This window comes from Pongo pygmaeus, chromosome 5 (assembly GCF_028885625.2).
Source record: "Pongo pygmaeus isolate AG05252 chromosome 5, NHGRI_mPonPyg2-v2.0_pri, whole genome shotgun sequence".
Lineage (NCBI taxonomy): Eukaryota > Metazoa > Chordata > Mammalia > Primates > Hominidae > Pongo > Pongo pygmaeus.
In genome coordinates, this window is record NC_072378.2 from 35,528,361 (window position 1) to 36,083,002 (window position 554,642).

A 554,642-nucleotide genomic window follows, 5' to 3' on the forward strand; every position below is an offset into this window, starting at 1 on the left:
TATCAATATCCCTTACGAGTGTGGTGCAGTTGTTGCCATTGATGAACCAACACTGACACATCACAATCACCCAAAGTACATCATTTACGTGAGGGTTCTCTCTTGGTGTTGTACATTCTGTGAGTTTGGACAAATGTATAATGATGTGTATCCATCATTATAGTGTCCTACAGAGTTTTCACTGCCCTAAAAATCCTCTGTGCTCTGCCTATTCATCACCCTTCCCCACTCCATCTTTAAATTGGCATTGGCAAAGTTTTTTTAAAAATTTTTTTCAATTGTCTATATATTTTTTTGAGATGGAGTCTTGTTCTATCACCCAGGCTGGAGTGCAGTGGTATGATCTCAGCTCACTGCAGCCCCTGTCTCCCGGGTTCAAGTGATTCTCCTGCCTCAGCCTCCTGAGTAGCTGGGATTACAGGCACCCACCACCATGCCCGGCTAATTTTTATATTTTTAGTAAAGACGGGGGTCTCACCATGTTGGCCAGGCTGGTCTCGAACTCCTGACTTCAAATCATCCACCCACCTCGGCCTCTCAGAGTGCTGAGATTACAGGCATGAGCCACCGCATCCGGCCGGGCAAAGTTGTTTATAATAATCCCTTACAATATCCTCCTATTACTTGTAAAATCTGTCGTTAAGTCACTTCTCCTGTTTCTGATATTCTTTATTTGTGTTTTTTCTCTTTTTTCCTGATCCATGCCTAGAGGTTGATCAATATGATCTTTTCAAAGAACTAGCTTCTGGTGTCATTGATTTTCTCCATTGTTTTTCAGTATTCTAGTTCATTAATTTCTGTTTTGATCTTCATTATTTCCTTTCTTCTGCTTCCTTTGGGTTTCATTTGCTCTTCTTTTTCTCATTTCTTAAGGTAGAGGCTGAAGTTATTGACTTGAAACCTTTCAATTGCTGATTTAGTGGCACTCACAAATTTGGATATATTGGGTTTCCATTTTCATTCCATTCAAAATACATTCTGATCCCTCCTGCCTTTTCTGACTGATAGGTTATTAAGAAGTGCCTTATCTAGTTTCCAAATATTTGGAGATTTTTCTAAGACTCTTTCTATTATTCACTATTTATAACTTAATTCCATTGTGGTGAGATAACTTTTTTATTATGACTTGAATCCTTTCAAATGTTTGAGACTTGTTTTATGGCCCAGAATATGGCCTATTTTGTTAAATGTTCCTTGCACATGTGAAAAGAATGTGCATTCTGCTGTTGTTGGATGGAGTGTTCTATAAGTGTCAACTAGGTCAAGTCGATTGATGGGGTTATTCAAATCCTCTATACACTTGCTTATTTTCTACCTAATTATCATTTATTAAGAGGGAGTAGTGAAATCTCTGATTATAATTATGATTTTTCTATTTGTCTTTGCAGCTCTATCCATTTTTGCTTCATGTATTTTGAAGCTCTGTTATTAGGTGCATAAACTTTTAGAATTTTGATGTATTGACTTATAATTATGAAATGATATTTATACTTGGTAATATTCTTTGATCTAAAATCTTCATCTGATACTCATATAGCCATCGTATCTTTTGATTAATGTTAGCTTGGCATATCTTTTTCCATCCTCCTTTTGCATTTTAACATATTGTGTCTCTATATTGTATTTCTTATAAGCATTATACAATGTCTTGCTTTTTAATCCAATCTGACAATCTCTGCCTATTAATTAGAACATTTCGACCACTTACTTTTGTTTCTCACCTCAAAGAAATATGTGGGTTGTTTTGTTTTAATTGTGGTAAAATATATATAACATAAAATTTATCATCTTAACCATTTTAAGTATTCAGTACAGTAATGTTAACTGTACTGTACAACTATATTCACATTGTTGTGCAACCAATCTCTAGAACTTTTTCATCTTGCAAAATTGAGACTCTTTGCCCATTAAACAACAACTCCCCATTTCCCTCCTCTCCAACTCCTGGCAACCACCATTCTACTTTCTGTTTCTATGAGTTTGGCTGCTCTAGATACCTTGTATAAGTGGAATCCTACAGTATAGACCATTTACTTATAATGTGATTATTGACAGGTTAAGTTTAAGCCTATCAGCTTCTTTTTGTTCTATATTTGTTCCATTTCTTTTTTGTTTCTTTCTTTTCTCTTTTTCTCCCTTCTTTTGGATTGATTTTTTTTAATAATTTCACTTTATTTTCTTTGTTGGGTTAGTAGCTATAATTCTTTGTTTTGTTATTTTAGTGGTTGCTTCAGGGTTTATGGCTTGTATATCTTATCACAGTCTGCCTTCACCACTTTACATATACGAATTTTAATATACTTCCATTTCTCCTCTCCTGACCTTTCTGCTTTCATTATCTTATCATACTTTTTACTTATTCATATGTTATAAACCATACAATACATCATATTTTTTTATTTAAGCAGTCAATTATCATGGAAAGAAATATAGTTTTTTCTAAATCTTACATATTTGCCCATGTATTTACCTTTATTCCTTTGGGTAGATCCATGTTTCAATCTGGTATCATTTTCCTTCCGCTTTAAGGATTTTCTTTAACATTTCTTGTCTGTTTGTTTGAAACAGGGGCTTGCTCTGTCACCCAGGCTGGAGTGCAGTGACATGATCACGGCTAACTGCAGCCTTCACTTCTTGGGCTCAGGCAATCTTCCTGCCTCAGCCTCCTGAGTAGCTGGGACTACAGGTATGTGCCACCACACCCAGCTAATTTTTAAATTTTTTGTAGCGACGGGGTCTAATCTTGTGGCCCAGGCTGGTCTTGAACTCTTGGGCTCAAAAGATCCTTTCATCTCAGCCTCCCAAGGTGTTGGGATTGCAGGTGTGAGCTACCGCATCCAGCCTAACTTTTTATAGTACAGTTTTGCCATTGATGATTTTTTTTCAACTTTTGCGTATCTAAAAAGGTCTCTATTATAGCTTCATTTTTGAAGATACTTCTGCTGATACAGGATTCAGATTGACAGATTTTTTTTTCTTTCAGCATTTAAAATATCTTGCTGGACTGTTTTCTCACTTGCCCTATTTCCAGCAGGAAATCTGCTGCTATCCTTATATTTGTGCCTTTATATGTAATATGTCTTTTTTTCTCTGGCTGCTTCTAAGATTTTCTCTTTATTACATATATTGAGCGATTTGATTATATGTGCATTGGTGTAATTTTCTTCAGATTTCTTTTGCTGGGGCTCATTGAGCTTCTTGGATTTGTGGGTTTATAGTTTTCATAAAATGTAGAAAATTTTTGAGCGTTACTTCTTCAAATATTTTTTCTGTACTCCCTGTTTTTCAGGGACTCCAATTACATGTAATGAGGCTGCTTGAAGTTGTCCTGTAGCTCACTGATGCTCTTTTTATTTTTTAAGCTTCTTTTTTCTCTGTATGTTTAATTTGGAATAGCTTCTTTTGTTGTGTCTTTCTAATAACTAAAATTTTCCTCTGCTACATCTAGTCTGCTTTCAACCTCAGCCAATGTAATTTTCGTCTTACTCATCGTAGTTTTCATGTTACTAATTGTAGTTTTCATCTCAAAAGTTCATTTTGCATCGTTTAAATATTATGCATGTTTTTGAACATATGGAATACAGCCATAATAATTGTTTTAACATACTCATCTGTTAATTCTAACATCTTTGTCAGTTTTGGGTCAATTTTATTTTTTATTTTATTTTTATTTATTATTATTTTTTGAGACAGAGTCTCACTCTGTCCCCCAGGCTGGAGTACAGTGGCGTGATGTCGGCTCACTGCAACCTCCACCTCCCGAGTTCAAGCAATTCTCTTGCCTCAGCCTCCATAGTAGCTGGGACTACAGGCGTGTGCCACCACGCCCGGCTAATTTTTCGTAATTTTAGTAGAAACAGGGTTTTACCATGTTAGCCAGGATGGTCTCAATCTCCTGACCTCGTGATCTGCCCACCTCGGCCTCCCAAACTGCTGGGATTAGAGGCGTGAGCCACCGTGCCCAGCCAGTTCTGGGTCAATTTTAATTGATTGGTCTTTCTTCTCATTATAGGTTATATTTTGCATGCCTGGTATTCTTTCATTAGATGCCTAATATGAATTTTACCTGTTAAGTACAGGATATTTTGGTATTTCTATAATATTCTTGAGCTTTGTTATAGGATTGTTATAGGATTCGATTAGGTTACTTGGCAACAGTTTGATTCTTTTGGTCTTTCTTTTAAGAGTTACTAGGTGGGAGCCGGGTGCGGTGGCTCACACCTGTAATCTCAGCACTGTGGGAGGCCAAGGAGGGCGGATCACGAGGTCAGGAGATCAAGACCATCCTGTCTAACATGGTGAAACCCCATCTCTACTAAAAATACAAAAAAATTAGCTGGGCGTGGTGGTGGGCGCCTGTAGTCCCAGCTACTCGGGAGGCTGAGGCAGGAGAATGGCATGAACCCGGGAGGTGGAGGTTGCAGTGAGCCAAGATCGTGCCATTGCACTCCGTCTCAAAAAATATATACATATATTTATTAGGTGGGAGCCAGGCGAGTTGGATCATGCCTATAATCCCATCACTTTGAACATTTTGGGAGAATAAGGCGGGAGGATCACTTGAGCCCAGGATTTCAAGACTAGCCTGGGTAACATAGTGAGACTCCATCTCTATTTAAAAATATAAAAATCAGCCAGGCAAAGTGGTGTGGGCTTATAGTCTTAGCTACTCAGGAGCCTGAGGTGGGATGATTGCTTGAGCACAGGAGGTTGAGGCTGCAGTGAGCCAAGATTGTGCCACTACACACCAGCCTGGGTGACAGAGTGAGACCCTGTTTCCAAAAAAATTAAAAAGCGTTATTAGGTGGGACCAAAGCAGTGTTTTGTGTTGGGGTAATTATTCCTCAATACCAAGGCAATACCCTTTTGAGTATTTTACCCATGCCTCATGAATTATGAAGTTTTCCAGTCTGGCTGGTGGAAACACTCTTCCCACCTCTGTGTGAACACATAACATTGCTCTCCATCCTCTTAGAAGGTTCTCTCCCTATCCTTGGGTAGTTTTCTCACCCTATGGGTCAATAATGTCAAATACTTGGGGGAGACCCTCTGCACATCTCCAGGCCTCTGTGTAGCTCTCTCCTGTCTAGCATTCTGTCCTGAAAACTCTAGCTACCTTGGTATCCTTTTAGCTCTGTCTCTTCAACTCAGAATTGGCTGAGACGTGCCTGGTTTTCTCTCCCTCTACCACAGCCTGGAAGCCTCCATAAAGCACTAAGCTGTAGGGCAGTTGTGGGGCTTACCTTGTTTTTCCATCTCTCAGTAAATGTCCTTTCTTGCCTGAAACAGTCTTGAAAACCAACTTACCCTCTTCTTTCCTTCCTTCTTCCTTCCTTCTCCCTTTCTTCCCATTCCCTCCCTCTCTCATCTCTCTCATTCTTTCCTTATTTCCCTCCCTCACTTCCTCCTTTCCTCCATCCTTCTTTGTTTCATTTTAGGAAGGAGAGGAAATCCAGTCACTATTGCTCCATCTTGGCTAGGAGCAAAATTCCTTTCTGTTCAAATTCTTTCTTATCCTTTGTTACAACTATAATAGTGCTGGGCACATGGTTGGTTCATTGATTGAATGCTTCTTGAGTGCATTCATCTTTTAAGTAATAATATCCAAGTAAAAATTTGTTTAGAAATTCAATTGTAGGGCCAGGTGCTGTGCCTCACGCCTATAATCCCAGCACTTTGGGCGGCTGAGGTGGGTGGATCATTTGAGGTCAGGAGTTCGAGACCAGCCTGGCCAACATGGTGAAACCCTATCTCTATCTCTATTAAAAATACAAAAATTAGCCAGGCATGGTGGCGCGTGCCTGTAGTCCCAGCTACTTGGGAGACTGAGAGAGGAGAATTGCTTGAATGCGGAAGGCAGAGGTTGCAGTGAACCGAGATCATGCCACTGCACTCCAGCCTGGGTGACAGAGCGAGACTCCATCTCAAAAAACAAACAAACACACACACAAAAACAGAAACAAAAAAGAATGATTGAATGGGTAGGATACTTTTTGTTTGTTTGTTTGTTTTTTTAAGATGGAGTCTCCCTCTGTTATCCAGGCTAGAATGCAATAATGTGATCTTGGCTCACTGCAACCTCCGCCTCCCGGGTTCAAGCAGTTCTGCCTCAGCCTCCAGAGTAGCTGGGACTACAGGTGCCCACCTCCATGCTTGGCTAATTTTTAATAGAGACAAGCTTTCACTATGTTGGCCAGGCTGGTCTCCAACTCCTAACTTCAAGAGATCTGCCCGCCTCAGCCTCCCAAAGTGCTGGGATTATACGCGTAAACCACCGCACCTGGCCTAGAATACTTTTTGTTTCACCAAACAATGTAATTTTATTTCAATAACATCTCTATCTGATGTTCCTCTTTCCATTTTATAAATTGAAGCTCTAGTTCTAATAGACTCAAGTCCCTTCTGGTCTCTTTACAGTGTGCACTGTTGGCCCTCACTTTGTAACATTTTTTGTCAGAGGAGGTTAACACAAATCAATAGTTCTTCCTCTACAAGAGAGGCTGACATTCTGATTTGGAAATCTTCATTGAAGAAATTTGGCTTATACTCTTGGAAACTTCAGGCTTGCATAACACTTTGACTTCTAGCTTAATTCTTGTGGAATCTTGGGGTTCAGGCCCTTCTCCTCAAGTTCTTTCTGTGGCCCAACCAAATCTTGTGCATCCTTCCAGCCCAGCATAAGCCTTCCTTCGTCTGTGACGCCTACTGCCACAGTGATCTTGTCCTTCTATCTGCTCCTTGGAACTTCATTGTCTTTTCCACTCACTTGGTGCCTAATCGACCGTGCTGCCTTGTCATACCCTTTGTGTTTAGTCAGAGCATCTGTTTCAACCAGTTGTAACCACCTTCAGACGGGAGGCCCACAGTGCCTAAAACAGTAATAATAATAATAGTAATAACCAGCATTTATTGAGTATTTACCATGTGCCAGGCCCTATTCTAAGAGCTTGTTATGGATGACTTCAGTTAACCTTCACCCCATTCAAAGGGGTTAGTGCTGTTACAATCCCACTTTCCAGATAAGGAAGCAGAAGACCAGGGCAGCTGGGTCACTTGCCCGGGGTACCTAGCAGAGCCAGGATTTAAACTCAAGCACTCTGAGACCAGAGCCTGAGCCACCCTCAACCCCTACACTCTGCCGTGGCACTGGGGGTGCAGTAGTTGCTCAATACAGCTTTGCTGAATGAATGAAAACATGGAGGCTTGGCCTGTGCAGGAGAGAAACCTCCAGAGGAGGCCCTGTTCTGTTACTCTTACAGCTTTGCTGTTTGCCATCACTACTTGCACATCATTGCCATTGTTTCAGGAGCAAGATCCTGTGTGGTCCAGGAGGGAAAAGAGGTTAGGAAGTGAGATGCCCACACCCCTCTCCTGCCTTCCTCCCTTGCAGGTTGGGCAGAGAGCAAGTTGGGGCAGCTCTTCTTCCTGCCACCGCTTGCTCTCAGAGCTAGCCAGCAACCTGAAGCAGGGAGAGGTGGAAAGGAAGGCATGGGGGGCAGCAACAGCCTCAGGATCACTGGTTCCTGGGGCCCTTGCCTCCCGAGGCTCAGTCAACCGGATGTTCCTTTAGCTTGCCGGAATTTGGCCGGATTTACAGAGATAAGATCAATCTGACCCTTAATTCCTTAAATGTAATTTATGGGCTTGCCTCCTGTGTGCTACAACACGTCTGGCTATCCAAAATCTGGTAATTATTTATGTAAACACAGGATCCTGCCTTTGTGGATTATAATTGGACTTGAACAGCAAGAAGCAGGGACTTACACTGTTGGGGCTGCACTGAAACTCTTCTTTTGAAAACACTCACCTGAGCCTTTGAAATCTTCCCTGTGGTTCATGGATGGCTTTAACCAGACCAAAAAAACTTTTTTCTTCCTCCTCCTGCAGGCCTGGGCAAATTTGTTCCCAAACACCACCAGGCTTTCTAGGTCCTCTCAGATGATGGGCTGAAGATACCCCGTCATCTGCGCTGGACTGAGAGGACAGGTGCCCTGGGAGGGAGCCTCCATGGATCTCCTCACTGTCTGTTGGGACATGAATTTTTATACCCCCTCTAAGAAGAAACAGGATTAGGAATTTTATGCTGTTTGGAAAAGAGGAGAGGTGGCTGGCACAAGAGAAAGATCTTTGTTTTTTATTCATGCTATTCCCCAGGAGCCTTTGCTGTACATACACACACAAGAGCCAGGAGGATTAGAGGAAAGAAAATGAGCTGATTGAACCAGATGGTTCAGGAAGCACTCCCAGGAGGCTGCTGGGATGGATGAATCTGCATCTTTAAAAAACATTAATTTCTGAAAGGCCCAAATTGTTTCCTAAATTACTACACTGAACTCCTGCCTTTCATCTATTTTTATGGCACCTCTCTGGTTGAAGGCAGGAGCTCCTGCTTTCTGACAAACCGACTTTGGAGAAATTCCTCATCCTTGGTGCAGCTGGTAAGGAATTGTTTTCCTGAAGGAAAAAGGAATCCTTAAGAATCAAAGTGCTTTGAAAAACAGATTTAGGCAGAAACAACCACCCCTGGGTGATCTAAACAAGCTACCAAGTTCTAATGCCAGCTGAGACACTCATTTCCTCAGTGGCTGGGGGCAAACCACTTAACCTCAGTTTCCCCATCTGTAAAATGGGGTTAATAATGCTTACCTGCTGCAGGAGTGCTGTGAGGTTTTAATTGGGTAATGGCTGTGGAGCCCTTTGATGTAGTAAGTTTTATTAACTTGCAAGGGATTCCCTGAGGCCAGAAAAAGCAGTTAAACCCAAGAGAGAGAAGAAAGGCACTGAAATGAAAGCAAAGCTCAGCTAAGCGTTTCACCTCCAGCTCCAATTTCAGGAGTGCAGAGTCCAGCTGCTCCACTGTGAGTGGAAAGCAGTGGCCGGGGCTGGGGACTGTCTGAATAGCATCTGGGAAGGGAAAGCTTCAGGGTCATCTCCGAGGGAGCTTGGCTTTCAGATTGTGAAGGGTGAAGGTAAGCAAGTAGTCTTGCTTGATCAAGCCAGGATCATTCTCTGGACCCACTGAGGTTCTTTGCTAAGAACCTTCTCCAGTGAAAGAATTATTTTGCTATTAATCCAAGGTCCTTGTAATTGAATTTAGAAACCCCTAGCCTCTGGCCTCCCGTTTCCCAACAATTAAATAGGGAACTGGCCTCTAGCCAGGGTTGCTGACCAGAGAAGAATTGGAAGGACGGCACCAACCAAAGGTCAGAAAACTGCGGCGTTTTCCAAGCTCCACCATTCATAGCTAGGCAGACCAACCTAGACTGCTCGGCCAGCTCTGTGCTTCAGTTTCCCACTCCATAAAATTCATTGTCGTTAAGGCCCAAATAATTAAGATTTGGAATGTGAAATGCACCAAAATGATGAAGAACAAACCCATACTCGCCCTTCAGTAAGTTAAAAAAATCAATTATTTGAATAATTTTACCCCAAGCCAACTCATTCAGCATAAGAGACCCCATGCTCCTCTTCCTCCTTTCTAATTTTGTTGGGTGCCCACCACACAGCCACAGTCATTCAGCATCAGCTACATGAACACAGCCCAGGAGGGTGATCAACTTGTCCTGATTTGCCTAGATTATCCTCATTTTAGCTCTGAAAATCTTCATGTTCCAGGAGCCCCTCCTAATCTCAGGCAAACAGGGATGGTTGGTCACCCTAACATGTCCTTGGGCTGGTTGGAAAGTGCTGGGTACAGTTCCTGTCAAGCAGCTATTGACCTACCATGGGCATATCTTAGGAAAAGGGGCACTGTGGTGTGGCAGAGGTGAGGGAGTCCTATGATCCAGACTGTCATTCCTGGCTCTGCCTCTCTCTATTGACTTCAGATCAGACCCGTGGCCTCAGTTTCCTCACCTGCAAAGGGAGGCAGTGTGACATGATGCCTTTTCACCTTTCCTCCAGGAGACATGGCTGCAAAGACATGCCCATCAACTTGCCCAGCTCCAGGGGGGATGCTGTGTGCTTTGCAATGAGTGGCAAAACACAGCGTGGGGACACACTGGGGACCAAAGTCCATCCCTGCTTGTGGGATTCAGCTCCTTGGTGCCCACTGACTCCTTTAATACCCTTTCTTTGTGAGAAGGAAGCACATGGCTGGGAACGTGTTAGCCCTCAACTAACCAGTTGAGTGATGTACATATGTCTTTAGATCACTTTCCTTCCTAAAATGAGCACATTATATTCCTGAGATCTGAAACTTGACCTTTCCAAGACTGTGTTCAAGTTTGGCAAAATGAGCGCTGAGTCCAAAAATTAAAGCAATTTAAAAGACCCACTATTTCCCTTATCATAATTTAGGCTACATATTTTTGGTATGGTTTTCTACTCCTGTATTTTATTTTACAATATAAAGAAAAATACCTGCTGTAAAAGAAGTAAAATTCTATAAATTATACCTATGTTTTGTCTTCATTGTCCAGATTCTCCAGCCAGCCCATTGCTTGGATATACCCTTTGTTTGATCCATGTAGACAGAGGAGATAATCAGGGTTGGGATTGTGTTGATGGAGGTGGCTTTCTTTGGGGGGTTGATTCTTTTAGAAATGCCCTTGATATGCGCTTATCTTAATGAAAACAGTCTTCTCGTGACAGACCGGAACCTGGCTTTTATAGCATTAAAAAAAGTAATTTACATTAAGAAATGGGAAACAATGATTGAATCAAAGCCACCCTGAGCAGCTTCCCCCTGCTCTGCCCCATCTGAAAACAGCCGTTTCCATTTCACCGCTGAGCTCAGCCTGCCTGCTCCAGACGTCCAGACCTCGCACTCTATAAATTGTCTCTGCCCTTGCCCCGGAGTTGCTGACTATATGTATTTTTGGGCCCAGCATTAATTCCCTCATCCTTGGCTGGTGACATTAAGATTTGTAACTGATAGAACGTGTTTTTAATGTATTTCCTGCAGGTTACTATTAAAGAAATCTAATTCTTCTGAACTTGCAAAAGGTTCTGCTGCAATTAAAAAAAAAAAAAAAAAAAAAAGGTATTACGGGAAGAATTTCCCCGAAGCTTCCAGATGGACTGGGCAGCCAGAGGGGTCTGGGGCTCTGGAATTCTCTGCTTAGCTCTGCCACTCACTCTTCCTCCTCCTGCCCAGTCTGTTCTCTCTCTGTACCTTAGTATTCCTGGGTATGAAATGAGGATAAATATTTGTCTATGAGATGAAGGTGTTGTAAGGATTAATTGGTTGGTGCTTCGGGAAGCCTTTGAAGATGAAAGACGCTCTCTGCAGATGCTAAGTAAACTCACAACGTGTCTGGTTTTAATGAGCCAGGTGAAGCCAGTGGGGATGGCTGGAGATTAACTGTGCCTAGTCCAGAGCCTGCCTGCATGGGCTGGACTGAAAACAGGGTGGAGCTCCCCGCTAGTCCCCTGCGTTTGATCCCATCACTGTTTCCCCTGACTCCTGGCACAGAGCCTGGCACATTGGTTCTCTAGAAATATATGCAGAAGGTAGTGAGTTAGAATTTAACCTAGCCTCTCATATCGCAGAGAGCAGGGCTTCAGACTTCCTAAATTATGCTTATTGCCTCTCATTCTAGCACATGGCTTGGGCAAGTTACTTAACCTCTAAAATCTCAGTGCCTCATTTGCCAATGGGGATAGTCACAGTCCCCATCTCGAAGGTCTGTGGTGAGGATTTGTCATAAACATGGCTAACAGCAATTGAGCACTTGCTTTATGTCAAACACAGGTTCTAAGCATTTTACGCTCATGAACTCAATAAACTCTCACGCAGCAATCCCACCAGGGAGGGACTGTTATCCCTATTCTACAAATGGCAAAACTGAGGCAGAGAGAGATTACTTGGTAGCTTACCCAAGGCCTGAGTTCTTCAGTGTTAGCTACACCACTGCTCACAAAGTGCAATACTGCCTGTTATGCTTAACAGAGTGCTGGACACATCATAAGTGCACAACAAACAAGTTGCTTGAGGGGTTCTCAGACGGCCTGATTTGCCCAGCCAGGAATATAGGAGCTAGGAGAGAAGGGACCAGAGTAGACAGAGACAGGGGCCCCAAGCTGGGGGAAGTCACCAGGTCCGTGTGCAACAAGCCAATGTGCAGGTTTTAAAAGGTGTAAGTCTGGGCCTGCTCAGGGTGACCACATTTGGGACCCACGATACTTTGTCAAAAAATTTTCCTACCAAATCATGGTACCTCAAAGACAATCTGAGCTATGAGGTTTGAATGCTGACCTATGGGAACTCCTGGGATTGTGCCATGGCTTATGGTGGAGGATCGTGCTGTATGCAGTGTTGCTATTCCAGGTAATTAACAAACCAAGGATCAGAATGAATCAACATACATTAAGACTCTGGCCCAAGCAGTCCTCTGCATCCACCTGAAGAGCCAGAAGGGAGACTGAGACCCACAGAAGAATGATTTCATACTCCAGCACTGTGACATCACAACCCAGGCTCTGACATAGGAAGGGAACCAGCTGAAACGTGGGTTGGGGGAAGCCTCTGGTCAGAACAGAAATATCTTCAGTAACTGCTGCTGGTGATAGAAGGGGAAATGGAATTTTGTTTAAATATTATGTTGTTTTGAAAAGTCTGACTAATGTGAAAGTCCCTATTTAAAAAGGAGTTGACTCTACATTGAAATTGGTTGGTGTTTCCACACCCACATGTTGACTAAGGCCTTGAAAAACAAACTTCCTGGTAGATCCTGATGCAAATCACCTGGGAGCAAATGCTTCAAGGTACAATCTGTGAGCTGTGAGCAGATGGGCCTAGCCAAGAAAAATCCTGGGTCTGTGTTTATGAAAAGGCAAACAGATCCCAAAAGGAGGCCCAAGCCCTAGCTGGCTTTGGGCACTGGCCCTCCAGGAAGGAACACACAGATTGGAAGGAGGCCCTAGCACACATCTCTGGGACCCCATTGAGCCCCTATTTCAGAACCCCTCTCAGAAACACAGAGAATGGGGGAAGAGGGAGGGCCACATGGAGACTTCTCTTACTGAGCATAAATGTGTGTCATTCACTGAATCTTTAGCACAGCCCCATGAAGCATGTGCATATTACTATCACAATGTCCATTTTCCTGATGTAGAAATAGGCTTAGGGAGTTTTAAGCAGTGTGACCTATGTCCCAGTTTGCCCCAAAGAGTTTTGATTTATGCTGTTGTTTCAGCATAACTGGTAATAATAGCCTTTCCCTTCATTCTCATAAGGGCCCTATTTGGACATTCTAGGTTAAGTGACTTGCCCAAATTCACCCCACTAGTGAGTGGCAGAATTGGGATTCAAATCCTGGTTTTCCTCTGCTCAGAAAGCAGACCCCAGGGCAATTTCTCCTCATTCACAATAACAAAGGTGGTTCAGGGGCATGATTTCCAAAGTCTCAGCAGCCCTTTGGGAGCTGAGTGCCTGCTCTCCTCCTCTCTTTCACTGAGGGCCTCTCTAAGCCTGTCTGATTGTCTCTCCGTGCAGGAAGGAGCCTAATGGGTGGTGTCAGTGCTCAGCAGACAAACCACACATGTTCACCAGCACCCCACCTTGCTATGTTTGTTTTGTCTGCTGAGCACGTTTCTACCAGCTCCTCCACAATAAAAATGCAAGATGGGGCTTCCCCATTTGGGCCACCAGCCCAGCTCCCGAGCCCTAGCCTCGGCCAGCACCACTTCACCCGACTGAGTAGACCCCTTTCCTTGGAAGACTGCCCTGGGGCCGGTCCTCAGCTGTCCGGACTTCCATGGCCTCTGTTTCTCTAACACTTGCCTTGAGACACAGTGAGGATTTGTCTGTTGTCCCAAGTTCCTCTGCAACTATTTATGTTTTAGGACCACAGAACTGGTCCAATCCAAGCTCATTTTTCTGGTGAAGAAACTCAGGTCCAGAGACATCAAATGACTTGCCCAAGAGCACACAGCTGAAAGTTGAAGGCAAAAAACCAGGTCTCCTGACTCTGAGGCTAGTTTCAAGCTGTGTTAGTTCTCACTTTGGCCTGAGACCGCTTGGTAGGGGGAGACCTCCAATATACACCTGGAGAAGGCCTTTACATGACGATGCTTGGATGCCAGAGGCCAAGATTTGTCTGCGTGAAACGTCCCTCAGCCCAGTTGCTAATATTTCAGGATTAGCACCAGGGCCTTCATTCAACCACCCACTGAATCCACGCACCTGCCTCTGTGCCAGGTGGTTATGCACAAACACCTCCAAGCAAAACAAATCACTACTCCTGAGGTGGCCCTCTGTCTTCAGACAACTGGCTGCTAGAGATCCCTCTGATCATTGAGTGGGAGATGCTTTCACCCAATCCAGGGCAAGTTTGGGGCCCTTTCTTCACACCCTTAAAGTTGAAGATTCATAACTACCACCCTTTTGATTGTTCCTCACGTGATGTTGTTTTGGAATATGCATTTGGAGTGCAGACTAGGTGGTCAGACCTGAGATTGAAGCCTATCTCTGCCTTTTATCTGCTGTGTGGCTTTAGGCAAGTGACTTAACCTCTCTGAACTTCAGTTTACTCACCAGAAATATGATGAGATCATGCTTAGTGTTTACTTCATTGGGTTTTGTGAGGATCACAAAATGATGAGATTATCTACATTACTGGCTAGCTCCAGGATCTGGCACAGTAAGCACTTATAAAGGGTAACAATTAATATTCTTACTTTTTTTATATATAGACAGCCTCTGTCACCCAGGCTGGAGTGCAGTGGTGCGATCATGGCTCACTGCAGCCTTGCCTTCCCAGGTTCAACAAAGCAGAGGCTCCCACCTCAGCTTCCTGAGTAGCTGGGACCACAGGCATATGCCACCATGCCTGGCTAATATTGTTTATTTTTTGTAGAGATGGGTCTCCCTGTATTGCCCAGGCCGATCTCAAACTCCTAGGCTCAAGTGATCCTCCCTTCTTGGCCTCTAAAGTGCTGGGATTACAGGTGTGAGCCATCACGCCAGGCCACTATTCTCACTTTTCCTCAACTTCATACTGTATTTCTCTAAATGCAGCACCAAAGTTTTTGTTTCTCTGGAAGCCATACCACATGACCAACTTTTATCACGAACTAAAACTTGTGTCCCTTTTTCACACATACAATTGCTAACACATTTCACCCCTAACATGTCCTCTCACAATTTTGTTTTGCTTCATTCTCCCCCCCGAGCTTGCAGTCCTTGGACTCTTTTCATCCTTTTAGAGGCTGCCTAGCTTTCTGGCCCATCAAGACTCTCTTCTGGATCAGAGATCTGGAGACCAGGGGAAGACGATAACCATGTGAAAACCACAAAGGCTCAGCCGTGTGAGGCTCTTGCCTGCATCTTTCTGCTTTCCCCCCTTGTGGGTCCTTAAAAGCCTGCCCAGCTGCCCAATGAGGTGACCCCTTAGAGCCTGTCTGGCTGTATTGATGTTCCGCAAGCAATTGTCTGCAGAGGAGCTCTTGTGCTCCTTTTGAAGTTCAGTGGAGTGAAGTGTAATCTAAGTGAGCTGGAACACATTTCGATAAAACAGCTTCCATGGCCAGGGCCTCCTTTAGGCAAAGCCATTAACATGGGAAGCGGAGCCGGGCTCAGCTGAGCTTTCCAGTCAGGATTCCCCAGGCCTTCCACTGGCTTTTGATCCAGGACATTAGGATTTTGGTGCTCAGAGGGATAGCTCAGTATAACTCCCTTATACACAGATGAGGAAACTGAGGCCCAGGGAGGGGAAGTAACTTGCCTGAGGTCACATAGCTGGTGAGGTACAGAACCAGTGTTGGGACACTTGTCCACACTGGCTAGACCCTCCCTGTGCTATATAGAATGGCAGATGGGCAGGGAGGAAAAAGATAGAAAGGACAATGCAAACATGGAAGGGTCATGTTCCCTCCCTGAAGGATGCCTGGTGGGCCTTGGTATCCACACACAGGCCAGACTGACTGAGGAGGGGAGGAAAACAGCATAAGTCTGATGAGTCCTCACAACTTTTTCAAAGCACATTTGAATTGTTGGTCTCAACTGAGTCCCATAACACCGGGGGAACTCATCAGGGCTGGTGTCTTGCTGATGGGGAGTCTACCAGAAAGGTGAATTGACCTGCCCAGGGTCTCAAAGAGTAGGTGGGATGCTTCCATGGGAGTGTTTTGCCCTGGAAAATGGCTTTAAAATCACTTGGGTAATATATGGGAAGTAACAGAATCAACTTTGTAAGGTTGTTGTGAGGATTAAATAAGTGCTTAGAATTGTGGCTCAGTAGGGCTGGCTTCTGTCATCACCATCATCACCGCCATCACTATCACCACTATCATTACCACCATCACCACCACCACAACCACCCCATCATCACCACCACCACTACTATCACCATCACAACCACCATCGCTACTACCACTATCATTACCACCATCATCACCATCACCACCACCACCATCCAACCATATCAACATCACCAACACCATCACCACCATCACAACCACCACCACCACCATCACAACCACCATCACCCCCACTACCACCACCATTATCATCACCATCACCACCACCAACATTACCAACGCATCACAACCACCACCACCACCATCACCATCACAACCACCACCACCACCATCACAACCACCACCACCACCATCACAACCACCATCACCCCCACTACCACCACCATTATCATCACCATCACCACCACCAACATTACCAACGCATCACAACCACCACCACCACCATCACCATCACAACCACCACCACCACCATCACCATCACAGCCACCACCACCACCATCACAACCATCACCACCACCATCACAACCACCATCACCCCCACTACCACCACCATTATCATCACCATCACCACCACCAACATTACCAACGCATCACAACCACCACCACCACCATCACCATCACAACCACCACCACCATCACCATCACAACCACCATCACCACCATCACAACCATCACCACCACCATCACAACCACCATCACCCCCACTACCACCACCATTATCATCACCATCACCACCACCAACATTACCAACGCATCACAACCACCACCACCACCATCACCATCACAACCACCACCACCATCACCATCACAACCACCACCACCACCATCACAACCACCATCACCCCCACTACCACCACCATTATCATCACCATCACCACCACCAACATTACCAACGCATCACAACCACCACCACCACCATCACCATCACAACCACCACCACCACCATCACCATCACAACCACCACCACCACCATCACAACCACCACCACCACCATCACCATCACAACCACCACCACCACCATCACAACCACCATCACCCCCACTACCACCACCATTATCATCACCATCACCACCACCATTACCAACGCATCACAACCACCACCACCATCACCAACACATCACAACCACCACCACCACCATCACCATCACAACCACCATCACCACCATCACAACCATCACCACTACCACCACCATTACCATAACCATCACCAGGACAGCTGTTGTTCTTACCCACCCTCAGGACTGATCCAGCTAGCAGGGCCTACCCTCCCTCCCTTCCCCTGGGAGAAAGGAAAGCTGCTCTAGCAAAAGGTGGCCTCATTGCTGAACTTCTTGCCCAGACTTCTAATCCACTGATCAGAGGACCTTAAGAGTACCCTATGGAAACTCTGGATCCATGGTGGCCCCCATAGTAGGGAAGGTCAGGCTGACATTCTGAGGTGCCCAGCCTGTGTTCTGGCTCTCTAGATACCCCTCTGAGCTTCCAGAGCCCCTGAGAAAGGGAAGCCATCCTGTCTTACATGTTCCCCCATCCTTGTTCTCCAGGGAGGCTTCTCAAGAGTAGAGGGCTGGAGAAGGGCTTTCCCTACTCCTGAATGCCAGCAGGTCCCCCAGAACAAGACATACGCCAGTCCCCCACCACCTGGGGAGTGAGTGGGGGCAGGAAGGCAGGGGGAGACCTGATCTTTCTCTTCAGCCTGGGAATCTCTGTGTGCTGCTCTCTGGCAGCAGATGGTTCTTCCTAACTATGTCTGACTCAGGCTGGTGTTAGAATGAGTTGGCCTTCCTAGGAATTGACAGGGTGAAGAGAGCCAGGGCCTGCTGGGGGCCCCAGGGGACCCTTTCCATAGACAGAAGCAGAACCTTCACAGTTCATCTTTTTGTGTGTTCTGTATTTGAATTCTTCTTAGCTTCATTCTAGTATCTTAGCTTTTTGAGGACAAAATTCAAGGACATTTTCTCTCTGTGAAACTCTTCATGGCAATGGTCAGCTGACTTTTCATTATGTATGCATAAATGGATGGATCAGTTCTGAGCTGGTACCTCGCTTTGCTGCATCCTAGCATCTCTCCCCCTACCCCTCCCTCCTTGAGTGAGCAACACATTTCAGACCTCATGCTGATCAGCAAAGGTACAGACAGAGAAGACAGAATCCCTCCCTCAAGGAACTCTCTCACAGTAAACATCACACCTCAGACCACGGGGTGGGTGCCACCAGAGGATGGTACAGGTGTGTGGAGGGAGCAAGAGGAGAGGGACCTGGTTTGACTGAGAACGTTATAGTCAGGGAAGGCTTCCTGGAGCAGGGGATGTCTGAGCAGAATCCTGCTGCAGGGCTCTGGGCCAGCAGGTATAGGGGTAGGGATTTGGAAGGATATTAAAGGCATCCCAGGCCACAGGGTCACCTAAGCCAAGATGCAGAGGCACCAAAGAACAGACAAGCCGGGGCCACTAGGAGATGAGCAAGCGGAACATGGGGTGTGAGGGGGTAGGGACAGTGATGGGTGGAGATGGGAGCAAGGCTTCATGTGACAGCTCATTCTGATGGCAGAAGCATCCTTAGTGGAGGCTCATGTTTGTTCAGTCTCTCAATCAAAGCAGCAACATGGTAGGGGCGGGTGGAGGGTGGTGGTCTTTCAAGCCTAGGGCTGAATCCTGGCTCTGTCCCTTGGGGGCTGTATGATGTGGGCAAGGCACTTAACCTCTGTGAACGTTGGCCTCCTCTTCTGGAAACACAGGGATAATGGTCCCTTCCTTGGAGAGTTACTTGGAGAATTCACGAAAGCCCCCAGCACAGTGTCTAAAACTTAGGAGGGGCTCCATAGAGGCTAGTTAGTCATTCCTTCCTTTATTCATTCTGGTTCTCCCTGCTGCTTGTGTCAACTCTACAGTCAGGTAAGGAAGCGAAAAACTCATTATGTTAATTAGGACATAGGTTTGGCTGCTGTGACAAAGGCCAAAGTAGCATTGGCTCCAACGAGACAGCAGGTTATTACTCTCTCACACAGCAGCTTGAGCATGAGCAACAGGCTGGATATGGTAGCTCCACATGGTTGGGCACCACGGCTCCTTCTCTGTAGCTGCTCTGCCACCTTAACACCTAGCTTCTATCTCAGGACCTAAGATGGCTGCCCCAGCTCCTGCCACTGCCTTCACATCGCAGCCAGTGGGAAGGAGAGACAGGAAGTAGAGGGTTTAATCTTCCCATTAAAGGCCTGATGTGGCATTGGTACACGTCAACCTGAGTATTCCAGGTCACATGCCATTGGCCAGAACTTGGTGACATGACTATATCTGGCTGCAAGGGAGGTTGGGAAATGTATCTCTAACTCAGGGACGCTCAATTGAGGAGACTTTTTTTTTTTTTTTTTTTTGAGAAAGAGTCTCACTCTGTTGCCCAGGCTAGAGTGCAGTGGCGCGATCTCCACTCACTGCAACCTCTGCCTCCCAGTTTCAAGCGATTCTCCTGCCTCAGCCTCCCTAGTAGCTGGGACTACAGGCATGCACCACCATGTCCAGCTAAATTTTTGTATTTTTAGTAGAGATGGGGTTTCACCATGTTGGCCAGGCTGGTCTCGAACTCCTGAGCTCAAGTGATCCACCCGCCTTGGCCTCTCAAAATGCTGGGATTACAGGTGTAAGCCAAGCGCCCGGCCTGAGGCATTTTTTGGTCACAACTGGGAGACTGGTTGGTGCTAGGTAGAGCCCAGGGATGCTGCTAAACATTCTACAATGCACAGGACAGCCCCCTACAAGAAAGAATTATCCAGCCCAAGATATTAAGAGTGCCAAGGCTGAGGAACCCTACTCTAACTGGGTAGCCAGAACTTCTATTACAAAATGAAGGAAAGAAATGGTACAGGGGATAACCAGCAATTTCTGCCATAGTTACATACACTAATGGTTACATGATTGAAGAGGATCAAAATGATATATTTTCCCAGGGATATCTCTCTCCAGCAGGGATCAAAACTTTAAGTCAATGGAGCTTCACGGACTATCAAGAATTAGCCTGCAAGACAGCGAGGACTGTGGTTGGCCAGTCCTGAAATCTCACCCCGTGGGTGGCCCACCAGAGCCACCAGGCAGGCCAGAACCCACAAAGCCTCCCAGGAAGACAGTGCTCCACGGGCAGGGTTCAAAGCCTGGCGCTGCAGCAGTTCACCTTCCAAAAGGTTCTCCTTGCAATAACTTGGGACTTTTTGAAACACATTTCTGATTGGTTCTGTTTTCCAGGGAGGTGAAATCTGGGCTGGCCACAAAGGAGGGTGAGAGATAAGGGGGCCTTAATTTTCAGGAAAAATACAACAGTAAAATTTTGGAGGTATTCATTTGGCAACAGCAAATTACTTGTCTTAAATCTCTGCATGAGAAACGCCAACACAGAGGAGTAAGGATTTTAATATATTTTGTAAAACAATCCCTATTCAGCTTGGCTTTCTCAATATCTGTGGTTACTGGGCATCTACAACATTCCAGGAACTGTCCTTAGCACTTTATAGATGTTACCTCCTTTAACCTCTCTATCAACCCCACAAAAAAGCTGTGACTGTTATTCCCCTTATACAAAGAATCAGAGAGATGAAGCAATTTGCCCGAGGCCACACAGCTAGTAAGATGCAGTGAGACAAGTTTTGGCCTCAGGAATGTCTAGCCCTAAAGCTTATTTTCTTCCCACAACCACCTCTTTATCTGCCAGGATGGCCACAGGGGATCTAACCTATTGTTAAATGTCTACCCGTCCTGGGAAGGAGGTTCACCCCATCTCGGTTACTTGTTCCACTGTCTCACCCGTAAACAAACCTCAGTCGGTGGATAAATACTGCAAAGAATGGAGTCACCCATCCTCTAATTGCCAGCTGGGAAACCGGAGCACAGAGTGGTCAAGTGGCTTGTTCAAAGCCACACAGCAAGTGAGAAAGTAACTCAAAAGCCCTGTCCCTCAGCTCTAACGAATAAACAAACAGCTATGGTGCCACAGTCCCCACCACCCTGCAGGTCTTGCCAGGAAAGCTGAGCTATTCATCCGGAGAAGAGGTCCATGAGGGAAGAGACTCTAGATTTTCACAGCAGTGGGACTCCTAGGGGCTGCACAGAGGAAACCAGCCAGGAAGAAAGGTTGTTTTTGTCAGCGGGAAGTAAATAGCAGTGACTCAAAGACACACGTGCTCTGAATCCTTTGAGCAGCCAGGGCCCATTTTTAGATAGATGCTCTTTTGAGCCATAACCACACCCAGTGCCACAAGCCGGCATTTGTCAACAGGAAGCCCATCCCTGTGATGCATCTTCTCTCCCTCCTGCTCTCTGCCAGGGGTGATTGCTGGGGGCCAGTGGGAACCAGAAACAAGGGCCTAAGCCACCAGACTGAAGGAGCCAGGCCAGGCAATGACCTTCATGCCTCTGAGGAAAGCAGTTGTGTCCAGCAGCCAGACCTCAGATTTTCCCAGGCCAGGTCTACCACGAAGGGGCCTGAAATAGCTCTGAGGTTCTATGCCCACGAGGCAAGGAAGGCAGGGGTAGGGACTGTGGGCAGTGGGAATGAGCACAGTGCCACTTTGTTGGGGAGGTGAGAAGCTCTGCCTCCACCAGACTGTGGCACCTGCCAGAGACATAGCTGAGCAGAGATGCTTGCCCATAGCTGGGCTCAGCTGAAAGAGAAAGTCATTTGTTAGGCTACGAAAAATGGTACCATGAACCTGAAACTAATCACAAGAAAAACAATCAGACAATCGGAACAGAGGGACATTCTCAACTGACAGCTGGACTCAAAAAGTCAGTGTCATAGCAGCATTATTCACAGTAGCCCAGTAGCCAAGAAGTAGAAACAACCCAAAGGTCCATCAACAGATGTATGGATAAACATAAAATAATATTCCACTGTATGGCTATGCACAGAGTGTAATATTATTCAGCCACAAAAAAGAATAAAGTTCTGATTCACGTTACAACGTGAATGAACCTTGAAAACATTATGTTACGTGAAAAGGCAAGTCACTAAAGGCCACATATTGTATGATTCCATTTATATGAAATGTTCAGAATATACAAATCCATAGAAACAAAGAAGTAGATAAGTGGTTGCTATGGGCTTAAATGGGAATGGAAAGTGACTGAAAATGGGCATGGGGTTTCTTTTGAGCATAAAAACTTTCTGAAATTATTTAGTGGTGATAGTTGCACAACTTTGGGAATATATTTTTTAAAAACCACTGAATTGTATACTTTAGAGGAAGGAATTTTATGGAATGTGAATTATATCTCAATTTTTAAAAGTTTTAAAGACATTACAACTAAATACAATGTATAGTCCTTAATTGGACTCTATACTGAAAAAGAAAAAAAAAAAAGCTATAAAGAACATTACTGAGGCTGGGAGCAGTGGCTCATGCCTGTAATCCCAGCACTTTGAGAGGCCGAGGCAGATGGATCACTTGAAGTCAGGAGTTTGAGACCAGCCTGGCCAACATGGTGAAGCCCTGTTTCTTCTAAAAATACCAAAAAAGTAGCCAGGCATGGTAGTGCGCACCTGTAGTCCCAGCTATCTGGGAGGCTGAGGCAGAAGAATCGCTTGAACCCAGGAAGTGGAGGTTGCAGTGAGCCGAGATCATGCCAGTACACTCCAGCCTGGGCAACGGAGTGAGATTCCAGACAGTTAGAGACATTTGAAAATAAACAGTGTATTAGATGATAGTATCAGTGATGGTAGTGCTCAGGTCATATAGGGCAGTGTCTCTGTTCTTGGTAGATATATACAGAAATATTTAGAGTGAAATGTCGTGATGTCTGCCACATACTCTCAAATGGTTCAGCATTTACAGCTATGACAAGGTTAAATAACTTGCCCAAGTTATTTAGCAAAATAATAACTAATTTCTTAACTTTGTCCTTTCTCACAACTGAGAAACTGTTATTATTTTGTGCAGTGCTGTAGAGGCCGGGCGCAGTGGCTCATGCTTGTAATCCAGTACTTTGGGAGGCCAAGGCAGGTGGATCACGAGGTCAGGAGTTCAAGACCAGCCTGGCCAGCATGGTGAAACCCCATCTCTACCAAAAATACAAAAATTAGCCAGGTGTGATGGTGTGTGCCTGTAATCCCAGCTACTTGGGAGGCTGAGGTAGAGAACTGCTTGAACCTGGAAGGCGGAGGTTGCAGTGAGCCGAGATCACACCACTGCACTCCAGCCTGGGCGACAGAGCAAGACTCCGTCTCAAAAAAAGAAAAAAAAAAAAAAGAGCATGGGCTGTAAAGCCAGACTGCCTGGAAAAACATGCATCTCTGCCCCTTACCAGCTGTGTGACCTAGGGCAAATTACTTAACCTCTCTGTGCCCCATTCTTCTCCTTTTAAAGATGGGAATGATGACAATGATGATGATGATAACTATAGCAGTATCTACTTCCTGGTGTTACATGAGTTAAAATGTAAAGCCCTTTGGACAAGGCCTGGCACACTGAAAGTGATCTGAATGTGTTTAGGGAAAAAATCTAAAACCAGGCCGATCTGTAGCAGAAACCAGAACTTCACACTTCTTCCTCCCTAGAGAGATCATGGAATCTCATAGGATACCAGGATAGAGAGCACTTTCAAAAGGGCCAAACTACTGGAGGAAGAATGATAGGTGAACAGGTTAGAGAAAGGGAAAGCCAGCCACAAGGGACAGGACCTCAGAAATCAAGTCTAGGGGGTGGAATGGGATGGGAGTGGGGAGACAGCAGATGTTGCATAGGTAGGGGCTGACAATGGGATGCCTTGAACCGAAGGAGGGGAGACAGGCTTAGGAGCTCCCATGATCTAGCTCAGGAAACTGGGCCCCAGAGAGGGGAGTAATAGGATCTGGGGCTCACAACTCGTAGTGGCAGAGCTGGGGAAGTATTGGCAAGACTCCTGGTCCCATGCTGTACCCTGACAGGAATCCTCAGGATGTGGCTTCTGTTGCTATATAAATGAAAAACACCTGGATACTTAAATGACGGGCATTACTAAAATGTTCTTTGAGGGATTACCACTGCTTTCAATACTTTATCTCTTTCCCACACCATCTCTTGCCCCATAAATGGAAAGCTGTTATTGAAAGGAGACATATTACCTAATATTTATTGTTTCTTACAAGGCTGAGTGCCATGCTAGGAAATTTACAAAAACCAGTCAGGTAGGTTCTAGTCCTATTCCCATTTTGCAGATGAGAAAAATGAGGCTTAACAAGATTAAGGAGTTTGACCAGCACTACAGCTAGTAAATAACAGGACAAGATTTATACTAGGTCCTTCTGTGCAGAGGTTGTACTGTTTATGCTGTACCAGTGGTTTCCAGAGTGGGTGCCTGTGCCCCAGGAGCTGAGTGGGAAGTAACTTTAGGATGTCTATTTTTTATTTATCCTTTTTAAATACCTATATTTTAAAAAGATTTTTATTTTATTTTTAGAGGTAGGGTCTCACTATATTGCCCAGGCTGGAGTATAGTAGCTATTCACAGGTGCAATCATAGCTCACTGTAGCCTTGAACTCCTGGGCTCAAGCAATCCTCCTGCCTCAGCTTCTCGAGTTGCTGAGATTTCAAGTGTATGCCATCCTGCCCGACTAAATCCCTATTTTTTATGTAGGTCTTATAATGTACCCAAAACATTAGCCCACTAGTTCATGTGTATGCAGACTCTACAGGGTGGCCACACAACAGCCCAACCCAGCCCCACTTCCCTTGTTGCCTAATACTTACCCAGAGTCCTTTGTGGCCAGTGAAGCCATGTGACCAACATAGCCAATGAGACATCAGGGCACATTCATCACAGGACAGACATTTTGCTTCCTAGGAAGGGGACAAGTGTCAGAGCATGACTGGCTGGCACTGCTGCCACCCCCATTTTCCTGCTGAAAAGGCAGATGCAATATTAACGTGTGATTTTGAAGGGACAGACTTAAGAACAAAAGTCAACACACTAAGGATGTAGGAACTTCGGAAAGCTGGAGAGAGAGCCCAGTCCTTAATGATATCCTTGATCTGATGAAACGACCTCAGACCATCTTCTCCTTGATCTCTTTTTAGGTACCAGTAAAGGTCCTCAGAAATCTAACAATTACTGCCTGGGCTTTCAGTTATTTGCAGTTTCATGCATCCGGACTGACTAATAGGAAGGAGTCTATAAATGTGCATCTACTAGGGATGTATGGCCAAATTTTTTTACTGGGATAGATTCATGTGATAGGGATCACAAAAATTTGAACTCTACCATTTTCTGCTGTGCTCTGGGGTATAGGGGGCTGATGAATGGGCCCAAAGTGATGAACTCTGTCTCAATCTCTGGAATGTTGGGGGAGTAACAGGGGCATTGGAAATGTGGGTTTGTAAACTGGCTCTCAGAAGAATCCAATCTGTGCAAACTGCTTAGTGCTTGGAATTCTCTTGTTTTCCCCCATTAGTTTTGCTTGGCTATAGAAACTCACGGAAGAAAAGTGTGCCCTATGTCAATTCTCATTTTCCGGAACTCTCAGCACGTTTAAGGGACCAAGGAAGGTGCCTTCCTGGGATAGCCCTTATGACCTGAGTCCAGCAGGTAGAGACTATGAGAGCTGAGAACTATGAGGAGAGGGCCCTTTGCATTCCATGCAGGTGAGTGGAAGGGGAACAGGAGACTACGTGTCACCAGAAACAAGGTCCCTGCATCTGGAGAGATTAAACTGTGCTGCAAACGACAGAACAATCCCATTGCAGTGGCTTAAACTAGATAGAAGTTTACTCTTCTGTCATGTAAAAGAAGTCTGAGAGTAGGGAATCTGGACTGATACGGCGGCTTTCTGGTCATCTGAGACTCCGCCCCATCTATATTTCTGCTGTACCATCCTAGTGGCTTTTATCCTCAAAGTCACTGCATTGTCCAAGACAGTTGCTGAGCTCTAGCTCTTACATCTGAATTCTAGGCAATGAGGAAAGGTAAAAAGGGTCCATCCTTTCTACCCCTTTAAGAAGTTTTCCTGAGGTCTCTGCTTACATATTACTGACTGCAAGTAAGTCTGGGAATTTTTCTTTTGCCTGGGCACAATGCTGCCTTGAATACAACTGAGGTTCTGTTGCTAAGGAAGAAGTGGATTTGGAGTGGCAACTAGTACCTTCTGCCCTGGTCTCCAAAAGCAAGAGGCATCTTGGGTCAGAAGAGAGAAGATGGGACCAGAAATCAAAGGACATGCTCTAAGCTCGATGATGAATCCGTGACTTTGAGTGGGTCTCAGAACCTCACTGAGCCTCAGCCTCAAACAGAGTGCCATAGGAGAGTCAAATGAAACCATGCTGTGGAAGGGCTTCCTAAACCATTAAGCACTTTTCCCATGTAAGGAATTACTGTTTTTGCTACTGCTGTCATGAATAGTAAGAGTAGCTGGCTGTGCTCTGCAGGGAGAAAGGCAGAGGAGCCTGGAGGAGGAAGGAGGATGGCATTTACTGGGACACATAAAAGAAGGAAGGAGATGCTGCTGCTTTAGTTATGCATAAGGAACACCTCTGCAACAGGGGTCTGTTCCCCCAGCGCCACACGCCCACGTCATGTAAACACCTACAGTCTGGCAAAGGCCCGTGCTGCCTGCTTCAGTCCTCAGGGCCCCAGACAGGCAGGCAAACAAACCCAACACTGTGGGGGAAGCCTAAACACCCTGGGGAGAGGGGAAAGGCTCCAGGAGCAGAAACCAAGGCCTGGGTCCCCACAGGGCCAAAATAACCTGCTGATTGAGTCAATCAGAAAACACGTTGGTCAAGCCAGTGGGGGAGAAACTGAAATCCCAGCCAGATCTATTATTTAGCAGTTTGCCACCAAGCAAAAATAAAAATTATCCCCTGCCCCCGACCCCAACCACGGGGGTTGTTTGGTGTCAGGCCTCACCTTGGGTCAGCCCAGGCCAAGTCAATGTTTCAGACTGGCTTTCTCCACAGCATCCAGGAGGGTGTCTGGGAGGCGGACTCCTGATGTCATGGGAAGGGGCAACTTCTCCTCTAGGCCTCCAGGCCCTATGTCCTTGACAGCAGCACCTCCAAGGGGCTGCAAACAGCCCATTTCTGAATTAAGGTAGTGAGAGAGATCAGTGAGAGCCCAGGGGTGCACTTGAAGACCTTTTATGACACAATCCACCACCAAGTATGCTGAATGCCTACTCCCTGTCTGCAAGCCCAGGGTGATGGTGGGTTGCTGTTCCAGGGGCCGTGAGCTTGGGATCAGGGCCTCTCTTGATGCCAGTGTACTCCATTTCCCCTATGCCCCCCAGTGTGAGCTGTAGAAAGTCTGCTGTTTGGAGTCCAAAAACTAATTGGTTACAGCTCATGGAGGCCTGGGGAGGGGGGAGTATGAATTACAAGCAGTGTAGAATAAGTCTTGTTTCACAGTCCCTTTGGCTTGGCACAGGTTAAGTGTGTATAAATCAGGGTTCTGTAGCTTTACTTTCTAGTTTGCCATTCCCTTCACTCAAGACTCAAACCAGAACTTAAAAAAAATGTTTTCTGGAAGTAAACATGTACAGAAAAGAACACACATTAGTGTAAAACAGCTGGAGAATTTCCCCAAAGTGCACACACCCAGGTCACAGCATCTAAATCAGGAAGCAGAACGTTGCCAACCCCAGAAGCCCCTTAGTGCCCCTTTCCAATAATTATTCCCCAAGGGTAACCCTGTCCTGACCTCTAGCACCATAGATTAGTTTTGTCTGTTTTGGAACTTTGTATAAATGGAAGCATACAGGATGCCTTTTGTGTCTGGCTTCTTTCACTCAACATTATGTCCATAAGATTCACTCAGCTTGTCGTGTATGGTTGTCATTTATTCTCACAACCGGATAACATTCCAGAAGACACTTCATCCATTCTGCTATAGATGGACATCTGGGCTATTTCCATTTGGGAGCTACCACAAAAGTGCTGCCAAAAGCAGAACTTTCTTTTCACAATCAGATTCCATAGTCTTCCTTGAAAAGTGTTTTATTGTGGTGAAATATGTATAATATACATTCCGCCATTTTAACCATCTTTAAAGTATATAATTCGGTGGCATAATTACATTCACAGTGTGTGCGGCCATCACCATAATCTGTTTCCAAAACTCTTTCATCATCCCAAATAGAAACTCTATATCCATTAAGTAATAACTCCCCATTTCTTGGTAACCTCTAATCTACTTTCTATCTCTATGAATTTCCCTATTCTAGATACTTTATATAAGTGGAATCATACCATATATACACTTTTGTGTCTTCTTTCACTTAGCATAATGTTTTGAAGGTTCATCTGTGTGTTAGCATGGATCAGAACTTGATGCCTTTTTATGGCTGAAAAACATTCCCTTGTATGGATGTACCACATTTTATTTATCCATTCATCTGCTGATGAACATTTGGGTTGTGTCTACCTTTTGGCTGTTGTGAATAATGCTGCACTAAGCACTGTTGCATGCTTATCTGTTTGACCCACAGACTTCTGCTGAGGACTTGCTGTGTGTCATGAGCTGAGATAGGTACTCACTCATCCACTAGTAGAATGTCATGTGAATGAAGTGGCATTATTATCCCCAGGCTACACATGAGGAAACGGAGGCTCAGAGAAGCCAAGGAACTTTCCTAGAGTCATGGGGCTGATCTAAGAGGCTGAGGCCATGGCTCAAATCTAGACCTTTGGACCTCAAGTCCCTTATTCTTTCCATTACTCCCGTTTCTCTCTTGCAACCCTGGTCACGGAGGAAGTTAGAAGATTTTGGTTTACAACCTAGTTCTTGCTTGAGTTCCATGTAGAAAAATCTTTCCCTTGGAGCCACTAAACCTGGACTTGGACTTTCTGGAAGCATTTTCCTCCCTGGCAAACAGCCCAGGACTAGGGAAAAAGAGATGCGTCTTGGCCCTCTTGACTCAGCCCTTAAACTAGTGCTCTAATTTGGTTGTTGTTTTTTTTAAGCTACAAAGTTATGCCATACTCCTGCCCTCCTGCCACCAGCCTCCTGAGTGGCCCAGAGCTCAGGCTACATTTCTTAGTTTCTCTCTTGGTACAAAAAAACAAAACAAAACAAAAAAACAGAATTTCTGAGACCTAATTGGATTTTTACTCAGGGACACAGAGAGAACCACTGGACCCAAAGCATCCTCTTTCTCTTCCCTGTCACAATGTTTTGCTGAAAGACACCTACTGTGTGCGGGGTCGCCTGCAGTTTTGCTCTGGGAAGTGATCACATGTGTGATACAGTCCCTGCCCTCAGGGCCTCCCTGTCGGGCTGAGGAGGCTGGACACAGCTATGGAAGCCTAATGATCAGGCCCATCAAGCAAGTGGAATTCTAACAGCACAGGAAGGCTGCACAGGGTTCTCGAGGGAGGGTGTGGCTGTGAAGCCCAGAGTTCAGGATGATGTTCCCCGGCGCCGAAGGCCCTTGTGATTCACCATGCAAACGTGCCAGGCTCCTTGCTGGGCCCCAAGGAGGGAGCCACAAACACAGACAAATTCCAGGACCTGCTGGAGCTGTTCTCGGGCTCTAAAGTGAGGCAAAACTGCACACAAATCCTGGGGCACTCCAGGCACTGAGCTCCGGACCCCGTGCAGGCGGTAGTCGCCTCTGCGCGGAGTAGGAGCTTTGTGGGCCACCCACCCAGCATCAGGAGAATCAGGGCTCACATGCCGGGCCAGGGATCTGAGATGCGGCCGCCGGGCGCCCAGCCGGGGTCCCCGGCCCCACCCCCAGCCTCGCTGTCCCGCTGTCCCCGCGCCGCGCCGCCTCCCCAGGCTGACAATGCGCCTTTCAGGAGCCTCCGCCCCCGCTGGAAAACCCCCGCGCGGTCTGTCTCCCGGGCGGCGGGCGTCTGCTTTCCTCGAGGTGAGGGATTCCGCGCCCCCGACGAGGTGCAGCTGCAACGCGCCCGCAGGCGCCGGCCAAGCCGGGCCTGTCTGTGACTCACCGCCCGGAGCGCGAGTCTCCGGCCCGCGGACCCCAGGGGACCCCGGGGGCCCACACCTCCTCCCCAGCTCGGGTCCAACACACTTTTAGCAGTTGCATAAATACATACATTCCATATAATATATACATATATCTCATATATATATATATCTCTCATATATATATATATATATATTTTTTTTTTTTTTTTGAGATGGAGTCTCGCTCTTCGCCAGGCTGGAGCGCAGTGGCATATCTCGGCTCACTGCAACCTCCGCCTCCCGGGTTCAAGCAATTCTCCTGCCTCAGCCTCCCAAGTAGCTGGGACTACAGGCGCACGCCACCACGCCCAGCTAATTTTTGTATTTTTAGTGGAGACGGAGTTTCACCATGTTGGCCAGGATGGTCTCGATCTCTTGACCATATCACACATATTTTTAAAGTCTGTTCTCTTTTCGTTTCCTTTTCTTTTTTCTTGACTTTTCTTGCCCTCCATCTCCAGGTAACCCATACCAAGACCCTAGAATGAAACTTTCTATATTTTTCTCCATGTTCATATAAACATATGCAAGCATCTCTCTATACATTTACATACACACAAAGGTATATAAATGGGATCTTGAGTGACATTTTTCTGTATCTTTTCTTGTCCATTAATACCTCATAGAAACTGGTTTGGTTGCATAGCAGTCTTTTCTTTAAAAATTATTTACATACAATTCACCCACTTTAAGTTTATAGTTGGATGAATTTGGGTAATTGTACTTAATCAACAGTTCTCTCACCCTAAACAGTTCTTCTGCCCCTTTACAGCAGATCCTCTCTCCTCACCCCCATGATGTGGATAATTTATTCAACTACTCCCTTCTGACAGGCATCCACTGTGTTTCCAGTTTTTTGCTACTGTGAGCAACAGTGTGATAAAAGCCCTTGTCACATATCTTTGTATGCCCAGAAGTTGGATTGCTAGGCTGAATCGTCCCTGGATTTAATTTTAGAAAATATTTCAGATTGCTTTTGCAGAAGGTCTAACACTTAAATGTCCATGTCCCGGCCAACAGTGAATGAGGGTGCTTTTTCCCCCACACCCCAGCGGCAAATAGGTGGCACAGCCCTTGGTGATTTCTTAGTCCTCTGAAACCACCCTGAGGTATCTGATTGTTACTTTAATTTGTACTTCCCTGACCCCTTAATAAACTTGAGCAAATTTTCATCTCTTCCTGGCCATGGGCTTTGCTTTTCCAGGAACCACATCCCCTTGGTACATCTTTACATGCTTTAAGCATAGAGATTCCCACTCACCCAGAATGGCTGAGGAAGGAGGTGCTTGGAGTTTGTGGAAAGGTCTAGATAACAGAGAGTTCCCTCATCTGTTACATCCAATTATGAGCTTTCAAAAGATGAGACTATAAGCAGATATATGTATAGTAATAGTATAGAGAATAGAGTGGGCTTTGGGGTTACTTACAAGTTGTGTGCTATTGGATAAGTTATCTAACCTCTCTGAGCCTCAGTTTGCTCATCTGTGAAATAGAGATGATGATGATTGCGCCACCTGTCTCTTTACAGTTGTGGAAGAGCTTAGCAGTAATTTATGTAAATAACCTGAGACATCACAGACGGCCAATAAATGAAGTCAGGTATGATATGCATGGTTTAGGCTTTCCTCTGTGGTTAAACAGGCCTTTTGGAGGCCTAGGGTTAGCTTGAATGTCAGTCCACATTGCATGGGTCTGGGTGAAACTGGGATGATTTAAGTTTCCTGTGGACCCAGTGATCAGATTCACAGAAACTCAGGCTTCACAACTTTGGCACTATTCATATTTTGGGCTGGTTAATTTTTTGTTGTGGGTGGGGCTGTCCTGTGCTTCAGAGGATGTTTAGTGGCACCCCTATTCTCCACCCACTAGATGTCAATAGCAGACAGACAGACAGACAGACAGACAGACACACACACACACACACACACACACACCAGTCATAATGATTAAAAATGTGTCTTCCCTGCGGCTGTCCTTGAAATGCCCAGCCTGGACACAGGGGAGAACGGGGAATGCTGAACCTACCAGGTGCCTTCCCCATATGTAAGAGCTGCCATGTCTGCCCTCAAAGGTCCAATAGTCTAAGTGTCCTCAGGCTGAACACTTTGGACTTGTCATTGACTAATCGTTGATTCTTATTTCTCCAGCCAGTCAGCCACCAGGACCTGTTGATTTTCTGCGTTTAGAACCTCCTGCACCTACCTGTCTTTTTCTCTGCATCATTCTCAGCATGGCACATAACCAGGGGCTTGGCAAGTGTGGGCAGGATGCAGAGATGTTGGGAACTATTGTCAGGGATGCCCAGCTGGGCCAGGAGACACCACCAGGGGCCTTCCCTGGGGGTGGTAACAGTTTTTTTCTTTTAATCAGTTAGGACTCTTGTTTACCCTTTGTACCCAGCACTAGCCCAGTGCCTGACACATAGTAAGCACTCAAAAATAATCTGGGGGTTTGATTAATCAATTGATTAATTAATTAACTTGATAAACACACACATGCATGGATAGAGATGGCCTCTCTTTTTGCCATCCATTCACATACACATTACCTTTCATTACAGAGACACCAGGTTACAAAGAAAACCCTCAAGAGTTTGCTGTTGACTTGAGCAGTGTCACTTGTAAGAAGGACAAAATATGTATGTGGTCAGCTCGAATCCCAGGCCTGAAACTGGAAATAAACTAACCCCTTGTTGAAGTCGCACAGGAAATCTGAAGGGAGGTGGGGGAGATGGGTGGCAGGAAAAATGCCTGAGATCTTACACAACTTGTGCAAACAGAATGACAGGGCTAGGTAGCCCCGGGAGTCCAGGAATTAATAGCCCTGCCGAGGCTCCGAGGCTCCGGAGATGGAGCTATTTAAAGTCAAGAAATGTCATTTCCACCCACAGAGGCTGCCCCAGTTGCATTATCTGGAGCCTCTTCAGCCCCGGTGTTCTGGCAGCCTCCTGGCCTGACCTCCCAGTGGCGGGACCACGGGGCTCAAGGCCAACCTGTCATCACTGCTCTGTTGCGAGATTGTAGGGGGCGCTGACCTTAGCCTCTCCCAGTTCCTCCTCTTCCTCCTCTCTGCTCAGGCCCAGGACAAGCTGAGTGGACACTCAGGGCCCAGCTCACCCCTCTGCAAAGGCAACTGAGAGTACTAAGGCTGCTGCCCACATACAGGGGCCAGCCAGGCTGCCCAGCAGGGTGGGTCTGGGGTAGTGGATGGGGAGAGATGGGGTGTGGAGACATAGACCCTTTCCCACCAGAATCATACTCTTGTCCTGCTATATGACCTCAGGCCATTTTCTTACCCTCTCTGGATCCTCATTTCTTTACCTGGACTGGGAAATGAGAGTCTTCCTCTCCTTGCCCTATTTCTGTGGAAGGCCACAGGAGATCAGAGAAGGGATGTCTTTTGAACCTTTAGGAAGAAAAGCACCATAGAAATCCAGGTATTACCTGCCGCTCCTCCTCCCCTCCCTTCCAGGCAAGGTAATCCAGGAATGCTTCCTCCGGAGGCAAGAAGGCAGGAAGCTGGTGTTTGAAGTGTCAGTGGGCTGTAGACTGTGTGACAGAGCCATCCAGCCCCATGCTCCCGGGAGCCCAGGCTCACATTCTTGCCAGGCACCTAAGGCAAGAACTGCCTCACATCCTGTCTGCTCTGATCTTATGTATCTGTTCTGGCTGATGTTGCTGCAGCTTTGGGGAGGTGGGGGACTTAGAAGCCCAAACAATGTGCCAAACCAAGTTTTGCCCTGCAGGTGTCTAATGCCTGGGGATTGCTGAGCTTTTTTCCTGAAGCCGAGGCCTGGCCAGGAGAAAACACAGTGGTGCTAAATGAGTTTCCAAGAGAGGTGTAATGAAATGCCAGGGACACCCCAGCCAAAAGTCTTCCTGAACTCATTGCTGCTACCACCCAAGGGGTAAAAAGGAGTTAGGAAATGTCTTTTTTTTTTTCTTTAGGAAACAGCAATGGAAATACAGCCTTCTACTCTCTTAAGCCCCCTTCTCTTGTCCTATCTTAGAACTTGCCGGAAAGCTATGGATATTTTCCTCATTTAATTTTTTAATTGAATTATTCTAGACACACTAAAAGGTATGTATCAGAATAGTCTAGATTATGCTGCAGTAAAAACCCCAGTATCTCAGTGGCTTAACACACACTTCTGCTTCTGCTACTTACTGCTTCTCACTTCTGCTACATGCCCTTTGTGGATGAGCAGGGGGCTCTGACCATTGAAATCACTTAGGGACCCAGGCTGGTGGAACAGCCACCATCTGAAGCATTGTCAGAAGCAAAAGAGATGCCGGGCACAGTGGCTCATGCCTGTAATCCCAGCACTTTGGGAAGCCAATGCAGGAGGATCACTTGAGGCCAAGTTCAAGACCAGCTTAGGCAACATAGCAGGACCCTGTCTCTAAAAAAATTTTTTTTAATTAGCCGGGTGTGGTGGTGTGCACCTGTAGTCTCAGCTACTCAGGAGGCTGAGGCAAGAGGATCACTTGAGCCCAGGACTTGGAGGCTGCAGTGAGCTGTAATTGCACCACTGCACTCCAGTCTGGTGACAGGGTAAGACCCTGTCTCAAAAAAAAAAAAAAAAAAGAAAGAAAGAAAGAAAGGAATCTAGGAACCTAGAGGGTCTCAAAAAGGCACTTAATGCTCTAGCTCACAAGTCATTGACCAGAACTAGTCACCTCTCCCAACCACAGAAAACCTGAAATTACAATCCTACCAGGCGCTTGGAAGGGGAAGGACCCAGAAATGCTTGGTGGACAACAGTAATGATGACCACAGAATAAAGAATTATATCACAGACACCATGTACCTACCAACCTAGGAAATAACACTTTGCCAATACCAGGGAAGCCCTCTGTGTACCTGACTCAATCCCATCTCTCTGCTCCCCCCCCACTGAGGTGACCATTCTCCTGAATGTGATATTTGCCACTCCCTGTGTTTCTCTGTTTTACTATCTATTTCTCCATATTTACGATATGTAGTATTGTCTTGCATGTATTTAAAGACCATATAAGTGGTATCATACTGTATATATTCATCTGCAACTTTCTTTTCTGATCTACTGTGTGTTTCTGAGAGCCACCCACGTTGATGAGTGAAGCTGTGATTGGTTCTGTGCTGTATACAGTCCATTGTGTGACTACCGCAATGTCCAGTCTCCATGTCAGCTGCTTCCAGCTTTTCATGATTACATACGGCACTGCCACGAACATTCTTATGCACCTACAAAAGAGAGCTTCTTCAGAGTAAAGACTTAGGAGGGCATCTTCTTATTGACGACATATTGCCAAATAGCTCTCTAAAATGGTTTTACCAAGTCATTCCACATCCTCACCATCGCTTGGTTATGTTTGATGAGTGGGACATTCCCCGAAGGTTTTAATAAAGTTGAACTCTTTTTTCCTTTTGATACAGGGTCTCACTCTGTCACCCAGACTGGAGTGCAGTGGTGCAATCACAGCTCACTACAACCTCTGCCCCCAGGCTCAAGTGATCCTTCCACCTCAACCTCCCAAGTAACTAGGACTACAGGTGTGCGCTACCATGCTCTGCTAGTTTTTTTGTATTTTTTGTAGAAACAGGGTTTCGCCATGTTGCCCAGACTGATCTTGAATTCCTGGGCTCAAGCGATCCTCCCACCTCAGCCTCCCAAAGTGCTAGGATTACTGGAGAGAGCCACTGTGCCTGGCCTAAATTGAACTCATTAAGTCCGTTCATATATGTTTATCAAACACCATCTATGTACCAAGCACACAACTAGAAGCTGAGGGTAATGAAGGGGGATAGGACTCAGTCTCTGCCCTCAGTGAGCTTGCAGTCTGGTGGGAAATCACCTCATTCTCTTACCCACAGGAAACCACTGTCTTCTTTTTTTTCTTTTTTTTTTGGAGATGGAGTCTTGCTCTGTCGCCCAGGCTGGAGTGCAGTGGCATGATCTTGGCTCACTGCAAGCTCTGCCTCCCGGGTTCACGCCATTCTCCTGCCTCAGCCTCCCAAGTAGCTGGACTACAGGCGCCCGCCACCATGCCTGGCTAATTTTTTTTGTATTTTTAGTAGAGACAGGGTTTCACCATGTTAGCCAGGATGGTCTCGATCTCCTGACCTTGTGATCCACCCGCCTCAGCCTCCCAAAGTGCTGGGATTACAGACATGAACCACTGCGCCCAGCCCACTGTCTTCTTTTTAAAGGACATGCTCATAAACTCATGACAAGACAAAAGCCAGGTGCTTGGGCAGAAGGGCCTAGGATTTGAGGGCCCAAACACCTTGAGCCAAGCTCAGACAGGATGGCTAGAACCTTGGCTCAAAGGTGGTGGCCCCTCAGGCTTCTGGAACAGGGTGGCTGGAAGGCTCAAGGCAACAGCCATGGTCTGGTGAATCACCCTTGGGTAGTAGGGCCCCTGCATTCAGAAGGCCAACAAGAAGCCTTCAATTCTCTAGGTAAGCAGTTGGCAAGACTAGGCTGGGGGCAGGTGTATGAGGGAACTGTAATCACAGCAGTATTAGTGGTGCCAATAATCATATTAAAGCAATCCTGCAAGACAGGCAGGGTGAGGAATCAAGTGTGTCTCCTGGGATTTGGGCCTGAGCCACCAGGTAGGAGGACCGGGTCAGAGGCAAGGTCAGTGGATGGAGAGCTCTATTTCTGTCTGGTTGTTTGAGGAGCCACGTCAAGTCAGCAGTGTGCTAATTATTGAAACTTATGCTTTCCTGCATTGTAGACTTGACTATCTTTCTTATGTATCTTTTTCTTATAGCAAATGAAGGACTCCTTGAAAGAAGTGGCAGGGATCTCAAAAATATTCTTATCGATGTTCTGTATCTTGATCATAGTGGTGTTTACACAAGGGTATGCATTTATGGAAACTCATCAAACTGGACACTTTAAGTCTGGGGTACCCAACCCCTAGACCAGTACATGTCTGTGGCCTGTTAGGGACTGGGCTGCACAGCAGGAGGTGAGCAGCAGGCAGGTGAGCATTACCACCTGTGCTCCGCCTCCTGTCAGATCAGGAGTTGAGAATAAAAGCTAAAATGGCTCCTGGCTATAGCTCTGGGTACAGCTTAACTAAGGAAATCAATCCAGAAATGCACATTGAACTCAGGTATCAGCAGGATGTGACTCCAGACTCTCTAAGGGATATGAAAACATTTTTTAAAAACCACCTTAATCAAGTTATAATTCACATACAATAAAATGCAACCACTTAAAGCAGCAGTCCCCGACCTTTTTGGCACCAGGGACCAGTTTTGTGGAAGAGAATTTTTCCATGGACCAGGAATGGGGTGAGGGTAGTTTCAGGATGAAACTGTTCCACTTCAGATCATCAGGCATTAGATTCTCACAAGCAGCATGCAACCTGGGTCCCTTGCATGCGCAGTTCACAATAGGGTTTGAGTGCCTGTGAACATCTAATGCTGCCACTGATCTGACAGGAGGCGGAGCACAGGTGGTAATGCTCACCTGCCTGCTGCTCACCTCCTGCTGTGCAGCCCAGTCCCTAACAGGCCACAGACACGTACTGGTCTAGGGGTTGGGTACCCCAGACTTAAAGTGTCCAGTTTGATGAGTTTCCATAAATGCATACCCTTGTGTAAACACCACTATGATCAAGATACAGAACATTGATAAGAATATTTTTGAGATCCCTGCCACTTCTTTCAAGGAGTCCTTCATTTGCTATAAGAAAAAGATACATAAGAAAGATAGTCAACTCTACAATGCAGGAAAGCATAAGTTTCAATAATTAGGACAGGCTATGAGGGCCAGGGTCTGGAGGGGGCAGCCTCTTGGGAAGTACCTGGTCCTAATGCCAATATACTTGGGACAGGAAGCTCTCCATCACCCAGAGAAAGCCAAGGCAGAGGCAGGCCAGGCACCACAAGACCTGCTTCTCCCAAAATATTTCACTGGCCTGAAATGCCACCATGAGTCACCCCTTTGGTTTAAAACATTTGGTAGTCCCTCTGAAATAGCCATATTAAAATGTACATAAATGACCCACAAGACAACCTTTGAGGTGTGTGGCAATTTTACCTCCAGTGACATGTGCAGGTAAAATTGGTTATTGGATTCTGCTACCTCAGGAGAGGAGAGGGCAGCTGCTGGGCTCCTCTTATCTCCTCATTTTTTTTAAAACCCCGTGAGAGAGTGATTTCCTTCTTTTAGGATGTCTCGAATCACTACACGGAGGCAAGCCCCATTTGAAAGCTTGTAACATCCATCCTAACCCCAAAAGAAGGGGGATTTTGTGAGGAGAATGAGTTCCGCTGGGATGTGGGAGGGGCCCAGCACAGGGGTGGGGGGAATCCCCAAAGTCCATGGTCATCAGGGGCATCGGGGCACTGAAGGTTAGGACTATAGGTGTTTCCCCCTGGAAAAGAAAAGACTGCAGAGGTAGGAGATTGCTGCCCTCAAATATATGAAGGGTGGTCGTGAGGAAAGAGGACTGGAATAGTTTGATGTGACCTAGTTGGGAGTAGGGTGGGGAAAGCCAGAAGGTAGCAGGTTTTAGCTCAACGTGGGGAAGAACTTTCTTATGGTCAGAGTTACAGGCAAGGGAACAGGTTGCCCCAGGAAGTGGTAAGATCCCTGTCATTAAAGGCATGTAAGCTGAACCCAGACACCCCTTAGCAAGAATTCAAGCCCTTATGTCCCTTCCATCACTGAAATTCTCTAATTTGTTGATAATCTCATGGGTAGCCCTTAAGAAGCCCCAAACCAACAAATATTAGTTGAGCAATTGCTTTGTACAAGGCAGGATGGGGCTTGGAGGCCAAGGCACAAAAGCCATGGCCTCTGGCCTCTATCTAGCTGGGCAGGTGGTATAGGGGCAGGGTGTGTTTAGAATCACAGAAAGGATAGAAAACACATACTTTTAGATTTCAGAAGGAGGAGATCCTGCCAAGCGCTACAGTAGTCCAGGGAGGCTCCCAGGAGGAGGAAAGATGGGGGAACAAGCCCTGGGAGAGTCTTCAGAATTCAGACAGGTAGAAAGAAAGCGGAGGGTCCTGTGACGGGGGAGGTAGGAAATGATGAGGTGCCAAGCTGGCTGGAAGGATGGAACATGAGGGAATAAACAGAAGTATTGGAGAGTGAGCTGAGGACGCTGAGCGAAGATGGAGAGGGAATAAACAGAAGTATTGGAGAGTGAGCTGAGGACGCTGAGCGAAGATGGAGAGGAAACAGCCCTGGGAGGACCAGGAGGGGCACGAGTCCACAGAGGACAGGCAATGCCCAGAGTGTGGCCTGGGGCCAAGGCATCACTGGGGCACCGAGGGTGTGTGGGGCCGATTTCTCTCCCACCCCCAAATGTGCTGCAGACCACCAGGCACAGCGCCCCAAGAATGCCTCTCACCCCCTTCCCTCAGCTCCACCATGGCCTTCGTCCCCCTTAGGGCAGTGAGCGCTGGAGAAAGAGGAAAACCCACAAAAATCTTCCAAATAAGACAAATATGTAGTGCAGACAAAGGCCCCGCTGGGTGGGATGAGGTTTCGGTTGCTCCCCAGTGGGGCGGACCCGTCAAAGTGGCTTGTGGCCACAGAAAAAATGCGTCATCTCCTGCTCTGGGTGGGGGCTCGTTGTCTCAGCTACCCCCAAAGAGCTCAGGCTGGGGGTTCCCATGGCCAGGGAATTGGGTCCTCCAGGTCACCCACATGGCCCTGCTCACCCTTCAGCAGGGCATCCAGGCCTTCTCGGGGAACTGGGAGACCCACTTTGGGGTGTTGGTGGGGCTGTTTTAAGCTGTCCCCCTGCTGCGGCTCCTGGCCTTCCTGGTGTGTGGTGAGTGCCCAGGGCATGGCTGGGGTGGGAGGCGCCTGTGCAGCCCCTTAGAACCTCATGAGAGTGTGAGGGGCCGGGGGTCAAGTGGTGTTTGCAATGGAAAAGTCAGGTGCCGCCAGAAGCACCTCATTAGGGACAGGGGTACAGGGGGTGATGGGAGGAGGCGGGGGCAGGCGCCTTCCTCTGCCGCCTGTTTCCCCAATCCCCTCCCCACTCCTACACCCCTTCAGGCTCCCAGGCCCCTAGGGTTCATTCCATTTCTGCTCCAGTTCCATGCCTGTTAATGGCCATTGTTCTGTGGAGAAAGACCAAAATGTTTTCAGTTTAGAGGCATTGTTTCGGACTTTCTCTCTGTGGGCCAAGGGCCTGGATGGGAGGCCTCTTGGCAGAGTGGCCCCAGGCAAGAAGAGGCTGGTTGCACTGGGAGGTGGGGGTAGGGTAATGGGGGAGGAGGGCTGGATGAGCGGCTGAGTGGAGTCCTCTGTCCATCTGTGCTGGGTGTGCATAGGGACAGCCCCCAAGAGAGGTCAGTCCCCTCCTGTCTTTGGCCCCCTCCTGTCCTCCAGTCCCATCCCAGCTATTTTGGCCCAGGCATAATTTTCTCTTTAGGCTCCCTGACTTTGGATGGGTGAGCAACTTTCTCTCTGTGGGTCTCAATGTCCTCATCTGTAAAATGAGAGGCTTCCAAGACTCTTCCTGGTTCTATGCCTCTGGATTCAACAGCTCAGTCACATGAACAGCCCCTTCTTTGCTCCAAGACTCCAGTGGTCAGAACTGGCCTAGAATTCGGGCAGTGGCCACCTAGGCAGCAGGCTTTGAGTGGAAAAGTACCTGCCCCTGGCACCATAAATGTCTTTGACTTACTTTGTGGTCTGGAATTCAATCACTAGAGATTCACTCTTTGGGGGCCTGTTTCAAATGCCATTTTCAATAAGTGGAGAGATAATTGCTAATACCTTCCAACACTGACTGAGAATAATCCTTTGCTTATATATTACTCTTCACAATGTTGAAATCGTTTTCAGCTATATGATCTCATTTGAGGCTGCAACAACCCAGGGATTAGCTGACCATTGAAGGGTTAAGATCCCACAAGCTGTGACTTAAGATAAGAACTTGGAAGCAGGTGGCCTCCTTCTAGGAATTACCTGTATTTTAACAAAGGAATATCTTGAGGATAAAAATAATCACAAAGCAATCCCTCTGTAGGTGGCAGAAATTTCAAACCCTGGGACACCAGGCAGGCAAAGCTGTCTGGGGTGGCTTGGAATGAGGATGCTGTGCCCAGTGGGTGCGTGCTCATTCAGCCCAGAGCAAGGCTGAGCCTGTCTGGTGCCTGCCGCTGCCCACTGTTGTCAAATCAAGTGACCAGCCTTCAAGTGCTCACTAGACCCCTGGTGGGGACAAATCAGTGTGGGCAGGTATCTGGGTTCACAGGAAACACCCAGAGAATGATTCCAGGAAGTCAATAATGACATTTAAAGCAGAGTCGACCGGGCACAGTGGCTCACACCTGTAATCCCAGCACTTTGGGAGGCCGAGGCAGGCGGATCATGAGGTCAGAAGTTCAAGACTAGCCTGACCAACATGGTGAAATCCCATCTCCACTAAAAATACAAAAATTAGCTGGACATGGTGGCAGGTGCCTGTAATGCCAGTTACTCAGGAGGCTGAGGCAGGAGAATTGCTTGAAGCAGGGAGGCAGAGGTTGCAGTGAGCCGAGATCATGCCATCACACTCCACCCTGGGTGACAAAGCAAGACTCCGTCTCAAGGTAAAACAAAAACAAAAACAGAGTAAGGAAGAGTTTAAGTGCTGTGGTGAGGGGATAGAGAAGTCAGGGAGGTTGGGGCTGGATAAGAACTAGTGTGGAACATGGAAGGCTAAGGAAGGAAGTCATGGGAAGCCATGGAAATAAAGGGGTGGAGAAGTGGTGGTCTTCTACAGGGAGGGCCACCCAGATAAAAAGCTTATGGCTTGTGGGTGTTGGATGAGGGCATTTTGAAACTGGCCTGGAGTAATTGGATACCAATCCTGGAACAGACTCTGTGTCTACAATGAAAAAGAATGACCATTTATTAGGGCTTCTAGATTTAGGTGTTTTCTGTTCCTTATTTTGCTTGAGACTTGAACTATCCTAGAGGTAGATTTTATCATTCACAGTTTACAGAGAATTCAGAAAGGGCATAAAATCTGCCTAAAGTCATACAGCTAGAAAGTGGCCACACTGGAAGTCAAACCTGAGTCAGCCAGCTCCAAAGCCTGCCTTCCTGCCACTTCGGCAAAGTGATATCTGTCTGCTCACATTGCCTCCTCTTTCCCCATGACAGCGTTCTTGAGGCACAAAGAGCATCCTTGGTATTTCCTGCACAGGTAATTCTTTACCAGTTTTTGTTTGTTTGTTTGTTTCTTTTGAGACGGAGTCTTGGTCTGTTGCCCAGGCTGGAGTGCAGTAGCATGATCTCGACTCACTGCAACCTCCGCCTCCTGGGTTCAAGCAATTCTCCTGCCTCAGCCTCCCCAGTAGCTGGGACTACAGGCACACACCGCCACACCCAGCTAATATTTTGTATTTTAGTAGAGATGGGGTTTCCATATGTTGCCCAGGCTGGTCTCGAACTCCTGAGCTCCAGCAATCCACCCATCTCGGCCTCCCAAAGTGCTAGGATTACAGGTGTGAGCCACCTCGCCCAGCCCTTTAACCAGTTATTTTTTATTCATCATGTAGTGAGCAATAAGGATTCTTCTTGTGCCCCAGCTTGGTAAGATGACCACAAGAAGAAGAAAGTATCTCTACACAGCAGTTTTTCTATAAAGGGCCATATATAGTATATATTTGGGGTTTTACAGGCCATATCATCTTCTTGTAACTACTCAACTATGGGGAAAGTAGCCATTAGCATTATGTAAGTGAATGGATGTGACTGTGTTCCAATAAAACTTTATTTATTAAAACAGGAGTCAGGCCAGATTTGACCTTTGATCCACAGTTTGCTGTTTGAGAAGGAGAGATTTGCACAGATGGAAGAGTTAAATAACGGGGCATGAGTTAAGCAACAGGATGAGTGTCATGGACCAAGAGTACAGGCTCCCAGATATCCTGGGAATACCCAAGAGGTGGTGAGTGTACCAAGAGTTTATGGCATTTTGCATGTTGGAGAAGCAGGAGAGGTGAAAAAGGAAAGACTGGGGTTAGATTGTGGGGGCTGGGCTTTAAATACCAAGCGGAGTACTACTGGGAGCAGAGATAATGTTCCCCCTACTGGGATACCATGAAGGTGACATTCATTTGTGAAACCTAAACTCATAAGTACACCCCAGAGCAGAGCTGCAGCAGACATAAGCCAGGCTTTGGGTTCCAGGGAATTTCCTGTAAATTAGTTTACATTTACAGGTAAATATAGAGTGCCATCACATCCCAGAATTTTGAGGCTATTTTCTTTTCTTTTTACGGAGTCCTGCTCTGTCGCCCAGGCTGGAGTGCAGTGGCGTGATCTCGGCTCACTGCAAGCTCTCCTCCTGGGTTCATGCCATTCTCCTGCCTTAGCCTCCCGAGTAGCTGGGACTACAGGTGCCCACCACCACGCCTGGCTAATTTTTTTGTATTTTTAGTAGAGATGGGGTTTCACCATGTTAGCCAGGATGGTCTCAATCTCCTGACCTCTTGATCCGCCCGCCTCGGCCTCCCAAAGTGCTGGGATTACAGGTGTGAGCCACCGCGCCCAGCCTGAGGCTATTTTCTTATATTCATGTATTGTAGACAGAGAAAATGGCTGATGTAATATCGTTTTCATAATTTTTTTGAGTATTTCTTTTTGTGAATGCTAAACATGTATTTGAAAAAATGTCTCTCAATTTGTTGGATATAACATTTATTAAAGTTGATTAATTGCATCACTCAAATCCTCTATTATTTTCATTATGACTTTTGTCTACTTGATCCACAGATTTCTGAGACAGGTCTATTAAAGCTTTCATCCATAGCCATAGATTTGTTCATTTCTCCTTTGTTTGTATCAGTGTTTATATATTTTGAAGCTGGGTTGTTAGGTGCCTAAAGAATCATGGAAATTGTATGTGTTTGGAAGATTATAATTTTAACCAATATATCTCCTTCTTTGTTTGTTTTTTTCTTTTTTTGGCTGGAGTGCAGTGGTGCAATCTCGGCTCACTGCAACCTCTGCTTCCCAAACTCAAGCGATCCTTCCACCTCAGCCTCCCAAGTAGCTGGGACTACAGGTGTGTATTTTTAGTAGAGATGGGGTTTCACCATGTTGGCCAGGCTGGTCTTGAACTCCTAACCTCCAGTGATCTGCCCACCCCAGCCTCCCAAAGTGCTGGGATTACAGGCTTGAGCCACCATGCCCAGCCTTTCTTTGTTTCTTTTAATGCTTTTTGTCTTTGGATTTCATTTTGTCTGATACTAATATACTTCCTTTCTTTTTGTTATTATTTGCTTGATATATTTCCCTCATCTGTTCATATTCAAAATGATCTTGTCAGTTTCAATATGTCTCTCTAAAAATCATATGTATAGAAGGATTTTGCCCTTTAATGGGGAATTTTCTCTTTTCTCATTTATTATTAATGATATCTTTAGACTTGTCCTGTCATTTTATGCTTCCTCTTCACCTTGTTTTCTTCTTATCTTTTTCCTCTCTTTCCCTGCTTTTTGTTAGACTGATCTTTGCCCCCTTCCCCATCTTTTTAACTTGCTCTATTGATCTGGAAGTTGATTTTCCAATTCTCCATCTTCTGCTGATTACCTTTAAATTTGAATTCTGCTTTTTTCTTCCATACCCTCTGAGGCAGATGAATCCTTTAACTTCTAGTTTTCTATAAATGACTAGAGCTGATTAGGAACTTTTCCTCCTGTAGCATTATTTAACTTTCCTCCTCCTCCCCCACCTGCCACCTCCCAAGTTGAGATCATCTGGGTAGATTATTGCTCCAAATTGTTGTTTTTAAAATGTTTACATTATGCCTCAATAATTACTCAGACTTCACTAAAAGTTTTACTGGTTTCTTTGTTCACCACAGTTTCGGCATCCCACGTCTTCCTCTTTCCTGAATTCACTATTTTTCTATTGAAGCACCTCCTCTGGAAATTCTTTAAGGAATACAAGGGTGGCAAACTTTCTTCTTGTAAAACAAAAAAAATCGTAATTTTTTCCTCCCACTTGAATACTTCATTTCCCTTCAGGGCCTTGAAGATAATATTTCATTGTCTTTTAACATCCAGTCTGATGCCAATTTAATATTATTCTATTGAAGATCTGCTTTTTTTCTCTCCAGAAGCGTCTAGGATTTTTTTTCTTTATTTTTGTTGTTATGAAGTTTTACTATAATATGTCTAGGTGTGAGTCTTTTTCCCTGGGAGAGGTCAAGCTAATGATTAACTTCTTTCTTCAGCAATTGGGAAATTTTCTTTTGTTAGTTCTTTAATTATTTTCCCTCTTCTATTCTCTGAAGCTCTAGCTTTCTGTAATGCCTATCCCACAGATGGTTCTTAATTTTTTCTCTCAGACTTTCCATCTTTTTATCTTTTTTACTGTGCTTAAGGAGACTTTCTCAGGTCAGTCTTCCTAATCATTAAACCTATCTAGACCATCTACTGAGTTTTGAATTTCAATGATCAATTTTAAAATTTCTTAGACTCCTGATTGATTCTTTTAAATGGATTTAATATTATTTTGCATCTCTTGAAGATAACAATTACACATCAACTAAACTGGTTTCTGTTTTTGTTTGCTCTATTATCTCTGTTACTTTGGGCATTAACTCTTCCATATGTTAAGTTTAGAGCTATGCTATCCAATACAGTAGAGCCTTGCTGCTTAAATTTAATTAAAACTAAATTAAAAATTCAGTTCCTCAGTTGCAGATGCCACACTTCAAGTGCTCAATAGCCACATGTGGTATGTGGCTACATATTGGACAGCTCAAATATAGAACATTTCCATCATTGCAGAAAGTTCTATTGGATAATATTGGCTTGGAGCTACTCCCTGTCACAGTTATATTTTTCATTAAATTTTTGGTGATTATTGATGTTCTGCTCATCCTTAATTTGCCAGCTTTCTGTTCACTGTAGCCTGTCTCTGCTACGGGGAGCACGAGAGAGGTGAGTGGCCTGCTGACAGCCTTTCTCCTGGCTGAGGGCTCCCTATTCCTCTCCCAGAGTGTCAGTAGCTACTTGGAGTATTGCTTACCTCTCTAGCCCAGCACCTTGGGGCAAATCCACTGCTGCTAGCTGTTGAGCACTGGTGTTCAGGAATATCCCTGGGACCTCCTCTGGTTTCTTTGAGTCTGTTGACTCAGGCTTGGAGTCCCCCCCAAACCACTCTTTTCTCCATAGCAGTCTTCTCCTGCATGTTTTAGCTGTGGTTTCCTTCAGTTTTATTTCTTTATAGCTTTTTTTTTTTTTTTCTCCCGAGACAGAATCTTGCTCTGTCGCCCAGGCTGGAGTGCAGTGGCGCGATCTTGGCTCACTGCAACCTCCACTTGCATTCAAGTGATTCTCCTGCCTCAGCCTCCTGAGTAGCTGGGATTATAGGCGCACGCCACCATGCCTGGCTAATTTTTTTTGTATTTTTAGTAGAGACGGGGTTTCGCCATGTTGGCCAGGCTGGTCTTGAACTCCTGACCTCAAGCGATCTGCCTGCCTCGGCCTCCCAAAGTGCTAGGATTACAGGTGTGAGCCACCGCGCCCGGCCTCTTTATAGCTTTGATGCTGTTTATCTTTCTCTCTCACAGATCCAACATTTCTGATCTGCTGATGGATCTCTGTTTTATCACACGATATTGGATTTGCTATTTTATTTGTTCCGAGAGTTTTTCTGTCATTTTGTGGATTGTAGCAGGAGAGACGGTCTTTTGCCAGCTTGACCCAAACTGCAACAATGCCTTTGTATAAGCATCACTCTGCTCCTTGTACACACATTTAACAACTAATGGTTGAAAACCTTGCAATTCTCAAATTCAGACAGGTGCTAGGCTGGCTAAATTAGAATCACCTGATAATCCATGGACCCACTCCTGGGGGCTTTGAATGCACAGCTTGGCTTGGGAATCACTGGCCCACTAAGTGGGATGAGCAGGAAAGAGAATCAAGTACCCAAGACAGACCACTTTCTTTGCAGGATAGTTTGTGGCCAATGCTCGAATGCCCAGGATCTCCAGTAGTCAGGTCACTATTTATGTCAGTGAATGGGACAGCGGGTGAGTGTGGAGATGCGGAATTTAGGGACTTCTTTCCCTTAGGACTAATAATAGAGGATGAGAAATTGCAAAACCCATTGGGTAGAACTCAAGGACAAGGGAGATACAAAAAGTACAATTGAATGGAATTGAGATGAATGATTGCTGCAGGCCTCTCTCCCTCCCACAATGATATCAACTCTGCAAACCCCAGAGATCAAAATGCAGCCAGAAAATTCCCCCATCTAGAGATTTTAAAAAAAACTTTAATTGCTATCCTACTGAGGGGCCAACTCCAGCTTTGAGGAGATATATTTACTGGTTAGATTTGCAGTAATGATTATTATTGTTACTGTTAAGAAGAATACACTCATTGTCTCCAGTGAGCTCACTATGCTGCACAAACATGACCTCAGTTCTCCTCTGAACGGGGCAGGTACTGTTAACTCTGTTTTCCAAAAGAAGGACATAGAGGTCCACTGCAGTCCAACGCCTTGAGCAAGGCCACACATCAAGAGAGGGAGGGATGATGGAACCAGGCCCTGGACCTCTCCCATTTGTGTCCCAGGGCTCTTTGCAGAGATCTAGGTTCACGTATCTGGTCAGTCCCTTGACTTCACTTATGATCACAGAGCTGGTTCTGGGGATCCGAGGGGATCAGAGAAGTCAAGATCACCAACATCAGATACCAGGGGAGGAATAATTATCACATTTCAGTGGCTCAGCCAATTCCACACTCCAGTCTCAGCAATCAAACCCTCCCTGGTTTGGCCCTGGTTTTGCTAGGCCCTAGCCTAACTGATTTCCCTCCCTACTTCCTCAACAACTTAGGGGACTCAACTACTTCACCCCCTTGGATCCACTCAGACTGAGAATCATATTCACATCAGACTTGTTCTTCTGCCCCATGACAGGTTCCTGCTGTCTGTATGTCACTTGGGTTAATTGCAGTACATTTTGGCCACTGTGAAATTCTTTAGGCCCTTGCTTCTGCCATCCCCTAAATTCTGTCCCAGATTACCTCCCCACCTCCTACCCAAGCTTCAAGCCTCAGCATGCCCAGGAAACCTTCCCTTAACCTTCCGGAAGAGTCCCTCTCCCTCTCTGAACTCCTGCCACCCTTATTCATTCATTCCACAGGTAATCACTGAGGACCTACCATGTGGCAGGCAGTACAGGAGATGATGAGGACACAATAGTGAACAAGCCAGACATGGTCCCTGCTCAGATAGAGCTTACATTCTAGTTGGGGAGAAGGGAAAAACAAAAGTAAATAATTCAGTAAGTTAAATATTTACAAGTTGTCATAAGCTCATATGAAAAGACCTCCCTAGGCCGGGCATGGTGGCTCATGTCTGTAATCCCAGCACTTTGGGAGGCCGAGGCGGGTGGATTACCTGAGGTCAGGAGTTCAAGACCAGCCTGTCTCTACTAAAAAATACAAAAATTAGCCGGGCATGGTGGCAAGCGCTTGTAATCCCAGCTACTCGGGAGGCTGAGTCAGGAGAATTGCTTGAAACCAGGAGGCGGAGGTTGCAGTGAGCCGAGATCACGCCATTGTACTCCAGCCTGGGCGACAAGAGTTAAACTCCATCTCAAAAGAAAAGAAGAGAAAAGAAAAGGCCTCCCAGTAAAATCCAAAGAAATTAGGGCCTCTGAAACTTACTCTAAATCTGCCCATATCTCTCCATCTTCCACCCTGTCCAAGAAAGGGCTTGGTTTATCGAGGTATGTCAAAAAGGGTTATATGTGGCTAAAGGGTGATGGTAGATGACAGCAGAGGGGTACAAGGTGGGGCAGGAGAGGGAGGCAAGGCTGGACTACACAAGGCCTTGAAGGCTGGGCCAAACAGCGGATTTCATGCTCAGAACAATGAGAAGACATGGTAGGATTTTTGACCAGGGAGTAACATGGGCTGACTTATACTTTATGATGGAGATTCTCAGTGGGGCAGGGGGAAGTGAAGATAGGGGGTATGATTTCACTTCCCTGTCCCCAGGGGACATTTGTCAATGTCTGTAGACATTTTTGGCTGTCGCAACTCCGGGAGGGAGTGCTGCTACTGGCACCTAGTGGGTAGAGGCCAGGGATGCTGCTAAATATGCTACAACGCATAGGATGGCCCCCCAACAAATGTCAATCATGTTGAGGTTGTATGGCCCAGCTTTAAAATGACTCTGGCTGCCATATGAAGGATAGATTCTCAGCCCCCAAGAGTGGAATTAGGGAGAGCACCTGGAAAGCCATTTAAATCAACTTCATAGAGCTATAGTATTGACCCACCTGAACCTTTCTCCCAAACCTTAACCTCCCTGATCGGGGGTCTCTGTTTTCTGTTGAGTGACAGCCAGTCAGCCAACCAGCCCAAGTCACCCTGCAAGAAGCCCCTTTGCATTTTAACAGGGACCTTCTGGAGACAATGCTTTAACCCAAAAGAACAGTCAGGCTGGCTGAGCAGCAGTGGGAGTCATGCCAAGGTATCACTGTGCAGAAGCCACCTGCTGTATGGGAGAGGATGAGGGTTTAGAGACCAACTCCAAGCACGCCCTTTTCCTCCATAGTCATAGTCAGCCCCTGTCATGCTAGCTGCTGCCAACTTGGCGCTCTCTTCCCTGACCTTGAGAATGCCAGGCCTGTACGGGCTGCAGAGGATCTGGACACTGAAAGCATGTGATGCCCTGCACTTACTGTGAGTTTATGAGTATTTACACCAACATGTAAACCTATCATTTACAGCCTCGGCATGTAAATCAACATAGAGTTCAAGGGCTCTCCTTTTGACTCCTCCCCACCAACTTGAGGTTGGTTTTAAGATTTGGGAAGCACATGATTGAGCTGTGGTGACAATGGGAGGTCTGTGGATAAGGAACTCAAGGAGGAGGGGAAGGTCCCTCCTTAGAGGCAGGACTGGCCAAGCAGATGGTGAAGGAAGGAGAGTTTGTCTTCTGTGCCCCACTTACGGCCCACTCTTCTACTAACACAGAGGTTGTTAACCTTTTTAGAGAGAGAGAGAGTTTGTGTGTGTGTGTGTGTACGTGTGTGTGTGTGGGTGGGGCAGCAGGGACGGTTATGGAAATTTTGAAGAAAGCTATAGAAAACCTCTCTCTGGAAGAATGGATAGTGTGGACAAAAGTTTGTATACAATTTAGGAGACTCCCAAATCCCCTTAAAGTGACAATATGAACTAATTCACACCAAAGTATAAATGACTAACAATGTTCAGTATATTTCCATTTAAATGGGGGAGGAAAGCCCTTAAATCGAGCTGGAGCTCTTACTAGGGAACTTCTCTAAATCAGTGGGTTGAGATACATTCTAAAGAGGCTGGAAAAGCATCTCCTAACTTCTGAAATCTCTGCATACTCCTACTATACCTACATATAAAACTGAGTTTAGATATAGGGAAGCAACAGAGGGAGGAAGGGCGGCAGCATGTTTTTAGGCTAATTTAGACTCAAAAGGTCACCTGAAACTCCACCCAATGGGTTTTGTTGGGACTTGGGTACTAGATATTCCTGGTCAGCCAAAGTATCTGATCTTGTTAATGGGCCAATAAAAATTAGGGGGACAAAGGCCAAGCACTGGCTACTCAAATGAATTTCCTCTGCAAAAGCTGAGCAAGCAAGAGCAACTCGTAATGAGTTGTGACCGAGCAAACAGAGGAATCATTGCGTTTCATTAACTTTAATAGAGCTTGTTAGGTTGGCTTCCAAGGGCTGTGGGACAGGAGAGAAAGCCAGACTCATCATTGGGGCTGGGGAGAAGGCTGGCTCTCGTGGACTCCCCCTGCGTTCCCCAGCACCAATCTGGAAGCAGCTGCTCTTGCTACCCCCATGGGCTCCCCAGCCCAGCACGACATCCTGGCTACACAGGCAAGGAGCCCAGGCCTCAAGGACTAATTCTTTCTTGCCAGGGTGGGGAAAGACAGAGACAAAGAGCTTAGGGCAAGCCATCTCCAGGCTTGGGAAGGCCACCTGGCTCTGGGCACCTACAAAGAGGCCCCCTTCCAGGGACATCAAAAGTTCAGCTCCAGTGCCCATAAGCCTCCACTAAAGGATCCCACCAGCCCAGAGCCCAGCCCAAGGACCACTATCAATGCCAGCCCCAACCCTGTCTCCCTCTTCCTTCACCCCAGATCTGTCCAATACCAGAAAAACGAAAAACAAACAAACAAACAGGGCCAGCAGAAAACACATCACCAAACAAACTCGCCTCACATTGTCCTCTGTGGTTGGCCAGGGCAAGAAGCTGGAGGTTGTTTGCCTGGAAAAGCCCAAGTAGCTCCTTGAGCTTGGCCCCTGAACAGTTCAGGGTTTGCCTTGCCTCCTCCAGGGCTGCCTCCTTCTCTTTCTCTCTCTTCCTTCTCCATCTCTCTTTTCCTTCTGTCCATTATTTCCCTCCCTGTCACATCTTTTTTGTTTGTTTGTTTGTTTGAAACAGAGTCTTGCTCTGTCACCCAGGCTGGAGTACAGTGGCCAAATCTCGGCTCACTGCAGGCTCCGCCTCCTGGGGTTCACACCATTCTCCTGCCTCAGCCTCCCGAGTAGCTGGGACTACAGGCGTCCGCCACCACACCCAGCTAATTTTTTGTATTTTTAGTAGAGATGGGGTTTCACCGTGTTAGTCAGGATGGTCTCGATCTCCTGACCTCGTGATCCACCCGCCTCAGGCTCCCAGAGTGCTGGGATTACAGGTGTGAGCCACCGCACCCAGCCCACTTCTTTTTATGTCCTCTTTTCCCCGTTTTTCTTTCTGTTCTCTTCCCGCATCCATGATGAAATAAATTCACTAAAAATCAACACATTGAAGAAATCCTGGAGCACACATAAAGCCAATTCATGAAGCGAGCCCGCCATGCTGCTACTTTGCTGTAAAGTTGCCAGGTTCCCGGAGCCTATGCAACACTGTCAGTCGCTTAGCATCTGACGGAAACAGGCTCTTCATTGTCTAGCCCCATCCCACCCTTCAGATCTTCCTCCACACTCTCTGAAATACTTGTCTCTGATTGAACCACATTATTAATTCCCTGAAGACATTCTCCTCTCCAAGTCTTTGCTCACGTTGTTCCTGCCACCTGGAAAGCCCTCACTCTCTTCATCCAACTCCATGTATAAGAATTCTATATATTCTTTGAGGTCAGCTTTAAACCCTTTCGTCCTCCACTGAGTCGTCCTCCTGCTTCCAGCTGGAATTAATCTCTGCTGTTTATGCCCTCATTAGAATTTTATGTTGGCACCTTCATATTTGGACATTTACCACATTCTGCCTTATATTCCAATTATTTAGATGTGAATTTCTCTTACCAAATTATAAACTTAAAAGGAGAAACCATGTCATCTTTGAATCCCCACATCCTTTAAGTCCCTGGTACATAGTAAGTGCACAATAAATGTCAAACATTAAACATTGAGTCTGTGGTTATAAAGAAATACACATACAATTAGTTCCACATCTTAACTTCACCAATGTGGGCCTGTTTCAAATACAATAATTTTATTTGCAAATTTGTTTGAGGCAGTGGGTTCCCTGAGTAGACTCCCAGAGGTCTGGCTTCAGGACTTCACCAAGGGCTGAAGGATGGTATGTTAGATGGTGGCACCTACTGGTAAAGGGTGGCATTGCAGCTTGGATCTACCAAAGAGAAGCCACCAAATTTCTCAATCAATCCCAGCAGCATTGGACCGGGGACTGGGGACAGAGGGTAAAGACAGAAGAGGATTAGAATGAGCTCCTTCCGGGCTGGATGCAGTGGCTTACACCTGTAATCCCAGCACTTTGGGAGGCCGAGGCAGGTGGATCACCTGAGGTCAGGAGTTCAAGACCAGCCTGACCAACACGGAGAAACCTCGTCTCTACTAAAAATACAAAATTAGCCAGGTGTGGTGGCGCATGCCTGTAATCCCAGCTACTTGGGAGGCTGAGGCATGAGAATCGCTTGAACCTGGGAGGCGGAGGTTGCGGTGAGCTGAGATCGCACCATTGCACCCCAGCCTGGACAACAAGAGCGAAATTCTGTCTCAAAAAAAAAAAAAGAATGAGCTCCTCTCCCTCCTCAGTAGCCCTTAAGCTGATCAAGAGGTGGAACATCGCTGAGTCCGGGTCAGGGGCCCAAGGAAGAGCCCGTTCTTCTTCAACATACTGCAACTTCCTACAGACTAGATTTTGCAGGACCAGAGCAGGGCACCAAGGAATGTCAGCCTGACTGTGATGTTCCTCAGCTTTGCCAAGTCAGCTTAGAAGTGGAGACGTGGCACGACGAAAAGAGAGCCTCTTGCCGCAAAAGGGAGGCAAAATTCTGTAAGGATATCAACACTCAGCACAAGCACATAGCTGGCAAACATTCCGACGATCCTTCCTTATTGCAGGTTTTCAGCTTCTCCTAGAATGATTTTCAGCCCAATGGGAGCCCTTCTATGAAAATGTAATAGAAGCTATTGGGTAACTGAGCTTTGTTTTACAACAATTTGCTTTATGGTCTACTTGAAGTTGGTTCATGGATAAATTGAACTTTGCCCCAATACTTCCACCTATCCTTTCCTTAATCCAGGATATCCATAGAAGTGGTATTGGTAGATGAAGTGGTCCTTCTCCACCTCTCCATCTTTTCCTCTGAGGAGGGAACCCAGTGGAGATCTAGGAGAGGATAGCCATAAAGAATAGGGTAGGGGGAAGGAAACCAAGCCACCTCTTAGCAAAATTAGGAAGTTCCTTATGAGTGTTCCTACAGCCTCCTCCTCTGACACTCACAACACATTTTTTAGGGTGTCAACTGATAACTAAAGTTTTAACTGGCAAAGGCCGTCACCCTCTCTCACAGGAATATTTGTATTTAGGGCCAAAGAACATAAGGTTTAGCTCAAAGGAGTGATTCTCCAATAATGGAATGTTAAGCATCAGTCAGAAAGATCTTTGATGAGGTGGCAGAGAATCCCCCAGGGACTTTCAAGTGGCCTCACCTAGGGTTCTCCTTCCTGGACCTGCCTCCCAGAGCTCATATGAGAGCTGCCTATAGACCCCTTTCATCTGTTCTGGCCCCAGACCTCTGACCACTCAGGCTGCTTCTTGCCCAGTCTCCTACCTCTGGCTGCTTTATCTAGGCTGCCATTACCCAGTTCTTCAGACCTTTGGGGATATCCTGAGCTCTGGCTTGGAAGGTTCCAGATACGCATCTGTGTCTTCCAGACCCTGAAAGTCTCTAGCAGGAGTCCTCTCCTAGGCCCCCTGTGTGTCCATGGTCTTTCTTCAGTGGGGGTTTCCACACTGCCCTTCCATTGAACACCCTCTGCTGCCCTAGGTCCTCCAGGAAACCTGAAGCATCCTCAGACGGGTGGGAGGCAGGGAGACAAGGTCACGGAATGCTTCACTTCTCCTCTGGGGTTTGCGTGAGCTCACCCTTCCTTCATTCTTTCAGCTATTCAGTATATATTCACTGAACACAACTATCTGCCAGGCATATGCTTAGAGCTGGGGATACAGAGGTGACCCAAATGGGTCTTGCCCTCAAGGTTTGACGGAACTAGTGGAAGGTAAACAGACCATTACTGATAGCCAGGGCCATCACTGGGATAGGTTTCAAGGACCACTGAGCTCCAAGTCTGCTGGGGCAGTAAAAAGACTTCCCTGCCAAGGTACCATGGAAGCTGGATCTTTTTATTTTTGTTTTTAACAGGGTCTCATTATGTAGCCCAGGCTAGAGTGCAGTGGTGAGATCACAGCTCACTGAACCTCCAACTCCTGGGCTCAAGCAGTCCTCCTACCTCAGCCTCTGAGTAGCTAGGACTACAGGTGTACATCACCACTTCAGCTAATTTTTGAATTTTTTGTACAGACAGGGTTTCGTTATGTTGCCTGGGCTGGTCTTGAACTTCTGGCCTCAAGTCATCTTCCTGCCTCAACCTCCCAAAATACTGGGATTAAAGGCATGAGCCACTACAAGATTTTAAAGGGCAGTAGTTCTCCAGCTGACAAGAACATGGTGCGTGCCAGGCACGGTGTAGCTAGGGTGTAGTGATGGTGAAGTCAGAAGACAAGCATGAAATGCCATTGGAAATAAAGGCTCAGGACTGGCACAGAAGGCCACGTACACTGTGCCAAGGAGCTAGAACTTAGCTCTGTCAGGCAGTGGCCCACAGGAGACACAGGAAGTACCTGAACTGTGGCAGTAGCAAGGGGGATCAGGAGGAGGACTGTCCTTAGGACTCAGGAATCCAAATGGGGCCACTGAGTAGGTTACGAGCCATTAACCTCAAGATGGAGATCACGGGAAGAGGACAGGTCAGGGGAGAATGTTGTGAGGAATGAGTTCAGCTGGGGGTAGGTTCAGCTTGGGGTCTTGAAAAATACCATCGGAAGTATCTGTAAGTAGGTGGAAATATAGGACTAGATAGGAAGCAGAGAAGGGAGCTAGAGCTATAGATCTGCAAATTGAATACACGGAATTAGAGCTGGGAGAAAAGTGGGGTTAGGGATATAGATTTGGTGGTCATTGGCATATTGGTGGTGCCTGGAGCCATAATGCCCCACTACATGCTGTCCACCTATTTTGTGAGGGACCTTCCACACAAGTCATCATCAGTAACACTCTAAACATCAGTAACAGAAGTTTATCCTCCCTATTTTCCAGATGAGGATGATAAAGCTCAAAGAGGTGAAGAAACTTGCCCAAGCTCACCCATTGACGTGGCTGGGATTTAAACTTGGGACTATCTGACCACAAAGCCAATGTTCTTTCCATCACCCTTGCTGTCCCTCAGAGAGTCCCCTAGGGATGTCATGTAGAGTGAGAAGTGAAAAAAGCCAAGCTAGAAGCCCAAACTCTCCAGCATGTAAGAGGCCAGCAGAGAGAAAGCAGCCGGCAGGAGATGCAGGAGAAGAAAGCGCTCCAAGAAGCGGAAGAAGAATGTTCAGAGGTTTTGGATGAGGCAGAGATGTCAGGCTAGATAAGGACCGGCAAACAGTCCTGGATATGAAGATGTGGAAGTCGCTGGAGACTTTGGGGGGGGGGGTGGCAGAGGGAGTCTGGGACAGAATGCATTAAGGCCAGGGATGAAAGGGAAGCAGTGACATGGAGACCTAGGGCAGAGAAGTTGGGAGCCTGGAAGGACGAGAGGCAGCAGGGTCTGGGTTACTTCCCTGTTGCTACTATAGGATGCTGCAGATCTTATTGTGTTTACAGGAGGAGCTGAGGTGAGACATTCAGGCAAAAGAGGGGATAACTGACAGAGCAAGCTCCCTGAAGTGGCAAGAGGGGATGAGATCTCGGTACATGTACATGGTAGTGGGCTTGGCCAAAAGGATGGACCCCTCTCCCAGCAGTGGAGAGAGAAGGGAGCAGGCGATAGGAGGCTCATGTTAGATGGCTCCTGGCTTTTTGGAGAAACAGGAATTGAGGATGCTGATTTGAGAAGTATGGGGGCTGGGGTTGGCAGAAGGGAAACAAGTTTGGGAGGGCAGCTGTGTGGAAGTGGACAGGGTGCAGGCCTGAGGTGGTTGGAGATTTGCCTTGTGATGTGCAGGGGTCTGGAACCACACATCGGTGACGATGCCAGTTGGCAGGGTAGAGATTTTTGTTTCCTTAGTGAAAGCAGCTGGGGCGCAGGTGGAGAGGAAGCAGGTGGCAAGGTAACTCAGGAGTGGGTGTGGGCAGAGAGGAGGGGTGGGAGGAAACTGGGGTGAAGGGCCAAGGGAGCTAAACTGGAGGTGGCCTAAGTGTCCGGAGGAGAGGCTGGAACAGGTGTGGGCAGCTTGGATTGGGTTACCTCTGCCCCATGTCCTGGCAGGGCTGCCTGTGGACCTCTCTGTAAAGCCAACACTAAGGGCCTGGGAACAAGGTACTCCTAAAATCCCAGAGCTGGGAAACAGACTTTGAGAGAGGGTTACTTCCAAGCCTCTGCCTATATGGCAAAATGACTCCTGAGCTACCCTGAAGGAGTGCAAGGACAGAGTCAGCCTGTCCACCAGCCTAGTAAGATCCCCTCCCTCCCTTCTATTTTTTTGTTGCTGTTCTGACTGTTCTCTTCTCTTCTCCATCTGTCAATTACTGATTTTTGTTTATGTGTCTATTTTGTCCTTTTTTTTTTTTTTTTTTTTTTTTTTTTTGAGACAGAGTTTCACTCTTGTCGCCCAGGCTAGAATGCAATGGCGCGATCTCAGTTCACTGCAACCTCAACCTCCTGGTTTCAAGTGATTCTCCTGCCTCAGCCTCCCGAGTAGCTGGGATTACAGGCATGCGCCACCACACCCGGCTAATTTTTTATCTTTAGTAGAGATGGGGTTTCTCCATGTTAGTCAGGCTGGTGTCGAACTCCTGACCTCAGGTGATCCGCCCACCTCGGCCTCCCAAAGTGCTGGGATTACAGGCGTGAGCCACCGCGTCCAGCCACTTTGTCTCTTAAATATTGTATGACTCTGGACAAACCACGTCACCTCCCATCACCAGACAGGTGATGGCTAAAGTCTTCTGCAGTTCTATTACTCAATGACTCTGCAGAGCAAGGATATGTGTACAAAGCCCTGTATGTGAAGGTGCTGGTCTGTGACCCTCAGCCTGATCCCAATGATTAGGGTGTGAGTGGCAAAAGTGTATCAAGTCTCTGTGAATTCAGAGGAGGCAGTGTAGACACCTGAGGAGGTATACAAGCTTCAGAGTCAGGCCTGGCCCCAAGTCCTGGCTTTGTTCTTTCTTAGTCTGTCATCCTGGGTAAGTTAATCTACCTGAGCCTCAGTTTTCCCACCAATAAAATGGGGATAACAATTCCCGCCTTATAGGCTCGTGATGGAGTACCTGGTATAGTGCCTGGAACATAGAAAGCACTTGGTAAATGGTAGCTATGAGCTCTAATTTGTGTCTTGGGGTGTCTATGTCTTCTTAAGGTAGAGTAGGAGGTGCAAGACAGTAGGGCTGGAGAGACTCAAGAGCTACCTCGTGGGCAAGTGAATATTCTTCTAACTGCATAATGTATAAGTGCTGATGACAAGGGCAGTGTGCTGGAATGCATGGAATTTTTGGAACCTTCTCAGTAGGTATGTATGACAGACAGGAACCTGTTGGGGGTGGTGAGAATCTAGCCCAGTTGGCTGTGCTCACACCCAGTGGCATCAAAGCCTAATCTGGGACAAGGCTGCTTCTTCCCACCAGGCACTGCTATACCTTCGTTATCAAACACTTGGGCTTTTTTTTTTTTTTTTTTTTTTTGAGCTCTGTCGCACATGTCAGAGCAGTGGCACAATCTCGGCTCACTGCAACCTCCACCTCCCGGGTTCAAGTGATTCTCCTGCCTCAGCCTCCCAAGTGGGTGGGATTACAGGCGTGCACCACCACACCTGGCTAATTTTTGTATTTTTAGTAGAGACAGGGTTTCACTATGTTGGTCAGGCTGGTCTCAAACTCCTGACCTCAAGTGATCTGCCCACCTTGGCCTTCCAAAGTGCTTGGATTACAGGTGTGAGCCACTGCACCCAGCCCCAAACACTTGGGCTTTTGTTCTTCTGAGAAGTAGTGGAAAGAACAACAATAGCCTCCACCTATTGAACGCCTACATGTGCCAGTGCTAGGTGTTTTCCATATATTATCTCATTTAATTAACACCATTAACCCTATGAGGTTTTTATCCCCTATGTCAGATGAGAAAACTGAAACTCCCTGAGATTAAGTAATTTCCCTGAAGTCACAGAGGTAGAAAGTACCAGAGCTGAGATTTGAATTGCAGGTTTGTTTAGAGTCCACACAGACACTGATGGATGGACACTTTTGAGGTCATATAACCATATGTATTTTCCAGGTGAGGAAGCTGAGGCTTAGAAAAGTGAAACAACTCACCAAGAAAAATAGATGGCTGGGAAATGGTAGGGCCTAACAATGATCTCAGGGCAGTCTACTTCCAGCTTGTATGTGCTCTCCATTAGACTATATGGCACTGCCCATCAAGGTAGGGTCATTGGACTCATTTTATATATGGGGAAACTGAGGAGCAGAAAGAAAAAGCAACGCTCATGGAAGGAGAACTTGCAGGGGAGGGGAAACCCCTGAGCCTGGTGGGCCCTGGCAGAAGGATCCCTAAACAGGACTGAACCAAGATCTATCAGCTAGGGGATCCCTGACCCCTGCCAGTCTTCTCCCCAGACATTTTCAGGAGCAAGTAGAATGAAACGAATGTCAGAAGCATCCCCGAAGGAAAACAAAGCCACAAAGCAAACTGCAACCTTAGAGGTGTGTGTGGGAGGCCCAGAGCCCACTGGACATTTTGCCCCTGCTGGTTATGATACGGCATGTGCTGCTGCTGCTTTTGTAGTACCACTTGCAAGTGCCATCTTGTTATTCCTTCCCTGTCATCTTCCTAAGTTACTGTCCAACTGAGTCCCTGCAGAAGAGGACAGGGCAAAAGGCAATGTGAATTGGACCAGCACCTCAATTCACAGTGTCCTGGTGATATAAGCCCTGCTTCTACTTCTGTAGAATACTCTAAAGGGCTGAGGGTACTCTGGAATCAGATTAGGTGAGTGGCAGCAGGAGAGAAGAGCAGGGAACTGCCTCTTTTTGCCCAGATATGGAGGAGTAGCTAATCTGATCCAAGAGGAAAAGAAGAAATCATCAGCGGAAAACTGGTAGGATGAGATAAAAGGCAACTAGGGGGCAAAAAAATCAATCTTCCAGAGACATAGTGGCTTAGGTGGAAGAACCCACCAAACCTCCCTCCCTGAAAGCCAGGGCAATATCTGTACTCAGAGGGCCAGGAAATCACCCTGAACTGAAGGCCCCAAATAACCCATAATCCCCCTACAGAATCCTCCTTGCCCACCTCAAGGAGGATGTAGGGGCCCTCCCTCCATCCCCCCAGGGACCCAGAGGAGCTACACTAGTGTCCAAAGAAGGCAGAGGCAAAGCAAAGCAAGGCAGCGTGCCATCTCCCCTCCCAGCCTTGGGGGGGCTCCTCGGCTCTCTCTCTCTGTGCCCCCATGGAGATGACAGGCACCATCCGGCAACCTCCAATTCTTTCTCTTTTTTTGAAACCATTCTCTTGTTGGGGGCAAAAAAGATGGCAAGTTTACACTTGTCCTCCAACCCTACACATAATTGGTGGCAGCAGGCAAAACTGCTGCAAGGGAGGGTTTTGCCAGTGGAATGAAGGAGGGAGGGCATCTTAGAGTGACAGGGCTGGGAGGGACCTCAATCATCTGACCCAGCCTTTCTTTGGCCTCCACACCATTCCCATGATCTATGTGCTCCCATCCCAAAGGTCATCTTTGATGCTATGCAAGGTTCTCCAGGACTCCTCCCCCAGGCTTCCTTGGGGCACTGCCCCCTTTCCACCACTGAGTGAATCCACTACCCTCTTGTTTTCTGAGGAAACTAAGGCCCATTGACATATGACTTGTTCAAAAGTAATCTTCATCCCAGAATAAGAAGTCTGAGTCTGTTTCCATCCTACTTTTCCACTGAATCCCTAGGAAAGGAAGGGTTCAGCTCTTCTCCCTGGCGGACATTGCCAACAAAGTCCTCCCCTTGCCCTAGCTGATGAGGGCAGCCAATATCGAAGGTCTCAGAACTGAATCACCTTTGAGGAGATCTTGGTCATTGCCTCTTCCTCCTGGGTAGGCTGAGGGCTCTGTGAGGCTAGACTGGGTCTTAGCAGCATCTTCCCTGTAGAAAATTGGACCTGGCCTGGTCTCATTCTGAACACAGCCTCACACTCCAAGAAAGTCCTCACAGCCTTTCAAGAGGTCTTTCCTCTTTCCCTTACAACGGAAGGAAAGAAGATACAGAGTGGGTGAACAGTCAAGAGGCAGCATCCATGGTTGGAAGACACTGCTCCTTCTGCAGTTTGCCCCTGTTTTAAAAATATCCTTTCTCTTTCCTCTGCTACCCCTCAGTTGGAGGGACGAAGGGTTAAGAATGGACCAGTCAGGACCACCTCTTGAAGCGGGGTGCAGGTTTGGAGGAGCCTCTTGTACCTGTCTTTATGTCTCTGTGTTTATACACATAAGACATGATTCTGTGGGGTAGCTTTCGCCCCTGTGCTGACCACATGAGAGTGTCTGTATGTGAGTCCATGTCTCTGCGGGTAGGGTGGTTCAGTGGGCTTACCTCCAAGGCCTTAACTGCAAGGGAGTCTGCCCTGGAGCTGGCAGTTTTAGCAGGCGGAGGCTACTTTCTTTTTGGTCCTCAAAGTGGACTCGGATCTAGGAATGGGGACTGAGTCTTGAGGGTGGGGGTGTGGTAGGTGTAAAAGCTGAGAGGGTAATACTTGGCCTGGTGTCGGAGGCGGTGTGTTCCGAGGTCCTATGTCCCCTGTCAGGCTGTGTCGGTGGACACGCCCGAGTGCCCGTGTGTCCGTGTGTCCACGTCTGCACCAGCCTCCCCAACACCTCGCACCCTCTTTGTCTCGGGTGGAGGTGTGCGTTCAAACCTGCGCCGCACGGCCGTCCTCGCGTGCGAGCGCGGGGACGCACCCTCGCTCCCCGACTCTTTCCTAGGGGAGCGAGGACGAGTCGGAGCCCGGTGCTGTTTGGTCTGGAGCCGAGCGGAGCTTGCATTGATCCATTGATTGAGCACGGTCTGCGCCTGACCTCCCTGCTCCCGGGGAAGCCGTCTCCATGGAGACCGGGCCCGCTCCCCCAGCGCCGGATTGTAAATTCCTGCAGGCAGCGGCCCGGCAGCCTGGGGAGGGGGCCACCGCGCCCGGGCGCGCAGGGGGAGCGGCTGCCGCGCCGAGGCCCCATTTGAAAGAAAAAAGGGCACGAAAAAGGAGGTGGTGGAGAAGGAGGAGGAGGAGGAGGAGGAGGAGGGGGAGGAGGAAGAAAACGAAAAGGAGCGAGGAGAGGAGGAGAAAGAGGAGGAGGAGGAGAAAGGCGAAGAAAAAGAGACTGAGAGACGGAGAAAGAGCGAGAGAGGAAGAAAGGCAGAAAGGGCGTGTTTCTGGCGCTGCGTTTCCCCTCCCCTTTCTCAGGTCCTTCGCTCGGGCTCTGCGCGCTCTCCGGCTGCAGCTCTCTCCCGGCGAAGCTGGGAATTGGGTGGGATTACACGGAGCAGCCCCGCCGCCGCCGCTGGCAGAGGCCGGCTTGGAGAGGGCGGGGGTTCCCCTCCGTCAGTCGCCCCTGGCGCCCCTCGCCTCGTCGCACTCTCCGCCTCGCTCTCCCCAACGTCCGGCCAGGAGGACCCGGTAGCATCGGGAGCCTCGCGCCGAGGGCGCCGCGGTCCGCGCCCCGCGACTGCAGCCCCCGGCCTGGCCCCGGCGGGGCGCCCCCTCCCCTCCCCCTCCTGCGCGCTGGGATCCGGCCGGCTTCCGCCCACCCCTGGCCGCGAGACCGGCCCCGGCGGCTGGGCCGCCAGTAGCTCCAGCCATGGGCTCGGGGCGCGTACCCGGGCTCTGCCTGCTTGTCCTGCTGGTCCACGCCCGCGCCGCCCAGTACAGCAAAGCCGCGCAAGGTAAGGAAGGAGGGGCGCGCGGCCTGGGGGCTGTCCCGGCTGCTGGGCCTCAGGGCCTAGGCGCGATTCCCGAGGGGCAGGGCAGGTGCTGGGGAGCGTGCTGCTGTCAGAACCCGGCTCTGTGCACCCGGACTCCCCGGCCAGGGGCCCGACCGCTGGGCGCTGCGCCCCGAGCGAAAAGCCGGACAAGCTGGGGGCGGCAGAGAGGAGTGAGAAACTCTTGGGGGCGGTGGGCAGAAGAGACCACGCGCCTCAGAATTCCGCTCGACTTCATCCACCCCCAGCATCTTCGAAAGACTTCTTGTCCTCCAAAATCTGAGAGAGAATTTTCTCTTCTCTCAAACATTGCCAGAGACTTACGCTGTGGCCTGGAGAGACTGAGGGAATAATGAAAACTTTTCAGCCGTGCCGTATATTTCTTTCCCTTACCCCCAACCCGCATGCAAAGTTAGACATTTCTAAGTTGATGCCTTATCAGTGGAAAAATGTTGAAGAAAAATAGAATCTTTTATGGAAAAATCAACTCATCTCTCACCGGATGGTAGGGGGCTGAAGAAGAGAAGAAAATTTCTGTGACTGGCTCCCGACAGGAATGTTGCGTTTCTGCCTCTTTGGGGGGAAATCTCTTTCGTCTTGCATGACTTTCATTTCTTATCATAATATTTATTTATTAAGGCCTTGGGTTTCCAATTCCATTTAAATCCAGGTCAGAATTGCATTAAAATAACAAAGTAGAATTCCAGGCCGGGGAGCTCTGACAGATCCCTCTAGGAATTAAAGAGAGACAGGGAGGCCTCCCGCCCCCGTCCCTGACCCCCAGCTCATCGCCTGGCAGGTCCCAAGGCTGTGCAGGCAGAGACTAGGCTGATGTACCACAGTTCTCTCGGGACAGTTTCTCCTCCCCCTTGACCTCTTGCTGTACCCCTCCCCCATCGTGTCCTCACCGACAAGAGATTTATATGGACAAAAAGAAAATTCCTTCTGGCAAGGTTTTGCCCAGGAGAGTATGATTCTGCCTATTGTCCCAGGGGCTCCTGAAGCCAGCTGGGGTGAGGAGGTGGCTGGGCCAGAAGGAAAGTTGAACTTGGGAGTTGGGGAAGCCTGAGTGTCCGACACAGGTCGCTGTGTCCCAGAGCCTGAGCGTTTGGCTCTTAAGCTGCTCTGTTGTATTGGATGGGCTCCTGCTCTGTGAAGAGGAAGGTGCTGTATCAATGCCGCCCTCCTCTCTCCAAACACTGCCTCTTCAGCTAACCTCTTCCCCCTCCAACCTGTCCTTTCACAGAACTGAAACACTAGAGATCCTCAGCTGTCAAATACTGGACCCTGCCCCCACACCTTCCAACCCACACTGCCTCTTTTCCAGTCCTGGTTCCAGACAGCCCATCGCCACTGCCACCCCCAACCTGGGAGCAGCCCCTCTCCTGTGGATTTGTGTTTTCATAAACAAAGCTGGCTTTTGTAGTGTGTGCTGACTTATTCATAACATGGAATTAGTTAGGGAGTTTAGTCTGAAGGAAGGAACAGATTTCATGCAGTAACCTAGAGACAAGATAAGGGCCTCTTTCAAGTTGGAGCCAGTGTCTGCAGTGGCCTAGTGAGGCTGTGGACCAAAGGAGAAGCAGTGTATTCGAGGGGGGCCCAGGGGCAGATGGAGACCCCTCCAAGGGACAGGTGCCATCAAGCCAAGGCACTCAAGTATGGGAGATCAGCTCATGATTCAGGAACGGGAGTCAGAATCCGTCCATGGTACTCCAGGGCTTCCGCTTTCATTGGACTCCCTGCAGAACATGCTGCCAGAGTGGAGGCCCCTGCCCTCAAGGAACTTACAGAAGAGTAGTTTTTGTCCCCAGCTTATCTCATTCACAGGCCACCCTTCCTGTGACTGGACCGCAGTTAGCTTGGTATCTTCCTTCTTTTCTTCTGATCCCTAAGCTTGGCCTAGAATGGAAGCCTTTCATTGACCCTTCTCTTCAGGAAATCTACAAACCCCCATCTGCCAGAGGTTGCCTAATAGCAGGTTTGCTGGGTTACAGGGATGTCTCTGGACACAAACTTGCAGGTAGATGCTGCAGGAAGAACTAGTACTGACCAGGCGGGGCAACCTTACAGCCTTACCCATAGACACAGTCTGTGAGCATCAGGGAGGCCTTACCTTCAAACATATCTCCTGGTTATCAGCAGTGCCAGAAAGTGTGCCTTTAATGCCACATGCTTTATATGAAGCACTAGCAGGTCTTTAAAATCAAATACCCTTGGCAAGTATCTTGCACGGAGTTACTATACCTCTGGGGGTATCTGGGTTTCTGTCCCTTTTCATCAGTGATTCCCACAATGGGAAAACCAAAGTCATGTGGAAGGGGGGAAAGGGGGAGACAAGGAAGGGAGCCCTAAGTGTAAAGGTTCACCACAGTTACCCACAGGCAACATAGCTGGATGTCTGTGTTTCTTGTGACGTAGTTGCTAAGCGTAAACTGCTGTTTTAGTGTCTGTGAGAACTGTATGGAAGAGTGGGTGGGTAAGCCTGTGTGACTGGGAAGGGAGGGAGCATGAGGGGACATGGTTTTGAGTGTTTTTCAAGTGCTTGTCTGTATATTTTAAAGTAGACAGACTGGATAACCAAGATAATTGTTAACTTAAAAGCATTAATTTGCTTTTGCTTTTTGGTAGGGGGGTGGTAGGGGGGTGGGTGTTTGGCGGTGGCGGGGCGGGGGGGCGCGGCGGGGGGGTATGTGCAGTAGTGGTTAGAAAGACCTAATCCTCGCATAGGGCTCAGGTTACAGCTGAATGAAAAGGTCTCTCGGCCTCCAGGGAAACTTGTCCCCAGGGCTGGCTCCAGGAAAGCCAGCCTGGCCGTTTAGTTTACCTGGTAGTTTTCTCTCCTTCTTAGGGATAGAGTTTTGATAAAGTCATGCATTTAGAATTTCCAAGTAACCCCATCCCTGGGACTGAGAGCGTTCGTGTGGTGGCAAACAGTGTCTCTCTGTCTCGGTGTGTCTCTCCGGGTCTCTGTCTGGGTGTATGTGTCTCTTTCTTTCCCCCACCCTTCTCTTCCTCTTTAATGTGGCTGTTTCCTTTCCTCCCCGCTTCCCTGGGCTCCTGTGGCCAGCTCTTACAGTGAGGGGACTGTTCCTACTAGCCCCTCCCTCCAGAATATGAAATGAAAACCATAACCGTGTCAGCGGGTAAGGGTGGCCCCGTGGGCAGCCGGCTATTGCCTGTGCCCTGTCCAGGCCACACTGGAGAGAGGGAGAGTCCCCACTCAGAGCCTGATCTTTAAGTCAGTTCCCTCTAAGCCCACCCCCATTTTTCCAGAAGATGGAGAAGAGGGTGGACTGCTTAGAAATTCCTCAGGAATCCCTTTGACCTCTCTTCTCTCATGACATGTCTCAGAGGTGGGGAAAGCCTCGGGGTGGGAGAGTACAGAGACTTTTCCTTGTTTTCAACCCCTTCCTTCTCATCTCTTTGAGTCTCTGCAGGGTGGAATAAGAGAAAGGGGACTAGAAGACACTAAGGCCAGAATTACTGCAGGCAGAGAAAGAAGACAGTCATCAGCAGCCCTCAAATGAGATTGTTTTTTGAAACCTTCAGGAATCTGAGAGCATGAGAACCGGTTTGAGATGTGAGCAGCTGGGACCTGTTGTAAGAGGAGCCGGCCCTGGGTGTGAGTTTGGGAATGTGAAGTGTGCATTCACACACGTGTGAATGTGTGTGCATGACTCAGGGTGTGTGTGTGTATGTGTGTGTGAAGTGCTCTGGTGAGAGGAAAAAGGAAGTGGGGCAATGTGCGTTTTGTTTTAGTTGGAAAAGTAAAGAAGTGGAATGGCTTGGTCCAGTGCCTTGAACTGAGGACAGGGGAAGGGAATGAAGGGCTTCAGACCTTCTGAGAAGATGGAGCTGGAAGAGCTTGCTGCCTGAACTCACTCAGTCCTTTCCCCCAGCTCTGGTCCCCAAATGTCAGGGTGTGGTCCTCCTTTGACATCCCGTATCCCTAGCACATGACCACTTATAAGAAAGAGTCCCTGTCAGGGCTGGAAACTGCAGAGCTGCTCTGAGGCTGGCAGTGCCTGCAAGAGGCCCAGACCTGGGGACAGCTTCTTCAGGCTCAGAAGACTGGAGTCTGGAAACAGAAGGACTGCTGGGCCTTGGGTATAGAAGCGAAACAACGGCCAACCCAGGGATGTTTGGGGGGTACAGGAGCTAGTCACCTGGGCTAAGAGGGGACAGAGACTCCCCTACCCCACCGGCCACTTGACATTGGACTGGCTACTCTCCTGTTCCCATGCCCACCCAATGCCAGCCTCAAGTGGCACCGGGGATATAGAGGTATATGGTGCCAGTGGGTTTAGACAAATGCAGAGCCTAAGGATTTGAGCCTTGGAGGAAATCACTGAAATCAATCTTCTCACTTGTAAAATATCAGTAGGGTTCCCTGCAGCCCTGAGATTCTGCACATCTCACTGAAATCCTTCCTGCTGAAGGCAGAAGGCGCCGGGCCTCCACAGGTTACTCACCCAAATCTCAGGCCCTCTCCTCCCTGGATGCTGGTCCACTTCTGCCTGCCTGAGGCTAGGTTACCTGGATACTCTTCCTTTCTTCCCCTACCCCAGTTTCCTGGAACCCCAAGTAGCTGATAGTTCTTACTGTGTCCATAAAGTGGGTATTTATCCCTGGAAATAGCCCCTGAAGAACACGTGTGTTTCTGTATGTGTGTATCCAACAAAGTTGGGAAGTGGAGCTGAAATATCCGTGTTATGGGAACTGAATATTCTTGGATCTGGGCCCCAGGATTCCGTGTTTCTAGCTCTGAGACTAGCTGTCTGTATTCTGCCCTAGCCTAGACATGTCCACCTGCAGATGAAGCACTGCTTTGTAGTTGCTGTTAGATGCTGTGCATTGGCTGCACAAATGGGATGATGACCCCTATATAGGGCACAGTGGTCCTTGCTGTTACCTCTGGTTTTCCCTGTGGTTATAACCATAGCCCTAGAGAGCTGTGGGGTTTGGATTTCTGAGCCCTACACCAGGGGCTCTTCAGGTCTGGTCACTGGTGGTAACAAGCTGAGGAAAGACCTCGGCAGGGGCTGCAGGGCTGGAGGGAAGAGCCAGGATAAGGAAACACATCTAAGGAATTCCTCTGAAAGGGGGGAGTATCAGGATATGTGGGCATTGAGGGGAGGGCTGGGGAAGGGGAGTGCTTGAAGGGTAGACCCTGGGGAGCAGGTTTACAGAGAAGACGTTTTTACAAGTTTCTAATTATATTTATTTGGAGTTTTCCTCTGGCGGTTGGAAGCTGTTAACAGCAGGAACCTGTATCCCTGGTGTTTGTTTTTGTTTCTAACCAGCTGCTTGGCCCCAGCATAGTGAATCCAAGGGCAGGCAACACCTGCCCACTGTTGCACCGCCCACCCTTTCCTTATTGCAACTGTGTCTGTACCCTCCCTGCCCACTACTCAGCCTTGCTCTCTTCTGCTGCTCCCACGCCCAAAGCCTCAGAGCATCTGCATTCCCACTGCTGATTTCCTCCCTGGATCATCCACATTTCAGCTCCTTCCGCTCCACGGTTATATACTGGATGCATGCTTCATGCTGAACTAAGTGCTGAGGTGGAGTTGGGGGAGGTACAATAATGACTAAGGCATGGATTCCTCCCTCAAGTGCTTAGAGAAGACAGTGGGTAGTTAGAGAGCACTGGACTGGGAGTTTGAAGACCTGGATCCTGGCTTTACACTAGCTATTTGCTCTTTCCTGAGGTATCCTCACTGGGCTTTAGTTTCCTCATCTATTCAATGAGAGAGGACAGTTTGAAGACCACGTGAACCAACCTGCGTGAAAAAACTGTACACTTAGTGAAATTATACAAATCTGAAATGAGTTTATATTTTTCAATTAAAGAGATAATATTACTAATCACAAAACCAGAACCTACCCATGCCCACTGCCTGCCTCTCTGCCCCTCACTCTACAATGTTCTGTTCTTCCCCCACTTCACTACCCATCCTCTAAAAGTCTCTGATTCATGGTTGTTGATTTTGTCCATACTGAAAGGGAGAAAATTCTTGTCCAATTAGGGTTACATTCAAATGATCAGGGAGCTAGATTAGGGATAAGGCAGGACAACAGAGAGAAACTCATCAGGGTCCCCAGTAAGTGACAAGCTTCTGAGGTTCAGACCCCCTTCCCTTCAAATCACCAAACACCAGCAGCTTTTCCTGGCTGTTCAGTTGAGCAGGCTAAGCTCGAGTGAGAGGAGAGGATACTGTTTTTAAAAGGAGAAAGTGCTCTGTCTCCTCCTTGGAATCAACAGGTGGTCATTTGTGTGGTTTTCTGGACTTTCTCTAGGCTACCCTCATCCTTGCATAAGCTTTTTCTAGACTGAGGATGGGCCCAGACTCTCGCTGAGGTCACAGTGCCTCAGCCAGTCCCAAACTGGGAAGACAGCCTGGTACTCCAGGCTCTGCCAATCTCCCTGGTTGCTATTTTGATCTGGAGGTAGAGCAGATATGCACAGATGTAGGTACATGTGCACATGCTGTGGGTTAGGATATCATGGCCCAAGGCTGGGCTGGTTTTATTTTGGATGTTACTTAGAGGTGAGAATGAGGGAACTCACCAGGGGCAAGCAGTGGAATGCCTGTCTCAGGTGCCCCATCATTGAGTGTTAGTTAGCATGGAGGCTGAGGAACATCTGTTGAAGGGGATGCTCTGAAAAGATCCCTGTAGCAGCCCCATATGATGTCTGAAGACCCTGAGACCCTATGACTCATTGGTCCCAGTCTCTTCTGGCCCCAGCACTCATCATATGGATGCCTTTAAGTGGGTACTACCCCTCTGAGTTTAGTTTCCTCTCTCCCTACTCTCCACTTGAGACTAAACTTCCTGGGACTTCCTCCATCCAGAACAGTTGTGGGATCACGGAGAGTAAAGAAGTGAGATTTTTCTCTGAGGTAACATAGAGCAGAAGGGATGCCACAGATAGAGACCTCATCCACTCACTACTAATGCATCCATGTCTCCATCCACTCGTTTATCTATTTAACAAATATTTACTAAGTGCCTTCCATGTAGAATTCATCTCTTGTTCACTGCCAAATCCCCAGCACCTAGCACAGTGCTTCGCATGTTGGAGGTGCTCAATAACTATTGAGTGAGTGAGTGAATGAATGCTGAGCTCTATTCCAGTTGCTGCATGGGTTTCAAAGCTTTAGGAGCCATGGCCTCAAGAAGCTTACTGCTTCAGTAGGAAAATTATACACATGAACTAAAAGTTAAATAATGGTACAAGGTAGCATATGAGGTATCACAAGCCTGGGATTGATCAGGTGACCAGAGAGCCTGACAGTAAGTCTTAGGAGTAAAGAGAAAGAGTAGATCAGAGAAGGCTGGTAGTGTTACAGGGAGTGTCCCAGCAGAGGCACCTGAACTGGGTCCTCAAGGACATTCAAGGAGAGGAAAACAGCAGAGTGCGCTACACACACCATATATACTGGGCTAGCCTGGCTGGGCTGAGGATGTCACAGCTATGTGGGTGGGTACATTAGGGCTCTAGGCAGGCTGTTTCTGACTGTCCCACTGGGCGCATCAAATTTGCCCACAATTACCCCCTCCCCTATGGGTGGTAAGGTAATAATTCCTGTGGTAATGGGAAGGTGGAGTGGACTCTACCTAGGGGGTCTGCTTGTCCACAGCCGGCATCCCTGCTCATTTCCATTTGTTACTGTTCCTGAGCTGGGCCTGGGCAAACTTGTGAAGTAGATGAAGTATTTACTTGGGAATCCCACTGCTTCCCTTTTAGGGTACACCTGCCCATCCTCAGAATCTTAGGACTACTTGTATTATAATAATCCACCCTTTCTAGTCTGACCCTCTGACCCTCATATCCCATACCCCATCCTACCCTTCCTACCTACTTTAGGAGAGTTTATGGAGTGCTCTGCTAGGCGCTAAAGCAAATTCAGAAGAAATGTCAGATGGTGCTGGGAAAAGCTGCTGTAGTTACAGACCTGTGCCTTCGTGCCAGGACAGGGCGAGGCAGGGAGGTCTTGGCTTGTCTATGGTATCTGTGCAGCCACCACTCTCCCCCACCTCAACTTTGGTTCCAATGCATGGCCTGAAGTAGGGGTGGGATCTCCTTAGCCTTCAAAAAGAATTGTAGAGGACAGCTTTTGGGTTCCCAACTGGCCTCTCACCCACTTCACCCCCATTCTTTGGGCAGTTCCCAGCACAGGTAGAGTAAGCAGTGGGGATGTGTCTCCCCAAATCCTCCCCACCAACACATGCTGACCTGGTGCTGCATTTCCCCACACCAGGCCTGAAATGGGGCTTTGATAGGGAAAGGGAGTTCAGAAAGAATACAGGGAGAAGGCTGGAGAGAAGGAATAATAGTAGCAAACCTTGGCTAGGCATGGTGACTCACACCTGTAATACCAGCACTTTGGGAGGCTGACATGAGAGGGCCGCTCAAATCCAGGAGTTCGAGACCAGCTTGGGCAACATAGCAAGACCCTGCCTCTAAAAAGAATTTTAAAAAATTGGCTGAGCATGATGCCACGCGCATATAGTCCCAGTTACTCAGTAGGCTGAGGTGGGAGGATCACTTGAGCCCAGGATTTCAAGGTTGCAGTGAGCTATGTTCATGCCATTGCATTCCAGCCTGGACAAGCAGAGCAAGACCCTGTCTCTGTTTCAAAAAGAAAGAAAAAAAATAGCAAACCTTCGTTGAGCACTTGCTGTATGCCCACACTGTGGTGTTAAGTACTTGATGGGTATTAACTCAACTGATGTTCCTGGAAGCCCCATGGGGAGGTACTATGATGAATATTATTCCCACATACAGAGGAGGGAACAGGTCAGTTCAGAGGCTGGCCCAGGACCACACAGACACAGGTAGAGCTAGCAATTGAACTGACAATGTTGCTCCAGAACCTCTCTCTTAACTGTGTCATGTGGCTGCCCCGGTCTCTTCCCAGCTTGGGCAAATAGTTTATTTGCATTACCTTGGGAAAGGAAGACAGATAGTGGCCACAGCCTCACCCTGGAGATCCTGATTCAGCTGGTCTAGGGGACACCTGTACATTCACATTTTTTTCAAAACCCCCAGGGAATTCCAGTGTGTAGCCCCAGGGTTGAGAACCGCTGGTTTAAACCAGTCCACACCCAGTAGCATCAACTGGTTTTCCAGCTAGTAAGCACCTGCATCCTGAGAGAACAGGCTAAGATGAGAGTGTGCTGTGAGTGTTGAAGGGTCCTTGCAAGGACAAATTCTGGGTGGGCACATATGGTAGGAGGGAGCTCTGGAAGAATGAGTGGTAAAAGGAGGAGATACTGGGTATAATTTGGGGCCCTCTTTCACAGCTTTGTCTTAGGTCTGTTCTGCTTCAAGACTCCAACCAAACATTGAAGGGACATCTTCCTCAGCAGGTACCCAGCCAAGCAAGGAAAGCTGAACACGCTTTAAAGTATTAGCAGAGCAATTCAGTGACAGCTGTAAATGAACCGAGGAAAACAGTCCCCTTGGACCAGGAACTCACCAGGAACAGGGCTTACAAGGAAGAGCTTTTGGGAAGAAAAATTTGAGCCAGAATGGAAAGCTGAGCATAGTGTGGCTGGAAGAGAAAAATGAGGAATGCATCTGCAATGTGAATAACGAAAATATGCAAATGCATAGAAAGGAATAGGATGGTTAGGTATTGTAGAGGGAACAGGAAGATATAATGTCTTCCAGAGCAGAGACTCTTTGCTGGAGAGGGATAAGCATTGTGAGCAGGGAGGTGAGAGAGAGGGGTTAGTTAGATGGTGGGAGAAGTCTGGCTGTAGGAGGGGCGTAAAAAGTCTGTGGCCAGGTGTAGTGGCTCACGCCTGTAATCCCAGCACTTTGGGAGGCTAAGGCAGGCAGATCACTTGAGGTCAGGAGTTCAAGACCAGCCTGGCCAATGTGGCAAAACCATGTCTCTATTAATAATACAAAAATTAGCCAAGTGTGGTGGCACGTGCCTGTAATCCCAGATACTCAGAAGGCTGAGGCAGGAGAATAGCTTGAACCTGGGAGGCAGAGGTTGCAGTGAGCTGAGATCACACCCACTACTGTACTCCAGCCTGGGTGACAGACCGAGACTTCATCTCAAAAAAAAAAAAAAAAAAAAAAAAAAAAAAAATCTGCTGGGAGGCCTGGGTTTGTGGTGATCAGCATCAAGATCCACTCTAGTACTGGTGAGCACTGAATGGGAGGCAAAGGAAAGAATTGGGAGCCCATATAGTCTGACACAGTCTCTAGTGAAGCACCAGCTGATTCAGACACAGGCACATACCTCTGATATGGCCAGGGGAGCAGTTCCAGACCAGTATCCATGCTGCTGGACCCAGGGAGTATCTCTTATTCAGAACCCCAGAGCAGTGCTATCCTGTGGTGTGCTAATAGCAGTGCTATTTCTGTGGTGTTGGAAATGTTCCATATCTATGCTTTCCGCCATGGTAGCCACTAGCCACATGTGGCTATTGTGCATTTGGCCTGTGGCTAGTGCAACTGAGGAAGTGAATTTTAAATTAAATAACCACATGTGGCTAGTGGCTGTCATACTTTCTAGAGCATCTATTGCCTGGCCAGTGATTTAATACCATCTCAAGCTTCCTGTATTGGGACCCTACTGTTTACCAGATACTTTATTAGCCAATTTACACAAATTATCCCATCAACTACTCACAGCCTCTCATGAGGAGGTATTATCATTCCCATTTTAAGGGGGAGGAGATGGAGAATAAGAAAACCATCCCTAGAGAGGGGTAGAGCTGGATTTGAATCTGGGACTGACTGGTTCCAGTGCTTAAGATCGTTCTGTGATAGCACATTTCTTTGTATTGTTTTCTGTTCATCAGTTGGACAAACTGATTCTCCACAGAGCACCTTACTGTCTGCGAGGTCCCTCTTGCCCTTACCTATGAACTAGTCTTCCATGCCCTCTCTTTTCCATTCTTTCACTTTGGTATGACTTCCCAGGATGGGCCAGCAGGTAGGCACCATGACTATGGAGCCCGAGCGAGGTGGGGAGTAAGTGTAGACAGAGGCTCCCAGCACTTACAATCAACTGGTATGATGGTTGGCTGCAGAGGAGTTGAAGGGTAGAATGCAGAACTGAACGGAAACCTGTGAGATTTGAGGCAGGGTGTTTGGGGATTTCAGTTCTCTTCTTAGCCCCAGGAAGTTTCAGAGTATAAAAGCAGAGGACAGATAACTGTCTCAAGCTAGGACTCTGGGTATCTATAAATTGGAGAGAATACTGGTCCATGCATCCATTCACTCAGTAAAAATAATCACTTAAGGATTTGGATTCAAAAAGGCTATAATGAGTCCTGAGAATCTGCATTTTAATAAAACCTAGGCAATTCTATATGGCCCATAGATCACACTTGGATATCAAATTGTCTTGGTGTCAAATCTCATCTCCTTTCTGTGCCCAGTTTTGGGATCACAGGAGAGTAATGCCTCCCATTCAGTGCTCACTTACTTGCAGGCTGCTACTTAAGACGCTATTTTGGGTTTCCCAGTTTACAGCTGGAAGTAATCTCTTTCTCCTCTGATCTGCCCCGTAACACAGGTTCTCAACCTTGACTACACATTAGAATAACTGGAAGAGCTTTAGAAAAATACTGATGGCCCAGCACCAGTCCAGGCTATCTGACCAGAATCTCTGGGGTTGTGGCTTGGACATCTCCTAGGAGAGTTGACTCTGATGTGCAGGGTGGAGGACCCCCTCACCTTATCTCTCATGTCTTCAGGGCATGTACCACATTCTGCTCCATGCTTTTTGTTTCTCCTTTTGGCTGGGCTGAGTCACCTTTGAGCCTCCACAGCTATCATTATAGTGCCTTTCACAAACACACTCAATAAGGCGTTTTCAACTGAATAACACGTTTCTCTATTTCAGTTCAGATTTAAGGGCACCATAATATTGCCTCAGAAGTTGGACTCTTTCGCCCAAAGACTCTTTTCTATGTCCTTTCTTTTTTTTTTGTTTTTTTTTGAGATGGAGTCTCACTGTCGCCCAGGCTGGAGTATACTAGCGCAATCTTGGCTCACTGCAACCTCCACCTCCCTGGTTCAAGTGATTCTCCTGCCTCAGCCTCCTGAGTAGCTGAGATTACAGGCACGCATCACCACGCCTGGCTAATTTTTGTATTTTTAGTAGAGATGGGGTTTCATCATGGTCAGGCTGGTCTCGAACTCCTGACCTCATGATCCACCCGCCTCGGCCTCCCAAAGTGCTGGGATTACAGGCGTGAGCCACCGCGCCCGGCATCATCTATGTCCTTTCTTAACCATCCTCTTTTTTGCTAGATCGTGAGTGGCCTCTTCCTTCAAGTATAGCTCTGTATATAGCACCTATTGTTAGAGCAAAGGCCAGGAGACAGAGGAACACTGGGGATTAGGGCCTGAAGGGCTGCACTTATTAGGCTTCAGGTAGCTGGTGCCAACCTCTGCCAGCTCTGGATGTCTCCATTGTTGGCAGCACAGGGGCCGAGGAAAATCATCCAGGATGGAACATTTTTCCTCTAAAGCTTCTTGGCTCCATGGTGGGCAAGTGGAAGCAGGCCTGGTCTCAAGCAGAATCATGAGACAGATGAAGATCCCTCAGATGCCTCATCCCCCTTTCTTCCTCCTTTACTAATGATTGCTGGACCCTGCCACCCTCCCAGAGACCACTGTTCCCATGCCTTTTCCCTTAACTTTCCCTCTAAGCCTCCTCCGTAAACTCATTCACTTTAAGTTGATTATTCCTAATCAAGTTGAGTATACTAACCACTCTAAGGGTTTTTTGTTTTCAAATAAAAAAAGGAGTTTTTGAATGATGGAGTTTTAGCTGTCACTGTGAATTAAGTATTTTTGAGGGCAGTGGGGGTTCTTTCTGAATTCCCGAAATCAGTGTCTGCCTACTCTGAAATCAGAGAGATGTGAGAGAGCACCTGTTTCTGGAGGGGTCACTGCCTCTGTTTTAAAGAAGAGGGGATTCTGCCCTTGGAAGCCCACCTTCAAGACACCCCTTAAGAGGTGCCAACAGAGGTTCTCATGTGCCCCCTCTGCCCCTGCCAGATGTGGATGAGTGTGTGGAGGGGACTGACAACTGCCACATCGATGCTATCTGCCAGAACACCCCGAGGTCATACAAGTGCATCTGCAAGTCTGGCTACACAGGGGATGGCAAACACTGCAAAGGTGAGGCTGGGAGGGCACCTGGAGGAGAGGGACCTGTGGAAGAGGGCAAACCAGTGCCACTGCCCTCAGTTGGCCACTCTCCATCACACCAAGGCTAGAAATTCCACTGGTCAAGTGGTGGGGGGGTGAGGGGGGCAACTGCATCTTCCCAGAGAGGATGCCATTTTCTAATTTGCACAAAGGCACCATGCAGGCTAGCAGAGGCCCTGGTGGGGACAGTTCACAGCCCACAACCTGGCTGGGGTGGGAGCATGAAAATCATAAGAGTAAGGCCTGAGGTTCCCTGACACTGGAACCTTTATCTTTAGACCCTTACACTACATCCACAATGGATGGGAACAGAAAGTGTGCTTCAGAGGAAGTTCATAATGTAAACACATCTTCCCCTCATAATTAAATCAATGCAAATTAAAGTAGCCTTGAGATATTAAATTTATGAGCTTCAGTGTTGGTGAGACTTTAGTGGACAGGGTACACTTGTTAATTCCTAGTTGCATTATAAATTGAAAAGTAATTTTGTAATACCTACCAGGAATCTTAAAAGGTATTTCCTTTGATCCAGGAATTTTACTCTTGGGGACTTATTCAAAGTAACAAAATAATACATGGGAGAAGATGTTCTTTGATGCATTATCTATGATGGTAAAATAAATGAAAGAAATCTAAATCTCTAACAATAGAGAAAAAAGAATAGAAAAATAATATTCTGCAACCATGTACAATGGTAATTAGAAAGACTGGATGGAGACCTGAAAATGTTTATGACTTAGGTTTAAATGAAAACAGAAAAATGCTAAATGGCTTATAGGCTATGAACATAACTATGCAAACACAACCATAAGGCTGAGTCTGGGGGTGGACAGTGGGTTTGCAGGTGGGTTCAGCTGTCTCAGCTTCTCTTTGCCCACAGACGTGGATGAGTGCGAGCGAGAGGATAATGCAGGTTGTGTGCATGACTGTGTCAACATCCCTGGCAATTACCGGTGTACCTGCTATGATGGATTCCACCTGGCACATGACGGACACAACTGTCTGGGTAAGCAAAGGAGAGGGGATTTGGTGGAGGGATGTCTTGTGGAGAAAGAGATCTTTTCAGCATTTCCTATTTCCCAGGGAAGGAGGAGAGAGTGATCAAAAAGAGCTACATTCACAAGAGAATAAGGTCAGCCTCCCCTTTGAGACTGGCCACTTAGGATGAAAAATCCTGCTGGATGAAAAACATTAGAGGAGAAGCTGCTATGAAATGCTCCTAGGGCAAGGGCCAGGAGATCGGAATAGTGGGTTTAGCCAGTGGTGAGGCATGATAGGAAGCTGATTTGGCTCCACACAGATATCTTGGTTCTGCTGCTTACTAGCCTTGGGTCTTGGGCAAATCAGCCAATCTCTGGAAATCTCAGCTTTCTCCTCTCTAAAATGGGGGTGGGACCAGGTGTGGTAGCTCACACCTGTAATCCCAGCACTTTGGGAGGCTGAGGCAGAGGGACTGCTCGAGCCCAGGAGTTCAAGACAGGCCTGGGCAACATAGTGAGACCCTGTCTCTACAAAAAATAATTTAAAAATTAGTCAGTCGTGATGGTGCATACCTGTTGTCCCAGCTACTTGGGAGCTCTTCCTTGGCTTGAGCCCAGGAAGTTGAGGCTGCAGTTAGCTGTGATTGTGTCACTGCACTCCAGACCGAGCAATCTTATCTCAAAAAATAACAATAAAATAGAATGGGGTGGTAATAACCCACCTGAAGGCTGCTGTGCAGATCACCATAAGACAACATATGAAAAGAACCCTGTACAATCCTTAGCACATGGTAGGAGCTCAGTAATGGGAAGAATGTTTTTGATGATGATGACAGTGCATCCCTATGCCCCAGGGAGCCTCTGACCCTTACAGGCTTGTTTTCTCCCAGTTCTTCCTGCAATCTTCAGTCTCACCCTCTCCTCACTGATCTCCTTTGTCCCAGAAGCTGGATCAGAGATAAGAGAATCTCTAAGGAACTGAACTCAACTTTGGTCTCTGCCATTTTGGAAAATTACTGGGACCAAGTCAGACTCTTCCCCAAGCAGAAAATCTGAAACTCATAGCAGAAAAGGATTTGAAATTTGAACCCAGGGCCTTCTCCCAAATTACTTCACCCTGTAGCCACAACAGAAAACAGGCACTAGAAGCATAAAGGACCAGGAAAGGAAGAGAAACAAAAGGAATGATGCCCAGAAAAGCAGGCTGGGCTGGTCCCCACCCACCAATTGACCAAATAGATAAATTCTCTGAAGTCCTATTGGCTGAGAAGAGCCTCCTTACTGCAGAGCTGCCTCCAAACCTAGTCATAACCCATCACTGGACCAGGCTATAGGTTTCTACACCCAACCCAGGCCTCCAAACCCTGATATCTGCTGGGCCCTTAATCCCAGCCCTGGTCACCTCTCCACCATTTTAGCTTCCAGGGAAGGGCCTCATATCTGCCCAGTCACCCTTGAGGGCCTCTTATGAAACTCCTTTGGGAAGGGAAGCTGTGGCACTTAGACCAGGACAGTGAGTTGCCTACAGGACATGCACATAAGCTTCTGAGTTCTTTGGCTGCCTTTGACTTTTCTAGGCCCCTGATGCTCACCACATCTCATTTCCCTATAAGTGTTCTGGGGAGAACCAACCAGAGGGACAAGAGAATGATTAGGTATAGAGAGGGTCAAGGGACAAAGATGACCTAGGGTTAGGGTTCAAAGTCTCAATACTACCTTCGGCTCTTAGGGGAATTTTGAGAAAGTTGTCCATGCCCTGGGCCTTAGCTTCCCCACTGAGAATTGGAGGAAAGAGCTTGGCTAGAGTAGCAAAGCCACAAGATTAGATAGTAAGGGAGCAGACAGAAGGATGGCATGTAGAATGTGGCAAGAGCAGGAAAACAGGGATGGGGAGAAGTCAAGAGAATAGCAAAAGATAGGGTAGAGACAGGAGCAAAGCACACGAAAGTACACCTTAGCTCTTCCAACAGGTGATCTCTCAGGCAAGAGCCAGCTGGATCTGGGCCTCTCTGCCCTGGCCAGAAGGGGAAGAGAAGGTTGCAGGATCTCAGCAGAGAGGATGGGAAGAGAGGGGCAGATGAAGCCCTCAGGAGCCCAGATTCTAGCTGCTCCATTTGACAACCAATCTACGTGATGCCTCCTGGGCCAAGGCAAACTGAGAAGGACCATGGACTTGGGAGGGCAGTAGCTAGCATAGAGATGGAGTCAAGGTGTTGAATTGGGGGCCCCAGGGTAAGCTTTGCTCTAGAACCTAGGGGTGGTGATTTGGGGGTGAGAGCCTACTGTTCTCCCTGCCCCCCACCCCCACCATCTAGGGTGTGGCCTGGCAGCACTCCCCAGATCCCTCCCCGCCAAGTTGTCAGACTTTGTTTTCTTAAACCAAAATAGGAGAAAGGCTAGGGAATATGGCAGCAAGCCCAGGCACGGGGGGAGGGGAGGAAGGACGGGGCCGTGGCCTGTCCACAGAAATGGTCCCTGCTCCACAAGGAGTTGAGGCTCAGCTGCCTTTCCCCACCCTGCCCCTCCAACCTCAACACCATGGCCATAGCTCTGCCTGCACCCAGAGCCACTTCCCAGGTTCCTACATTCCCTGGCTGTTCATTGCAACCAGCTGCGACCCCCAGTTACCTATCTAACCAATGTGACCAATCTCCATCCTTACCTTCATCACTGTTCCTCTTGCTCTGGCTTCTTTCCTGGTGTCCTCTGTCCTCATACCCAGTTTACACAGGTGAGGAAAAGGGAGGCATGGCTTCACCTAGGTGACATTTGAGGTTCAAAGGTCCCCTTTTCCCCCACTTGCTTAGCTTCCCAGCTCTGCCCTCAGGGCAGCCTTTTTACACTTAGTGTAATATTAGCTGACAAGGGTGTGAGGACTTCCTGGCTTAAGGCTGGGCTTAGGGGGTAGTAGTTCTTAAGACTGCCTTTGGTGCTGAAGTCCTGGGATACACCCTGGACCCTGCTTGTACCCCATGGCCCCACCAACTACCTATCCTGCACAGATGTGGACGAGTGTGCCGAGGGCAACGGCGGCTGTCAGCAGAGCTGCGTCAACATGATGGGCAGCTATGAGTGCCACTGCCGGGAAGGCTTCTTCCTCAGCGACAACCAGCATACCTGTATCCAGCGGCCAGAAGGTCAGCCCATGACCTGGGATGGCCCCATCCCTGCCCTCCCTAGGCTTCTCTTCCCAGCTGTCCCTCAGCAGCCCCTAAGTCTCACCCTCCATTCTCAACTCAGCTAGCTCCCTCTTCTCTTGTCCTTAAACTCAATCACACCCTAAAAGATCTAGGAACAGACACCCTGTTAGGGCAAAATCTGGGGAAATTACTTTCAGGTTGGGATCAATATGGGATTAAGGCTACTATGGAGTATCCTCTGTGTCCAGATCTGAGGTGGATGTTGTCTTTAATTGTAGGTGGCTGAGCTTCTCTAAGCTGCTGCCTATCTGAGAGGGCCTCACCATGCCTTTTTCCTTGGATTGGCATGGGAGGGTCAGGCAGGAATAATGGGTTTATATTGGCTGTTTCTATGACCCATGCCCCCCACTCCCACTAGACTGTGACATCCCTGAGGGCAGGGACTATGTCTAACTCATTGTTGTATCCCCAGCACCTAACATACTGCCCTGCATGTAGTGAGAGTTTAATAAATGTTTGTTGAATAAAATTGCATAGTAAATATCTATACCAATTACCCTCTACTCTCATTGTAGATCTGATTGCTACTGATCTTCTTCCCAGTTTGACTGTAAGCTCTTTGAGGGGAGTGATCACACCTTGTATTTTTCTAGGACCTTCCTAAATCCACCCCATCTCCAGCACAGTGCTGGACACCTATTATACACAATTTTTTGGTTGTTTGAAGGAGAGGGTGATCATTCATTGGGATGAATATCAATAGCTAGCTAGTAATACATCGTTCAGAACAGCTCTGAGCTCTGCTCATGAGCACCCAGGTCTGTGGGGAAGACAGGAGGCCTGGGACAAGGAGAGTCAGTCCCCTCGTGTTGAATTCAACCTCAGTGGAATTCTCCCAGTTCCCTAGGTCTCCAGTTGCCCCTTGTAGTTCTTCTCTTCTAGACATCCAGGGGTACAGAGCATTCACCCCCCTTTCTTATCTTTTAGAAGGAATGAATTGCATGAACAAGAACCACGGCTGTGCCCACATTTGCCGGGAGACACCCAAGGGGGGTATTGCCTGTGAATGCCGTCCTGGCTTTGAGCTTACCAAGAACCAACGGGACTGTAAATGTGAGATAATTGGGATGGCAGGTGGGGCAGTGGAGTCAGGGGTGAAAACAAAGAGGAGGGGTATAGGGCTTCAGGAGCAAGAGGACTGGGCTGGGAGGAAAAGGGAGTATGGGGGAGGCAACTAGGCAAGGGGCCAGTACCCACATTGTGGAAAACTGTGGATGCAGGGAGGAGCAAGCTGACAGGGCCCTGTTCTCTCTGTGCACAGTGACATGCAACTATGGTAACGGCGGCTGCCAGCACACGTGTGATGACACAGAGCAGGGTCCCCGGTGTGGCTGCCATATCAAGTTTGTGCTCCATACCGACGGGAAGACATGCATCGGTGGGTGAGGCCAGGGGAGAACTCAGTCCACCTGAGATAGGGGTGGGGGTGGGACCCCTTGGGAACCAGGGAAATGGAGGAGTGCATGGGGCCCAAGTGCTGGGCACAGAGGGACTGGTGAGGGAGTTAAGACCCAGAAAATGCCAGGTCTAGTAAGGGACAACTCTAAGAGAGACTGAAGGGCTCCCCGGCCCTCTTCCCCTCCCCAACCCAGTGGTTTTACCACCCTGTTCCCAGGAGCCTTACCACCCTCTTCATCCCAGGACAAAGTGTTGCCAAACTGGGAATAATTAGCAGAGTTGCTTATTGACCAAGGCTGTAGTTGAGAAGTGGGAAGAGATCTGGGGAAATGCATCTGCTTAGGCCTGACCAGAGGCCCTTGGTTGACTAGTGTGATAAGAGAGGAATTATCAAAGCCCAGTGTCCCCACTCTGCAACTGAGGGTGGGACAGAGTGCTCCTTCCTGGAACAACCATCCCTGAACTGACTGACAGATGGGGTTTCCTGGCTCCAGGTATCTTTTTCCTCCTTATTCCTTCTCTCCTCACTCTCCTCCTGCAACTCCCCTTTCTACTCACCTCACCCTACCCCCCATTTCTCTCTCCTCCAGATGCCAGTGGTACTCCCTCTCACCTCCACCACCAACCCTCTTTCTTCCTCACCAACTCCAGCCTTCCATCTCTTACCTTGATTTGAGGCCCTCTTAATACCTGGATCCTTCTTCCTGAATTCTTAGGCCTTATCTCACATATTTTCAGGTACCCTAGATGAGTTTAATTCCTTAAAGTTAATTCCTAATTCCTTTAGCCTTTAGGTCTTTAGTGCTGAGAAGGATGATGGAACAAGGTTTCCCCTTGGAGAAGTGGGAAATGAAAGGAAGAGGTTTGGCTGAGAGAGAGGCTGTGTCTTTAGCCAGGCAGGGCATGAGCTTGCTGTGTGGGCATAGGTGTTTATGAATGACTGTCCATCTGGTGGGCTGCAGCATGCTGAGGATGGGGGTGTGTGAATCCAGTCACTGTGTATGAAGTTATGTATATCAGAGACATGACATTAACTGAAGAACTAGTCTCTCCAGAGACCTGTCCCTTTCATTGCAGGAATAGGAACTGGAGAGCAGATGACACTCTTACAGGGCTCCCTCAGGCACTTGCTCCAGAGACTGGCACATCCATTTCTAAAGTCCCTATATAACTAAAATCTCCCCTGCCACATTTGCCTCTGAATTAACTCTTCAAAGACCCCAGAACATTTTTAGGCTCTTCTCATTGCCTTCTTTGGGCTGGTGTGTTTCAGCTCCTTTCATTTTTTACTCGTAGGTCTAATTATTTTGCTTTTCAAACCTCCCACCACCTCCTGGACACATTCACACATCCCCAGTCTCTCGAAAGAAATTGTTTGCAGTCCGCAAAGAAAAGATGCATGAGTCAGGGGCCAGGGATGTGAAGGTCTGATCCCTCTCTGATTTCTTTCTGTTCAAAGTTCCAGACATGGTTGCTTCTGAAAACACCCTTACTGAGCTTGGACTCTTCTCTAACTCAAGACCTATTCCACCACTGGGCTGTGACCAAATCAGGCAGAAAAGAGCAAATGAGGCTATTCTGGGATTTACAGCTATATTCTTTCCTAGTTCCTCTTCCTCTTCTCCAATAGAACTTATTTTACCTTGCCCTATATCTAATTTTTTCTGGCCATCCCTGGTAAGAGGAAACATCATTGCCTGGGACCGTCAGGACATTCAGATTCGGTGGGAAGACTGAGAAGGCAGTATAGTTCAGCAGAAAGGGCGGCACCCTTTGGGATTTGGGATTTTGTGGTTAGTAAGACTTGAGGGTGCATCCCAGCTTAGGCTTGAGCATGCTCTGTGGTATTGGGCCCATGGTTGGTTGCCCCTTTCTGAGACTGTTTCAGTTTTTCAGTCACTTGCCGGGAGCTTGGCATCTTTGGGGATACCACCAGACAGGATAAGGATGAGGAATGAAGCTGTCATAAGGGTCCCAGGGCTCATCATTTGGGGCTAGTGGTTTGGGCTGGCAGTGGGGAGGAGAGGGTGGGGAGGGGTCCGGGGCCCAGAGGGCCACAGTGGCTTCTGCCCAGCACCTAAACAGCTTTTTTACAATGTCAAACAGGGGAAAGGCGGCTAGAGCAGCACATCCCCACTCAAGCTGTTTCTAATGGTAAATATGTCTGCTCTCTCCGCTTGCTCTCACTGGCTTGCTAGGGGAAGGGCTAACCTGCTGGGGCTCCCACTAACTGCATGCCCACTGGGCCCAGCCTGACTGGGCCCCAACTTGCCAGCAGGGCTATCCTGGCAGCCTGGGCACTGGGCCCATTGGGTGACAAGAAACCTGAGTCCCTAAGAGCTGGCCCGGGAGCTTTCATGTTGGTCTCATCTTTGTTCCTGTCACTCTCCTTCTGCCCTTCCTTTTCTGCTGTCTCCTCCCACACCCACCTTCTAACACCCCACCCCACTCCCAGCCATCTACTCCGCACCCCCCTCTACCCAGCCAGCCTCATCTTCCCCGTCATGCCCACTGTGCCATCTGAGATAGGGGCGCGATAGGGTTAGATGCCATCCCCTCCTTGGGGCTTCTTTTCTGGGTTCTTACCCACATTAGTTCACAGTCCCAGCATCACTCACCATTCTCTCCCACCATAATGGCTAAGAGCATGGCATGTGTGTTCAGGCAGACCTGAGTTTGAATCCTGGCTCTGTTACTTTCTAACTGTATGACCTCAGGCAAGCTACTTTCCTCTCTGATCCTCAGTTTACTTTTCTATAAAATAACAGTCCTTCCTTAGGGTTGTAATGCTTGAGACAGTGCATGTAGAGCATCTACCTCGCAAGTGCCTGGCACAGCATAAGCACAGAGTAACTTGTGGTTTTAATATTATGACCTAGAGAGCAAAAGGGTGAGACTATATGGTCCTGCTGCCTCACCCTGCTCTCAAGAATGCCATCCTGCAGAGGTGGGCAGCTATGCCCAGCTTTCTGTCCAGCCTGGGATGGACATTGTGCCAGCTCTACTATTCCGTATCCTACATCCTTCAGAAGCTATCTGGCCTTGGCATAAGATCTCTGTGCCCCTCCCCCTGCTCCTGGGCTTAGTGGATCTCTTCTTATGCTAAGAGCACTCTTAAGGGGGTGGCTAGGCTTGGAACCTGAACTCAACGTTCCCTACTAGGTTCCTCCCATGGTCTTGGAGAGCCTCAGGAGAGACTAAAGTGGAAATGACACAGAGGATATCCCACTCCAGGTTGGGCTGTTCCACACATGGGCATTTGAGGGACCAGGACATGGCCAGGGACCCATAGAGTTAGGCTTCTTTTGGAGCCCTGGCCTTCCTGTTCTCATTGGTGACAAGAGTTGGGCCTGAGTGTGGGGAGTCAGAGACTTAAGAAGATGACAGTACATCCAGTACTGGTCTTATTCAATTCCCTTGATTCTGAGAACCATTCTTCTATCTTCCCTAGTGGAGGTCTTGGGATTCTCTCTCTAATGGGAGAATTCTAGTCACCCCAAGAGGCCAGTCCACACCACCTCCACAGTCTCTGAATCAGGGGCCTTCACTGTTTGAACTAATGGCTTTTCCTTGGACACATCTGACTTTACCAAGCTACCATTTAAACCTGTTTTTCTCCTGCTCTGAATTCAGAAAATAGGGAGAGTGACCCATCGACACTCCTTCTACTCTGACCTTTTAGTGAAAGGGAAAACTTACCAGCATAAGAGACTTAGCCAAAATAAGGATTTAGGTCTTATCTAGCTCTGAGGTTCTCTAACTCTTTCACTAACCTTTTTACACCCTTCCTTCTCCTCTGGATTCTTCTCTTTCTTTTGCTTCTCCCCTCTCCTATACAACATCTCCCCATTAGCAAAGTAAAACAACAAAACAGCCAGCTTATCTCCATCTAGAACTAAAAGGAGGGTTTGGGAGGAGTTGAAGGTAGATTAACCCAGTATGTGCTACCTCCTCTGAGGATGAGCAGTCAGTCGGTTCTGGAAGTGGGATCTTTCTTAAGACAGCTAGGCAGCGGGGAAGGGGAAGATAAATTAATGAGTATCCTTCAGTTGCCTTAGGAATGGCCAGGCTCATTCTTTCCAATCCACTTACAATAAGATTGTCCCACCACAATCCCCACCCACCCACCAAAGACATAGTGGAAAGAGGAAGAAACTCCTATCTGTCCCTTCTGGTTCCCTGGCGGCCAGAACCACCCTCACTTAGCTCCCATCCCTCCCTACTGCCCCCCGCCCCACCTCCTCCACCCCCTCGGCACATTCCTGCCTGACAGCTCTGGCTTGTACCTGCCTCACTGCTGTCCACCTTGTTTCAATCAAGTAGGGGGCAGGGAAGTGGACTGCTTGGCTGTACTTGTGAGGGGATGGGGGTTGGGAGTGATGGGAGGAAAGGGGCCGGGAGCCTCCCATGGCTTAATGCTCCTTCTAAAGCACAGAGAGGCAGCTGAGGCCTTCCCTCGGGCCTCTGTGGTCTCCACTACCCTCAGAGTTTGGGACTCCTCCAGGCTTGTAACCTCGTTACCATCCCCCACCTCCCTCCTAAACAGAGACCTGTGCTGTCAACAACGGGGGCTGTGACAGTAAGTGCCATGATGCAGCGACTGGTGTCCACTGCACCTGCCCTGTGGGCTTCATGCTGCAGCCAGACAGGAAGACGTGCAAAGGTAAGGACTTTGAGAGGACAGAAGCAGAGTGACCTTTAGTAAGGGGCTGAGGTTGGGACCAGAGATAGGGTGCCTATTAGGGGATAACACCTCCTCAACCTCCTTCTTATGAAGAACCCAGGACATAGCTAAGGGTTGTCTCCTATCTGCCTGTTCCATCTCAGTTCAAGGGACACAGAAGTCCAGCCAGTTCCTTAGTGCCCCCTTCCCCTTTGTGTGTGCATGAGGTCACAGGTGTGTTCCATAACCTTACCCCACATTCCTCAGACCTTCCCAGTGGGCTCTGGGGAAATGATGTCTACCCCTCGAAAAGCTGTACCGGTCAAAGGGAGAGTAGGATACTAGTTAGGAGGACTGAAGCTGGAGCCTGGCCACTTGGGTTCAGATCCCAGCCCTGTCTCCTACTAGCACTTAATGTCTCTGTGCCTCAGTTTTCCATAGTGCTCGCCTCATACTGGGTTGTGATTAAAAGAGTTATTATATAAAAAGTACTTAGAACAGTGCTTGGCAAATGGAAACACTTTGTGATAACTGTTATTACAGTATAGTTACCCACATTATGCATTCTGTTTCCCTTCCTTTTAATTAGCCAGGTCTGAGGGAGAATGGGGGGAAGGGTGGAGGAAAAAGGAAGGGTAGCCATACTGAAAATGATGATTCATTAGGTCCATATCCTCTGGTCACAAGGGGTGGGGACTAGGAGGACTAGGCTCGTTCTTTGTGTCTTTTGACCCAACAGCTGCGAGAGGAGGGGGGAGGCTAGGGCAGCAGGTCAGCCAGCCAGAGTTGAGAGGTTTCCTGCTGGGAAGAACTGTTGACAGGTATGCTAAGAGTGAAGTGGAAGGCTGCCCTCCCTGCCCCCTCCCCCAACCAGGGGTGAGTAGCCTGGGTCCTGTCTGCCACCAGCTTGGGGAACTTGACCTCAGGAAGGAAGCCATTCACCAGCCCCCCTTTCCCTTACTAGTGCTGAAAGCTGCCTCAGGCCTGAGTCTCTCCAGATCTCTCCCAGTCCAGCCCCCTGCCTGGCCCCCAGCCCTCCCCCATCAGCTACCCAGCCTCACTGGCTCTCCTGGAGGTCCTCCCTGCCTGGCCTCTTTCCCAGCTCCTCCTTCTCCCTAAAGGGCTGCCTGTTTTCAGTGAGTCCCTTTTGACCCTCCACCTCTCCTTGCCCCGCATCCCCCCAAGCCCCCCGTCCTGAGGGACAGGAAAGAGAGAACCCTACCCACCAGCCTTTCAGGGAATGGCCATCAGCTGGAGACTAAGGTCTAGCCTGTTAGTCAAATGCCCACCTGCCCCTCCTCTAGGTAGTTCCCTGAGGGCCTGTTCCTAGTTTGGGTTCCAATTTGTCCCCTTATAAGAACACTCAATCCCAGAAGAGAGGGTGTTACTAATGGCCACAGATCCCCTGAACAGGGAAGAAACAGAGACAGGAAAGAGAAAGAGAAAGAGACAGAGAGAGAGAGAGACAGGAAAGAGAAAGAGACAGAGAGATCAAGAAGAGGCAGGCCCAGGACTCCTTGATTTTTGCATGTCTCTGTCAGTGAGGGAGGGATCTTTCTCCTTGTTTGTTCTCAGCCTTTGATAGTATCTTTTATCCTGTTTTGTCCTCCTTCTTCAGATATAGATGAGTGCCGCTTAAACAACGGGGGCTGTGACCACATTTGCCGCAACACAGTGGGCAGCTTCGAATGCAGTTGCAAGAAAGGCTATAAGCTTCTTATCAATGAGAGGAACTGCCAGGGTGAGCAGACTCAGGCAAAGGTGAAAGCCTTAGGAGAGGTTCTTGTGGGAGAGCTTCAAGGAGGCCAGAAGGCTAAAGTCTTAGAAACTCAATAGATATCACGCAGAGTCTCTATAGGCAGTGTCATCCTGCAAATTAGCAAATGGTACTCCTTCCCCTCAGCGGACTAGCTCCATATCAAAGCACTCAGCTTGGCAAGGACTGAGGGATGGATTTCACCCCAATTCATATCCTTGGCAGAGTAGGACGTACCTAACCACACATGGTGGGCCCTGACCTAAAGGTACCAGATCTTGCAGTTCCTAATTCCAAGGACTCCAAATAGAGGGGGCAGAGAAGATGGAATGGCATTGTTAAATCACTGGTCCTAGAGCTAGGACATGAATAGGGACTCTTCAGTTCAAGGGGGAAAGCCAAGGCCCCTCACTTGGGTCCTTCACCTGAGCAAGGGTCAAGTGCTCCAAGACAGATTCAGTGGCTTGAATCTTTGCTCTTCCAGATATAGACGAGTGTTCCTTTGATCGAACCTGTGACCACATATGTGTCAACACACCAGGAAGCTTCCAGTGTCTCTGCCATCGTGGCTACCTGTTGTATGGTGTCACCCACTGTGGGGGTAAGCTAGTAAGCTTGCACCCCCAGCCACCCTGGCCCCCTCACCTCTTCACCCTCCAGTTGAACAGGTCCCTGTGTTGGCTTGTGGCTATGGGCAATCCCTGGGTGCATGCATCATGTCTGCATCTGCTGTGACAAAATAGGAGGAATTAAGACAGCTTTTGAAGAACTGGGAGACTAGGGAAATAGCACCCTGCCTCCAAAATTCCTATCTCCCATTCCTATAACTGTCCCTGAACCCCCAACTCTCAGCTCCCAAATGACAGTCTCACTGGTTGGGAGGAGTGGAAGGCTTTAAAAAGCTTGTTGGCTTGGCCCCTTCTCGATCATTCCTTGGGGATAGAGATAATCGGAGGAGGTTTGAGCTCTTCTCAGGCCAGTAGTCATCTTACAGTGCCTAGAATGCCTTTTTAACTTTTTTAAATTGTAAGAATATTTAACATGAGATCTACCCTCTTAAGTTTTCAAGTGCACACTACAGTATTTATGCCTATGTTACCTATAGGCACATTGTTGTACAGTAGATCTCTCGAACTTATTCATCTTGCATAACGCAGGGTACCTGAAACTCTAACCAAAGGCCCTCACTCACTGCCTACTCTCTGGCTCCTCCTCCAACTCCATCGTTGTTTTTCTGTCTCCCTACTCCTTCCCCCAGATGTGGATGAATGCAGCATCAACCGGGGAGGTTGCCGCTTTGGCTGCATCAACACTCCTGGCAGCTACCAGTGTACCTGCCCAGCAGGCCAGGGTCAGCTGCACTGGAATGGCAAAGATTGCACAGGTGGGCAGTGCCCTCTGCTGGCCAAAGATGACACTGCCGTTTCAGGGGGCAGTTGGGGTTCTGGAAAGCATAAGAGTATCATGTTGGGGAAAGGTGTGAGGTGGGAGAGGGTGGAGAATGTAGCCATTTTGAGTTAAAGACATGAAATTTGTAGTAAACAATCCCATCGTCAGTCTCCATGGGTACAACAATAGTTATGCAAGTAGCTGATTCCTCCAAATTACCCAACTGAGGGAAAGGAATGCATTCATTTGCTCAGGCCTCTCTCCCCTTCCTAGAACCACTGAAGTGTCAGGGCAGTCCTGGGGCCTCGAAAGCCATGCTCAGCTGCAACCGGTCTGGCAAGAAGGACAGCTGTGCCCTGACCTGTCCCTCCAGGGCCCGATTTTTGCCAGGTACATGGGAGGAGGGTGCTGGAGAGCTTTGGAGGAGAAAAGAGGAAGGACTGGTCGTTCAGGCAGCTCCTTCGTTCCCCTTGGATTCCTCCAGCCAGCGGGGGTTGGGAAGGCAGGTCAGAACTGTGACAGGCTCCTTCTCTCAGAGTCTGAGAATGGCTTCACGGTGAGCTGTGGGACCCCCAGCCCCAGGGCTGCTCCAGCCCGAGCTGGCCACAATGGGAACAGCACGAACTCCAACCACTGCCATGGTGAGCACCAGCCCAGAAGCCCTGTTCCCACCCTACTCTCTTACATTAATTCCTTATTTTTGTTCTTCATCAATCCCCTGGCCTTCCTTTCTCCTGGATCCTCTTTTTTGCCCTATAATTCTCCAACACTGCTCCCTCACTCCCTCTGCCCTAACATCTGATCCCCTTGACTTTCATAATCTCACTCCCCCAGCCAAGCCCCTGGCTTATTGCCCAGCTTCTCAACAACCCCCACGGCACCCCTGACCTCCATGGGCATCCCATACTGTGCTGAGTTTCTACCATCCCTCTAGAGGCTGCAGTGCTGTCCATTAAACAACGGGCCTCCTTCAAGATCAAGGATGCCAAATGCCGTTTGCACCTGCGAAACAAAGGCAAAACAGAGGAGGCTGGCAGAATCACAGGGCCAGGTTTGGACTGAGGACCCCATTCCAATTGGCTGTCTGGCCACTAAATCCTCCTTAACCCTTAGCTCCTCTGCTTCCAAAAACCCACCAGAACCCTGAACTCTAGGCAGAGCAGAAGAAAAAGCAGCTGTAGGCATAGCACCCAAGGAAGTCCCAGAATATTCCCCTCCGCCAACTAATTAGGACCCTACACTAAAACAGGATTAAGAGATAGTTACAGTCAGAGATCTGGGGAGGTCTGTCTGGGCTGGGAGTGAGAACTTTCCAGGGGATGTCCCTGGGGTTGACAAGGCCTCTCTCCCAGGTGGTGCCCCCTGCTCTGAATGCCAGGTCACCTTCATCCACCTTAAGTGTGACTCCTCTCGGAAGGGCAAGGGCCGACGGGCCCGGACCCCTCCAGGCAAAGAGGTCACAAGGCTCACCCTGGAACTGGAGGCAGAGGTCAGAGCCGAAGAAACCACAGGTGGGACTGGGGGCACTGTTGGGAAGAGGACTGGAAGGGGAGGGCAGAGGTGGGGAAACCACAGGTCTCAGCAGCAAAAGGAAGGAATGGAGCCTGTACTAGGGGCAGACCCTGCCTGGTGCCAAGCCTAAGAGCTAGTCCCTCTTACCATGCCCCTCCTAGCTCCCAGCTTTGCTCCCCTGCCCTCCTGCTCACAGCAACTCTTTCTCCTCCTCCCTGATACACATGGCCATCCACCACCAGCCAGCTGTGGGCTGCCCTGCCTCCGACAGCGAATGGAACGGCGGCTGAAAGGATCCCTGAAGATGCTCAGAAAGTCCATCAACCAGGACCGCTTCCTGCTGCGCCTGGCAGGCCTTGATTATGAGCTGGCCCACAAGCCAGGCCTGGTAGCCGGGGAGCGAGCAGAGCCGATGGAGTCCTGTAGGCCCGGGCAGCACCGTGCTGGGACCAAGTGTGGTAAGGGAGCTTACTGGGGAGCAGGGATGTAGGAAAGACCCAGTTTGGGCCTGACTCAGAGCAGGACCCTTTGTGGCCTCAGTTGCATTTCTGAAATTATGAGGCAGCCAGGAAGCTCCTGCCTGCTGTCCTCCCTTCCTTGGTCCCAGGCTGAAATCTAGAAGGATGCCAGGTGGGGCCGGCAATCCTCCTGCACACGGCTTTGACCCTCCAACCCCCCCAAGTAGGATTGTGTTTGTTCCCTGACAGAGATTCTCCCTGAATCGGGGGTTGTGGGGGCGGAGTGGGAAGGGGAGTCCCAGGCCTGGGTGGTGGGAAATGGGGGGGTGGGTGGCTAGCACGGCCGACTCTCCCTCAGTCAGCTGCCCGCAGGGAACGTATTACCACGGCCAGACGGAGCAGTGTGTGCCATGCCCAGCGGGCACCTTCCAGGAGAGAGAAGGGCAGCTCTCCTGCGACCTTTGCCCTGGGAGTGATGCCCACGGGCCTCTTGGAGCCACCAACGTCACCACATGTGCAGGTGCCAGGGGAACAAACAATACAGAGTGGGGTAGGGTGGGCACTGGGATGCCCATGGGCATGGGATTTCCCAAAGGGCAGGCCCAGGCTCCAGGCCACTCCCTTAGTCAACATCCTGTTTGTATACCTTTGTCCCCTGAGATCGGGTGACCCCATGGGGATGACTCAGGACCATCCCCATCAGAATTGGGCCCTTGATTCACTGCAGGTCAGTGCCCACCTGGCCAACACTCTGTAGATGGGTTCAAGCCCTGTCAGCCATGCTCACGTGGCACCTACCAACCTGAAGCAGGACGGACCCTATGCTTCCCTTGTGGTGGGGGCCTCACCACCAAGCATGAAGGGGCCATTTCCTTCCAAGACTGTGACACCAAAGGTGAGTAAGCTACTCACCTCCCTGGGGGATGCCCCAACCCCAACTACTCCCAAAAAACTCTCCAATTTCCCAGAGGGGACACTGACCCACCATTTTCTCCAAACCAGTAATGGGCCCAGCTACTTGACCAACCATACCATCCTGCTTCCAGGACCCACCCTGCCCCTCCACTAGTCCCAAGCTTGGGAACTGAGAAATAATTAACAGTCCCACTTACCCCTCCATTTTGGAGAACTGGTGGCATATTCTCCTCCATATCCCAAATGAGTTTCTATATAGGTTTGGCACTGTGCTCAGCGTCTGAAAGAAAAGGATTGGCACTGTAGCCAACCACTCTGTAAACTCTGTTTTTCCGTGGGCTTAAATTCTGGCATGACTGGGAAAGGTTGAGACCCTAGAAAGAACTTTGATGTATCTGATCTCCTGATTCTCCAAGATGAATGTATCCTGTCCATCTCATGCCTGTAACTCCCACCTGCCTACCATCTTGATTCCTGCCCTTCTCCCTTGCCTACAGTCCAGTGCTCCCCAGGGCACTACTACAACACCAGCATCCATCGCTGTATTCGCTGTGCCATGGGCTCCTATCAGCCCGACTTCCGTCAGAACTTCTGCACCCGCTGTCCAGGAAACACAAGCACAGACTTTGATGGCTCTACCAGTGTGGCCCAATGCAAGAGTACGTGGCAAGCCAGGCTGTGGAAAAAAGGAGGAGAGAGGCCTGGGAGCAGTGGACATCTAAAGGAGGGGTGTGAAACCAACAGGGAGCAGGGCTGGGGGGTGGAGGACCAGGAAAACTCCACCTTCCACCTCTCCCCAACTCACTCAACCTCAAGGCCAGTTGCTAGGCTGGACCCTGTAACACCCTCTCCCTGGAGACAGGTAATGAGGAAGCAGAGACAGGTGAAGTGAGAAGAGAAGGTACTAAAAGGGCAGGAAGGAAGATGGACTCAGAGCTTGGAAAATAATGATGAACTAGGATGCAGGTTTCCCATAAATGTCTGACCTCTACTTCAGAACTCTTCAATTCCCCCAGCGCAATTCCCCACTGACTTCCCTTCTCTTTGTTGTTTTATCCACTGGGATTTGGCTGCAGATCGTCAGTGTGGTGGGGAGCTGGGTGAGTTCACTGGCTATATTGAGTCCCCCAACTACCCGGGCAACTACCCAGCCGGTGTGGAGTGCATCTGGAACATCAACCCCCCACCCAAGCGCAAGATCCTTATCGTGGTACCAGAGATCTTCCTGCCATCTGAGGATGAGTGTGGGGACGTCCTCGTCATGAGAAAGAACTGTGGGTGGCTTGCAGAGCTGGGCCAGGGAAGGGCAGTCCAAATCTGGTTAAGGCAGAGAGACAAAGAGAGAGACTGATACAGGAAGAAATGGGGCAGTGAAGTTAGGGATCTATGAGGGTGAAATAGTGAGAGGCCTTTAGGAAGAGAGAAGCTAACAAAGGAAAACAGCAATGACACATGTTTGGTAGAAAACAGAGTTAATAAAGCTAGCAGTGGGGCTAGAACTCCAATGGCATTACATGTATCACTTTCCTATCCCAGCATTTTTGCCATTCCATTCATTTAAATGTCAAATTTATTACACTATGTGAGTGCCCAGGTATCAAGGAAGAATTGTGGAATGAGCCCAGTGGGCAATGGGAGAGGGTGTGGGGTAGGCTGTGTGTATGTGAAGGGGGAGCCTTTGTCAGAATGATTCTCTCCCTTGCCCCATACCCCCACCACCAGCTGTATAGCCCACGTTCTAGGAGGGCCTGGGTAGCCTGCCCTGCTGCTCTACTGACCTGCTGCTTGCCTTCCCAGCATCACCATCCTCCATTACCACTTATGAGACCTGCCAGACCTACGAGCGTCCCATTGCCTTCACTGCCCGTTCCAGGAAGCTCTGGATCAACTTCAAGACAAGCGAGGCCAACAGCGCCCGTGGCTTCCAGATCCCCTATGTTACCTATGATGGTAAGCCAAGGAGGTGGGTGAGAAGGGGAGGTATGTCAGTTTTGAGAGGGAACCAGGAGAGCAGGAAGAGCTCCCGCCCCTGAGCCCCTCCCCTTGGTTGACTTTGCAGAGGACTATGAGCAGCTGGTAGAAGACATTGTGCGAGATGGCCGGCTCTATGCCTCTGAAAACCACCAGGAGATTTTAAAGGTGAATGAATATTAACAATAATGATAGCTAACATTTAATGAGCATGTAACAATATGTAGGCAATATGCTAAGTGCTTACATGAATATTCTCATTTGATAGACACATTATTTCTATGAGGTAGGTGCTTTCTCCATTGCCTCTTTACAGATGGGAAAACTGGGGCATAGAGAGTTAAAGAACCTGCCCCATGGGAAAGCTGGGATTTGAGCCCAAGCCTATCCGACTGCAGCGTCACCCACACTATATTACACCTTGGGGAAAACTTGGAAGAGAAAGGGAAAGTGAGGAGAAGAAATGTCCCTACCTCTTCCAAGAGACATAGGGAAAATGAAATATAGAAAGATACTTTTGCATAAGTCCCTTCCTTCCCCTATTCCCTCCCCAGGCCTCACTAAGCAGCAGCAGATCGGCTGGGCATGGTGGTTCACGCCTCTCATCCCAGCACTTTGGGAGGCCGAGGCGGGTGGATCACATGAGGTCAGGAGTTTGAGACCAGCCTGGCCAACATGGTGAAATCTCGACTTAATTTTGTAAAAATACAAAATTAGCCGGGTGCGGTGGCAGGCGCCTGTAATCCCAGCTACTCAGGAGGCTGAGGCAGGAGAATTGCTTGAACCCAGGAGGCGCAGGTTGCAGTGAGCCGAGATGACGCCATCGCACTCCGGCCTGGGTGACAAGAGTGAACTCTGTCTCAAAAAAACAAAAACAAAAAAAGCAGCGGCAGATCTGGCACAGTTTTCTCAGAATCAATTTATGTACAGACTTCTTTTCAAGGAAAATAAATACTTCCAACATTGAAGAATGGACTAGATGCCCTGGGTCAGTGAATCCCAATTTGAGAAAATCTTCCTTAAGAAACTATAGTCTGGCTGGGCATGGTGGATCACGCCTGTAATCCCAGCACTTTGCGGGGCTGAGGCGGGTGGATCGCCTGAGGTCAGGAGTTCCAGACCAGCCTGGCCAACATAGTGAAACCCTGTCTTTACTAAAAATACAAAAAATTAGCTGGGTGTGGTGGCGGGCGCCTGCAATCCCAGCTACTCGGGACCCTGAGGCAGGAGAATCGCTTGGACTGGGGAGGCAGATGTTGCAGTGAGCTGATATCATGCCATTGCACTCCAGCCTAGGCAACAAGAGTTAGACTCAGTCTCAAAAAAAAAAAAAAAAAAAAGAGGAAACTATAGTCATAGTCATAGAATTATCCTTCATAAATTATCACTGCAAAAAAGTTAGTGTTAGCAAAATATTTTTATATTATCGTCAAAATAAAAGCCTTGACAACAAAAATCACCTAGAACTTGCCGACTTCAAAGAATATACTTTTAACAATACTTTTCAAACATTTTTAAAGCATCTGAACCCTTATTTCAAATCAAATGTACTGTGGAATTCCAACACATAAAGCAGTGCAGCTGTTCTGATTAAAGTGGGGTAAGAGGCTGAAACCCCTACTTCTTATTTGAAAAATCCACTGACGCCATGGAAGGAGCACCAGCCTAGGAGCCAGAAGATCTGAGTTTTAATGCACAGTGCCTGGCACCTAGTAGGCTCTCCACATACCATGCTACTGTTGCAGACAGGGTGGTCAGGAAAGGCCTCTAAGGAGAAGAGACCCAAATGAGGTAAAAGGGCTCCCCATTAGAAGATGAGGGAGGAGCATTCCAAGCTAAGGAGCATGGGAGCAATTTAGTGTGTTCAAGAACCTCGAGAAGGCCAGTGTGGCTCAGCAGAGGGAGCAAGGGTGGAGGTGGAAAGCAAGACACAGATCACATCAGCCTATGAATGATAAAAGAAACCAGAGAAGAGTTTCAAACAGGAAAAAGATGAACTAATTAAAAACACAAAAAGTCACTCTGGCTGCTGTGGGGAGAAGAGTCTATGGAGGGACAAAGGTAGAAGCATGGAGACCAGTTAGGAGGCTACTACAGTACTCCAAATCAGAGACGATGGTGGCTTGGGAAGATGATGAGAAGTGGTCAGACTCAGACATATTTTGAAGGTAGAGTCAATAGGATTTGCTATACTTGTAAGCAAGAAAGAGGATTCAAGGATGGCTCCAAGGATTGGGGCCTAAGCAACAGAAGGATGGAGCTGCCATTGACTCAGTTGTGGAATTCCAGAATAAGGGCAGATGGTGGGAATGGGAATCCAGAGTTGCCCTCTGGATATATTCAGTGTAGGATGCCTAGTAGACATCAAGAAGGGCTGCTGAGTCATGGTGTTTCTCTTTCCCACCCCCGACGCTGAGGCTGACATTGCTCCCTGTCATCCTTTGCAGGACAAGAAGCTCATCAAGGCCTTCTTTGAGGTGCTAGCCCACCCCCAGAACTACTTCAAGTACACAGAGAAACACAAGGAGATGCTGCCAAAATCCTTCATCAAGCTGCTCCGCTCCAAAGTTTCCAGCTTCCTGAGGCCCTACAAATAGTAACCCTAGGCTCAGAGACCCAATTTTTTAAGCCCCCAGACTCCTTAGCCCTCAGAGCCGGCAGCCCCCTACCCTCAGACAAGGAACTCTCTCCTCTCTTTTTGGAGGGAAAAAAAAAGTATCACTACACAGACCAGGCACTCTCCCTTTCTGTCTTTCTAGTTTCCTTTCCTTGTCTCTCTCTGCCTGCCTCTCTGTTTCCCCTTTTCTAACATACTACCTAGAAAAGCCATTCAGTACTGGCTCTAGTTCCCCTGAGATGTAAAGCAACAGTACAGCCCCTTCCACTGCCCATTTTACCAGCTCACATTCCTGACCCCATCAGCTTGGAAGGGTGCTAGAGGCCCATGAAGGAAGTGGGTCTGGTGGGGAATGGGGAGGGGAAAGAAGGGCTTCTGCCATTATAGGGTTGTGCCTTGCTACTCAGGGGCCAAAATGTCCCCAGGCTCTGCTCCCTAGGGTGATTCTAACAGCCCAGGGTCCTGCCAAAGAAGCCTTTGATTTACAGGCTTAATGCCAGCACCAGTCCTCTGGGGCACATGGTTTGAGCTCTGGACTTCCCACATGGCCAGCTTTCTTGTCTATACAGATCCTCTCTTTCTTTCCCCACATGTCTGCCTGGGGTCTACTTCATAAGGGTTTACAAATGGCCCACAACACTGAGTTAGTGGACACCGGCTAAATGAGGAAGAGCAGCAGGCATTGTCATGTTGAATGCCCCGCTGTAGCTCCCTGAGAGAAAGACTGTAGCTCTGCAGGACAGAAACCAGGTTTTAAAGCATTGCCAAAAAAAAGAAAACAGAAAGAAAAAAATGTATCATCTAAAGGACTAGACACAGAACAACTGGAAGTCAACTTCAAACACTAATCCCTTTTCTTACTTGTCTTCCCTGGCCCAGCCACCTCCTCGGCCTGATGTGATGCTCCCTGGGGGAGCCCTACTCCCCTTGCTACATGTTCTCCTTAAAGAAACATGGCTATTGACCTGAAGCCAGCCTAGGCCTTGCCCTACAGTTGTTTTTCCCTTGTAGCCCCAGCTGGCTTGTGGGCTTCACCAAAGAGGACCCCACTCTGCAGCCAGCCTGGAGCCACCTACCTCTGGCCTCAGGCTGTGGGCAGCAAAAGGAATGTGTGTGCACTTGGCGAGCCTCCTGCCCACCCTGTCCACACCTAATAAGTGCAATCATTTTGAGTCTTTCTATGTTGTCTAGACGGAGGGGTTTTTGTTTTCTGGGTTTGTTTTTTGTTTTTGTTTCTTTTTCCTCTATTAGCAAAACCCTATTTATAGCTGCCCAAGAGAAAAGAGTGTATGTTTGGAGTGGAAGAAAATCAGTTTTGAATCTCATGAACCTTGAGTGCTGGAGCATCTGATCTATCTCTATGCCACCACTGGCCACCTAGAGCCCTTGGCTGTGGTAATCCAGGGTAATTGCCAGAGGCATCTGATGTGTAGGAAAGTAATTCTGGGGATTTGATGAAGCAGAAAGGAGAGAGACCTATGTTTGCTAAACCAGTCCTGCTATCCCTATGCCTCTCCATGGAGTCAGTGTGGACCTCATGATTATAGAGGCCAATGGAACTGGTCAGTGATTCTCTACCCCAAGTAGGGAAAACCTCCATCTTTTCCCTGTCTTCATCCTGTTATCCCCTGGTGTACACATGGAAGAGGACCAGGACATACCACCTGGGGATGGGCTGACTCAGGGTCCCGAGGCCAGAGACAAAGCTGTGGGAGCCAAGAATAAGAAGGAAGGCATCAGATATTCGCCTGGCTCTGGTCACTTCCCTTTGAAGTTGACTTCAAGCTTAGCTTCCTCAACTACTGTTTTTCAGAAGGAAGAAAGAATCAAATGGAAGAAGAATCAAGTCCATGCCCAAGCCCAAAGCCTGCACACATTCTGCCTTTAATCCAACTGTTGCCTATAAAATTATTTTCTGTTTTCTCACTCTAGTTCCCCCAAAGCTGTACTCCCAATCAATCAAAGGCTACCAACTGACTCCTCAGGTTCATTTCTTTTTTTTTTTTCTTTTTAACTCTCCTGGTAACTCACAGAACAGCTCAGGTTCATTTCTAGGTGACTGTCCTAGGCTACTGCTCCCCCAGGAGACTCAACACTAAATAAAGGAGTCTGACCCCCTGCCCTCCCATCAGTAGCATTCATCAGCCAAAACGACCATAGCAGTAGGTAGCCAATGACACAGCTAGATTCTCTGACAACCATTAGCCAACATCATGGCCCTTGTGGGTAGAGTGTCTGGCTACCTTTGTCTTTCTGGGTCAAGGAGGGCCACTGTAAAGATGCAAAATGGCTGCTTCCAAACAAGGGAAATGGTCATTTAGTAGGAGTGTCTCTGTACTTCCCAGGAAGCACCATGAAAACTGCTTTAATCAACTCTGACTATCCTAATTCTCCACCAGAAGCTAGGATAACTTTTTTTTTTTTTTTTTTTTTGAGATGGAGTCTCGCTCTGTCGCCCAGGCTGGAGTGTAATGGTGCTATCTCGGCCTACTGCAAACTCCACCTCCCAGGCTCAAGCAATTCTGCCTCGGCCTCCCAAGTAGCTGGGATTACAGGCGTGCGCCACCATGCCCAGCTAATTTTTGTATTTTTAGTAGAGATGGGGTTTCACCATGTTGCCCGGGCTGGTCTTGAACTCTTGACCTCAGGTGATCCACCCGCCTCGGCCTCCCAAAGTGCTGGGATTACAGGCATGAGCCACCATGCCCAGCCTAGGGTAACTTTCTGATTCCTCTCTGCCAGCTGTTTTGCATCTCTTGGAAAGCCAAACAGTGACCATGCTTCTTAACTTATGCCTTCAGGGTCTGGCTTCTCCTTTCTCCCTTCCTTTCCTGTCACACCATGCATACATACATACAAATACACATCCTCCAACCATTTATTCCATGGCTTATAAGACCTGCAAATGAGTTCCACAGTATGGAAGGCATAGACCACTAGGCTTCTTAACTGATGTCAAGGCAGATCTTGGTGAGCAGGTAAAAACCTGCTATTGTCCACCAAGTTTAATTTAGGCCCTCCAAGTTGGAGGGTTAAGAACCCAGGCAAAGCTGCTGCTGAATCTATGGAGGAGGTTGGCCCTGGGACAAACTAGGGGTTAACTGGATTGAATGAGGAGTCAATGCTCAGGGACATTCTAGGTCTTTACAGGTCAGATAGAAGAGAGGTTTTTACCATTGGAGGGAAGTGGAAAGATGGTATAAATAGGATCCCTTCATGAAGCAACCCAGAGGCCTCTCTGCAGCATGTAGGGTGTGGGGCTACAGTATTGTGGGGCTTCCGTTCATCTTAGTACAAAACCTCACCTGCTCTGAGCCTGGAACTGGGAGGGCTTCACGCACCAAGTGATGCATACCAGAAAGGCACTTATATCCTCAGCAATATGGCAGTTCCTCTTTGCTTCTCTGCCTCCCTCTTTCTATATTATCAGGCCATGCCTATTCCTACAACCTGAGACAACTCTTGGAGTCAGAAGAAAACTGACCAGATCCTGGATCTGAGCTGCCTGCTCCAGGCCTAGAGATCCCCAAAGGCTGGCACTGAGCTGTGACTGCTTTAACAGCCCCCAAGATTTGGTCAGTTTGAGGTGGTGGAGACTCAGATTTGTTGCTGGAAGTTCAGTAACACAGTCCTGGTCTTTGGCCCTAGAGAAACTTTTTATATATGAGAAGTGTTCTCTATATACATGTTTGAGGTGACTCTGGAATGGATTATGAGGTCATGTCTCAAAATGTCAGAAAATGTTATAGAGCACTCGAACTTTTGTATTTGCTCCTTAACCTCAATATTACAGCCACAAACAAGGGGTACCAAGACAAAGTATAACTGACCATAAGCAGAAAATGTTAACCCTCCAGGCTTCTTTCTTAAGCACAGTAAGAGAAAAGTGGGAGCAAACAACACAAGGATATTTTTACATTTGACCCGCCTCAAAAGTAGCACACCCTATCCTTGTGCCATTATTTGTACAAGGAAATATATGATTAGAAGGAATAGAACCCCCAGTTGTCATCAGCTTTTTTAGACACCACAGGTTTTAGCAGTTTGAACAAACTGAAAACTTTATTCTTCTGTGTGAGCTGAACTCAAGTTTCAGAATAATCATCGCCATGTGGGAGGCTTTTTGTTAAATGCAGAAGAAATCTCAAAATATTGTATTTATATCTGCCTTCCACTGCTGCCAATTTAGTAAGCATCTCCTACACAATCAACAATAAACAGCAAATGATGCAGTTCATAGAGTATTTTGCACTTGGGGAAAAATATGTATCTGAATTGTAAAAAGAAATGTTTGGATTTTGTATGTCTTTTTTATTATTATTAAAATACTAAATGAAACTCCACAACCCGGCATCTTTTCCTCTATCTCAATAGCTTATCCTAGAGCCAAAAAAGCCTTGAGGAGACAATGTCTTCTGGCTTCCAGATAAAACTTAACCCAAATTTTTTTTGGCAACTCATCCCTAATGATTTTAAAATTTGAAAAGGCTTGTGTTTTGTCTGTCCTTAAAAGCAGCATCAAGTATTACCTCCTGAGGGGGATCTAAGGAGTAGGGGAAATTTATTGTTCCTCCTCACCACAGTACAGTCCACAACAGCTGGCCAGCCCACAGGTGGTTCAGCACCTCCCTAGTCAGGATGTCCCACCTCTAGGAAAGCGCCAGCACTGAGGGTCACCCAGTGTCATTCTTTGTATGCAGTACACTCTTAGCCACCAAATAGTATTGTGAAATACAGATCATTTAGTCACTACCACCATCACTGCTCCTACAGGGCAGGAGAAAGCAATCTCCAATCTCTTTTATAAATGAACAGTCCCAATTTCTAGGCTCAGAGATGATAGATAAAACTTTGCTGTCGCAATTGTATAATTCCCTGACATGAAATTTTATTGGATTTAATATCTACATGATATAGCCATTTAAGAGTATAACTTGAGGAACAAGGAAAAATCTACCTGATCAAAAAACATGTTGGGGTGGCCTATCAGAATCTTAAATTTACCCTTTAGCATCTATAATGAAGATACAGATGAAGTACATTCATTCCATAATTACTGAGCTCCTACTATATGCCAGGTAGTGAGCACCTGCTCATCAGCTCATTGACAATAGCCATGCTCAAGATCCACGCTCCTCATGTAACTTTCTGATTATAATTGATCTTCCCAGATAAGATTTCCCCAACAGGAGCGATAATCCAGTTCACTTGGTGGCTATACGTATAAAAGAATGCACTGGTATTCTATTATGTACATTAACTTCCTATGAGTTTGATTTAATGTGACAAAACATGAACACCTTTGCGTGGACTGACCCAAAATCACACTTCTAAAACTGCAAAGCCAAGGACCATATCCATGACCTTCACACTATACCAACTTGGAGCCATCCTCTTTGACTTCTCTCATAACTCACTTCTATTCTAAGAACAACACATCTTCCTCCTTACTTCCTAGGACATTTGCTTTGGTGTCTCAAAATAATGGATAGTCAGGGACATTGGAGTTTGGATATGTCTATATTAAGAAGTCTTCCAAGTGGGGTAAATGAAGATTTTTCCTAGGGTACGTAAGACTGCAAGGAATACCCAGGCAATAGCCTCAAATCAGTCTGAGGAGAGTTTTAAAGGAATAAATTTCCAGATCCTCAACTTCCCTATAAAATATTTTCTAAAACCAGGCTGGGTGCACTGGCTCACACCTGTAATCCCAGCACTTTGGGAGGCTGTGGCGGGCGGATCGCCTGAGGTAAGAGTTTGAGACCAGCCTGGCCAACATAGTGAAATCCCGTCTCTACTAAAAATACAAAAATTAACCGGGTGTGGTGGTGCACACCTGTAATTACAGCTACCTGGGAGGCTGAGGCAGGAGAATCTCTTGAACCCAGGAAGGGGAGGTTGCACTGAGCTGAATTGGGCCACTGCACTCCAGCCTGGGTAACAAAGCAAGACTCCATCTCAGAAAAAAAAAAAATAGCCGGGTGTGGTTGGCAGGCACCTGTAATCCCAGCTACTTGGCAGGCTGAGGCATGAGAATCACTTGAACCCAGGAGGCGGAGGTGGCAGTGAGCCGAGGTCGTGCCACTGCACTCTAGCCTGGGCAACAGGAGCAAAACTTCATCTCAAAAAAAAAAAAAAAGGCCAGGCACAGTGGCTCACGCTTGTAATACCCGCACTTTGGGAGGCCGAGACAGGCAGATCACAAGGTCAGGAGTTTGAGACCAGCATGACCAACATGGTGAAACCCCATCTCTACTAAAAATACAAAAATTAGCCGGGCGTGGTGGCGCGCGCCTATAATCCCAGCTACTCAGGAGGCTGAGGCAGGAGAATCGCTTGAACCCAGGAGGCGGAGGTTACAGTGAGCCGAGATCACGCACTCCAGCCTGGGTGACAGAGCGAGACTCCGTCTCAAAAAAAAACAAAAAAAATTCTAAAACCAATCCGTTTGGGAGCCAGCTGACATATTCATGCACATTCTCCACTCTACCACTGCCCCCACTTTCACCATAGTCCTTGTCCTACTTTACAAAAGAAAGGAATATCTCTCCCCTACACTGAATCTTGATGCATGGTCCAGGGTGTAAAAACCTGGGGAGCTGGGAGGGAGCAATTATTTTCTACTTCCTATCAAAATATTCCCATTGCAATCAGTCTTCCTATTTTATCTTATATAAAATGTTTATTATTTTCTACCTCCTAGCAAAAAGTGAAATTGCTAACTGCTCAATTCATTATTTCTTAGCAAATACAGCTTTCCTTTCTAAAAAATACAGATGAAAAAAATTTGTGTAACAAGATTATTAGTTATTTCTGATTTTTAGACATGATTCTCATTTAATTGTTCCCAAAAGCTGAACAACAAGAGTTTGATGAAAGCAGGCACACACATTTATATATGCCTTCTATATGACTTCTCAAAACTGATGGATTTAACTATACATTATACAGCATTATTCCTAATTATATAATGAAAAACAGTACTATCTTATTTTTACCATTTATTATGTTAATAGTAGGTCTAAATAATTTTAATCTTGACTGGTTTATTAGTGGTCCATTTTATAAGCTATAGTTAATCATTTATTTCCTAATAATTTTTATAATATTCCTCAAAATGAATGTTAACATATTTATTTGAATGGAAGAATAAAGTCAGACATTTTTCTAACAGAAAGTAGGTCTGATTTGGCTGATTGGTTTGAAATGAAAACTGGCTTTGCCAATTCCACAAATGGCAGTTGTTTTCTATACAGTGAATGAGCGGAATCTGCATTTCAGTTTAACAAAAAGATCTTGAAAACATGTAATAATTAAAGAATTTTACCAAAAAATATTGTGTAGGCAAAGAAGTATGGAAATCAATATCTGATTAACAAAGTGTCTCTGAGTGTAAAGGTCACAGATAATTAATAATCATGTTTAATAAAACCAAAACTGAGACTCTAATAACTAAATCCTTTTGGAAGTTCAGTGGTTTCTAATCTTTTACTTTTAACAAAATTAAAAGAAGACTCTATTTGATAGTATTAATAGATCACTCTGTGATTGCTGGCATATAATTTAGAAGTTCAAAGACTCAAATAATATCATTGTAACAAATCTCTTCCTTTCCCAATTGTGGAAACAAGGTTTCTCAATACTCATGTCTATAAAAATAAAAAATAGGTAAAGGATTGATGTTGCACCTTATCTCCTTCTACCATTAGGTAATATTAATCCATGAATACCTGAACTAATTGGGGAGAAACACCATATTTCTCATTAACAGATGCATTTTCAATAAAAATTGTACTTTTTAGGTTTTACAAGTCATAAAAATGTTAAAAATATTTAGGAAAATTTAGTATTTAGTAATATTTAGTAAAAAAAAAGTTTAGTAAATTATATACTAATGATTACAGGAAGTGAATGGAATTCGAAGTTTAAGGAGAAAGAGAACCATATAAAATTTCTGTTAAAGAGCTTGTTCATATATTTTTAAGTGGATGATGGTAGGCATTAGATTTTTTAGGGTACTTGGAATCCACCGGATACTTTTTTTTAATTTGAGACAAGAGTCTCACTCTGTCGCCCAGGCTAGAGTGCAGTGGCACAATCTCAGCACACTGCAACCTCCGCCTCCCGGGTTCAAGTGAGTCTCCTGCCTCAGCCTCCCGAGTAGCTAGGACTACAGGCATGCACCACCATGCCCGGCTAATTTTTGTATTTTTAGTAAAGACAGGGTTTCACCATCTTGGCCAGGCTGGTCTCGAACTCCTGACCTCGGGATCCGCCTGTCTCAGCCTCCCAAAGTGCTGGGATTACAAGCATGAGCCACTGTGCTCATGCTTACATACATTAAGAATGATGTAGACCAAGTGCGGTGGCTCATGCCTGTAATCCCAGCACTTTGGGAGGCCAAAGCGGGCGGATCACGAGGTCAGGAGATTGAGACCATCCTGGCTAACACCGTGAAACCCCGTTTCTACTAAAAATACAAAAAATTAGCCAGGCATGGTGGCGCACACCTGTAGTCCCAGCTACTCGGGAGGCTGAGGCAGGAGAATTGCTTGAACCTGGAAGGGGAAGTTGCAGTGAGCTGAGATTTCGCCACTGCAGCACTCCAGCCTGGTTGACAGAGTGAGACTCCGTCTCAAAAAAAAAAAAAAAATGATGTAAGTCTTAGTTTAAGATGTCAAAATTTGAAATTGTATCCTCTATAAGTATTTAAATTAATGAAGGAAAATTTAGGTATCAACTTAAAAATGAACAAGAGGTACATAGCTCTTCAAAATTCTTTTATGGGTTCATTCTAAAAAATGTCTGAAGATCACCAGCCTATATGTTGAGTGGAAGGGATAGGACAGAAACTGCTAGCAATGGTCTTCAATACTGCCCTCCAAAATATCCTCAACAATTCTCCTGAGGACCTGAAATTACCTTCGATTAGGATCATTACTTCAGATTCAGACACTGTTTCCCAGAGCTCTTGTTAAATGTATAATTGCAGAGGTGACTGGCCATTAGATTACGATCCGTAAGGAATGTGAGAAAAGACATATATATAGAGAGAGAGCTATGGAAAAAGGGTGGTTGGAGAGGGACAAACTCAGGTACAGCCTGAGTTCTATACTCTGCGGTATTTCTAACCCTCAATTCATATTATAAGAGGAGCTACTTAATCCTCTCTGTATCTATAAGGTACTTTCTTTTTCTTTTTCTTTCTTTTTTTTTTTTTTTTGAGACGGAGTCACACTGTTGCCCACGCTGGACTGCAATGGTGCGATCTCGGCTCACTGCAACCTCCGCCTCCCGGGTTCAAGCAATTCTCCTGCCTCAGCCTCCGGAGTAGCTGGGATTACAGGCGCCCGCCACTACGCCCAGCTAATTTTTTGTATTTTTAGTAGAGAGGGGGTTTCACTATGTTGACCAGGCTGGTCTCGAACTCCTGACCTCGTGATCCGCCCGCCTCAGCCTCCCAAAGTGTTGGGATTACAGGCGTTTAAGCCACGGCGCCCGGCCTATAAAGTATTTTCTATGGGAAACAACTTGTCAAACTTCCACCAAAAAGGAATAGAAAGAGGGCAGCATAGTGGCCAGGCAGTTTATTTCCACACTAGGAGATACAGAAGGGATTAATTCTAACCATAGGAATTCTAACCATCAAATGTCACTCACTGGCCTACCTAAACTGAACTCTGGTCCCAGCCAGAACAAATAAGATCAGGAAGAGGGGATGTCTAAGACTGAAAGGGGGGCTTTCCAGTTAAGCTCTTCAGGCAGGAGAGGAAAAGGATGTCCGTGTCCCCAAAGACACCTTTAGCTACCACAAGCCCCAAACCCCGTACTTTGTAACTGTGTCTAGTTTACGTCCTTTAAAAATTATTCTTATTAAGTTAAATTGTTTTCGGGGCAGGGAAGATACAAAAGAAACCAGTTAAAGTCGGAAAGGATAGAGAGGGGAAAGTTTCTCACCTCATTCCTCCAGCCACCCAGTTCCTCTCCTAAAAGGCAATCTTTACCAGTTCCTTCTCTAACGCCCCTCCTTTTCAATTTGATTTTTTACCGAAAGCTCGCTCTCTTTTAATTTTCCCTCAGGTTTCTGAAAATTTCCCAATCGCAGCCCCTCCCAGCAGGGAAATAGTAAAGGGGCTTGGTTTTTATGTTCACCCCAAAGCAAGTCTACAAAAGGGAGTAGCCGGTTTCGAGCCTGACGGTGGAGCTGACGCGGGAATGAGACAGAACCTGAGAGGACCGCCAGGGCGCCCTCCCTGCGGAGGCGAGTCCCTCACCGCCCCTCTACATCGTCCTTTTCAATAAGGAGCTCTTAATACCTGCAACTGCTTCCTTCAAGGGGTGTCTCGAAGATCAGAAGGCAAGGCCTGCGGACTGCGCACCTTAAAGCGCTTCGGGACCGTAAGACAGTGAGTGCTGGGCGCGGCCGGGAAGAAGCCTAGGGGCTCTGAGCTCGGAGGGCAGAGACCGAAGCCCCGGGGCCTGCGTCCCTCACAACCTGCGCCTCCTGTCCTCCCGCGCTACTTCCGAAGCAAACCTTCTCGCCCGCAGGCCGCAGAAGTGATGGCGCAAAGCCCTCGGGGCCTCCGCCACCTCCTCACGCTTCTGGTGGACCGAATCCTTGGAAGGGACAGGTAGCTGTTCCTGATTGCTATAGCGACGACCCGGCTCCCAGCGGCGCCCAGGCCCTGACCCGGGCGTCGTGACGTCAGCACGCCTTCCCCGGGCGCTCAGCCTCGCGGGCCATGCGTCACCCCGGCCTTGGGCGGGGGCGGGGCTCCGAGGAGCTCGGTTCAGATCCCGGCCGCCTGGGCTCCGGGAGCCCCGGAACCAGGATAAGTTGGATGGCTGCCGCGGCGAAGCGGGGGGCGGGGTGGACCGTGCCCGGTATTTTCTATACGGGTTCCGGGGCCCCGTAGAGGCGCGCCAAGAGAAGAGGAAAGTGCGGCGGCCCTGGAACCTGGATATCGCGCGAGGCAAGCTGCGCGCGGGCGGGCGGGCTATGGCGCAGGCGGGTTGTGGGGCTGGCGCTGGTGGCGGGGCCCGGTGCATGGCGGTCTGTCGGCGGAGTCGCCCTCGGGGGCTGTCAGGTTGGTGGCTGCGGGAAGAGTGGGCCAACCATGCCCAGGGCGGGAGGCCGGGCGGGCGCAGGACCCCGGGAAGGTCCCGAGCCCGGCGTGCCCACCTCCCTCCGGCCCTAGCAGGGCGGCCTGGCCGCTGCACCGCGGCCGGGCCCCCTCCCCCACCCGGGGTCCCTGCCCCTCTTTTCCGCCTTGTGGCCCCTGCCCCGTGACTCCCAAACCCCACCTCGTGACGGCACCCGCCTCCACCCTTGTGACCCCACACCCCACCCACTGACCCCAAGACCTTACCAGGTAACCGTTGGTTATTATTCATTGGCTGCTAACCCAGGAATTTCCCCAGCACTTCTCAGAGACCCACCAACCAGTGACTCCCTCAGTTTTAATCCGGTGACTCACATGACCCTAAGATCCCCACACTCCTCCTTAGTGACCCCCAAACCTGGGTAACCCTCCTGGCCCAGTAACCCCCCCGAGTCTACCTTGTGTTCCCCACAAACTCGGTGACTCCTCTCAAGACTCTGCTGGCAACTCTTAAGCCCTACTCCAATAGTTTTCCACCCACTCACCTTGTACACAGCCCTCAGTATCTTTACCCTGTAGCCCTGTGACCCTCGTTCCACGTCTGTCTTTATCCTAAAATCGCCCCCGCTGGCATCTCTCTCTGCGATCCCAGCCCTTCAGTGTCAATCAGCACATGAGTTACAAGCGTCCAGCACCTTTCTGGTGCTGAGGAGGATATAGAGATTAATATGAAGTAGTAATAATTGGAGGCATCAGAGAATTCTGGATCAATCCAGAATCCAGTCAATCCAGTGTGTGGTCCCAGCTCTGTCACTGCTGTGCTTTAGGGACCTAGGAGAAGTCCCCTCCTCAGTCTGGACCTCAGTTTCTCATCATGACTGTGATGAGGTTGGATTAGATGATCTTTGAGTTTCCTTCCGTCTGTGAAATTACGCAGTTCTCAGTCAAGATAATAATTTTTTGCAATCATTTTTGTATCCCACCCTGGAAGTTTCTTCTTGTAACCTCACCCCAGGATCTGCTTGCATCATGACCCTTATTCATTCCCGGATCACCCTCTTCACTCTTAATAGTGCAAACCCATTTCCCTTGATCAGGCCCCATCAGTTAACATGTTTGCAAAGCAGTATAGCAGAGTGCTTCATTTGGGGGCATTGAGTTCATAACAAACCTAGGTTCTAGTCTGATTCTGGCCCTTCAGCTATGGGACTTTTGGTGTATTATTTAGCCTGTCTTAACTTCAGTCTCCACCTCTGCTAAGGGAGAAAATAGTAGTGCCTGACATAACACATGTAAAGCACCGGGCACCATGCCTGGCTCATGGGAACCCTTAGCATAAGCTGTTGTTAGAAATGAGAAGCTGTTATGGATCTTACTCTGTCCTGAGTGCTAGGGATTTAACAGACTGAACGTGTGGCCCATACCTTGCATTATATTGCTATTACTGACATCTTGGAATCCCTATCTTCTCATCTCTGCTGTAGCCTCACTTCTCTGGTTCTTACCCTGATTTTGCCTCAATAACGATTGGCTTGCTGAATACCTACTGTGTGCCAAGCTCTGGCTATATAAGTTAAATTTACCTCTCAACAGCCCCAAGAGTTAATTATTATTATATCCACCATTTTCCCTTCCCATATTTTTGTTTGGTTGGTTGGTTGGTTTCATAGAAATGAACCAGAAACTCTCACAGCTAAGTAGCAGAGCTAAGATTTGAACCCACAGTTTAAAAAAACAAAACAAAACCCTACTCCATTGCCTGCCTTTCCCCCAGACTTACTCAGCCTCAGCTCCTTGTTCCTTATTTTCTAGTAATTCCTAAATCCAACATCAGCTCATTCCTTGATCCCCAAGGTTTCTGTTCTTGAGCTCCTAGCCTCAAGGGATCCTCCCACCTTAGCCTCTCAAGTAGTTGAGATTATAGGTGTGAGCCACCGAGACTGGCCCTGACCCCCAAGGTTTCTATTACCCTTTGCCATGTAACTTGGTGGCTTTCTCATCCTACTGTTCATGACTTTTGATCTCATATCCCCTGAAGCCCCTGCACCTTGTAGGGGAGGGAAAATATCTTCTTAGGTTCATGGCTTAGGCCCCTATAACAAAACACATTTAATAAGAGAAGACTATATACATTTATTTAATGTAAGTTTTATGTGACAGGAGCCTTCATAAGGAAATGAAGACCCAAAGAAATGATTAAACTTGTGTATTTTTATACTAGATTTGATGAAGAGTGGATAGTTGTGGAAAAATACAAAAAGGGTAATATCAAATAGTAATAAGCTGGGAGAAACTTAGCAAGGCCTGTTTGTTCAGACTCTTCTCTGTGTCCCTGTGTCTTCACAGATAAGGGTGCTTCTTTCCTCTGAGTATAGGGAGGGCACCTCTCTATGAGGGTATTATGACCTGCTTCAGGGGAAAGTCAGAAAAATCCTTCCTAGGTTTTGTGATCTGCTTCGAGGAGAAGAGCCTCGGAGAAAGTGAGAGTGACCTTCCTACTGCCATTTTCTCAAGTTGCCATATTTTGGAGTAGTGTCTTGAACCCAGTCAACTTCTCTCTTCATCCTTTGCCCAAAATATCTCTTGTTCTATGAATCTTTGACGCTCCCAGCCCTTTCCCTGTGAACTCACTCACCGTACAGTGTCTCCCACCTCACTGGCACTTTACCCCAAATCCTTTCATCTTGTTAAGTCCCTTAGCCCCAGGAATCCACATGTCTGTATGCTCTAAAACCCTCTAGCCCAGTTGTCTTTCATCCTATTTTTAGTCTCAGTGTTCTACTCCCACCACCCCACCTTCTGCCATCCTCAGCCACATTCTGTGACCTGAAACCTTCATATAATTTGTCCTTCATTTAGTGACCTCTTGATGTGACTAGCTTCAATGGAATCAGCTCCTTCCATCCCAGCATGAACCAATCCTGTATAACTTGCACACCCTCCCATTCTAAGGCTTTTCCTCTCATACCCTTGCCCAGTATCCTGTGAGATCCTGCCTCTCAGATTCCTCCCTCACCTTTTGAAACCCGGATTGTCTTTCACCCTTCCACAGGGCCTTCCCCTTCCTGCCTTCCTCTTATTTGTCCCCTCAGCCATCCTCACCTCACCAATCTTGATAACTGATTACAATATAGATCTCCCTTCCATCTCAGGTCTGCTCCTTTCTTCCTCCACTCTCTTGTGCATCTATCTCCAGGGTCATGCGTATGCCCCTGCTGCTTTCAGCTCTGCTTCCTTCATACGCTGCACTGTCCCACCAAACTTCATCAGTCTCTTCGGTTTATCCAGAGAACTACACTCTTCTCTGGGAACTTCTGATGACTTCTGATAGATCACCAAAGGATCTTGGTTTTTTAGAGGGCAGGGAGAGAACCCTTTGAAGTCCTTCAGAATCGATCTAGCTGTGTCTCCTGGACGCCCTCCCACTATCCTATCCTGTTGTGAAGCTGCTTGCTGTACATGCCCTCAGGGTAGAATGCTTTGGGTGTCAGCTTCTGCAGGCACTGAATTAGCCCCATTGTTTTCCAAGCCCTGGGAAAACTTGATAATCCCCACCCACTGAAGTCTGGAGAGTCAGTAGCAAAATGTGACATCAAAGATCCACATCCAAAAGTCTATTCTGTGGGTCACCAAATTCCCAGGTCTCTTATAATGTACTTATTGGCTGTGCAGCAATAAATACAGCAGAAACTAAAACTAGAGTTGAGGAAAGGGTATACCCTGGGTTCTACAACTGCTGTGGGTGGATTTTAAAAAGGAGCTCTTGCCTTAGATTTGTTTACTTAGGGCACAGAACTTATTCTGCTTTGTATTTGAGTTATTTGTGTACTTTTCTCACCCCCACTGTGTGAGCTCTGTGAGAACAGAGACTAGGTTTTGTTTTGTTTTCTTTTCTTTTTTTTTTACTTTATTTATTTATTTATTATTATACTTTAGGTTTTAGGGTACATGTGTGCAATGTGCAGGTTAGTTACATATGTATACATGTGCTTTTCTTTTCTTTTTGAGATGGAGTCTCACTCTGTCACCCAGGCTGGAGTGCAGTGGTGCAGTCTTGGCTCACTGCAACCTCCCCGTCCTGAGTTCAAGTGATTCTCCCACCTCAGCCTCCCAAGTAGCTGGTATTACAGGCACCTGCAACCATGCCCAGCTAATTTTTGTATTTTTAGTAGAGACGGGGTTTCACCATGTTGGCCAGACTGATCTCTAACTCCTGACCTCAGGTGATCCACTGGCCTCAGCCTCCCAAAGTGCTGGGATTACAGGCACGAGCCACTGCACCTGGCCGGTTTTCTTTATCTTCTGTCTTCATCTCATCCCTCACATTTAGCAGGTAGTCAGTAAATACCTGTTGGATTAAATTAACTCACTCAGAAATTCTGCATCAGGTGTACACAAGTAAAAGCAGTTCATGTCTACATTCATTTTGTTGACACAACACCCCTCCCCAAAGTTCTCCAAACATGATAATGGGCATGTCCCTTGATTTAAACAGTCAGTAATTTAGACACTTCCTTTTTCAGTCATTGCTTGGGTGGGGGAATGGGTATAAGTGCTTTTTTTTTTTTTCCTACTTTATTTCTGGTAAGATTAGATTGTTTGATGCAGTTGCTCAAATACAGTGGTAACAGCATCAGGGGCTGTCTTATATAAATCTGTTCTCAAGAAAACAGCTAGTTTGAAATATTTAGTGTGGGTTGCAGAGACGATTAAGGAACAGAGGAAACCAAGGAGGCAAAATGTTGGTAATTTTTGAAGTTGGGTAATGGGGTCAAGAGGTTCATTATACCATTCCTTCCATTTTTGTGTATATTGGAAATCCATTATAAAAAGATTAAAGGCAGGGGCAGCTAGGTGAACAAGTGCAAATTTAGCACTGTTCCTTGGAAAACACCTCAGAGCAAATGAGCTACTGTTTCTGAATCAGTACTGTTATCTAGGTTAAGTAGTATATTTAGTCCTAACCTTTCTCTGACCTCTTCTGTTTGTAAGATATCAGGATGCTAAATTTAAAAATTAGCACTCTGCAGAATTCTGTACCTGGTGGCCTGGGAATTGTAACATCCTGGCATCAAGCACCTGTTGGACTGCTTCTCAGCTTAGGTGTGGTTTCTGGACCTGGACTCAGGTCCAGGGCTGGACTGGACCTGAGAAGAGGGTGAGGCAGTAAGGAGGAAAGAGGGACCAAGGGCTGGAGAGAGACCAAAGCTCAACTAGGGTCTTCCCCTTCTTGCCTAAAGTTTTCAGGTTACTGGGAGATCCTAAAGGTATATATATTCATTTATTCACTGATTCATTCATCCCACAAATATTTGGTGAATATCTGCTGTGTGCTGGGTACTTTTCTAGGTACTGGGAATAGAGCAGTGAGCTCACTGTTTGAGGAATGGACAGGGTAGAGACAGACAATAAACAAATAAGTAAAATATATATTGAGAAAATTAAGCAGAGAAGGGAGATAGAAAGTGCCAGGAGTAGGCCAGGCGCAGTAGCTCACACCTGTAATCCCAGCACTTTGGGAGGCCAGGTTGGGTAGATAACATGAGGCCAGGAGTTTGAGACCAGCCTGGCCAACATGGCGAAACCCCAGCTCTACTAAAAATACAAAAATTAGCCAGGCGTGGTGGCAGGCACCTGTAATCCCAGCTACTCGGGAGGCTGAGGCACGAGAATCACTTCAACCCAGGAGGCAGAGGTTGCAGTGAGACGAGATCACGCTGCTACACTCCAGCCTGGGCGACAGAGCAAGACTCTGTCTCAAAAAAAAAAAAGAAGAAGAAGAAAGTGCCAGGATTCTGGGTGTTAAAATTTTAAATAGGGTAGTTGAAGAGGGTCCCACTAAAAAGGTAACATTTGAGCAAAGACCTGAAGGAAGTTAGGGGGTAAGTGAAGCATACATCTAGGGGAAGTTTATTTCAGTCAGGAAGAACAGCAAACACAAAGGCCCTAAGGCAGGAATGTGCCCTATATATTCAAGAAACATGAGGAAGCCAGCCAATACGTCTGCAGTATATTAGTGAGAGAAGAAATGGCAGATGTTGCGGTGGGGGTGAATTGGGGGCAGATCACACAGGCCACTGGCTTTTAGTGTGAGTTGTGAGTGAGATGGTAGCCATTAGAGAATTCTAGGCAGATAAATAACATGGCCCGACATATTGAAAAGGTCATTCTGGCTGCTGTGTTGAGAAAAAGCTATAACGGGGCAAAAATGGAAGGAGAGAAACTGGTTAGGAGGCCACTACAGTAGTCTAAATAAGAGAAGTTGGTGGCTTGAACCCAAGGTGAAGCAATGGAAAGGTGAGAAGTGTTGGCTTCTGGATATATTTGGAAAGGAGCCAACAGGATTTGCTGATGGACTGGATGTGATATATAAAAGAAATAGCGGTTGAGGGTGGCTACAGTTTTTTTTTTTCTCAAGACAGTGTCGCTCTGTCACCCAGGCTGGAGTGCAGTGGCATGATCTTGGCTCACTGCAACCTCCGCCTCCTGGGTTCAAGTGATTCTTCTGCCTCAGCCTCCTGAGTAGCTGGGACTACAGGTGCGTGCCAGCACACCCGGCTAATTTTTGTATTTTTAGTAGAGATGGGGTTTCACCATATTTGCCAGGCTGATCTCAAACTCCTGAACTTGTGATCTGCCTGGCTCCCACATTTTTGGCCTGAGTAACAAAATGGTAGAATTCCCATCTACTGAAATTGGGGAGGCTAGAAGGAGGGCAGGTTGTTAGAAGGAGGAGATAAGGAATTCACTCTTGAACATGTCAAGTTTGAAGTGTTTTTTGGATATCAAAGTCGAGATGTTGAGTAAGCAGCTGGATATTCAAGTCTGTTGGAGCCTAGGAAATGTCTACTCTCAGGAAATAAAAGAACACCGTCACCTAGCAAGAAACAGCGGAGTATGGGAAGAACACTGGTGGTCAAGTGTTAGGCCCTGCTCTGCCACCAGGTAGCTATGTGATCCTTTGGGACTCCTCTGGCAACGCAGGCCTCTGTCTCTTAATCTGCAAAATGACTGCTTTATTTTATTTTATTTTATTGTCTATTTCTTTTTTTTTTTTCTCTGAGACGGCGTCTCGCTCTGTCGCCCAGGCTGGAGTGCAGTGGCGCCATCTCGTCTCACTGCAGGCTCCGCCTCCCGGGTTCACGCCATTCTCCTGCCCCAGCCTCCCGAGTAGCTGGGACTACAGGCGCCCACCACTGCGCCCGACTAATTTTTGTATTTTTAGTAGAGACGGGGTTTCACCGTGTTAACCAGGATGGTCTCGATCTCCTGACTTTGTGATCCACCCGCCTTGGCCTCCCAAAGTGCTGGGATTACAGGCTTGAGCCACCGCGTCCGGCCCCTTATCTGTTTCTTTGACAAGGTCTTGTTCTGTCACCCAGGCTGGAGTGCAGTGGTGCAATCATGGAGGCTCACTGCAGCAGCGACCTCTCCAGCTCAATCAGTGCTCCCATGTCAGCCTCCTGAGTAGCTGGGACTACAGAGATGGGCACCACCACGCCTGGCTAATTTTTGTATTTTTGGTAGAGAGGGTTTCACCATGCTGCCCAGGCTGGTCTTGAACTCCTGGGCTCAAGCCTCCACCTGCCTCGGTCTCCCAAGGTGCTGGGATTACAGGCATGAGTCACCACACCCAGCCAAAATGACCACTTTAGACTAGGAATGAGCTGTCTTCTCAGCCCCTCCTATTGTGGGAGTTGATGAATTAAGTGCTTAGAATAAACATGATAATATATGTGTATCTGAGAGCATCTTGGAAACTGCTGAGTTCTACACCAGGTAGTGGTATTGGCAATAAGATTTCTTCCTTCATTTGCTAAAGTAATACCCAGTGAGTGCCTGCCATGTGGTGGGCACTATGTCACATGAGGATACGATGATGGAGAAGACGAATCTGTGCCCTCAGGGAGCACCACAGACAACCTCCCTGGTGTGGCTTCACTGCCAAGTGCAGACAAAACATGGGGCTGGAGTGTGACATTAGCCAGGGAAAGCTTGTTCCTGACCTGGGTCTCCGTGGAAACAGTGAACGTGCCTGTCAAAGATGAGGCAAGATGATAATCCCAATGAGGGAAAAGTCATCCACTTAGCTGGACTAGGGAAGAGTTGGGAGTGGTTGGGAAGGGTTGGAGTGGTGGGGGCTTCAGTTCCTTCCCTCCTCCATTCTTTCCTTCAACGTTTACTTCCTTGCCAGGAGCTTCTCGTAGAAGCTCACAGTTGTGTGGTAGATGAAGAGTTTCAAATCTGGTCTCAGGAGTTCAACTTAGATAATTTACAAGAAGCAGAACTGAATCAGGATTCAAATCTGAGCTAAAGAGCTCAGTTAGCTATATAACCTAATAGTATTAATCATTTGGTATCTGTGGGCACATTCTTTGTTAGGTGCTAATTAGGCTGAAAGGCATGCTCTTCAGGAACTTAAATTATAATCACTATAACAGAAAGTAAGAGTGTTATTTTCCCCTAAAAGAGTCAAGTGTTAAGGAAAACACACTCCGTGGCAGTGTAACCTTTTAACTGCATCTGGAAACTGTCCCTGTGGCTGTGTTTATTCTTGTGTCATTTAGATGTCTACGTTTATGTCGTGAGGAGAGTCTCTTTGACCAGATAAGAGTATAAGATATAGCTCATCCTAATTGACAAAATTAGTCACCCACAAAATTAGTTTAGAGGAGACGTAGTCAACATCTACCACTTAACGGAATGGGGAAATTTTGTCCTGGAGAGTGAAAAAAAAAAAAAAAAAATGAAACCTGGCCGAGCGTAGTGGCTCACACCTGTAATCCCAGCACTTTGGGAGGCTGAGGTGGGCAGATCACGAAGTCAGGAATTCAAGACCAGCCTGGCCAACATGGCGAAACTCCATCTCTACTAAAAATACAAAAATTAGCTGGGCATGGTGGCGTGCAGGAGAATTGCTTTGAACCAGGACCCAGGAGGCGGAGGTTGCAGTGAGCCAAGATCGAACCATTACTCTCCAGCCTGGGCTATAGAACAAGACCTCATCTCAAAAAGAGAAAAAACAAAACAAAAAAAAACCTGCAATACAAATCCAAGTGCAGCTGAAGCCATTGTCTTTAACAGATGGCCCTAACCTGTTTTGAGTGCTGTTTCCTAAAGCTGCCAACAAACTTCAAATGCCTTTTACCCTGGCAGCTATCAGTCAAGATACAGAAATGTGATGGTCTCACAAATCCTATGCAGTTGTCTCTTTTGCTGGTAAAAGTATGAGGCCAGCCGGGTGTGGTGGCTCATGTCTGTAATCTCAGCACTTTGGGAGGCCGAGGCGGGCGGTTCACCTGAGGTCAGGAGTTCGAGACCAGTGTAGCAAACGTGGTAAAACCCCATCTCTACTAAAAATAAAAAAATTTGCCGGGCATGGTGGCAGGCGCCTGTAGTCCCAGCCACTGGGGAGGCTGAGGCAGGAAAATAGCTTGAACCCGGGAGGCAGAGGTTGCAGTGAGCTGAGATCGTGCCATTGCACTCCAGTCTGGGCGACAGAACAAGACTCTGTCTCAAAAGAAAAAAAAAAAATGTATGAGGCGTACTCAGGCTCCTCACTTCCAGTTCAGAATCAGAAGGATTTGTGATGTTGGACAGGTCATTCGGGGTCTCAGGCTCATTATACTGTCATTACCTGGAAGCCAGAGCGCCTCTTTTCTAGTGCCTCTGCTTTGACACTCCCCTAGAGCTGGCCCTCTGGTGAATAGTTCATCCCTAAGAAGGTCAGATACAATTTGTTAGCCTGATACTATCTCACTTCATCACTTCGTTCGTTGGGAGTTCCTGCTACTTTTGGATGGTTGATAAAGCATGAGACCCATACAGTTAAGATAAGAACCAAGGAACTGGGAGCTCTTTGAGATTGTAGAACTGACCTGAGGCTTTGATGTTGGAGATTTGGCAGGGGTGCCTAAGACCAGAGTTCTTTCTCTGAGATCATCTTCTCAACCTAGGAAATACTGTCCTGTGGCCACATGGAGCAATGAAGGAGAAAGGTCCAGACCCACCCTTGTGACCAGGCTGGGGACACACATGTTGAAGCCACCATGTCCTCAGGTCCTGTATAGATTTGCTGTTGCCTCATGCTCAGCTGATCAGCTTTCCATATGATGTTATACAATGGCCACCATGAATCACGAAGCTCAGTTTTCAGATGTGCTTTTGCTGTAGATCAGTAACATGGAATCCATAATATCAGCACTGGACTCTCCATTCCTCATGTATGGAGAATCATAGATATTCCTGTAACCAACAAAGGGAGTACAAAGCATGCGTTTAGACTTTCTGTTTTTAATTTTTTATTTATGTTGCGTAGGTAACACATTCTCAAGGCTTTTTTTTATTTTTTTTTTTTTATTGAGACCAAGTCTTGCTCTGTTGCCCAAGCTGGAATGCAGTGGTGTAATCTTAGCTCACAGCAACCTCTGCCTCCTGGGTTCAAGTGATTCTCCAGCCTCAGCCTCCCAAGTAGCTGGGCCTACAGGCACGTGCCACCATGCCCAGCTAATTTTTGTATTTTTAGTAGAGATGGGGTTTCACTATGTTGGCCAGGCTGGCCTCAAACTCCTGACCTCGTGATCCGCCCGCCTAGGCCTCCCAAAGTGCTGATTATTGAGCCACCGCACTCAGCCATTTTTTTATCGTGGAGTATAAAAGATATTCCCTGAGAAGTCGCCCTTCCATCATCATCACCACTCAGTCATCCTTCCACAGGCAACCCTGGTTAGTAATTTTAGTAATTTCTTGACTATCCTTCCACAGATTTTGTTTGTTTGTTTGTTTGTTTGTTTGAGATGGAGTCTCACCCTGTCACCAGGCTGGAGTGCAGTGGTGCAATCTCGGCTCACTGCAGCCACCTCCTGGATTCAAGCGATTCTCCTGCCTCAGCCTCCCGAGTAGCTGGGACTACAGGTGTGTGCCACCATGCCCAGCTAATTTTTTGTATTTTTAGTAGAGACGGGGTTTCACCATGTTGGCCAGGTTGGTCTAGATCTCTTGACCTGGTGATCCGACTGCTTCAGCCTCCCAAAGTGCTGGGATTACAGGTGTGAGCCACCGCACCCAGCCTACAGATTTTTTAATGCTAATGACATTACATAAAAAGCACTGTTGAACCCGGGAGGCAGAGGTTGCAGTGAGCCGAGATCACACCACTGCACTCCTGCCTAGGCGACAGAGCAAGACTTCGTCTCATAAATAAATAAATGGCACTGTTTTATACCTAGCCATTATTTTCATTATATTTTGGAGATCTTGCCATGTCAGTATGTAAGGAGCTTCCTCATTTATGTCTACATAGTATGGAAGTTTGATATTGATGGACATTTATGCTGTTTCTAAGTTTTTGCTTTTATTACATGCAGGGATGCCGTAGATAACCTTGGACATGTGCCATTTTCACGCATGTCCGTCTACCTGTAGACTAGATGTGAAATTGCTGGGTCAGACAGTATGTACATTTGTAATTTTGGTTGATATTGTCAAACTCTCCTCCATAGAGATTGTGCCAGTATGTTCTCCCACCACCAGCAATGTATGATTGTGCCTGTTTCTCCACAGCCTCATGGACATTGCTTCGAGTTAAGAATATAGCAGATTCTGCTGCACGGTGGCTCACGCCTGTAATCCCAATACTTTGGGAGGCCAAGGCGGGCAGATCACCTGAGGTCAGGAGTTAGAGATCAGCTTGGCCAATATGGCAAAACCCCGTCTCTACTAAAAATACAAAAAATTTCCTGGGGGTGGCTCATGTCTGTAGTCTCAGCTACTTGGGAGGCTGAGGCAGGAGAATCGCTTGAACCCTGGAGGTGGAGGTTGCAGTGAGCTGAGATTGCACCACTGCACTCCAGCCTGGGCGACAGAGCGAGACTCTGTCTCAAAAAAAAAAAAAAAATATATATATATATATATATATATACACACATATATATAGCAGATTCCCTGAAGATCAGCATAGGATACTGAATCATGGGGTCCCACCGTGACATTATTCCACAAGACAAACGAAACACGGCACATCCCAGTTTGAAGAATACAGCCAGGCACAGTGGCTCATGCCTGTAATTCTAACACTTTGTTGAGGCTAAGGTGGGAGGATCACTTGATCCTGGGACATCGAGACCAGCCTGGGCAACATAATAAGACCTCATCTCTACAAAAATTTAAAAATTTAAAAATAGAAAAATTAGCCGGGCATGGTGGCACACACCTGTAGTTCCACCTACCCGGGAGGCTGAGGTGGGAGGATTGTTTGAGCCCAGGAGATCAAGGCTGCAGTGGGCTATGATCATGCCACTGCACTCCAGCCTGGACAGCAGAGCGAGACCCTTTCTCAAAGCAACAACAACAACAAAAACAGTTTGAAGAATACTGCATTAAAAATATATCCACCAGGCAAGGTGGCTCATGCTTGTTAATCTCAGCACTTCGGGAGGCTGAGGTGAGACGATCACTTGAGGCCAGGAGTTCAAGACCAGCCTAGGCAACATAGCAAGACCCCATCTCTACAAAAATAAATAAATAGAGATAGATGTAAGTAAATAAATAAATTAGCCAGACTTGGTAGTGCACACCTGTAGTCCCAGATATTTGAGAGGCTCAGGCAAGAGGATTACTTTAGTCTAGGAGTTCAAGGTTGCAGTGAGCCATGATCATGCTGTTGCACTTGTAGTGTGGGTGACAGAGCAAGACTCTGTTTCTGTGTGTGTGTGTGTGTGTGTGTGTGTGTGTGTGTGTGTGTATGTATGTATATATGCACACATATATATATCCAAGAGGTAGTTGGACTTCTGGTAGTTAAAGGAAGAAAACTTCTTAAGGCAGTTCTCCACCTTGGTGTTTATGCCAGCATGAATTAGAAAAGAAGTAGATCGATGTTTTTCATTTTCTTTTGAGACAGAGTCTTGCTTTGTCACACAGGTTGAAGTGCAGTGGCACAATCATGGCTCTCCACATCCTCGACTTCCTGGGCTTGAATGTTCCTCCCACTTCCGCCCCCGAGTAGCTGGGACTACAGCCATGTGCCACCATGCCTGGCAATTATTTTTGTAGAGACAGTGTCTGCACCTGACCTCAGCCTCACATCGATTTTTTTAAGGCGGTGTGTTGGCTGGGAATGGTGGCTCATGCCTGTAATCCCAGCACTTTGGGAGGCTAAGGTAGGTGGATCACCTGAGGTCAGGAGTTCGAGACCAGCCAGGCCAACATGGGGAAACCCCGTCTGTACTAAAAATACAAAAACATTAGCCAGGCCTGGTGGAGCGCACCTGTAATCCCAGGTTTACAGGCTGGGGCAGGAGAATCGCTTGAACCCAGGAAGTGGAGGTTGCAATGAGCTGAGCTCGCACCACTGCACTCTAGCCTGGGCAACAGAGTGAGACTCTGTCTCAGAAAAAAAAAAAAAAAAGACGAGTCACTCTGTTGCCCAGTGCACTCTGGAGTGCAGTGGTGTGATCTCAGCTCACTGCCACCTCCACCTCCCGGGTTCAAGCGATTATCTTGCCTCAGCCTCACGAGTAGCTGGGATTGCAGGCGTGCACCATCACACCTGGCTAATTTTCGTATTTTTAGTAGAGATGGGGTTTCGCCATGTTGGCCAGGCTGATCTCGAACTCCTGACCTCTAATGATCTGCCTGCCTCGGCCTCCCAGTGTGCTGGGGTTACAGGCGTGAGCCACTGCACCTGGCCAGACATTGATTTTTAAAGCCCAAGTCAGGGCCAGGCACAATGGCTCACACCTATAATCCCAGTACGTTGGGAGGCCAAGGCAGGCAGATCATGAGGTCAGGAGTTCAAGACCAGCCTGACTAACATGGTGAAACCCCATCTCTACTAAAAATACAAAAATTAGACGGGCATGGTGGTGCATGCCTGTAATCCCAGCTCCTCAGAAGGCTGAGGCAGGAGAATTGCTTGAACCCGGGAGACTCCATCTCAAAAAAAAAAAAAAAAGAAATGGGGGTCTCACTATGTTGCCCAGGCTGGCCTCAAACTCCTGGGCTCGAGGGATCCTCCCACCTCAGCCTCCCAAAGTGCTGGGATTTCTTTTAAATGGCGCTTCTTCTTTTAAAAAGAAGAAAAAAAAATTGAAGAAAAAAAGCAATATGCTTTATGCAAAATGTGTTTTAGCTGTTTTAGACTTGTGTTATGTTAATGCAAGTTTCTGTTACTAATTTCCTGTTTTCTCGTCAGTGTTTAGAAACCCACAGAACCAGGCCTGTTCACTAGGTTTTTCTGCATGTAGTGAAGTATTTTTCTATAATAAACATTGAATCATTTTACTGCAACTTTTCCAAATCTGGTTCTGATTTGTTTGCCACTCGTCTTCATCAGCCTTCATCCCTCCCAAACTAATGTGTCTTTGTTCTCATGAGAAGTTTTCTATGTTTACAAATGAAGAAGTTTCTGAGTGAAGATTAAGTCATAATTATTTTTTCTAATCAAAATTGAACATTCTTTTCAGGCAAATGTTTTTGTTGTTGTTTTCTTTTTTTTGCTTATAAATACAGTTGCCCTCTGGGCTGGCTGAGGCAGGGTACAGAAAGCCTTGTTCCAACTGTCCAGAGTTCTGGTTGGCAGAAGACAATAGAATAGCGAACAGGTGCCTGTAGTCAGCACAGCCCAGCTTGCGTGTGGAGCACAGTAGGTCTCAACCATGATAAAGTGGAGAAACACAAAAACCATGGCTACTCTTTAGTTTCGTATCTTTCACATCCCTTATTTTTCCCCTTTGAGGAGGCAGTTTAAGCACATCTTGATTCATGGAGAGACCTAAAGATCCAAAGTATCTAAAAAGTTGAGAGTAGTGGCACAGACCTATAGTCCCAGCCACTCAGGAGGCTAAGGCAGGAGGATCGCTTGAGCCCAGGAGGTTGAGTTTACAGGAGCTATGATCACTGCATGCCAGCCTGGGCAACAAAATGGATCCTGTCTCTAAATAAATAAAAGGTTTTTCTAAATGTTATCTCTCTTCAATAATCACAATTTATGTTTTAACATTAAGAAACACATCGATATATTGCAAAGGTGAAGGGTTGTTTTCCTGCATCGAGACCAGTAATGGGTTAAGTTTATTTAAAAGTGCAGCAGGCCAGGTGCAGTGGCTCACGCCTGTAATCCCAGCATTTTGGGAGGCCAACGTGGGCGGATCAAGAGGTCAGGAGTTCGAGACCAGCCTGACCAACATGGTGAAACCCCGTCTCTACTAAAAATACAAAACAATTAGCCAGGCGTGGTGGTGCATGCCTGTAATCCCAGCTGCTCAGGAGGCTGAGGCAGGAGAATCACTTGAACCCAGGAGGCGGAGGTTGCAGTGAGCCGAGATCGCGCCATTGCACTCCAGTGTGGGCGTGAGAGCAACACTCCATCTCAAAAAAAAAAAAAAAAAAAAAATGCAGCAAACAGAACTGGATTTGCTCCTAGTTCTGGGAAAGTCAAGAGTGCGCCCTTCTGTCTTCACTCTTTTCTCACCTTCCCCTCTCCCAGTCTGTCTCTCCCCTATACCCAGCTCAGGTCATTGCAGAGCTAGTAAACCTTATACCCTACAAGGAGAAAACAGAGCAGCCACCCTCACTGCCCCTCTGCCCTGTCTCAGAGGGCTGCAGGAGTAATGAGTCTGAACCGTCAAGTGCAGGCAGAACTCACACATAGCCATCCTGAAGCAGTAACAAGCCTTTCTTTGGCTCTGCCCATGTCATTGTTGTTGGTTCAGTGCCAGCATGGGAGGATTCAGAGTAAACCATCATTGAAAGAAAGTACAGGGAGAAAAATGGCAGTCAGGGCACTGGTAGATGCCTGGCAGCCACAAAGCTTCCTCCTCACCCTCTGCAGTCAGGCTCTTTTGGAAGGCAGCTTCAGAAATTGGGAAAGGTCAGGGAACAACAGTAGCCTCTTTTAAAGGTTTGTATTATGAGACTTAGGAAGGAAACGTGAATGAGTTGAGGTTATTTAGCCTAGACGCGAGAACATGAAAAGGAGTGGAAATTTGTTTTCTTTGAGTCTAAGAAGGGTTATTTTGGGAAGTGTGGCTACCAGCTATTCCCTTTTTCCATTGCGGGTAGGCCAAGAAGGACTGGGTTTAAGTTACAGTGGGTGAGATGGAAGTTAACCCATATTCAGGTGTTTTGAGTGCTGACAGTGTGCCGGTCACAGTGAATTAGCAGAAGGAAGAAGTGTGCCAGATATTGAGAAGTATGGGCTCTGGGGCCAGCCAGCCTGGCTTTGAATCCTGGCTTCAACACATAGTAGTGTTGGAACCTTGGACAAGGTACTATACCTCTAAGCCTCAGTTGCCTCATCTGTAAAATGGGTATAATATACCTACTTCCTCATCAGTTATTTTTAAGATTAAGAGTTAATATAGGTAAGATGCTTTAAAAAGTGGCTGGTATATATTAATCACATTTATATGTGATAAAAATAAATATTAGCATGAGCAGTAGAAAGGATCTTAGGGTAATTTGGGCCAGCATTTCATTTTACAGATAAGGAGGCAGATATAGAGATAGAATCGAGATTAGAAGCCAATTCTGTAGACTTCTAGTCCAGAGTGGTTGCCACTAGTCCTAGCTGTTTTAGGAATTCGTATTGCTTCAAAAGCATTTCCCTTTAGGTTGCTCTTCCTTCCCCTCCTCCTGATAGCTGGTATTTCTAGAGTACAGGCATATGTGCCCTCATTTAATCCCTTTTACAGCAGGCTGTGAAGCAAATGCCACTATTATCCCCATTTTTTCAGAAGTGACATCTGAGGCTCAGAGAGGCTCATTTACCTGCCCAAGGCTACACAGAAGTTCAGCCTGGATTAAAACCCAGACCTCTGACTTCAGAGCCTGTGCTCTTAACCACACCACTGATTTTCCTTAGAAAGTCCCAGTGGAGTGCAGTTGTGCTCAGTTAAACCATGTGAGTATTTGACAAAGGTGAGCTGCAGGAGCCACAGGGCCCAGGGAGTCTGAGGGTATTTCGCAATCCCTTTTCAACCTATATCTGCTTTGTTTTTATTTTTATTTATTTATCTATTTATGGGTTTTTTTGTTTTTGTTTTTTTTTTGAGACAGAGTTTTGCTGTTGTTGCCCAGGCTAGAGTGCAGTGATGCAATTTTGGCTCACTGCAACCTCTGCCTCCTGGGTCCAAGCAATTCTCCTGCCTCAGCCTCCCAGGTAGTTAGGCTAATTTTTGTTTTTTTTTGTTTTTTTTGTAGTATTGCTGCCCTTGCACCTTAGCCCATTTAGTAAATGTTTACGGACAGAATGAATGAATAATTCTAGTTGAGATGCCAAGCCTGGGGTAGAGCATTCCAATCAGTGTGTCGCAGATGGCCTATAGGTTTTTTTGGGTTTTTTGTTTGTTTTTGAGACGGAGTCTCACTCTGTCGCCCAGGCTGGAGTGCAGTGGTGCAATCTCGGCTCACTGCAAGCTCTGCCTCCCAGGTTTACGCCATTCTCCTGCCTTAGCCTCCCGAGTAGCTGGAACTACAGGCACCCTCCACCACGCCCGGCTAATTTTTTGTATTTTTAGTAGAGACGGGGTTTCACCCTGTTAGCCAGGATGGTCTTGATCTCCTGACCTCGTGATCTGCCCGCCTCAACCTCTCAAAGTGCTGGAATTACAGGTGTAAGCCACCGCGCCCAGCCGGTTTTTGTTTTGTTTTTTTCTTTTTTTTTTTGAGATGGAGTTTCGCTGTTGTTGCCCAGGCTGGAGTGCAATGACACGATCTTGGCTCACCGCAACCTCTGCCTCCCAGGTTCAAGCGATTCTCCTGCCTCAGCCTCCCAAGTAGCTGGGATTACAGGCATGTGCCACCACGCCCAGCTAATTTTGTATTTTTAGTAGAGATGGGGCTTCTCCATGTTGGTCAGGCTGGTCTCGAACTCCCGGATAGTCTATAGTTTTGCCAAGATATTGATCTGCTCACCCCTCAGGGCTGTCAAAGCCCCAGTTGGTCGCTTCTGGCTTCAAGCAGTGACATCTGCAATGTGAACTTCTGACTTTAAGCAGCAGCATCTGCAATGCAATGTACAAATATCTGTCTCTCTAGGTCCTCTGACATGAAAACAGTTTGGGTAGCACCAGTCGAGGATGTCAGTTGGTAAGTCGTGAGAATCCAGTAGGCAATCCAGATTCCAAGTCCAGGAGACTTTTGAGAATGGGTGTCAAAGAGAGTCTTCACGACTGCACTGAGTTTAGAGGCTGTGGGCTTCCTGCAGGCTTCACAAGTGTTGGGGCCCACTGCTAGAGCAGGCTGCACACCACAGTGGGTACAGAAGATGTCCTGCCAGCAGGAAGCTTCAGTGCTTCCCACCTTGCACATGAGGGACCCAGGGAGTCACAGGACTTGTGGAGAGCCCACAGAATGAGGTGCTGGAGAAACCACTGTGACGCAGAAACCAGACTAGAGCCCAAAGCCTTGTGTAGGCAACAGACATTAAACAGATAGTGGTAAGTACTGAAGTAGGTTGAGCCCAGAGGTGTGAGTGCTAGGAAAAGGTGGTACCTAGGCCGTGGGAGTTTATAACAGAACCCAGCCTTGTCTGCAAGGTGGACTGTAAGAGCTGTAGGAAACTATGGAAGGGTTTTAGTCAAGGAAATGGTATTTTTAGATTTATACTCTTTTTTTCTTATAAATCCACTTTTATTTATTTACTTTTCATTAGCTTAAGTCCTTGAGGGGCACAGCATCATACAGATTGTGTTCAATAGCCTTAGCAAGATTGCTTGGGAATTTAGCACAAACCATGCCACTGTTTCCATGGGCCTGAGTTTACCTTTCCCCAGATTATGCTGGTTTTCTTCAGTTTGCTGCCAGCAGTCAGTGTGTTGTTCTTTGCTTTATACATGTAAGTACATCTCTTGCCTAAATAGAATTCAGTTTCATTTCGAGCATAAATACCTTCAATTTTTTTTTTTTTTTTTGAGATGGAGTCTCGCTCTGTCGCCCAGGCTGGAGTGCAGTGGCACAATCTTGGCTCATTGCAAGCTCCGCCTCCCAGGTTCATGCCATTCTCCTGCCTCAGCCTCCCGAGTAGCTGGGACTACAGGCGCCTACCACCACGCCCGGCTAATTTTTTGTATTTTTAGTAGAGACGGGTTTTCACCATGTTAGCCAGGATGGTCTCAATCTCCTGACCTCGTGATCCACCATCCTTGGCCTCCCAAAGTTCTGGGATTACAGTTGTGAGCTACCGCACTTGGCCAGTACCTTCAATTTTAATAAGAGCTGTGTCCTCGCTTTGGTTCTGGAGGCCTCACTTACAGCTAGCAAAAAATGGCCTTGGACTACAGCCTTCCAAATGTATTGTATTTATCTTATTATTATTTTTGAGACAGAGTCTCTATCACCCAGGCTGGAATTCAGTGGTACGATCATAGCTCACTGCAGCTTCAAACTCCTGGGGTCAGGCAGTGCTCCCACCTCAGCCTCTTGTGTAGCTAGGATTGCAGGCATGTGCCACTACACCTGGCTAATTTTTTTTTTTTTTTTTTTTTTGTAGAGACAATGTCTTGCTGTGTTGCCCACATTGGTCTTGAACTCCTAGCCTCAAATAATCCTCCTACCTCAGCCTCCCAAAGCACTGGGATTACAGGCATGAGTCACTACACCCCGCCCATATTTGCCTTTTAGAAGTCCTGTTCTCAGCAGGCCTCTACAGGCTCCAAGATAGTGGGAAGAGAGCTTTTTTTTTTAAATTCACCCTGACAGCATAAGCATGAATGCTAGAACATGAGTTGGAAGAGGCTGAGGCAGGAGGATCACTTGAGCCCAGGAGTTCGAGGTTACAGTGAACTGTCATGGAGCCACTGCACTCCAGCCTGGGCGACAGTGATACTTTGTCTCTAAAAAAGGAAAGAAAAGAAAATGAATTGGAAACAGACAAAAGTTTATCTGAGGACATAAGTTAGAAGGCTCCTTATAGTTGTTGGGAGGTGAAAGGTGATACGTGCCTGAAATAAATACCTGGACTTTTAAGGGAAAAGGAGGACTCAAGCATGATCCCCCCCCACCCCCGCCAGTTCTGGGTGGAAGGTGATACCACCCCTGGGATAGGGGATACTGGAAGTACAATAGTTCTGGAAGGTTGGGACACATTGTGAGTTCTGTTGAGGACTTATTCCAAGTGTGGTAGATGTGGGATGTTCCCTGAGGATGGTTAACAAGCCCAGTGGATAGATGGGTCCGAGCACAGGAGAGATGTTGGAGTAGGCAGAGAGAACCATCAGCAATGGGGTTAACTGCCTGTCTTCAGCAGGGCTCCTTCCTAAGGGGAGAAAGTTTAGAAATGGGTTTCGATCAGTGATTTCTTTCTTTATGACCAGTTTGATTGGCATGCTTCTCTTCTATGCTTAACTTTTAGAATTCTTAGATAATGTGTATTTTGAGCCCTTTTCATAAAAACCAATATAGTTCACTACTTTGAAGAATTCATCTTTTTTCTTCTTGGCTGGCTAGCCTCATTAACTCCTTCCCTGAGTGTCTTTGCGATAGGAGAAAGCTGGTTAACTCATAATGTGATACTGTTCATTTTCTTAGATTTGTGACCCAGAAGGAAATCTCTGACCTCAGCTGTGGCTCTTGGTGCTGGCCAGAAGCCAACTTCATGTCTGAGTGCACGAGCAGCAGTTTGCCATGGAGAGCTTGGGGCTGCAGACGGTGACCCTTAGTGATGGGACAACAGCCTACGTCCAGCAAGCTGTCAAAGGTGAGTATTTCTGGGGACCTCAGGATCCTGCCCTGTCCCTCAGCCTCTGGAAAGGAGTGTCCGTTTCTAAGAGTCCCACCATCACTTTGCCCTCCCGCCTGCTTACCCTTGCCCACCACCACAATTTGCTCTGCATTAGAATCTCCTATGGTGCTTGATGAAAAGGGAACTCTAAAATAAAATGCTACAAGTCAGACAATCCCAGTCATAGGAACCAATACCTCTCAAAGACAGAATTCCTAATATGTAATAAGCAGTTCATAAATATTTCTGGAATGAACACAGTGTTAGTTATGACTCCCTGCTTTTCAGATATCCCCTGTCACAGTTTTTTAGTGCTTTCTAGAAGAAGTTTATCATCTTAATTCAAGTAATATACTTGAATTTCCATCAAGTGAGATGGAAAGATCACTTGAGGCCAGGAGTTGGAGACCAGCCTGGGCAACATAGCAAGACTCTGTCTCTAAAAAAAATAATAAAAATAATAATCTGGGTGCAGCGGCATGCACCTTTAGTCCCAGCTATTCAGGAGGCTGAGACAGAAGGATCACTGAAACCCAGGAGTTTGAGGGTTCGGTGAACTACCACTATCACTGCACCACTGCACACCAGCCTGGATGACAGAGCAAGATCCCATCTCTAAAAAAAAAAAAAAAAAAAAAAGATACTCTTCGTGATTCAGAGAGGAACACCCAAGCAGAGATCTCGTGCCCTAATCCCCACTAGGGGATGCCAGAATTAAAAATACAGGGCACATAGTTAAATTTGAATTGGATGTAACAATGAATACTCTTGTAGGATACATACGTCCCAAATGTTGTAGGGGCGTATGTATACTACATACTAGGGACATACATATACCCCTTATAAGGGATAGACATATATAAACGTGGGATTAAGCTGGGCTTGGTGGCATGCACCTGTAGTCTCAGCTACTTGGGAGGTTCAGATGGGAGGATCTCTTGAGGCCAGAAGTTTGAGGTCAGCCTAGACAACAGCAAGACCCCATCTAAAAAAAAAGTAGGGGGTGTTAAATACTATAAAATGCTAAAATAATAATAATAAGTTCTAAAAAAAAAAAAAAGTATTGTTTATCTGAAATTCAGATTTACCTGGGCATCCTGTATTTTATCTGGCAATTCTGCCCTCACACTGAAGGTACTTAAAATCAAGGTAGGTGTGGAGTCAGAATAAAGTGTTTAGGGCAAGGCCTGCAGGCCAGGGACACTCTTCCTTTCTTGCCAGTGTTCTCAGGCAGCCAGATAGCATTCGTGTCTTCCTTGGACAGCCCCTTGAACAAGGCAAATACTGCCTTGTTCCTACTCTTCATTTGGTGTTTTCTGGACTCCATGATTGTCACTGTCCTCATGAAGCACTGTCATTGCAACATTGCCCTCCTTTATTTCAACACACTCTCAGAATATATTTCTGCTCTTAAGTTTACAGATAAGTTGTTTATTGATTTCATTTTAAGTTGTCTGTTTCCTGATGATGACTAAGGAGGCCCCTTAATCTCATCAGTAAGCACTTTCCATATGACAGTGTGTGGGGGTTCCTTCTGGAAAAGTTTCTTGTCAAGAGCTGTCTGTGACATGTGGGTTCTTGTTGGCTTCATCTTCTTGAGAGTGCAACTTCTCTAGAATACTTTTGAAGCCTGAAACTCTCTGTTTGCAGACTTCCCACTCCAGGTCTTGGCCCTCCAGTGCAGTCTCTGTGGGATGGAAGAACTTAGAACTCTAGCTAAGATTGTGTTTACTCCTTGGACCCAGTTAGTTCCCGTGCCTCAGTCTTCCACTGAGAATTAATGGTCAAATGAATGAATAAAAAGCAAGTGACCACACCTGACCTGAGAGAGCCACTCTTTCCTTATAGCTATCCTTCTTACGTATTTCTTTATCGTGTCAGTCTTCCTGGCTGTTCTCTGCCCACTCTGTAGTGTTGCAGTGTGCACTTACACACACACATGTGCAAACACACACTCACTCACAACAGATTTTCCCTCTGCTCAGGGTAGAGCTCTCCTTCAGAGACCAGAACACACTGAAAGGCTTCTCTGACTTCTCCTCTGAAGCTTTTGACTGAGGCATTTTTGTCTCTGTCTACCAGAAGCCCTAAAATTGTAAGAGACTTATCTTTAATTAGGATGAGTATAAAATGTATTATTCAAACCCAGCATTTTAAAAGTGGAAGAATGTGCTATTAATAAACGCACTAGGACTGTTCCAGGCAAACTGGGGCATGTGGTCACCTCTCTGTAATGGGGGATACGAGGCCCTTGTCAGTCAGCTGTTCTCCCCACTGCCTCTCTCCATTGCAGTCTCTGGTTGTTTGAGGAAATAGTAGGCTAAGTTTTTTCTTCAGACAACTCTTCTCAACATTTTGTTTTCTACCTTGAAGCAGTACCCACTCTGCTGGCCATAGCTTGCCGATGCTTTCAGAACCCCAAGTACTGATGCCCTTACCAGGACAGATAAATTGTTAAAATGAGGGTAGCCTACTGCTCTGTGGGTGGGAGGGAAGAAAATGGGTTCCTCTTCCCCCCATCTCAGCTGCCTTTCCTATTTCTTACCTTTATCTCCACCTTACCTGCCTTTGGTTAGTTGTAGGACTGTTAGTTACTGACCCCAAGAAGACTCAGTTTGGGAACAAGTTTGGGGATTCCTCTAAAGGGGAGAAGTCAGCAGAGACTTGGGCTGGAAGTAACTGTCTTTCCCACCTGAGCGCTCAGTTTCCTAAACCTCAGTCTTCTAAGGAGAGGACAAATCACTTGTCATTAACTTTTTTTTTCTTTTTTCTTCCTTTTTTTTTGAGATGGAGTTTCACCCTGTTGCCCAGGCTGGAGTGCAGTGGCGTGATCTCGGCTCACTGCAACCTTCACCTCCCGGGTTCAAGTGATTCTCCTGCCTCAGCCTCCCGAGTAGCTGGGACTATAGGCATGTGCCATCACACCTGGTTAATTTTTTTGTATTTTTAGTAGAGACACAGTTTCATGATGTTGGCTAGACTGGTCTCGAACTCCCGACCTCAGGTTATCCGCCTGCCTCAGCCTCCCAAAGTGCTGGGATTATAGGTGTGAGCCACCACACCCAGCCTAACTTTTTTTTTTTTTTCTTTTTGAGACAGGACCTCACTCTGTCACCCAGGCTAGAGTGCAGTGGTACAATCTCAGGTCACTGCAACCTCTGCCTCCTGAGTTCAAGTGATTCTCCTGCCTCAGCCTCCCGAGTAGCTGGGACAACAGGCACCTGCCACCGCACCCAGCTAATTTTTTTGTATTTTTAGTAGAGACAGGGTTTCAACATGTTGGTTAAGCTGGTCTCAAACTCCTGACCTCAGGTGATCTGCTCGCCTTGGCCTCCCAAAGTGCTGGGATTACAGATGTAAGCCACCATGCCCAGCCTTTTTATTTATTTATTTTTTTTTTTTTTCAGACAGGGTCTTACTCTGTCACCCAGGCTGGACTGCAGTGGCATAATCACAGCTCACTGCAACCTCTGCCTCCTGGGCTCAAGCAATCCTCCTACCTCAGCCTCCCGAGTAACTGGGACCACAGGCATGCACCACTGCACCCAGTTAATTTTTGTGTTTTTTGTAGAGACTGGGTTTTGTCACATAGCTCAGGCTGGTCTCAAACTCCTGAGCTCAAGCGATCCACCCGCCTTGGCCTTCCAAAGTGTTGGAATTATAGGCATGAGCCACCGAATCTGACCGTCATTAACTCTTCAATCTCCCTTTCTTTCCTTTTTCATTTCTCTTCTTCCTTCCCCCTCTGTCAGACTCACTGGACACAAGGGAAGGGTCGTCTAGTTCTAATTTCAAGAGCCTTATTAGAAGTGCTTTCCAGTAAGGTAAAAGAAGAGTAATATCTTAGGAAATCTGGAGTCTTGTTAATTTTTTTGCTGCTTGTTTTGTTGCCTTAGGTGATCTAATTTTTTACTAGAAAATTGAAATGAAAATATGAGAGGTCAATGAAGGAATCATTACTCAACAGTGGTAGTGGAATAAGACCTTCATGGACACATAATAGCATAATAGTTGTGCTCACATAGTTCTCTATTGCTTTACTTTCCATTTCTTCTAAAATGCATATTGGGCTTATAATAAAAACTAGGATTTATTGAGGGCTGACCATATATACCTGGCACTCTTCCCAGTCTTTTATATTTGTTAACTCATTTAACCCTAACAGCAACCCTATAAGAGACACAGTTTTCAATCCCCATTTTAAGAAAAGGAAACTGAGGCACAGAGGTTAGTTAAATAAGCTGTCCAAGGTCACACAGCTGTTAAGAGGTAGAGCTGGAATTCAAACTCTGGAGGCCTGGCCTGGTTCCAGAGTCTATTGTTTTTAACCATTAAGCTATATAGCCTGCCTTCACAGGGGCTCCTGGTCTTAGCACACTGTCGTAGTGAGGGATGAGGGGATATGTTTTGATTTTGTTAGTTTGAGCTATATCTGAATTTTGACCCATTGGGGCGCATCCAGGTTTAAGGGCCATTAGTTCAAGTCTCAGCAACTTACTATTAGGTTGGAAGTTTCCACTTGGCTGGGCATGGATAGAATAATAAGTGAAGTTATTCCTCCTGTCAGTAACTGGAAGGGAATCTGTTGGGATGTGATGGTTTCTGGCAAGGCAAGTGTCTTCACCCTTAGTGTCTCAAGGCCCAGGCCCAGGGAGACAGAGCAAGGGAACAAGGAAAATGTTACTCATGCTTAGACCTGCAGGCTCATGCCTAGAGACTCAAATAAGCCTCAGCTAAAAACAGGCAGGTGTTTCTTAGCCCTCTTCTGGTCCTGGCCCATTTCTCTCCATTTCCACTCTTAACAGGAGAGAAGCTTCTTGAAGGGCAGGTGATCCAGCTCGAGGATGGGACCACCGCATACATTCACCAGGTGACAGTACAGAAAGGTGAGGGCACCCCAACACACCATGCCTTGTCGAGGGAAGCCTGACAGCCCCCACCAAGGGACCCCTCCATGGCACTGAGCTCCAGGGAAAGGCAAGCATTGCTCTTGTTACAGAAGCTCTCTCCTTTGAGGATGGTCAGCCTGTGCAGCTGGAAGATGGCAGCATGGCTTACATACACCGCACACCCAGAGGTAGGGTCACCATCATCACAACTGGGGGAAGGATGGGAGGCAGGACTGGAGGATGGGGTGGCAGGACTGGAGGATGGGATGGCACACAACTGGGGTGTAGACATGGGAGCTGTCGTCTCCACGGTACACACATGCTCACCTGGATTAGCAGCCTTGCCCACCTTCCCTGGTGCAGACCACAGGAGCAGCTATGTCTGCCACTGGGAGGTGAGCCTTGGAGATCAGTCACATGGACTTTGATGGTGGCCTTGGCTCCAGCACAGCCACAAAGTCTTAGGGCTTTAAATAGGACCTGAGGATATAATCCAAGACCAGGAAAAAAAACTAATATTTTAGAATGAAGCTCCTAAGGTGCTGAAGAATAACAATTTATTCCTTCCACAGGTAGTTTCTTGAGTGACTGTTGCATGCCTGGAGTTCTGTTAGGTGTGCAGTATACAAGAGAGAACAAAGTCAGACACAGTCCCCGCTCTCCTAGAGTCTAGAGGGGGAAACAGAAGTGAAACAAGCCATCAGTGATGAACTGATCATTACAAACAGAGATCAGGCTCAGGGAGGGCTTCTCTGAGGAAGTGATGCTTGAGCTGAGAGGTAAAGAATGAGGTAGACTTAGCTGGGGGAAGAGGGATGGCAGGGAGGGTTCAGTACTTCAGGCAGAAGGAATAGCATGTGCAGGCCTAGAGCTTGGGGGAAGAAAGAACAGCATATTCCAGGAACTGCTAGGAGCTAGAGCCCTGGGAGTGAAGGCAGAATGAGCAGGAGGAAACTGGAGAGAGAAAGACAGGGCTGGTGCACTCTGGGTTTGAGTGTCAGGGTGAGGATTTTGGTCTTTATCCTGAGACCAGTGGGAAGCATTTAAACTGTTTAGGCAGTTAAGTGACATGGTCACATTTGTGTCCCGTGAAGATCCCTCTGGATGTTGTGCTGCCTGGAGGGAGCTAGAGGGGGCGAGAAGCGACTGGTCAGGAGGCTATTGTGGTCATCTAAGCCAGAATGATGATGGGCCTGTCTCAGGTCCTCAAGGAGCTTTTGAGTTCCCATTTAGTGTACCATAGGAGACCTCATCCTTAGGTGAGACAGCCGCAGAAGGAGGGCCAGCAAGAGTGAATCACAAAGTGAAGGGCCTTGAGAAATTGGATGCTGAAAACCTCCTTGGTATATGTATCTCTCATTAACTTAAAGCTAGGGTCCCAGCTGTATCTCTTCCCCTTATGTGGCATCAGGGCTAACCGCGTGTTCCCTGCAGAAGGCTATGACCCCAGCGCCCTGGAAGCCGTCCAGCTGGAAGATGGCTCCACTGCCTACATTCACCACCCTGTGGCTGTGCCATCAGACAGCACCATCCTGGCCGTACAGACAGAGGTGGGCTTGGAGGACCTGGCAGCAGAGGATGATGAGGGCTTCAGTGCAGACACAGTGGTGGCCCTGGAGCAGTATGCCAGCAAGGTGAGCACGCAGAGCCTGACACGGTCTGTCACTCTTAGACAACGGGGCCTGGCCTGCGCACTGCCTCTTGGCCCTGCCAGAACTTCACCTCTCAAGAGGACAAGGGCAGCCCTGTGCTTGGGCACCATGTGGGATATTCTCTTTGCCCCTCCACCCCAGCTCCCCCAGCTCACCTGTCACACATCATTGTCTAGGGCGTGCAACACAGCCTGGCCTGGCCGCTGACAGCTGTTTACGCTCACTTTTGTTTACGCTGTCTCTGCAGAGGGAAGGCTGCCATAAGAAACAGTGGCATCCTTATGCTGGGGAGTTAGGCCCAGCTTCACTTTGGCTGCTGTAGTAATCCTCTGCACTAGCTGGGAAAGCCCTGCCAGTGACTTGTGTTAGCTTTCTAGTCCACTGAGGTAATGTATTTATTTCTTCTCTGTGACTCACTGAGTCATTTGGAAAATTAACCTCAGTGGGCTATGACAAGGGCATGTGCAACAGAACAGCTGGGTTTCCTGGATTATGAGGCCCACACAGTAGCTCAGCTGGAAAGGAAAAGGGTCCTGGCTCTGCAAATACCAGTCAGTCCAAGTTCTTTCTGCCGAAACCATGGTCCTGCCTGTGGGGAAAAGGGTACAGACATCTCTGAGCTTTCCAAACCAGGGTGTTCCCTTCCTGGAATGACTGCAGAGCCTCAGGCTGGATGTGCCAGGGCTTCCTGCACGTTCCTTCCTTCCAGCAGTTTTACTCGAAGATGGGGGAGGTTTTTTATTTATAATGAAACCAGTGTGACTGAATGATGGAGGAAAAAAGGAAGTCCTCATGTCTTTTCAAAATGAAGCACAGGCCGGGCGCAGAGTCTCACGCCTGTAATCCCAGCACTTTGGGAGGCTGAGGCAGGTGGATCGCTTGAGTCCAAGAGTTTGAGACCAGTCTGGGCAACATGGCGAAACCTCATCTCTACAAAAAAATACAAAAACAAATTAGCTGGGCATGTTGGTGCGCACCTGTGGTCCCAGCTACTGGGAAGCAGAGGTGGGTGGTGATTGCAATGAGCTGAGATTGTCCCACTGCACTCCAGCCTGGGCAACAGAGGGAGACCCTATCTAAAAAAAAAAGGTACAGAACTTTACAGCAGGCTACGTTCACTTCCACCCCGGTTCCCTGAGGTATATCTTAGAGACCAAATTTGAGACTCGATGTTGATGTAAAGAGAAGTGGGTTTTATTTAAATCATGAGCTCTGAGATCTATGCTTGCTCTACCACTACCTAGTCCAAACTTGGGTGAGTCCCTCCTCTCCTAGACCTCAGCTTATTCCTAATATGATGAGGTGGGACCAGATGATCTCAGAGGTCACTTCCATCCCTGATGTCCCTCGATTCCCGTGATTACCCCAGGAGCTAGTGAGACATGGAATGAAATCCAAGTGCCTGTGTGGGTTAGCTCGCCAAGCAGGTCTGGCCACCTCTGACCCTACCTTGTACCCAGAAACTGTTTAAGTGTCCGTGAAACTCTCAGCTGCTTGAGCCCCTGAGCTGGAGCCTAACTAGACAGACCTTGCCATGAATTTGGCCTCACCCCTCTGTCCCCTGCTCAGTGTGACTTGCAGAGTTCAGTTTCAGGAGCTCCTGGAAAGACCAGAGTGTGATTCTGAAGCATTCTAGAAAGAAAGACTAAGGGACAGTCCCACCAGGACCCTGCCCAGGAAAGCAGAAGAGCAATAAGGGCTCCCTGCATCCAGAGGCTGGTATGAGATGGGTGGCTTTAGCAGTATCCCAGAAGAGGAGACAAAAGGGGAGGACTTGTCAGCTGGGTGATGTCATTAGAGCTGACATTTCTGGTGGAAACTGCAGCACTCCCTTGGGTGCTTCTGGTCGTGGCCACCTCACTCTGGGCCCCATGTCCTATCAGATGAACCTAGGTGAGCTCATCTCCACAGCAAGCCCCCTTTTTTATGTACTTTTTAAGCACTAGTTTCGTGCCAGGAGGAAGGGGACCCCTCCCATCAGAAGATGGAGGTCTTGAGAGTTGCAGGCTCCTAGGTGTGTGTGCTTAGAAGGAGGGTTTCTGGCACTTGGTCCAGTTCAAGCATGGCCATTCAGACAACCTCCCTTTTCACCTTACCTAGCTATCTATGTGATAGCCTTTCTTCAATAGCCGTCACAGCCACTATGACCTGTAGGTCTCCCTTTATCCCATCAGAGATGGATGGTGACTCCCCATGCCCACCCTGTTTCTTCTGTAGCATGCCCCAGCATCTGTTCCTTGTCTGTCTAGTTATGTTCTTCTGCCCCAGAGGCCCCTGACAGGTTTAACCCTGCCTATTGGGTCTTAAGCTGCCAGCAGGGCCCTGTGTCCCACCTTCTTCACTGGGGAGAATACATATAGGGATCTCAAGACTTTTCCCCCAGGTTCTTCATGACAGCCAGATTCCCCATAATGGAAAAGGGCAGCAAGTTGGAGACAGAGCATTCCGCTGTGGCTACAAGGGCTGTGGGCGTCTCTACACCACCGCTCATCACTTAAAGGTAAGGTTGCTGGCAGACAGCCGTCAGCTCTGCAGTCTTCCCTTCCAGGCTGTAATTCTACCTTTCTGCTTTGATTGGAATTGGTCCCTGCCCTCAAGTTGCTGGAGGGAAGAAATGAGGGTACACAGGAATGCCAGCACAGAGCGCTTGACACACATGAATGGTACAGGAGGGAAGAGAATCAGGGTCCTAAAGAAAACCAAAGAGCCCAGGTCATACCCTTGCTCCTCTGAATTATATGATTGCTTGTCCTCACAGGTGCATGAACGAGCTCATACAGGTGACCGTCCATACAGATGTGACTTCCCCAGCTGTGGAAAGGCCTTTGCCACAGGTAATCTGCCTGGTGGGCTGCTTCCAGTTGAGGGTGGAGGGTTCTAGTTCTGTTTGGGATCTCTCTGAAGGGAACCCAACACCAGGCTGCTTTCCTGGAGAAACTACCGTCAGAGTACTCTGACTTGCAGGGTGCTCTCTCTGGAGGAAACCTTGTTACGGGAGTGAAAGGCAGCATGGTTCAGGCCAGCAGAAGGAGCCTGGAGGGTTGGTGGAGAGACCCAGCCTCTTGTGTCAGCTCTGATGCCAACCAGCTGTGGATTATTGGGTGGGCCATTGCATCTCTCTGGGCTTATTTTCCCCTCTATGAAACTAGGACCTTTAGCCATGAGTTCTCTAAGTTTCTTTTCATGCTCATGTTCTGGTATGGCTCCAACTGCCCCTGGAGAGGGAAGCAGGGCAGAGTGGGCTTTTCCAGCCCCTGCCCAGGCAGGGGTGGGATAGAGGCAGACATGGGCTTCCTGAGCCAAAGGTGGTGGAGAGCCTGTGCATGAGGTGGACGGTGGAGGATGAGACCCCACTGGGTGCTCATCTCACCCGATCCCTGCCACATATGGACAGGCTATGGACTGAAGAGCCACGTTCGTACCCACACTGGTGAGAAACCATACAAGTGCCCAGAGGAGCTGTGCAGCAAGGCCTTCAAGACCTCAGGAGACCTGCAGAAGCATGTCCGTACCCACACTGGTATGCTGGGCCCTGCCCACTCCAACCCCATTCCCTGGGCAAAAGGAATTCAGCTTGCCTCTCAGACTTAGACCTGGAGCCCAGTGCCGTCCCCAGCTTGCTCCAGCATGGCACTCTTTCCCACACCCCTCCTCACATCCCACCATTTGCATAGGTGAACGCCCGTTCCGGTGCCCTTTTGAGGGCTGTGGCCGTTCCTTCACCACGTCTAACATCCGCAAGGTACATGTGCGCACCCACACAGGCGAGAGGCCCTACACCTGCCCGGAGCCCCACTGTGGCCGCGGCTTCACCAGCGCCACCAACTATAAGAATCACGTGCGCATCCACACAGGTGGGCTAGCTGGCATGCGAGGACTACCCTCACTCAGGCCCCAACCCCTCTACTGTAGGCTTCCCATCTAAGACACATTCCCAACTCCCAGCCCAGAACCCCTCTGTGCCAGCCATTCCAGGCTGGTCTGGGGGTAGGGTACCCCAGAGCAACTCCTCTTGAAGTGAGCAGTTCCTCCATTTCCAGTTAGGTCCAATCTGAAAGGTATTGCCAGTCCTCTCTGGGGTCCCTCAGCTCCCTACCACCCCTCTACACCCACCCTGAATTCTCCAACTCTGACTGAACTCCTGAAAAGAGGCCAGGGTCAGGAATGATGGGGAAGAAGCAGAGTGAACTGTCACCTTCAACTCCTCACCTTATCCGCCGTCCATGACTCCTGTGTGTCCTCACCCTCCCCGGTGTTGTGCCCCTCATCCAGCTTTCTGTGTTGTCTCTCAGCATGTGTCCCCTCTTTCCCATCACAACTGATACTTCAGTCATCCTTGCCTCTTGCCTCTGCTGTTCACCATTCTCAACCTCCCACCCTCAACCTTATAAGCCCCAGTGCCCCCTACCAGCCCCTTCACTAGCTCCAGCCTTGCCCTGTCCCCCGTTTCCTTTCCGCCTTGTCTCTGGATTCAGTGGTTCAACACCCGTGTCCTCTCTGTGTTCCACTGGCCATCTTCCCCAACCCTGTCCATTCAGAGTCTCAGTCCCTCTCCCTCCCTCTGGCTCTCCCTTCACCAACGCTGTCCCTCACCCCTGTCCCCTTAGTTTCCCCCTTGCCAGCCCCAGTTCCCACCCCCCTCACAGCCCAGTGTCCCCAGGGGAGAAGCCATACGTTTGCACGGTGCCAGGCTGCGGGAAACGCTTCACCGAGTACTCGAGCTTGTATAAGCACCACGTGGTGCACACACACTGCAAGCCCTACACCTGCAGCACCTGCGGCAAGACCTACCGGCAGACCTCCACCTTGGCCATGCACAAGCGCAGTGCCCACGGCGAGCTGGAGGCCACGGAGGAGAGCGAGCAGGCCCTCTATGAGCAGCAGCAGCTTGAGGGTAAGGGGAGTGGGCAGGGGGTGAGAGTGGGGACAAGCCAGGCCTCCCCATGGCATCTGGTAGCAGGTGTCAGCCTTGGCTCTCCTCTCCCAGCCGCCTCTGCAGCCGAGGAGAGCCCGCCACCCAAACGACCCCGGATAGCTTACCTTTCGGAGGTGAAGGAAGAGAGTGATGACATCCCAGCCCAAGTGGCCATGGTGACTGAAGAAGATGGGACCCCCCAGGTGGCTCTGATCACTCAGGATGGTGCCCAGCAGGTACAGGCCCTGGAGGGCAGAGGTGCCATACTAGTTGGCACTCTCCACTCTCTCTGGGGACTCTGGGAGCCCTGAAGTTCTGACAGCCCCACTGCAACCCAGCTTCTTGTTTAAGTTTTATAGACTTCAGAGGCTGAGGCTGAGGAGACCACATCTTGTAGCACAGCCTCTCCTCCTCCTGTGCTTCCAGCTCAGTCTCTGGGGCTTCTGGAGCACAGTTAGTAGTTTCTCTCTTTACTTGGAGGCTGACAGGTCCTGTTCATCTGAACAGGACATGGGATGTTCTTCTCAAGAGAGGCACGTTTATACAGCATCCAGAACATGGTATGGGGTCTGAAAGCCTGGGGTCTGGTCCTACTAGTGTACTAGCCAGCTATATAACCTGACCCTTGTCAGTACCCTTGCTAGAAAGTACATCTATGCTTTCTAGAGTTGTTAGGACACAATCAGGTGGCGACCCTGAGCTGGATACAACAGGGCCCAGAGGCAAAGTGGAGATAAATAGAAGTAGTCAGTGGAATTCTTCTAGTGTGGCCTCTCTTTGCAACCTTGGACCCATTTTGTTTGCCTGTCACCCATCCCTTCCACCACTGTGACGTGAAACTAATAAGCTGACCTTGTCTGGGAGAGCAGGTATATCTTCCTTAGGGACTTTCAGACAACCCTCCACTGACACTGCCAGCTCATCTTCCCCCTCCTGTTGGCAGGTCAGCCTGTCCCCGGAAGACCTGAAGGCCCTGGGGAGTGCCATCAGTATGGTCACCCAGCACGGCAGCACCACCCTCACCATCCCCAGTCATGATGCCGACCTGGCCACATCTGGCACACGTACAGTCACCATGGTCAGCGCCGATGGCACCCAGACGCAGCCCGTATGACCAGGCGGTTTGCTTGGGGTTTCTTATTTTGTCATTCCTTTCCATGGGGCGGGCATTAAAGTGCAGCCTAAACTAGTCAAGTCTTCTTACCAGGACAAAGATTCCCCACAAAAGAAGGGGTCTTCCCCACAGTTACTGGGCCATGAGCAGCTCTTATCTTTAAAAGCAGTTGAATGGAGGTCAAGAGACACTTTCTACATCTCAATTCAACCCTGATTTGTTTTGCAACCTTAGGCAAATCACTTTTCCGTGGACTTCTGTCCATTTTCAAGTGAGGGGATTAAAATATCTCTGGAATTTTTTACAGCTCTGTCCTTCTGTGATTCAAAATCCCTAAATTAAATTGGGCTCTAAGTTGGGAGGAAACCCAGCCTTACTTAGCTCTGATCCTCAGGCTGATTAATCTGACCCATACGGTTTTATCCATTCTTTTCTGGGTTGTTCCCAGCACCTTAATTGGAGGGATGTTTATTTGGATTGTGGGGAGGGAGAGTATACTGCAGGTGGAATGGAAGACCTCCTTTTGTCTTTCAGGTCACGATCATTACCTCTGGGGCTGTGGTGGCTGAGGACTCAAGTGTAGCATCTCTTCGTCATCAACAGGTGGCACTGTTGGCCACAGCCAACGGAACGCACATTGCAGTGCAGGTGAGTAGAGATCTGGGAGGAAAGGGGATCCCACGGCCAGAGAAGACAACAAGGAATAAAGGGGAATTAGATGAGGATCTTGAAGAGAAGGGCATCTGACTCAAAAAGAGCCCATTTCAGAGGACAGATCCCTTTCCTCCTGCATCCATGCATCTGTCTCAGGCTCGCTCTTGGCTGAGGCACAATGTTGAAGCCTCTTCTGGCCTTCAGGGTAACTCCGATGGCAGTCCACCTGTGGTCCAAGCCCTTCAGCTTTTTGTGTCTCTGTTTCTTCATCTGGAAATTAAGGAGGCTGAAGTAGATGATCACCACGGTTCTCTTCAGCCAGTCCTTCTTCCCTGAGCAAGCTGGTCTCTCTGATCCTGGCTATTTCAGGGCCCCCTGGCCATGCCTAGCCTAATAGGACTCTTCATCTGTGAACTTCGTGTTTATTGGAGCCCTACTAAGTGCTCAGCATGTGGCACTGGGTAGATGGGGGAGAGTCAAAAAAAAAAAGTAGGCCACATATTACTAACACTGGAATCTAGCAGGGAGGGTCTCACTCTCTCCTTCCTTCTGCACCCCCTTCCCCACAGCTGGAGGAACAGCAGACCTTAGAGGAGGCCATCAGTGTGGCCACTGCGGCCATGCAGCAAGGGGCCGTGACCCTGGAGACAACAGTGTCGGAGAGTGGCTGCTGAGTCCAAGAGGGCTGGGTCCCACATCATGCTGGAGGAAGTGCCATCTGCATGGCCACTCTTGCCCCCAAGGGCCCAGGCTGTGGCTGACACATGGAAGGTGGCCACACAGGTCTCTGGGGTGAGAAGACAGGAAGAAAACTGCCTAACTGAAGGGAATGGGGGCCCTGCCCAAGAGTGGGGCCAGGCAGCTGGAATCAGGGGAGTGCATCATCCTCGGGAGCTGACAACAAGCCAGGCTACACCAGGGCACCCGCCTCTCAAAATCAGCTGGGCGCCCGCTGTCCTAAAGAACACCCTTCTGGCCCTCAGTCTGCTCCCCTTCTCAGGTAGAGATTGGGGCTGCTATGGGGACTGGCCCTGTAGGGTTGAGCCACAGACAGCTCTTCAGCCCAGTAGCAGTGGAGCAGGTCCTGTCCTGCCCTCCCAGCAATAACCACCTCCCTGGAGGCCAGCTGAGATGCCTGGCTACTTGGCACCAGGGACTTCCTGACACCACAGTCAATTAATTCCTCAGGGGCCTGTGGCTGGAGAAAAGGTGCCCGGCCCCCGCCACTCCTCAGCTGCCCCCCAACCTCTCTATGGCAGAGAGGCAGGGAGTGGCCCTGTACATAGACTGCTGGGGATTGGGTTTGATTTGTTTTTGTTTTTTTAAATTCCATTTTGATAATTTTTTTCCTGCTCTGGGTGGTGGTGGCACATGGATGAATGAGTATTTAATAAAAGTTCCAAATTTCCACCTGGGTCCCTCCATCCTTTCAGCTTTAGGCCCGGGTGGCAGGGTTGGTCAAGTCAGGCTATCAGCCCTGTCTCCCTGGCACAAACCCCACTCAGCCTTGGTGCCAGAGTGGTGGGGCTGGCCTGCCAGGGACACAGGTGGGAAGGAAGCCCAGTATAAGATAAAGCCCTGAGGAGCTGCTGGTGGCTTCTTGCCCACAGCTGAGCAGGTGGGCTCCAGGGTAGCCAAACAGGACCAGGGTGACCGCTGCTTCCAGGCTCTGGCTGAATCTCAGGCCTCATGTGATTGAGCTGGGGGAACTCTTTTCCTGCCTTTTCTTGTGGAATGTAGTCAGAGCCCCTCCAACCCAGCTACCCCCAAATCACACAGCTTCTCCAAGAGGGCAAAGCCCCAGGTTAGAGTGAGGCTTGGGGGGCACCTTTGCCAAGGTTACTGAGATTCAAGGAGCAGAGTCTGATGCCTCTGGAGCTGAAGTCTTGGCTCTGTTACCCAGCTCTGGGGGTGCCCACCTAGGTATCTAGGACTGTGCTGTGGGATTTCAAAGCCACAATCAGACCCCACTGAAAAGTGAGTTGGTGAGACCAGATCAGCTCCGGCGGGAGGAAGGGATACAGGGGAAGGCACTTGATGGGAAGAAGCTCTGGGTTTGACTCTGCCTAGACAGGAACATTGCAGGGATTGGAGGTGCCTCTTTTTCTCTCTCTGCTGTGATGGATATGCCCCAACCCCTTCTTGCCTCCTAGGATTGGAACCCCCTCCTCTGATCCAGGCATCCTCTCCTAGGATGCCTAGAAAGCTCCCATTTACTCTTGCCACCAGCTCCTTGGGAAGAGAGGGGCAGGGGCATGCTTCCAGGCAGGAGGTATTCCCAGCACCTTACTTGGAGGGATTTTTATTTGGTTTGGGGGGTAGGGGGAGGTGTCTTAGAATTGGCCTGAGCAGATGTCTTCAACATCTGTGACCACCATTCCTGGTGTGGGTGTGTCCCAGTCCTTTTGGACACTGGATCTGGAGAAATGGAAGCACTGACATGGAGGGCCCTGAATCCCAAGCCTGCTGCTGCTGGGACCCTTAAAGTTGAGGTGCGCCACAAGGCTCACCCCCAAGTGTTTCAGAAAGTTTCCAGTGTCTTCAGGGCCACTGGGGCTAGAGTGGGCAGTGCTCTGAGTACCATTTAGAGCCAGTGCTGAGGGGATAGGGAGCCAGCAAGTCAAGTGCCACATCCTGACCTGGAGAGGTGCCCTGGCCCATTTCCTTCTCCAGCTTTGTGATGTTGCCTTTGTTTCCTTCCACTTGGATGGAGTCCCACCACCGTGGTAATATTAAGTAGCACCAAAAGCTCTACCCAGAGCCTACTGTGTGCTTTACGTCCATTCTCAGACATTCTTACAACACGGAGGCATTTTTCCTGCTTTACAAATGAGGAAACTTCTCAAGGAGGTTAAGTAACTTACCCAAGGCCTCCTATGTGGAACTAGGACTGGACCTTTAGTCTGTCTACTCCAATATCAGGATGAGTTTGCTTTTTCCCTCAGCAAGCTGCCTCTGGGAGCCCCGGAAGGCTCCAGAAGGCTCCGGGGCTGAGGAGGCTTCTAAAAGGGCCTCACATGCTCCGGGGGCCACGTGGATACAGAATGAGGGTTCCCACTCTCAGAGAGTTGGTCCCCAGTAACCATGCAGGGAGTGGAGCCTCTGAGCACTGCCAGAGCAACAGGCAGGGTCTTCGACAGCACAGAGCCTCACGGAGTGCGCAGGCAGGTGGAGCTCTCGCTCCACCACGGCACCTCTGCGGTCTCTGCAGCCGTTTGCATTTCCTGAAACCGGATCTTAGTGTCAGAGCCGCCCCCAGCCGGGCGGGCGCCTCAGCCATGGCCCTGCGCAAGGAACTGCTCAAGTCCATCTGGTACGCCTTTACCGCGCTGGACGTGGAGAAGAGTGGCAAAGTCTCCAAGTCCCAGCTCAAGGTGAGGGGCACCCGGGACCCGGGGGAGGACGGCAGATGCACCACACCAGCCCCTGCCGCCTGGGAGCCAGGTGTGGACACTGTGCCACTCCAGGGGCACCCAGCCATCCAGCGTCCCAGGCCTGGGGTCGGGGGGCTGGTCCTGGGTAACTGGGCCAACGTAGCCTGGTAGATGCCGCTGCCCACCCTCCAGAGACCTAGTGAAGTGTGTGCAGAAACCTTGCGCAGAACTGGGCCCCACAACTGGAGGCCAGGAGGTTCTGAGAGCCATTATGGGGTTCTGAGGGCCAGGAGCCAGGCCACATCCCAGACTCCGTGTGATGAGCACACACACCTCCACAGAGTCATGCTTGGGCACGCAGTGTGCTCTTTCTTGCTGCTTCCTCCTGACTTTCAAGAGAAACAGTTAACCAGTACTTGGCAGTCATTTCCTCTGGAGCTGAGAGAGGCATAAAGGGGCCGCCCCCAGTCCCAAACCTGTCTGGCCTGTCTAACCCTGCCCGCCAGGTGGGACAGAGCTGCGGAGTGGGTGAGGACTGAGGACCCTATTATACTGCTAAGCAGCTCACCCCCCCATCCACCACACATATCAGGTTGGGAAACTTACCTTAGGCCTTGAGACCTCAGGTAAGGAAGGGGTAGAATCTAAGCCCAGGAAAATCACAATCAATGATTGTCCTGAAGTCAATCATCTGGCCTAGACAATTTCTGGGAGGCCGAGGAGTTTTTCTCTCTCTTCCTCTAGTCCTCCATTAGTGCTGCCTTCCCTACCCTAGTTAGACGGGAGGAAGCAAGGCCCTCAGCCACTAGAATCAGCGAACACTGGGGGAAAGGAGCAAGGTAGGCCTCAGCTCTCTAGGACCTGTCATGGGGTGCCTTCATTCACTCTGCAAATACTTGAGTGCCCCTCGTGAGGCTCTGTGCCTGGCATGTGGCTAGGCACTAAACTCCTGGTGTCTCCCTGCCCCATCCTCCAAAGGAGACGTGCGGTCTCAAGGAAACCTCCATTCTTAATGACCAAGGTAGAGGGTGCTGGATACCTGAGAGATGAATGGGACAGAATAGTTATTGTGCCCCACCACCATTCCAACCCCCTACTTTACTGAACTTAGATGCGAGGAACTTGAATATCCCAAACTGGTCCTGTGTTAAATTCCTTACCTGGATTTGTGAGCATCTAATAGATGATTTCACTCCCCCAGGAAGGAGAGCCCACTACTATCTTTTGTCACCTGGGGAGAACCTCCTAACAGGCAGTTTCTTCCTTACATCCTATTTAAATCTCTTGTATTGCAGATCATGTCATTTGGTTGGGTCCTCAGTATAAATGGAAAAAAGTCGATCATCCAAAATCCATTTCTGCAAACTCTGTGTCCCACCCCTACCTCCCACCCTGCCCCTTTAATATCCTGCCAGACAATACCAGCCCCCCTGGCTTTTTGCTTCCAGGGTAACGTTTTCCACCTCTGTATTACCTGTGGCCCCTGAGACCTCTCCAGGCTCTCTCTGCCTTTCACATGGAAGGTACAGACTAAGTGGCTCCCCTTTTCCTGGTGCCATCAGCCAGTAAAGCCTCCTAGCTTGAGCCTATGTCTTGCCCTCTAAAAGGGCCAGTACCCACTCCCTCACCTCCACAGGTTGCGTGTTTCTAGGGAAATACTCCATGGAGGGCTTGCATGCTTGAACTGTCCAATGTCTGTACCTCATCACAGCTCATATTGAACCTATTGCCAGCAATATCTCTGGTCACACAGGATCAATGATAGAGTTCACTCCTACTTGACAGAAAACTTGTCCACTCTGGAAACCTGGGCTAACAGTGGGAGTCTCAGGGGCCAAGTGGGGGTGGGGCAGAAATGGCAGGGCTCCTTTCAAGCCCATAATAGTGAATGTTGGAAGGGGAGGAAGTAGTGATAGTGTCGGGGGGCGGGGATTCCAGCAAAGCAAAGGAGTAATGGAGAAGTGGTGAAAAGGCAAAGGAGGAAGCAGACGAGAGAGTTATACAAGCAGGGCCCACCTCTACCCTGAAAAGACTTGGGGATGAGAGAAAAGACCTTGGAGTCAATCTGTTTTTTTGTTGTTTTAGAGATGAGATCTTGCTCTATCACTCAGGCTGGAGTGCAGTGGTGCAGTCATAGCTCACGACAGCCTCAAACTCCTGGGTTCAAGCGATCTTCCTACTTCAGCCTCCTGAGTAGCTGGGACTACAGACACGTGCCACCACGCCTGGCTAATTTTTTTATTTTTTATTTTTTAGAGCCTGAGTCTCATTATGTTGCCCCGCCTGGTTTCAGACTTCTGGCCTCAAGTGATCCTCTGGCTTCTGCCTCCTGAGTAGCTGGAATTATAGTCTTGAGCCACCTCACTGGGCTGGTTACTAAAACCATCCCTAGCCTTAGGGTCCTGGGTTGGAACCTGGCAAGAGACCTGCACTAGCCCAGGGCAAGATGTGTCAGTGCGTGACATTTGCCACTTCTCCCCTAATGTGTTGGTAGAGGGGCTCCCAGTGGCTGTCTTGGGCAAACCCATGATGAGGCCAGAGGGTAGGAGGAAGAACAGCACGTCCTCTGAGAAAAGCCCAAGGAGTAGGGTTGTTTCTCCTGGAAAAGAGAAGGCTTGAGGGAAAAAGCAGATACTTCTTCCTCTCTTTGAATTCTTGTAGAAAGTACAATGGCTTCATCCAGTTGGGTTGAGAACAGATAAAGTAAACCAATAGGAACGGCACTTCTGCCCAGGATGGATTTAGGTTGAACACAAACCTCCCAGGAGTTGAGGGCTGTGAGTTTTTGCAAGGTTCCCAGAACCACCTCTAAAAGCCTTTAGAAGGTAGCCATCCTGACAGAGGGGTGTAGAGAGGGGAGCCCTTGGGAATGATATGTGTCCTACTGAACACACCCTCTTCCCCAGGGGAGCAGTTTTGATTTTAGGACTAGTGGAGGATCAGCTGATAATTTGGCCTCCTTCCCCCCTGACTATCAGGCAGTGGGGTGAAGGGGTATGTAGATGGAGCAGTGTGTCTCTGGTTTGATGAGGATCTTTAGGAGGCACCAGGCCTACCACTTCCTCCTTGACTGGCAGGAGCTGGGGGAAGGGAGGGAGGGTAGACAGGGGCCTTGCAGTCTCCTGCACCTCCAGCTGACATTCAGGGCAGTCCTGGAGCCCAGAGTGAGACTCTTGCCCACTGAGAATCAATGAGCTTCAGGTTTTGCCTCCTCTGGAGAGGGACAACCACCTTCTCCTTAGTGGAGGAAAAGTTAAGGACAGCTCCAGTCCGAAAACCTGCTGGCTGGCTAGGATCATCAGCTTTGTCCTGACCCCTGTGTGCTACTGGTCTCCCCAGGCTAGGATTTGTGGGTAGGGAGAGGAGGATGATTTAATGATGTGCAGAGCACTTGACTCAGAACCACACAGGCTTGGATCCGTACTGCTCCCCATCTGGGTGACATTAAGCAAGTCGCTGTCCATCTTCAGTTTCTCATCTATAAACCAGGGGGTTGATCACCAAGCTGTCCAGCCAGCCTACAAAACTAAAGAATAAATTCTGTACCTCAAGTAGGTAAAATTGTCTGTGGTGCAGCCTCTCCTTTCCCTTAACTGGACCTCTGTCTCCTTTGATGCCCATACCCAACCCCTACAGCCCCTTCTTGCTCTCAGCAGGTGACACAGCTAATCCAAAGATTCCCACCTTTTAAAATTTCCATTGTTCCTCCATGATAGTAGTTATGCTTTTCTAGTAACCCACTAGAATACATTCGGTAACTCTTAAAAGGAGCTGTGTCTTTTTTTTTTTTTTTTTTTTGTGAGACAGAGTCTTGCTCTGTCACCCAGGTTGGAGTATGGTGGCGTGATCTCAGCTCACTGCAACCTCCACCTCCCAGATTCAAGTGATTCTCCTGCCTCAGCCTCCCAAGTAGCTGGAATCACAGGTGCCCACCACCACGCCCAGCTAATTTTTGTATTTTTAGTAGAGCTGGGGTTTCGCCATGTTGGCCAGGCTGGTCTTGAACTCCTGACCTCAGGTGATCCACCTGCCTTGGCCTCCCAAAGTGCTGGGATTACAGGCGTGAGCTACTGCACCTGGCTGGATCTGTGTCTTTTAAAAGGATCACTTGGAACTTAGATTCATTTAAAGACCTTGCTGGGCAAGGTGGCTCACACCTGTAATCCCAGCACTTTGGGAGGCCATGGCAAAAGAATCACTTGAGTCCAGGAGTTTGAGACCAGCCCTGGCAACATAGCAAGACCCCAACTCTACAAAAAATGAAAAAATTAGGCATGATGGTGCATGCCTATGGTCCCTGCTACTCTGGAGGCTGAGGTGGAAGGATCGCTTGAGCCCGAGAGGTCAAGGCTGCAGTGAGCCATGGTTACACCACCGCATTCCAGCCTGGGCAATAGAGCAAGATTCTTTCTTAAAAAAAAAAAAAAAAAAAAAAAAAAAAAGTCAGTTTAGGAGAGAATTCTTTCTGAAATCATTGCTGGGTGCTTCTATGGATTCCCAAACCGTGGGGATCCTGAAGGCTGGAAACTACAGAATCAGTTCTTGCTGACTGTTGCCAACATGGACCTGATACCCACACTTGAGTTTTTAGGATCCCCAATCCCCACACTTGAGTTTTATAGGATCCCCCAAGTCCTGAGAGGAGAACTACTCCCCTACATGCCTCCAGAGGAAAGAGTGAATAGATGAAGCATCTCAAAGGTCAGTGACTGCCAACTCAGAGGCCAGGGGCTCCCTGGGTTTGTGGAGACTGTGGGAGTCCTCTCTGAGGAAACCCGAATGGCAGCTTGTGAAAAATACACCTGAACCCCACCCCTGGAAACTCTGAGTCAGTAGCTCTGGGCTGGGCGGGCATGTTTCAGTTTCACCAGCTCCCTGGGTGATTGTGGTGCTCAGCCAGGGCCAGTGCACTGTAGAGATCAAGAGCAGGGCTTTGGAGTCAGACCTTGGGCAAGATGCTTCCTCTCTCTCAGCCTTGATTTCCTCATCTGTAAAATGAGGATAATGAGAGTGCCCTGATCCAGGGCTGATGATTGATGGAGATCTGCAAGTGAGCCCCTGCTCACAACTCCTCCGTCACTGCCATTTCCTTTCCAGCATGACCACTCCCCTAGTCACACCCTCTCTCCACCCCCAACCCCTACCGCACCCAGGCGCAGGAAGCTGACAGTCTGAGGTTGGCCCAGCTCTCTGGAGAGAGGCCCTGAGTGTCTGGGCATTTAATTCTTCCTTGTCCTAATATCTGACAGCTCGCGGGGGTCAGAGTCTCTGCCCTGGGCTCTTCAGAATCCAATGGCAAAAGTGCAGGTGAGGTGCAGGTCTTAGGGACAGTACAGGGCGACAGAACTAAGCTCAAATAACTGTGCTGTTATGTGGCAGGTTCTGTCCTGGGGCGGGGAGGGCATTCATAGGTCCTCTCCTAGGACTCTCTTTTCAGAGAGTTGAAAACTGAAGCCCAGTAAGGTTAATATGCTCAGTGGGATTTAATCAATCTCTGTCTGGCTTTTGTATTTTGTCTGCTTCTTCCCATGAAGTGTTTAAGTTCATTCAAGAGATACTTATTGAGCATCCATTAGGTGCCAGGCCCCGTGATACCACGGTGAAAAAAAACACAAACGTTTCTACCCTTGTGGTGCTGACATTCTAGTCAGAGGAGGCAGATAATAAACTAAATGAAATGTACAATATGATGAAAGATGATACGTGACATGGAAGAAAATAAAGCAGAAATGGGTAAGGATCATGGAGGTCAGGCAGGATTGGGTTACAGGTTTAAATAAGGTGATCAGGCCGGGCAGGGTAGCTCACACCTGTAATCTCAGCACTTTGGGAGGCTGAGGCGGGTGGATCGCGTCGGCCCAGGAATTCAAGACCAACCTGGGCAACATAGTGAAAGCCCGTCCCTACAAAAGATAGAAAAATTAGGCCCAGCACGGTGGCTCTTGCCTGTAATCCCAGCACTTTGGGAGGCCGAGGCGGGTGGATCACCTAGGTCAGGAGTTCGAGACCAGCCTGGCCAACATGTTGAAACCCCATCTCTACTAAAAATAGAAAAATTAGCTGGACGTTGGTGGCAGGCACCTGTAATCCCAGCTACTCAGGAGGCTGAGGCAGGAGAATCGCTTGAACCCGGGAGGCAGAGGTTGCAGGGAACTGAGATCACACCATTGCACTCCAGCCTGGGCACAAGAGCAAAACTCCATTGCAAAAAAAAGAAAACACACACACACACATACACATAAAAATTAGCCAGGTGTGATGGCGCACGCCTACAGTTCCAGCTACTCAGGAGGCAGAGGTGGGAAGATCACCTGAGCCCAGGGCAGTCGAGGCTGCAGTGAGCTGTGATTGTGCCACTACACTCCAGCCTGGACAACAGAGCGAGACCCAGTCTCAAAAAATAAGGTGATCAGAGGATATTCCACCTGGTCAGGGAATGTATATTCCTTGAGAAGGTGACATCTAAGTAAAAACAGGGAGGAGGAAAGGGTTTGAGCCATGCAGTGACCTGGAGAGAAATATTCCAGGGTGCAGGAACAGTAAGTGCAAAGGCCCTTGGGCAAGGATATGCCTGACCTGCTGGAGGAACATTAAGGAGGCAGAGTGGCTGGAGGCAAGTAAACACGAGGGATGAGGTCAGAGAAGGTGCAGCAGGCCAGGTCACATGGGGCCTGGAGACCTGTGGAAGGACTTGAACTTTTACTTTGAAAATTATGGGAAACCATTGGAGCATTTAAGTTAGACTTTAGGAGTCAGTCAGAAACATTCAGTGAATGAGAGACATTATACTATCTTTGGAGTCAAGGTTGAGATTAGAGTCATTGCTGCCCTTAAGGAATGTAGAACACCCAGAAATGCTCACACAAACAGTGAACAGCAAAAGAATATTATTATAGAGCAACTTAATAGGGCAAATTAATAACTGTGGTTAATGGCACTCTTTTTCATCCCTATTGTTTTAAATTTTATCCTAAAGACAATATATGCTCCTGGTTTAAAAAAAGAAAACACACAGAAGAATATAATGTTAATGAAGAAATTCAGGGCTGTGCTGTTGTAGCTCATACCTGTAATCCCAACGCTTTAGGAGGCCGAGGCAGGAGGATTGCTTGAGCCAGGAGGGCTCTTCCTGCCTCGGCCTCCTAAAGCGTTGGGATTACAGGTATGAGCCACCATGGCCTGGGCAATATAATGGGAACTCATCTCTGAAAAAAAAAAAAATTTTTTTTTTTTTTTTTCAGACAGGGTCTGGATCTGTCACTCAGGCTGGAGTTCAGTAGCATGATCTCAGCTCACTGCAGCTTTGACTTCCTGGGCTTGAGCAATTCTCCCACCTCAGCCTCCCGAGTAGCTGGGACTACAGGAGTGTGCCGCCACACCCGGCTAATTTTGGTATTGCAAAAAAATTTTTTTAACTTAGCTGAGCATGGTGACACACACCTGTAGTCCCAGTTACTCGGGAGGTTGAAGTGGGAGGATCGCTTGAGCCTGGGAGGCAGAAGCTGCAGTGAGCAGAAATCGTGACACTGCACCCCAGCTTAGGCAACAGAGCGAGACCCCGTCTCTAAATAAATAAACAAAAATAAAAATGAATTTATTGTAAAATTAAAACATGTTAGTGGTAATTTTTTTTTGTGGGGGTGTGTGTGTGTATGTATGTGTGTGTGACAGAGTCTCACTCTGCCACCAAGGCTGGAGTGCAGTGGCACTATCCTTCCTGGCTTACCGCAACCTCCACCTCCCAGGTTCAAGCAATTCTCCTGCCTCAGCCTCCCCGTAACTGGGATTACAGCCGCCTGCCATCACACCCAGCTAATTTTTGTATTTTTAGTAGAGGTGAGATTTCGCCATGCTGGCCAGGCTGGTCTTGAACTCCTGACCTCAAGTGATCCGCCCACCTGGGCCTCCCAAAGTGCTGGGATTACAGGTGTGAGCCACTGCGCCTGGCCAAATTTTTTGTTTTTGTTTTTGTTTTTTTAATTTTTAGATGGAGTTTCACTCTTGTTGCCCAGGCTGGGGTGCAATGGCACAATCTCGGCTCACTGCAACCTCTGCTTCCTGGGTTTAAGTGATTCTCCTGCCTCAGCCTCCCAAGTAGCTGGGATTACAGGCGCCTGCTGCAATGCCCAGCTAATTTTTTGTATTTTTAGTAGAGACAGGGTTTCAACATGTTGGTCAGGTGGGTCTCGAACTCCTCACCTCAGGTGATCCACCTGCCTCGGCCTCCCAAAGTGCTGGGATTACAGGCATGAGCCACTGCACCCGGCCCAAAAAAAATGTTGAAGTAAAGAAGAATATAATGTTGGCCGGGCGCGGTGGCTCATGCCTGTAACCCCAGCACTTTGGGAGGCCGAGGCGGGCGGAACATCTGAGGTCAGGAGTTCGAGACCAGCCTGGTCAACATGGCAAAACCCTGTCTCTACTAAAAATACAAAAATTAGCCAGGCGTGGTGGCGGGTGCCTGTAATCTCAGCTCCTCGGGAGGCTGAGGCTGGAGAATCACCTGAATCTGAGAGGCGGAGGTTGTGGTGAGCCGAGATTGTGCCATAGCACTGCAGCCTGGGCAACAAGAGTGAAATTCTGTCTTAAAAAAGAAGAAAAAGATGAAAGTTCCTCCCCTCACTCTGGAGGGGTGATCACTGTTAACAGTTTGTGAGTCTTCTAGATTCTTTCTGTATACAAATAAACAGGTTGAACCGTATGAAATTTCTGACACTTGATTGTTTTGACCTACTAAAATACTGGTTTCATATAATTTGACCTAATCTTTGCACATGTATTTGACAAACATTTCATTCTGTAGCTTGCTTTTTTTACATGCCAGTGTAGCATGCGTATCTTTCAATGTCTGTTCATACAAACATAATAAAGATCACCCACAACTTTTATTAAGCAGTGCACTATGCACCAGGTACTCTTCACTCAAAACAGCCTTTGGAGCAGACCCTATCATTATCCTCACAGAGGGGGAGACTAAGGTGTTGGAGAATTAAACATTTGCCCACGAGCACACAAGTGGGAAAAGTGAAATCTTTTCAACTGCATGCCGTGGTCCCTGACATGGTATACCTGTTTCCTACTGGAAAAGCCTCAGTTTGTCTCCAGTTTTTCATACTATAAACAATGCTTAATGAGCATTCTTGTAATGTATCTCTCCCATGAGTGTCTGTGGGTTGGATGATTAGAAATGCTGGGGTGGCCGGGCGCAGTGGCTCACGCCCTGTAATCCCAGCACTTTGGGAGGCTGAGGCGGGCAGATCTCCTGAGGTCAGGAGTTTGAGACCAGCCTGGCCAACATAGCGAAATTCCATCTCTACTAAAAATACAAAAATTAGCCGAGCATAGTGGCACGCGTCTGTAATCCCAGCTACTCAGGAGGCTGAGGCAGGAGAATCACATGAACCTGGGAGGCGGAGGTTGCAGTGAGCCAAGACTGCGCCACTGCACTCTAGCCTGGGTGGCAGATTGAGACTGCGTCTCAAAAAAAAAAAAAAAAAAGATAAGGACATGGGTAGTTTGAAAAGAAGCCAAGAGACAGCAGATGAGAATATATAAAACTTGAACACTTGTCACTTCAGAAGTGGTCAGTGGATGTTGGCATTATTCTCTTGAGGTGGTCACCCTGGGTTTTAAGTGCTAGGCATTGAGCCAGTGGCATCCCTTAGAGTGGGGATTGGTATTCTATGACCACAGATGTGTTAGGCAAGACTTTCCTGGAATTAGTGATAAAAAGCAAACTCAAATGGCTTAAGGGAGAGGAGATTTATTGGCTCACATAACCAAAAACTCCAGGGATAGCTGCCCAGAGGGAAATGAGGGAAAAAAAGGAAATACTCCTTCCTGGGATCTCCCACTTCTCAGTTTGCCAAGGAAAACTGAGCCCCAGGAGGACACTGAGGCAAAGTCTCAATACTTTCTCCCCCTCATCTCTGAAAAGAGAATAAAATGAAGGCTTGGCACACACACCATCTCTGAGACAGTGCCAGCTCCTGCCTCCGAGGAACTGATTCCAAGGTGAACTGCTGGTGGTGGAAGAAGCCCTTCAATATAGCATGTATTGATTGTACTTGATGTACAGAAGAGGACATAGATGCTGAGGGACATAAAGATGAACAGAGACCTTGTCTCCAGAGTTCACAATCCAACGGAGGAGGGAGGCTTGACATCAGTATTCTAGTAGGAAGGCAACCTGTGAACCAGGCACATTTAGTTTCAACCTCAGCTCTGCCATTTACTCTTAAAATTTCCAAACTGCTGTGTCTTCACCTGAAAAACAGGCTTAATAATATTTGTGTATATAGGTGATTGTGAAGACTAGAAATGGGGTATAAAAAGCACTTTGACTGGGTGTAGTGGCTCATGCCTGAAATCCCAGCACTTTGGAAGGTCCAGGTGTGAGGATCACTTGAGGCCAGCAGTTCAAGGCCAGCCTGGGCAACATATCCAGACCTCTGTCTCTACCAAAAAAAAAAAAAAGTTTTGGCCAGTCATGGTGCCTCAGGCCTGTAATCCCAGCACTTTGGAAGGCCGAGGTGGGCGGATCGCCTGAGGTCAGGAGTTCAAGGCCAGCCTGGCCAACATGGTGAAACCCTGTCTCTACTAAAAATACAAAAATTAGCTGAATGTGATAGCAGGTGCCTGTAATCCCAGCTACTTAGGATGCTGAGGCAGGGGAATCGCTTGAACCCAGGAGGTGGAGGTTGTAGTGAGCCGAGATCATGCCACTGCACTCCAGCCTGGGTGACAGAGTGAGACTCTATCTCAAAAAAATAATAATAATAAGGAAATAAAAGTTTTAATTAAAAAAAACACCTCCTACAGTGACCGGCGTATGGTAAGTGTGCAATAGTAACTAGTGACTTTTTAATCATTCACACTGCTTGTGACAAGTGCTATAATAGAATTACCCCAAGCCGATTTTATTTTCACCAGATTTCAGATTTCAACCCCTTTATTCTAATATCATGGATTTGTTCAACAAACCCACATTTCCCCTACACACCATTATGACCACTATCCCTTCTAAGCCTTGCCCTCTCCATGTCATGGACCATTTTTCATGACCCTTCTTTGAGTCCTCTCCTCTCCCAGAGCAGACATGCTTAGGTGATAGGCACACTGCAGCCAGGACACTGAGTCTTTGATGGAAACCATGACAAATTGGCAGCTTCTGCCCTGGGGTGGCAGACTAAGTCCCTGCAAACCCTGCAAACTGTCCAGCATTGTGGGAAGCACTTGGGCTTTGGAATCTGATGGAGATGGATTTGAACTCCAAGCTCTTGTTCACTGTGGGTCTTTTGGCAAGTTACTGAATCCCTTGAGCCTCAGTCTCCCTGTCTGTAGAAAGAGGACACCAATACCTAATGAAATGGCTAAGAGTATAACTGCATGGGTTTGAATTCCAGTTCTGCCAGCTGTGACCTTGGGTGAGAAATATCTCAGGGCTGCAGGAGTTTTCATCTGTAAAATGGGTATATGAGTAGTTGTTATGGTGGTTAAGCAAATGATACGTAAAGTACTTTAGCTCAGTGCTTGGCACATAGTATATAAGTTTTAGTTATTACTGAACTGAACAGTGTGTGTAGAGAACTCAGCAAGGATGGGGTGAGGACAAGCAGAGAGGTGGGGAGCAGTCCTCTGGCCTAGTTTTGGTTGGGGTGCAGAAAGACACACTGCCACTCTACTCTATCCCAGGTGCTGTCCCACAACCTGTACACGGTCCTGCACATCCCCCATGACCCCGTGGCCCTGGAGGAACACTTCCGAGATGATGATGACGGTCCTGTGTCCAGCCAGGGATACATGCCCTACCTCAACAAGTACATTCTGGACAAGGTGGGTCCCAGCTTGTAGGGAGCATCTGTAACCTCTCCCCACTTCTCCAGCCTGGCCAGCAGCCTAATACCTTGCCATTCCAACTCTTTGCCCCTGCCATAAACTCCTACTTCTGCCTGCTCTGTCCGTGCCTGCTGTCCCATCATGTCCCTCACATCCCAGCCACCTGCCCCCTTCCTGTCCCCCTCAATTCACCTTCAATGTCCCTCACTCATCTCTAATGAGGTGGGCCCCACCCTACCCATAACCTTCCACCGAATCCCTGCGCGGCCCTCCTCCAGCTTTCAGGGATCTCCACCCTTCCCAGACTGTCCCCCTGAACCCCCCCCCCACTCCTCCAATTTGTCACTGTCTTTCCAGGTTCTTGGCTCTTAGTTTCCTGCTGGGTTTCTCCTCCTTTCTCCTCTGGGCTGAAAGACTAGAGTTACTCGGTTGTCAGGGGGCCTGGGTGGGTGTGGGTGTGTTGTTGGGGGTGGAGTGGTTGGAACCAGCTAATTACCTGCTAATCAGCTCAGGGATCCCTTGAGTTAGGGCCCTGGACTTGGCCAGGTCGGGAGCAGGGGCATAGATGAACCCAAGAAACCCAGCTGGAGCCTAGTGTCGTGGTAGAGCTGGGATATGCAGCCAGCTGATTTGCAGCCCTGGTGGCAGGTGGAGGAGGGGGCTTTTGTTAAAGAGCACTTTGATGAGCTGTGCTGGACCCTGACGGCCAAGAAGAACTATCGGGCAGATAGCAACGGGAACAGTATGCTCTCCAATCAGGATGCCTTCCGCCTCTGGTGCCTCTTCAACTTCCTGTCTGAGGACAAGTACCCTCTGATCATGGTTCCTGATGAGGTGAGGGTGATGGCAGCCCCAGGGACTGAATCACTTGGGACCAGACCTAAGCAAAACCATGAATGAGACCAAACCACCTTTGGTACCTTCCCATATCCCCTTTCTTTCTTCACCATCTTCCCATGCTGGTATCTGTCCTCACCCAGCTGTCTCCAGATGCCTAGAACTGCCTGTGTCAGAGTAATTGTGCCTTCTTCCAGGAAAACTGAAATTACACTTTCATGAGGGTTCTGCTGGTCCTCACTGCAGGAAAATGATCTGCAAATTCTGTTTACACAGAGGTCTAAATGCCAGATGCATTACTGAGCATTACTGGCAATCTAGGAAGGGTGCTTTTTTTTCCTTTACCTTTTGCCACTTCTTCCAGGACAGGAAGGTTGCTTTACAAGGCAAAGGGAGACCTTTCTGAGACAGGATGTTACTCTGGTTCCAGATTTTCCCTTTCTGCCTTTCTTCTGGAAAGCCAGGACAGACTCAGCTAAGAGACCCAGGGATAGGGCATCCTGGGAGAAAAGGCCAGGAATCTGGTCCCTACCTCCTCACTCCTGGGTGAAGCCAGGGAAGGCATTTTTCCCATCCCATCCACCTGTACCCTCCCTCTTATCCTCACTTCCCTCCCCTGCCCATTTGGCCTTGTGACCCTTTAGTCCTCTTGGTGGCTATGGAGATGCCAGGGTGACTTTAGGTCTTTAGAGTGGGGTTTACAGGAGAGAGGGCCTCTGTACTTACAAGAAGCCCTAGCATGTCAAGCTCCACTCACATTTGTCCTGGCTTCTGTTTGTGGGAAGGGTGAGGAAGGGAACCACCTGAGCCCTGAACCAGTGCCCTCTACTAAATGCCCAAACAAGACCCAGGGGCCCCCAGAAAGCCCTAAACAGAATGTCCCGAAAAGCTGCTGGGGCAGGTGAGGGACATGTGTCCATCTGCACGTACACTTGGCTGGCTGCCCTTGTTAGACCCCTGCCAGTCAGGGCAAGGTGGCGTCTCGGAGGCCAGGAGGTTGCTTGCTTCTGTGATCAACATACAGAGTTAACAACTGAAGCAGGATGTACCCCAGCCACCACTTCCGGTTCCTCTGTAACAGGTTTCCTGTCCCTGCTCAGCTTACCTCTACTCCTCACTCCCCTACCCCAAATCCCCTTCCCCTCCCATAAGGGAAAGATCCCCAGGGTTGGGGATTGGGGCTTGGAATAAGGACCTGAATGGGATTCAGGAGATCAGAATCGGGTTCTGGCTGCCCCCAGTTTGCTGTGTGACTTAGAGCCAGTCACTTCCCCCTTTGGGCTTTTTTTTGGTCATCTGCAAAGTGAGTGATTGGATGAGAGGGCCTTTGCACTCCCTTGACACTTTCTGTGATTTATTGCCTCTTCCTGGACCCCAGATCTCAGGTCCCCTTCACCTTGCCCTTAAGACAGGAAGGAGTGGGACTGGAGGTTGTGGAGGGGGAGAGAAAACCTGAGTTGGGGTTGGGGCTCCAGGATCCTCTCCCAGGTCTTTTCCCTGGTCTCCATAGCATTCGGTCCTCTGGCCCCCTCAACGCTCTGTCCCGTTTCCCTCTGCCCAAGCTCTGGGAGCCAGATAGAGCACTCCCTGGTGTTGGTGCTGGCAACACCGCCTGCTGCAGCTACCAGGCCTTCCTTCTCCTGCTCCAGGTGGAATACCTGCTGAAAAAGGTACTCAGCAGCATGAGCTTGGAGGTGAGCTTGGGTGAGCTGGAGGAGCTTCTGGCCCAGGAGGCCCAGGTGGCCCAGACCACTGAGGGGCTCAGCGTCTGGCAGTTTCTGGAGCTCTTCAATTCGGGCCGCTGCCTGCGGGGCGTGGGCCGGGACACCCTCAGCATGGCCATCCACGAGGTCTACCAGGAGCTCATCCAAGATGTCCTGAAGCAGGTCAGCCAAGCTGGGAACTAGGGGAAGCACACAAGATGCAGGGCAAAGGGGGGCCTGGGAAGCCTCTGACGTAACTCCGGCTGGCAGGGCTACCTGTGGAAGCGAGGGCACCTGAGAAGGAACTGGGCCGAACGCTGGTTCCAGCTGCAGCCCAGCTGCCTCTGCTACTTTGGGAGTGAAGAGTGCAAAGAGAAAAGGGGCATTATCCCGCTGGATGCACACTGCTGCGTGGAGGTGAGGGGCAGGATGGGGGTGGAGGACACCTCAGGGCCCAGAGTTACCTCAGGGCCCAGAGTTTCCTCAGGGACATGAGAAGACAAGGGGTTCAGGAGAGGGGCAAATGGAGAAAAGCCATAGTGACACAAATTCCTGCTTAGATTAGTGTGACCCAAATATATCTGGATGCCTCAAGGCCATTCTCATCCATGTCAGCACTTAAAACTAAAACTGCAACTCAAGCACCAAAGTAATTGGTGAATAATATGGAATTTGCTCAAGGTTTCAGAGGAAGTGGCTTATATCTATACTACACAGCAAATCTTTCTAAAAATCTCTTTTAAAGGTTTTTCTTCTTCACCCATATTCCATTCCCTTTAGCAACTCTATACTTCCCTATTCTCCCTCCACACCCCTCTCCTCTGTCTTCCCCTTTTGTTTCCTCCCTTGTGTTCATTACTATTTTAGAGGCTTAAAACACAAGCGTCTTTACTATTTTAAATAATATGTATATATGTGTGTGTGACATGAAACTTGCCATTTTAACTATTTTAAGTGTACAATTCAGTGGCATTAAATACATTCATGAAATTAAAAAATTCTTTTGATATATAACAGATGTACATATTTTCAGGGTACATGTGATAATTTAATACATTCATATATTTTATAAAAATCAAATCATGACATTAGGTATCCTTTACCTTAAATATTTCTTTATGCTAGAAACATTCAAATTATTCTCTTCTATTTTGAAATATATAATAGATTATTGTAAACTGTGGCCACCCTACTGATCTATTGAATCCTAGGTCTTATTTTTCCTATCAAACTGTATGTTTATACCCATTCATCAACCTCTCTTTATCCTCCCCCCACACTTCCTGGCCTCTGGTAACCACTAATATACTCTCTATCTTCATGTGATCCACTTTTTTAGCTCCCACATATAAGTGAGAATATGCGATAGTTGTTTTTCTGTGCTTGGCTTATTCACTTAACAAAATGACCTATGGTGCCATCTATGTTGTTGCAAATGAGAAGATTTCATTCTTTTTATGGCTAAATAATATTATATATATCACATTTTCTTAATCTATTTATCCACTTCTGGGCACTTAGGCTGATTTCATATTTTGGCCATTATGAATAGCTCTGCAGTAAACATGGGAAGGCAGATATCTCTTCAATATATTGATTTACTTTCTTTTAGATATATACCCAGCAGTGGAACTTCTAGATCATATGATAGTTCTATTTTTAGTTTTTTGAGGAACCTTCATACAGTTTTCCATAGTGGCTGCACTAATTTATATTCCCACTAACAGTTTATCAGGGTTCCCCTTTCTCCACATCTTCTCCAGCATCTTTTTACAGAAAAGATATTCTTGGCCAGGTGCAGTGGCTCATGCCTGTAATCCCAGCACTTTGGGAGGCTGAGGCGGGTGGATCACCTGAGGTTGGGAGTTTGAGACCAGCCTGCCCAACATGGTGAGACCCTATCTCTACTAAAAATACAAAAATCAGCCGGGTGTGGTGGTGGGCACCTGTAATCCCATCTACTCAGGAGGCTGAGGCAGGAGAATCGCTTGAACCTGGAGATGGAGGTTGCAGTGAGTCAAGATTGCACCATTGCACTTCAGCCTGGGTGACAGGAGTGAAACTCTATCTCAAAAAAAAAAAAAAAAAAAGATGTTCTCTTTTTTTTTTGTAAAAAGCCATTTTAACTGGGGTGAAATGATATCTCATTTAACTTTGATTTGCTTTTCTCTGATGATTAGTGACATTGAGCATTTTTTCATATCTCTGTTGGCCATTTGTATGTCTTCTTTTGAGAAATATCTATTCAGATCTTTTGCCCATTTTTAAACTGGATTGTTTGGTTTTTTGTTATAGAGTTGTTTGAGCTCCTCATATATTCTGGTTATTAATCCCTTGTCAGATTGATAGTTTGCAAATATTTTCTCCTATTCTGTGGGTTGTCTCTTCACTTTGTTGATTGTTTCCATGGCTGTCCTGAAGCTTTTTAGCTTGACATAATCCCATTTTTCTATTTTTGGTTTGGTTGCCTGTGCTTTTGAGGTCTTCCACAAAAAATCTCTTTGCCCAGACCAATGTCCTGGAATATTTCTCCAATGTTTTCTTCTAGTAGTTTCATAGTTTCAGGTCTTATGTTTAAATATTTAATCCACTTTTATTTGATTTTTTTAGATGGTGAGAGATAGGGGTCTAGTTTCATTCATCTGCATATGGTTATTTAGTTTTCCCAGAACCATTTATTGAAAGGACTGTTCTTTCCCCACTGTGTGTTCTTGGCACCTTTGTCAAAAATAAGTTCTCTGTAAATGCATGGATTTATATCTAGGTTATCTATTCTGTTCCATTGGTCTTTGTGTCTCTTTTTATGCCAGTACTACGCTGATTTGGTTACTATAGCTTTGCACTACATTTTGTCTTTTTGTTTTATTTTAGAGACAGGGTCTTTCTCTGGTGTCCAGGCTGGAGTGCAGTGGTATGATCATAGGTCACTGCAGCCTCAGTCTCCTTGGGCTCATGGGATCCTCTTGCTTCAGCCTCCTGAATAGCTGGGGCTATAGGTGTGTACCACTGTGGCCAGTTTGTAGTGTATTTTGAAGTCAGGAAATGTGATGCCTCCAGCTTTGTTCTTTTTACTCAGGCTTACTTTGGCTATTTGAGGTCTTTTGTAGTTCCGTATAAATTTTAGGATTTTTTTTCTATATCTATGAAGAATACCTTTGCTATTTTGACAGAGATTGCACCAAATCTATAAATTGCTTTGGGTAATATTGTTATTTTAACAATATTAATTCTTCCAATACATGAGCATGGGATATCTTTCCATTTTTTTGCATCCTCTTCAATTTATTTCATCAGTTTTATAGTTTTTCTTGTATAGATCTTTCACTTTGGTTACGTTGATTGTTAGGTATTTTACATTCTTTGTAGCTACTGGAAATGGGATTGCACGCGACTTCTTTTTCAGATTGTTTGTTGTTAGCGTATACAAATGCTACTGGGTTTTGTATGTTGAATTATCCTGCAACTTTACTGAATTCATTCATCAACTCTAACGGTTTTTTGTTGGAGTCCCTTTTTTTTTTTTTTTTTTTTTTTTTTTTTAAGGAGGAGGAGTCTTGCTTTTATCGCCCAGGCTGGAGTGCAATGGCACGATCTCGGCTCACTGCAACCCCCGCCTCCCGGGTTCAAGTGATTCTTCTGCCTCAGCCTCCTGAGTTAGCTGGGATTACAGGCACCTGTCACCACACCCGGCTAATTTTTTTTTTTTTTTTTTTTGGTATTTTCAGTAGAGAAAGCGTTTCACCATGTTGGCCAGGATGGTCTCAAACTCCTGACCTCAGATGATCCGCCCACCTCGGCCTCCCAAAGTGCTGGGATTACAGGTATAAGCCACTGTGCCCGGCCTTTTTTTTTTTTTTTTTTTTAAGAGAGAGACAGGATCTCACTGTATTGCCCAGGCTGGTGTCGAACTCCCGGCCTCAAGCAATCCAACCACCTCAGCTTCCCAAAGTGTTAGGATTACAAGTGTAAGCCACCACACCCCATGGAGTCTTTAGATTTTTCTAAGTATAAGACCATGCCATCTGCAAACAAGGCTAATTTGACTTCTTCATTTCCAGTTTGGATGCCCTTCATTTCCTTCTCTTGCCTAATTGCTCTTGCCAGAACTCCCAATATTACATTGAATAAAAGTGGTAAAAGTGGGCATCCTTGTCTTGTTCCAGATCTTAGAGGAAAGGCTTTCAATTTTTCTCCATTTATTACAATGTTAGCTGTGAGTTTGTCATAGATAGCTTTTATTATTTTAAGGTATGTTCCTTCTATACCTAATTTTTTTAGGGCTTTTATAACACAATGTTGAATTTTTTTAGAAAGCTTTTTCAGGGTCTATTGAAATGATCATATGGTTTTTGCTCTTGGTTCTGTTACTATGATGTGTCATGCATATTGATTTGTGCATGTTGAACCATCCTTGCACCCCTGGGATGAATCCTATCTGATCATGGTGAAAGATCTATACTTACAATATTGTACAACCATCACCACTATCTATTTCCAAAACTTTTTCATCATACCAAACAGAAACTCTGTACCCACCAAGCAATAACTCCTCATACTCCCTGACCCCAGCTCCTAGTATCCTCTACTCTGCTTTCTGTCTCCATGAATTTGCCTTTTCTAGGTATCTTCCATAAATAGAATCATACAATATTTGTCCCCTTGTGTCTGGTTTCTTTCACTTAGAAATGTTTTCAGGCTTCATCTATGTTGTCAAATATATCAGAATTTCATTCCTTTTTAAGGCTTGATAATATCCCTAACAGTGTGTGAGGATCCCAGTTTCTCCATTTCCTTACCAACAGTTGTTGTTTTTCCTTTTAAAAAATTATCATAGCCATCCTAGGATCTGTCTAATTTTGTCACATAAGATGTTACTGTGGAAAGGAGCACGGATCTATGCAGAAGTCCAAGCCTCATCACTAACAGACTAACAGTGTGAGGTGGACAATCCTGGAGCTCTTAGTGCCTCAGTTTCTTTCTCTGTAAAGTGGAGCTAATAATGCCTGCCTGGCAAAGCTGTATAGGTGGAGTGAAGATAATGATGCATATAAAACACTAGTACAGACTCTAGAATGTGGTAGCTATTATTTTCCACAGAATGTAAACTTAATGGAGGCAGAGATTTGGTCTGTTAGGCACACCTTAGTATCCCAACCCCTGGAGCAGTGAGTGGCGCTCAGTAGGCACTCCAAAAACATCTGCGGAATGAATGAATGAACTCTTAACAAGCAGGGCTATGTGGAACTGAGTTGTCATGGATAGTGAGGACCCTGTTACTGGCAGTGTTCAAGCGTGATCTGCATAAACACTGAGTGGCGATTATGTACTGGGCCCCATGGAATAATAACAAGATGGAAACGCACCCTCCTAGCCTTCAAAGAGCAAAGGCTACAGAGTTGTGGGGACATAAGTCCCCCATAACTTATGATGCAAGCCATGCAGGCTCCTGGCAGAGTGGGGTCCCCAGGGAAGATAGCCAGGAGGGCTAGGGGCTTAAGCTGGAGCACCCTTGGGGCAGGTGTGGCCCTGACCCAGTGAGGCCAGCCTGGCTGCGGCCACCTACCCTGTCCCAGGTGCTGCCAGACCGCGACGGAAAGCGCTGCATGTTCTGTGTGAAGACAGCCACCCGCACGTATGAGATGAGCGCCTCAGACACGCGCCAGCGTCAGGAGTGGACAGCTGGTGAGTGCTCGCTAGGTGGCTTGGGTCTGGGCGGTCCTTAGGCGCCTCATCTGTGAAAAGGGGGTGATAATACTTTGTCCAGCGGGAGGTTGGAGAGTGGACTCGGGAAACTCCTAAGGCCCCTTTCGGGCCGTGTGCGAGGATCCTACTGACCCGCTCCCGCTCTTCGGCAGCCATCCAGATGGCGATCCGGCTGCAGGCCGAGGGGAAGACGTCCCTGCACAAGGACCTGAAGCAGAAACGGCGCGAGCAGCGGGAGCAGCGGGAGCGGCGCCGGGCGGCCAAGGAGGAGGAGCTGCTGCGGCTGCAGCAGCTGCAGGAGGAGAAGGAGCGAAAGCTTCAGGAGCTGGAGCTGCTGCAGGAGGCGCAGCGGCAGGCCGAGCGGCTGCTGCAGGAGGAGGAGGAACGGCGCCACAGCCAGCACCGCGAGCTGCAGCAGGCTCTCGAGGGCCAACTGCGCGAGGCGGAGCAGGTGGGGTTAGCTCCCGGCGCCGGGGACGGGACCGGTGGGCTGGGAGGCTGGCCAGGGGCTGAGCGCCGGGGGCGGGGCCTGGGCAGAGGGCGGAGCTCCTGGGTTGAGGGGCGTGCACTGGGGTGGAGCTTGGAATGAGGGATTGTTGGGACAGAGTACGCGGATTTGAAAGAGAGATTTGGGATGGGGCTTCCGCCAGGGGCAGAACCTGGGGCTAAGAAAGGGGTGTGGAGCGAAGTCCGAGCCCGTGGATGGATGGGGCCTGGTTCGGAGACCTTGGCTGTGGGTTGGGGCTTGGGCAGAAGGAGCCGTTGAAGACCGTGTGATTGGGGATTAGATTGGACCAAGTTTGGACTAGACTTCAACTGAGTTTACAGTGAAACCAGTTTGAGAGGCAAGCGGGACGCGTATGGAGGCGGACTAGGCGTGCAGAGGCAATTAGATTTAGGATTTAAGAAACCTGGATCTGGAGTCAGAAACACGTAGATTCAATCCTAGCTCTGCTTCTTACGAGCCCCGTGATCCCAGGCAAGCTCATTTTACTGAGCCTTATCAGTAAAATGCTAATGCTAATAGAACTTTGCTCACAGAGGTACGGTGAGGATTAAATGAGGAAACACTTGTAGTGTCCAGTAACTTTTTGTTGTAATAATTGTAGTTATAGTCACCTCCTTCCTAGCATCAGCCATGATTATAACATATGATTATATATTATAATAATTATTAAGTTAGTGCTAGGAAGGAGATGACTATATTTTTATCTTATTTAATTATATAATGTTGTTTAATTACATGTTATATAATTATGATTAAGGTTGGTACTAGGAAGGGAATAACTTGAGCCCGTTTCTCCCACGTGGCATCTGTTCACCGACCATTATCTGTTCCAGTCAGGCTCTCAGAAAGGGGTCAGATCAGGAAACCCCAACATGAAGGAGTTCCCCAGACCCTCACCCCTAGGCAGCTTAGCAACATGCCCACCCCCTCCTCCTCCGCCCCCACGTGCCCCTTTTGACCTGGTTCTTGGTCCACCACCTACCCCCTCCACAGGCCCGGGCCTCCATGCAGGCTGAGATGGAGCTGAAGGAGGAGGAGGCTGCCCGGCAGCGGCAGCGCATCAAGGAGCTGGAGGAGATGCAGCAGCGGTTGCAGGAGGCCCTCCAACTGGAGGTGAAAGCTCGGCGAGATGAGGAATCTGTTCGACTCGCTCAGACCAGGTAGGCCTGAGGAATCTCTTCTGGTTCTCTCACCACCCCTCCTGGAACCCACCCCAGTTTTCCTGCTTGCTGCGCACCTGCAAGGTGCCTTGGCACTAGAGACTACACAGTACACACTCACTCGGCAGACTGCTGGAAGAGGAGGAAGAGAAGCTGAAGCAGTTGATGCAGCTGAAGGAGGAGCAGGAGCGCTACATCGAACGGGCACAGCAGGAGAAGGAAGAGCTGCAGCAGGAGATGGCACAGCAGAGCCGCTCCCTGCAGCAGGCCCAGCAGCAGCTGGAGGAGGTGCGGCAGAACCGGCAGAGGGCTGACGAGGATGTGGAGGTGAGGCCTGGGGTGGGATGGGGTGGAGCTGGCAGGGTAAGCTCATTAGGGCACAGGCTCTGGAGCCAGGCTGCCTTCCCTCAAACCCTGGCCCTAGCAGCCGTTGGCTGTGTGACTTTGGACAAATTCCCAAACTTCTTGGAGTTAGTCTCTCACCTGGGAAAGGAAACTGGTAATAGCGTTATTATGAAGATTAAATGAGATGATACATGATATTTAGTATGTAGTAAGTGCTGAAGAAACATTTGCTGCTATCTTTGTTCACATTATTAATCTGGGCAAAAATTTTTCCTTCTACCCTTCCAAGCCCCTGTCTTGCTATCCTTGTACTTTGGCTCTACTCCTTGGAGCCTGAATCTCCATAAATTCAAACACAGAAATATGTAACATAGAAAGGGAAAGTTCCTCCATGATCCCCCCCACCTCACAACCACTGCTAATGGCTCCGTGAAATGTTGAACAGAGAGGTTCTTGGATTAGGTCCTGGAAAGGTGGTGTAGTGCAGTGGCTTAGAGCTCAAGTGTATCCCTGGGCAAGTCACTTAACCTGTTTTGAACTTTTTTGTTGTTAACTTCTGCTCTGGAAGTTAAATAAGATAAGAAATATGCTTAGCACATCTTAGCTGCTCAATAAACGGAAACTATTATTATGGTTACATTTTATCTTTTGGAAGTCCATGAGTCCCATGAAATTGGAGGCAAACTCTATTCGTCTATGTATTAATAACTCTATGAGCATACATGGTTTTTCTCTGGGGAGATGATCAGTAGTCTTGGTCAGATTTTAAGCAGCCTGCAAACCTGAAAAGATCAAGACTCCATGCCATGGATGATGGTTCTGATCACTCCCCACTGGCCCTGCCCCCACAGGCTGCCCAGAGAAAACTGCACCAGGCCAGCACCAACGTGAAACACTGGAATGTCCAGATGAACCGGCTCATGCATCCAATTGAGCCTGGAGGTGAGAAGGAATAGACTCTGGAGCTTTCCCTGGAGCTGGGAGGGAGAAAGGAGGGAGAAAGGGTTACCTCCAGATCTCCCAGTGCCAGCAAAGGCAGGACTGGCAGTCAGGAGGCTCCTCTCTCTTCTGAGGGCTGAGGCAAGGCCCCTCGCCTGTCACCTTTGCATGCCTTTCTCCTTACTTGCCTGCCTTCTCTCTGCCAGATAAGCGTCCGGTCACCAGCAGCTCCTTCTCAGGCTTCCAGCCCCCTCTGCTTGCCCGCCGTGACTCCTCCCTAAAGCGCCTGACCCGCTGGGGATCCCAGGGCAACAGGACCCCCTCGCCCAACAGCAATGAGCAGCAGAAGTCCCTCAATGGTGGGGATGAGGCTCCTGCCCCGGCTTCCACCCCTCAGGAAGATAAACTGGATCCAGCACCAGAAAATTAGCCTCTCCTAGCCCCTTGTTCTTCCCAATGTCATATCCACCAGGACCTGGCCACAGCTGGCCTGTGGGTGATCCCAGCTCTTACTAGGAGAGGGAGCTGAGGTCCTGGTGCCAGGGGCCCAGGCCCTCCAACCATAAACAGTCCAGGATGGAACCTCGTTCACCCTTCATACCAGCTCCAAGCCCCAGACCATGGGGGCTGTCTGGGATGTTGATCCTTAGAAATTGGCCCTGTGCTTTAGACCCAAGGACCCGATCCCTGGGCTAGGAAAGAGTGAACAAGCAAGCTGGGGCTACCTGCCCCCAGGTGGCCACCAAGTTGTGGAAGCACATTTCTAAATAAAAACTGCTCTTAGAATGAATTATTGGCTCAGGTCTGTCCATCTCTCCTGCCATTTCCTCCCTTCCTCCCTCAAGCCCAGTTATAGGTTCCAAAGAGCAGTAAAAGTATAATAAAGTGGTTAAGAAAGACCCTGCAGCTAGACTGCCTGGGTTCTGAACCTGGCTTTGCTACTTACTAACTGATTGGCTTTGGTCAATTTTCTTTATATATCTGCGTTTCAGTTCCCACGTTGGTAAAATAGAGATAATGACTGTACTTACCATATAGGGTTATATGAGGATTAAGTGTTTGGCACATGAGTGAGCACCATTATTAGTATCAGCCAAAAGTGTTCACTGAGTGTCTACTGCAGTTTTCCAGGTTATTTAATTCTCATGACAACTCTTAGAGCTGGAAATCACCATTGGCATTTTACAAATGGATGAATTGAGGTTCAGGGAGATTTGGTAACTTTCCCAAAGCCTTTCAGACTTGCTTTTGTTCCCATCATCTCTGACTCGCTGATCTTGTTACCCAAGAGAGAGATCTGGGTATTTAGGAAGATTCATGTCCTCTCTCTCAGCCTCCTCATCCAAACCCCATCATCAAATCCAATAGACTCTCTCCTTCCTACTCTCCTATCTGTCCCTCCTTTTCCATCCCCATGGCTACTGCCATGGCTGAGGCCTTTGTGTTTTCTACTTGGTTGTTAACCTTTAACTCCTCCTCCGTCTTGCCCATCTCACCAAGTCCAAATGATTGGACTTCCTTGGTTACTCTCAGATCCACACTTTTGAGGCCATGTCTGTCATGGCTACTGCCTTATTCGGCTCTTGTCACTTCCCAACTAAATAAGAGCAGTAACCAGGTCTCCTTGTCAACCCCTCTCCCCATTGCCACCTGGATAGGATTTCTAAAATGCAGATTTGTCCTTCACTCTTCCCAATTTCCAGTCCCTTGGTGGTATCCTAGAGTTTTGATATTTAAATTCACTTTCCCATATGTGGCAGATGAGGCCCATGGTGATCTGTCCCAGGAGGGCCTCCTATGCCTCTGCCTTATAGAGCTACTTGCAGCTCCCTCTAGGCCTCACACTGACTTCCTTTCACCCATCCTTGTAACAGCCTTCATAACTAAATGCTTGAGCTCCTCATGGGCAGGGACATATCTTCTTGAACTAAGAGCCATGGTGATTGGCTCTTAGAAGGCATGCAACAAATATTTGTCAAATACATAGATGAATGAATAAATTCTGAAGTGAATAATTCAGGTGTCACAAAGCTAAAAAGTTATAGAGTAGCTGAAATTCAAGTTCATTCATTTTCCAGGTCCCTACAAGAGACAGGGTCTCTACAAAACTCGGCTGGCCTCCAACTCCCGGGCTCAAGCAGTTTTCCCAACTCAGCTTCCCAAAGTGCTGAGATTATAGGCAGGAGCCAATGCACTCTGCCCTCATTCAACAAATGTTTATTAAGCTCTTATTATATGCTAGCTTCTGGCTATATTGTACAGAACAAAAACAGAGTCCCTGCCTTCCTGGAGTTTATGTGCTATCTGATTTTTTGAAACCGAGTCTCCAGGCTGGAGACTGTGCCTGATCAGTCTCCAGGCTGGAGCGCAGTGCCTGATCTTGGTTCACTGCAACCTCCACCTCCCAGGTTCAGACGATTCCCCTGTCTCAACCTCTGGAGTAGCTGGGATTACAGGCGTGTGCCACCACACCTGGCATTTTTTTGTTGTTTTGTACTTTTAGTAGAGATGCGGTTTCACTACGTTAGTCAGGCTAGTCTCGAAATCCTGGCCTCAAGTGATCTGCCCGCCTCAGCCTCCCAAAGTGCTGGGATTACAGGTGTGAGCCACTGCGCCTGACTTTGCAAGTACACTAAACCTGATTGCAAGGAACTTCATTACAGTCTATTTAAAGTGTCGTGAAACAAAGCTGCTAATATAATGAGGCAGATTTCAAGGATGAGCGGTGAAGCTTAAACTCTAAGTGCTGTAGGAATTCAGAGAAAAGGGAAGTTTTAGGTAGAAGCTGCGATTTGGGATGGCATTTACTTTTTAATAAAGGCAGCTGGGTGTGGTGGCTCACACCTGTAATCCCAGCACTTTGGGAGGCCAAGGTGGGTGGATTGTTTGAGCTCAGGAGTTTGAGACCAGCCTGGGCAACATGGCTGAAACCCATCTCTACAAAAAATACAAAAAAAGTTAGCCAGGTGTGGTAGCAGGCACCTGTAGTCCCAGCTATTTGGGAGGCTCAGGTGGGAGGATCACCTGAGCCCAGGAGGTTGAGGCTGCAGTGAGCTGTGATCATGCCACTGCACTCCAGACTGGGTGACAGAGTGAGACCTTGTCTCAAAAAAAAAAAAAAAAAAAGACAGAAATTGTATGCACTCTCTGTAACTCTTGCTTTTTGTTTTTTTTTTTTAATTTTTTAATTTTATTTCAAATTTTAATCTATTTATTTTGAGACTGGGTTATGAGACTGGCTAATTTTTGTATTTTTGTAGAGACAAGGTTTCACTATGTTGCCCAGGCTAATCTCGAACTCCTGGGCTCAAGTGATCTACCCACCTCGGCCTCCCAAAGTGTTGGGATTACAAGCATGAGCTACTGCACCTGGCTGGTAACTATTATGTTTTAAACTAATGATGAAAAATCCTATATGTCATCTTAAAAATGTGCAAGGTGGCTGGATGCAGTGGCTCATGCCTGTAATCCCAGCACTTTGGGAGGCCAAGCTGGGAGGATCACTTGAGGCCAGGAGTTCAAAGCCAGCCTGGGCAAAATAATGAGCCCATGTCTCTAAAAAAAATTAGGTGTGGAGACATGTGCCTAGAGTGCCAGCTACTGGGGAGGCCAAGGTGGGAGGATCCCTTGAGGCCAGGAGTTGGAGACCAGCCTTGGCAACATAGTGAGACCGATCTCTACAAAAAATTAAAAAAAAATTTTTTTTTAATTACCCAGGTGTGATGCGTACGGAGGTCAAGGCTGCAATGAGCTACGATCACACCACTGCACTTCAGCCTAGGCTGCATAGTGAATATCCATCTTTAAAAAAAAAAAAAGAAAAAAAATGTGCAAGAGGTCCAGGGCCCAGATCAAAATTGCCAATCCAGAAGTTTCCTCTGTCAGGCAAGTTACTGCCAGTATTAGTCAGGCCTGGTATCTAATCAATGCCAGGCTTTTCTCTGAGAAGGGAATGGGGTATGCTAGAGCAGTGTAGATTCCCTCAGAACCCGTTTCTGCTGTTTTCTTATGATCTAACTGTGGAATTTTTGGGGTCAGTGATTCCTGTTTTTTTGTTATTGTTGTTTGTTTGTTTGTTTTTGAGACAGATTTTCACTCTTGTTGCCCAGGCTGGAGTGCAATGGCGCAATCTTGGCTCACTGCAACCTCCGCCTCCCAGGTTCAAGCAATTCTCCTGCCTCAGCCTCCCGAGTAGCTGGGATTACAGGTGTGCACCACCACACCCAGCTAACTTTTTGGATTATTAGTAGAGATGGGATTTCACCATGTTGCCAGGCTGGTCTTGAACTCCTGACCTCAGGTGATGTGCCCACCTCGGCCTCCCAAAGTGCTAGGATTACAGGCATTGAGCCACCACGCCTGGCCTGATTCCACATTGTAAATAATTTGTAAGTATTCAGTTTCTACACAACTTTATCATCTGCTAAGAATTTTAAAATAATATTCTCTGTTCAGCTGTCAATGTTGAAACCCATATTTAGTATTACAAGCTTTTCCCTGGTTTTAGCTTTGTTTGGAGTTTTTTGGCCCATGAATATTATTTCTGTTTGTCAATAAGAAATGTAAGACTGGAATGTTAATACATTTCAGTTTAGTTTATAATGTCAAGAATTTAAAAATTTAAAAAATCACTGCAGGAAAAAGATAGCTATATATATACATAAAAAAAAAAAGGCCCAGGGCTGGGCATGGTGCCTCACGCCTATAATCCCAGCACTTTGGGAGGCCAAGGTGGGTGGATCATGAGGTCAGGAGTTCAAGACCAGCCTGACCAACATGATGAAACCCTGTCTCTACTAAAAATACAAAAATTAGCTGGGCATGGTGGCGCATGCCTGTAGTCCCAGCTACTCGGGAGGCTGAGGCAGAAGAATTGCTTGAACCCAGGAGACAGAGGTTGCAGTGAGCCGAAAGCATGCCACTGCACTCCAGCCTGGGTGACAGAGCAAGACTCCGTCTCAAAAAAAAAAAAAATTAGGCTGGGTAGGGCCAGGCACAGTGGCTCATACCTGTAATCCCAGCACTTTGGGAGGCCAAGATGGGTGGATCACGAGGTCAGGAGTTCAAGACTAGCCTGGCCAACATGGTGAAACCCCGTCTCTACTAAAAATACAAAAATTAGCCAGGCATGGTGGCGCGCGCCTGTAGTCCCAGCTACTCGGGAGGCTGAGGCAGGAGAATCACTTGAACCCGGGAGGCGGAGGTTGCAGTGAGCTGAGATCACACCACTGCACTCCAGCCTGGGCAACAGAGTGAGACTCCGTCTCAAAAAAAAAAAAAAAATTAGACTGGGCGTGGTGGTGTGCACCTGTATTCCCAACTACTCCAGAGGCTTAGGTGGGAGGACTGCTTGAGTCCAGAGGCAGAGGTCGTAGTGAGCCATGATAGTGCCACTTCACTCCAGCTTGGGTGACAGAGTGAGACTCTGTTTCAAAAAAAAAAAAAAAGAATTTAAAAAACTGATTGGCTAAAAAATGCTTCATCTTAGATAAAGCTTGGAATTACTATCTTAAAAAATATGCAAGGGGAGGCCAGGCGCGGTTGGCTCACGCCTGTAATCCTAGCACTTTGGGAGGCCAAGACAGGCAGATCACAAGGTCAGGAGATCGAGACCATCCTGGCTAACACGGTGAAACCCCGTCTCTACTAAAAATACAAAAAAATTATCCGGGTGTGGCGGCAGGCACCTGTAGTCCCAGCTACTTGGGAGGCTATGGCAGGAGAATGGCATGAACCCGGGAGGCAGAGCTTGCAGTGAGCCGAGATTGCGCCACTGCACTCCAGCCTGGGTGACAGAGGGAGACTCTGTCTCAAGAAAATAAATAAATAAATAAAATAAAATAAAATAAAATAAAATAAAATAAAAAATATGCAAGGGGCTGCATGGTTCTTATATATTCTCTCAGGATTGGAAGGGCAATTTTGCTATGGAGAACCCACGAGTAGAAAGGTGGAGTAAGACCTGGTTATAGAGATTCTTGGAAGCTATGCAGAGTTTAGATTTGAGGTAGCAAGCTAACCTCTGAGCCTCAGTTTCCTCACTTGTAAATGGGGTCCATTCCAGGCTTTTAAATATTCTATGGTGGGACATAGGGAAGGATCGACAGTGGAGGCGTGATATAGTGATATAATGAAAGGAAGATCACTCTGACACCTGAATGCGAGCCATGATGGGACTGGCATGAAAGGCCGTCAACCTTGGGGGACATTCCTAGGTGGAAGGAGAATGTATTTTCTAGTCTTTTAATTCCAGGGTTAGAAAATAACTCCTGTGTCCTTTCCATCACCCTGGACAAAGAAAAGTGTGTCCTGTCTCTGATGCCTTCAAAGATACACATAAACCCTTGGGGCCACATGGAATGCGCAGCATTTGTGGTCCCACGTCTTCTCTTTTTCTGTGGCTTGTATGTGAGGAGGGATGGGGAAGTGGGGCTGGAGTACAAGAGGCATGTTAGCAACTATTGCCAGGGGTCCACCTGGCCCAAGGGGTACCTACTGAGTCGCCTCTCTAGTTCCTGCAGCAGTGAGAGGGGAAGGAGAGGGCGATGCCTGGCAGGCTGATTTCAGAAGACTGAGGAGGCCCCCACCTGCTGGCTAGAGGCTGAAATGGCTATGGAGAATCAAATTCAGAGGCGATCCAGCCTTCCCACTCTGCACTGTAAGTTGTTCAGGTACACAATAATCAGGCATCAGAGCAGGTTTCGGTAGCTGAAATCCCTGTGTGGTCTGGAACGGGCTGTAGATGCTTGGCAGGAATCAACTTTTCCCACTCTGAGCTGTCCCCCAGGGCCAATCTAGTCAAAATGAAGATTCAGGGAAGCTATTTTAGTCTAGGTTTGTGATTCAAGTAACGGAAACTGACTGATTTAAGCTGACTTAACTGACTTTCCAGAAAAGAAATTTATTAGTAGAATATAAGGGAGTACCTTAAATAATTGGGAGGTCAAGTGAGCTGTCTTGGAGGCTGTGTAGTCAGAAACAGTACCCAAATCAAGCCACACAACAGTTCTTGTGAACACACTCCAGCTGCCACCTGTGGGTACAGAAGCTGCTGCTTCCTTGGCTAATCTTACCAAATGCTGGATGCTGCTCTTACAACTGCTGCTCTGGCCGTCTCTGGAAATTGGGTGGAACTGCTGCTGCCACTCACCTGAATCAATTATGCGTGCTTCCTGGTTCTTCACCTTTCTACCTTCCAATGCAGCTGATTGGTGTGCCTTGGTCATGTGACTATGTCCTAGCTGCACAGGAGGCAGGAAGAAAATGCCTGTAGTTCCAGCTACTCTGGAGGTTGAGGTGGGAAGATTGCTGCTTCAGCCCAGGAAGCAGAGATTGCCAAGATCACTCCACTGCACTCCAACCTGGGCGACAGAGCAAGACCCTGTCTCAAAAAAAAAGAAAGAAAGAGAGAGAGACAGAAAGAGAGAAAGAGGAAGGAGAAAGAAAGGAGGGAGGGAGAGAGAGAGGAAGGAAGGAAGGAAGGAAGGAAAATATATAGGAGAATGAAGTCAAATGTCAAACATCAGAAAAGCTCTTACATGGAAAATAGTTTTGACTTAGTTTACCTTCAATGGGTAGAACTAAGATTATTGGGTAAGAGCATCAGAGGATATATGTTTTTTCTTAATATAAAGAAGATTTTTGTTGTTCTTAGAAAATAGCTAGGTGAGGTGGCTCATGCCTGTAATCCCAGCACTTTGGGAGGCCAAGGTGAGTAGATCACCTGAGTTCAGGAGTTCCAGACCAGCATGGCCAACATGTTGAAACCTGTCTCTATTAAAAATACAAAAATTAGCCAGTGTGGTGGAGGGTGCCTGTAATCCCAGCTACTTGGGAGGCTGAGGCATGAGACTCGCTTGAACCTGGGAGGTGGAGGTTGCATTGTGCCTGGATCACGCCACTGCACTCCAGTCTGGGCGACACAGCAAGACTCCATCTCAAAAAAAAAAAAAAAAAAAAAAGAAGAAGAAAACAATGTTTCTATTATGGAAAAAAAAACATGCGCAGAAAAAAACCATAGAAAAACAATAACTTGCAGAACCACAATCCAAAGACAGTCACTGGTAACATTTTTCTGTGTTTCCTTTCAGTTTTTTTGTTTGTTTTGTTTTGTTTGTTTGTTTTTGTGTTTTTTTGGAGAGAGAGTCTTGCTCTGTTGTCCGGGCTGGAGTGCAGTGGCATGATCTTGGCTCACTGCAACCTCCACCTCCTGGGATCACGCGATTCTCCTGCCTCAGCCTCCTGAGTAGCTGGGACTACAGCCTCCTGCCACCACGCCCAGCTAATCTTTTTTTGTTTTTTTAGTAGAGATGGGGTTTCACCATGTTGACCAGGCTGGTCTCGAACTCCTGATGTTAAGTGATCCACCCTCCTTGGCCTCCCAAAGTGCTGGGATTATAGGTTGAGTCACTGCGCCCGGAATTTTTTTTTTTTTTTTGAGACAGGGTCTCACTCTGACGCCAGGCTGGAGTGCAGCAGAGCAATCTCAGCTCACTGCAACCTCCACCTCCCAGGTTCAAGCGATCCTTGTGCCTCTGCCTACTGAATAGCTGGTACTATAGGCACACGCCACCATGCCCGGCTCCTTTCAGTTTTTTTCCATGCTAATTTTTAGTTTTCAAAACAGTGTGATTTCACTCCATACGTATCATCATATCTTTTTCCCCTTAATATCAGATTATAACATTTTTCCACTTTATTACTGTCCAGAAGACCACGATGATGGTTAAATAATAGATAGGAGAGCTTTACTAAGTGATATCAGTTTGCAAACCAGGAAGAGATAGTCTCAGACATGGACTGAAGGTGCTCTCTATTCTCTTCAAAGACGGAAAGGGCAGGTTGGGTTTTAAGCCTCACAGGGTCTGTACTACACAATAGTCATACATATTTAGCGGGTTTGGGGGAAAAACTATACATATTTATGAGGGGAGCCAAGTACATGTGCAATGGGCAAACATATATGTAACATACATCCCATGTTCACTTTGGGGCAGGTTTTAGCATTAAAATGAGGTGGAATTTGGCTCTTTACATCAAAGGTGAACTATAGAACACAAAGTTTGTGTGGAGCCTCTATAAACTGGCTGAAACTGGTTTAAGGTCTGCAGCTGCTTATCAAAAAAGAATGTTTGTAGGCCAGTGGCTCATGCCTGTAATCCCAGCACTTTGGGAGGCCAAGGTGGGTGGATTGCTTGTGCTCAGGAGTTTGAGACAAGCCTGGGCAACATGGGGAGCTCCCATCTCAATTATAAAAAATAAAAAATGTTTAAAAAATAAAGAAAAGGGCTGGGCGCGGTGGCTCACACCTGTAATCCCAGCACTTTGGGAGGCTGAGGCGGGCAGATCACCTGAGGTCAGGCGTTTGAGACCAGCCTGACCAAACATGGAGAAACCCCATCTCTACTAAAAATACAAAATTAGCTGGGCGTGGTGGCACATGCCTGTAATCCCAGCTACTCAGGAGGCTGAGGCAGGAGAATCGCTTGAACCCCAGAGGCGGAAGTTGTGGTGAGCTGAGATCGCCCCATTGCAACTCCAGCCTGGGCAACAGGAGTGAAACTCGGTCTCAAAAAAAAAAAAAAGAAAGAAAGAAAGAAAAGAATGTAAGGCCAGTCCTCAGTCCTCTGTCCAATCAGAGTTGTAGTGGTCTGGCTTGTAAATTAGCTAGGAGAGGGCTGATCATTTGCCTGATACCTCCTGTTGTTGAGAGTTTATCCAGAATGTGGTTTTTCCTGTAGCCACAGGAATTTAGGGAGTTGCCATGCCAGCTGTGTTGAACCGTGTAATTAACCTTTGTTTCCTTAACCTTAGGTTCTGTCTTAGTGATAAAGGGGTGTGTGTTTTGGTCTCTCAGACCATATTACCAACTCTTTTTAAACGTCATTTTTAATGGCTGCATAATATTCCATCAGAAGGATACAGCATGATTTACCTAAAATTTCTCTGTTGTTGGACAATTAGGTTATCTCCAGTTTTTTGTTGGTTTAAATAATACTGAATGAGCATTTTTGTGTACAAAGCCTTTTATGTATTTAGGATTATTTCCTCAAGACAGACTATCCAAACTAGAATTATGGGTTCTAAATAATAAATATAGACATAGGTATTTATTAGATATATTAAATTTCATATATTCTTAATATAAAAATGAAATGAAGTGAAAAATAGAATAACTTAACAGTGCTCCTTGAATTTCTTTTAGGAGAGGAACTGTCTTTTTGTTTTTTTGAGACAGTCTTGCTCTGTCACCCAGGCTGGAGTGCAATGGCACAATCTTGGCTCACTGCAAACTCCACCTTCCAGGTTCAAGTGATTCTCCTGCTTCAGCCTCCTGAGTAGCTGGGATTACAGGCATGTGCCACCATGTCTGGCTAATTTTTTGTACTTTTTAGTAGAGACAGGGTTTCACTGTGTTAGCCAGGATGGTTTCAATCTCCTGACCTCATGATCCAAACTGTCTCTATTAGGAATGTTAACTTAAAAATCACAAAAGTTGGGCCAGGCACGATGGCTCATGCCTGTAATCCCAGAACTTTGGGAGGTTGAGGCGGGTGGATCATGATGTCAGGAGATTGAGACCATCCTGGCTAACACAGTGAAACCCTGTCTCTACTAAAAATACAAAAAATTAGCTGGGCGTGGTGGCGGGCTGTAGTCCCAACTGCTTGGGAGGCTGAGGCAGGAGAATGGTGTGAACTCAGGAGGCAGAGCTTGCAGTGAGCTGAGATTGCACCACTGCACTCCAGCCTGGGCAACAGAGCAAGACTCCATCTCAAAAAAAATCACAAATTTGGCCAGGCGTGGTAGCTCACGCCTGTAATCCCAACATTTTGGGAGGCTGAGGCAGACAGATCACTTGAGGTCAGGAGTTCGAGACCAGCCTGGCCAACATGGCAAAATCCCGTCTCTACTAAAAATACAAAAATTAGTGCATGGCTGAATAGGAACACCTCCAGTCTGCAGCTCCTAGTGTGATCAACGCAGAAGATGGGTGATTTCTGCATTTCCAACTGAGGTACCTGGTTCATCTCACTGGGACTGGTTGGACAGTGTGTGCAGCCCACGGAGGGCAAGCCAAAGCAGGGCAGGGCATCGCTTCACATGGGAAGCACAAGGGGTTGAGGGATTTCCCTTTCCTAGCCAAAGGAAGCCGAGACAGACTGTACCTGGAAAAACAGGACACTCCTGCCTAAATACTGCACTTTTCCAATGGTCTTAGTAAACAGCACACCAGATTATATCCCATGCCTGGCTCAGAGGGTCCCACGCCCACAGAGCCTTGCTCACTGCTAGCACAGCAGTCTGAGATTGACGTGCGAGGCAGCGGCCTAGCAGTGGGAGGGGCATCCGCCTTTGCTGAGGCTTGAGTAGGTAAACAAAGCAGCCAGGGAAGCTTGAACTGGGCGGAGTCCATTGCAGCTCAGCAAAGCCTGCTGCCTCTGTTGACTCTACCTCTAGGGGCAGGGCATAGCTGAACAAAAGTAGGCAGAAACTTCTGCAGACTTAAAAGTCCCTGTCTGACAGCTCTTAAGAGCAGTGGTTCTCCCAGCATGGCATTTGAGCTCTGGGAACAGACAGACTGCCTCCTCAAGTGGGTCCCTGACCCCTGTTAGCCTAACTGGGAGCACCTCCCAGTAGGGGCCTACTGACACCTCATACAGCTGGGTGCTCCTCTGGGATGAAGCTTCCAGAGGAAGGATCAGGCAGCAATATTTGCTGTTCTGCAATATTTGCTGTTCTTCAGCCTCTGCTGGTGATACCCAGGCAAACAGGGTCTGGAGTGGACCTCCAGCAAACTACAACAGACCTGCAGCTGAGGGACCTGACTGTTAGAAGGACAACTAACAAACAGAAAGGAATAGCATCAACATTAACAAAAAGGATATCCACACCAAAACCCCATCCATAGGTCACCAACATCAAAGACCAAAGGTAGATAAAACCACAAAGATGGGGAGAAAACAGAGCAGAAAAGCTGAAAATTCTAAAAACCAGAGTGCCTCTTCTCTTCCAAAGGATTGCAGCTCCTCACCAGCAACGGAAAAAAGCTGAATGGAGAATGACTTCAGTTGACAGAAGTAGGCTTCAGAAGGTTGGTAATGACAAACTTCTCTGAGCTAAAGGAAGATGTTCGAACCCATCACAAGGAAGCTAAAAACCTTGCAAAAAGATTAGACGAATGGCTAACTAGAATAAACAGTGTAGAGAAGACCTTAAATGACCTGATGGAGCTGAAAACCATGGCACGAGAACTACGTGACGCATGCACAAGCTTCAGTAGCTGATTCAATCAAGTGGAAGAAAGGGTATCAGTGATTGAAGATCAAATTAATGAAATAAAGTGAGAAGAGAAGTTTAGAGAAAAAAGAGTAAAAAGAAACGGACAAAGCCTCCAAGAAATATGGGACTATGTGAAAAGACCAAATTTACATTTGATTGGTGTACTTGAAAGTGATGAGGAGAATGAAGCCAAGTTCGAAAACACTCTTCAGGATATTATCCAGGAGAACTTCCCCAACCTAGCAAGGCAGGCCAACATTCAAATTCAGGAAATACAGAGAACACTACAAAGATACTCCTCGAGAAGAGCAACCCCAAGACACATAATTGTCAGATTCACCAAGGTTGAAATGAAGGAAAAAATGTTAAGGAAAGCCAGAGAGAAAGGTCAGGTTACCCACAAAGGGAAGCCCATCAGACTAACAGTGGATATCTCAGCAGAAACTCTACAAGCCAGAAGAGAGTAGGGGCCAATATTCAACATTCTTCAAGAAAAGAATTTTCAACCCAGAATTTCATATCCAGCCAAACTAATCTTCATAAGTGAAGGAGAAAGAAAATCCTTTACAGACAAGCAAATGCTGAGAGATTTTGTCACCACCAGGCCTGCCTTACAAGAGCTCCTGGAGGAAGCACTAAACATGGAAAGGAACAACCAGTATCAGCCACTGCAAAAACATGCCAAATTGTAAAGACCATTGATGCTAGGAAGAGACTGCATCAACTAATGTGCAAAATAACCAGCTAACATCATAATGACAGGATCAAATTCACACATAACAATATTAATCTTAAATGTAAAAGGGGTAAATGCCCAATTAAAAGACACAGACTGGCAAATTGGATAAAGAGTCAAGACCCATCAGTGTGCTGTATTCAGGAGACCCATCTCACGTGCAGAGACACACATAGGCTCAAAATAAAGGGATGGAGGAAGATCTGCCAAGCAAATGGAAAGCAAAAAAAAGCAGGGGTTGCAATCCTAGTCTCTGATAAAACAGACTTTAAACCAACAAAGATCAAAAGAGACAAAGAAGGCCATTACCTAATGGTAAAGGGATCAATTCAACAAGAGGAGTTAACTATCCTAAATATTTGTGCACCCAATACAGGAGCACCAAGATTCATAAAGCAAGTCCTTAGAGACCTACAAAGAGACTTAGACTCCCACACAATAATAATGGGAGACTTTAACACCCCACTGTCAACATTAGACAGATCAACGAGACAGAAGGTTAACAAGGATATCCAGGACTTGAACTCAGCTCTGCACCAAGCGGACCTAATAGACATCTACAGAACTCTCCACCCCAAATCAACAGAATATACATTCTTCTCAGCACCACATTGCACTTATTCCAAAATTGACCACATAGTTGGAAGTAAAGCACTCCTCGGCAAATGTAAAAGACCACAACAAACTGTCTCTCAGACCACAGTGAAATCAAATTAGAACTCAGGATTAAGAAACTCACTGAAAACCACACAACTACATGTAAACTGAATAACCTGCTCCTGAATGACTACTGGGTAAATAACGAAATGAAGGCAGAAATAAAGATGTTCTTTGAAACCAATGAGAACAAAGACACAACATACCAGAATCTCTGGGACACATTTAAAGCAGTGTGTAGACGGAAATTTATAGCACTAAATGCCCACAAGAGAAAGCAGGAAAGATCTAAAATCAACACCCTAACATCACAATTAAAAGAACTAGAAAAGCAAGAGCAAACAAATTCAAAAGCTAGCAGAAGGCAAGAAATAACTAAGATCAGAACAGAACTGAAGGAGATAGAGACACAAAAAACCCTTCAAAAAATCAATGAATCCAGGAGCTGGTGTTTTGAAAAGATCAACAAAATTGATAGACCACTAGCAAGACTTATAATAAAGAAGAAAAGAGAGAAGAGTCAAATAGACGCAATAAAAAATGATAAAGGGGATATCACCACCAATCCCACAGAAATACAAACTACCATCAGAGAATACTATAAACACCTCTACGCAAATAAACTAGAAAATCTAGAAGAAATGGATAAATTCCTGGACACATACACCCGCCCAAGACTAAACCAGGAAGATGTTGAATCTCTGAATAGACCAATAACAGGCTCTGAAATTGAGGCAATAATCAATAGCCTACCAACCAAAAAAAGTCCAGGACCAGATGGATTCACAGCCGAATTCTACCAGAGGTAAAAAGAGGAGCTGGTACCATTCCTTCTGAAACTATTCCAATCAATAGAAAAAGAGGGAATCCTCCCTAACTCATTTTATGAGACCATCATCATCCCGATACCAAAGCCTGGCAGAGACACAACAACAAAAAAGAGAGTTTTAGACCAATATGCCTGATGAATATTGATGCAAAAATCCTCAGTAAAATACTGACAAAACGAATCCAGCAGCACATCAAAAAGCTTATCCACCACAATCAAGTTGGATTCATCCCTGGGATGCAAGACTGGTTCAACATGTGCAAATCAATAGATGTAATCCATCACATAAACAGAACCAATGAAAAAAACCACATGATTATCTCAATAGATGCAGAAAAGACCTTCAACAAAATTCAACAACACTTCATGCTAAAAACTCTCAATAAACTAGGTATTGATGGGACGTATCTCAAAATAATAAGAGCTATTTATGACAAACCCACAGCCAATATCATACTGAATGGGCAAAAACTGGAAGCATTCCCTGTGAAAACTGGCACAAGACAGGGATGCCCTCTCTCACCACTCCTATTCAACATAGTGTTGGAAGTTCTGGCCAGGGCAGTCAGGCAAGAGAAAGAAATAATGGGTATTCAATTAGGAAAAGAGGAAGTCAGATTGTCCCTGTTTGCAGATGACATGATTGTATATTTAGAAAACCCTATCATCTCAGCCCAGAATCTCCTTAAGCTGATAAGCAAGTTCAGCAAAGTCTCAGGATACAAAATCAATGTGCAAAAATCACAAGCATTCCTATACACCAATAACAGACAAACAGAGAGCCAAATCATGAGTGAACTCCCATTCACAATTACTACAAAGAGAATAAAATACCTAGGAATACAACTTGCAAGGGATGTGAAGGACCTCTTCAAGGAGAACTACAAACCACTGCTTTTTTTTTTTTTTTTTTTTCCTGAGACAATCTTGCTCTGTCACCAAGGCTGACGTGCAGTGGTGCAATCTCAGCTCACTGCAACCTCTGCCTCCCAGGTTCAAGCTATTCTCCTGCCTCAGCCTCCCAAGTGGCTGGGATTACCGGCGCTCACCACCACCACACCCAGCTAATTTTTTAATATATATATACTTTAAGTTCTAGGGTACGTGTGCACAATGTGCAGGTTTGTTACATAGGTATACATGTGCCAAGTTGGTTTGCTGCACCCATTAACTCATCATTTACATAAGGTATTTCTCCTAATGCTATCCCTCCCCCAGCCCCCCACCCCACGACAGGCCCCGGTGTGTGATGTTTCCTGCCCTGTGTCCAAGTGTTCTCATTGTTCAATTCCCACCTATAAGTGACAATATGTGGTGTTTGATTTTCTGTCTGTGTGATGGTTTGCTCAGAATGATGGTTTCCAGCTTCATCCATGTGCCTGCAAAGGACATGAACTCATCATTTTTTATGGCTGCACAGTATTCCATGGTGTATATGTGCCACATTTTCTTAGTCCAGTCTATCATTGATGGACATTTGGGTTGGTTCCAAATCTTTGCTATTGTGAATAGTGCTGCAATAAACATACATGTGCATGGGTCTTTACAGCAGCATGATTTATAATCCTTTGGGTATATACCCAGTAATGGGATCGCTGGGTCAAATGGTATTTCTAGTTCTAGATCCTTGAGGAATTGCCACACTGTCTTCCACAATGGTTGAACTAGTTTACACTCCCACCAACAGTGTAAAAGCGTTCCTGTTTCTCCACATCCTCTCCAGCATCTGTTGTTTCCTGACCTTTTAATGATCGCCATTCTAACTGGTGTGAGATGGTATCTCATTGTGGTTTTGATTTGCATTTCTCTGATGACCAATGATGAGCATTTTTTCATGTGTCTGTTGGCTGCATAAATGTCTTCTTTTGAGAAGTGTCTATTCATATCCTTTGCCCACTTTTTGATGAGGTTGTTTTTTTCTTGTAAATTTGTTTAAGTTCCTTGTAGATTCTGGATATTAGCCCTTTGTCAGATGGATAGATTGCAAAAATTTTCTCCCATTCTGTAGGTTGCCTGTTCACTCTGATGGTAGTTTCTTTTGCTGTGCAGAAGCTCTTTTGGCTTTTGTTGCCATTGCTTTTGGTGTTTTAGTCATGAAGTCCTTGCTGATGCCTATGTCCTGAATGGTATTGCCTAGGTTTTCTTCTAGGGTTTTCATGGTTTTAGGCCTAACATTTAAGTCTTTAATCCATCCTGAATTAATTTTTGTATAAGGTATAAAGAAGAGATCCAGTTTCAGCTTTCTACATATGGCTAGCCAGTTTTCCCAGCACCATTTATTAAATAAGGAATCCTTTCCCCATTTCTTGTTTTTGTCAGGTTTGTCAAAGATCTGATGGTTGTAGATGTGTAGTGTTATTTATGGGGCCTGTGTTCTGTTGCATTGGTCTATATCTCTGTTTTGGTACCAGTACCATGCTGTTTTGGTTACTGTAGCCTTGTAGTACAGTTTGAAGTCAGGTAGTGTGATGCCTCCAGCTTTGTTCTTTTGGCTTAGGATTGTCTTAGAAGTGTGGGCTTTTTTTTGGCTCCATGTGAACTTTAAAGTAGTTTTTTCCAATTCTGTGAAGAAAGTCATTGGTAGCTTGATGGGGATGGCACTGAATCTATGAATTACCTTGGGCAGTATGGCCATTTTCACGATATTGATTCTTCCTATCCATGAGCATGGAATGTTCTTCCATTTGTTTGTGTCCTCCTTTATTTCATTGAGCAGTGGTTTGTAGTTCTCCTTGAAGAGGTCCTTCACATCCCTTGTAAGTTGTATTCCTAGGTATTTTATTCTCTTTGTAGTAATTGTGAATGGGAGTTCACTCATGATTTGGCTCTCTGTTTGTCTGTTATTGGTGTATAGGAATGCTTGTGATTTTTGCACATTGATTTTGTATCCTGAGACTTTGCTGAACTTGCTTATCAGCTTAAGGAGATTCTGGGCTGAGATGATAGGGTTTTCTAAATATACAATCATGTCATCTGCAAACAGGGACAATCTGACTTCCTCTTTTCCTAATTGAATACCCTTTATTTCTTTCTCTTGCCTGACTGCCCTGGCCAGAACTTCCAACACTATGTTGAATAGGAGTGGTGAGAGAGGGCATCCCTGTCTTGTGCCAGTTTTCACAGGGAATGCTTCCAGTTTTTGCCCATTCAGTATGATATTGGCTGTGGGTTTGTCATAAATAGCTCTTATTATTTTGAGATACGTCCCATCAATACCTAGTTTATTGAGAGTTTTTAGCATGAAGGGTTGTTGAATTTTGTCAAAGGTACTTGAAAGGAAGAGGGGCTGGGACAGGAGCTTTATGCTGAACAGGTTGGCTAAACATACATATTCTGGCTAATTTTTTTGTGTATTTTTAGTGGAGATGGGGTTTCACCATGTTAGCCAGGATGGTCTCAATCTCCTGACCTCGTGATCTGCCCGCCTCGGCCTCCCAAAGTGCTGGGATTACAGGCGTGAGCCACCGTTCTTTTTTTTTTTTTTAAGAGACAGTGTCTCACTATGTTGTCCAGGCTGGTCTCCAACTCCTGCGCTCAAGCAATCTGCCCACCTCAGCCTCCGAAAGTGTTGGGATTACAGGCGTGAGCCACCGTGCCTGGAAGAAAATATAGTTTATTCTTTAGGGGTAGGCGTGTGTGACTTAATCTTTACCTGCCATGGCCTTAGGTCCTGATTGTAATTTGGTATCTTATTGCCACAAAGAGTGCATTCTGTTAGTCTATGATCTCTATTTTAACATTGATGCTGGTCAGATGTGTCTGAAATACAAAAGGGAGGGAGTATAACCAGGCTTGTCTGACCCCCTGACCTGTCATGGCTGGAAACTCAGTTTTTAAGGTTTTTCTGGGGTCTCCTTAGCCAAAAGGGTCCATTCAATTAGTTAGGGGGCTTAGGATTTGTTTTTAGTTTACAGGGGAAATAAGCCTATTAGGGGTAGACAGATCTTCAAAGCATGAGTACTGGCAGGAACTTAAGCAACAAAGAGATATGGTTAAAATGTCGCTTTCTCTTTCTCCCTAGAAAGCCAGAGGAATTTGTGTTTTCTCCAGAGAGGGTGGGACAGAGGAGAGAATGGTGGGGCAGGAGGGAGAGTTGGTGATTTTCCAGGAGGCTAGAGGGTGCAGGGCCAGTTAGAAAACCTCAGCTGGGGGTGTGGAAAGGACTTTTAAAAACTTCTGAGGGGTGAGTTTAAACTGTTTGCCAGGTATCATATGACCTCCCCCAGGGCCCAGAGTACCCTAATGTCTCTGTACTCGTGAACGTTTTGTGTGGGAAGGGTGCGGGCAGTCCTTAGGGAGAGCTGAGTTTCCTCTCCAGACTTCTGAACTGTGGTACGCAACAGCCTGGCAAAAGCAGAAACCCAGAGGCAGAGATATTTAGGAGAATATAAATCCCCAGCTATTTTGCAAATAAGGGAGGGACTTTGACTTTCACTGTCCATTTTTACCTCAATCTCAAAGGGCAAGGAGTTTGACATCTAAGTTACAAATACAATGCACAAGCATTTCAAAAAGTAGGGAGAAAAAGAAAAAAAGAAAAAGAGAAGCAGAAAGAAGGGGAAAAAAATCACTCATCCCTGCCAGGCACGGTGGCTCATGCCTGTAATTCCAGCACTTTGGGAGGCTAAGGTGGGAGGATAACTTGAGTCCAGGAGTTCAAGACCAGCCTAGGCAACATGGCAAAACCCTGTCTCTACTAAAATTACAAAAATTAGCCGGGCGTGTGGCGCATGCCTGTAATCCCAGCTACTTGGGAGGTTGAGGCAGGAGAATCGCTTGAACCCGGGAGGAGGAGGTTGCAGCGGGCTGAGACTGCGCAACTGCACTCCAGCAGGGGTGACAGAGTGAAACTGTGTCTCAAAAAAAAAAAAAAAAAAATCACTCATCCAGATAGCTAGGGTGTGGCCTAAGGAGCTTGTGGCCTACGGAAGGTGTGGCCAAAGGAGAGGGGAGGGGTCATCTTTAATGATGATGGAGGGGAGGCATTGGTCATATACCTGAGAGTCAAGCTTTGTTCATCGCCAGATGAAAGCCAACTTCTTCCACCAGATTGCCTCCCAGCTGCTAGGTAGTTTTCTGTGGTACATCTTAAGCGGTAGGTTGGGATAATAGGTCCCTTCCAGGTCTTAAAGATCTGGATTAAGAAGTAAGAACAGAATTTTCTACAACAATAAGGAGGATGTCCCCTATTTTAGGTGAATAAGCGTATTACATAAGCACATGGGAAGAAAGGTTAAGAACTCTAAGACCGTAAATTTTCAGTTGTAGAAGCCTCTTGAAGGAGGAAAGCCCTTTTTTGAAAATTATAGGCGGTATATCTCCTCCAGTGGACCTAGCACTGGGTTAAGAGTCTCTCCAGACTTGTCACTGCAAGTCACGTACCTTTTCTAGGACTAAGTTTCTTCACTGGAAGATGAGGAGGTTGCACTAGATGACCTCGAAATTCCCTTCCAGCTTTAAATTCCCTCTTGTGACACTTGCTGGACTTGTTCTACTGGCCCTGGCGCTCCCCTGCTCCTCCCTTAGCTGCTACGTCCGCATGCCGCACCAGAGGGCGCCACAGGCGGGCCCGGGGCAGCGTGCGGTGGGCGGAGAGGCAGAATTAGGGGAGTCTCCAGGAGGCGTGGTGATTGGCCGCCGCCGGGCGGAAGGGGGCGTGGTAAGGGAAGGGCAGAGCAGCGAGGTGACGTCGCGCTGGTGGGGGCGGGGCCGGGCCGCGGAGCGTGTGACGCTGCGGCTGCCGCGGACCTGGGGATTAATGGGAAAAGTTTTGGCAGGAGCGGGAGAATTCTGCGGAGCCTGCGGGATGGCGGCGGTGGCGCCGTAGGCAGCTGGGACAGGTCAGTCCCAGACGAGGGAAGCGGTCAGGCAAGTGGCGGAGGGAAGCGCCGGCCTGGGCCGAGGCGGCCAGCGGGACTGGGGCGCAAGGCCCGGCGGCGGGGAGCGGGGTGCAGGGAGCTGCCGGGGTCCGCGGACAGCGTCGCGGCTGCTTCTTGATGCTCCGGCCCGCTCCGGTCAGCCGTCGTGCGTTGCTGTGTAGGCGCCCCGCCGCCCCTGCGCCCCCGCCCTTGGACCCCCATAGCTGCTTGAGTGAGTCCGAAATACGGGCCTCCTTCCACCCTACTCTATGCCCCCTCTTGGGCCTGGTGGCTTCGTCTCCTCCCACTTGTGAGAACCCCGTCTCAGGCCCGAGGGCCTCTCCCATTCCCTTCCCCTGCCTCTGACCTCTTCCCTTCACCGGTTTCTGGTGTTCCCGAATCCACTGCCCTATCTACCGAGGGTGTTCTCTGGGATCTTTTCCTCTGTCCCCCTCATTATCCTTGTCTCCTGCCTTCATCCTCCCATCCTTGCTCTCTCAGACTTTACTCTCTCCATCCCTGTCCCCTTCTTATCTGTGGCCTGATCCCTCCTAGTATTATGGGTCCCCATCCTCTTCCCCAGGGTGTTCCTAGGCTTTTTCCAACTCCGTGCCTGCAGTCCCTGTCTCCCTAAGACTCTCACCTTGGTTCCCTGAGAGGCCCTGTTTTTGCTACTCTTTCCGATTTCCTTCGTATCAATTCTGTCCCCTACATTCCTGTCGCCCACCTCCTTTTCTCTCCCTGTTCCTTTCCCCTGCTTCAGGGAGAAGCCTTAGCTCCACACTCTACTCTACTTTCACTTGACCTGCAGTTGACATAACCATGGGGTGGGGTGGAGGTGTTCAGACCTTGATCGAATTAAGAGGCTGATTGACTAAAGGAGATAACTGATTGTGTGGGAGAATGTACGTGGGTGTTGCATCAGAAATGATGTCCAATTTGTAGGCCATTCTTCTTATCTCAGCTTTAATACTTCCCCTTTATGGGGCTGTTGACTTCCAGGAACCCTTGGGGAGAGACGGAGCTGAGCTGGATGTATGCCACTGGTAGCTGGAGGCTTTGTCCAATTCTTTTCCCCTTCCAGGAACCGGGGTTTTGTGTCTTTCCACTCTGGATGTATGGAATACAATACACTTATACCATGATACCCCAGCCTCTTTCTGCCCTCACTCCCACCCTCCACCCTGTGCTCCATCCCAAAGGGCCAAGAGAATTCTCCAGAAGCTGTGCTCCAGAAAAGACTTGCGATCCTCAACCTTTTTTCTGTGTACTGGCTCCAGAACTTTTTTTTTTCCCCTGTTTGAGTTTTGAAATAGATTGCTGGCCTGATAGCCCTGGGGCTGGCGGGCATCTGTCCCTTTTATTATTGGTGGCTTGAAACAGCTACTGATTTTCTCTCATATCTCTTTGACAATCTTTGGCCAACTGAATGTGCCTCTGATGTTGGTCACTGAACATGTTCTTTTGGAGTCTCTTCTCCTTCTTTTTTCTTTGTTCTTTTCTGAATCTAGGGAATCCAAATTGTCCCTCTTTTTCCCTGGGAGCTTAATTTCCTCTGTACCCAAGAGGAAGGGCAATCCCAGAGTTCTGTTCCCTTTGCCCAGGCATAGTATGAGGTATTAGATTGATAACTACCCTGGTGGGTTGTGGGGCTGCAGTAGTTAGACCTTGTCAGGAACTTGAGCAGACACATCTGCTTCCAGTCACATAGATCATCTTCTCTGGGGCTCGAGAGCCCACCACCTTCCATGTGTGTCTGGATGTTTAACCTTACCAAGCAGAAAATTCTCTTCATATCTTTCAGTTTGAGCTCCTTTATTTGGCGTTGGTTCTCTAAAGAAATATTCAAGAAATAACATATCCTTTGTTTCTACCCAATCTGATCTTGGAGGATTCTGAAAGCATGACCCACTCTCATGTTTAGAAATGAAGGCTCATTGTTTCACCTGGCCCCAGGTTTCTAGGGCTCCTCTTTTGATGATTGTGCTGTCTTTGAGCCATATTGGACATGGGAGTTGGCAACCTTTAGGAGCTGTGGTGGAGAGCCAAAGGAACCAGCTTGACCAGACTTTAAAGTTTTGTAATCCTCTTGTACACTGTTTTCTGTGAAAGCAATAGGATTGTGGATGGCCTGTCGTTGAGCCAGTCCCCTCTCCACTGACCCCCAGACCCTCTTTGCAGCACTTGCAAGGATTTGTGTAGACTGGACCAGAGGGTTTTCCTTGTTCCTGTGAATAGCATCTCTCCAGGGTTTTAGTGGATCATTCTAAAGAGGTAGAGGTCAAGTGTTGGACAGATTTTTAGTCTAGTCTCTGGCTCTCAAGGACTCCTCCTTACTCTTTGAGCAGTTTGTTACTTCTGGCCGTGCTTACCCTTTAGTAGTGCTCTCTGCTGTGGTGGCAGGTGAGAGATTTGAGAACAGGTCAAGGCGAGTCCTTGTGGAGCAGCTTGGGCACCAGCAGACCTAGCTGGATAGCTTCTTGCAGTTTGTCCACTCTCATTTTCTGAGAAGGTAGTCATGATTGTCAATTACCAAATTCCTTCCCATTCAGTGATTTTTGCAGAGTCTGGGTCTGGATTTTCTTTCCTTCTTTCTTTTCTGACACAAGGTTTTGTTCTATTGCCCAGGCTGGAGTGCAGTGGTGCTATCATAGTGCACTGTAACCTCGAACTCCTGGGCTCAAGGGATCTTCTTTGCCTCAGCCTCCAGAGTAGTGGGGACTACAGGTGCACACCACCACACTCAGCTAATTAAAAAACAATTTTTTTGTAAAAACAGGCTCTCACAATGTCTGGAACTCCTGGCCTCAAGCAGTCCTCTCCACCTTGGCCTCTCAGAGCACTGAGATTACACTGACTGCTCGTTTGGCTGCCTTTCTCCTTGCCTCTTCACCATGGCCTTCTTGTGTGATATGTGCCTTAACCCATTCAGGAAGAATTGCTCCTACTCAGCCTTTCATCCCCACCTGTGGTCCCTTAGACCCCTTCCCTTAGGGCCTGGTAAGAGGATAGACAGTGTAGAGCACTGGCCTGGGAAGCCATTAGGCCTCTGCTTTGGGCCTACAGCTGTCCTGACTGTTGTGCAAGCTGACTTCAGGGCCTGCAGATTCTGGCACATCCTGGGATAGTGCAGCTCCTCTCTCTCAGGAGTTGGACCTGTTACTTTTTTTTTTTTTTTTTTTTTTTGAGATGGAGTCTCGCTCTGTCGCCCAGGCTGGAGTGCAGTGGTGCGATCTTGGCTAACTGCAAGCTGCATCTCCCGGGTTCACGCCATTCTCCTGCCTCAGCCTCCCGAGTAGCTGGGACTACAGGCGCCCGCCACCATGCCCGGCTCATTTTTTTTTGTAGTTTTAGTAGAGACAGGGTTTCACCGTGTTAGTCGGGATGGTCTCGATCTCCTGACCTCGTGATCCGCCTGCCTCAGCCTCCCAAAGTGCTGGGATTACAGGCGTGAGCCACCTCGACCAGCCTGGACCTGTCACTTCTAAGGGCTTCAGCTATATCCTGTCCCTGAGGCCCACCTCCCTGAGTGCTCCCTGCAGGCTGGGAAGCTGAACAGTGGTGCCTTCCTCCAGTGCCTCTGAAGGGCCTGGAAATTGCAGGACACAGCTCTACTGCTCAGCATTGCCCACACTGGAAACATTCTCTTCCTCCCTACCCAGGTCTCTGTGGGCTTTGTCCGTTCTGCCAGGCCCTTGCTTATATGATGTCAGAAGCCCTGTGCCCGATGCCATTGTCTATGCCATGTCCCAGGTTACCTAATGGCTGCTTCTTGGAGATGGTTTGGTGTCCATGCGCAGTTTTCTCTGCCTTTGGAGCCAGGGGGAGGAGCTGCTTGCAACAGCTGGATTCCAGGGTGTCAGAGGAACCCTTGGAGCTTGCCTTGAGCCTGGCAGGGAGAACATGGCCCCTTGCATCAGGTTTCAGACATATGGGTCTTCTTCCTTGGCAGATGGCTCCTAGCTTCCATAACTCAGCAGGCTGGTGATTGGCATGTGACTCCAGTTCATTCTCCAGGGGCTTTGGTGAAGGAATCAACTATGACTCAGGACATCTTCATTTATGAGCTTCTACCCACCGGGGGTATTGGGCGCCAGCTCCTTTCTTACTTTGCCTGCTCCTTCTGCCCTGACCTGATAAAATCAGCAAAGCCAGTGTCTGCTTACTTGGGAGTGAGCAGACTCCTTCCAGGATTGGGGAAATATTTGCTGACTCAGGCTCAGAATCACATCTCAGGGTGGTGTGTAAGGGACAGACAAGGAGCCAGATTACCTTAGGAGCACTCTTTGAGTTATGGTGGGTATAACTTATTCGAGTTGCTTTTAGGGCCCCTGGCACCTCTCAGCTAAAGCTGTTGGGGTTTTTTCTATCCTGCAGTGTTGTACAGTATTTTGGGCATGCACGTGATACTCACACAGTGGCTTCTGCTCACCAACAGATGAGGACAGATGCACCAACGAGGTAATCCCATTTTCTTTACTCAGGGGTCTCTGACCACCAATGACACAGGATCCAGATTTAAGATCCTGACCTTGAAGATGAAATAATTTCACTGGGGCTTATTCCCAGATTCCAGGTTCCTGTCACAGCATCTGGTACCAGTTGCTTGTGCATAGTATAGGCATTTATTAAGTAATTATTGAAAGTCTATGGCTTACATAGTTTTTTCAGGAGCATGGAGATTCCCACCTTTGCACCCATTAAAAGATAAACTCCACAGGGCAGGGAGTTGTTTTGCTGCCTGTTGTGTCTAGGATAGTGCCTGGCACAGAGGAGATAATGAATGAATTTTTGTTAAATGAATAAATGAACGGACTTTTGTCTTTGCCCATATGGGTACCTAGGGTGCCAGGCCACAAAGATGGTGTCCATCATTCTCTCATGAGGGGGCAAATATATATATATATTTGTTTGTTTGTTTGTTTGTTTTTGAGACGAAGTCTCGCTCTTGTCCCCCAGGCTGGAGTGCAATGGTGCGATCTTGGCTCACTGCCACCACCTTCTCCTGGGTTCAAGCGCTTCTCCTGTCTCAGCCTCCCGAGTAGCTGGGATTATAGGCGCCTGCCACCATGCCCGGCTAATTTTTGTATTTTTAGTAGAGATGGGGTTTCACCACGTTGGCCAGGCTGCTCTGGAACTCCTGACCTCAGGTGATCCACCCGCCTCAGCCTCCCAAAGTGCTGGGATTACAGGCGTGAGCCACCACACCTGGCCTTTTTTTTTTTTTTTGAGATGGAGTTTCGCTCTTGTTGCCCAGGCTGGAGTGCAATGCTGTGATCTTGGCTCACTGCAACCTCCGCCTCTCGGGTTCAAGCGATTCTCCTGCCTCAGCCTCCTGAGTAGCTGAGATTAGAGGCATGCGCCACCACATCTGGCTAAATTTTGTATTTTTAGTAGAGACGGGGTTTCACCATGTTAGCCAGACTGGTCTCAAACTCCTGATGTCAGATGATCCACCTGCCTCGGCCTCCCAGAGTGCTGGGATTACAAATGTGAGCCACTGTGCCCGGCCGGGAACAAATATTTTTAAGTGCCAACTATGTGCCAGGCACTTGGGAAATGATAATAGTAAAAAACAGATCCAGTCTTTGCCTCATGGGTCTGTCGTTTGCTAGTATATATGAGAGCTGGCCGTAACACACAGAATTGTTTCTTCCATCTCTGCAGGGGTAGGAGGTTCTCACCAAGAGTCTGAACAATGCTCTGGGTTTCCCATTGCTGTTTTCCATGTTCTCAGGATGCCTGGCAGGTTTTATAAACTCTCAGAAGTGGAGCTCCAGGGAATACAATGTTCATTGTCCTATTTGGAAGGCTGGGTTGTTGTGGGTCCCTGCTGGGGGCCGGGGAAACGTGGGCCTCCTGCCTGATTTGTTTTAATCTCTGAAGTTCAGTGGTTCCAGTAGCTGTTTGTGGGCTTCACTTCCCCTTCTCTGCCTTTAACACCCTGCAGGCTTTCCTGTTGTCAGACAGGGTGGTGAGTCCCTGTGTCTCTCTGTCCGTAGGGGTCAGGTTGTTTGTAGGTCTTTCAGGAAGGTCCTGGGTGGGGGGGGCCCTCCTGCTTTCAAACCCATACCAAGTGCTTTCCTCTGAAGGGAATGTGAGGGAGGAAGAAGCAGGGAGTTTCAGAGGCTTCTGAGCTTCCTCAAGAGGGAAGAGGTCAAAGTACCCCCTGAGCAGGGAGAGCTCCTGAGTTGAACTGATTTGCTTTGCCATTTGCTTTAGCAGCAGCTAGGCCCAGTGGCAGCAATTGTACATGCATTTCCAGGGGTCAGTTGTCCAGTTCATCCCTGAGCCTTGAGCTCCCAGTCGCAGGTAAGAACTTCCCTTCTCTTCTCCTTTCTTTCTTCCTTTCTTTTTTTTTCGAGACGGAGTCTCCCTCTGTCACCCAGGCTGGAGTGCAGTGGCGCGATCTCGGCTCACTGCAAGCTCTGCCTCCTGGGTTCACCCCATTCTCCTGCCTCAGGCTCCTGAGTAGCTGGGACTACAGGCGCCCACCACCACACCCGGCTAATTTTTTGTATTTTTAGTAGAGATGGGGTTTCACCGTGTTAGCAAGGATGGTCTCGATCTCCTGACCTCGTGATGCACTGGCCTCGGCCTCCCAAAGTGCTGGGATTACAGGCGTGAGCCACCGCGTGGCCTCTTCTTTCTTTCTTGATGGGGTACTGCTATATCACCTAGGGCCAGGGGTGTGTCCAATCTTTTGGCATCCCTGGGCCACATTGGAAGAAGAATTATTATCTTGGGCTACACATAAAATACACTAACACTAACAGTAGCTGATGAGCTAAAAATAAAAATGGCAAAAGAATCTGATGTTTTAAGAAAGTTTACGTATTGGTGTTAGGCTGCATTTAGAGCTCTCCTGGGCTGCTTGTAGTCGTGGGCCGTGGGTTGGATAAGCTTGGCCTCCCTAGGTAGTCCTCTCACCACAGCCTCCCAAGTAGCTGGGACTACAGGTGCACACCACTGTGCCTGGCTGAGTTTTTGTTTGTTTGTTTGTTTTTTAATTTAATGGGTACATAGTAGTAGGTGTATATTTCTTTTTTTCTTTCTTTTTTTTTTTTTGAGATGGAATCTTGCTCTTGTCGCCCAGGCTGGAGGGCAATGGCACAATCTCGGCTCCCTGTAACCTCCGCCTCCCAGGTTCAAGCGATTCTCCTGCCTCAGCCTCCCGAGTAGCTCAGATTACAGGCGCCCACCACCATGCCCAGCTAATTTTTGTATTTTTAGTAGAGACGGGGTTTTGCCATGTTTGCCAGGCTGGTCTCGAACTCCTGACCTCAAGTGATCTGCCTGCCTCAACCTCCCAAAGTGTTGGGATTACAGGCATGAGCTACCACACCCGGCCTTGTATGTCTTCTTTTGAGAAATGTCTGTTAAAATCTTTTGCCCATCCTTTTATCAGATTATTAGTTTTTTTCCTATAGAGTTGTTTGAGCTCCTTATATATTCTTGTTATTAACCCCTTGTGAAATGGGTAGTTTGCAAATATTTTCTCTCATCCTGTGGGTTGTCTCTTCACTTTGTTGATTGTTTCATTTGCTGTGCAGAAGCTGTTTAATGTGATGTGATCCCATTTGACAATTTTTGCTTTGGTTGCCTGTGCTTGCGGGGTATTACTCAAGAAATTTGTGCCCAGACCAGTGTCCTGGAGATTTTCTCCTGTTTTCTTGTAGTAGTTTCATGGTTTGAAGTCTTAGATTTAAGTCTTTAATTTATTTTGATTTGGTTTTTGTATATGGCAAGAGGTAAGGGTCTAGTTTCATTCATCTCCATATGAATATCCAGTTTTCCGAGCACCATTTATTGAAGAGACTGTCTTTTCCTCAGTGTATGTTCTTGGCACCTTTGTCAAAAGTGAGTTCACTGTAGGTGTGTGATTTGTTTCTGGGTTCTCTATTCTGTTCCATTGGTCTATGTGTCTTTTTTTTTTTTTTCTCTGAGACAGAGTTTTGCTCTGTTGCCCAGGATGGAGTGCAATGGCATGATGTTGGCTCACTGCAACCTCTGCCTCCTGGGTTCGAGCAGTTCTCCTGCCTCAGTCTCCCAAGTAGCTGGGATTACAGGCATGTGTCACCATGCCTGGCTAATTTTTTGTGTTTTTAGTGGAGATGGGGTTTCACCATGTTGGTCAGGCTGGTCTCGAACTCCTGACCTCAGGTGATCTGCCCACCTTGGTCTCCCAAAGTGCTGGGATTACAGGCATGAGCCACTGCGCCTGGCCGAAAGATGGCTTATTTTGAAGTCAACTTTAGAATATTATAAAACAGCATTCTCAAACTTTTTGGCCTCAAGATCCCTTTAGATTCTTTATTATTATTTTTTTTTTGAGACGGAATCTCTCTCTGTCGCCCAGGCTGGAGTGCAGTGGCACAATCTCGGCTTACTGCAAGCCCCACCTCCCGGGTTCACGCCATTCTCCTGCCTCAGCCTCCCGAGTAGCTGGGACTACAGGCACCTGCCACCACGCCTGGCTAATTTTTTGTATTTTTAGTATAGATGGGGTTTCACCATGTTAGCCAGGATGGTCTCAATCTCCTGACCTCGTGATCCACCCTCTTTGGCCTCCCAAAGTGCTGGGATTACAGATGTGAGCCACCGCACTGGTCCCTTTAGATTCTTAAAAATTATTGAAGACCCCAAGGGCTTATGTTTACCATGTTAGAAGTTATAATAGGCTGGGCGGGTGACATTCGTTAATATCACCACTGATCTCATTTTTAAAAAGTCTTTAAGTATTGGGAAGCTGTCAGGCTCACAGTGGTCAACACAGGTTTTCTAAATTTGAGTTTTCTCTTGAAAGTTTGATTTTTATCATTGGTAACATACTGTTGGTTCTTTTGTTTGATTTTATTTGAGATAGGATCTCCCTCAGTCGCCCAGGCTGGAGTGCAGTGGTGCAGTCATAGCTCACTTGCAGCCTCCATCTTCTGGGCTCAAGTAATCCTCCTGCCTCAGCCTCCAGAGTAGCTAGGACTACAGGTATGTGCTACCATGCCCAGCTCATTTTAAAATTTTTTGTAAAGATGATGTCTTGTGATCTTGCTACATTGACCAGGCTGGTCTTGGATTCCTGGCCTCAAGTGATCCATCTGCCTCAGCCTCCCAAATTGCTGGGATTATAGGCATGAGCCATCACACTCAGCCTTTTTTTTTTTTTTTTTTTTTTTTTTTGAGATAGGGTCTCACTCTTGCCCAGGCTGGAGTGGGGTTGCATAGTCTTGGCTCACTGTATCTAGCCTTGACTTCCAGGCTCAAGTGATCCTTTCACCTCAGCCTCCCAAGTAGCTAAGACTACATGCATGCGCCATCATGCCCACCTCATTTTTTAACTTTTTGTAGAGATCAGGTCTCCCTGTGTTGTCCAGGCTGGTCTCAAACTCCTGAGCTCGAGCCATTCATTCCTGCCTTGGCCTCCCAAAGTGCTGGTATTAAAGGCATGAGCCACTGTGCCCAGCCAGTTCTTTTTTGTTTTGTTTTGAGATGAAGTCTCACTCTGTCGCCCGGGCTAGAGTGCAGTGCTGTGATCTCGGCTCACTGCAACCTCCACCTTGTGGGTTCAAGTGATTCTCCTGCCTCAGCCTCCCAAGTAGCTGGGACCACAGGTGCGCACCCCAACGCCCGGCTAATTGTTGTATTTTTTTAGTAGAGGTGGGGTTTCACCATATTGGTCAGGCCGGTCTTGAACTCCTGACCTCATGATCCGCCTGCCTCAGCCTCCCAGAGTGCTGGGATTACAGGCGTGAGCCGCCACGCCCGGCCACAAAGAATATTTAAAAGACAGATATCAAAGGTGGAGATTTTAATAAAGTTAGTTTTCTATTTATTCATCTAGGACATTCTTAAATTGGCATTTTATTGTCTTTCGTGGTTCTGTGGATTAACTGGGCCCAGCTGGGTGGTTCTTGCTTGGGATATGTCATGTTGCTATAGTCAAATGGAGACAGGGGCAGGTGTCATCTGAAGGCTCAGCTGGGCTGGGTGTCCACACTGGCTTACGCACATGGGTGGCACTTGATGCTGTTGAATGGAGTGCGTATACATGACCTCTCTATGTGCCTTGGGCTTCTCATAGCATGACAGCTGGATTTTGAGCAGAAGCATTCCAAAAATGAATGTATTGAGAGATTCAGACAGAAATGTCAATGTTTCTCATGTCCTAGCCTTGGAAGTTACACAATGCCACTTCCTCTATTCCCTTGGTCTCAGGACCAGTTCAGATTCAAGGAGAGGACTACACAAGGGTGTGGATACTAAGAGGCATGATTCATTGAGAAGAGAAAGAGGCCTCCTTGGAGACCAGCTACTACTTTTCAGCATCCTTAGGTAATCTGGTCTTGATACTTCCAAGAGAAAAGTGCACCTTCTCATGATTTTCATTCCTGGAAGCTACTGTTAGTTAGGAAATTCCTAATAGGTTGATGGAGGACATTGAATACTAGGTGAAGGAATTTGTACTCTGTTCTTTGGGCAATGGGGGAGCCATCAGTGGTTTTGTAGCAAGGAGTGATGATGTTAATATTGCAAAAAGGTAGATTAGGAATGGAGATAGAGAGGATAGGTAGGGGACTGCAGTGGTCTAAATGTAAGGAAATTCTTCTTCACATTAAATCTAAGTTCCTCTGGTTGCAATTTAAGTGCATTGATTTTGATATTTCAGCCACACAGATTAAGCACCCAGAGCCAGGGTGGAATAACCCATCCCTACCCCATATCCATTTAGGGCTGTTGATGCACAGGAGAGATTAAAAGAGTTCACAAACTTTAGAAGGCAAGTAAATTTAGGTTTTATTGTCAAAGCACATAAAAAGTTAAGCATAAATTATTCAAAAATAAAAAGCAAGAAAGGTGAAACTTCATTTAACACCACTAACCATGTTTCAAATACACTTCAGTTTCAGTATTATAGAAGCAAGGAGTGGAGCAAGAAGAAGGAACAGGGAGGACAAATTAGAGAATGGTAGGAAGAGGGACAAAAGTAGGGGAAGAAAGGAGTCAGGAGGGGCACACAGCAGAAAGAATTTGAAGGAGGAGGTCAGATTGGAGCAACTACTTGAAGCTGAGAGAAGGCTCTGTATGGGGCTAACATGTTAGCAAAGAGCTGGTGCCTTCTGTGTTTCCCTGAGGCACTGGCTTCTGGGTTTTAGCATCTGGTATCCTCACCCTTTTTTTAATACAGGCAGTCCCCAACTTATGATGGTTCAACTTTACAGTGATGTAAAAGCCATACACGTCTGGGTGCCATGGCTCACGCCTGTAATCCCAGCACTTTGGGAGGCTGAGGTGGGCGGATCACGAGGTAAGGAGATCGAGACCATCCTGGCTAACACGGTGAAACCGCGTCTCTACTAAAAATACAAAAAATTAGCTGGGCGTGGTGGTGGGCGCCTGTAGTCCCAGCTACTTGGGAGGCTGAGGCAGGAGAATGGCATGAACCCAGGAGGCGGAGCTTGCAGTGAGCCGAGTGCGCTCCACTGTATTCCAGCCTGGGCAACAGAGCGAGACTCCGTCTCAAAAAAAAAAAAAAGTGATACACATTCAACAGAAGCCCCATCCTTTAGTACTCATACAACCATTCTTTTTTTTTTTTTTTGAGATGGAGTCTCACTCTTGCCCAGGCTGCAGTGCAGTGGTGCGATCTCGGCTCACAGCAACCTCTGCCTCCCGGGTTAAAGTGATTCTCCTGCCTCAGCCTCCTGAGTAGCTGGGATTATAGGCGACTGCCACCAGGCCTGGCTAATTTTTGAATTTTTAGTAGAGATAGGATTTCACAATGTTGGCCAGGCTGGTTTCTAACTCCTGACCAGGTGCCCTGCCCACCTCGGCCTCCCAAAGTGCTGGAATTACAGGCATGAGCCACCGTGCCCCGGTTCTCATATGACCATTCTGTTTTTTCACTGTCAGTACAGTATTCAATTACATGAGATACTCAAAATTATAACATAAGCTCTGTGTTAGATGATGTTGCCCGTAGGCTTATGGAAATGTTCTGGCACATTTGCAGTAGAGTAGGCTAAGTAAGCTATGGTGTTCGGTAGGTTACATATATTACATGCGTTTTTGACTTGTGACGTTTTCAACATATGATGGGTTTGTCCTTATAAGTTGAGGAACATTTGTAGCCCTTTCATTGTCTGTGAAGAGGCCTGAGTGGATTTTGTACTGGAGACCGGTGTGACTCAGCTCCAGTGTTGACTGACCTTCTAACCATGGGCTTGTGACTGAATGTCCTGAGCCTTCATTTTCTTCCCTGTGAGGATTAAAGTGAACCTCAGGAAATGCTGGTTTGTCCCCTTTCTGTCAAGCTGGGTTCTGAGAGGATGAGCCCAGATAGGAGTGACTTCTGAACCAGCCCAGATTTACAGGCTTGGGCATAGGGAGCCCAGCCTCAGCCTGGGAGCCTCATCTTCCATTAAACAGCTCCTGGCGTTCAGGGGAGTGCGTTGCAGCACCCCTTTTTTTTTTCATTTAAGTCCTGTCTTCCAGCCAGGCGCAGTGAATCACTTGAGGCCAGGAGTTTGAGACCAGCCTGGCCATCATGGGGAAACCCCATCTATACTAAAAACACAAAAATTATCTGGGCACAGTGGCACACACCTGTAGTCCCAGCACACCAGAGTTCAAGACCAGCCTGGGCAACATGGTGAAACCCCGTCTCTACAAAAAATACAAAAATTATCCAAGTGTGGTGGTACATGCCTGTAGTTCCTACTCCTTGGGGGGCTGAGGCAGGAGAATCACTCAAGCCGAGGAGGTTGAGGCTGCAGTGAGCCATGTTTGTACCACTGTACTCCAGCCTGGGTGGCAGAGTAAGAGGCCCTGTCTCTAAAAAAAAAAAAAAAAAAAAAAAGTGCTTTTTTCTTTTTTTTTTTTTTGAGACGGAGTCTCGCTTTGTTGCCCAGGCAGGAGTGCAGTGGCGCGATCTCGGCTCACTGCAAGCTCCGCCTCCCAGGTTCACGCCATTCTCCTGCCTCAGCCTCCCGAGTAGCTGGGACTACAGGTGCCCACCACCACACCTGGCTAATTTTTTGTATTTTTGGTAGAGACAGGGTTTCACGGTGTTAGCCAGGATGGTCTCGATCTCCTGACCTTGTGATCCGTCCGTCTCAGCCTCCCAAAGTGCTGGGATTACAGTCATGAGCCACCGCGCCCGACCTCTTTCTTATATAAATTTTTTTTAATCGGGCAGCCCTCAGAATCGCAGCAGATTCAGAAAGACTCCGCAGAAAAGTTCTTTTACTCCTAACTTCTACCCAGCCTCATCGTCACCTCAGCAGCTCTCCTGAGACCGTTACTAAGTTCTCCACAGCTAATGGTAACTCAGCTTGGGAAGAGTTCTCTTGTAGGAGGATGCTGAAGGGAGGTTGCCAAGTGGTGTGGGAAAACTGCTTCATGCTTAAGTTCCCTTCCATCTCATGATACTAAAAGGTATCTAACAGCTGATTTTCATTGCCTTCATTTGTGATCCGCTAGGACCACTTGATCCTTATCACTGCTTTTGGCACACCCCTCATCCAAGAGTTGTGATCGCAGAGGCAGAGTTCCTTGCTACCAGTCCAGTGGAAGTACAAGCCAACTTTGCTCTCCAACTGGCAGCAGTAGCCGAGCAGGCCGCCCTGCATTCTCTCCTCATAAACATGCTGTTCTTAAGTTTGTCAGAATTCAGAGCTCTCTACTCATTACCCTGTTTTCCAAACAAGCAAGCAAAGCATGCTCTTCCTTTGTTTCCCATAATTGCCTAAAACATCTCCATGTTCATAGCTGTTGACTCTCTTTGCCTCCTAGTTCCTGTTCCTCTGGTGTAGGATTTCTCAGCCCTAGCATTGTAAACATGTTGGGCTGGATAATCGTCTCTTGTATGGGCTGCTTGTGCATTGTAGGATGTTGAGCAGCATCCTGGCTTCTGCACACTAAGTGCCAGTGACACGCTTCTCCCCTCCCCAGCTGTAAAACCCAAATGTCTGCGGACGTTGCCAAATGTCCCCAAGGGGGCAAAATCACCCCTGGTTGAGAGTCACTGCTCTATCATTTCTTCACTAAATACTGCTGGTCAGCTGGGTCCACTAGCGTACCTCACATCAATAAATCTGGTAATAGAAGCATATTGTTCTTACATTAGAAGTTTACCCTCTTCAGTTATCTCACTGGGCCCTTGAGGGCTTTGGGGAGGAGTGATGGGAAATGGTTTACAATTAACAGCATATTTCAACTAAGAAAGAAAGCATATGATGTCTGCACAACAGAGGAGAGTGTCCACAATGTACAGCCCTTTCCTGGAGCAGTTACGTTTCTCAGGGTGTGCTTTTCCAAGTCATTTCGTGTCTGGTTAGAAGCCACCTTCCTGTAGCATCCAGAGGTGCCATGTAGACTAGGGTTGGTCACAGTGTGTAGATTGCCACTGACCTGCCCATTCCTAGTGTTTGACCTGGTGGTCATGGCACTCTGACCACATCAGTTTTCCTCTCCAAGCCCAGATGGGTTCTCAGAACCCTCCATCCCAAGCTGCACTCATGAGAGGCGGCACTTCTGCCATCCTGATCTAGAGCTTGTTCATGTGGTCCAGACCATTTCTTTGCAGCCCCCTCTCCTGTGTAAAAGCCTTTAGGAAAGTGCAGAGATCCTGATGGATTCCCCTTGACCCTCAGCACGCACATCCTGGAATGTACTGTTCAGCAGTCCGTTGGGGGCTTCAGACTGGAGAAGAGAAAACTGCCCTTCCCTTTCAAGGACATCCTCCAAGGGCCAGAATGCTCAGTTCCATAAAATTAACTCTCCACTGCCTACTTTTTTTTTTTTTTTTTTTAAGACAGTCTCACTCTGTCCCCCAGGCTGGAGCGCAGTGGCATGATCTTGGCTCACTGCAACCTCCGCCTACTGGGTTCAAACAATTCTCCTACCTCAGCCTTCCAAGTAGCTGGGATTACAGGCATGCGCCACCTCACCCAGCTAATTTTTATATTTTTAGTAGAGACGGGATTTCACTATCTTGGCCAGGCTGGTCTCAAACTCCTGACCTCTAGTGATCCACTCGCCTCGGCCTCCCAAAGTGCTAGTATTACAGTCATGAGCCACCATGCCTGGCCTGCTGCCTATTTAAATAGCAAGCAGTTACAGTTAAAGAAAGACCCTGGCCTGGGGATGCTGCCAGGGCTCCCAATCTGACACTTCTTTCATGTGGACCAGGGATCTGAACTGTGTTTCTTCCAAACTTTTGGAGCTTGCTTCCTTGGTGGTAAGCTAAATAGTGGTCCCCAAAATATACCCCTTTATAACCCCTGTAACCTGTGAATATTATATGACATAATGGACTTTGCACATGTAATTAAATTAAGGATCTTGAGATGAGGAGATTATCCTAGATTATCTGGGTGGACCCCTAAATGCAATCCCAAGTGTCCTTATGAGTGGGGGCCAGAGAGAGAGATTGGACACGGGAGAAGGAGGCAGTGTGACTACTGCAGCAAGATGCTACACTGCCGGCTTTGGAGGTGGAAGAGAAGGCCAAAAATGCAACAAACGTAGCTTTGGAAGCTGGAAAAGGCAAGGAAACTGTTTTCCCCTAGAACCTCTGGAGGAAGTGCGGCCCTGCCAACACACTGATTTTAGCCCAGTGAAACTAATTTTGGATTTCTGACCTCCAGAACTGTAAGAGAATAAATGTGTTTTGTTTTAAGTCGCTAAGTTTGTGGCAATGTGGTAATTTGTTACAGTGCAATAGGAAACTAATACAGGGCTCATCTGCCTCCAGGTACAGGTGGTGGCTTGGCTGACCCCTGTTCTTATTTTAAGCGTCCCTCTCATGGCACAAGGAGAGCATAGGCCCAGCCTTTTCCTGAACCAGTATTTGAAACAATCTGCACTTTGGGGGAACCTGTTGGGAAGTTCTTGGAAGCAAGAGAGAAAGCCTCATACGATACCTGATCCTTGCTTTGGAACTCTCCCAGCACCTTCAATGATATCATGAACAAAGAGTTCTTTCAGACCAGTGAGGATGTAGGATTATTAAAATCTGATTCTAACTCCATCTTCCCCTCTCCTCTTCCATTTATTCAATAAATGTTTATTGTGTACCTCCTATGTGCTAGGTACTGGGGATAAAGGGATAAACAAAGCAGATAAAAAAAATCTCCTGCTCTCGTGGTAACTGAGGTGGGGGAAAGGGAGGGAGCCAGAGTTAAGTCAACAGCATGTGAGATGGCTTCAGATGCTCTATAGAAAACTAAGCAGGAAGGAGGGTAGTGGCAGTTTCACATAGAGGGCCGGGGAAGGTCTCACCACGAAGGTGACATTTAAGTGGAAAGAGGAGAGTGAACCATTGTGGGAAGAATCTCGCAGGCAGAGGGAAAGCAAGTTCCAAGGCCCTGCAGTGGGACACAGCTGAGGTGTTCAACGCATAGTGAGGAGGCCAGCGTGGCTGGACAGAAGGAGGGAGGAGACTAGGAGATGAAGTTAGAGACGAGATTGGTGGGCCTGAAGTCCCATAACAGCTTTTACTTTGCTTGGCATTTTGCCCCTTCTTTCTCCTCTCCTCCCCCTCTCACACCACCTCACGAGTTTTAGGCCCATGTTCCTCAATTCCTTTCCATGGGATATTTATCACATCATACTTAGGGACTACCAGCAGGCAAACATAGTCACTTAAAAATATTAGAAGAGGGGGAAAAAGCAGCCTCCTCTTTCTGAATGATGAAAGCAGTTCCATGGCAGTGTTGGCATGGCACCGTATATCTAGCAGTGCAGGCTGGCCATTCACTGCGTAGTTCTGGGTGGTTTCTGAGAGGTTCCCCTCCATGGCCTTCTTCAGCCCATGAGGAAGTCCAAACCCCCCGGCCCACTGTTTCTTTCCATTTCACCCCTCTTGGTCTCCCCAGTGGGACTCCCACAGCTGACTTCTATCCCCACCTGTGTCTAATCCCCCTTTCCATGGCAGAGCCGATAGATAACCTAGTAACGATCTGAGTAGAATATGGCTCCCACATGTCACATGTTGAATGCATTGTGCTGATCACTACATATATCACTTTGATTCACACAACAACCCTGAGAGGTAGGAACCATTGTACCCCTTTTAGAGATGAGGATACTGAGGCTCAGACTGGTTAGGAAAATTGCCTAAAGTTGCACAGCTAATGAATGGCAGAGCTGGGATTTGAACCCAAGTGATTAAAGCCCATGTCTTTGATCACTACATAGCAGGGCCTTCTAGGAAGGATGGCTGGCTGGATCTAGTTGTTCCAGTTTGGAAAGTACCTGCTTGACTGGCCAGACCGCTGTTGGCTTCAGAAAATAGCAGTCTCTTGTTGGTCACTGAGAAGAGGCAAAATTTTGGCAGGCCTTGGGGCCTCCTGCAGAGTCTCATTCCAGGTCAGTGGACAGAGGAGGCCCTGAGAATAGTCGTGCATACTGGCTCCCTGGATCTGCTCCAAGATAGTGAGCAGCCCCTAGAACCACAAGAGACTGACCAGCCAAGCTGTGGGCCCGGCCTGTAGGGTGGAAGGAACTCTTAAGAGAAAAAAAAATCTCTGCTGTGATTAATCAACGGCTTCAGTCTGGTGAAGTGAAAAGAGAAAGAGAAGTTGGCCCAGATGTGCACATAGGGAGAGAAATAAGGGAGGGAAATTGCCTTTATTCATGTTCTCCCTTAGGCCAGTCGTTACCCCACGGATGATGAGCTCACCTTCCTTTTACACCAGCCTGCAAGAGGTGGGTATTGGTAGTCCCATTTTACAGACAAGGTGTAGGATCAGAGAGGTTAACTCGCCCAAGTCAAACAGCTAACAAGTGGTGGAATTGGAATTTGAGCCCTGTTCTTCTCAGTTCAGTAGCCCTGCTGTTCTTGCTGATGTCACCTCAGCCTGGGCTCTCCAGGTATGTACAAATAGGTATGCAAGTGTTGCATCCACAGGCTTGTGAGCAGAGGCTGAAAGGGAGCCAGGGCTCTTGGTACTTGCCCTCCCAACATGGGCCCTGCCTAAGCTAGCAGGACTCACTATACCCAAACCAGCAGTGGCATTATATTTTTCTCTTTTCTTGCACCTTGCCATCCCTGATTTATTTTTAGAGAGCCTTTTCTATTTCTGTTCCCATTTCTTGGGTTGGATGCAGGGGCTGGGGTGCAGGGATGGCATTGGAAATCAGAAGAGGCAGGCATAGATGGCATCTCACTGGTGGCCTTGGCTGGTCTCTGGGAACTGTGCCCATCTGCCTGCCCTGCTGGCTCCTCCTCAGGCCAGCTGTAGGCCCCAGGGATCAGAGAGCCCGGGTAGCTAGAGGCTGGGAGGGCAGGCGAGACAGAGAAACAGCCACACTTCTCATTTCTTTGGCTTCTCAGAGGGGAATGAGCTTCCTCCTGGAACAGAGCAGGGAGTAGCTCACTGCCTGTTTCTCAGGGTTAGGTTACGGACTTCTAGGGAATATGGGGTAGTGCTTAAGAGCCAGACTCCGTGTGGCATGGGGGTGATAACTGTAGACCCTCCACCCCTGGGGATTAAATGAGCTCATATGTGTAAAGGCACAGAGGAGGCACTCACTGAATGATGATTGTTTCTTTAGTGTCGTTAGACCCTCAGCACCCAGCACCATAGGTGCATGCCAGTCATTATTGGTTGGACCAAACAGAACTTCAAGTCAGCTGGGCATGGTGGCTCACACCTGTAATACTAGCACTTTGGGAGGCCAAGGTGGGAAGGTCACCTGAGGTCAGGCATTTGAGATCAGCCTGGGCAACGTAGTGAGACCCAGTATCTATTTATTTTAAAAAATAAAATAATATTAAAAAAAAGAAAAATAACTTTAATGTTATTTTTGTCGTCCTGTTCATCTGAACATTGGCTTGTGTAGGTATTAACCCGAGTCCAGTGATTGTCTGTGGAGCCCCACAGGGTACTTCCCAGTGATGGTAGCCTAGAGTGTGCTCCTGCCAGCCCCTGCCTGGGCCCTGGAAAAGGCAGGGTGGTGCAGCGAGGAATCTTCTGGCCTGAGGATGCCTGTAACCCCCAAACCTTATGTTCAGTTTTACACCTTGCTGAGGGTCTGGCTTTTGGATATGAGCTCTGGAGTGGTAGGGGTCTGTGTCCCATGGGGACAGGTGGTTCTGGGTGTTGGGCACGAGGTGATGGAGGAAGGGCCTGCCACTTGCAAGCTGTTTATCTAACTAGTAATAAACAGTGTATGACGCCTTTAGGAAACTGTATTTGGGAGCTTTGAAATTAATCAGATGCCACCAATGTCATTTTTAATTTAGTTAAAAATGTTTTAGTTATATAAATAATGCTCATTCGTTACAGATTATTAGAAAATACAGATAAGCACTGAGGAGAAAAAAGTAATATATAATCACACATAAGTGGCTGCTTTGATATATGATTTTTTTTTTTTTTTTTACCTAGGTTCTTTTCAAATTGTGTATACCTAGTTATTTTTTCTGTCTTTCAAAATGGGATGCTGTTTAACATTTAGTTTTGTGACTTGCCTTTCCCATTTTTCAGGTGGTTTCGTGGTGTCTGCTTGTCCTCCGACCTCCCCTCCCATTTGTGGGAAAGGCATTTGGCTTGGAGGGAGGCACTTGGGAGGAACTGTCTGGTTGTTCCTTGATGTTATTGCCAGACTTGCAGAGGGTAGAGAGGTGCATGAAGTCTTACTCTGCCTCTCCCCATCTGTGTCTCCCCCTGTCCCTGTCCAGCGCCCCATCTGCTCTGCCTACTCACCACTCCTGCCTTTTTTTTTTTTTTCCCTTCCATACAAATCCAGAAAAGGATACCACCTCCAGTCTGAAGGTTTCTTGCTATGGCTTTTAGGGATGAATCTCTCAGGAGCTTAGAAAAAAAGATGCACAGACGGTAGATAGGAAGGGTAATGCCAGGGCTGGGGGTGGGGGTCTTGGGAAGAGCAACTCAGAGGAGGGCCTGGGTCCCTGGCTCTGTCTTGAGTCAGTGAGAAGAAGCTGCGTGGGTGATGGGTTGGGGCGGGGTAGGCAGCAGGTGACTGCAGGGACCTCTCTGAAACAGCAAGCAAGCTGGCCAGGAAGATGCCTGGAGAATAAGGGGCCCAGATAGGGGCCAGACATAGGGGAGAAGAAAATGTGTCTCAATGGCACCTGCTCCTCCACCCTGGCCCCACTCTTTCCATGATCTTTCCAGAGATTCTTTTTCTGCCTGATCTGCTTCCCTCACCTGGCAGTGCCCAGCCCCAGTAGTTCGACACGTCTGGTATATCTGGCTACTGTGCTCTACTGACACCTGTGTGGCAGCAGCTGCACAGCTTCTTGGCATCTCCCTGGGCAGTAGGCAGGGATCCGAACATAGAGGAAGATGTTCCGTGCATCAGTAGCTCAGATTCCGTTCCAGAAAAGCATCGCAAAGCAAGGGAGAAAATTGAAGACGAGGTATTTTGTGGGGAACAAGCTATGCCTTCCTGTCACTTCTTACAGAATAAAATGGGGTCTCTGGCAGTAGGCAAGGAGAAGGCCTTTCTGAGCACTGAGGGTCAGTGGCTTCTCAGGTCTTTTCTGGGCCACTTTGGCCTGCACACAGGTTGGGCTAGGAATTCATGCTTAAAAGCAGGCTGATTTCCATAAGCTATGCATTCCTGTGGGCCTGCCTGGATCATACCTGTTCTGCTGTGATCCCAGGCCTGATGAGACCCGCTGGCAGGACAGGATAGCTTCCTGTACGTCCCCTCAAAGCCTGTGGCACCCCTCTCCCTTCACCACTCCCGAGCTATAATTAAGTTCCCATGTGAAACCGTATCCCTCAGCTGACACACGCTTGTAACCACAGCCCTGGCCATTGGACGGCTCATCTGGGGTGACTTCTGGGGCTGGTGCCTCGGCCTCCAGACGCTCTCCAGTAGGTCTGAGTAGGCGGTGCGGACCCACCAGGAAAGGGTGGATCTAGTGAGGCGGGGGCCAGGCCTTGCCCAAGAGTCAGAAAGTGGGAAGTCACGGGGGAGATGAAGGGCGAGTGAGCAGCTAGAAAGTGCCAGGGGACACAAAAATGGGGGAGACAGGCAGCCTTTTGGGGCTGAAGGGCATGGACAGGGTGACTGATGCCTGAGCCACAGGCAGAATGTGAGCAGTTTATTTTATTTTATATTCTACATATTTTTATAGCATAAAATTAAGATATAGTTCACATAACCAAATTCACCACTTTAAAGTATGTACTTTGATGGTTTTTATATATTAACTGTGTTTTATATATTGTATTAAATTAATATATTTATATATTATATTAACTGTTTTATATATTATTTTAGCTGTGTTGTTTATATGTTATATTAACTGTGTTGTATTAACCACTAATTCCAGGACACTTCTATCACCTAAAAAACCCTTTAGCTGTCAGCAGTTACTTCATCCCTTTGCTGCTAATCTACTTCCCTTCTCTATGGCTTTCCCTATCCTGGACATTTCATATGAATGGAATTATATAATATGTAGCCTTTTGTGTCTGAACAATTTCACTTAGCATGTTTTCGAGGTTCATGTTGTAGCATGTAATAGTACTGTATTCCTTTTTGTGGCTAAGTATTCCGTTGTGTGTATATATTACATTCTATTTATTGATAAGTTGGTGGACATTTGGGTTGTTTCCATTTTTTGACTGCTGTGAACATTCATGTACAAGCTTTTGTGTGGACATATGCTTTAGGTTCTCTTGGGAATATACTTAGTGAAATTGCTGAGTCATATAGTATTCCGTGTTTAACTTTTTTTTTTTTTTTTTTTTTGAGACAGCGTCTTGCTCTGTTGCCCAGGCTGGAGTGCAGTGGCACGATCTTGGCTCACTGCAACCTGAACCTCCCTGGTTCAAGCAATTTCCCTGCCTCAGCCACCTGAGTAGCTGGGATTACAGGTGCGTGCCACCACGCCTGGCTAATTTTTTTTTTGTATTTTTAGTAGAGACAAGGTTTCACCATGTTGGCCAGACTGGTCTCAAACTCCTGACCTCAGGCAGTCTCCCCGCCTTGGCCTCCCAAATGTTACTCTTTTTTTTTTTTTTGAGACGGGGTCTCACTCTGTCACCAGGCTGGAGTGCAGTGGCGTGATTTCGCCTCACTGCAACCTCCGCCTCCTGGGTTCAAGCGATTCTTCTGCCTCAGCCTCCCGAGTAGCTGGGACTACAGGCACATGCCACCATGCCCGGCTAATTTTTTGTATTTTTAGTAGAGACGGGGTTTCACTGTGTTAGCCAGGATGGTCTCCATCTCCTGACCTTGTGATCCACCCGCCTCAGCCTCCCAAAGTGCTGGGATTACAGGCGTGAGCCACCACGCCCGGCCCCAAGTGTTACTCTTTAGGCAGATACCTGTCTGCTATACTCACTGGTCTGCGCCTTGCTTTACTTATTGTATCTTGGCCATCTTTGCATACCAGACATGTAGAGCTTCCTTATTCTTTTTTTTTTTTTTTTTTTTTTTTGAGATGAAATCTCGCTCTGTCACCCAGGCTGGAGTGCAGTGGTGCGATCTCAGCTCACTGCAAGCTCTGCCTCCTGGGTTCACGCCATTCTCCTGCCTCAGCCTCCCGAGTAGCTGGGACTACAGGTGCTTGCCACCACACCCAGCTAATTTGTGTGTGTGTGTGTATTTTTAGTAGAGTCAGGGTTCTCCTTGTTAGCCAGGATGGTCTCGATCTCCTGACCTCATGATCTGCCCGCCTCGGCCTCCCAAAGTCCTGGGATTACAGGCGTGAGCCACCGCGCCCAGCCCCTCATTCTTTTTTTTTTTAACAGTTGCCTCATCCGTTGTATGGATGTGCCAGTCTCTTCTTTTTTTAGACATATTCTTGCTCTGTCACCCAGGCTGGAGTGCAGTGGCACGATCTCGGCTCACTGCAACCTCTGCCTCCTGGGTCAAGCGATTCTCCCGCCTCAGCCTCCTGAGTAGCTGGGATTACAGGCATGTGCCATCATACCCAGCTGATTTTTGTATTTTTAGTAGAGACGGGGTTTCACTTTGTTGGCCAGGCTGCTCCTGAACTCCTGACCTCAAATGATTTGCTCATCTTGGCCTCCCAAAGTGCTGGGATTACAGGCATGAGTCACCATGCGCGGCCTGCATGTGCCATTCTCCTATTCGTTGATGAATGTGCAGGTGACTTCCAGTCTTTTTTGGCAATGAATAACCTTGTCATTTTGCACACAGATAAACAGATTGACAGTGCTTCTGTGTGATAGGTGCAGTGATGGAGATAGACACTGGGGAACTAGGGAAGGCTTCCAGAAGATACTTAAGAAAGGCTCAGGGTGAGTGAGCACTGGTATCTGAGTGGGCTTTGCAGGCCTGGCAGAATTTCAGCAGGCTGAGATGTTGTAGGAAGGGCAAATATGACTGAAGAAAAGAACAACAGCTCAGGTGTGACAGGGAAAATGAAGAGTATTAGTTATCTATTCCTGCATAACAAATTACCCCAAAACTTAGTAGCTTAAAACACTATCTCGCAGTTTCTATGGGTTAGGAGAGATTTACACAAAGATGTGAATACCAGAAGATGAGGATCGTTGCCAGCCATTTTAGAAGGCTGACTCTAATAGCAAGTTGCAGTAAGGATAGGATTGGCCAAGGCAGCAGATGGAGCCATGATTGTGGACAATCTTACATACTTAGCTGAGAGGTTGTCAGAGATTGATCTGAGAACAGTGGGAGCCGTGGAAGGTCTTTAAGCAGGAGAATAATGTGATAGTTGCCATACAGGACGGTTAATCTGATAGCATTTATGCTAGAGGGGTCAAAATGGAGAGAGATACACAGGCAGAGGCCTAGATTAGGAGATGGCTGTAGTAGTACAGGTGAGAAATTCTTGGCCTGTAGTACTAAATACTTTTTTTTTTTAAGACAATCTTGCTCTGTCACCCAGGCTGGAGTGCAGTGGCATGGTCTCGGCTCACTGCAACCTCCGCCTCCCGGGTTCAAGCAATTCTAGTGCCTCAGCCTCCTTAGTGGCTGTGACTACAGGCGTGTACCACCATGCCTGGCTAATTTTTCTATTTTTAGTAGAGATGGGGTTTCGCCGTGTTGGCCAGGCTGGTCTTGAACTCCTCGCCTCAAGTAATCCACCCACTTTGGCCTCCCAAAGTGCTGGGATTATGGGCGTGAGCCACTGCATCCGACCTCTGTACTAAATACTTTAGCTGCATATTCTTTCTTCAAAATGACCACAAAAAGAAGGTATTACTGATTTATAATAATATACATATGGTCTTGCGTATGGCCATACTTATGACTTGTGTATGGTCATAAAGGTAGTAAGTTGCAGAGCAGCACTCAGGCCTGCCTGGCTTTGATGACCGTGCCTTGGTGGCACTGGAAGTGGAAAGGTGGGGGTGACTGGGGAGATGAGGTTTTGTCCGTTCCCTGGATGCTAAAAGGAAATGGAGGAGTGTAAGAGGTTGATTCTTTGAACCTGGATGGCTGGGACAAAGATAACACTGTAACAGGAAGAAGAGAGGCCGGAGGGAACACTGGTGTGATGGGAGAAGGTGAGTGATTCGGGAACATGGGGCATTTGTTGGCAGGGTCCTTCCCAATTATAGGGCGAGTATAAATAGTTCCTGTACTTTGTATATGAAGAGGTACCCTTGGCGCAAAAAGACTCTAAATGTGGAGAAAGGATATGGTGGTGTGGTGGTGGTTTGAACATTGGGTTTACGCAGATAGTGACAGTAACTGGCACTGGGCTGCGCTTCAGACTTTCACAGCCCGTTCACTTCTTTTGAAACTCACACAACCCTATTCAGGTTATCATCATTCCCTATCTGATTGTTAAGGAAACCAAGGCTCAGAAAAATCCATTTGCTCAAGGAGAAACAGTGTTTCAGTTACCTACTGCTGTGTAACAAATCACCTGTGAAACTCAGTAGTTTAAAACAACCACCATTTATCCTTTCTCTTGATTGTGTGAATTGGGCCCAGCTGCTTGATTCTGCCCCCACATGATGTCGGCCAAGTTTGCCCATTTGTCTGTGTTTAGCTGCACTGTAATGTCCAACGCAGCTTCTCTTTGCGTGGCCTCTAATCCTTCAAGAGTCTATCCTGAACTTCTTGCAGCATGGCATCTGGGGGCCATGACAGTGGAAGCCAGTCCTGTTGAGGCCTGGGGTCACGTCCCAGAACATCACCTCAATCATGTTCTATTGGTCAGAGCTGTCACTGGGCCAGCCCAGATTCCAGGATGGGAACTAGACGCCACCTCTTGATGGAAAGAGTGGCAAAAGGTTTGTAGCCATATTTAATCCAGACAGCCGGTAGTGGATACCTGGATTTGAACCCAGATCTGTGTGACTCAGGCTCACAGTCTGCCATGCCATACTGCATCCCTTTCTGCTTCTGGTTCCTTGGGAGTTGCAAAGCTTGCTGGCTCTTTTGTGTGGTTGGAGAGGGTTGATTTTTCTTGTGGTCTCCCACAGTGGAAGTTGTACTAGTCATCCCCCTTTTCACAGATTAGCATCCAAGATCACTGTGTCTTAGGGAACCTTCCAAAATAGGCTTGCTCTAGGGATTTGCTAGCTTCCCCCAAGCTTCAGCAGTGATAGCCAGACATGCATGGAATTTCCCTGTGGAGTTTCCCTTTCTGCGCTTAGTGGCCTTTTGATGCACAGTGCTCACTGGGTGGGATTCCTGCTGCATTGTAGCCAGATGTGGAGGCTAGCCCTATTTTGAGTTATCCCAGATGGTATCCAGCTCAGTGAGTCCCATACTTGACTCAACTGGCATATTCACCAGGGATTTTTGGGGAAAATGTAGATTCCTGGGCCTTCCTCATGCCTATTGAATTAGAATTCCCAGGGATGGAGTCCAGGAACCTGCCTTTAAAGCTCCCCATTGATTTGGGGGTACAGCCTGGTTGGGAAACCACTGACTTCCAGAGGCTGGCACCCTCCCTCAGCCCAGTCATTTCAGAAAGATGCCTTTGAAGTCACTGATCAGAGGAGGCCACGTGGGAGAGAATGATTTGTCCAGAGAGCCTCACACTTCACAACCAGGAAGTGACTCCTGAAAGAGTCCAGGAAGTTTCTATTTGAATCTGCTCAAATCTTTGATGTTGTTTTGCATGCTTTGATAGTATCTGAGCTTTATGGTGGCCGCTGGGTGTTTTTCTTTGAAAGTGTTTGCAGAGAGTAGCAAGCTCTTCCAGCAGTCAGCAGACACTCCCTAACCAGGAGCTACTTGGTCTGATTTATTTGAAATATGAAATTCCTTTGCTTGGCTATCTGGTTGGTATCTTTGATGTGAAGAATATGACAACTCTAGAGATACGTAAGTTAGCACAGCAGTTAGACCTTTCTAGTCTTGTGCCTTGGACATACTTAAGGTACACTTGGAAAAGTAGATTTTAAAACCCTGGATAATTTGGTTTGCCAGTTAAATAAACTTCTGTATTTTAGAATATTTGGAAAATAAAGATAAATACAAGGAAGACCATAAAATTACCTAGAACTTTCCTTTTCAGAGAATTTCCACGGTTAATGTTTTGAATGGCTGTTCATCCTTCCCCTCATGACCCTTCACACCCCCTCTTTTTGAAAACCGTATTGAAGTCATATTGAATGTGACTTTTTAGCATTTTGTTGAGATGTAAGTCATAAAGTCCACCTGTTGACAGTGTGCAATTTGATGGTTTTTAGTATTTACAGAGTTGTACAACCATCACCACAATCTAGTTTTAGAACATTTTCTTAGTCCCAAAAAGACATCTTATAATCCATTAGCATGCATTCCCGCCTCGATGCCCCATCCCGCTCTCACTCCAGCCCAAGACTACCACTCATCTGCTTTCTCTACCTACAGATTTACCTGTTCTGGACATTTCATATAAATGGGATCATACAATATGTGATCTTTTGTGATTGGCTTCTGTCACTGGACATAATCATGGTACTGTTTTGAAACCTGCTTTAAACATTTATATCCTAGCAATTTGAATATAGTTTTCAAGAATGCACTTTTAATAGCAGAGCAGTATTCTTTCTTATGAGAATATCTAATCTTATTTAATCAGTCCTGCCGACAGACATTTAGATTATTTCTCATCTTTTGCTCTTATAGCCAGTGCTCTCTGCACTCAGAAATTATTTTGTTGATTTATTGGTTAATTGTCCGAATCTGTGACTAGAACAAAAGCTCTTTGACAACAGTCACTCTCTCTGTCTCCCCTACTACTTGGCATAGTTCCTGGCACTTGGTAGGTATTCAGTTTTTAAAGTATGTGTGTGTGTGTATATGTGCAAATTTTGAATGAATCAAAATGTAAGGATATTAATAAATGTTGCCATATTGCCAAATTCTAGAAAGTTGTACTAATTTACCCTCTCACTGCAGTATGAGAGTACCTGACTCCCTGTTCCTTTGAATCTGGGTTAATTTGTACAGGAGGTCCTGTGATCTTTTGAATGACGATATTCTCTGACCTGTCAACCAGTTAGTTTGGGAATTGATGCTTATCCCTGTCTGTGGGCCAGGAAGGGTCTGGCTGTTGGGAAAGATGGTGGTGTATGGGAGCTCTAGCCGCCTGGGTCCTCATTGTGGCTCCGTGGTATTGTATCGTTTCCTGTTGCCCTTAGAAAGGCTGCATCATGTTGTCTGGCCACTTCCTCTGTTGTGTGCAGGCATGTTGGGGAGTAAGTAGAGCTGGGTGGGTAAAGTATGTGTAAGAAGATACTGGTTATGGCTGCTGATTGGAGTGCCTTTTGAAGTCGTCAGGAGAGATGTCACTCTGGAAGTTCGGTGTCTTCAAAAATAGAAATGAAGAAATGCTTCCAGGAAGTCTGATGCAACCGGCCCAGTCTGCCCCACTCTGAGGGTGGTGGGCACCCACATGGCTGGTAAACGCTTCATGAGTCACCTACTGGCCACAGTCCCTGCTCCTCTCCACACACTTCCTGTCTGGAAAAGCCTGCTACCCGCCCATGATGAAGAGTCACCCCAGAGAACTTGCCAGGGATGCAGGGCAGGTCTTCCCAGGTCACAGCAGCAGCCTCTCGCTCATGGGTTTCACAGCAGTTCCTCTCCCCAAGATGAGTTGTGGTGACTGTTTTTTAGATAAATATGTGGAATGGATGGTTGGGATTGGAAAAAAAAGAGCGGCTGGATGGCAAGGCAGCTCTTGTGTGTAGCAGGGAGCTCACACGAGCCCCATGGTGGGGCAGTTAAGGCCCCAGAATTCACCTTCTCCAGCAGCTGGCTGCTCATTCTTTTCTTCTTCTCATGGTTTTCCCATCACATTTCCCTTGGGGTTTCCTCCAGGCCTTCCCCTACTCACCCCACACCCTCTCAGAAGATGCTGCCTCATGTAACTTTGCCAAGCTCTCAAGCATTACAGATGCCTTTACCTACTTTTCTTTGCATCTTAGAAATCACTCACATGTTGGTCTCTCTCACATAATTGCTCTTTATTATTACTTCAGCAGTTGCCAAGTGCCTACTCTATGCCTAGTATCTTGTTAGACTCTGGAATGATGCAGGAGAAAGAGACTGGACCCTGCCCCCTAGGAGGGTAAATGTCTGTTCTCCCATGGTCTCCGTTTCCCTTCTCTGACTGCGCCTTTGCTGCCCTGGTTCCTCTTCCTCTTTCCACTACCTGAGTGTGAACATTCTTCAGGCTTCTGCCCTCTCTCCGCTCCCTCTACGCGCGTGTCCCTTCCTATGGCTGTGACCATCTGCTCTTATAGCTACCGAATACTAAAGTTCTTTTCTCCTGAAAACCAGGTCCCCGTGTCCACCTGCCTGCTGGAGGGTGCAGCCCATCTTTGTCTCTGCTCTTTGCATATCCCGTTTCTGTTAATAATCCGTCATTCTCTCAGTTTCCGGGAGCCTTACTGACAGCTTTAAACCTCATTCCTCTGCCATGCCCAGGTCATTCCTCCCGTTCTTTTGAGTGTTTCTTCCCACTGATTTTACTGCATGTAGTGAGTTGGATGGTTGCCCCTCCGAAAGATATGTCCAAGTCCTAACCCCTAGAACCTGTGAACATGACCACCTTGTTTGGAAAAAAACTCATTGCAGAAATTCTTTCCTATGCTGCAGATGTACATGAACCTGTGCTCATTGGCCTCCTCTCTGGGCCTGGCCTTGTTGGTCTCTGGCTTGAAATAGTGACTGTACTTCTAGTCCACACAGTGATTACATATTTATTACTCTGTTTGAGCTCCCCAAGTCCAAAGGCAAAGTTCACTGCCTGCGCTCTCCACTAACTCCTAGGTCAGACTTGCTAGGTTGTGTGCACAGCAGCTACAAGTGTGGTTTCTAAGATGGGTCTGGGTTTGAATCCTGGTTCTGTCATTTATTAGCCGAGGGCCTTTGACAGATTGTAACCTTTCTGGGCTTCAGTTTCCTCTTCTGGAAAATGGGGCTAATGGATTGTTGTGAGAATTAGATTGCATAGTGTCTAGCACTGTGCCTGACACTCTGAGCTTTATTTTTATTTATTTTTATTTTTTGAGACGGAGTCTCGCTCTGTTGCCTAGGCTGAGTGCAGTGGCACGATCTCGGTTCACTGCAACCTCCACCTCCCAGGTTCAAGCCATTCTCCTGCTTCAGCCTCCCGAGTAGCTGGGTTTACAGGCTCCCGCCACCATGCCCGGCTAATTTTTGTATTTTTTAGTAGAGGCGGGGTTTCACCATGTTGGCCCAGTTAGTCTTGAACTCCTGACCTCAGGTGATCTGCCCACCTTGGCCTCCCAAAGTGCTGGGATTACAGGTGTGAGCCACCACGTGCAGCCCACTCTGAGCTTTATAACCAGAGAGATTCTGTGGCTAGCCAAATCGCTCAACCTATACTTGGAGGATCCCAAGCTTGGGTGAGTGTAAGAGCTCTGACTTAAATCCAGCCTACTTGTATGTCATTCTGCCACAGTTGTCTTTGTCTCTCCACAGTTTGTCCTGGGGCTGGGCATGGTGGGGGCTAAGACAATGGATTACAGAGCTACAGGTCTAGGAGGGCATGTAGAATTATAATGCCTATATGAGATAGATGACAAAGTGGGTAAGAGCATGTGCTCTGGAGTTAGACCTGCGTTCAGATTCAGGCTCTATGACCCTATCTCAGTGACCTTGGGAAGCTTTTCTTTGCCTCTCTGGGCCTCAGTTTTCTCATCTGTAAATTGGGAATAACAATGGTTCATACCTGTCTTAGTCTGTGCTGCTATAACAAAATTCCTGAGATGGGTAATTTATAAACACAAGAAACTGATTTCTCACAGTTCTGGAGGCTGGGAAGTTCAAGATCAAGGCATTGGCAGACTTGGTGTCTGGTGAAGGCTGCTGTCCACTTCCAAGATGGCACTTTGTTGCTGTGTCCTCCAGAGGGGATGAATGCTGTGTCCTTACATGGCAGAAGGGTGAAAGTGGCCCAGCTAGTTCCCTGGAGCCCTTTTATAAGAGCACTAATCCATTCCTGAGGGCAGAGCCTTCATGACCTAAACACCTCCAAAGGCCACACCTCTTAATACCGTTGTATTGGGGATTAAGTTTCAACATGAATTTTGGAGGGTTCACAACATTCAAACCATAGCAATATCTTACAGAGTAATCGAGATGATTAAATGAAAGAATGCCCATAAAACATTGAACACATGCCTGACTCTCTGTAAACAATAATTATTAGGTATCGCTATTATAGAGACCAGCTTCTGCTGTGGAGAGTGGTAAGTGCCTTGATGCCGCAAGCCACTGGACATGCAGCTGCATGGATCAATGTACCCCTGTAATTATGTAACAAGGGGACATGGAGAAAAAAACATTTCCAATGTTGCCTCCTCTGTGACATGATTGTACCCCTAAACTGCACAGAGGAGCTTTCTGTTCTTTGAACTCCATAGCTGTTCGTACTTCTCTTGTGGGGTTTGCCATAGTCTGTCTTATATTATGACAGTTCTTCACTCTACGGTACATTTCTTTCTTTGTTTCTTTCTTTTTTTTTTTTTCTGAGACAAAGTCTCCTTGTGTCACCCAGGCTGGAGTGCAGTGGTGCAATCTCAGCTCACAGCAGCCCTGACCTCCCCGACTCAAGCAATCCTCACACCTCAGCTTCCCAAGATGCTGGGACTGCTGGCATGTGCCACCACACCTGGCTATTTTTTTTTGTATTTTTTGTAGAGATGGGATTTCACCATGTTGCTCAGGCTGGTCTTGAACTTCTGGGCTCAAGCAGTCCACCTGTCTCAGCCTACCAAAGTACTGGGATTGCAGTGTGAGCCACCACGCCTGGCCTACTGTATGTTTCTTGAGGTCAAGATTAGGCACTGGGTCACTGATTACTTGAATTGAACCTTGGGATTCAGCCAGTGAAAGTGGTCCACCTGGCAGTAGTGAACCTCTGGCTCCTGACTTCTGCTGCTAGTGAATCTGTTTCTCCTATGGCTGCACAGACACAGGGTTTCCTACCTCCAAAGAGCTTTTCCACTTTACATGGGACCTGAACTGGCTCCAGAAACCTTGGAGCCTGGCACCACTTTTCACATCACCCAGCAGGAGCAGAACTTAGATGGACCAGGCATAGATGGGAAACATGTGTTTATTGCTAAGGTCATGGTTAGTTCTCGGGTGGGGGGTTTAGTGGGCGATTGCTTTTTGGATTTTTGTTTTGTTTTAGAAGTAAAAAATATGGGCCAGGCGCGGTGGCTGATGCCTGTAATCCCAGCACTTTGGGAGGCCGAGGCGGGTGGATCACAAGGTCAGGAGATCGAGACCATCCTGGCTAACAAGGGTGAAACCCCGTCTCTACTAAAAAATATAAAAAATCAGCGTGGTTTGGTGGCAGGCACCTGTAGTCCCAGCTACTCGGGAGGCTGAGGCAGGAGAATGGCGTGAACCCGGGACGCAGAGCTTGCAGTGAGCCGAGATCGCGCCACTGCACTCCAGCCTGGGCGACAGAGTGAGACTCTGTCTCAAAAAAAAAAAAAGGAAAAATATGTACATTTTTAATAGTGGTAGTAAGAATCTTCTGTAACTGTGTACAGGGCATCTTCACTGAGGGGTCTCCAGAGCTCCTAAAACTCAACACTCCCCCAATGATTCTTACATTTTCCTGCCAGACTTGCTCTTCTTCCCACAATCCCCACCTTAATGGAATCATCCACATTCCCCTGGTCACCTGACAGTTGCCCTCTATTTCTCTCTTCTCCCCAGCCTCTTTTAATCAGCCACCAAGTCTTGTTTGTCCTTCCTCCCTAATGTCACTCCTGTTTTTTGCCGTGAGGTCTGATGGTACTAGTGCTGCCTGTGGTTGCTACTGCCTCATCTCTTCAGCCTTTCTGTGTCATGATGTTTAGGAGTTTCTTTCATAAACAGAATGTGGCTAGATTTAAATCAAATCTAACAATCTGTCTTAAGTAATTTATGTACATTTTTGAGATTTAACTTAATGTATTACTGTATTATATTTTTTAGTACTTCCCATGTATTTCCATTTTTGCCTATTTTTCTCCTTCCGAGTTTTCTTTTTTTTTTTTGGAGATGGAGTCTTGCTCTGTCACCCAGGCTGGAGTGCAGTGGCGTGATCTCAGCTCACCGCAACTTCTGCCTCCCAGGTTCAAGCGATTCTCCTGCCTCAGCCTCCCAAGTAGCTGGGACTACAGGCATGTGCCACCACACGCGGCTAATTTGTATTTTTAGTAGAGACAGGGTTTCGCCATGTTGGCCAGGCTGGTCTTGAACTCCTGACCTCAGGTGATCCACCCACCTCGGCCTCCCAAAGTGCTGGGATTACAGGCATGAGCCACCGCTCCTGGCCCAGAATTTTCTTTATTTCTATACATTTTACTTCTGTTGTTGTTTTCTTTTTTGAGACAGGGTCTAGCTCTTTTGCCTAGGCTGAAGTGCAGTGGTGTGATCACAGCTCACTGTAGCTTTGACCTCCTGGGCTCAAGCAATCCTCCCACCTCAGCCTCCTAAGTAGCTGAGATTATAGGTGCACACCACCATGCTTAGGTAATTAAAAAAAAAAAATGTTTTCTAGAGATGGGATGTTACTGTGTTGCCCAGGCTGGTCTTGAACTCCTCACTCAAGCCCTCTTCCCACCTTGGTCTCTGAAAGTACAGGTGTGAGCCACCTTACCTGGCCTTTATTTCTGTTCTTACTCCAACATTTTCTCATCTTTTTTCCTATCCTTTTACTTAGAAAAATGTTAAAATTAGAGGAAATAGTACAATGAACATCAGTATTCTCTTTAATCTTATTCAATTAATGTATTTCTCTGTATATGTATATATGCTTTTGTTTGGAATCATTTGAAATTAAGTGTGGATTTGTTCTCCATTTTCTTGCTCAGGATTTGGTGTGCTGCTTCTGAGGACTCATTTATAAAAGAAAAAACAAAAGAAAGAAAAAGCCTTTTTACTTTAGAATGATTGTAAATAAACTTAGCTTTACAGAGAGTGTCTGTATTCCTTCACCCAGCTTCCCCTAATGTTAATCTCTTACATTTAATTTTTTCTTAAATTCTGGAAAATTTCAGCCATTGCCTCTTTGGCTCTCTCATTTTCTCTACAGTGGCCTCTGGAATGCCTCTTAGATATATTGTTGACCATTCTACCACCAAAGTCTCTATATTTGTTCTTTCTGTGCTCCTTTATCTGTTTAATCATCTAAGTTTTCTTGTGTAGTTTCTTTGAGACTGTCTTATTTCTGATTCTTGGTATGCTACTTCTCTTTTTGTGTCTGATGCTCGCCCCTCTTGGTGGTTTATTTCCTTATGTGGTTTGTAACTTTGGGTGTGAGTTCATCTCCAGGAGGGATTCCCTTTTCTGGCTGAGACTTGGGTCCTGAATTATGAAAGTATACCTCAGAGCAGCTTGTTTGCCTCTGGCAGGGCCATGAGTGTTTCAGTGGTCCTGGCTCAGTTTTTATGTTCACCGCTTAGTGCGGCACCCCTTCACCACCCTAGCAGTGTAAGTTCAGTTTTATATCCATGGGCAGGACTAGCTTGGTGGCTTAAGAAAGGGTGACCTCCTGCCGGGCACGGTGGCTCACACCTGTAATCCCAGCACTTTGGGAGGCCGAGGCAGGGGGATCACGAGGTCAGGAGATTGAGACCATCCTGGCTAACGTGGTGAAACCCCGTCTCTACTAAAAATACAAAAAATTAACCGGGTTAGGTGGCGGGTGCCTGTAGTCCCAGCTGCTGGGGAGGCTGAGGCAGAAGAATGGCATGAACCCGGGAGGCGGAGCTTGCAGTGAGTTGAGATCACGCCACTGCACTGCAGCCCGGGCAGCAGAGTGAGACTCCGTCTCAAAAAAAAAAAAAAAAAGAAAGGGTGACCTCCCACCCATACCTGACCCACAGAGCCTTGGAGAAGTGTTCAGCTTCTTGTTGCTTTCCTTTACTGGGCAGCCCTTTGAGGCTCTCTTCTTGATACTGGGGCTCAAAGCCACAGGCAGGCTTTAAACCGCTTCATATGTGGGTGCGAAAGTCCACAGGCCATTGTGGTGTCAGTTCCACTCACTGTTTATGTTTCAGTTCTTCTCACACATAGGGCATTTCTCTTTCCAATTTGGCTGCGTGTCTACGGACGTCATTTGTTTTATTTTATCTGGTATTTCTCTGTGATAGTGGTGGAAGGGGGAAGCTCTTTCACGTTAATTTAGTCCCGTATCCTACTGAAAGTTTGTTCAAATGCTTAGCGTGTCATATGGAGCTTTTCATGATCCAGCCCATTCTACCTCTCCTGCATAAACTTAGCTCTTAAATTTTACACTTCAGCAAATTGAACTATTTGCATACCATGTACTGTAGTGTTTAAAAGCACAGGTTTTAGGGTCCAACTGTTTGGCTTGGAACCTGTCTTTTCATAACATATGATTTTGGACAAGTTACTTATCCCTTCCGTAACTCAGCTTTCTCATCTAAAATGGTAGCGTCCAGCATGCAGTAACCCTGATCCCTGTTGGCTCCCTCCGTGGTTGCTGCCTCCAGCAGTTGAGGCTGCCAGGCCTCTGCGCAATTGCACTGCTTATTCCTTCTCTGGAATTGCCTGTCTCCCCTCCTCTCCTTGATCCCTCCCAGGAGAGCAGCCTTTACTGCTTCAGAGCTTGGGGTCTCTGTCTGTAGTAATTATCACTCTGTAGGTCGCTGCTTGTTTACATATCTTTTTTTTTTTTTTTTTTTTTTGAGACCGAGTGTTGCTCTCTCACCAGGCTGGAGTGCTGTGGTGCGATCTTGGCTCACAGCAACCTCTGCCTCCCAGGTTCAGGCCATTCTCCTGCCTCAGCCTCCCATGTAGCTGGGACTACAGGCGTGCACCACCATGCCCAGCTAATTTTTGTATTTTTAGTAGAGACGGGGTTTCACCCTGTTGGCCAGGATGGTCTCCATCTCTTGACTCTGTGATCCACCTGCCTCGGCCTCCCAAAATGCTGGGATTATAGGCGTGAGCTACTGCGCCTGACCACATATCTCCTTTTTTCAGCCGACTCTGACCCCCTTGAGAGCAGGGTCTTGTTTTTCTTGGTACTTGAAACTCCTCACATTCTACCTGTCATTTGGTGGGCATTCAGTGTTGGTAGTTTAATTGCATTGAATTTCTCTGGCTGAGTAGAGGCAAGTGCTGGGAGTGGTATGGAACACAGAGGCAGGGAGTGACAGCAGGAAAGCTTGTTTCTTTGGCACATTTTGTGCCAAGTTGATGGAAATGTGAATCAGTATGGCTGGGACACAAGGTAACAATTCTTAGTCTAGCTGAGGATGCCAGAGACTTAAAACAAGCCAGCGGCCAGAAAAAGCCAGTAAATCTTGCAAATTAAAGTGGTTTCCAGCCTTAAGAATGCATGCCCCACATTCCCTTCCCAAACTCAGTGTCTCTGAGTGCGAGGTGGAGGAATACAAACTAATTATAATCCTAGTGGGCCCTGAGAATCTTTAATTTTAGAATAAGGCTGCACTTCTGAAAGGCGCAGTTGCTTTAGGAGTAGATGACTCTGTATGCCTGGGGCCTCCGAGGAGACCAGGATGTGAAAATTCAGTACCTGGCATTTAGAGCTGCGTCACCCGTCACTTCCGACCTCGTTAAGATTTCTACCCCACTGAGACTTAACAACTAAAAAGGGCAGATGAGATAGGTCTGGGGCAGAGCTTAATGGCCTGTGTCATCCTCCTCAGCTTTGCCTTAATTCTCTGGACTCTTGGGACTCTGTCATAGGAATATTCTCAGAAGAGAAGGCAATTGAACCTTTAAAGATCCCCAGATTATCCATCAGATAACAGGCTCATGAGAGTGATGAACAATGACAGCACCAACTCTCAATTCCCTTGGCTGGAATTTCAGGAATCAGCTTGAATTCAGAAGTGGGCACAGGGTTAGGGCTTGGAGTAGGCGTCTTTTCTTTTTTTTTTTTTTTTTTTTTCTTTTTTCAGACAGAGTCTCACTCTTGTTGCCCAGGCTGGAGCGCAATGGCTCAATCTCTGCTCACTGCAACCTACGCCTCCTGGGTTCAAGTGATTCTCCTGCCTCAGCCTCCCAAGTAGCTGGGATTACAGGCGTCTGCCACCACGCTTGGCTAATTTTTGTATTTTTAGTAGAGATGGGGTTTCACCGTGTTGCCCAGGCTAGTCTCGAACTCCTGACCTTGTGATCTGCCCACCTTAGCCTCCCAAAGTGCTGGGATTACAGGCGTGAGCCACTGCGCCTGGCTTGCAGTAGGCATCTTTGCCCAACCCATGTGAATCCCATTAGTTCTTTCTTGACAGCTCTCAGTCTGTGGTCATATATTAAGCAACTATGTGTTCAGTACTGTGCTGGGTGCTATTGCTGAAGATACTGAAATAGTAATGCCACAAGTCCCTCTTCTTAGAGAGGAGAGCTTGCAGTCTAGTTGGAGAGAATTCCTAGCACACAGAAAGCTGCAACCAATGGTGCCCAACAGTAATGCTGTCTGATGCCACTGCATGCAAGTGTGTCCCTTTGACAACTTGGTGCTTTTGCCCAAAAGGAGCTGTTCTCTTTCTGAGGCTTGGACTATTGGTTTGTTTTTTCTCAGATGACTTGCTGGCACTGTTACAGACTGGTCTGAATTAACTAGGTCTACCTTTTATCTGTTTCTGAGGAATAGCCCCAAATGTGCTCTCTCTTGGTCTTTATGAACTTTTCCTTTCTTCCATTTCTCCAAATTATGATAGGTTAACTTTGCAGTGTCATCTGCTAATCTCCAAGGTCTTCTAGGGGCACGGCATCAGCAGTTGCTGCTTTTGAGGTATCAAGGTTTGTCCTGTGACTCTCAGATAGTTTCCTTACCTATTCAGTGAATCTGATTTTCCATTTTTCTAGGAGAGTGTATCTCAAAGTGATTGCTGAATCAGAATGTCTGGGAGTGTGACTTGGAATCTATTACTGAAGATTAGAGGAAAATTTAGCAAATTATGATCTGAAGCATTTAGGTATGGATTGATGGATTCATGGATAGGGATTCTGACTGAGTTAGGTAGTCTATAGTCTCAGACAGTTGTGGAAGCTCCATTAGGTCATGAGCAATCCAGGCTCCTTCCAGTTCCATGCCCTGCCATTCTTAGGGTGTGGCTGCTGTCCTCATGGTCCAAAATGGTTGCCGTGGTTCCACATCTCACAGTGAGATAGAAAAAGACTGAAGAATGATGTCTCACCTCCCTTCTAAGGAGACTTCAACAAAGCCTGCCTCTACCACTTTCTGTGACTAAGGGAAAGTTAATTCATATCTCAGAGCCAATTAACCTCATGTTTTTTTTGTTTTTTTGTTTTTTTTTTTGAGACAAGATCTTACTTTGTCACCCAAGCTGGAGTGCAGTAGCACAATCTTGGCTCACTGCAGCCTTGACCTTTTGGGCTCAAGCAGTCCTCCCTGCTCAGCCTCCCGAGTAGCTGGAACTACAGGCACATGCACCACACCCGGCTAATTTTTTAATTTTTTCGTAGAGATTGGGGGTCTTGTTATGTTGCCCGGGTTGATCTCGAACTCCTGGGCTCAAGTGATCCTCCTGCCCTGGCCTCCCAAAGTGCTAGGATTACAGGAGTGAGCCACTGCACCCAACCAGTTACCTCATTTGTAAAACAGGCGTGGTAACACTTAGTGCAGGAGCAAGAGGATCAGGGAGCACACATACATACAAAGTGCTTGGTGCTGATGCCCAGCCTGATGCCGAGCCTGCAGCACCTGTTCTCTAAATCATAGCAGCAATTGCTGCTGCAGCATACTTCTCTTTCTCCTCTCTCCACCACTCCATCTCTCCAAGGTCTCTACCTTGCCTGTCAGGCTCCCCTTTCCTTTGCTCCTGCCTTTTGCATCTGTTACTCTCTGCATTCTCCCCTCATCTCCTCTCTTCCGTGCACCTCATTTTCCTGCTCTCCTCCTGCCTCTGTCCCTCATCTTCTTTTCAGAGACTTAAAACAAGCCAGTGGCCACTGGCTTTTCAGTGTCTCCTCCTCTTCCTTGAACTACCTCTTCCTTCTAGTGCTTCTGTCCTTCCCTCCTCCTGACCTCCAGTGAACAATATTATTTGTAACATAATGACAAATTATCGTTACGTTACAAAGACCAGAGGTTAGAGGTGGTGATTGGCCTTGTAAACTGTAGGTCAGCGATGAGTAATTTAAGAAAACTAAATTTAATTGGTTTACTCATGAGTCAGTTAGGAATTCTGTTTGGCAGCTAGAACAGAAATAGCAGTGGCTTAAACCAGTAGAAATTTTTTCTATTGTGAAAAGAAATCTAGGGGGACAGTCTAGGGCTGGTCTCTCTGCTCTGCCATCCTGAGTGCAGGGCGTCCAACCCCAAGGTTGTATCATGGTCTAAGATGGCTGCGGGAGCCCCAACCATCATATCAGGTTCTAGGAAGAAAGTGGGAAGAAGAGAGGAAAGGCAAAAAGAACACATGCTCCATCTTAAGGAGCTTTCCTGCAAGTCCCACCAAATAGCTTCAGCTTCTCCTCCTTGCCTCCATTAGTTGCAAGGGAGGCTGAGACATCATTTAGCTGAGCACATTGCTACCTGAAGTAGAATTGGGATTCTGTCATCAAGAGAGAAGGGGAGAATGGATATTGTGTAAACAATTAGCAAGGTCTGCCGCCACTCATTCAGCATTAATTTAGCACCTACAGTCTACTAGTTATGAAGAACAGTCAAGGTGCCCCATTCCAGAGGGAAGACATAGATAAGTAAACAAGTACAGTACAGAGGGTGGGTGAGGAAGAGGGGAAGAGTGGAGAAAGGCACGAAGTGGGTATCTTACATACCCTCCAAGGGCGCATTCTAGAGTTGTCATGCAGACATTCTTGCCTTTGGTTTGTTTCCTCTTCTGCTCTCTCCTTTTTGTCATTGTCACCATTGTTGTTTTTGGGGTTTGTTTTTGCCCCTCCATTCTGACGTCAGCAGTAGCCCCTAGAACCTTAGGAAACAGAAACAGTTGGCCTAGTGGGAAGCTCTGGGATGGGAGCCATGTGTTTGAAGAGCCAAGTCCCAGGGCCATTAGGCAATTAGAGGCCTGTGGCAGGAGAGCATTCGTTCCTGGACATGCCGTGGCACTGCCAGGAGAGTTTACTTCAGGAATGGGGTCGTTGTCAGGAGGCATGTTCTAACCAGGCACCTGCCATCCCCTATACTGTGCTTGCCATAAAATGAAATTTTGGAGCAGTAAAATTCTCCAGGTCCCGTGAAATGGGTATAATTGTTTCACCCACATTAATTGAACCAGAGGTCTTGGTATGCTATAGTGTTAATTATGTGTAAAAATACTTCTACTTACTATAAAATGTATTGACAGTTAGACATTGATATTCCTTCTTGGAACTCAAAAATTCCTTCTTGGAACTCAAAAATGGGAGACCCACATTATCTTTCATTTTGATCCAAAGAACATCTATTGCTGTTTCCTTTGGGAAGTTAGAGAGGCAATGGGAAGCCTGCTGCAGAGATTTTCTAAACAGGCATATCCCAGCCCCTGAGGAGTTTGAAAGTGTCAGAGAAGGCTAAAGGATTAAAAGATCGTTTGTTCTGGCACAGTGCAATCCTTATGAGGTTGTACTGTGACCCTGGGCAAGTTACCGTCCTATCCTCAGTTTCTTCATCTGTCAAATTTTGATCCTGCGGACCCTCCCCAACAGGGCTGTGATGGAAATGAAGAGACACATGGGAAGCATTCAGTATGTGTTGTTGTTATTATCATCATTATTGTTATTATTATTATTATTATTAGTGCTACTGGTAGTGCTAGCCCACTAGCCCACTGGGTAGTGATTGCACCCGTATCAGAGTGTGGAAAGCCTTGGATGCCACATTAAGGAGTTGGATTTTGTGGGCAAGGGTATGACAGATCATGGCTGGGCTTAGAAATGTCACTGACAGGAGTGGAGAGGCAGATCTAGGTGAGGAGCGGGCAGGGCTTGAACCTGGCCAGTCAAGGAAAGGGGAGAATGGATACGTGAGTGGTGAGGGAGGACCCACTGGTGCTGGAGTTCAGCCTGTGTGCCCAAGGGATGGTGTCCCGTTGACTTGGGTGGGAAGCACTAGAGGTGGAGCAGTTGGGGTGGCAGGAGGGGAAAGAAGCATATGGTGATCAGCTCAGCAAACAAATGGGGAACTTGCTGCCTGCCAGGGACTCCTGTGGCCTGGCATGAAGATAATTGATTGTGTTTTGAACACATTATGAGGCCCCTGCGAGGCCTCTGTGTGGTATTTAGACAGTCAGCAGGAGAGAGGCCCCGGACAGTGGTGTGGGATGCAGTCACGGTGTGGGAAATTGCCGGTGGTTGGATTGTGCAGCAGATGGATTGAGCAGGGAAGCCAGCCAAGAACAGAATGGGGTGGGGAGGGCGTTGGGGGTAGGAAAGGAGGATCATCATTTCAAGGGCGGGTGAGGGAAGAGCAAGCAGCAGAGTGCAAAGCCCCCAGAGGGAAGGGCGATCCTTATGAGGTTGGACTGTGACCCTGGGCAAGTTACCCTCCTGTCCTCAGGAGGAAATGGTTGACAGAATCATTGCAGCAGTGAGATGGAAGCAGGACCAGGGCAGCAGCCAAGCGCCTCTTAGATGGGGGGGCAAGAGGAGGTCATCCAGGACCTCCAAGAGAACTGTTTCAAAATGGGAGGAGAAAGCAGTGTTCCTCTGGTGGTGGTTCTAATGCTTTGTATTTGTAGTTCTTAGTCGTTTTCAAGGCCCTTTGCATTCTTTGCATCATGCTCTCTTACCATGATGCATAGTGAGACCCCACCTCTACAATTTTTTTTTTTTTTTTTTTAGTGAGCCAGGTGTGGCAGTACACACCTCTAGTCCCAGCTACCTGGGAGGCTGAGGTGGAAGGATTGCTTGAGCCCAGGAGGTCGAGGATGCAGTGAGCTGTGGTCATGCCACTGCATTCCAACCTGGGTGACAGAGTGAGACCCCATCTTAAAAACAAACAAACAAACAAATACTTGGTTCATTTGGTACTTGGCTTTTTGGATCTTAGGGAATATTGGAGATGACGGAATAACTTCAAGGCGACTAACTTCAAGGTCAAGACTCCTGCCAAGACTCCACCCAGACATAAAATAGGAAAATGGTGATAGAATCTACCTCACTGTTGGCCTGGCAGTGGGAGTTTGTTGATAACCCTGAAGATGAACTCCTCAAGTTGAAGAGCAAGGCTTCAGAATGGGCTGCTCTATAGATGTGAGAGACAGAGACAGACCTAGCCTTGCAGAAAGGTTGCTGCAGTCTTTCTCCTACCATTTCCAGCACAGGATGGTTTCTGGTCCCAGGAGGCCCTGTCTTGTGCTGTGTGGGACCCTTAGTGCTGCGAAGACTAGCAGCACCCTGGAGGTCTTTGTTCCTTCTGCCCTTTCCCTTAGATTGCATCTCCTAACCTTGGTTTATATATTTGTCAGGAGGTGGGGGAACCCCCACCTCCTGACAAATATATAAACTGGAAATTGATCCAGTCCTGGATCAGTTTGGGTCACACAACAGGGTGGGCAGTGTTGGCCCACAGAGGGCCCTGGGCCCCTTATTCCCCCTTTGGCCCTAGGCTCTGAGCTCTCAGGTTTTGGCTACCAAGCAAAAGGTGGAGTTGCATCAGTTGTTACTCTTTACCAGGCCCCCAGGGGTTGCTGTCGGTGAGCTTGCAGGATGTTTTCTTCTCTCTGCTTTGCCTTGTGCTGAATTCCTGACTGACCCCATGCAGCATCTGCGTGACTTCTGGGGCCCGAGCCCAGGTTTCAGCAGGCTGCCCATGGTTTACCCTCAGGATGAACTCTAGGAAGCTGGGGAGCACTGTGGTGGTGGTATAAGTTCAGCCCCTCATTTTAGTTTATTTTTATGTTAAAATGTTTATTAATACAAAATAACACATAGATCAGAATGTTGTATGACAGAAAGTGACTGACTGGATTCAGGATCTCCCACCCCAGCCCCAGGGGTGAAAGTGAAGGTGATTGGTTTCCTGGGTATCGTTCCTTCCACGGTTTTTCCGTGCACGCTCTCATGTGTGTGTTTTTATCCTCATCCTGCTCTTAACCGTGGCAGTGGGGAGCACACTAAATTGCTCTGACACCTAGTTTTTTTTTTTTATTAAGTATATCTTGGGAATCTTTCCATATCAGCATATGCAGATACACTGCATTCTTTTTTTTTTTTTTTTTTTTTTGAGATGGAGTCTCGTGCTGTCTCCCAGGCTGGAGTGGAATGGCACGATCTCTGCTCACTGCAGCCTCCACCTCTCAGGCTCAAGCGATTCTCCTGCCTCAGCCCCTCAAGTAGCTGCGATTACAGGCACCCACCACCACGCCCGGCTCATTTTTGTATTTTGGGTAGAGATGGGGTTTCACCATGTTGGCCAGGCTGGTTTCAAACTCCTGACCTCAAATGATCTGCCCACCTCGGCCTCCCAAAGTGCTGAGATGACAGGTGCGAGCCACCACACCCGGCCATTCTTTTTTTTTTTTTTTTTTTTAAAGCTTTTTTGTAGTAGATATGATGTATGTTAGGTGGACTGTGGCTTATAAAACCTCTTCATAGCTGTTTTCCAGTGTGATCCTTCTAGCCCTGTGAGGAAGACAGACCAGAAGAAATTTTTTGCAGCTTAGGATACTCTGCAAACAAGGAGGAAGTGAGAGGAGTTGGGGCTCGTTTAATGCAGACTAAAACAGGATCTTTCCTTTGAGAGACTGAGACAGGATGAGGAGCAGGCTGTAGATGTGCACACATATCCACTCAGAGAGAACATGCGAGGCAGCATCTGCAGAGGAGCGTGGTGGGCAGCACGTGCGGCGGGGGCGGGAAGAGGAGAGCTTCCCGGAAGGGGATGGAACTTGAGCCAAACCTTTTTTTCAAAAAGAGGGGGGGCTGGGTGCAGTGGCTCACACCTGTACCCAGCACTTTGGGAGGCTGAGGTGTGCAGATCACTTGAGGTCAGGAGTTTGAGACCAGCCTGGGCAACATAGCAAAACCCCATGTCTATTAAAGTTACAGAAAGTAGCCGGGCATGGTGGCACACACGTGTAATCCCAACTACTCAGGAGGCTGAGGTGGGACGATCACTTGAACCTGGGATGCGGAGGTTGCAGTGAGCCGAGATCGCGCCACTGCACTCCAGCCTGGGTGACAGAGTGAGACTCTGTCTCAAAAAAAAGAGGGGAAGGTAGGAATGAGACAAAGGAAGAGGGGAGGAGGGCATTTCAGGCAGGAGAGCAACACAGGCAGAAGGTGCAAACATGTGGCAGAGGGTCGGTGTCCATGGACAAGCTTCCAACACCTGTTCTAATCATTGACTTAGCAGACATCTAAATGCCTGCTGCGTGCCCAGCACTGTAGAGGGCCACAAGGCAGCAGGAACCTCTCAGTGCCTGCCCTCTGTGGGCTCTGACTCCAACCAGGAGAAACTGGACACACAACAGCGGGCAAAACTAGCTGATGGTGATAGAGGTCAGAAGAGTGGTTACAGCCGGCCACAGTGACTCACACCTGTAATCCCAGTACTTTGGGAGGCTGAGGTGGGAGGATAGCTTGAGCCTAGGAGGCTGAGGCTACAGTGAGCCATGATCAGGCCACCACTGCATTCCAGCTTGGCCTGGACAACAGAGCAAGACCCTGTCTCAAAAAAAGTGGAGTAGTTACTTATCGTGGGGATTAGCTGGTCAGGGGCACAAAGAACCTTGTAGGGTGCTGGAAATGTTTACTGTCTTGACCTGGGTGATGGGTTTTTTTGGTTTGTTTTTTGTTTGTTTGTTTTTTTGAGATGGAGTCTTGCTCTTGTGCCCCAGGCTGGAGTGCAATAGCACTATCTCGGCTCACTGCAACCTCCACCTCCTGGCTTCAAGCGATTCTCCTGCCTCAGCCTCTCGAGTAGCTGGGACTACAGGCGCCTGCCACCGTGCCCGGCTAATTTTTGTATTTTTAGTAGAGACAGGGGTTTCACCTTGTTGGCCAGGCTGATCTCGAACTCCTGACCCCAGGTGATCTGCCCACCTCGGCCTTCCAAAGTGCTAGGATTACAGGCGCGGGCCACCGTGCCCGGCCTAGGTGATGGTTTTATGGTGGTATATAAATGTAGGAATTCATGGGGCTTATTATATTTAAGATTAATGCAGATTGCATACTCTAACCATGAGTATGTTATACCCCAATTATAAATCAAGCAGGCAAATAAATAGCACATTCCCCAAAATAAAGAAGTAAAATGCAATAGCAAGAAAGTGTGCAAAGAGCTATGTCTGGGAAAATACAGGAACTGTATCATTTTGAAAGGGTGAGAGATGAGATTTCAGACCCTCAACCTCTCTCACTGTCATTTCTGAAGGACCCTGGTGACTTTCTTTGCCCCTCTCCACTCTTACAGTCATTGGAACCAGAGGGCAGAACCCTGGGCCTCAGAATTAAGCCTATACATCTTAGTAACTAGGAATTCAAGGCTAGCCAGGTCCTGGCCCTTTATCTGTCCTTCAGAGAGTGGGGTGCCCCAGCCAAAGCGGACAGCTCGCCATTCCCAGATGTGCCCTGTGTTCTCGGCTGCCTTGCCTGACTCACCTTGGCCTTCCCTGGGAGTGCCTTTTCTAGTTTTCTGGCCCAGCTAGAAGAAGGGCCATTACACCTACTCCAGAATCATCCCTGCTGCTCCCAAGTTGAAATATTTCTTCCTCCTCAGTGGCCACCTCTTATGTGGCCTCCATCACACAGTTTGTATACTTACCTTTTCAAGGGCAGGCTGTGTTGTACTCCTTTTGTTATCTCTCCCAATAGGGGTCTAGGTCAGTGCTTTTGTATATGGTGCCTGAAACAGTCCCATAAATGATATTTTATTTGAGTGGGGCTCTCTGGCTGGGGCTACTAGGTGGGAGGTTGCCATGTGGCAGCAGGGGTCATAACAAAGGCTGGCCATCAAGATGCTGGTGCTTCCGAATTCCCAACAGTTATTAACTTGCAGGATTGAGGAACAAGTAATAGAAATTCCCTGGAATTCCCAAAATCATAAGTTTTTCTATATCTTTCCTAACACTTTATGAGTTTTTAAATAAGGAGTGATCATAATAATAAATGGAATTATTTTTTCTGTGATAAAATTTCAGAGGTGTTTCTGTAAAAAAAAAAAAAAAGAAAAAGAGAAAAAGAGAAAAAAGATATAACATTAAATGCATGGTTTGGTGGTTTGGTTGGGCACAGTGGCTCACACCTGTAATCCTAGCACTTTGAGAGGCCAAGGCAGGAGGATGGCTTGAGCTCAGGAGTTTGAGACCAGCCTGATAACAGAGAAAGATTTTGTCTCTATTAAAAATAAAAAAAATTAGCCAGCATGGTGGCATGTGCCTGTAGTTCCAGTTACTCAGGAGGCTGAGGCAGGAGGATCGCTGGAGCCCAGGAGTTTGAGGCTGCAGTGAGCTATGATAGCACCACTCTGGGTGGTGACAGCCTTGGTGAGAGAGTAAGACCCCATCTCAAAAATTAAAATAATAAAAATAAAATAAATGCATAGTTTATTGTTATTATGGACAAATATATTGTGATATATTATTGTACATATTTCATTAGCATGTAAAAATGATCTCTACCTGATATAGACATCTGATAATAGAAAATCCGGAAGAGAGCATTAACACAAAATGAATACCAAATAAAAATAACTTAATGATTTAAGAGTAATACTACACATATTTAATATTTAAAAGTTACTCTTAACGGTTAAAACTAGAGAAAAGTTAAAAGAATAAAACAATGAATTTCTGTATTTCCTTCACCAAGATTCGCCAGTTGCTAACAGTTTGGCACATTTGCTTGACGTGTCATAGATTGTCCACATTCCATATCTGTTGGATTGTTTCCTTGTGATTAGATTTGGGTTTACGTTGTTGGTGGGAACCCATATAGATGAAGTGTGCTTCCTGTTGCTTACATCAGGAGGCACAGTGGTGCCAGTTGGCCCTAATAAAAGTGATGCTAACTTGATTCACCTAGTTAAGTTGGCATCTGTGAAGGCTAGTTTTGTATTAAGGCAGTGAACTTCGAAAGGAACTTTTCCCTCACTTTGGGAATTGCTGACAGCCATTTAGGAAAAGAGACGACTGTTTTCTCTGTCACGTGTAGCTACAGTTAAGAAACATCCTAGTATAGTCAGACAAGCTCTGGAAGCCGGTATGCCAGGACCTGGGACCAAGCTCTACAGCCATCTCTCCCTGTGACCATAGCCAAGTCATTTCTGAGCTATGTAAGACTGTACATATAAGGAAATAGACACTCAGAGAAGTGAAGCAGTTTGCCCAAAGCTACTCAGCTAGTGAGTGACAGAGCTAGGATTCAAACCCATTTTTGTCTGGGGACAAAGCCCTGCCCTTGTCCTTATGCCAAGCTGCCTCCTTTGTGAGGTGGCTGGTTGGTATGATTGTGGCACTGACCGCTCGGATGTAGTGCTCAGAACCAAGCAGAAGAGCACCAAGCCTTATCGGCCCTGACAGGTGAGAGGGAAGAGAGAGGTGCCTTCCTTCATCCATCTAGACTGCCCTTGGAATTCCTGGGCCAATTTGGGGAACCCCGGCACCAACCCTAACATGGGCCAGTGCCAGCGCCAGGTATATGCAGCCTGTGCTTCCCAGTCTGGACAGGCAGAGGCTGGAACAACATCAGCAGCTCTCCTCTGTAACACAGCATGGAAGTATTTATTTCAAGGGTGGCTCAGAGAAGTGAAGCAGTTTGCCCAAAGCAAACTGGTTCCTCCCCTGCATGTGGCAGGCTGTCCTGCAAGCTGGGAGGCGGGCTGTTGGACGCTCCCCAGCCACCCTCGAAATAAATGCTTCCATGCTGTGTTGCAGAGGTGAGCTGCTGGCACCATTCCAGCCTCCGCCTGCCCAGACTGGGAAGTACAGGCTGCACATACCTGGCACTGGCCCACTTTAGGGTTGATGCCTGGGATCCCCAGATTGGCCCGGTAATTCCAAGGGCAGTCCAGATGGATGAAGGAAGGTATTGCCTCAGCCTGCCTGGGTTCCTCGTGGGAGAGAGGGAGACAGGAACCATTAATGGGGGAAAGGTGTGCCAAGCCTTGCCAAGCAGGTCATTGTGGGTGGGGAGACACCGCCTACGTGCTCGGGACGCCCCAGGATTTGGGTGGAGCAGCACTTGAGGAAGCAGCGAGAAAGGAGGGCTGTGACAGCAACTCTGGAGCACTCTAGAATGGCTCTTAGTGACCTTCTGCTCTGGTGACCCACCAGCAGCCCACCAACCTGTCATCTTCCAGTTAGCAGCCACCCCCAGGGCCGGTAGCACCTGAGCACTTGGTAAGTAGAAAGACCCAGTGTCTGCTCCTCATGTTACCCTGGTGTCCTTCCCCAGAGCAGTTGTTTTGGGAAAAACTGGCTCCGGCTGAAGCAGGAAATGGTGCTCCTTGTCAAGGTCATGTTGTCCTGTTGCTATAGAACTGAGAGACCCTGAGGATCAGCCCTCTGAGGTTCCTGTTGCCTCTCTTCACACTATTCATCCTCATAGGCCTCCAGGAAGGGGGCCAAATTCGGGGCCAGGGCCAGTGGCTTGGTGAGGCATAGGCTGTGCTGTATGGGCCCTGTGGGGAGCTCTGGGGAGTTCTTATTCCCCTGGCTCATGGCCACCTTTGACCCTGCATCTTGGAGAGACCCCCAGGGCTCTGGCAGCCAAGTGGGCAGGAGCGGAGGGAGGGGGCACCTTGGGAGGGAGAGCCCCGGAAGGAAACAGGGTTTATAGACAGACTCCTGGTCATCACTGCTTGTAATGCTTGCTCAGTGAACAGTGGCAGTGCTTTACCTGACTCTTTCAAGAGAGTCCCTTCTCTCTCCTGCTAGATGGGCTGAGATCCAGACTGGTTAGAAGCCTAACATGACCTAGCGTGTGAGACCTTGCGCTCTCTGAATGTATTCCCCAAGTGTCATCAATAAGTCACTCCGGTTCTGGCATTTCCCTATCTTATCCCGCACACCCCTCCTCCTGGCTCTGAGTCCTGAGGAGTGAGATTGCAGTTTTTGACCCATGTTCTTACTGAGAGCGGGCTATCATGCAGGTATAATATAAAATCCAGAAGCTGCTGTCAGAATTATGTGAGAATTGGGAGGTGACAGCATGGGCCAATTTTCTGAATCTCTAGGGTGCTTTGATGCTTAAGAAGTCTTTCTGGGCTCCCTGAGATTTGAAACCTCTTGTTTTATCTGTCCTTTCACTCTGGTTCTTCCTTTCCTGTCTTGGGGACTTCATGCTTCTCAAATATTTGCTAAGTGGGTGTTTATATGGGACCTTAGAAAGCAACCAGCTAAGCATGCACTTGGAAAGGGACAGGAGGACTGAGAACAAGACTAAACATTTCTGCGAGATTGAGCAGCAGGAGAGCTTTGCTTCTTCACTGGTGTCAGTATGTGCCTGCAGCTCCTGGGCAGCCTTTACTCGAGTGAGATCCATTTACAAGACTCCTGACTCTTCTACTCCACTTTATTACAAAAGATGTTGATGCTCGTTTTTAAAACAATTTAAACTACAAACATGAATAAAGGTATTTATCTCCCCACCAGTCCCCCTCATTCTCCCTTCCCTCCTGTTCTTAGGCTGGTTTCCCCTCCCAGTAGTTTAGGTTGTGGGGCAAGTGTGTGTCGCTCTGCATCAGAGTCTTAAACAAAATGGTGTGTCGCGGATGCGCAGTTTGTCCACTTACTGTTTTCTTCGGCTGTATGTCACGGCCATCCTGCCATGGCACCATGTCTGTGCCACCTGCTGCTCTTGGGCATCTGCAGAGAATTCCATGACATAGATCTTGAGGTCGTCTTCTTCAGCTTTTTCTGCTTCATCTTATTCTCTACAATCATTTATATCTGCTTGTAAAATCTTTTTTTTAAAAACTTGCTTACTAGACACAGCACATGTTCATTTTAGAAAATGTAGAAAAATCAGATAAGCAGCCGCACATGGTGACTCATGCCTGTAATCTCAGCACTTTGGGAGGCCAAGGCAGGCAGATCACCTGAGGTCAGGAGTTCGAGACCAGCCTGGCCAACATGGTGAAACCCCATCTCTACTAAAAATACAAAAATTAGCTGGGTGTGGTGGTGCGTACCTGTAGTCTCAGCTACCTGGGAGGCTGAGGTGGGAGAATCACTTGAACCCAGGAGGTGGAGGTTCCAGTGAGCCGGGATCACGCCACTGTACTCCAACCTGCGTGACAGAGTGAGACCCTGTCTCCCCGCCCCCCCCACCAAAAAAAATCAGATAAGCAATAAAAAAACAGAAATGACCCCTAAGAGGTAACATTTTGGTGTGTATAATACAAATGTCTTTTACATTTGCTCCCTCATCTCAGCATTGCCACTGCCATTAAAGAAGGCACATGGTCATTAGTCCCATCTCACAGATAGAAAGCCTGAGCCACAGAGAGAGTAGCAGGTTGCCCAGAGGTACACAGCGTAGTAAAGACAGAGCTGGGGGTGTACCTGTCATATAACTCAGCACTAATGCTCTCTCTACTGTAGCCCACTCGCTGTCTTCGCACCTTGGGACAGAGAGGGGGGCGCCAGGCATTGGATTTCAGATGCGTTGAACTGCCTCATCCGAAGGTTAATAGACAGATGACTGTTTGAGGAAAGCCCCTGATTGACTTAGGAGAAGAGGTAGAAGACATGCTCTTCAGGTTTACAGATGATATGAGACAAGGGATTGTTTACGCTTTAGAGAACAGAATCGGGCTTAGAAAACCCTCAAAGAGCTCTAATGACAGGTCAGGAGCAACAGGATAAACTTTGGAAGGGGTGGATGTAAAGGGGCCCACTTCTATTTCCGTAAGCACAGGAAGGCCTGACTTGATGTTCAGGCAGTGACGACTGGTCTGCCTGGGAGTCATAGTGGACTGTAAGCAGTGGGACATGTCATTTCAACACTTTAACTTCATCTTACTTCCTGGGAGTGTTAGGAGCCACACATCAAGAGGACGTGATGAACTAAGGAAGAGGGTTTGGGAACCTGTCAAATGACAAATGCTGCAGTGACAGAGGTTTCACCTAGAGAAGATGGGTTTGGGGAGGAAAAGGTGCAGGCCAAGACTTGGTGACCAGGACCAGGAATGGCAGTTAGTTGAAGGGAGAGTCTAATTGGTCACGATACAGAACACCTTTTTAGCATTAGAGTTCAGGAATGGTAGCGAGAGGCAGTACAGTAGAGTGGTTAAGAGCTCCTGCTCTGATGACTTACTGGCTCCTGGCTCCCAGAGTCTTGGAAGTTACCTCACTCTTCCATGCTCCAATTTTCTCATCTGTAAATGGGGATAATGGGTACCTGCCTTATAGTCCACTTGTAAAACCTAAGGGAGTTACTCCATGAAAGCAGCTTAGAATAATGCCTGGCACACAGAAGTGCTATGCACTGTTTGATTCACACGGAAGCTGAGTAGGCTCCATGGAAGAAGAGTTGTAGAAGGTCTTCTGCATGCATTTGGTATGACCTGCTTCCCCAGCCTTTTCCATTCCTTGCCTCCCTGTCTCCTTTCTTTCTCCATCTTCCTCGCGTGGGTCTAGGATCCTACATTTCCCCTACGTAGAACACCCTACCCCTCAATCTTTATTTTCTTCTTTGAAACTCTTAAGTATTTTATTTCTTCTTCTTCTTCCTTTTTTTTTTTTTAGACAGAGTCTCACTCTGTCGCCCAGGCTGGAGTGCAGTGGCACGATCTTGGCTCACTGCAAGCTCCACCTCCCAGGTTCACGCCATTCTCCTGCCTCAGCCTCCCGAGTAGCTGGGACTATAGGCGCCCGCCACCACGCCTGGCTAATTTTTTGCATTTTTAGTAGAGACAGGGTGTCACCGTGTTAGCCAGGATGGTCTCCATCTCCTGACCTTGTGATCCACCCACCTCGGCTTCCCAAAGTGCTGGGATTACAGGCGTGAGCCACCGTGCCCAGCCCTATTTCTTCTTCTTTAAATTGTTTTTATTAAAAAAAAAAAAAAAAAAAAAAAAGGCCGGGCGTGGTGGCTCATGCCTATAATCCCAGCACTTTGGGAGGCCGAGGCAGGCAGATCATGAGGTCGGGAGACAGAGACCATCCTGGCTAACGTGGTGAAATCCCGTCTCTACTAAAAATACAAAAAATTAGCTGGGTGTGGTAGCATGCACCTGTAGTCCCAGCTACTCAGGAGACTGAGGCAGGAGAATCACTTGAACTCAGGAGGCAGAGGTTGCAGTGAGCTGAGACTGCACCACTGCACTCCAACCTGGGCAACAGAGTGAGACTCTGTCTCAATAAAGAGAAAAAAATGAGACAGGGTCTTTCTGTGTTGCCCAGGCTGGTCTGGAACTCCTGGGCTCAAGCAATCCTCCCATCTCAACCTCCCTGCCCAGCTGCTGTGCCCAGCAGTATTTTCTATAATTAGCATAGTGTGCTTTTCAGATTATCTTGAAGACCCGGCTCTCCTTGACCTTGAACCTTCCCTGAGGCCTCCAGAGGCAATTTCCTCCTCAGGACTCAGCTGCCTTTCACTCTTCCCTCGTGCACAGCCTGTCCTGTGAGTAGGTGCAGGTACTGACTGGTCTTATCTTTCTCCCTGAAAATATAAATGTTTTAAAGGCACCTGAGGATTTGTCAGCACCTCCCCACCCCCACCCTGGGTCTGACCTGGGACTCTGAGTCAGGGAGGCCTCCCTCCATTGAGTAATAGTAGCCTTGGGATCTGCTCAGCAAGAGGATTGTAGAGTTTAAGGGAGGAAGAAGCACCAGTGCTGCCTCCCCATGGGAAAAATGAAGCTCCCCGCCGCCCCACCGCAACCACCACCACCACAGAACCACCAACCCCAACGTCACTTGGCAGATTAGCAAAAGAACTAGCCAGACACTGCTAGGCCCCTCAGGCTTCTAGATTCGCCCTCCACCACATTTCTACCAATTTATGCTCATCTTGATGAGCTCCTCCTTTGAAGGGTCTGGAATGGTCTGGAGTGGTCTGGAAAGCAGGGTCAGATACCCCTGGAAAACTGAAGCCCGTGGAGCAATGATCTCTACTCTACAGGGCTGCTTCAAGTTGCATGGTGAACAGACATCTTTTTCCAATTATGCCAGTTGCTCCTCTGATACTTGAGGATTATGTGAATCTAACAACAGACAAAAATCTCTGCCTTATGGGGCTTATATTCTTTGGAAAGAGACAAGCACTAAACAAATAAGGAAATATATATACACTCTGCCAGACAGCCATAAGACGGATGGAGAAAGTTGAAGCAGGGAAGGGAGATGGAAGTACCTGAGGGTGGACTACGCAGATTTGAAATAGGGAAGCCAGGGAAGGCCTCACTGAGATGGCCACATTTGAGAAAGGACCTGAAGGAGGTGAGGCAGTGAGCTGTGGAGATGGGTAACTGGGGAGGGAGAAGAACTTTAGCTAGAGAGAAAAGCGGCCGCAAAGGCCCACCGAAGGCAGGATATGCCTGCTGTGTTGAGACCAGCAGGAGGCCGTGTGCCTGGTACTTAATATACCAGATGGAGTGGAGCAGGCAGGGGTACCAGTTCCAGAAGGACTTGCTGGCAGGTATTAAGATGGGCTTTTTCTCTGAGGTAGGAAGCTCCAGGAAGGATTTGATCACAGGAGGGACAGAATCTGAATTGTATTTTAGAAGGATCACTTTGACTGCTGTACAGGGAGTGGGTGGTGAGGTGGGAAGCAGAAGCCAAAAAGCCAGTTAGGAGGCTGTTAAGTAATCCAGGCAAGAGATGGTGTTGGCTGGGACCAGGGTCATAGCAGTGGAGGTGGTGAGAAGTAATTAGATTCTGTATATTTATTAAAGGCAAAGCCAGCAAGATTCCTTGACTCTAACTTGAAGGTTGGAGTTTTCATTTACTGAGATGAGACCATGGGGGGAAGGTAAAGGGCTCGGTTTTGGATGTGTTAGGCTTGTGCTGCCATTGGACATCCATGTGGAGGTGTCAGAGAAGCTGGCCTGGGGAAATAAATTGGGGAATCATCAGCATACTGAAGGCATTGGAAGGCACAAGCTGGCATAAGATCATAAAGAGAGGGAGCGTAGATGGAGAATGAAAGAGACCTTTAGAGATTAGGAAGAAAATTGCTGACTGAGACCAACAAAGTAGATTGATACGGAGCAGCCAGTGATATCAGAGGAAAACCTGAGAGGAAGCCAAATGAAGAGAAGGCGTAGAGGAGGAGGGATCGAGCAGTCATATCACTATCACATGCGATCGTGGGTCAAGTAAAATAAAGATCATAAGTGTTACCGAAAGTTTCAAAGTACAGTGACATTGGCCGGGCGCGGTGGCTTACGTCTGTAATCCCAGCACTTTGGGAGGCCAAGGCGGGTGGATCACTCGAGGTCATGAGTTCAAGATCAGCCTGGCCAACATGGTGAAACCCTGACTCTACCAAAAAATATAAAAATTAGCCGGGCGTGGTGATGCGTGTCTGTAGTCCCAGCTATGGGAGTCTGAGGTGGGAGAATTGCTTGAATCCAGGAGGCAGAAGTTGCAGTGAGCCAAGATCGAGCCATTGCACTCCAGCCTGGGCAACAGTGAGACCCTGTCCCCCACTCCCCCCCCAAAAAAAAAGGCCGGGCGTGGTGGCTCATGCCTGTAATCCCAGCACTTTGGGAGGCCGAGGTAGATGGATAACTTGAGGTGAGTTCAAGACTAGCCTGGCCAACGTGGTGAAACCCCATCTCTACTAAAAATACAAAAATTAGCTGGGTGTGGTGGCAGGTGCCTGTAATCCCAGCTACTCTGGAGGCTGAGACAGGAGAATCACTTGAACCCAGGAGGCAGAGTTTGCACTGAGCTGAGATCGTGCCACTGTACTCCAGCCTGGACGACAAAGTGAGACTCTGTCTCAAAAAAAAAAAAAAAAACAAAGGCTGGGTGCAGTGGCTCGTGCCTGTAATTCCAACACTTCGAGATGCCAAGACGGGAGGATCACTTGTGATCCAGGCCGAGTTAAGTTCAAGACCAGCCTGGCCAACATGGTGAAAACCCATCTCTACTAAAAATACAAAAATTAGTTGGGCGTGGTGGCGTGAATCTGTAGTCCCAGCTACTCTGGAGGCTGAAGTAGGAGGATCACTTGAGCCTAGGGGGCGGTGCAGTGAACTGAGGTCACACCTGCACCCCAGCCTAGTGACAGAGCAAGACTCTGTCTCAAAAAAAAAAAAAAAATCACCTACCACCCTCTTCATACAGGGGAACTTTCTTCTATTCTTTTTCTAGTCATTTTCATGGGAATCATGATCTTTATGTAAATTCGTATTGTATTTTTCACTTAAGTTATTAAATATTCTGTGAAAACATGAGTTTAATGACTAGGTAATACTCAGTTGTCTGGGTGTGCCCTAATATATTTAACCATTCCTCTATTATTGGGCATTGGGCCATTTCTGATTTTTTGTTATTATAAATAACATTGCAGTGAACAGCTCAGTGTTTTCCTGTAAGGGGAAGTATAGGGTCCAAGAACATGAATGCTTTTAGGTGAGACTTGAACTTGAGATCCCTGGGTTCTCCTGGACAGACTGACCAATCACAGCTTAACTGTGGGATTTTTCCATGTCTCCTCTCTCCCTGGGAAGGTCTCTGCCCTGCAGATCCCTATTCCTGCCTCCCCGCTGCAATTGCATGTCCCATTTCTCCTGGGCCAGTCAGAGTTTCGTTGCCTCTCATGGGGCCTGCTGGCCACCCACTCAGTGGCTGCCCTTCTTCTCCTTATCACCAGCCTTCGTCCCCTCACCTAGAGCATTCACAGGCGAGCAAAAGCCAGTCAGAGCTTCCCTCAGAGTAGGGGGTGTAGTGATAAATGAAATAGCCCTGCCTTCACTCATCTCACTGGGTCGATTAAGTGATGTGTGATGTACGTGAAAGCACTTCAGGAACTTAAGAGTCTCATGCTCTACCAACTGAGCTAGCCAGGTGCCCTTAAAGGGCTGTCCTAGTCTTAATTGTTTGAAAAGAAATAGGTAGCTGGGCATGGTGGCTCACGCCTGTAATCTCAGCACTTTGGGAGGCTGAGGCGGGCGGATAACCTGAGCCCAGAAGTTCGAGACCAGCCTGGGCAACATGGCAAAACCCCGTCTCTACAAAAAATACAAAAATTTGCCGGGCGTGGTGGTGTACACCTGTGGTCCCAGCTACTCAGGAGGCTGAAGTGGGAGAATCACCTGATCCCAGGAAATCGAGAGTGCAGTGAGCTGTGATTGTGCCACTGCACTCTAGCCTGGGTGACAGGGAGATCTTGTCTTAAAAAAAAAGAAAAGAAAAGAAAAAGGTATAAGTGGTGGTGTCCACATTGTAACCACAGAACCCCTAAAGCAGGGCTGTTGACCTATGGTTGGCATCCTGGTCACAAGAGCTCTGTGTCAGATGTGTGAGGGGCTTGGGTGTAGTTGTGAAGCCTGGGAATGTGGCTGTTAGTATCGATTGGCCTCATGCCAAGCAGTGCCAAGTGCCACGTCTGCTCCCCGGATACCTGTGTTTGTATGTGTGTGTCATAGTCGGGAATCACGGAGACCAGGACTTCTGGGAGGCTGGAGTCTGGAAGGGCAGAGCAGGAACAGGCCTTGGAGATGATCTAATTCTGACATTTTACTCAGTGAGGACACAGGTGGGGCAGCCAGAGAGGTACTCAGCTCTGAGTCAGGGCCCCATCCCTCAACTCCTCAGCCTGAGTCTTCCTGGGAACACAACAGGCAGCTGCTTCCCAGACCTTGCAGGGCTCCAGGAGGTGGCCTTCCCCTCCCGCCGACTCCCTTGCTGGGTTTGCTGTAACTATTGCTCCTCCGAGCCTGGCTGAAATCATCTTCAGTCTGTTATCATCTTCAGTCTGTTCTCCACAGCAGCCTGAAAGGTCTTTGTAAAAATGCAGCTCTGTTCCTCCCCATCCTCTTCATAACCCCCTTGGCTCTCTGCTCCTCCTAGAATAAATACCCACATCCTCAGCTTACCCTTCAAGACGCTGAGTGACCTCTAGCCACAGCCCTTCTCTCTACCCACAGACAGCCCAGGTCCTTATTCCTTTGGCCTTTTCACATCACTGTTCCCATCACCCTGGAATCCCACTCAGCCTGCCTGGGCCAGAGGCTATGTAAGGTCCTCAGGAAAGTGTCTCCTGGCCACCCGCACCTGACTCATGTGCTCTGAGTGCTGCACCTTGCTTGGCATTTGTCCTTCATAGCCCTGGTCATTGCTGGCTAATGTAGCCTGGCACATGGTGGTAGGTACTTGACAAATATTTGTTGAACAAGTGAATGAAACCAGCTAGCAGGGACCAGAAGGGCAGAGGGGCAGGGACAGTGTCCACAACCATAGCCCCTGTGGTCTTAGCTGAGAAGGGCTCTGGCTCGGTCCCTGGTGAGTCTCTCTGCTGGCCGGCAGAACCACCCTACCCTGGAAGCCCTCTCCACACAGTGTGAGGGGCCTCAGGCCCATTCAAGCTTCAGTAGGAGAGATCTGGGTCTCTTCTGGGACCTGAGCAGGCCTTTCCTTTACCTCGTTGGCATCTCTCAGCGTTTTATTTGGTTTTTAAAATGTCTCCCCCTTCCCCCAACCAACCCCGGATTATGAAGGTATCCCACGCTCACTGTGAAGAAATTGGATAACATAGGAAAATATAATTAAGAAAATCGAAATCACCTACAGCTCCACCCCTCAGAGAAAAGTACCCTTAACATTTGTGGCCATGTCTTTTCAGTTTTGTTTTTATGCATGTGTGTGTGCTTTGACATTGCTGAGCTTCTCTTTGTGAAAACCACAGATTTTTCGCAGTCTTCAGTGGCTGTGGTCAGAGGTGGTCAGCACGTTAGTGCTCCCAGTGGAGAGCTGATGCAGGGATCTGGGTGCCTCTCTCTCCCTACTGCAGGTGGGTGGGTGGGCACATCCAAGGCCCCCTTCTGTGGCGGCTTTCCCATCCCTGGTGAAGGGTACTCTCCTGTCTCTGGTCTCTTCTCCAGGACATTCTCCAGCCCTGGAGGCTGTTCCTAGGGACTGCCTCTTGGGGCAATGGGAAGAATTGTGGAATGCGTGGGTGGCCTCCTGGCCGTCTTTTCTCTGGTTCCAGCACTCTCTGAACAAACCAGCCCCAGGCCACTCCTGGGGATTGGCCTCAGGTGACTCTCTGGGCTGACTCTGGCCAGCTAGAAGGCCACCCGGGCTTCTCCTGTGTCCTTAAGAGGGTGGGGTGACCTGGATTGGCGAATAGTAAGCAGAGAACACGGCAGAGTTGCTGGCCTAGAAAACCAGGTCACTAGGTCAGCACTTGGATTAATGATTGATAAGAAAGGTTGGGAGAGAATCAGCCAGACCCATTCTCCCATGACATCCCTCACTTCTGATCCCAAAAGCACCTGCCACGGAGACAGGGCAACCTCTGTCTTGTATCCAGAGGCTACCCCTTATTCCGTTGCAGTATGGGAGGAAGGAGATGACAGCAACTGGGTCACCTGCATGTGGGGCAAGAGGAGGAGGAAGGTTTAGGCCCTTCTCCCTGAAAAAAGAAGCATGTGCCCAGAGTAGGGGGCTCCCTGCTGGTTCTCTCCCCACAATTGATGGTGAGGCAGGGAACTGGGAAGTTCTGTCTGTGGAGGTGCCTTGGGTTTCAGCAGGCTAGCACATTTCTAGGACTGGAATATCACCATACAATCCCTTAACACAAGCCATGGGTGATAATAATAGCAGCAGCCACTGTGGTCCTTGTTTGTAGGACCCTTCCTATCTCCCTGGCACTGTTAAGCAGTTACTGCGTTGTTATTTATTCCACACAGCAGCCTCTCCGGTTAGGTGGTACTATCCCAGTTTTAATGTCTTCCCCAAGTCATAGGATGGGAGGGATGAGCCAGGGTGTGAACCCAGGCCTGACTGAAGCCGGTGGAATTCACTTCTTTGGAGTATTGCATCTCGATGGCAGTAATATATGAAAACTGATACAGTGGCAAGTGCTACAACTCAGAATAGTGTGGCTAAGGCTCATGTTTTTAGTATATTTATTCATCCAGCAAATGTATGTTGAGGACCCACTAAATGCCAGGCACCGTGCCAGGTGCTGGGACCTACCTCAGTAAGATACAGGGCATTCTCTGGGAAACTGATAACATGGTGAGGCCAGAGCAGTTAGCAGACATTGCAGTTTGGTGTAGCGATTGCAGATCTGGAGGGCCTGGGTCAGGGTTGTGGTGAGAAGGAACAGAATGGAGCTAGTCCAGGAGAGCTTCCCGGAAGAGGAGGTGCAGGCAGGTCGCGAAGGAGAGAAGGTCTTAGCTAGTGGAGGGGACGGCATTCAAGGCAGGTGCCAGTTCAAGCCTCCATGCTCAGGGAGTGATGCGGGATCATGAGGCACATAGGCAGGCAGAGCAGGAGGATAGGCCTGGAGAGGGAGGCAGGGACCAGAGCCTGTGGCTGTCTTCAGCACACAGGAGTCATTTTCTGGCAGTAATGTCCAGAAGGGCTTTGACCAAGATGTTCTTGACAGAAACAGCTGGCGACTGGCAGCCAGACAGAGGATTCAGAGGTGATGGCTCCAGACTGAGACTAAGGAGCCCCAGCTGGGCAAGGACATGCCAGCTCCTGGTCCAGTCTTACCCAGCACCATATATGAGGCACACAGTAGAGTGGCTAAGACTTGAGCCAACCTGCCTTGACTCAAATCCTGCTTCTCTAGTTACTGTGTGACCTTGAGCCAATTACTTTGCCTCTCTGTGCCATAATTTCCACATCAGTTAAATGGAGATGATAATAGTACCTGCCTCTTAGGGTTGTTGTGAAGATTACATTTGCCAACATACATAGAGCATGGTCCTTGGAGAAGGGAAGTCCTTGGAGAAGGGAAGCTGGTACTATTGTGATGGAGGTGGCGATCCAGCTTAGGCTCTGGTACAGTAAGAAGGTCCATCAGGCTGTACCATGTGGCAGATGGAGCCCATGGAGGCCCCTGGCACACTGACTGTCCCCACTCATCCCCTGGATAGGGCAGAAGTGTTGCCACACCATACAGCCTGCCAGTGGGCATCAGGGAAATGCGTGAGTCACCACGAGGAGTACGAGGCACTTGGGGGTTGCCCAGCTGACCGGGAGCACAGAGGGCTGCCCTGAAAGTGAGCCCCTCCCTACTCCTAGCAGAGATGGGGAAGGGAGACAACTGGACTTGGTGGGAAGGACTGGGCCCCAGGTGGCTTAGTTGCTCTGGCCCCAGACCAGGTCTCTCTAGAGCTCTGGGTCATTTGGGTTAAGCTCCTAACTACCACTGCCCATGAAATTCACCTGCCAATGGGCAATGGATGGAGTCGTGCCCCTCCCTGCACCTAAGCTCTCTGAAGGGCTGAGTTTCTTCTTGGGGCCAGACAGTGGGTATTGGAATGGGAGCATGGGGGCTGCATGTGCACTGCAGGCTTGTGTGTGTGTGTGTGTGTACACACATACATATATGTCAGAATTGGAATAGTCCAGGGGTTTGTTTTGCAAGAAATCCTTTTATTTTTATTTTTTGAGATGGAGTCTTGCTCTGTTGCCAGGCTGGAATGCAGTGGTGTGATTTTGGCTCACTGCAACCTCTGTCTCCCTAGTTCAAGCAATTCTCTTGCCTCAGCCTCCCAAGTAGCTGGGATTACAGGTGCGTGCCACCACACCCAGATAACCAGGGGTTTCACCATGTTGGCGAGGCTAGTCTTGAACTCCTGACCTCAGGTGATCTGCCTGCCTCAGCCTCCCAAAGTGCTGGGATTATAGGCATGAGCCGCCTTGCCCTTCCCCCATGCCCCATGCAAGAAATTATTTTGCTAGGGACTACTTTTTGGTGAGGGGCTACATTGCTGCATTCGTGCCCCCTCATTCTGGCTCAGGGCCCTTGTCTTGTCTGAGGGTCTGAAGCTCCAGCCTCTTAAGTGGGGCAAAGCTGTGACATGATTAGAGGGCTTCTGGCTCTGGCATAGTGCTGAGGGGTGGAGAGGGGAGATAGCCAACACTGGGAGCCAGACCAAAAAAAAAAAAAAAAAGCCAGGGTTTTTTGCCAGCATACAAATTAAACTTAGTGCCTGGCTGTATTGTGGTTGTTGTTGTTTTGAGACAGAGTCTCCTCTGTCACCCAGGCTAGAGTGCAGTGGTGCGATCTCAGCCTACTGCAACCTCCGTCTCCCAGGTTCAAGCGATTCTCGTGCCTCAGCCACCCAAGTAGCTGGGATTACAGGCGTGCGCCACCATGCCCAGCTAATTTTTGTATTTTTAGTAGAGATGGGGTTTCACCATGTTGGCCAGGCTGGTCTTGAACACCTGACCTCAAGTGATCCACCCACCTCGGCCTCCCAAAGTGCTGGGATTACAGGCATGAACCACCGCACCTGGACTTTTTTTTTTATTTTTGAGACAGGGTCTCAATCTGTCCTCAGGCTGGAGTGCAGCAGTGCGATCTTGGCTCACTGAAACCTCTGCCCCCCGGGTTCAAGTGATTCTCGTGCCTCAGCCTCCAAGTAGCTGGGATTACAAATGTGCACCACCGCATCTATCTGATTTTTGTATTTTTAGTAGAGACAGGGTTTCACCATGTTGCCCAGGCTGGTCTCGAACTCCTAGCCTCATGTGATCTGCCTGCCTCGGCCTCTCAAAGTGCTGGGATTACAGGCATGAGCCATGCCCGGCCCAGGCTGTGCTATCTTTAGTGCCAGGTCTTAAGAAAGGAAGAGGAGAATAGGGTTCAGTGCAGGAATTGTGGTGGGTGGGGTGGCAGCTACCTGAGAAAATCCAGACAGTGGGCCTAGGTCCGGTGGGTCAGGGGAGAGAGCCCAGGGGTCAAGGTTGCTCCTGGCTGGGCAAGCTGAGAACAGGGAGCAACCTTGGCTCAGGGTGGATGGCAGACCTCAGCTGTAGATGGAGCAGTGAGGCCATATGAAAATGGCAGGCTTCTGGCAAAATGCAGGGATGGGCTGCAGCACAGCAGTTCAGTCTAAATAGGAGCAGCCCAAGGGACGTGGGTAGGTTTTAGAACAGCCAGACTACAGCTCCCCTCCCTCTTCGCTGGTGTCCTTGAGAGGCCACAGTCAGAAGAGACAATTCCAGGCTAGGGAGAGATGTCAGCATGGGAACCAGAGACCCTGGTCCCAAATTCAAAACTCTAGCCAGAGTCCAGAACTTCATCTGAGCCTAAGAGGCAACCACTTACACCTCCCAAAACTGACAACAGTTTTACCGGTTCTGGTGAAAAAAACCCACTACCAGCTCATATGTGAGAGTGGGAGCTGAGGCTCTGCTGAGTAACACGGCCCAGTGCACACAGCTGTCAGGGCCTGGCTCAGCTCGAGTCCCGCTGCGTCCGAAGCTCTGCCGTTTTCTGCTTCATCCTCTAGCATGTTCTGAGATGCCCTGTTGGGATCCTCAGGCCTGTCACTTTTGTCATCTGCAAGGGGGGCCTATAAGGCCTTAATGGGGGCTGGCGAGGCTTGAGTGGGAGCGTGATGCATAGTGGGAGCTCAGTCAGCTCCCTCCCCTCCCTCCAGGATTTGGTCCTGACAGGGAGCTCCATCAGGTCTTCCCCAGGGCCATCAGAGGCTCAGATGCTGTGTTGTCGATTATATATACCAGGCAGTATTGTAGCTTTTCCTCCTCTGTTACTGCCTGCTAAGCGGGAACCCCACATCTTCATGTCCCCCTCTTCCTGGCTCTCATCACCACAGCCTGGTGTGCATTTCCCCGTGTCCACTGACACCCACGCCACATGGGCCCAAAAACAGAGTGTGTTCTCATTGCCTCATCCCACTCACCCTGGGCTCTGCCGCCACTGTTGTCGTGGCTCTCGGGGGTCTCACCATCTGACCCTTGTCACCCGTGCTGCTCCTTCTCTGGGAACTCATCCCTTCTGAGGCCTCCTGTGGCCCCTTCTCACCCTCCCCTACCTCCTCCATCTCCAGGCTTTCAATCTGGTGGAGCATAAAGAATCAGTGTTTCTGGTACTTGTTATTTAGATAATGGCATTTTTTTTTTAAAGCTGACTAATGCTACTACAGTCACACACTGCTCTTGGTAATTGCCAGGGTCCTTTTTCCAGTATTGTGGCCAACTTCCACCCCAGAACCCCACTCTACTCTTGAGCTAAGTGTCTTTATGTCTCCTATTTTAAATTAGGATTGTGTTCAGTTGCATGCAACAGAAATCTGGCAATCAGTGCCTGGTAAAACAAGTTTGATTTTTTCACCTAACAAGCAGTCTGGAGGCTGGCATTGCAGGGCGGGTCCAGCAGCTTTGAGAGGCCGCAGTGGCCAGGTGCTTTCGGACTTTTCACCCACCCTCCTACCCTGTCTTCTGCTGCTCCAAAAGCAGCTGCTACACCTCTAGGCATAGTATTCCTTTTCCAGGCAGGAAGATGGGAAGGGCAGAAGTTTGTCTCTTTCTATTAGGAAATAATAGCTTTTTCAGAAGCTCCTCCTGGTAGATTTCTGTTCACATATTGCTGGTCAGAATTATGCCAACGAACACTGTAGCTGCAAGAGAGCTTGGGGAGATTGAGTGTTTAGGTAGGCACAGATTGCTGATCCAGAGAAGACTGAGACTCAGAAGGAAGGAGAATGGAGCTGGGGAGAAGTAGGAGTGACTTGCCCCAGCTGCCACTTGGAGAAAGCCACGGGGTGAGCAGGACAGCACCTGTGAACATTTCCTGTGCTCTGGGTCTGGTGCTTCCCAAGTTTAACACCCAGGGGCGAGTGGTCAGGGACTGATCCTTGAGGAACTGATGTATATTAAACAAACTATCAAGTCCCTGCAATGCAGTGTAAATGAGTAAAGAGCCTGCTGGGGAGAAACTGCCACTAGTGGAGACCATGCGAGTGGGCAGCCATTGCTCGGCTCTGGGGGTGGGTGCCAGAGGCATGCAGGTGCCCAAGGGCCAGGTCTGCCCAATTTTCAAGAGAAGCCAGAAAACCAAAATTTTTAAAGGTTTTTTCATTCTAACTCTATTTTGAAAAAAGTTTGATGTTACAGAGTAAGTTGCAGAGATCATACAGAGTCCCCACATATCCTTCACCCAGCTCACATTAAATCTTACATAAAGGAACACTGGTACAATACTATTAACCAAAGTCAGTGTGTTGTTCAGACCTTACCAGTTTTTCTGCCACTGCCCCCTTTCTGCTTCAGGGATCTGGTCCAGGATCCCGCATTCATTTAGTTGTGTCTCTGTGGTCTGCTCCTGTCTGTGAGGCTTCCTCGGTCACAAAGCTAGAAGTTTACGTGACCTTTTCCAGGTTTTCCCACTCTACTGTAATAATTTGGAAATTATACATCGGCATCTTGAGACATCTTTTGAGAAGTAAAGGGACTTGAGCTGATTGAATGTTGATCACTCCCTCTCATCTTCCACATTATTAAGTTTTGCCTTCTTATTTTATTATAATTTAAATTATTTTTAAGCCAAGCACAGTGGCTTATGCCTGTAATTCCAACACCTTGGTAGGCCAAGGTGGGCAGATTGCTTGAGCCCAGGAGTCCAAAACCAGCCGGGGCAACATAGCAAAACCCCATCCCTAAAAAAAATACAGAAATTAGCCGGTGTGGTAGTGCACACCTGTGGTCCCAGCTACTTGGGTGGCTGAGGTGGGAGGATCGCTTAAGCACGGGAGATAAAGGCTTCAGTGAGCCATGACTGCACCACTGCACTTCAGCCTAGGTGACAGAGTAAGACTGTCTCAAAAAACAATAACAACAACAAAAAAAAACCCACCAGAAAACAGCTAAGAGTTTTGTGGTATTGTTTTATTTTAGGTTCAGGGTACAGATGCAGTTTTGTTATATGGGTGAACTTGTGTCACAGGGGTTTATTATACAGATTACTTCATCACCCAGGTACTAAGACTAGTACCCGATAGTTATTTTTTCTGCTCCTCTCCTCCTCCCAGCCTCTACCCTCAAGTAGGCCCGAGTTTATTGTTAAGTCCAAGCAAGGGAAGGCCTGGTGGAAATGAATGTGTAGCCTTAACATGTTTTGAGAGGGAGTGATTTACTACCAGTTGGAAGGTGCTTTGCTGTGAAGCTGATAGTGGTTCTCAAACTTGGCTGCACATTACAATCACCAGGACAATTAAAAAATAAGAAACCCAATGTCCAAGCTGCTCCCCAAACCAATCAAAGGACAATCTCTGGGGATGGGACCAGGCACCTGTTTTTTAAAAACTCCCCAGTGACTACAGTGTACAGCCGAGTTGGCAGGTCTAGAGCAGGGAGAGAAAGTAGAAGGAGTCTCGGATCACTCCAGGTTCTGGCTCTGATGAGTGCGTAGACAGGCAGGTGGGTCACTAAAGTAAAGGTTACTAGAGGACGAATGGGTTTGGGGAAAATGATGGGTTCTGTTTGGATAGATTGAGTTTGAGCTGTCAGTAAAATATCCAAGAGGTGGGGTCCCACAGATGCTTAACGTCTTAAAGCAGATCTTTTCTTCTCCTGATCCTTCCACAAGGTCTGGTGCAGACATTTTCCCTGCTGGGAGACTCTCCACAGTACCTCATGATCTTGTCATCTCTGACTGTGGCATTTGTGGACAGTGTTTTACTTGCTAAGGGTTGGAACTGTCTCCTCCTGGGTGATGTGGACATGGCGTCACCACCCAGTAAGTTGTCACCTTGGAAAGACTCCAGGACGGAGCACATCTTCCTTTTTCTGATGTCTCTGCTATTGAGGCCATGGTTGCAGATCTGCTGTCAACATGAGCCAAGAACAGCAGGGCTTTATGTCTTTTTTCCACACCCAACCACTGAAAGGATGGGACTCACCCCTTCAGGAACAGTAGCACAGGAGAGCCATGATTCTTGGGCCTGAGTGCTGGTAGGGACAGGGTCGGGGATGGGAGGCGTGATGCATATCTGGATCTCCAGGTGGGCTGGAGAGTTGGGAAAAGCCCCTCAAGTCATTCCAATGTGCTTCCTGGAGACTCAGAACAGGAGGCAGCAGAGGAGGCAGGGAAGGGTGGCACAGTGGTGTGTCACCTCTCTAGTTTATGGAGCCTGCTCCAAACCCGACAAACCCACTACAAGAGCCAGGTGGGAAGGGTGATAGGGCAGGTGACTTGTGATACAGGGAGCAGAGACCATGGTATAGCACTGCAGGAACTGGGGAAGGAGCAGGAGCAGAAGAACCCCCTCCATGACAGCAGCCCCCAGGCATGCCCCACTCGCACCATCCTCTTCCTTGTTACTGCCTCCCCTGACCTCTTCCTGTCTTCTCCTCTGCCCAGGCTGATGGGAACCGCCCTGTAGAGGTCCATCTGCGTTCAGACCCAGACGATGCCAGAGCTATGACTGGGCCTGCAGGTGTGGCGCCGAGGGGAGATCAGCCATGGAGCAGCCACAGGAGGAAGCCCCTGAGGTCCGGGAAGAGGAGGAGAAAGAGGAAGTGGCAGAGGCAGAAGGAGCCCCAGAGCTCAATGGGGGACCACAGCACGCACTTCCTTCCAGCAGCTACACAGGTGAGGAGAGGACTGGCAGGGGACCCAGGGCAGAGGAGGCACAGCCCAGAGCAGTGGGGATCCTGGCCCTCTGCAAATGCCATCATGTGGGGCGCAGAGTAGCAGAGTGCTGAAGGACTGGAGCTGGAAGCCTGGGTTCACGCCCAGTGCGGTGGGGATCTGCTCTGCCACTCATCAGCAGTGGGGCCTGGGGCAAGCTGCACCACTTCCTTATGTAAAACAGGCCAGAGGATGGTAGGTGATGTGGATATGGGCTCTTGTGAGAATTAAATGAGTGGGCATCTGTAACACATGTCATCATCATTATTAGTATTCCCACCACTGTTAACACAAGGCATCTGAGACCAATCTCCACTAACAGCACACTAGAAAGATCAGCTGTACCTGGGATTGTTATGATCAGTCAAAACACACAGTTCAATTGGTCTGATAATAATTATACACATCATCATTGAGCTGTATCATAATTAGGTAAAAATGCTAAGCAGTTAGTATGAATAACTCAACTAATATTATTTTTATGCAGCCAAGCAGTTGTAGCTTCTACTGTCTCACTTATTGGTTCCCCTTTATTTATCAGCAGTGCAGACAGTTTTCTCTAGTACCCTGTACTGTTGTCTTCATCATCATCATGTTATGTTTACCTTCAAAAGCACCCAGAATCCATGCAGCCCCTGGCTTTCCCTGCTGCAGTTCCCCCTGCTTTTTAGTTTCTTGGTTTTTGAGACAAAGTCTCCTTCTGTTGCCCAGACTAGAGTGCAGCGGCACAATCTCAGCTCACTGCAACCTCTGCCTCCTGGGTTCAAGCGATTCTCCTGCCTCAGCCTCCCGAGTAGCTGGGATTATAGGCGTGCACCACCACACCTGGCTAATTTTTGTATTTTTTTAGTAGAGATGGGGTTTCACCATGTTGGCCAGGCTGGTCTCGAACCCCTGGGCTCAAGCAATCCACCCGCCTCAGCCTCCCAAAGTGCTGGGATTACAGGCAGGAGCCACCACGCCTGGCCTGATCCCTCTGCTTCTTGCTTTCTCCCTCTACTTCTCTCCTTACCCAAGTGCTGCAGGCCTGCACATCCAGCTCATCCTCGCTCCTTCCCTTAGAGGGAACTTAGGGTCATAAGGATGTACTGCCAGGAGTAGACACCCTGCACTCGCTGCTGCTTTCAGCTGCAGGAGATCCTAGCCACAGGCGGTGACTCAGGCAGAGGAGCAAGCCCACCCCACAGAAATGGGCTCTGAACCCCTGTGACTGCACGGAGCAGGAGGAGGCAGTTGGTGTCCAAGCTAAGGCAGAGTGGAGGCTGTGGAGGTAGTGCAGGCTCCTGTTTGGGTCTGCAGCTAAGATGGGTCAGAATCCTTGAGCCACACCACCTTGAACCTGCAAAGCAAGTCCCAGAATTTTGCAGAAGTTCTTCCTCTTCAGTGTATAGAGTTGGGTGGAGGGAGTATAGAGCCATCATTCGGTCCTTCTCATCTCACCCAGGATCACCTGGGAGTGACCAAATTAGGCCAAATGTGATTCTAGGGCCAAAGTGAAGGTGTCCGCCATTCCCCGAGTAAGCAACTTCCTGTCTATTGGCTGGTAACTGGGATGGCTTTGGAGACACAGCCTGTCTCAGAAGAGAGGAACAGCTAACCAGGAGTGATAATTCACTCAGTGCCAGTAGCACATACTGTTCTAAATCTGAAGAAGGTGGGGAGGGTTAGAAAGCAAAGGGAAGACAGTGGGGACTAAGAATGAGTGTGGGATGTCATGAGGATTCAAGGGAGAATGCAAGGAGAAGAGATGGCCACGGGGTTTGTGGCTATGCCGCCTGCTGTGGCCCACCTCATCCCCACATCTGAGCCCAGGCAGATGGAAGTCCCCTGCAGAGCAATGTTCTGTCTTGGAGTTTCCTCCACACCCCTTCTTGGGACCAGGGCTGTTTCCCAAATAGCATCACTGTTCCCGTGCAGGCCAGGTGAGGTGCCTGGGAGCAGGGGTAGGGTGAGGCAGGCATGGCGGTGACCTCTCAGGCAGCTTCGTTGTGGGATTTAGGGCACAGCGGGAAACGTCCAGGGCAGAGGTTGCCTCACCAGTCACACGGTACTATGTAGGAGGTGGTGTTTAATAGATTCTGTTTATCAATAAATGGATGAAGTGGAGATAGAGAGACTTCCTTGTTCAGTCATTGAAACAGGAGAGAGGGTTACTTGACATAATCACTTTGTGTTAAAGCTGTAGTATATGAAAAGTTTCCAAAAATTCTACAAGACAAGCAACCTAGCAGGAAAATCAGAACAGGTAACAGTAGGACAAATACAAATGGCCTGAAATCCCAACGGGTTTTTCAGTCTAACCAACTCAAAGAAAGCACCTTACGTTGCAATGCCATTTCACCTGTCAGATGGGTGGGGAGGACCTGGTCCTCCCACCACCAGGGGTGAAAGGGTAGTGTGGGCCAACACTTCTTAGTGTGCGATTCTTTTTTTTTTTTTTGAGACAGAGCCTGGCTCTGTCACTCAGGCTGGAGTGCAGTGGCACACGATCTCGACTCACTGCAACCTCTGCCTCCCGGGCTCAAGCGATTCTCCTGCCTTAGCCTCCCAACTAGCTGGAATTACAGGCGTGCACCACCGTGCCTGGCTAATTTTTGTATTTTTAGTAGAGATGGGGTTCCACTGTGTTGGCCAGGCTAGTCACAAACTCCTCAGGTGATCCTCCCACCTCGGCCTCCCAAAGTGTTGGGATTACAGGTGTGAGCCACCACACCTGGCCAAGTGTGCATTTCTTTTACCCTGCATTCCCACTTCTAGGAACGTGTCCTGTGTAAGTACTTGCTCAGCATGCACAGAGATTCCCATGCCAGCTTATTTACTGCAGGACTGCTCATAAGAGCAAAAATAGGAACGTGCCCATCTGTGGGGAACCGGTTATGTAAACTGTGGTAGAGCCATATGGTAGAATACTCTGGAGTCATTGAAAAGGATAAGGCTGGTTTGTATATATTAAACAAGTTCCTGACAAGTTGGGGAACCCATTATTTAAAATCCTTATGTTTCATAGAAGGCACCAGAAGAGTCTATACCGAAGGACTCGGGGGCTAACTCTGAGGAGCAGGATCGTGGTTAAGGAGGCTGTGTCATAAGATCCTGCATACCCTTCTGTGTTTTTCTCAACAAGTATGCACTACTTTCATAATTTGAAAGGCAACTGTACTTTTTTTAAGGCTAAAATTAACTGTTTAAAAGGGGGGTGAGGATCTGGCAGGTGAGGGGCCCTGGAGACAGAGCCTGATCATGTGTCCAGAGCAGAAGGGCTTTGAGATCACAGAGACCAGGGCAGGCATCCCAGGTCTGTCACTGTGAGCTGTAGCCCTCGCCAGTGCCATCACTTCTCCAAGTCTCATTCTCTTCACCTTTACAGGCTGTGTCCTACCCAGCCTGAGGGCCGGCCAGGTGAGAGTCAGTGGGGGTATGTGACACATCACAGGTGTCAGCACCTGCTAGTTCTCTGCCCCATCCCCATGAGTTGTTACTTTGGCCTCGGGAGTCCCCTGAGGGACCCATAAGGACAGCGCACAGCTTTGAGCCCTGAAACAGCAGAAAGGCTCCACAGTCACCCCTGACCACCCTCCTCAGCAGTTCAGCACTGACTCTCAGTGCAGATATTGAGCTCAACACCTGCCAAGCACCTGCTCCTCACCCTCCCCCCAGCCAGGCAGGACAGACCTTCCCATCAACAAGGAAACTGAGGTTACCAGAAACCCACTTGCCAGGGTCCCCTGGGCATATAGGAGTAGAGACAGCTAGAGCCAGGATTCACATCCCATTCCCATTCTCATCCCTCCTGCTTCAGTGACATCCATCCCAATCACACTTGAGAAAGAAAGAGGAAGATAAAGTGTCCTTCCTCCTGGCCTCAGCACCTCCTCACTTGGCAAGCACTTGGTGGGCATCAGGCTGGGCCCAGCACTGTGCCCAGGGCTGGCCATACAGTGGTGGACAAGGCTGAGTGCCTGTCCCAGGGAGCCCACAGTTCAGGCAAACAGGACAACAGAAGTAAAGAGGCTGCTCAGTAACCCAGCCTCAAATCCCTGCAGAATTTGGCCTGACTTCAGAAGCTGCTGGGTTCCTGTTTGCCTGTGAGCTCTGCCAGCAAAGTAAATAGACCAATCGGGCGCCTCCTGGCTGTCTTCACAGCCATGACAACGGCATTCTCCCAGCATTGGAGGCTAGATATGCAGGAGAGCTCTCAGCCACAAATTATGTGAATAAGGTCAATAGTGTCTATTTGCTGAACTTGTCATCAAAGATGGTGAAACTGATACTTTACTCTCTGGGTGAGAGGGCTAGTGTTTACACTGAATCCAAACATTTGGATAATGACATGGTGCCTCCTCAGCAGTGACTGTGTCTTGTTGTTTATCATAATAATGTTATTGATTAGCGGTACTGAACATGTAGATATGCGTAGTAGTGGAATGCCGAGGTTAAGAGCTCAGCTCCAGGAGTTGCATGGTTCTAGGTTATAATTCTTGCTCTGTCACTGTATTAGTCAGGGTTCTCCAGAGAAGGAGAACCTGTGTGTGTGTGTGTGTGTGTGTGTGTGTGTGTGTGTGTGTGTGTGTTGAAAGAAAGAGATGTGTTTCAACGAATTGGTTCACACAGTTGTTGGGGTGGCAAGTCCAAATTTTGAAAGGCAGGCAGGCTGGAGAGTCGGGGAAGTTGATGTTGCAGCTCAAGTCCGAAGGCAGCCTGGAGGCAGAATTTCCTCTTCCACAGTGGGGCCACGGTAGGCACTCAGTCTTTTTTCTTAAGGCCTTCAGTTGTTGGATGAGGGCCACTCACATTATGGAGGGTAATCTGCTTTACTCAAAGTCTTCTGATTTAAATGTTAATTGCATCTAAAAAATACCTTCTTAGTGGCCGGGCACAGTGGCTCACGCCTGTAATCCCAGCACTTTGGGAGGCCGAGGTGGGTGGATCACCTGAGGTCAGGAATTCGAGACCAGCCTGGCCAACATGGTGAAACCCCATCTCTACTAAAAATACCAAAAAAAAACTAGCTGGGCGCCTTGTAATCCCAGCTACTCGGGGGGCTGAGGCAGGAGAATCGCTTGAACCCGGGAGGCAGAAGTTGCAGTAAGCTGAGATTGCGCCATTGCACTCCAGCCTGGGGAACAAAAGCGAGACTTCATCTCAAAAAAAAAAAAAAAACACCTTCTTAGCACATTGTTTGGTCAAACAACTGGGCACCATGGCCTAATCAAGTTGTTACGTAAGACCAACATAGCCGCTGCCAGCAAGTTACTTACACTTCTGCGCCTTGGAGCCTCGGCTTCTTTGCCTGTAAAGTGGGGGTAAGAAGACCATCTTGAAAGGTTGTTTTGACATTTTACGTGAGATGAAATGGGTGTCCAATGGAGTGCCTTTAGCAGGACACCTGCTTGCCCCCACCTCTACCCGGGACATCATGATGCGGGGGAAGTGGTGGAACCTTCAGAACCTGGCCCCTAGTATGGGAAGAATTCTGCCATCACCTTTCTTTCAGCAGAGAGGGAAGCAGTCCCCTTCCGTGACAGTCACATGCGTGAGTGATGGCTCCTTCCAAAATCCTGCACTTCTTACTGCCCCTTACCTGGCGTTACTCCACTCTATCTCATGTTCTAGTTTTCTTATCTCTTTCTCTTTTTTTTCTATTTTATTTTTTTCCTGTAGGCACAAGTGAGTTACAGTAAGTTAAGTTACACCTTACCGTTCCTTGTTTTTCTTGTTTATTTATTTGTTTATTTATTTACTTGAGACAAGGTCTTGTTCTGTCACCACAGGCTGGAGTACAGTGGTGCAATCACAGCTCACCACAACCTGGACCTCCCAGGCTCAAGTCATCTTCCCACATTCAGGCAATCCTCCCGCCTCAGCCTCCCAAGTAGCTGGGACTACAGGCATGTGCCACCACACCCAGCTAGTTTTTTTAATTTTTTATAGAGACAGGGTCTCACTATGTTGCCCAGGCTGGTCTCAAACTCCTGGGCTCAAGTGATCCTCCCGCCTCAGCCTCCCAAAGTGTTGGGATCACAGGTGTGAGCCACTGCACCTGGCCTTTTGTTTTTTTTAAGTAGAGACAGTCTTGCTTTATCACCCAGGCTGGTGTACGATGGCACAATCACAGCTCTCCTAGGCTCAAGGATTTTTCTGCCTCAGCCTCCTCAGTAGCTGGCACTATAGGCAGGTGCCACGACACCCAACTATTTTTTTTTTTTACTTTTTATAGAGACAGGGTCTCACTATGTTGCTCCTGGCCTCAGGTAATCCTCCTGCCTTGGCCTCCCAAAGTACTGGGATTACTGGCATGAGCCACCACACTCAGCCGAGTGCAATGGCGCGATCTCAGCTCACTGCAACCTCCGCTCTCCTGCCCCCAGGTTCAAGTGATTCTTCTTCCTTAGCCTCCCGAGTAGCTGGGACTACAGGCACGTGCCACCGCGCCCAGCTAATTTTTGTATTTTTAGTAGAGATGGGGTTTCACCATGTTGGTCAGGATGGTTTCAATCTCTTGACCTCGTGATCCACCTGTGTCGGCCTCCCAAAGTGCTGGGATTACAGGTGTGAGCCACCACACCCAGCCTTGCTGTTCTTTCTTACCTCTTTCTTACCTCAGCTATTTGAGGGCAGAGTCTAGGTCCCGCCCTGCATATAGAAGGTGCTTATCATGTGTCTTTTGAGTGAACACAGAGGGTGACATTGCCACGTGCAACGCCAACAGAAACCAAATGACTAGACACCTGCTGACCTTCCATGGCCACAGGGAGGATAAGAAAGGCACCTCCAGGAGGTGTGAATAATCTGAGGGTATTGGCCACTGTGGACAAGACTCGGTGGTGGAAGTGAGCTCCGAGATCCAAAGGGAACGTGAGTAGAGACATGCAGAGTCTCGCAGAGGAAGCAGACGTGCAGGCCACAAAAACAAAATTACAAGAAATGCCACAACACGAGCATAAGCTCACGGACTGCACAGATTCAAGGAGGAAATGCCAGAAACCCTCCCTGCCCCAGCATCTGCACAGGCGTCCACAAAGTGTTTCTGTCATGTTATCTCTTTTTCTTCCAACATCCGGTGCTGTGAGTTTTATTGTCCCTGTTATAATGCCTCCAGGAGTGGCAGGTCCTGCCCAGCCCCATCAGCCAGTTGGTGCTGCGGTCAGGACACCCAGGCAGCCTGAGGACTGCCAGTTGTGCAGAGAGCTATCGTGTGCCTGCTGCGTGCCCAGCACCTCACACAGCTCTCAGTGTCGGACCACACTGGTGCCCTGGTGGACAAAGTTCCTGCCCTTGTGGCCCTTTTGTCTAGTGGGTGGCTTCCAACAATGAACACACACAGGATATGTCAGGCGGTGACAAAGGCTACTGAGAAGACCAAAGCGGCTTCACCCTCCCAGAGCACAGCTTTTCCCTCCCAGGCCTGAGAGATGTAGGGAGCCCACTGTCCCAGTTTGGGTCAAGAGGAACAGTTACACACCTTGGAATGACTGAAGTTGGGAGCTAAGGTGCCAGGACAAGACAGGCCATTTTAGGAACCAGAGACTTGTGTCACCCCTAAACCTCACCAGCCAGGAGGGGAGCAACCCACTGGGTCCCCTCTGCCACAGTTGGGTGCTTCTTGTGCTCCCGCTCCTGTGGCCAGGATAGGGGAAGCAGGCTTTCCTGCTGCCACTCCTAGGACCCAAGGGGAAGCTGGGGGAGTGGGGAGACCGTGTGGGAAGGATGGAGTGCACTTTGATTGGTAGCAGGTGGATAGCTACTCCCATGTGGGGAAATCAAGGTTGCTTGGCCTGTGTAGTAGAGAGGTATTACCACAGGCCTGGAAAACATTAGCCTGGGTTTATCTCTGTGGCTTCGGTCCCCCTGACATCCCCTTCTACTCAAAATGGCTGATTCTCTGGTTTGGAGGTTTGGCACCTGCTTTTGGGGAGGTTGCTCAGTCATTAGAAAAGAGTGCAGAGGTTGGACGGTCATCATGGCAGAGGCAGGACAGCTGGTATGTGGGGCCATGAAACCAGCTCTGGGCTACGAGTCAGGAAGCTAAGACTCAGTTCAGGTCCCCTTTCCAAGACGAAGAGATCATTTCCGAGTGTCCAAAGGGCACTGGGAAGAGACTTCTAGCAGTTCTCATGAAATCATCTGACAGCAGATATATCCTGAAGTCATAGCCTTAGCAAACTGCCTTTGTCACCAACACACTCAACACCCCGTGGTTCAAACATCTATACGTCTGATAGAAAAACTTGGAGAAATTCAGTGTGTTGCTTAATCAATATGACTGATACCTAAGCTGTTCTACTCAAGCAAGAAGTTTCATGGGAATGAACTTGAGCTTCTTGAGAGATTGTTTACAGCATCCCTGGAGTCTATGCAAGAATAGAACTTCCTGTGGGGGATGGTGGGGAGGCTAGCTCTACAGAGGTCTACAGTCCTGCAGTTTCTGCAAAACACGTTGCACACATCTCCACGTGGGCCACACGGTGGCAACCTCTGAACCAGGAGAGCTGCTTCCTAAGGGCTAAAACTCTCTGTCTGCTTTCTCCCTCTTACTTTCCTCCCAAAACACAGCCATCCTCCTCCCCACTGCTGCCCCATGGTGAGTTCAGCCCAGGAAGCCTCTGACCCAGCCCTGATGGTAATAGCTGCTGTGTACTGGACATCTTCTGTATGTTAGGCTCTGGGAGAAATGCTGTGGAGACTTTTTGCCCATCCTCCCAGAGAAGCTGTCAGTACCCCCTGTTCTAGGTGAAGAAACTGGTCCTCAGAAAGGTTGACTCCCTGAGGCCACACAGCTGTTAAGTGGCTGAGCTGAGGGCTGTGGGGCTGTTCCCACGCCCTGGCTTCCAGGCCTGGCAGTGTGTGGAGCTGCCCCTCCATCTTGTGTCCGCAGACCTCTCCCAGAGCTCCTCGCCACCCTCACTGCTGGACCAACTGCAGATGGGCTGTGACGGGGCCTCATGCGGCAGCCTCAACATGGAGTGCCGGGTGTGCGGGGACAAGGCATCGGGCTTCCACTACGGTGTTCATGCATGTGAGGGGTGCAAGGTACGGACTGGGGGAAGCAGTGGCTGGCCACTGAGGCTGTGGTCACATGGTGAATTGACCCTCCACAAAGCTTTCCCTGCCTTGGGGTGGGGCCCTGACTGTACCTACTGCAGAATTCCTGCCCAGGAGGCAGCCAGACCCTTGCGCTCCAGACTTCAGCTCTGGGTACTGCAGGAGAAGAGGGGGTTCCCTTGTCAAGCCTACCCTGCTGGGCACCTGTGTTGACCCAGCTCTGTGGGTGATTGTGTCCCCCTGGGGACCAGGCAGCTAGGACAGAATGAGGGTCTTGGGCTGAGCCATCGTCTTACCTGAGGTCTGGGTTTCTTGTTTCTCAAGGCTCAAAGCGGGCTCTGAGAAAAAAGGACAGACATTTGTTTTTCCAGTGATATTTGTGGGTCCTTCCTAACTTCACACCCATCAAAATCTCACAGATTATTTTATTGAACCACCACCTCACAAATACACAGAACCAGATACATTTATGAAGAAATCAAGTTAGCCGTGAGACAATTTTATGTTACCAAACTAACAAAGAAGCTTTTTTTTTTTTTTTTTTTTTGAGATGGAATCTCGATCTGTCGCCCAGGCTGGAGTGCAGTGGCGTGATCTCAGTTAACTGCAACCTCCACCTCCCGGATTCAGGAGATTCTCCTGCCTGAGCCTCCAGAGTAGCTGGGATTACAGGTACATGCCACCATGCCTGGCTAATTTTTGTATTTTTAGTAGAGATGGGGTTTCACCACGTTGGCCAGGCTGGTCTCAAACTTCTGACCTCAGGTGATCCACCTGCCTCGGCCTCCCAAAGTGCTGGGATTACAGGTGTGAGCCGCTGTGCCTGGCCCAATTTTTGTAGTTTTAATAGGGACAGGGTTTCACCATGTTGGCCAGGCTGGTCTTGAACTCCTGACCTCAGGTGATCCACCCACCTCGGCCTCCTAAAGTGCTGGGATTACAGGCGTGAGCCGCTGTGTCCAGCCCCAACAAAGAAGCTTTAGGACTTCTTGAGGCATTTAAAATAGTTGTGTTATTTTTGTTTTGTTTTGTTTTGTTTTGAGATGGAGTTTCACTCTTGTCCAGGCTGGAGTGTAATGGCGTGATCTCGGCTCACTGCAACCTCCACCTCCCGGGTTCAAGGGATTCCCCTGCCTCAGCCTCCTAAGTAGCTGGGATTACAGGGGTGTGCCACCACACCCGGCTAATTTTTCTGTATTTTTAGTAGAGACAGGATTTCACCATGTTGGCCAGGCTGGTCTCAAACTCCTGACCTCAGGTGATCCGCCCACCTCGGCCTCTCAAAGTGCTGGGATTACAGGCGTGAGCCACTGTGCCTGAACTAAAATAGTTTTAATTAAATTTTAGAATTACTTTCCTTCTCCATCTCCCCTCCAAAAAAATTTCTTCTCATTACTTCCAAATTTCAGGAGTGTTTACACCTTATGCATAATCGGGCCCTTTGGCACAACCTCCCTCCCACCTCCTGGTGGCCTTTCCTCACCTGTTCTTGGTGCTTCAGGGCTTCTTCCGTCGTACGATCCGCATGAAGCTGGAGTACGAGAAGTGTGAGCGCAGCTGCAAGATTCAGAAGAAGAACCGGAACAAGTGCCAGTACTGCCGCTTCCAGAAGTGCCTGGCACTGGGCATGTCACACAACGGTGAGAGCTGACCAGGGCAACACACGGGCTGCTGGCTCCACACAGCCTGAAACCAAGGTCCAGGGAGCCCTTGGGGCAGCCTAGAGGGGGCACCTGTAGAGCAGTGCCTGGCGCACAGTAAGCACCATGGCTGTTGGCTGTTGGCTTTGCTGATCTGGACCTTGGATCTTAGAGCCTAAGACCTGCCACTTCCTCAGACTGCCAGCATCTACTATGGGTCCCAGGCCTGGGGTAGTCTCTACCTCCCTGTACCTGAGGTTTACCCATTCTGGCCCAGAAGGGAACTGAGAATTGACACCAGCTTGAACAATTTAGGGAACACCAGTCCCAGAAACTCAAGCCTGTCTCAGATGACCTGACACAGCATGAAAGCTACTGCCAAGGCCAGGTGGCCCTTCTTGGTTATAGAAGGCAGGCAGTAACCAGTAAGTAACCACATTTGTCAACTGCCAGGAGCCAGGCAGAAGTTTCTTGGAGGTCAGCCGCTCCCAGGAGACAGAGCCTTCTCTGCCCTGTGCTCCAGGCCTCCTGCAGAGCCTTGTCTTCGGACCCCTAGGGTAGGATATTGCAAAGCCCACCTGTCCCCTCAGTACCTCTCTGAGTAAGACCCCTAGAGGACAGGGGAGAGCCTCTTGTGGTCTCTACAGGCAGGTTAGCTGCTTGGCCAGCTTTTACCCAGGGATGCCCTAACTGCCTTGCATCTTAGAGGATAGCAGGACCTGAGCCCTCCATTTGCGGCTCTCCTGGGTAATGGGGTCTGGCAGGTCTGGGTTTGACTCCTTTCTTAGGAAATCTCAGAACTGACTGAATCCCTCTCCTTACGCTAACTCCAGGAGAAGTCGAATTCGTATCCTACTCAATTACTAATGACAACAATTTTTGAGTGCTTACTATGTGAGGATTCTTATTTAATTGATCTAATAACTCAGTAAGTTTTAAAAAGTATTAGCCTTATTTTTCTGATTAAAAAAGAAAAGTGACCAGGTGCAGTGGCTCATACCTGTAATCCCATCACTTTGGGAGGCCAAGGTAGGAGGATCGCTTGAGTCCAGGAGTTTAAGACCAGCCTGAGCAACATAGTGAGACCTCATCTCTACAAAAAAAAAAAAAAAAAAAAAAAAATTAGCCAGGCTTGGTGGCGTGCACCTGTAGTCCCAGCTAGTCAGAAGGTTGAGGCGGGAGGATCACTTTAGCCCAGGAGGTCAAGGCTGCAGTGAGCCGTGATTGTGCCACTGTACTCCAGCCTGGATGAGAGTGAGACCTTGTCTCAAAACAAAAAAAGAAAAAGGCTGGGCATGGTGGCACACGCTTGTAATCCTAGCACTTTGGGAGGCCAAGATGAGTGGATCACCTGAGGTCAGCAGTTCGAGACCAGCCTGGCCAAGATGGTGAAACCCTGTCTCTACTAAAAAAAAAAAATACAAAAATTAGCTGGGCATGGTGGTGGGCGCCTATAATCCCAGCTACTCAGGAGGCTGAGGCAGAGAATTGCTTGAACCCGGGAGGCAGAGGTTGCAGTGAGCCGAGATTGCGCCACTGCACTCCAGCCTGGGAGACAGAGCAAGACTCTGTCTCAAAAAAAAGAAAAGAAAAATAAAAGTGAAGGAGTCTGCCCCAAGTCACACAGCTAGTAAACTGCTGAGCTGGAACTCAAGCCCAGGCCTTTGTCACCAAAGTCTGTCTTACCCCAGCCAGAGTAGCTCAGTCACTCAGTAAGTTAGAGCCCTTGTGTGCTGGGCACTGTGAACAAAACAGACAAAATCACTGCTCTTGCAAAGATACACCAAAAAAAAAAAAAAATCACGTCTTGTGGAGCTTGCAATCTGGAGGGGCCACCCCATCATTCCTACCTTGCTGACTCTAGAGCTTCTGGGGGCCTTAGGCTCCAAAAGGATTTGGCCCATGCACCTGTAAAGGGATGGGGATGTCAGAGGTGCTGGGGCCTGCCTGGGCTCCTTGCTGACTGCCCCCTTCCCTATGCAGCTATCCGTTTCGGCCGGATGCCGGAGGCTGAGAAGAGGAAGCTGGTGGCAGGGCTGACGGCAAACGAGGGGAGCCAGTACAACCCACAGGTGGCCGACCTGAAGGCCTTCTCCAAGCACATCTACAATGCCTACCTGAAAAACTTCAACATGACCAAAAAGAAGGCCCGCAGCATCCTCACCGGCAAAGCCAGCCACACGGCGGTGAGTGTTGCTGCTCCTTGGCCTGGTAGCGTCCTGGGCTCTGGGTCCCGCTGCTGCCTGCCTGACTCCTGGGAGAGCCAGGCCTTCTCCCTCCCTCAACTTCATGGTGCAGGCAAGGGATATGGGGAGCACAGGGTGGGGGTCTCCCAAGGCCTGATCTCTAACGGGGCCTGGTTTTCAGCCCTTTGTGATCCACGACATCGAGACATTGTGGCAGGCGGAGAAGGGGCTGGTGTGGAAGCAGTTGGTGAACGGCCTGCCTCCCTACAAGGAGATCAGCGTGCATGTCTTCTACCGCTGCCAGTGCACCACAGTGGAGACCGTGCGGGAGCTCACTGAGTTCGCCAAGAGCATCCCCAGCTTCAGCAGCCTCTTCCTTAACGACCAGGTTACCCTTCTCAAGTATGGCGTGCACGAGGCCATCTTCGCCATGCTGGCCTCCATCGTCAACAAGGACGGGCTGCTGGTAGCCAACGGCAGCGGCTTTGTCACCCGTGAGTTCCTGCGCAGCCTCCGCAAACCCTTCGGTGATATCATTGAGCCTAAGTTTGAATTTGCTGTCAAGTTCAACGCCTTGGAACTTGATGACAGTGACCTGGCCCTATTCATTGCGGCCATCATTCTGTGTGGAGGTGAGTGAGAGTGGGGCAGGTGGGCTGGCCTGGCACACCCAGTCATCCTGGGGGTTGGCCCTCACTGCAGGGCACTGTGCCTGAGCTCTGACAGTGTGGGGAAGTGTCCCTGTGATCTTGGCAGTGGAACGTGCAAGGCACTGACTGAGTATGCAGGATCAGCTCCATCTCATTATGTATGTAGATGGAGGTGGAGACAGGAAAAAGACTAAGCCAGGCGTGGTGGCTCATACCTGTAATCCCAGCACTTTGGCAGGCCGAGGCGGGTGGATCACTTGAGGTCAGGAGTTCGAAACCAGCCTGGCCAACATGGGGAAACCCTGTCTCTACTAAAAATACAAAAAATTAGCCAGATGTGGTGGCGGGCGCCTGTAATCCCAGCTACTTGGGAGGCTGAGCCAGGAGAATCGCTTGAACCTGAGAGGTGGAGGTTGCAGTGAGCCAAAATCCCACCACTGCACTTCAGCCTGGGTGACAGAGTGAGACCCTGTCTCAAAAAAAAGGAAAAGGACTAACAGGCAGTATGCTGTCATGTTAATGTGGGGTGGAAAAATTGTCTGCATTTTTTCTGCATTTTTAAAATTCCAACACAATAAATACGATAATAACTATGCTAACTAACAGTGGCCTAGAGCTTACTTCATGCCAGGCACTGTTCTTTTCATCGATGGTGACTCACTTAATCCTCACAACAACCCTGTGCAGGAAGAATGTTTTGTGTCTCCATTTTACACATCAGAGAGGCTGAGTGACCTGCCTATAGCCTCACAGGCAGACACAGGATTTGAATTAAGCATTGAGTCTCTTAACCACAATACTACGTTGCCTAATCGGGGGGGAGGGGGGGCAAATTGGCAAAAAACAAAAGAAGTGGATTAAGACCAGGGGTAGGGAGATTAGAACACCCAGTGGAGCATTGCTGACGGGACAGGGCTTGGTCTGTCACGGCCAAGGAGGCCTGCTGTTCCCTGGGCCAAGTCACCTCTTGGGGTGGAGGTAGGGGAGCTCCACTGCCTTTCTGAGCTCCCTGGCGTGCCCTGTGTCCCCACAGACCGGCCAGGCCTCATGAACGTTCCACAGGTGGAGGCTATCCAGGACACCATCCTGCGTGCCCTCGAATTCCACCTGCAGGCCAACCACCCTGATGCCCAGTACCTCTTCCCCAAGCTGCTGCAGAAGATGGCTGACCTGCGGCAACTGGTCACCGAGCACGCCCAGTTGATGCAGCGGATCAAGAAGACCGAAACTGAGACCTCGCTGCACCCTCTGCTCCAGGAGATCTACAAAGACATGTACTAAGGGTGGCACCCAGGCCTCCCTGTAGGCTCCAATGGGGCCAGCACTGGAGGGGCCCACCCACATGACTTTTCCATTGACCAGCCCTTGAGCACCCGGCCCGGAGCAGCAGAGTCCCAGGATGGCCCTCAGACACATGACACCCATGGCCTCTGGCTCCCTGTGCCCTCTCTCCCACTTCCTCCAGCCAGCTGTCTTCCTGTCTTTGTTGTCTCCCTCTTTCTCAGTTCCTCTTTCTTTTCTAATTCCTGTTGCTCTGTTTCTTCCTTTCTGTAGTTTTCTCTCTTCCCTTCTCCCTTGCCCTCCCTTTCTCTCTCCACCCCCACGTCTGTCCTCCTTTCTTATTCTGTGAGATGTTTTGTATTATTTCACCAGCAGCATAGAACAGGACCTCTGCTTTTGCACACCCTTTCCCCAGGAGCAGAAGAGAGTGGGGCCTGCCCTCTGCCCCGTCATTGCACCTGCAGACTTAGGGTCCTCACTTCTGTCTCCTGTCTTCAGAGCAAAAGACTTGAGCCATCCAAAGAAACACTAAGTTCTCTGGGCCTGGGTTCCAGAGAAGGCTAAGCATGGCCTGGACTGACTGCAGCCCCCTGTAGTCATGGGGTCCCTGCTGCAAAGGACAGTGGGCAGGAGGCCCCAGGCTGAGAGCCAGATGCCTCCGCAAGACTGTCATTGCCCCTCCGATGCTGAGGCCACCCACTGACCCAACTGATCCTGTTCCAGCAGCACACCTCAGCCCCACTGACACCCAGCGTCCTTCCATCTTCACACTGGTTTGCCAGGCCAATGTTGCTGATGGCCCCCTGCACTGGCCGCTGGACGGCACTCTCCCAGCTTGGAAGTAGGCAGGGTTCCCTCCAGGTGGGCCCCCACCTCATTGAAGAGGAGCAAGTCTCAAGAGGAGGAGGGGGGATTGGTGGTTGGAGGAAGCAGCACACCCAATTCTGCCCCTAGGACTCGGGGTCTGAGTCCTGGGGTCAGGCCAGGGAGAGCTCGGGGCAGGCCTTCCGCCAGCACTCCCACTGCCCCACTGCCCAGTAGCGGCCGCCCACATTGTGTCAGCATCCAGGGCCAGGGCCTGGCCTCACATCCCACTGCTCCTTTCTCTAGCTGGCTCCACGGGAGCTCAGGTCCCACTCTCCCTGAAGCTGCCCCTCCAGCACACACACACAAGCACTGAAATCACTTTACCTGCAGGCTCCATGCACCTCCCTTCCCTCCCTGAGGCAGGTGAGAACCCAGAGAGAGGGGCCTGCAGGTGGGCAGGCAGGGCTGGGCCAGGTCTCCGGGGAGGCAGGGGTCCTGCAGGTCCTGGTGGGTCAGCCCAGCACCTGCTCCCAGTGGGAGCTTCCCGGGATAAACTGAGCCTGTTCATTCTGATGTGCATTTGTCCCAATAGCTCTACCGCCCTCCCCTTCCCCTTTACTCAGCCCAGCTGGCCACCTAGAAGTCTCCCTGCACAGCCTCTAGTGTCCGGGGACCTTGTGGGACCAGTCCCACACTGCTGGTCCCTGCCCTCCCCTGCTCCCAGATTGAGGTGCGCTCACCTCAGAGCAGGGCCAAAGCACAGCTGGGCATGCCATGTCTGAGCGGGGCAGAGCCCTCCAGGCCTGCAGGGACAAGGGGCTGGCTGGAGTCTCAGAGCACAGAGGTAGGAGAACTGGGGTTCGAGCCCAGGCTTCCTGGGTCTTGCCTGGTCCTCCCTCCCAAGGGGCCATTCTGTGTGTGACTCTGGGTGGAAATGCCCAGCCCCTGCCCCTACTGGCGCTGCAGCCTCCCTTCCATGCCCCAGGATCACTCTCTGCTGGCAGGATTCTTCCTGCTCCCCACCCACCCAGCTGATGGGGGTTGGGGTGCTTCCTTTCAGGCCAAGGCTATGAAGGGACAGCTGCTGGGAACCACCTCCCTCCCCGGCCACATGCCGCATCCCTGCCCCCACCCGGGTCTGGTGCTGAGGATACAGTTCTTCTCAGTGTCTGAACAATCTCCAAAATTGAAATGTATATTTTTGCTAGGAGCCCCAGCTTCCTGTGTTTTTAATATAAATAGTGTACACAGACTGACGAAACTTTAAATAAATGGGAATTAAATATTTAAGAGCTGACTGGAAGCTGACTCAGTTACTTGCATGTTTTTCCTGGGGCTGACAGGGCTCCACACCTCCTCCACATCCAGTACTGGAGGGCAAAGGAGGCTTTGGGCGCCAAAACCCTCCCCTGCCTCCACCTCGCTTTGCTCACCACTTGTCAGTCAGGTGGACGACTGTGCCATTTCCACCCTGCAGAGAGAATTCGGGGTGTGAGGGGACAAAGGATGTGTGGTGCCCTGGCCTCACCTGGTGGAGCACTTGGGGTCTGGGGAAGGGGAAGGCCCCTGGAGGAGGCAGACGCAGGACTCAATAGATCAAAGCCAGTTTTTCATCACCACAAGAGATCACGGCTTTCCTCTCCTTTGCTGCCACCCAGTTCTCTCCTGTCTTTCCTGAGGTGCCATCTCCCCAGGGGTCCAGTCGAGCCCAGCCCCCAGCAGCCATGGGTTTGTTTGCAGTGTGAGGCCAGGTCAGGGTATGTAACAGAGTATGTGTTTAGTCAGGAAAAAACTACAGCTAAATATTTCCAAATGGGGAATGTACTGCAGGGAGTTGTACAAAAGTATTGGAAGTATTGAAAGATCAATAGGGGGAAATAGACGTCATCCAGAGATGAGTAACTGCAGGAAGCCATTCTCACCTCCAGGGCTGCATGGGAAAATGGTATCATTCAGGGACCACCGTTGCTACAACACACACTGACACTGCAGCGACCCAGGAGCCTGAAGTCACCAGTTGATTTGACTGTAGAACCAGACTGCTGGTGCCTGAGTTCACGTAGAGAGTACATATGGGGCCACCAGAATGCCCGAGGCCACCACCACTGCTGCCCCTGGAACCTCACTGCTTGAGTGCTGTAGCCCCATAACTCATGGCCTGGTCTCAGCTGCTTCTGCCAGAAGTGCTATCAGAGTTTGGGGTTGGGGAAGCAAAGGATTCTTCCTTCTGCCTATCTTCCAGTCTGTTGCTTCTACCTTCCATTGGGGGAAAAAAATGCGTGGTAGTCTAGGAAATGGAGTTTGTAGACTTCCAGCCCTTGCAGCATAGAGGAGCATGTGGAAGGGTGGGAACTGAACCAAGCGTCTACAGACAAACAACTAGCACAGCGTACAGGCACTAGCCCCAGCGTGAGGGATCCCAGAGGCCCACAGCTAAGGGATGGTCACTACAACACTTGCCTCCCTGTTTTCTTTCTTTGCTGGTCATCCTGGCAGAGCAATCTGAATTGCCAGGTCCCATATGGTTCATCTCAGTCCAGAGAGTGACAGCCCCAGGGGAACAGGAGGAAAAGAGGAGAAGGAAGAAAAAAAGCGGTGCTTGGAACCAGGGCATCTCTGAAATTGGTAGCCTTTTTTATAATGGAATCCTCTGGTTTACTTGGTGTTATAAGTAAAATGTTTATTCAGAAACAGAATGCTTGTTCCTGGGAACTATAAGGAAAAATTAGCATTTAGACAAAAAGTTTTCTCAGCAAGGCAATTTTACTTTCTGCAGAAAGGGTGTTCCTCACAGATGGAACAATGGCGAGAGCACACACGAACAAAGGAGGGAAGCAATTTTTATCCTTACACAGCTTGTCCCTGCTACTGTGTCCTGTCTCCATTGGCCCACACAATGTAAGCTAAACCTGACTGGCTAATAACTTAAAACTTTCCTAAATAGGTGAAGGCAGGGGAGAACAAAGGAAAAGAGGAAGTTGCTTGCAAAAGGACTTAGAAAAGTAATAACCAAATATCTTGGTTAAAGTACAAGGACATGGAATGTACTAATTCCCTTATATCTAACAGCTACACAGGATAGGGCTTAACAAAGAGTTATTAGCACAAAACAAGGTGGCTTGAAGGAAGTTAGTCTTTAAAAGAAACTATTATTTCTAACACTTATGATTTATTTTTTAACAAGAAGGGAAACTTTGAAGAGGAACCTTTTTTACTTTCTACACTTGGTTTATTTTACTCACCTCCCTATTCTTTCCCACACTATCAAATGGGGAAAAAATAGTCAAAGACTGTGTGTGTCTCAGCTGTTAAAGGCCAGTCCTCTTCTCAGCACTGAAGAGGTAAGAACCCAATATACTAAATAACCAGTTCTCACTCAGTTCAGAGAGTCAAAGCTGTCTCAACCACTTTACCTGGCTTCTGGTGCTGCAAAGAGCATCACATTACTCTGGCCCCTGTTGTTACTATCCCTAATTGCTATTCCTTATTAAGCAGCTATTCATGCATTATACATACATCACCTCTAATCTTATAAGGTAAACATTATCACCTGTCATTTTACAGAGGAGGAAGCACAATGAGAGATTAAGGGGTGTGCCTGTGGTCACAGCTAGGAAGAGGCATGGCCAGTATTCCATCTGCAGCCTTAGGATCTCTGCTTTTCACCCAGGATCAAAACTTTGGGGAAAACAGTTGGTCACCTGGTCTCTTTTTAATAATGCTCAGGACAAATGAATCAAGCATTTAAACTAAAAAAGGAAGAAAGCAAACTTAGGAGACTTAGAAGATTCTCTTGGCGATAATTCTATAAACCTAAAAGTATTCTGAAATTAGAAGTTTATTAGAGAGATAGCCGGGCACGGTGGCTCACGCCTGTAATCCCAGCACTTTGAGAGGCCAAGGTGGGCGGATCACCTGAGATCAGGAGTTAGAGACTAGCCTGGCCAACATGGTAAAACTCGGTCTCTACTAAAAATACAAAAAACAAACAAAAAAACAACTTGGGCATGGTGGCGCACACCTGTGTAATCCCAGCTACTCAGGAGGCTGAGGCTGGAGAATCACTTGAACCCAGGAGTTTGAGGTTGCAGTGAGCTGAGCTCACACCACTGCACTCCAGCATGGGTGACAGAGAGAGACTCTGTCTCCAGAAAAAAGAAAAAATTATTGGAAAGAAAGAAAGAAACAGGGTCTTGAGCTGGTAGTATTCCCAGGAAGCCTGGCAAAAGCAGATGCAAAACCTTTCTGGAGGACGGATACAGGCAGTAGAGAATTCCCACAAAATCATAGATTAAAAAACAAGGCTGCATGAAAATAAATAGACATAACAACCAGTGAAATTAGAGCCCTGGCACCTAAAAAAATATAACTATTGACTATTATACAGGAAATAAATGTTTTACTCGGGAGGCTGAGGCAGGAGGATCACTTGAGCCCAGGAGTTCGAGGTTGCGGTGAGCTATGATTGCTCCACTGCACTCCAGCCTGGGTGACAGTGAGACCCTGTCTCAAAAAAATAGGCTGGGCGTGGTGGCTCACGCCTGTAATCCCAGCACTTTGGGAGGCCAAGGCGGGTGGATTATGAGGTCAGGAGATCGAGACCATCCTGGCTAACACGGTGAAACCCCGTCTCTACTAAAAATACAAAAAATTAGCCAGGCATGGTGGTGGGCGCCTGTAATCCCAGCCACTCGGGAGGCTGAGGCAGGAGAATGGCGTGAACCCAGGAGGCGGAGCTTGCAGTGAGCCGAGATCGCACCACTGCACTCCAGCCTGGGCGACAGAGCGAGACTCCATCTCAAAAAATAAAAATAAAATAAAAAATACATTTTTTTAAAAAAAAGAAATCAAGGTTGGGCATGGTGGCTCACACCTGTAATCCCAGCATTTGGGAGGCTGAGGCAGGTGGATCACCTGAGGTCAGAAGTTCGAGGCCAGCCTGGCCAACATGGTGAAACCCTGTCTCTACTAAAAACACAAAAAATTAGCCAGACACAGTGGCACGTGCCTGTGGTCCCAGCTGCTCCAGAGACTGACACAGGAGAATCTCTTGAACCTGGGAGACAGAGGTTGCGGTGAGCCGAGATCAAGCCACTGCACTCCAGCGTGGGCGACAGAGCAAGACTTCGACTCAAAAAAAAAAAAAAAAAAAATCAAAACATAAGAAAGGAATAATTTGCTTTTTTTGTTTTTTTTTGTTTTGAGATGTAGTCTCGCTCTGTAGCCCAGGCTGGAGTGCAATGGCGTGATCTTGGCTCACTACAAACTCTGCCTCCCAGGTTCAAGCGATTCTCCTGCCTCAGCCTCCCAAGTACCTGGGATTACAGGTGCCCGCCACCATGCCCGGCTAATTTTTGTATTTTTAGTAGAGATGGGGTTTCACCATGTTGGTCAGGCAGGTCTCGAACTCCTGACCTCACGTGATCTGCCCGCCTCAGCCTCCCAAAGTGTTAGGGTTACAGACGTGAGCCATTGCGCCTGGCCAATTTGCTTTTTTAAGAAAAAGAAAAATTTAAGAAATGCCTGGAACTTCTAAGAAAAAAAAAAAAATCTGAATGAGTTAAAAATTAGACACAGCTAGAGATCATTTTTTGCACCTCAAGAAGGATCTATAGAAATTTTCGGCCGGGCACGGTGGCTCACGTCTGTAATCCCAGCACTTTGAGAGGCCGAGGTGGGCGGTTCATGAAGTCAGGAGTTCAAGACCATCCTGGCCAACATGGTGAAACCCTGTTTCTACTAAAATACAAAAAATTAGCCAGGCTTGGTAGTGCATGCCTGTAGTCCCAGCCCCTTGGGAGGCTGAGGCAGAGGAATTGCTTGAACCCAGGAGGCAGAGGTTGCAGTGAGCCAAGTTCGCGCCACTGTACTCCTGCCTGGCGACCGAGCAAGACTCCGTCTTAAAAAAAAAAAAAAAGAAAAAATTTCCAGAAAATAGCACAGGGAAATCAAGATATAGAAAATACGGAAAGAATATCAATAAAAATTCTCATACACTGCAGAAGGGAGAAGTTGTGCTGTACAATCAATTTGAAAAACAATTTGGCAAAATCTAGTCAAGTTGAAGGTGCACACACTCTGTTACCCTGCATTTCCCTATTAAAATGTGCCTGTGGATGCTACGGGGCACCACCCAGATCCCACCCTCAGTACCCAGCTGCTGGGGGTATCAGCGGCTGAATTCAAAGCTGAGTTCCTCTCGGTGAATTGCCCTTACCAAAGGAAGCTGCCTCGCCCAAGGATATGCACACGCCCTGCTCAGGGCAGCCTGTGTCCAACATGGGAGTACAAAGGCCAAGCCTTCTTGCCCGTTTTGGGACAACTGCAAAGACTGTCCCAGCTCCAGAGCTGAGGCTTCTCTTACAACTACATTGCAGCTTAACTTCAATGGTTAACTTATAACTGGTTAGGGAGAATCCTCTAGCCAATCCTGCTTCCTTCAGTTCCTTACAGGTGTTGTTCTAAAGAGCATTCCCCAGAAAGTGTTGTGCAAGTAAACTTCCAAATCTATTTCCTAGAGAAGCCATCCTGAGACAGTACCCTAGAGAGAAACCCATCGAATTACACCAAGACTTATATAAACGTTTACAGGAGCAGTAGCAACCATTTGAAAACAATAAAAATGTTCATCAGGCTGGTGCAGTGGCTCATGCCTGTAATCTCAGCACTTTGGGAGGCCAAGGCAGGAGGATCACTTGGGGCCAGGAGTTCAAGACCAGCCTGGGCAACATAGTGAGACCCCATCTCTCCAAAAAGTTTTGTTTTATTTTGTTTTGTTTTGTTTTTGAGACAGAGTTTCACTCTTGTTTCCCAAGCTGGAGTGCAATGGCATGATCTCGGCTCACTGCAACCTCCATCTCCCAGGTTCAAGCAATTCTCTTGCCTCAGCCTCCCAAGTAGCTGAGATTATAGGCATGCACCACCACGCCTAGCTAATTTTTTGTATTTTTAGTAGAAACAGGTTTCACTATGTTAGCCAGGCTGGTCTCAAAATTCCTGACCTCAGGTGATCCACCCACCTCAGCCTCCCAAAGTGCTGGGATTACAGGCATGAGCTACCGTGCTCGGCCAAAAAGTTTTTAAAAATTAACCAGGTGTGGTGGTACGTGCCTGTAGTCCCAGCTACTTGGGAGGCTGAGGCAGGAGGATCGCTTGAGCCCAGAAGTTTGAAGCTGCAGTGAGCTAAGATGGCACCACTGCACTCCAGCCTGGGCATAGAGACAGACACTATTCCCCCAAAATATAAAGTATTAAAAACTTTTGCTACATACATTTAAAAATTTTCTGCCTGAAAAAAAAACACCATAAGGAAACAATTTTAAACCAACCATGTAAAAATGGCAAAACCTTTGGGCTAATTTCTTTATTATATAAAGAACAGTTATAGGCCGGGCGTGGTGGCTCATGCCTGTAATCCCAGCACTTTGGGAAGCTGAGGTGGGTGGATCATCTGAGGTCAGCAGTTCGAAACCAGCCTGGACAACATGGTGAAACCCCATCTCTACTAAAAATACAAAAATTAGCTGGGCATGGTGGCGGGCACCTGTAATCCCAGCTACTCAGGAGGCTGAGGCAGGAGAATCACTTGAACCCAGGAGGCAGAGGTTGCAGTGAGGCGAAATCGCGCTATTGCACTGCAGCCTGGGTGACAAGATCAAGACTCCGTCTTAAAAAAAAAAAAAAAGAACAATTATAAATCAATGAGTAAAAGGTCAATCCAATTGAAAAATGAGCAAAGGATATGAACATAAAAGGAAATGCCTCTTAATATGAAAAGATGGCCAGGAGCAGTGGTTCATGCCTGTAATCCCAACACTTTGAGAGGCCAAGGCGGGTGGATCACCTGAGGTCAGGAGTTCAAGACCAGCCTGGCCAACATGGAGAAACCCCATCTCTACCAAAAATACAAAATTAGCCGGGCGTGGTGTTGGGCGCCTGTAATCCCAGCTACTTGGGAGGCTGAGGCAGGAGAATCGCTTGAACCTGGGAGACGGAGGTTGCGGTGAGCTGAGATCACGCTATTGCGCTCCAGGCTGGGTAACAAGGGTGAAACTCTGTCTTAAAAAAAAAAAAGAAAAATATGAAAAGATGCTTAACCTCACTCATAAGACAAATGTAAATTAAAACTATAATGAGATACTGCTTTGTTTTTGTTTTTGTTTGAGACAGGGTTTTACTCTGTCACCCAGGCTAAGTGCAATGGCGTGATCACAGCTCACTGCAGACTGGACCTCTCAGGCTCAAGCGATCCTGCTGCCTCAGCCACCTGAGTAGCTGGGACTACAGGCATGCACCACCACACTTCGCTAATTCTTGACTTTTTGTAGAGACAGGGTCTTACTATGTTGCCCAGACTGGTCTCAGACTCCTGGGCTCAAACGATCCTCCCATCTTGGCCTCTCAAAGGCCTGGGATTACAGGTGTGAGCTGTGGTACCCAGCTGAGATACTGTTGTTTTACTTACTAAATTGAATACTAAAAAGTTTGACATTATGTTGGCAAGGGTGTGAAGAAACGGGCAGTCCATACCGTTGGTAGAATTGTAAACTGGCGCAGCCTCCAATGAAGGTCATATTGGTAATACCTATAAAAATTTAAAAAAAAAATTTGATCCAGCAAAAGTGAAATATATAACAAAAATTTCCAGGACTATTGGTTTCCCAACCTAGTGTTTCAACCTACTGATAGGCATAGGAAGTTGTAAAATTCAATTTTAAAATCTCTCCTTTAACTTTTAAGTTAATTCCTCTTACTTGTTTTTTTTTTTTTTAAACTTTCGCATCTTGTCTCCCACACAGGGCAGTGCAGTCTGGCAGAGAGAGAATGGGCTTTGGAGGCATAAGATGGGGATTCAGGGAGTCTTAGAAACAGAGCTGGAAGCGCTCTTAGAGGTCATGGTCCCCCTTCTCTAAGGTCCCCATCTCCTCAGACACATTATGTAGCAGAGACTGACGCCAAGGCCTGGGAGGCACCTTGTCCAAGGTCACATCAGGTCTCCTGGCTCCCCGCCCGTTGCTCTTTCCCTGCTGTAAACCCTCGCTGAGCTGTGTGTCAGGCCCAGTGCCAAGCAATCTTCATCTATGGCCTCATTTCATCTTCACAACAACTTTATCAGATAATCTTTGCTGCAAACAACTTAAGACAACAGATTGTTTACCTGGAAAAGGGAGTGATGAAGTGTAGTGCCAGCTCACAGAACCTCCTGGCAGCCCAACTGCCAAGCCGGGAGCCTCCTCGGCCAGAAACAACGTTCCTGTACCCCACTGGGCTGCTCAGCACCCCCATCCCAGGGAGAAGGGGAGAAGGCCCCTGACCAACACTCCATCAGGGCCCAAATCCCATGGCCATGCTGCTCTCAGGACCAGGTGCGGGGGACAGACTCACTGACAGAGGGAATCAATCAGTCCATCACCCAGCTCAGCCTCACCATGGGAGCAGGGATAGCCTGGTTCTTGGGGCCGGTGGATTTCCAGGAGTGCGGGTGAGCCCTGGCATCAGTCAGTCCCCATGGGGTTGCAGGGAAGAGGCACACAGCATGTATTTGAGGAACTTGATTGAGAACTCTTGGGAAGATGCACTTAGGGTCAGTCCCTCCCAGACAGACATTTCCATAGGCCTCCTGGGGGGCAAGGATATAGGCTCTGGATCACTCAGGGTTAGCTCCAAGCCAGGTGAACCATCTACTCTCAATATACCCAAAAGGGAGGCTCTGATGGGCTGCCTTCCTCCCATCCAATGTGGAGTGTCCTCACCACACACAGCTTCGGGCAGCCCCCTCCTGGCTACCTCTTATAGTGGCCTTTGCTGGGACATCAACACTTCTAATTTGTTGTGACCAGGTTAGCAAGCTGGTTTCATTGGCAAACACAGGCCAGGAAACAGGGACTTTTTGTGGAAAGATCTCAGGCCTGGAGTCAGGACCCTAGAGCCTCCTGAATCTGTCCAGTACAGGGCCAGTTTGGATCAGCTTGTCTGTGCCCCCACCCAGCTCACACCATCTCCCAGCCTGCTCTCTGATCTCTCCACCTGACCTTAGCTCTACAGGTGGGGCTCATGTAGCTCTGGAGGCGTGGGGAGGCTCCCAAGTGGCTTCCTCAGTCACAAATACCTTCAGATGACACGTTACTTCCCAAGCCCCAGGACTCCCGGCCTCCCAGGTCCTTAGTCCTGGGTCCCAGGTCCTCATGGCCCCCTCCCAAGTCACCCTGCCTTCCCAGACTGTTAAAGTCCTTAAATCATCCCCCCAATTTCCTCCAATAATTACCTAAACATCCTTGAGGGCCTTTATACCCCACCCACAGCCCTGGAGCCTGGATTGGACACCCTGAGCCCCCAGCTCCCCAACCGTCATGTCTGGGCCCTCCATGCCTCCCACCAGCAGGCCTGGGGCCATGGGAAGGGGCGGGCCTGGCTACAAATCGCCTCCTCCCTTTGGCCCTGCCCCCAGAGGGTGGGATAAAGGAGCACTACGGCGGCCCCATCAGATTCTTACTAAGGGCTGCAGCTGGGATGGACCCTGCAGGGCCAGATGGCAGTGGCCATGGTGGGGAGCTCAGCCGCCACTCCCAGAGGTCATGCAGGTAGGGGGCTGGACCTCAGGGAAACACAGGGGAGGTGGGAAAAAATTCTTTGGAGTTTGGCCTGGCTTCTGGAAGCCCAGCTTCTAAGAACTTGGGATGCATCTGATAAGAAGCGGCTTCCTTGTCTCCTGCCCAAAGTTGGAAGGGTCTAGAGGTCGTGTCTCACCCTCTTATAGTCTACAGGAGGAGATTGAGACCAGAGATGGGGAAAGACAGACTGAGGCTGCCCAGCTGATTCAGGCCTGGCTCAGGGTCTGACCATGTAGAGCAGGGATTCCCACTTTCTTTTCTTTTTCTACCCAACAAAGGTTTCTCTTGCCCAGAAATACCACACAGCTCCATGAGGCTGGGATCTGGTCTTCTGGTCACCTTTGTAGCCCCAGCACTTAACATGGTTCCAGGTACACATAAATGTTTGGACGAAACATGCCAGGTTGAACATTGCACCATTAGAGAGTTATGCCTTTGGGGATACCAGCTTTGTAAAAGGGCATGCTAGCTCATTGGGCCTTCCATCAGACATTTATACCTGAGCACAAATTCATTTTGCAAACAGCTGTAAGAGATCAGTTCTCCAAAGAAAACTGACTTTGGGTAAAGGAGGGATACTTGTAGGGCTTGGGGTCTTGGTGTGTCCTGGTTTTCCCAGGCTAGGAAGAAAGGCAGCCATGTAGTGGACAGGGAGGTTGGTGGGTGGGGGAGGATGTTTACTAAAGGATTGTTTTTTTTTTGAGACGGAGCCTTGCCCTGTTGCTCAAGCAGTGGTGCGATCTCGGCTCACTGCAGCTTTCGCCTCCCGGGTTCAAGTGATTCTTCAGCCTCAGCCTCCTGAGTGACTGGGACTACAGGTGTGTGCCAGTACACTGGCTAATTTTTGTATTTTTAGTGGAGACGGGGTTTCACCATGTTGACCAGACTGGTCTCGAACTCCTGACCTCAGGTGATCCGCCCGACTCGGCCTCCCAAACAGCTGGGATTACAGGTGTGAGCCACCATGCCCAGCCCCTAAAGGAGATTTTCAATGGTTCCTTCCTGAGCCAGGGCAGGAGGGTGGCACCTACACTAAATTTGGCTCTCAGGTTGTAAAAATCCTGGTTGAGGGCTTATTTGGCAGCTCCACCTGGCCCCTCCTGCTGCCAATCATCCCCTTCTCAGTTCTCCCTTTTCCCACAGCCTCCCTTCACCCATGGAGTCTAGTCTTCACTCCTCAGGCTCACTGTTCAGGGCCCCACGGCTCCACCCTTTCTTTGGCTCCCCAGCCACCGAGCCCCTTTGGCTGCCTCCCCAGGACTGCATGACCTGTCACCTCTGGCTGCTCTATCCCTACCCCTTGGCCTGAGAACTTGGCCTGAGAAATTCCCCAAATCCAGCAGCCCTCACCCCTGACAAGTCAATCTTGGTTAACGAGAGAATTATTGGGCTGAGTGAGGACACCTGGGTTATACAATCTTAGCTCTTGTTTGGAGTCTCAGGCCGGTTACTTACCTGTCTAAGGGGGTTTGAAAACTGGAAGAATGACTCCTGACTTTTAAAGCTTGTGTTGAGGACCAAATGAACTAATTTGACATTCCCCCAAACAAAATGTGTTTTATTGTATGCTAAGAGGTGTTTGGCTGGAGGGCCTAATCGAGTAACAGAAAGGACAAGTTTAAGCAATGCTGGGTTAAATCAAATCAATTCCTTTGCAGGACATATCAGAGCCTTTAATATGTTTACCTAAAATAAACACTATATAATATGCCCCTAAGAAAATACAGAAGGGGGCCGGGCATGTGACTCACTCCTGTAATCTCAGCACTTTGGGAGGCTGAGGCAGGAGGATCACTTGAGCTCAGGAGTTCAAGACCAGCCTGGGCAACATAGTGAGACCCTAGGCCTGCAAAACATAAAAATAAAAAAAATTAGGTGTGGTAGTGTAGGCCTGTAGTCCCAGCTACTTGGGAGGCTGAGGCAGGAGGATTGCTTGAGTCCAAGAGGTTGAGGCTGCAGTAAGCCAAGATTGCATCCTCTCTCAAAAACAAAACAAAAAAAAAGAACAGTACCTGAATTATAGAAGGTGCTTGCCTTTGGCCTTGGATCTCTCAAGCCACCCGCTTGGCCCTTTTCCAAGTGTACTTCCTAAAAAAACATATATATATCGAGAGAGAGAGAAGGAAGAGTTTTTCTTTTCTTTTTTCTTTTTTTTTTTTTTTTTTGGAGATGGAGTTTTGCTCTTATTGCCCAGGCTGGAGTGCAATGGCGCGATCTCAGCTCACTGCAACTTCTGCCTCCTGGGTTCAAGCGATTCTCCTGCCTCAGCCTCCCGAGTAGCTGGGATTAGAGGCATGCACTACCATGCCCGGCTAATTCTGTATTTTTAGTAGACACGGGGTTTCACTATGTTGGCCAGGCTGGTCTTGAACTCCTGACCTCAGGCAATCCACCCACCTCAGCCTCCCAAAGTGCTGGGATTACAGGCATGAGCCACCGCGCTGGGTCTGAAGAGTTTTTCAGATTGATTTAATCATAAGGCCCCTACCCTCTGCTTCTGTTGCCCATCTAATGGGCAGAGAGGAGAGTCCCTCTGGATGTGCTGGGAGAGCTCTGTCACTGGACTTTTTGGGCTAATGAAGGAGCCAGGGTGGTGGCCTCTGACAGTCCTTGAGGTCAGCCTCATTAGTGGCCCTTAGGAAAAGGCAAAGCTTTTCCGGCACATCCCCCATTGGTGGACAGGGGACATGAGGCCTGCAAGTCCCTTGCTCTGAGGGTTACTGGCTCCACCCATGTGAGATTAGAGGCTCCTCCTCTCAGGGCCCACCCCTTCCACGGTGACTGTTTCACCTCCACCCACTCCTGAACCCCCACCCCTCAAGCCCTCCCTAACTTTGGCTGCTGCCCACTAATCTAATCCCTACTTCAACCCAGCCTCTTACTGTCTGCTTCCCTCAACTCACCAACCTAGGCATATTCCAACATTTTTACATGTAAACCTCCTAAAAGAAATTTGGAAAGTTATGTCTCCCCTCGATACTCTAAGTTATCTGATGGTTTTCATCATAAACATAAATTGTTGCAAAAGTTAACAATTTCTTTCTTTCTTTCTTTCTTTTTTGAGACAGAGTTTCGCTCTGTCACCCAGACTGGAGTGAAGTGGCACAATCTCAGCTCACTGCAACCTCTGCCTCCTGGGTTCAAGCAATTCTACCTCAGCCTCCTGAGTAGCTGGGATTACAGGTGCAAGCCACCATGCCCGGCTAATTTTTGTATTTTTAGTAGAGACGGGGTTTCACCATGTTGGCCAGGCTGGTCTCGAACTCCTGACCTCATAATCCACCCACCTCGGCCTTCCAAAGTGCTGGGATTACAGGTGTGAGCCACTGTGCCCGGCCCACTGGTGATGATTATTACTAGCACTTCCTCAAAGGCCTTTCCTGACCTCCCACCCCGCCATCCACTCCATCACTCTTGACTGTTTGTTTCTGTCAGAGTCCTGCTATGATCTGCATTAGTCTTGGTTATTTACACCTGTGTTGTAGGGCCTGGACTGGGGAAGGGAAATGAGATGAGTTGCACAGGGTTGGATCTTGTCTTTATTCAAGAGTTTAATTTTTTTTTAATTTTTTTTTTTTTTTTTTTTTGAGACAGGGTCTTGTTCTGTCACCCTGGCTGGAGTACAGTGGCACCATCTTAGCTCACTGCAGCCTTAACCTTTTGAGCTCAAGTGATACTCCCGCCTCAGCTTCCTAGTAGCTAGGACCGCAAGTGCACACCACCACACCTGGCTAATATTTTGTATTTTTAGTATAAACAGAGTCTCGCCATGTTGACCAGGCTAGTCTCGAACTCCTGAGCTTAAGTGATCCCAAAGTGCTGGGATTACAGGTGTGAACCACTGTGCCTGGCCTGAAAGTTTGATATTTTGTTAATCGATATTTTTGCATTAGTTTTGATCTTTTTTTTTTTTTTTTTTGAGACGGAGTTTTGCTCTTGTTGCCCAGGCTGGAGTGCAATGGCGCGATCTCGGCTCACTATGACCTCTGCCTCCCAGGTTCAGGCAATTCTCCCGCCTCAGCCTCCCGAGTAGCTGGGATTACAGGCATGCGCCATCAGGCCTGGCTGATTTTTTTTGTATTTTTAGTAGAGACGGGGTTTCTCCATGTTGGTCAGGCTGGTCTCAAACTCCTGACCTCAGGTGATCCGCCCACCTCGGCCTCCCAAAGTGCTGGGATTATAGGCGTGAGCCACCACTCCCGGCCTAGTTTTGATCTTTTTAAAAAAAAAAATTATTTTTTCCTTTTGAGATAGAATTTCGCTCTTGTTGCCTAGGCTGGAGTGCAATGGCATAATCTTGGCTCGTCGCAACCTGGAGTGAGAGAATTAAAATATTATTTCTCTTGGTTACTTAGTTCTTTTGGCAGCCCCTGGAATTTCGTGTCCAAGGTGAATGCCTCACTCACTTGCCCTAGTCCTGGCCCTGGTTTCTGGGTTCTCAGCTGGAGTCATAGAGTTAACATGCAGGGGCTCCACGCACTGTTCTAAATGAAGGACCAGGTGACTGACAATCTGGCATCTTCACCAGCAAGAGCGGGCCGTGTCACCTGCTTTTCCTGTTCTGTGCCTGCTTCTCTGCTAGCACCTTGCCCTTGGACATTCTGGGGAAGAGGTGTGACCCACACTCTGGCAGACCCTCGGCTTGGGCTGGGCCAGCCTGCTCTCATGGAACTAGAATGCAGCCTCTGTCCCTGTCCCTGCCCTGGTCTCCTCATGTGTGGGCTCCTTCCCCCTCAGGGCAAGGTAAGGCATGACAACAGCTGAGTTCCTTTCTACCTTGTACCTGTCCCAGACCCCTGGCCTAGGCCTGGACACTGAGGAGACTCTCACTAAATTCTTGCCCACCTCATCCTCCCCTCACCCTTCTCTACCTCCCACCTTGATTCCCCAGAGGAGGAGGGAAAGGGGGAGGGAGAGGGGAAGTGATAAGAGAAGTGATGGGAGCAGCTGTCATTTACCCAGGGCTTGCTGTGGGCCAGGGACTTTACAGACAGGGTCTTGTTTAAGTTTGACATCACCCCATGAAGTAGGTCCTACTACTATCCCCATTTTACAAATGAGAAAACTGGGGCATGGAAAAGTTAGGTGACTTGTCCAAGCTTACATAACCAAGAAGTAGTGGTACGAGGCAGAACTGGCTATATAATTTGTGGGACCCATTGCAAAATGAAAATGTGGGGCTCAAAAACTATTAATAATTTCAAGACCAGGACAGCAGAGTATTAATGCAAGTGTAGGGCCCCTGTGTGATTGTATAGGTCCCCACCGGTGAAGCCAGTCCTGCTGGTAGAATGTGAACCTAGAATTCTGACTCCAGGATCCACAACTCTACTTTTGGGGGAGAGTAATAGTCATCACTCTGATCACCGAGCACCTGCTATATGCATTGTGCAAAATCTCTCTTTTTTTTTTTTTTTTTTTTTTGAGACGGAGTTTCGCTCTTGTTTCCCAGGCTGGAGTGCAATGGCACAGTCTCAGCTCACCGCAATCTCTGCCTCCCGGGTTCAAGCTATTCTCCTGCCTCAGCCTCCCAAGTAGCTGGGATTATAGGCATGTACCACCACACCCGGCTAATTTTGTATTTTTAGTAGAGATGGGGTTTCTCCATGTGGTCAGGCTGGTCTCGAAATCCTGACCTCAGGTGATCTGCCCGCCTCAGCCTCCCAAAGTGCTGGGATTACAGGCGTGAGCCACCAGGCCAGGCTGATTGTGAAAAATCTTAAAAACCTTTACAACTCAGCAAGGGCTAGGCATTGTTACCACCCACCCCCCTGCCTTTTTTTTTTTTTTTTTTTGAGATGGAGTTTCACCCTTGTTGGCTGGGCTAGAGAGCAGTGGTGTGATCTTGGCTGACTGCAACCTCCACCTCCCAGGTTCAAGCAATTCTCCTGCCTCAGCCTCCTTAGTAGCCCAATGTGCCTGCCATCATGCCTGGCTAATTTTTGTATTTTTAGTAGAGATGGTGTTTCAATATGTTGGCCAGGCTGGTCTCCAACTCCTGACCTCAGGTGATCTGCCTGCCATAGTGCTGGGATTATGGGCATGAGCCACCGTGCCCAGCCTGTTACCCCACTTTTAAGAGTGAGGAAACCAAGCTTTAGAGAAGGTGAGTTACTCACCTAGTGTTCCCAGAGGGGTCAGGATTTGAACACCAGATGAATTCCAGAGCCTGTGTTGTTCTCACCGTATCAGACAGCCTCTGTCTGTAAGGACCACAAAGGCAGGAACTAAAACCGGGCTGGGCATGACTTAGAGAATCTCTTAGGAACTTTGTTTTCCGGGCCCATCGCTGGGGGTCGAGGCATCGCTTTGCTCATGATGGAAAGGTGTCCCAGGTCTGCAAGTACTTCCAGCAAGGCTTCTGCTTCCCTGGACATCGTGGAGATCAATGCAGGTAAGTCCCTCTTCTTCCCCTCTGGGGAGTGGTGTTAGGATGGGACACTAGAGAGATCGTCCCTTCACAAATCATGTATCTTCCCAGAGCTGCTTCTCCCAACTCAGCTCCAAGTTCTAGGCTGAGCTGGCTCTGAGTCCCAGAGGGCTGTCCCTGTCTCCTCACTCTCTTCTTCCCCACTACAGCTGTCAGCACCCAAAGACCCCCAGCCCCCTAGAGTGGGGTCGCCGCCATTCGGAGCCACATGTCACTCTGCCAGGGCCCCACCTAGGACTGGCCCGCAGGGGATCTGAGCCCACCTACCTGCCCTCTGTGGCTGTGGGCTGGGGCTGGGCCAGGGCCTGCTGGGGCATGGAGTCTGCCCTGGAGGGGCTGGCCAGCAAGGCTGAGGAGGTTGGCGGCAGCTCCTGGAAGTCCCTGCCTTCATCATGTGAGTCATCAGGGGCACCGCAGGTGGGCATAAGTGGGCACTGACACTAGAGCTCGTGCTCTGCCTCTGAGCAGGGTTTATGTTTTCATCCATTCCCCTTCTTCTTCAAGATTCCCAGCTGGAGGGAAATTTTCCTCTAGTTCTGTTGCTTTCTGTGTTCTAAAAGCAGAATACCATGGTGCCTACAGAGCCAAACCCCCTAGTTCCAAATGCTGGCCCTACCACCCAGTAGCTGTGTGATCTTGGACAAGTCACTTAACCTCTCTGGGCCTTGGTTCCCTCATCTACAAAACGGCATTGATAATAATACTTAACTCACAGGCTGATTTTGAGGGTTGATATGCTTAGCACAGTACCTGGTACAGAGTATGCACTAAATGTTAGTGGCTATTTTTTATTTTATTTGTTTATTTATTTGAGACGGGGTCTCCCTCTGTCACCCAGGCTAGAGTACAATGACGCTATCTCAGCTCACTGCAACCTCCGCCTCCAGGGTTCAAGCGATTCTCCTGCCTCAGCCTCCCGAGTAGCTGAGATTACAGGCATGCACCACCATGCCCAGCTAATTTTTGTATTTTTAATAGAGACGAGGTTTCACCATGTTGGTCAGGCTCATCTTGAACTCCTGACCTCGTGATCCGCCTGCCTTGGCCTCCCAAAGTGCTGGGATTACAGGTGTGAGTCACCGTGCCTGGCCTGGCTATTTTTTAAATTATTGCTCTAAATCAATGTTATTCAGAATATAAAGAAATTTAAGTCACATATGTAATTTTTTATAACAGCTTTATTGAAATATTCACAAACCAAAAAATTCACCAATTTATACAATTCGATGCGTTAATTCACAAAGTTATGCAAACATCACTGCTACCTAATTTTGGAACATTTTTATCATCCCATTAGCAGTCACTTTCATCCTCCCCCATCCCAGCCTCTAGTAACCACTAATCCACACTCTGCCGCTGTGGTTTGGCTGTTCTGGACTTGTCATATGAATGGAGTCTTACAGCATGTGGCCTTTTGTGTCTGGCTGCTTTCACTGAGTGTGATGTTTTCTAGGTTCGTCCATGTTGTAGCATGTATCAGTACTTGATCTTTTTTTTTTTGAGACTGAGTCTCACTCTGTCGCCCAGACTGGAGTGCAGTGGCGCAATCTCGGCTCACTGCAAGCTCCGCCTTCTGGGTTCACGCCATTCTCCTGCCTCAGCCTCCAGAGTAGCTGGGACTACAGGCGCCCACCACCACACCCGGCTCATTTTTTTGTACTTTTTTAGTAGAGACGGGGTTTCACCATGTTAGCCAGGATGGTCTTGATCTCCTGACCTTGTGATCCACCTACGTCGGCCTCCCAAAGTACTGGGATTACAGGCATGAGCCACTGCGCCTGGCCTATTTTTTATTTTTGATAGAGACAGAGTTTGCCATGTTGTCCAGGCTGGTCTCCAGCTCCTGAGCTCAAGTGATCTACCCACCTCAGCCTCCCAAAGTTTTGGGATTACAGGCGTGAGCCACCGCGCCTGGCCCTGTTTTCTACTTATAGCAGGTGTCAACTCAGACTTGCCCCATTTCAGTTGCTCAAGAGCGGCATATGGCTCTTGGTTACTGTATTGAACAGCGCAGTTCTAAATGGCTATAGGAGAGGCTTCTTTTTTTTTTTGAGTCAGAGTCTCATTCTGTCTCCCAGGCTGGAGTGCAGTGGTACAATCTTGGCTCACTGCAAGCTCCGCCTCCTGGTTCAAGCAATTCTTCTGCCTCAGCCTCCTGAGTAGCTGGGACTACAGGCACATGCCATCACAACTGGCTAATTTTTGAATTTTTAGTAGAGACAGGGGTTCACCATATTGGCCAGGCTGGTCTCGAACTCCTGGCCTCGTGATCTGCCTGCCTTGGCCTCCCAAAGTGCTGGGATTATAGTCTGTTTTTTTTTGTTTTTGAGATGGAGTCTTCCTCTGTCGCCCAGGCTAGAGTGCAATGGCATGATCTCAGCTCACTACAACCTCCGCCTCCTGGGTTCAGGAGATTCTCCTGCCTCAGCCTCCTGAGTAGCTGGGATTACAGGCACTCACCACCACACCTGGCTAATTTCTGTATTTTTGCTAGAGACGGTTTCGCCATGTTGGCCAGGCTGGTCTTGAACTCCTGACCTCAGGTGATCCGCCCGCGTCGGCCTCCCAAAGTGTTGAGATTACAGGTATGAGCCACCAAGCCTGGCCTATGTAAGAGACTTCTAATTCTGACTGGTCTCTAATCCACTTGGGGGCAGGACGTGGGTTACCACAGAGTCTCGCATGCAGGAAATGCTCAGTGGTTGCCTCAGGGGTGAGTGAATGGATGCAGTTTTCCCAACAGCTGCTGACAGGGATCATGGCCACTCCCAGGAGTCTCTGCCGAAGTTCCACCTTGTCCGAGAGCTCACGGCGCCACTTCAGAGCCTGGACCTCGAGGTGCAGCAGGTTGCGGGTGAGGGGTGGCAAAAGATGGCTTTCTGGCCCTCTGGGACACCCAGATCTGCTGGGGGAGGGCTTGGTAGCCCCTGAGGCTGAATGTGGGCATGCGAGTGGAGTGTCTGACCCTACCTGTGGCTGCCTGGGAAGCAGGACAGTCGGGATGTGGTGTGTGGCATCTGCATGGACAAAGTGTGGGACAAGCCAGAGGCCCAGCGGGTCTTCGGCATCCTGCCCAACTGCACCCACGCCCACTGTCTGGGCTGCCTGCGCACCTGGCGGAAGAACCGGCAGGACTTCCCGCTGGATGTCATCAAGTCAGTGTCATGGAGGTCCCAACAGGGAGGGAGGGAAACGCCCCAGTGAGGAGGCCGGCCTGGGGGCCTGTGACTATTCTCCCACATTCTACTCCACTGCGCAGGGCGTGTCCACAGTGCCGTGTCCATTCCAGCTACATCATCCCCCACAAGTTCTGGGTGAGCAAGGGGGCCCAGAAGGAGCAACTCATCAGGAACTTCAAGGCTCGGACCAGGTGAGGCTGCAGAGGGAATGAGACTCAGGGTTAGGGAAGTGGAGAAGGTAGCCCCTGATTCATTCTGGTTCAGCCATGGTTCCCAGCCAGTGAATCCCCAAAACCCTGAAGTTTAGAGTGACCAAAATGGCAGGTGAAGGCATGAACTATTTGCATGGTTTCAGAAAGCCCAGTTAATAAGGCCAGGCATGGTGACTCACACCTGTAATCTCAGCACTTTGGGAGGCCAAGGCGGGCAGATCACCTGAGGTCAGGAGTTCAAGACCAGCCTGGCCAACATGGTGAAACCCTGTCTCTACTAAAAATACAAAAATTAGCCAGACGTGGTGGCGGGTGCCTGTAATTCCAGCTACTCGGGGGGCTGAGACAGGAGAATCACTTGAACCCTGGAGGTGGAGGTTGCGGTGAGCTGAGATCATGCCACTGCACTCCAGCCTGGGCAACAACAGTGAAACTCTGTCTCAAAAAAAAAAAAAAAAGAGCCCAATTAATAAACGGAGAATGGCTGAGATAGCAGAAGGAACACCAGGGCCAATTTTCTCTTCTAACCTGGCTCAGAATCAACTCAGAGCAACTCTGGTTCTCTCTGCACCATGAGAAGCCTTGCTTTGGCTTTTATTTCCAATTTGTCATAACGCAGGAAAGTAAACTGATATGAATACATGTTATTTGCTTAGCCGCTCTTTGAAAACATGGGGTGGCTGAGAAGGGGTCTGAAAGACAGCCTTATTGGATAGGTCTGAATCTCTTGGGGAGGGTAAGCACTTATTCAAAATCTGGAATTAGCTGCAATTCCAAGTTCCTAATTCCACCTTCCCAAAGGGTTTACTACACTTGATCTACGCAAAGTGTATTTGGGTAAAGGGAGGGATAAAGAAGGAGGTCTTGTCTTCACCCAGGAGATAGTCAGACGTGTTCTGGAGACACCTGTGAACACTAATAGCTGCATCAACAAAATTACTGAAGGAAAAACTAACTCGAGTGAATCTTACAAAAGGGGAAGTATTTAAGCTGCGCATGGGAAGAACAGGGTTCCTCAGGAGGAGAAAAAAGAGGATGCCCCAGGCAGAGAGAGATGGAAGTGAGGAAATACAGCTGACCCTTGAACAACTTAGGGGTTAGGGGCACCAAACCCCATGCAGTCGAAAATCCATATATAATGTTGTTGCTGCTGTTGTTGTTGAGACAGAGCCTCGCTCTGTTGCCCAGGCTGGAGTGCAGTGGTGCAATCTCGGCTCACTGCAGCCTCAGTCTCCTGGCTCAAGCAATCCTCCCCAGTAGCTGGGACTATAGGCGCGCACCACCACGCCTGGCTAATTTTTGTATTTTATGTAGAGACAGAGTTTTGCCCTGTTTCCCAGGCTGGTCTGGAACTGCTGAGGTCAAGCAATCCACCTGCCTCAGCCTCCCAAAGTGCTGGGATGACAAGCGTGAGCCACCACACCTGGCCGTGTATAACTTTTGACTCCCCCAAAACTTAACTAATAACATGCTGCTGACCAGAACCCTTTCGGACAACATAAAGGCAATTAATACAGATTTTATATGTTATACGTATTATATAACATAATATGTATTCTTACAATAAAGTGAGCTAGAGAAAAGAAACATTAAAATCATAAAGGAGAAAATATATTTACTATTCATTACGAGGAAGCAGATTACCATAAAAGATTTGATCCTCATTGTCTTCACATTGAGTAGGAGGACGAAGAGGAGGGGATTGGTTTTGCTGTCTCCAGGATCTTGTCTGCGTATAAGCTGCCCCAGGCAGTTCAAGCCTGTGTTGTTCAACAGCAACTGTACTGGCAGCTGGGCCACCAGTTGGAAGTTTCCCAAGGGGAGCTCTCAGGCCTGGATGTGATAGGAGATGGTGTAGATGGAGGTTTATTGTGTGACAGGCTTTGTACATCGTAAACTGCATGAAGCAGGGACTCTTATTATCCTCATACTGTAGAAGAAGAAACTGAGGGGCTGGGCACGGTGGCTCACACCTGTAATCCCAGCACTTTGGGAGGCTGAGGAGGAGGAACTCTTGAGCCCAGGAGTTGAGACCAGCCTGGGCAACATGGTGAAACCCCATCTCTACAAAAAATATAAAAATTAGCCAGGCATGATGGCATAAGCCTGTAGTCCCAGCTACTCAAGAGGCTGAGGCAGAGGATCACCTGAGCCCCAGGAGGTCAAGGCTGCAGTGAGCCGTGATCATACCATTGCACGCCTGTAATCCCAGCACTTTGGGACGGCAAGGTGGGTGGATTATCTGAGGTCAGGAGTTTGAGACTAGCCTGAGCAACATGGTGAAAACCTGTCTCTACTAAAAATACAAAATTAGATGGGTGTGGTGGTGGGTGCCTGTAATCCCAGCTACTTGGGAGGCTGAGGCAGGAGAATCGCCTGAACTTGGGAGATGGAGGTTTCAGTGAGCCCAGATCATGCCACTGCACTCCAACCTGGGCAACAAAAGTGAAACTCCATCTCAAAAAAAAAAAAAAATCTGGTATAGTGGTTCATACCTGTAATCCCAGCACTTTGAGAGGCTGAGGCGGTTGGATAACCTGAGGTCAGGAGTTCAAGACCAGCCTGGCCAATTTTGTGAAACCCCCACCTCTACTAAAAATATTAAAATTAGCCACATATGGTGGCATGCACCTGTAGTCCCAGCTACTTGGGAAGCTGAGACAGGAGAATTGCTTGAACCCAGGAGGTGGAGGTTGCAATGAGCCGAGATTGCGCCACTGCACTCCAGCCTGGGTGACAGAGCAAGACTCCATCACAAACAAAAAACCCAAAAAACAAACAAAAGAAACCAGAAAAATGAAAGGAGGTTCCCAGGGCCACTGCTATTGCTGGCTCAGAGACTGAGAATTACAGAAAGGGGCCCCTTAAGATACTTTACTGCCATCTGCTGGAAGATAGAATAAATGTAAAAGCTGCACTATGATGCTAGTGTTGTCCGCTTAGATGCGGGGCTTTGGTGCTGTGTACAACCTGCCCAACCTTATGTGTCAGCCTTGAGTGCCCCTTGTTCTTGGGGTAACAGGTTTTGAAGGCGATGGTCGTCGTCTTCTCTCTCATAGCCAGATCCGATGCCGGTTCTTCGTGCGAGGGAATGGCCGCTGCCCCTTCAAATCTGAGTGTATCTACCTGCACCAGCTCCCAGCTAAGGCTGGGACCTCCGGTCCTCCCTGGCCTGAGAGAGTGCAACTGGCCTCTGGGAGTGAGGTGGTAACTGCAGGGGTATGGGGAAGGGGAGGCTGCTGGTCATGGCTTATAATAAATGTTTGTGATAAATATGAAACCTATGGATGGTATCTATGATGCTAACATGGTGCCTACTTAGATGTGGCACCTTTGTGCTATGTACAATCTGCCCAACCTTATATGTGAGTCTTGAGTTCCTCGATTCCTGAGGCAACTGGTGTTGAAGTTGATGGGTTTTCACTGATTCTTCTCTCTACTCCCAGGTGCTGGGCCCAGCATTGTTCCTAAGGGGTGCTGAGCCAGAGGACAATGTGCTCTTCACAGATGGTGCCCTGGCCATGACCTTCTGGGGTTCAGAACTCCTGCAGGACCCCAACAGTTCTTACCATGGCCTTTTGTAACCAGGATCAACTTGAGGGAAATTGGGGTGAGGGGAAGGAGTTTCTAGGTGGTAGGTCTTTCCCTTTTTGAGTTTGGTGGGGGGGCAAAAGTAGCAAGCCCTCCACCCCCATGAACTGCAGCAGTGACACAGCTGGGGACATGGAGGAATGGGGGAGGGCTCCTGGAATGAGGAAGGTTCAAACCCTCTTGCCAGGGCCTTGGTTTTTAACTTTGCTCTTTTGTAGAATGACTCTGAAAGAAAACCAATAAAATGCACCTAAGTTATCATTGCTGGTGTCTGAAGAGTGGTCCGCTCATACTCCAGCCCCACTGCCAAGTGCAATAAGGATGCTTCTGCATTCAATCTGTTGCAATATTACCTGTCACTTAGCTTCTGGAAAACTTCACGGTGCATTTTTGCGTTATGAAAATAGTAATGACCTCATGAATCTTGTGAAAGGGACTCGGGGATCCACCAGGGTCCTTGAGCCATGTTGAGAACTTTTCCTCCCTGTTCCCTTTCAGGTGGCTAGAATACAGACCTTGGTGGGTGGGAGCCACAGCCACTCAGAGTAAAGCTGTAGGTGAGGATGCACAGGGCATTGCAGGCTTTTTAGCATTCTTGGCCCTGCCTGCTATTCATCAGATCTCACTCCTCTAACAGCTTGTCATTTGAAGGCCCAAAACATCCCCTGTAAAGTTAGAGCTGCTTACCTGAAACAGAAGGTGTCTGGAAGAAACTTCTTTCTTGCTATTTTGGCATTTGCCAAGCAGCCATTATCTAAGAACTATCACTGGTCTTTCCCGACAGCTCCCTTGAAATCATTGTGGCTCAAATGGAGATCAGATCAAGCTCAAGATACTCCCTGGCTTTCCATACTATTCAGAGTGAAAGCCCAAGTCCTCTCTGTGGCCTCAGGCCTCTTAAGATCTGACCTGTTTCCCACTCTGATCTCAACTCCTATCACTGTCCAGCAAGTGCCCTCCGTTCTAGCCATGCTTTTGCCCCAGAGCCCCCCAGCCCTCCACAGGGAGGACAGAAATGGTCTCACAGACTTCTATCTGGCTTGCCAACCTCATCTTCACATTCATCTTGCCTGACCACCCTATTTAAAAGCACTTCGTGCTATGTGTTGGTGTTATGTTCTTTTTGAACACTTATCACAAATATTGTTTAATTAGTTTTCCGTCTCTCCCCAGTTGTGTGACAATGAGGGTCAGGATCTTTGTTTTGTTCCCAGTATCCCCAGTCCCTAGGTGCTCAGTAAACATTTCCTGAATGAATGGATGTGTGTGGCAGCAGAAGCTGGGACGGGAAATACAAGCTAGCCCCCAAAGCAAGGTTTAGGAGGCACTGTGGGGCTCTTCTCGCTTATTTCCTACCCTTTGCAGTGATCCCACCCTTGGCTGGAAGCCAAGTCCTCCAGCGGACTTCCTTAAATTGAACCCTAGGAAGTGGAGCCACACCTGGCCCCCTATAAACGACCCAGAGCAAGGTTACTGCTTGGTCTTTGGGAGGAAGTTCAGAAGAAAGTCTTTGGCCATATTGATGGTGTTAGGTTTTACTGTGACCATGTCATTCTCAGGGATGTTTGTATATCAAATACTATTTCTGGAGAGGACTGAAACCCAAATGATAGCACTTTTTGGCCTGTGGAAGAGATGAAGCTAAGTGGGGTGGTAAATTGTGGTCAAATTCTATGGTGAAATCCACGACAAGCAACATGCCGTCAGCTTAAATACAGCGCGGGTCCTCCAGCACAACAAAACCCCTGACATCCACTCCATTCCACTACTTTGGGGGGAGTGATGAAGAAAGGGAGAGGGTTGGGGTCGTCAGCGGCGGATCCGCTCCTCCATCAAGCCCCGCCCCGCCCCGCCCCGCCCCGCCCCGCCCCGCCGCAGGCTCCCTGGCCCGACACCGCCCACAAACTAACCACTAGTTTTGGCCACGCCCCCTCCCATGGGCACGCCCCCTCCCGTGGGCACGCCCCAGGCCTTGGCCCCGCCCACCTACTCCGGCTGGAGTTGTGCCCGGCCCTGCCCCTTGCGACCTGCCCTCGCGCCGGCCTCACGTTCAGGCTCCGCCCCCGGCCGCGCCTCCCTCCTTCCCTTTCCGACAGCGCGGGAACGGCTGTAGCTCCGCGCAGCCGGGCTTCTCCGGTCTCCCAACGCCGAGGAGAGCTTGTAACAGGCGCTGGAGCTGGCCTGCCGCCGCCGCCGCGTCAGGGACGGCGCTGGAGTCCTCCGTTCCCCTCAGCCCCTGAGCTGAGGCCCCACACCAGAGTAGGGGGCATCGCGGCACCCGTGCCCCGGCATGGCGACACCGGACGCGGGGCTCCCTGGGGCTGAGGGCGTGGAGCCGGCGCCCTGGGCGCAGCTGGAGGCCCCCGCCCGCCTCCTGCTGCAGGCGCTGCAGGCGGGGCCTGAGGGGGCGCGGCGCGGCCTGGGGGTGCTCCGGACGCTGGGCAGCCGCGGCTGGGAGCCCTTCGACTGGGGTCGCTTGCTCGAGGCCCTGTGCCGGGAGGAGCCGGTCGTGCAGGGGCCTGACGGCCGTCTGGAGCTGTAAGTCCTCGCCCGCGGCCCCTCAGCAGGTACGGGAGGCGGGGGGCTGTCGGGGGACCGACGCACAGAGAGGTGAAATAAGCCCCTTCAGCGACGGCCTGCCGCGCACCCTATGAGCAGGGGCACCCTTCACTGAGCACTTGCTGTGTGCGGGACATCGAGGATCCGGGAACTCGAGGCACACGCCTTCTGTTCGCTATAAAGTATAGTGATGATAAATGAAGGCAAATCCCTTTTGATCGCGTACTTCCATCTCTAAAAAACTGGACTCGTATGTCCAGTGTAAGTATACTTATGTATAAAGTGTACACGTGTTAAAATACGTACATTTTAAAGTACAAAAATAGATATTTAAAACGTGATGGTGGAATACATATCCGCTATCCTGGTGGCTGTATGCTCTGCTTTTCAAAGCATAACGTTCACTTTAAGGCAAGATTGCTTTCCCTAAGAATGGTAACTGTGAATCCATATTTTAGTGTTCTTGATAATTTCTGGCTCTTGGATGACATTGAACTTTTTTTTTAACCTCTCTGTGGCTGACGAAGAATTCCTACTAGGAGCAGAGGTGTCGGCCCTGCCATTTTATTTGTTTGTGTTTCTGTTACTGATATTATCTCCAATTTTTTGGCAGGCATTCTTTTAAGCCACTTGCTCATTTGTGAGGACAACTTTTGTTTGAAAAAAAAAGAGTACAGTATCTACAAATACACTTAACTAGCAAAGTTAACTAAAACACACAGAAAAACAAGTGGGTGAGGTGCCATGTTCAGCTCCTAGTGGGGCCAGCCTTCCACTCCTCTTGGATACCCCTTCCCCATAATTTATGCTGGAAACCATCCAGATGCTAAATATCTCTAATGCTTAATTTCTTATGTTTTAGATAAATAGGGGAAAATGGGAGTTCCAATATTTTCTTCCTACACTCCACTTTGAATTTCTTTCAGGAGATGGGTCAGGAGAACTTGTCTGAATCCCCAAATTGGAAGTTATAGAAATGTTTGCCCAGCTATCTGGCTTATTCTGGATAGAGTAAGGAGAGGGCAGGGGCCTTAACCTGGGGCCCCTGGATAGAAGAGTATTTCAGCACAATTGATTTCCTTTATAATCCTAGATATTTTATCAAATGCATTTAACACTCATTCTGATCACAGGTCTCTGGCACTAAAAAAGGTTAAAATCTCCTGGAGTAGGGTCTTCCCTAGCTCTCTACCCCCAAATATCCTCCCCGCCACAAATTAGCCATCTTTTAAACTTAGGTTTTTTTTGTTTGCTTGTTTTGTTTTTTTTTGACGGAATCTTGCTCTGTTGCCCAGGCTGGAGTGCAGTGGCGCGATCTTGGCTCACTACAACCTCCGCCTCCAGAAGAAGCAATTCTTCTGCCCCAGCCTCCTGAGTAGCTGGGACTACAGGCGTGTGCCAGCACGCCCAGCTAATTTTTGTATTTTTAGCAGAGAGAGAGTTTCACCATATTGGCCGGGCTGGTCTGGAACTCCTGATCTACCCACCTCGTGATCCACCCACCTTGGCCTCCCAAAGTGCTGGGATTACAGGCATGAGCCACTGTGCCCAGCCCATCTTTTAAACTTTGACTCTAGTTTTTCTCTCTCACATAGTGTCTATATTCCACAAAGAAATAGTTGTCTTTTTTTTTCTGCCTCACATCCCAAGTGCCTCTGTGTTGACAAACGGCCCTGCAAAATTATGCATAGGGAGGAGTAGAGACGTGAGGGGTGGTGGGCTAGATGCTGCCATGACTTGCCACACCAAGCCTCAGGTCATGTAGGATCTGGGTTTGTGCCTCAGCAGAATTACAGATGGTTACATTGCATCATGGGCCTTTGGAGTTCTGGGGAATAGTGTTAAATCTATTTTAAGAAAAGCTGGGTGCTTGCAGGAGAGAGCATTGGTTCTGCTTAAACCCCTGGGGCTCCAAAACAAAAGATCTTCATCCCCCATCTTTCCCCTTTGGCTCTGTGAATACTGTTTGGAATCTGTAAAGTGATTCCTTCTGTTTCATCTCTGGGAAGCCTTCTGTGTCCACAGCAGCTCTTGCTGATCTCAGAGCACTTAGAGAGTTAATTCATTCAATAAATGCGCAACAAGTGCCTGCTCTGGGCTGGTGCTGTGCTGAGTCCTAGGACACAGAGGAAGGAAACACTATCTTCATCTTTTAGGAACTCACAATTTGGTGAAAGGAACACAAGAGCTGGACAGATGACTGACCCCGAGAGTTCCAGGGGATTGCCGAGGGCAGCCATAGGGCTGCAAGACTAAGCACTGCACAGCATCCTGGAGTATTATTTTTACCTAAAATTTGGGAAAGAACTTTTTTCTTCTTTTGTGTAAAACAAGCATGGATCTATTATAGAGTAGGTTCCAATATGAATTTTGAGCTGAAACAGATGACAGAGGCCAAAGAATAGGGCCTGTCATATGATAGATACTCAATGAACACTTGAACAGTTCTCATCTCTCATGTTGTCCCTGTCTCCATCCACTGACTCTTTTTTTTTTCCTTTTTTTGAGATAGTGTCTCACACTGTTGCCCAGGCTGGAGTGCAGTGGCATGATCTCGGCTCACTGCAACCTCTGACTCCCAGGTTCAAGCGATTCTCCTGCCTCAGCCTCACCAGTAGCTGGAACTACAGGCGCATGCCACCATGCCCGTCTAATTTTTGTATTTTTTTTAATAGAGAAGGAGTTTCACCATGTTGGCCATGCAGGTCTCGAACTCTTAAGCTCAAGTGATCTGCCCACTTCAGCCTCCCAAAATGCTATAATTACAGGTGTGAGTCACCACACCTGGCCAACATCCACTGACTCTTGCAGATACTGCGTGCCAGCCCCCATCTGTCCACCGCCATCTAGCCCCCAGCCCTGCCCAGTCTGCCTTGTGTTCCTTTCAGCCAGACACTCTTAACTGCTTGCTCTCTCTCTGCTACCCAGGAAACCACTGTTGCTGCGATTGCCTCGGATATGCCAGAGGAACCTGATGTCCCTGCTGATGGCCGTTCGGCCATCACTGCCAGAAAGTGGGCTCCTCTCTGTGCTGCAGATTGCCCAGCAGGACCTAGCCCCTGACCCCGATGCCTGGCTCCGTGCCCTGGGGGAATTGCTGCGAAGGGATCTGGGGGTGGGGACCTCCATGGAGGGAGCTTCTCCACTGTCTGAAAAATGCCAGAGACAGCTCCAAAGTCTGTGTAGGGGGCTGGGCCTGGGGGGCAGGAGGTTGAAATCCCCCCAGGCTCCAGACCCTGAAGAAGAGGAGAACAGGGACTCCCAGCAGCCTGGGAAACGCAGAAAGGACTCAGAGGAAGAGACTGCCAGTCCTGAGGGGAAGAGGGTCCCCAAAAGATTCCGGTGTTGGGAAGAGGAAGATCATGAGAAGGAGAGACCCGAACATAAGTCACTGGAATCCCTGGCAGGTGGAGGAAGTACATCTCCTATTAAGGACCAGCCTGTCATGGGAGCTAAGACTGGCGAGGACGGTTCGAGTCTGGAGGATGCTAAAGGTCTAGCTGAGAGTTTGGAGTTGCCCAAAGCTATCCAGGTATTTTGGTAGGGAGACTGAGTTTAGAGTGATCTTTCAGCAGTGGTGGCTTTATCCATGGGGAAGGCTGCTTGGGACACTTTTTCCCAGTGGAGTTGACTGTAGTTCCTGGAGGAAGAAGGAGGAAGGTAGGGTTGAGGGAATGTAGCCTCCACTCCACAGACTCTTTTTTTTTTTTTTTTTTTTGAGATGGAGTTTTGCTCTTGTTGCCCAGGCTGGAGTTCAATGGTACGATCTCAGCTCACCGCAACCTCTGCCTCCCGGGTTCAAGCGATTCTCCTGCCTCAGCTTCCTGAGTAGCTGGGATTATAGGCATGCGCCACCACGCCCAGCTAATTTTGTATTTTTAGTAGAGATGGGGTTTCTCCATGTTGGTCAGGCTGGTCTTGAACTCCTGACCTCAGGTGATCCGCCCACCTTGGCCTCCCAAAGTGTTGGGATAACAGGTGTGAGCCACCACGCCCAGCCACTCCACAGAGTCTTAAGGAGTAGTAGGGAAGGGAGTTATTGGAGGTGGGAAACGTGTCCTAATGATATATAATGTGGGGTTAAAGGGTGCCAGGCAAGGGAGAGGCTCTGGAGCCACCCCTGCTACCCTGTCATATGTGGGTGGGAAGAATCATGACAGCATCCAGTCTGCCCCTGCCTTCTAGTCTGAGGCCTGGGTCTACCCCCATTTGGGTTGGATGCAGAAGACAATTCTAGACAGCTAGGTTTCACGTGGACCTTGTCTAGTTTGGGTTCTTAGGCACTTTTCAAGATAGAGACTTCATGTTCTTGACTTTTTTTTTTTTTTCCTCGAGACAGGGTCCCTCTCTTCTCCCCCAGGCTGGGGTGAAGGGGCATGAATAGAACTCACTACAGCCTCAACCTCCTGGGCTCTAGTGATCCTCCTGCCTCAGCCTCCCAAGTAGCTGGGATTACAGGCATGCACCATCATGCCTGGCTAATTTTTTATATTTATTTTTGTAGAGATGGGGTCTCAACTAGTTGTGCAGGCTATCTTGGACTCCTGGGCTCAAGTGATTCTCCCGCCTCAGCCTCCCAAAGTGCTGGTGTGAGCCACCACACCTGGCCTCTTGACTTTCTTGAATCATCTTTGCTGGCTAGCTCCCACTGACCTAGGGCCTTTTCAGTAGGGGGAGCTGGAACCGGGCTTGGGGTTATGCTGCAGGGGGAGGGACGTAGCAGTGACTGGGCTGTCTTCCACAGGGCCAGCTTCCCAGGCTGCAGCAGCTGCTGAAGACCTTGGAGGAGGTGACTGGCCCCACAGTGCTCACCATAGCCTTTCTTCCACCTTCTACCCAGGCCCCAACTATGCCCAGGGAAGGCCCAGTGCAGTGATATACAAGCTGGCTGGGGGAGGGGGACTAGAGTAAAGGTCTGAGGACAGTCTCTGAAGGAGCTTTTCTTGAACCAAGTGTAGACTTACCATCTAACCCCAGGTAACTTCCTCTTCTCTGGTAGCGCCTTCCAGGATCTCAGGCCACTCCTTCTGCCACCAGAAGGGGTGGCTTCAGTGACTTGTCACTGAGGGCTCTGCCAGCCCTAACATGAGATTTGTCTCCCCAGGGGTTAGAGGGATTGGAGGATGCCCCCCCAGTTGAGCTACAGCTTCTTCACGAATGTAGTCCCAGCCAGGTAAGTCCAGATAGACTGCCTGGCTCTGAGGTTACATTCTCTCCCTTATCTTTTTCTATTTAAGTTTATGTTTTCCTACCTCATGTGGGAAATGTGGGAGGGGATTTTGTTGTTTTCTCTCTCAGCGATAGGGGTCACCCTGTGTAGTATCTTTTAGCCCTTGGTTCCTTCCCCTAGGGCAGCTCTCCCAGACTTTCTTTGCCCTGGAGTATCTTTGCCCTGCTCGGTCTGCTGTCCAGTTGCTTGAGACAGCCTAGCAGAGGCAGAGTGCATGTCCTGGTATCCTCTCTCCCCCCGTGCCCCACTCTGTAAGCAGATGGACTTGCTGTGTGCCCAGCTGCAGCTCCCCCAGCTCTCAGACCTCGGTGTCCTGCAGCTCTGCACCTGGCTGCTGACCCTTTCACCTGATCTCAGCCTCAGCAATGCTACCGTGCTGACCAGAAGCCTCTTTCTTGGACGGGTAGGTGTATTGGGAGGTACTCAGAGTGCCAAGGACAATGGGGAAGAGCAACTGGGCCCTCAGAAGGGTGGTACTTGAGAGAGGGTTTTCCCAGCCTTGTAGACATCTGGGCTGTTTGGGCAGCCTGGGGCAGGGAAAGGATGCCTGCTTAACTGGCAGGGCATGGACCCCCAGGCCATCTACCCACATGGCATCTAACTTTTTTTTTTTTTTTTGAGAGAGAGTGTCTCACTCTGTTGCCTAGGCTGGAGTGCAGCAGTGGCACGATCTCCTGCCTCAGTCTCCTGAGCAGCTGGGATCACAGGTGCCTTCCACCATGCCTGGCTAATTTTTGTATTTTTATTTATTGATTTATTTAGAGATGGAGTCTTGCTCTGTCACTCAAGCTGGAGTGCAGTGGCACAATCTCGGCTCACTGCGACCTCTGCCTCTGGGGTTCAAGCGATTCTCCCGCCTCAGCCTCCTGAGTAGCTGGGACTATAGGCACCCAGCGCCACACCTGGCTAATTTTTGTATTTTTAATAGAGACTGGGTTTCGCCATGTTGCCCAGGCTGGTCTCGAACTCCTGGCCTCAAGTGATCCGGCTGTCTCAGCCTCCCAAAGTGCTGGGATTACAGGTGTAAGCCACCATGCCCAGCCGGCATCTAACTTCTCTTTGGGCAACAGAACCCTTCTAGAAGCTGATCAAGGGACTTTCAGGGATTTGGGAACTGAGCAAGAGAGGTATGTATCTTTTCCAATGGGTGGGTCCATGTGAGTTCTAAATAAAAGAACTTGTTTTTTTTTCCTTTGTAACATGTATCATCATCTGAAATGTGTGTTTGATAAATGCTGTTGAAATGAAGAAGAAAATAATTAATTTTTTCCTCCCTATTGGCTGTAGATCCTCTCCTTGACTTCCTCAGCCTCCCGCCTGCTTACAACTGCCCTGACCTCCTTCTGTGCCAAATATACATACCCTGTCTGCAGCGCCCTCCTTGACCCTGTGCTCCAGGCCCCAGGCACAGGTAATTCTGGAACCAGTCCCAGGCCCAGTAGCTCTGCCCTCAGTGTTCTCAGCACCCTTCACCCCAGAGTGGCCCTGGCAGGAGTTGGGTATTCAGTGATTAACGATGCCTGCTGCTTCCCTGACAATGCCCCTGTAACAGGCTGGGCATTCTGTTACCGCCTCCCTGCTTTCTGCCGTCTTCTGCCATTTCCCCCCAGACTTCCCCTTCTGCTTTCCTCTACCCAGGTCCTGCTCAAACAGAGTTACTGTGTTGCCTTGTGAAGGCGAAGTCCCTGGAGCCAGATGCACAGGTTCTAATATTGGGGTGAGTGTGCAGGCCTCCATGCTGTCCCCACTTCCACCTGTTCCCCCAGGCTAGAGTGACATCACATGTGTTGGGCCCTGCAGGGAAGGCTCACCTTCTCTTGGAAACCTTATGTGTATCATCTCACTCCATCCTCTTCCTCCTTTACGAGTCCTCTTTGCCTTTGGTTCCAGGATGCACTTTGTACTCCTAGTTATTTTTTAGGGGACCCTTGTGTCTCACTACCAAATACTTTGTTGTCAGCTCCTGGGGCTCTTGAGGTTGTGACCTTCCTGGCAGTTGTATGAGCTCTGCAACAGTGGCTGCTGGGGCTGGTGCCAACATCAAGAGGGCTCTTGACTACCCCTTTTTTTTGGGGGGGGAGGTGGGGACGGAGTCTCGCCCTGTCGCCCAGGCTGGAGTGCATTGGCGCAGTCTTGGCTCACTGCAGCCTCTGCCTCCCAGGTTCATGCAATTCTCCTGTCTCAGCCTCCTGAGTAGTTGGGATTACAGGACCCACCACCAAGCCTGGCTAATTTTATGTATTTTTAGTAGAGACGGGATTTCACCATGTTGGCCAGGCTGGTCTTGAATTCCTGACCTCAGGTGATCCACCTGCCTCAGCCTCCCAAAGTGCTGGGATTACAGGTGTGAGCCACTGTGCCCCACCCCTGACTACCCGTTTGTTGGCTGGGGATCTTGGCTGTCCCCAGGGCCTTGCGCTGCTGTGGGAGTTGGAGCAGCAGATAGATACTCAGGCTTGGGTGGGAGGCCAGGCATTTTTTACTAGGGCCTCTGCTTTGCAGACAGATCTTGGAACTGCCCTGGAAGGAGGAAACTTTCTTGGTGTTGCAGTCACTCCTAGAGCGGCAGGTGAGCAGGCTGCCCTGGGGAAGAGTGGACAAAGAAGTGCTGCAGTCCTTGGAAGCACATGGGTTCTTGGGTTTCTCAGTCCTTCAGTGCATGGAGGGTCAAGCAGGACAGCTGCCCTACAGCAGCTGCCTGAGACAGTGGGAGAGCCCTGGGGCATGCAAAGCTGGTAGCAGAGAGCTGAGCAGATGGTCACTTCAGCTCTACCTCTTACCAGCTGAGGGGGCCTTGGGGGTGGGATTTTTGATGTGTGTGTGTAAATTTAATTTTATTTTTGAATAGGTAATAGATTCGTATGTTCACAAATTTTTTTTTTTTCTTTTTAGATAGAGTCTGGCTTTGTTGCCCTGGCCGAAGTGCAGTGGCACAATCTTGGCTCACTGCAACCTCTGCCTACTGGATTCAAGCAATTCTTGTGCCTCAGCCACCCAAATAACTGGGATTACAGGCGTGCGCCACCACGCCGGCTAATTTTTGTATTTTTAGTAGAGACAGGGTTTCACCATGACTTGAGGCCAGAACTTCTGGGCTCAAGTGATCTGCCCTCCTTGACCTCCCAAAAGGCTGGGATTATAAGCGTAAGCCACCACGCCCAGCCCATATGTTCACAATTTTAAAAGCTCAAAAGGATAAGGATACAGTGAAAAATATTCCCCTTACTTCCCTAACCATCCAGATTTCTCTCCTTAGGGCTAACCAGTATTCCATCTATATGAGGAAACATGTCTACACTTACTTTCCCTCCTACTTTTTTGGAAATTGCAACACACCAAACTCAGTGCCCTGTAGGTTGCTTTTTTTACTTCACAGTATATTTTGGTGATTTTTTTCATATCAGTATCTAAAATTCTGCCTCATTTGTTTATATCTTAGATAACTGACCTAACTTTTTTTTTTTTTTTTTTGAGACGGAGTCTCGCTCTGTCACCCAGGCTGGAGTGCAGTGGTGCGATCTCAGCTCACTGCAAGCTCTCCGCCTCCTGGGTTCACGCCATTCTCCTGCCTCAGCCTCCCGAGTAGCTGGGACTACAGGCGCCCACCACCATGCCCGGCTAATTTTTTGTATTTTTAGTAGAGATGGGGTTTCACCATGTTAGCCAGGATGGTCTCTATCTCCTGACCTCGTGATCCACCAGCCTTGGCCTTCCAAAGTGCTGGGATTACAGCCGTGAGCCACCGTGCCCAGCCCTGACCTAACTTCTTTATGCCTGTAGTTTCCTCATCTACAAAAGGGGAGATATTATATTAATAGCACCTACCATATAAGACTGGAGTGAGGTTTAAATGAGATAATTGGTGTAAAGTAGTCAGAATGGTACCTGATGCACAGTGTTTATTAAATTATTATTATTTTTTTTTTTTTGAGACGGAGTCTCACTCTATCACCCAGGCTGGAGTGCAGTGGCATAATCTCGGCTCACTGCAACCTCCACCTCCTGGGTTCAAGTGATTCTCCAACCTCAGCCCCCTGAGTAGCTGGGATTACAGGCACGCACCACCATGCCCAGCTAATTTTTGTATTTTTAATAGAGACGGGATTTCACCATGTTGGCCAGGCTGGTCTCGAACTCCTGACCTCAGGCGATCTGCCCGCCTTGGCCTCTCAAAGTGCTGGGATTACAGGCATGAGCCACCGTGCCTAGCCTAAATTATTATTATGAAGAGCCAGGTGATTAAGGTGGCAGTGTCTCTTGGGCCCTGGCTCCTTTATATCTTTAACCACTGAACCAGATGAGGGATCCTTGGCTTCCCCTTGGTCCTAATCTGAGCCTTTGCAATGGTAGCCACCGTTTTCTGAGACCTGTGTGTCTTATATGCATTATCTCATTTAATCCTTTTCACAGTCTTCCATTAGATATGCTGAGCCTCATTTTATAGATATGGAAATGGAGGTTTAGGTTGGTTAAGTGACCTGCCCAGGGTCACCTAGCTAGGAAGTGGTGGAGTTGGGAATTGAATCCAGGACTGGCTGAATGAAGAGCCCAAGCCTTTCTTGTGATTACTGCTCCATCTCCCAATGTGTGCAGGTGGACATGACCCCTGAGAAGTTCAGTGTCTTCATGGAGAAGCTCTGTAAAAAGGGGCTGGCAGCCACCACCTCCATGGCCTATGCCAAGCTCATGCTGACAGTGATGACCAAGTATCAGGCTAACGTGAGTATTGATAGGGGCTTGGGGCTGGTCCTGCTGGCAGGGCTGCCCTAGGCCTGCCACAAGGGTGTATGAATATGTATGTCAGGGATAAAACCCTGAGTGCTGGCCAGGCACGGTGGCTCACGCCTGTAATCTCAGCACTTTGGGAGGCCGAGGCAGGCGGATCATGAGGTCGGGAGTTCAAGACCAGCCTGGCCAACATGGTAAAACCTCATCTCTACTAAAAATACAAAAATTAACTAGGTGTGGTGGTGCACGCCTATGATCCTAGCTACAACGGAGGCTGAGGCAGGAGCATTGCTTGAAGCTGGGAGGTGGAGGTTGCGGTGAGCCGAGATCGTGCTACTGCATTCTAGCCTGGGCAGTATAGTGAAACTCCATCTCAAACAAAAACAAAAACAAAAAACAAACCCTGAGTGCTAGCCAGAGAAACAAGTTCAAGCCCAGGACTGGGGAATGAGACTGCTTAGGAGTTCATTCATCCAGCCAACACTTCTTTAGGCCAGATGCTGTGTGGGGCACTGGGAAATCAACAGCGACCATCATGCAATCCCTGCCCTTGAGTTGACCCCGTCACCTAACCCCAGGCTAGTGAGAGGGGAGAAATAAAATAAACAGATAACAGATATTAGAAGTAAGATCTGGTAGGAGCCAGGTGAGAGGTGTGCAAAGGGCATTTGGTGGCAAAAGAAGAGGAGCAAGTGAGCTTTGTGGTTGGGAATTGGGACGGGCTTCCTGACTTTTTTTTTTTTTGAGTCGGAGTCGCGCACTGTTGCCCAGGCTGGAATGCAATGGCATGATCTTGGCTCACTGCAACCTCTGCCTCCTAGGTTCAAGCGATTCTCCTGCCTACGCCTCCCAAGTAGCTGGGATTACCCGCCACCACTCCTGGCTAATTTTTTGTATTTTTAGTAGAAATGGGGTTTCACTATGTTGGCCAGGCTGGTCTTGAACTCCTGACCTCGTGATCCGCCCGCCTCAGCCTCCAAAAGTGCTGGGATTACAGGCGTGAGCTGTCGTGCCCAGACTTACTGACTCTTAAAAGGTGAATGGTAGTCAAGAGCCAGAGATGAGAGGAAGGGCATTTCAGGAAAAATATACAGTGTGAGCAGTGAGTGTCTGAGGGGATCTGCAAGTAGTTCATTGTGGACGGAGCCTAAAAATGTGAGAATGGATGGTGGTGGGGGATAAGATTAGAGAGCTAAAGTACTAAGAGCTAATATTTCTATAGTCCCTGCCATGTCTCAGTCATGGTTCTTTTATTAAATTTAATTTTTCAAAAATAGAGACAGGGTCTTTTTTTTTTTTTTGAGACAGAGTCTTACTCTGTTGCCCAGGCTAGAGTGCAGTGGCGCATCTCGGCTCACTGCAAGCTCCGCCTCCCAGGTTCATGCCATTCTCCTGCCTCAGCCTCCCAAATAACTGGGACTACAGGCGCCTGCCACCACACCCGGCTAATTTTTTATATTTTTAGTAGAGATGGGGTTTCACCGTGTTAGCCAGGATGGTCTCGATCTCCTGACCTTGTGATCCGTCCGCCTCAGCCTCCCAAAGTGCTGGGATTACAGGTGTGAGCCACTGTGCCCGGCCGAGACAGGGTCTTCTTATGTTGCCCAGGCTGGCCTCAAATTCCTAGGCTCAAGCAATCCTCCCATCTTGGCCTCCCAAAGTGCTGGGATTACAGGCTTCAGCCACCACACCCAGCCTCAGGCATGGCTCTAAGCCCTTTACATATATGAACTTGCTAGTTTATTCCATGTGTCAGCCCTATGAGAGATATTCTTTTTTTTTTTTATTTTTTATTTTTTGAGACAGAGTCTCGCTCTGTCGCCCAGGCTGGAGTGCAGTGGCACGATCTCGGCTCACTGCAAGCTCCACCTCCCAGGTTCACGCCATTCTCCTGCCTCAGCCTCCCGAGTAGCTGGGACTACAGGCGCCTGCCAGCACGCACGGCTAATTTTTTTTGTATTTTTAGTAGAGACGGGGTTTCACTGTGTTAGCCAGGATGGTCTCGATCTCCTGACCTTGTGATCCACCCTCCTCAGCCTCCCAAAGTGCTGGGATTACAGGCGTGAGCCACCGCGCCCGGCCTGAGAGATATTCTTATTATTCCGTTTCATAGATCAGAAAATTGAGACTCACACAGGTTAAAGTAACTTGCCCAAGGTCACACTGCCAGGACTAGTAGCATTTTTTCTGTAGGTCATGGTGAGGAGCTGTATGTATGTACGTATCTATGTATGTTTTGAGAGACAGAGTCTTGGTCTGTTGCCCAGGCTGGAGTACAGTGGCATGATCTTGGCTCACTGCAACCTCCGCCTCCTGGGTTCAAGTGATTCCCCTGCCTCAGCTTCCCAAGTAGCTGGGACTACAGGTGTGCACCACCACGCCCAGCTAGTTTTTGTATTTTTTACTAGAGATGGGGTTTCACAATATGTTGGCCAGGCTGGTCTCCAATGCCTGACCTCACATGATCCACCTGCCTCAGCCTCCCAAAGTGCTGGGATTACAGGCATGAACCATGGTGCCCAGCCAGGAGCTTTATTTTTAACTTTATCTTGAAAGTCAGGTATTCTGGGCTATCACCTTTGTACCTTTATGTGGGGGGTGTTACAGGCCCATTTGATGATTTGATGTAGACCCTCCCAGAAAGATGGAAGTATGAACATGCTTCTGTTGCACAGTTTCAGGGAGCTCCTGAATCCTCTGGAGATCCGAGCAGAAGGACCTCCAATGTGAGGCATCAGGAGTCATTCAAGGGCCTTCAACCTGGGAGTAACTTGGTCAGATCTGTACTATTAAGAAGCATCTGGCTTCTGTGAGGAGTGGGATTGGAGGGTGAAGATACAGGGCCTGAGACCTGTCAGGAGGTTGTAGCAACAGGGCAGAAAGAGAAAGTGTGGCCCAAAAGGAAGGTAGCTGTCACAGTAGAGTGTCTGTGAACCTCAGTTTTCTCCTCTGTAAAATGGGTCTTGAGGATTATATACAGCAATGCATATATATGATGTATGTGTATGTTTGTATATGGATTGATGCATATAAAGTGCTGCCACATAGTAAACACACAATGATTGTCAACTATTACTAATGTGGCCGGCTTAGTAAGTTGTGCAGCTAGTATTTGGCTCCAGGTCTACCTTGTTAACCATGGTGAAATAATAAGATTAGATTGCTCAGGAGTCTCCTCCTCTTTCCATCCTCCTGGCCTCCTCTCTCCTTCCTCAATAGAGCCCCTGGGGTAGTGGGGAGACGGGAGGGATCAGTTGCTGGAGTCCTGACATGATTTTTCCTTCTCCCCAGATCACTGAGACCCAGAGGCTGGGCCTGGCTATGGCCCTAGAACATAACACCACCTTCCTGAGGAAGTCCCTGAAGGCTGCCTTGAAACATTTGGGCCCCTGACCATCCACCAAGGGACCACCCTCTTGGTGCTCCATCACCAGCTTCCTGAAGGGCATTTCTTTCTTCACCACCTTGTCTTGAGCCCTAGCTTGAGGATAAAGGCTGAGCCTGGCCATCCCAGATTGCAACTGCCTCCCTGTTACAGGCTGCATAAGGCATATTGGCTTCCCAACCAGCAGGGAGGCTCCTGGGCTAAGGGAGCTCAGCTATATTTTCTTTTTCATTTATTTTGTTTTTGAGAGAAGGTATTGCTCTGTCATCCAGGCTGGAGTGCAACCTCTGTCTCCCAGGCTCGATCCTCCCATGTCAGCCTCCCAAGTAGCTGGGACTACATGCACATGACACTATGCCCAGCTAATTTTTTTATTTTGTAGATAATATGCTGGTCAGGGCTGGTCTTGAACTCCTGAGCTCAAGTGATCTTCCCGCCTTGGCACCCAAAGTGTTGAGATTTACAGGTGTGAGCCACCACACCAGGCCAGAGCTATATTTCCAAAGGCTGCTGGCCCCAGGCACACTCCTCATCAATTCTCAGGCTGCAGGGACAAACTTTCCGATAGGGCTCAGTAGGATCAAGCCAACCCAGAGTGGACATGGGATGCTCCAGGAGGTCTGGGGTACCAGTGGGCTCAGATGAAGCTCTTGTGCTCATGTATGTTATGACCTGTGTTTTTGTTTCTGACTTGAATAATTTATCAATGGTGTTGAATAAAAGCAAGTTCAATAATGTCTTTTTCTTTTCTTTTTTTTCTTTTTTTTAATGAGACAGAGTTTCACTCTGTCACCAGGCTGGAGTGCAGTGGCGCGACCTCGGCTCACTGCAACCTCTGCCTCCCCAGTTCAAGCGATTCTCCTGCCTCGGCTTCCTGAGTAGCTGGGATTACAGGCGCATGCCACCATGACCCGCTCATTTTTGTATTTTTAGTAGAGACGGGGCTGGTCTCAAACTCCTGACCTCAGGTGATCTGCCTGCCTCCCAAAGTGCTGGGATTACAGGCGTGAGCCACCATGCCTGGCCAATGTCTTATTAGAAGTAGTACCTTCCTTCCCATGAATTCTGGGTATTGAACCCATCCCCACCCCCTCCACCTCCCTGCTCAATGACAAGGAACATCTTTTTCCTGGTGAGGGGAAGGGTGTAGGGTATCTTATTCACCCTCTGAGGGCCAAATAATGTGTAATACCACCCACCCCGTCCTATAGGAGCTGCCCCCACCAGGCAAGGGGGTAGGTGCGAATGGGCATCTTAAAGGTGGGAGTGACTCAGTCTGGAGTTGGGGAAGGGTTTTGGGCAGATGAATCCGAGGAGAGATCTGAAGGGCTCTTGGGGTTACTGTGGGCTAAGAGGATGAGACCCACTGGACAGAGGAAAGAGCAGAGAAGACACCTTATGGGTGTGCAGTGCTGTGTGCCTGTTTTACATCTTTGTATTCCTGTAGCACCTGGCTAGACGCCTTATTCATAGTAGTCACACTTAAAACGTAGATGTTATCAAATTAACTATCAAGTGAAAGTTCACTTTAGGACTTTCCCAGCTCTTCCCCTCTGCGGGCGTTGAAAGGCAAGGAACAGAACTTTCCGGACACTTCCCTTACCACGAGTCCACGTTAGAGCAAGGTGCTGAGGGAGGGAGGTCGGGCCAGGCTTCCTTTTGAGAACAGAAGCTGGTGCGGAGGGCGCGAGGGGAGGGGTTTGAGGGACAAGCATGCCGGAATCCACGCTGTCAGTGAACATCACTGGGACGTACCAGTACGTGTGACTACCGAAGCTCGAGCCCCGAACCCAGCCGCTTCCCCAGGGGTCCAGCAGCAGCGGGCGCGAATCGGCACGTTACCGGGGGACCGCGGGGCACTCAGGACTGCGACAACTCCGTGGGTTCCCGCGCCGGCCTAGCGGCCCAGCGACGCCCCCCAGCGGCCGGAGAAGGCCGCGCTTCTCGGGGTTGACCCACCCAACCGCTCTGCGGGTAGGACCGAGGAGCAAGGCATTATCGCGAGATCAGGGCCACTATTTGAGCGCATGCGCAAGACATACTAGTCTCTTTTCCGGTTAGCGCGGCGTGAGAAGCTATGAGGTGAGTTGGTCCTGGAAGCCCTATCCGCGTTCATCCGCGCCTCCAGGTGCCCCGCCGAGGGTCCCGATCCTATAGGCCGAACTGGGAACCTTTGCGCCACCTTCGCCGCGGGGCATTTATCAAGGCGGGTCGGCCTGCGGGTCGCCCTTCCTGCCAGGTCCGATCACTGAGAGCCTCCCTCTTCCACCGGGGCTTGGGTCTGGGTCTGGGTCTGGGCTCCCGTCGTTCTACTTGGTGTCCGGAATCTACGGGGGAGTCCGCCGTGGGCCGCCCGCCCGTCTCGAAGCCTAGAGCCTCGGAGGCTTCCAGGCAGTCCGAGCGTGTGGACTCCGCGGCCCTGAGCGCGCTGTCGCTTCTCTCCCGTAGCAGCAAAGTCTCTCGCGACACCCTGTACGAGGCGGTGCGGGAAGTCCTGCATGGGAACCAGCGCAAGCGCCGCAAGTGAGTGCCGACCCTGGGGCACGGCGCGGGTGGCGAGGGCCGGCGGGTGCTTAATCCCCCTCCTCTCTCGAAGGTTCCTGGAGACGGTGGAGTTGCAGATCAGCTTGAAGAACTATGACCCCCAGAAGGACAAGCGCTTCTCGGGCACCGTCAGGTTGGCACCGTTCTGATCCCACCCAGCCCTCAGTGCCCCCGTGCCTGCCCCTCCCCTGCAGGCTCCCGCTGAGCCGGAGGCGGGCACGTCGGTACTGATGTGCTAGGGTAGTTCAGACCCCCTGCTCCAGGCAGACGCGGCTGGACGGACCCCCACCCTGGGTCTTAAAACATGAGGGGAGGCGTGGGGAGGCCTTGGCCGAGCCCGCCGGCCAGCCTGAGAAGCTAGGCTGGCTGCTGGTGAATGTGAACGCTCCGGGTAAGGCTCGGTGGCTGCTGCGGTCCCAGACCTTTCACCGGCCCTTGGGACCCAGGGCTAGGCATAACCTGTTGGTGCTGTCCCCCAAAACGCAGGCTTAAGTCCACTCCCCGCCCTAAGTTCTCTGTGTGTGTCCTGGGGGACCAGCAGCACTGTGACGAGGCTAAGGCCGTGGATATCCCCCACATGGACATCGAGGCGCTGAAAAAACTCAACAAGAATAAAAAACTGGTCAAGAAGCTGGGTGAGTCCGGCCGCTGTGGTTTTGCTTGTGAGATGTGTGATGGGGGCGGTAGAAAGGCTTTTCTGCCATTTCGATTTTTAAATGATGAGGGGCCTCGAATAGCAAAGGATCGGCGGTGGTTGCCTAGCTTGCCTGAGTGCTGTTTTAGCTTTGGGGTGGTTTGATGTTTGTATTGCTATGAGGATTCCAGTTGATGAGGGAGGCCAGGCATTGTAAGTTGACCAGCCAGGTGCTGGTGAACTATGATTTGGAAATCTTTACCCTGCGTTGTTTAGGCAGTGGCATTAGACTGCTTTTACAGGTAGGAAGCAGACATTCCCAGTTGTCACGTGTCCGGGGTCCACCGCTGAGAAATAGGCAGAATTCGAGCCCAGGCAGTCTTGACCGGAGCATCCGTTGTACAGCGGTTATGCCATGGATCATGGGTCAGCCTGGTTTTCCGAGAGCATGTTTTGGGACCAGTGAAGGTCCAGAGGACTTTCTGGAAACCGTTTGGGCTGAGGAAAAGACTGAGGCGGGGTAGAGAGGGTGCTGCTTGGAGGTCACTTACATGATTGATTCAAGTGCGTTTCTGGCCTGCCACATTTGAGGTGTTCCTTGGTGACCAGGTCCTAAGCAATGCCAATGGCTTCCTCTCTCTATCAGCCAAGAAGTATGATGCGTTTTTGGCCTCAGAGTCTCTGATCAAGCAGATTCCACGAATCCTCGGCCCAGGTCTAAATAAGGCAGGAAAGTTCCCTTCCCTGCTCACACACAACGAAAACATGGTGGCCAAAGTGGATGAGGTGAAGTCCACAATCAAGTTCCAAATGAAGAAGGTGAGTGGGTCTGGGGGGTTGCTATGGGTGAAGGTGTTGGCAGGGTCTAAATCTTATCCAAGTCTCTAAATATGCCAGTAAGAGCACCCACCAGGATTGAAACTTTTGGAGTAACCCTGGTCTTGGCCCGGGTCCAAGTACCTGCTCACCAGGCCACTGGGGGAGGAAGGACAGGCCATCTGCCATTCCTCCACCCACCTGACTTGATCCTCTCTTCCCTCTTCCCAGGTGTTATGTCTGGCTGTAGCTGTTGGTCACGTGAAGATGACAGACGATGAGCTTGTGTATAACATTCACCTGGCTGTCAACTTCTTGGTGTCATTGCTCAAGAAAAACTGGCAGAATGTCCGGGCCTTATATATCAAGAGCACCATGGGCAAGCCCCAGCGTCTATATTAAGGCACATTTGAATAAATTCTATTACCAGTTCCCTCTGTCTGCCTGTGATTGAGGGTTGGGGGTGGTTTGTCAGCTGACAAGTGAGGGCCTTGGCACTGCTGATGGCTAGTTGTGTAGTTTGTCACCTTGATGATGGATAGTTGGGTACTATAGGGAAGACGATGTTTTTCTGCCATCAAAATTAGGCAGTCTTGGGTATGTGATAGGGTTGCTAACGGCATTGAAGCTTTTTGACAGGATTGGTGGTCCAGGAAATTTAAAATAAGGATTTTAGTCAGCATTTCTGTGTTAACAAGACCACATGTGGAGTATCCTGTGCTTTTGGGTCAGTAATGAGTAAATGTTAAGGAAAACAAGGCACAGCAAACCAGTACAAAAGTATAATTAACGGACCTTGTTTTTAAATGGAGTCTAGCCCAGGCTGGAGCTCAATGGTGCGATCTCAATCTGTGGGTCCCGTTCAAGCGATTCTGCCTTGGCCTCCCAAAGTGTTGGGATTACAGGTGTGAGTCACCGTCCCCAGCCAGATCCTGGTAATTTTTCTAGGGGAACCAACAGTATTCCAGGTCCTTGCCCCAGGCAGGCTAAGCCCCCTCCTTTTCTGAGGCATTTCCCTGTTGGCAGTTCTTGCCTCTAGCACCCAGTACTGCTTTAACCTTTGACTAAAATCAGCTTAGTTTGACTTTGGTAAATAGGGGACCCAGTTCATCCCTGCTTTTTTTTTTTTTTAATTGAGACAAGAGTCTCACTTTGTCGCCCAGGCTGGAGTACAGTGGTGCCATCTCAGCTCACTGCAAGCTCCGCTTCCCGGGTTCACGTCATTCTCTTGCCTCCCAAGTAGCTGGGACTACAGGCGCCTGCCATCACACCTGGCTAATTTTTTGTATTTTTTTAGTAGAGATGGGGTTTCACTGTGTTAGTCAGGGCGGTCTCGATCTCCGGACCTCGTGATCTGCCTGCCTCGGCCTCCCAAAGTGTTGGGATTACAGGCATGAGCCACCATGCCCAGCCTCATCCCTGTTTCTTAATAGAAAAGGGTTATTTTATATTTTTGTTTGCCTCTTACCGCCCAGGCTAGAGTGCAGTGGCGTGATCGCTGCTCACTGCAACCTCTGCCTCCTGGAGTCTCTTGCCTTAGCCTCCCGAGTAGCTGGGACTACAGGTGCATACCACCACGCCTGGCTTATTTTTGTATTTTTAGTAGAGATGGGGTTTCACCATGTTGGCCAGGATGGTCTTGATCTCCTGACCTTGTGATCCGCCCGCCTGGGCCTCCCAAAGTGCTGGGATTACAGGCGTGAGCCACCGCGCCCGGCCGAGAAGGGTTATTTTAAAGCATAAAAGCAGTGCTTAAAAATGCTGCATTTTGGCCGGGTGCGGTGGCTCACGCCTGTGATCCCAGCTACTTGGGAGGCTGAGGCAGAAATGTTTGAACCCGGAAGGTGGAGGTTGCGGTGCGCTGAGATTGCGCCACTGCACTCTAGCCTGGGCGACAGCAAGAGTCCATCGGTGCCACTGCACTCTAGCCTGGTTGACAGCAAGAGTCCATCGGTGGTGTGTGTGGGGATGGGGGGGTAGGGGAGATGCTGCATTTCTCAAAACAAGCTTTCCCTGTCCCTGAACTGAAGAACACAGGATTTTCACTCTGAGCAGCTTTTGCTTTTTTAGCTTTTAAGTTACAGCACTTTCTTGGTAAGAAAGGTATAAAACCTAATGAGGATGAGCAGTGAATTTTGGTTCTCAAGACAGGTCCAGCCAGCTACTTCTTTAGGTTATTTTTCTTTTCTTTGGGGTTTTCTGTATTTTCTAAACCTCCTGTGATCTTTGCAATCAGAAGGAAAAGGGAAACTTTAGCTTAAAGCAAAAGCAATTATCTGAAGGCTCTTGTGTGCTAATTGCCCATAGATGTAATCGGTGTCCAGTGGAGCCTCCAGGAATTTCTGCCTCCTGGACCCCTCCTACTTACTGGGGCTCTGGGCACCCTCCCATCCATCCAGCAGGTGACAGTTTGGGGCTCCTAGTGGGATACCAGGCACACAACGTGGAGTCAGGCAGACCAGGTTGGAATCCTGATGTTGGCAGTGACTGGCTGTGAGAAGTACATTTAACATGTCTCAAGTTCTCCCCATCTGTTAACTTGAAGGTTGGACTAGAATGACCTAGAAGACTAGATTCTAGAGGGTTGCCAGATTTAGCAAATAAAAATGCAGGATGTCCTTAGTATTGCATGGAACATACTTAAATCATCTGTTTATCTGAAAATAAAATTTAACTGGGTCATCCCCATTCTGTTTAACCCTTTATTCTAGAGTCTCATCTCTAGCCTGCCACCCTCAGAGCAAATACAGTTTCATCCTGTGACAAGTGAGTCCAATCAGTTCACCCATATTTAACTGCAGGAGAAAAAGCTAGAACAGCCTCTTTGGGAATATGTTTACTTAAAGCTTTTTTTTTTTTTTTTTTTTTTTGAGACGGAGTTTAGCTCTGTCGCCCAGGCTGGAGTGCAGTGGTGCAATCTCGGCTCACTGCAACCTCCACCTCCCGGATTCAAGCTATTCTCCTGCCTTAGCCTCCTGAGTAGTTGGGACTACAGGCGTGTGCCACCACACCCGTCTAATTTTTTGTATTTTTTTTTTAGTAGAGACGGGGTTTCACCATGTTAGCCAGGATGGTCTCAATCTGACCTCGTGATCCACCCGCCTCAGCCTCTCAAAGTGCTGGGATTACAGGTGTGAGCCACTGTGCCCGGCCGCTGAAAGTCTTGAACTATCTCTGCCCCAGCCCCCTAAGGACTGTGGTCTGTCCCTGCTGAGGACAGGTGGCTCAGGACAGCAGGGCTTTCCAGGCAGACATGGGTAGGTCAGCAGCTATCACCTAGGGAGAGCACTTACCCTCCCTGAGTCACTTAGGGTCAGTTGCTAACCCCTAGGCTTTGGTCTGTGTTGTGCTGGCTTATCAGGGGGCCCTGGAGCTTCCATCTCAGTCAATGTGTGACCTTGAGCAAATCACTTCCCTTAGGTGACCTCAGGCCAGCACATACAAGTGCTCAGCTGGAAGCAGAAGGGAGTGAGGGAAATGTTGAGTGTGGGTAGGCCTTGGGGCCCCCCAAGAGATGGCATTGCAGGGGTTGGGGGTGATGACACACCAGGACCCAGAAGGAGCCGTCACCTGAAGCTGTTCCAATCCAAAGGTCTGGCACACAAGTGGTTACATGACTGACCCACAAACAAATAACTTTAATTTTTTTTTTTTTTTTTTTTTTTTTTTTTGAGCAGGAGCTGGGCCTTGAGGGCCCCTGCTCCAACCCTAAGCTGCATTTATGATATAACCCATCACAGCTGGATTTTAAAAATACACAAAAAAATATATAATATACATTATAAAACCTAGGTGGGGTTTGGAGGTGGCCTGAGCGATATGCAAACAGTGAGGACCTTCAGGAAGCTCGGGCAGGGTCGGGATGAGGAAGGGAAGGGGCACAGTACTTCATATGAAACTCATAAATACCCACAGGTGGCTGCTGGACAGGCCCGGTTGGCTCTGGGGGCCTGGGTGTTGAGAAGGGGCAGCAGGTGAAGGGTTAACCTTCAGTCCCAGAACTGGGTCTGGGAGCTGCTACTCTAGGCAGGTAGGCTGAGGTGGGGAAGGACCTAAGGGAGCAGTGCCCACCAAGGGTTTGTCAGATCCAAGCCTCAGGCAAGAGAAAAACCAAAAGCCGCCTGCTACTCCCTCCCTCTGGGCCTCTGGTCTTCCCAAAGGCTGGGACTCCTTCTTCTACCTTGCCCTCAATCTGGAGGGTGCTGGGGGGTGCCCCATCTTCCTGGGGCCCCTGGCTGGCTTGTGGACTAATGGGGTGCTAATGGGGTCTAGTAGCTGCTGTGCTCCCTTCTTCATGCCCAGTCTGAAACAGGTGCTCCCCTAACCCAGCTCCCCTCGATGAGGCTCCACTCCACACTGCAGAGCCTCTCCCCTACCCTGCGGCCAGCCCCCGCCCCAGGGAGGTAGTGTAAACCTGGGCTCTGGGGACAAGCAGCCCTGGATGAGAACTCCAGCTCTGCCCACCTCTCCTGTGGGTCCCTCAACTTCCTGGAGCCTGGGCACTTCATCTGAAACGCAGAGACCTATGCTCGCTGTGCGGAGTCTGAGGACCACACAAGCCATCCAAGGAGTCTGGGCACCAGGCCTGGGACACAAAGGGGCAAGGAAGTGTGGGCCCCTTTGTCCTCAGTCCAACCCTGACTGGACACTCCCAGGGCCTCTGCTCACTGACTCCCTTGGTCTCCATCCTGCCCTCACCTGCCCATCATGCTCCCCCAAGGGTGGGTGGGGGGACAGTGGCCACACATGCCGGAGGCTGAAGGTGTCCCCTATCCCCACCTCTCTGAGGTCACGCCAGGCTGGGCAGAGCAGGGTGATGGTGGGCCAGCGCCCCGGACAGGCTGCCCCACCGCTGAGCCCTCCTCTCCTCTCTTCTCCCACAATTAAAGCGCAGAACAGTGGCAGGGAGTGTGTGTGCTGGGGTAGGTGGGGAGGCCTCCTGGGTCCTGGGCCTAAGGCCTGGCAGGTAGATGAATCCTCAGTCCTGGACCCCCCCGCAGGGGTGCCAGGCAGGTGTGGAGAGGAGATGCTCACCCTGCATCCTTATGGAGGCGCAGAGGGCACCCTAGTCTTTGACGAGCTTGTAGACATGGTGCTGGGCCCCGTGCTCACTGGTAGAGACTTCGAAGACAAAAGCAATGACAAGCAGGGTCTCCTGGGAGTCCCGGCTCGTGACCACCTGGGGGGTGAGCAGGTAAGAGATTCAGGAGGTCAGGGAGAAAAGGGCCATGGGGCAGGGGGGTGAACAGACCATTCTCCTTTCCGGATCTGTGCCTCTCATCCAAGCGATGTGTCTGGCTACCCAACTTGGAGGCCCTGGCCTGTGGGACTCCCCACAACCCCTGCTGCCCCCATACCTGCAGGATGGTGAAGTTCTCCAGCACGCTGTTCATCATGTACTTCTCGGGCAGGTGCTTCAGCTTGTGGATGAAGTTGATCATGTACTCACACATGGGCGAGCGGTGGATACGGTACACAAAGCGCCCGTTTTCCAGCCTGGCATACTCAGTCTGCAGAGAATATGGAGAAGGCGTCACTCAGCCTGCCTGCTCCCAGCCCCACCAGGCCACCCAGATCCCCCACTCACCTCCACCTTCTCTACCACCTGTTTGCCAAAGGAGCACACCTTGGTGGAGACGCTGATGGTCATGCTATCAGCAGAGCTGTACTGAGAGCTGACCCCATAGAAGGCTCCCGGGCCCTCCTGGATGGTGCTGTTGAGGTCGGCCTGGGCATGGGGGTGGGGGGTGTTAGGTGCTGGCAGAGACCAGAAGTATTCCCGCCACACCACATCAGAGTCCTGCCCAAGGATCCATCTCTGGCACTCTGCCCACAAGCCATGAGATTGGAGCAGGGTCAGAGGTCAATGCAGTGGGCCTGGATGTTGCACCTCTGGGGTAGGGAAGGGGGCTTGGAGCAGAGAAGGCCAGGGGGACTCACCCAGAACTTGACAAGGAAGAAGGCATTAGGGGGCCCCTTCTCATAGAGCTCCTTCAGTCCTCCCTTTTTCTCGGGGAATTTGTCATAGATCTGGCGCACGTCTACTGCCTCCAGGGGTGGGTCTGAGAAGGCGGGGTTCGTCTGGCCGATGTGCACAAACAGGTGTTTGCTGTACTGTGGGGAGGGCCGAGACAGAGTCAGGAGAATACTCAGGCTTGCAGGCCTGGAGGCGGGGAAGGGAGCACTGCACAGGTATAGAATTGCCTGGGGCTTCCTGAACAGGCCAGACCCCAAACCCCCAGATCCTGAGTTGCAGCCCTGGATCACCCAGCCGGCCTCTCCACAGTTGTGCAAAGCCTCACCCTCACCCCCAAACACATTACCGTGTCAGGGTCTCGCTGCACCTCCATGAAGGCTGAATACTCGAGGAGCCTCAGCCGGGAGGAGGCAATGGTACGGTCCTGCCACACAGGCACAGAGGCAGCAGCTGAGGGGAGCGGGGCCAGGGGCTCATAACCTGGGAGGGCGAGACAGATTTTCATCTGCATGGACGCATGCAGGTGCTTACTGACAAAGCTGCCCCCAGCTTGCAAAGGTGCCCCTTTTGGGAAGGAACATAGGTTGGATTTTGACTCCCCTACTAGGTGTCCTTGTACAGTGTACAACCTGCACAACCACATGTGGTGGCCCTAGTAGTATATATCAAAAACATTTCCTTGTGTGACTATTAATGTGTGTTTAAACAGAAAACACAGAGAAGTAAAAAAGGGAAAGAACAATTACCCAGAATCCCACCATCTAGAGAGAGAAAGCCTTGTTAAGATTTCAGTGCATTTCCTTATGGGGAGTTTTCTACCCATAGAGATGTGTGTAAATGTAGGTTTTGGTGGTGTGTGCTTGTAGCTGTGTATTGGCTATGGTTTTTTGTTTTTCTGAGATGGAGTTTCACTCTTATTGCCCAGGCTGGAGTGCAATGGCACAATCTTGGCTCACTGCAACCTCCACCCCCTGGGTTTAAGTGATTCTCCTGCCTCAGCCTCCCAAGTAGCTGGGACTATAGCCATGTGCCACCACACCCAGCTAATTTTTGTATTTAATAGAGACAGGGTTTCACCATGTTGGTCAGGCTGGTCTCGAACTCCTGACCTCAGGTGATCCACCTGCCTCAGCCTCCCAAAGTGCTGGGATTACAGGCATGAGCCACCATGCCCGGCTTGGCTATGGTTTTGTGCCAGAGATCTGGAAGCAACATTGTACAAGATAAAGGGGCTATTCCTGGCCTGTCCCAATCTCCTATAGATGTCACAACCCCCTCCCTCCCAAAGCAAACACACACAGTTGGACCCCAGCTCTCCTGAGTGGAGGTACAGGTGCCAAGGGAGAGCACCTCGTGTGGGGAACTTACTGCTGAGCGTCGGCGGCAGGGGCGGCTGGATGGGGTAGGCTGGCTGTGCAAAGGGCTTGATGCTGCAGAGAGGAGCACAGCCTGGTGAGAGGGTTCCCTCTTCCCCACCTTCCACCTGGCCCAGCCCCTCTTCCAAGACCCCAGGAGCAAGCCACCCAGCCTTTCTGCTGAGGCCCAGAAACGCATGCTGAAAAGCTAACTCGCAAGGTTTTTGTTTTCTGCACATTTTAGCTTTTGTGAAATCCTGCTGCGTCTCCCAGCTGATCTGCCCATTTAGTGTAGGATTTCATTTCAACCTTCTCCACGCCCCCCACCCTGAAAAGCTGCTCCTTAAGCTGAGGGTCTTTTGATGAAAGTTGTTTTAGAGTTGAAGAACCAGCACACTTGACCACCTGACTTGTTAACTGAGAGACTGCCTCAGAAACTGAGTGGAAAGTAAACAAAGGGATGGATGACAAGTGGATGCATGCTGATGAGAGAATGCATAGGTGAACAGCCAGCGCATCAGCTGTCCTGTTGCCACTCTCCAGTTTTTTTGTTTTTTTTTTCAGAGACAGGGTCTCCCTCTGTTGCTCAGGCTGTAGTTGCAATGGTGCAATCAAGGCTCACTACAGCCTGGAACTCTGAACTCCTGAGCTCAAGCAATCCTAGCCTGCCTTGGCCTCCTAAGTAGCTAGGACTACAGGCACGCACCACCACGCCCAGCTAATTTTTTTTTTTAATTTTTTTTTTAGAGAGCAAGTCTTGCCCTGTTACCCAGGCTGATTCTGAACTCCTGGCCTCAAGCAATCCTCCCACCTCGGCCTCCCAAAGTGCTAGGATTGATTACAGGTGTGAGCCACCACCCAGCCTGCATCCCTCTATTTTTGAATTAAAACTTTGCTCAGCTGTTGCTGGAGCCCAAATGGGAGGGAAGCCCTGTGCAGCTGCCAGGAGGAAGAGGGCATGGGACGATGAGCCACAATACTCACTCCTGAGAGGGTCCAGGCTGCTGTCCCAGGAGAGGGGGGCTGCTCCAGAACTGCAGGGATGAGACAAGGCCCAGGGGCCCCTCAGCATCCATGAACCCCACTAAAGCTCATCCTTTACGGCACACCCCCACACCAGCCCACCTCCTGGGACCCATGTACCCGCGAAGAAGTGGAGAAGACGGCCTGGGGCAGAGGGGAGGGTGGGCTGAACTTGTTCTGCAGGACACTGGCAGAGACGATCTGGGCAGAGGACATGGACGCCATGCTCTGAAGGGCTTTGTCCTTGGAGACCTGGTCCTGGGGAGAGGAGGCTGCATGAAGCCAGGGCCACGCTGGATGAGGCCAGGGCTTGCTTGCTTTAGGGCCCCTCCCATGACCCCAGCAGAGTCCAAAGCACTAGGATGGCAGGTGTTCCTGAAGATCCCGGCCTGGATTCCAGCCCCAGCTCTGCTGTGTGATCTTGGGAGAGTCTCTGCACCTTCCTGGTCTCAGTCCCCCAAGTGCCCATCACCACTGACCACAACCACAGTAAGAAATTACTTTATTCCAAAGGCCAATATATATCAAGATATTTCCTCTTACTGTATGTCATGTACTCTCCTATTTTCCTGTTTTTTTGAGACGGAGTCTTGCTCTGTTGCCCAGGCTGGAGTGCAGCGGCGCGATCTCGGCTCACTGCAAGCTCCGCCTCCTGGGTTCAAGCAATTCTCTTGCCTCAGCCTCCGGAGTAGCTGGGATTACAGGCGTTCGTCACCAGGCCCGGCTAATTTTTGTATTTTTAGTAGAGACGGAGTTCCACCATGTTGGTCAGGCTGGTCTTGATCCCCTGACCTTGTAATCCACCCACCTCTGCCTCCCAAAGTGCTGGGATTACAGGTGTGAGCCACCATGCCCAGCCATTTCGTTTTTTTTAAAATGAGGCTTGCACACCTATTAAGCTGGTTTCATAATCTGTCATTTGAAAATCCTGTATTAGGTGTTAAGACCCTTTCCCCACTCCCACTGGGGAGGGCTGTGCTACTTACCAGGTTCATGGCCTGTGAGGGAGAGAGGGAAGATGGATTAGAGGACATGTGCAGCACCAGGGCTGTGGGGTGAGGGACGTCTTTGCGCCTACCTCCACCCAGTGCCCATGGGTTTTAGCTTCCGAGGAGCCCAAGGAAGCTCAGCAGACCCTCCCCGTCCCCACAGAGGGAGTGCCTGCCAGCTGGGGCAAGCCCTGGAAAGGGCAGAGTGAGGGAAAACAAGCTGGTGCCCTCTGGGTCTGTCCATATGTTCTGGAACTAGGCTCTGGGCATGGGGGCCTGGGGGTAAGAGGCCCCCTCCGCTGCACCGCTGTGGGCAGGGAGAAGAGCACACGGCCAGCGTGAGGCCCTGAGAAGGGCCTCAGTCATGAACCCCAGACTCTGAGATCCGCAGCTGCAGGACAGCCAGCTCTGCAAGGAACTGCCATGCCCACCTCAACAGCCCTGCCGGCCAGTAGCCCCGTGGCCTTCTCCCTGCCCACGGAAGTCCCCATGCAGTTAGTAAGCAGCAATCAGGAAGAAGGAGAGAAAGAAAAACAGAGAAGAGGAGGGGTGGGCCTTAGTGGCCCCCAGATGGTCTCCCTCTCCCTCACTGACAGGGCCCTTGGGCTTCCTGCTGCCACTTGTGTTTCTTTCTGGACCTCCTCACAGCTTCTCAGCCCCTTGCCTGTCCCATGCTGGAGCCACAGAGCAGCGACAGGCCTGCACCCAGGAGGGTGCTGGGCAGGCCAGGCCAGGTGGCAGGGACCCCGTACCTTCAGCTTAGACTGAATCTCCCGAGATTTCCGCCTGGCTAGAACCTGCAAGTGGCTAGAGACCTGTAGAGAGAGAAAGAAAGAGAAAAAGAACAGAAAGAGCGGAAGGACAGGCAGGAACAGAGCTTCAGCCAGAAAAGAGGCACAGTGGGGCTGGAGAGCTGGCCAAGGAAAGGCCTGAGCTATGCAGAGATAGCGCCGTGGGTGAGGGGCCCAGGAGGGCTGAAGGCCCCCGCCAGGCACCCAACATACCTTGATGCCAACCTGGTACTCCCGCACCTTCTTCCGAGCTAGAACCTGTATGTGGCTGGACACCTAGGGGCCGCCCCGCGCCCCGCCAGAGAGGAAAACACAGACAGTGAGGAGGCACAGCCATGGGGTGGCCGCGGGCAAGGAGCATCCCAGACCTCTCATCTCTAGGGAACTACATGTAAATGGGGGGAACTTTTTTCTTTCTGAAACAGGGTTTATGTTGCCCGGGCTGATCTCAAACTCCTGGGCTCAAGCGATCCTCCTACCACAGCCTCCCGAGTAGCTATGACTATAGGCATGTGCCATTGTGCCCGGTTCAGACACCTCTTGACACTGCCAGTTTTGTTCTCTTCTTGGTCTTATCATGATCAAGAGCCACAGTGGCTTCCAGGGCCACCATGTACAGCTGCACAGGTTGTTCACTGGCCCAAAGGGCACCAGTGAGGGCTGAAATCCAGCCCAAGTTCTACTGCCCAAACTATGTGTCCTTGTACAAGGCTGTGCCTAACCCTGTCCTCCCCGCAAAAAGGGTGACTTTTTCTCACTGGTGTCCTCAGAGGAGACAACCTTTTTCTTATTGGCACCACAGGTGCTAGCAATGGCCATGGTGCTCCTGTTGGCCATTAGCTTATACACCAAGGCCACATCCTCTACCAGGGATCTCCCTGGTACCACTGCCTGAGTCCTCCTGTCAACCCCAACCACAGCCCCAGCCTATGAAACGCAGCCTGGCCCTCCTACTTTGCTCCCATAACTTTTTCCCCCAATACACCTTCTTTCTGCTTGGGTTAGTATATGCTAGTGTGTATATATGTATTCAGTGGGTGCTCTTAATTGCAATTCTTCTCTAGCCATCTCCTCACAGCCTCCGCAGGCAAACTTGAGCTAATCACTGTCTGGACGTGTGTGCCCTGGGCTGTGTGCCCAGCTGACACAACAGACCCTTGACCTTGTCAAAGATCTGACCCAGAAGCACAGAGAACCCAAATGTCACTGTTTTCCCCAGGAAACACACAGATCCTTGATGCCGCTTCACGCTTTCAGCATTGGCAATTGGCTTTCTTTGCGAGTTGTTTTTACTCCCACAAAGAAAGCTCGTTTTTCTCTTTAATCACAGCCTGACAGTGAGTTTGTATGTGATGCCACCTGGTTAGGACCTGGGTGGGTGCTCCTCACACTGCCTCACTGAGCCCAGGAATCAGACTCCTGTCCAGCAAAATTACTGACCACTTCATGCTGTGACAGTAACTGGCGTTTACTGAGCACAGATACTATCGTCCTCTGCATTTACGCATACCGACCCCTTGATCTTTACAGCAACACAAAAACATAGGTACTAATATCCCTGACTTACGGATAACAAAACTAAAGCCTGGAAAGGTTAAGCCATCACACGGCTGAGTGCTACAGCCAGGATTCAAACCCAGGCGGTCTGACTCCAGAGCCCACTCTGACTCCACTCACCACCAAGCTACGTTACCAGGACTCACTTGGACCCTTAGCTCAGAAGACTGCCTCCAAATGGTTGACTCTGTAACAGCTGAAAGTCACACGGAGCTTCATTCTAACTTAATATTTAGCTCTTTTGTCCATAAGGAGGCATTGTGCTTGCTACGAATTTCTGCATGTATGTATCTGTAAAAACCTAAAACTGCATTTCTTTGCCAAAAGTAATTTTTTTTTTTTTTCTGAGACGGAGTCTTCGCTCTGTCACCCAGGCTAGAGTGCAGTGGCGTGATCTCGGCTCACTGCAACCTCTGACTCCTGGGTTCAAGCGATTCTCCTGTCTTAGCCTCCTGAGTAGCTGAGATTACAGGTGCGCACCACCACGCCCAGCTAATTTTTGTATTTTTTAGTAGAGACAGGGTTTCACCATGTTGGCCAGGCTGGTCTCAAACTCCTAACCCAAGTGATCCACCCGCCTTGGCCTCCCAAAGTCCTGGAATTACAGGTGGAAAGTAAATTTTAAAAGGATCAAAAAAAACCTTGTCAGTGGTTACTCTTTTTAACACATAAAGACATGCCTTGTCCTCACAACCAGAGGACAGATTCCCTTTCACTGGGATCTAAAAACCCAGAGTTCTAAGAAAGAGTAAAGATAGGGGAGTTTCATCCTTGTACCTTATGCCCTTACAATGAAGGCAGTGGTTTCTAAAATTCTGAGCTTGTCAACAGCTGGTTTGTAAAAGCTCTTTTCTGGGCAGCCCTCTCAGGATGCTAGGCAGGAGCAGGTGTGATGGTGGACCCTGAATTCAGGGGCTGGGATGTGCCCCACCTCTGCAATCCACCCTGGCCTCAGTTCAAAGTGACCCAGCTTGGCTGGATGCGGTGGCTCGTGCCTGCAATCCTAGCACTTTGGGAGGCTGAGGCGGGAGGACTGCTTGAGGCCAAGAGTTCAAGAACAACATGGCCAACATCGCGAGACCCCATTTCTATATTAATTATAAAACTTAAAAAAAAAACACCAAAAAAACAGTGACCTAGTGACCCTTGGCCCATTCCCACTCTGACTAACAGGTTCCTATGAACGCCTCTTCCGGGTGGAGAAGGACCCGCTGAGAGTTCGCTTCTGAGCTCAGAACAGCTTTCTGTTTATAATAATGTCTGGAATAATAATAACAGCAGCAGCAAATTCTTCTGCAGCGCTTATGCTGTTCTAAGAGTCTTCACATGTTAACTAATTAAATGGCTGAGGATGCAAGGCTGGGAGGCCAACTACTGCCCACTCCCAGGTAGAACCAGTATTTGAACCCAAGGGCTCCAGGGAACAGGGCCCTGGCGCATGCCTCCATGTGGTATCCCTGGTGCCTAGAACATGGCAGTAGGTCAATCGTTAGCTAAGTGAATAAATTTGGTGCTGTATGAGCTAGACTTAGGGAGGGTGGTTCATAAATGCTTGAATGAATGAGGGATCATTGCCGCCCCTACACTGGGTAGGGAGGCTCAGAACCTTCCTTTGAGAAAGAGGTGGAACAGGCCAGACTTGTCATGTGCACCATGGGGATCTGTGGGTCCAAATACCACCAGGACAGGAGGCTGGGAGTGTGAGGGTAGCACTGGCCTCCATTCCTCCAGGTCCCGCCTCCAGCCTGGCCTCTCTCCCAGGCAGTGGGGCCATCACTCCCATCCACTCCCTTTCAGGTTTCTGTCACCACACTGCCACCTTCCCTGGACCAGAAGCCACTAATTGTCTCTTACATCATCATTTTTCTCCATTCCCACCACCACTACCCTCATCCCAGGCCCTGGCACTGTTGATGTAGGCCTCTGCTTATGCCCGCAATGGCCAGCCTCCCTGTCTCCAGCCAGCCCTCTCTAATCCATTGTCCCTGCTGCTTGAGGGCCTTCCTCAACAGCTGCCACCTGTCACTCCCTGCTCCATACCCTCCTGTAGCCCACCACTGCCCCTTGGGGAACCTGTCCCCCATGTCTCCTGCTGAGTGTCCCCTACCCCAGCAGTCCCCACCCTCCCTCCACCACATTAGGCTGCCCACAGGCACGGCTCTTTCCTGCCTGGGGGGCTTGAAGAAGTTACTTAACTTCCCTATGCATCAGTTTCCTCATCGTAAAAAAGATAATTACTGTACTTATCTAGTAAGGTTACTGAGGGGATTAAATAAATTAACTTAAAGGAAGCTCTGTATGGGTTTACCACGATTATTAGTTGTATATCCAACTTCCTCAGCCTGGAAGGAAGGGTCCTCTCCCTTTTCTCTGCCTGCCTAACTCCCATTCCTTCTTAAAAATACATCCCGAGTGTCACCTCCTCCAGGGAGCCTTCCCAGCTCTCTCTCCCCACTCCCCTAGCCTTGTCCCAGAGTGCCCTGCGCCCACCCTCTCTCAGCCCCACCACCTTGCTCTGTACCCATCCATCTGACCATCTGGCTCCCTGGCTGGTGAGTGAGCCACTCAGGGCAGGGACCACATAGCAGCCACAGCAGCCCCGTGGGCTTATCTGTGGTCCCTGAACCACAGGCCCTGGGCAGGGTAGTAGGTGGTCAGAGAGGACAGTGGGGCCATCTCTCCAAGAGAAGTGGGAAGGGTGAATGGAGCTGCTTGGGGGTGGGAGGGCGTAAAATCGAGGGGTAAGGGGAGTGTGATGAGGCAAGGAGGGTGGCAGTCCAGGTCAGGGGCAGCCTCGAGGAGCTGGGCAGGGTAGGGGCAAGGGGTTGACCGGGGCAGCTGAGACAGAGCGTGTGGGTGGCGGGCCCAGCATAAACCGTCTCTCTACCTGTTTTCTCGTCCGAGTCTTCCCCGTCCTCAGTTTAATATAGCGTGCAATCAACTCATTTCGGCCTAGATTGGGGTGAGAGAGAAAATGAGGAGTGGGCAAAGGGTGGAGCCAGAGGCTGGAGGCCCCCACCCCACCGGGAAGCCACTCCAGGACCCTCCCCAAAACACTGCTCTTCTGTTCCTCACTCTCTTCACCCCAAGCTGCACATGTAGGGCATGCAAAGGTGGCCGGGGAGTCACAGCTGCATCCTACCGCCTCCAGGACCTAGAGGGGCTGCTCTTCAGGGGACGGGTGCATGAGGGGCTGAAGGGTAGGAGGAAGCAGGGCCGAGCAGCACTAGGCACCCTGACAGGCTTCCTTGCAGACAGACCGGGTGGCTGTGGTACAGGTCAGCAGGACAGTAGCCGGGTAGGGCCTGTCCTGGCCAGGCACGCCCATCCTCCCAGCCCCCAGCAGTACTTCCTGCCTGTCACCACCAGTGCTCTTAGTGCATGGATTTGTGGGGGCGTGTGAATGAGCCTGCCCCAGGTGGATGTCCTGCCCTTGCTCTGTCTTTACCCTGGACAAGTCCCTTCCCTTCTCTGGTGAAAGACCAGGAAGGACAGGAAGGCAGCACTGACCGCCTCCAATGTGCCTCCTACACTGGCGGCCTGTGTCAAGATGTGTCACTGAGCATGTCGCCATGTCCTTGTGCCTGTCACCCCCATGTCACCAGTTCCAAGTGTCTCTCCACCCTGTGAGAGCCTTGTGAGCCTTGGGGTGCGGGGTCTGTTCTGCACCACAGACCCTCTGAGGGCCCAAAAGCTGCCAGTGTCCAGGGACTTGGGCCTGAAAGGGGGATGCCTGGGCTACACGGCTGAGCCTGTCAGCATGGTCAAGGTGTACACCTCTACCCCCAAATCCAGGCTCTCTGCCCTCCAACCCCATGGCCTCCCCAGAATGGCCAAATTCTCCAAATTCCATTCTGATGACTGAACCAGCCCCATTGCTCCTCCCTTCCCGCCAGCCCCTCTCCACCCCACTCTCTCCACCCTGTCTAAAAATACCCTGTGGGGCTCCCCAGCCTGGGAGGCAGCAGTGGGGGCAGACAGCACCCACCCTGTGGAAGGCACCCTGGACCATCTGCCTGCCCCCAAGGTGGGGCTCTGGGGCTAGGTGGGCGTGGCCAAGAGGGCATGGCCAAGGGACAAGGAGCAGACCTGATCCCTTCTCACAGGCGCGCCCTGGGAAGGGCTGGGCCTGCCTCGCTCAGCCACGGGCTGCTGGGAGGAATAGGGGAGCTGGCCAGGAACCAGGCCCAGAAGGGTCGAGTTATCCCAAAAATGCAGCTCTGGGAGAGCCCTCTCAGGGCTGGACAAGAGGGGACACTCCCTTCAGGAAATGGGCAAGATGGCAAAGAGAAGGGCCAGCAAACACAAGGAGTGGGGAAGGGGACTGAGGAGGGAACACGTCCCCACAGCCCCAACGCGGGCCTTTGTCCCCGTGCGACCTCCCATAGCCCGCACTGGAAAGAACTGTACGGGCTGTGGGAGTCACTGGGCGACTGTCACTGGGCCTCCTTTCCACATCCTCCTCCGGGAAGGGACCCCGTTCCGGGCCTCGACCGGCGCAGACTGGGCTGACCCACTTTCTTGGGCCCACTGAGTCACCTCGAAACCTCCAGGCCGGTAGCGAGGAGGAGAGGAGAGGCAGGCGGGGGTGCCAAGGTGTGGGCTGCGCCCTGGTTAGGGGGCGAGCCCGGCTTGTTTATGAGGAGGAGCGCGGAGGAGGATCCAGACACACAGGCTTGCGCGCCCAGACTCGCCCGGCCAGCGGCTGGCGGCCTCCGACGTCACCAAACCGGTTGGGTGAGAGGGCAGAGAGCAGGGGGAAGGGCCGCAGTCCCGCCCGCGCCCCCCCGCACGCACCGTACATCTTGCCCTCGTCTGACAGGATGATCTTCCGCCGGCCGCAGGGCGGGTAGATGGCCAGGGCCTCCTGGAAGCTCTGCTCGATGTCCGGGCTCCACACGCCCTCCGCATCGTTGTCCAGCCCCTTGTCCAGGCCCTCGGGCCCATCCTCCCGGGCCTCCCCGGGGCTGCTGCTGGCGTTCCAGCTGTTGGACGCTATTGTGCTGGTTGCTCTGGGCTCTGGGCCTGAGCCCGCTGGGCGGCTGAGCCTGGGGGACAGAGAGGAACTGGGACCAGGGTCCTCCTCGACCACAGCAATCTGCTATCCCACAGCCGCTGGCTCTGGAGCTCCGCCCCCAGCCCCAAGCCCACCCTAGGAGCAGGTGCTCCGGGTGGAATGGAGGTAACCAGAGGAACAACCACAGCTTGTTCAGAGCTGTGTGACCTGGGATGCACGCGCTACTTCACCTCTCTAGGCCTCGGTCCTGTAAAACGAGAAAAGGGTCTCCTTGAGGAGACCTCCTTGAGGTTGTGAGGGTTAAAATGTAAATGAGCTCATGATAAGGTACCAACCACATGCCCAGCTCATAATACTCAAGAAATAGGTAATCGGTAACAACAATGCCTCACACCAACACAGCACTTTTGTAGGGAAAAGGCATTTTCATATTCATTCAAACCTCATAAAACTAGGCCGGCGCGGTGGCTCATGCCTGTAATCCCAGCACTTTGGGAGGCCGAGGTGGGTGGATCATTTAAGGTCAGGAGCTCAAGACCAACCTGACCAACATGGTGAAACCCCATCTCTACTAAAAATATATTAGGGCTGGACGCAGTGGCACATGCCTGCAATCCCATCACTTTGGGAGGCTGAGGTGGTTGGATCATGAGGTCAGGTGTTCGAGACCAGACTGACCAACATGGTGAAACCCCATCTCTACTAAAAATATAAAAATTAGCCGGGCATGGTGGCACGCACCTGTAATCCCAGCTACTCAGGAGGCTGAAGCAGGAGAATCGCTTCAACCCAGGAGGCAGAGGTTGCAGTGAGCCGAGATCATGTCACTGTACTCCAGCCTAGGCAATAGAGCAAGACTCCTCAAAAAAAAAATTAGCAGGGCATGGCAGCACACTCCTGCAATCCTAGCTACTCAGGAGGCTGAGGCACGAAGATCACTTGAACTCCAGAGGCAGAGGTTGCAGTGAGTGGAGATAGCACCACTGCACTCCAGCCTGGGTGACAGAGCAGACCTTGTCTCAAACACACACACACACACACACACACAAACAAACAACAACAACAAAAAAAAAAACACTAAAGCAGGGAAGGTAGGGAATAAAGCCCATTATCCAGAGACGAAAACTGAGGCTCACAAGGTCACGCAGCTGCCAAAGCCATGCTGAGGAGCACAGAGAGGAGGAGCAGAGGGGCAGGGCTGTGCTTCCTCAGCTCTCCCTGTCAGCTCCTCCTCCCCAGTGTCCAGATCCCCAATCAGGGACCTCCACCCCTCACTCTCGCCCCAGCATCAATGCAACCCTGCTAAGGACCCCTCAGGGGACAAGGAGAGTCCCTGACCCAGAAGGGCATCATTTTACCTTCCCCAAATCGATAACTAACCAGAACTCTGCCAAGGGGCCTAACGTAGGGCAGGAACTGCCCCAGGAATTACAAAAAGGGAACTGGCGAGGGAGCAGCTGAGAAGGTGCTTGGCCAACAGCCTGGCTCAACCTCACCCGCTCCTCTATCCCACTTCCTGTTCCCGCACCTCCAGGCCCCACAGCAGCCCGTAAACCACCCACACGCCCGCCCCCGCCCTGGCCCAGCCAGCCTCCATGTGGGCCAGGGCTCTGTAAACTGTGAGTGCCCTGAACCTGCCAGGCTGAGTTATTAATTTGGACCACACCCCACCAGGCCCCCTATCACTCACAACCCCAAGACTCACCCCAAATCCCCTTCAGCCCCAGAACCCACATGTCCAATGTATTCGGGGTCCTGGAGACCTTAGCTCTGGGCAGCAGGGAAAGGGGAGGGGTGGAGAGGTAGGGGACCCCGTCAGAAGCCAGGGAGAAGAAGATGAATTCCAGGTCCTGCTGCTTGAGTCGGGGTGGACTCTCTCTGCAGAGCCACCTGTTTGCTTAGGGAGGCTTGAGGGGGTCACTAGTAGAATGAGGTGGGGAGGGCCTGGGGAGCCTGAATGTCAGCCAGTTATTTGGTTATTTTTTTTTCTTTTTAAAATTTTTTATTTGTTTTTTATTTTTTAGACAGAGTCTTGCTCTGTCGCCCAGGCTGGAGTGCAATGGCGCGATCTCCGCTCACCGCAACCTCCACCTCCTGGGTTCAAGCGATTCTCCTGCCTCAGACTCCCATGCAGCCTCCCGCCTCAGCATGGTGGCACCTGCAGCTGGGATTACAGGCGCGCGCCACCATGCCCAGCTAATTTCTTGTGTTTTTAGTAAAGATGGGGCTTCACCATGTTGGCCAGGCTGGTCTCAAACTTCTGACCTCGTGATCCGCCAGCCTCGGCCTCCCAAAGTGCTGGGATTACAGGCGTGAGCCACCGCGCCCGGCCCTTGGTTATTCTAAACTATTATTCAGTTAGTTATTCAGTTATTCAACTAGTTATTTTAATTATTCTAAACTATTGAGTTTAGACTTAATATTACTACTAATAACAGTACCTGTCATATGCCAGGCACTGTTCTGGGATTTCACACACATTGACTCATTTAATCCTCACAATAACCCTATGGGGCAGATACTATTATTTTTCCTAGTTTATAGATGAGGAATCCAAGAAACAGAGAAGTTAAGCAACTTGCCTTAGGGCACACAACAAGTAAGTACTAGGGCTGGGTTCTGAACCCAGGTAAGCTGGCTTCAGTTTTATAACCAGGAAGGTTATAGGGAGGGTGCTGACAGACCCCACCACCTGAGAGAGAAAGGAGGTTCAGCTGTCATAGCAACTGCCCTAAGTCTACCCAGGAGGTCCCCCTCAGCCCAAGCAGCTGGAGCAACTTCAAGACCCCCACACTGCCGTAAAGCCCTTTCAGTTATGCCTCCAGAGCCACCAGGAATCTCTCTCCCATGGCCAGTGGGCAGCCAGAAGGAGCTGTGTCCCTGACCCGTCAGAGGGGCCAGATGCCCTCATTCCCAGCCTGTCCTTCACCCCAGGAAACTGGATTCAGAGCCCCAGCCCCTACTCCTCAACCAGAGGGGAATTCTTGGAATAGAAATGTGAGGGATAAACAAAATAAATATAAATAAATAAATAAGGAAATGTGGGGGGAGGTGGCTCACGACTATAATCCCAGCACTCTGGGAAGCTCACTTGAGGCCAGGAGTTCAAGACCAGCCTGGGCAACACAGTGAAAACCTTGTCTCTATTTTTAAAAATTAAATTTAAATTAAAAAAACAAAAAGAAAAACAAAAGTGAGGGGACAGGGGTGTGCTAGCTGGGTGGGGGCACCTAGCGACTCCCCTGTTGAAATAGTTGGGATGCAGGGCCTGTCCACAGGTATCAGTTTGACACTGCCACGGAGCTGTTAGAGGGGAGGGAGAAGAGGGGCTACAATGAGCTAAGACCCCTCTTAACCCCTTTCCCGAGGCCTCCCTCGAGCAGCAGCGGCCCAGGCAGCCCCAGACTTTTAAAGCAACTTTCCTGCCTCCCCCAAGTCCCTGCCCGCCTCCCCTCAAGCAGGCTGTGGCCCCCCCCTTCTTAGGGTGATGTCAGCCCCGCCCCGCCCCCCGCGGGAGCACTGTGGCCAAATATGGCGAACACAGCAGCAGGCTTGGGAGCTGGGACAGACTGGGGGGGCGGGGCAGGCGGCCCCTGGCTGGGACCGCTGGCAGCTGGTGAGGGGGAGGGGAGGGGGGACGGCCCAAAGGACGTGTCAAGGAGAGAACAGGACCACCGTCCCTCCCTTCCGCTGGCTCCTAGACGCATGCGAGACTCACTTTCTAGGAACTCTCCTAGGGGCAGAGGCACCAACACAGGGGCAAGTGGCACTCCCCACACACAGCCATGCACAGGAGCACACTGTGCAGAGGGGCGGTGCGAGTGTGAGAATGTGCACCCCCAAGCTGAGGCACACACATGGGCAGTCGTGGGCAGGCAGCTGCCCCGGGCTGGGGGTTGGACCGGGGTCTCAGTGGAAGGGAGTCTGCAGGAGGCGTGAGCACTGGCTGCTCTGTTCTTCTAGAGACCAGCATGTGCCCGCCGCCTTCTTCTCCCTAGATCCTCTAACCGCTGGGACCCAGGCTGGGCTGAGAGAGGAGGCTATGGCTCCCTGGACAGGTGCGGGCTGGGCTGGGGCAAATGTGGGACTCTGGCTTGGTGGAGGGGTGGGACATCTAGAGAAGGCTGACTGCGGGCAAGAGGGCAAGCCCTGGGCTGCTGGCTGATGATGCCTAGGTACCTAGAAACTCTGCCTCGCTGCGCTGTGCCATGAAGAGGAGTAGGAGAGAGAGCAGACCCAAGTGAGGGTCAAAGGGAGGGAGACCAAGGCCGGGGTGGGGCCTGACACAGACAGGAGGGGCAGGGGAGACAGGCTGGGGGAGAGTCTGGGGCAAAGAGAGGCTGAGATGAACCCAGAGAGAAAACAGACCGGAGACAGGAGAGTCCCAGGGAGTGACAGACAGAAAGCCCAACCCAGCGGGGGACAGACCAGAGCCCTGCAGAGTGAAGGGAGAGAGCCCAGGAGAGATGTGGAGGCAGGGCAGGGGAGTGCTGGACCCTCAGACCCACAGACTGACAGACAGAGCCAGTGCGGGGTGGAGGGAGAAGGGGTGAAGGAGAGCAGGGGAGGGGCACAGACAAGGCAACCAACAAAGATCTAGAAAGAGACACACAGCAGAGAGGGGTAGACCAGAAACTCAGATATGATAGGCATCGAGGGAGGGGCAGACCAGGAGGGGACGGGGAGAAAGAGAAAGACAGGGACAAGGACAGAGACCCAGAGGCCAAGGAAAAACAGAAGGAGGGAGTGACAAGGGAGGCCACTGCCGGGGGCTGGGGCTGGCCACTGTCCAGAACACCCCCACTCCCGTCTCAGGGGCTCCCACCCTCCACCTCCTCTCAGAACCCCTCCCATCTGCCCCTGCAGAGGAGTCCTGTTGTACCTGTCCTGCAAACCCGCCAGCAGGCTGCAGACCCCCAGGGGACTCAGTCTGCCTTCACCCTCATCCTGACCAGCCACACCCGCTTCCCCTCTCCCAGGGCCCTCAGCCTTCCAGGCTCAGAAGGCCTCTGGGTGGAGGCAGGGATGGGGGCTAGGAGGCTGGGTGAGCAGGCTTTGGGGCCCTGGGGAAGATAAGGGGCACCTTGCTGCCCACCCCCACCCTGGGGCAAGACCTGCCGGAAGAACTGGCTGGACAGCTCCAGGGATCAGGTTGGAGCAGGGGCCGCTGCAGAGGCCCTGGTCCCCCACCCCCACAGGCCCTGCAGCCTCCAGACCACCCAGCCCTGTAGCTCCTTTTAGGGGCCCCAGAGCCACTGCCTTGGTAGGAGGCACAGAAAAAGCCAGTCTGGGTGGGTGGGCACCTCCTGTCTTACCCCTTCCCCTGCACCAGCTCTGCTGGGAAGACGAGCTGAGCTGTGACCTTCCTGGGTCTAGCAGCCAGCAGTCCACCCCTGCAGGGACCCCAGCCCCCAAAGCATTCTCACTTGGAGTGAGAACATCACTCAAAATGTGGGAAGATCAGTGAAATCAGCAGTTTCCTCCCAAATCTCTGCCCTCAAACCTGAGCTGGGCTGACCAGCTGGGGGGTCGAGGATGGGGAGGGCAGCTGAGGAGGGCTAAGGGAGCCTCCCACCCCCTCTGCCTTTTTCTCCCTCCTCCCCTACCCGCCCCACAGCAGGCCAGCTGTTCTCCAGCTGCCAGAAGCTCCCACCCTAGAAGTAGCCATGCTCTGGGACAGCAGAGCAAGTAGGGACGTATCTGTCTCCCCCACCTCCAGCCCAAAGACCCCGGAGGGACCCTGCCAAGCAGCCACACCCTGCCAGGCTGGGGAGGGATTCCCTCCTTCCTGGAACAGGGTCTCAATTTTTACAGGAGGAAGCAATTTGCAGAGCCCACTAGGAGGGAGGTGGGGGCCCCTCCACTCTCTCCCCACCCCCCGCCCCGCTTATTAATGTGCTTCCAATTTGGGACTGGAGACTTTCTGCCCCTCCTCCCCACACTACTTGGGAAAGGGGCTTTCTCAGGGAGCAGAGGGGGTTGGGACAGTCCCCCCAGGCCTCCTTCTGCAAAGCTCATCCGTTGTCACGCTCCCGCTCCCTGAAGCAGTATAGGGGGTAGGAGGGTGGAAACTCAGCCCTCAAGTCCCCTGCAGAGAAGGGCCCAGTTCCCAGACCTCCCTTCACCCCCTCCCTGGGACTGACTTATCTCCTCATCTTGTCCTGGTCCCAGGGCGGGAATCTCAGGTATCCAGTGGGAGACAGGCTATGGGGGGTCACTGGGTTTCTCAGTTCTCAGTTACCATGCCAGACTCCTGGTACTCTGGGTCGCCCACTGGGCTCCCACCAGCCACTCAGTCAGTGCCCCCATGAGAGTCACAGTGTCATCTAAGAACAAATAGGCTTCCTCTGCACCCTTCCTCTCGCTCGCATACACAGTTGCGTCACAGCCACTGTCCTGCTCATTCACTGTTACCCGCATCTCTCTCCTGCCGGGTTTTAAAAAAAATCTTTATTGTGATAAAATATACATAACATCAAGTTTACCATTTTAGCCATTTCTAAGTGTACAATTGAGTAGCATTAATTACATTCCTTCTTTCTGTTTTTATCAGTGTCTTTCTCATTGTCTTCCACATAGATGCCACACATGTCAGGGACCACAGGCCCCCAAACGCATCCCACAGAGCCTCCTACACGCCCTGCCTGGCATAGCCCTGGGGGTGTCACCCACACTACCCAAGAGTCCCAAACACGCTCAGATAGTGACCACCCACCCACAGCGCCAGCATCAGTCATGCCCCACAGTTTCTCTCACATACGGTGTCGCTTTCTGGTGCTCAGTGTCACCCACACACCACATACCATATTCATGCTTGGCACATGCTGGATGGGGCCCACCTTGCTGGTACACACATCATACTGACACAGAGTTGGTCATGTTGTTTTACTCGCACGTAGTGTCACATGTAAGTCACACACAGACAAACCTGAGGCCATCTCACATGCTGTGTCACAATATGCAGGTCACAAGTGGTCACACCACAGTGTAACACATCACACAGATTGCCACTTGTCCGGCTTCTCACGCACACGTGCCCGCGCGCTCACATACACGCAGCATCATGTGAGCGTGGTGTCCTTCACACACAGGTCACTTGAGCATCAGAGCTACACCCAGTGTCATCTCCAGGCACACACAGATGGTTAGGCAGCCAGCTTCCTTCATCGGCACGTCCTGGGTGATGCCCTGGCACACACAGAACATCCTCCATGCAGGTTCTCAGGTACAGAGGCGGCAGCACACCCAGACACATGAAGAGTCACCCAGTTTCTCTTATGGACGTGTATATCTGTCACGCACACGAATGTCACAAAGCCACAGTTTCTCTCCTGCATACACCCAGCCCCGCACAAGTTGCTTTGACCAGGGTTCTCTTCCACACACATCCAGCCCCACAGAAGACAAGTCTCACCCACATAGAATGTCCCACTCATGGCTTCTCTCACACACATCCAGCGTCACACACAGTTGCATTCTCATTTCCCTCTAACACTTCCTGCCCTTTCAGGCCTGGCAGGGAGCACAGGAAACAATCGGCACTCTAGGAAACCCCAAGGGCTGAGGCTTTAGGGATGTGCAGAGGGATGAACCTCTCCGGCCCTAACCTCAACCTCCTGTGGGTTGGGGAAGACAGGCAGAGCCCTCTCCCTGGCAGGGTTCTCCCTGGAGGGAAGCGGCCCCTTCTGCAGACAGCCCAGGGCTGGCACAACACCACGAGGGGAGGGGAGGGAAGGCAGGGCAAGGCCACAGGGACAGTGCCGAGTGTGACCTGCTGACCTCCCCAGCTCTACCCAGAGGCAGATCCTCAGGGCAACCCCTGGGACCCCACAGCTTCTGCAGCCCCCATGGGGGAAGAAGAGGCTGCGACTTCCTAGCCCCTTCACAGAAAGCTGCAGCGTTTAGACCCCTGGGCTCCTCTCCCCATCCTGAGTGGGGAGGAGGAGGAGGGCAGGACCAGCGATTTCCACACTGAGCCCTGGGACCCCCACAGGTGTTTGGGAGTGGGGCAGAGGGTAGAGCCACCGAAGTGGCCTCTGAACACCCTTTGTGCCATCCAGCCCTAACAGAACCCACGACCACTTCAGAGGCAAGATCCCCCAATCCACCAAGCCCTCCTGTCCCTTGACACCTGCTCCCCGCCACCTTTTCAGCCCTGTTCATCTGGCTGAGCTACTCCTCAGTCACCCCTTGGTTTGTCCTTGCCTTCTTCCTTGGGCCACTGGATCACCCACCCACCTCTCCAGACCCCACCAAGTTCAGGTTCCATCATGGGAGAAGGAAGGCAAACTGGGAGACAGACTCTGGGAGGAGCTCAGAGAAAAGGGACTTGAGAAGTCATTCATTCCAAGCAGGAAAACTGAGGCCCGAAGGGGCCTGCCAAGACGGCACAACTGGTTAAAGGTCCAGAGGGGACCAGATCCCTATTTCTTGACTACCTCTGTTGAGATATTTCCTCCTTTGATATTGTTGAGAATATCAAATCCTCCCGGTTTTAACATTCCTTCAGTTGGTAGAAAGTGCCAGGGTCTACAAACCTTAGGGTGAGGATGGGAGCAGGGCTCAGGACCCATGTGATGCTCCTGTACATTTAATGCGCTGCTCTGTCCTGGCAATCACTGACCACTCTAATAAGCCATTCCCCAGCCCAGATGTGCTCATTAGCATTAATGACGGTTCCCTCCCTAGGGGGTAGGGGAAGGCCCAAGAGCTTGGGACTCCTACTGGCTCCTACCCTCTCCCTGAGGAGGGGGCACCCAGGGCCCCTGAAGTTACTTTTACCGGATAGCCTTGTCCTGGAAGATCTGTGCACTCTCTGCCCACTGGGTGAGCAGGGACCCAGAAGACCACAGAACCACATCCTTTAGGGAGTGCCCCTAGGAGAGGGGTCTTGGCGGGAGGGGGGCTACAGGAGTCTAGAAGGGAGAGGACATAATTCCCCCAAATCTCCAACTTTTGAGGAGAGCCTCCCCTCCTTGCCCCAGGTGGTCCCAGCACGGGGGTGGAACATGTATACAGAGAACCAGGCCACAAGAGACTGGATACGCAGAGCCACTATGGGTACCAGCCCCTCTGAGCTGTGTCCAGCCCCTACCCCTATGCCCTGTTCTTCCGGACAACAAGTCCAGGCCTGACCTGGTTCTGCCCCTACCTGGAAAGAGGGAAGACACAGAAGAAGACAGCCCCTGAGAAGCCCGCCCCAAGGCCTCCTTCCCCCTCGCACTGAAAGAATCTCTTAGCCCTGGATCAGGGCCCCTCACCAGGAAAGTTGACAGAGCGGGGTCTCAATGACACTGCCCCAGGGCCCAGCTGGGCTGGAAAACAGATCCAGACCAGCGCCCCCAGCCCTCCCTCCCCTGGCAGGAATAAAGGGCATGACAGACAATGGTGGGGACCGGGGTAGGAAGCGGGGAACCAGCCACCCTCAAACCTTCTCAAGTCTAAACAAGGGCCCTGAGAAAGTGTGGGGAAGAAAAGGCCCCAAATCCAGACCCCTCCGAGCCAAGCTCACAGCGCTCAGGGCTGGAACTCTGAATCAGCACCCCGACGCAGGCGGCAGAACTGAAGGGAACGTGAGCCCCTCCCTGCCTCTCAGGGGACACACGGCCGGGGCGCGCGGCTTTGGTCCCAGACACCCTCCACAACCCAGCGCAGCCGCGGCACCGCGCGCAGAAACCGGCCTGGGCGCAGGGAGGCCGGGCCCGAGGCCTGCGTGGAGCTGAGGCCGGGCGGGCTCCGGGAGCGCGCGGGCCGGGAGTCCAAAGGGCGGCGGGGCCCGGGACTGGGCGCCCCGGATATGAGCACCAGGGTGGCAGGCAGGCCCTCCACACTGTGCGGCCCCCGGATCCCCGCCCCGACCCCCCAAGCACGGACAGCGGGACAGGCGACGGCACGGGGGACACGGTCTCCCCGGCTTCCCCACCTTCCCCGACCGACTCGTCCCCGTCGCGGGGGGGTGGGGAGGGCGGGGGGCGGGGCTTCCCGGAGAGATTTTCCCCCTTCCCTCTAAACTTCCCGGCACCCCGATCCGGGGCTCCAGCTCCCGCTGGACAATAGCTCGGGGACCCAGTCCCCCTCGAGTGTCGCCCCCCCAGCCAGCCCAGCCGACCAACCAAACCACCTCTCCCGAGTGGGGCCTCCTCCCGGCGTCCGCCCGGCTTACCTGGTCCGAGCTCGCGGGGGCGCTCCGGCCAGGCAGCTCCGCCGGGCCCGAGGGAGCCGCGAGGGGGGCCGGGGAAGGGGGGTCGTGGGGAGGGGGCTGGCCGGAATGTGCGGAATGAGCCGGGCTGGAGCGGGAGGCGCCGAGCGCGGAGGAGGGAGCGAGCGGGACGGAAAGTTTGTGTTGAGGAGCCGGGGCGGGGGTGGGGGCTGCGGGAAGGAGGGGGCGGGGCGCGCAGGGGGCGGTGCTGGCCGGGAGGGGCGGGGCCGTCCAGCCGCGCTCGGGCCGCCTACCCCGCGGCCTCGCGACCCGGCCACCCCGGCTGGCGCGCGCCTGGACGCCCCGCTCCTCGCCCGCCCGTGCGGAGCTGCCTTCCTCCCCCTGCGCGCCGGGCCTCGCCCCGCTCCTGGGCACCCGCCGTAATTTGGGGCTCCGGCCTGGGGCGGGGCCGAGGGCGGAGCCCCCGCCTCGGGGGCAGGGCTCCCGTCGGTGCAGGGGGCCGTGGGTGCCGCGTCACGAGGAGCCCGGCAGAGCTGGAGCGCACGGGCCCCGGGGCTCCCTGCGCCTCCACCCTAGTCCCGAGCCGCCGAGGCGGAGCGTACCCTCCAGCTCGCGGGCCTGCCCCCCACTCCCGGGGCCCCAGACCCGGCTCCGCCCTGGCGGCTGCGCCCTCCCTGCCGGGACCTGGTTTGTCTGGTTCTCCCCGCGTGGCTAGTTTCTCGAATTTCTTCTCCCTTTCTCCCTCTTCCCCGACCTCCGGGACCCTCCCTTTCGCCCCGGCTCCCCGGGCCCCCGCGGGGGGCGTCTTGACGCTGCGCGGCCGCCGAGTTTCGGTAGGACCCGCGACGGGCGCGGGGAGGGGACGCGGGAGCGCCCGGGGCCTGGGCGGGAGTGGGGCGGAGGTTGAGGCTTCCAGCCCGCGCCTCGGACGCCTCCTGCCGCCTAGTTCTCCGCACGCGCTGAGGAACCACCGCTCCGCTTGGCCAAGGACGCGGCTTTATTGGGGATGTGGGTGCCTGGCCGTCGTCCCCCATCACCTACCCCCTCCTCCTAGCCCACCCCAGCTCCTCGGAGCCCTAGCGCAGTCCCGGGGAGAGGGGAGGTTAAAACAACACTGACTACTGCTCCCGGACAGGAAGTGACTGGGGCGCGGGGAGGAGGGGGGCACAGCGGCGCAGGCGAGCTCCGAGACCAGATGTGCGGCTCCAACTCCAGATGTTCTTCATCTCCGTCCTACCCGCCGTCCGGGCTCCTCCTGCCTCGGCCCGTGCCAGGCTGGGGAGCGGACGGAGGTCACCGAGAGGCAGTGAGGGGTCAGCCCCGACACAGGAGCAGTTTTCCGCGGGGGCTTTGCTGGAGGGACCCTGCCAGCCTCCACTGAATCCTTTCCTCCACGCTGACGGGCTCTGGGGGCGGTGAGGGGCTGCTGGGGTCACTCGCAGGCCAGCTTCCCGTCGAAACTGGAGAGGGCGATGGCGAAGGCCTGCAGGGCGCACAGCGGGTACCGGTAGTCTAGGGTGAAGGCGTCCTCCGCCACGCGGCCGAACTGCAGCACGATATAGTCGGCTATGGACACAAGACGGGGTGGGGGCGGCCCGAGACCTCCTTGGACCCCCATCCTGGCAGACAGTGCCCTCAACCTTGGGGGCAGTCTGTCCCTTGCCTTGGGGCTCCAACCCTCAGCCACCATCTCAGTTACTCAACACCCATCCCTTCTTCCTATCTCACTCCACACCAGCACCACGTGGCTTTGCAGTCACACTATAATCTCCTGGGGGCAGGGACCTTGCCTTGTCTGCTGCTGCCACAGGCCATGCCTAGAGCCCGCACCTGATTAACTATAGGACCCTGTCAAATTTATCCAAGCCCAGAATTCTTCCTTCCCAAGTTCTCTGTTGTTTCTGGCCACATTCTTTCCTCCTATCCCCAGCCACGAAGTCCCACCTTAGACCCCAGCTCCACCCCTGGTCCCCTTCCTCAGCCTCACTGGGCACCTCTCCCTTCAATGATCCAGGTTCCCAGCCCCAACCTCAGCACCTCCCCCAGCATCCATAGGGACAGGAAGTTGCTAAAAATACCCCCAAACTCAGGTGGACCAGGCTCCACCAGAAACTGGAGAGCAGTTTCACAGCCACAGGACAGGTGGCACTGGGGGCACATCCCTAGGATGGAGTTGGGGCTCGCTCAATGTTGGTCCAACCCTGTGAACCCAGAGACCTATGGGAGATACCCTTCCATCCCCAAACTTCCTCACCCTAGTGGGAAGGAAGCCTTTCCAACCAAGGCTTGTAACAGGGACACCTTGTTTCCCTGACTCTTCCGGGGTAGTCCTTCGACCTCACTTGAGAGAAGACACAGAATAGGCACTCAAAAATGCTTAATATTCCCTGCCCCTAAAAGGCAACCATCTTGAAGAGGTTAAGAGCATGGCCACTGGAGATCCAGACTGTCCACTCTACCTCCTACTAGTGATGTGACTGTGGGCAAGTTGCTTAACCTCCCTGTGCCTTAGTTTCCTGCCAAATAAGGATAATAATGGCACTCCTCACAGGGATGTTGAAGGGATTTAATGATTCAGTATCTGTAAAATCCTGAGAACAGTGCCTGGCACATAGTAAGCACTGTGTAAGTTCTGTGAAATAAATTTCGAGGGCCAGTGTAACTTCCTGAAGTTGCTGAGAGACTCTGGGCAAAGGGCTGCCCTCTCTGAGCCTCAGCACCCTCTTTGAACAAAGAGGAGTTGGGCTGTCAGTGGTTTTCAGACTCTAGGAGCTCAACCCTCCCTTCAACACAATCTTATCCAGAATGTCCCAGTATCTAACCCACTGCTCTGGCCAATGCTGGAATGGGAACCTGGAGTGATGAGCCCCAAGACACCTGCTTAGAATATCTGAGGGTCCTGAGAGCACAGTGTCAGTGCCTATGGAGGAGAGAGTGATCTTGTGGGATGTCCCAGCTCTCGGGATAAAGGCTGGTGTGTGTGTGTGTGAGGGGGTGAGGGGATCTTGAATGAGGGTCGGCATCCTGGGGGTGGTGGAGAAGAGCCAGAGCTGGGCCCTCAGGTACTCACGGTCATCAGCGTGGACAATCTGGAAGTTCTTGACTGAGGCCTGGGTGACCCGGCCTTGGAAGTTGAGGGTGTAGGAGCCGCTGTCATCGTTCCAGACAGGTGGCTTGTTGTGCAGTTCAATGAGGCTCTCCAGCGTCTTGTTCTGCCAGCGCACCAGCAGGCCGTCACTAGCCTGGGGTGCCCCAGGGGAGCAGACAGGGAGAGGACAGTTAGAGGTGGCTGAGATGGCTCAGGACTGACTGGAGAAGGGGCCTGGGCATGTGTGCGCAGGAGTGCGGCCTGGACATCTTCATCCATTAGGGTATCTGAGAATAGGCTTGGCATCTGTGGCATCCTTGCGGACCGGGCTCACATCTGTGAGAATGGGGCTTTGTCTCTGGGATGTCAAAGTGGGGGGCTGGAAAATGGCAAGGGGCATCTGGCACATAGGTGCTCCATGCCACTGGTACCCAGGCGGTCTTAGGAGACAGACACACACCAGTACCTAATAACAGGATGAGCCAGTCTCGGACCTGCAAAGGGCACACAGTTGAGCTGGGGAGATAGATAGGTAAATTGCAGTTAAGAGAAAGTGTACTTGGAGGAGAGTTTCTGAAAGGAAGGAGCAGGTTCTGGATAATGTGCCCTTAAGATCTTTCTTTCCTGAGTTTCCTTGTCGCCTGCTCACGTTCATGGATTAGAGTGAGTCCACTCAAGATCACCTCCAAGAAGCCTTCTTGACCCCCCATCTGATTTAGATGTCTCAGCTCTGAGCTTCCATGACACCTTGCTCTTACCATTCCTCCCACTGCACTGTAATTGGCAGAAGAGGGACCCAAAACAGCACCAGGCATTTCTTACTGGGCCCAAACAAGGGCAGGAGATGCTGCCTCTGGGGAATTTGTGTGTTTATTCCAGGCATGGGAGGGGCAACTGTGGGGCCCACAGGCTGAGTGAACCCTCAAGACTGAGCCTCCCATGACTGGTGCCCTGCAGATCAGCCTGGGCTGTGACTTTCCAGCAGGGAAGGATGTGTGATCAGCTGACGGGGTATTATCTTTCATTGTAAATGAGTAAAATGACATCAGTCTCCTGTGAGGATGGGGCATGCGAGTCACTCAGAGTCTCTTAAATCCTAGACTCACTGGACCTGCAGTGCTAAAGAGCAGAGCACGGGACTGACACGTCTCTCCAGAACATCTCTCCATCTTAAACTCACACACACACACACACACGCAAAACAACCTTTGCTTTTTAAAATACAAGTCATGCCAAGCACGATGGCTCACGCATATAATCCCAACACTTTGAGAGGCCAAGACGAGAGGATCACTTCAGGAATTTAAGACCAGCCTGGGCAACAAAGTGAGACCCTGGCTCTACAAAAAACTAGCCAGGTATGGTGGCATGTGCCTAGGGTCTCAGCTACATGAGAGGCTGAGGCAGGAAGCAGCACTGTTTGAAGCCAGGAGGTCGAGGCTGCAGTAAGCCATGATCATACCACTGTACTCTAGGCTGGGCTGGAGTGAGACCCAGAGTGAGACTCAGTCTCAAAAAAAAAAAAAAAAAAAAAAAAAGCTGGGCACAGTGGCTCAGGCCTGTAATCCTAGCACTTTGGGAGGCAGAGGCAGGTGGGTCACTTGAGGTCAGGAGTTCAAGACCAGCCTGGCCATCATGGCGAAACCCCGTCTACTGAAAATACAAAAATTAGCTGGGCGTGGTGGTATGCACCTGTAATCCCAGCTACTCGAGAGGCTGAGGCAGGAAAATCTCCTGAACCTGGGAAGTAGAGGTTGCAGTGAGTTGTGATCAGGCCATTGCACTCCAGCCTGGGTTACGGAGCGAGACTTCATCTCAAAAAAAAAACAAAAACAAAAACAAATCATGTCACTCCTTTACTCAAAACCCTGCTGTGGCTTCCCATTTCTCTCAGAGCAAAAATCAGTTTTACAGGCCCTGTCTACCCCTTACCCTCACTTCTCTAACCTCCTCTCCCTCCAGCCACACTGGTCACCTGGTGGTTCCTCCAGCCCACCAGGCCCCCTCCTGCCACAGGACCTTTGCACTGGCTCTTCCCACTGCCCAGGTACTCTTCCCCCGGATATCTGTAGGCTCACACCCTCACCTTCTCATTGAGGTCCGCTTTGACAACCATATTTAATATTGAGACTTACACACTTGTCATCTCCCTTCCCCTGTTTGACTTTTTTCTTTTTAAATTTTTTATTATTTATTTATTTATTTTGAGATGGAGTCTAGCTCTGTCACCCAGGCTGGAGTGCAGTGGCATGATCTTGGCTCACTGCAACCTCTGCCTCCGGGGTTCAAGTGAGTCTCCTGCCTCAGCCTCCTGAGTAGCTGGGATTACAGGCGCCTGTCACCACGCCCAGTTAATTTTTGTATTTTTAGTAGAGATGGGATTTTACCATGTTGGCCAGGCTGGTCTTGAACTCCTGACCTTGTGATCTGCCCGGCTTGGCCTCCCAAAATGCTGGGGTCACCAGCGTGAGCCACCATGGCCGGCAACATTTTTTTTATTTTTGAGACGGAGTCTCGCTCTGTTGCCCAGGCTGGAGTGCAGTGGCGTGATCTTGCCTCACTGCAACCTCTGCCTCCCGGGTTCAAGAAATACTCCCTGAGTCAGCCTCCTGAGTAAACATGTGAGATTACAGGTGCCCGCCACCACGCCCGGCTAATTTTTGTATATTTAGTAGAGACGGGGTTTAGCCATGTTGGCCAGGCTGGTCTCGAACTCCTGACCTCAAGTGATCCGCCCACCTTGGCCTCCCAAAGTGCTGGGGTTACAGGTGTGAGCCGCTGCACCTGGTCTGACGTTTTTCACCATAGCACTTACCACCTTCCAGGATGCTCCATAATTTACTTATTTATCACGATTATTGTCTACTGTCACTCTCCTCCCACTTGAATGCCAGCTTCAGGGGGGCAGATCTTTTTTTGTTTTGTTTTGTTTTGTTTTTGAGGCAGAGTCTCGCTCTGTCGCACAGGCTGGAGTGCAGTGGCACGATCTCGGCTTACCGCAAGCTCCGCCTCCCAGGTTCACGCCATTCTCCTGCCTCAGCCTCCCGAGTAGCTGGGACTATAGGCGCCCGCCACCACGCCCGGCTAATTTTTTTGTAATTTTAGTAGAGACAGCGTTTCACCGTGTTAGCCAGGATGGTCTTGATCTCCTGACCTCGTGATCCGCCCATCTTGGCCTCCTAAAGTGCTGGGATTACAGGCGTGAGCCATCACGCCCAGCCCAGGGGGGCAGATCTTTGTTTTGTCCACTGATGTCTTCCAGGTGCCTAGGATAATACTTGGCACTCAATATGTGTGGTCAATTAAGATATGAATGGATGTAATATATGAATTTGATGTAAACTCCCAAAACAACCAAAAAGCCTATTGTGGTTTTTCAGTGAATTCAATTACAAAAAGCCCAAGTCTATTCTCTAGGTGGCCAGAATGAATTTGTGTTGGAGGGTGATGAACATGCTCAGGGAGTTGGCTATTTCCTAAGCTGAGCCCTGACTCCCCTGTTTCTCACATACGGAGCCAGGGGCCAGGGAGGTGCGGAGCTCACATTTCGGGGCCGGATGGGGACCCTCTCATTCTCTGCACTCATGCCAGGAATGATGACGGTCATGCGCCGGGGGCCACGGAAGCCCAGCACGTTGGTTTCCTGGGAAGGAAACAGATGCCTGTGAGGCCAGCCCCTGTAAGGGGAGCCGCCTGGCATGGGGGACAGGTGGAGTCCTCACATAGATCACAGCTGCCAGCTCCTGCCGAAGGCTTGCCACATTAGTGCTGTACCCACGCTGTGGGTTCTGCCCGTTGTCAAAGACCGTGAAGCGGTTCCCCAGGAGGTTGGACCTGCAAGCAGGGTAGAGCTTGAGGAGGGGCTGAGGGGATCCTACATCCCTGCCTCAGGCCCCTTCCACACAGCCAAGCAGTTTAGAGAGCTTCCTACAAGGGTGGGGGTGTTTTAGGACTGAGCAATTCATGTCCCCTGCCCCAGGCTTCCCCCTTATGCAGAGGTCCTTCTAAATGCTGGCCCAACCCAGGGCATGGTGGCTCAAGCTTGTAATCCCAGCACTTTGGGAGTCAGAGGAGGGAGGATTGCTTGAGTCCAGGAGTTGGAAACCAGCCTGGGCAACATGGCAGGCAACCCCGTCTCTACAAAAAACACCCGCCCTCTGCCCCCCACCTGCCAAATTATCTAGGCACGGTGGCATGTGCCTGTAGTCCCAGCTACTCAGGAGGCTAAGGTGGGAGGATCACTTGAGCCTGGGAGGTCGAGGCTGCAGTGAGCCATGGCCATAATCACATCACTGCACTCCAGCGTGGGCGACAGAGTAAGACCCGGTCTCCAAAACAAAAAAAAAGGGCTGAATCTACAAGGAGACTAGGCAATGTTAAAATCCCAACTCCATCTCTTACTATTACTAGCTGTGAGATCTTAGGCAAGGTATTTAAACTCTCTGAGCCCCAACTTCCCCATCTATAAAATGGGCTGAGCAACAGCATTTCCCTCATTTGGACAATAAGAGGATTGAATGGGTTAACATTTGGAAGTGACTTTTTTTTTCTTTATTTTTTTGAGACAGAGTCTCACTCTGTCACCCAGGCTGGAGTGCAGTGGCGTGATCTCTGCTCACTGCAAGCTCCTCCTCCTGGGTTCACGCCATTCTCCTGCCTCAGCCTCCCAAGTGACTGGGACTACAGGGCCTGCCACCACGCTGGGCTAATTTTTTTTTTTTGTATTTTTAGTAGAGACGGGGTTTCACTGTGTTAGCCAGGATGGTCTTGATCTCCTGACCTTGTGATCCGCCCACCTCGGCCTCCCAAAGTGCTGGGATTACAGGTGTGAGCCACCACGCCTGGCCTGGAAGTGACTTAGAATTACACCTGACACATAAATAGGCCTTATAAAAGTTTTGTTAAATACATACATGTATTTATTCATTTATTTTTGAGACAGGGTCTTGGTCTGTCGCCCAGGCTGGAAGTGCAGTGGCATGACCCAGCTCACTGCAACCTCCCCCTCTTGGGTTCAAGAGATTCTCCCACCTCAGCCTCCCAGGTAGCTGGGACTCCAGGTGCATGCCACCACACCTGGCTAATTTTTGTATTTTTAGTAGAGACGGGGTTTCACCATGTTGGCCAGGCTGATCTCGGACTCCTGCCCTCAGGTAATCCACCCGCCTTGGCCTCCCAAAATGCTGGGATTACAGGCATGAGCCACTGTGCCCAGCCTAAATACATACATATAAGAAATAAGGCCTGACTCAGGCATCCCCTTTCTTCAGCTCTCAGATTTGTGGTGAGGATTAGATGAGAGGTATGGGAAGACAGCACAGGATAGTGCTGAATATATGTTCATTCACTTGATCAGTAAATACTTGTTGAGTAGCTAATATGTGTTCAGTGCTAGGAATTCAGCCCTAAACAAGGCAGGCACAGTGCCTGCCCTCGTAGAACTTATGCCCTGCTCCAAGTGAGGCCCTGGGCTGGCAGCAGTGTGGGCATCGCCTGGGTGCTCATTAAAAATGTAGACTCCCAGGCCCACCCCACACACTCAACCATTTTAACAAGCTCCCCAAATGATCTATGTACATCAAAGTGAGAGGCCCTAGGGGGACGTTTCCAGGGTGCCCAATGTGGTGGGTGCTCTGCCAGGCACAGCAGGACAGAGATGACTGGCTATGGCCTTTTGCTGACCCAAGCCCCCCCAGCCCCAGGAAGCCCAGCCCCACCTCAGCTTCCCGATGAAATTCTCCCCTCCTCGGGACAGATTGGTAGGGTCGCTGGAGATGAGGTAATTGGCTGTCTTGCTCCGTTTTCGTTTCCTGCCAGCCAAGAGGAACACCTGGGGAAAAGGGGAGACAGGTGAGAGGATGGGAAGAGAAGGTGGGAAGGGATGGAGGTGATCTGCAGGGAGAAAGCAGGCTCGTTTGTCCCGTGGCCCCCATCCCGGACCCCTCCACACTCCCTCCTCTGCTGCCTCTCCCCACCCACCTTCTTCTCCGTGTCCAGGTGCAGGAAGTAGGAGGGATACATGCCTCGATCCATGCCCTTTTTGTCCCGGGTCAGCCGGCAGCGCACCGTGCGGCCCTGGGGGGCAGGCCGGAGCACAAACTCCCGGGGTTCGTCCACCTCCACGGGGGGAGACGGGGCCCTCTCCTCCTTCTGGGTGGGGGCAGAGGGTACATCAGCCCCAGAGCACCAGCTCCCCCACCCCCAGCAGGTCCCAGTGCTGAGACACGGGCAGCTCGGCAGGACAACTCACCGCTTTCTGTGTGCAGAGAGAACAGAGAGGCTGGCTAGAGCAGGGGCCGCATCCCTGGAGGCTGGAAAGCCACTGCCCCTCATGCTCCCTGGCAGCCCGGCACGGCCAAGTTATGAGGCTCTGGGGAGCTCTGTGATTTATTTTTATTCTGCTTAGCTCGTGGGTAGGAGCACACACTCTGGAGCCAGACTGTCTAGGTTCAAATCCTAGTTTCACTACTAACTGTCTTAACTGTTAAGTTTCACCACACTGTAACTCAATTTTCTCATCTGAGAAGTAGGTATAGTAGGGGTGGATACCTGGGACAGACCTTACCTATGTATTTAACAGATGCTTGCATAAATTCTATCAGGGTGCCATAGTTTCAAGTACTTTCGAAATATTTACTCATTTCATCCTCTTATCACCCCACTGTGGTAGTCATCCCCATTGTACAGATGAAGAAGCTGAGGCTTAGAGAAGTTAAGTCACTTGCCCAAGTTCACATAACTAGTAAGAGGTGGGGCTGGGGCATGAGTTCTGTCAAGTCTCCTATGAGGTCCAGAGCCTTTAGAAAGACCTTCCCTCCTTTGCACACTGTCTCAGGCAGTGAAGTGGGGCTAACAGAATGGACTGCTGTGTTCTAAGCACTATGGAAGTGTTAGCTGCCACTCTTATTGTTAGCATATGGTAAATAATGAATACCATAGTCAAGATGATATTCATTATCATAAGATGGCGCCCAATGATCCTTGTCTCCTGGTATTTGTGCCTTTGTGTAGTCTCCTCCCACTGCATACCAGGGTTGGTCCCTGTGACCAGTAGAATATGGCAGAAGTGATCATGGGCCGCTTCCAAGGGTTAAGTCATAAAAGATATTGTGGCTTCTATATGGCTGTCTGTCTCTTGGACTTTGGGAGAAGTTGGCTGCCATGCCATAAGAACACTCAAGCAAAAAAAAAAAAAAAAAAAAAGAACACTCAAGCAGCCTCCAGGAGAGGTCCCTGTAGGAAGGAACTGAGATCTCCAGCTAACATCTACCACAGGGAGCTATTTTAGAAGTGGATCCTTCATTTCCAGTGAAGGCTTCAGAGTGACTGAAACCCCAGCTGACATTTTGACTGCAACTTCCTCCGAGACCCTGAGCCAGAACTACTCTGCTAAGCCACTCCTAGATTTCTGGCTCTCAGAAATTGAATAAGAAAGTAAATGTTTTAAGATACTCAGTTTGGGGTGATTTGTTACATAGCAATGCATAGTTAATACATGAATGAATATGTAAGCTCACTTTGCTCATTGAGAAACTCCTAAGAACAATTTGGTGACATAAAGCCCTAGGGTGGCCTGGTGACCCCACAACAGCCCCTTCTGTTCTCACAAACCTGGTGCCCTTTGTCCTCATGTTCTATCCCTCACAGGAAGGGAGCCAAGAGTCTAAGCCCAACTTTTCCAACAGGGGCAAGCATGGACTGCCAGCCTGGGTGTGTGCATTTGAGGGTTCAATGCTATTTGGGAGCCACGAAGAATCCACGAAGATGTGCTGTGGTTGGCCGTTTTTTTAAATTTATTTTTTATTTTTTTCAGATGGAGCCTTGCTCTTGTCGCCCAGGCTGGAATGCAGTGGCGTGATCTCGGCTTGCTGCAACCTCCACCTCCTGGGTTCAAGTGATTCTCCTGCCTCATCCTCCTAAGTAGCTGGGACTACAGGTGCGCATCACCATGCCCCGATAATTTTTGTATTTTTAGTAGAGATGGGGTTTCACCATCTCTACTATTCGCCAGGCTGGTTTCGAACTCCTGACTTCAAGTGACCCATCTGCCTCCTCCTCTGAAAGTGCTGGGATTACAGGCGTGAGCCACTTTGCCTGGCCATGGCCATTTTTGTTGAGCACAGGTTTGCAGTGTGTTTAAGGGAGGCTGATGTAGAGCAGTGAACCCTCAGCTCAGGGACAAGTGATCACCTGTTCTCTACTCTAGGTTGTTCCAGAAGAAACTTGGGAAACAAAAGACTATGTTTGGAACACGATGTGGAGAAAGCCAGAACTTATTCAAACACTTCAGCAGCTGCAAATTTCAAGAGCCTACTGTACTGAAGGCTGTTCTGCAGTTACATTCCCCCCTGGGAGACAGTAAACTGGCCTTTCAGTTTGTACATCAGCATCTGGTGATCTTGGTTAATATGAATCAGTCCCCCTAGACCTGACCACTCCTGCACAAACTAATAAGCTAAAATCCAGGCCCTGTCCTTGTGGTGATCTCCCCACCGGGGGAAACCTGTTCCTTGAAGACTTTTGTTACTTTCTCTCAGTTGGACCTCCCTCTCCTGCTTACTCCAGCTTTTGTGTGTTGGTGTCTGAGTCCTGTTTGGGAGCAGGGGCAATATTCAAAATATTTAACAACCTGTTCACCATGGAGATGCCTACTGGTAAGCTTGGAGGAGAAACTGGGAGGCCCCGGATGGGCAGTGTTAACCCTTTCGTTGCTGGAGTGTTTAGTTGCTGGGAGGTTGGGAGGTCCTGGGTAAGGTGAGTGAAAGCGCCTAGGGAGCTCAGGGCAGTAGGGTGGAAACATTTTAACAACTGGTGCAGCTGACTGTCAGTCAGTCCTCATCTGCCTCTCTGCCTGTGTGCTCCTCCTCCCCAGCACAGAAAACATGCTGGGGGCGTGGGGGCATCTCTGGCCGTCTGATGGTTGTGCCCCAGAGGGCAGGCCTCAGAGAGCCCAGATGACATAAGGCCCTTGCATGGCCAGTCCTAGCCTGGTGACCCCACAAACGCCTCCTCTGTTTGCACAAACCTGGTTTCCTTTGTCCTTATATCCTGTCACAAGAGGGGGAGCCAAGGTTCTAACCTCAAGTGGCTCCAAGCCCCCACCCTCTAGGCTCCCAAGTCCAGGCCCCTGCCTCTGCTCCCTGAAGGGACCTCAGCCCCCTGCCCCTCTGGGCCCCAACCTTTTTGCCTTTTCCTTTGGCTTTGCCCTTTTGATTGCTGTTCTTTGTCACCGTAGCTGTCTCCTCCTCCTCTTCTTCCTCCTTCCTCCCGCCTTTGGGAGTGCCTGAGCATGGAGGGGGAAACAAGGCTGTGAACTCCTCACCCTGATTTGCAAAGTGCTTCCAACACCCATGTGTCACTTGGATGCTCCCCACAACCACAAGAGAGTCGACCCCATGTTATTATTAGAGCCCAGAAAGGCTAAGACACCTGCCTGAGACCACACAGCTATCAAAGCGGGGGTCAAGATGCCCCACACGTTGTCTGACTCTAGACCCCGCAAACTCCTTACCTAGCACTGTCCCGTATGCTGTAAGGACCCTCCAGCTCCCCGCCCCCAGGACCACCTCAAGATGTCACCACACCAGAAGCCCTTGCCATCCACCTTTCTTCTTCAGGGCTTTCTTGTCAGGACTGCCTTCCCCAACCAGAAACATGGCTGCTGGGCTCTTCCTCGCACTGGCTGGGCTCCCTGAGGGGTCCTTGTCGGCCTCCCCAGATCCTGCATGTGTGGATGTGAAAGCGTCACAACCCCCACTGCAGCTAGAGTGCCCTGTTCCTCCCTAGGCTGGGCTCACCTTTCTTCTTGGTCTTTCTCATCTTGGTCCCCTCCCCTGCTGGGGCTTCCTTATTCCTAACACGCAGAGGTTTCGGTGGGGGGTCAGGGCTTCCTGGGTCTCCTGGAAATGGAAGATGGGGGTCAGGCAAAGAAGGTGTCTACTGGGGCTGAAGGCTGCCTTCCAACCCTCTTGTCCTCCCTGTAGTCCCCAGGGAGGCTGAAAGCTTGACAGGGGCCCACAGCCTGCCTTCTTTTTCTTTTCTCTCTTTTGTTTTTTTGAGACAGTCTCGCTGTTGCCCAGGCTGGAATGCAGTGGCAGGATCTCGGCTCACTGCAACCTCCACCTCTGGGGTTCAAGTGATTCTTGTGCCTCAGCCGCCCAAGTAGTTGGGATTACAGGCGCGCGCCACCACCCCTGGCTAATTTTTGTATTGACTTCTGCTCATCTTGGTTTTTCTTTCCCTGAGGCCAAAAAAGCTCTGGACAAAGACCAGGAGCTTAACAAGCAGTTCCCGAATGAATGAACACCAGGCCTTCTAATCGAGCCTCTGAATCCTGCCTTTTGTCCCGTGTCCTCCAGGAAACCTTCTCTGGTCACCGCTACAGAGTGTGCTATCCCTTCCTCAGGCCCAAGGTCCTAGCTCTAGGCCAGGCTGCTGGTCCCTATCAGGTAAGGTGCCCAGGCGAGGACGCCATCACAGCATTGATTCATTGATTTCTTTTTACTGTAATCACTTTGATACTTTTATAAAAATGATAACAATTTCCATCGAGTTAAAACAAAAACTTAACAAAAATAACAAAGAAAACTAGAATCCTCTGTCCTCCTCTGCCTCACAGAGCTCAAGGGGCAGGGGCAGTGGGGCCAGGGGTGGGGGCATATATTGGTCTGTGTCCTTAAGGACCATCGGGGGGAGAAATCATCAGAGGAAAAACCCTCCGGTCACAGCACTGGGTTCATTTTGAGGCCTCAATCGCTTTGTCTCAGTGAGACGCCAAGCCCTCCAAGGACAGGGCTGTTCTGCTTCCCTGTGAGCTCTCTCAGCACCCTCAGCACCCACCCCTTGGGCCCTGGGCCTTGGCCCTCCTCTCCTTCAGGTCTGCAGAGCTCTTCTCTCTCAGGGGCTTCTTGGGAGGCAGAAGGATTTTCTCTTTCTTTTCCTCAGCCTCCTCTTCCTCGTCATCCTCGTCCTCCTCTTCCTCCTTCTCCTCTGTAGGTAGAAACTCTTCATAATGGGGGTTTGAGCCAGGCCCTCCTTATCTGGGGAGCCCGGTCCCTCCAGATTGCTGGGAAGTGGTGCATGGGCACCAGGAGGGGAGCCTGCCCTTCTGAAACAAGAACCGGAGAACTGGCACCTTCCCAGAAGAATGAGGGTGACTGGCAGCCTTCAGGGTCTGCAAGTCAGGGGAGTGGCTGGGGTTAGAGGAATCCTGTCCTGGGGAAATGCCCTCCCTCTCTCTTCCTGAGACCCTCCTCTCCTCACACGCTCCCCTTCCCTCTTGTTTCCCCTTCTCCCTGCATCCACTGTGCTTCTCCCTGACCTTGTCTGTTTCTGACCTTGAGTCAGACCCATCTGGGCTACTTCTGGCTCTTAACTGCTGTTTAAGGCAAAAACCCTTAACGGCTCTATGACTCAGTTTCTCCATCTGTACAATGGTGGTGGGGGGGAACAAAGCACCCTCTCATAGTTGGTGCTCAGCACAATACCTGGCTGAAAGACAAGGCCAGAAAAGTGGGGGCTGTTTGACTACAGTTGTTTTCTGCCTCTCTGGGCCGTTCCCGTCCAGCCAGCCCCTTCTCTCCTTAGCTCCACCGCCCCCTCACCCGCGTCCCTGGGGCCCTCTCTCACCGTCCTCCGCGTCTGGGGCACGGGCTACTAGAAAGGTTTCCCGAGGGTCGCGCTTCTTGGCCTCGGGATCCCTGAGGAACCTGGCGTAGACCGTCTGCGGCGCCCGGGCCTGGGCTGGGTCTGGGGAAGGCTCCTCCCGCGGCCTCCCCCTCCGCCCAGCTGAGCCGAGATGCGGGGTTCAGACAGGGTCCCATCCGCGGGTCCGTGAGGCAGCGCCTCTACCCGCTACCCCCAAGCCTGGGCGCGCCCCCTCGGGCTCCTCACCCTAGGGTTCTCCCCTGGGCTTGGGTTTCCACTTTCAACACTTCTCCCGGGCTTCCATTCAGCTTCCCACCCCCTTCTACCCCAACCCCACCCCCTTCTACACCAACCCCAACCCCAACCCCAATCCCTCCCCGCTCATCACTCCCCGCCCCCTCCTCCCCCCCGCCCCCTCCTCCCCCCCCCGCCCCCCGTTCCAGGGCTCCGCGACACCCGCGCCGGCCCTCAAGCCCCTCCCTTCTGCAGCCCACACCCTGGGGGTCCACCCGGGGTCTGCACCCCGCCCACCTCCGGGCTTCCGGGGCTTGGATCCCGTGGGGCAGGGGGATTCGGGGGCCTCTGTCCTCTTCTTCCTTAGCCTCTGTGCCGGGGCCGGTCGCTGAGGAACGGGGGTCAAGAGGAGGGCGAGGAAGGAAAGGGGGGCGCTGAGGCCTGCCCATCTCCCTCTAATCCCTTGAGCCGCCAGAAATAACCGCAGATTATCCGGGGGGAACTGCAGCCCCCTTCTTGGAGTGAGGCAGGATGACCCCTTCCATGCATCGTGGCCATATCCAATGCTCCAAAGTCCCAATTCCTTCCCTGGAAACCCCAAGCCCCCAAACAGCCCTTTCTCCCCCCATATCTCCAGACCCTGCTAAGGGGGACCTGTCCCACTCCTAGAACCCCTACCCTGCGTGGGTTTACGCACAGTGGGGACATCTTTCTGCTTCCTTTCCAAGTGGGGTGGCATACCTGTTTGGGGCGCCGTGGGGCCTCCGGGCTCAGGCTTTCTTCTTCGTGCCCACTGAGGGTAGCAAAGGGATCAGCCTGTCTCCCTTCCCCTTCCCTCCCCATCCCACTCAGCCCCTCCATCTAGGCCCCCCAGGGTTCAGGTGCCACGAAATCGGGGTCTTCCAGACCTGTCAGAAGCCCACACCTCTCGGAGGGTTTCATCCCGCAGAGGCATGGTGCCTTTGCCTATCGCACCCCTTTCTCTGCAGGTCTAGGAGCCTCCCTCCCGACTCCTGCTAATCCCGGCTCAACTTCACCCCCGCTCCCCCTGCTCAAGGAGTGGAGGCCTGGCCGCGCTGTGGGAGGTGCTACAGCCCACGACCCTCCCCTGCTAGGCCCAGGCCACTGGGGGAAGAATCTCAACTCCAGTTCTTCTCAGATCCCCAGCAGCCTGCAGGATGGCCACCAGCTCCACCTGCCCCCAGAAGCCCCCAGAAGTTTGGGATGAGAGGGGCCGATTAGTCATTTGTCAATGGGATGTGGAAGAAAACATTAGACTGGATCTTGTATTTATCTTTATTTCTCACAAAAAATAAGAACTAGAGCCAGGTGCGGTGGTTTACGCCTGTAATCCCAGCACTTTGGGAGGCTGAGACTGGCGGATCATTTGAGGTCAGGAGTTCGAGGCCAGCCTGGCCGGCACAGTGAAACCCAGTCTCTACTAAAAATTCAAAAATTAGCCAGGTGCGGTGGCTCACCCCTGTAATCCCAGCACTTTTGGGAGGCCGAGGCAGACAGATCACAAGGTCAGGAGATCGAGACTATCCTGGCTAACACGGTGAAACCTCGTCTCTACTAAAAATGCAAAAATTAGCCGGGCGTGGCAGCAGGCGCCTGTAGTCCCAGCTACTCAGGAGGCTGAGGCAGGAGAATGGAGTGTACCCGGGAGGCGGAGCTTGCAGTGAGCGGAGATCACGCCACTGCACCCCTGCCTGGGCAACAGAGCGAGACTCCGTCTCAAAAACAAAAAAAATATTAAAAAATTAGCTGGGCATCGTGGTGGGCACCTGTAGTCCCAGCTACTAGGGAGGCTGAGGCAGGAGAATCGCTTGAACCTGGGAGGCGGAGGTTGCAGTGAGCCGAGATCTTGCCAGTGCACTCCAGCCTGGCCAAAAACAGCAAGACTACGTCTTAGAAAAAAAAAAAAAAAAAAAAAAAAAAAAAAGAATATGTCTGTATTGGAGGTATACCCTTAACTCTTTTTCTTTTTTCACTGATAGGGGACATGCTTTTGTGGTTTTGTTTTGTTTTGTTTTGTTTTAGACAGAATTTTGCTCTTGTCACCCAGGCTGGAGTACAGTGGCACGATCCTGGCTAATTACAGTAAATCCATATCAAATGGACCTTTCTAAAATACTACTTCTTCGGTTGCCACCTTTGTTCAAAAACATTCATTGGCTCCCTACTGCCTAAGGATTAAGTTTAAATGTGTTGGGTTGACATTCAAGGCTCTCCCTGATCTGGCCCCAGTCTGCCTTTCTAACCACAGGGTTATCCCAAGCCATACTCTTCATCCAGCCACAGAGGTTTCCTTACTGCCTTTATACTTCTGTCCTCCATGGCTTTGCTCAGGCTGTTCCCTCCCGGAACGCCCTCCCTATTCCATGAAACCTATCCAACTCTAAACAGCCCTCAAGTCGCCACTTCAGAGAGGCCTCAGTCCTCACTTGGCTCTGACCATATAATAATAATAGCATTTATTGTCCACCTACTGTGGCTTGCTCCCATTCTGACTCCACCCTCACAATAATATTTATGAGACAGACATTAACACCCTGATATTAGGGCAAGGAGCAGTGGCTTATGCCTGTAATCCCAGCACTTTGGGAGGATCACTTGAGCTCAGGAGTTCAAGACCAGGCTGAGCAACACAGTGAGACCTTGTCTCTACAAAAAATTTAAAAATTAGCTGAGCAATGCGGTACATGCCTGAGGTCCCAGCTACTTGGGAGGCTGAGGCAGGAGGATGACTTGAGCCCAGGAGGCAGAGGCTGCAGTGAGCTAAGATAGTGCCACAGCACTCCAGCCTGGGCAATGGAGTGAGACCCTGTCTCAAAAACAAAACCAAACAACCAACCAACTAAACAAAAACACCCTGATATTAAAGGTGAGGAAACTGACAGCTGAGTGTCAGTCAACAAGTATTTCCTGAGCACTTATTGTGTGCCAAGCGCTATGCTAAGTAATGGTCATACAGAGATGAACAAAATGATGTGGTCCCCGCCCTTGTGAAGCTTACATGCTTGTGAGAGAGACAGATAGTAGAGACATAAATACCCAAATTAGTGATAATGATTTCATTATTATTAGTTGTGAGAAATGCCATGAAGGAAAAGAACTGGGCTCCACGAGACCAGCAGGTGGGTTCCAGTCTGGATTTAGAGCACAGACAAGGCTGCCTGAGGAAGGAAGTTTTTGTTCTGTTTTGTTTTGTTTTTTGAGATGGAGTCTTGTTCTGTCACTCAGGCTGGAGTGCAATGGCACGATCTCAGCTCACTGCAACCTCTGCCTCCCAGGGTCAAGCAATTCTCCTGCCTCAGCCTCCTGAGTAGCTGGGATTACAGGCGCCTGGCAATGTTTTGTATTTTTAGTAGACAAGGGGTTTTACCATGTTGGCCAGGCTGGTCTCAAACTCCTGACCTCAAGTGATCCGCCTGCCTTGGCCTCACAAAGTGCTGGGATTTCAGGCATGAGCTACCATGCCCTGCCCTGAGGAAGGATTTTTTTTTTTTTTTTTTTTTTTGAGACGGAGTCTCACTCTTGTCGCCCAGGCTGGAGTGCAGTGGTGCAATCTGAGCTCACTGCAACCTTCGCCTCCCGGGTTCAAGCAATTCTCCCACCTCAGCCTCCCGAGTAGCTGGGACTACAGGCACCCACCACCACGCCTGGCTAATTTTTTTTTTTTTTTTTTTTTTTGTGGTTTTGGTAGGGATAGGGTTTCACCATGTTGGCCAGGCTGGTCTCGAATTCCTGACTTCTAGTGATCTGCCCACCTCGGCCTCCCAAAGTGCTGGGATTACAGGCATGAGCCACCACACCTGGCCAAGGAAGGCATTTTTAAACTGAAATCTGAAGGATTTTTTTTTTTTTTTTTTTTTGAGACGGAGTTTTGCTCTTGTCTTCCAGGCTGGAGTGCAATGGTGTGATCTTGGCTCACTGCAACCTCTGCCTCCCGGGTTCAAGTGATTCTCTCTTGCCTCAGCCTCCCAAGTAGCTGGGATTACAAGTGTGTGCCACCACGCCTGGCTAATTTTTGTATTTTTAGTAGAGATGGTGTTTCACCACCTTGGCCAGGCTGGTCTCAAACTCCTGACCTCAGGTGATCTGCCTGCCTCGGCCTCCCAAAGTGTTGGGATTACAGGCGTGAGCCACTGCACCCAGCCTGAAGGATCCTGAAGGCTAGAAAAGAGAATATTCCAGGCACAAGGCACAGCATGTGCAAACTGTTTTCAGGAAGCAGAGAACTTGGCACACTGGAGCAGGACTGCCCCCTGGACCGGGACAAGAGTAGTCCTGCCTGCGACCTACACTTCAGAGGGCTCCTGAGACTTGCAAATGCCAAACAGATACATTGCTAAGAACTGTCTCACAGTTGGGCACGGTGGCTCAGGCCTATAATCCCAGCACTTTGGGAGGCCAAGGTGGTCAGATCACTTGAGGTCAGGAGTTTGAGAGCAGCCTGGCCAACATGGTGAAACTCTGTCTCCACTAAAAATACAAAAATTAGCCAGGTGTGGTGGTGGGCGCCTGTAATCCCAGCTATGCGGGAGGCTGAGACAGGAGAATCCTTGAACCCGGGAGGCAGAGGTTGCAGTGAGCCAAGATTGCTCCATTGCACTCCAGCCTGGGCAGCAAGAATGAAACTTCATCGCAAAAAAAAAAAAAAAAAAAAAAAGAAATAAGAACTGTCTCAAGAGGGGTCTGGGGCTCAGTGCTGACTTGGCAGGACGGTAAGAACATCCACGCTCTGACACAGCTCAGGCCCCAAGGACACTTCTCCAGTTTCTCACCTTCTGTCCTCAAAACCACAGGTAAAGCGGGGTGTGGTGGCACATGCTGGTGCAGCTACTCAGGAGACTGAGGCAGGAGGATTGCTTGAGCTCAAGAGGTCGAGGTTGCAGTGAGCTGTGATTGCACCACTGCACTCCAGCCTGGGTGACAGAGTACCACATCCTCTCTGAAAAAAAGTAGAACGAAAACACAGGTACCTGCACCCAAATCTGGGAGAGGTATGTGGGTTGAGCTGCAGTGACGTCAGAGATGGAAACTACTTTGGAGTGAGGGGAGGATTTGAGCTGCAGAAGCTCTTAGGTGAAAGAAAAAATCGTTTCTCAGACCTTTCCTCTCAGGTTGCATGGGTGTGATGGATATTTGCATAACAAGTGTCCATTTTCTTGCTTCTTTCCATGTTCTGGAGGTTCTCATGTATTCGTGTGCTATTTCTAACAGTTGTACATGGCAGCTGAGAAGCATCTAACAATACTCAACAATTCATATTACTGTTAAATTTGTATATATGTAACCTCAACATATGTGAAGCATGATAGCCCTTTTTTTTTTTTTTTTGAGACAGGGTCTTGCTCTGTCACCCAGGCTAGAGAGCAATGGCCTGATCACAGCTTACTGTAGCCTTGACTTCCCAGACTTAAGCCATCCTTCCCCCCTTCAGCCTCTCAAGTAGCTGGGAGTACAGGCGTGTGCCACCATGCCCAGCTTATTTTTGTATTTTTTTTTTTTTTAAGACGGGGTTTTTTCATGTTGCCCAGGTTGGTCTTGAACTCATGGACTCAGGGGATTTCCTGCTTCAGCCTCCCAAAGTGCTGGGATTACAGGTGTGAGCCACCTTGCTCGGCCTGATAGCAATTCTTTATATTGACAACTAGAGGGACATTGGAGGTTATTTTGCAAACAGTTTTGTTTTTCTAAAAATATTTAATAAGATGGAATTAAAATTTCAAAAAACCCAGCCGGGCACAGTGGCTCATGCCTATAATCCCAGCACCCTGGGAGGCCAAGGCGGGCAGCAACCTGAGGTCAGCAGTTCAAGACCAGCCTAGCCAACATGGTGAAACCCCATCTCTACTAAAAATACAAAAATTAGCCGGGCGTGATGTCAGGCGCCTGTAATCCCAGCTCCTTGGGAGGCTGAGGCAGGAGAATCGTTTGAACCCAGGAGGCAGAGGTTGCAGTGAGCTGAGATCACGTCACTGCACTTCAGCCTGGGCGACAGAGCGAGACTCTGTCTCAAAAAAATACAATAAAATAAAATTTCAAAAAACCCATTTGATTAAATTTTTGATATTTATTAACTATAAGCCATATTTTGCCTTTTAATCTTAATACAAAATTTTGAATATATTAAAAGAAAACTCACTTTTGAATGCATGTAAAAATTTTAATTTAAAAATGTCTTACTTTAATCACTTTTGAGGAGAATGTATTCAAGTTTTTCATACTTTGAATGCAGTTCCATTTGTTTTCAGCCCTTGAGAACAAGTAGCTGGGAAAAGCATAGAAAGAGGCCGGGTGCGTGGCTCATGCCTGGAATCTCAGCACTTTGGGAGGCCAAGGCGGGTGGATCACCTGAGGTCAGGAGTTTGAGACCAGCCTGACCAACATGGTGAAACTCTGTCTCTACTAAAAATACAAAAAATTAGCTGGGAGTGGTGGCAGGCGCCTGTAATCCCAGCTACTTGGGAGGCTGAGGCAGGAGAATCGCTTGAACCCAGGAGGCAGACATTGCAGTGAGCCCGGGTCGTGCCATTGCACTCCAGCTTGGGCAACAAGAGCAAAACTCCCTCTAAAAAAAAAAAAAAAAAAGAACAGAAACTCCAAGGTTTTGGTGCAGCTACACTGATGAGCCGATGAGCATGTGGAGGGAACTTAGGGGTAGTATAAGTGTCCAGATTTGGGTCAGGGGTGTGTTTAGGAACAGGAGGCAAAATTTTAGTTAAAATGAGACTTCTGTTTAGGGATAAGATCAGGAACAGAGATAACCTCTAGCACCTTTTGATCTGACATAGGTACTCCAGGCTTCCAGAAAAACAGGCTTGAGGCTCTATAATTATACCTTGTTTGGCCTAAAAATGACATTTCTGGCCGGGCGTGGTGGAGCACACCTGTAATTACAGCACTTTGGGAGGCCAAAGCAGAAGGATTATTTGAGCCCAGGAGTTCCAGGTCAGCCTGGACAACATAGCAAGACTCCGTCTCTATTAAAAAAAAAAAAAAGACTCAGCTTGATCACTGGCATTAGTTCCCAGACTTAATCCCATATGAATTTTATCTGTTTCCTAAAGTTAAATCTACTTTCAGAAGATGAAGATTTGCCACCATCAGCAATGCTGACACTGATCAATAATGTCTTCTACCACACGTCAGGCACGGTGTGTGCTCAGTGTTCTCAATTCATCCTCACAGCACACTCACATATCTGTGGCTCAGAGAAGTTAAGTAACTTGTCCAAGGTCACACAGCCAGTGTTTAGTGGAGCCATTCCACTGACCAAGCACCTACTATGTGCTTGGTTTTACTTGTGTTATTTCTAGTCCCTACGGAAAATTCAAAAGGCAAGCAGGCACTTTTCTTCACCTTTCTGTGCCTCTGTTTTTCTAGTCCATAAAGTGGTGACGACACTTGGAATCAACTTTATGGAAATTGTGAAAATTGAATAGATAGAAACATGTGCAGTGCTTAGCACAGTGCTGGCCACAGAGCAAGTATACTATGAAATGTCAGCTATGTGCTGTTTTACCTTCATTTCACCAGTAAGGAAATGGAGGCCCAGGTCCCTAAAGGAACTCCGCCTCAGGCCTCCAGGCCTTAGCTTACCTGGCACAGAGGTGAAAGGAGGGGACTTTGGAGAAACTTAAAGGCGAGTGGTTTTGCCCAGAAACTGACCCAGTGTCCCGCTTCCCCAAGATTCTGCTGGGTGGCCTTGGGCAAGCATTCCCCCTGCTTGGAGGCTCCAGCCTGGGCATCAGTGTCTCAAACAGGCAAAAGACATTTTGCATCTCAAAAGGATCCATGCAGGTGGGCTCATCAGAAATGGGAACTGCGGTTGCCTGAGGGTGTGTCTGGGCTCTTGTGAAATAGAAAGTAGGGCTGAGCTTTGATCAGGCTCATGCAGGCTTAAGTTTTGTCCAGGTTGTGTTGTTACATCACATAGCCCCTGGCCGTCTTTTCTAAAAGGAAGTTTCTCTCAGTGAACCCTAGGAGTCCAGCGCCAGGGTTCTTGTGTTATCCTTGCTTCTTGGAGGCTCAGAGAGGTGAAGTCACTGTCCAGGTCTCCCAGGTGGGCAGTGAGTGAGTGGGATTCGGGCAGATTCTCTGAGCTCAGAGCCTGGGCACAGCCCCACTTTGGCCTGAAGAGGGGCTTCTCAATTGTTGGTTGGACAAAGCCCTGGGTGGCTGCTGGGCACTGGCTGCAGGAGCTGGAAATGCAATGCAAGCCCAGTCTTTGCCCTCATGGAGCTCACAGCCTGGGAGATGAGAGTTGCTGGTGGGCATGTACCGAGAATGAAACAAAAACACTCATGTCTCCTCTAGAGAGAAATCTGGGCCGGGCACGGTGGCTCACGCCTGCAATCCCAGCACTTTGGGAGGCCGAGGCGGGTGGATCACCTGAGGTCAGAAGTTCGAGACCAGCCTGGCCAGCGTGGTGAAACCCTGTCTCTACTAAAAAATACAAAAATTAGCCGGGTGTGGTGGCAGGCGCCTTAATCCCAGCTACTCGGGAGGCAGAGGCAGGAGAATCATTTGAACTCGGGAGGCAGAGGTTGCAGTGAGCCGAGATCAAGCCATTGCACTCAAACCTGGGGGACAAGAGCGAGACTTCTCTCAAAAAAAAAAGGAAAAAAAAGAAAGTGGAATCTGGACTGGGCGTGGTGGCTCACGCTTCTAATCCTAGCACTTTGAGAAGCCGAGGCAGGTGGATCACTTGAGGTCAGGAGTTCGAGATCAGCCTGGCCAACGTGGTGAAAGCCCATCTCTACTAAAAATACAAAAACTTGCCAGGAGTGGTGATGCATGCCTGTAGTCTGAGTCACTCAGGAGGCTGAGGCAGGAGGATCGCTTGAGCCTGGGAAGTGGAGGTTGTAGTGAGCTGAGAGGGCACCACTGCACTCCAGCCTAGGCAATGGGAGTAAAATCCTGTCTTGAAAAAAAAAAAAAAAAAGAAAGTGGAATCTGACAAGTGATGCTACTGGGGGCCCCCATGGCTTTTCACAGAATCCATGTGAATCTGAGCTGGCCCCAACGGAGTCAGGAATCCCTGGGTAGACACAGTTCTTCCCTCTGCTCACACATGCCCAGGCACACGCTGCTCACTGTCTTCTGAAGCCATCATGCTGCACAGGGAGAGCTGCTTGGGAAGCTCTTCCATCCATGAGGCCAATTCTCAGTGCAGCACCCCTCTGTGGTCCACTGGGCCCCCCACAGTGGGACAGTCACATTCCTAGTTCAGCCAGAGAGGGGCCTCCACCCTCCAAGCCCCCGAGGACCCAGGGGTAGAAGCAGCAGCAGTCCCCTGGTCCTCAGCTCCTATTCCCAGGGCAAGTGAACTGGGACCAGACCTGCAGATCTGTTTCTGTCCAGTCAGGCAGAGACCAACAGGAGAGATGGATGAGGGCTGGAGCCAGAGGACAGACAACGAGACAGGTCAGGCTGTTGTGGTGCAGAATGAGGTCCATTCAATAGCTATTCATTGAGCCCCTACTGTATGCAGGGCACTTCTAGGCACTCCACCCACAGCAGTGAACAGAATGGACCAAAGTCCCTGCCTCTGAAATACTCAAAAGATGTCCTTGAGCTTCTGCGTCCCATCTCTACTTCCTTCTGTGTTAACGGGAGGGGTGCCCGTGCACCTTTCCTGTGTCCCTGCCAGTCCCCCCAAGAGGGGCCTGACTGCCCTGCTTGCTTACCCTGGCTCAGTCGGTTGAGTCCAGTGGTGGGAAACTCAGATTACCGGCTGGATTGTGTGCCTGCCCCTGTGCCTGCTCTCTTTGATGGCTAGCCCCTCCCTATGGGACAGTGATCTTTCTAGAACAGAAAAGAGCAGTTCTCTTGATAATTGGCGAGTAGTCCAAACGGGGTGCGACTGATGGAGTAGTGATGCTACTATTAGCAGTAGCAGTAGCTGTATTCATTGAGAGCTTGCTGGGTTCCAGGCACTGCTCTAAGTGCTTTATCTGCTGTATTAGCTCGTTTAATACTCAATAATTAGGCCCTGCAGGGTGGCTCACGCCTGTAATCTCAGCACTTTGGGAGGCTGAGGCAAGAGAAGTGCTTGGGGCCGGGAGTTCAAGGCTGCAGTGAGCTAGGATCACACCACAGTACTCCAGTCTAGGCAATAAAGCAAGACCCTGACTCAAAAGAAAACAGAAAAAAAAAATGACAATTTTACATGATACTTGCTACAGTTTTCACACCTGTTTTACATTGGGGGAAACTTCACAGAAATGTGCTGTCACTTGCTGAAGGTCAGTACCCAGCGGAGCCTCCCTCCAGAGCCGCTCTGGAGCCACCCCACCCCACGCTGGGGGCAGGAGGATCAGAGCCCCTGCTGCAGGCTGGAGGCTGTCCCGAGGTGCACGCCCTCTGCTGCAGCTGCGTTTTTGTGAGCTCCCGGAGCTGAACACTTGGCTAGCACCCCCAGAGCAGAGGGAAGAGCTCCGAAACAGAATGGGCGAGTTCAGAGCAGTGGCTGTCACTCTGGCTGCCCATCAGGATCCCTCCTGAGCCTTACAGCCCCCTAGACTGGCTCATCAGAACCCCTGGTGTAGGGCCCAGGCGTCAGCATTCGTCAGGGCTCCCCAGGTGAATTCAATGTCCAGCCAAAGTGGGGAACTACCAGGGTAGAGGCCTTGTGGCTTATTGGAAATAGTTGTGGGTTAAGACCCACCTGGGCTTGAGACTTGGCTCCGTCATTTCAAGCTGTGTGACTCTGCGCCAGTCACTTAATTTCACTGAGCCTCAGTGTCCTCAGCTGTGGAAAAGGGGTAAGTCCCTCTACCTTACAAAGGGGTTGTGAGGGTGGAATGAGACAATGTCTGCAAGGACTCTAGCAAGTAGGCTCCGTCCTTACTAGTAAGGAGGGGGCAGGACAGACTAGGCTGGCAGAGCGGAGGCAACGACTCATCATCGCTGGGATGGGTCCGTGGAATGTGTTGGGACCCCCGGACCCCAGGCCCTCCCACCGTGGTCTTTCAGCTGTTCTGGGAGCTTAAGGTTTCTGACGGGGGCCAGCCCAGGCTTGGAGTGGGAGGGCGGGGAGGGTGCACTGACTTAGCCTCACCACCAGGTGGCGACACGAACACACCCACCGGGGAGGACACCGGCCACGCGGAAGGTGAGGATACCTGGGAACACCAGGCATGTTACAGGACTTGGTTTTGGTTTGGTTTGGTTTTAGTACTAGGTACATATTTTCTTTCATTTCCATTGACTTCGTGCCACAGTCCTGTGGTAGCGCCACTGCCCTCCTTTAGCGGGTGAAGAAACTGAGGTGGTGCTGGCAACTAGGATGTGAACTCCACATCCGTTTCCTGACCACGGAGTCACAGAAGTCAGAGCTGCAAGGGAAAGCGTCAGGTCCCGCGGTTCCTAAACCTGTCTGATGATAAAAATCATCCAAGGCTCTTAAAAAAAAGAAGAAAAATATCCTGGGCCCCAGGCCAGGTATTGAATTAGAATCTCCTGGGAAAAGAGGCCTGAGAATGTGTGTGGTTAAGGAGGGAAGATCACTTGAGGCCAGGAGTTCAAGATTAGCCTGAGCACATAGTGAGAGCCTGTCTCAATTTAAAGAAAAAGTTAAAGGCCGGGGGTGGTGGCTCACGCCTGTAATCCCAACAGTGGGAGGCCGAGGCAGGCGGATCACTTGAGGTCGGGAGTTTGAGACCAGCCTGGCCAGCATGATGAAACCCCATCTCTACTAAAAATACAAAAATTAGCCGGGCCTGGTGGCGGGCGCCTGTAATCCCAGCTACTCGGGAGGCCGAGGCGGGACAATCGCTTGAACCCAGGAGGTGGAGTTTGCTGTAAGCTGAGATCATGCCACTGCACTCCAGCCTGGGCGACAGAGCGAGACTCTGTCTCAAAAAAACAAAACAAAACCCAAACAACAACAACAAAAACCACAAGAACACCTGTTTTAGAAATAAGGATCTATTTCCAGACAGGAAAGTGACCCGCCCACAGTCACACAGTGAATCCCCTCTAAGCTCCTATCGAAGCTCCTCACACCCTCTGGTCCAGAAGCCAGGCTGCTCCCCACAAAGATGAGACCCTCTACCAAATGACCCAGCAATCTCAATTCTGGGTTTATGCTCAAATGAAAGCAGGGTCTCGGCCGGGCGTGGTGGCTCACGCCTGTAATCCCAGCACTTTGGGAGGCCGAGGCAGGCAGATCACGAGGTCAGGAGATCGAGACCATCCTGGTTAACACGGTGAAACCCCGTCTCTACTAAAAAAAAAAATACAAAAAAATTAGCCGGGCGTGGTGGCAGGCGCCTGTAGTCCCAGCTACTCGGGAGGCTGAGGCAGGAGAATGGCATGAACTGGGGAGGCGGAGGTTGCAGTGAGCGGAGATCCTGCCACAGCACTCCAGCCTGGGCGACAGAGCAAGACTCCGTCTCAAAAAAAAAAAAAAAAAAAAAATGAAAGCAGGGTCTCGAAGAGATACTTGTACATTCATGTCCTTAGCAGCATTATTTGCAGTAGCAACAGTAGTGTCCATCGTCTGATGAATGGATAAACAAAATGTGGTGTACCCATACAGTGGAACATTATTCAGCCTGAAAAAGGAAGGACATTCTGACACAGCTACACATGGAGGAACCTGGAGGACATTATGCTATGTGAAGTAAGCCAGACACAAAAAGACAAATACTGTACGATTCCACTTACGGGAGGTATTTAAAGTAGTCAGATTCATAGAGACAGAAAGAATGGTGGTTGCCAGGGGCTGAGGTGGGGGAATGGTGAGTTACTGTTTAATGGACATGAAGTTTCAGTTTTGCAAGATGAAAAGAATTCTGGAGATGGATGGTGGTGATGGTTTCACAACAATGTGAATGTTACATTGAAAAATGGTTAAAATGGGTTGGGCCCCATGGTTCATACCTGTAATTCCAGCACTTTGGGAGGCCAAGGCAAGAGGATCACTTGAGGCCATGAGTGGTCAAGACCAGCCTGGTAACATAGTGAGACACCCTGCCCCTACAAAAAAAAAATGGTTAAGATGGTAAATTTTATGTCATGCATATTTTATCACACATATACACCCAGAGCAGAGGGCAGTGCACCCCCAGAATATACACACACACACACACACACAGATGAGACAATCTGCGCCCAGTCTGATTTTTTTTTGTTTTTTTTTGAGATGGAGTCTTGCTCTGTCGCCCAGGCTGGAGCGCAGTGGTGCAATCTCAGCTCACTGCAACTTCCGCCTCCTAGGTTCAAGCGATTCTCCTGCCTCAGCCTGCTGAGTAGCTGGGATTACAGGTGCCCGCCACCACACCTGGCTAATTTTTGTACTTCTTTAGTAGAGATGGGGTTTCGCCATGTTGGGCAGGCTGGTCTCAAACTCCTGACCTCAGGTGATCCACCCGCCTGGGCCTCCCAAAGTGCTGGGATTACAGGTGTGAACCAGCACGCCTGGCTGATAGTTCTTTATTGTTGTTTAAATTTATGTGAATATTTATTAGATCTAAAGTAGAATGTCCAGAATTTGCTACTGTCCTTGACAGCCTCAGAATGATTTTCCCCTAAATGTTAGTATCCAATTTATAATATACTGAAGAAAACAAATCTATGGTTATTGTTAAAATAAGTCTATAAAACTGCTAAGTTGGCCGAGCACGGTGGCTCACGCCTATAATCCCAGCACTTTGGGAGGTCGAGGCAGGCGCATTACCTGAAGCCAGGGGTTCAAGACCAGCCTGGCCAACATGACGAAACCCCATCTCTACTAAAAATACAAAAATTAGCCGGGCATGGTGGCAGGCACCTGTAGTCCCAGCTACTCAGGAGGCTGAGGCAGGAGAATGACTTGAACCCAGGAGGTGGAGGTTGCAGTGAGCTGAGATCATGCCACTGCACGGAGCCTGGGCGACAAAGTGAGACTCCATCTCAAACAAAAAAACAAACAAAACAAAACAAAACAAAGCAAAACAAAAACTACTAGGGCTATGATTGAAGGAGGAGATGGCTCTTGCCTTGACTGTTCCTCCTTATTCAGCAGAAGTTCCAGGTTTTCACAGGGAGGCTCTTAGGGCAGACGGATGGTGATGGGGAGCACTTAAATAAAACCCCTGCTGTTCATTTAGACTCAGGGCCATTTTTGTTTGTTTGTTTGTTTGTTTTTGAGACGGAGTCTGGCTCTATCACCCAGGCTGGAGTGCAGTGGCACAATCTCGGCTCACTGCAACCTCCATCCCCCAGGTTCAAGTGATTTTCCTGCCTCAGCCTCCCAAGTAGCTGGGACTACAGGTGCCCACCACCATGCCCGGCTAATTTTTTATATTTTTAGTAGAGGCGAGGTTTCACCATGTTAGCCAGGATGGTCTTGATCTCCTGACCTCCTGATCAACTTGCCTCTGCCTCCCAAAGTGCTGGGATTACAGGCGTGAGCCACCGCGTCCAGCCGACTCAGGGTTGTTTTGCTGCTCCACCTGCTGGTATTAGGTGGCTCCTAGGTCACTCCCCTTGTGATAGGACAAAAATGGTCAAGGAGAGGCTGGGCAGATTTCTCCCACCTTGGCCCACCAGAGCCCCATAATTTCTCCGCCATCTTACCTCCTTCCTAAAGAAGACTGATTCAGGGCCAGGCACCATGGCTCACACCTGTAACCCCAGCACTTTGGGAGGCCAAGGCGAGTGGATTGCTTGAGCTCAGGAGTTCAAGACCAACCTGGGTAACATGGAGAAACAAACCCCGTCTCTACAAAAAATACAAAAATTAGCTGGAGGTGGTGGCACATTCCTGTAGTCCCAGCTACTGGAGGGGCTGAGATGGGAGGATCACTTGAGCCCAGGAAGTCAAGGCTGCAGTGGGCCGTGATTGCATCACTTGTCTCAAAAAAAAAAAAAAAGACTAATCATCCCGTATTGGGGAAGTGGCTAAGTTGAGGTGGGTTTGGAAGAGAAGAGTTTTTCTGGTGGGAGATAGAGATTGAAATGAATCGCACAGAGTTGCCTTTAGGAAGGAAGAAAAGAGAAAGGAAAGGGGATTTTTATTAGTGTGGCTTTGACTACGTATATGTATATGAATCATTTTAAAATCTTTTGACTTTAAAGGAAATGGCTTTTTAATTACTTTAGGCAATTAATTTTTTTTTTTTTTGACAGGGTTTCACTCTATTGCCCAGGCTGGAGTGCAGTGGCGGGATCTCAGCTCACTGCAGCCTCAACCTCCCTGGCTCAAGCGATCCTCCCACCCCAGCCCCCTGAGAAGCTGGGACTGTAGGCGTGCGCCACAGTAATTGTATTTTTTGTAGAGAGATGGGGTTTCGCCATGTTGTCCAGGCTGGTCTTGAATTCCTGGGCTCAAGCAATCCTCTCACCTTGGCCTCCCAAAGTGCTGGGATTACAGGTGTGAGCCACCACACCCAGCTGAGTTGTATATTTTGAATCAGATACTATTCTGAGACTGAAGCACGTGGGACTGAGCTTTATTAGGGTGACACCCTTATTAATGAAGACTCCTCATGGGGCTGGAAAACCAACACCCTGGTGTCTTGGCTCCTTGACAGCTGGGTCACCCACTGCCATGGCCATGCCCTGGACCCTGTCATCACCCGAAACTGCTCCACCTCTCAAATTACAATTCAGACGCCCGTTCTCTGACAACAGTCTCCTCTACCACACCTCTTCTTTGACCCCATTGGGACTTCCAGCCCATAGCTCCCAGTTCTTCTGCCCAAGCATCTTTTCCCTTTTCTCTTGGTAATGGCACCCACTTTTCCTTTGAGGAAAATCCAGTTTCCCCCCATATGGATAAGCAGATTCAGCTGAGGCTGACTCCATTCTCCCCAACTAGAGGCACAGACCATGACCCACATCTGGTCACCCATCCTATGTTAGTCCTTTGGCCTCAGCCATTGATCAAGCATGGGCATGTGACTCTAGCCAGTGTAGGGAGAACAAGCCCCAGGACTATTGCTAAGACTCCAAAGAAGGAGATGTTTTCTTTCTGTTCAGGTGGCTCGACTAGAAGGACATAGCCTGGACTTGCTGGGAGCTGTCCTCAGTGGGGAGCTGTCCTCAGTGGGGAGCCTGCAGGAGACTGAGAAAATCTGAGCAAAGAGATAAAGAGACCAATTCCTAATGATCTTGTTGGAGGATCTGGAAGCAGCCATTCCTGAATCTACTCTGGATTTTTCAGATTCTGTGTGTGAGTCAGTATTTGAGATCTGTGAGTCAGAGTTGGTTTACATCACTTGAAACAGACTTGACTTCTGTTTTGTTTTGTTTTGTTTTGTTTTTGAGATGGAGTTTTGCTCTTATTGCCCAGACTGGAGTGCAATGGCGCGATCTTGGCTCACTGCAAACTCCACCTCCAGGGTTCAGCGATTCTCCTGCTTCAGCCTCCCCAGTAGCTGGGATTACAGGTGCATGCCACCACACCCAGCTAATTTTTGTATTTTTAGTAGAGACAGCATTTCGCCATGTTGGCCAGGCTGGTCTCAAACTCCTGACCTCAGGTGATCCACCCGCCTTGGCCTCCCAAAGTGCTGGGATTACAGGCATGAGCCACTGCGCCTGGCCAGACTTGACTTTTCTTTTTTTTCTTTTTTTTTTGAGATGAAGTCTCGCTCTTGTCCCCCAGGCTGGAGTGCAATGGTGCGATCTCGGCTCACTGCAACCTCCGCCTCCCAGGTTCAAGTGATTCTCCTGCCTCAGCTTCCCAAGTAGCTGGTATTACAGGCACACACCACCATGCTCAGCTAATTTTTGTATTTTTAGTAGAGACGGGATTTCACCATGTTGGCCAGTCTGGTCTCGAACTCCTGACCTCAGGGGATCCAGCTGCTTCAGCTTCTCAAAGTGCTGGGATTACAGGTATGAGCCACCGTGCCCGGCCACAGACTTAACTTTCTTTTTCTTTTTTTTTTTTTTTTTTTGAGATGGGATTTCGCTCTTCTTGCCCAGGCTGGAGTGCAATGGCATGGTCTCGGCTCACCGCAACCTCCGCCTCCCAGGTTCAAGCGATTCTCCTGCCTCAGCCTCCCTAGTAGCTGGGATTACAGGCATGTGCCACCACGCCCGGCTAATTTTGTATTTTTAGTAGAGACGGGGTTTCTCCATATTTGCAAGGCTGGTCTCGAACTCCTGACCTCAGGTGATCCGCCCTCCCCGGCCTCCCAAAGTGCTGGGATTACAGGCATGAGCCACTGCGCCCAGCCCAGACTTGACTTTCGTAGTGTCTCTCCAGCAGGCTCTAGAGCAGGAGTCTCTCTAAATGTGGTTGTCCATCAGAATCATTTGGGGCCGGTCGAGGTGTCTCACTTCTATAATCCCAGCACTTTGGGATGCTGAGGTGGATGGATCACTTGAGCTCACAAGTTTGAGACCATCCTTGGCAACAGGTGAAACCCTGTCTCTACAAAAAATACAAAATTAGCTGGGCATGGTGGTGCGCACCTGTAGTCTCAGGTACTCAGGAGACTGAGGTGAGAGGATCGCTTGAGCCCAGGAGGCAGAGGTTGCAGTGAGCTGAGATAATACCACTGTACTCCAGCCTGGGCGACAGAGCCAGACCTTGTGACACACACATACACACACACAAAAGAAAAAAAAATTATATGGGAAGATTTCTTTTTTATTAAAACCTTTATGTGAAGTAAAACATACTTATTGCAGAAAAGTGCGTAAAACATAAATGTACAAGTTAATGCATTACTATGAAGCCAACTCCTTTGTAACCTCAACTAGGTCAAGAAATAGATATTGTCAGGCGCCAAAAGCCTCATCCTTTTCCTTACCTTCAAAGGCACCACCACCCTGATTTCTACGGGTATGTGGATTAGTTTTGCCTGCTTTGGAGTGTTATATAAATGGAATTATACATTAATTTTTAAAATTTATTTTTAATTTTTATTGCCTTAATTAATTTTTAAACGTTTTATTATTATTTTTTAGAGACAGGGTCTCACTCTGTTGTCTAGGCTGGAGTGCAGCGGCACGATCGTAACTCACTGCAGTCTCAAATTCCTGGACTCAAGTGATCCTCCTGCCTCAGCCTCCCAAGTACCTGGGACGAGAGATGCCAGCCATACACCTGGCTACTCTCTATTATTTTTTATTTTACTTTTATTTATTTATTTATTTTGAGACAGAGTTTTGCTCTTGTTGCCCAGGCTGGAGTGCAATGGCTTGATCTCAGCTCACTGCAACCTCCGCCTCCCGGGTTCAAGTGATCTTTCCGCCTCAGCTTCCTGAGTAGCTGGGATTACAGGTCTGCGCTAACATGCCTGGCTAATTTTGCATTTTTAGTAGAGACGGGGTTTCTCCATGTTGGTCAGGCTGGTCTCGAACTCCTGACCTCAGATGATCTGCCTGCCTTGGCCTCCCAAAGTATTGGGATTACAGTCTTGAGCCACCACACCCAGCCTATTTTATTTATTTATTATTTATTTATATTACTTTCTGAGACAGTGTTTCACTCAGTCACCCAGGCTGGAGTGCAGTGGTATGATCATGGCTCACTGCAGCCTCAACCTCTCAGGCTCAGGCGATCCTCCCATCTCAGCCTCCTGAGTAACTGGGACCACAGGTGTCTGCCCAGCTGATTTTTTGAACTTTTTTAGAGACAGGGTTTCCCTATGTGGCCCAGGCTGGTCTCAAACTCCTAGACTCAAGTAATCCTCCTGCCTTGGGTTCCCAAGGTGCTGGGATTACAGGTGTTAGCCCCTACACCTAACCCTGTATTATTTTTTATAAGCTTTATTCTTTTGCTTTTCATATTGAAGACTATAGCCCACCTGGAATTTATCCATTGATGGTGTGAGGTAAGGGTCAGGTTTCATTTTTTTCCCCATAGGAGCACGCTCAGTTGATTTATTGAAAAGTTTACTCTTTCCCTGTGTTTTTGTTTTCATTTTTTGTTTTTTTTTTAAGACAGGCTCTTGCTTTGTAATCCAGGCTGGAGTACAGTGGCGTGATCTTGGCTCACTGCAACCTCCACCTCTCGGGTTCAAGCGATTCTCCTGCCTCAGTCACCTGAGTAGCTGGGATTACAGGTGTGCAACACCATACCTAGCTAATTTTTGTAATTTTAGTAGAGACGGGGTTTTACCATGTTGTCCAGGCTCTCTCGAACTCCTGACCTCAGGTGATCCACCTGCTTCGCCTCCCAAAGTGCTGGGATTACAGGTGTAAGCCACCGCACCTGGCCTTCTGTAGTGTTCTTTGCAAATATTTTGTTATATTCATTCCTGTGTAATCGATTTATCATTTGATGCTATTCAAGAAGCTTATTTAAAGCCCAGGTTCTTGGCCAGGTGCGGTGGCTGACACCTGTAATCCTAGCACTTTGGGAGGCTGAGGTGGGTGGATCACCTGAGGTCAGGAGTTCGAGACCAGCCCGGCCAACATGGTGAAACCCCGTCTCTACTAAAAGTACAAAAATTAACCGGGCATGGTGCTGTGTGCCTGTAATCCCAGCTACCTGGGGGGCTGAGGCAGGAGAATCACTGGAACCCAGGAGGCTGAGGGGGCAGTGAGCCGAGACTGAACCACCGTACTTCAGCTTGGGCGACAGAGCAAGACTCCATCTAAAAATAATAATAATACTAATAATAATAATAGTAATAAAATCAATGTTCTGACTCGGCATGGTGGCTCATACCTGTAATCCCAGCACTTTGGGAGGCTGAGGCAGGCAGATCATCTAAGGCCAGGGTTCGAGAACGGCCTGGCCAACATGGTGAAACCTCATCTCTACAAAAATACAAAAATTAGCCAGGCATGGTGGCAGGCGCCTGTAATCCCAGCTACAAGGGAGGCTGAGGCAGGAGAATCACTTGAACCTGGGAGGTGGAGGTTGCAGTGAGTTGAGATCACGCCACTGCACTCTAGCCTGGGCGACAGAGTAAGGCTCTGTTTAAAAATAAATAAATAAATAAAATAAAGCCCAGGTTCTCTGGCTCAACATTTGGAGAGTCTGAGTGAGTAGTTCTGGAGTGAGCCCAGATGGGAATTTTGAAAAAGCTCCTGGTGGTTCTGATGTGCAGATCCCATCCCGTCTCGCTGCACTCATTATCTCTTTTCAATCCCCTTCAGTCCCCCTCCCTCCCAGCTGGCCCATGACCATAAGCCTGTGAACATGCTAAGTCTCCGTGTCTTACAATAAACCTCCCCAAACCCCTCCAGGTCCTGGCATCGCCTTTTTCTCCCATTAATAGCCATACTTTTAAGGGTTGACCACACCTGTGCTTTCATATTTTTATACTCCTTATAAAAGCATGCAGCCCCTCACACAGTTTAAAATTGACATCTAATTCAAACCATCCTTACCCACACCTACTCCCTTCTGGTCTACCAGGCAGTCTCTCTTCTTCTACCAGCTTATACTCCTCCAGCCTCTGCAAAACAGTTGTGTGTGTGTGTGTCTTTTGTTTTGTTTTTAGAGATAAGGTCTTGTTCTGTTGCCCAGGCTGGAGGACAGAGGTGTGATCATACCTCGTTGCAGCCTCAATCCCCTGGAATCAAGCGATCCTCCTACCTCAGCCTCTCGAGTAGCTGGGAATACAGGTGTATGCCACCATGCCTGGATAATTTTTATTTTTTTAATTTTAGATTTTTTTGTAGAGAAGGGGTCTAGCTATGTTGTCCAGGCTGGCCTCAAACTCCTGGCCTCAAGCAATCCTCCCACCTCCACTTCCAAAGTGCTAGGATTATAGGTGTGAGCCACCATTCCTGGCCTGAATGATCTGTTTCCATCCCTGGATTATTTCTCTTTTTCTTATTGGTGTGTAGGAGCTCTTTGTATAATATAGATATTAACTTATCTGTCACATGGATTTCAAATGTCTTCCCATTTTATTATTCCCTTTGACTTTGATGAAGGTATCTTTTGCTATATACAATTTTAAATGTTTATGTAATTTTATATGTGTATCTCTTCTCCTATAGCTCTGGTTTTCTGGTCTTAGTTTAAAATATTTTATATACTCTGGCTGGGCACAGTGGCTTACCCCTGTAATCCCAGCACTTTGAAAGGCCAAGGTGGGTGGATCACCTCAGGTCAGGAGTTTGAGACCAGCCTGGCCAACATGGCAAAACCCTGTCTCTACTAAAAATACAGAAATTAGCTGGGCATGGTGGTGGGCGCCTGTAATCCCAGCTACTCGGGAGCCTGAGACAGGAGGATCGCTTGAACCCGGGAGGCGGAGGTTGCAGTAAGCTGAGATGTGCCATTGCACTCCAGCCTGGGCAACAGAGAGAGACTCCATCTCAAAAAAATTATATATGTATACTCTGAATATTGTTTACATTTTTATGTTTAAAGCATTTGAAATTTATTTTTATGATTTTGGTGAGAAGTAGGGGTTCTACCTCATTTTCTTCCTAGTGGGACAGCAAGTTGGGTCAACATCACTTATTAAAGAAAGTATCGGGCTGAGTGTGATGGCCCACTCCTGTAGTCCCAGCACTTTGGGAGGCTGAGGCGGACAAACTGCTTGAGCCCAGGAGTTTGAGACCAACCTGGCAATATAGTGAGACCTCATTTCTACAAACAATACAAGCATTAGCAGGGTGTAGTGGCACACACCTGTAGTCGCAGCTACTAGGAAGCTGAGGATCGCTTGAGCTGAGAAGGTCAGGGGTAGAGTGAGCCATGATTGTGCCACTGCACTCCAGCCTTGGCAACAGAGGATGATGCCCTGTCTGAAAGAAAAAAAAATTGCAAATAAATAAAGTATCATCCTTTCTCACAGAATTAAAATTCAACCATTGTTTTTTGTTGTTATTTAGACACAGGGTCTCGCTCTGCCACTCAGTCTGCTGGAGTACAGTGGCCTGATCATAGCTCACTGCAAACTTGAACTCCTGGCCTCAAGCGATCCACCCGCCTCAACCTCCCAAAGCATTGGGATTACAGGCGTGAGCCACTGTGCCCGGCTTCCACCATTGTTATATATTACATCAACTGTCTGTTGGGATCTGTTCCTCTTCTGTTTCACTGACGTTTTCATCATTTTCTTGACTATTCTTAGAAAGGTGTTGGCAGGGGTCAGAGTCTGAAAACTGTCTCTCCTCGTACCCTTGGCCAGACAGGAATCTGTGCTGAAGGTAGGCAACCCAGATTAGTGTGTACTCCTGGCAAGACCCCTCCTCCTGCCTCTATGGGGTTGTTTCTGCATTGCACGATCATGTGCACGTCTCTGCACTCTGCTTTTCTCCCTCACAACCTTGGCAGCCCCTCAGCCCCACCACCACTCTGCTGCAGACACGGGACTAATCTCATTACTGTCTTTATCCCTGTTTACATCGCCCATCACAAGAAGCCCAGATCCCTGCTCAGCTCTCCTCCCTGCATCTAATCCCCATCTGGCTCTGCTTCCCTTCTCCCCACCCCCAGCTACTGAAACTCTCCGCCAAGTCCCCGGAACTCAGGCACGGGAGGTCTTCTTTGAACTCTTCCTTCGCCTTCTGGCTCTTCTGACACTGCTTCCCCTACTGTGAGCCCAGGTGGTGACTGTTTTCCCTCCCTCCCTCCCCTGCCACTGGGCCAGCAGATGGGGGCACTCCTTGCTCCACTTGCAGAACATGAGCTTCCCCCTCTTCCCCCAAACGCCCAGCTTTCAATCTCGTGTTATTTGACAGTACCATTGCTGCAGACATTCCACGACTAAACTCTTCAAGGAATGAGGTGACTCCTCATTCCTTGAAGAGTTTAGGCCAAGGGAGGTGGCACACGCCTGTAATCCCAGCACTTTGGGAGGCTGAGCCCAGGAGGTCATGACCCGCCTGGGGAAAATAGTGAGATTCCATTCTACAGAAAACAATAAAAATGAAAAAAATAACCAGGCATGGTGGCATGTGCCTGTGGTCCCAGCTACTCAGGAGGCTAAGGTGGGAGGATCGCTTGAGCCCAGGATGTCAAGATTGCAGTAAGCCATGATTGCACCACTGCACTCCAGCCTGGGAGACAGAGTGGATCCCATCTCAAGAAAAAGAAAAGAGAAAGAGTTTAGCAGCAAACTCACTGTCCTCTCTAACACTGCTCTTGAGGTTCAGTTCATTTGGTGTCCATGTAGGTGACCCTTCCTACCCCAGCCTCTCAGTCCCTCCATGCATGGCCTCACCTTGCCCTGACCTCAGCACCATCCCTCAGGATCAGACCTGGACCGGCCTCTTGCCCTTGGGACTGCTAGGTGCTGCTTCCACCTGAGATCCAAGCTGCAGGTCCCCTTCCCTCTTCCCTCCCCACCATTTCTTCCTCTCCATTGCTTTGTGCACCCCCTTTCAGCCATTTTGTAGTTTGGGGTTTTGGCGATCTCCTACTTTTATCAAAGATAGGCTTTCTGTTACTGTACAGGATTCGCCAACATGAGATCACTTGACTGGGACTTGAGCTGACATGAGCATTTATCTATTTCTGTAAAACTCAGAGGCATAAAACAACCACCATTTTATTTGCTCGTGATTCTGTGGGTCAGCTGTTTGGCGTGGCTCTGTGGGCAAGTCTTCCGCTGGTCTCCTCTGTAGTCACTCATGTGGTGGCAGTCATCTTGTGGCTTGACTGGGGCTGGATGCATGACCCAAGATAGCCTGATTGTCTCTCCATGGGGCCTTTTGTCCTTCAGGAGTTCACCCCAGACTCCTTCCTTGGTAGTCTCAGGGCAGAGAGAGGGAAGTTGCAAGGCTCTGGAGAGCTGGCTCAGAACACCCACAGAGGGGCTGGGTGTGGTGGCTCACGCCTCTAATCCCAGAACTTTGGGAGGCCGAGGCAGGTGGATCATCTCAGGTCAAGTGTTCAAGACCAGCCGAACTGATTGGTGAAACCCTGACTCTACTAAAAATACAAAAAAATTAGCTGGGCGTGGTGGGCTATTACAGCCGAGCATGTTTATAATCCTAGCTACTCAGGAGGCTGAGGCAGGAGAATCACTTGAACCCAGGAGGCAGAGATTGCAGTGAGCTGAGATTGTGCTATTGCACTCCAGCCTGGGCGACAAGAGTGAAAATCCATCTCAAAAAAAAAAAAACAAAAACAAAAAGCAAAAACACCCACAAAGTCTCTGCTGCCACATTCTGTTGGTCCCAGCTGTCCAGCCCAAGGCCAACCCTGATTTAAGTGGGTGGAGAAGTAGACCCCGCCTCTTGAGGGGAGTTGCAGTCAAGTCACGTTGCACAGGTGCATGCATACAGAGAGGAGAGGGATTTGTGGCCATTTTATTTTACAATCTATCAGTTTGTTAGCTTGTGCAGTTGAGGAGTTAGAAGTTTGCTTCGTTGATTGACTATAATTTAGACTTAATAATGGCCTCCATTCAGTGAACTTGAGGTACTAGCAGTTCCCTGAATTAATGTAGAAAAAGGACTCCAAAAATGCAGGAAGAGAGAAATATGAAGTGGATTTATCACATGTGACCTGCACGTCCCCTCCCCATTGCATCCCCTGGGATGCCTCAGAGGGACACCCAACCCTATAGCATTAGAAATATGTTAGTAAGGGGTGTACTGATATCCACATGAAGCTCTGTGCTAGCTGTGGCCAGGCATGGTGGCTCATGCCTGTAATCCCAGCACTTTGGGACACCAAGGCAGCCGGATCATCTGAGGTTAGTAGTTCGAAACCAGCCTGGACAACATGATGAAACCCCGTCTCTACTAAAAACATACAAAAATTAGCTGGGTGTGGTGGAGGGCACCTGTAATCCCAGCTACTCGGGATGCTGAGGCAGGAGAATCGCTTGAACCTAGGAGGTGGAGGTTGCAGTGAGCCAAGATCGAGCCACTACACTCCAGCCTGGGCAACAGAGTGAGACCTTGTCTCAAAAAAAAAAAAAAAAAAAAAAAAGCCCTGTGCTGCCAGGTGTAATCTGGGGAGACCTGCTATTGAGATGGGTTCCCACATTTCTCCCTTTTTTTTTTTTTTCTGAGACGGAGTTTTGCTCTTGTTGCCTGGGCTGGAGTGCAATGGCATAATCTCGGCTCACTGCAACCTCTGCCTCCCGGATTCAAGCAATTCTCCTGCCTCAGCTTCCCAAGTAGCTGGGATTATAGGCATGCGCCACCACGCCTGGCTAATTTTGTATTTTTAATAGAGACGGGGTTTCTCCATGTTGGTCAGGCTGGTCTCAAACTCCCAACCTCAGGTGATCCGCCCACCTCAGCCTCCTAAAGTGCTGGGATTACAGGCTGAGCCACTGCGCCCAGCCAGGGCTCCCACATTTCTATAGGAAAGCTGGAGTTCTGAAGTAGCAAAGGCCAAGTGTCCACATTTAGTCCCCGAAGACAGACATGTTGGACATTGGAGGATGGTAATCAGGATGGTTTGACCTGTACAGATTTGATGGTGGCTAATTAATCCTAGTGTCCCTAGGAATAAAATAGAGGGCAACCTACTAAAATATCACTTGATCCATAGAACAGAAAAATCCCCGGTCTGGTGGCCAGCAATCTGACTTTGTTTCAGAATAATAGTCACAGCCTCTCACCCAGTTTTGGACCTAAGGCAGTTCATGGGCCCAGAGTCATGGCCAGGTCCCTTTGAGATAAAATCTTGCAAAATTTCATGTGCATGTACTATAAATCTTCTCCAAAGCCTTCCTCAAAGGACCCCGCAGCCACTTACTAGGGTAACTGTATCCTGGGAAAAGGAACATTCTCAGACTTTTTGGAAATGACTAGATTCTGGCTTTGAGTTGTCATTGATTTCTGGAAACCATACAAACTAGTAGGGGCATATAGGGCTCAGATGACAAATGCAATTTTGGCTAAAGTCAAAAGCACAGGGAGTCAGGTAGAACCACAGACCCATTCTGTGGTTATTTCCTTAGTTCTTGAATGGGTACTTGGCAAGTGGCAATTGGATCCTCACACTGGGCTGGGTGTGGTGGCTCACACCATAATCCCAGCACTTTGGGAGGCTGAGGCAGGGGGATCACCTGAGGTTAGGAGTTCAAGAGCAGCCTGGCCAACATTGCAAAATCCTGTCTCTACTAAAAATACAAAAAAAAAAAAAAAAAAAAATTAGCTGGGTGTGGTGGTGGGTGCTTGTAATCCCAGCTACTGGGGAGACTGAGGCAGGAGAATCACTTGAACCTGAGAGGTAGAAGTTGCAGCGAGCTGAGATGACACCACTGCACTTTAGCATAGGTGACAGAGTAAGACTCCATCTCAGAAAACAAACAAACAGCCGGGTGTGTGGCTCACACCTGCAATCCTAGCACTTTGGGAAGCCGAGGCGGGCGGATTACCTGAGGTCGGGAGTTCAAGACCAGCCTGGCCAACATGGTAAAACCCCGTCTCTGCTAAAAATACAAAAAATTAGCCGGGTGCAGTGGCAGGCACCTGTAATCCCAGCTACTCTGGAGGCTGAGGCAGGAGAACCACTTGAACCCGGGAAGTGGAGGTTGCGGTGAGCCGAGATCATGCCACTGCACTACAGCCTGGGCTACAGAGCAAAACTTCATCTCAAAAAAAAAAGAAAACAAAACAAACAAAAAAACAAACCTGAATCCCTGAATCCTCACGTTGGCTCTCAGAACCATTGAATATATGCTGTTGTGGTATGAAGGATCACAAGAAAGGAGCCAAGAGCTTTCTCTCTCTCGCTGGATGGTAAACTAAAAGTAATGCTGCATGCTGGGGAAGCTTCAGGGACGAGGCTACCTGTCAGACCCTCATTTTTGTTTCTTGTTTTTTGAGATGGGGTCTCACCCTGCTGCCCAAGCTGGAGTGCAATGGCATGATCATAGCTCACCGAAGCCTTGAACTTGTAGGTTCAAGCCACCCTCCCACCTCAGCCTCTTGAGTACTGGGACTACAAGTGCGTGCCACCATGCTCAGCTAATTTTTGTACGTGTGTACAAACAGGGTTCTTGCTATGTTGCCCAGGCTGGTCTCAAACTCCTGGACTTGTGATTCTCCCATCTTGGCTTCCCGAAGCGCTGGGATAAAGACCCACCAAACCTGGCCTCACACCTGGCCTCATGCCCTCATTTATCTCACTTGTTTGGCTTGTGCAGAAGGCAGAAGGCTTTTAGAGAATTTCTGTAATTTATTGTAAACATAATCAGGTAGTGACTCCAACTGTAGCTGCTGTACCAGATGTGATATCTTTTTGGAGCAAATCAGCATATTCCCTGGTCCCCTGATGCACCACTCTTGATCTGGCAAATGATTTTTTTCTCAATAACAATTTGCAAAAGTTAACAAAAGTCTTCTAATTTCATCTGATAGGCCCAACAGTATACCTTCGCAGTCTTGCCTCAAGGTTGATAACCCTCTTGTTCGCCCATAATCTAGTCTGCAGAGGTTTTAATCATTTTACTATCTCACAGAACATCATTGCATGAATGATACTGTTTTCTTTGGACCTGATGAGCAGGTAGTGGTAAGGACTTTAGATTCCTTAGTAAGGCCTAAGCAAGTCAGACGGTGGAGATAAAGCTGGCCTGTCCTAATTAACACAACATTCTAAAACTACAGATTCATCATGATTGGGGGTAGAGTGTTCTGCTGATTTCAGTGGTGGGCCAAAGGAGCCACTTTGGCTTAGAGCAGGACTCAGCAAAGTATAGCCCTGGGGCTAAATTTGGCCTGCCATCTGTTTCTTTCTTTCTCTTAATTTAAATTGTATTTTTTGAATCAGTATTATATGCAAATGGTATAACATTCAAAAGATAAAAATGAATATACAGTTGAAAGTAACTCTCCCTCTTCCTAACTTCCAACTAGCCAGTTTCCTTCCTCAGCTGCATCCACTCTTGCTGGATTCCTATGCTGCAGGAGATGGTGAGATTCGAATCATAGAATTTTGTTTATTGCCTACTCCAACATCATGAAGATTTACTCCTATGTTTTCTTCTAATAGGTTCATAGTTTTGGTTCTCACGTCTAGGACTTTGACTCATTTTGACCTAACTTTTGTATGAGGTAGGGGCCCAACTTCATTCTTTTGGCACACAGATATCCAGTTATCCTAGCACTGTTAGTTGAAGACTGTTTTCCTCATTGAATGGTCTTGGTGCCCTTGTCAAAAATCAGTTGACCATAGATATATGGGTTTATTTCTGGATTCAGTTCTATTTGATTTATATGTTTATCCTTATGTCAGTACCACACAGTTTTGATTATTGGAGTTTTGTAGTAAGTTTTGAAAGCAGAAGTATGAGTCTTCCAACTTTGTTCTTTTTCATGAAGACTATGGCTATTCAGGGTCTCTTGGATTCCCATACGAATTTAATTTTATTCTTTTTTTTTTTTTTTTGTGACAGAGTCTTGTTCTGTTGTCTAGGCTGGAGTTCAGTGGCATGTTCTCAGCTCACTACAACCTCTGCCTCCAGGGCTTAAGGGATTCTCGTGCCTCAGCCTCCTGAGTAGCTGAGATTATAGGCATGTACCACCAGCCCCAGCTAATTTTTGTATTTTTAGTAGAGACAGAGTTTCATCATGTTGGCCAGGCTGGTCTCAAACTCTTAACTGCAAGTGATCTGCCTGCCTCAGCCTCCCAAAGTACTGGGATTACGGGCATGAGCCACCATGCCTGGCCTCCATATGAATTTTAGAATCAGCTTGTCCATTTTCACACATACAAAAAAGCAGTTGGAATTCTGATAATGATTATATTGAGTTGTAGAGTGATTTGGAGAGTATTGATGTCTTAACAATATTAGGTCTTCCAATTCATGAACACAAAATTTTTCCATTTATTTAGGTCTTTTTATTCATTTATTTGTCTATTTATTTAGGTCTTCTGTAATTTTTTGGATAATGCTTTGTAATTTTCAGTGCATCTGTCTTGCACTTCTTTTGTTAAACTTACTCCTAAGTATTTTATCTTTTTTGATGCTATAGTGAATGAAACTGTTCTTAAAATTTTATTTTCATTCATATTGTCTATTGCTAATGTATAAATATACAACCTTTTTTTTCTTTTTAAGAGACAGAATCTTGCTATGTTGCCCAGGCTGGCCTCAAACTCCTGGGCTCAAGCAATTCTCTTGCCTCAGCCTCCCTGGTAGCTGGGACTACTCACATAAACCATGCCCAGGTAAAATACAGCCAATTTTTGTATATTTGTCTTGTATCCTGCAACTTTCCTGAATTCTTTTATTAGCTTAAATTTTTTTTGTGACAGGTGCCTGATTTTTTTTTACAGACACATGGCTCCTCATAGTATAGACCATACTTCCAGTTTTCCTTGCAGCTTGATATGGCCAAAGGGTTAAATTCTGGTCAATGATTATGAATGAAGGTAATGTGTGCAACTTTTTTTTTTTTTTTTTGAGACCAAGTCTCACTCTATCACCCAGTCTGGAGTGCAGTGGCGCGATCTCGGCTTACTGCAACCTCTGCCTTTTGGGTTCAAGCGATTCTCCTGCCTCAGCCTCCCGAGTAGCTGGGATTACAGGTGCCCGCCACCACGCCTGGCTAATTTTTTGTATTTTTAGTAGGGACGGGGTTTCACCATGTTGACCAGGCTGGTCTTGATCTCCTGACCTTAGGTGATCCACCCGCCTTGGCCTCCCAAAGTGTTGGGATTACAGGCATGAGCCACCACGCCTGGCCTAATGTGTGCAGCTTTAAGTTGTGCTGGCCCATCTCTTCTTTCCTGTTCCTTTTGACTAGAATGCTGTCAGCCATCTTGGCCTGTCTTGCAAAAATCTGCCATCTGTTTTTGTAGAGTTTTCCTGAAATATAATAGGATTTCATAATCTTGTGTTTCTGGAATTGGTTTTACAGTCGCTGGTGTTAGAAGCATCACCATCTTCGGTTTTACTTACATTAATTTCTGTCCCAGGCTGGCAGCTTGCTGCTTCTAACAAGTGTTCTTTTGGTAGCAACAGCAACACACATATTGTCATGGACTCACTGATCATGAGGAACAATCAGTTTCATTAGACTTATCTCTCTCTCTCTGTCTCTCCTGTAATTTTCCTTCCTGTTCTGGAACACTGTGCTTAGTTTTTTGGTTCCTCTGCAGCTAAAAGCTCCTGCCTGCTCCACTCTGTCCTCTTATTCATTCTCTTTGGAGTCGGTGCCTTGTGCTCAGCCCCTCCTCTGCTGATGCAGTATTTAAGGGTCCTTCTCCACTGCCACAGTGGCCAAATGCTTTGTGTGTGATGCCTGCTCTTGTCCAGCTCACACCTTACCACTCAGTTTGCATTCGAAATGGCCTCTTTTTCAAGTACAGTGTTTTTATTTTTATTTTTTAATTATTTATTTATTTTTTTGAGACAGAGTCTCACTCTGGCTCCCAGGCTGGAGTGCAGTGGCGTGATCTCAGCTCACTGCAACCTCTGCCTTTTGGGTTCAAGCGATTCTCCTGCCTCAGCCTCCCGAGTAGCTGGGATTATAGGCACCTGCCACCATGCCTGGCTAATTTTTGTATTTTTAGTAGAGATGGGGTTTCACCATGTTGGCCAGGCTGGTCTACGAACTCCTGACCTCAGGTGATCTGCCTGTCTCGGCCTCCCAAAGTGCTGGGATTACAGGCGTGAGTCACTGCCCCCGGCCAGCATAATGTTTTTAAAGATTTATCCTTGTTGTCTATATAGGAGCATTTTGTATTGCTGAGTGGTATTCCACTGGGGGGATATGCCTCAGTTTGGTGATCCATTCTCCTGTTGATGGACATTTGAGTTTTTTTCAAGTACAACTTTATTATTATTTTTGTTTTTATTTGAGACGGAGTCTTGCCCTGTTGCCCAGGCTGGAGTACAGTGGCATGATCTCAGCTCACTGCAACCTCTGCCTCCCGGGTTCAAGTGATTCTCCTGCCTCAGCCTCCCCAGTAGCTAGGATGACAGGTGCCACCACCACACCCAGCTAATTTTTATATTTTTAGTAGAGATGGGGTTTCACCATGTTGGCCAGGCTGGTCTTGAACCCCTGATCTCAAGTGATCCACCCGCTTTGGCGTCCCAAAGTGCTGGGATTACAGGCGTGAGCCAGTGTGCTGGGCCATTTTTAATTTTTGTATAGAGATGGGGGTCTTGTTATGTTGACCAGGCTGGTCTCGAACACCTGGCCTCAAGCAATCCTCCCATCTCAGCCTCCCAAAGTGCTAGGATTACAGGTATCAGCCACTACATCTGGTCAGTTTAAGTACAACATTTCTTAATCAGTATTTTGTTCTTGAGTGATTGTTTTTTTCCTCCCTCTCCACTTTATTTCTTCCAGCTTCATCCTGGTTGCCTGTTAGAATCACCTGGGGAGCTTTTAAAATCCCAGTGATCAAGTGCCCCTCAGACCACTTAGCCAAGGAATTCTGGAGGCGGGGCCCAGCATCAGTGTTTTTTCAAGCCCCTCCAGGTGACTTCAATGCACAGGCAGCGAGAACTCCTGCATGAAGGCTTCTGGAGAAGTAGGAAGGCTTAGAACGTCGCTCGCTCATCTTTCACTTCCTGTAGTAACTGTTTCGTGCTCTTAAGTCTGGTATGTTTTGTTTTCTTGAATTTTAAGGTGTACAGACTTAATCTTCTCTCTGCTTGGTTTTGGGGTTCATTAAGCGTTTCTCTTCTCCTTCCTAAAGCTTTACTAAATATTTTATCATAATCTTTTCATGAAGTACTGGCTTTCCATGTCTTCTTTTTTTTTGGAGACAGGGTCTCACTCTGTTGCCCAGGCTGGAGTGCAGTGGCGTGATCTTGGCTCACTGCAGCTTCCGCCTCCCGGGTTGGTTCAAGTGATTCTCGTGCCTCAGCCTCCGAGTAGCTGGGATTACAGGTGTGCGCCAGAAGGCCCAGCTAATTTTTGTATTTTTAGTAGAGACAGGATTTTGCCATGTTGGCCAGGCTGGTCTCGAATTCCTGACCTCAAGTGATCCACCCACCTCGGCCTCCCAAAGTTCTGGGATTACAGGCATGAGCCACCGAGCCATGCCTTCTTTACATTCTTTTCTTCCTCGGTTCCCCCAAATCAGGGGCAGGTTTTCTCTCATGTTTGCTTCATATCCTTCTGATTGTAGGTAAAATGACCTCTTCGATAAATTCTCCCTCTGTAGCTTGATTTCTTCAAAATATATCATAACTTTTGCTCTTCTGTTAATAAAATGACATCTTTTACATAACTTATTTTTTAAAACATTTCTGCAGAGCCTGATGTTGAATCACTTCAGATCTTTTACTCTTTGTGGAAAAGAATGGTCCCCAGAAGAAAATGACAAATGCATCAATTCTCATTAGAGGCTCCCAAGGTGCCCCAGGAAAACCAGGGATTCCAAATCCAAAACAACCGCACTCTGGTTGGCTGGCAGGCGGGCACCTCTTCTGTGTTGTTTCCCAGCCCTGTTCTCAAACACTGATGCCTTTCAGCTCGCGTGCAAACCACAAGCTTCTCCTGACAGGTGGAATTTCCTCAGGACTGTCCGTCTGAGGTCTTGTTCTGCCTTCTCTGGTGGCGTCCTGTCATTTCTCTTCTGGGCCCTGACCCTTGTGCTCTTATTCATGGTTGTTCAGTTCCAGTGTCCTCCGGATGTTGTTGCTTGCTCCTGCATGGGTCTCAGGGCCGGCCAGTGACAACCTTTTCTCCCCTGCAGGTGCGTCCATGTCTGTCTGCACCTGGATGGCATTGCCTCCAAGCAGAGGCACTCCCGCCTCACCTCTCCATCTCGAGGACGCCATCTGGAGGGGTGAGTTCCAGGGTCAGGGAACGAGGGCAGGAGGGTGGAGGAGGACTGGGCGGCCTGGAGCAGGGGCCCAGGACCGTGTTTAAGAGCTGGGGAGGAGGAGAGTGTGAAGCAAGAGGAGGAGGAGGGGATGGGGACGGGGGATGGGGGAGTGGGAGCGGGAGGAGAGGATCTACTTGCATCTCCAAGATTGGGTGCTGTTATTATCTGGTTCTAGCCATCAGGCAAGTCTTTACTGGATTACCTCCCGCCTGAACTATTCCCTCCCTCTTCCTCCACCTGCAGGGCAGGGCAGGGTGGCAGAGCCCCTGCAGGCCCCAGCCCTGTGACTCAGCCACCAAAGCCCAATCTCTAGCCCAAGGGAACCAAGAGTATCTTCCTCATCACCCTCCCAGTCCTCTTCCCCTTCACTGGGCTCCAGCCTCAGCCTGGCCCTCACCTCCACTCCTCTCCCCTCTCACCCCTGCCCCCATTCCACTTCATCTCCCTCCCTCACCTTAGGGCACCTCTGCCTGCTCCTTATGCTGGAGTTTATTTTCTACCATCTCAACTCAGCCAAGAGATCTCATCACCTAAAAAAGTGACGTGAACCTTAAGATCACATATGTCATATGGGGGTGAAGGTGGGGGTGAGGGGCACTAAGAGCAGGGCAGCAGGTGGGTCAGCCCCAGGTGCTGGCAATAGGCGGGAGTCCAGGTCTGCAGAGAACCTAAAAAATTCAACTGATTAGCCTGTCTCTTTATCGTAAAACCCTGTGCTGGCAATCCTAAACAATGTTGGTGATAAAATGTTCCTCTCTCAAAATCTTTTGTTAGGATCTAAGTTTTATATAACTGCTTTGGTCATTGTTGAGAGTCTCTCTCTCTCTCTCTCTCTCTCTTTCTCTCTCTTTCTTTTTTGAGACAGAGTCTCTGTCGCCAGGCTGGAGTGCAATGAAACAATCTCAGCTCACAGCAACCTCCACCTCCTGGGTTCAAGCGATTCTCCTGCCTCAGCCTCCCAAGTAGTTGGGATTAGAGGCATGCGCCACCATGCCCAGCTAATTTTTGTAGTTTTAATAGAGGCGGGGTTTCACCATGTTGACTAGGCTGGCCTCGAACTCCTGACCTCATGTGATCCGTCCGCCGCAGCCTCCCAAAGTGTTGGGTTTATAGGCGTGAGCCACTGAGCCCAGCCTTGAGTTTCAATTAAAAAAAACGAACAAAAAAACCCCTCTATCTGTGGGGAGGGAGAGCATCAAGATAAATAGCTAACTCATGCTGGGCTTAATACCTAGGTGATAGGTTGATAGGTGCAGCAAACCATCATGGCACATGTTTATCTATGTAACAAAACTACATCCTGCACATGTACCCAAGAATTTAAATGAAATTATTAACCCTCTATATCCTTCAAATTAGCACATTTTAGTTAGTTATCCTTTATATTCTACACGAAAGCTAATTTGGAAAATTACCCCCCCTTCAACAAACACAGCTACTTATTTGGAGAGTAGGTCCCTAAAGATTTGAAAAGCTTTCTGCTCTCTTCAGTGTGGTTTGTGTCTTTAGCCCCACCGTACAACATACTTCTGCATTTAGTGAATATGAAATAAATGATGGTACACAGAGTGTATAGTAGTGATTGCACGCTGTGCTTGTAAAAATGATTAAACAACTTGAATCATTTCAATTCAATTATATGATTGCTTGGAGTTTTAATTTGTTTTTAATTCTTTTTTTTTTTTTTTTTCTAGTTGAGATGGGGTCTTGCGATGTTGCCCAGACTGGATTGGAACTCCTGGGCTCAAGCCATCCTCCCGCCCTAGTTTCTTTTTTTTTCTTTTTTTCTTTTTAGACAGAGTCTTGCTCTGTTGTCCAGGTTGGAGTGCAGTGGCACTCTCAGCTCACTGCAACTTCCACCTCCCGGGTTCAAGTGATTCTTGTGCCTAGACCTCCCAAGTAGCTGGGATTACAGGTGTCCACCATCACGCCCAGCTAATTTTTGTATTTTTAGTAGAGACAGGGTTTCGCCATGTTGGCCAGGCTGGTCTCAAACTCCTGACCTCAAATGATCCACCTACCTTGGTCTCCCAAATGTTGGGATTACAGGCGTGAGCCACCACACCTGGCCTGCCCTAGCCTCTTGAACAGATGGGATTACAGGTGCCTGTTGCCATGCCTGTAATCCCATCCCAAATCCGTAAATTTGGCTGTTTTTTGAATTTAAAACAGCAAAATAGAATGTCAGCCTAAGGTGTAGTTTTTTTTAATCAGTATAAATTTTAATTGGTACATGAAATATTTCATTTGATTGAATAATATTTTTAAAATTTGAAGTTAATCTTTTGTTTTAAAATTAAATAATGAAGAAAATAATTATTACCGAGAACATGATTATTAACTGAAAATCATTTCTTGTATAGAGAAGAGGGCATTGGAATGGTCCCCCAGGGTATGAAAGGTGTGAGTTCTACGCTGAGCGCAGGCGTGGGAGCCCTTGCTCAGCCATCCCGGGAGCTCTGCTGTGCCAGACTATTAGCTTGGGCTTCCCATCCTGGATGGCTGAGCTTCACCTTTGAGTATTTTCCTCAGGAGGAGCTCACAAGAGCAACAATCCTTGAGTTTTGCCTGTTCAGAAATGTGTGGGCTGGGTATAAACATCTTGGGTTACATTTGCATCTTTCAGGATTTCTAGGTGTTGTTTGCTCCGCTGTCTTATAACATCGGGTCGCAATTGCAGAGATGGGTGAGCCCCGCACATTCTTTTCTTCTTACAGGTGATTTGGTCTGTTAGCCTGTCAGTTCAAAGAATTGTATCCTTATCTTTGAAAGTCAGTTCATTTGGAAATGTTGACTGTTTATATCCACTTTTACTGGGACATGGCCTTGGAAGATGCATAATCCTGTTTTCTTAGTGCTGGAAACAGTTTCAGGATTCTGTCTTCAAGTTTGTTCTTTTGCTTCCTTAGGAACTACAGCTGCATATCTATTAGCTCTCTTGTCCATTTGCCATATGTCATTTCCTTTTAGCTATCTAGGAAGAAGAGCTCATAGGGTAAACTTCCCATTTAACTATCCCTTTTCCATTTTCTCACTCACCTTGTTACAGTTCTCTCTGTGTTTTTGGTGGCCTCTGCTTTTCCTGTGATACTTTCCATTTTCTCTTCTCCTCTGTGTTGCTTTAATTTTTCTCTTCCATGTATTTCCTGGGTTTTGCCAGCTCTTTCTCTCTCTCTTTTTTGAGATAGAGTCTCACTTTGTAACCCAGGCTGGAATGCAGTGGCACAATCCTAGCTCACTACAGCCTTGCACTCCTGAGCTCGAGAGATCCTCCTGTCTCAGACTCCAAGTAGCCAGGACTACAGGCCTGCACCACCATGCCTGGCTTTTTTTTTAATTAAAAAAAAATTTTTTTTTTCAAGACGGAGTCTTACTCTTTTGCCCAGACTGGTGTGCAGTGGCGCTTTCTCGGCTCACTGCAATCTCTGCCTCCTGGGTTCAGGTGATTCTCCTGCCTCAGCCTCCCAAGTAGCTGGGATTACAGGTGCCCACCACCAGACCCAGCTAATTTTTGTATTTTATTTTTTAGTAGAGGTGGGGTTTCACCATGTTGGCCAGGCTGGACTTGAACTCCTGGCCTCATGATCCACCTGCCTCAGCCTCCCAAAGTACTGGGATTACAGGCATGAGCCACCGCACCTGGCCATTTAAAAAAATACATATGTATTAATTTTTTTTTTAAGAGATGGGGTCCTTCTTTGTCACCCAGGCTGAAATGCAGTGGCATGATCATAGCTCACTGCTACCTCAAATTCCTAGGCTCAATCAGTCTTCCTCACTCAGCCTCCTGAGTAGCTGGGACAACAGGTGCATGTCATGCCCAGCTAATTTTTAAATTTGTTGTAGAGATGGGATCTTGCCATCTTGCCCAGTCTGGTGTAGAACTCCTGGCCTCAAGCAATCCTCCCATCTTAGCCTCCCAAAGTGCTAGGATTACAGGCAAGAATCTACTAGGCCTGGCCTATTCTTAATTTTTTGTAGAGATGGGGGTCTCACTGTGTTGCCCAGGGTGGTCTTGAACTCCTGGCCTCAGGTGATCCTCCCCACTCAGACTCCCAAAGCACTGGAATTACAGGCATGAGCCACCATAACTGGCCTTAGTTTCTTTCTTTCTTTTTTTTTTTTTTTTTCTGAGACGGAGTCTCGCTCTGTCACCCAGGCTGGAGTGCAATGGCATGATCTTGGCTCACTACAACCTCTGCCTCCTGGGTTCAAGTGATTCTCCTGCCTCAGCCTCCCAAGTAGCTGGGATTACAGGCACTTGCCACCATGCCTGGCTAATTTTTGTATTTTTAGTAGAGACAGGGTTTTACCATGTTGGTCAGGCTGGTCTCGATCTCCTGACCTCAAGTAATCCACCCGCCTCAGCCTCCCAAAGTGCTGGAATTACAGTCATGAGCCAACGTGCCCGGCAACCTTAGTTTCTTATTTGTGCTTTGGCTTTACGGAAGAGTTTTTTTTTTTTTTAATTTTTAAATGAAATACTGATTTGAATTTTTCACCTGCTCAGTGGTAAAAATTTTCTAATAAGTGTTCTTCAGTTTTTGTATATTTATCTTGTTCCTTTCTTCTTTTTTTCTTTTTTTTAAATTTATTTTTTATTTTGTAGAAACAGTGTTTCCCTGTGTTGGCCAGACTGACTGGTCTTGAATTCCTAGACTCAAGTGATCCTTCCCTCTTAGCTCCCCAAAGTTCTGGGATGATAGGCATAAGCCACCACACCTGGCCCCTTTCCTCCTTTCTTCTTCTAGTGTCTTTGCATAGATCCCCTACTGATTCATCTTTAATTTCTTTGAGAGGGTGAGCTTTTCAGGTGGAATAAGAGCCAGAGCCTTTTCCAAGGAGTAAGTCAGTGCTGGGGCAGAGTTGTCAACTGCCAGGCTGACTGTGGAAGGCACGCCCCAACATGCACACAGAGCCCCTGGGCAAAGGCTGTGAGGCTTGCTGGTTCCAGGCGGTGATGGAAATATGTGTAATCATTGGCTGACCACTAAGCTAACCAAGAAAAGACTTCAGTAGCCATATACAAGACAGAATATAGACTTCACAGAATTAAGTCAGAAAAGTCACTAAGCAAACAACAGTAATTACAACAGATCCTGGGGAGGGAGAAGAATCTATTTCTAGAGCTGCCACATCTTGTTATTCAAAATGTCCATTTTTCAAAAAAATTATGAGACACGAAAAGGAAAAAGTATGGCCCATACACAGGAAAAAAAGCAACCAATAAAAACTGTTCCTGAGGAAATCCAATGAACCCACTTGAAAAAAATACCTAATCAGCTATTTCAAATATGTTTAGCCAGGCACTGTGGTGGGCATCTGTAGTCCTAGCTACTCAGGAGGCTGAAATGGGAGGATTGCAGGAGTTTGAGACCAACCTGGGCAAAATAGTGAGAGCTCCATTTCAAAAAAAGTTTAAAGAACTAAGGAAAACCATGTCTAAAGAATTAAATGAAAGTATAAGAATAACTTACCAAACGGAATATCAACAAAGATAGGAATGATAATAAAGAACCAAGTAGAAATCCTGGAGTTGAAAAGTACAATAACTGAAATGAAAAATTCACTAGAGGGGCTCAACAACAGATTTGAGCAGGCAAAGAATGAGTGACCTTGAAGATAGGTTAACTGAGATGATCTAGTTTGAGGAAGGGGGAAAGAGAATGAAGAAAAAGGAACAGACTAAGATCTGTAGGACATCATCAAACATACCAACATACACAAAATGGGAGTCCCCAAAGGAGAGGGACAGAGAAAGGTGAGGAAAAAGTGGCCAAAAGTGTCTCATATTTTATTAAAAACATTAATAGTTTACTTCAAGCAGAATAAACTCAAAGACATTCACACCTAGACACATTATAATCAAATGATTGAAAGTCAAAGCTGAAGAGAATTTTGATGGCCAGTTGCTGTGGCTGACACCTGTAATCCCAGCACTTCGGGAGCCCAAGTCCAGTGGATCACCTGAGGTCAGGAGTTCTAGACCAGCCTGGGCAATATAGTGAGATCTCATCTCTATTAAAAATACAAAAATTGGCTGGGTGTGGTGGCTCACGCCTGTAATCCAGCACTTTGGGAGGCCAAGGTGGGTGGATTACAAGGTCAGGAGTTCAAGACCAGCCTGGCCAAGATGGTGAAACCCTGTCTCTACTAAAAATACAAAAATTAGCTGGGCGTGGTGGTGGGTACCTGTAACCCCAGCTACTTGGGAGGCTGAGGCAGGGAATTGCTTGAACCCAGGTGGAAGTTGTAGTGAGCTGAGATTGTGCCACTGCACTCCAGCCTGGGTGACAGAGTGAGACTCCATCTCAAAAAAAAAAAAAATTATCCATCTAAAAAAAAAAAAATTATCTGGATATGATGGTGGGTGCCTGTAGTCCCAGCTACTCGGGAGGCTGAGGCAGGAGGATTGCTTGAACCTGTGAGGTGGAGGTTGCAGTGAGCTAAGATCATGCCACTGCACTCCAGCCTGGATGACAGAGTGAGACTGTCTTAAAAAAAAAAATCACAATTTTGAAAGTAGCAAGAAGTAGCAAGAGAGAAGCTACTCATTGCAGGTAGCCATCCTCAATAAGATTCACAGGTAATTCCCCATCAGAATCTATGGCAGCCAGAGGGCAGAGGGAAGATGGAGAAATTAAGACATTCCCAGATAAACATACATCTTCTCTACAAAAAAAAAAAAAAAAAAAAAAAAGCCAGGCATGGTGGTGTACACCTCTAATCCCAGCTACCCAGGAGTCTAAGGCAGGAGGATCACTTGATCCTGGGAATTTGAGGCTGCAGGGTGCTATGATCATGCCGCTGTACCTCAGTCCAGGTGATGGAGTGAGACCCTGTCTCTAAAAAAATTTTTTTAAATAAAGATCTGAGCAGGAGTAGTAGTGTGCACCTGTAGACCCAGCTGCTCCGGACCCTGAGGCAGGAGGATCACTTGAGCCCAGGAGTCTGAGGCTGTATGTGCTATGATCATGCCTGTGAATAACCACTGTACTCCAACCTTGGCAACATAGTGAGATCGTGTCTCTGAAAAAAAAAAAAAAGGAAAAAAAAGAAAAGAAATATTTCAAATCAATAACTTAAGCTTCCATCTTAAGAAACTAGAAAAAGAAGATCAAACTAAACCAGAAGCAAGTAGAGGGAATAATATCATAAAAATTAGAGTAGAGATAAATAAAATAGAGAATAGAAAAACAATAGAGTAAATCAATGAAACCAAGAATTGGGTTTTAAAAAGATTAACAAAATTGACAATGCAAAGCTACTCTTCTCCCATCACACAGTCTGATTTCTGCAAGTACGGTGTTTCAGTTATCTATTGCTGTATGACAAATCACCCCAAAACGTAGTGTCTTAAGACAGCAGCAACCATTTAAATAAAAATTCTGTATTTTAGGCAGGCTCTGTGGGTATGACTTAACTCTGCCTCCACATGGTGGTGGCTGGAATTGCAGCCATCCAGAAGCTCAACTGGGCTGTAACTTCCAAGATGTTCCACTCAGAGCTGGTAGTTGGTGCTGTTAGCTGGGGCTACAGTTCTGGGCTTTTCCTTGTTCTATCTTGGGCTTCCTTACAGCATGGCAACTGCATTCCAAGAAGGAGTGTTTCAAGTATTGAGAGTGGAAGCTGCCGATGTCCTGGAGACCAACCTTGAAAGTCACACAACATCACTTCTGACACCTTCTATTGGTCAAAGCGTGACCCAGCCTGTCCAAATTCAAGGGGAGGGAAAACAGACTCCACTTCTTCGTGGGAGGAGTGGCAAAGAAATTGCAGCCATCTTTATTCCATCACATATGGCTGGCCTGCATGATTCCTCAATTGGCCGCTTTTCCTTTTTTCCTTGGGAGCAAAGCAGACCCAGGGATGTTCTTGCAGCTGCTGTTGATTTTAAAAATAAGATTTTATTTATTTATTTATTTATTTGAGATGGAGTCTCGCCTTGTTGCCCAAGCTGGAGTGCAATGGCGCGATCTCAGCTCACTGCAATCTCTGCCTCCTGGGTTCAAGCGATTCTCCTGCCTCAGCGTCCCGAGTAGCTGAGGTTACAGGCATGCGCCACCATGCCTGGCTAGTTTTGTATTTTTTATAGAGATGGTGTTTCTCCATGTTGGTCAGGCTGGTCTCGAACTCCCAGCCTCAGGTGACCCACCCACCTCCCAAAGTGTTGGGATTACAGGCGTGAGCCAACATGCCCAGCCAAGATTTTATTTTTATACACTAGGGTGTGCCCCTCGCCCTCAAGGCATGCACTTTGCTGCTTCTCACATTTGGGTGTGTGTAGGGGGATGGGAAACCAGGCAGAGAGGTCATGGGCACAGACTCTGGGGCCAGATGGCCCGGGTTTGAATTCTGCCCGTGTCACCTGCTTACAGTGTGACTGTGCGCAGTCACGTCATCTTTCTGAGCCTCAGCGTCATTGCAAATGCTGTGCAAATGTTTGCTTCTGCAGTCGCTGCTGCTCTGACTATCTGCAGCCACAGGCACCCTCTGTGATCTTCCTGTCCCTCTGCTGGATCCCTGCTGCTTTCAGCACTCTGGCCTATCTTAGTACTCAGGATCTCAGGTAGCTCCTAGGTTTACTGGAAATGGATTTTATGTTTCTGTATCTCATTCTCCATGTTGCTTCTCATGATTTTTGAGAGGAGGGAGGAAAATGCTAATTTTATTCTACCATACACAAACCAGAAGTCCAACAAAAATAATTTTTTTTTTTTTTTTTTGAGACAGGGTCTTGCTCTGTCGCCCAAGCTGGAGTGCAGTGGTGTGATCTGGGCTCACTGTAACCTCTGCCTCCCAAGTTCAAGCGATTCTTGTGCCTCAGCCTCCGAAGTAGCTGGGATTACAAGCACGGGCCACCATACTGGGCTATTTTTGTATTTTTAGTAGAGACGGGGTTTCCTCATGTTGGCCAGGCTGGTCTTGAACTCCTGACCTCAGGTGATCCACCCACCTTGGCCTCCCAAAGTGTTGGGATTACAGGCGTGAGCCACCATGCCTGACCCAACAAAAACAATTTTGAAGAGGAACAAGAATAAGCTTTCACCACCAGCTATCATGATTAAAACTATGGTCGTGGCACATGGATAGCTGTGTGTCTTTGTCTCTCTTTCTCTCTCTGTATCTATCCTAATAGAACAGAATTGGCAGCCTAGAAAAAAATCCAACAGGTGCAGGAGTTTGGCTTTGACAGAGGTGGCATAACAAACCATGATGGAAAGAAGGGACTAAGTGGTACGTGGTGCTGAAAAAGCTAATATTAGATCCTTACCTTCCACCATACAAAGTACATTCTAGACTAAATACCTACACAGTGTCCGTTTAAATATAGAGGGCCTGGCCGGGTGCAGTGGCTCACACCTATAATCCCAGCACTTTGGGAGGCTGAGGCGGGAGAATCACCTGAGGTCAGGAGTTCAAGACCAGCCTGACCAACATGGTGAAAACCTGTCTCTACTACAGATAGAAAAATTAGCCAGGTATGGTGGCACACACCTGTAATCCCAGCTACTCAGGAGGCTGAGGCAGAAGAATTGCTTGAACCCAGGAAGCGGAGGTTGCAGTAAGCTGAGATCACACCATTGCACTCCAGCCTGGGCAACAGAGTGAGACTCCATCTCAAAATAAATAAATAAAAATAAATTAAAAATAAAAATGGTGGGCCTAACATACACTCTTCTCCCCATGGAAGCCCCTTTCCTCTGAAAAGACAGTAAAGGAATTTAAGAAGTATAAAGCCAAAAGGACAAAGGGAATGAACAGGACATGAGAGAGCAGCACTCAGCGCTGGCAGAATTTTAGAAGCTGGAAAGGGGATGGCTGGAGGGTGACAGAGTCAGCAGCAGGGAGAAGGTGGCACCAAGTATGCAGAGGACCTGGCCAGCCAAAAGGAAGTGGGTTTGTAACGTAGAGCCTACGCAAGGCAGCAGGTGCTTCTGAAGTGGGCGTTCAGCATGGGGCTGAAAGAGAGGAGAAGCTGAAAGTCTTCCAGAGACCACTCCCATCGCATGCAGCCAGGCAGCTGCCCCTCCCTGCTCCAATCAGAACACTGGCCTCTTCTCCGGCAAGGCTGTGCCATATACATGCTCAACTTGGTGACCTTGGCAACCCTAGACTCAGCTGAGGATGGAGGGAGGCAACAGCCTGGAAAGAGCATGGGTGAGTGGATGCTGACTTCCAGGAAAATTCCTCTCTGGGGAAATGGACCAGCTCAAGAGGAAAAATCCACAGAGACTTCCATTCTGGGGCTTCCCAATAACCTTTCTTTTCTTTTTTCTTTTTTATTAATAGAGACAGGTTCTCGCTGTGTTGCCTAGACTGGCCTTGAACTCCTGGGCTCAAGCGATCCTCCTGTCTCTGCCTCCTAAAGTGCTGGGATCACAGGTGTGAGCCACCGTGCCCGGCCCCCAGTAACCTTTCATATGACAAGTTGCTAAGCTTCACCTAGAATCAAGAACATAGAAATCAAAGCAATGGTGAGATATAATGTCCCATAAAATTGGAAAAAATTAATGGATTTTCTAAAACCAAATGGTGGTAAATATGTAGGAAACCTGAACTCATACTCACGCTGATGGTTTTGGGTAAACTGGTACAACTACTTGGGAGTTTGTCAATACCTAGTGAAGTTGCAGATGCTTAGACCCTATGTCAACTTTCATACATGGACACAAGGAGACAGGTGTACAAGGATATGTATCGTAGCACTGTTCACAATAGTAAAAATATGGGAACAACCTAACTGTGCTCCGAGAATGGAATGAATATAGTTGATAAGTTGTCTCTTAAAAAAAAAAAAAAAGCTTTTCTGCCATCTTCCTGTGACGCCACAATGGTGTGCGTGAACGTCCTGGCCGACGCTCTCAAGAGCACCAACAATGCCGAAAAGAGAGGCAAACGCCAGCTGCTTATTAGGCCGTGCTCCAAAGTCATCGTCCGGTTTCTCACTGTGACGATGAAGCATGGTTACATTGGCGAATTTGAAATCATTGATGATCACAGAGCTGGGAAAATTGTTGTGAACCTCACAGGCAGGCTAAACAAGTGTGGAGTGATCAGCCCCAGATTTGATGTGCAACTCAAAGATCTAGAAAAATGGCAGAATAATCTGCTTCCATCCCACCAGTTTGTTTTCATTGTACTGACAACCTCAGCTGGCATCATGGACCATGAAGAAGCAAGACAAAAACATACAGGAGGGAAAATCCTGGGATTCTTTTTCTAGGGATGTAATACATATATTTACAAATAAAATGCCTCATGGAAAAAAAAAAAAAAGACAGGGTCTTGCTCTGTCACCCAGGCTGGAGTGCAGTGGCATAATCGTGGCTCACTGCAGCCTAGAACTCCTGGGCTCAAGCGATCCTCCCACCTCAACCTCCCCAGTAGCTGGGACTACAGAGGCATGCCACCCTAATCGCCTAATTTTTAAATTTTTTGTAGAGATGAGGTTTCACTATGTTTCCCAAGCTGGTCTCAAACTCCTGGACTCAAGTGATCCTTCCACCTCGGCTCTCTAGTAGCTGGGACTATAGGCATATGCCACCACACGGGCTAATTTTATTTTATTTATTTATTTATTTTTATTTATTTATTGAGACAGAGTCTCGCTCTGTTGCCCAGGCTGGAGTGCAGTGGTGCGATCTAGGCTCACTGCAAGCTCTGCCTTCTGGGTTCATGCCATTCTCCTGCCTCAGCCTCCCGAGTAACTGGGACTATAGGCGCCCGCCACCACACCTGGCTAATTTTTTTATTTTTTGTTTTTAGTAGAGACGGGGTTTCACTGTGTTAGCCAGGATGGTCTTGATCTCCTGACCTCGTGATCCGCCAGCCTCGGACTCCCAAAGTGCTGGGATTACAGGCGTGAGCCACCGTGGCTGGCCTTATTTATTTATTTTTTTAAAGAGACGAGGGTCTCACTATGTTGCCCAGGCTGGTCTTGAATTCCTGGCCTCAAGGGATCCTTCCACTTCAGCCTTCCAAAGTGTTGGGATTACAGGCATAAGCCATCATACCTGGCCGATCCTGTCTCTAAAATAAAAACTTTAAAAAGTGAGTTGCAAAAGCATCACCCTTTTCAACCAGATCCTTAACTGTAAGCAACAGAAAATCCTTCTGACTTTAAGCAGGAAAAGGATTCATTGGAAGGATATTGGGTGGTTCACAGAATCACTGAGACAGCTGAGGAACCAAGATCCAAGACTAAACCATTTCTGCAGTTAAGCCCCAGCCCTTCGGCTGGCACAGCCATCGCCTGCCAGCTCTGGGCAGGTACAAGGGAAGCTGCCTCTGATACTACTGCCTCTGCTACCCTGGAAATTTTCCACAATTGCTTCTGCCTGGTGCAGCCTCTGCAACTCTAGTGCTGAATGCCAAGTTAGGGGAAGTGGGTCTGGCCGGCAGAGCCTAGGTCACATGTCCACCCCTATCGCAAGGGCAGGCGGGCAGCTGCCCTTTCAGCCTTTATGGTGGAAGTGGGCTCAGCCTCCTATGTAGGAGGGGGTCTCAAACACTGAGCAGCTAAAAGAATGGTAAATGGGGCTGGGCTCGGTGGCTCACACCTGTAACCCCAGCACTTTGGGAGGCCGAGACTGGTGGATCACCTGAGGTCAGGAGTTCGAGACCAGCCTGGCCAACATGGTGAAACCCCATCTCTACCAAAAATACAAAAATTAGCTGGATGTGGTGGTAGGTGCTTGTAATCCCAGTTACTTGGGAGGCTGAGGCAGGAGAATCACTTGAACCCAGGAGGTGGAGGTTGCAGTGAGCCAGGATCATGCCATTGCACTCCAGCCTGCGTGACAAGAGTGAAACTCTGTCTCAAAAAAATAAATAAAAATAAAAATTAAAAAAAATGGTAAGTGGGCACATCGCTATCATTTATGTAAAACTGATAAACACCCAAAGCAATGGACTAGATTGTGAATACAGAGATGGGTAGTTAAAGTATAAATCACTAATAGGAATGATATACACTAACTCCGGGAGTGTAGGTACCTCTGAGAAGGGAAGGTAAAGGGAAGGTGTGGGACTCTAGTTGTATCTGTAACATTTTGTTTCTTAAAAGTAAAACCTCTTGGCCGGGCGCAGTGGCTCGTACCTGTAATCTCAGCACTTTGGGAGGCCGAGGCGGGCGGATCACGACGTCAGGAGATCGAGACCATCCTGGCTCACACAGTGAAACCGCGTCTCTACTAAAAATACAAAAAATTAGCCGGTCGTGGTGGCGGGCGCCTGTAGTCCCAGCTACTCAGGAGGCTGAGGCAGGAGAATGGCATGGACCCAGGAGGCGGAGCTTGCAGTGAGCTGAGATCCAGATCACGCCACTGCACTCCAGCCTGGGCGACAGAGTGAGACTCTGTCTCAAAAAAAAAATAATAATAATAATAATAAATAAATAAAAAATAAAACCTCTGGGCTGGGTGTGGTGGCTCACACCTGTAATCCCAGCACTTTGGGAGGCCAAGATGGGAGGATTGCTTGAGGCCAGGAGTTCGAGACTAGCCTTGGCAACATAGTGAGACCCCCCATCTCTATAAAAAAACCCCAAAAAGTAGCCGGGGATGGTGGCACATACCTGTAGTCCCAGCTACTAGGGAAGCTGAGGCGGGAGGATCACTTGAGCCCAGGAGGTGAAGGCTGCAGTGAGCCGTGATCAAGCCACTGCACTCCAGCCTGGGTGACAGAGTGAGACCCTGTCTCAAAAAAATAAAAGAATAAAACCTCTCAAACAAAGATGGCAAAAATGTTAATATCTGTCTATGCTGGTGGCGGGTACATGGGTATCACTATATTCTATACTTAACTGTAAGGAAATATTTCCTAATTTCAAATGGAAAAAAATTACTTCAATGAATCAGAAATATGTGCCAAGCAGCTGAGGTCCTTTCAGGTGTTTCCTTATGTAACCATTTACTTGTGAATTAGCCCTGTGCCCATCAAAGGAAGTAGAAAGCTTTGCTTGCTCGCACCCGCCTGTCTTTCCATGTGTCGCATTCTCAGTGAGAATGGCAGGGCACTCAGCTGAAACTGCGAGGCTGATGAATACGTGGCCTAGTGCTGGTTACTGGAAAGGAGTGATTTATTTCATTACTGAAATTCTAAGTGCCTAGGCTGGGCGTGGTGGCTCACGCCTGTAATTCCAGCACTTTGGGAGGCTGAGGCAGGTGGATTGATCACTTGAGGTCAGGAGTTCGAGACCAGCCTGGTCAACATGGTGAAACCCTGTTTCTACTAAAACTACAAAAATTATCTGGGTGTGGTGGCACACGCCTGTAATCCCAGCTATTCGGGAAGCTGATGCAAGAGAATTGCTTGAACCCAGGAGGTGGAGGTTGCAGTGAGCCGAGATCGTACCACGGCACTCCAGCCTGGGCAACAGAGTGACTGTCTTAAAAAAAAAAAAAAAAAAAAAAAATTCTAAGCCCCTTAACAAGCCTTCTGAGAAGTTATCAAGTTTGGAAAATCAGAGACAAGAAGAGAAGAGAGAACAAGAATCTCAGAAAAGCGGGAAAGATTTTGTCAAAAAAAGCTTTTGTTTAGACATTGACTCTACTGCATCCAGTAGGAATGAATTAGTGTGTTTCTATATGATTTTTTCTTTTCTTTTCGTTTGAGTCAGGGTCTTGCTCTGTCAACCAGGCTGGAGTGCAGTGGCACCACCATAGCTCACTGCACCCTCTAACTCCTGGGCTCAAGTGATCCTCCCACTTTAGCCTTCCAAGTAGCTGGAACTACAGGTGTGCACCACCACTCTCGGCTAATTTTAAAATTTTTTGTAGAGACAAGGTCTCAGTATGTTGCCCAGGGTGGTCTCAAACTCCTGGGCTCAAGCAATCTTCCCACCTCAGCCTCCCAAAGTGCTGGGATTACAGGCGTGAGCCACTGTGCCCAGCCTATATATGATTTTTAATAACAGGATATCAGTTTCTCCCTGTCCAGCTTCCCACCCCTACCCCATAAATATTTAGCAAATATTTAAAGACTATAGGTTTGAAAGGTTACCTGCAGGGTCCAGCCCCACAGGGTCAGTGGGTCTCTCCCTGTGTGCGGAGACGAGAGAGTGTAGAAATAAAGACACAAGACAAAGAGATAAAAGAAAAGACAGCTGGGCCTGGGGGACCACTACCACCAGTGCGCAGAGACCGGTAGTGGCCCCGAATGTCTGGCTGTGCTGTTATTTATTGGATACAAAGCAAAAGGGGCAGGGTAAAGAGTGTGAGTCATCTCCAATGATAGGCAAGGTCACGTGGGTCACGTGTCCACTGGACAGGGGGCCCTTCCCTGCCTGGCAGCCGAGGCCGAGAGAGAGAGGAGACAAAGAGAAAGACAGCTTACGCCATTATTTCTGCCTATCAGAGACTTTTAGTACTTTCACTAATTTACTACTGCTATCTAGAAGGCAGAGCCAGGTGTACGGGATGGAACATGAAGGCGGACTAGGAGCGTGACCACTGAAGCACAGCATCACAGGGAGATGGTTAGGCCTCCGGATAACCGCGGGCGAGCCTGACTGATGTCAGGCCCTCCACAAGAGGTGGAGGAGCAGAGTCTTCTCTAAACTCCCCTGGGGAAAGGGAGACTCCCTTTCCCGGTCTGCTAAGTAGCGGGTGTTTTCCCTTGACACTTACGCTACCGCTAGACCTCGGTCTGCCTGGCAATGGGCATCTTCCCAGACGCTGGCGTTACCGCTAGACCAAGGAGCCCTTCTGGTGGCCCTGTCTGGGCATAACAGAAGGCTCGCACTCTTGTCTTCTGGTCACTTCTCACTATGTACCCTCAGCTCTTATCTCTGTATGGCCTGGTTTTTCCTAGGTTATGATTATAGAGCGAGGATTACTATAATACTGGAATAAAGAGTAATTGCTACCAACTAATGATTAATGATATTCATATATAATCATATCTAAGATCTATATCTGGTATAACTATTCTTGTTTTATATTTCATTATACTGGAACAGCTCGTGTCCTCGGTCTCTTGCCTCGGCGCCTGGGTGGCTTGCTGCCCACAGTTACCAAATTGTGAATCTGTCAGGGTTGCCACATCTCAGCTTGGCCCTGAGTATACTTTCTGGAACATAATGTGAGTGTAATATATATTAGCTATTATTACTCAATGACCAAAAAAACAACAACAACAACAAACAAATAAAAAATGGGCAAATGCCCAGTGTGGTGGCTGATGCCTGTATTCCCAGCACTTTGGGAGGCCAAGGTGGGAGCATCACATGAATCCAGGAATTCAAGACCAGTCTGGGCAACAGTGAGACTCGGTTGCTAAAAACAAAAAAGCTAGGTGTGGCGGTACATGCCTGTAACCCCAGCTATTCAGGAGGCTGAAGTGTAGAGATCACTTGAGCCCAGGAGTTCGAGGTTACGGTGAGCTATGATCGCATCACTGTATTCAAGCCTGGGTGCCGCAGCAAGACCTTGTCTCTAAAAAACAGAAGGAAAAAAAAGGGGGGAAAGACTTGAATAGACGTTTCTCTGGAGGTGATACACAAATGGTCAACAAGCATATGAAAAGATGCTCCACATCGCTAACTTCCAGGCAAATGCAAATCAGAACCACAAAGGGATAACACCTCACACTCACTAGAATGGCTGCTCTAAAAACAAAACAGAAAATAATAGGTGTTGGTGAGGACGTGCGCAATTGGGACCTTTGTGCACTGTTAATGGGAGTGTAAAATGCTGCATCTGCTGTGGAAACTGTATGACAATTCCTCAAAAAATTAAAAATAGAGTTACTCTTCGATCCAGCAATTCTACTTGTGGGCACAGAACCAAAAGAATTAAAAGCAAGGTCTCTAGGAGATATTTGTATAGCCACGTTCATAGAAGCATTATTCACAGTAGCCAAAGGTGGAAACGTCCAGGCACCCATTGACAGATGAATAGACAAAACGTGATATCCATCCATCCGTCCGTCCGTCCGTCTGTCTGTCTATCTATCTGTACAATGAATGATTCAGCCTTAAAAAATGAAAACATTCCTTTCTTAGATCCAGGGACAGGCTGGAAAAAAAAAAAAAGAAAATTCTGACAGATGCTGCAACATGGATGAACCTTGAGAACATTATGCTAAGTGAAATAAGCCAGTCACAAAAAGAGAAATACTGTAACATTCTACTAATCTGTGAACCTAGAGCAGTCACATGCGTAGAAACAGTGGAATGGTGGTTGCCAGGGGCTGGGGGAAGGGGAATGGGGAGTTGTTTAATGGGTACAGTGTCAGTTTTGTAAGATGAAAAAGTTTTAGAGGTTGGTTGCACAATAATGTCAATATAGTTAACTGTGCATTGAAAAATGTTTAGGCTGGGCACTTTGGGAGGCTGAGACAGGAGGATCACTCGAATCCAGGAGTTTGAGACCAGCCTGAGCAACATGGCAAAACCCCATTTCTACTAAAAATACAAAAAAAAAAAAAAAATTAGCTGTGCATGGCAGTGTGTGCCTGTAGTCCTAGCTACTTGGGAGGCTGAGGTGGGAGGAGCGCTTGAGACTGGGAGGTCAAGGCTACAGTGAGCCATGGTTGTGCCACTGCACTCCAGCCCGGGTGACAGAGCAAGGCCCTGTTTCAAAAAAAAAACAAGCCAGGTGCAGCGGCTGGCACCTGTAATCCCAGTACTTTGGGAGGCCAAGGTGAGTGGATCACCTGAGGTCAGGAGTTTGAGACCAGCTGTTGGAAACAAATGCTTGGTGCCACAAAGAAGAACCAGCACTGAGACAAACGATCTCTCAGCAAGGCAAATTTGCTCCTGCAGAAGGGTGCTTCTCATAGGTCTGGTTGCCACAAGAGCACCCCGAACAAAGGAGGAAAGGGGTTTTTATTCCTAACGCAGCTTGTCCCCACTACTGTGTCCTGTCTCCATTGGCTGGAGTTGGATTGCACAAAGCTGATCCGGTTGGCTAACTTGAAAAGGGCAGGAATGTGGTTACACTGGCAGGGGTGGGGGGAACAGTTTCCGAGGGAAGGGCCATTGCATTGGCAGGGGTAATTCACAGAGTGGGTAGCAGATGTGGAATGTGGGCTTTATAGATAAAGATTGGTGGGAAGGTTGTTTACCAGGGCAGGAGGACAGAGTAAGGAAATCTGGCCTTGAAAGCAGGGAACAGAGGACAAGGAAACTTAAACAAGCTAAACCTTCGAAAAAGAACTTCTTACTGTATTTAACAATTCCCTCCTTTAATTTTTTATAGTACTTCTTCAAACTTTTAAAATATGGCTCTGTTGTTTTACTTGGTCTTTTAAAAGAAAAAGCTTATTTGAATAAGGAGGAAAAGGAGGATTGAGGGAGGTTTTGGTGAGAGCTGTTTTAATAAGCCTTTGTATTAATCCTTGGGCACAGGGTATGATACAACATCCTACAAGAATAAGCAACCCTATTTCGACGGTAGGAGAGGTGAGGATTGAGGACATAAGTCCCTTTCGTTTGCCGAACCAGTTTCCCATTAAATTTGTGAAGGGTCCCTTTAGTCTAGAATTTTTGCTAATTTGTTGGATAAGGAGGTTAGGCCTTGCAAAGCCTTTGTTATTGTTTTGTCGGGGGCTGTGTTATTAGGGATAAAAGTATAACATTGGACTTTAATCATGGCACAGACTCCGGCCTCTTTCGCTAGTATTATGTTTAATGCTATTCTGTTTTCCCAGGCCATTTGACTGGTGGGTCCTGATTATCCAGCTATCCCTTTAATAGTGTCTCTAGTATAATTAACAAATCGTTGTTTGTTGTAATAAACATAATTTGTCTAATCTACGTTTTTGTTTATAGTTGACCACCAACACAGCACAGATTAAAACCCTGCAGCTATTTGATTCTGGGCTTTAAAGTTATCTGGTACTCTGTGGAATTCTAATAGCATCTATATAAATGTGAGGGTTAAAAGATCCGGTGCAGCACTTTTTTTTTTTTTTAACTCGGTTCTGACATTCTTGCTTACTGTGTTGGCGGAATGCCAGGGTGACAGGGATGGCCAATTGAACGAGAGCACAAGTGCCACTCCAGTGACTCGGCAGAAAACTTCATAGTAGCTTCCCGCAATACCACCATACGTCCGCTTGGGAGTGAGTAAGGGCAGCTTGACTGTTAAGTTCTTGGAAAGGCTTAGTCTCACTGCACCCTTTTAGGTCTTTGAGAGACATTAATTTCTCCCCCTGCCGTGAGAGACACGAGGTAAAATTAACATCTGAGGCTGGAGGCTGGATGGCCCCTGGGGGGCTGATCCGCAGAGCCTTTGACTTTGGGGAATAGCAATGAGAGAGTCTTGCGTGGCTTGCTGCCCCAGGTTGTGGGGTTTTGGAAGAAACTCACCATGCAGCTTATGCCCAATTCGTTAGAAGACCATCCAAGTGGGAAAGGGACTATTTGAGCCTCTGGCCTGTCTGTTGCACAAGTGTAACAGTTGTTTTTATTTAGTGTGTGAACAGAATATTTAACCCATTCCAACCAGGCATTTGCATTTTGGTATCCTGTCTCAACTGCTAAAGTTTGTTTTAAATCTCTAATTTTTGTAACGTCGACTATGGCTCTGTTATTGGAAAAAATAACAGTATGATTGAAAGAAGGGTCTGGAGAAGGAGAAAGGGAAGGGGGTGGCGGATCAATGAAGCGCATTTCAAAAGATCCTATTGGGTCTGTCCCAGAACGAAAATTAGCTTCTAGGCCATAGAAATGGCTTAGAGTGGGGTTAGAATCAGTGGAGGCGGGGACAGTGATGAAGATTTGTATAGGGTTACACTGCTGAGGCTGACAATTAGAGGGAGTTATGCCTTTGGTAAGGTGGATATAGGGCTTTAGATTAATGCAGCTTCCTCCTGGGGAGGTCTAGCCTTGATATTTAGTGGTCCAGAGTTCATCTCCCTAACCATAACAGAACCTCCACCCCGCACTTTGTGCACGTCTGGTACAAGTTTTATTATTATAGGCAGTTTTGTTTATTTTGGAGGGGCAAAGGTATTTATTGATAGAGGTTAACTTTCTTTGGTTTTGGAGATCCTTCAGGGTCTCCTCTTCATGAGGAGGGTTGGGTTTTTCTTAGCTTTAATTAGGTAGGACTTTCCCCTGGAACAGTAGCCCGTGACTCCAGAGGTGGTGATGTTTTTTCACTCGAGTATGAGTTAATCCTTTTTTTGCTGTTCGGATGCAGTTTCAGTGGCCAGGAGCACTAGATAAGGTCCTTCCCAAGCTGGTTTGAGCTTTCCTTTTTTTCCACCCTTTGATGAGGACGTGATCTCGGCTGATGTTGATGTTCTGGGAATTCCAGGGGCGGCGCCTGTGCTAAGAGATCTTTGGTTTTAAGAGAAGAGAAAGTGGAAGATAGACCAAGTATATAATTTTTGAGGAACTGATCTTTTGTTTTAAATGGAATGTCAGTAGTGGAATGTAAATAAGGTAGCCCATATAGCATTTTATAAGGGGATAAGCTGATATCTTTCCAAGGGATGGTTCTGATTCTTAACAAGGCAATGGGGAGACATTTAGTCCAGGGTAGCCGGGTTTCTAGGATTAATTTGGTGAGGTGGTTTTTTAAGAGTCTGGTTCATTCTTTTTACCCTTCCTGCCAAGGGATATGGCATTCCTGTTTTATGTCTAGCACCTGGGCTAGCTTTTAATGACATGTGCAGTGAAATGGGTTCCATTGTCTGAATCCATGTTTTCTATTAGTCCAAACCTGGATATAACGTTTTTAACTAATGCTTTAGCTACATTACTGGCGGTTGCACTTGAGAAGGGGGTGGCTCCTACCCAGCGAGTAAAGTGGTCTGCTATTACCAATAAGTACTTCAGGTAACCGACTGGGGGCATCTCAGTGTAATTAATTTGAGCACTTTGGAATGGTCTTAGCCCTGGATTTCTGCCCCCAGGAGGTTGCCTTTTTAGGGTTTATTAGTTTTTCTGCACACTCCGTAACTACTACTTGCTTAGCGAGAATGTATATGCTTATACACCTGTAAACTCTAAGGACTGCACCACACATGGCTTGAGGTCCCCAGTGAGATCCTTGATGGAGCTGCGATAATATTTCCCTCATGAGAGGTTTAGGTAACATTTTCTCCCATCTGGTAGTACCCACCTTCTGTCCGAGCTTTTCTTGGCTCCTATTTCTTTTAACATTTTTTTGGTCTTTATGGGAGAAGATGGGGACCGCAGCTGGAGGGGAAGGCAAGGGGCTGAATGGAAAATGGGTACTGCTTGGGAAAAGGCAGCTTGCTTGGCTATTTGGTCAGCTAGATTATTTCCCCAGCTTTCAAAGGAAGGGTTTTCTTTTTACTATTTTCCTGGGAGTTTTTAATTTGACCTCGATTGGAGGAACTCGTAATTTCTCTCAATGTCCTTTTTTTGACCATGTATCAGGATGGATACACTTTTCATAATCTGTGGTGGTAAGTTTAGGGAGGTGAGAAATTTTCCCTGATTAATGTAGAGGCTTAAGCCAAATTTTAGCATTAGATCTCTCCCTAATAGGTTTGTTCTTGCCTCTGGAATTAACAGAAATTTAATATTAGCTGATCTGCTTTTATATATGACTTTTGTTTCTTTTTCCCATTTGGGACATTCTCTTTTGAAGTGACCTGTTCTTTTACATTTGAAACATTTGTTTTGTCTTCTTTCTCTCTCTCTCTCTGCCTCTCTTTCTCTCCCTCTCCCTCTGGCCCTCTGTCTTTTCCTCCCTCTCTCTCTCTGTCTTTCTCTTTCTGCCTCTCTTTGTCTGTCTCTCCTTGCCTCTCCATCTTCTCTCTTTGCCTCTCTCTCTCTCTCTCCCTGACTCCCTCCATTCCCTCTATAGGCTGATCTTTCCAGTTTTCTATTTTTGTAATTTCTTTGTGATATTTGGCTATTAGTAACAAAATGGAGCTTTAACATCCCCTGTCCAAGGGGATCCTTTATGTTTAAAGCCTGTATATTTTCTTACCTGTTCCTTGAGTCTGTTTAAAAACTCTATGGGCCCTTTGTTTTTTCCTTGCTGCATATTAAATGCTCGGGAAATATTTTGGGTTTGAGGCACTGATTCCCGAATCCCTTTAACTATCATTTTCCTGAGGCCTTTCATGTTTTCTTGGTGGGCTGCATTGTTATTATCCCATTGGGGGTTTTGGGCCGGCGATTTTTGTTCTGCTGCAGGGATATTTTGACTGGGAGGATGTTTGCGCTCTCAGACTATCATAGCAGCCCTGCAGATCATGGTTCTTTCCTCTCCCGAAAAGAGAATACTTAAGATGGACATTAGCTCAGCCCAAGTGTATACTTGTGGTCCTAAAAATTGGTTAATTTGATCCGCAACCCTAAAAAGATCATCTAATAGTGGTTTAAGTTTCTTCCTTAGGTTTCTGACCTCTGAACTAGTTAAGGGGCATTTACAAAGCCAATTTCCTCTCCTCCTAGAGGCACTTCCCTTAGGGGAAAAACGGTCGGGGTAGACTTTTTTGAGGAGGGGAAAGGGAAATTTTGAATCCCATGTGCTAGTGGACTGTTTGGGGTTAGGGATTTTACTTTCTTTAGGGGAGGTATTTTCTGGCTTTTTTCCTGCAGTTTTTAGGGGGTAGAGGAGGACAGGCCCCTGCCACCAGCATAGGGCATAGTCTATTTCTTCCTGGGAGACAGGACTTTTGTTATTTACATACTTTATTAAAAGTTGACAGATCTAATCCTTATTTGACCCAAAACTTGGCCGGAAAACTGAAGGTTTAAGAATAGGTTCTTTGGTCCAAAAAAACAACAATATTTTTATCATCTGTTGCTTTTTCTTATGTTTGGTCCTTTGTAGTTCTTGTTGTACTAGGGGTATTTCCCATCCTGGAAGTTAATGGGGGCTCAGTCTCTCCTATTAAGAGATTTCTTGCACCTTTTCCCTGAAGGCTCAATCTGAGTGTGTGTGGGGCTCAACCTCTTATTTTATTTTATTTTTTTTTTGAGACAGGGTCTTGCTTTGTCACCCAGGCTGGAGTGCAGTGGCATGATCTCGGCTCACTGCAAGCTCCACCTCCCGGGTTCATGCCATTCCCCGGCCTCAGCCTCCCGAGTAGCTGGGACTACAGGTGCCCGCCACCATGCCCAGCTAATTTTTTTTTTTTTTTAATATTTTTAGTAGAGACGGAGTTTCACTGTGTTAGCCAGGATGGTCTCGATCTCCTGACCTCATGATCTGCCCGCCTCAGCCTCCCGGCTCAACCTCTTTTACTAGAGATTGTTTTTTCTTGCTCCCTTTCCCTGGAGGCTCAACCCCCCCACTGGAGATTTCTTGCACTCCTTTACTTTACTCTACACTCGCTTTGCACTTAATTGTGCGTCTCATTTACACACTTTTAACCTCCTAACTGTCCCAACCACCAAGGAAGTACTTCACCGCCCCCACGGTTTTTCTTACCTTGGTCTGTGCATAGTGTTACCTGCTCACCACAGTAACTGTAGGCCTTTTCTTCCTGTGTTGCTGAGAGTCTGGGTTTATTGGTTGCACCGGGTGGGTCCCGATTCTTTACCCCTGAGGCCACTGCAATGAGTTAGCGGGATGCATCTCCTCATGAGAAGTGATCAGAGACCCTTTCCCGTATGAGGTCCCCATACGGGCCACCAAATTTGCTGGAAAAAATGCTCAGTGCTGCAAAGAAGAACCAGCACTGAGACAAAGGATCTCTCAGCAAGGCAAATTTGCTTCTGCAGAAGGGTGCTTCTTGTAGGTCTGGTTGCCACAAGAGCACCCCAAACAAATGAGGGAAGGGGTTTTTATTCCTAACGCAGCTTGTGCCCGCTACTATGTCCTGTCTCCATTGGCTGGGGTTGGATCAATCCAAGCTGAACCTGATTGGCTAACTTGAAAAGTGCAGAAATGTGCTTACACTGGTGGGGGGTGGGGGGAATAGTTTCTGCGGGAAGGGTCGTTGTGACGGGAGGGGTAATTCACAGAGTGGGTAGCAGATGTGGAATGTGGGCTCTATAGATAAGGACTGGTGGGAAGGTTGTTTACCAGGGCAGGGGGACACAGAGAATAAGGAAGTGTGGCCTTGAAAGTAGGGAACAGAGGACAAGGAAACTTAAACAAGCTAAACCTTTGAAGAAGAACTTCTTACTGTATTTAACACCAGCCTGGCCAACATGGTGAAACCCCGTCTCTACTAAAAATACAAAAAAGCCGGGCATGGTGGCCCACGCCCAGTTACTTGGGAGGCTGAGGAACAAGAATTGCTTGAACCCGGGAGGTGGAGGTTGCAGTGAGCCAAGATCATGCCACTGCACTCCAGCCTGGGCAACAGAACGAGAAACTCTGTCTCAAGAAAAAAAAAAAAACCTGAAAAATTGTTAAGATGATAAATTTCATGGTGTTTTCTACTATAATTAAAACAGTTGTATAAATATTAGCCACTGTTATTTCACAGGTGAGGTAACAAGAGATCCCAACACAGAGCTGGACCCAAACCAGTGCTCTTGCCAAACATTGGAGGCCTCTGGGTTCCTCAGATCGAGGAGGTCCTGATGAGACCTTATGAGGGGCCCTGTTTTGCAGTTATCACCGCAGAAGCGGGCAGCACTCTCTGTAGGAAGTCTGGTCTCAGCGATCATCCAGCCAACTGGGGTTGTCTCAGGTTATAACTCGGTTCTGAGGCCCAGACTTGCAGCCTGAAGGTGGCTTGGTTTATTTACCTACTGTCACATTTGGTAACGGCTGAAGGGTAGAAGGGTGCAAACCTCACTGTACTGTCTTATTACAATCTGCTCCTTGTCAACCGGACAGCTGGGTTCAGAGAAAGCTTAGAAGCCCATATAGAAAGCCTTGCGTGCCCTTGCGAGAGACAGAGTCGGGAGAGAGAGGAGCATTTACCAACTCACTCAAGCAGTGTAGCTTTCTCTGCAGGGAAAGTGTGTTGGTGACAAAGGGGTGAGGGTTCCCAGAACAGTCAGGAAGTTTATTTACTTATTGTTATTTTTTGAGACGGAGTCTCACTCTATCGCCCAGGCTGGAGTGCAATGGCACAATCTCAGCTCACTGCAAGTTCTGCCTCCCAGGTTCATGCCATTCTCCTGCCTCAGCCTCCTGAGTAGCTGGGACTACAGGCAGCCACCACCACGCCTGGCTAATTTTTTGTATTTTTAGTAGAGATGGGGTTTCACCGTGTTAGCCAGGATGGTCTCAATCTCCTGACCTCATGATCCACCCACCTCGGCCTCCCAAAGTGTTGGTATTACAGGCGTGAGCCACTGCGCCCAGCCTATTTATTTATTTGAGACAGGGTCTCACTCTGTCACCCAGGCTGGAGTGCAGTGGCATGATCACAGCTCACTGCAGCTTCGACCTCCTGAGCTCCAGCAGTCGTCCCGCCTCATCCATCTGAGTAGCAGGGACTACAGGCATGCGCCATCACGCCCGGCTGATTTTAAAACTTTTTCGTAGAGACAGGGTCTTGCTTTGTTTCCTAGGCTAGTCTCAAACTCCTGGCTTCAAGTGATCCTCCTGCCTTGGCCTCCCAAAGTGCTACAATGACAGGTGTGAGCCACTGCACCTGGCCCAAATTTCACCTAAGGGGGGTAGTGCTAATTAAAATGTAGCAAAAACATATTTCCTTGAAACTCAGTACATCCTAGTGGCCATGCAGTAAACAAAGTTAGGCATGGGGTATCTGTACAGTTGCCTCGTAAATAAAGGACACAGTTTTCTTGCAGCTGTATTCCAGTAGGCAGGTAACTGAAAAACAGACCTAAGGACATAGCTCTCTGCTCCTAGACTTCTGCCTGGTGTGCCAAAGAGATTAACATCCTGCCACCAGGAGAAACCATCCTGGCTGGGCCCAGGGCAAGAGGGCTGGTGTAGCTCAGGGTAGGGCTGGGCACTTTTTGCAGCCCGGATGCTTGGAGAGAAGCACAGGGGTGGAACAGTGGCCAGCTGGGGGCAGTGCTGAGGAAGAGCTTGCCCAGTAGCACTGGGCTGGATGTCAGCAGTGGGGTGGGCCCTGGCTTGAGTTTCCTGCTGTTCCCTGTTTTGTAGATGTCAGTAGCAGATGGCAGATGCTCTGTGATGGTGCAGCCATCTGCATGCCTCATTTTTCACTTGCCTGCGAGTCGCTCAGCCCAAGGGGCCCCATCCTTCACCTCAGTGGAACAGTACCTGGTTCACAACAGATGGGCTGTAAATGTTTGGGGGCTGGCTGACCAGGGCACCAGACTGGGCACGGTGGTCTTAGAATACTTTTAAGGAAAATACTTTACATTTGACCTTCATATTTGGTGAACTCTGAGTTATCAATTGTGACTAAAAATAGATATAAGATCAATGTAGCCTGAAGACGATGGACCCATTTTACAGTTATGGGCTCCCAAAATTCAAGTTGCTGCTGGTTCACCACTTGGAAAAGAATTCAAGACACAAAATCAGGCTGCAGGGACAGCCAGGGTATCATGGGGCTTTGGCCTCCACATCTCAGGTAACAGGAGTGAAGGGCCACTGGGATACAGACAAGAGGCTGCCTTCAGAGGAGGGACAAAGCCAGCTTACTGAGCATCTACTATGTTCTAGTTTGGGGATGATGGACTGGGTGCTGAGGATGGTGATGAGTAAGGCAGTGTTCCTGATCCCTCAGTGGGAGAAGGGGAATCACATTTTATTAACTACAGGTAAAGGCTGGTGTCATGTTAGGAAGACTCTGGTATCCACAAAGGGAAATAGGATACACATGGGTTTAAGTTTTTTATTTTTATTTTTTGAGACAGACTCTCGCTCTGTCGCCCAGGCTGGAGTGCAGTGGCGCGATCTGGATCTCAGCTCACTGCAAGCTCCGCCTCCTGGGTTCACGTCATTCTCTTGCCTCAGCCTCCTGAGTAGCTGGGATTATGGGCGCCTGCCACCAAGCCTGGCTAATTTTTTGTATTTTCAGTAGAGACGGGGTTTCACCATGTTAGCCAGGATGGTCTTGATCTCCTGACCTCGTGATCCACCCGCCTTGGCCTCCCAAAGTGCTGGGATTACATGTGTGAGCCAGGACACCCAGCGGGTTTAAGTTTTTAAGACAAAAAAATTCAGGAGTCCTTAGTGTGGAAACATGGTTGTGAGCAGATGTAATACAAACTCATCAAGTCATTCACTAGAACTAGAGTAACTAGAATTAGTCATTGCACCCCCAAATACTCATCATTAACTGTTTATTCTTACCACTTATTTCCTTAGTCAGAAGCTTTAAGGAGATAACTTTAAGCCAAGAACAATGCCTACAATAAGGAGTTATCTTATGAAAACACATTATCCCAGAGCAGACCCAGGCTGGAAATATTTAATACCTCAAGAAAGGCTTAGACACAGACCAGACCCGGTGGCTCACACCTGTAATCCCAGCATTTTGGGAGGCCGACGCGAGTTGATCACCTGAGGTCAGGAGTTTGAGACCAGCCTGGCCAACATGGTGAAACCCCATCTCTACTAAAAATACAAAAAATTAGCTGGGTGTGGTGGCGGACACCTGTAATCCCAGCTACTCGGGAGGCTGAGGCAGGAGAATCACTTGAATACCAGCGGCAGAGGTTGCAGTGAGCCGAGATTGTGCCACTGCACTCTAGCCTGGGCGACAAGAACAAAACTCCCTCTCAAAAACAAAAACAAAAAAGAAAGGCTTAGCCACATGTTGTATTTGCAATGTGTCAACTAAGCCAAGTTGGAAACACATGTCCCAGAATTCCTTCCCTGCTTAGTTCTGGGTTAGCAAGGACTAATGACCTTGTGGAGATTTGAGAGGTGGAAATAATGTAGCAGCCACATTTTTTTTTCTAATTTTAGAGACAGGGTCTCACTCTGTTGCCCAGGCTGGAGTGCAGTGGCATGATCATAGCTCACTGAAGCCTAGAACTCATGGCTTCAAGTATCCTCTCACCTCAGCCTCTCAAGTAGCTGGGACTATAGGCATGCACCATCATGTGTAGCTAACTAATTTTGTGTGTGTGTGTGAGTGGTAGTGATGGGGTCTATGTTGCCCAGGCTAGTCTTGAACTCCTGGCCTCAAGCAATCCTCCTGCCTCAGCCTCTCAAAGTGCTGGGATTACAGGTGTGAGCCACTATCCCTGGCCCCTAAAGTGTATTTTAAAAAGATGCCTCTGCTTAACACGCTGGCAAGCTTCCCACCATAGCTTTATTCCAAAGTAGACTATGAGGCCTGTGGCTCTGCTACCATTTCAGTTCCACCGAATGTGTGGAAATTCTAAGGAAGTACCAACATCTCCTTCCATACACCAAGAGCATCACTCATCACACTAGAAAAAGACCTATTTTAAAATGGTGCAAAGGCATCAGGTGACCTGATGGCCATGGGTGGGCTGCATCACCATTCTGGGTCCTCCCCATTCTTGATTCTCCAAGGTTCCCTCATCTTTAGAAGACAAAGAATCCCTGCCTTATAAACTGTGCTTTAATTTTTCTAACTATAGGCTGCAGTTACCCAAACAAGATGCTGTCAAAAATCTGAAGAGTTGTATTTAACGCTGTCTCTTTCTTGTCATGTATTATTAAGGTCACATGTGGAGATTCTGGGCAATTACAGATAGTGCCTTCTCCTCCACAGAAACTCCACGTCAGACACGTAGTAGAGAAAAATCTGAAGGGAAGTACTGAAGGTCTACCAAAACTTTTCAAGCCATCAGAGAACATCCTTTTGTGTACTTTTGTCAGTCATTATCATTCAAATGCGTAAGCAGCCAGCTGATGGAAAAAATATATGGCTGGGTTGGGGAATTCTGAGTTTCAGGATTTTGACTAACTGGCTCAAATTCAATGCGTTTTGTCACCTATACTGGAGATAGTCTCCAGCCCCAGAGAATACAGGGTTCACAGGTACCATACTAAAAGCAGAGGTCAGTGTGCTGCTAAGGCCAAGTAAGTATAGACAAAGCCCTTCACTGGCAGTCCTCGTTTTGGAGGTTGTGCAAGCTGCCTCTGAATTACTGAGATTACACATTTACAGCCAGGAATCTTCTCTGGCTCATCCTCAAGATCCCTAGGGTGATCATTATTTTATTTAAAAAAAAAAAGCATGCAAATAAAGGGAATTTATTATGGTTGAGATAGGGTCTTGCTCTGTCACCCAGGCTGGAGTGCAGTGGCATGATCATGGCTCACTGCAGCCTCAACCTCCCAGGGCTCAAGTGATCCTCCCACCTCAGCCTGTAACTGGGCCTAAAGGTGCATACCATCACGTCTGTCTAATTTTTGTACTTTTTGTAGAGACAGGGTCTTGCCATGTTGCCCAGGCTGGTCTTGAACTCCTGGGCTCAAGCGACCTGCCCACCTTGGCCTCCCAAAGTGCTGGAGTTATAAGCATAAGCCACTGCACCTAGCTAGGAATTTATTTCATTACCAAATAATTTAACAGGAAGGAGGGAGAAACATAATTCAAATCCAGAGATGAAGCCAAGAATTCAGAGGGAATAAAGGGTGCCTCGAACCTGCATCAACCTGTCTGTAGACCTCAGAGGTCCTACTAAGTACCTTTCCAGCACCGTGCCACCTTCTTTTGCAGTATGAAAATGAGGATTTGCAGTATATGTGACATCTCCTTAGGCCTTGAGAGTCTGTGATGATGAGTATTGATGATACATGCTACTTAAGAAAATGTATGCTCAATACGGAACACCACCTGAGATAGGCTTACTTATGTTTCATATATTTATTAAAGGGCACAATTAAATTTTATTTTGCAAATTGAGCCTACCTTAAAATCAGCTTAAAAAGGGTGAAATATCCACTGGCTAATGAAAAAACAAAACCTTTTTATTTTTCCGATTACTTGGTTCTTTTTAGCAATGATGCATTGTTCCGCCACTTTCACCCCAGTGTTGGTTTCAGGTGCACCTTAGAGCAAAGTGTAGGACCATACTGTCCATTGCCGATTTTCTGATTTTTTTTTTTTTTTTTTTTTTGAGACTGAGTCTCACTGTCACCCAGGCCAGAGTGCAGTGGCACAATCTTGGCTCACTGCAACTTCCACTTCCCAGGTTCAAGTGATTCTCCTGCCTCAGCATCCCGAGTAGCTGGGATTACAGGTGTGTGCCACCACACCTGGCTAATTTTTGTATTTTTAGTAGAGACGGGGTTTTACCACACTGGCCAGGCTGGTCTCAAACTCCTGACCTCAGGTGATGCATCTGCCTCAGCCTCCCAAAGTGCTGGGATTACAGGCATAAGCCACTGCGCCTGACATCTCTGATGTTTAATTTCTTCAAGTTGGCCCCCACCATGGTTTTTTAACCAATATAGCTTTCCCTGAAAATCACTTAAGCAAAACCAAAAACAGTGGGAAGTCACATTTGTTTTTTGGGATTTATTTAAAGAACACACAAAAAAGTGCATCTAAATAATTTTTTTTAAAAACAATGTCTTTAATTCATCATATGCTGACTTGGCAATCCATATGCAGCCTAAAAGGTGGTTGAAAGATGTCTGTGGACTTCTACACAAATTGTTTAAGATTATTGAATTTGATACAAGAATACGTGAAGTGTCTTCTTGAGTGGTAATGGGCACCCTGTAGTTATTTGCTCAGAACCACTCACACACCCTTCCCCTCCCCACACACACTCTTGCCAGTTCCCCCTGGTGAACCATAGTACACACGTGGGAGACAGCTGGCATCATCTGAGTCTTGGAATAGCTTTCTTGTTTGTTATCTGCAAAAAGCTAGGTGGCCTTTTTAGTATCAAATTTCAATCTTGGCCTTACTGGAACCATGCTCTATAGAGCTTTCCCAACAGTTTAGCAAGTAAGCAAAATCAGCTTTTGCGCTTCATATTTCGTAAGTGAGATTAGGGCTTTTAAAATAAACATTTCATAAAAAAGACAAAAGCATAAATGAGAAATTAGAGGGATTTTAGTTATCATTAAAGGAAAAAACTCACAAATTGATTCCATTTGTTCCATGGAGAAGAAAAGTATTATAAAAGGAAATAACTTGATTTTTAGGTTTTAAGGGGGTCCTAATCTAAGTCTTTTGATAAAACCACCATAAATATAAAAACTAATTTAAAATATAACTGCCAGTGTTTTTTAGGATTTAAAAAAGTGAGATGTTCCAGGTTTAAGCAAATGGTTCCTTGGGTTGCCAAATGCATTCCCATGAGTGTTTCTTAGGCTGAGGGAATAGAGAGCCATGCTCAATCTGTTTACCCGTAAGGACTGAAATTCAACTACATGTACACATTTATTTTAAGACTTGCCCTAGTTCAATGGTCAGGTCAAGTACTGGAGATTTAGGCTATTGGCTGTGTACCGGCATGGGAAGCTGTCTTCAACTCTTTCACAACTCACGCCAGAACAGAGAAGCTTGACAGGGCCGGAAAAGCGAGCAGCTGCATGTCAAACCTGCAGGTGAAACCCCTAGTGTAGAAGAGCAACTATTTATTTGTCAACCCTACAGATTTTGTTTTTAAAAATTAAGCTTAGTACTAAAAAGTCAAAATTTTTTTGCATGATAGAGGAGTGTAAATAAAGTTCCATAAACCAGTATACATATGCTTATGAGCCAATAATCTTAAAAAGACAAAAAAAGCTGCATGGATCCTAAATGACTATGTAAATAGATCCACTCCAGGGCAAAAATATTGTAAGAACAAGTCTTAAATTCTTAATAGCAAGGATTAGAATGAAAGAAGAAGCTGAACAGTAGCAATGCTGGGAGGAAGTACTGTGTATTGAATATTATTCCCTAAAAGGAATAGAGGAGGGGAGAAAAAGCACAATTCTGATTGCTCTTTTCACATTTCAGTATCTCAGAACTTCATCGAAAATAGGAAAAGCTAATCCAGAAACTCTCATCTGCTCATTATCATTGCTGAAGGGTGTTTTAGGAATGACAAAATTACTCCCCCAGGGACAGGCTGTGTGTGGTAGAAGGCCACTCTCACAAAGAGGCTGGCTGAGGAGGGGGACTTTGGGAGGTGGCTAAGTCAGCAAGCAAGTGGCCTCTGAGGTTCTGGCTTTCACGTCTATGACACTGCTGTGGAACTGGGGAGACATGAGACCCCTCTACTGTGGGTTCTGTTGGTTAAAAATGCAACAGACTACATTTATAGCACTTCAGCCATTTAAAAAACAAAAGCTTATCCTCCTTCCCCTACCCTACCCAACTGTAGGAAAGGAGAAATTCATGAAGCATTTTTTTTTTAAAGGTTTCTGCAGTGCTATTAAAGTTCAAAGGTAAAGCCTAACAGCCCCACATTGTTAAGATGATCTCAAGGGACCCTGAATTGGATACTGAAGGTTGATAGAAACTGAAATGAGCTGGACTTAAGCTGCTGGCTCCCTCCCTCCACACCACAGTCATTTCTGTTTGTTCCACCTGGAGTGGTCCCGTGCCACCCCTCAGTGAACCCTCCGGGCAGCAGCAGGGGGGCTGTTTTTGGGAAGCTACTGGTTTTGCCATTTGCTTCCAGAATCACATAGACTATAACAAACTTTACATTAAACACTGTTCCGTCCTGAGTTGGGGGAAAGCCCATTGAGGAGGGGCCGAGTTCACTGGGACTCTTCCCTCCTTGGCGTGGCGTCATACGTGGCCCTCAGGTTTCTCTTCTTCCATTGCTTGACTGTCTGTTCCTTTTTCGTTAGTGACCCCTTCTGAAGTCTTCTTGCCCATTGCTTTATTGGCCTCTTCCTAAGGAAGAAATAAGCAATCAAGAAGGTCAGAGAATAAAGAAGTGAAATAATTCCTGGCTCCTCCAGACTGTGTATCAGGTCCCAAACACGAGGTATTGCAATGATTTTCTCTAGGATATCTAGCTGGGTAGGTCAGGGCTGTGCTACCAATAGTTAGAGTGGGAGCTTCACCTTTCTTTGGTTGACACATGGGACAGCTGTGGGATAATGAAGTCTGGGCATTCCTGGAGACTGGGGACAGGACCAGAGTGCCAACTATGCTGTAGGGAGGTCGCCCTCTCTCCAGACAGACCTCTCCTGGCACATTTGCCAGGCTGGCTGCCGACTCTCAAGATAACAGGTGTGATGATGGGGCTCCTATAACATCCCATTTCCTGGGAAAATCAGAAGTCTTACTTGAAAAAATAAATCCTGATGGGTTTACAATTTTTCAAAAATGACAAAAGGGCTGGGCATGGTGGCTCATGTCTATAATCCCAGCACTTTGGGAGACCAAAGCAGGAGGATCCCTTGAAGCCAGGGGTTTGAGACCAGCCTGGACAACAAAGTGAAACCCTATCTTCACAAAACATTTTAAAAAGTTAGCCCAGTGTGGTAGTGTGCTTGTCCCAGCTACTTAGGAGGCTGAGGTGGGAGGATCACTTGAACCAGAGAAGTCGAAGCTGCAGTGAGCCATGTTAGCACGACTGCATTACAGTCTGGGTAACAGAGCGAGACTCTAGCTCGGGCAGGGGCTGGGGGGTGGGGGGGGGAGGCGCGGGGGGAGTTGGTGCAAAATTGCTGTTTTTGCCATTGAAAGTAATGGTAAAAACCACAATTACTTTTGAACCAATCTAATACATCTGAAGGGAATTTAGTTTTCTCATCTCTCATGACGTGTGCCTTTGGTGACTGGAACTGCCCTACTCGACCTTTGGATCCAAAGCAGCCTCAGATCAGATTGGAAATCGTTTTCCCTACTCTTGAGCCTCTTGGGTTGTTTAACTGTTCCTGTCCCCTAAAATCAAAGGGGCATGGTCAGGCTCTTGATCCACCTGCAGTCAGCGGGCTCTGCACACACCTTGGCATCCTGCTCTGCAAACTTCTTGAACATGTTGGCGTATATCCTGCGGTCCCGCTCGTTGTGCTCTTTGGCCTTTTTCTGGCACATGGAGATCTGCAGTCTTGCAGCCTTATTCTGGGGGTTTACTTCCAGCACTTTCTCAAAGTCACCCTTGGCTGACTCAAACTCGTTCATGAGCAGCTGGGCTTCACCCCTCCTATACAAGCCTTTCTCATTGGCACTGTCCAGTCCAAGGGCCTAGGAACAGATGGTCTATATTTTAGAAAGGATGAATTTTAATAAATTCAGTAAACAGCTTACCAAAGATCTTTTGCCAAAGGAGATGGAAAAAGTGTATTTAAAAAAATGGGGCTCAAGATAATTACATACTACTGATCAAAATTTACTACCCAAATTATTTTCTGCATTTAATGCGATTTCTAGAAAGATCCCAAGGAGATTTGAGAGGGGGATCTTGAGAAGTTCATTTTAAAGTTCATTGGAACAAATAAGTGCCCAAGAATGGCTGAAAAAAATTGGGAAAAAAGAAAAAAATAAGAGGCACTTGTCCTACCACAGAAAAAGACAAACTTTAAAACTACTGAAATTAAGACAGTTTGGTTACTAGTATGTGGACAAACAGCTCAGTGGAACAGAACGAATCATTCAGAAACAGTCATGTGTCTGCATATAAAAACATTTGAAAACGACAAAGGTGGTAATGTGAATCAGTGGAGAGTTAACTTTAAAATAAACGGGGCCAGGACGGCAGCTATCCACATAGAAAATAAGAGTTAAGGCCGGGTGCAGTGGCTCACACCTGTAATCCCAGCACTTTGGGAGGCTGAGGCAGATGATCACCTGAGGTGAGGAGTTCGAGACCAGCCTGGCCAACATGGCGAAATCCTGTCTCTACTGAAAATACAAAAATTAGCTGGGCGTGGTGGCAGGCGCCTGTAATCCCTGCTACTTGGGAGGCTGAGGCAGGAGAATTGCTTGAACCAGGGAGGTGGAGGTTGGAGTGGGCCGAGATCGTGCCACTGCACTCCAGGCTGGGTGACAGAGTGAGACTCTTGTCTCCAAAAAAAAAAAAAAAAAAAAAAAGTTAAATTCTTACCTCATATTGTAAGCACAAAAATAAATTCTAGATCAATCATATTTACATATTAAAAAACCATAAAATGTTTCAATTATTTTTTATTTTAAAATATGTAAAATCTAATCATTATTTTTTTGAGGCAGGGTCTCACTCTGTCGCCCAGGCTGGAGGGCAGTGGCTCAATCACAGCTCACTGCAGCCTCTATCTCCTGGGCTCAGGCAATCCTCTCGCCTCAGCCTCCGAAAGTCCTGGGGTTACAAGTCACAGGTGTAAACCACTGTGCCTGGCCTCAGTTATTTTTATAATCTTGGTGTGGGGAAGTCTTTTCTAACTAGAAAGGAGAAGACAAATCTGACTACATAAATATTAAAACCTTCTTTAAAGATAAAGATATAATCAACAAAACTAAAAGAAAATTGCTGGGGTGTGGTGGCTCACACCTGTAATCCCAGCACTTTGGGAAGCTGAGGCAGCAAATCACCTGAGGTCAGGAGTTGGAGACCAGCTGGGCCAACATGGTGAAACCCTGCCTCTACTAAAAATACAAAAATTAGCCGGGCGTGGTGGTTGGCACCTGTGGTCTAAGCTACCTGGGAGGCTGAGGCAGGAGAATCGCTTGAACTTGGGAGGTGGAGGTTAGAGTGAGCCAAGATTGTGCCATTGCACTCCAGCCTGGGTAACGGAGAAAGACTCCATCTCCAAAAAAAAAGAGGAAAATAAGGAGAACAGGCTTCCTATTGCCAAAGATAGGGTTAATAGTGATGGTATATGACTGCTTCTGTCAATAGAAGACAGAAAAATAATGTAGTCAAGGCTGTGCTGGGTGTGGTACCTCACAACTTTAATCCCAGCTCTTTGGAAGACCCCCATCTCTACAAAAGTAAATTTAAAAATTAGCAGGGTGTGATGGCATGCACTTGTAGTCCCAGCTACTCAGGAGGCTGAGGTAGGAGGATAGATTGGGCCCGAGAGTTTGAGGCTGTAGTGCATTATGTTCATGCCTATTAATAGCCACTGCACCCCAGCCTGGGCAAAATAGCAACAACTTGTCTCTAAAACAGAAACAAAACACACACACACACACACACACTCTCACTCTCTCTCTCTCTGCTCTGTATGAAAAAAACAAAAAATACGTATAAAATTAATAACTAGTCTTGGGAGAGAGGCTGCAATAGGAAACACTGATCCACAAAATTCAAAAATAATCTCACAAAGAATGTACAAAATAGTTGCCTTGCTTTTCTTATCCTTTTATGTCTACCTTTAAGATACGTCCAATGATTAGTTTTTACTTTTACCCATAGTATAATATATACTGTTCACTCTGAGACCAGATACCTAAAATAGTATCAGCTGGTATATAAATATATCAGAACGATACATAACGATACAGATGATAAACCACTGTTATAGAGTACTGTGGGTAAGCACTCAAAGACCGAAGATAGTATTAATAAGACAAATGTAAAAATAAAAAGGCTGCTGATGCTCTGTGGACCTTTCAAATTATTTATGCATATCAGTGAATAAATGATTATAATAAAAATTGACCTATATATATGCTTTATATGAACAGTTGCAGTCTGTTAAAGTCCAGAAAAGCTTAAGTTAAATCTGCTCTTATTAAACTGAACCTGAGGAGTTATACGTCTACTCTGATATAAATACTACAGTTATAAGGAAGGTCGTGGATAAAAATTATTTAATTTTAATCAAAACTTTTCTTCAGAATGCATTATGATAAACAGTCTAGGTATCATAAAAGTCTGACTGTAATAAAAATCTTGCTGAATTTCCCAATTCATACTGAGAAACAAATAATCCCAAACATTCAAATAAATAAAACAAAGTCAAAATGAAAAATCCTGCAACCTTTGGCTGAGAGGAAGCAAAAGACAGAGATGGAGAAAAGATCTGGAGTATCTAAAGTCCATCTCACGGGAGACACGATGTTACCTTGTCACAGCATTCGACAGCTTTGGTGTATTCTCTAAGCTTCAAGTAGCACATGGCCAGGTTCAGAAAGGCAGCAAGCAGAAATGATTCAGAAGCTTTCGATTCCTTTTCTGATAAACCATATTCCATCTCTAACCAGGATACTATCTTCCCATACTGAATCACCGCCTGCATGTATTTGCCTCCCTAGGATAAAAAAGCATCATTACTTGTACTTGGCTCTTGAGGGGGTACAAAAGAAAAGCAAATCCTCAAAGTGAAGCAACCCCTCCAGCAAACCCTGGTACAGCTGGTTTCTTTCTTTCCTTCTGGAGATGACTCTCCAGGTACCTTTCCCACTCCCTTGGAGGCCTCGATGGCCTGTGGGCTGGTTTGGGGCAGTGCCTGAGCACTGCCTAGTGCTGCTCTCCAGCATTTCCATCCGTCCCTTCAGCAGGTGTAGTACAGCAAGGCTTCTGGGCTATGTTCTTTGGTGCTAATATTCTTTAGTCTTCTTTTTTTTTTTTTTTTTTTGAGACAGAGTCTCACACTGTCTCCAGGGCTGGAGTGCAATGGCGCGATCTCAGCTCACTGCAACCTCCACCTCCCGGGTTCAAGTGATTCTCCTGCCTCAGCCTCCCGAGTAGCTGGGGACTACAGGTGGCTGCCACCAAGCCCAGCTTTTTTTTTTGTATGTTTAGTAGAGACAGCGTTTCACTATGTTGGCCAGGCTGGTCTTGAACTCCTGACCTTGTGATCCGCCTGCCTTGGCCTCCCAAAGTGCTGGGATTACAGGCATGAGCCACCGCACCTGGCCTATTCTTTAGTCTTTCAAAATGATTGTGAGCAGTTTTAGACTATGCCACTAAAAAAATGAAGAGAAGTTACTTTTCTTTTCAGCACTTCACAGCAAATACTACATTCTGGCAAGTGCTAGTTCCAAACACAGCCAATCTTATTTGAACCAGTCTCTGTTGCAACTACTAAATTCTTGTCATTTGTAATGCAAAAGCTGCTCTAGACAGTATGTAAATCAATGGGTGCAGCTGTGTTTCACTTAAACTGTACTTACAAAAACAGGCAGGGAACAGATTTGGCCAGCAAACTGTAGTTTGCTGACCCCTGATCTATAGGCAATGGGAATATGAATAGTTGGATAGTAGCATACAACATAAATAACAACTATAAAACTATAAAACAATATACATCAGAAAGGTCTGTCAGCTATATGAGAAAAATCTTTCTCCTACTCATATTTTTGTGCTTAGCTGATTAGAATTAGAATTCTAACAATTTAAAAACATCACATCAATTAATTATATATTAGATATATTATATATAAATATAAATAAACATATATATTATATATATTATATATATATATGCATGCTCATATAAGAAACGCTGGGGGCTGAGCACAGTGGCTCATACCTGTAATCCCAGCACTTTGGGAGGCCAAGGCAGGCAGATCACCTGAGGTCAGGAGTTCGAGACCAGCCTGGCCAACATGGTGAAACCCCGTCTCTACTAAAAATACAAAAATGAGCCAGGTGTGGTGGCACATGCCTGTAATCCCGCCTACTTAGGAGGCTGAGGCAGGAGAATTGCTTGAACCCAAGAGGCAGAGGTTGCAGTGAGCCAAGATCATGCCACTGCACTCCAGCCTGGGTGACAGAGTGAGACTCCTCAAAAACAAAACAAAACAAAACCAAACCCCTCCAGGGCTGAGACAGTGTGTTCACTGTGATTTTAAGGTGAATGAAAGCACTGGGGAATCGCTGGTAAATACGCAAATAGAAACAGGAGTGCAAGTGGGGATTCTCCTTTAAGGAGGTGATAAAAGCTCACAACCACAGATGATACATCCTGCCAGATGGCAGAGGAGCAGCCAGACCTATTAGGACATTAAATTCAATGCCTGACCAACAGTGTTAAGACCATGTTACTAGGATTTACCACAGTCAAAGCAGCGCGTACATCTCACTGCCGAGTTGTCTCTCCCCACAAATACTCCAACCCTCACCCAAGGAGTCTGAGTAAGAGAAAAACCACAGAGCAGGTCTAAGAGGACACGCCTGTGATACAGGACTTCAAGTGGGTGACATAAGAAATGAGCTCTGCCTGTAGAAAGGAAGTCCTGGTGTGGATTTTCTGGTGATGAAGATGGGGCAGACCTGTTCCAGCTGGAAGGCCTGGGTGTGAATGAGGGCCAGGCTACATCCCTCGAACATCCTTCTTCCCAAGTCACTCGCTTAGGAGAGGGAAGACTGGCACTAAAATCAAAGTCTGTCACCCTCTCTGCCTCAGAAATGTGTGATACAGGTTATTCACAAGAACACGAAACCAGGGCATTTTATTATAAATGCTGAAATTCTTGAGGAAATTAGATTTGCTATGGACTGAATTGTGTCCCCCATCCCAAATTCCTATGTTGAAGCCCTCACCCCCAGTGTGATATTTGCAGATGGAGCATTTGGGGAGGGAATTAGGTTAGATGTGGTCATGAGGGTGGGGCCTCATGATGGGATTAGAGCCTTTATAAGAAGAAACTCGGGTGCTTGCTGCCCTCTGCCCTCTCTCCACTCACATGCACGTGGAAAGGCCACGTGAGAACACAGCAAGAAGGGAGCTGCAAGGAACCAGAGAAGAGGCCCTCCCCCGACACTGACCCTGCTGACACCTTGATCTTGGACTTATAGTCTCCAGAAGTAAATTCCTGTTGTTGGCGCCACCCAGTGTATGGTATTTTGCTATGGCAGCTCAAGCTAAGACAATACTTACATTTTGTCATAGTCTTAGGCCTACCACTCCTTTTTTGGATGCTACAGAAAAATAAGAATAAAGTCCTCACCAGTTTCAGGTCGGCATTTTCTTTCTGTCACTGCCTTTTCTCTTGCTGGTCTTTGAGGACAGGCAGCATTGTCCTCTCCCTTTTGGAATATTCAGGGTTTAGCACCAAGAGGTCTTTAATAAAGGTTGGTTGAGTAAATATTGAAATCAAAGGAATATAAATATGGAATCAAAACTTTTTCTAAAATGGTGTGGTGGCTCACGCCTATAGTCCCAGCACTTTGGGAAGCTGAGGCAGGAGGATCTCTTGAGTCCAGGAGTTCGAAGCTGCAGTTAGCTATGCTTGTGCCACTGCACTCCAGCCTGGGTGACAGAGTAAGACCCTCTCTCTCTCTAAAAACAATACCAACAACAAAACCTTTTGCTATCATTGGGAGCAAAAAAGGTGTGAGTGGAAATGAAAGGTGTTGTTTCACTGAGATGAGCTAGGAAGGACAGGCATTTCTCCTGTCATGCCTCATTTCTTCATCCTCTCTCCTCCTCCCTCTCTAATGCATCAATTAACTTTTCTGATTATCTCCTAATATATTGTATAGGGAAAGAAAAGAAGAGCCAGGGAGGACAAAAACCTAGATCTTATCATTTCAATAGGTTCTGAATAATCAGAATGGTAGAAGGCTATGAAAACAAAACAAAACACAAAAAACAGGTATTAGACTTCTTAATAGTTCCTTTACATTTATAGGGCATTTTAATTTTTTGAAAGCTCTTGCATATATATCATGTAACTTTATTTAGACTTCGACTTCCAATGAGTGAAAAGTCTGTCTTGTATTCCCTGCTTCTGAGGTACTAAAGCAGTTCTCAACTGGGGGGGTGATTTTGCCCCCCAGGGAACACCTGGCAGGTCTGGAGGCATTTTTAGTTGTCATAACTGGGTAGGATGCTACTGGCATCTAATGGGCAGAGGCCAGGAATGCTGCTAAATATTCTACAATGCACAAGACAGCCCCACACAATCAAGAATTATCCCACTCCAAATGTTGATAGTACTGAGGTTGAAAAATTCTGCACTAAAGGAAAGAGATAAAAGACAGGGTGGACTCTTCTGAGGAATTTTTTTAAAACATCAAATCCTAGAGTCATAAACGGCTTGTTTCTAAATCACATTACTGGTATCTTGGAACAGCAAGGGTGGTGAAAATATAGCAAAGCCCGATTTATCTGAAGAGTTTAGAGGTTGAACAATTCTCCTCAACTAGTTTGTTTTAGAAATGCTTTCTTCCCAGGAGCAGCACAAGGGGGCGCAAGAATCCCACATCACTTCAGTGTCCTTAGCCTTCTTGCCACTCTGCTGCCAAGTCAGAAAAAAAGAAAAACATTGACCAGGTGTGAGTTAATGCTCCTGTCCTGCAGAACACTGTCAGCTATGAGGGCAAAAATCGTGTCTGTTTAACTCGCTTGCACAATGCCTGGCTTAATATGCTGTTACCTGTACTTATTTTCAGAGCCAAATAAAGAGTTCTCTATTTTTCTTCTCTTTAGTATTCAGAGGTTGAAACGAGGACTTTACATCTCCAACGGCAAAATCATTCCCACTTAAAAGCTGAGTACAATTCAACCCTACTGAGGAGAGAGGCTTTACCCATTTAGGTATAAACCAAACCAACAGATCAATGGAAACAGAATTGCAATATGCAGATGGCATGAAATACAGATCTTTAGTTCAGCCCATCTCTGCTCTCACCTACACATCTGGACTCTGTGCAAATGCATAACATGCCAAGTCAGACACCCTGGAAAGACAAGGCCCGGGAGGGCAGTATGGCAGATTGAAACCTGCCCTGAGTTGGGAAGGGAGTATGTACAGGCAACTGTCTACTAACCATTTTGAAGTTTTACAGCTAAAGCTAGGAATACTGCTGGGATCTTTTACCTATAATTATAAAGGTGCCTCCAGGGAAGTTTTCAGTGGTACAAAATGTTCAGAGACATTCTGGGAGAAAAGTCTCAGGTCAGTGGTTTTGAACCTTTCATTAATTTTTCCCCAATGGACTAATGTTTTGAAAGATTTTGCCTATCAAATTCCATGTTAAAAATAATTTTTTCCATGTGTGTGACTGCTGATCCAGATTTTATCCAAAGATTGGTAATTTTAAGAAGGTTCATAATAGTATCACTCTTGCAGTTCTGATGCTGATAAGCAACAAAGTTAAGTAACAGTACAGACATTCATTGCTTTCTGCTAGTGATCACTAATTCTGGCCATCTCTCTGTATATATTCAGAACACAGCTATATGACCCACGGCTTCATAAAATTATTTCATTACCAATAATGTGCTCCAAAATTCTGTATCATAGCACCAATTAGAGCCTCTGAATAGCTGAGCTGTTTTACTACACTGAATCGATATACTTCTAGTCAAAGGCCAAAAGCCTCAAATCTTCCCAAACTGTTAATATTCTATTTAGAAGTATTGAGAAATATATAAAATATACTTAAGGATTTTTATGGACTTCAGAAATATAGAAAATACCGTTAAGGACTCACAATCTTAAGAAATTTTGTAGAAACATTTTTCACTCTAGTGTATTTATGTATTTGGATATACAAATAACCCACCTGGAATCTTAAGTGGGTTATTGAAGTATCCAATATACCTCAATTAGAATTAAAAACAAAACAAAACAAACAAAAAAAAAACACTTGTTCTTGAGAGTTTAGAAACTCACAGAAATTCAGGCTGGAAGGAAACTTGGGGAACACCTATTCTAACTCCCCTATTTTTCACTTGAAAATATAACCTCTTTGGACCTTAAATGACTAAATCATTTGAAGAGCAATAAAGCCCATTTTTCCCAATTCTGAGCTTATTCTATCATACCCCAATGCTTTCTGGTGATCCATAAGAGTTTAGTATACATAGTAAATAATGATAAATAAGTATAAATATATAAATATGTTATCTAAACCCATGATTTTAAATTTGTTTGAATACCACTCACAGTAAGAAATATGCAATCCACTACTTACTCATACACAAGCAAAGTTTTATGCAACAAAACTGATCCTTATAACATATTGCAATACACTTCCACAAAACTGATTTCATGACCCAATATTGTCTCAGCTCAAATTCCAAAAACACACGGTGCCCTCTGGCTGTGTTAATTTTGGGTTGATTATATATTCTTACATAATTCTCTAGTTGTTTCATTTGGATTAACATTGCCACTCCTCCCTCCTGACAAGATTGTAACTTAATAATAGCATGTCTTATAGCAGATGCCCCATAAAGACTTGTTAAAGTACACTTACGCCTCACTGCCTTATACTGCTGAAAAACATCTAATTTCTGTATCGCAGTGGCAGAAAACGAAAGAAACCTTGACAGAACTCCCATTCTCCCTCTAATTCTCATCACTAAGCCCTTTCTGCTTGACATGGAGACGGCATATATTTGAGGTGGGGAAGCAATGGGTAGAACACTGATTACAACAGAATGAAGGGCAGTTTCTTTTTTTCTTACATCTAGAGGTTTAAGATCTAAGTGAGAAAATATCACACTCCTAGATGCTCCAAGAAAGGTTTCTGAGAAGCAATTTATGATGAATATCATTCAGGAATATCCGGAGATTCCTCATAAAAGCAAGTGTGCAGGAATCATCTTGGCCATTAGAAGCAATCAATACTACCCTGTGAGTTTCTTTTGAAATCTGTGCATGTTCTCTGTCCTTTTGTCATATGCTCTAGTGACTTCATCAAGACAGTATAAAGGAAGATGGGCCCGGTGCAGTGGCTCACGCCTGTAATCTCAGCACTTTGGGAAGCTGAGGTGGGAGGATTGCTTGAGGCTAGAAGTTTGAGACCAGCCTGAGAAAGAAAGGGAGACCCTGCCTCTCACACACACAAAAAAAAAAGGAAGAAAGAAAAATGATGTGAAACTTACCCCTATGAATTCCATTCTTTGCTAACAATTATTCTATTCATTCTTTTTTCATTCCAAAAACACTTGTTGAGTGCCAACTATGTACCAAGCAAGATGCTTTAGGAGTGAGTGATACTGTGGTGGGTGGGGATGCCAGACCTGGTCTACCTGTATGGAAGGTTACAATCTAGAGCAGAATGTGTAAAAGAAGAATCTGTACTTTTTTTTCCCACGATTGTTTTCTCACCATTTTTCGTATTGAAAATGACAGATTTGTAAAAATTGCAGCTTATTCTTACAAGCATAGTGTTGATAAAATTCAGAGTAGGGAATATCAGCACAATTCACTGACACTTGAATAAATTCTTTGAGATGGAAAGGATTGTACAGGGACTCACACACCTTGAAGTATACGGTTCCCTTCTCTTTGACAATGGCAGCCTGCTCCAATTTTTCTTTGGTATCCATCTCCCAGGATTCTTTGGCCTGTGTGTAAATTTGTGACAATGGTTAGATGAACAGAGAGAAAAGCATCAGTTGAGGCCTACTGGAACAAAGAGCAGCTAATTCTAGAAGATACTCCAAACTGAAAACACTCTGGCTGTTGAAATTGTGTGTCACTGCCAATTTACTGCTAGGCCAGTGCTTCTTCACACTGTTTTAAGAACTCACTTTCCATCATGACCAAGCTGCAGCTTGAACAATGTTGCTCAAGAGAGAGGAGCCGCAAAAACACAGTAAGGAACATACTCTGGTAAGCATTGCTACAAAGTGAATCTTTAGAAATATAAGGTGAAGCCATACAAAGTTAAGGCCATGCCTTATCTCCCTCTGCAAACCTCTCCACTAGGCTGTTTCTCTCAAGCCTGTTTTTCAACTCTAAAATGGGAATATGACTGTAGTCAAGTTGTAGTTTGTATATTCATACAGAATTTTCAAAATTCTGGGTCAGGTTGTCTCACCACTCTAAAACAACCAGATATACTAATAATACTGCTAAATTGTATCAACTTGCAGATGTATACTGGGGGGACTTCAAGCAAAACATAACTGGGAGTAAAGCTCATGCAAAAATATCCCTTTAGAGCCATAAATAAATGACTTCATTATCATCTGCTAGCTTGTATTGTGTGTATTATTACTGCTACCATTACAGATACAAATCCAGAAATAACTGCACTTGCCATTTACAAGCTGGATTTAGAAGGATCATAGAGTCAAGAGAACAATCTGGGAGCCTTTAGGAAAAGTGACAGTGGGTGTGGTCAGTGCTATTTACTGCATATAAATTATGAAGTTTAAATGGGTAACTAAAATTCTCTCTATTCAAAAGATAACAAGTGTGTGTTCCTGGTGTCACAGCCCCTGCTATCCTCTACTTTTATTATTATTATTATTAATTTTTTTTTTTTTTTTTTGAGACGGAGTTTCGCTCTTGTTGTCCAGGCTAGAGTGCAATGGTGTGATCTTGGCTCACCGCAACCTCCGCCTCCCGGGTTCAAGTGATTCTCCTGCCTCAGCCTCTGGAGTAGCTGGGATTACAGGCATGCACCACCATGCCTGGCTAATTTTTTGTAATTTTTTGTATTTTTAGTCAAGACGGGGTTTCTCCATGTTGGTCAGGCTGGTCTCAAACTCCCAACCTCAGGTGATCCACCTACCTCAGCCTCCTAAAGTGCTGGGATTACAGGCATGAGCCACTGTGCCCAGTGACTATCCTCTACTTTTTAAAAGTGAATAATGAAAGGGTTACTCATCTTTCTGGCAACTCATGTAATTCTGCTTCCTAATAATGTAGCTCAAATTACTCAAAAACCTAGTTATGGTTCGATTCCAGGTTTTAGCACCCAAAAAACAAAAACAAAGAACACCTAGTTAATAAGTCTCTTTGTATTTCTTAGGTTGGCTTCAGTCTTTATGGAATTTTTTTTTATTTTTTCTTTTTTTGAGACAGGATACTCTTTTATTTTTTCTTTTTTTGAGACAGGATCTTGCTCTGTCGTCCAGGCTGCAGTGCAGTGGCACGATCACGGCTCACTGTAGCCTCGATTTCCCAGGCTCAAGCAATCCTCCTGCCTCGGCCTCCCGAGCAGTTGGGACCACAGGCATGTGCCACCATGTCTAGCTAATTTTTTTTTTTTTTTTTGGTAGAGACGGGGTCTCACTATGTTGCTCAGGCTGGTCTCAAACTCCTGGGCTCAAGCCATCCTCCTATCTTGGAGTCCTGAGTAGCTGGGACTATAGGAACGTGCTACCACACCCGGGAAAATTTTAAATTTTTTTGCAGAGAGGGGGTCTCACTATGTTGCCCAAGCTGGTTTTGAACTCCTGGGCTCAAGTAATCCTGCCTCGGCCTCCCAAAGTGCTGGGATTATAAGTGTGAGCCACCATGCCTGTAATATAAGTGTGTGTGTGTGTGTGTGTGTATATATATATATATATATATATATATATATATTTTTTTTTTTTTTTTTTTTTTTTTGAGACGGAGTCTTGCTCTGTCTCCCAGGCTGGAGCGCAGCGGCGCGATCTCGGCTCACGGCAACCTCCACTTCCTGGGTTCAAACGATTCGCCTGCCTCAGCCTCCCGAATAGCTGAGATTACAGGCACCTGCCACCATGTCCAGCTAATTTTTCTATTTTTAGCATAGATGGGGTTTCACCATGTTGGCCAGGCTGGTCTCGAACTCCTGACCTCAGGTGATCCACCTACCTCCTGACCTCAGGTGATCCACCTACCTCAGCATCCCAAAGTGCTGGGATTACAGGCATGATGAGCCACAGCGCCCAGCCTGGCCTAGTCTATTCTTAACAAGGCAGAGGATTAAATCACATTGCCCCAAACAACATCATATACCTTCATGTGATTTCAAATATACCAAGCAGCAGTGCATGAATATACACTTGGAGTGATGACAGAGCACAGGCTTGCTGTGGCACACCACTGGGAGAGTGCTCCTAAATAAGCAATGTCCACTGGGCCATGAGAAGGAAGGGGCAAGAGGCTGCTTTATGAAAATGGAAATAGTAAAGCCGTAGGTCTAAATAACCACATGCTAAAGATTATCTTCTCTCTCTTTAACAATAAAAAAACACCATATGCTATGACGACAGCATTGGGGGATCAGTGCTGAGCTAGCAGGCCTTCAGAAGAGGTTACATGACAACAACCAGTGGTCATAATCACAGCATATGTTTGTTTGGGGGAACATGAAGTGGAAGGGGTATGATTAGGAATGTCACTACTGGGGGTGAATCCCAAAGCAGGGTTCCCCTCACTTTCTCAGCCCAAAGGTACAGGCCTACAGGACAATGATTTCTTTTCTGAATCCAACAAAATATAAATGGTCATGTTTCCATTTATATTAATGTGCTTAATGTGGCCAGGCACAGTGGCTCACCCCTATAATCCCAGCACTTTGGGAGGCCAAGGCAGGAGGATGGCTCGAGCCCAGGAGTTTGAGACCAGCTGGGGCAACACAGTGAGACCCCATGTCTACAAAAAATAAACAAAATTAGCTGGGCGTGGTGGCATGTGCCTGTAGTCCCAGCTACTTGGGAGGCTGAGGTGAGAGGATTGCTTGAGCCCAGGAAGTTGAGGCTGGAGTGACCTATGATCGCGCTCACTGTATTCCAGCCTGGGTGACAGAGTGAGACCCTATCTCGAAAAAAAAAAGTTTAATGTACAGAACGTGAAGGTAGCACTGTGCAGGAATAAAAAAGGAACACAAATGCGGTCCTTGAGCTCCACAAAGGGTGGGGCTTTGGAAATGCCAGGGGCACGTGGCCGAAGACAATAGCATACCTAGCTCAGGTATATGCTGTGTGTGTCCAGTTCAGCTGCTGCTGGGAGCCTCCAGAGTGAAACTGAGATGGAAATATGTTCAAGGAGGCATGCTGTTTCTGGAATCCAAGGCAACTGACAAATTCTCTCTTCTCTACTTGGAGAAGTATAAAAAAAAAAAAGGCTTCGGGTTAGCTGGTTTCTTTCTTGTATCCCTGGTCACAGAGCCTAGTGGCCCTCGAGGACTTGCAGTTGGGATAACAACTTGGAGCCACAGTGCAGGCCTCTTCGTGACTCCTGTGAAGGATACAATCCGTTCAGCTCTGAAAAGCTGCACCCCACTCCCCCAAGGAGCCACTTGGCAGAACGTGAACCTTTCTGTCCTCAACCCAGGAAAAAAAAAGTACAAAAAGAACAAGTCTAGGAACAAATAAGGGAACAAGTCTTGGATTCTACCCAAAAAAGTTTAAAAAAAAAAAAAAAGCTGACACATAGGAAAAAAATAAGAACACGGAGCTCCTTCGTTGTATATCAGCTGTGCTATGTCAGTTGTTCTACTCTTCAGCAGCAGTGTTGGAGGCAAGAGACAAACTTGATAATGAATAAACACCATCTATCTATACCACCTATTAAGATAAGATACTGATTTATAGGAAGTGGATGGAGAAGAAACCTACCATAATTTTAAGGAAGTTGGTATTTTCTCACCTTTTCGAAGCTCTTAAGTGTAACTTCATATATAAGCTCAGCATTAGGTTCAATGCCAAATTTAGGCTTCCCTGCCTCTCCAAAACCATATCTGAAATGGAGAGTAAAAAATAAAACTTTAAAAGAATTGGTGTATTTCCAGGCACTTCCTTCAGTATTTTGAGGCATCAACAAAGCTATCATTTGCAAGCTACATGTGTCAGAGACCCTGAAGACAGACCAGATGTTGACCAGAAGATACAGTGTGAAGTATCTTCACTGCTACAGTTTTCTTAGAAACCAGGCTAGGTTTAGTTTTCTTTTCTCCTTCACATTCACATGTAATGCAACACCTGTACTCCTTGGGGCAGCTTGATTCATGGGATTTTAAATGTCACTGCCTTTTTCTCCACTTGATTTTATATCTAGTTTTTTTTTTTTTTTTTTAATAAAATGGCCATGATTTAGCTGCCAGGAATTTTCCCCTAAGTTTTATCAGCAGAAAGGACAGAGAAGACACAGCCACTGTAATTGTTAGAGTGGTACTCATGGGAAGTATTTTTTAATAAGCTTTTAACTTTAAAGTGCTGTCACTTCTAGTAGTACCACTTCCAGTCACATAAGTGAAGGGGAAAGGCTCACACATCAAGAGAGAAAAGTTTTCACACTATTTAAGTTTTTTAAAAGTACATGAAGGAACACAAATAACATAATGATATACTCAAAAATAGCTGCCCTAGCAAGTTCTGACACCATCTCTAGAGAAATATTCTTATGGCTTGTAGCTATCAGAGTGTAGGATTCTATACCTTTTAGCCAAAACTTATGGAAAAAATTAACTGAGGACATATATATTTGTTTTCTTGGGATCATGTAAGATCGCCAGCAAATTAAATGTATTCGGGAAGCAGATATTTACTAGAATGGGGGCTGTAGCAGAGCTCTGTCTGGTTCAACTGTTTCCCAGTGTTTAGAACAAGGCCCAGCATATTAGTCAAGTATTCACTGAAATATATTCTGTTCCCATTTGTTGCAAGCCAAGTTGTTCTTTAATATATGAAATGGTATTACAAAAAACTTAGTAAACTCAAGCTTTCAAGGTACAGGTTGAAAGATGTCAAAACCGAGTTAATCTAATACCTCCAGTTTTCTCTGGGGCAAAGGGACTAGAGTGGGAACACTCAAATTTTGTTGCTTGCACCACTTTCTTTACCCTTTGCCTGAATTTTCCAGGAATAAAAATGCTTACTCACTCACCTCCACTGTTACACAGAAAATGGAAGCTGGAACCAGAAAGAGGAATAGAGATACAAGAGCTGGTAGGAATGAGGAGTGGGGCAAAGGGTATCTTCCACAAAGACATAAAAAAGGACATAATTACTAGTGACCAATTTTAAGAAGTGATGCCTAATTTTCTACTTTGAGCTCTTAGATGTATATATCTACTATCTTGTTTCTGCCATCTGATAAATTAAAAAAAAAAATTCCTTAACTACCCAGGTAGGTAGGTGAGTCCTTGCTAAGCACATATTTTCTGAGAGCATGTTATATTTGGAGTCCTGTGCTAAGCAGTTGCAAATGCAACAAATGATCTGGCATTTGCCTTAGACCAGCGGATCTCAACCAGGGTGATTTTAACTCCTCTTCCCTCCAGGAAACCTCTGGCAATGTCTAGAAATATTATGGGTTGTCACAACTATGGGGGTGCTACTGGTATCTGGTGGGAAGAGGCCAGGAATACTGCCGGATATTCTACAATGCATGTGACAGCCCCCTATGACCAAGGATTAGAAAGCCCAAAGTGTCAACAGTGCTGAGGATGAGAAAATCTGCCTTAGAGGAAGGTGGGTGGGGAATGTGGGGCTGTACAAGGGAGGCACCAAGTGTCCTATTATTGATGGGATTAAAGAAGACTAAAGAAAAATATTATTTCTGCAATCTCTCCCAGGCTAAAATGAAGCGATTCAGTCAAGATACGTGTGGCGCACATGATCCTGCAGAGGTGGAAGCCCACACCAAGATATTCTGGCAGCACCTATCCTGACTTCCATATTACACAGAAAGTTGTCAGCCTGGGTGAAGAAGGAACCAGGGCACCCAATTTATCTGACTAAAAACAAAACACCACAAGAGGAATCCCAGGACCTAACCAAAAGATAATCTAGACTACAGTAACAGAAGGAATTCAGCGTTAATGCCCTTGAATTAAGAGTTTCCTCCAGAGAACAGAGATACAAATAATGACTATTAATGACCATTAAGCCTTAATGTGCATGTAAGAAGCACTTGGACTATAAGCTCTTATCAACTGCTCCCTTTTTACAGATAAAGAAACAGAGTGCTTCCTGAGAAGTCACACAAAGAGGCAGTGGTAGAGCCAGGGTTTAAATTCAGACCCTGTGTGTCCCCAGAAGATCAGTTTTTTTTGACTCATACTGCCTCATAACTAGACACTATGGCTCTTGGTAGCCTGTTTTTTTATTTTTATTTTTGAGACAAGAATTTCACTCTGTCACCCCAGGCATCATGCAGTGGCATGATCTCAGCTCACTGCAACCTCCGCCTCCTGGGTTCAAGTGATTCTCCTGCCTCAGCCTCCCAAGTAGCTGGAATTACAGGCACGCACCACCACGCCCAGCTAATTTTTGTATTTTTAGTAGAGACGGGGTTTCACCATGTTGGCCAGGCTGGTCACGAACTCCTGACCTCAAGTGATCCTCCCGCCTCGGCCTCCCAAAGTGCTGGGATTACTACAGGTATGAGCCACCTCGCCTGACCAATAGCCTGTGTTTTTGTTTGGGGTTCATGTGTGACAGAAACATAAGGAAAGGAAGGAAAAAAAAGTTAAAACTATATACACTTTACCTAAAACAAAAAAGATTTATTAGTCTCAGTATTTAAAACAATACAAAGGGAAGATATTATCCCAATGAGGAGAAAGAAAAAGGGATTGTCTGGAAATGTTTTATGACTTTCTTATTATGAAGACATTCTAGGCCAGGCGTGGTGGCTCACACCTGTAATCCCAAGCACTTTGGGAGGCTGAGGCTGGAGGACTGCTTGAGCCCAGGAGTTTGAGACCAGCCTGGACAACATAGTAAGACCCTGTTTCCACAAAATGAAAAAAATTAGCCAGACAGGATGGAGCACACCTGTCTTCCCAGCTACCCAGGAGCTTGAGGTGGGAGGATCCCTTGAGCCCAGGAGTTCGAGGCTACAGATTATGCCACCGTACTCCAGCCTAGGTGACAGAGTGAGACCCTGTCTCGGGGGGTAGGGGAGGGCCAGAAAGAAAACATTCTTCCCGAGAGTCTATCAGAGTATCAGAGTCAAAGAGAAGGTCTGCCTTGGAAATTTCCTGGAGAATGAAATACAGATGACCCTAAGAGCTATTTGCAGATATTTTCTGCAACAGCCATACTTATAGCAACATTTAGATGCAATGTTTTATGAAAGTGGGAACCTGAATAAAACAAGTAAATTCACTGCATGCACTGAAAACATGCTTAGCATATAGGGGTTTTCTACACACACACACAGTATGCATACACACACATATATATAGCATGTAGGAGTTTTCTACATATAAATGTAGTACTACGCAATGCATATGCAGCAGTCTCATATTACAGAGAATGCACTTCACATAATTCCTCAACATACCAACACCTTGAACAAAAATAATGTTCCTTTCTAAATATGCTAAATTATTTCCATAAAACTCATAAAAAACTTTTATACCTAGAAATTTATGAAAACCTATTGACAACTTTTATGCCTGAAAAGATCTGAAAAATCGATCTCATGTTAAACAGGATTTCCTTTTTCTTGTGGTCTGAGGGTAAAATGGAAGAGAAGGTGAGCAGTCACAATAGCAACAAAAGCTCACACACTGCGGGCTCATGTGTGCCCTACACGTGCAGGATTTCATTTAGCTCTCCATAACTTTATGAGGTGGATACTGTCATCTGCATTTACAGAGGGGAAACTGAGGCTTAGGAGGGTTAAGTGCCTTGGCCAAGTGCACAGAGCAAGCTCTAACCACTAATGATACAACAAACAGTTTAAATCTGAAAAGAACTGTTTGCGTTAAAAAATATAAAGACAATTTCTATTTTTCTTTGTCATTAAACTTGAGACATCTGTTCCCACAACTGCCTTGTCAGCCAGGCTAAAATGTAATGTATATAAACTAGTTCATATAACATTACGTTGTCATAATACATACAGAAGTTATCCTAAGGGAGCTTAAATTTTGAAAATATACATTACACATAAATTCACCTCTCTGAGTTTAGAACTACTGTAATTTTGAAATGCTGATTAAAAGTAATCAGAGATGGCCTGGCGCAGTGGCTCATGCCTGTAATCAATCCCAGCACTTTGGGAGGGTGAGGCAGGCGGATCACTTGAGTCTAGGAGTTGGAAACCATCCTGGGCAACATGGCAAAACCCTGTCTCCACAAAAAATACAAAAAGTAGCCGGGTGTGGTAGTGCACACCTGTAGTCCCAGCTACTCCAGAGACTGAAGTGGGAGGATCACCTGAGCCCTGGAGGTTGAGGCTGCAGTGAGCATGACTGTGCCACTGCACTTCAGCCTGGGTGACAGAGTGAGATCCTGTTACCAAAAAAAAAAAAAAAAGTAATTAGAGATTATTTGGATATGGAAGAGATAGCTTTTTCTATGCTCTATCTGAATTTTAAGAAGTATCTCCTAGAAACAGAATTAGTTTCACCTAAGAATAAACTACAAATATCGAGTAAATATTAATATAAATAAGACACATTGAAGTGGGGGCTACAGTTAGTGGAAAGAGGAACCAGCTAGAGAAAAAGAAGGCATTATACAAAGGGTGCCTCAGTGACGGCTATAAAGAGTTCAAGGTAGAGCATTTTGGAAGGATTTTCAAGTGGTAGTTGCATGGCTAGAACATCACCTCAAAAATATGATTATGGGCTGGGCGTGGTGGCTCATACCTGGAATCCCAGCACTTTGGGAGGCCAAGATGGGAGGATCACTTGAAGTCAGGCATTCGAGACCAGCCTGGCCAACATGGTGAAACCCCGTCTCTACTAAAAATACAAAAATTAGACAGGCATGGTGGCGGGCGCCTGTAATCCCAGCTACTCGGGAGGCTGAGGCAGGAGAATTGCTTGAACCCGGAGGTAGAGGTTGCAGTGAGCCAAGATCGTGCCACTGCACTCTAGCCTGGGTGGCAGAGCAAGACTCCATCTCAAAAAATATATATATATGATTATGGATCAAGTGCTGGGGCAAAGGTACACTGCCGTTAGATTACTACAGAGTCTACAAAATGACACCACAAAAGGCTTAACATCACCTACTGGCAAGTGCAGGTCATCAAGATTCTCAGTAACTCAGAATCCCACTGTCTGAAATCCATGGAGCCGGAGGGAGGATACACTAGATAAGCAGATGCACTCTCATGCAGACAAAATCAAAACACCCTGGGTTCTCTCAGGGGTCTGTTTCTCAAGACAGAAGGGTTGGATTCATGGTATAATTTTAGATCTAAAAATAATACTAAACATGTTTTCACAAGAGAGACTGTCAGTGTCTGATGGTTCTAAGCTTGGAAGTGCTAATGGATATCCTTATGATGGGAAAAATTTAGGCAAAAAATGAGTCATCTCCGTTGCCTTTAGATCCAGGAAGAATGTGCTTTTTTTTTTTCAGGGACTCTATATAAGAACAAGTGGCGCACGTTCAAGTGGTAGTAAATCATCCAAATGCTTCTTTGACTCCCAACCCCCATGTTTTCCTGCCTCCTAATTTAGAGAAAAGGGAAGAGGGGGTGAGAGAACCACATATGAGAAGGGTCCATAGCTGCCTGTCTTGGCAATACTGCAGGCAAAACAAATCATCACAAAAGCAAAAAGTGGCTGTAAGACCTATTCTGAACATATATCAATCAAGTAGACATGCTCACAAACCTCTATGATATTGTAAGGCCCATTAATTTACGTGATGACTAACTGCAGCCTGATTTAATTGTTTCCGTTGTTGGATTAACTTCACTGAAAATGCCAAAACACTGAATGAAAAGCAAGCATATCCCTGTCCTTTAGGTGACTTCACTGTGTTCCAAACTGGTATGCTGCTTACCTTGGTCCAAGATATAAAATACATTGTTCTTCCCGCTGCATTTTCTCCAGAGCTTTGTCAATTCCAATTGGAATGTCGTGGTCTTCTCCTTCGCCCACAGTGAATGCCACATCTCTGCAGTCGAACATCCTTCCACCACAGCGGCCTTCCAGGTGGACTGAGGGCGAGGAGACAGGAGAGTCAACAGAGCCGCTTCTTAGGACTGGCTCATTCAGTGAGGTGATAAATGACTGGTCGACAATGTAGCAAATACCATTTCCCCTTTCTCATTTCATCAAGAGACACACACAGTATGTCTTGGTGAAGCTTAGTCTACGCAGTCTGAAAGTTTAGGAGCAACCATATTTCTTTCTGTTTTAAGTTAAACTTGTAATTACTGATATTTGTATCAATAAGACAGTTTAGTAGGTAACAAACCAGAAACACAGGTTTATTCTAAGTCTACTATGTGACAGAAGTTTCCTCACCTATAATACAAAGTCAAGAAATGCTGGATTATTTAATAAAGTTATCAAATGCCACAAATTTAATATCAAATATATAAACATCTGTAACTGCATCTTGGCTTCAGATGCTTGGGCCAAAAAACCAACTAAATGGCTCTTTCTCCAATGATATACAAAGGTTAAATGAATAAAGATGCTCCTTCTTCTTTAAGAGTCCTAATTTCATTCACAAATATATCTGAATAAAAATGGTAAATCCAAAGACAACAACATCAATAACTATCTTAGCTATATCCCTTACTGGAAATAATAAATGTAAAGTGTGAAAGAATCAATAGTCTACTATAACTTCACAAATCAAATTACTTAATAACCTCCCCTGAAATGTTAGGAGGTCAATTTTGGGAGGCCTAATTCCCTGTTCCACCCCAATTTACCAAGCTTATTCCCAGGGTAATTTCATATTAAAATAAGAGGCTTTTTCTCATATTTTAAGATAAAACAAAAAATGCATACAGATATCTATTTTTTCTTGATGAGTTAGACTCTTTTTTGAGACGCAGTCTTGCTCTGTCTCACCCAGGCTGGAGTGCAGTGGCGCGATATCTGCTCACTGCAGCCTCCACTTCCTGGGTTCAAGCAATTCTCCTGTCTCAGCCTCTGAAGTAGCTGGGATTACAGGTGTGTGCCACCACACCCAGCTAATTTTGTTATTTTTAGTAGAGACAGGGTTTCACCACGTTGCCCAGGCTGGTCTCGAACTCCTGACCTCAGGTGATCCACCCACCTCAGCCTCCCAAAGTGCTGGGATTACAGGCGTGAGCTACCACGTCTGGCCTAGACTCTTTATTTCTAGGAAAAACAATTCTCTGAAACTTTACAACTACTTTTAATATTAAGGGTATTCTTTCTATTTAAGTTAAGTTTTTGATGTAATAAGAAAAATGGATGGCTGGTATGACAGCATAACAGTCACCAAGCAATATGATAATTTGGATTTCATAAGAAAATCCTGACTGGGCGCGGTGCTCACGCCTGTAATCCCACACTTTGGGAGGCCGAGGCGGGTGGATCACCTGAGGTCAAGAGTTTGAGACTAGCCTGGCCAACATGGCAAAATCCCATCTTTACTAAAAATACAAAAAATAGCCAGGTGTGGTGGCACGTGCCTGTAATCCCAGCTACTTGGGCTGAGGCACAAGAATCACTTGAGCCTGGGAGGCGGAGGTTGCAGTGAACCGAGATCGTGCTACTGCACTCCAGCCTCCAGCCTGGGCAACAGAGGGAGACTCCATCTCAAAATAAATAAATAAATAAATAAAAATAAAAAGAAAATCCTTTATTTCTACTTCTGCAACACAATAGCCTATATTCAAATCTAGAGATTTCCTAAAATGCTTCTTTTCTAACACTGGCTGATCTACTTTAGATCAACAACTTGTAGAGAGACTAAAAATCACTCGTTCTGTTGTACTCATTCCATGCCCAATAAAACAACTATTACCTTCCAAATAAAAATTCAAATCTAACTTATTCTACTTTTGAACTACATGATCTCAATGAACCTCTAAAATTCTATGATTCTATGACCTGGTAATATCACTCTCAATATCAATATAGCCCAGAAACCAGCTTCAAATCTAATTCCTGCAGTTAATAATTTAATTGAATTACCTCTAGCCCAGGCCTGAGAAATGAGAAAAACTGAAGAATGAACAGAAATGGTGTAGACACTAGGGGCTGAAATGTCCCCTGGACATTTCTGCTCTAAAGTGTTCTACCCTTTTCTTCTCTTTTTTCTTTTGGTTTGCTAAATCTTCTCTGTACTGTTCCAATTTTAGTATATGTGCTGCCGAAGTGAGTACTCACCACTCTTTTTTAACTCACCAGTATTAATACCATCTTGACGTGTCCCCCTTGCAGACACAGAATGGGGTCTAGGAAACTTGGGCCAAACTAGAAAGAGCCTAACTCTTGAGTCAGCTCCTCCAAACAAGGGCTAGAGCTGGAGTGGCTTGGTAGAGCTGGCATATGGCATTTTAGTTTATGTCCCACACTCATAAATGCTGATAATTCCTTCTGTTATACTTACTTTTAGAATGCTCTAGATAAAATTAACTTGTAGCAAATTGAAAGTTCATTCTGAATTAGAAAACATTTAAAAAATAAATTCAACTTTAAAATTTTTCAAATACAGTCATGCTTCACTTAAGGATGGGGATACATTCTGAGAGATGTGTCATCAGGTATTCTCATCACTGTGGGAGCATCTTAGAATGTTCTTACACAAATCAAGATGGTACAGCCTACTATAACCTCGGCTAAGTGGTATAGCATATTGCTCCTAGGCTATAAATCTCTATAGCATATTATTGTACTGAATATTGTAGGTAACTGTAACACAATGGTAAGTACTTGTGTATCTAAACATTGAGAAGGTAAAGATATGGAATTATAATCTCACGGGACCACTGTCCTATGTGCAATCTGCTGTTAAACAAAATGTTATGCAGCATATGACTGTACATGCATACTAGAGAGGTTCTACAGGGAGTCTGAGGCTTAAGATATTTTTACTGAATTCGCTGAGGGTGGTGACGCACACCTATAAGTCCCAGCTACTCGAGAGGCTGAGGTGGGAGGATTGCTTGAACCTAGGAGTTTGAGGCTGCAGTGAGTTGTTATTGCAATTGCGGCACTGTAATCTAGCCTGGATGACAGAGTGAGACCGTCTCAAAAAAAAAAAAAAAAAAAGATAATTTTACTGGAGTAAAAATTGATGTTTCTAAGGAGGTTAAGAGTTCTAAAAAGTTTGCATTTCTAAATATTTAAAACTCTGCCCAAGAAATTTAGACTAATAACACTTTTCATAAAAAAAAAAGATTTGCTGAGCAAAGTAAATTTCTCATGTATTGTGGAATGTCTCAAGCATAGAGATTTATTGTCCTAGTAGCTCACAACTTAGTTAACAGATTTTTTTTTGTCTTAAGTTTATTGTTGGAAGTATCATCTTCCTCCCTTAAGGAGAGTACATTTAGTGGGGGAGGAAATTATCAGTACATTTGTTGTGGCTTTTGGTTGATCAAGTTTGAATGTTTTCAAAACAGGAAATCCAGAGACTCTGCAAGGATTCCTGCCTGTGCGTTAGTTTCCTAGGCTGTTTTTCAGCTTGATGTATGTACTTGATATTAAAATTAAATAAGTAATTTCAAAAGTTCTCTTTAGATGTGATAACCCATCATTAGTGAGGGAAAAAGATTGGCTACTAATAAACATGTTGGGAAAGATAAATGAAGTAACCATGCCAAAAAAAAAGTCAAACTGTAACAAAGGCATAATTAAGAAAGCAAAACATTCATTGTAGCTAGTCTTCTCCGAGAGACAATAAATGACAGAACTAGTGTCTGATGCTGCAATAGGACAGTAAACATTTGTGATAGCTCTTACAAATATTTTCTACTTTACATGTGGACTAATCCTTTTTTTTCCTGGTAAATCCAACCCTTCAAAATTGGACCCTGCAGTACCATAAAATCTTAAACGGATATACATCCAGACACATACACCCCAGTTTATATAAAAAACCAAAACCATCGCCTTGTAATACTGACAATATTCGGAATGTCAGAGTAAAAGGAGGTATCACAGCCTCATGGTGAATACAGCCCATTGATTCTCCACATCTACAAGTAGCAAAGGGCATTGCTGGGTTAACTGGTTTCTAAACTTGGAACACTGATGTGACAAGTTCTACAAGACTGCTGACAAGAACTCACACACCACTTGGAGCCACGGAAAGACTGCTGATTGACACAGTGGGGGCCCCGATTGTGGTAACAGATGCAGATGTGCCTAGCTCCTATAGCTCCACTTATTCTTTTTAATGTTATCTTAAAAATTGCTACCAAAAAAAACAAAACAAAACAAAAACCATGGCAGCTCTGGCTGTGGAAGCCCTGTGGTTGCTTTTTGACCTGGCATCTTTTAGTGCAAATACTAACTTAATAAATATTTAATAATAACCATCATGACTCACTGGGAGTGCAGCCTGTAGGGCTCAGGAGGTCTGTTGCTAATCCCAACCAGCATGACTTGCGGGAAGTAAATCATCTATGACGTGCCCAAAGAGAATAAAAGTACATACAGGATGCTTCTACTTAGGGCTTTTTTGGTAGAGAAAGAAATAAACAAGTTAAAAAGAGACAACATTTTTTTCTTGACTTAAAGACTATGTAACTTAAAGGGGGAGGGAGGTCCTCCAAATCCCCACAAAGTCAAACCAAACCAAATTACCCAAGCTTAGCTGCGCAATCGGAGTGTAACCACATCAAGCGAGCTGCAAAACATCACTTAAACTGGAGCTCTGACTTATTGTTCTCTTACTGCCCTAGAGCAATTTTGTTTTGAAGAGCACAGAACACCCTGTTCTGAATGTGGCTGGCACATGAACTCGATGTGCTGACAGCAATTTGTACTCCGATTAAAATAGGGGGGAAAAAAGGAAAGAGTGCACAGCAGTAACAAAAATGAAATGCAAGAACCCCTAAACCATGCAATTTGTATTTTAGGAAGCAAAACTGAGAAAGAGGCTCCATAACTTAAAAAACAAAAAACAAAAAGCTGTAAATGCTCCAGCCTAAAGACATTAGCTCTGTTAAGTGTCTATTTTTCCCTTTTCTAATTATAGTAGTTGGTGTCTGATAGCTTTGCACTCATTCTCAAAACAATTACTGGGTCATGAGGATCTGAATGGGAATGTTGTAATGGCATTACTACTAGACAAGACTGGTTATCTGGCCAGAGAAAACCAGGTTGTGACAGGTTACTCCCACTGAGCAAGAGTTTTCTCTGTTGCCTAATTCATGCCAAGTGAGCTTCTCTCTGCCTGTGTCTCCTGCCTAATAGAGCACGGTATCCAAGAGAGTAGGATCTTAATAACCCCCTGAAAAAGCAAGCAGAGATGGCTTTCTAAAAGCAGGAGAACAAGAGAAATACTTCCATCATGCATGGTGGTCAGATTTCCCCTAAACTGTCCCCCTTCCTCCTCTACACTGTTTTGTACTACCTAGGATGAATACACACCACTGTAAGATTGCTTACAGAACTGACGGACAGATGCTAACAGGCGTGGAACCTGGCTCCTGGAACTGAATAACATTTATGCAAATGATTTATTTTGGTTGATCAAGTTTGAATGTTTTCAAAACAGGAAATCTAAACAAGAAGTATACACCTAGCAACAAATTCTCCATGAACACCAACCCTTACCAGTCTTCCCTTCACACCACTATAGCACTTGAGTTAGACCTGGATTCCAGTCTCATTCTGCCACTTCAATTATGACTTTGGGTAAGGTAATTAAAGTGATCTGAAGCTCAGTTTCTTCACTGATAGAATGTGGATAATACACTAGATAAATGATAATTGTTGAGAGGATTAAATTAGATACTGAATTAGAGCTTTTAATCTAGCACCTGATATTCATTCATTCATTCATTCATATGTCAGGGTGTCTATCATGTGAAAACGCTGTCGTTAAGTGTGGATATACAGAGATGAACTAAATGAATGTTAGCTATAATTATTTTCCTGTGCCTAGTGGTAAATTATACCAGATTAAACATGTTTTAGAGCTCTGTGTAAGAAAACATTTAATGGTTCAACACAGAAAGCTGTCAAAGTATGAATAAAATTCTTAGTAGGCAAAGGCAGTATCTTGTACTTCTTTTGTGCCTCACAGTACCCAGCACAGGGTTCAGGGCCAGCAAGTAAATATTTATTTAATGACTAATCTTAAAATAGGGCATTAAGGACAGGGTGATAATTTTCACTAATTTATACAAATTTTCCTTTTTGAATCTATTACTATTCCTATTTTAATAAATTCTAGGAAGCTATACAAATTTTATATTGATATGGAAACTTTGTTTTTTAATACTATTCTAAAATAAATGGCCAATTGGCTGGATTTTTTTTTTTTTTTTTTTTTTTTTTTTGGTAACAACAACAGCAGCAGCAGCAACAAAAGACTGTTTTCTTTCTTTTTTTGAGACAGAGTCTCGTTCTGTTGCCCAGGCTGGAGTGTAGTGGCGTGATCTTGCCTCACTACAACCTTCACTTACTGCAACCTCTGCCTCCTGAGTTCAGGGACTTCTCGTGCATCAGACTCCCGAGTAGCTGGGACTACAGGCCCGCACCACCATGCCCAGCTAATTTTTGTGTTTTTAGTAGAGACGGGGTTTTGCCATGTTGGCCAGGCTGGTCTTGAACTCCCGACCTCAAGTGATCCTCCCGCCTCGGCCTCCCAGAATGCTGGGATTACAGGTTGAGCCACCGTGCCTGGCCTCTTTATTGTTTTTGTTTTGATTTGGGGGTCTCACTCTGTTGCCCAGCCTGGAGTGGAGTGGTGTGATCACGGCTCACTGCAGCCTCACACTCCTGGACTCAAGCTATTCTCCTTCCTCAGCCTCCCTAGTAGCTGGGACTATAGGCACACACCACCACGCCTGGCTATTTTGTTGCTGCTGTTGTTGTTGTTGTTAAGCATGGGGTCTCACCATGCTGCCAGGCTGGTCTTGTACTCCTGGCCTCAAGCAATCCTCCCACCTTGGCTTCCCGAAGTGTTGGGATTACAAGTGTGAGCCGCCACGGCTGGCCAGAAAGACTTATTTTCTACTATGATTTTATTCTACCTGAAAACTTGAAGATACCTTTTTGGAAGAAAGAAATTATATAAATCCAAAATATTTGAAGAATAAACAATGGCCACTTTAGACCAAGTACCATATTACATTATTTGTGAAAACACATAATAAAGTAGTTTCAAGAATTTGCTCTCTATTCCTAGACTTATATCCCAGGACATTCATAAATACTTCAAAAGCATATGAAAAACAAAAATGTAAAGTCTCACAGCTCCATCAGATCTCAATATGGGCAGACGTAATCTTTCCTCTGTTTTCAATTTTTGGTACCTTTTTGATTTTAGTGTTTCATTTATAAAGAACACATAGCTAGATACTGTTGTTGTTCTCACTTTATGAGACCTTTTGCCTTTAATAGGTGACTTTATCCCATTCATATTTTTTGTAATCACTGATATGAGTGGTTTTATTCTTGTCTTAGGTTTTCTACACAGTGTTTTCTTTTTTTTTGAGATGGAGTCTCACTCTGTCGCCCAGGCTGGAGTGCAGTGGCGTGATCTCGGCTCACTACAACCTCCACCTCCCGGGTTCACGCCATTCTCCTGCCTCCCGAGTAGCTGGGACTACAGGCACCCGCCACCATGCCCAGCTAATTTTTTATATTTTTAGTAGAGACGGGGTTTCACCATGTTAGCCGGGATGGTCTCGATCTCCTGACCTCGTGATCCGCCTGCCTCGGCCTCCCAAAGTGCTGGGATTACAGGCATGAGCCACCGTGCCCGGCCCATGTTTTCTTATTTTTTAAAACAATTTTTGCTTAATTAATGAAGTTTTCCTTGTTCCTCTATTTCCCCACTCCACATGGGGTGGTTTGGAAATTCTACATGCTATTTTTACTAGTACTTTCCATTAAAGTCTGAACAAATCATTTAAAGATATATATATATCTTTATCAATGTTCAGAATCAATCAGCATAAAACATTCAATAAAATCCAACATCCCTTCATTATAAAAAACCCTCAATAAACTAAGCATCAAAGAAACATACTTCAAAATAATAAGAGCCACCTATGACAGTATCTTTTTTTTTTGAGACAAGGTCTTATTCCATTGCCCAGGCTGGAGTGCAGTGGTGCAACCATAACTCACCGAAGCCTCTATCACCCAGGCTCAAGTGATCCTCCTGCATCAGCCTCCCAAGTAAGCTGGGACTACAGGTGCATGCCACTATGTGTGGCTAATTTTTTTTTATTTTTAGTAGAGACAAGGTTTCACTATGCTGCCCAGGCTGGTCTTGAACTCCTAGGCTCATGCAATCCTCCTGCCTCGGCCTTCCAAAGTCTTGGGATTACAGGTGTGAACCACTGCACCCAGCCGTCAATATCATACTGAACGGGCAAAAGTTGGAAGCATTCCGCCTAAGAACTGGAACAAAAAAAGGGTGTCCACTCTTAACTCCTATTCAGCATGTTACTGAGCCACAGCAATCAGTATGCGGCAAGTCCTAGCCTGAGCAATCAGGCAAGAGAAAGAATTAAACGTCATCCAAATAGGAAACCAGACCTCTACCTCTCACCATATACAAAAACAAACTCAAAATGGATTAAAGGCTTAAATGTAAGGCCTCAAACTATATAAATCCTAGAAGAAAACCTAGAAAATACTCTTCTGGACATTGCCTAGGCAAATAATTTATGATTAAGTCCCCAAAATCAAATGCAACAAAAAGAAAAACTGACAGTTGGGACCTAATTAAAGAGCTTCAGCACAGCAAAATAAGCTATCAACGAAGCAGACAGACAAACTACAGAATGGGAGAAAACATTTGCAAATTACGCATCTGACAAAGGACTAATATCCAGAAAAGAACTTAAACAAATCAACAAGAAAAAAACAGCCCCATTAAAAAGTAGGCAAAGGACACGAAGAAGCAGCCAACGAACATGAAAAAATGCTCAACATCACTAATCATCAGAGAAATGCAAATCAAAACCACAATGAGATACCATCTCACAACTGAGTCAGAATGACTATTAATAAAAAGTCAAGGCCGGGCGTGGTGACTCATGCCTTTAATCCCAGCACTTTGGGAGGCCGAGGCAGGCAGATCATGAGGTCAGGAGATCGAGACCATCCTGGCTAACACGGTGAAACCCCGTCTCTACTAAAAATATAAAAAAAAATTAGCCGGGCGTGGTGGCGGGTGCCTGTAGTCCCAGCTACTCGGGAGGCTGAGGCAGCAGAATGGCGTGAACCTGGGAAGCGGGGGTTGCAGTGAGCCGAGATTGCGCCACTGCATTCCAGCCTGGGCGACAGAATGAGACTCCGTCTCAAAAAAAAAAAAAAAAAAAGTCAAAAAAGAACAGATGTTGGCAAGGTTGTGGAGAAAAGGGAATGCTTAAACAGTGTTGATGAGAATGGAAATTAGTTCAGCTCCTGTGGAAAGCAGTTTTGGAAATTTCTCGAAGAACTAAAAATCAAACTACCATTTGACCCAGCAATCCCATTACTGGGTATACAACCAAAGGAAAATAAATCGTTCTATCAGAAAGATAGCTGGCATTTACACTGACATGTTTACTGCAGCACTGTTTGTGTGTTTCTTTGTTTGTTTTTTGAGACAGAGTCTCACTCTGTTGCCCAGGCTGGAGTGCAGTGGCAGGATCTCAGCTGACTACAACCTCCACCTCCCAGGTTCAAGCAATTCACCTGCCTCAGCCTCCCAAGTAGCTGGGACTACAGGTGCCCGCCACCACACCCGGCTAATTTTTGTATTTTTAGTAGAGGCAGGGTTTCACCATGTTGGCCAGGCTGGTCTTGAACTTCTGACCTCAAATGATCCACCCACCTCAGCCTCCCATAGTGCTAGGACTACAGGCATGAGCCACCGCGCCCAGCCTGTTTTGTTTTGAGACAGGGTCTTGTTTTGTTGCCCAGGTTAGACTGCAGTGGTATAAATGTGACTCAAATGATCCTCCCACTGCAGCCTCCTGAGTAGCCGGCACTACAGGCATGCACCACCATGCTTGGCTTTTTTTTTTGTCTGTAGAAATGGGGTCTTACTATGTTGCCCAGTTTGGTCTTAAACTCCTGGGCTTAGTGACCATCCCACCTTGGCCTCCCAAAGTGCTGGGATTACAGGCATGAGCCACACACAGCACTTACTCTTAAGCACAGTTATAAGCAAAGACACGGAGTCAACCTAGGTGTCCATCAACAGTGGATTAGATAAAAATGTGGGCTTCCTTCTGCCACGGCCACCATTGGAGAGCAGCAGCCATGGCTCTGTGCTGCCCTATGGCCGTGGGCCTCAACAAGGGCCACAAGGTGACCAAGAATGTGAAGACACCCAGGCACAGCCGCTGCTGCAGGCACCTGACCAAATACACCAAGTTTGTGCCGGACATGATCTGAGAGCTGTGTGGCTTCACCCTATACGAGCGGTGCACCATGGAGTTACTGAAGGTCTCCAAGGACAAATGGGCCCTCAAGTTCATCAAGACAAGGGTGGGGATGCACCAAGAGGAAGTGGGAGGAGCTGAGCAATATCCTGGCCACCATGACAAAAGCCGCTGCCAAGGACTGAGCACTCTGCCCTGCCCTCTCTCTGAAATAAAGAATAGCTTGACAGACTTGAAATAAAAAAAAAAAAAGAAAATGTGGTACATATATACCATGAAATACTATGCAGCCAATGAAAGGATGTCCCCTACAGCAACACAGATGCAGCTGGAGGCCAGTATCCTAAGTGAATTAACACAGAAACAGAAAACCAAATACTGCATGTTCTCACTTATAAGTAGGAGCTAAACCCTGAGTATACACAGACATAAAGATGGGGACAAGAGACACTGGGGACTCCAAAAGCAAAAAAGGATGGAGGGGTACAAGGGCTATATTCTGTGTTCACTATCTGGATGATGGGTTCAATAGAAGCCCAAACCTCAGCATTACAGACAATATATCCATGTAACAAACTGGCACATGTTCCCCCTGAATCTTAAAATAAAAGAATTAATCAGCATAATCTCCCCTGGAACAAGAAATTAAGGCAGCTGGTTGTGGTAGTACATGAGCCTGTAATCTCAACTACTTGGGAGGCTGAAGCAGGCAGATCGCTTAAGCCCTGGAGTTCAAGACCAGCTTGAGCAATATAGCAAGACCCCATCTCTAAAAGGATAAAAAAAGTTAGCTGGGTGTGCACCTGCAGTCCCAGCTACTCCGGTGGCTGAGTTGGGAGGATGGCTTGAGGGCAGGAATTTGAGGCTGCAGTGAGCCACAACTGTGCCACTGCATGCCAGCCTGGGCAACAGAGCAAGACCTCATCTCCAAAAAATGTTTTAAAAAAGAAAATAATATTAGACAATTTTGCCTTCCCCTCTTCATTTCCTATCCTCACAATCTTTTGTTAAAATAACCCAGAATCCGGACTGTTATTATTGTTTTATTAATTATTATTATTATTATTATTATTTTGAGACAGAGTCTCCCTCTGTCACCTAGGCAGTGGTACAATCTTGGCTCACTGCCACCTCTGTCTCCTGGGTTCAAGTGATTCTCCTGCCTCAGCCTCTTGAGTAGGTGGGATTACAGGCATGTGCCATCATGCCTGGCTAAATTTTGTATTTTTACTAGAGATGGGGTTTTGCCATGTTGGCCAGGCTGGTCTTGAACTCCTGGCCTCAAGTGATACCCTCCCAAAGTGTTGGGATTACAGGTGTGGGCCACTGTGCCCAGCCCAGACTGTTTCATTATTAATATTACTTTAACATTACAGCTCTACTGCTTCAGAGATCTTTCAGGATAAATGTATCCAATATGGAAATTATTATTTTTTTTCTCACTACTGTTTCTTATGCCTTGAGTTGTTGCTTCTTGACTTATTTTTTTGTTTTGGTACATCCCACAGTATTTTTTTCGAAAAGAATATGAGTCTGCAAATTCCAAAAAGTTAATTTTGTTCTCGTACATAAATGACAGTTTGGCTGAGTACGGAATTCTAGGTTCAAAATACACATAGCTATAGACAATGATCAAAAGCATTGTCTTTAGTGTAATGAATAAGATTCTTATTCCTTTGTACATAGCTTGTTCTTCCCTTGAAGAGTTCAGAATTTTCTTGTAAGCTACAGAATTCAGAAATTTCACCAGGATATATCTGGGTGAAACACCACTCCTTCCTCCTGGGTACCACTATCAACTGGCCCTTTCAATCTTAAGACTCTTTCTTTTATTCCCTGTAGGAAATTTTCTATTAGATGTTTGATTGGATGCATATTACCGCTCCTGGATTTATTATCCATATCTTCTAATTTCTTTTTCACTTTTCATCCCTCTTTTTTCTTGTGTTCTGAGAAATCCTTGGCTATCTTTCAGATCACCTGATTTCAGGGACTGTCCATTTTGCTCTTCAACCCTTTCCTCTGAGTTTCAGTTTTGATTAATCATGCTCTAATTTCCAGAAACTTTCTTGTCCTCCCTTTCCTTTTTCAGGGAAGTTGGCTTTTTGACTTATGAATCTGATGTCCTGGTAACAATTTCTGAAGACAATAATTAGTATTTTTACAGTTCTCTTCTACTTCTTCTGTTAGTCCATTTTAGTGCTGCTTTTTTCATAATATGTGCTGATGATTCTTTGTTGTCTGGCCGTATTATAAAGGAAGGATTCGGGATGATCAAATGACTATAGTTAGCTACCATTTTTCTAAGCAATTGGATATGTTTCCATGGCAGGCCTTTCTGCACAAGGATGGGCTGATTGCGGGGATCTAAGGGTGAAGATTTCACAAATATTTATTAAGCATTTACTATGAGCTGGGCATGATGGGCACAGGAAAGTTGACTTTAGGAGCAGAACACTTTAGCATTATTTACTGTGAAAAGCTGTCTTTACACTTTTTTCCCCTTTAAATTTGTTTTAAAAGTTCAAAAAAGGCCGGGCGTGGTGGTTCACACCTATAATCTCAGCACTTTGGGAGGCTGAGGCAGGTGGATCACGAGGTGAGGAGATCGAGACCATCCTGGCTAACATGGTGAAACCCCGTCTCTACTAAAAATACAAAAAAAATTAGCTGGGCCTGGTGGCAGGTGCCTGTAGTCCCAGCTACTCGGGAGGCTGAGGCAGGAGAATGGCGTAAACCCGGGAGGCGGAGCTTGCAGTGAGCCAAGACCGTGCCACTGCACTACAGCCTGAGTGACAGAGCAAGACTCCATCTCAAAAAAAAAAAAAAAGTTTCAAAAAATACATTCATTTTCCCTAGTCCAAGTCCTAACGCTTGGAGTCTTTTGAGGCACATTTTATTTTATTATTTATTTTTAAATTTATTTTATTATTTTTCTATTTTATTTTAGACCTGGCCTTACTGGTTTTAGCTTGGGAGAAAAAGTCACAGTCAGACCGTAGTCTAGTAGTTTTCAGTCCTTGCCTGCAAACTAGAATAATCTGAGAGTTTAAAAAAAAATACTTGTGCCTGGAGTTCCATCTTCTGAGATATGAGATTCTTATTTAACTGGTCTAGGTGTCAGAATTTTTAAAAGCTCCTTAGGTAATTCTAAATTCAGGAAAAGTAGAGAACTACTGCACTGGAGGTTTACTGGCCCCGCTGTTCCATCTTGTTTTATAACAATCCTGATGATTGCTGCATAGCCTGCTTGGGCTCCCTCACACCAGATGACTATGAGCTTGGAGTTCCGCCTAAGCCTGTTGACAAGAACAGTATGTACCTCTGCTTAAGTCCTCTTTACACCTGTCTTGGGTTGGATTTGCTGAGACTAGTTTCCATTGGTTCAAATTCATCAACTTTACATATTCCAGAAATTCTCCATAATTTCTGATCCACTCTTACATTCCTCCCCTTTCCAGCACTATTATTGATTTCTTCTTCTTCTTTTGAAAATCTTTGTTCCCTCCATCTATGATTTCAGTGAGATTTGGAGAGGGAAAGGAGGTACGCCAACAACTGGAACCTGTAGAACATTCTGTTGAAAATTTCACATTTAAAAATACGCTGACTGTCTGCATTCTTTGCATTCAAATGTGGCTGAAAGTACTGAGAGGCAAGGGAACCACATACAGCCAGCATTTTGATGGGCCTCTTCCAACCACTAAAGTTGACAAATCAGACGATGTGAGAGACTGCGGGATGGGGGAAGAGTAACTGGTAGCTATTTAGAACCTTATGTAAGTCAGATTTGATTTTCTAAGAAAGCAAAGCTGAAAAGTAGCAATGTAGCCACGACTTGCAATTAAACTTAAGGACTGAAGTATCAGTCATCATAATCATATCAATTAGAATACCTTAGAACACAGTAACTTTTTAAATGAAAGGAAAACTTTGAATAAAAATTACAAGATGGTCATCTTAACTGACACAAGAAAAAGCGTAGGGGGACAGATTCTAAAAACTGATGTGTAACCATTAGGATCCTCATATAAAGAGTAAAAATCAAAATTTCCTTGAGAAAGAATAAATCCCATCAAACTAACCTAAGTTTTCTCTTCCACACAGAGACAAATTATGAAAAGGAAGTAAAAGTTTACAATTCAGTAAAAACCTTTTTGAGTCCATAATGTTACTCTTCCCCCAGAACCTTGAGAAATATGATTTAGATAAGATTACTATTAAGATATATGATTAATTTGAAGACTTATTAGAGACAATTTTAGGTCTCTAATAACCATGGTAGAGCCAAGAGGATTTGCTGATGGATGACATGTAGGAGATAAGAAAAAGAGGAGTCAGCCAGGCACAGTGGCTCACGCCTGTAATCCCAGCACTTAGGGAGGCCAAGGTAGGTGGATCACCTGAGGTCAGGAGTTCAAGACCAGTCTGGCTAACATGACAAAACCCCATCTTTGCTAAAAATACAAAAATTAGCTGGGCGTGGTGGCACATGCCTGTAGTCCTAGCTACTCGGGAGGATGAGGTGGGAGAATCACTTGAACTCGGGAGGCAGCAGTTGCAGTGAGCTAAGACGCGCCATTGCACTCCAGCCTGGCCCACTGCACTCCAGCCTGGGCAACAGGAAAAAAAAAGAGGAGTCAAGGATCTTTTTCCTTAGATCAATTAAAAGGAAGCAAAACAAATTAGTGAAACACAATATATAGGGTAGAAGAAATTAAGTGTCCACTAAATGTCTGACACTCTTCTTCGTAACTGTTTGTATTAGTCCGTTCTCATGCTGCCATGAAGAACTGCCCGAGACTGGGTAATTTATAAAGAAAAGAGGTTTAATTGACTTACAGTTTCACATGGCTGGGGAAGCCTCAGGAAACTTACAATCATGGTAGAAGGGGAAGCAAACACACCCTTCTTCACATGGTGGCAGGAGAGGGAAGAGCCAGCAGGGTTTCCCTGCCAGACCCTTATAAAACCATCAGATCTCGTTTGAGAACTCACTCTATCATGAGAACAGCATGGGAGAAACTGCCCCCCTGATTCAGTTACCTCCCACTGGGTCCTTCCCATGACACGTGGGGATTATGGGAACTACAATTCAAGATGAGATGTGGGTAGGCACACAGCCAAACCGTATCACTGTCACACAACCTGTGGGAGTGAAAATTATTCCCATTTGACAGATTAAAAAAACTGAATGCTCCACGTAGTTAAGTAACTTGTCTAAAGTCATAAAAGTATCAGGTAGCAATTCCAAGATTCAAAACTCAAGTCCATCACTTACAAAGCTTATCTGTCCCCTCTTCCACACCACTTCATTGTCTCTTTACACAGAAATGACAGAAATTTAGTAAATCACATATCTATAAGAACATATTGTAATGGGTGATCAGTGTCTATTGTTCTTGTTCACTCTACAGCCGGCTTTAGTTCCAGGTTTTATTTATTTTATTTATTTATTTTTTTGAGACGGAGTTTCCCTCTGTCACTCAGGTTGGAGTGCAGTGGCGTAATGTCTGCTCACTGCAACCTCCGCCTCCCAGGATCAAGCAAATCTCCTGCCTCAGCCTCCCAAGTAGCTGGGATTACAGGTGCCCACCACCACTCCCAGCTAATTGTTTGTATTTTTAGTAGAGATGGGGTTTTGCCACGTTGGCCAGACTGGTCTCAAATTCCTGACCTCATGTGATCTGCCCACCTTGGCCTCCCAAAGTGCTGGGATTACAGGTGTGAGCCACTGCACCTGGCCTAGTTCCAGGTTTTATATCTGGTTTCACATCTAAGTGTATTTGGTGATGCTATAAAGAAAAGGCAAACCAGTAAAGACTGATATTTCAAAAAGAACAAGGTGATCTTGGTTTTGAACAGGACCACCTTTAGGGTAATCTTTGTTCTCCTCCCCCAGATAGCTAACTTGTTTAAAGGAGGAAAAACCAGGACATTTTAACCTTGATAAATGAAAGCATAACACAATAAATTTCTATAAAACAGCTTTGTTCCAGAAAACCAAGAAGGTCTTTTGAGTGAAAAAGTAAAATCAACCATTTACTCTAAAATTTCCCAGGAAAGTACATTCTAACAAGATGAAAGACAAAAGATTAGTCATTGCCCTTTTTTTGTTCTTTCTCTCTTTTTTTCAAACTGAGACAGAGCCTTGTTCTGTTACCCAGGCTGGAGCACAGTGGCATGATCACAACTCTCTGCAGCCTTGAACTCCTGGGCTCAAGAGATCCTCCTGCCTTAGTCTTCTGGGTAGCTGGGACTAGAGGCATGTGCCATCACATGTGGCTAAATGTTAAATTTTTTTGTAGAGACAAGGTCTCTATGTTGCTCAGGATGGTCTCAAATTCCTGAGGTTAAGCCATCCTCCTTGCCTCAGTCTCCCAAAGTGCTGGGATTACAGGTGTGAGCCACCACGCCTGGCTCCCTTTGTTAACAGAAACAGAAAAAATAAAATGACATAAAACGTAATAAAATACAGGAAGAAAAATCAGGATCTAATGATATAACTAATGAGACTGGAATAGGGTGGAAATAATGGGGAAGTGGGAACAGGTTAATAAGGATGAGGGGGAAATGACACTTTTGGGTATATCATTTTTTATATAGTTTAAAATCATGGTAATGTTTCACATATCCAAAATAAAACAAATAATTAAAATTAACCAGAGCATGGCAGGAACCCAAAATGGAATATAAATGGTAACAAATGAATAATTTGTTACAATTGAGTAACACAATCACATTGAAGGGGGTGAGGAAGAAAGAAGTTACCTCAGTTGGAAAGCAAGTGTTTTGAATATACACTATAAGACTGATGACAAAAGGTACTATACACAAATATTTCCTAAAGTCAGTTTGTCACAGGGGTCTAGGTTAGCAATTCTAAAACCACCTTACATATACACTAGGATGGGAGCAATGAGTATGCTGTGGAGAATGAGAACACTTTCTCACTTCTGGAGAATGGAGTTTCAAATGAGCAAAGGGCAAGTAAACTTGTGGTGCTGGATTGGAACTGGAACTGCAACTGCCAGTGAGTATCCATGGTTTTTAACATATACGTACAGGCTGGTCGGGCACCATGGCTCATTCCTGTAATCCCAGCACTTTGGGAGGCCAAGGCAGGCAGATCATGAGGTCAGGAGTTCGAGACCAGCCTGGCTAACATGGTGAAACCCCATCTCTACTGAAAATACAAAAAATAGCTGGGCGTGCTGGCAGGCACCTGTAATCCCAGTTACTCCGGAGACTGAGACAGGAGAATCACTTGAACCTGGGAGATGGAAGTTGCAGTGAGCTGAGACTGCACCACTGCACTCCAGCCTGGGCGACAGAATGAGACTCTGTTGCAAAAAAAAAAAACAACAAAACAACAACTATACACACACACACACACACACACACACACACACACACACACACACACACACACACACACAGGCTGATGTAGAAATACATATAGATGTATATGTATGTATGTTGAGGTCCATATATTCTCTATCTCTCTGTCTGCTAAGAGGGTCTAGGAATGATGATATCCCATAGCAGGAGCAAACCTAGCACTCAGATCTTGGTTTCTAAATGCCTTTCTCCAATAAAAGGAATCAGGGCTCTTTGGAGACATGGTTGGTTCCAGGTCTAGGGCAGGAAAATTTTAAGATGAGCCATGAGTGTCTTGTGGTACCAGAAAGTAAGGAAGCGCTTAAAAAAAATGGGGATAATATTGAAAGGACACAAAAACAAACTTAAAGGAGTTTCCAATGGTCAAATCTGGGACAATCTGAACAACAAAATAAATAAGAATAGTAATGAATAATAACTTACAGAATAAATATACACAGGTCCATAATGATATAAATAAACTGAATAAATATACAGTAGGATTCAAATTAATGTAGAGAGAATAACAGCAATAGAAAATTTACCATTAGTCAAATGCCGCAGTAATAACTATTGCAAGCAAAAATCAACAAATGTCAAAATGAGTGTGTAAAGTTGTGATACAAAACAAGATAGTACTTCACTCCTAATATTTTTTAATTACAAAGGGAAAATAGTAACTTTGCAGTAGTGAAACATGGTTTCCCACCTTAACCCAGTGTTCTAAGGTAACATCACCAGTAATGAGACATCAATATCATATACCTCTTGATAATGATGAAAGGCACAACATCACTTCAGTGGTATTTTCAAAAAACGCATAACCTCAATCTAAAAACATCACCAGAAACCCAAATTGAGGGATATTCTACAAAATGGTCAGTTGTATTCAAAATAGTAGAGTACGCCGGGTGCGGTGGCTCATGCCTGTAATCCCAGCACTTTGGGAGGCTGAGGCGGGTGTATCACCCAAGGTCAGGAGCTCGAGGACCAGCCTGACCAACATGTTAGAAACCCTGTCTCTAATAAAAATACAAAAATTAGTCGGGCATGGCGGTGTGCGCCTATAGTCCCAGCTACTTGGGAGGCTGAGACAGGAGAATTGCTTGAACCCAGGAGGTGGAGGTTGCAGTGAGCTGCGATAGCATCACTGCACTCCAGCCTGGATGACAGAGCAAGACTCCATCTCAAAAAAAAAAAAAAAAAAAAGTAAATACAATGCTGGATCCTGAGTTTGATCTTAGACCAGAAAACAACAGTAGTGTAGTAACTGGTGAAATTCAAATAAGATCTGGAAAACAGTTACTGGTACTACATCAACGTTAACTTCCTGATTTTGATAAATGTACTGTGATTAGGTAAGATGTTAACATTTAGAGGAAGCTGTGTAAAGCATATAAGGGAACGCTCTATAATAGTTTTGCAACTTTTCTGTAATTCTAAAATTATTTCCAAACAAAAAGTTAAAAAAAATTGACTCTCATCGCAAGTATTACCAAAAGCAAGATCTGATTTAATTTAGTCTGCTCTAAAGTCATCTCCACAGTGGTAATTTTGTGGTATTGTCTATAATTGGGAAAAGTTTTTCCTCTTAGTTAACAAAACCCTCCAGTTTAAAAATATATATTATAAATTACTGAATCTAGGGAGTGCCTGTATCCATAGGAGTAAACCTCTACCTTTGTACATACATTTGAAATTTTTCATAAGAAAAATTTAAAATACACATTGTAGACAAGCTTAAGTGCTTACTAATGTAGTGAAGATGATTTTCTATCATTCCTACAACTTTTGTAAATATTTAGAATTCTATGATGGAGTTTTAGGGCTAGTAGGACCTTAAAAATCAAGAGGTTCAACCTTGCCTCACTGCATAGGAAGGAAGCTAACGCCCAGAGGTGAGGTCTAGTTGGAGGCTGAGGCTGGAACCCTATCTCCCAGCTCCTAGTCTGGAGCTATTTCCCTGGTATTCTACATTTAAAGCTCTTCATGTATTCAAAAACTTATCCCAAATGGCAATTTGGGATAAATAATGTTTGTAACTGCTTCCCAAAACAACATAATTTAAACTGATTTGCCGGACTCGTAGAAATGAAATATGGGTTGAAAATAGTATATACTTTAAAAATAAGAAACTCAGCTATTCTTGTTTTCTGTTTAAATGAACTCTTTACTCTTTTTTTTTTTTTTTAAAGAGACAAGGTCTCACTATGGTGCCTAGGCTAGAGTGCACTGGCTATTCACTGGTGTAACCATAGCATGCTATAGCCTCGAACTCATGGCCTCTAGTGATCCTCCCATCTCAGCCTCCCAAGTAGCTGGGACTACAGGTGCACACCATTACACCTGGCTTTTGAAATCATTATTTTAAACAGACCTTTTATAATAATAGTTCATGTTCCCATCCTTGTTGAATGATTTGATTTTTGTTCTTAATGGAAGTATTTCTCTGTTTTCTCACAACTCTCTTTTGAAGGATTTCAGCTCACTAATGACACTTCTCAAGCACTTATCCATGCAGAAAGCCTTTACTGAACACCAAATGTGTGTCACACACTGCAGGAAATGCTGAAAACAAAAGGATGAAGAAAGATTCTGGCCCTTAAGCACTAAAAGTATACTGGGAGAAATGGGCAAATACTTATTACAATGTAAAGTGACAAGTAGTATACACAGTGGTATATATAATTTGCTCCGAGAGGGAAGAGTTAGCTATCTCAGTCCTCAGAGCTGCCCCTACTCCCACTTAGCAAATGAAGAAATGGAATAGCTTCAGGTTACTCAATAAACACCAAAGCAGGACTTGAACCTAGGTCTCCTGATATGGAATAGAATGAACATTATTATCCAATATTGATCTAAATGATGATCTATTTTTTAATCTTGATGACGGCTGATGAGATGGATTTGAGTCCTAAAGGGGATTATAATCTACTGCTCTGTTTAGTAACTCTGTAACCCTGGGCAATTTATTTAACATCTCTGAATTAACTTTTCTCATCTGGGGACAAGAAATTTTACCTCTTAAGGTTGTGAGAAATAAATTAACAAATACATCAGGCAACTAATATAGTTGTTGGCACACCAGAGAGTCCACAGATTGAGAATTTCTTGTGGATGGAATTACTTTGTATTCATTTTTGAGTTTGTGGAGGCTGGTAGCATGCCTGGCACGTAGATGTTGAATTAATATTTACTACATAAAATTATTAAATAAATGTTGAACCTGAAACTATTTTTTTTTTTTTTGGACAGAATCTTGCTGTTGTCCAGGCCGAAGCGCAATGGCACAATCATGGCTCTCTGCTGTAGCGTTCATCTCCAGAGCTCAAGTGATTCTTCCACCTCAGCCTCCCAAGTAGCTGGGACTACAGGGACGTGCCATCACACTTGACTAATTATCTTGATGCTTATTAGTAGAGATGCGGCCTCACTATGTTGTCCTGGCTGGCCTCGAATTCCTAAGCTCAAGAGATCCTCCTGCCTTGGCCTCCCAAAGTGCTGGAATTACAGGCATGAGCCACTGTGCCCAGCTAAGACTATCTTTGAGATAGATTCAATACTTTTTTTTTAAGACAGAGTCTCGCTTTGTCACCCAGGCTGGAGTGCAGTAGCACCATCTCGGCTCACTGCAACCCCCACCTCCCGGGTTCAAGTGATTCTCATGCCTCAGCCTCCTGAGTAGCTGGGATTACAGGTATGCACCACCATGCCCGGCTAGTTTTTTGTATTTTTAGTAGAGATGGGGTTTCGCCATGCTGGCCAGGCTGGTCTCAAACTCCTGAGTTCAGGCAATCCACCCACCTCGACCTCCCAAAGTGCTGGGATTACAGGTGTGAGTCACTGCGCCCAGCCGATATATTCATTTCTATAAACATTTTTTTTTTAAAAGTCTCCATTTCATCCACATAAATGGCCCAACTTTTAAGGACTAGTTCCCTCTTACTTTAATACTTACTTTCTACTGTTGCTCCTTCGTTTGGATTTGAATATCCCTCTCCTTTCCGTTTGGTTCTCCGGATAATGCCTCCATCTTCAAATAAATCCTCTCCTTTGAAATCAAGGAGCTCAATCTAGAAAGAAAAAAGGAATTCAGCTGAGAAAAGACCAAATAAAGCCAAATTAACATATGTGAAGTCAAGGGCAACCAATTATTTCATTTTACAAAATAAAGCTGTTTTAAAATATATACATTCATCTATGCATCTTAATCGTTTTGGAAAAGTAGCAAAAAAAAAAAAAAAACCCCACTATACTTTTCCATACTTGGGAAGAATTTCATGTAATGATAATGTCTAGAACTATATCTTAAGGGACTGCAGTGCAAAGATAGGAAATACTAGGAAAACTACCCTGTGGGCAAAAAGCCAGAGCTACAAGGTGCTGGTGTAGAACTATTTTGTTTGAGGCCACAACTTTCCCATCCTGGGTTTATGGAGTTCCCTTCTCAAAATGTAAGAATAAATCTCATGAATGTGGCCTATGACTGATTAAAGGTGTATTTTACCTAGCTGGGTTGGTTCTTAAAAATTAAGTTTTGCCAAATATATGTAATTCAACACAGGATGAATAATGTTTTATCACCACCAACGGCTTCTAGAGAAGTGAGATCTGTGACATATAAATTTTTATAATATGTAAATACCCTGCAACTTGACATAGGCATATTTCAACATTTATCGCCAACATTTCCATCCTGTACTCTGGTCAATTTGGAGTATGTCACACTCACACCATGGACCAGAATCTTTATTTCTAAGTGTAGTGTCTTTTATTTATTTAGATATGACCTTTTTGTGCTAGAAACAGGTTTCTAAGAAAGCACTGGCACGCGCACCCTTGGGTTTGTGGGAAACAATTCAAGAAGCCATGCTCCAAAATAAGTAAGTTGGATCTGATTCTCTATAGCAAGCTTAGCTCCTTTTCCCACTGCCTGTTGCTTCAAAGCCATTCCTATTGTAGAGCAGATGCTGACAAGGCAACATCACACACATACTTGCCTCAAAAAAGAGAGTTGCATTCGAGGGAATTTTAGGGAGACTGCCAGCCGAGCCATATGCATATTCTGGTTTGCACAGTAAATGGCATATCTCTCCTTTCTTCATGGTAGCCACCCCAATGTCCCATGCCTTGATGACTTGGCCTAAGAGAAAGGAAAAGGTAGTTGAAAGCTATAAGCCCTATTTAAAAAGATTTAACTTTCATAAAACAAAAGTTCAAATTTCCAGTTTTTCATACTACATACTCAGCTAGAAAGTATGGGCTACAAGATGACAGAGTGCTACATACAAATAAATAAAATTTTTTTTTTTTGAAGGCTATCATAAAAGATTCCCTGTCGATCGGCCCAGCACTTTGGGAGGCTGAGGTGGGAGGACTGCTTGAGTCCAGGAGTTTGAGAGCAGCCTGGGCAACACAGCAAGACCTCGTCTCTTAAAAAAAAAACAAAACAAAACACCCCAAAGAACACAGCTGGGTATGGTGCACACCTGTAGTCCCAGCTACTCCAGAGGCTGTGGTGGGAGGACAGCTTGAGCCTGGGAGCCCCGGAGGTTGAGGCTTCAGTGAATCATGATTATGCCACTGCACTCTAGCCTGGGTGACAGAGTAAGACCCTGTCTCAAAAAGGATTCCCTGCTGAAAGGGATGAAAGTAGTATAAATTCCTAAACTATGCAAAAATTAAGTCTTTGAAAACTGGTAGTAACATTATCCATGAAATATGGCTATGTTGCAACTGTTGCTTAATTTATCATTTCAACTATAATAAGCGCACATTTTCTAGGCAGAGATAGAACAAAAATAGTATTGAAAAATAGAGTTTGTCCTAAGGAAGCTTATAATTTAGTTGGGTAGACAAAAAAACAACAAAACAAGAAGTAACCAGAACAGTATAAATTGCATAAAAGGGTCCATGAAACATATTTCTTCTCAAAATTTAGAATCAGAAAAATGTTCCTTTAAACAAAAACATATGTGTCTTTTTGTCAAACCACAACTACAGAACTTAAAATATTTTATTTTTTGCCTACTTCCAGGAAACTAAGTTAAATTTACTGCTCAATTGTAGAACTATATTAGGCTATATAATTGTAATCTCAATGTTTATAGTGCCTATGATGTGCATCATTATGTTACTGTAAGCAGTATCAAGTCCTTTTGGAAACAACAGAAAATTTAGGCAATTTAAAAGGCTAAATTACATTTTGGTGGGGCATGGTGGCTCACGCCTGTAATCCCAGCACTTTGGGAGGCCAAGGCAGGCGGATCACTTGAGGCCAGGAATTCAAGCCTGGCCAACATGGTGAAACCCCGTCTCTACTAAAAATACAAAAATTAGCCAGGCATGCTAGTGCGTGCCTGTAATCCCAGCTACTTGGGAGGCTGAGGCAGGAGAATCACTTGAACCTGGGAGGCGGAGGTTGCAGTGAGTAGAGATCATGCCACTGCACTCCAGCCTGGGCAACACAGCAAGACTCTGTCTCAAAAAACAAAACAAAACAAAACAAAAGGTTAAATTACAAATGAGGTACTCTGTCAATCAAAAATATTAAGTATCTGGGGGCTGGGCACGTTGGCTCACGCCTGTAATCCCAGCACTTTGGGAGGCCAAGGCGGGCAGATCCCTTGAGCTTAGGAGTTTGAGACCAGCCCAGGCAACATGGTGAAACCCCATCTCCACAAAAAAATATATTTAAAAAATGAGCCAGGCATGGTGGTGCTTGCTAGCTACTCAGCAGGCTGAGGAGGGAGGACTGCTTGAGTCCAGGAGGTCGAGGTTGCAGTGAGCTGAGATCATGCCACTGCACTCCAGCCTAGGCAGCAGAGTGGAGACCCTGACCTGTCTCAAAAAACAAAAACAAAAATGTAAGTATTCAAAGTAGGATCAGATAAGAGATGAACCCCAGAGGAAGTGAATTTGAAGTGAGCTGGTGGTAGGATATTAGGACAAGGGAAACCCTACATAACAGTATGTAAGCAGAGATAGATAAACCATTTGTCATTCATGACTTTAGCTTAATCTTCATTAAATATTACAACTTTTCAAAATGTCAGCTACATTTATTTCAGTTAAAAATATATGTAAGTGGCCAGGAATAGTGGCTCATACCTGTCATCTCAGCATTTTGGAAGGCCAAGCAGGAGCATCCACTTGAGCCCAAGAGTTTTAAGACTGGCCAGGGCAACATAGTGAAACTCCATCTCTACAAAAATTTAAAAAATTAGTGTGGCATGGTGGCATATGCTTGTAGCTCCAGCTACTTTGGAGGTTAAGACAGGAGAATAGCTTGAGCCTACGAGTAAGAGGCTACAGTGAGCAATGATTATGTCACTGCACTCCAGACTAGGTGACAGAGTGAGACCCTGTCTCTTAAAAAAAAAAAAAATCAAGTAATACATGCCTATTATTAAAACACCCATGAAAGAGATGGAAAGTAAAAGCTGAAAGGCCATCTGTCTGCTCCTTATAAGTCACTGTTACGTTTCTTTGGTATCCTACTGTGTGCTGTCACTTTTTAAAAAAATTTAAAATACAAATGACAGCAAACTAGACATTCTGTTCTGAACTACTTTTTCATTTATTATATATCTTCATCCTCTTTCTCCATCAGTAGAAAGGAGGATGTACATTTTAGAGGTCAAAAATGAAGCATACTCTAACTTCAGAATACCTGGATTTGAATACCAAGTTTGCCCTTTACTATCTGTGTAAACTTGTGCAAGTTATTTAATCTCTGTGCTTAGTCTCCTCACCTGCAAAATGTAAATAATAACAGTACTTGCCATATATTAATAGTTGTTTTAAGAATTATTAGATAAGGCCAGGGGGGGTGGCTCACGCCTGTAATCCCAGCACTTTGGGAGGCCGAGGTGGGCGGATCACAAGGTCAGGAGATCGAGATCATCCTGGCTAACACAGTGAAACCCCATCTCCACTAAAAATACAAAAAATTAGCCGGGCGTGGTGGCGGGCGCCTGTAGTCCCAGCTACTCAGGAGGCTGAGGCAGGAGAATGGTGTGAACCCAGGAGGCGGAGCTTACAGTGAGCCGAGATCACGCCACTGCACTCCAGCCTGGGCGAAAGAGCAAGACTCCGTCTCAAAAAATAATAATAATAATAATAAAGTATTATTAGATAAAACACATCAAATGCATGGTACGGTGCCCAGCACATAGTATGTATTTGATAAAGTAAAGACATCATCATCATAATAAACGCAAATAGACCTACCTCATTCTTAATGGGTGTATAACACTACAATCTTCTATTGATGCATATATTACCAACAGTAACCTAATGAGACTACTTGTCCATGTATGTTTGCCTACTTTGCATAAGTATATTTGGAGGGTAAATTCCTGGAAGTGCAAAGGTGATATGCATTTTAAATTTGATAGTTATTGCCCAACTGTCTTTACGAAATGGCTTTTTTTTTTTTTTTAAGAGACAGGGTCTTGCTCTGTCACACAGACTGGAGTGCAGTGGTGTGAGTATAGCTTACTGTAGCCTCAAACTCCCAGGCTCAAGCAGTCCTCCCACCTTAGCCTCCCAAGTAGCTGGGACCACAGACATGTACCACCACATTGGGCTAATTTTCTTCTTCTTCTTCTTTTTTTTTTTTTTTTCTGTAGACAGAGCCTCACCATGTTGCCCAGGCTGGTCTTGAACTCCTGGGCTCAAGATAACCTCCTGCCTCTGTCTCCCTAGTAGCTAGGACTACAGGTGAATACCACCATGATTTTCTGTAGATATGGAGTCTTGCTACATTGCCCAGGTTGGTCTTGAACTCCTAGCCTCAAGTGATACTCCTGCTTCAGCTTTCCAAAGTGCTGGGATTACAGGTGTGAGCCATTGCATCAGCCCAGTTTTTTTCCTTTTTAAGAGACAGGGTCTTGCTATGTTGCTCAGGCTGGACTCAAACTCCTGGCTCAAGTGATCCTCCCACCTCAGCTTCTGAGTGGCTGAGACTACAGGCACCTGGCTTCAACTGATTCTTAACAAGAGTTTGAGAAAGAAAAAGTAGCCTCCCCAACATCTGGAAACTGCTTGAACACTTACAGCTGGACCTCAGTGCTGTTTGAAGCTGGCCTAGGGATCATAGGGAGGCCATATTATTCTCCTGTGGGACATAAACAATCTCGCAAAGTATCAACACGAGACAAGGTCACTCTGAGACTGTGTTCAAGTGAGACAAAACAAAAATACTTCAAAATTTTGTCTGGCTGGGCGCGGTGGCTCACGCCTGTAATCCCAGCTACTTGGGAGGCTGAGGCAGGAGAATTGCTTGAACCTGGGAGGTGGAGGTTGCAGTGAGCACCCAGCCCCATTTCAAAAAAGAAAAAAAAAAATTTTTTTTTGTCTAAGCCCAGAGGAAAAAAACAAGGTCACTGAGCATTTTACAAAATACCAAACATCCCCCTCTCCTGGCTAATATGAGTGACTGCTGCTTCTCTACCAGTTCTAGCTTTGGTCTCACTCTACTCTAGTTGGCCCACGTCCTAATAAGATTTATTAAGATACCCAAACATACATCACCCCACATCCTAACAGCATCAAATCGAGAAAGCTCTGCTTTCTTAAACTCCCCAAAATCATCTAATACAAGCCCAAGTCTTATAAAATATTCCTTCTAACACTCTTACTGAGATACTCCACAGTTCACATGGTGTGCATCCTCCCTCACAAGTAATGAACCAACGTGTTCAACTATAGGTGTGTTCCTAGTGGTCTGTGGCTGCAGGGCACTGACAAGGCCCACTCACTGACGGGAGCAGTGTGTGGGACCACACCACAGAACAGGAAACCAGTTGTATCACTCGGTATATATGCAAACAGAATGGAGAGCATCAATTAGTCTGGAGTAGGTTAAGCAAGCTTCTACACCACATTTCCTTAGGTTAAATTCCTAGATGTAGAATTACTGGACCAAAAGCGTAAATATTTTCTTCTTTTTGAGACGGTCTCACTTTGTTGCCCAGGCTGGAGTGCAGTGGCACCATCTTGGCTCATTGCAACCTCTGCCTCCTGGGTTCAAGCGATTCTCGAGCCTCAGACTCCCAAGTAGCTGGGATTACAGGCACGTGCCACTACGCTTAGGTAATTTTTGTATTTTTTGGTAGAGACAGGGTTTCACCATGTTGGTCAGGCTGGTCTCAAACTCCTGACCTCAAGTGGTCTGCCCACCTTGGCCTACCGAAGTGCTGGGATTACAGGTGTGAGCCACCATGACCAACCCCGAAAGCATAAACATTTTAAAGATTCTTCATCTTCAGGACCTCAGTCATAGGTAACATACACCAAGAATAGGCCGGTGCCGGTGGCTCACGCCTGTAATCCCAGCACTTTGGGAGGCCGAGGCGGGCAGATCACGAGGTCAGAGGATTGAGACCATGCTGGCTAACACGGTGAAACCCCGTCTCTACTAAAAATACAAAAAATTAGCCAGGGGTGGTGATGGGCGCCTGTAGTCCCAGCTACTTGGGAGGCTGAGGCAGGAGAATGGCGTGAACCCGGTAGGCGGAGCTTGCAGTGAGCCGAGATCGCGCCACTGCACTCCAGCCTGGGCGACAGAGCGAGACTCCGTCTCAAAAAAAAAAAACCCACCAAGAATATATAATGTCAATTTATTCTTTTTTTTTTTTTTTTTTTTGAGACGGAGTCTCGCTTTGCCGCCCAGGCTGGGGTGCAGTGGCACCATCTCTGCTCACCGCAAGCTCCGCCTCCTGGGTTCAACGCCATTCTCCTGCCTCAGCCTCCGGAGTAGCTGGGACTGCAGACGCTAGCCACCACGCCTGGCTAATTTTTTGTATTTTTAGTAGAGACGGAGTTTCATCATGTTAGCCAGGATGGTCTCGATCTCCTGACCTCGTGATCTGCCCGCCTTGGCCTCCCAAAGTGCTGGGATTACAGGCATAAGCCACCGTGCCTGGCCACGTCAATTTATTCTTGCACTTGATCTGGACTTCAATTTTACTAGCTTATACACAATTTATCAATTGCAGGAGTCTTATTCCATTTGTAATAAAATATAAAACAAGAATATATATGTATACAAATGTGTAATATAGCTATTACTAAATTTAAATGCTTTTTATACGTATGTAACTATAGGCAGGTGAAAAAGTTTAAAAGCATACACAGCCCAGTATAAAAGCAATGCATTATACTTTTTCTTCCTTCTGTAATGTTAAACTTTTTTCTGGTTTTAAAAAATTATATAACATATTTTAAGATACAACATTTTAATCACTTAACACTTTCATTTATAGTAAAGACTATAGTGACCACTTCAGAGCATTCTGACTACATAATGTTTTCTCCTTGAGTTAAAAAAAAAAAACGCTTAATTGTGGGGAAAAAAAAAAGAATTTACCACCTTAGCTATTTTAAAGTGCACAGTTCACTATTTTTAAGTATATTCACATTGTTGTGCAACCAATCTCCAGAACTTTTTCGTCTTGCAAAACTAAAATTTTATACCCATTAAACATTTCCTCCTTCCCTAATCTTTGGCAACTTCTATTCTACTTTGTTTTTGTGAATTTGACTAGATAGATAACTCATATAAGTGGAATCAGACAGTACTTGTCTTTTTGTCACTGGATTACTTCACTTAGTATAACGCCCTCAAGGTTCGTCCATGTTGTAGCATCTGCCAGAATTTTTCTTTAAAACGTAAATATTCCACTGTACGTTTATATCACATTTTGTTTATCTATTCATCTACTGAAGGACACTTGAGTTGCTTCCACCTTTTGGTTGCTGTTAATAATGCTGCTACAAACATGAGTGTACAAATATCTCTTCAAGACCCTGCTTTCAATTCTGTTGGTTATATGCCCACAAGTAGAATTGCTAAATCAACATGGTAACTCTATTTTTAATTTTTTGAGGAACTTCCATACCGTTTTCCACAGCAGCTGCACTATTTTACATTCCCACCAACAGTGCATAAGGGTTCCAATTTCTCTACATCCTCATCAACACTTCTTGTTTTCTCTTTTTTTAATAGTATCCATTCTAACTGGTATGAGGGTGATACTTCACTGTGGTTTTGACTTGCATTTCCCTAATGATTAGTGATGTTGAACATCTTTTCATATGCTTGTTGTCCATTTTTATATCTTCTTTGGAGAAATTTCAAGCCCTTTGCCCAGTTTTTAAAAAGTTTTTAGAGACAGGGTATCGCTATGTTGCCCAGACTAGTCTTGAACTCCTGGCCTCTAAGTGATCCTCCCACCTAGGTCTCCCAAAATGCTGGGATTACAGGTATGGCCATTGCAACTGGTCCTTTACCCATTTTTAAACTGGGCTATTTTGTTGTTTTTGTTGAGTTATAGGAATTGTTTATGTATTCTGGGTATTAAGCCCTTATCAGATGTAAGATTTGCAAACATTTTTCTCCCATTCCATAGGCTGCCTTTCATTCTGTTACTGTTTGATGCACAAAAGTTTTTAATTTTGATGTATTCTAATTTATGTTTAATTTATGATGTACAGTAATTTATGTTTAATTGTTTTACTTTTGTTGCCTGTACTTTTGATGTCATGCCAAGAAACCACTGCAAAATCCAATGTCTGAAGCCTTTCCTCCATATTCTTTATCTTTTCTTTTTTCTTTTTTTTGAGACATAGTTTCGTTCTTGTTGCCTAGGCTGGAGTGCAATGGTGTGATCTTGGCTCACTGCAACCTCTGCTTCCCGGGTTCAAGCGATTCTCCTGCCTCCGCCTCCCAAGTAGCTGGGATTACAGGCATGCGCCACCATGCCCAGCTAATTTTTTTTTTTTTTTTTTTTTTTTTTTTAGTAGAGACGGGGTTTCACCATATTGGTCAGGGCTGGTCTTGAATTCCTAACCTCAGTTGATCCATCCACCTCGGCCTCCCAAAGTGCTGGCATTACAGGTGTGAGCCACTGTGCCCAGCCTTCCTCCATATTCTTATGGGAGTTTTATAGGTTTAGGTCTTGCGTTTAGGTCTTTGATCCATTTTGAGTTAATTTTTGCAGATGGTGTAAGATAAGGACCCAATTTCATTCTTTTACATGTGGATATCTAGCTTTTCCAACAACATTTGTTGAAAAGACTGTTCTTTCTCCCACTGAATGGTCTTGGCACCCTTGTTGAAAAATCACTACCTTTTAAATGCACATTTACATTTGAATATGAGCATCTTGAACACACTATAAGATGAAAGCTACACCATATCATACAGAAAAAAACACTTTTTCATATGAGAGTAGAAAAGGAGAACAAGAAAGGTAAATATTTTAACTGTAAAAGATTTCCTTTCAAAATATAAAAGTTGACAAACACTTAAGGTTAATCACTAATAAGCTTCAGGTAATAAAAATGCATCTGATTCATTCCTGCTTCACCTTCCTTGAGGGATTCCTAGGACTTAGTACCAATTTCTGATCTCTATTTTAACTACTTGCATATTCTGCTAATTTTTATGTTAAAAATAAGAAAAACCCATATAATAGATAATACAGACATCCTTTCTTCTTTTTATACTAAATAAAGCAAATTATTTTTCCTGTATACTTTTTCCTCATATATTTTAGGTTTTTTGTTTTTTGTTTTTTTGAGACGGAGTCTCGCTCTGTCGCCCAGGCTGGAGTGCAATGGCACAATCTCGGCTTACTGCAAACTCCACCTCCAGGGCTCAAGTGATTCTCTTGCCTCAGCCTCCCCAGTAGCTGGGATTACAGGCATGTGCCACCACACCGGCTAATTTTTGTATTTGTAGTAGAGGCAGGGTTTCACTATGTTGGCCAGGCTGGTCTTGAACTTCTAAACCCAGGTGATCTGCCCGCCTCGGCCTCCCAAAGTGCCGGGATTACAGGCATAAGCCACCATGCCTGGCCTAGTTTTACTTTAAAATAGCTATAAAAGGGCTCTAATAATCATCCCTACTCCCTATGAATAGTAACTAATCATGAATTAAACAAATTAATTTATGTATTTTGTTTTGAATCAGCGTCTCGCTCTGTTACCCACGCTGGAGTGAAGGTGTGTGATCATAGCTCACTGCAGCCTTGACCTCCTGGGCTCCAGTGATCCTCCCATCTCAGCCTCCTGAGGAAGCTGGGACTATAGGCGTGCACCACCACGCCTGGCTAATTTTTGTATTTTTTGTAGAGATGGGGTTTCACCATGTTGTCCAGGCTGGTCTTGAAGCCTTGGGTTCAACTGATCCTCCTGCCTTGGCCTCCCAAACTGCTGAGATTACAGTAATTTATGTTTAAGACTCTTTTAAAGTGTTCATATCTTATGCTACATTGTATTTTTGTCATTTCTGTAACTACTAAGAGAACTAATCACAGGATAATCTCTCCCCACCTTCATGGCTTATAATTAACAAAAAACAAAAGACAAAAAACAGGGAAAGAAAACAGATATGGTAGCATTATCTGTCCTGGGACAACCTTAAGGAGCAACTCTGCCAGACTAAATTGTTACATACTTGAAGGCAGGGGTCATGTTTTAACTACTCTTTGCAAAGAACTATAGCACCACAACATTGTACTCAAAAAAAGAACAAAGGCATGATGTAATATCGAATTTAAATGGAGTGAGAAATTTGCTCAGTTTTCCACAGCCTAAATCAGCTCCTCCCTGATACCCACTCAGCAGTGGAAATTGGAAGCATTCCTCCTCTATCGCAAAGTACCAGGAAAAACCAAAGTAAGTACTTTCTTAAAGTTTGCTGCCTTTCTGGCTCACACTTTTGGGGACAATTAGAAAAATTAAATATTTTAGCCTAAAAGCTTTCCTTACAAATCTCCTGAATGCTCCTGAACTGCATATAAAAAAAAGTAAACAGATATTAAGAACATATTGGCTGAGTGCAGTGACTCATGCTTGTAATCCCAGCACTCTGGGAGGCTGAGGCAGGAGGATCACTGAAGCCTAGGAGTTCAATGCTGTAGTGAGTTATGATGGCGCCATTGCATTCCAGCCCCGATAACAGAGCAAGTCTCTGGAGAGAAAGAGAGAGAGAACGAGGGAGGAGGAAGAAAGAGAGAGAGAGAGAGAGCACGCGAGCGAACACAAGCTTTTGATAAACCTTACTAACTATGACATATCATTACTGGTAAGAAATGTCTACTGTGGCTGGGTGCAGTGGCTTACCCCTGTAATACCAGCACTTTGGGAGGCCAAGGCAGGCGGATCACGAGGTCAGGAGATTGAGACCATCCTGGCCAACGTGGTGAAATCCCGTCTCTACTAAAAATATAAAAATTAGCCTAGCATGGTGGTGCACGCCTGTAATCCCAGCTACTCAGGAGGCTGAGGCAGGAGAATCATTTGAACCCGGGAGGCAGAGGTTGCAGTGAGCCGAGATTGTGCCACTGCACTCCAGCCTGAGCGAGAGCGAGACTCCATCTCAAAAAAAAAAAGAGAAATTTCTACTGTATATCAGGCACGCGATAAATACTGCTAACCAGGACCTACTTCATTTCTGTACCGGTTTGGGCTATGTTTTAAACCTTAAGATCTAACACAACTTAAGAAAGACTACCTGGATTTGAATCCTGGCTCTGCCACTTACTGTATAGCCTTGGGCAATTTACTAAGCTTCTCTGTACCTTAGTCTGTAATACAGTAAACAAAAAATCACATCAAACCAAAAATGGTTAATAACAGTAGGTAACCAAACCATAAAAGAAAAAACTGATAAAGCTGACTTCATCAGAAGTAAAAACTTACTTTTCCAAAGACCAATTAAGAAAATAAAAAGGCAAGATAGACTGGGAGACCGTATTTGCCAAAGTGCTTGTCCTTTTAAGTACAACTCAGTAAGACAAACAACTTATGTTTTAAAATGGGCAGAAGATCTGAACAGACACTTTACAAAAGAAAACATACAAATGCCCACTAGGCACAAGAAGAGAGACCCTCAATCATCACTAATCATCAGGGAAATGCAAACAAAAACCAAGGTGAGATACTACTTCATACTTACTAGAATGGCTAAAGTTAGAAAGATCGACAATACTAAGTGTTAGTAAGGATATGAAAAACTGAATAGCTCCAAATTGCAAACAACCAAATGTCCTATTTTTGAATGGGTGAACAAACTGTGGCATTCCCAAATTGTGGAATACTTCTCAGGAATTCAACATGCATGAATCCCAAAGTCATTATGTTAAGTGAAAGAAGTCAAACACCAAAGATAATACAAGATTCTATTTATACGAAATTCTACAAAAGGCAAAATTATAGTAACAGAAACAAAGTTAGTGACTGCCTGGGGCTCAGGGTCCAGGAAGGAAAGTGACTGCAAAAGGACATAAAAATACTTTTTAGGGTAAAAAAATTGTTTTATATTTTGATTGTGGTGGTAGTTACAGAAATATTATCAAAATTCATCAAACTATATACTTAAAAGGGTAAACTTTATTATACGTAAATAATACCTCAATAAAAAAAACCATGCAAAGTGGCTTCAACACAAATGTTAATATGATTGTCACCTAAATTATACTAATTGTACAAAGAATCCAAAAAATAGTAAGATTGAAGCCAGGTGCGGTGGCTCACACCTGTAATCCCACCACTTTGGGAGGCCGAGGTGGGTGGATCACGAGGTCAGGAGATCAAGACCATCCTGGCCAACATGGTGAAACCCCATCTCTACTAAAAATACAAAAATTAGCCAGGCGTGGTGGTATGCACCTGTAGTCCCAGCTACTCGGGAGGCTGAGGCAAGAGAATCACTTGAACCTGGGAGGCAGAGGTTGCAGTGAGCGGAGATCACGCCACTGCACTCCAGCCTGGGCAACAAAGCGAGACTCTGTCTCAAAAAAAAAAAAAAAAAACCAGGGTAGAAATAATTCTTTCATCCTCCAAATCTATTGCCCTCTTCCATTTTAGTGAAAATATATTTGCTGGGGGGAGGAGGGTAAAAGAACAGAACCCCTATTATAGAAGTATGTATGAAAATCCTCATTCTTAATTCAGCTTCTTTTTAAATGGGCTATGACCAGTTCTAATAATTCACAACCTCTAATATTTAGTTAAGAAAACCTAGTTAGAGAAATCATCACCTCTTCACTCTAATTTCTGTAACATATTCCACAGTAGTAATAATCAGTTCCCTTAGATTGATTCTGTCTTTCCCAACTTCCTGGGGCTAAGCAAGACGGTTCAGCATTGTTTCAAAGGTTTGCATGCATGCATAGTCAACAGATGAAGTCAGGACCCAAGATGTTATAACACAGCTTTTACCATTCCATTATGAAACCAGTCAATAATCCTAACACTGCCACAATAATAATCAACATCTGAGTGCTTACCATTTGTTAGGCTGAATGCTAGGCGATGGTGTACATTATCTTAATCCTCAACATAATAATATATACTTATATAATCATATATAATATATGTAGTATATATGATTATCATAACCTTAGATGAAGAAAGTAAAGAACAGAGTTTAAAAGATGGTACGGCTGGCCAGGCGCGGTAGCTCACGCCTGTAATCCCAGCACGTTGGGAGGCCAAAACGGGTGGATCACCTGAGGTCAGGAGTTCAAAACCAGTCTGGCCAACATGGCAAAACTCCGTCTCTACTAAAAATACAGAATTAGCCAGGTGTGGTGGCACGTGCCTGTAATCCCAGCTATTTGGGAGGCTGGGGCAGGAGAATTGCTTGAACCTGGGAGGCGGAGGTCACAGTGACCTGAGATCATGCCATTGCACTCCAGCTTGGGCAACAAGAGTAAAACTCCGTCTCAAAAAGAAAAGAAAAAAAGATGGTAGGATAAAAGCAACAGACATACACAAAGCAAAAGACATATACAAAGCAAGTGTAGGTATAGCTTGAATTTGTTTACATATTTGATGATATGTTTATCTTTTCAATGGGATTTTTACAGATAGGCTCTTATAGTTCTATGTTAAATACTGAAGTCATACTAGAATCCCCAAATTAGGATGACTTTCCATTGAAATATTTCTATTTATTCCCTTGGGAGAGGTACAATATAAGGGATCAATGGAGTTCAATGAATAATATTTATGCTATTGTCCATTTATATTATTTTCTTCATTTTGATAAACTACCTACTGCTATAAAATATAAGTATAAAACTATGTCCAGGCGCAGTGGCTCATGCCTGTAATCCCAGCACTTTGGGAGGATAAGGCAGGTGGATCACCTGAGTTCAAGAGTTCGAGACCACCCTGGGCAACATGGTGAAACCCTGTCTCTACTAAAACACAAAAAATTAGGCAAGCGTGGTGGTGCGTGCCTGTAGTCCCAGATATTGGGGAGGCTGAGGCACGAGAATCACTTGAGCCCCAGAGGCAGATGTTGCAGTGAGCCAAGATCACGCCACTGCACTTCAGCTTGGGCTACAGAGTGAGATTCCATCTCAAAAAAAAAAAAAAAGGAAAAAAACCCCCACAAAACTATAAACTGCTTAACCAATGTTTCTTGTTTTGTAGGCAACTAAATACATTATGTTATAGATGTTTTACCGGAGGTATATTGCTCTATCCTAGTATTTCCAATTACCATCTTAAGCAGGCCTCTAAGGGTCTCTTTGTGTTGGTATTAGTCTTTTATGGTTTTTGTTCCCGCATTCTTTACAGAAGGAACAAGAATGGAATCACATAGGCTCTCTACAGACTTCTTTTTACAGAAGCAGGTAAGATTAAGTGGCTTACTCATGTTAACATACCACAAGGAACAGGGAAGACAGGAACCCTGGCTTCCTAACGCCCAGCTGGAAGCTTTTCCCATGAAACTGCACTGACTCTAGACAGGTGTGTCAGAGGTACAAAGTCAACTGAAAGTTGCCTCTTTTTTTCTCCCAACTTGTATTTAAAAAAAAAAACTCAGAAAATCTTCTCACTCTGCTTAAAATTCCAGGAAACTCATTCACCATAGTGTTTTACTGAGAAAATCTCAGTAGAGAAGATAGCAGTATAAATTCTCAACAATTCTTAATTCTGCTCACCAAGATAATTGCTAAAAGGATCTGTTATCTTAACTCTCAACTTCTTTAAGACAGGAATTCTAAGGATAGAGTAAGGATTTAGCAGGTGGCAGGAACAAGGGGGTCTGACAAGGTCAGTCACTCTTAGGTCACCTAAATAATGATGCCACACCCATTCTGGCAGCCCTGGAGGTTCATATCCCTAAATCAACAACAACAAAATTCTAAAATAACTGTCATAATTATCTGCCACAAGACTGTATTTGATTTTTACTGCTATCTTATTCAAACAAAAAATTAATATCTCATGAGCCATTAACCTACTAAAGACCCAAAGGAGAAGGGAGCAGGGGCATGGCCAGAACTGGAGCTTGGAAAGAGCACAACTGGACGGGAAGCAGAATTCACCAGGCACACAAATGATACAGGAAGCAGGGAAGGCTGAGTGGCAAGAGACAGAAAGTAACTCCTCAGTTCCTGCTTACTATATTTCCTTTCCAAATCCATGCTTAGCTAGCAATTCAACTAGATACAGAGCTGAAGGACAAGGGAATGAAGTCCACACATAGCCATGGTGGTGAATAGGGGGAATACTTCTTTTTTCCCTCATCTAGGAACAAACTACAGTTGCTTGTCTGTGGCAGACAAGAATAAAAGACGTAACTCAGCCACCAACTTCCAATAAGCCACATGTTCTACAAAGTTTAATTTGATGTATGGGCTATTATTCCTACAAGATTAAAAAAGAATATTAAATGAACTAAAGACATTTAACAGCATTCGAGGCCAGGCGTGGTGGCTCATGCCTATAATCCTAGCACTTTGGGAGGCTGAGGCGGGCAGATCGCTTGAGCCCAGGAGTTCAAGACTAGCCTGGGCAACATGGTGAAACCCTGTTTCTAAAAAAAAAAAAAAAAAAAAAAAATTAGGCTGGGCACGGTGGCTCATGCCTGTAATCCCAGGTGTTTTGGGGGGCTGAGGTGGGCGGATCACTTGAGGTCAAGAGTTCACGGCCAGCCTGGCCAACATGGCAAAGCCCCATCTCTACAAAAAACACGAAAATTAGCCAGGCGTGGTAGTGCATGCCTGTAGTCCCAGCTACTTGGGGGGCTTAGGCAAGACAATCTCGCTTGAACCTGGGAAGTGGAGGCTGCAGTGGGCCGAGATGGTGCTACTACACTCCAGCCTGGGCGACAGAGCGAGCCAGACATGGTGGCATGCACCTGTATTTCCAGCTATTTGCGGGGCTGAGGTGGGAGGATCACTTGAGCCTGAGAGGTCGAGGCTACAGTGAGCCGGCCCAGGTGACAGATCGAGACCCTGTCTCAAAAAAAAAAAAAAAGTCATTTGAAAATAAATTAGTAAAAATCATACTTAATACTTGAAAATAGTAGTTCTCAACCTTTTTTCCTCAGGACCCCTTAACATCTTAAAAATTGAGGACTCCAAAGAACTTTTGTTTATTTGACATATCTACTGATATTTAGTAAAAAAGTAGTTATTTAATAATTCATTTTAGAATAACCCCATGTTAATATAAGTAATTTAATTTTGCACAAAGTATTTTTATATTTTGTATTTTCTAAAACAAAAAAAAATTAGTGAGACGAGTGTCATTGTTTTAGAATGTTATACATGTAGAAATGTGTTTGACTTGTAATACGAGACAACCAGATTCTCATATCTATTTCTGCATTCATCTGTTCCAATTTTGGTTGAAGTACATGGACAAAAAAATCCAAACCCACAAAGATAGATAGTTGAAAAGGGTAGGAGCCCTTTAACAACCTTTTAGATAATTGTGAATATAATTATCTGATACTATATCAAAACTGTACAAGTTGTAAGATTCATAAAAGTCAATTACAATGTGGAAACTGAAAGTGTATCAGTGAACTTTTCATACTGTTACATTAAAATCTGTTGGTCTAACTTTGAATGAATTGTTTATTTACACATGATCTTGTAACATCTTGCATTGGTCACTGAGAAAATATTCGTTCTTAGTTATACAGATCTTCCAAATGTGGACACATTTCATTGTATATTTAAAACCACATTCATTAATACCCACCAATCTCATCAGAAAAGTCTTCGGAAGCTGTCAAGCCCACAGTGGCAAATAAGCCCACAGTGGCAAATAAGAGTTCTCCTAAACCATAATTTTTACTTGAAAACTTAATGGCAAAAAACATTGTCAGTTGTTTTTCCTTGAAGTGAAAGACTTACTCCATTCATTCTCAGAAAAACACCTGCCAAATACTGAATCAAGTCTGCATAATCAGATTTGCCCTTCCAAGTAAAAATGGTATTTCATGAAATAAATGCAGTTAGTTCAGATCTCAACTAAAACAAGAACACAAGTACTTTTCCTTGAGACAACCATCATACTTTGGGGTACAGAAGTGCTCAATACTTGCTTCCCTTTCTGTCACAGAATATCAAAGTGATGTGAAACTCAAGGATTGGGTTTTAATGAAACTAATAATTTTTACTGCTTTATCAGGATTCTTACATGAAACTAGCTTTTTCCCTTATGTAAATAGTGAAGGAGTGGCAGTGGAAAATACCATGACTATTGAAACAGCTGGTTGCCACTGCCTTGATTTGTGTTAAGGAACCAGCAGTTTTTTACCACTGCAGCTTTTGTACCATTAGTGCAAATGTCAATACAGTAAAAAGGCAAATAATATCTTAGTATTGTTATGAAAATAAATGACATTTGGGACACCCTAAAAAGATCTCAGGGAGTCCTAGGGATTCTCAGACCATTCTTTGAGTACTACTACTCTAAAATATCTTTACTTTTAGAAGGGATAGAATCCTCTGCTCCTATATATTACAAATAGTAATAAAGCTTAGTAAAACACAACTCAAAACAATACCCTCTTACCTTTGCCAAGACTAAAGACAAATGGTTCATTTCTATCATGACTGGAATCAAACTTCTTTCCATTTGACAATTTTCCTTTGTAATGGACATAAACTTTGTCTCCAATCATCGGCGTTTCCTCACCATTCCCCACTCTTTTGACAATCTAGAAAAGACAAACATTAAGAAAAAGGAGGTGAAACTTTTTACTTGTAATCAGAGAATAAAAAGGTCACACAGTCCATCCCAAGACATCCAGGCAGATATGCAAATATACTATTATCCATTCTTTCTAATGCCTCCCTTCATTCCTCACAATAACTCATTGTTAGAAAACTGTCCTTTACCAACCTTTTATGTTATATCTACTTTTATTGCTAATCACAGTATTTATGCCTTCAAAGAATTAACCAATAAATCCTGTTCATTGGTTTAATGCCCTATATTTTGACACTAAACTCTCTCTTTTTTTTTTTGAGACGGAGTCTCGCCCTGTCGCCCAGGCTGGAGTGCAATGGCGCGATCTTGGCTCACTGCAACCTCTGCCTCCCAGGTTCAAGCAATTCTCCTGCCTCAGCCTCCCGAGTAGCTGGGATTACAGGCACGCGCCTCCATGCTCAGCTAATTTTTGTATTTTTAGTAGAGATGGGGTTTCACCACGTTGGCCAGGCTGGTCTTGAACTCCTGACTTCGTGATCCACCCGCCTCAGCCTCCCAAAGTGCTGGGATTACAAGCATGAGCCACCGCGCCCAACACTAAACTCTCTAACACAGACTTGTGAGCTAGTCCATATACACACTGACTTAGACCAGAAAGAATGGTGGACTTTTAAAAATATTCAAAAAGAAGCTTAAGCAAAGCTTCAAAGGTTTAATTTTATTTCCCTCCTTTGCTAAAAACATTAGCTTCTGACTAGATTCTGCTTGTTTATTTTCAGAAAGCCCAATTTCCTGGTAAAACAGGTTACATTTCCTATTATTTGAAACATAGTCTATCTGTAAAAAACATGAGTATCATTGCACTGCTTGATATGATACTGAATAACTTGTTTTCTAGTAAAGTATTTAGCTATTGTAAAATCCAGTGTATTTATTTTGTTCTTGGCAGAGCAAGCTGCTAATGTAGTTGGTCAGTTCTGGGAAAAGAAAATCAAATCCAGGTGTGTGATGGTGTAATTTGTTAATCATCTATGCCAAATTAATCATTTTTGGTAGATAACAGAGGATGGTAGCTAACATCTGATGAACATCTTTTTGGGGAAGGAGTTTGCTTTGAGTTTTATTTAAATAATTCGATTATTTGCTCCTAAATTCTTTTTTTACAAGTATACCCTCCGCCTAACATAAATATCACATAAACACTGTGAACTTAAATTCCACAGCTTTCTTAACTCAAACGCCCAAACATCTTTATTTTATTTTTTGAGACAGGGTCTTGATCTTTCCCCCAGGCTAGAGTGCATGCGGTGGCACAATCATAGCTCACTGTAGCCTCTATCACCCAGCTCAAGTGATCATCCCACCTCAGCCTCCTAAGTAGCAGAGACTACAGGCACACGCCACCACGCCTGGCTAATTTTTTTATTTTTAGTAGAGATGAGATCTTGCTACGTTGCCCAGGCTGGTTTGGAACTCCTGAGTTCAAGTGATTCTCCCACCCCAGCCTCCTAAAGTGCTGGGATTACAGGTATGAGCTACTGCACCCAGCCCCAAATATTCTTTAAAGGCAAAGAAACATTACTGCCCTTCTAAGACTTCAAAAGAAAAAAAATAGTTTCAAAACATTAATCTAAAAGATATTACACAATATTCTACAAGTGCTCATGTTCATGAACTGCATGTGGTATTTAGGAGGCTATGCTCAACTGTAAGCCTCACGTGGAAGGAATCTGCATTTCTAGGACTATAAACAGTAACTGGGCATTTGGGATGAATGGCTACCAGAGAGTCAGAGAGCCATCCACACCAGCAAGTGGTACTATGGTATCACTTCAGGCTTCCCTAGCAAGATGAATTTATGCCTAAATCTAGAGTTGCCTTAAGAACACAATCTAGGTTCTATTCGTTTTTAAAATATAAATCCAACTTTTATCTTCCTCAGATAGTTACTGAATTTCCAAGCCAGCATTGGTTCTTTTTTTTAAAATACGTAACAGTTAATAAGATAGATTACTATAGGACAGGCACTATGCTAAGTGCTTCACCTAATCCTAATAACTCTATGAGGTTGATGGCATTATTATTCTAATTTTACAAACAGGAAATCAATCACAGAGAGGTTAACTAAATTGCCCTAGCTTGCACAGTTACTAGACCTATTTAAATCTTAACCAAAAGCCTCATGGTGAAGTCCGAGGCTCTAGACAATGACAAATGATATAATTTAAAGGGCTTCAAATCTCAAATGTTTCTTAATAAGCCTAAAAATCTTGCAATTAGATTTACTCCCTAGAACAAAACAGGGTCTGAGGCAAGTTGGGGATCATGTTCTCTGGGCGTGGGCACTCTGAAAAGATGAAAGGGTAAGTCGTAAACAGAGGCAGGGAGATGCTGAGGACAGCCTGCAAAGTCTCCACTGTCTCTAGAAGCTTCCTGGAATTTAGGATGAGTAACTATAGCTACAAGGTTGAGAAGCCTTCTAAAAGAAGACAATAGAATGTAAATCTATAGCATAAAGCCCTTATTCTATAGCTGCAAGTCTCCAAAATTTGACTTAGCACATAACAGCAATTCATATATATTCAGAAGAGATCCAGGCACAGAAGGCTTTCACATAAGCAAAGTTATACAAAACAAAAATTCTTACTTGCTACTGCTGGCACAAGAGATATTAAAACTCAGCATCCTGGTAATATTCAGAATGCATCAGATAATCTTTTCAGGAAAAACAAAACTTATATGTGTTAACAATGGTGTAGGATAAATAACTATTTAATGTGACTAAAGCCACTTAACCTTTCTGAGATTCAGTTTATTCACTTATAAGATGGAAGAATCAAGAGATGCTCTGATTGTCTCACCACATTGTTGTAAGAAACAAAACAAAAGAAATGCATGTGAAAATGATTAACTATAGAGTGAAGAAACACACACAGTCATGCATTGCTTAAGGACAGGGATATGTTCTGAGAAATGTGTTCTTAGGTGATTTCATCCTTATGTGAACATCGCAAAGTGTACTTACACAAACCTAGATGGCCTGGCCTACTTGTACACACCCACGTTAGGTGGTTTGGCCTACTGCTCCAAGGCTACAAACATGTACATTGTGTTACTGCACTGAATACTGCAGGCAATTGTAAAACAGTGGTATTTGTGTATCTAAACATATCTCAACATAGAAAAAGGTACAGTAATAAAAGGTATACAAGAAAAAAATTGTACACCTATACAGAACACTTACCATGAATGGAACTTGCAGGACTGGAAGTTGTTCTGGATGAGTCAGCAAGTGAGAAGTGAGTGAACGTGAAGGCCTAGGATATTACCATACACTATCGTAGACTTTATAAACACTGGACACCTAGACTACGTTTATTTAAAATTTTTTTTCTTTCTTTAATAATAAATCAATCTTAGCTTACTGTAACATTTTTACTGTGTAAACTTGATTTTTTTTAGCTTTGACTCTTGTAATGACACTTAGAACACAAACACTGTACAGCTGTACAAAAATATTTTCTTTCTTTATATCCTTATTCTATAAGCATTTTTCTATTTTTTAAATTTTTTCTTTTATTTTTTAAACTTTTTTTTGTTTAAAACTAAGACACAAACACATACATAAACCTAGGCCTACAGAGGGTCAGGCTCATCAATATCATTGTCTTCCACCTCCACATCTTGTCCCACTGGAAGGTCTTCAGGAGAATAACATGCATGGAGCTGCTGTCTCCTATAGTAACAATGCCTTCTTCTTGAATACCTCCTGAAGGACCTGCCCAAGGCTGCTTTTTGTTTGTTCATTTGTTTTTGAGACAGGATCTCACTCTCTCACCCAGGCTAGAATGCAGTGGTATGATCATAGTTCACTGCAGCTTGGAACTCCCAGGCTTACATGATCCTCCTGCCTCAGTCTCCTGAGTAGTAGAGACTACAGGTACATGCCACTATGCCTGGCTAATTTTTTTAAATTTTTTTCTACAGATAGGGGTCTTACTATGTTGCCCAGGCTGGTCTTGAACTCCTGGCCTCAAGTGATCCTCTTGCCTTGGCCTCCCAGTGTGCTGGGATTACAGGCATGAGCCACCACACTCAGCCAAGGGTGTTTTACAGTTAACTTTTTAAAAAATAAGTAGAAGCACACTCTAAAATAATGATAGAAAGTATAGTAAACACATAAACCAGTAATATAAACATTTATTATCAAGTATTATGTACTATACATAACTGTGACTACAGTGCAGTAGGTTTGTTTACACCCACATCACCACAAACACATAATACACTGTACTACCCATGTTACAACAGCTATGACACCACTAGGCCATAGGAACTTTTCAGCCCCATTATAATCTTATGGGACCACCGCTGAAGGTGCAGTCTGTCAGTGACTGAAATGTCATTATATGGTGAATGACTGTATAGTGCTTTAATAAGTAGGAAAGCTAATTCAAAAGTAAGATATATTTTCTGAGGAAATCTCAAAAGATATCTTCACTGTACACAGGAACAATATTTATATATAAAAATAAACCCCTCTGGGCTGGGCACGGTGGCTCACACCTGTAATCCCAACACTTTGGGAGGCCAAGGCAGGCGGATCACCTGAGGTCAGGAGTTCAAGACCAGCCTGGCCAACATGGTGAAACCCTGTCTCTACAAAAATTAGCCAGGCATGGTAGCAGGCACCTGTAATCTCAGCTACTCGGGAGGCTGAGGCAGGAGAACTGCTTGAACCCAGGAGGCGGAGGTTGCAGTGAGCTGAGATCACGCCACTGCACTCCAGCCCAGGCGACAGAGGGAGACTCTGTCTCAAAATAAAATAAAATAAAATAAAACCCCTTTGAATTTTTCAAGTTAGCTTTCCTTTCCTTAAAAAGTCTTTAAAATTGTCATTAGCTAGCTTTAGTGTACTAAAAGGATACATTAAAATAGTAACCTATTTGTATACTCTGAGAATAGGGAAACATAGCCCTTTAGAGTGAGATACAACTTGGACCTGAACCCCAGGTAAATCTGCATTACTAAGATATATGATATTAGGCAAGTTAATTTACCTAGCCCAGTCTCAATTTCAACATCTATAATCTGGGATTAAAAATTAAAATCTCTAGCTGGGCACAGTGGCTCGTGCCTATAATCCCAGCTACTCAGAAGGCTGAGGTGGGAGGATCACTTGAGGCCAGGATTTCAAGACTTGCCTGACCAACATAATGAGATGCCCTCTCTCAAAAATTTAATTAATTAATTTAAAAAGAAAATCCCAGCTACTCAGGAAGCTGAGATGGGAAGATAACTTGAACCCAGGAGCTCAAGACCAGCCTGGGCAACATAACGAGACTCAACTCTTAAAAAAAACCTTGAAATTATGAAGACAAAATGAGAATCTAGCTCTAGTGTCTGGCACTTAGTAACCCTCAATAAACATTATCCACCCCAGCCCCCCTCAGAAAGAGATGTTATAAACAATCTTTCCAGATAGCAGGTTTCCTTGTATGTCACTCAGCTTTGTGGCCTCACCTTTAATACTCCCCTGTCTTTTTTGGAGGTAATATCCTCTCCCTGCTCAGCAACAGTGGCTGTGGGGCTTTCTCCATTGTTCTTGGCACCTTCATCAGTAGTCATTGTCTTTTAAGTAGAGAACCTGGTAAGAAGAAAAATATTTTAGCTGGGAAAAATATCACTTCTTTATGAATCTTGAATGCCCCTGGGAACTGAGCTCTACCTAACCTAAGATTTACTTAGGGCCAGTAAGCTTAGATACTGAAAACGAAAACAAAGGCATTTGCTATGAGCACGTATTGATGTCATCAGGCATGTAAATAAAACATCATCCAATTCTTCAATTTCCCATCTAGCTCTGGTCTCAAAACAGAGAACAGTACAAGTCAAGTTGGGTAGTGATTACATTCCTTAACATAACATGGTGAAAAGCAGTCCCTTCACAACTTTGAAAACATCCTTTTTCTATAGCCATACTCTTGACAGAGGGTTAAGACCTTATCAGTTCTTAATAAAAGAACTGACAATATATCAATCACAGTGAGACACAGAACAGGCTTTAGAATCTGACAGACCCAAGTCTGGGTCCTAGCTGCAGCTCCTGACATTTCCAATTTCCTTGATCTTGCTGAGCCTTCGTTTTTCATCTGCAAAATGGACACAGTACACTATTCATAGTTACAGTGAGGCAGCAATGAGATAACATTTCTTAAAAGATTGGCATAGATTGGTAACTTAAACATGTTTAACCATTTATCATCATTATTGGGCCTTCTGTAGGGTCAGTTTTCATCTCCTGCCCAAAATACCTACAGAATGTTCTTCCATGTGACATTCAAGGCCCTTCACAATCTGGCCCTAATCTATCTTTGAGTTCTAGCTGCCATTATTTTATTTTACTTTCTTTCATGCAGCTCATGCTCCAGCCAAACTAGGCCAATTCCACCTCTACAACAAACCCAGTGCTTTCCCATAGTCATTCTTCTGGTCACTCCCTTTCTTGTTTCCAAAACATCCACCTCTCTCAAACGCTACTTCTGTCATACCAACCTTGACCCTCTATTTGTAGGCCATTTTGCCCTTTTATGTACTTCCTTAGCTCTTCTCTCGATTTGCTGTCTGTAAGAGATTTCTAAGACTATGCGCCTGTTAGGTTTAAAAGATCTTTCAGAGCAAGGTCCACGCTTTGTTCATATTTAGATTCCCTAGAATGCCTCTACCTTTGAGAATAGTAAGACAAAAAGTGCAAGGAATTTGTAATGAAATTTGGGGGGTTCTTCCTCTGCTCCTTACAAGCTGTTTGATGTTGGTTACCTTAACTTCTCTAAGACTTTTTTCCTTACCTATGTAATTAGAATAAAAATATCTGTTTTCACAGATAATCTTCTGGATGAAGTGGTATAATGTGTATTTCTAAGGTATACTATTCAAATGTTAGCTCTTACTGTTATTGGTGGTCACCTGACAGACATTTTTTCATGCAAGGCAAGCCAATGTAACCAACAGGCTAATCATAGGCTAAACAAAACACACCTAACCACTGCCATGATGAATTCCACACTGCTCCCTGTTTGGGCAGGGAAAATCAAGAAGGAATCACTCCTACAGCTATTACACATTAGGCTAATAACAAACTTAAGGCCCCCTAAACTCATCTCCTGAGCCTTCTTGTCTACAAAGAGTCTTTCTGCACTTGCAGAAAATGTCTTATTGATAAAACTATAATTAGACAACTAAAACATATATTGTAGTGTTTTAACTCATTTCCAAATGACCACTATTCAGTTCAATAAAGACACAAATCCAATTGTTGTGCCCTAAAATCTTCAAATGAGAACACCAAAAACCAGGGGCTAAGTCTCTCTGCTTTAGTTTCTAGTACACTTTATACCAAACATAAAAGATCCAAATGTTTGGCTCAGGATAAGCGAAAGGCCAGAACAATCGTTCTCAAACAAACAACAAAAATTATGTACCTAGGTCTACATGAGGCAAGCTAGATAATCAGGAAAATCAGAAGAATGGATTGGTTCCCAGCTTCTAGAAACCCACTGCTTATAACATGCTTCTGTGATGCACAGAAACTTGTAAAAGGCACCTTTTTACAGAGGGAAAAGATCTCTTAAATATTTGGAGGGTCCTGGACTGTATGCCTGGGAAAATATATGCACACAAAAAAATTTCCTGGGGATTCACAGAGATGCTGACATCCATCAATAGATCTCTGGGTGTAAAGCATTGAACAAATTAAAACCACCAGCTGAGAGGTTATTGGGAAAGTGCCCCACAGATTACTTATTATTAAAAAAGAAAAAGGACCTTTCAAATAAAACAATCTGACTGATAACACTTTAACAAGTGATCTGCATCATAACCAAACTCTGCATCACCAATAATGAAAAAAACTGCTATTACTCTGTCTCCTAATATGATGTAGTGATGTAATATAGATGAGCTATCACCTATGTGCTATCCCTATCAAAAATGTTTAACCTGAAACTAATCAAGAAGAAAAGACAAAAACAGATTGTGGAGCATTCTACAAGACCATTGGCCTAGACTCCTGAAAAATGTTAACGACATAAAGAACCAAAAAGGTGGTGTGCACCTGTAGTCCCAACTACTCAGGTGGCTGAGATGGAAGGACTATTGACTGAGCTCAGGAGTTTGAGACTGCAGTGAACTGTGATCATGCCACTGTACTCCAGCCTGGGCCGAAGGGTGAGACCCCATCTCTTAAAAGATAAAAAAAAGAGAGAGAAGGAGAGAGAGGGAGAGATGGGAGGTCTGTTCCAGATTAAAGGAGACTATAGAGATATGACAACCAAGTGTAATCAGTGATCCTTGGCTGGATCCTGGATTAGGGGACAAAATATTATAAGAACTTGGAAAAGGAGACTGCATATTAGCTTATTATTACTATATGTTAGCCTTTTGGAATGTGATATAGTATTATGGTTTTATGTAGAGTAATATCCTTGTTCATAGGAGACACATGCTGTAGTATTTAGGGGTGAGGTGTCATAATATCTGCCACTTGCTTTCAAATCATCCAAAGACAATGCTTTCTTTTGAATGTTCATCATTTGGAGTTCAGCTAAATTTTTAAATGAAAATACTGTCAATGAAGAAATGTTTTCAGGCTGGGCACAGTGGCTCACGCCTGTAATCTCAACACTTTGGGAGGCTGAGGCGGGTGGGATCATTTGAGGCCAGGAGTTTGAAACCAGCCTGGCCAACATGATGAAACCCCGTCTCTACTAAAAATACAAAAATTAGCCAGGCGTGGCGGCACACGCCTGTAATCCCAGCTACTCGGGTGGCTGAGGCACAAGAATCGTTTGAACCTGGGAGGCAGAAGTTGCAGTGAGCCGAGGTCATGCCACTGCACTCCAGCCTGAGCGACAGATCAAGACTCTGTCTCAAAAAAAAGAGAGAAAAAAAAGAAACATTTTCTTTTAGTTCTCACTTTGCTATTTTGAAAACAATGGCTTGTTTAAATTCAAGTAAACAGGCAACCTGTATAAGCTGATTTACTAGCTTTCTAAATCTCATTTGATAAAGGAATTAGCTCTTCATGTTTTGGCTCCAGCACTTCAAGGGACGCAAGTCATCTTAGTAATCTCAGAGGATGGCTCTTGTCAGTAGTACTGAGTCCATATGAAGAGAAGTACTATGAATAATTAAAACACAAAGATAAAAACAACAAGTAAACAAACTTTTGAACTTTCAAAAGCAGATAAAGCTGGAAGAATAAAGAAATAAACTGAATTTTCCAAGTATTTCCCCTTAATTCCAGTTAAGTCATTAGGAGTATAGGTTTTTGTAAGCTAACAAAACAAATAAAACGTTTTCCTTGATTGAATGTTATATAAAAAAGACAGTAAGGACAGACAATTCCTAAAAACTGTAATGACACATTGAGACAGTTTCACCGTTTTTATAAGAGAGACTTCTCTTCTTTCCCTCACCCTAGGTTTATTCTGGATTTAAAATCACTATGTAGCTATGGATATTAATCTATGATAAAGCTTACTGTGCTGAACTGTCCAAAGGTGGAAAATTGCTACCCAGTGCATCAGAAAGGGAACACACAGTTCGTTCTGTTATGGACATGGCAGATAAGCATACACTCTCCAAAGTGCTAGTCAGCAAACACCTGAGACATAACAGAAAAATGAGAATACACTTAATATTTCATCAACAGTGTACTAAAAACTTCAATTAACATAACTAAACTATCAGGTCCCCAAAATGAGAAGTCATTTTAAAGCCATTATCTACCAATTCCCTATGTATATTATGTAAATTACTGTATTGTTCTCTTTGTTAAAATATCAGTGTCTTGCCTCAGATTATGCTACTAACAGGAGAGTTTTCAGAAAGATATTTCTTTGGTAAACTTAGTTTTCTTCTCAGTACAAATAATTACTGAAGAAAACAAAGCTAACAGACCACACTTCCCCTGACTCTGAGTGCTGAGTTGGATAAATTACTGTTTTCAAGTAAGCAGAAAGCAAAGGATTATATTAAAACAAACAAAAACACCCAGAAAATATTAGACTATCCAAATGTTACCATTATATACTAAAGGATGAACCTGAATACAGTATTATTCCCCTTACTATGATTTTACCCTATTTGGCCTCAAAAAGGTTGAACGACAGGACTAAGTCATCAACTTTCTCTCCCCAGGAAGATGCTGGGATGACAAGAAAAAGTTTTTAAAATCTGCAAAACTCTGAGGTGGAAAACAAGAAGTCTTTCTAACTGAACCAGAACTTTGGGGGAATTTCTGAACACTACACAGCAGATGAGGTCAGACCGAGGGAGAGAGCAAAGAAGAGAAGGTGGCCTCCCAAACACCAACTGTTAAGAGCAGCTCTTCCCAGGGGAGCCTGGAGAAGCTCTAGGTCTGGGGTCAGCCCCAGAAAGCAGGAGTGAGCTAGGGGAATGCACTGGAGAGCGGCATCTGGGGGAAAAAGCAGAAACTGTGTTTGGATCAGTTAGGCCAGGTAGGTTTCTTTCCCTCCAGAGTGCACACTGCGGCTCCCATCTTTTCTTCTCTGGAAGACTTAATAATCCTTATTTTTGGAGTTCAGACCCATCGCAAGGATATGTCAAGGTACTTGTCTTCTTTCCTTAATTCCTGCAGGGGCCTTGATATTCTGGCCCTTAACTGCTGAAGACAAGTCTTTGTGGAATCTCCAGAAAAATTCTCTAGCATTATTTCTTTTCCTTGGATGTCTCTGTCCTCTACTTCTAGAGGTATTACTAGATAGACTTTGGACATTTTGGTTTTATCCTTCAGGTTTCTTAAGTCTTTTTCTAAACGTGGGCCAAACAACAGAATCACCTGAGGAGCTTAAAAAAGCTACTGATGCCTGGACTCCAGCCCAGAGGGTCTGGATTTAATTGGTCTGTGGTGGGGCCAGGGTAATGGTGTTTTCAAAAACCATGTTAGATGATCCTAATGTGCAGTCAGACATGGTTGAGAACCACTGGACATTTCTCCCGTTTTTCATCTTTGTCTCTGGCTTTATACCCTAAGAGAAATTCTTTGATGGAATTTTTATTTATTTCTTATTGTCTCTTAAGAGACAGGGTCTTGCTCTGTTGCCCAGGCTGGAGTGCAGTGGTACCATCATAGCTCACTGCAGCCTTGAATTCCTAGGCTCAAGCAATCCTCCCCTTCAGCTGCCCTAGTAGTTCAGACTATAGACATGTGCCACCACACCTAATTTTTTTTTTTTTTTTTCAGAAGAGACAGGGTCTCACTATGTTGCCCAGGCTGGTCTTGAAGTGATCCTGGGCTCAAGTGATCCTCCCATTTTGTCCTCTCAAAGTGCTAGGATTATAAGAGTGAGCCACCACACCTGGCCTGATGGAATTTTTACATCACCATTTGGTCATCAGCTATGTTCAATATATCATTTAGTGTGCTCAAGGGATTTTTAAAAGAATTTAGTGGTCAGGTGAGGTGGCTTAAGCCTGTAATCCTAGCACTTTGGGAGGCCAAAGTGGCCAGATGACTTGAGGTCAGGAGTTCGAGACAAGCCTGGCCAACATGGAAAAACCCCATCTCTACTGAAAATACAAAAATTGGCTGGGCATGGTGGCGGGCACCTGTAATTCCAGCTACTCAGGAGGCTGAGACAGGAGAATCGCTTGAACCCTGGAGACGGAGGTTGCAATGAGCGGAGATTGTGCCATTGCACTCCAGCCTGGAGGACAAGAGTGAAACTCCATCTCAAAAAAAAAAAAAAAAAAAAAAAAAAAAGGCTAGGCGGGGTGGCTCACGCCTGTAATCCCAGCACTTTGGGAGGCCAAGGCAGATGGATCACGAGGTCAGGAGATGGAGAACATCCTGGCTAACATGGTGAAACCCTGTCTCTACTAAAAATACAAAATATTAGCCGGGTGTGGTGGTGAGCGCCTGTAGTCCCAGCTACTTGGGAGGCTGAGGCAGAAGAATGGCGTGAACCCAGGAGGCAGAGCTTGCAATGAGCCAACATCGTGCCACTGCACTCCAGCCTGGGCGACAGAGCCAGACTCTGTCTCAAAAAAAAAAAAAAAAAAAAAAAAGAAAATAGTAATAATGTTTTTTATTTTACATATTCTTATCGGATTGCTCATTTTCTTAGCACTAAGTCTTTATTTTGTAGATGCAATTACCTCCGAAATCTTTCTGAAGATACTACTGAGAATAAAATGGAGCATTTCTTATGCGTAAGTATTTGGCTAAAAGGTTTTTTTTTTAAAGAAAAAAAATGCCTCGACCTTCTGGGAGGTGGCATTTTGTGTATCCTCTAGCATCTTCCAAAAATACTAGGCAGTGGGGATTCTCTGAAGTTTGAGAAGGTAAGAACTGAAAATAACAGAAAGGTAGCATATTGTAAACATGAAAGTTAAAAGTAGAAGAGAGATGTACAGAGAGGCAAAAGTCACAGGTGAGAAGTCTGATACTTATACTAGGGTTATAAAGGGGAAACATGAAATGCTTTGGGTGAAAGGGAAGTAGGGAGCAAAGGCTTGAGAAAAGAACCAGACAGGCTTAAATGCATATAGGGAAAAGAATCAAGGGGAGATTAAAAAGTCATGATGCAAGAATAGCATGGATCTGTTCATCAACTAAACACAGGTCACTTAGTTCCAGCTAAATTTTAACTGTATGGCTAAATAAAAGTATTTCAAAGTTTTTCCTTAAAAGGATGGTCATGGGAATGTTAGAGTAAAATTTGGCAAATACTTACTATAAAAATATATTTTTGAAAAGGATGAGATAAATCTATACAGTAGAGAATCATTTAGCTAAAAGTCTAAACAAAAACATCCAAACAACTAAATTGGGAAAATATTTTGTAAATGTTCATCCATTATAAAAGAATGTCAGGTACAGTGGCTCACACCTGTAATCCCAGTACTTTGGGATGTCAAGGCTTGAGCCCAGGAGTTTGAGACCAGCTTGGGCAACACAGTGAGTGAGACTCAATCTCTGCTAAAAATAAAAAATACACGCCTGTGGTCCCAGCTACTGGAGAGGCTGAGGCAGGAGTATCATGCCATGGTTGCGCCACTGCACTGCAGCCTGGGCAACAGAGCAAGATATTGTCAAAAAAAAAAAAAAAAGGAAAAAAGAATAGCATTGTAGTAAATGAAGTGTATTGTTACGGTGCATAGTGCCCAGTGATGATTTGGTTATCTGGACCATTTAAAAAAAAAAAGTCAGTTGATGATGCCACAATGGGCTAATACATGTAACACAAACAGTGTAATTTATTTTTTATTTTTAAAAATTTTTTGAGACAGACTCTTGCTCTGCTGCCCAGGCTGGAGTGCAGTGGCCTGATCTTGGCTCACTGCAATCTCCGCCTCCTAGGTTCAAATGATACTCCTGCCTCAGCCTCCTGAGTAGCTGGGATTACAGGTGTGCACCACCAATGCCCGGTTAATTTTTGTATTTTTAGTAGAGATGGGGTTTCGCCATGTTAGCCAGGCTGGTCTCGAACTCCTTCAGCTCAAGTGACCCGCCCGCCTCAGCTTCCCAAAGTGCTGGGATCACAGACACGAGCCACCACACCTGGCACAAACAGTGTAATTTATAGCAATATATTTGCAGCCACCAACCACGGTTCCCAGTTGTTTGTAGATTTTGGTGGGTGGGTGGGTGTGATCATTTTAGAGCACTGGATTACAATTATGCAAATACTGTTCATTACATGCCAAAATGTCTTTTTCATTGTTTTCCCTTTAAGACAGCTAACCTCTGAAAATATGACTAATATGGAGCAGGTGAGGTCTTACCCATTCCACATAAACAACCTTCTAATACTCACATGAAAAGACAGATGGATTTTCAAGATGTACTATTAAGTGAATGGTGAGTTGCAGAATGATTTGTAACATGATCCTATTTCCAAGAGGAAAAAAGTATACATGTGTTTGTGTATTTGCTTATATATAGAAAAAGTTTGGAAAGATAACTTACCAAACTGCTAAAACAGTGTTACCTCTGGAGAATGAGATTTGGGAGGATAAGAAGGAATTTTCACTTCTTACATTTTATTTTTATATTATTTAAATAGTTTAACATTAAACATGTATTACTTTCATGATCTTTTTAAACTTAGGGAAAAAGACGAAACATTTCATGGTTCCACTCATCAGGACTTTTTATTCTTTCTCTTCAATTTAATTCGAACATTTTAGAGTGCTTTTTATGGAGAACAAGAGAACTCTGGCTGGGGTATGTTGAGCAAGGGGTGCTTGTGTGATGTCCAGAAGGTTATCAGAGATAAGGCCTGAGCTCAGGAGAGAAGTGTGGGTGACAGTTACATGTTGGGGAGTCATCAGATTCTACACAATAATTAAGATAAAAAGTACTGTTGCAATTATATACTACTAAGCAAATAAAACCATGGCTTTCAAACTTTTAATGTCCAAGTCTCACTTCTGATTAGGTTGAGCATTCCTAATTGGAAAAATCCAAAATCCAAGATGCTCCAAACTCTGAAACTTTTTGAATTCTAACATGATGCCACAAGTGAAAAACTCCACACCTAATACTTCTGTTTTCTAATGGTTCAAGTATACAAATTTTATTTAATGCACAAAATTATTAAAAATATTGTATACTGCACTGTTTTTGTTTAACTTGTGGACAAAGACTTATGGTTAGGTGCAAAAAATAAATCCTCTTTTGCAACCCAGAACTCATTGTTCAGTATGAGTTTTGATACATATAAGAAGGGATATTATGATACCTGAGACAGTTAACTGATGGGAGTATTGATAGCCATAAAGGTTGGTTCCAGGCCAGGCACAGTGGCTCAAGCCTGCAATCCCCACACCGAGGCGGGAGTTATTGCTTGAAACCAGGAGTTCAAGACCAGCCTGGGAAAGAAAGTAACAAACACCTCATCTTCACAAAAATTTAAAAATTAGCTGGGTATTGGGGCATGTGCCTGTAGCTGCAGCTACTCAGGAAGGGGAGGCTGAGGCAAAAGGATTGAGCTCAGGAGTTGGAGGCTGCACTGAGCTTTGATGGCACCACTGTACTCCAGCCTGGGTAACAAAGACCCTGTCTCTTAACAAAAAAAAGACTAATTATAGGACTGTAGAATAGACAGTTAAACAGCATGGGATATGAGGGAAGTCCTCAGCAGTATTAATTTTGCATTCCAATTTCATGTTGACGATACATATGATGGCTTTTTGTTTTAATAGTTATCTTGAGAACATGATATCTGGAGTTAAAGGTACTGGCATATTCCACACATCTGTACTATTCTTGAGTGTCATCGCTTAGGAATGAATATGATTTGAATTCATTCATGTTAAGAGAGGGTGTCAAATTGAGAACCAGGCAGATCCACCACCTACAGTAAAAAGGACCCTAAAGTAAATTGGTTGAAGAAATTAGATCCCAAAGATCCTTGGTGAATTTTGAAATCTTCACCAGTATATCCATATTAAAAGGAGATGACAGAAGCCAAAGTAAAAGAATTATGGGCCGACAGGAAAACTGGATTAAAATAAGCAATAGTTTCATTAAAAATGGCTAACTTGAAGATAAATCTTTTGACTCCAGCTCTTTAGCGGATCTAAAGTGGCCCTGATGGATAGTGGAAGAAATCACAACATGGAATTCCATGAATAAAAATTTATTGACTTTAAAAAAATTAAAAAATAAAATAAAAAATAAAAATATTGTATGATATTACCTTCAGGCTGTGTGTATAAGTACATATGAACATAAATAAATTTCATGTTTACACCTGGGTTCCATCCCCAAGATACTATATCTCATGTATACATGTATGTGCATATGGTCAATTGACAATGTCACAATGGGCTAATACATGTGATACAAAGTGTGGTTTATTATAGTTATTTGCAGCAAACAACCACAGTTCCTTATTGTTTGTAGATTTTGGTGGGTACAACAATTTTAGAACACTGGATTATAATTATGCAAATATTATGCATTACATGCCAAAATATCTTTTTTCCCTTAGAGAAATTTGCAAATATTCCAAAATCTGAAAAAATCCAAGATCCAAAACACTTCTTGTCCCAAGCATTTTGGATAAATGATACTTGACAACCTGCAGTACTTTTGGCAGCATAATTGAATAATTAAAACTCAAACCATCACTAAAGAAGTCAGCAAGACGACTATGATGGATTTTAAAAGATCTACAGCACTTAGAAAGTGTCTGAAGTTACTGTACTATTCCCCTCATTAATACCATACCATACCATTGTTCAAATAAAACTATTTACTGCTGTTTTACCCCCTGAAGCAACCTGAATCCTTCTCTGGCACTTTCTTTCTTGACTTTATGCATTGCCTTTTTTTCTTTTCTTTTTTTTTTTTTTTTTTTTGAGATGGAGTCTTGCTCTTGTCGCCCAGGCTGGAGTGCAATGGCACAATCTCAGATCACTGCAACCTCCACCTCCCGGGTTCAAGCGATTCTCCTGCCTCAGCCTCCTGAGTAGCTGGGATTACAGGCATGTGCCACCACGCCCAGCTAATTTTATGCATTGCCTCTTATCTCTCATAAGCTGTATCCAGCTCTGTACCAAGACAAGAGACCCCTTAGCTCAAAGGTACATCTGATAGGCATCACTGTTAAAGTTATGGCAGCAGCTGGGTCCAGTGCCAAGTGTCTGTACCTCCAGCAACTTTGGAGGTTGAGGTGGGAGGGTCGCTTGAGCCCAGGAATTGAAGTCTAGCCTGAGCAACATAGTGAAACCCTGACTCTTAAAAAAAAGTAGTTGTGGGCCTGGCTCGGTGGCTCACAACTGTAATCCCAGCACTTTGGGAGGCCGACGTGGGCAGATCAGTTGAGGCCAGGAGTTCAAGACCAGCCTGGCCAACATAGTGAGACCCCATCTCTAAAAAGAAACAGAAATTTAAAATAATAATAAATTAATTGAAAGCTGAAGGATAAGTAGGAGCCATTCACTTATTTATTCAACAACTGTCTACTGAATACCTACTATATGCTGGGCACTGTTGTAGTGGAGATACAGCATTAAACAACAGAAAACAATTTCTGTCTCCATGGAACTTACATTTTGATAAAGGTGAAGACAGTAGGAATGAGCCCCTATTATTTGTCTAGGTTTTTTATAGAAAGTCAAATTTCTACCTGTGCCACAGTGGTGGAGTAACTTGAGGTGATTCACTAGGGCCAAAGAGTTTGGTCCTAAGTCTCCTGATGATTTCTAGGAACGAGCCAACAAGGTAACATATGAGAAAAGTCTATAAATACTATACATGTAGAGAATGTGTCCTATTCATTTTGTAATCCCACCACCTAGTATAAGTAAATGGCATAGGAGCAGTACTCAATAAATGATGAGATGAATCACAATTTTCAAAATCACAGTCAATGTAAAGATGGCAAAACATCAGACACTATAAAGAATCAGTGCTGAAATACCATTACAAGCTAAGTATATTCCTTCTCTAAATTTAATCTGAAAAATCTAATCTGGAGAATTACACTGTACCTGAGCGTTTAACTATAAAAGTAAAAATAAAATTCTGTTCTAATCAGGCGTACTAATTAAGAACACCCAAGCATAATTAAAATCTATCTCTGAAGTGCATTATAAGAGTATGTCTGTGCATACACAACACATAGCAGATTTACCTTATTAATTAGATTAGTTTGGTTTAAATATGGACAGTCAAGAACAGAGGACCACACCTAGCTGCCAATATTTGAGTATACATTAACTAGCAACTGGAGGAAGAGATGTTTCAGACTTGAGACGCAGACAGAAAAACCCAACACAAAAGTTTTATGTAATACTGTATCCTCTTATAGTACTAGCTCATTAAAACACTATTATATAAATTGTTTCCCAAAGTCCATTATATGCCTAAGAGAAAAACTGTACAAGAATAGCATTTGAGTCTGTGTAGAAAGAATAAAAAACCTGGCCATCTTAAATCATCATCTTAAATTCCATAAAAATATGGAAGGAAGAAAGGGCCAATAAACTCAGATCTACTATTAACTAGCTATGGAATCTTTGGCCCTCACTCAGTTTTTCCATCTATACTTTTCAGGGGTTAGACTGGAATCATATCTAAGGTTTATTCCAACTCTATTATTTTGTATTTATTCATTAAAAAGTAATTTATAAATATATGTTTTACTTTTGGGGAAAATGAGGTTTGCTAAGTGGAAGGAAAAACAATTCCCAAGGGATAGAAAGTTATCTTAACAATACAGAGTTCACTTTCCATTGCAACCCTCTGGCAAAATATGAATTCTGAGCTTTACCCACTTACATGTGGTATTAGTTTTCTACAGATGCCATAAGAAATTAACACAAACAGGCCGGGCAAAGTGGCTCATGCCTGTAATCCCAGCACTTTGGGAGGCTGAGGCAGGTGGATCACTTGAGGTCAGGAGTTCGAGATTGAGACCAGCCTGACCAACATAGTGAAAACCCATTTCTACTAAAAATACAAAATTTAGCAGGGCATGGTGGCGCGTGCCTGTAATCCCAGCCACTCGAGAGGCCGAGGCAGGAGAATCGCTTGAACCCGGGAGGTGGAGGTTGCAGTGAGGTGAGATCTTGCCACTGCACTCCAGCCTGGGGAAACAGCAAGACTCCGTCTCAAAAAAAAAAAAAGAAAAAGAAAAAGAAAAAAAGCCGGGCACGGTGGCTCACGGCTGTAATCCTAGCACTTTGAGAGGCTGAGGCGGGTGGATCACAAGGTCAGGAGATCGAGACCATCCTGTCTAACACGGTGAAACTCCGTCTCTACTAAAAATACAAAAAAAATTAGCCGGGTGTGGTGGCGGGCGCCTGTAGTCCCAGCTACTCAGGAGGCTGAGGCAGGAGAATGGCGTGAACCCGGGAGGCGGAGCTTGCAGTGAGCCGAGATCGCACCACTGCACTCCAGCTTGGGTGACAAAGCGAGACTCCGTCTCAAGAAAAAAAAAAAAAAAAAAAAAAAAGAAATGAACACAAACTTAGTGGCTGAAATAATACCAATTTATCATTTTACAGTTCTGCAGATCAGAAGTCCAGAATGGGTCTCACTGGGCTAAAATCAAGGTGTTGGCAGGGCTGCATTCCTTCTGGAGGCTCTGGGAGAGCGCTCATCTCCTGGCTTTTTCCACATTCTAGAGGCTGCCCACATTTCTTGGCTGGTGGCCCCCTTCCTCCATCTTCAGCCAGGAATACTGCATTTATTTGATCATTCTTCTGTAGTCATCTCTCTCTCTGACTATAGTTGGGAAAGTTTTCCACTTTTAAGAACCCACGTGATTAAGTTGAGCCCACCTGGATAACCCAGGATAATCTCCCCATCTCAAAGCCTTTAACCTTGTTCACATCTGCAAAGTCCTTTCTGCCCTATAAGGTAACATATTTACAAGTTCCATTTTTGAGGATCCATTATTCTCTCTACCACCAATACCTAATCATCCAATCAAAATCCTAAGAATTTCTCTCAAGCTTGGAATTCCATTATTCCATTGACTTCCTCCATTTTGTACTTAGGAGGTCTCACAACATTCTTTCCTTTTCCTTTTCTTTATCATCCAGTTGGATAACAATGTTCTAATCTAAAATAAAATTTAACATTTTATATCATTCTGAAAATACATTCAGAAATTTAGAAAACATAAAGTAAAACATCTGGTTTCTCAATTTTGTAATAAAATTATAAGGCCAGGCACAGTGGCTCACACCTGTAATCCCAGCACTTTGGGAGGCTGAGGCGGGCAGATCACGAGGTCAGGAGTTCGAGACCAGCCTGGCCAACACGGTGAAACCCCGTTTCTACTTAAAAAAAAAAAAATACAAAAATTGGCCAGGCGCGGTGGCTCATGCCTGTAATCCCAGCACTTTGGGAGGCCGAGGCGGGTGGATCACAAGGTCAGGTGATCGAGACCATCTTGGCTAACACGGTGAAACCCTGTCTCTACTAAAAATACAAAAATTAGCCGGGCGTGGTGGCAGGCGCCTGTAATCCCAGCTACTTGGGAGGCTGAGACAGGAGAACGGCGTGAACCCCAGGAGGCGGAGCTTGCAGTGAGCTGAGTTTGCGCCACTGCACTCCAGCCTGGGCAAGTCCGTCTTTTTTTGAGACTCCGTCAAAAAAAAAAAAAAGAACCTCCAGAACAATGCTGAACACAACTGGCAATAGCAGATATCTTGACTTGTTCTAAATATTATATAGGGAAAGCATTCAGTCTTTCAGCATTAACTATGATTTTAGCTATTGGTTTTTCACAGATACCCTTTATCAGAATGAGAAGTTCCCTTCTTTTCCTAGTTTGCTGAGTTTTTATCAGCAAGGCATGTTAAATTTTGTTAAATGTTTTTTCTGCATCTATTGAGCTGATCATATGCTTTCTCTTGTTAATGTGGTACGTGACATTGGTTTTCAAATGTTAAACCAACCTTGGATACCTGGAATAAACCCTATTTGGTCATTGTATTTTATCGTTTTTATATGTTGTTGGATTCAATTTGCTAAAATTTTGTTAAAAATATTGCTGGCTGGGTGTGGTAGCTTACACTTGTAATCTCAGCATTTTGGGAGGCTAAGGCGGGTGGATTGCTTGAGCCCAGTAGTTCGAGACCAATCTGCACAACATGGTAAAACCCCATCTCTACCAAAAAATACAAAAATTAGCTGAGCATGGTGGCATACACCTATAGTCCCAGCTACTCAGAGGCTGAGGTGGGAAGACGGCTTGAGCCCCGGAGGTGGGGGTTGCAGTGAGCCATGATCACACCATCACACCACCACACTCCAGCCTGGGCAACAGAGCGAGACCCTGGCTCAGGAAGAAATAAGTAAATAAATAATAAAAATCACAGAGTGACTTAAGAAATATTCCATCTTTATCAATTTTATGGAGGAGTTTGTGTAAAATTGGTATTATGACTTCCTAAAATGTTTGGTAGAATCAGGAATACCATGTAGGCCTAGAGTTTTCTTTGTGGGAATTCAATTTTTTTTTTTTTTTTTTTCCGAGACTGAGTTTCGCTCCTGTTGCCTAAGCTGGAGTGCAGTGGCGCCATCTTGGCTCACTGCAACCTCCGCCTCCTGGGTTCAAGCGATTCTCCTGCCTTAGCCTCTGGAGTAGCTGAGATTACAGGCATGCGCCACCACACTCAGTTAATTTTGTATTTTTAGTAGAGACGAGGTTTCTCCATGTTGATCAGGCTGGTCTCAAACTCCTGACCTCAGGTGATCTGCCCGCCTCGGCCTCCCAAAGTGGTGGGATTACAGGCATGAGCTACTGCGCCCAGCCAACACTGACACTATTTTATGAACAAAAATATGATCTATCTTAGTAAATGTCCTGTGTGCAACTGAAAAGAATGTGTATTCTGCTTGTATTGGGTAGAATACTATGTAAATGTCGATTAGGTTAGTCGATAATGTAGTTCACATCTTCTAAATTATTTTTTGTCTACTTGTTCTATCAATTATTGAGAGAGAGGTGAGGTATTGAAATCTCCAACTATAATTTTAGATCTATTTATCCTTTCAGTTCTATCAGTTTCTGATTCATGTATCTTGAAGCTCTGTTATTAGGTGCATATTTAGGACTATTAATTTCACTTGAAAGCAGCCAATCATGAAAGGCCATACATTATATGATCCCATTTATACGAAAGGTTCAGAATAGGCAAATTCATAGAGACAGAAAGTAGACTGGTGGTTGCTTAGGGTTAGGGGAAACAGGAGGAAATGGGGAATGGGAGATTTCTTTTTAGGGTTATAAATGTTCCAAAGTGGGACAGCAGTAATAGTTGCACAAATCTGGAAATAAGCTGGAAACCACTGAATTATATATTTTATTTTTGATTTACCTTATTTTATTTTATGTATTTATTTATTTATAGAGATATGGGGTCTCGCTACATTGAGCAGGCTGGTCTTGAATTCCCGGTCTCAAGTGATCCTCCCATCTCAGCCTCCCAATGTACTGGGATTACAGGCATGAGCCACCACACCTGGCCTGAATTGTACACTTTAAAGGGGAGAATATTATGGTATGTGAATTTTATCTCAATTAAGCTGCTAAAAAATTATTCTACTGAATGGATGACCATAATTCATGAATGATATACATTGCATCCAACTTATTAATACTCTATAACACTGCTATGAACATTTTTGTGCCTAAGCTTTTATCATATGTAATTGAAAGTATGGCTTCTTGGCTGGGCACGGTGACTCATGCCTGATCCCAGCACTTTGGGAGGCTGAGGCGGACAGATCACCTGTGGTCACGAGTTCAAGACTAGCCTGGCCAACATGGTGAAACCCCGTCCCTACTAAAAATACAAAAATTAGCCGGGTGTGGTGGCAAGCACCTGTAATCCCAGCTACTCAGGAGGCTAAGGCAGGAGAATCACCTGAACCCGGGAGGCAGTTGCAGTGAGCAGAGATTGAGCCACTGCACACTCCAGCCTGGGTGACAAGAGCAAAACTCTGTTTCAAAAAAAAAAAAGAGTATGGCTTCTTGAACACAGTCTGCTTGAGTGAGAATCTTAGCTTGACAACATAGCAGCTGTATGATCTTGTGCAAGTCACTTGCCATCTTTGTGCCAGTTTCCCTATCTAAAACACAAGGTTATCGGTTATCAACATCTCTTGGGATTGTGAGGACTAAATTAAGTAATGCACATAAAGGGCTTTGTACAGCACCTGTTACATGGTAAACTTTCAACATTAGTAGTAGTAGATGTTGTAATTATCATTCAGTTTGTGTTACTTTCTCTTTTTTATTTAAAAAAAATTTTTTTTATAGAGACAAGGTCTTGCTATGTTGCCCAGGCTGGTCTCAAATTCTTGAGCTCAAGTGATCCTCCTGCCTCAGTCTCCCAAGTTGCTGAGATTTACATGCAAAAGCCACTGTGGCTGGCTAGTTTATATTATTTTCTTAAGAAGATTTCTAGAAGTGGTATGACCTCGTCAAAAACCATGAGCATTTATGTGGCTTTTTTTTTTTGAGACAGTGTCACTCTGTTGCTCAGGCTGGAGTACAGTGGCACAGTCATGGCTCACTGCAGCCTCAACCTCCCAGGCTCAAATGATCCTCCCACCTCAGCCTTCTGAGTAGCTGGGATTACAGACATGCACAACCACACCCAGCTAATTTTTTGATTTTTTTTTTGTAGAGACAAGGTCACACTATGTTGCCCAGGCTGTTCTTGAACTCCTGGGCTCAAGCGATCCTGCCACCTCAGCCTCCCAAAGTGCTGGGATTACAGGTGTGAGCCATCACCCCTGGCTGTGTCCAAATATATTTCAACAAACTGCATCTCAAACTGGGTATACTAATATTTGGTGCCACTAGTAAGTATATATAAATATATAAGAGAACAAGGATTACCTAGCTATCGTAATTACAGTAAATTTGTTTTGTTAATAGGAATCTCATTTTAATTGTGCATTCATTTTTGCTGCTTTTGGCCCTTAGTTGTTTGAAAGCCAATAGTTTTCTAATTACACTATGAATCCTACACACCATGAACACCTACTGAATATGAAATGTGTGTAAGACCCTGTTCTAGGAGCTACAAAGAAAACTGAAAAGTTAGCCCAAGGATTTTTTGTGAAGGCAAAGAAACATTTTAATTCCAAATAATTGTTATTAGGTAGAAGAGAGCTACAAAATGTTTCTGAGGGTCCAAAGGAGGCAGAAGATGGCAGTGTCTGAGCTAGATAGGCATACTTTCAACTGGCAAGGGTGTGGCAAGAGTAAAATCAAGGCTGGTAAAAGAATACAGCATGCTTCAAGCCTAAGCAGCTTGAGTACAAACTGGCTCGGGGTGGAAATGATGAGACAGCAAGAGCACAAAGAGGACCCTCTAAAACACAGCCAGTGACCATGTGAGCTGAGGGGGAGGGCTTCTCACAGGGCAAACTGTACAGAAAGACGTGAAGACACAAAGCATCATGACCCATCCAGGGAGCTGCATGTGATCCCACTTGGCTAAAGTGAAGGGTACATGTGGGAAAGAAGCAGATGATGCTAAATAAACAGGCAGAGGCCTGACTGTGAAGGACCTTGTGTGCCAAAGTAAAGTACATGAACATTATTCCAAAGGCAACAGGGAACTGAGGCATTTTTAAGAAAAGAAGTGACAAGCAGACTAGCTTTAAGAAAAAATTACTCTGGCACTCCAATGGTTTCCCATCTCACTCAGGATAAAATCCAAAGTCCTTCTTATGCTTAATACCCTTATATGCTGATCCCTGGCTATCTCTGAAATTATTTCTCCTTTTCCCTCACTCACTGCTCTGGCTACAGTGGCCTTCTTGCTGCCCCCTCCCATATGCCCTTTCCTCAGGGCCTTTGCACTTGCTGTCCCCACTACCTGGAACTCTTCCCTGGTTAGCTGCATAGCTCACTCCCTCACTCCCTTCAGGTCTGCCTTCATGTTCAAACCTCTTCTTATCAGAGTTGCTTTTACTGTTACTAGAAATAAAAGAGCAAAAATCGACTATAATCAGCCCCACTATGTTTTCCTCCAGTGTATTTATAGTATTTGTATACTGCCTGTCTCTCCTTACTAGAATGTAAGCTCTATGATGGATCCCTTCAATAACCATGTGACACTGAGATTGTTATTACTGACACGTCCAGACAGCTAATCTAACGGACGAGCTAAGTAATCTATCCATGGATATACGGCTAGTGAACAGTGGAACCAGGGAGAATGACTCCGGAGCCTGCACTCTATTTTACATACTGACTCCCCAGAAGTGTCACAGGTCTCTGACTCTGATTCTAAAGCATTTCCTGTGAACAGGCTCCATGCTGACAAGCACTAAGCCAGCAAAAACTCTGAATTCACAGTATGTCCTTCTACAAAGATGGTGATTCTTATAATTTGTATTAGCCAAGTTTTAAAAGCCAGGGAATATTTTTTAAATAATCAATTAAAATGTACAAAGTATCTGGACTTTTACCTACCCAAAAATTAGCTGTTTTTTTTTAGACCCACAGATATTCAAACAAGATGAAAAGATTTTATGAACTAAAAGGAACACAGCATATGACACCAAAAACTACTTTCCCAAGACCCTTTTTCAGGTACCATATTCAATTTCAGGAATAAAACTCAACATCTTTAAAATAATCATCAAAATTTTCTGACATGCCACTCCCGGAGGAAGAACAATGTGGTATCTACAGGAAAACATCCAGCAAATACAGTATCTTATGCACAGTAAAAGAATGAAAGGTAGGCTGCAGTAACATTTCTCTTTATTCTTTCCCCACTCCTGAAATTATTAAATTTCCTCTCTGCCTGGGCATTCTTTCATCCCATCTCCCATTACTATCAGTATCCTCTCCTTAAAATGCAGTTCTCAATCAACAGTTGTCCGCATCAACCACTTCATACCAGAACTCATCCACTCTTAATTTCAACTACTACCTCTATTAGTATAACTCCCAAATCCTAATAGAGGTAGTAGCTGAAATTAAAAGTGACATAATTTCTCCCTCTTTCCTTCTCCAATCTTTGATTTCTCTCACTTCAGGACCCTTTTATTTCCTTATGTTTTTAAGGAAAATTAACTTTTTCAAAATTGGTCCCTTCTCCATTTACTTCATAATCTGTATTATCTGGCCATTCTCCTAGGTTTGCAAGTTCAATATAATTTTTCTCCACTTAATCAATAGGACCGGCCAACTATTCATTGTGTTTCTTACCTTACTTTCGACTCCATAGCTATCACCACATTTTGAGTTTTCTTCCTCTCCTTTGTGAATTACTACAGTTCTCCAAAGGACCTGCCTACCTCCAGACGGCTCACGCACTCCCACTCATTCTGTATACACTGCTAGTGAAGCCTTTCTGACACAGCACGCCCACCACATTACTCTCTAATTCATGGACCTTAAATAGTGCCCCAGCACAACAAATCTAAACTTCTCAAACCAGCACTCAGGGTCTTCTGCTCCTTTAGAGCGTCATTAGTAAATGCTCCTCTTTTTTTTTTTTTTTTAAGAGGAGTCTCGCTCTGTCACCAAGCTGGAGTGCAGTGGCGTGATCTCGGCTCACTGCAACCTCCACCTCCCAGCTTCAAGCAATTCTCCTGCCTCAGCCTCCCGAGTAGCTGGGACTACAGGCGCGTGCCACCACGCCCAGCTAATTTTTTTTGTATTTTTAGTAGAGATGGGGTTTCACCATGTTTGCCAGAATGGTCTCAATCTCTTGACTTCATGATCTGCCCGCCTCGGCCTCCCAAAGTGCTGGGATTATAGGCATGAGCCACCGTGCCCGGCCATAAATGTTTATCTTAAACATTCTAAAAAGATAAAAACCTAGAAACCCAACATTCTGATCTTCTACATCTGAATCTGTACAATGCACACTATGGGTCTGTAGAGGTCATAGTACACTATCTTCCACCTAACTTCAACAGATCACATCAGGCAATGGAACTACAGACAGTCCCCAACTTATGGTTTGGGTTACGAGTTTCAACTTCATGATGGTGAGAAGGCAATACACATTCAGCAGAAACAGTACTCCAAGCACCCCTACAACTATTCTGCTTTTCACTTTCAGTTTTCAATAAATTATGTGAGACATTTAACACATTATAAAATAGGCATTCTATTAGATGGTTTTGCCCAACTGTAGGCTAATTTAAGTGTTCTGAGCATGTGTAAGGTAGGCTATGATGTTCAGTAGGTTAGGTATATTAAATGCATTTTCAACTTGTGATATTTTCTATTTACAATGAGTTTATCAGGAGATAAACTTACCATAAGCCAAGGAACATATATATTACCTAATCTATCATCTTCTGAACATCTCAAGTTATCATGACAAGGATTCATTTTCAGAAGTTTAATCCTTCTAATCCACAAAATGAAAGTGTGTACAGTTATCAGAAAAATAACACTTCATATCTTTGGTAAGAGTACAAATTTGTTGAATATTTTTAAGGGCCAATTTCCCAATATCTACTCAAAGTTTATGTGCAGATATCCTTTAGCCCAGCAATATCACTTCCAGGAAATAACCTGTAGATGTTCTCACAGAAGCAAGCAAAAATACATGCAGAAACACTACTATTATAGTAAAAAAAAAAAAAAAAAAAGGAGGGGAGTGGATTTCCTTAATAGACTTCTATTATACATCTCTACAATGGAAAATTATACAACTAAAGACACAGTTACAAATGAATTGATATGGAAAGTTTAAGAATGCCATGAAGGGGGAAAAAGCTATTTATAGAACAGAATATAATTATTCTATTTGTGTAAAGAAAATGTATATGAAGGCTGGGCACGGTGGTTCATGCCTGTAATCCCAGCACTTTGGGAGGCTGAGGCAGGCAGATCACGAGGTCAAGAGATCAAGACCATCCTGGCCAACACAGTGAAACCCCGTCTCTACTAAAAATACAAAAATTAGCCGGGCATGGTGGCGGGCGCCTATAATCCCAGCTACTCGGGAGACTGAGGCAGGAGAATCCCTTGAACTCAGGAGGCGGAGGTTGCAGTAAGCCGAGATCGCATCACTGCACTCCAGCCTGGGCGACAGAGCGAGACTCTGTCTCAAAAAAAAGAAAAGAAAATGTATATGAAGAGAAAATACCTAGAAAAAATATAGTAAGCCATTAATAGTAGCTAATTCTGGAGAATGGGGCTCAGGGGAAGAAACAATAAATTTTCACTTGTTGTGTGTGTGTGTGTGTGTGTGTGTGTGTGCGTGCATACATGCATGCCTTTTAAAAAAATCAGTTTATTAAATTTACATTAATAAAGAAAACTGAGTACAGCAAAGGCTGTTAACCTTAGATGAATATAATTGATCTTGATTATCCACAGTACAAGAAATATGAGCTACTAAAAGTGCTTAATGAGAAACTCATCCATTCATTCAACTATTTATGGAACACTTACTAGACGTCAAGCATTGTGCCTGATACTGACATAATGGTGAACAAGAAAGACCTAGTCCCTGCTCCCAAGGAACTTACAGAAAGGCCTTTTGGACTCCATTTTTCCTGTCTCCCCTGTAAGAACCACTCTGACTTACAGGTGTGCACTCTCATTATGCCTATTACGCTTATGGCTCCCATAAGACAAATATTAATTAATAGAATCATTATATCAACCAAAAAGAATCCTTAAAATAATTAACCCGTTTCCTCCATAATTAATTTTTAAAGTTATTAGAAGCATAATCTGTGGAAAGAACAATTCAACAAGCACTCTTACAAATAAACAAATAAGAAGTAACCTAGTTGGCTGGGCGCAGTGGCTCATGCCTATAATTCCAACACTTTGGGAGGCCGAGGCAGGTGGATCACCTGAGGTCAAGAGTTTGAGATCAGCCTGGCCAACATGGTGAAACCCCATCTCTATTAAAAATACAAAAATCACCCAGGCATGGTGGCGGGCACCTGTAATCCCAGCTACTCAGGAGGCTGAGGCAGAAGAATCACTTGAACTCAGGAAGCAGATGTTGCAGTGAGCTGCGATCCCGCCACTGCACTCCAGCCTGGGTGACAGAGTGAGACTCTTGTTTCGAAAAGAAAAAAAAAGTAACCTAAATGTTAAATGAAGTTTAAGGGAAATTAGCTAAGAACATTCAAAAAGGGAAAAAAATTATAGGAAATTTTTATTTTATTTCCTTCACTAATTTAATTTTTCTACAATGAGTATGTAACACAATAAGAAAGTAAAAGTTATTATCCAAAAAGAATCCTCTATGGCAACAACAGATCAGCTACTGCATAAAATCCAACTCTTCTTCCCACTATACCCAGCCCTTTTACGGTCTGGCCTTGCTGAGACTCCTTGTGTGAGCCCAGAGCCCATTCCCCTTTATGCTGGAAACAGCATCCCGGGACTTTCCTCTGGGAAGCCCTGCTCCTCCCTCTTAGGCTAGGCCCAGTGTCCATTTTTTGCCAGTCAGTGCTTTCTATCCCTTTGGCTACCACAACAGTTCAGGGGTAAACACACGACCCTAACAGACCAAAACCAAAATCAATCCTGAAAAGAGACTAATTTTAATGAAACTATTAAATTGATTATAATTAAGTGACATGTAATACAGCTAAAAATCCTATTAAAAACTTTGTAATAAATGGAATTTTCACTTAATGTGGCCCCTAAATGTTCTGTGTGACTATAATTTCAAATCATAAAACTGGAATGGAATAGTTATAAGTCACCTCTTTTGCTAAAATGCACAACAATAAAACAACAAAATATAATGATATAATTTCCATTTCTAAGAAACTATTAGAACTTCATGATTGTCTTAAAGAATTAGAATGTTAAATTCCTATCAATCACATCCTGTTAAAATACTAAGTATAGAAACAGTAAGAAAATGCAGCTCAACCAGGCATATACATTAGTCACATTTCCTCTGATAAATTTTTTTTATAACTTCAAAACTAAAGACTCCTGTAGGAAGTATTTTATAAGGAACCTAAAATGCAACAATATCTAACAAAACATTTGAGATGCAATTAACTTTTCAAAAAAAGTTTGATCAATTAATCATTTTCTTCTCAACTCTAAAAAAGCTATAGAATATATTAATAAATCACAGGAAAACAAAGTTAAATTCAGTGTATGAAAACAGAAGTTAACCATTAGAATTCCCTAAGACTGAAATAGGCTATCCTGTAAAACAGGGACCTCCTCTTCCTTGGAACTAAGCTAAAACTAAAACTCTGGAATTCTCTGGAAATAAAACATCCTTGAGGAATTCAATTGATGTGCCAGCTGTTTTGTTTCTTGAAAGAATATAGCTGAATACATACAATAATCTGTTGCCTTTTTTTCTAGCATTGCACAATGTTCCTGGCCTACAATGCACACACTGTATCTATTATCATATTTAAGCATCTGACAGCATTATTATAAGAATCCTTACTATTCATCTCTAATTAAATACATACATAAATTTTTCAGTTTTCAAGAGCATGACTTTCAGTAAAGTATCATATATATATTTTCCACAGTTTAAATACAATACATTTCCTGAACTTTCAGCTTTCAGTTTCCTGTTCGTCAGTGGCTACAGCTCTAGAGGCAATACATAAACACACCCCAGCTATGGTATTTCCACTTTTGACAACAGTGGACATGAACTTAATATGACCAATATAATTACAATGCATAGAATGGTATCTGATGGCTAAGACAGCAACAGAAGAAATTCAATAATTTTCAAAATTAGAAATATAAATTATGTTCCATATGTAAGAATTCACATAACAAACCTCTTATAACATGACTCAGAAAAAGTTTCTCTCTTCTGAAAAATTGAAAAAGCTTTCTTTATTGGACAATAACTATAAAACCCACCCTGTTTCCTTTTTTCTATTGCTTGCCAGGAAGCTCAGAGCTAAATTTAATGTTCAAACACAGAAACTATCTTGCCTCAGATTATTGGTATAAAGATTTCTTCCCATTCCCTCATTCTGCTCATTATTTCTTAAGTGATTTATGCTCATTTTCTGTCTTTGTTTTTAATGGTCTTTGCCTGTTTTGCTTTAATCACAAACTAGCAAATCCTTTTCAATGAATAGGTTAATATAAATTATAAATTAAAGAAAACTTAATGACCTTAGTTTGTATCTTCACATCACTGCATAACTTGTTAATGCAATTTATAAAAAATGAAGGTTCTAAAAGGTATCTTTGCTGTTTTAGAGTTAATTATTTCACATGATTCATGATGCACTTTTAGAAAAGCCAATGACAATTTTTTAAAATAAAAGAATGATAGAATGAAACAAGGATCAAAACTTAAATTACTAAATTAGAGACACTGAATTAGGAGGATTCAAAATTTTTTAATGTTTTAAATTTACTAACAAAATTGGTCTGGCAAAGCTAGATAACTATCATAAAAAATTAACTTACATAAAGTGTATTAAATTCTCAGCAGGCACGGTGGCTCACGCCTGTGATCCTAACACTTTGGGAGGCCAAGGCGGGCGGATCACTTGAGGTTAGGAGTTTGCCCTGGCCAATATGGTGAAACCCCGACTCTACTAAAAATACAAAAAAAATTAGCTGGGTGTGGTGATGGGCACCTGTAATCCCAGCTACTCCGGAGGCTGAGGCACAAGAATCACTTGAACCTGGGAGGCGGAGGTTGCAGTGACAAAAGATCGTGCCACTGCACTCCACCCTGGGCAACAAAGCAAGACTCTGTCTCAATAAAAAAAAAAAAGAAAGAAAAGAAAAGAAAAACTCATATACTGCTATCTGTGTCATTAGCTGCAGAGTAGACAACAGGTATAAAAATATTGAAATAGTCTAGGAATCTAAGAAAAAGGGAAAAAACTCAGTCACATATTTAAAAAATATAAACACACACATACACACAAAAATATCTCGTATATGGTAATACCAAAGTTTGTTAAATGGAGATAAAAGCAAGGTATTAATGAAATTAATAAGCCAGGTGCAGTGGCTCATGCCTGTAATCCCAGCACTTTCTGAGGCCAAAGTGAGACGATCCCTTCCCAGGAGTTTGAGACCAGCCTGGGCAAAATGGTAAAACCAAACCCTGCCTCCACAAAAAATAGAAAAGTTAGTTAGGCATGGTGGTGCGCACCTGTAGTCCCACCTACTTGGGTGGCTGAGGTGGAAGGATTGCTTGAGCCAGGGAGGTAGAGGTTGCAGTGAGCTGAGATCACACCACTGCACTCCAGCCTGGGTAAGAGAGTACGACTCTGTCTCAAAAAAATAAATAAATAAATAAATAAATAAACAAAAACAGGTTAAAAGAAACTACAATCCAACTGACAAATCCAGCCAAAATCTTAAAAAATACATCATGAATTACAGAAAATCTAGAATACAGTCATATTAAAAATGGAAAAGTGAAATGAACACATTTTATAACAGAAAAGACAGCCTATAAAGAGCCTAACATTATATTAAAGGTCCTCACTTTTAGGAGACACAAATAAAATGAAAATAAAGGGAAGGAACAAGGTAGCCAAATAGTATCTATAAAGTGAAAGTGAAAAAGTCAATTATCCCTTTCTCTCTCAAGGTATCAGAATTGCAGGGTAAATACCTAAAGAAGTTAAATTACAAAAAACTTCATATTCTAAGAATGAAGTTAACAGCAAAATTTATTACTACGTAAATTTAAAAGGCTAGCAACCACCCATAAATACAGTTTAACATATTTTTTTCAAACAGCAATAAAATAATTCAACGTGAGAAAACATTTAAAAAACAGAAACAGAAGTTCCAACACAATATATGAAGGGGCTAAGAGAAACCTACACAAACAAACTCAGCCCTCAAAAGAACCCTAAAATCTAATTTAGAAGAATTTTTTTTTTTTTTTTGAGACGGAGTCTCACTCTGTCGCTCAAGCCCGAGTGCGGTGGCGCGATCTCGGCTCACTGCAAGCTCCGCCTCCCGGGTTCACGCCATTCTCCTGCCTCAGCCTCCTGAGTAGCTGGGACTACAGGCTTCCGCCACCATGCCCAGCTAATTTTTTCTATTTTTAGTAGAGACTGGGTTTCATTGTGTTAGCCAGGATGGTCTCGATCTCCTGACCTCATCATCCGCCCACCTCGGCCTCCCAAAGTGCTGCGATTACAGGCGTGGGCGACCGTGCCCGGCCACTGTCTTCTTCTCTCTTAATAGCATAATTAGAAGATAAAATTTGTTATAAAGGGTAATCATCCAAATACAAAACAAGTTACAGATCAGAAAAGGGGGAAAAAAATCCCCTTTTACCTTCAGAAAAATGAAGACAAGAAAAAAAAAAACCAAACCATGAAATATAAATAATCTGATACAAGGTATTGAGGACATGGAAAAAAGTTTTGTATAGGCATTTGTGAATTATACAATTCAACTTCAGTGTTTAAAAATAATAAAGAAAAATTAATATTTCAGTAAAAATCAATCTAGTTCAGAAGCTTGCTTTTTTTTTTTTTTAAAGAAATAATGTGGCAGATTGCAGAGGTCTAGGACATCTTTATGCAACCCAGGCCACTTTTTACTTCTTTAATCATGGGAAAGAATACAGAACATGAAAAGTTTACCATTTGCAAAATGATTTCTTGATTATGCTTATGGCGACTAAAAAGTATTTGTGGCTGGAGGCGGTGGCTCACGCCTGTAATCCCAGCACTTTGGAAGGCTGAGACGGGCGGATCACAAGGTCAGGAGATTGAGACCATCCTGGCTAACACGGTGAAACCCCGTCTCCACTAAAAAAAAAAAAATACAAAAAATTAGCTGGCGTAGTGGCAGGCGCCTGTAGTCCAAGCTAGTCGGGGGGCTGAGGCAGGAGAATGGCGTGAACCGAGAGGCGGAGCTTGCAGTGAGCCGAGATCGCGCCACTGCACTCCAGCCTGGGCAACAGAGAGAGACTCCATCTCAAAAAAAAAAAAAAAAGTACTTGTACATTATGCAAATGTTCAAAATGCACAGAGGGCAAATGTATTTAAACATACGTTTTGAGGAAAGAAAAGGAAGTGATGTGATAGTGAATTGGTGATTGGGAATTAACATTATATATGAGAAAAAATTACCAGCCCTGTAAAAAGGGAAAAGAATATTTATTGAGCAACTGGTATGGCCAGACGCTAAGCTTAGGGCTTTATATACACCTTCTATCACATTACATCTAGGTAGAAAAACAATGTAGAAGAAAATACTTGAATACATAACATACCATTATGTGTTGTGTGTGGCATACATTAAAATCTAAGAGATTGGCTGGGTGCAGTGGCTCCTGCCTGTAATCCCAGCACTTTGGGAGGCCAGGGCAGGCAGATCACTTGAGGCCAGGAGTTCGAGACCAGCCTAGGCAACAGAGTGAGACCCCATCTCTACAGAAAATTTAAAAATTAGCCAGGTGCGGTGGTGTGCGCCTTTAGTCCCAACTACTTGGGAGGCTGAGGTGGGAAGAACGCTTGAGCCTGGGAAGGAGCTTTCATTGTGCCACCGCACTCCAGCCTGGGCAACAGAGCAAGACCCTGTCTCAAAAGAAAAAAAAAAGAAGAAAACAGAAACAAAAAGCCCACTCTTTTGAGAATACTATTTATGTTTATAATACTATTATATTTATAATTTACAACTCTAAAAATGAAAGCAAGAAACTCTCTTCTCAAAGCAGATTTTGGAGACTTGGTTTTAAGTATTAAGAATAGTGAGGCTCATCTGAGAAATACAATCATGGGCTTATTAATAAGGTTGAATTATTATCATATAGTTCCTGGTAATAAAACTATTTTTTGTCTTGGTGCTTAATAGTAATAACAGAAAATTTATTTATTGTACTGCTGTAATTCCCACCCAGATGGCTGAGAATCACACTGAGACGATAGTAAAAAACAGCCTTCGTCTAGTCCTGAAAGGGGCAGCCCTGCTCATTCGGTAGCTGTGGATCTTGAGCATATGCCTCTACTTCCTCTGAACCTCAATTTCCTTATCTGTAAAACAAGATGGCTGGACTAGAGGATGGTTCCCTTTCTTCTTCCCTTTCTCCCTCTCTCTGGTCCTTTCCACTTTATGGCTTGATGATTTAGGATCTAGACTGGGGTTTTGAGGACAGAGAGGAAACACTAGCAGAAACCCACTAACCTTTGGAGAAAAGGAGTAAAGATTATGTAAACAACTAGAATATGGAGAAAAAGAGAAAGCCAAACACATTTACAAAAATAAATGAACAAATAAAGAGGCATAATGGCTCAGCTTAGAAGATTATGAGCTTTACTATCAAAATTAGCTTGAATAGAACTTTCAGTTATTTTGAAATCAAGGAAGGTAGAAATGCTGGAGATACAGACTTAGAAATTATCTGTAACACATAAGAGTTGACAAATAACCCAAGAATCTTTCCAAGTTCCCTCAGTACATATGGAAGAGATGTCACACTTCTTGGCTTACTTATTCATAACTCTGCCCCGACATATTCATCCACTATTTTCCAACAAGCTATCCCTCTGGCCAATTTGGCTTCATCATTTCAAACAAACCTAGAGTATCTCCCCTTCATTATCACGCAATGTTCTATCTGAAATGCATTCTCCCTTCTCTCAACTTATTAATAATAATTTATCAAGCTCTAACAATGTTTGCGGAACCATTCTAAGTGTTTTACGGGTATTAACTCATTTAATTCTCTCAACAATCCTAGGAGAGAGATCGCGTCACTTGCTTAAGATGACACAGTAGCAGAACTAGGATTCAAACACAAGCAGTCTGGCTCCAAGGAGACTGTCAACTTGCTAATTAGTCCTTCAAAGCTGAGATCAAGTTCTGTCACCTTCCTGAAGTTCTCATTTGCTCAGCCTCTTGAGCCCTTAAGTAAACCACTCCTTTGCCACTTACCATTGGATCTAGGTTGTTAATTATCTTTTGTGCTTATGTTCTGTCTTTTCTGAGAGCAGGATCATGTCCTGTTCATTTCGTTAACCCTACTTAGAACCTAGCAGAACTTAATAAATATGTGGAACACAGCAGTACTTATTAATGAAACCACCATAGTATTTAATATTTACTGAAGACATACTAGGTGCTGAGCTAAGCGCTTTACATGTATTGTCTCATTTAATCCTCACAACAACCTTGAGGTAAGTGCTCATTTTGTCCCTCTCGCATGTTATAGTTGAGGAAACTGAGACTTACAGAAAATAAGTATCTTATCCCATACCACAAAGTGGTAGTGATAAGATTCACTGAAGTCATACACGAGTCTATACCATACTCTAGGCTGGGTGTGGTGGCCCACGCCTGTAATCCCAGCACTTTGGGAGGCCGAGGCGGGTGGATCACAAAGTCAGGAGTTCGAGACCAGCCTGACCAACATGGTGAAACCCCGTCTCTACTAAAAATGCAAAAATTAGCTGGGCGTGGTGGCACGTGCCTGTAATCCCAGCTACTCAGGAGGCTGAGGCAAGAGAATCGCTTGAACCTGGGAGACAGAGGTTGCAGTGAGCCGAGATCACGCCACTGCACTCCAGCCTGAGTGACAGAGAAACACTCCGTCTCAAAAAAAAAAAAAAGTCTATACCATACTCTTAATCCCCAGCCTACCACAAAACACCTCGAGGGAAGAAAGCATCAATCCTAACAATTCAATTCAACTTGCACTTAGCAGCAGCAATACTTAAGCATTACTGAATGCTGTGGATTCAGAATTAGAAGTTCAGCTCTCTGCCTTCAAGAAATTCACAGTCCATTATGATTTCAGGATCAAACTTTTATCAGTGCAAAAGTCATCATCATCAAAACTTAGGATTTTAACTTATATTTTAGGGGCAAAATCAAAACAATCCTTGGAATTCTCTTCTACACCATTCCTTCTACCCTCAGGCTTGCCCACCCCCTCTAAACCCTAGGATTCATCTCTCCAGTTGCTGTATAACAGAGTAGAAGGGTCCTATTAATCCTAACAACTATTGGGACATCTGAATTTAAATCAGTAATAGCTTAGACTCAAGGGTCTATCTGATAAATTCCACAGTCATAATGAAATATGGGTAATGAAGGACAGCTGGAAAACAGCAGCAGCAAGAAGAGAAAAGAGGGATTTGACGTCATAGTGTAAAGCAAATAGAAAAAGAAAAGGCAAGAAAAGCAGGAAAGTGGATACAAATATTAATAGAAGGTGAAAGTAAGGATCCAGGATAAATTCAGTGGAGAAATATAAATAAATCTAAATCCACTTTACAAACGCTGACACCTTTAATTATTTCTTCTCCTAACCGCTAATAGAAACAGAAAAATATGTATGAGAAACAGCCCCTGAAAAATCATTAACTAGGAACAGCATATAAATTAGGAGTTTTTTTTTCTGAGAAACCACTCATCTTAGAATTTCAGAACTGCAGAGGGACCTTAAGACACTACCTAAAATCCAACCCACTCATTTTATAAATAAAGGCTCGGAATGGTTAAGTAATTTTAACACGCCCAAGATCATACAGCAACTTAGTGGCAACACTCCTGAATCTCATTCCAGTGTCTACTCCTACCATACCAGGCTTCCTAGGAATGGTTTATTTTTCTCTTTTTTCCACCCTTAATAATCATTAAATTATTTTCTGCATAAGCATTTCCAAATCCCTATATTATCTGTAGTTCTGTCAGAGAAAATAATCAGATGTTCTGAATTATCTAGGGTAATATAGTATTTCGTTCTCTTATCCCCAAAGTCAGTAATTACTTAAACTGGGTCTTGGTTCGTACCAGGAGGAAATTTTAACATTTCCCAAAAGGGCAGAAATAAGAAAGAAATCTCCATAAACTGACCAAAAACAAGTCAAAACTACCACCCATTTGGAAAGGAATCAGGCCCAAGACCCCTGGAAGCTAGACAACTGCTAGTGGGAAGAACAAAGGAGATCACTTATAATCTCATTTCTATTTTATCTCCTCCCAACTAAGCTCAAGCTCCTAGCTTTCTGACAAACCAATTCCAGAAGCCTGCAAAGAGAAGGCAGAGTAATGAAATAGAGTGTCATGTCATTTTCAGCAAAGGTGGACTTTTGTTTTGTTTTGTTTTGTTGTTTTGTTTTAAGACGTGGTCTCCCTCTGTTGCGCGGCTGGAGTGCAGTGGCACAATCTCGGCTCACTGCAAGCTCCGCCTCCCGGGTTCACTCCATTCTCCTGCCTCAGTCTCCCAAGTAGCTGGGACTACAGGCGCCCGCCATCACGCCCAGCTAATTTTTTGTGTTTTTAGTAGAGACGGGGTTTCACCATGTTAGCCAGGGTGGTCTCGATCTCCTGACCTCGTGATCCGCCCGCCTCGGCCTCCCAAAGTGCTGGGATTACAGGTGTGAGCCACCGCGCCCGGCCCAGCAAAGGTGGATTTTCAAAGGGAACTATCTTGGTCAGGAAATATGGGATAAGAAGACAGTCTTCAAATAAACCCAAAGAAAAGACCTGTACTTTCTCCCATAAAAACACTAGAAGTCCTGAAAATGTGTTATATATACTCAGTTCAGCATTTCCCCTACTACAAAGCACTTGCAGATATTCTGGGCTGGAGAGAATTCATCCTGGGCCACAATCTGCGGTCTAAGAAAGTCTGCTGCTCAAACTCCTTGAAAAATCATGGGCACTGCCAGCCACCACTATTCACCAGGTTATTTGAGCTGAGTGATTTGGCAATTTTCCATATCACCTTGGTTTAAATATAATTATTACCTAGGTCTTAAAAATGATGTGTCTGCCTAAAGGCTGACTGAAGCCTTTTTTTTGTAATTTAATTTTTAAAAACAGAGGCTCTCTCTGTCATCCAGACTGGAGTGCAGTGGCGTGATCATGGCTCATTGCAGCCTCAACCTCCTGGGTTCAAGTGACCCTCCCACCTCAGCCTCTTGAGTAGCTGGGACTACAGGCACGCGCCACCACACTGAGGCCTTCTCTGGAAGGGAAAAAAATGTCCTATTTTACATCGGGGGCATATCTTAATTTTGATATGTATGAAGTTCATTATAGATTCGGGATAACATCCTGCTTTAACACGTTAACCAAATTAGGACAAGTGTAGTGAAAATCAAAAGGACAAAAAGATAAAGAGACATAAAGTTAGAAACAAAAGAATTTAGTGACTCACTGAGTTTAAGAAGGAAAAGTCAAAATGACCAATAAGAATACTGGAGTCATTAACAGCTAAAGAGGGAAGTCAGGAAGAGAAGTGTTTTGGCTGGAGGGAGTGGGGAGGAGTCATGTTGGTATACAGCTGCTACAGAGATGGTATTTAAATACATTTCATTTCAAGACATAGGTGAATGTGTCTTGAAAATGTCTTTAGACCTCAAGTTTAGACAGTGATGTAGGTTTGGGGCCTAAAAAAGAGGTGGCAGTTAAAGCACTGCAATGATGAAGGTTTTAGAGAAAGAAAAGGCAACAGAGTAACATTTAGACAATTGCATTCCTAAGATATTACACTAACCAAACTTTCCAGATGAACAGTACCTTATTCTACAGATACGGAGTACTTAAACTAATTATTCTAATGAAAAGCATAAAAATTAATCCTTCTTTTTCTTTTCCAGGCTATGAATTGATAAAAAGAAGCTAAAGACAAAAACAGTTTCATAATTACCATTTGTCCAAAGTCAATCTCTGAGCTAAAACAAAATGTTTTTTATGTTTCTCTACTTATAACAAAATTTCGGGAAAAAACTCAGAAAAAAATTGGTATACCAATACTACCACTGTTTTATAATCTCTGTGAGAATTTAACAGTTTAAAAAAGCACATGACTGGACACAGTGGCTCATGCCTGTAATCCTAACACTCTGCGAGGCCAAGGCAAGAGCACAGCTTGAGCCCAGGATTTTAAGACCAGCCTGAGCAACATAGTGAGACTCTGGCTCTACAAAAAAACATAAAAATTAGCCGGTCATGGTGATGCATGCCTGTAATCCCAGCTACTGTGGAGGCTAATGGGAGGAGGACTGTTTGTGCTTAGGAGGTCAAGGCTACAGCGTGCTGTGATTTTACCACTGCATTTCAACCTGAGCGACAAGTAGGACCCTGTCTCAAAAAAATACATAAAACAAAAATAACCAAAATGTCAGTAATTAATGAATCTGGGGAATGGGTACGTGGAGGTTCATTAAAGAATCTGGAGAGGGGGTATATGGAACTTCATTAGACAATTCTCTACAGTTCTGTGTATGTGTGCAACTTTCATAATAAAAAGTCTAAAAAGGTCTACTTACAGGTATACTTTTTAAATCCTATCTTCAGTTAAGGCTGACCATTCTAAACAAAATTCTGGCATATACTTTTCAAATAATGTTTTCTTCATTCTCGATTGATCAATTAAACACCATAGTGAAATGGACCATAAAAGGGGAAAAGGCCTAGTCTGTCATTTCAGAGAAACATGAACATGTTTATCACATGGAAAAAGTTAGTCCTTTTATCCATGTTGATTGATATCAGACATCTGTCACTCTTCAAAGAATTATGTTTTTGTTGAAAAATATATAGGTTAAATGAGTAAAGAAAACACGGTATACATACACAATGGAATACTACTCAGCCATAAAAAAGGAATAAAATAATGTCTTTTACAATAACTTTGATACAGCTGGATACATTATTCTAAGTGAACTAACTCAGGAATGGAAAACCAAATACTGCATGTTCTCACTTATAAGTGGGAGATAAACTATGAGTACACAAAGGCATACAGAGTGATATAATGGACTCTAGAGACTCAGAAGAGGGCAGGGGAAAGGAATAAAAAACTACATATTGGGTAAAATGTGTATTACTCAGGTAACAGATGCACTAAAATCTCAGAATTCACCATGATATAATTCACCCATGTAACCAAAAACCACTTGTACTCCAAAGCTATTGAAATAAAAAATATATTAAATTTAAAAACTTATAAATAAAAATATATAGGTCATATAACTTTATTATTTTCATGAGTAAAGGCAAAATAAATGTTTATCTTGAATATCAATGATTAATTTGTTGAAGCATCTGGTTAGCCCTCCAGTTACTTCAAACATCTTCTACTCGACTACATAACCAAATAAAACAACTTTCTGATGTGGATGGAAAAAAAAAAAGATTTAAAAAAATGAACCAGGCCAGGCATGGTGGCTCATACCTGCAGTCCTAACACTTTGGGAGGCCAAGGCGGGAGGATCACTTGAGGCCAGGAGTTCAAGACCAGCCTGAACAACATAGCAAGACTCTGTCTCTACAATTTTTCTTTAATTAGCCAGACATGGTGGTGCATGCCTATAGTCCCAGCCACTCAGGAGGCTGAGGGAGGAGAATCATTTAAGCCCAGGAGTTCCAGGCTGCAGTGAGCTTTGATTGCACTACTGCACTCCAGACAGGGCAACAGAATTAGACCCTGTTTCAAAAGAAAAAAAAAAGGAACCAATATCCATTAATTATGCCTAATACTAAATTGTAATTAATACATACTAAAAATTATATAAAATAAGTAGTAGAATGGGAAAGTTGAATTTTTTTAGCCATTATTGTTTAAGCTATGATTTAAATTGATTTAATCTAAATCAAATCACACTATTGAGGCTGTGAGAACATTAAATCTAGTAGACAGTAACAGATTTACCACTTACCAATGATCAAGAATAGTTTAGTTTACAAACACCAATGTCTTTCCTGCCTATGAAATATAGCACCACCCAAAAACAACAACCAGATTTGTATGCCTCCTCTTCTTTGACTAAGTTCTAGGATAGTAAAAACTGTTCATGTCTTTGCAACAGCTACCACATTGTAGGTATAAAACTCTTTTAACAGAAACAGTCACAACTTCCAATTCCCAGAAAGCTATTGCTAGGTTTCAGTTGCATTCCCTAGGTGACATGTGTAGGATAACAAAATAAAGCAGGTTTTCCTTGTAGGCAGTTCTACCTTGAATCATTTTGAGGATCCTGTTTCTTCTAACAGAAACATGTCATGAGTCTTTAGTGAAAAGCAGTATAAATACATATACATGAAGACAAAAGATAGTCAACGATTCTTTTTCTCATCATTATTAAACCACTGGTTAATTCCTAACTGAGGTATTTCATGTTTTTTAGATAACAAGATCATCCTCATTTTCAACAAATTTTTTTAGTTTTCTTTCCTTTATTAAAGTAAAATTTACATACTATAAAATCTTAAGTTTGAATCAGTAATGTTTGAGTAAATGTATATAACAATTGGCAAAACTGGATAAAGGTATACGGAAGCTCTTTGTACTAGTCTTGCAACTTTTCTGTAAGTTAAAAATTATATGAAAACAAAGTTACCCAAAAAGTATATAATTGAATTACCATCACCCAAGTCAAGCTACAGAATATTTCCATCATGCCAGAAAGTTTCCTTGTGCTCCTTTCCAGTCAACCACAACGCCTACCCAGAGGCAACCACTGTCCTGATTTCTATCACCATACCTTAGTTTTGCCTGTTCTTGTATTTTTCATAAATGGCATCATAAACACTTATACATACTCATCTGTGCTTGGCTTCTCTTGCTATGAACAGTATTTCTGAGATTCATCTATGTTGCTGTGTGAATCAGTAGTTTATTCCTACTGTGAAAAAAGTGGCTATGACCCAGTCTTTTTGTGGGCATATATACTTATTCCTCTTGGTACAATAAGATTTCATTGAAAAAAAGTTTCGCATATAAATATGCCTGGGAAATAAGGCAGTATAGATAGATACTGCTATACACACATAAAACATATAGCAACCATATATACCGTTATATATAAAGATATTTGATATTTATACGTATGTGTAATATATGTATAATACACACACATACATAAGGTTGAATCATTCTGATCACGCCACTGCACTCCAGTCTGGGCGACAGAGTGAGACTCTGTCTCAAAAAAAAGAATTTATAAAGTTCATAGTGAAAGTAAATCTAAGATGGGAAAGATGAGCATCTCAATTTTTCTAAGTTTATGTTTTAACCTAACAATAATTCAAAAGAGAAACAAGTATCTCTCCATGTAAATTACCGTTAGGTTTCAATGAAACACCTTTTCTCTTGTAACAAACACCTCCTCCAAGCTAGAATTTCAAAACAGAGTTACCATCCACTAGGCAATACTTTTTATGCTAGCAACAAAACCCAAAATATCTGTTCAGATTACAAGACTGTTTTTATTGTCTTGCTCTTTTAAAAAAGTTAAACATGGAAAAAATTAATTAATATCTAACATGGGTAAAGAACATTCCATGCTCATTCAGAATATATTCTGATGCAGACTCAATCTCTAAGATGTTTTCTCCATTCCAAAAAGTAACCTATCGCAGCATTATGTCCGTGACTGGGACATCTTGACTTTCAAATTCACTGTGCAATTTTCAGCTAACAATGGAGGAGGTTCTTTAGTTTCCAGAGATAGGAACACTGAGAAACAAGTACAAATCTAACTTTTGAAAAGATCAATCTGAAATTTGCAACCCTGCTTTTGATAATGAAATGACCATTTTCTGGGGACTCCTCATTTATAACATCTTTAAATTGCCAAGATTAAAACAGAATGCTACAAATGACTCTAGAAATTTACCACTGCCCACTGAGGATGTGCAACTACAAAAGGGAAAAAACCCTCTTCCAGTCTGATTTTTCTTCATCTCTTCTTCTTCTTTCCAAAAAATGAACAATTTCAAAAAGATACAATTCAAATGTACTACATTTTTAAGCCAGGCATGGTGGCTTGGCCTGGGATCCCAGCACTTTGGGAGGCTGAGACAAGAGGATTGCTTGAGCCCAGGAGTTTGTGTCGAGGCTGCAGTTAGCCACCACACTTCAGCCTGGGTGACAGAGCAATAAACAATCTCTTTAAAAAAAAAAAAAAAGTGTATATATATATATATATACACTACTCAGGAGGCTGAGGCAGGAAGAATCGCTTGAACCAATGGAAGTTGCAGCGAGCCGAGATTGTGCCGCTGCACTCCAGCCTGAGCAACAGAGCAAAACACTGTCTCAAAAAATAATAATAATAAAATAAAGAATTTGGAAATTCCTTAGCTTTCACAGATGTGTGACTGTTTACTTAAAAACCCATTATTTCACTTTGAAAATACATCATTTTCATTTTTCCAGTAATTGTACTTTTTTTTAAGGCAGGGTCTCACTCTGTTGTCCAGGCTGGAGTACAATGGCTTAATCACGGCTCACTGCAGCCTCAACCTCCCAGGCTCAAGTGATCCTCCCACCTCAGCCTCCCAAGTAGCTGGGACTACAGGTATACTCCACCACACCTGGCTAACTTTTGTATTTTTGTAGAGAGGGGGTTTCACCATGTTTCCCAGGCTGGTCTCAAATTCCTGGGCTCAAGCAATCCACCTGCCTTGGCTTCCCAAAGTGCTGGCATTACAGGTGTGAGTCACTGCACTTCGCCACCTTTTTCTAAGAAGGAAAACAGCCTTGATTAAGCCTTGATTTTGATAACAAAAATGACAGCAACTCCAAACAACTACAGTCACAATTTTCAATATCTTTTGCCTGATTGTTTTAGAGAACTAAAATAAAATTTTATTCTTATTTTTTAAATGTTTTGATTCCAGACCAAGGGTAAAAAACAAATACAACAAATATATAGACCCCACACTCCCTCTGGTGGACCTTCACTTTCATTAACCAAATGTTTTCCAAGAGGCTAGAAGTAGGCCCGGCACTGTGGCTCACACCTATAATCCCAGCACTTTGGGAGGCCAAGGCAGGAGGATCACTTGAGCTCAGGAGTTGGACACCAGCCTGGGCAACATAGTGAGACCTTATCTCTACTAAAAATTAAAAGTTTTAAAAATTAGCCAGGTGTGGTGGTGTGTGCCTGTAACCCCAGCTACTTGGGAGGCTGAGGTGGGAGGATCACTTGAGACCGGGAGGTTGGGCAGGAGGATCTCTTGAGCTTGGGAAGTCTACAGTGAGCCATGATCACACCACAGCACTCCAGCCTGGGCAATAAAGCAAGACCACGACTCAAAAAAAAAAAGACTAGAAGTAAATACTACATTAAGCATAAAATGTAGGTTCTCAAACTACTATAAGAAGTACAAATTATTTTGAGTAGTGGAATTTTAGTGTTCTAAATATTGTTAAAATATCCTTATTAATCTGTTAGTAACCTGCTAGTACATATGGCCTTACTGTAAATTATTTTAACCAGTCTCATTTGGCAGTACTGTCTTTTACATAGTAAATAAACATCTCATTTGCAAATTAAATTACACTTAAGTGGTTATTGTTTTAAACCAATAGTTATGTGACATACACACCACCATACACCCAGTCGCTACTGAATGTAGATTTAATTTTCTTTGTACTTTTGGGGATATGATGTCAGAATTTTAAAATGCACTAAAATGTACTGCAGAAAAATTTAGAAACATAAAATACTTAAAAAACAAAATCTACTAATCAGCTAGGTTGTAAAGTTCAAATAGTTTCAGAATTATAAAATGCAGATATTTAATTGTTAAACATGAATTACAAAATTTAGTGTGCCAATATGTATAATATAGATTATTCTTTAGGAATTATGAAAACTTATTTTAATTAACGGTCTTTAGAGGAATTCTTCATGCCAGGTACAGCAAGCATATTACTGTTAAATAAAGCAATACTAGGCTGGGCACGATGGCTCACGCCTGTAATACCAGCACTTTGGGAGGCTGACGCGGGTGGATCACCTGAGGTCAGGAGTTCGAGACCAGCCTGGCCAACACGGCAAATCCCATCTCTACTAAAAGTACAAAAATTAGCCAGACGTGGTGGCGCAGGCCTGTAGTCCCAGCTACTCAGGAGGCTGAGGGAGGAGAATCGCTTGAACCCGGGAGGCGGAGGTTGCAATGAGCCGAGACTGCACCCTTGCACTCCAGCCTGGGCAACAAGAGCGAAACTCCGTCTCAAAAAAAAAAAAAAGAAAAGCAATACTAATGTCTATAATAGTGCCATTTGATCTAGCCTCAAAGTTAGCTGTTTTAATATAAGTCCTTGTTTTCTGTAGCTTCATTTATTTAAAAATACTTACTATCACCTCCAAACTCAAAAGGAGTTATGCCTGAGGGTAAATGGCTTTAAAAACACTCCCGATGTTTATTGTGTGGATTTGAGAATTCAACTTATGCTTAATTTTTGAAACTGAAATTGTAGTTGATAATTTTATGATATCATCTATTACAAGTTAAAGTAGACAAAAATCAGTAATTAAAATACCTAAAAACTAAATTTTAAAATGGGCTTTTAATTAAACCTAAAGTTAATAAAACTTTAACTTTTATAGTTAAAATACTAAAATATACTTACATGTAAACAAATTTATGAAATGCAACTTTATTGTATGTGGTATATATACATACATCATCATAGAATAAGGATAATAAACAACTAATTATTAATAGTATTTAACATATTCAAGTACACTAAAGAGCAATTATATAAACGATCAAAAATAATGGAAGCTACAGTCTTATCCAGTTCCTTACAACTATTTATACAGAATAAGCCCTCCGTACGTGAGGATGAATCATTGTTCAACCTATCCACACTAAGCATCAAAAAGCCAACTTAGCTTTTAACAGCAGTAACTTCTTCTACAGGTATACAAACAGGATGATCTTTCTTCTCCGGACTAATTCATCCTAAGCAGAGAAGCCTTTAGGAAACTAAACTGAACCCAAAATATGCATTATTTTCCAAGAATAAACAGAAAATTAAAGATTTAATTAGTTGCCTAATGCAATATTTTAAGTTTTTCATGTGGAACTGACTAAAAATATGTTTTAAAAAAGAAATTCACCCAAAATTCCCATAACTAAAAGAATTAAAGACTCAGAAACATACAAAGACCTCATAGCTTGTTATGGAGAAATAAAACAATAAAGACCACTATGATTTATTTAAATCTAAAATAGTCACACTTATTGGTTCAAGAGTTGATGGTTCAATGGCGAACTCTTATCAGCTATTAGCTAACTTTAATTACCTAGGCAAATAAGTAAAATGACCATTCAATGAATAATAAACTAGCATAATTAAATCAAGATTAGCAACTTTGTTCTTAACTTAAACTTAATCTCTGAAGTATAAATCATACCTAATACAGATATCAACCAAGACACATTAGAAGAAAAAAACTAGGTAACTAAATAAAGTGTTTCTCACAAACAATGAGTATTAATAACCCTCGTTTTAAAAATTTTATTTGTATAGAATCTCTAAATTGGTCAGGGCCATAACTGTAGATTGTCAGGCAGAGGTCAGTTGGGGGAGAGACAAACAGAAAATGGTGAAGTGAAAGTATGACAATAAAAATTTCCCACCAGAATAAGAATTTTTTTCAAGTCGATTCTTGGCTTTTGATTCAAACACCAAGAGAAGCAGCTCCCTTTAGAGAATTATTTTATAATTCTCTAAAGTAAAAACCCTTATAGGGGAGGTGGATAGAATCCCAGACTATTAAAAATACTTAACCAAAATATGCTTTAACTTTTCCCTTGTCCACAATCTAACAAAATGGGAAGACAATGAAAATAAACACTCCTGTCTACCTCAGAGAGGCAAAGAAAGCTCCCATTCAGTAGTAAGCCTTATTCCACTGGAAAACATACTCCTGAAAAGTAAATCCAAAACCACGAGCTCAAACTGCTTCATGCAGAATTTACTGAACGGCGGCCAAAAGCTGAACACACTGTCCTGAACCACACTGAAGGGTATCTAGAGTTCTGCATCTCCGCTTACAACTTGAATCTTACTACGCTTTCGCCACCACTGCAGAACCCGATTTTAGAGACTACGATGTTCCTGCCGGCTCGTTAATCGAAGAAAGCCACTCTGCACCCTGACGCTCGAAATGTCTTTTTGGTAATACTGGTTTTTGACTCTCATACTGTGACCGGTGCACCTTTTTGGACGATCAACAAGGCGGAAGGCGTTTTCACGTCCCAGAACAGAAGAGCATAAGGAGCCCTGGCACAGCGTTCAGCCGCTTCGGTATGGCCTGGGAGTGACGCGGTTCACCTGTTAGACGGCGCTGCGCGGACTCCTCCACAAGCGGCCGACAGCGGCGATGCAGTTCCCCAACGCTTGTCCCGAGGCGGCAGGTGAAGGCGGGGACCGCCCGTCCACACCCGGAGCGCGGCCACCCCGCCACCATCCCCTTCACAGCCCCGCCAGGTGGGCGAATCCGCCCCGCGCCCGCGGCGTCCCGGCGCCCGGACCCGAAAGCGAAGTTTGGCTCCCGCCCGCAGCGGTGCCGGCTGAGGGTCCGGCTGCCTGTCCGGGAAGAGCCGGGGGCCAGAGACCGGAGGCGGAGCGGGACCTGTCATCCCGGGCGGGAAACAAAAGCCCAGTGAGGACGGGCGGGCGCGACCGGCCTCGCCTCTGTCGGGAGAGGCCGGCGGGGGCGGAGAGCGGCGCCCGCGGCCACTAGTCTCCGCGCCTCCCGCGGGGAGCACCGGCCCCGCGGCCCCTGGGGCGCGGCGAGGGGCGCCGCAGAGGGGCCGAGGCCTCCCGCGCGCTCCCCTCGAGGCTTCCGGACCCCGCTCCCCTCGACACGCGGCTCCTGGGCTGCGAAGCCGCGTGGGGGTGGGAGCTGAGGCAGCGAGTGCGGCCGCGGCGGGACCTGGAAGGAGGGCGTTCGGCTCCCGGGGCGCCGCGGCCGGCCGCCCCATCTCCGCGGCCATGGCGCCGGTACCTGTCGCCGCGGGGGCTCGCCGACTCCGTCACTCTCCGCCTTGTCCGCGCTCCGCTAACCCTTCAGCCCGCCCGCAGGCCGCCCGCGCGCCGGACACCGCCGCCCGAGACTGGCAGCGCCCGCGAGCCGGCCCGAATCCCCGGGGCAGCGCCCGGCGCCGTCCCGCCCCAGCCGGCCGCAGGACCCGCCTTCCATAGGGCCCCGGGGCTGTCAGTCCGCCCCCAAAAGGCGCGCGGGCTGTCGATCCGCCTGTCCGGATTGGTGGCCGCGCGCCGTCCATGCAAATGAGGCCCCGCCCCCATCTTTGCTACTCCTCCTCCCCACGCCAGCCCACGTGTCTGGCCCTTGCCCTTTGTGGGGGCCATAGAGAAGGGATGGTGGAAACTGACACCCCCTCACATCTCTTACCTCCGGAGAAATTAATGCCTAAGCAAGCTAGTTGACTTCCCATCTGTATCGTCTCTCTGAAGGCACTGCCCCTCCTATCTGTCCACCCGGCCTACCTAGAGGCTGGAGAGGGGCAGGCCAGGCTGTTTGTTAGGTCAGCTGGCCAGGTTAGCCCTGGGAAGCAACTCCATTAAGTCTAAGATGCCCAGTCGGGACTGGGGAAATCCCACCTAGAGAACCGATTTAGCAGATATCACCTCCCTCTGGACACCCAGTGACTGTAAAGACCATACTTTCTCTTGGCTTGCTACCTTTCAAGCAGGAGATCCCAGGAGATTAAAACAGGAAGAGGCCTTACCGCTGAGTTCAGCCGGGTGGGGTGGCTTACGCCTGTAATCCCAGCACTTTGGAAGGCCGAGGTGGGCGGACCAAGAGGTCAAGAGATCGAGACCATCCTAGCCAACATGGTGAAACCTCGTCTCTACTAAAAACACAAAAATTAGCTGGGCTTGTTGGCGCGTGCCGTCCCAGCTACTCGGGAGGCTGAGGCAGGAGAATCGCTTGAACCTGGGAGGTAGAGGTTGTAGTGAGTCGAGATCACGCCACTACACTCCAGCCTGGTGACAGAGCAAGACTCCATCTCAAAACAAAAACAAAAACAAAATGGCTGAGTTCTTCCGCCAACTCCAAAGGGTAGACTGCCAACCAGATGGCTACCTCTGAGTTACTCCCATAGAGATGCAGGAGCTGCACCTGGGCCTTCGGGAATCTCTAATCAACTCTCCCATTTTTAAGGAAACAGAAACCTGATGTCCCATAGCTAGTTACGCGTGGGACCTAATAGTTACCTATGGAAACCTAATATCCCATAGCCACATTAGAACTCAGGTCTCCTGGCTCCAAATCTGCTCTCTTTGCACTATACTGCATTCAAATATTTATGAAGAGCCTCGTCTACAAATCGCCATGCTGCCTTCAAGAGATGATGTCTGGGGGCCGGGCGCGGTGGCTCACGCCTGTAATCCCAGCACTTTGGGAGGCCGAGGTGGGCGGATCACCTGAGGTCAGGAGCTCGAGACCAGCCTGACCAACATGGAGAAACCCCGTCTCTACTAAAAATAATTTTAAAAAATTAGCCGGGCATGGTGGCGCATGCCTGTAATCCCAGCTACTCAGGAGGCTGAGGCAGGAGACTCGCTTGAACAGACGTTGTAGTGAGCCGAGATTGCACCATTGCACTCCAGCCTGGGTAACAAGAGCAAGACTCCATCCTAAAAAAAAAAAAAAAAAGAGTGATAATGTCTGCAGAAAAGACAAATAAAGCCAAGACTGAAACCGCCTCGAGGGCAGGGGTTCTGTCTCAGTCATTTGTCTATCCTCAGTGCCTAGAAGCTTCCCTGTTTACCAGTTGCCAGGGAGAGTCACTGAAACAACGTATTTGTTCATTAACGCAGAAAGACAAAGTTGATCAAAATTCCTCTGCATACTAATACCAATTGATTAAGCATCTACTACGCTTAATAATAGCACATATTAGGCAGGGCACAGTGGTTCACACCTGTAATCCTAGCACTTTGGGAGACAGAGGTGGGCGGATCACCTGAGGTCAGGAGTTCGAGACCAGCCTGACCAACATGGAGAAACCCCATCTCTACTAAAAATACGAAATTAGCCAGGCATGGTGGCACATGCCTGTAATCCCAGCTACTCGGGAGGCTGAGGCAGAAGAATCGCTTGAACCCGGCAGGCGGAGGTTGCAGTGAGCCGAGATGGCACCATTGCACTCCAGCCTGGGCAACAAGAGCAAAACTCCATCTCAAAAAAATAAAATAAAATAAAACAAAATAAAATAAAATAAAATAAAATAAAAATAACAGCACATATTAAGCTCTATGCTATCAGGGTATATATGACCCAACCCTCAAGAGCTTCACTAGGAGATAGTGACACACACATAACATGTCAGTTCTCCTCTTCATGTTACAGGGGTTGTGACAGATGCCTGCATAGGCCACAGTGGAAGGCGCCAAGGAAAGAGGAATCAGCTCTTCCTACGAGAGGCAGGGAAGGCTTCATTGAAGAGGTCACCTGACAGTAGAGCTGAATCTTAGAAGATGAAGTAGGTGTTTGCCAGACAGAGGGGTGTGGACAAGGAGGAAAGGGACTCCCAGGCAGGAGGGGACAGCGTGAGCAAAAAGCATGCAGACCTGGAAAAGCCTAATAATTGAGGGAACAGTGAGGAGCAGTGTGGGCAAATCTGCAGAGGGCTGTGTGGACGTGTCACATGTCTGGGACCAGGCTCTTCCAGGAGGAAGACAGAAAGGCAGGGGAGGCTGCCAGGCTGTGTTGTAATACACCGCAGCAACAACAACAGGCCCTGTAGATACAGCTACACGGTTCTTTTTTTTTCTAGGCCAGAGTCTGTGGAGAACAGTCAGTTCCACAGTTCCGATGGCAGCCTTGCTAGCCCCACCCACTCTCCCAGAAAACCACTCTGATCACTGCACTTGCCTTCCTTGGCATTTGGAAACACGTGTGCTTGCATTTTCCCTAAACATTGCTGCCCTTCAGAATTCAAAGATGGCATGGGCTATGGCTGCAGATACCTGGATGTGGGATGAGCAGCCCTTTCCTAAGGCACAGTATGGTTCTTTGCAGGGTCTGTACCTAAGACCAGCTCAATGGGTGTGTGACCTGTGTAGTACACAGGGCCGTGTACTCAGAAGAGCCCTGTGCTGGGTCTAATGCTCTGCTGCCACCGTCTTGAAATTCTTAGTACTTTCTCAACAAAGGGCCCTGCACTCTCATTTTTCACTGGGCCCTGCAAATTATGTGGCCAGTCCTGCCTGTCACTGGTAGTGACCCTGGGCATGCTTGTGGAACTGCTCAAACCACATCTCATTTTAAAAGCACTTGGCATTCACTAGACTCATTCACATGCATTTTATCATTTGATTCTCTTTTTCTGTCTTCCTTTTTCTTTTAGAGACAAGGGCTCACTCTATTGCCCAGGCTGGTCTGGAACCCCTGGGCTCAAGAGACCCTCCCACCTTGGCCTCCTAAACTGTCAAGATTACAGGTGTGAGCCACCTTGCCCGGACTTATCATTTGATTCTCACAATGGGGTAGGCCGGTGTTACTCTTTATTTTCATTTATTACTTGAGAAAATTTAAGTTTGGCAACTTTCTCCAGGTGGCACAGCTAGGAAGTAGCAGAGCTTGTACTTGAACTCAGCCCAGGCAAGTCCTATTCTACCTACTACCGAGCTACCTTCATCTTGGTTTCAGAATCCTTTTAAAGGCAGCTTTGTACATTAAGGTTTTTGAGAGTCAGAATATGCTGGGCGTGGTGGTTCATGCCTATAATCCCAGCACTTTGGGAGGCCGAGGTGGGCGGATCACCTAAGGTTGGGAGTTTGAGACCAGCCTGGCCAACATGGTGAAACCCCATCTCTACTAAAAATACAAAAATTAGCTGGGCGTGCGCCTATAGTCCCAACTACTCAGGAGGCTGAGGCATGAGAATTACCTGAACCCAGGTGGTGGAAGTTGCAGTGGGCCAAGATTGCGCCACTGCACTCCAGCCTGGGTGACAGAGTGAGATTCTGTCTTAAAAAAAAAAAAGAGTCAGAATACACAGTAGAGTGGATATCTGTCATTTCACGGCTGCCTATCACCTTTTGAATAGTTTTTCTTCAGTTTTGAACAATTCTCAGATATTATATGTTCAAATACGGTTTCTGTCCTTTTTCTTCTTTCTTTCTGGGGCTCCAGTTGAAACACATTCAACCTTCTTACTTCATCCCTTTCTTCTGTATTTTCTGTCTTTTATCCTTCTATGCTTTGTCCTAATAAGTTTCTTCTATTTTCAGCTCACTCAGTCTCTTTTCAGCTATAAAAAAAAAAAAAAGAAAAAAGAAAAATCTCGTCTTAAATCCAGCCATTGACTTAAACCCAACCATTGAGCTCCATTTGGTTATTCTATTCTTTTTCTTTTTTCTTTCTTTCTTTTTTTTGAGATGGAGCCTGGCTCTGTTGCCCAGGCTGGAGTGCAGTGGCACGATCTCAGCTCACTGCAAGCTCTGCCTGCCGGGTTCACACCATTCTCCTGCTTCAGCCTCCTAAGTAGCTGAGACTACAGGTGCCCGCCACCACGCCCGGCTAATTTTTTTGTATTTTTAGTAGAGACGGGGTTTCACCATGTTAGCCAGGATGGTCTCGATCTCCTGACCTCCTGATCCGCCTGCCTCGGCCTCCCAGAGTGCCGGGATTACAGGCGTTAGCCACTGCGCCCAGCCAGTTATTCTATTCTTTAAGTCTAGAATTTCTATTTGGTTCCCTCCCTCCCTTCTTTCTTTCTTTTTTTCTTTTCTTTTCTTTTCTTTCTTTTTTTGAGACAGAGTCTCGCTCTGTCGCCCAGGCTGGAGTGCCGTGGCACAATCTCGGCTCACTGCAAGCTCCGCTTCCCAGGTTCAAGAAATTCCCCTGCCTCAGCCTCCCGAGTAGCTGGGATTACAAAGCACATGCCACCACGCCCAGCTAATTTTTATATCTTTAGTAGGGACAGGGTTTCACCATGTTGGCCAGGCTGGTCTTGAACTGACTTCAGGTGATCCGCCCGCCTCGGCCTCCCAAAGTGCTGGGATTACAGGTGTGAGCCACTGTGCCTGGCCTCTATTTGGTTCTTTTTCAAATCTGCTATGCCACTTCATGTATCTCCCAGTGCCCTGCTATAATTTTCAGGCTTGTCTTTTCCATCCTTAAACATAGTATTGTTGTTTTATGCTCTATAACTGATCATTCTAATCTGGAGTTCCTGTGAATCTGCTTCTATTGTCAGATACTGTTTTTGCTTTTTACTTAAAAAAAAAAAAAATAGACACAGAGTCTCTCTGTGTTGCCCAGGCTGGTCTCGAACTCCAGGGCTCAAAGGATCCTACTGTCTTGGCCTCCCAGAGTGCTGGGATTACAGGCGTGAGCCACTGCACCCAACCAGTTTCTATTTTTGTTTTCGTTTTCAAGACAGAGTCTCACTCTGTCACAATAGGCTGGAGTGCAGTGGTATGATCATGGCTCACTGCAGCCTTGACCAACTAGGCTCAAGCGATTTTCCCACTTCAGCCCCCCAAGTAACTGGGACTACAGGTGTGTGCCAACATGTCTAGTTAATTTTTTTTATTTGTAGAGACAGGTCTCACTATTTGCAGAGACCAGGCTGGTCTCGAACTCCTGGCTTCAAGTGATCCTCTTGCCTCGGCCTTCCAAAGTGCTGGGAGTATAAGTGTGAGCCACCACTCCCTGCCCCATTATCAGTTTTTACTGATTCATTCTCATGTCACCATATACCTGGTTATGTTTTGGACATAGTATTTTTAAAAATCATTTTAAGTAACAATAATAATATCTTCCTCTGGGAAATATTTCCATTTGCTTCTACCAGGCATCTAGGGGCACCAGCAGTCTGGGATCATCTTAACTCAATTTCAGGGCTCCGGATTTTCTGAGTCATCTGATGACTCAAAGCTGGACTACAGTCTATGGAAGGGTTTTTGTTTTGTTTTCTTTTGTGTGTGTGTGTGTTTTTACGGTTCCCCTTTACTCAATTGTGCAGTTCTTTGGGGTCCCAGTCTAAGATTGGGAGTTTTCTTAGTTATGTATTGCTTCATAGCAAACTACTCCAAAATTTAGTGGCTTAAAACAGATGTCCAGCCAACTTTTTTAAGGACCAGATAGTATATAGTTTAGACTTGCAAGCAATATAGTCTTTGTCACAACTACTCAACTCTGTCATTATAGCACAAAGCAGCCGTAGATAATAAATAAACAAATGGCATATCTGTGTCCCAACAAAACTTTACTTACAAAAACAGGCAGCCGTCTTCAACCTGATAAAGGGCATCTATGAGAAACCTACAGCCAATATCATACTTAACGGTGCGAGAATGGATGCTTTCCCCAGGAAATAAGACAAGGATAAGAGAATAATGTCCATTTCAACCACTTCTATTTATTTTTGTTTTGTTTTTTCAAGACAGAGTCTCGCTCTGTCACCCAGGCTGGAGTACAGTGGCTTGATCTCAGCTCACTGCAACCTCCGCCTGCTGGGTTCACACCATTCTCCTGCCTCAGCCTCCCAAGGAGCTAGAATTACAGGTGCACGCCACAACGCCTGACTAATCTTTTGTATTTTTTAGTAGATAATGGGTTTCACCATGTTGGCCAGGCTGGTCTCAAACTCCTGACCTCAAGTGATCCACCTGCCTTGCCTCCCGAAGTGCTGGGATTACAGGTGTAAGCCACCACACACAGCCATTCCAACCACTTCTATTTAACGTTATACTGGAGGTTCTATCCAGGGCAATTAGGCAAGAAATACAAATTAAAGGAATCCAACTAGAAAGGAAGACATAAAACTGTCTCTTCACAGACACACAATCTTGTATATGGAAAATCTTAAGGAATCTACTAAAAAACTATTAGAACTAACAAACAAATTCAGCAAGGTTGCAGGATACAAGATAAATAACAAAAATCAATTGTATTTCTACATACTTGAAATGAGCAATCCAAAGATGAAATTAAGAAAACAATTTCATTTATGATAGCATCAAAAAGAATAAAACACATTTTATTGGAATACATTTAATGAAAGAAGTGTAAACTTAGAAAACAACAAACATTGTTGAAAGAAATTAAAGATGGTCTTTAGGCCGGGCGTGGTGGCTCACATCTGTAATCCCAGCACTTTGGGAGGCTGAGGTGGGTGGATCATGAGGTCAGGAGATCGAGATCATCCTGGCTAACATGGTGAAACCCCGTCTCTACTAAAAATACAAAAAATTAGCCAGGCATGGTGGCAGGCGCCTGTAGTCCCAGCTACTAGGGAGGCTGAGGCAGGAGAATGGAGTGAACCCAGGAGGCAGAGCTTGCAGTGAACCGAGATCGCGCCACTGCACTCCAGCCTGGGTGACAGTGTGAGACTCTGTCTCAAAAAAAAAAAAAAAAAAAAAGACAGTCTTTAGTGGAATGTATGCAGAGGTTTTTTAAAAAACAAATTAAAGAACATCTAAATAATTGGAAAAACTGGCCAGGCATGGTGGCTCCTGCCTGTAATCCCAGCACTTTGGGAGGCAGGTGGGAGGAATGCTTGAGTCCAGGAGTTCAAGACCAACCTGGACAACATGGCAAGACACTGGCTCTACAAAAAATTAGCCCAGCATGGTGGCATGCACCTGTAGTCCCAGCTACTCGGGAGGCTGAAGTAGGAGGATCACTTGAGACCAGATGTTGGAGGCTGCAGTAAACTGAGATCATGCCACTGTACTCCAGCCTGGGCAACACAGCCAGACTGTCTCAAAAAAAAAAAAAAAAATTGGAAAAACATCCTATGTTTATGGATTGTAAGACTTAACATTGTTAAAAATGCCAATTTTTCCCAAATTGATCTTTTGATATAATGCAATCCCCATCAGAATCTGAGATGACTATTTTATAGAAATTGACAAGCTGATTTTAAAATTCATATGGAATTGCATTAGACCAAGAATAGCCAAAACAATGTTTAAGAAGAAAAACAAAGTAGGAGGGTTCATATTTCCTGATTTCAAAACTTACTGCAAAGCAGCAATAATCAATGCAGTGTGGTACTGGAAAATGATAGACTTATAGAGAAATAGAATAGAATTGAAAGTCCAGAAATAATCTCACTCATCTATGGTCAACTGATTTTTGACAAGGGTGCCAAGCATTGGTGAGAATATGGAGAAACTGGAATTTTCATGCATTGCTGGTGGGAATGTAAAATGTTATGGCCTCTGTGGAAAACAGTTTGGCAAGCCTAAAATTTTCAATATAAAATTACCATATATTCCAGTAATTCCACTCGTATTTATCCAAAAGAATTAAAAGCAGGAACTCAAACAGATACTTGGATACCAATGTATATATCAGCATTATTCATGATAGCCAAAAGATGGGCCCAATTCAAATGTCTAACAATTAATGAATGGATAACAAAATGTGAACACACAATGGAACACTATTTGGCCATAAAAAAGAATGAAGTAAGGCCGGGAGCAGTGGCTTACGCCTGTAATCCCAGCACTTTGGGAGGCCAAGGCAGACAGATCACCTGAGGTTGGGAGTTCAAGACCAGTCTGACCAACATGAAGAAACTCCATCTCTACTAAAAATACAAAATTAGCTGGGCATGGTGGCCCATGCCTGTAATCCCAGCTACTCAGGAGGCTGAGGCAGGAGAATCGCTTGAACCCAGGAGGCGGAGGTTGCAGAGAGCCGAGATGGCACCATTGCACTCCAGCCTGGGCAACGAGAGTGAAACTCTGTCTCAGAAAAAAAAAAAAAAAAGAATGAAGTACTAATAGATGCTACAACATGTATGAACCTTGAAAACACAATAAATGAAAGTAGTCGGTCACAAAATATCTCATATTATATGATTACATTCGTATGGAATGTCCAGAACAGGGAAGAAAGGAAACAATACATAGATTTCTTAAGGCTGGGGGTGTAGGAGAGGGGAGGATGGGAAGGTGATAGGTAAAGGAGACAGAATTTCTTTTTAAGAAATTATTATAAAGTTGACCATGGTAATGGTTGCATATGTGAATATACTAAAAACCATTGTGCTGTACACTTTAAGTGGGTGAACTGTATGGTATGTGAATTATATCTCAATAAAGCTGTTAATAAAAATAAAAGAACAAATAACCAGCCATGGGTCATAGTTTGCTTACTCCTGGCTTTAACAACTGTTATATTTACTCACTGTTATTTATCCGTTCTCACATTGCTATAAAATACTTGAGACTGGGTAATTTATAAAGAAAAGAGGTGGCCGGGTGCATTGGCTCACACCTGTAATCCCAGCACTTTGGGAGGCCACGGTGAGTGAATCACCTGATGTCAGGAGTTCAAGACCAGCCTGACCAGCATGGTGAAACACTGTCTCTATTAAAAATACAAAATTAGCCAGGCATGGTGCTGCATGCCTGTAATCCCAGCTACTTGGGAGGCTGAGGCAGGAGAATCGCTTGAACCTGGGAGGTGGAGGTTGCAGGGAGTGGAGGTCGCACCATTGCACTCCAGCCTGGGCAACAAGAGTGAAACTCCATCTCAAAAAAATAAATAAATAAAAATAAGGCCGGGCGCGGTGGCTCACGCCTGTATTCCCAACACTTTGAGAGACCTAGGTGGCAGATCACCTGAGGTCAGAAGTTCGAGACCAGCCTGGCCAATATGGTGAAACCCTGTCTCTACTAAAAATGCAAAACTTAGCCGGGCTTGGTGGCAGGAACCCGTAATCCCAGCTGCTCGGGTGGCTGAGGCAGGAGAATCGCTTGAACCTGGGAGGCAGAGGTTGCAATGAGCCAAGATTGCGCCATTGCATTCCAGCCTGAGAAACAGAGTAAGACTCCATCTCAAAAAATAATAATAAATAAATAAATGAAAAATAAAAGAGGTTTAATTGGCTTGTGGCTCTGCAGGCTGTACAGGAAGCATAGTGATTTCTGCTTCTGCTTCCAATCATGGCAGAAGGCAAAAGGGGATCGAGGCCTCTCACATGGCAGGAGCAAGAGAGAGAGGGAGCGGGGAGGTGCAAGACATTTTTAAACAACCAGATCTCACGAGAAGTCACTCACTATCACAAGAACAGCACCAAGCGGATAGTGCCTAAACCATGCATGAGAAATCCACCCCTATGATCCGATCACCTCCCACTAGGCCCCACCTGTGACACTGGGGATTACAATTCGACATGAGATTTGGTGGGGACACAAATCCAAACCACATCATTTGCTCATGATTCTGCAATTTGAACAGAATTCGGCAGGGACAGCTGGTCTCTAGTTTATGTGGCAAGAGTTGGGGTAGCTTGAACAGGGCTGAATGATCCACTTCCAAACTGGCCTTACTCACACGGAAGGCAAGTAAGACCCTAGCTGTGATGTTGGCGAGGGTCTTCAGCTCTTCTCCACATGGGCTTTCCATGAAGCTAGGTTGGGTTTCTCACAGCGTGTTGGTCTCAAGGTGATTGGACTTCTGAACATGGTGTCTGGCTTCCTCCACAGGGCAAATATGGAAATTGTCAGGCCTTCTTAAGGTTTACACCTGTAACTGACACAGCATCACGTCTACCACATTCTCTTAGTTAAAACACGATACAGCCCAGTCCAGGTTCAAGGGGAGGGAACTAACAATGGTGTGAATATTCAGATACACGGTTCTCTAAGGACCACCAAGGTTACTCTCTATCACAGTCCATCTTCTGTCTCCTAATGATTCACTTGCTCTTACATGTACAATACACTCACTGCCCCTTAATTCCCCCCAAAGTCTCACCCCATTAATGTACTAGTATTGAGCTTGACATCCATACTTTCCTCATCTAAATCAAGGCCAAGTACGAATGAGGCTTCCATTTCAATTGACGCTGCTCTCGATCTGAAGATCTTTGAACTTAAGAGACAAGTTATCCACTCCCCACACACAATGGTGAGGCAGGGAAGGGAAAATTATAATTGACACTTACTAAAAAGGAGGAAATAGCCAGGCACGGTGGCTCACGCCTGTTATCTTATCACTTTGGGAGGCCGATGCGGGCGGATCACCTGAGGTCAGGAGCTCAAGACCAGCCTGGCCAACATGGCGAAACCCTATCTCTACTAAAAATACAAAAATTAGCCAGGTGTGGTGGTGCATGCCTGTAATCTCAGCTACTCGGGAGGCTGAGGCAGGAGAATCGATTGAACCCAGGAGGCAGAGACTGTAGTGAGCTGAAATTGCGCCACTGCACTCCAGTCTGGGCGACAGAGTAAGACTCTGTCCAAAAAAAATTAACAAATGCAACTACCCTGAAGAACAGGGACCTAACTAAGGAATTGTGTCCAGCTGGATTTCAGAATTGCTACGGACCTGTGGCTGCTATGTGCCTGCCACTTCTTCCTTTTTATTTTTTTTTTCTGAGACAGAGTCTCGCTCCGTCGTCCAGGCTGGAGTGCAGTGGCGCAATCTCGGCTCACTGCAATCTTTGCCTCCTGGGTTCAAGCGATTCTCCTGCCTCAGCCTCCCAAGTAGCTGGGACTACAAGCATGTGCCACCACACTTGGCTAATTTTTGTATGAAGCTGCCTTCTTAAGGCTTAAGCCAGAAGTGGCACAACCTCACTACCACTATATTCTATGAATTAAAGCAGGTCACAGAGAAGCCCAGAATCAAGGGAAACACAGGATATGAATACCCATAGCCATGGCTCAGTCTATCACAAGAGTGATTTGTCAGAGTATCCACCTTGGTAGGCCCCGAACTCCAAATTCATACCCTTAATCCCAAGAAGCTTTCAAAGGTATGGCTCAGCCTCTCCAATGGCTCCTTCTGATTGGCAAATGCACTTGGGCAAAAGCAGGCCCACGTGCTGGGCTCACCTCTCTGGTAGAGTTGCCACATTTAATAAATAAAAAAGGCTAGGCGCGGTGGCTCACGCCTGCAATCCCAGCACTTTGGGAGGCTGAGGTGGGTGGATGACCTGAGGTCAGGAGTTCGAGACCAGCCTGACCAATATGGCGAAACCCTGTCTCTACTAAAAATACGAAAAATTAGCCGGGCATGGTGGTGCACGCCTGTAATCCCAGCTACTCTGGAGGCTGAGGCAGGAGAATCACTTGAACCCAGGAGGCGGAGGCTGCAGTGAGCCAAGATCAAGCCACTGCACTCCAGCCTGGGCAACAGACCAAGGCTCCATCTAAAAAATAAATTAAAAAATAAATAAATAAATAAATTTAAAAATAGGATGTCCAGTTAAATTTTAATTTCAGATAAGCAACAAATACTTTTTTTAGTATAAGTATATCCCAAATATTGCAGGAACATAATTTGCATATGAAAAAAGTATTTGGTGTTTATCTGAAATTCAAATTTAACTGGGACACACACTGAAAAATTATCCATTATCTGAAATTCAGATAAGAATTTAACTGGGAGTGCTGTGTTTTTGTTTGTTTGTTTTTGTTTGTTTGTTTTTTGAGACAGGGTCTCACTCTGTTGCAAGGCTGGAGTGCAGTGGTGCAATCTCAGCTCACTGCAGCCTCAACCTCCCATGCTCAAGCAATCCTCCCACCTCAGCCTCCTGAGTACCTGGGACTACAGATGTGCACCACGATGCCCTACTAATTTTGTTTATTTTTTGTAGAGACAGGGTCTCACTATGTTGCCCAGGCTGGTCTCGAACTCCTAGGCTCAAGCACACCTCCCACCTCAGCCTCCCACAGTGTTGGGATTACAGGTGTGAGCCACCACACCTGGCCAGGAATGCCATATTTTTTTTTTTTTAGGCGGAGTCTCACTCTGTCACCCAGGCTGGAGTGCAATGGCATGATCTTGGCTCACTGCAACCTCTGCCTCCCAGGCTCAAGCGATTCTCATACCTCAGCCTCCCAAGTAGCTGGGATTACAAGTGTGCGCCACCACACCCAGCTAATTTGTGTATTTTTAGTAGAGATGGGGTTTCACCTTGTTGGCCTGGCTGGTCTGGAACTCCTGATCTCAAGTGATCCGCCCATCCTGGCCTCCTAAAGTGCTGGGATTACAGGCGTGAGCCACCACGCCCGGCCGGAATGTTGTATTTTTATCTGGCAACCCTAACCTCCCTGGAATCGTACATTTTCCTCTGTCTTGGTCCAATAATTCCTATCTCATTAGGTTTTTGACACATTTAAGATTTAAATTGTAATTCCTGAATGATTAAATAATCTCTACAACAAACCCCTGTGACATGAGTTTACCTATGTAATAAACCTTCACATGTACCGAAACCTACAATAAAGTTTAAAAAAAAAAAAAGAAAAGAAAAGATAGTCTTTTGACAAATGGTGCTAGAACAACTGGATAATGGCATGCAAAATATAAACTTTGATTTTTTTTTTTTTTTGAGATGGAGTCTTGCTCTGTCCCCCAGGCTGGAGTGCAGTGGCACGATCTCGGCTCACTGCAACCTCTACCTCCTGAATTCATGCCATTCTCCTGCCTCAGCTTCCCGAGTAGCTGGGACTACAGGTGCCCGCCACCACGCCCGGCTAATTTTTTGTATTTTTACTAGAGACGGGGTTTCACCATGTTAGCCAGGATGGTCTCGATCTCCTGACCTCGTGATCCACCCGCCTCGGCCTTCCAAAGTGCTAGGATTACAGGCGTGAGCCACCGCGCCCAGCCATATAAACTTTGATTTGCATCTCACACCATATAGAAAAATTAACTAAAAATGGATCGTGACCTACATGCAAAACCAAAAGCTCTAACATTATTAGAACACATAGAAAATCTCTGTGACTTTGTGTTAAACAAAGATTTGATATGAAACTAAAGGAATAATACATTAAAAAATTGTATTTTATCAAAAAAAAGATTTTTTCAAAGTTGAATTCAGGCTGGGTGCCGTGACTTATGCCTGTAATTTCAGCACTTTGGGAGGCCAAGGCGGGCAGATCACCTGAGGTCAGGAGTTCAAGACCAGCCTGGCCAACATGGCGAAACCCTGTCTCTATCAAAAATACAAAAATTAGCTGGGTGTGATGGCAGGCACCTGTAATCCCAGCTACTTGGGAGGCTGAGGCAGGAGAATTGCTTGAGACTGGGAGGCGGAGGTTGCAATGGGCCGAGATCATGCCACTGCACTCCAGCCTGGGCAATAAGAGCAAGACTCCATCTCAAAAAAAAAAATTAGCTGGGTGTGGTAGTGGGCACTTGTAATTCCAGCTACTCGGGAAGCTGAGGCACAAGAATCACTTGAACTCAGGAGGCGGAGGTTGTAGTGAGCCGAGATCAAGCCGCTGTCCAGCCTGGGTGACAGAACACAACTCCGTCTCAAAAAAAATAAAAATAAAAGTTAAATCCCAACACATAGAAATGATACTCAAGGTGATGATACCCTAAATACCCTGATTTGATCATTATACATTCCCTGCATGTAACAAAATATCACATGTACCCCATAAATATGCACTAATATTATTTATCAATTTTAAAATATTTAAAGATATTTGTCTAGCATATGTAGTTGTCTTTGAAGTATTGGTCCAATTCTAATTGGCCTTTCTATACTTGGGGAAATTCCTCTATTATGGGTTTTGCCTCTCAAACTAGAAGTCAGAACTCAGATTCCCAGCCTCCCTTGCAGCTAGAACATTGACGTGTGACCCAGTTCTACCAATCACACACCCAAGAAAGACTTCAATTCTGAAGTGCACAGCAGGAGGCTTGCTGGTCACAATGGCAACAGAAGTGGTTCCCCAGGGGTTGTAAGGTCAAGTTCCTGAAGTCGAATTTGGCATTGGTGCTGGAGGCAGGAGTGGCTGTGCTAACATTAAGTTCTCAGCATCAGTGTTTAGCAATGGTGGTAGCAGCCATTTTCTCTGCAATGTGATTGCAGGCACTATCCCTGGAAGCTTAGCCTGGAATCTGTCTCTCTCCTCCCTCCCAATGATTCTGTGAGTTACCTAACAACCTGAAATAAGCCCCCTTTCTGCTCAATCTAGTCAGATAGGACTCTGTTGCTTGTAAGTAAGAACCACTAATGATACACCTGGTTTCTGGGCTCTGATCTTTCACTAAATAGTTGTGCAAACTTGAGAAATTTCTCTCCCCTCCACACTGCAGTTTATACTTCTATAGAGAAGTGGGGGCAGGTATCTAGAAAGGAGCTCCAGGCCCACAGAGTCACAGACAAGTAATTGAGAGCCCAGAGAAGCCTATTGGCCACTGTGGTTTCCAGGATGACCACTGCCAGATCTGAAGCTGCTTCTTTCTGTTCTTCCTAAGGTGCTGAACTCCATTGTGGCACCTGCTGCCTTCACTTGGTTGTACCATTTCTGATGATCCAGTGACACCTCAAGAGGAAAGAATGGTTTTCCATCTTTATTGCTCAAAAAACTAGGAATATATCTGGGTGGCTGGATTTAGCTCCTGAGACAATCTCCCAGTTGCAGAAGCTGCTCTGAGACACCGAGATCACTGGAAGCCTTGGGAGAAGGCCTGATAGCTTGTCAACATGTTTTTTGGGATTTATAGGTACCATATATCACTTATAGGCCTTTGTTTATAAATTGTATATTTTTGTAGACTGAGGTACAAAAATACCTACTGTTTGCAATCCCAATGACAATATGATTTTTTTTTGCCTTGACAAACTGATTCTAAAATTCATTTGGAAAAGTTAGCATGTAAAGACTGCTATGAAAATTCTGAAAAAGAATTATAGCCCTACCAGAGATGAAAACATAGTACAAAACTGTCACTAAAACCATTTGATTCTGCTGGCCAGGCACGGTGGCTCACGCCTGTAATCCCAGCACTTTGGGAGGCCAAGGCGGGCGGATCACGAGGTCAGGAGATTGAGACCGTCCTGGGTAACATGGTGAAACCCCGTCTCTACTAAAAATACAAAACATTAGCCGGGCATGGTGACAGGTGCCTATAGTCCCAGCTACTTGGGAGGCTGAGGCAGGAGAATGGCGTGAACCTGGGAGGCGGAGCTTGCAGTGAGCCGAGATCGCGCCACTGCACTCCAGCCTGGGCAACAGAGTGAGACTCCTTCTCAAAAACAACAAAAACAACAACAACAACAAAAAACAATTTGGTTCTGCCATGTGAAATGCAAATACATATATATATGTACATATATGTACATATATATATATTTTTTTTTTTTTTAGAGACAGTGTCTCACTCTGTCACCCAGGCTGGAGTGCAATGGCGTGATCTTGGCTCACTGCAACCTCTGCCTCCCAGGTTCAAGCAATTCTCCTGCCTCAGCCTCCTGAGTAGCTGGGATTACAGGCACACACCACCATGCTCGGCTAATTTTTGTATTTTTAGTAGAGATGGGGTTTCACCATGTTGGTCAGGCTGGTCTCGAACTCCTGACCTTGTGATCTGCCCACTTCGGCCTCCCAAAGTGCTGGGATTACAGGCATGAGCCACCGTGCCCGGCCTGCAAATATATTTTAATTAAATCATACAAATGAAATAATATAAAATATAGAAATAGTTCTAACTACCTATGGACATTTCAGAGCAGTGAGGAAACATTTAAGTATTCAGTACTAATGGTGGAAAAACTGATTAGCTATCTGGGGGTGAGGAGGATGAGGGGAGCTAGGTCCTTACAACAAAATACTCCATTTCTTACAACAAAAATACTCCAGATGAATCAAAAATCTGAAGGTAAAAGATGAAACTATAAAGATAATATAAGAGAAAACATTGGCTGGATGCAGTGGCTCACACCTGTAATACCAACACTTTGGGAGGCCCAGGCACATGGATCACTTGAGGCCAGGAGTTAGAGACCAGCCTTGCCAACATAGCAAAACCCCGTCTCTACTAAAAATCCAAAAATTATCCACGTGTGGTGGCATGCACCTGTAATCCCAGCTACTCAGTAGGCTGAGGCAGGAGAATCACTTGAACTGGGAGGCGGAGGTTGTAGTGAGCCGAGATTGTACCACTGCACTCCAGCCTAGGCAACAGAGCCAGACTCTGTCTCAAACAAACAAATGGTTTAGAAATACATAAGAGGGGCTGGGCGCAGTGGCTCATGCCTATAATCCCAGCACTTTGGGAGGCCGAGACGGGCAGATCACCTGAGGTCAGGAGTTCAAGACCAGCCTGGCTAATATGGTGAAACCCTGTTTCTACTAACAATGCAAAAATTAGCTGGGCATGGTGGCACATGCCTGTAATCCCAGCTACTCCAGAGGTTGAGGCAGGAGAATTGCTTGAACCTAGGAGGCAGAGGTTGCAGTGAGCCAAGATCGTGCCATTGCACTCCATCCTGGGCGACAAGAGTGAAACTCTGTCTCAAAAAAAAAAGAAAAAAAGAAAAGAAAAAGAAAAAGAAAAAAAAAAAAGAAATACATGACGATACTGAACCACACTCATAATGAAAATTATGCAATTTAATATTATGATATACCATTTGTATCTACTTGATTTAAAAGTTTGATAATATACAGTATAGGTAAGGATGTGGGAAATAGGGCAAAGCCATTTTTGTTTGTGGGAGTGAAGATTGTGTAACCTCTTTGTCAGACAATTTAGCAATGTTTATCAAATTTTAAAACCCACATACTCAATGACCTAATATTCCACTTCCAGGAATTCATTCTATAGCTGTACTCCTACATGTTGGCCAAACTATATATACAACGATGTTCTCTGCAGTATTTGTAACAGCAAGAAACTAAAGACAATTTGACCATCAGTAGCAGGAGATTGTTTTGCTAAATTATGGCTTTGCCATTCAACATATGCAACAATTTAAAAGAATATGGTATGTATCTATGTGCTTACATAGAAAGATCTACAAAATATATTAGGTGAAAAAGCAAAGCATAGAACAGAGTGTAATGGATACTCCCACTTCTACTTTTTAAAAATCTTATATGTATAGTTAAATGTAATTAAAGTTCCAGTGGAACTTTATGGAAAGATATGCAAGAAACTCTTAATGATGGTTATGCCTAAGGGGATGGGACTGGGAATCTACGGAGGAAAAAGGACTAGTTTTTATTGTATTTCTCTTTATATTGTTTTAAGTGTATTACCAGATACTTGAACTACTTTCATAATTCAGATCACTGGTAAGTATGAGAAGACTCGTTTTTTTTTTTTTTTTTTTTTTTGAGACAGAGTTTCACTCTTATTGCCCAGGCTGGAGTGCAATGGTGCGATCTTGGCTCACCACAACCTCTGCCTCCCAGGTTCAAGCAATTCTCCTGCCTCAGCCTCCCGAGTAGCTGGGATTACAGGCATGCACCACCACACCCAGCTAATTTTTTTTTTTTTTTTTTGTATTTTTAGTAGAGACGGAGTTTCTCCATGATGAGGCTGGTCTCGAACTCCTGACCTCAGGTAATCCGCCTGCCTTGGCCTCCCAAAGTGCTGGGATTTCAGGCGTGAGCCACCGTGCCCGGCCATGAAAAGACTTTTGACCTAACTTGTTTTTTTAACTTTTATTTTAGGTTCAGGGGTACATGTGCAGGTTTGTAATATAGGTGAACTCGTGTTAAGGGAGTTTGTTGTACAGATTATTTTGTCATCCAGGTACTAAGTTAGCACCCAAGAGTTATTTTTTCTGATCCTCTCCCTTCTCTCTCCTCCTACCCTCCACCCTCAAGTAAGCCCCAGTATCTGTTGTTCCCCTCTTTGTGTCCATGTGTTCTCATCATTTAGCTCCTACTTACAAGTGAGAACATGCGGTATTTGGTTTTCTGTTCTGGCATTAGTTTGCTAAGGATAATGGCCTCCAGCTCCATGTTCTGGCAAAGGACATGATCTCATGACTTCTGACCTAACTTGTGATAAGAGAAATGTAAACCAAGACCATGTTATACCTGTCAGAAAGATACATCATTTTCTCCCTAGAAGACTGCTACAGTTTTGTAATACAGTAGGTCGGTCAAGGTGTGGGAAAATATTATTGGTAAGAGCAAAGATTGATGAAACTTCTTCAGAGGGAAATTTGGCAATAACTAACACAGTCTTTGACCTAATAATTCCACTTCTAGGAATTTTTCCTGCAGAAATATTCCCATATATGCCAAGGAAGTAGGTAGGTATAGAGATCTAGTTCCTTGCAGCATCATTTGTACTGAGTATAAATAACTTAAGGTCTGCCAACTGGTTAAATAAATAATGGTACATTCGTACAATGGAATTCTTTTTCTTGAGACAGAGTCTCCCTCTGTTGCCCAGGCTGGAGTGCAGTGGTGTGATCTCGGCTCATTGCAACCTCCACCTCTCAGGTTCAAGAGATTCTCCTGCCTCAGCCTCCTGAGTAGCTGGGATGGGTGTGCACCACCATGCCTGGCTAATTGGTGTATATATAGTAGAGGTGGGGTTTCACCATGTTGGCCAGGCTGGTCTGAAACTCCTGACCTCAGGTGATCTACCCACCTTGGCCTCCCAAAGTGCTGGGATTACAAGCATGAGCCATTGCGCCTGGCCTTGTACAATGGAATTCTATATAGCATTTTGTTTTTAATGAGGCAAATCTATGTATACTTGTAACAGAGATTGTTAGTTGTGCCCCAATATCCATTCTCCTCTTGCCCTCTGATTTTCGAGCTAGGTATATGGCTATTTGGAATAAAGAATAAATTTCCCAGCCTCCTTTGCTGGTAGGTGTGCCCCTGTGTTCTTGTTAATGTTTTTGTTTGTTTGTTTGTTTTGCTGGATAGATGCAGATGTAATGGCAGGAGCTCAGACAGCCATATTGAAACATGAGGTAGAAGCCCCATGTTGAAGATGGCATAAAAACGACAGAAGGATTCTAGGTCCCTGATAATTATGGAATCCTAGTATTGCCTGGCCACTTACCTTTGGACTTCATTAGAGAGAGAAATCAATGTCTAATTTTGCAAGACACTGATATTTTTAATTTTCTTTCACTAGCAGCCAAACCTAATCTTAACTGCTAGATATTATATTAGTCTGTTTTCACGCTGCTGATAAAGACATACCTGAGACTGGGCAAGTTACTAAAGAAAGAAGTTTAATTGGACTTACAGTTCTGCATAGCTGGGGAGGCCTCACAATCATGACGGAAGGCAAGGAAGAGCAAATCACATCTTATGTGGATATTGGCAGGCGAAGAGTGCTTGTGCAGGAAAACTCCCCCTTATAGAACCATTGGATCTCGTGAGACTTATTCACTATTATGAGAACAGCATGGGAAAGACCTGCCCCCATGATTCAATTACCTCCTACCAGGTCCAAACCATATCACATATAATGATGTGAAATGATTTCTAAGATAAATTGTTAAATGCAAAGGCAAGGTGCAAGCAATGCATACAGTATGATACTATTTTTGGAAAAAAGTGCAGAAAGATATAACTATGTTTGCATATGGGCAACATTTTCCAGAAGTATATACTGTTTGAATTTTTCACCATGTGCAAATATAACTTATTCAAAAGTGAACTTTAAAAAATCAGTTTTAAACTAATTAAAAAATGATTTGTATTTCTAAACCATAACAATTTGATTTTTTAGAAATCAACATAGTTTGATGAAACTATGGTTGTTTTTTCTTTTCTTTCTTGTTTTCTGTATTTGTAGGATTTTAAGATATTTATATGCAAAATAGAACAGTCCCAGACAATAAAAATAACATATGCTTTAAATATTTCTGATTTGATGTCATGCAAACGCTTTCATTCCCAGGACCCCAAAGGTCAATATGTTGAACATACACTCTAGACTTGCAAGTCCATTCAGCAATATATATTGAGCATCTATGATCTTTAAGGCACTGCTTTTAGGTAAAAAAAAAAAAAACAGACAAGAGATGTTTGTTCATGGAGCTGATGTTCTCACAGGACAAACAGGGTAATGTGATAAAAAGTATTGAGAATTCCGTTAGAGAGGGTAGTGAGGGAAGACCTCTGAGGAGGAAACATTTGTGCTAAGGCCCAAATGATGAGAATTCCAGGAAATGATCCTAGCACATGCAGAAACAGAAGGATGCTCAGAGCAGTTGTGGAAGACCAAGGGGCAGGAAGAGTAGCTTCAGAAAAGGTAGCAGGGCAGGATCTATGTGCTTCAGCGAGAGATCCTCTGCACCTAACCAGAAGTGCAAAACATAGGGCTGGGCGCAGTGGTTCATGCCTGTAATCCCAGCTCTTTGGGAGGCTGAGGTAGGAGGATTGCTTGAGCCCAGGAGTTCGAGACCAGCCTGGGCAACATAGGAAACCCAGTCTCTACAAAACATAAAACAATTAACTGGGCATGGTGGTGTGTGCTTGCAGTTCCAGCTACTCAGTGGGAGGATCACCTGAGCCCACGGAGGTTGAGGCTATAGTGAGTCATGATTGCACAACTACACTCCAACCTGGGCGACAGAGTGAGATCTTGTCTCAAAAAAAAAGGTGTGAAAAATAAAAAGCCAATGATACCAAGAGCTGGCCAAAATGTGGAACAGTTGGAACTCTCATACTTTACTGGTGAGAACATACAGTCACTTTGGAACACAGTTTAGGAGTTTCTTTTGAAGTTAAGCATACACACATTTGCCATACGACTCAGCAATTCTGCTCCCAAGACAAATAAAAACATGTGTCCTCAAAAGGAGCTGTAGAAGAGTGTTCACAGCAACTTTTTCATAATAGCCCAAAATGACAAACAACCATAATGTCCATCAACAGAAGAATGAATAAACAAACTGTGATATAACCATCTAATGGAATATAATACAGCAATAAAAAGGAACACACTACTTAATATGTGCAAAAACACGAACAAATCTTATAAACATTATGTTGAGCAAAAGAAGCCAGATACAAAAGAGTATATACTGTGTGACTCCATTTATGTAAAATTCTAGAAAATATAAATCTAATCTATACTGATAGAAAGCAGACTGGACCAGGTAGGGATGGGCCCTTGCTTAGGCCAGGTAGCGATTGATTGCAAAAAGAAACAAACACAGCCAGTGCAGTGGCTTATGCCCGTAATCCCATTGCTTTGGGAGGCAGAGGTAGGCAGATAGCTTGAGTCCGGGAAGTCAAGACCAGCTTGGGCAACATGGTGAAACTCTGTTTCTACAAAAAGAAAAAAAGCCAGGAGTGGTGGCTCACACCTGTAGTCCCAGCTACTTGGGAGGCTGAAGTGAGAGGATCACTTGAGTCTGGGAAGTCGAGGCTGCAGTGAGCCGTGATCTCACCACTGCACTCCAGCCTGGGCAACAGAGTAAGTCCCTGTCTCAAAAGAAAAAAAAAAAAAAGACGGACGGGAGCTGTGGGTCAGGCTGTAATCCCAACAGTTTGGGAGGCCAAGGTGGGTGCATCACCTGAGGTCAGGAGTTCAAGACCAGCCTGGCCAACATGGTGAAACCCTGTCTGTACTAAAAATACAAAAATTAGGTGGGCTTGGTGGCGGGTGCCTGTAATCCCAGCTACTCAGGAGGCTGAGGCAGGAGAATTGCTCGAACCTGGGAGGCAGAGGCTACAGTGAGCTGAGGCCATGCCACTGTGCTCCAGCCTGGGCAACAGAGCAAGACTCCACTTTAAAAAAAAGGAGAGGAGAGGAGAGGAGAGGAAAGGAAAGAAAGAAAAGAAAAAGAAACAGGGAAACTTTTAGAGTGGAGGAATTAATCTATATTGTGATAGACATTACACAGGTAAACATTTGTCAAAACTCATCAAACTGTACACTTAAATGGGTGCATTTTATTGTATGTAAATTATGCACCTGTAAAGTTGATTTAAAACACACAGTGTGTGTGTGTACTTACTAGTCTGGTACATTATGTTTCTACTTCTGTCTGTTTTTTTGTTTTTGTTTTTTGAGACAGTCTCGCTCTATCGCCCAGGCTAGAGTGCAGTGGTGCAATCATAGTTCACTGTAACCTTGAACTCCTGGCTCATGATCCTCCTGCTTAAGCCTCCCAAGTTGCTGGGACTACAGGTGCATACAAACACACTGGGCTAATTTAAAAAAAAAGTAGAAACACCGTGTCCCTATGTTGCCCAGGCTGGCCTCAAACTTCTGGGCTCAAGCAATCCCAAAGTGCTGGGATTATAGGCATGAGCCACCACACCTGGCCTCTCTGTATTTTCTAGAAAATAGCTTGAAAATAATTGTTTGTTACCTGCTCTCTTTTTTCCCTTTATCCCCTGCACCAAAGTGAATTAAGCCTGTCACCTGGAATTTCTAACAATTACGGCCAACTCCATCATCTCAACCCTTGCCACAGAGATGTTTGTTTGTTTCCAGTTTACAGGGGAATCTTAGAGAAGGCTTTTGCAGAATGGGAGGTGTCAGGAAAAAGCCCCAGAAGAGGGTAAGGAGGGTAAGGGGTGGTAGGTATCTTCCAAGGAGATACACTTGGAAGTTCAAAGAGAAGCATCGAGGCCTTATGGTTTGCTAAGCAAGAGCTAGTTGGGCCTGGCACTAGGAAAGGGCCCAGGCTCTGTTTTGTAAGCCAATTCCCTCACTACCTGCCCCTTCACAGCAAGGAGCCAGATTTGTCTACCATCCCAGCCTAGTTCTCAGAGATCTGAGGGCTGTCATTGCATAGCTAGATGCTGCTTTCACCCTGTCATGCAAACCACCAACAGGTATCTCCCAAGCCTGGCAACATGCAGGGTGGTAAGCTGGCTACCCTCAGGGAGATGCTGAGGCACCAGTGCCTCGTCTTCTGAGACTCACTTCTGATGGCAGGAACTGGGCCGACCCTAGAACTGAAGCTGGCCGTGTGGACTGGGCACTCCCCAAAACTACTTAGTAAACCTTCATCACAGTTTTGCTTTCCTGTTCAGGTCCTGTGGGCACAAAGCAAAACTAATTTTATCCCAAAGCAGGGTGTGGTGGTGGGTGCCTGTAGTCCCAGCTACTCGGGAGGCTGAGGTGGGAGGATCACTTGAGCCTAGGAGGTTAAGGCCGCAGTGAGCCATAATCACACTATCGCACTCCAGCCCAGGCGACAATGCAAGATCTGGTCTCTAAAAAAAAAAAAAAAAAAAGAAGAAGAAGAAAGAAAGAAAAAATCTTATAACATGAAGCCAGTATTAGTAGAGTGGGCATAAGCGGGTGGGGCAAAAAGAGGGGAGTGACTACTTGGGGCATGTGGTGAGTGAGGAGGATGTGGCTCAGGTCAATGGGAGCCACACTTGTTGGGGGAACCTTAAGACTAGAATGAGGCAGCAGCCAAGGCCAAATCCTGTGGCCTAGAAGAGGGACTACTTATGAAGACCGTTGGCTCCAGTGACAATATTAGCTAATGTCTACTAGGCACTTAATGAAGCTGGTGGTCTAGATGGTCTAAGGTGCCCTCACT

At 46.8% G+C, this 554,642-nt stretch overlaps 12 protein-coding genes, 1 long non-coding RNA gene and 2 pseudogenes across 50 annotated transcripts; 10 read left to right on the top strand and 5 right to left on the bottom strand.

Annotated features, from left to right (window-relative positions):
- Window positions 1-6,294: 6,294 nt before the first annotated feature.
- LOC134739716 (uncharacterized) lies at window positions 6,295-107,398 on the bottom strand. The gene is made up of 5 exons (XR_010126694.1): window positions 106,948-107,398; window positions 92,241-92,323; window positions 27,067-27,239; window positions 24,915-25,004; window positions 6,295-6,869 (listed from the first exon to the last, which is right to left on the bottom strand). It is a non-coding gene; the product is annotated as an uncharacterized LOC134739716 (long non-coding RNA).
- SCUBE3 (signal peptide, CUB domain and EGF like domain containing 3) lies at window positions 61,915-104,714 on the top strand. Of its 5 annotated transcripts, none has more exons than XM_054490648.2 (22): window positions 61,915-62,538; window positions 75,620-75,742; window positions 76,653-76,778; window positions 79,755-79,889; window positions 80,880-81,005; window positions 81,214-81,330; window positions 85,897-86,013; window positions 87,632-87,754; window positions 88,254-88,370; window positions 89,028-89,153; window positions 89,432-89,548; window positions 89,695-89,799; window positions 90,093-90,209; window positions 90,511-90,669; window positions 90,913-91,128; window positions 91,487-91,648; window positions 91,856-92,023; window positions 92,541-92,702; window positions 93,120-93,317; window positions 93,841-93,993; window positions 94,103-94,182; window positions 96,462-104,714. In XM_054490648.2, the coding sequence occupies exons 1-22, from the start codon at window positions 62,454-62,456 to the stop codon at window positions 96,609-96,611; spliced, it is 2,982 nt and encodes a 993-aa protein (XP_054346623.1). In that variant the 5' UTR covers window positions 61,915-62,453; the 3' UTR covers window positions 96,612-104,714. The 5 variants fall into 5 exon arrangements, with proteins under 5 accessions (XP_054346623.1, XP_063522216.1, XP_063522219.1 ...); XM_063666146.1 differs by having other exon boundaries at window positions 80,883-81,005; XM_063666147.1 differs by lacking the exon at window positions 61,915-62,538 and adding an exon at window positions 66,037-66,199.
- ZNF76 (zinc finger protein 76) lies at window positions 107,344-143,087 on the top strand. 5 transcript variants are annotated; one of them, XM_054490640.2, is made up of 14 exons: window positions 107,344-107,604; window positions 128,263-128,431; window positions 133,261-133,341; window positions 133,455-133,532; window positions 134,779-134,978; window positions 137,380-137,496; window positions 137,755-137,830; window positions 138,391-138,516; window positions 138,671-138,850; window positions 139,657-139,890; window positions 139,984-140,147; window positions 140,855-141,019; window positions 141,560-141,673; window positions 142,249-143,087. In XM_054490640.2, the coding sequence occupies exons 2-14, from the start codon at window positions 128,359-128,361 to the stop codon at window positions 142,351-142,353; spliced, it is 1,713 nt and encodes a 570-aa protein (XP_054346615.1). In that variant the 5' UTR covers window positions 107,344-107,604; window positions 128,263-128,358; the 3' UTR covers window positions 142,354-143,087. The 5 variants fall into 5 exon arrangements, with proteins under 5 accessions (XP_054346615.1, XP_054346617.1, XP_054346614.1 ...); XM_054490639.2 differs by having other exon boundaries at window positions 107,426-107,718; XM_054490642.2 differs by lacking the exon at window positions 140,855-141,019 and having other exon boundaries at window positions 107,362-107,604.
- Window positions 143,088-144,100: 1,013 nt separating this feature from the next.
- Window positions 144,101-168,876, top strand: DEF6 (DEF6 guanine nucleotide exchange factor). Of its 2 annotated transcripts, XM_054490649.2 has the most exons (11): window positions 144,101-145,053; window positions 156,748-156,888; window positions 157,540-157,725; window positions 159,378-159,614; window positions 159,702-159,848; window positions 165,005-165,113; window positions 165,287-165,585; window positions 166,636-166,802; window positions 166,931-167,129; window positions 167,999-168,089; window positions 168,293-168,876. In XM_054490649.2, exons 1-11 carry the CDS (start codon window positions 144,697-144,699, stop codon window positions 168,514-168,516), a joined length of 2,157 nt encoding a protein of 718 aa, XP_054346624.1. In that variant the 5' UTR covers window positions 144,101-144,696; the 3' UTR covers window positions 168,517-168,876. The 2 variants fall into 2 exon arrangements, with proteins under 2 accessions (XP_054346624.1, XP_063522220.1); XM_063666150.1 differs by lacking the exons at window positions 159,378-159,614; window positions 159,702-159,848 and having other exon boundaries at window positions 144,797-145,053; window positions 168,293-168,868.
- A 19,402-nt stretch (window positions 168,877-188,278) lies between these two features.
- Window positions 188,279-271,221, top strand: PPARD (peroxisome proliferator activated receptor delta). Of its 14 annotated transcripts, XM_063666154.1 has the most exons (9): window positions 235,323-235,525; window positions 235,683-235,833; window positions 236,082-236,147; window positions 254,056-254,286; window positions 263,201-263,355; window positions 264,869-265,007; window positions 266,991-267,193; window positions 267,375-267,825; window positions 268,877-271,221. In XM_063666154.1, the coding sequence occupies exons 4-9, from the start codon at window positions 254,157-254,159 to the stop codon at window positions 269,122-269,124; spliced, it is 1,326 nt and encodes a 441-aa protein (XP_063522224.1). In that variant the 5' UTR covers window positions 235,323-235,525; window positions 235,683-235,833; window positions 236,082-236,147; window positions 254,056-254,156; the 3' UTR covers window positions 269,125-271,221. The 14 variants fall into 14 exon arrangements, with proteins under 14 accessions (XP_054346627.1, XP_054346631.1, XP_054346630.1 ...); XM_054490652.2 differs by lacking the exons at window positions 235,323-235,525; window positions 235,683-235,833; window positions 236,082-236,147 and adding exons at window positions 188,279-188,430; window positions 192,826-192,909; XM_063666153.1 differs by lacking the exons at window positions 235,323-235,525; window positions 235,683-235,833; window positions 236,082-236,147 and adding exons at window positions 209,389-209,606; window positions 212,889-212,930.
- A 24,823-nt stretch (window positions 271,222-296,044) lies between these two features.
- Window positions 296,045-310,592, top strand: FANCE (FA complementation group E). Of its 13 annotated transcripts, none has more exons than XM_054490659.2 (11): window positions 296,045-296,491; window positions 299,441-300,044; window positions 301,257-301,301; window positions 301,617-301,685; window positions 301,999-302,145; window positions 303,030-303,153; window positions 303,381-303,459; window positions 304,245-304,311; window positions 304,635-304,886; window positions 306,336-306,461; window positions 309,762-310,592. In XM_054490659.2, the coding sequence occupies exons 1-11, from the start codon at window positions 296,244-296,246 to the stop codon at window positions 309,861-309,863; spliced, it is 1,863 nt and encodes a 620-aa protein (XP_054346634.2). In that variant the 5' UTR covers window positions 296,045-296,243; the 3' UTR covers window positions 309,864-310,592. The 13 variants fall into 13 exon arrangements, 11 of the variants coding, with proteins under 11 accessions (XP_054346634.2, XP_054346635.2, XP_054346638.2 ...); XM_054490660.2 differs by having other exon boundaries at window positions 302,002-302,145; XM_054490665.2 differs by having other exon boundaries at window positions 296,360-296,520.
- An 871-nt stretch (window positions 310,593-311,463) lies between these two features.
- Window positions 311,464-314,281, top strand: RPL10A (ribosomal protein L10a). Its single transcript, XM_054490670.2, has 6 exons — window positions 311,464-311,937; window positions 312,304-312,378; window positions 312,452-312,532; window positions 312,886-313,034; window positions 313,680-313,852; window positions 314,081-314,281. The coding sequence occupies exons 1-6, from the start codon at window positions 311,933-311,935 to the stop codon at window positions 314,249-314,251; spliced, it is 654 nt and encodes a 217-aa protein (XP_054346645.1). The 5' UTR covers window positions 311,464-311,932; the 3' UTR covers window positions 314,252-314,281.
- Window positions 314,282-317,458: 3,177 nt separating this feature from the next.
- TEAD3 (TEA domain transcription factor 3) lies at window positions 317,459-341,076 on the bottom strand. Its single transcript, XM_054492576.2, has 13 exons — window positions 340,721-341,076; window positions 330,339-330,589; window positions 328,429-328,493; window positions 324,198-324,260; window positions 323,191-323,202; window positions 322,325-322,462; window positions 322,166-322,215; window positions 321,195-321,256; window positions 320,173-320,306; window positions 319,790-319,963; window positions 319,437-319,577; window positions 319,207-319,359; window positions 317,459-319,028 (listed from the first exon to the last, which is right to left on the bottom strand). Exons 2-13 carry the CDS (start codon window positions 330,343-330,345, stop codon window positions 318,915-318,917), a joined length of 1,113 nt encoding a protein of 370 aa, XP_054348551.2. The 5' UTR covers window positions 330,346-330,589; window positions 340,721-341,076; the 3' UTR covers window positions 317,459-318,914.
- Window positions 341,077-341,434: 358 nt separating this feature from the next.
- On the top strand, window positions 341,435-357,009 carry LOC129038103 (chromosome alignment-maintaining phosphoprotein 1-like). Its single transcript, XM_054490678.2, has 5 exons — window positions 341,435-341,550; window positions 351,619-351,741; window positions 352,012-352,459; window positions 354,164-354,253; window positions 356,675-357,009. The coding sequence occupies exons 3-5, from the start codon at window positions 352,444-352,446 to the stop codon at window positions 356,911-356,913; spliced, it is 345 nt and encodes a 114-aa protein (XP_054346653.1). The 5' UTR covers window positions 341,435-341,550; window positions 351,619-351,741; window positions 352,012-352,443; the 3' UTR covers window positions 356,914-357,009.
- TULP1 (TUB like protein 1) lies at window positions 341,544-356,678 on the bottom strand. 2 transcript variants are annotated; one of them, XM_054490671.2, is made up of 15 exons: window positions 356,594-356,640; window positions 356,427-356,478; window positions 355,983-356,073; window positions 355,434-355,592; window positions 354,645-354,794; window positions 353,603-353,704; window positions 353,410-353,526; window positions 352,985-353,088; window positions 350,056-350,061; window positions 349,785-349,955; window positions 349,523-349,635; window positions 347,528-347,639; window positions 347,350-347,448; window positions 343,788-343,959; window positions 341,767-342,283 (listed from the first exon to the last, which is right to left on the bottom strand). In XM_054490671.2, exons 1-15 carry the CDS (start codon window positions 356,638-356,640, stop codon window positions 342,150-342,152), a joined length of 1,629 nt encoding a protein of 542 aa, XP_054346646.1. In that variant the 3' UTR covers window positions 341,767-342,149. The 2 variants fall into 2 exon arrangements, with proteins under 2 accessions (XP_054346647.1, XP_054346646.1); XM_054490672.2 differs by lacking the exon at window positions 355,434-355,592 and having other exon boundaries at window positions 341,544-342,283; window positions 356,594-356,678.
- Window positions 357,010-399,151: 42,142 nt separating the features above from the next.
- LOC129038101 (small ribosomal subunit protein uS8-like) lies at window positions 399,152-399,591 on the top strand. Its single transcript, XM_054490676.2, has one exon. It carries the CDS (start codon window positions 399,152-399,154, stop codon window positions 399,542-399,544), a length of 393 nt encoding a protein of 130 aa, XP_054346651.1. The 3' UTR covers window positions 399,545-399,591.
- Window positions 399,592-418,596: 19,005 nt separating this feature from the next.
- On the bottom strand, window positions 418,597-530,591 carry FKBP5 (FKBP prolyl isomerase 5). Of its 3 annotated transcripts, none has more exons than XM_054490673.2 (11): window positions 530,402-530,591; window positions 487,717-487,840; window positions 482,056-482,200; window positions 465,213-465,355; window positions 464,171-464,285; window positions 442,341-442,497; window positions 436,234-436,324; window positions 432,144-432,227; window positions 425,043-425,228; window positions 422,002-422,241; window positions 418,597-420,939 (listed from the first exon to the last, which is right to left on the bottom strand). In XM_054490673.2, the coding sequence occupies exons 2-11, from the start codon at window positions 487,819-487,821 to the stop codon at window positions 420,832-420,834; spliced, it is 1,374 nt and encodes a 457-aa protein (XP_054346648.1). In that variant the 5' UTR covers window positions 487,822-487,840; window positions 530,402-530,591; the 3' UTR covers window positions 418,597-420,831. The 3 variants fall into 3 exon arrangements, with proteins under 3 accessions (XP_054346648.1, XP_063522232.1, XP_054346650.1); XM_063666162.1 differs by lacking the exon at window positions 530,402-530,591 and adding an exon at window positions 491,735-491,858; XM_054490675.2 differs by lacking the exons at window positions 418,597-420,939; window positions 422,002-422,241; window positions 436,234-436,324 and having other exon boundaries at window positions 425,068-425,228; window positions 530,402-530,560.
- On the top strand, window positions 452,527-453,017 carry LOC129038102 (large ribosomal subunit protein eL36-like; annotated as a pseudogene).
- On the bottom strand, window positions 496,343-530,395 carry LOC134739717 (collagen alpha-1(I) chain-like). Its single transcript, XM_063666163.1, has 2 exons — window positions 529,726-530,395; window positions 496,343-499,431 (listed from the first exon to the last, which is right to left on the bottom strand). Exons 1-2 carry the CDS (start codon window positions 530,388-530,390, stop codon window positions 499,413-499,415), a joined length of 684 nt encoding a protein of 227 aa, XP_063522233.1. The 5' UTR covers window positions 530,391-530,395; the 3' UTR covers window positions 496,343-499,412.
- On the top strand, window positions 496,834-496,954 carry LOC129039779 (small nucleolar RNA SNORA40; annotated as a pseudogene).
- Window positions 530,592-554,642: the final 24,051 nt, after the last annotated feature.

Bases quoted from the DNA above. Each gene is read 5' to 3' on its own strand.
- TULP1 (XM_054490671.2), bottom strand. From the start codon at position 356,640: ATGCCTCTGCGGGATGAAACCCTCCGAGAGGTGTGGGCTTCTGACAG. The intron at 347,449-347,527 runs GTGAGGACTCCA...TTTCCTTCCCAG, and splicing joins AGCTGGCAGCTGTGATCTAT to GAAACCAACGTGCTGGGCTT. The intron at 342,284-343,787 runs GTGAGTACCTGA...TTGTGTCCATAG, and splicing joins GATTGTCCACGCTGATGACC to CCGACTATATCGTGCTGCAG.
- TEAD3 (XM_054492576.2), bottom strand. The intron at 321,257-322,165 runs GTGAGTATTGTG...TCCTCTCTGCAG, and splicing joins CAGCCTGGACCCTCTCAGGA to CATCAAGCCCTTTGCACAGC. The intron at 320,307-321,194 runs GTAAGTTCCCCA...TCGCCCTCCCAG, and splicing joins CCTGCCGCCGACGCTCAGCA to GTTATGAGCCCCTGGCCCCG.
- RPL10A (XM_054490670.2), top strand. The intron at 312,533-312,885 runs GTTGGCACCGTT...CCCAAAACGCAG, and splicing joins CGCTTCTCGGGCACCGTCAG to GCTTAAGTCCACTCCCCGCC. The intron at 313,853-314,080 runs GTGAGTGGGTCT...CCCTCTTCCCAG, and splicing joins TCAAGTTCCAAATGAAGAAG to GTGTTATGTCTGGCTGTAGC.
- FKBP5 (XM_054490673.2), bottom strand. From the start codon at position 487,821: ATGACTACTGATGAAGGTGCCAAGAACAATGGAGAAAGCCCCACAGCC. The intron at 465,356-482,055 runs GTAAGAGGGTAT...CCTTTCTCTTAG, and splicing joins TGTCTTTAGTCTTGGCAAAG to GCCAAGTCATCAAGGCATGG. The intron at 425,229-432,143 runs GTGTGTGAGTCC...TTTTTATCCTAG, and splicing joins AGGGAACCGTATACTTCAAG to GGAGGCAAATACATGCAGGC.
- LOC129038101 (XM_054490676.2), top strand. From the start codon at position 399,152: ATGGTGTGCGTGAACGTCCTGGCCGACGCTCTCAAGAGCACCAACAAT.
- LOC129038103 (XM_054490678.2), top strand. The intron at 354,254-356,674 runs GTAAGGTGCCCA...CTTTCTCTGCAG, and splicing joins AGGCTGCTGGTCCCTATCAG to GTCTAGGAGCCTCCCTCCCG.
- PPARD (XM_054490652.2), top strand. From the start codon at position 254,157: ATGGAGCAGCCACAGGAGGAAGCCCCTGAGGTCCGGGAAGAGGAGGAG. The intron at 254,287-263,200 runs GTGAGGAGAGGA...TTGTGTCCGCAG, and splicing joins TCCTTCCAGCAGCTACACAG to ACCTCTCCCAGAGCTCCTCG. The intron at 267,194-267,374 runs GTGAGTGTTGCT...CCTGGTTTTCAG, and splicing joins GCAAAGCCAGCCACACGGCG to CCCTTTGTGATCCACGACAT.
- ZNF76 (XM_054490640.2), top strand. From the start codon at position 128,359: ATGGAGAGCTTGGGGCTGCAGACGGTGACCCTTAGTGATGGGACAACA. The intron at 140,148-140,854 runs GTACAGGCCCTG...TCCTGTTGGCAG, and splicing joins CTCAGGATGGTGCCCAGCAG to GTCAGCCTGTCCCCGGAAGA. The intron at 141,020-141,559 runs GTATGACCAGGC...TTTGTCTTTCAG, and splicing joins ATGGCACCCAGACGCAGCCC to GTCACGATCATTACCTCTGG.
- SCUBE3 (XM_054490648.2), top strand. From the start codon at position 62,454: ATGGGCTCGGGGCGCGTACCCGGGCTCTGCCTGCTTGTCCTGCTGGTC. The intron at 79,890-80,879 runs GTCAGCCCATGA...CTTATCTTTTAG, and splicing joins CTGTATCCAGCGGCCAGAAG to AAGGAATGAATTGCATGAAC. The intron at 89,800-90,092 runs GTGAGCACCAGC...CCATCCCTCTAG, and splicing joins GAACTCCAACCACTGCCATG to AGGCTGCAGTGCTGTCCATT.
- DEF6 (XM_054490649.2), top strand. From the start codon at position 144,697: ATGCTCCGGGGGCCACGTGGATACAGAATGAGGGTTCCCACTCTCAGA. The intron at 145,054-156,747 runs GTGAGGGGCACC...ACTCTATCCCAG, and splicing joins TCTCCAAGTCCCAGCTCAAG to GTGCTGTCCCACAACCTGTA. The intron at 156,889-157,539 runs GTGGGTCCCAGC...CCCTGGTGGCAG, and splicing joins ACAAGTACATTCTGGACAAG to GTGGAGGAGGGGGCTTTTGT.
- LOC134739717 (XM_063666163.1), bottom strand. From the start codon at position 530,390: ATGGCCGCGGAGATGGGGCGGCCGGCCGCGGCGCCCCGGGAGCCGAAC.
- FANCE (XM_054490659.2), top strand. From the start codon at position 296,244: ATGGCGACACCGGACGCGGGGCTCCCTGGGGCTGAGGGCGTGGAGCCG. The intron at 301,302-301,616 runs GTGACTGGCCCC...TTGTCTCCCCAG, and splicing joins TGCTGAAGACCTTGGAGGAG to GGGTTAGAGGGATTGGAGGA. The intron at 304,887-306,335 runs GTAAGCCACCAC...CAATGTGTGCAG, and splicing joins AAAAGGCTGGGATTATAAGC to GTGGACATGACCCCTGAGAA.